Source organism: Puma concolor, chromosome C1 (assembly GCF_028749965.1).
Source record: "Puma concolor isolate L17-30 chromosome C1, mPumCon1.1.hap2, whole genome shotgun sequence".
NCBI lineage: Eukaryota > Metazoa > Chordata > Mammalia > Carnivora > Felidae > Puma > Puma concolor.
The window spans coordinates 152693655-153270370 of record NC_141674.1 but is presented as its reverse complement, the minus strand read 5'-3'; the positions used below and the strand labels follow the sequence as shown (position 1 = coordinate 153270370).

The window sequence follows — 576716 nt, the reverse complement described above, 5'->3', positions numbered from 1 at the left end:
AACGTCCAGAGATTTTCAGGGTCAATCCCCTCTTATGTGAGTTTTGTCTTTGGCAAGACAAAGCAAATTCATCATCTCCAATAAAATTAAAACTAACAAAAATGATTCTTCCTACTTCTGGACTTTTCTATCCTCTTGGTTTCTTTCTTCCATTTTCTGTATTTTATTTTCTTTTATCCCTTCCTTAGCCCATATGTCAGCCATATCTACCAGATCCACAAAGTCCATAAGTTTATGACAAAAGATTAAGGTGAAAGAAAAATTGGGTCCATAAAAATACATACATGTATGAAACAAAATAATGTGACAAAAATAAAATTCAAGTGATGAATTATAAAGTGAAAAATGTCAGTAGTTAGAAAATATAATAATACATATCCCATTTATAACAGCAACAAAAACATAATTTATCTGGGAATAAGCATATAAATACTACAGATTTATAGTAAAATAAGATCAAAAGAAAAATAAAACAGATTTCACTATAGCATATAAAGTAAAGCTTGAACAGATGGAGGATATTGAATAAATAAAATTTGAAATTTCAAAATTGTAAAGATGTTAATACCCCATACATTGATTTATAAATTGAACAAATTATTGAAGTTGATCAGAGTATTAGTTGTGGCATTTATTAATGTCTAAGAGAATAAACTTTCCCTGTTTTTTCAAAATTTTCTCGGCTGTTCTTATTTGCAAATTCTATTAAATGGGTTTTAGGATTATTTCATCATATCACTAAGTGAATGACTGATTTACTTGGTAGAAAATTATGCAATGTACACAACTGTAGAATTCAAAGAAAAAATACATAAAAATGGTCAGTGAATATTTGTAAGATAAACACATAACTTGTGTAATATAAGATTCTAATAAAAACAGATACCATCTTCTTCCTCGTCAAATTGAAGTTTTAAAACATTACAATACTCTGTATTAGTGAGTATTTGACGAAATAGGTAGTCTCCTACAGTGCTGGTACAAATATAAAGCTATAAGTGACAAAATCCTTAACCTTTAATGCAGTGATTGCCCCCCTCCCTTCCCCTGTGCACCAGCAATTCAACTTTCAGGAATTTATCTGAAGGAAATAACTGAATAAAAAACAAAACATGTATTTACAGACTTATTACTTGGTGTACAACACTTCACGGAGAATAGGTCATCGATCAACATGACTGATTAGTGTGATCCAAGGCAAGTTACTTACCTCCCCAAGTTTTTATTTCCTCACCCTTGAAATGGGATCAAAATACCTATCACTCACGATTGTGGTGAGAACAACTATGACAATACATGTAAAACATATTGCTTACTCTGAATATAGAAAGAAGCTCTTGATAAGTGTAGTTATTAAAAAATATACATAAATACATAATCTATACATATATAAAGATTAAACATTTCTGTGCAGATGTGTCTATAGACTGTTTAAACAGAGTATAATTTTTATTTTCTATTTAAGTATAGATTTAACAATTATACATTGTTTACTTTTTTTCTATATAAATAGGACTGCTGGAAAAGCAGCTGTTTTCCAGTACATATATCTGATGCTGTGTAGGTAGAAATATCACCATAAATGATAGTCTGGGGAAAAGTAAAATTCTTAAATATTCAATTCTCCCTGAAGCCTCCCCAACTGCCCCCTCCCAACACACACACACACACACACACACACACACACACACACACACACACACAGTCCTATAGAGATACAATGATATTTAGTATTACACTTTACAACTTAATGCTTACTATTTTACTATTTCATAAACTCTCCCAAATCATCAGATGGGCACTCACAACTGCATTTAAGCTTCACGCATTGAATGCATGCACTGCTGCTGCTTTGGACCCCAAAAAAAAGAGACTGTGACTCCACCGACTGCCTTGAAGACTGGTGTGTTGTTGTTGGCGCCTCTGCTACATTTCTGTGTGTCCTTGGCACAGTTGCTTGCCTGATACAGCAACCTGAGACAGTCTGATTGTTTATACACAAACCTCCTTTTAGTGCCTTATACACTACACTGATACCAAATTCACACACAGAAGTGACCCAAATGCACCGAATCACTCTCAAGAGTATCAGAGCACAGGGTCACGTGGGAGGAGGGCTACCTGAAGAGCTCTTTTGAAACTCCGCAAGACAGCCAGAAGTAGGCTGCATACTCCTGTTAACATTACCCAAAGAAGGTATCAATGTCTCTCTAAACTCCACCATTTTAAAGTCTTTGTGCAGTTTGGCCTTATTTTAATCTAGAAATGTGGCAATCCAGGTGCAAGCACAACATCCCTTTTACATTTTCTTCGCATATGGAATACACGGATAATCTTTTAAGACACAAAAAGTAAAAGAAAAAGTGATTTTGAGTTGACACAAAGTATTCTCAAATTTCTTCCTGGCTCATCTCCTAGATGATTTCTTAACAGATTTGTTAGATTTAAAATTTCTAAAGCTGGACCTTCAGACTACCTCCTCCTAGATGAATAAATCCTTCCTGGTTAACTGCTTGTCTTCTCCAGACTAAAATGTAAGCCATGTGCTGTTCTCTTTCCATTGTGGCAGTGGAATTCCCTTGGATTTTGGTTCTCTTAAATAGAAAGTTAGACACAGTGGCCAGAAGTTCTTGCACTGGCTCCTTTTGCCCGGGCTACCTTGAAAACGGTCTGGGCTATTAGAACTCCAGAATCTAAGATTAATGAGCTGAGGAACTGAACAGGCTTCAAGCTGAAAAAGGCAAGGAGTGGGGAGTGTTCCCTGGAGACTTCAGAAGGAAGTGCAGCTCTGTTGAAACCTTGATTTTAGTTCAGTGAGACTCCAGTAAAATTCCTGACCTACAGAACTGCAAGATCACAAATATGTGTTGTTGTAAGCCATTACATTTATAGTAATTTGTTACATTAGCAATGGATAACTAACACTATACACATATCAGCTCATAAACCTGTTGTGCTTATGGATGCAGTTGTTCCTTCTCATTGCTTTATAAAATTCCATTTTATGAATATTCTACCGTTTATTTATCCCTTCAACTTTTGGGCATTTGGGTGGTTTTTAATTTGAGACTATTACAAATACTTCTGCCGTCAGCATGCTTGTACATGTTGTTTGTGAACGTATGCGCATGTCCTGTTATGTCTATACCTAGGAATGGAATTGCTGAGTCATGGGGTGAATGTACATTCAGTATTAGTGTATGCTCTCAGTTTTTTAAGGGTTTTTGCACCCCAACCAGCAATATATGAGAAGTTTCAATTCAGAACACAGTCTCCAGCACTTGGTATTTTCAGTCATTTTATTTTTAATTGTTCTTATGTGTGGTGATATAACAGTGTGCCTTTTATTTGTATTTTTTTCATTATTAACACTTAGTTCACTAAGTATTTTTGAAATAAATACATGTTAAATTTTACCAAAGTACTTTTCTACTTCTGTTGAGATGACCGCATACTTTTTCTTTTGTGTTTTTATTAATGCAGCGGACTATGTTGATGGATTTCCAAAAGTGAAAATACCTTGATTTCTTGGAATAAGCTCTGCTTAGTCATGAAGTATTCCTTTTTTCAGATACAACTGAGCTCCACTTTCTAGTAGTTTATTTAGGATATTTGAGTTAGATTGATGAGAGATATTTGCCACTAAATTTTCTTTCTCATGTCTTTATAGAGTTTGGTTTCAAGGTTATGCAGCCTCCATATGAAGAGGTAGAATTGACCCCTGTTTTTCTGTTCTCTGGTGGATTTGTGTAATGTTGGTGTTTGGAAGGATTCATAGTTTATTATAGCCTGAAATTTTCTTTCTGGGAAGATTTTAAAAATTGGATTCATTTCTTTAGATGTTTAAAGACTATTCCAATTTTAAATTTATTAGTAAATCTCTTCGGTAAGTTGAGTTTTCAGAGAATTTTTCCTTTTCATTCAAATTGTCAAATTTATTGCCTGAAAGTTTTTCATATTTAATCATTATAGTTTTAATATTTGGATAATATATATTGATTCTGCTTCTTATATTCCTGATACAGATAATTTGTATTTTTTCTTATTTTTTAAAAATCAGTCTTGCTAGGGTTTTTTCAACTTTATTAAAAGTTAATAAAAACTTTTTGATAATGTCTTCTATTGTAGCTTTGTTTGTCTTATTGATTTTTCAATCTTATCCTTATTATTTGCTTTCTTTTTCATTCTTTAGGATTGAGTTGCTTTTTTAAATTTTTTTTCAGTGTCTTGAAATGGATTTGTAATTGATTTTTAAGGATTTCTTCTTTTCTACTCTATGCACTTATTTTTGACTCCATATTTCCTTTTAAGCACTGCTTTAGTCCTATCCAGCAAGATTTGATATGTCCCATCCTTGTTATTACTTAGTTCATAACATTTTATAAATTCCATTATGATTTCTTCTTTGACATATGAATTACTTGGAATTTCCAAGCATATGAAGTTATTATAGTTTTCTTTTCATTATTCACTTTTAGTTAAATTCTACAGCAGTGAAAGAATATCCTCTAAATGATTTCAGTTCTTTGATATTTTTAAAGATTTCTTTTAATGTCTTAACACATGATCAATTTTTTAAATGTTTCTGTGCAGTTCAAAAATGAAAATGATGTTATTGTTGGGTGCAGTGTTCTGTATATGAGAATTTGGTCAAGTTTTGTTATTTGTGTTGTTTAAATCTTCTATGCTTTTTCTATGAATTATAGACACAAGCCTATTTAATCCATCCCCTATAATTGTGGAATTGTCTGTTGTCTGCTTAGGTTTCTTATTTTCTGTCTTATATATATATTAAAGCTATGTTACTTATTGCATATATAGTTAGAATTGTGATATTTTCTTGGATGATTATCTCTGCATGATTTTAAAATGTCTATTATTAGTAGTGCTTCTTGCTTTGTTGCCTACATTTTCTGTTAATATAAATATACCATTGTTCTTTTAATTAGTGTTTTTATGATTCATCAGTTCTTATCTTTTTATTTTCACCATGACTCTGTGCTTATATTCCAGATGTTTTCCAGATGTTTTTATTCTTAGCAGAATTATTATTTATTTCAATCTAACATAGTATTTTAGTTAAAGTATTCTATCCATTTGCCTTTAATGTAATTACTGATATAGTTGGACTTAAAATACCCTATTACTATTAGTTTTCTCTCTGTTCCAGGTCTCTTTTAGTCCTTTGTTTCTCCTCTTAAGTTTTCTTTTGGATTTGAACAATATTTTTATTATTCCATTTTCCCTCTCTATTACCTTCTGAATTATACATTCTTTTATTACTCTTTTAGTGCTTACTGATTAAAAATTTATCTTTGATTTATTACCATCTAATACAAGTTATTAATAATTTTGCTTCCCTGTAAATGCTAGCATCTTAGAATGTTTTACTTTCAAGAATCTATCTCTCATTTTTGCATTGTTGTAAATCATTTTAACTCTTCATAAGACGTTGCAATTATTGTTTTATGCAATCAATGTATATCTCCCCAAATATTTACCATTTTTCAAACTGTTACTTCCTTTAAGTGTTTGACTTATTTATCTGGAATTATTTCACTTCATCGTAAGCACTCTTTTTATATATCTTCTAATGCCTATTGATAATGTAATCTTTGTTTTTGTATGCTGAAATATCTTTATTTCATTTTTTTTTTGAAGAATATTTTTACTAGGTATAGGATTCCAGATTAACAGTTACTTTTACACTTTAAAATATTAGCCCATTATGGAGAGCGTGGGTGTCTCAGTTGGTTGAGCACCGGACTTTGGCTCAGGTCATGATCTCATGGTTCACAAGTTCTAGCCCCTCATTGAGCTCTGTGCTGACAGCTCAGAGCCTGGAGCCTGCCTCGGATTCTGTGTCTCCCTCTCTCTCTGGCCCTCCCCCACTCGTACTCTGTCTTTCCTTCAAAAATAAATAAAACATTTTTAAAATTTTTTAAAAATAATAAAATAATGTATTAACCCACTACTTTCCAGCTTTGTCTCTGATGAGAAGTCAGTTGTTAGTCTCTTTTTTGTTCTTTTGAAAATAATGTATTTTTGTTGATTGCCACCTAATGAAAATTTCTTCTTCTGTTTGGTAATAAGCAACTTGACTATAATGTTCCTAGTTATATTTTTTGAAATCTTGTTTGTGACCTGTTGAACTTTATATACCTGTGTGTTGATGGTGATCCTCTGTTTTTAAAAATCTTAACTAACATCTCTAGTGTTTCTCTTCTTTCTCCCATAGACTTCTTGACAGAGTCCCTGATGTCTATGAAGCTCATTTGTTGTTGTTATTCTGTACTTCAGTTTGGATGTTTCCTATTGATCTGTCTTCTGCTTTATCTAAAGTTCTGTGAAAACTGTTGTTTTCTTAATTTCAGATAATGGGTTTTAATTTCTACAATATTTATTCTTTATTGTGTATTGTGTATTGTATCCCCATGTAACCAGTTTTTCCATCTTTTCTCTAATTTCTTGAATATATTAATCACAATCATCTTAAAATCATTGATATCAGATTCCAGTATCAGGACCACCTAAAAGTCTGACTTTATTGGCTGTTTTTCCCCTTGCTTACTTGTCATGTGGTCCCGTCTATCTAAATGCTTAATTATTTTTAATATAATTATGACAGTGTACATACAAATTATAAAGGTTCAGATAATAGATGACATATTTTCACTATAGAGGTGCTAGGAAATGTATATAATCCAATCAGAAATGGAACTAGGTCAAGATTGCATTGGATTTTTGGTGAGATTCATCAATCTGTCTCTACTTTGTCTTTATCCTTAGGATGTGACCCTCTATAGCTTTTTATTTTATTTTAATTAAAAACTATTTTTAATGTTTATTTTTGAGAGAGATAGAGAGACAGAGCACGAACAGGGGAGGGGCAGAGAGAGAGGGAGACACAGAATCTGAAGCAGTCTTCAGGATCTGAGCTGTCAGCACAGAGCCTGACGCAGGGTTTGAACCCACAAACTGTGAGATCATGACCTTAGCCGAAGTAGAACACCCAACCCACGGAGCCATCCATGCACTCCAACCCTCAATAATAGCTTTTAATTGAGGGTCTGGAAAGCATTTTTCCAGGATCTGGGAGATTGTTGGAATTTCAGCTCTGCTTTTCATAGGTTTTCAACTTATTCTTGTCCAATGCAGGTTTTGAATGGCAATTATATTATGAAGAAGTCTGGTTGTATGTTTAACTGCCAAAACTCTTGCTTGTCTCTTAGTTTCCCAAAACTCTCTGCCAGGCACCAAACCTAAATTCTCTACCACTATCTGCACTCAGAATAAGCAAATATTCTCAGAAAGAAAATCTAATGGTAGAATGTCAGTGTCAGTTCACCACTGTCTTCAGTGCCTTCAAAAATTGTTTTTAATTGCTGTTTCCTCTGGCAGAGAGACCTAAGTATTCAGCAAAATCTTAGTATTCAGTAAAAAAATTCAGTAAAATTTCCACTTGTTTCTTTAAACAATCACTCTGCCCATCTATAAGTTAAGTTGTGCTCTTATGAAAGAAGCCAGCCATGTGTTTGGGGCAATTTAAGTCTCAGCCCTGGATGACTTAAAAACTCTGTTGGTGTATTTGTCATTGGCTTACTCTATGAAGGAAACCCAGATCCCCAGTTTCTAGATCACACTCCAAATTATCACATGTTCCCAGAGAAAAGAGAGCTGAAAATTCTGAGGACCCCTTGAATGTTTTCTCTACAAGTTTAATTAATCTCTGATGCCTTTAAAACTGTGATTTTTAAAACTTATCCTGGTTTTCCTAAGTGTTTACATTGGGAATGTCAGCCTCCTGCAAATTACTTTATCTTACTTGGAAGTGAAATTCTCTATAGATAGTTCATTTTGACTTGAATGTAAGAAGAGCAATTATTCTCCAGTTTTCCAAAAGTTTTACAAGTCTTGATTGCCTAAAATACATAGCCTGATGCACTGTAGAATAAGTTTGTGACCACTATGCTAAAAGAAACTATATTTTTTTCATCTCTTCTGCTGCCCCCTAGTTTTTAAAGGTACAGTTCAAGCCAAACTCCTCTGGGACACTGCCTGCTTGGCAAGAGATGTTTACTTTCAATAAATTCCTTGACACTACTGATCTCTGCCATTTTACTCAACAATTAATATATGCATACATTTCATATGTTCCAAAATGAAAGAACATGCCCATTGTCTGATATAGTTTAGATATGAGTAGAGGACCTGGAAAGAATGGATTTTGACTCTTGCCAGTTTTGTCTCACCCTTATAATTGAAAGTTGTTTTAAGACTTTAATAGCTATAATTGCATGGAATACAAGCTAATAATTTTTGAAAGACACAGCTTTTGGACTACTTTGGAAAATGTAGCTTATAGTTCTTCTCAGTGCTTTCCTATTTCTACAAATGAAGACATAAGGAAAAAAAAAAAATACACAAAAGTCAGTTGCCCAGATAGCAACATCAAATTCATCCCATTGAATCTGAGTGTTAAGTTGTTCACTTGAATATTCTGCTTCTGGCTACACTTAAAATCCCTCAGGCTTCAGAGAGGAGTGAAAAAGGCCCACTATACTACTAATGAATTTTATCTTCCTAGTTTAGGTAACAACATCCCTGTGGGTACTAAAGGTAATCAGCTAATGCCCTGAAGCACACAGTTTAAATATACAATTACTAATGTTAATAAAATGAGGGCTTTTATTTTGAAAAATAGCTTATAGCAGTATTGATAATACTCCAGCGGTGGTATTTGAAAAATCCAGCCACAATACCTTGATATTAAATTCTGTGTATTCAGTAGTGTACATTTATCAATAAACCACCATATGATTTATTCATATCACTCACCCTGTGTCCTCCAGCATTGATCTTAAGGCTGTTTTTTAGCTCTGTAATGAAAACTCTAGAGCTTAAAATCCTGATCAAATGTCATCACCACACCAAATCAGAAATACAGCCACGGGGGTTAAGGTAGGAGAAACTCTTTTTAGCTTGCATCATAAAATCCAGCCCAGAGCTATTAAGAAAAAAGGGGAAACAACTCACTGAGTCAGAACACTTGTTGTCATCCTTCCTTCCTCAGTATAGATTGGGCTTATCCTTCTGAAGCATGTGCTCCAAATATGGGTAAAAAAATGCCATTGATCTAATGAGTAAGAGAGGGTGTTAAACCAGAATATGACCCGTGGAAATGCATTTATGAAGAAAGAAGAAAAAGTTAAAGAAAACGCTTTTCAAAATGACATTGAGTTGAAAATGAAAGCAACCTTGGGACAATAGAAATGGACTGGGTACTAGACTGCTCCATTCTCATTATGAAAAGCTTAGGAAAGAGTGAGCTCAGGATTGGATAAGTAACATGACCATTTCTAACACCACACACTCTGAGGCAGAATCATATTTTCATAAACAAAAATGTAAAAGGAATTACAAGGAGACCTCTGAAGTATTTCTGATCAAATTCTTCTTGGAGGCCATTTTATAAACAAAAGTCAGCATTTTGTGAGGCCTCTAGCTGTCTCGTAGAGTAGGCATATTGGTGAGGTCTCGTACTTTTGAAAGATAACGAAACACCCGGTTTCTGTATTTCTTTATTCAAACAAAAGATATGATATGATATGATTCAAACAAAATCATATGTATTTAAGAACTAAGGATTATCAATAAATTTGGTTTTCTTGTTTATATTACCTTACATTTCTGTATTTATAATATAGACAGTTTTATGATTATATAAACATCTAAAGTAGCAAATATGAAAACAGGTAGGATTCCACAGGCTAAGGAACAAAATTACTGAGATTGATCCCAGAAAAATCAGACTGTAGGTATAAAAATTATTTACAAAATTGACAAGACACCTTCTAACAATGAAACATAATCTCTGAGTTCAATTAATTTCTAAAATGCAATAATATTTTCATCAGGTTTAGGAAACACCATTTAGTACTGTTGAACTATTTCATCTATTACTGTTATGTTTAGAATTACAGTCCAAGTAACTGTATAAGTCAAGGTTAAACCAGAGATGCAGAGTCAGTAGGAGATATAAAGTAAGAAATTTTCTACCGGCTTATGTCATTTTGAAGGCAAGCTATCAGGAGCAACAGGCTGGAACTCTCAGGGACGGGTTGAAGCTGCTGTCAACAGAATTTCTTCTTATGGAAGCTTTGGCTCTGCTTTTCACCACTTTCAACTAATTGAATCAGGCCCATCCAGACTATCTAAAATAATCCCCATTTCTTCAAATCAACTGATCATGGATTTTAATCCCATCTACAAAAAATTTCACAGCAACACCTAGAATAGTTGAAAGAATAACTGGGAACTAGCCAACTGACACATCAAAAAGGCCACTACAGTAATATGCAGAAGTTGCAAATTTAAGTGTTGATTTCCCCAAAATCTCAAAGAGCATTGAAGGTTACTTATTTGAAATTCAATCCTTGCTCTTCAAAAAAAAAAAAGTTATAAAAATATAGTATATGTTATATCTCTGATCTTTCCTTCTTATCTGGTTATTATGGGAATCAGATTAAGTTAAGGAAAGCTCAAATCTTTCTTACTATAAATTTGTCTCACTTTTAAAATAAATATAATGGTGTAAAAGAGGTATTTCTGGATAAAGAATTTTCTTAGCTCAATGTCATAGACTATGCCTTACCATTTTCCCTCTCTAAAAAAAATAGGATAATTTTGTAGACACACTAAACATACTTGTCTATGGTGAATAACATTAATATTTATATATTGATGAATTCATACATTAATAGAGAATGAGAGAATTTGTTTTTATAATCCCTTATCAGTATTAGAAATCTTGATCCATAGGAAGATAGAGAAGATTTCAATTATAGACAAAGACATATCATGGACTGCCTACAATATTTTAGAATGAGTCATACAACTTTCATTCTTTTCTTTTGACCTTGATAGGAGCATTGTTTAAAATTATAAATATTTGTTGTAACTAACAGCATAACAAGGAAGGCAACTAAAATTTATAATGAAAGATATTTTTTTGCTTTTAAATTTACTTAGGTAAAATTGACCTTATTTTCTTCTAAAATTTGAGGCACTTTAACATATATAAATCCATGTAATCACCACTACAATTAGGATGCATAATAGTTTTATCATCCTAAAAAACTCTTGGACTGAACTGCCCATTTGTAATGAAACCTTCTCCAAGACTACTCAGGCAACCATGGATTTCGTTCCTTACCCCTAGAGCTGTCGGTGTTTTTTTTTTTTTTCCCAGAATTTTATGTTAATGAATATTTTGAGACTGTTTTATTTCATTTAGCATAATGTTTTGACACATATCCATGTTATTGTATGTATCAATACTCTCTTCCTTTTTATTACTAAGAGTATTTAATTACATGGATGTACCACAGTTTTTATCCATTCACGCAAGTACTTAGAGGTTTTGGCAATTATAAAAAGATGCTAGAAACATTTGTGTGCATATACTTGGGTGAACATAAATTTAAATTTCTAAATCATGAATAACTAGAAGAGAGATTGCTGGATCTTATGGTTAAGGTATGTTTAACTTCATAGGATCCTACCAAACTATTTTTCCAGAGTGACTATATTATTTTTTGTTTTGACTGACAGTGCATGTGAGTTTCTGTTGCTCCACATTGTTGTGAATGTTTTGTATTTTTAGGTTTTCTTTTTGTTGTTATTGTTTGCTTGTTTTGGCCATTATAGCTTTGAAGTGATATCCGTGTGTAGTTTTGGTTTGCATTTCTTGAATGGCTAATGATGCTGAGAGTATTCGTATGTGCTTATTTGTCAGCTGTATGTCTTCTCCAAATTTATGATTTTCCCTCCAAAATGTTTTTGCTATTCTATAATTTTTCACATTTTATATAAATTTTAGAATCTGCTTGTCTTTATCTATAAGAAATACCATCAAGATTTTTATAGAAATGTAGATCAGTTTGAGGAGAATTAACTCCTTAACTATATTGTGCTCTCGAACTATGTTATTTATGTCTTTTTTGAATTCTTTCATTAGCATTTTGTAATTTTCAGAATATAGATCCTGTTTTTAAAGATATATATCTAAATACTTTTAGAGTCTTCACAAATGCTATTTTTTTCTAAAATTTCTAATTGTTCATTGCTAGAAAAAAAGAAATCTAGAATTTTATGTGCTAACCTTGTATCTTATGACTTACTAAGCTCACTTAGTTCTAGGAGTGGTGTGTGTGTGTGTGTGTGTGTGTGTGTGTGTGTGTGTGTCTGTGTGTGTGTGTGTCTGTGTACACATGTATGTGTATGTGAAAATCCCTTTGGATATTTTATGTACATAATCATTATCTGCAAATATTATCTGCAAAAATTTCATTCTTTCTTTCTAATGAATGACTTTTGTTTATTTTTTCCTGCCTTTTTGCAATGTCTAGAACATCCAGTCCAACGTTGGCTAGGGGTGGTTAGAGCATACATCCTTGTCTTGTTCCAAATCTTAAGGGAAAAACATTTAGTCTTTCACCATTAAGCCTGGTGTTACCTGTGGGTTTGTGTGTGTGTGTGTATGTATGTGTGTAGATTATTTTTACCAGTTGAAAGACATTCTTTGCTATTTCTAGATGTCTGATTGAATAGAGTTGGAGTTTTGTCAAAATTTTTATCAATTGATAACATTTTCTGAGTTTTTTTTCTCTAATCTTTAATCAATGCATGAACATCAGACTAGCCTTACTTACATTTCCAGAATAACTCCACTTGATGTGGTATATTATTCTTCCTCTCTACAACCTCGGTGAGTTTTCCTCACGGGATCCCCACTTCCCTGCCTTCTGGCTAGAAAACCAGGGCTTTATTTTTCCCATTCTGTTGCATACTTCTGATATTTGTGACTGCCTTTGAGATCAAGTGGTGAGAGGATGGAGAGAGAAAAGAAAGACAAGCAGTGAAGATTCTCTCCACAATGTTAGCACCATGGTTCTTCCGGACAGAGAGAGGGTGCATGTGTCCTAGAGTTTCGAGATTCTCTCCACAATGTTAGCACCATGGTTCTTCCGGACAGAGAGAGGGTTCATGTGTCCTAGAGTTTCTGTTGCCCGTTCAAGTATTGATTCTATTGCTGCCACCACTACCATGGGAATGCCTGGGGCTGGAGCAGGGGAGAATGGATGAAATAAAAATATAAGGGGTTTTATTCACTCTCTCTTACCCACAGTGCCTTCCTTTCCTACTATTCAAAGAAGAAACAAAGGCTTCCTTGGCATTCTTTCTGTGTGCAAATAGTGAGCAGTTAAAGAGTTCAAGTTTCCTTTGAGTTCAGCATGGAAGACACCAGAAGGTAAACTGGGAAGCTTCCACCCAGCGGTACCTTGAGTTCTGGTTTCCTTCTCCAACCAACTGCTCCCATTATTTTTCAGAGTCCTCAGAGGACCTCTGTGTGCATTGTATTCAGAGATTTTAGTTGCATTTAGGAGGAGACACAGAGTGGAATGTTCTTTCTTACTCCATGTTACCCAGAACCAGAACTGACAGGTTTGTTAGGTAAACAGTAAATGAAATACCCTTCATTCCCCGGTTAGAATATATTTGCTGTTAAGACTTTATCTTAAATACATTTTGATTTTCAAAATTAAGTTCGCCATCACTCTGTAGAGTTGAACTGTAGAGTTGAACAGATTTTTAACTTGGAAACTTCAGTGCTCAGAAATTACAGTGGGGAAAAATGCATACCATAGATTTTTAAGTAAAGACTGAAATAAAGCCATAGGTTAGACTACATATGTAACAAAAAATCAGTCTACTTTGTAGTGTAGGAGTTTGAAAATAATTGAATTTCTCTGAATTCTCGTCAGCTTTATGAGTCTGTCATCAGATGCAGCTCATTATGTGGCCTTGCATTACTTTTATCCACTTTTTCTCAGCATAACTTATTCTTAGCAGGGTTGGAGCTTCTGCATTGTCGTCATCCAAGTGCTCTGTGTGGGGTAGCAGGGTGATGGTGAAAAGAAGCAGTATGTTTGGAGGGTGAGCAAACACATAGACTTGAGTTTTACCTACAAAAGGACTTGTGTCTCATCTGGCACCTTTAGCTAAAAATATTAGATGCTTGTTTTGACTATTCCCTCTGTTGCTGAACTTTGAGTAAAGAAAAAAGAAAAGTTAGGTATCTGCAAACTGGAGGATTTCTAGGTTCATGGGAACTACGAGTACCTGAAGAAATATTTGGTATTCCTCTGCCTAAAATGTCCAGGATCTATGAAATACCCATGAGCAAGACTTCCTGGATTAGACAGCACAGTGCTGGACAAAGAGAATGGGACAGAAAATCCAGAACTTCTAGGTTTTAGACCTGGTTTTATCCTAGAGCAATATCTTACCTTTCTATCATTGGTAGAATTTTATAACACTTTAACTCTTCATTGTCTCATTTGAGCTGCCCAACCTGCTGTCCACTAGGGAGTACTCCTGTTATTTTCCCGTTTGTAGGCATGGGAAACAAAGACTCAAAGAAGTTAAGATCTTCTACTCTCTGTAAATATGAGATTCTTCCCACATAAATGTCATTAGTCAGCTGGGTTACTAGGAGATTCAGTTTCTTGATCTATAACATTAAAGATTTTTATTCAGTTTTCTTCAGGCATCTTTTCAAGTTTGATCTAGTCATATTTGCATATTTTAGATACCTATCAACCATAATCAGTTACTATATAAATGATATCTTAGGAAATTTTTCACAGTTCTTCAGTCTACAAAATAGTCTCTTATTCTGTCACTAAAATGAACAAGTATTTCTTTTGATCACACTCCAGTGCATAAGTACTGGCTCTGGATAATAACAACAGATATCTTAGCATAGTTGAATAGCAGCTGATTTCTCATTGTGTTTATAGAATTATTTAATTTGAGAATTGTGATCTATTTTAAAGGCTGTTAAATTTTGTGGATTCCAACCACTCACCCAAATTCTTTCAATCTAATTTGTCTCATTAATATAAACATCCAATAGAGAAGCAAAGGATATAAATAGAGAATTCACTGAAAAGGAAATATAATTAGACAAGTTAAATAGATAGATATATAAATACTCAACCTCATTAATAGCCAAGTAGATGGAAATTTAAATAATGAGACACCATATTACACATATCAGACTGGAAAAAATTATAAAAGATTAATAATATACAGTGATGATAAGGATATAGGGAAATGGAAAACCTCATATTCTAGATTACATCAGTTAATATTTGTTAAACAGTTTATAGAGTGGCATGTGGCAAGCACTTAACATTTCTGCTTAAAAATCAATGAATAAATAATTAAACTATTAATGCAAGTATGAAGTGATTCAAATCTTTTAGAAAGAAAGTTATCTGGAAATACCAATCAGCATTAAAAATGCACTTAAACTTTGAGCACTGCTACTTTTGAAATAAGAGTACCAGTATTTAAGAACATATGTGGAAGGATGTTTCTTTGTGCAAAAATACTGAAACCAAACTGAATGTTCATCAGCAGAGGAACAGCTGCATAATATTATCATAGTCCAAGGAAATAGGTAAAGTATGATAATCTGAGGAGAGTTTATACACAAAGGGAATATTTTAAAAATATGATCAGCATGTAGGGAATCCACAAGAGTAATTTCAATGACCCAATTTTAATAGGAGTGGAGTTGTTACTCTCCTCGAGCCCTAGAAGAATCTGTGGCTGAAGCAAACTTGCATGGAGGGAGCTAAGAAATATGCCTTCCAAAAAATAAAAAAAATAAATAAATAAAAGAAAAAGAAAGAAAAGAAAAGAGAAAAGAAAAGAAATAAATACACTGTCCTAGCCCTTTTTTCTTTACTCTCCTGTGGGGTTTTCTATTTGTCATCCCAGTTGGAACCACTGGGTAAGGGAACCCCTGAGAGGTTGCCTCCCAGACTGCAGGGTAGAGGCGACTGGAGAGAGGGTCTGGGTAGTCACATAGAAGTTATCTAACACAATGCTCACATCACGTGGACACTCTGGAATAATACCCAGTGGTGGAAAAGGTGTATGGACTGATATGGATGGTCCACATCATGGCTATATGTATCCATGTATGTTACATATTTGGAAAAATATATAGTTTAAAGTTTTGAATATGATTCCAAGTTTTAAAACAATAGTTGTGTGCAATTACATGTATAAACATGTATATATATATGTATATATACATATATATGTGCATATATGTACATGTACATATATGTGTATATATATATATGAAAACATGTGAATATATTAGCTTTTTATTTTAATGTTTCTACAGAACATTTGAAATATGTTAGGATGACAAGATATAAAGATTGTGATAGTGCTTAGTGCACTTTGCATGTTCATGCCAGGTGATTGGTAATACAGATTCTGAGATGGTTGATATGGAAAGATATTTTGTGCATAATTTGCATAAACTAAATTTTGCTTTGTGATATGAGTAGACAAAACAGTGCACAGATACATGAACCTTCAGAAAGAGAAGATGGCAATTCTATTTTTCACATATCCATCCATATGCATACTAGGATCTCATATACTTTCAAGCCAGAGAAACCTAACAATCATTTGTAGGCAACTTCAATGTGATGGAACTCAATGAGGCCCTTAGTTCTGCAGAAACTTAGCTCAAAGTTAAAAAGGTACCCTTATGTCTGGAACATTTGTTAGATAATAACACATCTCATATCTTCTGTTCAACTGGGAGTCCCTAAATATTTGGGAATTTTTCTTCTTTACCGAAGGATTTTTGTATAAACATCCCCTTCCCCATTTTTAATTGGTTCCTGTGTTTATAACACGTTTTCCCATTTTTAAAGTTTTTTCAAATGTCATTGACTTTCAAATATTACCTTTTCACAAAGCAATTTACAGACCTTGTTGTTTTAAAAACACATGCCAGACTTGAACTTGCTACAGATAGCACACCACACTTGCACAGCTGTTTCATCAACCTTACCTGGGATCATTTTCAAAATTCCAGGGCAAGACAGGAGTCCCACAGGCAAATGCCTGGAACACAGCCAGTCTCACAGCACTGAGTCAATATGACACACAAACAGTGAGTCAAAGCTATATTTGTTTCTTTGGGTCTACAAACATCAAACAAATCGTGTTCTCTCTTTTCTCTCTCTCCCTTTATCTGTGTTTCTCTGTCTCTGTCTCCTTCTCTCTCTCTCTCAGTCTCTTTCAGTCTTTCTCTCTCTTTGAAAGAAATATGGATGCTCTGATATTATGGGCACAGAGTCTATTGGAAGGCTCTGTGGGAAGGAATATAAGTCACACTTGAGTCTTTTTCAGGTATGGCTGTACATGTGGAGACCATTGGCTGTCATTAATACTGGCTTCAGTTGGGAAAGGTAGGAATTATGTAGCTGATTTTTAAAATAAAACAAATTTTTGTGTGGCAAAGAATTTGCTAGGAAGATATAAAAATATGACCCTTACTTTTTAATCCATAAGAGCGGCACCTTATGTTTAGGATGTTTTGTTAATATTTAAGCAATGACCTGTGTACGTTAGCCCAAGGAGCATTTTCATTGAGTATAAATTATGATCATCTAAAGTAAATAATCTACCAGAGGGAAATTATACCCTTGACGTTGCAGAATTATAAGCAGAACTAAGTAGCTCAATATTACTGAAATCTGAACATTGTTTTTAATCATAAATTCCATATAGCAAACTAAACAGCAGTAATATTGAACAAGCTAATCTAATAATTTCTTATTCTGTTTTCATAATCTATTTTTGTAACCTTGGGTTCTTGAAGATGGTGGTATAGGTAGGGGTTCATAAAAGTGCCTGAAAGATTTCAAGACAAAAAAAAAACCCAAACAGGTGATTATTACTGAAAACTTGCATAAAGCAGGTAAAGTTTGAGAATCTCAAGGTCTTCCCAGTTGTCATTATTTTAGCACATAGGAGGCTTCTGTGCCAGTAGGAAATAAAACAGGAAATAAAGCATAAAAACAGAGCAAAAGTGAGCAATAAAAAGTCCAGTGAATAGATAACCAGTGAGGTAAATCAATGGCTGTCTATTTTGTGATGTCAGGGAAGGCAGAACAGATTGGTAACAAATGATATGACAGACTTGTGAAATATAGCTCAGAATAATTACAGGCTAATACTATAAGTGGGATGCTGGCCAAGGGATCTTTGCCTGAGCAAGAATCTTTCAGCTGGTTTCTAAGTACCTAGCGGATCTCAGTCCATTTTCCTCTTTGTTCCTACAGGGTCACTAGTAAAGAGACTGTACCAAGCAACAGTTTTAACAGTGTCATGTCACAGTATGTTTGCAGATTGGAGCCTACAGAAAATACTCTGTGAACTAATGATAAATCAGTACTGGTAGTCCATGACTTAATAATGGCCTCTAGATAAAAATGTCAGTCATTGTCCCTATTGCCTCTCAGCACCACTGATTTTCTTTCACTGTCATTTGCCCTCTCCCCACTCCTTCATGCTGTGGTAGCTGTAAAGGAAAAGCTAAGCGTTTGCTACCCATTAGGGGACTTGTGGATTAAGAAATAAATATATTAGAGAAAGTAGAGTTTTGTACTTCTAGACTGGGCTGATACGCCTATTCAGTAACCTACTGCCAAAACTAACTTCTTCATGAGCTAGCTGAACTTTTCACTTAGCTTCATATTGGGTCAAAGGTCAAGGGCCTCTCGCTAGTTTCAAAAACTAGCAGAACTGCCTAATACCTGTTGAGTGGCTGCCAAGAAGCATTTGATAGACATTTTATTCTCGTAATCACCCTGTGAGCTATGATACTATTATTCAGATTTTAGATATGAAGGAACAAGGGCCCAGAAAAAGGTTCAGTAATTCACCAAAACCAGAGTGATGGAATGAAAATTCAAAAACAGGTATCAAGCCCCAGAGAGTATTTCTTCTGCTTCTTCTGCCATTTCACACGGCCTTCTGCATTGTTATCAGCACTTCATATTTTAATGTGATTAACTAAATCTAGCCTCATGCATTCATCCAGGATCCAGTAAGCATGTGTTGAACACCGTGTGGGGTACCATGTTACTGCCTGAAGCCTCATGAGATGAGGGGCACTGAGAAATTGAGTTTGATGTGGAGGTAGATCAGGTGGCTGGGTGTTGACTATTCAGCAGAAGTATGGATGGGTACTGCCTAGGGTGGGCCCCTAGGGATTTTGTACAATAAGAACTTGAAAAGAACTAGATAACAGAAAATGAGTAGGTACCATTGACTAGTTTTACATTTTTTAAAAATATCTCCAGGTTTGATAGCTTTTAAATGTGTTATTATGACTGTATTTCCCAAAATTCTCTGTGTGTTTCCTGTTAGGGTGGGTAACAAAAATTATTTTCATGAGAGATTTGGAAGGCAAGAGTAAAGCAGCAACTCATTTTTTCTTCCTGCTCAGCTCAAGGCAGGTGCTTGTACAGCTCATGGATGTTGTCACTTACCCACTGGTTCACCTTAGGATCCAGTGGTAGCCAGGCCTACAACTGTCTCATCATCCTTTGATCCTCCCTCAGTTTCTGACTTCTGGGCGAGGGATGTGTTTGCTCCACGAGAAGGGATATCAGCTTCTCCCACAGGACACTTTATAAAGGTCAGAGGCAGTCCCACTCTGTCTTCATAAAGGTGCAGCCAGCTGGTGCTCATAAATGCCAGCTTATCCTTGTGCTCCTTCACACCCATCTTCCCTTCCTATTTGTCTGTGGCCTATGCATTTCAAGCTCCAGCATCAGAAACAAAGGAAGTAGTCTTACTACAAGTTTCCACATTGTATGGGGTCAAATGCTTATATTAAAACCTCTGATTGAACTTGAACTAATACACTAGGAAAGGACAGGTCTAAATGTTCTCCCTTCACACTTCTAGATTACATGACCTAACTGTATCTAATACTCTTTGAGCCTGAAATGTTGATGTGCCTCAGGGATCACACACCTCTTTTCCTGGTTCATGCTATCTAGACTAAACTCTATATGTTGAAACAAAATTCATATATTGAAACCTAATCCCTAATGTGATAGTACTTAGAGATGGGCTCTTTGGGAGGTGATTAGGTCATTATGTATTACATGTTATGTATTATGGGTGTACCATTATTTATTTAAATTATACAAGTAATAGACACACATAATCAGGAATGTGTGCAGAAAGCTATGAAGTATAAAATATATCAGCCTTTCCCCATAGCCTCGTTTCCATTCTGCTATTGCAATCACTGCTAAAAATTCATTATATTAGTCACACTGAGTTCAATATTACAAATATAAATTCTGTGCTTTCCCTCTATTTTTTTGATTTGTCAACATTAAACAGTAACTAATCACTTCCTTAAATGAAGGATGAAAAATCACTGAATCTAGAACATATATTCCATTCCCTTGCACAAAGTAGATATTTATTACTGATTTATTTTTAGCTTTCATGTTCTAATTTTAACTTTAAACTGTATTTTTAAGATTTTAATTTTCTATCAACTTTTAATAATATCTACTTATTCCCTTCTATGAAAGATGAGGAAATTAATTCACCCACTGACCTTTTCCTAGATCTTATATTTCACCATTCCATGCCTTAATTTATGTTAGCTGTAACATGATTATTACAACATCAAGATTGATAATATTGACTATTATGTTCAGTCCCATCACTGTGGTTAAGTATGCTCTCCTTTACTTCCAGGTTTTTGTCCCAATAAATGACATTTATTATACCCACACTTAAACACACCTATTTACTGTACAACCAGATAAAATATTTGAACCAGAAAAAGGAGCAATAACATCCTATGTAACTGAAACTTCTGAAAGGCAAGGGCTAATGGTTTCTCTTTTATTTCCTTTTCAGTGTCCTTCATTTCTGGGTCACTTTTAAATGTCTTTTTCTTGTATTTTATGTAATACATCCTTGAATCACCAGGGACACATTTGCAACTGAACAGAGTTGGATGTTCTACTTGTTGTAGCAGGGGAGACACACACAGATGGGAACTGTAAGTCATCTCATTAAGAGAGTGTTAGAATTAACTGACTATAGGATTTGGGTTTGTGTTAGATGATTTGGGAGATAGTTTAAGTAATTAGGGGTTGCTTTAGATTGCATACTTTCAGGAAGTGAAAGTGACTCTATGATTGAGTGTCTTGGTAAATTAAGGAGAAGATTTGATGGAGGTTAAAACCATAATTGATAAAGAAGGAACAATCACTCTTATGAGGCAGGAAAGGAGGATGTTGGTCATTGTTGTGGTTTGGACATTGTTCATCTTTGTTTGTATTCAGACATTATGTAGTGGTTGTAATTTGCCTTGTTTTGTCATTGTCACAGAGTGGCCTTGTCTGGTGTTGATGATCTGTGAAATTGTTTATGTTCAACAGGAGAAACCAAGACTTAGCAGTGACTGCCAGGCCAGCTCAGCAACATCAAAACTTACCTGACAATGCCACCTGGATGTCAGGGGTTGCTAGCTAGCTGCCTTTCTATCTATCTATCTATCTATCTATCTATCTATCTATCTATCATCTATCTATCTACCTATGATCATCATCATCATCTATCTAGCATCTATCATCTATCTACCTTTGAATCATCTATCTATATATCTATCATCTATCTATCATCTATCATCTATCTATCTATCATTCATCAAGGGTTGCTAGCTGTCTATCTATCCATCCATCCATCCATCCATCCTATCTGTAGATTATGTGTGTGTGTGTGTGTATATATATATATATATATGTAGTTTGTGCATATATATATAGTTTATATATATGTAATTTTATACATACATATATTTATAGTCTTATACATATACATAAATGTGTGTATACCTGTTTGTGTGTGTGTATATATACACATGTGTACACACACACACACACACACACACACACACACACACATAAAGATATCAGTGATTCCTAATTGTGGGATATTATGCTCCCCACTTTCCCACTTACTTGGGATGCTGCTGAGTATTCTGTAATGCACATGATATATCTTCAAAGCATAGAATTATCAGGCCCAGAATGTCAATAGAACTGAGGAAGTGAGGTTGAGAAATTCTGGTATACAGATATATGTATGTGTATATGTAAAATAACACATATACGTATATATTTTACATGTATATGCATGTACGAGTATAATAGATGAGAAATTTTGAGTCCCTACCTGTATTCTAATTTTTCCAAATTTATTTTCTTCTTGCACTTGATTAATAACGTGACTAGATATAAAACTGTAGGCTCAGGATTTGAAAATATTACTCCACTCTCTCCTATTGTTCAGTATTGCTGATGAAAAGTCTGGGGTAAATACGGTTTTTAATTTTTTGATGTTTTTTATTCTCCCTCTTTCTTGACTCTTTTAAGATTTATCTATCTAGCTATGGGCTCTTTTGTAATGTTTCCATTAATTCTCTGAGTCCTTTTAACATAAATATCTATTCTTCAGTTCAGAAAATTTTCTCTTAGTTGTTAAATATTTTCTCTTCTTCACTAACCCTGTTTTCTATACTTTTTGAGTCTTTCCTCCACATATTATAAATCTTGCACTCTGTCATTTTATCATATAGCATAGAAAAAATATTTTTTAATGTGTTTAAATTAATTATTTTTTTTATTTTTTTTAATTTAAATCCAAGTTAGTTAACATATAGTGTAATAATGATTTCAGGAATAGAATTTAGTGATTCATCACTTATATACAACACCCAGTGCTCATCCCAGCAGTGTCCTCTTTAATGCCTCTCACCCATTTAGCCCATTCCCCCACCCAACACTCTATCAGCAACTCTTAGTTTGTTCTCTGTATTTAAGAGTCTCTTATCATTTGTCTCCCTATGTTTTTTATATTATTTTGCTCCCCTTTCCTTATGTTCATCTGTTTTGTTTCCTAAAGTCCACATATGAGTGAAATCATATCATGTTTGTCTTTCTCTGACTTAATTTGCTTAGCATAATACACTCTAGTTCCATATATACATATACACACACACACACACACACACACACACGCACACACACACACATATATATATATACACACATACCACATTTTCTTTATCCATTCATCCATCAATGGACATTTGGGCTCTTTCCATACTTTGGCCATTGTTGATAGTGCTGCTATAAACATTGGGGTACATGTGCCCCTTCAAGACAGCACACCTGTATTCCTTGGATAAATACCTAGTAGTGCAATTGCTGGGTTATAGGGTAGTTCTATTTTTAATTTTTTGAGGAACCTCCACACTGTTTTCCAGAGTGGCTGCACCAGTTCGCATTCCTACCAGCAGTGCAAAATGGTTCCTCTTTCTCTGCATTCTTGCCAACATCTTTTGTTGCCTGAGTTGTTAATGGTAATCATTCTGACTGGTGTGAAGTGATATCTCACTGTGGTTTTGATCTGTATTTCCCTGATGAGCGATGTTGAGCATTTTTCATGTGTCTCTTAGCCATCTGGGTGTCTTCTTTAGAAAGTGTCTATTCATGTCTTTTGCCCATTTCTTCACTGGATTATCTGGTTTTTATTGGGGGCGGCATTGAGTTTGATAACTTCTTTATAGATTTTACGTACTAACCCTTTATCTGATATGTCATTTGAAAATATCTTCTCCTGTTCCATCAGTTGCCTTTAGTTTTGCTGATTGTTTCCTTCACGCTGCAGAAGCTTTTTATCTTGGTGAGGTCCTAATGGTTCATTTTTGTTTCTGTTTCCCTTGCCTCTGGAGACATGTCGAGTAAGAAGTTGCCGTGGCCAATGTCAAAGAGGTCTTGCCTGTTTTGTCCTCTAGGATTTTGATGGCTTCCTGTCTTACGTTTAGGTCTTTCATCCATTTTCAGTTTATTTTTGTGTATGGTGTAAGAAAGTGGTCTAGTTTCATTTTTTTTTTGCATGTCTCTGTCCAGTTTCCCCAACACCATTGGCTGTAGAGACTGTCTTTATTCCACTGGATATTCTTTCCTGCTTTGTCAAAGATTAGTTGGCCATACGTTTGTGGGTGCATTTCTGGGTTGTCTGTTCTGTTCCATTGATCTAAGTGTCTGTTCTTGTGCCAGTAATATACTGTCTTGATGATTACAGCTTTGTCATACAGCTTGAAGTCTGGGATTGTGATGCTTCCAGCTTTGGTTTTCTTGTTCAGGATTGCTTTGGCTATTCAGGGTCTCTCTGGTTCTATACAGATTTTAGGATTGTTTGTTCTAACTCTGTGAAGAATTCTGGTGTTATGTTGTTAGGATTTGCCATGAACAGGTAGATTGCTTTGGGTAGTATCGACATTTTAACAATCTTTGTTCTTCTAATCCATGAGCATGGAATGTCTTTCCATTTTGTGTGTGTGTGTCTTCAATTTCTTTCAAAAGTTTTCTATAGTTTTCAGTGTATAGATTTTTCACCTCTTTGGTTTAGGTTTATTCCTAGGTATTTTATGGTTTTCATTGCAATTGTAAATGGGATCCATTTCTCTTTCTCTTTCTGTTGCTTCATTATTGTTGTATAGAAATGCAACTGATATCTATACATTGATTTTTATATCCTGTGACTTAACTGAATTCATGTATCAGTTCTGGCAGTTTTTTGGTGGAATCTTTTGGGTTTTCCACATAGAGTATCATGCCATCTGCAAAGAGTGAAAGTTTGACATCCTCATTGCTGATTTGGATTACTTTTATTTTTTGTGTTGTCTGATTGCTGAGGCTAGGACTTCCAATACTATGTTGAATAAGAGTGGTGCGAGTGGACATCCTTGTCATATTCCTGACCTTAGGGTGAAAGCTTTTAGTTTTTCTCCATTGAGGATTTTAGCAGTGGGTCTTTTGTTTATGGCCTTTATGATCTTGAAGTATGATCTTTCTATCCCTACTTTCTTGAGGGTTTCTATCAAGAAAGGAAGCTATATTTGTCAAATGCTTTTTCTGCATCAATTGAGAGGATCATGTGGTTATTATCCATTCTTTTATTAATGTGATGTATCACACTGATTGATTCACAGATACTGAACCAACCCTGCATCCCAGGAGTAAATCCCACTTAATTGTGGTGAATAATTCTTTTAATGTATTGTTGTATCTGGTTTGCGAGTATCATGTTGAGAATTTTTGCATCCATGCTCATCAGGGAAATTGGTATGCAGTCCTCCTTTTTAGTGGGGCCTTTGTCTGGTTTTGGAATCAAGGTAATGCTGGCCTTGTAGAATGTTTGGCAGTTTTCCTTCCATTTCTGTTTTTTTAGAAAAGCTTCAAAAGAATGGGTGTTAGCTGCTTAAATATTTGGTAGAGTTTCCTGCAAAGTCATCCAGCCCTGAACTCTTGTTCATTGGGAGATTTTTGATTACTGATACAATTTCTTTACTGGTTATGGGTCTGTACAAATTTTCTGTTTTTTCCTGTTTCAGATTTGGTAGTTTATATGTTTCTAGGAATTTTTCCATTTCTTCCAGATTGCCCAATTTGTTGGCATATAATTGGTCATAATATTCTATTATTATAGTTTGTATTTCTGCGGTGTTGGTTGTGATCTTTCCTCTTTCATTTGTGATTTTATTTTCCTTTTTCTTTTTCATTTTCTTTCTCTTTTTGATCAGTCTGGCTAGTGGTAAATCAATTTTGTTAATTCTTTCAAAGAACCAGCTCCTGGTTTCATTGACCTGTTCTACTGTTTTGTTTTGTTTTTTTTTTTAATTTCAATATCATCGATTTCTGCTCTAATCTTTATCATTTCTCATCTTCTACTGATTTTGGGCTTTATTTGCTACTCGTTTTTCAGTCTTTTAGATGTAAGGTTAGGTTGTGTATTTGAGATTTTTCTTCCTTCTTTAGGAAGGCTTGGATTGCTATATACTTACTGTCTTTGCTGCATTCGAGAGGTTTGGGGCTGTCATGTTTTCATTTTCATTGCCTTCTATATACTTCTTAATTTCCTCTTTAGCTTATTGGTTAACCTATTCATTCTTTAATAGGATATTCTTTAATCATCAAGTAGTCATGGTCTTTCTAAATTTTTTCTTATGGTTGATTTCGAGTTTCATAGTGTTGTGGTCTGAAAATATGCAAGGTATGATCTCAGTCTTTTTGTACTTGTTGAGGGTTGATTTGTGACCCAGTATGTGATCTATTCTGGAGAATGTTACATGTGCACTTGAGAAGAATGTATATTCTGCTCCTTTAGGATGGAATGTTCTGAATATATCTGTTAAGTCCATCCAGTCCAGTGTGTCTTCAAAGCCACTGTTTCCTTGTTGACTTTCTGCTTAGATTAGCTGTCCATTGCTACAAGTAGGGTGTTGAAATCCCCTACTATTATGATATTATCATCAATGCGTTTCTTTATGTTTGTGATTAATTGATTTATATATTTCAGGATTTCATAGTAGGGGCATAAATATTTACAATTGTTAGATTTCTTGGTGGATAGACCCCTTAATTATGATATAATGCTCTTTTTCATCTCTTGTTATACTCTTTATTTTAAAATCTAGTTTGTTTAATATAAGTATGGATACTCTAGATTTCCTGTTATGACCATTATTAGCATGTTAGATGGTTCTCTATCCCCTTACTTTCAATCTGCAGGTGTCTTTAGGCCTAAAGTGAATCTCTTGTAAGCAGCATATAGATGGGTATCGTTTTCTTATCCATTCTGATACCCTTTGTCTTTTGATTGGAGCGTTTAGTCCATTGGCATTTAGAGTGAATACGAAGTATATGAATTTAGTGCCATTGTGTTGCCTGTAAAGTTGGTGTTTTTGGTGATGTTCTCTGGTCCTTTCTAGTCTTTGTTGCTTTTGGTCTCTTTTGTTTTTGTTTTGTTTTGTTTTGTTTTGTTTTGTTTTGTTTTGTTTTGTCTTTTCTCCACTCAAAGAATTCCCCTTCAAATTTCTTTCAGGGCTGGGTTAGTGGTCATGAACTCCTCTACTTTTTGTTTGTCTGGGAAACTCTTTATCTCCCTTTCAATTTTGAATGACAACCTTCCTGGATAAAGAATTGTCAGCTGCATATTTTTCTGATTCAGCACATTGAATATATCCTGCCACTCCTTTCTGGCCTGCCAAATTTCTGTGGATAGGTCTTCTGCAAATGTGATCTGTCTTCCCTTAAAGGTTAAAGATTTTTTTCCCCTTGCTGCTTTCATAATTCTTTCCTTGTTTTGTGAATTTCCTTATTTTGTGAATTTTACCATGATATGCCTTAGTGGTGGTTGGTTTTTGTTGAATCTAATGCGAGTTCTCTGTGCTTCTTGGATTTTGCTGTCTGTGTTTCCCAGATTAGGAAGGTTTTCCACTATAATTTGCTCACATAAACCTTCTGGCCCATTTTCTCTTTCTTCATATTCTGGGACTCCTGTGATTTTGATGTTCTTTCTTTTTTATAAGTCACTGAGTTTGCTTAGTCTTGTATCGTGGTCTTTTGCCTTTCTTTTTTTTCTGCTTCATTATTCTCCATGATTTTATCTTCTATATTGCTAATTTGCTCCTCTGCTTTGTCTGTTCTTGCTGTCATGGCATCTATTCAAGATTGCATCTCAGTTATAGCATTCTTAATTTCATCCTGACTAGATTTTACTTCTTTTGTCTCCACAGAAAAGGGTTCTATGTTTTTTTCAACCTCAGCTAGTTTCTTATTACTGTGGCTCTAAATTCTAGTTCAGACATCTTGCTTATATCTGTGTTGATTATGCCCCTAGCTGTCATTTCTTCCTGTTCTTTCTTTTGGGGTGATTTCTTCATTTTGTCATTTTGGGGGAAGTAGAAATTAATAAAATAAAAAATTAAAATTAAAAAATTAAAAACAAAACAAAAGCTCAAATAAAAGAATCTAGATCTTAGGTGTGTTTTGCTCTGCTTGTTGGAAGAGGCTTGATAGAATATAGAAAAAAGCAAAGAAAAGAAAAAAGTAAGAAAAAATTTAAAAACTAAAAAATTTTATATAATAAAATAGAATAAAATTAAATAAAAATGAAATAGAATAATTTTTTCAAAAATAAAAAAGAAACTAAAAAAGAAAAGAATTTTCTCTTTCTGTATGCAAGAAAGAGGAAGAAAGAAAATAATTTAAACAAAAACAGAAGCAAGCAAAACAGACAAATAAATGAACCAGCAAACAGAATGAAACCCAAATGAAGTTACATCCAGTTTCCCCTAGAACTGAAACTATGAAGCACTCTATAGTCCATATACTAAGCAAGACTTATGCTGGTCTTCTAGCAGATGTACTTGGAGGGCGCAGTTGGTGTAATTGCTCCAATCTCCACTAGGTGATGCTGCTTAGCTTACTGGGGTGGATCAGTGTGGTGCACATGTGTGGGAGAGGTGGAAATGGCTCTACCCAGATCCTTGGTCTCTGGCACGGGAACTTCCCGCTCTCACCGACTGGTGTCAAACACCCCTCTTTTGTCTCAGGCCTCTGTCCACCCCACACCTCTACCCTCTCCATGCCCAAGCTCTGCCAGAGTTTTCTCTCAGATCGTGTTGTGTTCAAAATCTCATACTTCAGAGACCATGGAGGCTTGGACCCACACATCAACTCTCTTGGGGAGGTTGTCTCTGCACAATGGCTGGGTGCTGAATTGCCCCAGAAAACGTTCAGGCAATTGCACAGGGCAGAGGTTCAGATATTATGGCAAACCACAACACACAGCTGGTGCCAGGTTTCACTACATTCTGGTGTCTTTGTTCCAATACCAGAGAACATGGCTGCTCTCTGAGGTCTGCTGGGACCTTTGCCTGTGGGGAGGCTGTATGTCCTTTCCCAAATGTTTCTCCAAGCAGTGAACTACTTCTCTGTGTGGCACAGAAACCCCTCAGACCTTTCTTCCTCCTCCTGGGGATTCACCCTATTTCCTTACCAGAGCACAGCCAGGCACTGAGCTCCAGAACTTCAGAGTCTGTGCTCCATTGTTTATAGAATGCTGGTGGTATCAAAACCCTCTCCTTTTTATCCCATCAGTGGTTTTGGGGAAAAGATTTCTTGTTCAGTCCCCTGTGAGTGCTTACACTCATTCTCTTTCTCTCCAGCTACTTTTGGAAGAGTGTTTTTCTTGCACGATCCTGATGTGCTGTACTCTCCCCCTTTCTCTTTCTCTGTCCTCTCTCTGCAAAAACAGCCCCCTACCCTCCGCAGCTTTTCTCTCCCCCAGTTTATGTCTCACACCATGTACCTGCTGTGTTCTATGGCTCAAGTTATGCAGATTGTTGTGTTAATCCTCAGATCAATTCCCTAGGTATTCAGAATGGTTTGGTGTTGACCTAGCTGCATTTCAGGGATGAGACAAGGTCAGGGTCTCCATGCTGCTCCACCATCTTCCAGAGGTCTCTGATGATGTCTTTAATTTGGATCACTTATTTGGCCTTAAGCTGTGTTTATTTTATTAATCAGTAAATGTATTGTTTTTGTTTTTAAAAATCATATAATTTTCAAGAATTTTTATTTTTCATAAATTTTCTTTTCTCTATCATGTTATCCAGGTTTTATTTTAAAAACACACAATCATTTGAAAATCTCTGAAGTTATTAATTATATATTTTAATTACTTTTTTCTCTAATGACTTGTTTCCTAGGCACTTGTATTATTTCTGTCACCCATAGTGTTGATTGTTCTCAACTCTCTGTTCCATCTCAATTGCCCATTCATAATTAATTGAATGACTAGATTAATTAATATAAGCAAGGAGCCTAGAGACCCACACAATTGCCAGGAGGATGACTTCACTCTGGAGATGGAGCAGAATAAGTGATTTCCCTCAAGGGTAGATTGGATTGTCTGGTTTTCCCCACTTTATCCACTGTGGCAGTCAGGATTGTGCAAAGCTCCAGTGTGCCTCTCTTTTAGAACCTTACACCCTCCCCAGACAGATTATAGACTTTCTTTAATTTATGTCAGGATTTTACCATCAGGGCAAAATCCCTTTGTGTTAGTCACTGTGTTTTCCTATGCAAGAAAGGAAGGGGTTAATCTCTCAGCTCTTTTGTTTTAAATTATTTAATTATTTTTTTCTGATGGCTGCAGGCCACACTTTTGGGAAAACTACTGATAGGTATCTTGGGCTTCTGTCTTCAAGGCCTTTCTGGATGTTGGGACAAGACAAACAGGGCACGAGTCTATGTGAATGGAGACCCGTAGAGTTGCGCAGTGCACAGCTGGAGAACTACAGCTCTGCTATGTCACCTGCTCTGATTTTTCTGCCAGCCTCAATCTGGCTTGAGAAATATCTCTAAATTTTTATCTTCATGGATTCCCAATGATCTCATTTTTTTGTCTTACAAATACTATTTTAAGTATTTAATATGACTTTGGGAGGAAAGAAAAAAAACATGTATTCTTAGCCCAATGACTTGAATCAGAAACCATGCATTATATTTAGTTATATTATTTTTCTTGGATATTATCTCTAATTAGATTAATTGCCTAAATATTATCATTCCAAAACTCATAGAAGAGGGGAAATAAGCAAGTTCTCATAATATTTATGTGCAAAATTTTCAATTTTACTTATGAAAACTATGACTTCTTCAGAATAACATGGAAGTCACTGAAAAAATCCTTGGAAACTGCCTTTATTAGCTTCAGATACTTTAAACATAGAAACACATTAAACAAAGGTGTAGGTATATAAGTCAGAAACAGAGTCGTGAGAATGGACATTACTTTTTTTTTAATAAATGATAATATTTATGTCTAAAAGTTCCTCTACTGAATATTTCAGGTAAGATAAGTAAATTTGATTCAAGGAGCAAAGGATTAGACAGTCTTGAAACTTCTAGTTTAGGGAAGAAGAGACTAGAAATAGGAGGAAAGGAATAAAAGACTGATTGTTGACTTTTCTTTCTTATTCTAACAAGTGGAAAATAATCAGTTGTGGCTCAGCTTAATATTTATCAACCAAAGAAGGACAAGCCATGTGTCACAAGTTGGGTTCCCTGAGAAGCAAACTCTAAGATGGAGATCTGCATGCAGAATATTTATTAGGGAGTGCTCTTAGAATCAACACCAGGGAAGGGAGGAAGAAGAAGCAAGAGAATATAGCTGGACTAGGATGTTGCCCAACCAAGATCTCAACCCACCCTGCAAGAAGCTCTAGAACTCATCTGTGTTTCAGAGATGTCTCTAATTAGGATAAAAGAGGCGAGCCTTTGTATACCCAGATTGATCAGCCATTAGATATTGGAACACCTGAAAACAGGTGTGACTTACCCAAGGAAACTTTCTTTTACTGAATATAGCTTTCAAAAAGGCTAATGGTTGCTGACCATCTTCTGATATCACACCCAACACCCATGGAAATAATAATTCCTTTATTGCTGAAAGGCGATCCAGAGAGTACATCATGCAGCAACCATAGTGCACCCTTTCTACCACTTGGATTCTCTTCTTCTTACGGGTTATGGGAGCACCTTTCTTCTCTTGGTGAAAGGGGAGTTTAATAAGAGAAAGGTTAGTGGAACAAACTAGCCCCAGCTACTAGTCCAGGTTCCAACAGCACAACAGGTGATGTTTCTCAAAGGCCATAGATACTGACTACAGATGCAATAGCCTTGCTCCAGAATCCTAGAGGACTGCATGACATTCTCCCACTGCAGCTTGTCATAAAGTCCATATGGTATCCTTTCCACCGCCGATATCTCTGGTACCACAGGGTCTTCTGAGCCATATGATTACAACTCAAGAGATGCCTGCACTGCGGCCAGGAATTGCTACAGAGCTTTTTCCTGCTCTGGGGCCTACTCATAGCTGCCAATATTTCAGGCACTAGCTGTATCCCCAGGTGTGCAATATGCTGCCTCTGGCCCTACTAGTTGTATGTTCCATTTTTCATGGTGCCAGACACAAAATGCAATAATTTGTCCTTTACTTTGGAGAGAATGCCCTAGCATGCTGAAATCCTAAAATTTTTATTAACCTAGTGGGCCCCTGAACCTTCACAGGATTTATTTCACACTCTGTGGAATGCCTATGACTTACTTACCAAGACTTTCATCATACTAGCCACTTCTTACTCATCCAGTCCAATTAGAATAGTGTCATTTATATAATAGTAGGACAGTATGATGTTCTGTGAGATTGTCAGTCTGGATTTCCTCAAACTATGTTATGTCAAGAGGACAGAATAGCTACTATACCCTAGAGCAAAACTGGAAATACATTCTGTTGTCTGTTCTTTTCTACTGACAAAGATACAAAAGAAAACATTTACCAGATCAAATCAGTGGCCATTTACCAAGTTCCTGAGGTCATGCTACTCTGTTCCAGCAAATATGTCACATCTGGCACCACAGCAATAATTGGGGCTATTGTTTTCTTGAGTTTACAGTAATCAACTTTATCCTCCAGTATTTGTTGCTTTTTGGTTTTGCATTTTTTTTTTTCAGGAATAAGATGGGTATTAAAGCTATATTGATGACTACCATTCCTGCATCTTTTAGGTATTTAGACGTGATGTTAATTTCTGCCATTCCCCTGCAATGGGATATTGTTGTTTATTTACTATCCTAGCAAAGAGTTTAGGTGAAACAGTTTTAGAGATTTCTACTTGGTTTTAACAGTTCCTGTACCACAGGCCAAGAACTTAATGTATGGGATTGTGCCAAGTAGCAAATATAATCATGATACACTCGGGACTCTAAAAATGATCATTGGGTGAATCTGCAAATCCAGGGGGCCAACTTTGAACTATGCCCAGGCCAGAGATCCCCATTTATTATCTATCTTTATATGATCCCACTGTAATAGAAGGTCATGACATACTTCAGGTCTCAAGGTATCATCTCATCTCAGACCTGTGTCCAACAGTTCTTGAGATGTTTAGATATTCCTCTCTGCTCAGTGGACGATAACTTTAGTAAATACCTGAAGGTCCCTTTTGGATAAGACTTGGAAATTATGGCCAGGTACAAACAATATGACTTTGCAGGGCTCTTTTTTCTGGTGACTTAACATCTTTTTCGAAAACCAGTGCATTTGAGGTGTAAAACCTGGCTCTGAGATGGAAGCTGGGTAAGATGTTGTGACTTTTTACTTGAATATTTACTCTTACCCACAGCTCATTACCCAATGATTTTTTATCATTGGTTTTATAGATTGAGTAATATCCTTTTGCTACTTATTTATCATTCCCCTTGGGATGCTATGTTCTGTTAACCATCTCCATAACTCTCTGAAACTCTTGACCCCATGACTTGACTCCAGCCTTACTATTCATTATGGCAAATGCATTCATCTGCATGCTTCTAGTTAGGTGCTGCCACCTTGGCACTATTGTGTTGGGCCCTGTAATCTTCATTGCTATTGGTGATCTCTGATCAGTGGTGATATTTTCCACTCACCTGGTCTAGAGAGAGCAATAGATAAACTTCTCAGTGATGTTGTAACCAGTCTCATCAGCGTATTCATTATTGTTTTGGTGAATTGTGTATCCTTCTGACCTTCCCATGGAACAGAACAGTCTAATGGGATTTCTGACCTTATACAATACATCCCCTCTAACATGTGTGTGTGTGTGTATATATATATATATATATATATATATATATATATATATATACAGATTTTCATCTCTTATTCCAGCATCTGCATGGCAATTCTGACATTGTCACTTCACTTAGAATGGGCCATCTAAAGGGCATGCTAGTAAATGCCAGCCTAACTATGTGTTCACATGATTTCCTGGTGCCCTTGCCAGAGTGGTACATGCTATATACTTGAAGAGTACTGCCCAAATTTATTTTCTGCCCTCCTCCTTGGTTCAGTGCCTTCAGAATCCAGTCCCAAGCATATGCTCACACCCCATGCTGGTATATGGCCAGGTTCTAGTGTTCCCTTGAAGTTTAATCCCCTTTTAGCCCTTATTAGGCCTAGCACCTCCCTGCCTGGGTTATTATAAAATTTTGCCTAATTCATTGTCCTGGTGGCCAAAAAGAGGAGAAGGTAGATCCTGGAGACATGTTGTCTTTTGGGATAGATGCCTCTGCATTTTACTTAGACAAAGGGAGATAGTTAATTCTAGTAAGGTTAGGTTACTTGGGTCATTTCTGCAAGTTAAAAGGGTTCAGGGGAATCTGCAGGTTCAAGAGTTTTACATGTATCACCCCACATATACCGATTCCAGGTATCAGTGTTTCATTCTTTCACAATGAAGACCTGACCTGGGCATGGCACATCGACCTTGACTGGGAGTGCAATTTTATTCTGGAGCTCAGTACTCTTATAGTTCAGTTCTGGGTGTGGCCCTCAGCTTTCTCTGTCCTCTTGGGATAGGAGATTAAACCTATTTGACACCAAGAGCCTATTTGGCTTTCATACTTAGATTTTAGTAACATGTTAATCACTTTTAGCTTTAAAAAAATCCCTTTTTAGCTTGTTTATTTATTTTTTTTGTATTTCCCCAGAAGGTTGATAAAGCTTAGCAAGAGCAACCCAATTCCAATATCTTTGGGGTTACTGTTGCCTCCATAATTCCCTAATTTGCCTTGCAAGCTAATGAAGTGTCTTCCACAGTATGACATTACGGATTACCACTGATGAAAGTTTTAATAATCCCATTGCTACCTTACACTCAGTGCTACTTGTGTTCCCATGCTACCAATGACAAGCTCCTTGTTTCCATCCCCAGACAGGGACAGATGATCCAGCTTCAAATCCCAGTCAGTTTCTGGTTCCTCTGATCACTGACCATATAGAAGATTGGTTTCTCTAGGAAGGTGACTCTTAGATATAGATTAACGTGCAGGAGCAAGCTTATTAAAGAGTGCCATTGGGATCAACACTTGTGGAGGGAGGAACAGGAAAGAAAATGTGACTCAGCACAGGGAGAAGTGAACTGGGATTAAATCCCAGCAAAGGCTTAAGCTAGTACCATGGGGGATTCTGGAAATGTAGTGGTCCATCAGAGGTATATCAGCTTGGGACAGAGGTGTCTTTTTACCCCCTCGTTGATAAATGTTGGTGTGCATGCTTCCCCTCGAAGGAAGCATGAAGTTTTCTTCAGCTAAGGTAATTCTAAAAGAGGACTGGCTGGGGCGCCTGGGTGGCGCAGTCGGTTAAGCGTCCGACTTCAGCCAGGTCACGATCTCGCGGTCTGTGAGTTCGAGCCCCGCGTCAGGCTCTGGGCTGATGGCTCAGAGCCTGGAGCCTGTTTCCGATTCTGTGTCTCCCTCTCTCTCCGCCCCTCCCCCGTTCATGCTCTGTCTCTCTCTGTCCCAAAAATAAATAAACGTTGAAAAAAAAAAATTAAAAAAAAAATAAAAATAAAAGAGGACTGGCATATCAAGGCAGCTTCCAGCAGCTGGGGAAGATACCCTTCATTGGAAATGGTGATCTGGATGACATATCATAGCATCCATTACACGATCTAATCCATTATAGCTGAAGAGACACCTTACAAGCTAAGCCTGGAAACCAAAAACTGTGGCAAAATAATGCAAATAGTACCTATTCTCGTCGTTTTCAAAATGTTACTACAAGAACATCATTTAAACAAGAAAGACTCTCATCTGTTATTCACCCATTTCTTCAAAAATGACACTTATTGAAAAAAAATTTAGGCACTTGTTGGGATTCAGATGTGAATAAGATAGTTCTGCTTTCATGAAGATTACATTTTATAGGAAGGGACAGATAATAAATACGTAAGCAACAAATATACAAGATATTTCAGATAATTTAGAAATTAGTATATGTTAAATGGATAATTTAGTACACTTTTTTGGGCACTAGATCTATTAGTATACTAAGTACTATGTGGAATACAGAAAAGAGTATGTTCTCTCCACATCATCTCTTTAATTAAACAAGGAGGCTATTAGACTAATGTACCTCTAGCGCCATTACAACATATATAAGCAAATTTAAATATAAACCCTTCCATGCCTCAAAGTTACTAAATCAAAATGCTAAAGACAACCAATCACAAACAGCCAACTAGGTTTTAAACTATAGCCGATCAATTTCCTTTCCTTCTTCCACACTTTCTCTATATAGACAGTCTCTGACTTTTGAGGATTTATCTTACAGTTTTTCAGTGTTATGATGGCGTGAAAGTGATACACACTCAGTAGAAACTGTACTTTGAATTTTGAATTTTGGTATTTTCCCAGGCTCTCAATATGTGGTTTGGTCCTCTCTCTTGTGACACTGGGCAGTGGCAGCGAGCTACAGGCCCCAGTCAGCCATGCTATCATGAAAGTGAACAACTGATATACTTACCAGCATTCTGTACTATTCAACCATTCTGTGTTTCCCTTTAAGTACAGTATTCAATACATTATATGAGATTTGCAACACTTTATTATAGAATCGGCTCTGCGCTAGATGATTTTGCCTAAATGACACAGGCTAATGTTTGTGCTCTGAGCACATTTAAGGTGGCCTGGGCTAAGGTTTGATGCATTTTTAACTTATGATATTTGCAACGTACCATGGTTTTATCAGGATTTAATCACATCATAAATTGAGATCTTTGTAAGTCTTTACCCTGGCTCCTGTCCACATAGTGCTCCTAGCCACTTGTGGATCGATGCCACCCAATTTCAACGAATTTTTGCTCAAATAAACTCTCACTATTTTTAACGTGCCTCAGTTTATTCTTTAACACCTCAACGAACTGACAGTCCTACTGGGGCAATCAAAGAGGCAAGTAGAAAAAGTGCAAACCATAAATGAGTCTGATTAAGATTCAAATAAATCAGCCAGAAAACTGTTATGTTGTATTTTTAAAAGTGCTGTTGCAGATCCACCAGAGTCTGGATCAACTACAGTTTTTGTTAAAAATGGAGATGCTAGGAACCTGCCTCAGATTTATGGAATCAGAATTGCTAGGTTGGAGCCTGGGGATGTGCATTTTACAAGCATTGAAAGTAATACTGATGTACAGCTGTGTTTGAGAGGAACTTGTGAAAATGGCACCTGAGAAGGGGTTATAATAATTGCTTGCAGGATGAGAAAAAAGATCCAAGGAGCTAAGAATCTTGAGAAGAAACATGAAAATGAATGAAGTTTAGAACAGTGAAGAGGGGATAATGTGTTTCAGGTAGGGGAAACTAATTCTCAGAGATAAATATGTGAGCAAAAAATATTTAAAGCGATATTAAAACGATCAGATAGACAGAATGGCATAAAGATTGATGAACAGTAGGAAACGAAGTTGGAAAATGTTTGCATCGGATGGTGGGGAGCTTTGAATGCCAGACTTAGGGATTTTTACTTTATTCCGAAAGCAATGGGGAATATTTATTTATGCCAATGGTGAGTATTGACTCGTGCCAAGTTTTGAGAACATTAATTTGGTTATGGTGTATAGGATTGTCTGAAGTGAAGATACACTCTAAACAGGATCTCAGTTAAGATACAGATAAAACAAAGGTATGACTTCAACAGCCTAGGTTAGGAAGAGAAAGTAGAAGAGTAGATGGATGAAAGAGAGACTACAGAAAGAATACTTCATTCCCTTCTATTTTTTTGTGAAAGCTGACATTTATTATTCTGAAAGATGTGGAGAAGCTTAAATAAGATAAATACCTCACTTGATAAATGGATATGCATGTCATGTGCCAGGTCTAGTCACTGACATGGGACTGACACAATGAATGCCAGCTCCAATACTGATCATTCATATGCGACACAAATTTGTGCTGTCGTGAGAGGGTAACTGACCAGAATCTGGAGTTCTGCATCACATACTGGCAGGGTCTTGCTTTTAGGTAGGTTTTTGCTGTTTTGTCCAGGGTATGTGGAGAATTATGCATGATGGCTCTAATGTCCTTTGATGTTCTGAAATTCTACGATTTGAAGAAGTGATAATTTAATAGGTGTTATAATAGACATCTTATATATGAATATGCATTATATATCATAAATATAGTAGCATAAATATATCATAAATATACTCTCTTCCAAGCAGAGATAATTCCCTTTTTCTCACATAAAGTTTTTTTTTTTTTTTTTTTTTTTACAATTCCTTTATTTATGCTGTTTTCAGTATACAATATGGCATTTGAGTTTGAAGAGGAGACCTCTTACTTAAACTTTAAACAAGAACCAAGTTTTAGTGTTCCATGAAAAAATAAATGGCATGTTATAACAAAGGTTAGAACTGGATATCTTTCATTTGTCTACACTTGTAGAAGTACTCGTGGAAATCAATTTTAAAATCATGTTTCTAGGAAAAATAAAGAAACATAAAGGAATTTACACATGAACTTCCAAGTCTGAGAAATTGTAGAACACCCATGTCTGCAAATTGAGTTTAATCACCAAGAAGAATGACTGTGATGTGTCTTTCCATCATCTAAAAAGAGAATTATAAACTGATTTAGATCAGACTTGCTTTGTTGAAAATCTTATACTGCAAAGATAAATGCAAGTACTTTTAAATTGAGGGAAATTTCTTCAACTTTAGTTTAAAATAATGACAACTTTCTATGATATAATCTCTCAACATCAACAATAACAACAAAAGGTGAACAGGGGTGGGGTATATGTCTTGTAATTTGCTTTAGGCAAGTATTTCTAGTCAAGCACATTTTTCTTCACTAATGTTGGTAGGCAATCTAATGAAAGAGCAACTTTAAAATAAATTTGGCTTATTTAGTAGCACTTATGATAACTATGAAAATTTGGTGTCAACAATAAGTTGTTTCAGGGGTGCGGGGTGGTTCAGTCTGTTAAGTGCCCAACTCTTGATTTCGGCACAGATCATGATCTTACAGGTTTGTGAGTTCAAGCCCCACGTCAGGCTCTGTTCACCCTGGGAGTAATTTAAACAACAAATTTCTCACATATGTTAAAATGAATTTAGTTACCAAAGTGCATTTTATATTGGTTTTTGGTTCACATTTATTAAATTTATATGTACCTGTATATTGAATCCTATGTGTTGAATCTTGACAATTTCAATTAGCTGCCTGGTTTATCAAAGAAGTTGATTAGCCCTTATCTTATCTATCAGTGTAGGATACCGGCCCTAACCCAAGTAAAAAGTATGCATAATGCTGTTTTTATTTGTGTATCATTTTCATAACATAATGGCAGTTATCTTATTTCAAATCAATTTTAAGATTCTTAGAATTAAATATTCTTTCTTTTTTTTCAAATTTTTTTGCACCTTTAAATGCCTAAATGATATAACTTAAAGATATAAATGTTAGGAAATATGAAAAAGAATTTGGGATATGTAATTTTGTTATAAGATCTATCTTTCAGGGCACCTGGGTGGCTCAGTCAGTTGAGCATCTAACTCTTGGCTTTGACTCAGGTTATCATCTCATGGTTCATGGGTTCAAGCCCTGAATTGGGCTCTGTGCTGATGGTGTGGAGACTGCTTGGGATTCTCTCCCCTCTCTCTGCTGCTCCCCTGCTCAGTCTCTCCCTCTCTCTCAAAACTTAAAAAAAAAAAGATCTATCTTTCAAACTTTCTCTAACAGGATCAATTGGCAGAGAGGGGGATGAGGGAAGTGCCAGTTCTGTTATGTAGTCACATGTAGGCATTGGCCAGGAAGCACAGTTATAAAGAACTGTGAACAGATCACAGAACCATTCCAGAGGGGTGCAGAAGAAGCATTCAGGAATAGAAGGCAGGATTCAGGCAAAGAGTCTTTCAGTTATCTGTGGGGTAGCTTAAAGCTATCATAAGGACCCTGTCTGGGAGACTTAGATTTTTCAGACCTGGAAATTTGTAGATTTCCCACTCTTCTTTCCTGACCCACTTAAGCAGAATTACCCCCATCAACATTCTTCTGAAAAGAGAAAGGGAAAAATGGTCCAAGAGGGATTTTAGTAACAAGTCAAGCAGGTTTTGAATTTAGAAGGCATGCGTCAGAACTAAATATTCCCACTAACCCCATAACTATTAAAAGCAATTCCTTAAAGAATAATGCAAGATGTCAGAAGATTTATAGAACGATTTCAAATTTACAGACCATTCTTGCTTATTTTTCCAGCAGTGTTCATTCCCAAATGAATATTTGACAAGGCAGGGAAGGGGAGCAGAAAGCTATCTTTATTTCATATTTTTCTTTACCAATTCAAGCTAAGAAACCATGGGAAAATGCCCGTAAAGAGCAAGAAACGTTAGTTAAACATAAATGCACAATAAAAAAAATACCTGAAGGTGTTTGAATTATGGCATTCTGAATAGACTTTGGAAACAAGTTACTGGATATCAGTGTGCTTTTGCTGAAGCTTTAATTTGTCTCAATTTGAGATCCTAATTTTATACTCTGCTGCAAATTCAAAGTGTTATTTTCACTGCATTAACTTAATTAGAGAAATAAGTCCATTGATAAGCAAGATGAATAGAAACCCATGTATTCACAGCGTCTTATTTTATAACTTTGGTTAGTTCTCTTTTTTTTTTTTTTTTTTTTTGGGTGTTCACTCTACACTGAATGGTAAATTTCTTGAATATATTTTGTTGAATTTTTTAGTGTTTAATTCAAAAGTTCTCTCGGTTTAGGGAACAAGTATTGCATAAATATGCACAACCTGTATTTAACATAGATCCCTGAGGCATGACCAGTACATTATCTCCAAGCCTATAGAGTGTAACTAGGGTTCCACGTTCTAATGGCTGAGGCAGGCATAACAAAATATATTTCAAATGTGGATAAAAAAATCCATTTGTTTGAGTCCTTTGTTTCTGATGAAACAACCAAATTCTGTTGAGTGTAAGATATGTAGTCAAAATCTTGTTCCTCCTTAACTAGTTTGAAGATCAGTGAGGCTGGCTCATCTTTAGCCTGCCCCTAACTCCACTGACTCACACCAAGCTCCAAAAATCTGTAAGACAGGGAAAGGGTGCATGTGTTCAATATATGATCACTACTAGGAAAACAAGTAAAAACACACAACTTGCCGATGGTAGCATGACAGTAATGGCTTTCATAGGCAGTGCCACATACTAATCTATTACTACTTTGATTTCTATGACATTTTGAATTCCATATTCAAATATTAAACTCATTTGAATGAGTCTGAGAATATAAAAAAGAAAGAAAGGGTAGGAGGCCAACTGATCCAAAGGTATAATTCTCCAAATCTAGCTTTTAGGAAAAATTCACATTATCAATTTTAAGTTTGTTGTTATTGGTTGAGTTGTTTAGAGAAGCTCTTCTGGATAGGGATCATGTTTTATATTTAATTCATTGTTTACATCAGTCTCACTGTTATCCTACTAGCAGGAAGGCACAAATCAGATGATTTATATGGAATAAGGTATGGTTTTGAAGGAGTCAGATTTACCTGTAGGACTTTCCTCCTTCCTATCAGCATCTTTCCTAGCTCCTCAGTTTCTTTTTTTTTTTTAATTTTTTTTTTCCACGTTTATTTATTTTTTTTTTTTATTTTATTTTTTTTTTTTTTGGGACAGAGAGAGACAGAGCATGAACGGGGTATAGCTCCTCAGTTTCTAGTTGCTGAATGCCTCACGACAAACGTGATTACCCAGTCTAAGTTTAACCCTTCATTATATCCTCTTTTCTTTTTCTCACCTAAGTTCTTCCAAAGCATCCCATGTCTTTTAACTTAGAGTCCCATAAGAATATAATTTCCAAGACAGCAGGACCTAGTATGTCTTGCTTATAATTTAATCCTCAGTCTGATATACATAAGAAGATTAATACATTCTTTTGGATACATAATTTATCCATTCACTGCAATTGATTTGAGTGTGTCATCAGAATAAATATTTCCAGTTCAACTCATTTCTAGCACCTTCTCAAATTCGATGATAAAGCCAACTTCATTTCCTTAAGGTGTTAAAGAAAAAATATTCATGACCCATGACCCTTGTTAAAGAGAGTAAGGAAGACTTTATTCAAGGGGGGACTAAGATAATAGGAATAGGGATTACTGCAATGAGGTCTTGCAGTGGGGGAGATAGCTTGGGCTCAACTCCAAATAGAACAAGGAAAAGTGGGAATTTATAGCCAAGGAGCAGGGTAAGTGGGCAGTGGTTGCAAAGTTACTAAGTGGAAACATGAAAGGTAAGGAGAGATTCTAGCTAAACTGACCTAACAGGATTCTTGCTACAAGCAGGCCAAGGTGATCAGACATCACCTTGGAAATAGTAGATGAAGAACCTGATTAGATATGGAAGGTGATCAGATAGGGAGGATGAGGGATTATGGCTAAACTCGCTTAGCAGGATTCTTGCTAAAATTGGACAATCCAAAGATGAACACAGGAATCTAAAGATCAAGTCCTAGTTGAAAAAAAGTTCAAAGTAGCCTGAGTCTACTCAGGCTGGGTCAAGGAGAGAGTCTTTATCAAAGTCCTGTCTAGATAAGAGTCAGTTAATGCTTGCTGAATTCTACAGTGGGATTTAAAGTAGTATTTCCAGGTTTGCTTGATTTGTCTAAATTTGTTTATTATTATTATTATTACTATTACTATTATTTATTATTATTATTTTGGCCAAACATTTTCACATTTTGATGGCATTTACTATCAATAGTCTAGGGTCTGGGCTTGAGTTTTATCTTTCTCACTTATCCTGACTATCTATTTACATACTTCTATGGGTAGCCTGATGGTCTTACTGTATTATGAAGCTTTTCAAGTAGCAAGATTAAAACTTATAAACTATTACACTGCTCTTAAGGCTTAAGATAATTTATTCACAACTAAAATTCCAAAATTTGGGTCTGAAAGGGTCTCCCAAGAATTTAGCGGTTCTCACTTCTTGCTTGTTGGCTATTAAATGCCTAATCCAACATGCACAGATGACTTGGGTTGTGATTTCAAAATATTACCCTGAAACAGTTGCTTCTCTGTATGTGTGTAAACATTGTTCAAAATTGTTTATGAGTAATAAAGAGTTTTACGATTAATTTTATGTGTAAAATGTGTACATTTCCCCTTTCTACTTTGATTACATATAAAACATTTATTTTGCCATTGTGTGGTAGTTGGTAAATCTAAAGGCTTAAAACATTAGCTTGAAATGAATAGGAGCATCAGAAAAGGTTTTTTCCCCATGAGATAAATGCAGGCTTCATGAGAGCTGGTGAGCAATTAAATGTGGGAAAGAGAAGCTGTTGGATGAGAGAGAAGGAGGGTGTATTAGTTTCCTAAGACTGTCATAACGAGTGACCACAGACTGGAAGGCATCAAACAACAGAAATTTATTCTCTCACAGTTCTAGAGGCTAGAACTCTGAAATTAAGGCTTCTTATGAGACTCTGGCTAAAGTCCTTCCTTGCTTCTTTTTAGCGTCTGGTGGTGGCCATTGATCCTTGGCCTCCCTTGGCTTATAACTGCATCATTCCTGTCTCTGCTCCTGTCATCTCATGGCATTACCCCTGTGTGTCTCTATCCAAATTTCCTCCTTCTTATAAGAATACCAGAGATTAGATTAGAACCCAGCCCAAGGCCTCATCTTAACTTGATTACATCTTAAAAAACAATTTCCAAATAAGGCCACATTCTGAGGTAATTGGAGCTAGGACTTCAACATATCTTCTGGTGGGGGTAGGGGGACAGACATAATTCAACCTATAACAGAGAGTTCAAAGTAGGTTTAAGATATCCATCCTAGACCATTGGCATGCTAGTAAGGCTTATAATGAAAATAGATTATATAGAAAATAGGTGGGCTGGGGAAATACACTATTTATTGGTGGTATTTTCATTGCTATCATCTGTGCTTGCCTGAGAAAACCATGTAGGCTCTCAATATTCTATGGATCAACAAAATTTTAATGGGCAAGAGGAGATAGCAAAGGAAGCTGAGAAAGAGTAGACAGAATCTTTAGAGAAAAATTAGGGACAGTTATAATAAATTAAAGGAGAATAGAATTTCAAAAAGGAGCGTAATCAATCATGCTAAGTTATTTTAGGAAAAGAAACCCTAAAACTCAAAATAGTTGATAGATAATAGACCACATACTAGATAATAGATCAATTTCAGTGTATTTAAATTACAAGAAAAATAGCAATGAATGTCACTCATATAACCTGAAGCCATATGCAGATATTCCTTCAATATTGCACTGAGTGAATTTCTACCCTGACCATCACCATGCTTGCTCCCATGATTGTTCAATATAAGGTGGTCAGAATGCAAGTAACGAGGTCAGTTGTGTTTGTATGTGTTTGTGAATGTGTCCACTGTTGTTGAGTAACTCCACATGACCTAGCCAGACCTAGGCCTGAGCAAACTGGCCTTCTGCCTCAGCCTGCTCTGTGGCCTCGCTGGCAGCATAGAGTGCTTGCAGATCATGTCAAAATAACATAGCCCAGAGTAATTATATTCATGAGATGAGTTGGTCCTATAATTATAACTGAAGTTGCTAACTATTCTTAGGATTGGGATTACAACCTAGACATTTCTGGGCTTTGTTCTTTTAATGAGTGATATTTAGAAGGCCCAAGTCATTAGACGTTAAGAACAAAGGCTATTCAGTAAGCATCCTACCATGCCACTTTACAAATTAAATCTGGATTTTTTTTTTTTTGCTTTTCATCTTAAATTATTAATAAACAATGCTTTATAATTCATTGTGGGCTTCCCATTTGCACTGAGACAGTGGAGTATAGTGGAATGAACACTGGACTGGGAGCTGGTATTCCTGGGTTATGGGTGTGGTTCTGCCAGTAACTTGCCATATAAATACAAGCTGGTCATTTACCTCCATAAGCCCCAGTTTTACTTTATTCCCCTAAAAAGCATGTTTTCAAATAAAAAATTAAAAGGTACAAAATTATTCTTATGCGGAGATAGAACACCTTTTCAAGGTATTAAAGAAAATAATTGTCAACCTTTATGCTAAACACGAACTGATTATTCCCAGAAAGATTTGACATACCTTTACATTTATATGAGCTGTTGCAGCAATTTTGAGGCTACTTCTAGGCAAAGAAGTGAAAAAAAAAATATTTTGCATGGATGTAGTGACTTTTATATCCAAGAACTTAAAATCATTTCAGAAACTTAATGGGAAGTTATGACCAGAAGAGCAGGTTTTAAATGGTTTGGTAAGAAAGGAATTACATCTTACTGTCACTATGAGCAAATTGAAAATATAAAATTTACCAGTTCTGTTGGGAGCGGTAGGAGTAAAAAAAAAAAAAAAAAAAAAAAAAAGGAAATGTAAAATCCTGTCAATTACTACAGATACTCGGTTGTACCAGGTAAAAAAGAATTTAAAATGTCTTTGGATAGAACAGGAAATAACTGGGTAGTAAATTTAATAGTATACCCCATCAAGAGTTAATAAGATTGTTTCCACCAATGCAATTATGGAGTTTTAAACAATGACAGATAATTAAAACCATCCATTCATTAATTCATCTCAAAATGATTCACTGAGACTTTTGATGAACCTAGAACTGTTTTGGGTACTGGGGATGAGAAAATGAGCAAGCAGAAAACACCTCTGTCTTCATAAAGATTATAATCTAGTAAAGTTAGATAACACTAAATGAACAAACCAATGATATAAAGTCTTTCAGAGAATGACGTATCTGAAATAATTACACTACAAGGATGTAGTAGAGAGTGACATGATGTGGGTAAAATAATTTCTTTCTGGGGTGACATCTTGCTAAGATCCAAGTAATGGAAATAAACTAGTATGGGAAGCAAAATAATGGCCCTGAAAATGTCTATGGCCCAATCCCCAAAACCTGGGACAATGTTATCATACATGGTAAGAGGGACTTTGTAGATGTGATTATACATAAGAACTTTGAGATAGGGAGATTATTCTGGATATTTGGATGGGCCCAATATAATCATATGAGTCCTTAAAAAGAGGAAGGCAGAAGAGTCAGTCAGAGAAATGAGACAGGACAAAGAATCAGCCTGTTGTGGCTAACGACAAAGATGGAGGAAGAGGGTCAGGAACCAAGAAACGCAGCAACTCCTAGAAGCTGAGGGTGGCCCTCAGCTCACAAGTTGCAAGAAAGTGAACACCTTGGTTATACAACTGTAAGGAACTAAATTTTGTCAACAATACAAATGACCAAGAAACAGATTCTCCCCTAGAATCTCCAAAAAGGAGCACAGGCTGCTAATATCTTGATTTTATTCCAGTGATACATATTAGACTTTGAACCTATAGAACTGTAAGATAGTAAGTTTGTGGTATTTTAAGCCACCAAGTATGTGGTAATTTGTTATGGCAATGATAGAAAATCCAATTAGTCTCTTTGTTTGGGTTGCTATGACAAAATATCATAGGCTAGGTAGCTTATATACAACAGAAATGTATCTTTCACAATCTGGAGCCTGGGAGTCTAAAATCAGGGTGGCAGCGTGATAGAGTGAAAGCCCCCTTTTGGGTTGCAAACTTCTGACTTCCTGCTGTGAATTTACATGATGGAAGGGTCTAGGGAGCTCTGTGGGATCTCTTTTATGCAAACACCAATCCCATTCATGAGGGCTTCACCTCATCACCTAAGCAGCTCTGAATACCCATTGTTAATACCATCACTTGAAGGATTGGATTTCAACCTATGAATTTGGGGAGGATGCATACATTCAGTTCACAGCATCTCACTTCGTAAAAAATAAAAATAAATTTGAGAGAAGGGTGGTCCATGCAGAGGGAAAAACAAATGTAGAAGGTTCATAGTTGAAATGAGTTTACCATATATGATAATCAAAAAACAAACAAAAGTTGAGTATAACTGAAGAGAATGGAGTGAGACAGGGACAGTTTCCAAGGACTTTATTGGCTGTGGTAGAGAGCTTGAATTTGCTCTAAATGAAATTCAGACATCAGAAGACTTTAAATCAGAGTATGACATGATATAATTGTTAAAAATGTATTAGTCTGCTGTAAGACTAAGTAAGATGATGGTGTATTGGGAAATGGCAATAGATACAGAGCATAGATGAATTTAGGGCATATTTGGACGTAAATTCAGTAGCATGAACTGGGGAGTTGGAGGTCAGAAGTCAGTGAAGGAAAAAAAGTCAAGAATGACTCATGTTACTATTTTACAGAATTGGCTGGTTGGCAAGGGTATTTTTTTATATGGAGGAAACTGGAGAGGAAAATATATCCCACATTGACTATTGATGATAATCAATCAGGAAGATGGAATCTCAAACATGAATTGACCAAAAGTAGTCTGGGAATATTTGGATATCATATTTATTCTTCAAGGAATGTGAGAGTCTCTTCTGTCACTTTCTCCAGCACTTTGGTGAAACTTTAGAACATTTATGCAAGTGTGAGTTTCACATAATTCAACTTAATCCCTTTAAGCATCCCTGGCAATATGGCAACTGGAGCCTATTTGTAGCCCATATGTTGTGGATACTCTTTACCTCCAGCAGCTGTGAAATTTATCTTAAGAATGTGGTATATATACTAGCAGGTTTCTTTTCCCTTGGGCTTGACTTTAGACATGCTATTATTAGGATGAAAACTGAATTGGCAAGACAGATTTTAAAAGTAATTTATAACTATGCTCTTTGAGAGGAATTAGAAATTACAATTACAATAAAATTATAATTTATTGAGATATTGTTGTATACCAAGTGCTGAACTAAGTGTTTCACACCTGCTGTTTATCTGAGGTACATACTACCTTTAACTAATTCACTCTATGCAATCCTGACGTTCAGGGAGGTTAAGTAACTTGAGTTCACAGAGCTAGCAAGGGTAGAGCTGTAATCAAACACAGGCTTGCAATTCTTCATAGTTCACATTCTTAACCCCTACACTAAATATGTTTCGTCCCTGATATCTTCCTTATAAATGCCTAAAATTCTATCAATTATGTAACAGATTTTACATATTTACACACACACACACACACAATGTACACACCCTGAAGTATTATTGCAACCCTTTAAAGAAAGTATCATTTTTTTCTGACAAGGAAAGTAAAGCTTAGAGGGCCTAATACATGTGTCTAAACTCACAGAGTTACCAGTTGGGATTTGTTCTAATTTTAAACCTCACCCAGTTTGTTTTCTAGGCTTATTTCTCCAGTATGGAAAGTAATAAAAATAGAAGACATTTATTCAAAAACTATGACTTAGTGTTTATGATATGCAGGCACTCTCTTAAGGACTTGAACATGATTTTTTGAAAATTTTATATGCTAAGACTTCTGCTTCTCACTGTGATGGAGTAATTGGTACCAGATTTACCCTTTTGCGCTAAATAATACAAAACTGGACAAAATGTAGGAGTTCGTTGTTTGAGTATCAAGCAGTGCAGTATTGTGATTTTTTAGCAAGAAGAACCACTCAAAGCTCTGTATTTTTCCCGCTTCCTGCCTGGGAGAATTTTCTGGATCACTTCACTGAGAAAGAATAGAAAGAATAGAAATCCTAGTAAGTCAAGGAGTCAGACAGAGATTTGAGTTTGGACTCACTGAAGTGTTTGGAATTCCAGCAGGGCAGTGGAAATAAGGGAGCAGCAGAGATGGGTACAGAAGCCTGCTTAGGGTTATTCTGTGGTCCTGGGTGAGGGCCCGGTTGTGCACAAGCAGGCCAAAACTCACTGTGGCTTACTAGAGTAGATGAATTGAAACCCGAATGGAGCTATCAGAAATCACACAAGGCTAAGGCTGATGAAATTCTGGTTCACCTAAAGTGGAGTGGCCTCACTGAGTACTTGGGCATTCAGCTGAGACCGCAGAAAGACTAGAGTTTAGGATTAAGTAAATATAATACCTCAAGTAAAGATAATACCCAAGCACTGAGGACAAAACTGAAATCGTCCTAAAACTAAATAAAGCAAAACAAACCAAAGGAAACCTGACAGATTCAAGAGCATCTCCCATGATGTATCCATATGCCACACCTTTTCTAAGAAGGCAGCAGTATTTAGATTACCTATAATATATCACCTTTAATCTCTAGAATTGAATTAAAGAAATGACTAGAATGTGAAGGAACTGTAAAGTGTGACAAATAATCAAGGAAAAAAAAGTCAGTAGAGATTGAGAGATGACTCATAAGTTAGAATTCAGGTAAGAACTTGATAACAGCTATTTCAAAAATGTTCAATGACCTAAAGGGAAGAACTAGATAAAGTGAAAAGATGAATAGTCTTAGCAGATATACTGTTTGATCATATATATATATGTATGTATATACATATACATATATATATAATTATATATAATATATACACATAAAATGAAATTCTACAGCTAAAAACTACAGTGTGGGAGAAGAAGAATCCAGTGGATGCACTAACCAGAAGATTGGATACTACAGGGGGAAGAGAAGAAGAGAATCAGTGAACTGTAAGACAGATCAATGAAAATTATTTCAAAGGAAAAACTCATAAAAAGATGTTCCACCTCTGGAATGGCAGCTGTGGAGCTCCATGGACTCACTTCCCAGCTAAACAATCATTATTAGTAAAAAGTATTTTTTTGAAAAACTATTTAAAGTTTCTGCTAACTGTCATAAGGATATACAGAAAATGAAAATATATTTATTCAAGAAAATCCACTAAATCTTGGGGAGAACAGTGATACTCTGTGGAACTTGAACCACAACCTGCTCCTTTCCTAATCGGTGTGCCAGATACCCCACTATGTGTGGATGTGACCAAGAAGATGGGGATAGGCGTTCCCTCTCTTCTCTCTCTTAGCCAAGGGATAGTGTATCTCTCCAGGAGAGAGAGATGCCTCTGGCATTTCTCATCCCCCACTTTCAGCCTTGATTTGCAAAGACTAACACCATGGTAAATTTAATCAAGACATTGGTGATTCCCTTCTGCCAACCAGCATCCACTCACTCAAAGGATGGTTTTCCAGACTGAGGGCACAGTTGCCCCAATCACCCTTACTTTAACTTCCTCATAGGATGGAGGTTGAAAGAGACAAGCCAAGAAAACCAGACACTATCACTCAAACCCAGCATACTGTTTACAAACCAAGGGTGTTGCTCCTAGAAAAGCAGACCTTTGTCCCCCCATTCACTACAGAGATTTTGCGCAAGAGGAGAGGGAGGACATAAGGGCAGAGTGCTCCAAAGCTCTCCCCAAATAAACCAAATTTATATGAAACAGAGTGTGAAAAAGTTCCAAGTCTAAGGACACTCTTCAACAATGAAGATATTGGTGGTAAGCAATTAAGAGGCTAGTAGCTCCATAAGAGCTAAATTGTGGGGTAGCTAGTTTACTAGAGAGAACCTCGAAAAAAATGTTTTGTTTTGTTTTGTTTTTCCTTTTAAAGGAAAAAAGATTTTTAGGAAGAGCCCTCCCACAGTAAGAAAAACTTCATTGGCCTTAAAAGCTACCCCTGCAAAGAGGCCTGGGTTTAATTGACTCAGGCTGTGGAGCAGTTTGTGCCCCAGGGCATTACTGAAAACAGTAGAACAATCATCTAGCAATTAGTGGAACCTAACAACTGCTATGATACCAACAGAAGCAGACAGCTTCACCAAGAATCAGAAAACAATGACAACAACAAAACTCTCAGAGACCCTGCTAAAACCATTTTCATCCTAGGATGACTGCACAGTAAAAATGTATATTTCTTTTTCTTTATTTTCTTAACTAATTTAAAAAGCAGTAATATAAAACAATATGTGTGTAATTAAATTGTTGTGTCTATAATGTATAGAAACGCAGTACATTTGGCCATACGTGCACAAAGGAGAAAGTGAGTAGCAAAGCTGTGCTAGAGGAAGAAAATGACATCAGATGGTAACTGGAATCCATAGGAACAAGCTAAGTAAATTAAGGTGTTAAATAAATATGTAAACTATAGGAAACTGTTAGGCGTGCCTGTGTGGCTAGGTCATTTAAGCATCTGACTTTGGCCCAGGTCATGATCTCATCGTTCCTGAGTTGGAGCCCTGCATTGGGTTACCTCGAGCACCGCTTTGGGTGAGTTGGAGCCCTGCTTGGGGCTCCATGCTGACAGTGCAGAATGTGCATGGGAATCACTCTCTCCTTCTATCTCTCCCTCTCTCTGCCCTTCCTGGGGTTCTCTCTCCCTCTCTCTGCCCCTTGCTCACTTGCGCCGTCTCTCTCTGTCTCTCAAAATAAAAAAGCAATTAGAATGTTACACTGGAAGTTACTTAATGAAAAGAAAGCAGTAAAGGAAGAACAGAGGAACAAACAGATGTGAGACACATAAAGAAGTAAAATGATAGACATAAACCCAAATGTACGGACAGTAATATTAAATGTAAAATTATTAAACAATACAATGAAAATATAAAGATCAACAGACCAAATTAAAACCAATATTCTACTTTATGATGTCTATAAGAAACATTTTAGAGTCAAAGATACAAATAGGTGAAAAGTAAAAAGATGAAAAAGTTGTATCATTCAAACAGCAACTGTAAGATAGCTGAGGTGGCTACTGTAATATCAAATAGATTTTATTTTTTCTTCGTTTTTGACAAAATAGATTTAAAACAAACAAAAAAAGATGTTACTAGAGATCAACAAGATAAAGATAAAAAGGTCAATTCATTAGGAATATCTAACAATTATAAACATTTATGTATTTCATATATGAGCCTCAACATATATAAAGCAAAAATTGATAGACTTGATGGGAAAAAATGGATAATTCAATAATAATAGTTGGAAATTTCAATACTCCAATTTCAAAAATAGATATAACTAAGCAAAAGATAAACAGGAAAATAGAAGACTTTAAGAACATTATAAACCAACAAGACCTAACATATCTAAAGAACACTTCCCTGAACAATAGCAAAATGCACATTTTCTTAACGACACATGGATAGTACTTTGGAATAGATTATATGCCAGGTGACAAAGGAAGCCTTTATATATATAAAATAATTGAAATCATACAAAGTATATACTCTGATCACAGTGGAATAAGATTAGAACTCAATAACAGAAAAATTTGGGAAATTTACAAATATGTGGAAATTAAACCATACACACCTAAATAAACAGTGGATCTAAGGAGAAATCACATGGGAGATTAGAAAATAATTTAAAATAAATAAAAATTAAAACACAACATAGCAAAGATGTGAGATGTAACTAAAACATTTTGAGAATTTTATACAGGGTAATTTGTAGCTGTAAAAGCCTATGTTAAAAAAAAAGTCTCAATATCAAATAATAGCTGTAAACGCCTATATTAAAAAAAAAGAAGAAAGTCTCAAACAATGTCAAATAATATCAAATACTTCTTACAACCATTTTAAAAAGAAAGAGAGAAAGCAAACCTGCTGGAAACAAGCAGAAAAAAAGAAAATAATAAAGATTAGAGTGGAAATTAATGAAAAGGAGAGAAAAATGATAGAGAAATTCAACAAAATCAAAAGTTGGTTCTTTGGGAAAATCATCAAAATGACAAAACTTTATCTAGACTAAGACAAAATAAAGAAGACTCAAAAACAAACCAGAATGAAAGAGGTGGTGTTATTACCGATATTGCAGAAATAAAGGGGACTATTAGGAAATATTACAAATGAAAGCATGCTTCTGAATTAGGTAACAAATTAAATGGATAAATCTAGAAAGACATAAACTGTCACAACTGACTTGAGTTCCCAAACATAGAAGAGGAGAAAACACTTACTTTCGACAAAGAAAGTATTTCCCTAAGAACTGTAACCACTATGTGTGGGCCAGTATAATTATATCAGGTCAATATTCAAAACCAGACAAAGACATCATGAGAAAACCAATATCTCTTGTAATTAGAGCTGTAAAAATCCTCAGCAAATAACTAGCAAATTGAATCTAGCAATAAATAAAACATATGAAAAAGGATTATACACTGTGGCATACTAGGAGTGAAAAGTTGGTTAAATATGTGAAAATCAGTTAATGCAATATCCTGCAGTAATAAAATTAAAGATAAAACTCATATGATCATATCAATAGATGCAAAAAGAGGCATTTGACAAAATTCAGAAGCCTACACATGATGAATCAAAAATCCTTATAAAGAGATGGCCCTATGAAGACAAACACTCACAGAAAGAAGACAATGTGAAAAAAGAAGAAAATGGCCATGTGATTCTCTAAAATATATGTTAAATGCATCTCTCTCTCTTTTTTAAATGTTTATTTGTTTATTTTGAGAGAGAGAAAGAGAGTGCATGTGTGAGCAGGGAAGGGACAGAGAGAGAGGGAGAGAGAGAATCCCAAGGTGGCTTCATGCTGTCAGCACAGAGCCTGACATGGGGCTTGAACCCATGAACATGTGAGATCATGACCCGAGCCAAAATCAAGAGTCAGATGCTTAACTGATTGAACCACCCAGGCACCCCGTTAAATCCGTCTCTTATTGATTGACGAAGTTTTGTTCTTTTTTTCTCCTCTGATAATTTCTACCTTTTATTTAAATTACACGGTCCACTTACATTTAATGTAATTATTTATATTATTATGTTTAAGTCTACCATATTGCTCCTTTTTCTTTTTATCTGCTATTTGTTCTTCTGTTTTGTGGTGTACAAAATTATTGACTAGAATATTCTTTATTTGTTATTCTAATCCTATGATTATTATTTCTCTTTATTTCCTCAGATGTTGACCAGTGAGGATTCTTTCTTTCCCCTTTCTTTCCCTTTCCCTTTTCCCTTTCCCTTCTTTCTCTTTCTTTCTTTTCTTCCTTCCTTCTTTCCTTCATTTCTCTCTTTCTGCCTTTCCTTCTTTCTTCTTTATTATCCTGCATATATTATACTTAGTGATGCACAAATTGTTTCATCTCTGGCCAATGGGAACATTCTCAAGTTGGTTCTTGAAGCTTTTTACATGACCCTACAAATTTTTGATGACTTCCTTGTTTGTTTTTTGTTTTTTGTTTTTATTATGGTGAGATAACATTTCCTGTCGTAGACCTACCTTTATCCTCTTATAAAAGGAAATCTGATTATGTTCAGTGGTAACTGATACTTAGAGACCACAATCTAGACATTAGACATGCTCATTAATATCAGGTTTATCACTTTTCTAGGCCTTTCAGTAAATAGAGATAGGAAATAATTTGCCTTTCTTTTTTCTTCAAAATAATGTAGAACATAAATGTATACCAATACTTTCAACTAAAATTCAGAACATTTTTCATTTTTACCCATTTTCTGTCATACTGAAATTCACTTCCTGCAATATGCATATTAGTTTAGAGTAACAATAACTGTACTACCATGAAATATGATAAATAAAATTGGTTCAAACTTGATGTGCAGTGCTTTTGTCTTCAGGATACATTTTACTAAAGTCATATAATCAAATTACTGTGTATGAACATTTTATAGAATAAATCCCTTTGTTTGGTTGTGTCACCAACTCAAAATGTAAGTTTGTTTCATTTTTTGTTTTCATTTTTTAATGTTTGCCTTAATATAGTTAATTCAGATTGATAATTGTGTTAATTTTTTTTTTTGTTTTTAAAGTCAAATATAGTATATTCAGAGACATGTAACTTCTCTCCATGTTTCTTCAATCTCCTTCTCTTCCTTTTCCTTTGGAAAAATATCTTAAAACATTTTTTCTGTTCTTTTTTTTTAAATACAAGCAAATGCATGTGTATTTTCATAACCTCCCATTCTTAAACAAATGGTAGCACACTAGACGTATGTTTTTCTTTCTTGCATCTGCCACTAATGTATCTTGGAGATCACTCCATAATACTATGTAAAGTTATTTCTCATTCCGTTTTGTGGTTGCGTAATACTCTATTTTGGATATATCACAGTGCGTTCTACCAGTCTTCTATTGATGGACTCTTAGTTTGTTTACATCCTTTATTATTACAGATCATGCTCTTTAACTACATTTGAAGAAAAAATCACTGATATAATCTGAGTTTTAATCAAATTTTCAGTTTCAATATTATTAAAATCAGAATAAATGTATTTTTTGCACTTTGTTCTAAAACTAAGATAATTTTTTTTTCCTTTCTCAGTTGAACTTTTCCAAAGTGTAAAAGCTTCATGATGGCCATAAAATACCTCAAATAACCTTGATATTGGAAGAAATGTATTATTTTGCCTGTGTTGTCTCCAGTCTTTCATCAGATATAGATACTTTAAAAAGTAACAATCACAACAGAATGAGCAGTATAGACATATACTGTCCACAGAAAGTGCATTGTTGCTTTGGGGAGGTTGAATTAAATGTGGGTTGTGGTAACATTTTCTCTCCTAATTATAATTCTAATATATGCTTCTATAGCATAGTTATTTAATAATTTAGTGAATGTTATACACTATATTTTTTAAATAAAAATGTGCATACACACATACATATGTACACATACACATACACACAATCTTCTTAAAATTTCAGAGTGAGCACCAAAGCACTGAAGTCTATCCTTAGACACTGGGTTAGGAATCTACCTTCAAGTTAACACTACATGGCAGTGAGACAGTTGCTGCACACAGTGTGAATTTCTCTGCATACAGTGTAAGCTTCATGACTGAAGCCAAGTGCTTTACTGCAGAAATTATAGAGAAGAATTTACTTCTAAAGACAGATTTGTTTTTCTGTACAAATGATATTTTTACCTTTGCAAAGGAATTTTGTAAAATTCTATCAAGTAGAAATGGAGGGAAATTAAAGCTTTTCTCCTAGAACTTGGAAGACAAGTTACTGTTTTTTAAACATATTTGTTACAAAAACCTAATATTATAATTTGTATTCCCAGTGATTGGAATGTTCACTTATTTGTTACATACATATGCGCGCGCGCGTGTGTGTGTGTGTGTGTGTGTGTGTGTGTGCAGTGATTAGATGTGCTAGGGAGTAGGTACTTATCAAAACTAGACATATTTTCTGCCACATGGAGATGAAAGTGAAGTGATAGAGATAGATATTAATTAAAGGCTCATTAAAATACAAATTATATTGAAGAAGTGTAGTGCTGTGAGGAGGGCTTATAATGAAGAAATATGACTTAATCCAAGAAAGCAGGAAAGTCTTTGTTTTAAAAAGAATACTGACTGAGCTGAGATATGAAAATAGAGAGGGAGAGATATTACATAGGTAAAAGGCAAAGGAAACATATTCCACCAGAAACATATTCTTCTATGAATGTTCCATGGCTGGATTATTCAGTTGAAATCTTTCACATATTATTATTTTTTTCTGCAGGCATAGAAGCATCAATGGGCAATTAATAAACCTTATCTTAGTCCTATGTCTGTAGATTGATTGTTGTTCTAGTTTGCTCAGGGCACTCTTGGTTACAGTCATGATAGGCAATTATTACTGTGGCTTTCATTCTCAAAAGTGTCTGTGGTTAGACAGTAAATAGCATGGACATCTATGTCTCTTCCTTGAGCATTGGACAACCTTGAGAAGACTCGATCTGTGATCTTCAAGGCTCTTTTCAGCTATAAGTACTTTTGCAATAGTTTTGATAGCCATGAAATTCTGACTGGCTCCTTTTCCTCTTAATTTCAAAAGTAGTTTATTCTTTTGTACACTATGTGTAATCATTGCAGATGTGTTTACTGGCAATGATTCTACTGTTTAAACAGGAGTAAAACTATCCTGTCCTGCTTCTGCATGTGTTCATCCATGCATTTCTGTATATGTCATTGTATGTATAACCTGTTGACATTTTCTATGTTTCCTCAGCATCCTTGTATTAACAACTTGGTTCTTGATGATTAATTCAGTGGTATCTTCAGTCTTTCCCCCCCAACCCCATTTCACACTAAAATGTGGGAAATTACATGGTAACCTTATGTGTTGTCTCACTGCCACCTGGTGGCAAGAGTATAGAAAAGGCAGCAAAACAAGGATGGATGACTGACCAGTTGAGTCATTGCCGGTAGCATAAAAATCACATGTTCTCAAATATTTTTCAGAGAGACCTAGCAGAAGTATTTTCCATATTTCTGGTTTATCTCTTTCAATAAACTGTACAGAAAGCCCTGAGAAACAACAAGGGATGAAATTTTCAATGATTAATCAATATGTCTTTTTTGAAGAAAATATGAAAATAGTAAGATATTAAAAATCTACTTTTTCAACTATAACTTTAGAATGCTTTAAGTAATTTTTAACTTTCAAGGATAAACTTTCTTAAAAGTTTTTAATTTTTTGTGACTTTACTCTTTGTAAGTGAAGGAAGTCAAGCTCCCCAATATTTGAAAATATACTATAATACATATAATTTTTTAAATCAAATAGATATGGCTCATGACCTCCCTTTGTGATTTAAGTCATTTTTTAAAAATCTCCAAGACTAAAATCATTGTTTTTAGCTTAAGTGTCTTGTCTTCATTACTAGCTGCTCTATATTATTCTTCACATCAGAATAGAGACAGGTGTTGATTGGTACTTTTCAATGTCTAGAAATTTAATTATATCATCTGGAAAATATGTATTTAGAAAATAATATTGAATATCACTTTGGATCTTGCTGTTCATGTTTTTCTAATATATTATGCTTTAACTTTTTTTAATTTATTTTTTTTTCTTTTAGATAGAGAGAGCACAAGTGGGGGAGAGGGGCAAAGGGAGAGAGAGAGAGAGAGAGAGAGAGAGAGAGAATCTTAAGCAGGCTCCATGCTCACTGTGGAGCCTGATGCAGGGCTTCATCCCACGACCTGGATCATGACCTGAGCCAAAACCAAGAGTCAGACACTCAATCATCTGAGCCAACCAGGCACCCCTAGTTCATTATGCTTTAAATGAATGAATCTTATGGAATACCAGTGTTGACATCTGTGGTCTACTTTTCCTATTTGAGGAATTTATCAGTTCAGGCTTCTACATTTGTCACAATTGTATGTATGTGTCTATATAACATAGATATCCTATTTGAGTTACTCAGATATACTGTAATGAATTTCTATATTAGAATTTTTTCCACAGTGTGTAAATAGAGTAGTAAATTAGTTCTTCATATTTTTCCAGCTCTATTTAGATGTAATCAACATATAGCATTATGTAAGTTTAAGGTATATAATGTAATGACGTGATATATATATATATATATATATATATATATATATATATATACATACATATATGTATATATATATAATATATATATAGTAAAATGTTTAGCATAATAAGATTAATTAACACCTTCTTCACCTCACATAAATACCATTTTGTTGCTGGTATTATTATAGTGAGAACATTAAAGCTCTACTCTCATAGCAACTTACATATTTTTTTATCAATTTTCTTTATATGTTCTACTGTATCTGATTCTCAAAAAAAAAAAAGACTCTTGTGGTGGAGAGAATAAGACTAATTATCCCTATTTCATAAATAAAAAAACAAAAACATTAATTAGTGAAGGATTTGTTGAAACTAGGAATTCTGGTTCCAATGCCAGAACTTGTTCCTATACATCACAATAAATTCTTGTTTTTAATGTCCACTAACATCCACCATCACTAAGGGAATTTGATATGTTCGTGAAAACACCCCCAAGGAACTGTGAAAGAGTGAAAGAACATCACCTCATGTTTTACAAGATACATGATTTGGCCTCAATTGAAAAATTAGAATTATAACACATTCCTTTCCAATTTCAAAAGAGGATTAAAGGTAATTTATGCAAAGCCCCTGGCACAATGCTGGGCATATAGTAAGTTACAAATAGCTATTATTAAGAAGAAAATATAAAGCTGACAAGATCCTTGTGGATCATCACACTTGCACTGAAGACAGGCCCTCATAGATATACTGAACTGACAGTGGATTATCTCGAATGGACCACCAGATATTACTGCTGAATTCCAAGGCTACATACACCACCTCCTTTTAAGTGCCCAGCAATGACTGTATTGCTGCCATATTAACACTGATTGGGGAGAATATATGTGTTATTAATGTTTGCAAGTCTAGTTCCCTTATCTGCAGTCTCATATAATTAGTTTGTTTCCATCAAGGCAGTACATGAAAGTCTATCTTACTCCTGGCACTGTGCAAGACAGTTTTAATAAGCAAACAAATAAAACGTAGGTAAGGCTGTACCAAATTTAATATATGGAGCTAACATAGGAGAGAAGAAATTGTAGAATAAAGAAAAACTCATAATTATATGATCACTCCTGGATGTCGTGGGTATGTTTGTGAACATGTACATGCCTGTACATGCATGTGTGTATGTTTTAATGAAACAGCATCATGCCCTGATCACATAAGCAAAATCAATCCAAGTAACACACTGCTTGTAGGCAAGAAAAGTGAGTGAGTGGGTTTTGGCCAGGACTCAGAACTGAGAAGACACTGCCAGGTGCCAAGAGATTCTAACCAATTCAGTATCTAAGAAAAGAAAGAGAGGGCAAGAAATGGTCTAGAGAGAAACACAGAAAGTGTCACCCTAGTAACCACTTTACAGTAACGTGCTTGGGCCAGAATACTCTCAAGACAACAGTGCCTTATGCAAAACTAGGAAAAAGACGTGCTAAGCTGGGGGCTAATGTTTTAGAAGAAAGGATTCAGAGGCAAAAAGGAGCATTTATGTAGATAGATATAAGATAATCTGGTAAATGAGTGAAGTTATTTTTGAAAGCCCAGGAAATGATTAATATAATGAAAATAAACTTCATATTTCTGTTCAAATACTGAGATGGTACACATTTCAGTATATTTTTTAAAAGATTTTATTCTTTAAGTAATCTGCACCCAACATGGGGTTTGAATTTATGACCCCCAGATCAAGAGTCACAGGCTCCACCCTCTGAGCCAGCCAGGTGCCTCTCAATACATTTATTTTTAACTCTCATAAACAGGTATAATTATCTTTAAGCAAATATATGATGTAGCAACTACAAAAAAATAAATTTGAAGATAATAGTTTCCTTTATAAATCACAGAACATTTCCTTTACAAAGTAAGTTCCAAGTGCGCATTTAAGTTTAATTTTAATTTATTTTGATTTTTAAAAAAATTTTTTTTTCAACGTTTATTTATTTTTGGCACAGAGAGAGACAGAGCATGAACGGGGGAGGGGCAGAGAGAGAGGGAGACACAGAATCGGAAACAGGCTCCAGGCTCTGAGCCATCAGCCCAGAGCCTGATGCGGGGCTGGAACTCACGGACCGCGAGATCGTGACCTGGCTGAAGTCGGACGCTTAACCGACTGTGCCACCCAGGCGCCCCTATTTTGATTTTTTTAATGTTTTTATTTATTTTTGAGAGAGAGAGAGCAGGGGAGGGGCAGAGAGAGAGAGAGAGGGAGACACAGAGTCTGAAGCAGGCTCTAGGCTCTGAGCTGTCAGCATAGATCCCGACACGGGGCTCGAACTCATGAACCATGAGATCATGACCTGAGCCAAACTTGGACATTCAACCAACTGAGCCACCAAAGCACCCTAAATTTAATTTTTAAAAGATGGTAATTTACAGATATCTGTGGTTATGGCATACAATGAAAGGTCTACCATAGTCTCAGGCATGAGAAGTATGATAAAATAGAACTGCACACTAAGATCATGATTTTAAGTATCACAGAAATTCAGCAATATAATAGATAGTCTACAAGTTAGACAAGGAAATTGCCTTACTAAAAAGAGAATATAATATATCTTCAGGCTGATAGAAAAATGGAAAAAAATGAAAAAATCCAGTATTTAGGAACATGAGTCATCAAATGTTAAATTGTTGAACTATGATTCTTCTCTGATTCCATAATACAGAGACAGGAGTACTCAGTTCTTACTCAAAATTGATTTTTAGAGAAAAATAAACTACCAGAAGATTGAAAAGTGATTTCTATGGTCTAGTTATGACGAACAAAATACTTGGACAAGAAGTGAACAACTTCATGAGAAAAAAGGACACCTAATTGTAACTCAATCCAGAAATACATGGAAAGTGATAGGATGGATAAGTAAAAATTAACTCATAAAACAGTTGTCTGGCTTTGAGGAATGGTTGATTTTTTTTATGAAGAAAATATGTGGGATAGGAGTGGGAGTGTGGTGTTTATTTCTCCTACAACTATGATTTTCTACCCTGGCTTCACATTATAGCACCTGGATCACCTGGGAAGCTATTTAAAAAGAAACACGTTTGTGCCTTACTCTAAAGTAATTAAATCCAACCAGGAGGTGGAACCTAGGCATTTTTAAAACGTTCTCTAGATGACAATATGGTGCAGCCATCCTTAACAAACAGTGACAAGGGCACCTGGTGGCTCAGTCAGTTAAGTGTCCAACTCTTGATCTTGGCTCAAGTCATGATCTCACAGTTGGTGAGATTAAGTGCCATGTCAGACTATGCTCTGAGGGTGTGGAGCCTGCTTGGGATTCTCTCTCTCTCTCTCTCTCTCTCTCTCTCTCTCTCTCTCCCTCCCTGCTCTCTCTCTCTTTCTCTTTCAAAATAAATAAATAAACTTGAAAATAAAGCAAACAATTCAACAATAATTAACACTAATTTAGTCTATATTTGCCAGGTGCTCTGTTATATGATTAACTTACATTCTCTCATTAGTTCTCACAACACTATGGTGTTGGTATGATTTTGTTCCCAATCACAAAAGAGAAAATTGATTCTTACTAAGTAACTTGCTAAAGTTATAGGGATTAGAAGAGAAGGAGAAAAGGATTATCTGACTTCAGGAACTTATAATTGACTTCTATTATGAAATCTACAAGTTCATCCAATTGTTTTTGAAAACATTCATCTACTCACCAATTATATATTGACTGCCTATTGTGCATTAGAATTTGGAAATACTACAGGTAAATGCACATGTCCATGGCCCATGCCTTGGGGAGTTCATTCCTAGAATATTCTCACTCCTATGCCTAAAATGTAGCTGTGAAGACTGATGTCCCTATGACTTTCAGAATATGTTCCCATCTGTCTTTAGCAGCTCTTCAGATAGGAATTTTTCGGCAGCTGTACAAAGGAATTTTAAGTTGGTACATACACAACATTCTTTGCTTTGACCTTATAATTCTAAAGCTATGGTAGGTTGCTGGCTGGCTGGTACTTAATACAAAGTTGGGTTTTAATGGGTTAAACTAGTCTTTCAAAGAGGTGTATTTGGCACCTGTCTCAATTGGTCATATCTGCTACCTTTTATATCCACTGTCCCTAGCATACTTCCTATCTCGCACATAATAGATATTGAATAACTTTATTTAATTGAAGTAAACCAAACTGAATGCCAGTCTCAGTTCCAAAGGATTCATTATTTTAGGATTCCTTTTCTACCTTAGGCTTAAACCTTTCACTCCCAGACCTCTGTTACTGATGCTAGGTATCCTGACAGAAGAAGGCCTTATTTAGATAAATAACAGATCTGTTTTGTCTTCTGCTGGGATCTATTTATTCTTGTGATTTGTATTCACTGGGATGGGAGGTTTCTAAAAGTGCCATGTACCCTACTGAGTCCTTCATTAAATATTAAGTGGATATTAATGGAATTAAACATTAAACTGATTCCAGAAAATTAAAATAAGCAAAGTCATCATTTGATGGTGAGGTTTTGTACTTTAAAGTTTATGTATACAATTAAAGGAAAGACTTCCGGCAATGAGAGCTTTTAACTTTGGGAGAGAAAAAGTTGTAGTAAAGTCTCTGATGTAAGAACACAAATGTTTCTCCACAGAAAGATGCACTAACTCTTGGGATTTAAATGTCGAATTTTGTGTCCTGTCAAAAGCTTTCAAAGAGGAATTCTCTCCAACCAGACACAAACTGAAAGAGAATAATCTCCCTGTCGTGAACCACTGCTTTTCATGTGCTTTTTCCTAGAACCCAGGTGTGGAAAGGAGCCTGAAAATGAAACTTAACCTTTTATGTTTGCATAAAAATGACGGCTTCGGGGTTTTACATAGAAAGGTGTGTTGAAGGGGGAAAAATAAACTAAGCCATTCTTACTTGTGCAGACCTTTTTGAGCAGATAGCATCCTCAGTGGAAAGCTGTCAGAACTCTCAGATCTGATAGTAAGGACTGGCCACAAGCCTTAATGGACAGTGAGCCGGCCAGCACATTCAATTTTAATTAAGTCCCCATGCCAGGAAAGAAGGCTTTGGGGGGAAAGCAAGCTTTGGGAATGCCATGTGTTCGCAGAGTTGCTCTATATTCATGGAACCATTTGAAATAATTGCAGCTGGTGTGGACATTTAACTGACCAATTAAAATAATTTTATCATTTGACTCCTGCCAAGCATTTGACATAAGTACAAAATGATCTTTGAATTATGCACACCTTTATGGCTGTTTGTTCTCCTGGGAGGCGAGGCTTTCATCCAGAATTGCTGTCTGTCTTGAATTCAGGCCAGCTCTTCCTCTTAGAGTGTCCTGTCACAAGTAATAAGTGAAAAATAAACCATTCCATTCTTCTTGCAAAAACACCAAGGACTCTGAGTTAACGTTTCCAGCCCAACTCCAAAGAGGCAGAGGAGGCCAATTACAGCTGTCGAAGGCAAGCTGGACGTGGTCGTTGCAGGTAATAAGATCTGCCTGACACTCACCATCTGCACCTTCATGGCAGCAGTTGCTATCAAATTACATTTCCCGTAAAGAAATTAAAGAAAAATCGAATCACACACCATATGTAGATCCAGCTCTCTGGTGTTATTTACATTTGCCTTTGCCATAGTGACTGTTAGGAGAAAGGGTACTTGTGACCTGTTCTACTACTAAATTATGGGTGGATGATTGTACTGCTGAAATACGGCTTTATGCCTGTAATGCCACCTTCACGTATTATGTTAACATCTTATCAGTTGCCTTAGGAACGGGGGGCCGGCTGTAGGTTCAGTTTCAGTGAGCCATTTTTCCTCAATCTGGAGTGCAAAGGGGGACTGTTTGTTGTTGCTGTTGTGGTTGTTTATTTTTTTAATGTTTATTTATTTTTGAGAGAGAGAGAGAAGACAGAGCACGAGCAGGGGAGGAGCAGAGAGAGGGAGACACAGAATCTGAAGCAGGCTTCAGGCTCTGAGCTGTCAGCACAGAGCCCACTCGAACTCACGAACCACGAGATCATGACCTGAGCCTAAGTCGGATGCTTAACTGTATGAGCCACCTGAGCACCCGTGTTGTTGTTGTTGTTGTTTTTTTAAAGGAAAGAAAGAAAAGAAAACACATGCAAGTTGATAGTCTTATCACCAATATCTCTTTCTGAACCCAAAGTTGGTGCTATGGATAAAGAATGGGAAGCAATAGTTTTTCTTAATAGCACTGGGAAGACTCAGAAAATTTCTCTATTAATGATAAGGCTACTGTTGACAGTATAATAAGGAGAGGAGAGAAAGGAAGTGTGTAAATGGGGAAGGTCCTTAAAATGAAGACTTACCTCTTCATTGTTGCTATTTATTTGGTCTATTGTTCTTTAACCTCTCCCAGTACACTGCTTGTTTTCCCTAGGTATATTTACATGGTATAATTATTCTCATCTTAAAAAAAGGTTATTAGGTCACCTCCAGCTCCTGTTCTGCTGTTGTATTCCCTCTTTCCTTACCTTCATCATTACAGTTTTGAAAATCTCCACCTGCTCACTTCCCATTAGTGCCTCAGTGCACTGCAACTTTGCTCAGCTATCCTCAGCATCCCACTAAACTGGGACATTCCCTAATTCATTGCACAGGCTTTAGTCCTCACGCTCTAACTTTCTGCCCCAGAAACATTTTACTACTTTTTTTTTTCTTTTTTAAAGTCTAGCCGCATGCACTGCCTCATTAATAACTTTTCCTGGTTTTCCTTCAACCTCTGGTCTCCTCTCTTACTGTATCAAACTCATCCCTTTCTTATCTGCACTGTTGTGACCTTAGTGCAGGACGTTAGCATTTTTTGTCTCCATTACTTAAAAACCCTCTGGATTAGTATCTTTCCATTGGTTTGTTGAACTTTAAATCCTTCTTTCTTCTTGCTGCCTCTCCTATCATTTTGTAACAACACTCATTTCTTCTCCCTTGCCTTACTAAAGCTTTGCCACGGTCATTAGGATAAAACCCAGACTTCTTACCATGTCCTGCATATGTCCTGGTGACTGCTTCCCAGCTTTGCCCAACACTCATCCACAAACATGAAGCCATACCAAATTGTTTGCAAGTTACCTGACTACTGCATTCTCTTCGTCATACCTTAAATGTTTTATCCCATCTCCTAGTAAGGCCTCTCGTCTACTTTTTCGCATAACTCCTACTCATATTTCATGACATATTTCAAATCTTATCTCCCTGAAAAATCATCCCAGACACTGTATGCAGACAGCCCAATATTCCTCCTCATTGCTTTTGTTGCACTTTGTGCATGCCTCTGTAGCCACTTATACTGTTTTGCAATGGTCTGTATCCTGCCACTTGACTCATCTTTATCTAGTAGTGGACTGCTTTTTTAATTGGTATAGTCCTATTATTTAGAATAGAGCTTGACATTAGTCATTCAGTACTTAGAAGAATGTAGGGAAGGAAGGAAGGAAGGAAGGAAGGAAGGAAGGAAGGAAGGAAGGAAGGAAGGAAGGAAGGAAGGGGAAGGAAGGAAGGAAAGAAGGAAAGAAGGAGGGAGGAAGAAAGAAGTCCAGAATTCATCCATCTCTTCATCCATCCTTCCAGTAGTAGATTCCATAGGAACCACCCTCTTCTACTCTTAGTTTGTGTGATTCAGGTGGAGTTAATTCCACATTTGGCTTCAAGGGTGGACATATGGATTTTGAAAATACAAGTATAAATTTTTGTGCCAATTCTGAATGTGGAAGCTTTGAAAGCTCAAATATTTCAGACATAGAAAAACTGTGTTGTATGTTTTCCAAGGATACGTCATATTGAAACTGAAGTTGTATACTCCTTTATCATATGTATCAACAAAGCTGTCTACTAAATATCTAGCAGGTGTTATATCCCAAAAGCCTAATCTATGAATGAGCTCATTACTTTCAGAGATGAATACAATCATTTATCCATGCAAATGAGTCCTTGGATGCAAGTTTACATACTTTTTATGAAAACTTACTTGAACTTTTGCCTAGAATATCTTTATGCATATCCTATATGTTGATATTCTTTTGGTGTTTATGGCAGAACACTATTTTTGACTCTTTTTTTTTTTAGCAGTCATACAATCCTTCCTCTGAGATGTCGCAACAATTCCATTTTTCCTCTCCATCTCCAAATTCTTATTTTCCCATCGCCTGTCTTAGTTCTCTGTGGTACCAGTTTCTGGAGAAAATACAGGTGTACCCCACCTCTTCACACTCTCTTTACCAGCAACACAGAAGTGGTAAAAGGTGCAAGACAAAAACTGTATCAAGCCCACAGAAGTATTTTTCAGAAACCAAATTATAGCAACTCGAGGATCTAACATAAAAGTTAAATTTCTGGCTTATCTTGAAAATAAGTTCCAACAAACCTAAAGCCCAAGGTCTTTTATGGTAACCGTTGTGAGTTGAATTGTGTCCTCACCCTCCACCCAAAAGATACATCAAAGTCCTGACTGCTAGTATTTATGAATGTGATCTTATTTGGAAGCAGAGATTTTGCAAATGTAATCAAGGTAAAATGGTGACGTAAAAACTGGATCAAAGTGGGCCTTAATTTAATGACTGGGTGTTCTTGTGTGTTTTTGTTTGTTTTTGTTTGTTTTTGTTTTTGGTTTTCGCTTTTGTTTTTTTAGCAAGTCCCTACTCTGTCCCATTACCTCTTGTGCTTCATCACCTCCTCTCCTCTGCAAACTTTTAATTAATTAATTAATTTTAGTGGGGAGAGAGAGAGCATGTGTGAGCACAGAAGGTGGCAGAGGGAGAGAGAGAAACTTAAACAGGCTGCACATATAGCACAGAACCCGACGTGGGGCTCAATCCCACCACCCTGGGACCATGACCTGAGTGGACATTAAGAGTTGGATGCTCAACCAACTGAGCCACCCTGGTGGCCTTTTTAAGAAGAGGGAAATTTGGACAGAGACATTGATAGAAGGGAATGCTGAACGAATATGCACAGATGTAGGGAGAATACCATGCGGCAGAGAATGGAGTGGTGCATCTACAGCTAAGGAACACTAAGGATAACTGTCTATGAAGAGGCAAGGAAGAGTCCTCCACTAAGAAGCACATGGCTTTGCCAGCACTTATATTGAGAACTTCTAACCTCCAGAACTATGAGACAAGAATTTTCTATTGTCTTAAGCCACTCAATTTATGGTATTTTGTTATGCAGCATAGGATACTAATACAGTAACAGTGGGCAAGAAATGAACAAAGGCTGCTCCCTTTATATGGGGCTTATGATCTTCTGTTCCAGGAGTTAAGGATGGACCCTGTAACCTCCTATGGTTTATGTGTCATCAAGGCTAAGTGTTAATGTCATCTGCCACGTTACACTCAGCCGATTTCCCTTATTCGCATTACATCTTTGGTCCTTGTAAGGTTTAGAATTTAGTATTTGTATGTTAATATGTTCATTTTTATTTCAAGTTGTGTATCTTCTTTAACACAACTATCAAAAATATCATTTTGTTATTGCTGCTGCTGCTGTTATTGATGTAGTTGTTTACATTTAGGATATCAGCTTCATCTTGACCAAAAAAAAAAAAAAAAAGGAAAGAAAAAAATATCCAGGTATTCACCTAGATATTGGTATTTTGTGGTGGAAAATTCATTGTTTCAGGGGTACTCCTGTGCCTTGTAAGATATTTATTGGCATCCGAAGCCTCTACTCAGTACATGCTAGAGACACCCCTATAGTTATGACAGCCAAAAATGATTCCGGGGATTGTCAGATATTATGGAGGGGGAGAGATTTGGGGTGAGGGGTGAGGGAAGAGGTGGGAGCAAAATGATAAAATCTCCCTCAGTAAGAACCACTGTCCTAGACTGTTTATCCCATCCAGTCTCATAAAAATAAACACATTAGCACACTATAACAAATGTTTCAACATAACAAATGCCTTTCAGAAAATAATGCACATGGCCAGCACACTTTTTTGTCTTGTCACCTTCCATACATCTAGCTCTAAAAATTTTCTTCCTTTAGTCTTGACAAAAAGTGTGAGCTGTTTATTTGGGCACTCTGCCATGCCGATAAAAAACTTCATTCCCGAGCGGAGTGTGGCCAATCAAGATATGTAAATAGGTGTTGGCCAAAGACATCTGAATGGGAGGTCTGTGTGAAACTTTCAGAAAGTGCCATTAAAGAAAGGGCTTACTTATTTGCTTTCTGCTGCATGGAATTTAATGTGATGGTTGGGTCTCTGGCAACCATCCTGAGACAATTCACTAAAAATAGAGGAAAAACAAATCAGAAGTCTGGGTACCCAAAACAGAGGAACTGCCATATCATTTCAGGACTGCCTCCCTTAGAACTTCAATTCAGGAGAGAAAAATAAAATTTTATCTTGTTGACATCATTCTTATTTCAGACTTCCTGCCACATGGAATACAGCCTACTTGTAGTTAACAAATAGCCCATTCCAATTCTAAGAAATGCTCCCAACGTTTATTTGATGATAATCTGCACCATTTCCATATTGGTTTATGCATAGCTCAGTTTAAAGTTAAAAAAAATTGTCCAAGCATTTTTTCGTAGTATGGCAATAATAATATATATCTTATGAGAGTTTGTTTTAGATCAGAGATAAATCAACTAACACACTGTGAGATAGATATGTTGCTATAATCAACCATGAGGATAATTATAACTATTGTAATTATTCTTAGATCTAAGAATGTCTTCATTTAAAATTCCTATAATCTAGGTAAGTGATTCTCTTGGTCTTTACAGTGTCTTTTTTGGGCGGCTAGGATACTTGGCTGAGTGAAACTTACATATACGACTTAACTGTTTTCTTTTGTGTTATATATAAGTATGATATTAAATACACAAATTAATATTTTAAAAATGTTTTGGGGACACCAAAATGTTATGATATTTAGTCTCTTAATTTCAAGTGCAGTTATTTCTTTTAAGACTAGATCTGACATCTGGAATCACCAATGGTATTTTAAAACTTATGGATGCCTGGGTACCACTTCTAGAGATTCCGGTTTAATTACTGGGTCAGCTTAAACACTGGAATGCTTTTACAGCTCTCCAGTTGATTAAAATTCTTAGCGAAGTTTGAGAACCACCATTTTACACAATAGTCAGGACAGGTATTTTCTCTACTGTTACAGTTGTCAGAGATCAAGAGCCTGGCACCTGAAAGGAGTGAGAAATGTTAGCACTCCAGTTGTCAGAGTGCTGATCAAAGTAATTATAAGATTTCCTTCTTTTTTTCCTCATAGTCTTCTCTTCTGATATCCTTATCTCCCTGTCTATCACTGGCCATTCTAAAGTAGGAAAGAGATAATTTTTTAAAAACTATGTATATGAACTCTTAGAGTAATGGTTGAAGAGAGATCATCAGAGTGGTTTGGCATCAGGATGCATTCCTCGGCAATTTTAGCCACACTTGTTTTGACTCCCAACCCATTGCTTTCCTTACTTCTAGTATTGCCCTTTGCCACTATTACCAGTTTCTTCACACTAAACTGAAGGCAAGTTAGGGAAGCAAAGGGGGGAAAATAATAAATTAGTCCTTTTTCTTTTTACCTTGGAAACTGTCTCATAACAAATTTCAAGGTGAAATAAAGCAATATAAAATGAGGAGGTGACATTCTGTTTTTTTAAACCGTTTGATATTTTCTAATGTCCGTTTTCTATGAAAAATAATTTATCAAACCTTTGCTCCACCTCCATCAAAACTCAGCCTGCTAAGAAATTATAGCTTATAGCAATCCAACTTTTATGCCTGGAGGTTGGTTTTAAAATGTACAGAAAACATATTAGTGCTCGTACTAAGTGGGTATTATGATCTAGGATTTAAAAGAAAGCATTGTTATATACCCCATTGCTGATGTCAAACAGGTTTTAAAGCGGATCAATTCTAATGATAGAAAATTGAATTTGAAAATTGAACACAGACATTTTTATTTGAAAAAGTCGAGAGTGGTATTCCTGTCACTCAGTTGTAAATACACTTTTAACTTTTGGAAGGAATCTTTCATAAAAAATATATTAGTGTGGTTATTTATAACAAGGAAACATCCATGTTAACACCTTCACAGGTCAAGAAAATAGGACATTGTCAGCATCTAGAGTACTTCTAGATGTCACTTCTCAATCCCTACCCTTCCATCCTGCAAATGGCAATGAACACCCTAAATTTTATGCCAAATATTTCTTTACTTTTCTTTATAGATTTACTAAGTGAGCATGTATCCATAAACACTAGAATTAGTTCTGACTTATAAAATTTATATATATGTATTTATAATTTATATGTATGTATGTAAATTTTATATAAATGAAACTATATAGTATGTGTTCTTTGAGGTCTGTCCCCTTTCAGTCTATGTTATGCTTGTGAGATTCATTCATATGATTTCCTGGAGTTGTAGTTCACTAAATTAATGCTACACATGATTTCATTGTGTTTATATGTCACAATAAATTCATTTACCCTTCATATACATTTGATTGTATTCAGTTTGAAGATATGATAAACAAGACTATGGTGACTGTTCTTGTACATTTCTTTTAGAGCATCTGACAAAGGTCAGTGTGATAGTTAAAGAGCCTGACATGCCGAGAACTGAAGATGATTAATAGATGGACAGCAAATAAGAATATTAATTCATATAAGGGCAAATGTCCAGGAGACTGAAAAAACTCCTATCACCCACCACCAAGAAATCACAATTCCTTACCCAGTTTTTGCCCCTGAGCTAGTTAGTTCTTCGACCCCAAATCCATTGACTGGAGGGAAAGCTGGGTCCTCAGGAGGCAGAAGACACCAACATGATGGCAAATGTATGCAGTAATGATTCTCTGAGACTTTCCTCAGAGCGGCATATATAAATTTACTCAGGTTACCCTCCAGCAGCAAAAGAGGCATGCCCAAATGTTTTGAGGACTTTTGAACCCAGATTTCATGTTTATATTGACACCAAGGAGTCTGAAGCATCATCATAGTCTTCTCATCAGGGTAGAGGTTTATGTGGGGACAGGTAATAGCGTCCTGACCAAGCCCCAGCTCATAGTAGGTCAGTTGAGTCCACCAACTGGTTATCATTTTTATGTTTCTGAGCATATAATTGCAGGCACATCAAATGGGAGTAAGCAGAACCATAACACTGGTTTCTTGACCTGTAGGGTAAGAGCTATCATATGTGGGGAATTCAAAGTGGCAGCTGCTGAAACTGCCAACACCCTTCTGTGTCAAAATAATAAAAACAATACTCCTCCAAGAGATAATGAACATAGATTATCATCAACTTTAAAAATCTAAAGGATGCAAGGGTAATATCCTCATTGTACACCCATTTAATTTTCCAGTCGGATTCCTATATGGACCAGACATATCTAGGATGATATATTAGATTACTCTAAACTTGCAAAATTAATTGTCTGTTTACAACTGTGGTGCCTCATGAAGTATCTTAGCTAGATAATAGATTCACTGGACCAGATGAACATAGTGTCAAGTATATGGCCAATGATCTGACAAATGCATTGTTTCTCATGTCTACGGGGAAAGGGAACTAGAAATAGTTCACATTCACGCGAGATGGATAAAGTAAATATTTATTCTCTTGCACAAGGGTTCATGTTAATTTCCTCAATCTCTTTTATAATAGAGTCCAAAGGGACCTGAAGCATTTGCACATTTTACATGAATCCCACATTGCACCATATTAATGACATCAATTAATCAGACCAAATGAACAGAAAGAGACAAATACATCGGAAGCTGTGATACAACACACGAACTTTTACTACTTTGGACCCATGACCCAGCAGACCCTCTAATGTAAGAGGTACCTATGATGAGAAAATATACTGTGTAGAGTTTATGGCAAACTCCTGTAGAATTCCAACACATAATCCTGGGATTTTGGAGAAGGCAGAATATTGTATACCAGTTATGAAGTCATCCCCCGGTATGATGCTGGGCCCTGGTAGAGATTGACTAGTGGTCTGGCTAGGAGCCATCAGGCAACCATGTAGCTCATCTTCAGCTGAGTTCCATCAGACCCACCAAGTCATAAAATCAGGTGGAATCTGCACCAATTCACAAGTGAAAGTGGTTCATTTCGAATCAGACAGAAGAAGGGCAGAGAGTCTGAATTGCAAAGCCAGGCTATCTAGGCCTAATGCCATATCCCATTGTTGCACCTAAACCTCTCCCTTGGCTCACTGTATGCTCTCTAACAGGAGAGAGATGATGAGCATGGCAGGCAGAATAATGGACCCCCAAAGATATTCATATCCCAATCTTCAGAAACTGTGAATATGCTAGGTTATGTGGTATAGTGGGTTGCATAATGTCCCCTAAAATATTCGTTATCCACCAAGAACCTCAAAATAAGACCTCATATGGAAATAAAATCCTTACATATATAATTAAGGTAAACATCCAAATGAGATCATAATGGCTTTGGGTAGACTCTAAATACAATGTAGTGTCCTTGTAAGAAACAGAAATGTGTCCTTATAAGAAAACACATTGATCCAGAGAAGGTGATGTAAAGATAAAGGCAGAAAACGTAGTAATATATCTACAAGCCAAATACCAAGGATTGCCATCAGCCACCAGAAACTAGGAGAAAACCATGGAATTATTTTTCCCTCAGAGGTTCTAGAAGGACTCAACTCTATGGACATCTTGATTTTGGACTTTTGGATTCCTAAACTGTAAGAAAATAAACTTCCTTGGTTTTAAGCCACCCTGTTTGTGGTAATTTGTTATGGTAGCCCTAGAGAATTAATACACATAGCAAACAAGAAATAAGGTTATAAATAGAAATAAGGTTGCTACTCAGCTAACCTTGAGGTGGAGAGATTATCCTGGATTATCCAGGTGGGCCCACTATCCTCATCCAGATCCTTAAATGTGAAAGAGGCAGCAGGAGAGAGAGAAGCAGGGAGATGGCAACATGAGAAGGAATCTGCCCGCCTGTGATGGCTTTGGAGGTAGAGGAATGAGACCGTGAGCCAAGGAGTGCAGGTGGCCCCTAGAAGCTGGAAAAGGCAAGAAAGTGGATACTTCTCCAGACTGCCTTTATCTTTACATCACCTTCTTCTCTGGATCAGTGTGTTTTCTTATAAGGACACTTGCACTGGATTTAGAGTCTAAGTCCCAAGCAGAAACAGATGGCAGTGGCACACACAGAGTAGGATCAGTTGAAGAGCATTTATTTACAAAGGGTCTATGTATACAGTTGTGGGTGTAGGTGAGGGATAAGGGCTTGTGGAATAACCTGGATATGGTATCAGCAAGTTAATACCATCCCTAAGCAAGAAGGCATAAGAGGAAAGGACTAGATATCAGAACCCAGAAGGAGAGATATTATTGGTTCAATGAAGCAGATAGTCTTGCATGGGACCTGGGAAAGGAATAAATACCTTTGTCTTAGTCTGGTTGGTCTCTCATTGACAAACTCAGTTAAAATCATAAGGCATGGGGTGACTCAATATGTTAAATGTCTGACTTTTGATTTTGGCTCAGGTCCTGCTCTCATGGTCCTGAGAGTCAGCCCCTGTCAGACTCTGTGCTGAGCATGGAGCTTGCTTGGGATTTTGACTCTCTCTCTCCCTCTCCTTCTGGCCCTTCCCCACTTGCATGCATGTGCACATGTTTTCTCTCTCTCAGAAAAAAAAATCATAAGGTAAAGGATTCCTGTTAACACAGATCCCCTGCCTTCTGGGGTAAAGAGCAAGGTGGAAAACATTGGAGAATGGATTATTAGAGGCAATAGAATAAGGGCTTTGGTATTATTCAAAGCATTCAGAGGTCCTGGCAGGACTATTGAAACACTATATAAATACACACTTTATAAATACTTGTTAATTGTATTTAATGTAATACAAGAAAAATAAGCTATGTGACTGTGTTAAGTAAATGAATGTTAATTAAATACTTACCATGTGATAAACACTCTTCTCTTAGTCCTGAGGATACAGTGGTAGACATAAGAGAAAGAGAAAACAAAACAAAACAAAACACTGCTTCTTCATGAAGATTGCATAAGTCACGTAGCAAGAATATGATAGAGCTACAAAATACTTTGTTATATGCCAGCAATGCACTCACATAGATTCTAAATCTCATGATCAAAACCTTCATCTGAATATTTTATTGATTTATAAAAGGTCATTTATGAGGCAAAGTATATAATGGATGAATGTCTTTAAAACTTATAGGTAGACTTTTTAAAAATTAATGCTGCAAAATTGCAGTAAATTATGTTTTAAAATGTTACTGTTTGTATACAGATTCCCCATTGTGTTTGGTTACTACTAGGTAAACAGTACAGATTTCGTATGTAGATTAGAGCCCTCAACCCTAAAGTTCAAGTGAATGTAAGTGTACTCTGATACAAACAGATTCTGAGGAAAGCACGGGTGGGGAGAAGCTGACGGTAACTCAAGGCAAAATGTAATTCTGAGGTCCCTATACGTTGAAGTTTAAGAAGATATTAACTATACAAACAAGAAACCCTTCAGGGAAATAAATATATGGGCTGATCCCTGCAGAATGAGGTTTTGTTTGTTTTTGTCTAATATGGGAGAAGATAACATTTCAGGAAGAGAAAGTGACGTAACAGAGAAGCGGATATTAGAAAACATGTGACATGCCTGGATGACTCAGTCCATTGAGCATCTGTCTCTTGATTTTGGCTCAGGTCATGATACCAGGGTCTGTGGAAATGAGCCCTGCATCGGGCTCTGTGCTGAGCATGGAGCCTGCTTAAGATTCTCTCTCTCTCTCTCTCTCTCTCTGTCTCTCTGTCTCTCTCTCTCTCCCTCTCTGTCTCTCTCCCCACCTCTCTTAAAAAATAAAACATGAGGCCTTTGGTCACCTAAGTTTTTTGTTTGGACAAACATATTTGTTTGCTTTAGTCCGTTAGGAAGACATTATGAGGAAAATTTCCAAGACCACTTCCTTTCCAATGTGTCTGGAGGTATTCATATTATTTGCAGCAAGGATAATTATATTCACTTGCTTCTTCTTAAAAGCAGATTCAGATCATTGTTTACAAGATCAATCATTTACAATTAAATGTAATAGATAAAAAGTTTTATGAATTATGAATTGTTAGCGATTTAATCAATTATAAAACCTTTCCCCTTCTCTATTCATCAGACATTCTATTAATTCTTTAAGGTCTTATTTTTCCTTCTTCAGACCAGAATTTCCCTCTCCTTATTTTGTGTTTCTATAGCCACTTGTATGTGTTTCTGTGACAAAGCAATTTTAAATTCTTTTAAAATTTACACCCAATTAATATTGATTTACTATCAAATACTGACTTATCTAGCAAACAGTAAACGTTATGTAACAGGTCACATTTGTCTTCCCTTTAAGTGCTCAAAAGTATAAAGCTAACTTTGATACTCAGTGATAAGATTTACACTAAGCTAAATAATCAGTGTATCTGTTTCTCTTTATACTTACAAAAACATAAATAATAAATCGTTTAAAATTTTGTTTTCATTTTTAAAAGTACTGGTTCACGTCATATGTTCTTAGTACAAGAATGTCTCCCATGAATAATTTCTGCACATATATGAACTCTTCTTTCTCAAGTAATATATTTAAGAGGTAGTTAAGAGTTATGACTCTAGTAAGTAATATATAAAACAAAGAGGTGGGAACAGAGAAAACTATTTATTAAAACACATAGCTTTGTAAAAATTATAACAACTAAAATTACAGTGACATGCTGCCCAGTTAATCTCACCCAGCAACTCATTGGAGGAATTGGCAAACATGCTTTATAACTTTAACTGAATTTGTACTCACTGCAAAATTAATAGCTCTTAAAGCTACACAGCTTAACAACTAAATAGGTTAATGTACATGTACACATGGTCAAAATATTTGTGCCTGTCAATACTGTTTTCTCCATTTCCAAAGTTATAGTTTTCTGATTAGCAAATCATAGACTATATACAATCGTGTTCAATTTGTGACATAATCGACAAGGCAACAAAAGTACTGATCCTATCGTTGAGTCACCATATGGTTGACCCTTGTCTGATTGACTTTGAGTTTTGGTGACAATAGTAGGAAATCATAATGCTTCTCTGGTGTAAAAGAATAAAAGAAGGTGAAACTGTTGGGAAATCAAAATCTAGGTAAAAGGTAGTTCTCTGTGTGCATTTGTGGGTCTGTTAATGTGGTTTGAGCTTTATGGTAATAGGATTTGTGGATATTGGAAAGAATTTCCTCCAACTAATTTCCTATTATATCCCTTACATTTTGCTATTAGCAATTATATTTTTGATTTAGATATTGGCCATCTAAGTATTTCTGAAATGTATTGGGTCACCAAACATCTTGTAAAAATGTGTTTGGCAGAATGTTCTCTTTGGGGAATTATGTGAGAAAGATTATAGATAAGCATGTTGTATAACTTGGGCATGTATATATTTTCTTCAGGACTTTGCTTTTGACAGAGAAGAATAAAACTCTGTGGTAGAAATTGCAGATATCAAACACAACTTGTTAAAGAATCTTTCTAGTTACCTTCTTATTGAGGGTGGCCATGGTACATGGTTCTGCTCAAAGAGTCGTAGGCAGTAATTTGCTAGGTGGGATTTCTGAGATTATGAAGGCTTTTTTAATTAAGAGAGAGAGAGAGAGAGAGAGAGAGAGAGAGAGAGAGCATACCCAGATGGAACACCCCTTTATGCATTTTTTTGGTCTCTTTTTTCTTCTTCCCCTAACTTGTCTTGCCTAGAATACTGATCAGAGGCTATGTTGCAGTCATGAAGAAACAAACATAAGAAAAATATTAAAGCATAAGATAGGATAACTCTATGCCTCTAATGGCATGTGCTTGAGCTGTCCTGCATGGAACTCTCTAAGAAAGACTTTTTATGGCTTGAGACTAATAGACTTCTGAGTCAAGCACATTAATATAGAGTTTTCTGTTGCTTGTAGCCAAGTGAAATTCTAACAGATAAACTTTCAATCTCACCATGCAGGGAACTGCCTCCTCCATCACTTACTAATCTTGTTGCAATGCCAAAGCCAATTAGATAACCCAAGAGAATGCCAGTGTCACATTGCTTAATACACCAACGTTAGAAAGTTTTTGTAAAGGAGAAGGATTCTAAAACTATCCCGAATGATTATTATGGAAACTTATTCAACATAAAAAATGCCACACATGAACAAAATAATGCCCAGGGTGGGTTTTTTTGTGGAGTATTTAAACAATCATTTAGAGCAAAGAATTCCCATCTGTATGTCTTTTTTCTCCTAGGTTTATTTTTAGCAGGTTTCATAATGTAGTGTCTGCCAGAATAGGGTAGAAGAAACCCTATTTTGGCCCATAATGGTGTATGACAAAATATCATGAAACCAAAAGTAAAAAGAATTGAAAGAGGAATTTCTTGACCTGAATTTATTCTTTAGATTATGGTTGACAGCATAATGAGAAATGACAGTGAAAAGCGATCTGTCAGGGAAAAAGATCCAGATTTTTTGCTGCAATGTCGCATTATACTATGAAATAATAATAATTTAGATTAAAAAAGGTAAGAAATTAAATCTTTAAAAATAAAGTAGGAAGAATGTATTTAGCAGATGAGAATTATTTCCAGTACTTAATTCTATCCAGGACTAACAATGTTAATGACTAATTTAATGGAGCTACAATTTTGTTATTTAGATTAACCTTCTGCATAAAATATATTAACAGTATTCAGCAAAAGAATTTAATGTGGAAGACTTGAAATAAAATATTAGCATGAAGAGTTTCATAATTATATTTTGTCCAACCAGAGACAGAATATTCCGTCAGGACAAATTAGAGCAAGAGAAATGGAAATTTGTCTTTGAAAAGATTAAATATGTCCACATTGGGCAAAAGCATCTCAAAGAATCTCAAAATCCAAAGTGCTGTAAAACATTACCAAAATGTGCTTGAATATGCAGTATGGCTTACATATGCAGTGTTGGTTAAAAAGAAACATTCAAATTAGTTATCAAATTTAGAAATTTAACAGATTTGGAAGAGGGAGTCTGTTTTAGCAGTTAGTAAGGGCATGGAATTCATGTATTAGTTACAAGGCTGGGAAATAAACTGAACTGAACTCATTTTGCGACCTAAAGCATATCTCCTCTCCATCTTGATTTCCTTTGCTGTAAAATTGTGCTGATAGAAATCAGTGGTCCTTGTTTCCTTAACCTGCCTCACTTCATGGGCAGGAAGTTCCCTTGAAAGTTAGTACAGAGAAGGTTACACTAAAAACAAACATTAATGCACATGCAGTTGTACGTATAAGCCCTAGATTTTACTGTTATAGTAATAGCCACTTGCAACTATGATTATCTTTGATTTATAGTCAAGCACAGCTATTTAAATGCAAATATGTGTTTTCATTTGGCGGTTTCAAGGCAGAATTGATTTTATATTGTCAATGAGTATTTTACTTTACTTATGCACATGCTTATTCTTCTTTATAATGTCATTAAACTAGATGGCAACTTGTAGTAAATTATTTCTAGATAACTTTATAGTACCATGCATATGGTATAACTGTATAGCAACCTGAATAAAACATGTCTATATTTATTTAGAAATAGAATCTTGTCGATACTTAGAAATAAGGTATTTCTTTCACTCTCTGTGGGGTGGTGTGAATTTTGATGACGCTTTTAAAATGATTGTTGATTGGTGTTGTAGTTGGGATGCCCATCTTCCAGAATGGTGATGGTGAACTCGTGATTACCTTCCTTCCTCTATATCCCTCTTCCCTTCTTTCTACTGTTCCTTCTTTTCTTTCCATTCCTCCTCCTTTCCTTACTCCCTTCCTTTGCTTTTCCTTTCTCCTTCTCTTGCTTCTTGTATCCGTCCCTACATGTCTTCCTCTATCCCTTCCTTCTCTTTCTTCTCCCCTGTCACCTTTTCATCTTCTCTTCTTTTTATCCTCATTTCCTTCCATCTCTTCTCTTTCTTTCTTACATCCTGACTCAATTCCAACCATCCATCCTACCTGCTCCTCTTTCTTCCTTTCACACGTCCTGCCTCCTTTACATCCATACATTCATATATTTATCATTCATGCTTTGCTTTCTTCTTTCTTATAACAAATATTTATTGGATACTTACTACATGCCAGATGGCATGCCCAATATTAGGAACTCCGAAATAAATAACACATGATCACCAAGGAACTGAATGTATACAAGGAGGAAAGAAAAATATCAAATTATTAGTAAAATCATGTAGCGGGAAGAGGTATGGGTTGAAAAATGAGGATTGTGCACAGTGTTCCATTTCTACCCTCCATTTCTACTTTCAGAGACCACTTACAGATATCTAGTGCAGAAAATAAGCACCCCCTACTGTGATACACTGTATCACAACTCTTAAAAAAATTGCTCTCTGCAGATTTCCGTTATTTATTTCAATAGCCCATCATATTGTCCTAAGAAAGTTCATTCTGGAGAGGCCTTGAATTAGTCAAGCACCAGAAATTGGGCTTCTCAAACCTTTCACATTGTCAAGAAAGACCTGTTTTTATGCCTGGACCTTGGTTCAGCTGGGAATTGACCTGAATCCTTGGAGTAACCTGCCTGATAAGAATGTTTTTGTTTTCCTGAGGTCTTGGGCCATTCTGTATCAATTTGACATCTTAGGGGCCAGGAGACCGAATAGCTGAGGTCAGTTAGATGAGCATTGCATGCCTGATGTGACTGATTTACAACAGAAACCTTGGACACCAAGTCTCAGGTGAGCTTGCCTGTTTGGCAGCACTCCACATGTGTGGTCACATGTTGTTTAGGGGAAAATTAAGCCTGTTTGTATGTGGCTTTATGGGAGAGGACACATGGAAGCTTGTATCTGGTTCTCCTGGGATTCACCCATGTGTCTTTTCCCTTAGTCGACTTTAATTTATATCCTTTCACTGTAATAAGATATAACAGTGAGTATAATAACAACTTTATGAGTCCTATGAGTTCTAGTAAAACAGAGCCTGAGGGTGGTCTTGGAGACCCTTAAGACGCCAAGAGATAACTGTTCCATTTACTGTACTTTCTATAGATGACACATAATACTGTAGTTATGCAGTATAATACCATTGAGAGCAATTAGGTGAAAGTGTATGGGATCACTCGATTTGTGTTTCTTACAACCATATTTGGATCCACATGTACAATAAAATGCATCTCAAGATCTCAAAATAGTTTTTTATACAAGTCTTTGAGCTGTACCCTTAAAATTGGTGCATTTTATTTTATGTCAATTTACACCCCAGAAGTTGATTTTAAAATTTCTGGATTCTGACACAAATATTCTAAGAACTGGGAGAACATGTCACTACTACGAGTTATACTGATTGAAAAAAGTTCCAAATTGCTTTATTTATTATAAGATTCCGGTCCTTGCCCTTCATATAGTAGCCAGAAACATTTATGCATTCCCTTGATGTTGGTTTTTATTAGTAAATCAACTTTTCATGCTTTTCTACTTAGGTTTAATGTTTTCTCAAGAGGCTCCTCAGTCCTTCCCACAAAGAGGCTTTTAGGGGGCAACCTCATCTTTCTGCCAGAAGTACTCAAACACACTGTAAAACCAGTCAGACACAAACTGGAACCCCTCCTTCAAAATAAAGACAAATTTAATGACCCTACTAAATCAACTCAAAATAGGTTAACTAAGTGTTTATTTAATGCTAATGTTTTACCAGGAATTGCAGAAGTTGTTAAATTACACAAAACAAGATCCATACCTTCAGGGACATTAAGTTTCTTCTTTGAACTTTAGTTTTCTCAAGTATAGAATAGTGAAAATAAGAGTATTTACCTTATAATTTATGAGAATTAAATGAATTTCAAAGTGTTATGTAACAATACGAAGAAAGTGGTCAAATGGGTGGAAAAGAGTACATACACTATGAGCTTCGGAAGAGGAGCAAAAACAGTGATGCGTCAGGGAATTTTAAAGATGATGGGACTTGAGTAACCTGTAGAGAAATTCGGTGGAGGTACAGGAATATAAAACACTAATAACAAGGACGGATGTTTGGCATTGGGCTAGAAATGATAGTGAATTTACAGGGTTATGGTGGAACATGAGGATGGATAGATGAAGAGCACAATTGTAGAGAACTTTTCATAATAAATAAAGGTGATATTTTTATCCGAGAAGTAAAAAAAGGCTATTAAAAATTTCTAATTGGGCACAATAAAAAGTTGGTGTCTCAAAGAATAGGAATGTGATCTTCATCAGTAGGATGGTTTACAATTACATAATCTCAATATATGGGAAAGATGTAGGAGACTACTTTGATGACCCAGATATGAAGTGATAAAAGTCTGAAATCTTGAAGTCTGGACCCAAGAAATAGAATGAAACAAATTAAAGTAAATTTTTATAGTAACATAATAATGTAATCTAATAACATTATTTTTTTGAAGTATAGTTAACATACAGTGTTATATTAGTTGTAGGTGTACAATATAATGATTCAACAATTAATTAATTATAATTTTATTCTTTGAATTTATATCCAAATTAGTTAGCATATAGTGCAATAATGATTTCAGGAGTAGATTCCTTAATGCCCCTACCCATTTAGCCCATCCCCCTCCCACAACCCCTCCAATAACCCTCTGTTCTCCATATTTAAGAATCTCTTATGTTTTGTCCCCCTCCCTGTTTTTATATTATTTTTGCTTCCCTTCCCTTGTGTTCATCTGTTCTGTCTTGAAGGCATCATGAGTGAAGTCATATCATATTTGTCTTTCTCTGACTGACTAATTTCGCTTAGCATAATACCCTCCAGTTCCATCCACATAGTTGCATGATTCAACAATTTTATACATTACTTAGTGCTCATCACAATAAGGATACTCTTGGTCTCTTTTTTCTATTTCACTCATTTCCCCCCCCACACACACACCTCCCCTCTGGCAACCATCATTTTGTTCTCTATATGTAAGAGTCTGGGTTTTTTGTTTATTTGTCTCTTTTTTTCTTTGTTCATTTATTTTGTTTCTTAAATTCCGCATATGAGTGAAATCATATGGTATTTGTTTTTCTCAGTCTGACTTATTTTACTTAGCATTATACCCTCTAAGTTCATTTATGTTGACAAATGGCAAGATCTAATTCTTTCTATAGCTGAGTAATATTCATTGCATATATATACCACATCTTCTTTATCTGTTCATCTATCGATGGACATTTGGGCGACTTCCATATCTTGACCATTGTAAATAATGGTGCAGTAAACATAAGCGTGCATAAATCTTCCCAAATTAATCTTTTTGTTTCCTTTGGGTAAATATCCAGGGGAGGAATTACTAGATCATATGGTAAATCTATTTTTAAGTTTTTGAGGAAGCTCCATAGTGTTTTTCACATTTGCTGCACCTATTTACATTTCTTCCAACAGTACACAGGGGTTCCTTTTTCTCCACATCCTCACCAACGCTTGTTATTTCTTGTCTTTTTATTTTAGCCATTCTGACAAGTCAAAGGGATACATTATTTGCAAATATCTTCTATTCAATAAATTGCCTAGTTGTTTTGTTGATGATTTCCTTCACTGCAAAACCTTTTTATTTTGGTGTAGTCCCAATAGTTTAATTTTGTCTTTGTTTTCCTTGCCTGAGGAAACATATCTAGAACAATATTTCTATGGACAATATCAAAGAAATTACTGCCTATGTTTTCTTCTCGAATTTTTATGATTTCAGGTCTCATATTTAGGTCTGTAACCCATTTTGAGTTTATTTTTGTGTGTGGTGTTAGAAAGTAGTCCAGTTTCATTCATTTGCATGTAGCTCTCCAGTTTTCCCAGCACCATTTGTTGAAGAGACTGTCTTTTCCCATTGTATATTCTTACCTTCTTTGTCATAGATTAATTGACCATAAGTATGAGTTTATTTCTGGGCTCTCTGTTCTGTTCCATTGATCAATGTGTCTCTTTGACATAATACATTATTAAATGGTAATAATTAGATCTGCGTGCTTTTTGCCTTTATCAAAGAGACTATATGTTGATTTAATGGTTAATTAATAGTCTGTAACTATTATACTTTTCATTATTTCTTTTCAGTGGGAATTTGCTATTTTCTTCTCAGCATATGGATGAATGACTCATTGTTAGTAACAATATATCGAGTATACACTGTGAATTATTTGCTAAATTTGTTACACAATCTTCAGACTAATCATTCATTCAGCATATAATTGGGTCTGTATACTACATATTATATTAGGTATGGATAAAATATATTTTATTTACAAGATAATATTTTATGGCTATGAAGCTGGAATGTCTTCTATTTTCATTTTCATTTCTGCAATTAGATAAATATAAACACCACAATCCTGATAAAACATGCTTCCCTCATCTCCCAAATTTCCGTCTAGGCCTTCTGTATTCAATCCTCTTCCTCACTCTCCACACAACCACTTCTCTGTTAATACAGTTCTGCTTTTTTAAGAGGAATTTTGTTTAAATGGAATAACATAGTTGATATACTTTTATGACTGGCTTCTTTCATTTAGCTGAATGCTTTAGAGATTCATGCATATTCATGAATGTATCAGTGTAGATTCTTTCACTTTGTTCTTTTTTTTTTTTATTTTTTTTTTCAACGTTTATTTATTTTTGGGACAGAGAGAGACAGAGCATGAACGGGGGAGGGGCAGAGAGAGAGGGAGACACAGAATCGGAAACAGGCTCCAGGCTCTGAGCCATCAGCCCAGAGCCCGATGCGGGGCTCAAACTCACGGACCGCGAGATCGTGACCTGGCTGAAGTCGGACGCTTAACCGACTGCGCCACCCAGGCGCCCCTCACTTTGTTCTTAAGAGGTATTCAGTTGTATGAATAAACCACAATTCTTTCATCCATTCACATTGTTTGGACATTTGGGGCTATTATGAATAAAGCTGCTATGAACACATATACAAGACTCCGTTTGGACTTATGTTGGATCATATGGTAGAATATATGCTTAATTTTATATGAAAGTCTTTATTTATTTATTTAAAATTTTTTTTAATGTTTTTATTTATTTTTGAGACAGAGAGAGACAGAGCATGAGTGGGGGAGGGTCAGAGAGAGAGGGAGACACAGAATCCGAAGCAGGCTCCAGGCTCTGAGCTGTCAGCACAGAGCCTGATTGAACCCACAGACCATGAGATCATGACCTGAGCCGAAGTCGGAGGCTCAACTGACTAAGCCACCCAGGTGCCCCAATATATATATGAAAGTCTTTATAAGAAACTTTGTAACTTTAATTGGAAACTTATTTCAGTAGTGGCTACATCATGCTTTATTGCTACCAGCAATGTATGAGAGTTTTACCTGTTCCACATCTTCATCAAAACTTGGCATTGTCAAACGTTTCTTTTTAAATTTTAGCCATTCTGTTGGGAATGGAGTGGAAATTAATTTTGGCTTTTATATTTGTTTTGCTAATGATTAATAATATTGGACACATTTTAAAGTGCTCACTGACATCATTATATCTTCTTTAGCATAGTGTTTGCTCAAATACACTACCCATATTTACTGATGTTTGTCTTATTATTTCACTTCAAAAAAGCTTTAAATATTCCAGATACAGGTACTTTATTGGATATATGCATTATACTTTTCCCCAATATTTGGCTAGCTTTTTATTTTCTTAACAGAGTAAGTATTTTAATTTCATTGAATTCCAACTTATCATTTTTTTTTCCTTTATAATATGGGCTTTGTTTCTGTGTGTTCTCTTTAAGAAATCTTCACCTCAGTCAGAATCATTAAGATTTTTTTTTTACTGTTTTCTTTTAGAAATTTTATAGAATTAACTTTCATATATAGATATAGGCTCTATTTTTAGTTAATTTGTGTATATAGTGTGACATAAGGGTCGATTTTTTTTTTCATATGGCTTAATTGTTTACTGCCAATTACTGAAAGGACTACCCTTTCTCTATTGAATTATCTAGGCTCATTTGTTGAAAATCTGATAGTCATATATATTTGGGTCTATTTCTGAACTCTTCTGTTGGTTCTGTTGATCTATGTATCTATTTTTACACAATACCACATTGTCTTTATTAATGTAGCATTGAAGTGAGCATTGAAATCAGATAATGTAAGTCCTCCCACTTAGTTCCTCACTTTTGAAATTATTTTGGCTATTTTGGGTGCTAGGGGCTTCATATACATTTTAGAATTGGCTTATTAGTATCTATAAAACTCTTAAAATTTATTATGATTTTATTGAATCTATAGCTCAATTTAAGAAGAATTGGCATTTGAACAATATTAAATATTTTGATCTATGAACATAGTATATCTTTCCATTTATTTGTGCCTCCTTTAATTTTTTCAACAATGTTTAGTAATTTTTGGTGGATAAGTTTTATTTATAATTTTTAAATATATCCTTATGTGTATACTATAATCTCTAGACTATTTTAAACTGTCTTGTATTTTAACTTGAATTTCCAAATATTCATTGCCAGTATATAAAGCATGCAACTGATTTTTAAATTTCTTCATGTATATTATAAACTTGATAAACCCAATTATTACTTCTAAAGTTTATTGTGAGTTCATTAGGATTTTCTGCTGAAATAATCAATTAGTCTGTGAATAAAGATCATTTTACTTTTTCCTTTTCAGTCTGTATACTTTTTACTTACTTTGTATGCCTTTTCGCAGTGGCCACAATCTTTAATGGAATGTTGAATACAAGCTGTGAGTGAACATTTTTTCTTGTTCCTGATCTTAGGAGGAAAATAATTTAGCTTGTCACCATTAGATACGATATTTGAAAGAGGTATGTATGTATGTATGTATTTTTAACAGCACAAGCAGGGGAGCGGAGCCCAACCTTGGGCTCCATCCCATGACTTGGGATTATGACCTGAGCAGAAATCAAGAGTCAGTTGCTCAACTGACTGAGCCACCCAGGTGCCCCTGAAAGAGGCTTTTGGAGATGACTTTTTTCATGTTAAGGAAATTTTCTGGTATTCCTAACTTAATTAGAGAGTTTGTTTTTTTTTTTTTAATAAGTTGAAATTTATTATTTTCAGTTTCTTTTTTCTGCATCTGTTACAAAATCTCATTTTTCTTTTTATGTCAATATTGTGAATTGCACTGATTTTTAAATATCAAACCAACTTAAATTCTTCAGAGAAACTGCTTCTGTTTTCTAAAATTTAGGTGAGGAAGGTTCACATCTATGTTCATAAGGAGAATGCTCTGAGATCTCTTCTGATTTCTTTATGTGGTTGCAGTATATGATTTCTCTCCTCATGATTTGGGAATTTATCCTCTTCTCCTTTCTGTAAAAGTTTCTTTACTGTTGGTATTATGCTTCCCATAAATGTTTGGTAGAATTCACCAATGAAGCCACTGGAACTGGAATTTTCTTTTTAGGAAAGTTTTAACTGCAAATTTAACTTTTTAAAAAATAACTATTGAACTATTCAGGTTATCAATTTCTTTTTGAGTGGATTTTCTTAACTTATACCATTCAAATTTATGTGTATTTCATACAGTTTGACAAATGTGTAGTTGTACAGAATTGTATTTTTTATATGTCTATAGGATTTGAAGTATTTATTCTTTTTTTATTCCTGATACTGGTAGTTTGTGTCCTTTCTTTTTCTTTTTCTTTTTTTTTCCTGGTCCATCTGGCTAGAAGTTTACCAATTTTATTGATCTTTTCAATGAACCAGTTATTGTTTTCATTGATTTTATCTACAGTTTTCTGCTGTTTTATTATTTTGCTCTTTATTATTTTCCTTCTTATGCACAATTTGTAGGTTTTTAGTTTTGGTGTCTTTTTGTTTATTTTCAGTTTTCTAAGTGAAGGCTTGGATTATTGATTTGATACACTTCTTTTCTAAAAGCTTAGCAATTAATTCTGTGAATTTCCCTTCCAGTCTTGCCTTAGTTGCATCTCACAAATTTTGACATGTAATTTTTTTCAATCAATTAATATTGCCTTCCAATTTTACTTGTAATTTCTTCTATACTGTAATCAGCCAAGGGTTCTACCAAGAAAACAGATGATAGATAGGTAGACAGATACATAGAAATATATATATGTATATGTATATATACACACACACATACATACATGTATACATAAAGTGTATATATATATATATATATATATATATAATATAAATAATATATAAAAATATATATAATTTACTGCAAAGAAAGGAATTGCCTTTTGTGACTGTGGTAGCTTGCTAGGCATTTCTTACGACTTCTTAATGTTGCCCAGTATTTATATATATTTAATTTTAGTTGTTATATTTACATGTCTATAGTTTGATTTGGATCTTTTTTATGTCTTCCATTTCTTCCTTCATCAGCTTCATTTTCTTCCAGAGTTTGGACACAGGTAGTATATTTATAATAACTGTGTAATGGCCTTATTGCTAATTCAGTCATCCATATCCTTCTGGTTATTTCTCGATTGATTTTTCTTCCCCCACCCCCTTGTTTTGAGGGGGATGCCTGATAATGTTTGATTGGATGCTGGACATTATTCATTTTGTGTCTTATGTGCTGGATTTTGTTGTATATTCCTTTAAATATAGCTGGCCTTTGTTCTGAAACATAATTAACATATCATTATAATTATTTTGAGACTTGCTTTTGAGCTTGATAGATCAATCTCTACTTATGGTTTCATTTCACCTATTAATGTAGTAACTTTCTGAAGAGTCTCACCAGTGTTCTTTCCATACATTAGTAGGTTTTTCACTTCAGATGATGACATAAGCAACTATTTCCAGTCCTGTGTAAGCTTTGGTAATTGTTAAGCCAAATGTTTTCCTTAGTTTTTCCCTCTAGTCTTGGGTAGTTTCTTCACACACTTGTGAAAATTAGACAAGACTTGAGTTGACATCTATGAAGATATCTGAACCTCTTTTTCTGTGTTACTTCCTTCTCTCCATGATTCTGTTCTGTAAATTCAAGCTGCCTTGACTTCCCTGAAGTCTAAACTTTGTCTTCTCATTCAGTCCATTGAGCTCTGTGTGGTTTCCCACTCTGCATACAATGGTCTGGAAATTCTATTTAGCTGGTAAGCTGCGGCAATCATAGGGCTTACCTCATTTTTGTCCTTCTTTCAGGATACAGTCTCTTGTGTTCCTTGTTGTCCAATATCTGAACACTGTTGTTTTCTATATTTTGTCCATTATGTAGTTGTTAAAAGTAAGAAGTTAATTTCTGATCTCATTACTCCATTATGAAGAGATCTGGAAGCTCAGATGGTAGCTTTCAAATTATTTGTTTAGGACAAAGCTGGTTCCTGGTATACAGATTGGTTAAAAGTTTAGAGCTTTTATAGTGCAATAAATCTGTTCAAATATATAAAGACTTTTTTTTAAATAACTAAAGAGAATGTCTTCCAGAAAAGAAGCAATGCAATTTAGTGTATTTCTAGGGAAAACTGTTTATTTTTACAATGTACAAAGACCAGCGATTTAGATTTAATGAATACAACACATAATTAATCTGGATAATGATAAGAGTGCATTTATTAACTAAGGACAATTTTAAGATCTACTGATATAACATACATTTCATTCACTACCTTGGTCTTCAAAAAAGCTATAATTTGTAACAACTGATTCATTTTTGGTCCAATGTGATAGATTACTTATAAATTCATTAAAGAAATTATCTTCTATTTTTGTAAGCTTATCCATTAATTTTTGAGAGAGAGAGAGGGGGAAAGAGAGAGAGAAAGAGAGAGAGAGAGGGACATGGGGGGGAGGGGGGGCAGAGAGACAGGGAGAGAGTGAATCCCAAGCAGGCTCCACACTATCAGCATGGAGCCTGATATGGGGTTTAAACTCACAAACCAAAAGATCATGACTTGAACTGAAATCAAATGTTGGATGCTTAACCAACTGAGCCACCTAGGTGCCCAAGAAATTATCTTCTAAAACAACCTTATAAATGCACTTAATCAAATCTTCACCTAGAATGTCTATATAATTTTTTAATGAACTTAGATTTCATAAATTATTAGAGCTGTTAGGTCATTATTTTCATATGTCAATTACTGATGAATGTATTAACTATTCACGTATGAACAGATTATCTTCTGCAGGAATAGGTGGCATATTTTAAGAAAGCGTCTGCTAACATGTTATTGCTCATAGAAAAAGCTTTAGTCTTTCAGTAAGATTTACATATACTCAATGAGATGAGGCAAATATTAATCATTTGCATAAAAACTATAATTTGAAGTTTGTTATTACAAAAGTACCCCAGGTAAAGTAATAACCATTTGGATTAAAACTGACATATAAAGTATATTATCAGGAAAGCATCTAAATTTTCTGAAGGAATGTTCAATTTTCTAACCAGACATGCTTATGTTAATGTATTAGAAACAGCCACTAGTATTAGTCCAAATCACTGAAACTAATGAGTACAAATATGATTTACCTACTCCTTTCTCTACCTTAATTTTCATGCCCCAAACACACGGCACTAGTACCACCTTAGTCTAAAGTAGTTAAATCCTATATGTTAATGTTAATATTATTAATTTACTAATTTTAAAAAATATGGTGCTTAGATTGTAGGATAGCTGTTATTTAAATGTTCACTAACTGCTAGAGTTTGCACTAAACACTCGAAGTCCACTCTCCTAGTTATTCTTTACCAAAAAAGGGGGAATTTAAGGATTGTTATACTGATTTTGAACAACAGAGCTTAACTACTTTTATTGGTTCCTGCTGTGATGGCAATTTCAAGTTCGAATCCAGTTTTTTTTCTGCTTTTTACACTACTCCATGCTGCACATATATATTGTTTTAATGACCTCCAAATTTCTGCCTCTTATGATATTCTAGAGCTATGTATAATAATACAAGCCAAAATTTGCCTAACTTGTAACTGTAAAGTCCGAAGTTTCTTAGGTTAAATGTGACCCACTTACTAGGATAATACCCAGGACCCCCATAGAAGGCCACATTAAAATAACCTTTATAATGCTACATTGTGGCCATGACATTATTTAACTAGTTTTACCCAATTGAGAAGACTTCACTTTAATTTCATTGATTTATATTCTACATAATTCAAAAAATATGAAACAAACTACATTGCTTATCTGATCTCAAAAAGTTTTTATTCTTTGTCAGTATAAGAATACCGCTTAAATAGCCCACAATGGATGCTACTATTTCCTTAAAGATTCAAGCACTGAAGTATGATACTTAAATAATTTCAAATGTAAGGTTCTTAAGCAGGGCTCCATTAATTCTGTGGGCCTGTATACAGAATTTTGTGTGTATGAAATTTATGAGTACTTACTATGTAGTAAACATTGTTAAAAAGTTTCTAACACACTATGAATACTAAACTACTTAATTTTAAAGTAACAGGGACAATTAAGTAGTTTTAAGAATATATCTGAATCTGGGGCACCTGGGTAGCTCAGTTGGTCGAGCATCTGACTCTTGGTCTTAGCTCAAGTCATGATCTCATAGTTTGTGGAGTCAAGCCCCATGTCAGGCTTTATGCTTGGGATTCTTTCTCTTCTGCTCTCTCTGTGCCACCCCCACTTGCTGTGTCTCTCTCAAAATAAATAAATAAACTGTATCTTTGCCCATAAGCAGATCATTTTGAGTATTAAACTGTACACTTGATAGGATTTCAACATTTAATTTATGCACTTTATTCAATATTTGGACTTCCAAAAAAAAAAAAAAAAGGCCCCAAATACTGAACAACTTATAAAATCTGTCCTCAACACAGTATCTAAAATGTGCTTTTGTAGATCATGGGGATGAGGGGAGGGGTAATTTTCCAGCCAGCAAGCAGCCATGATTACCATCCTCTGGTTTGATTCTATTATTGGCTGAATATAGATTGATGTACTTGTCTCCACTGTACCAATGTATAATGCATGAACACGATTACTGGGGTAATTTAGAAACAGGATGCCTTTAATCTTCTGCTCAGATCAATCAATTACAATACATAGGTTATAGAATGTCCTATGATCTTACACTGAATCCTTAATAGAACTAATCTTACAGCTAAATGAGGTTGGGAAAAATGTGAAGCCACAGAGATTGCTAATATGAACACAGACAATGGAACTTCAACCATCATGTGTTTAATTACTCAGAACAATCAAACAGAGACTACTCTGAAATTTATAGAGAAAGAAATAATATACCAGGGAGCAAAAAGCCATTTTTTCTCTTGAAGAAGCCACTCTTCCACCCTTAAAAGAAGCCACTCTTCCACCCTTAAAAGAAGCCACTCTTCCACACTGAAAGAAGAATTCAAGGACTTTGAGGCTCAATAATCTGTGAAAGTATCAAACTCATACTAGAAACAGTTTGCACTGTTACCTTTTGCATGTCAATACATCTTGTCATATGGCAGATAAATCTGTTTCAAACTGCATTTGGAAATGCCTGTTTCCCTTTACAGCAATATTCATTCACTGACTTTCCTTGTGATTTGAAAAAGAAATAGTTTGCCATACGACCTTGCCTTGCCATAACCTACTGTTATGCCTTTATAGTGTACATGAAACCTTAATTACAATCTGCACAATGTTAAGTTTTTCTGTTTTCTGTGGAGTTCTTGGTGCATTTTGGGGAGAATGCATTTGAGCTTGGATTTAGCTAACAAGATAAGTAGAAAAAGAAGATGGGGGTGCAAATAGCACCGTTTCTGTGGGTATCTAGTGAGGACATGTGTATGTGGATATATATATATATTCGGGCCCACTTGCCGAGTTTGCAGTTCTATTGTCTGGGGCTGGATGTAGGCGGAGAGCAGTTACTAACGGCAGAGTCAGAGTCAGCACCACGGATAGCTCCACACGTTTAACACCTGGGAGAGGAACTCCGACGTTTCATGAGCCCAGCTGCAGCTAGGGAATAGAATGATAGAGTGATCTACTTTATACTGCAGAAGGGGAGAAAATAAAGCTGTACATTGGAGGAGCGTGTCTTTTTATGCTCCGAGAGAGGGAACTGTACAGATTCAGAAAAGCTCAAGCTACCATAAGAGCCTAAGGGTTGTCATAGATTGTTTCTTTTTTTAAGTAAAGCTAATTAACCTGAAAATTCAACATTCCCAGGCAATGTCTTGCATTTCTAATTCATTTTCATTACTCTGACATGAAAGGGGAAGAATTGCTTAGGTTTTGGGGGGTTATTTGGGAGGGTTTCTTTTTTTCTTGGCTTGTATTTTCTGCAACATAAAGTTAAAGTCAATATGTTTATTTCTTCATTATTTATTGTAGTCCACTTTTTCACTTTTCCAATCTAAACCTCCCTCTTGGCCCTTCTCTGTTCCAGTCTCATTGTTTTTACTTTAGATTTTAGTTTGTAACTGAGAAAATCTGAACCTGACTGATTCAAGGCACAGGCAAATCAGGCTAATGAGTTGCAAGAACCCCCAACACTATTAAACAGCTACATGTTTCGATAGAGGACTTAGGACTTTTGTCACCAGCTGGAAACAAGAGGTTTGTCCGTCTGTGTTGTGGTAGTTTTGTAGGTTGTAGCTTGGCAAATTCCATTTAGAGAAAGGGGCGTGGATAGAGGCTGACTATTAGGTTAAAGGAGGAGATAACATAAATGAAGGGAAAAGAAACGAGAAAAACTAGAAAAACAACTTAGAAAACACCGTCCCCTGGCATGACTTGTCACATTTGATTTCCTAAGTCTCCAGGAGGTCTGTTTAGAAAGATGTGTATATGTAACAGGAGATTCCCGCCTTGGCAGGCTCTGAGAGCAAGAACGAAGAGGACTCTATTCTGCTCCTTGAACCCTTTCCCATCCTAAATGAGATAATTTCTTAGAAATAGTGGAAGAGAGTAGAATGGTGTGCCTAGTGTGTTCAGGAGATGAGTAGCATTGGAGGTCACACCAAGGCTGGTAACTCTTTGCCCCACCCACCTTTTGTTCCTTTCCCCTGGAGCACAGCCTCGCCCATTTCAAACACTTCCCTTGTTTTGTACCAGTTGCTAGTCTTTGGCCTTCCCATCTTTCTTCCAGCCTCTAGCACCAAGAGTCCCAATCAACCCCCAACGTTGCAACTCCTCACGGGTTCAAGCAGTGAAACCGGGCATGCTCAGCGGCGGTACCAGCAGCCTTTAGTCTTTGGGAGACTCGGCTCAGCTCAAGGCAGGGACAGGAGTGCCAATTCAGCTAGGGCTTCAGCACCCACCTCCGCGGAGTCCTGGGGATCCGAACTAAACCTGAACCCTTAAGTGGCTCATCCTCAGTCTTCAAACTCCTGAACGCCACCAGAGCTTAGAAATAGTCCTCACTGAGGGACTGTTTTCACACCTGTCTTTTCTTTGCAGCTAAGGGTGTTTTAGCTACTGCGGCGTGAGGAGCTCAGGGATGGAGCCCTGTGGCTGGTGGCCGTGGAGATCACCTTCCCAGAGTAGCTGTTTGTTACTGAGTTTTGGAGATTTCTTGGCTGGCTTCCGCTAAAGCACGCTTGAGTAATCCGAGCTGTGGCGGCGCCCAAGCTCTCGGGATAAAGGGTGTGTGTGTGTGTGTGTGTGTGAGCGTGTGTGTGTGTGTGTGTGTGTGTGTGTGTGTGTGTGTGTGTGTGTGTGTAGGGGAGAGGGCGGGGATAGAAACGTCAACTCCCCCCAACCCCCCAGCCTCCTTTTCTTTCTCGTCTTCCTGCAAAAGCCGCACGAGTCTTCCATCCCCCTCCTCCCCCCCCCCCCACCCCCCCAGCCATCCTCACAGCTCTGGGCAACCGCCAGGTTAAGCCCATTTGCACTGGGAAATTGGCGCTGTTTGGGAGAAGAGAAACAGATCGATTGCCCTTGTGACTCCCCGCCCCCCTCCCACCCCACCCCACCCCCACCGCTCCCTCCCTCCCTCCCTCCCCCGCCACCCCCCTCACCCCGCCTCCTTCCCTCTCCCCACCCCCAAACCCTCTCACCCGCGGCAGTCCGGTGCGAGGCCCCCTCCGGAAGGTGAAGGGGATGGATTGGACTCCGCTAGGGAAAGCGGGTGTCTAGAAGTGGTGCTAATGGGAAGAGATTTCTGGTTTCAAAAGAGGATGCTCTGCCACAAAGAGCGGCTCGCGCGCTGGCCTGGGCTCTAGCCGAGGAGAGATCCCGGGAGAACTCCAGAGCTCGGGGGGAGCGCTCCTCGGAGGACCGGGGTCAACATGCCTGTTCGCAGGGGGCATGTGGCACCACAAAACACATTTTTGGGGACCATCATACGGAAATTTGAAGGGCAAAGTAAGTTCATTTGTTCTCTTATCTCTCCCTCGCTTTCTGCTTTGACGGTGCACTTGGCGTTCGCCGCGTTCAGGCTGAGGAGCCGGCAACTCCGGGCTCTTTCAAGTTAACAGGCTGTGAAACCGAGCCAGGAGGTTCGAATGGCAGCGGGAGTGTTCTCCCCCAGATATTAATTCTGATTTACATTTTAGATTATGGTCTCCATTGTAGGAGGCAATTTGATCCTCCTCTCCCACTGCTCCATTATCTGCCTTGCTACTTAATGTCCTACTCTTCTACTATCTTAAAGGGAACGTACTAGTATAACATGGGTTTATATTTTGAGGCTGTTTAATTGTAGACTTTTTGAAAGTCAGGAGTAGAGCAGAGCATACCACTGGAACCAGAAAATGTAAATGGTAGCAGCGATGTAAACGGCTATGCAAACTATATTTTACCTGGGTTAAATTGCTAAGCTGTGGTATGACAGGGATGCTTGCTTGCTTTTAGTTTATAGAAGCTAAACTTTGCATTGAATCAACGCAAATATATCCCAAGAAGGATAATTTGGGAAAAGCAATATCTGATCCGTGCTGGTTCCCAATGCAAACGGTTGATTATTCAAAACAACATTTATGCCCCTTTATCATTTCCTTAAATTTCCGTTACGAAATGTGAAACTTGAAATGTAATAAGTAAATCCCACAACTGAATGCAGATACATTTAACATTCTCCTGTGGACTAACTGTAAGGAATGAATTATTGTTATATAAACATATTAATTTTAAATCCTATGCTTGTTAATTCATATTCCACATTTCCTTAAAACTACATTAGCACACAGTTATGTTATACATTTTGCAGGTATTGGCACTGCATTTAGTGACATGAGGATATAGTACCTTGTGTACAAAATATACTAGTATATCCTGTTCCCATCTTACCTGGAAATAGTAAATACAATTTATGATTGAAACTTAATGAGCCCTTTGTATTGAAATCCCTACTACTGCACACAATTTCAAGGTTCTCCCCAAGTAAAAGTGAAAAGGTGCTAATGTGACATTTACTGTGTATGTGTAATTTTTTTTTATCTCCTAGACAATATATATTATGAAAGGTGAATCTTCAAATTATTAAACTATTAACACAAAATAGTTTTATTGCTAATAGTTTCACGTTTTTTTTTTGTTTTTTAACATGATGAGTGTGTAGCATGCCTTAGAGGGATAGAGAAAAGCCAAATCCAAAAAATAATAACTACTTTGAGAAAGTTGTACTCTTAAGGGCCAAAGCTGAGGTGAGAAATCTGACAGTTACAAGGTGTTTCATTGTTTGGGCTTTGAAAATATTTATCTTACAATTAAATGGTATTCTGGAAATAATCAATGGGCCAGCTGCTTGTTGAGTGTGCATTAGGACCCCCGGGAGTTACAAGGCTTGAGAACTAGACTATTTGAGAAATTACATTCTTGAAATTTAAAGAGTAGTTCCTTAATACTTTTTGTTAAAACTACTTGGGACTGTTAATTTCACATTTAGGATTTTTTTTTTCTTTTAAAACCCTGGGCAGTTAGAAATTTGGGAAGCACCTGCTTTTCAGATCTCCTGTTATGCAACAATTTGCTCCAGTGTTTATGGAAATCTTGTGGGAGCTTTTTAAAAGATGTCTCACTATCTTCTTATTGCAGATAAAAAATTTATCATTGCAAATGCCAGAGTGCAAAACTGTGCCATCATCTACTGCAACGATGGGTTCTGCGAGATGACTGGTTTCTCCAGGCCAGATGTCATGCAAAAGCCGTGCACCTGTGACTTTCTCCATGGGCCTGAGACCAAGAGACATGATATTGCCCAAATTGCCCAGGCATTGCTGGGGTCAGAGGAGAGGAAAGTGGAGGTCACCTACTATCACAAAAATGGTAAAGTTCATCTATTTAGAATTATTTTTACTTGATTGCAGTGAAATGAAATTTTGACAACTGATTATTGAAAGTTCATATGCAGAGAAGCTCCAAATATTCAGTTGTAGATATCTTTTGCTTCTAGCATTTTAGGATTCAGGAAATCTGGATGCTTTCACTAGTGGACTAGTAAGGACAATTTCTTCTTTGAGTAAGGGTACTCTGTACTCTTCAAAAGTGCAATGACTTACTATCACTAGGACAAAGTACCACAAATCAGTCTTACTCTCTCCCCTTTCTAGGGAATAATATAAAGGCCAAAATTTACTGATTGTGTTGATACATGTTTCCAAGGAGACACATACAGAATTTTATTTGCTTGAACCTGAAAATATTTCACAAAGCAACATCTTATAGAAAACTATGTATCTTCAAGTAAAACTACTGCAGTTATAAATGTTTCTTAGCTCTTCAGCTTTATTTGATAGTCAACACCCCTTGTTTCTTTTGCTCCTTTTCATGTAACATTAAGGTGATATGTAAGAACGTGAAGAATTGGTCCAGTAAACCTATGTATATTCAAATAATAAAGGCTGTTAAAGATTTGTCCTAAAATAAGAAATGGGCAAAGGGAGCTATGATACTGTGGAGTTGTCAGTAATCATTTTTATAGCTGCAACAAAACTGGCATCTCAAACTTAAGGTCATACCTCAACTTCAAGGGCACCCCTCCTTCTTTCAGGCTTGCTATGGGAGTATAATATAATAGACCTATAATAGTTCCCCCCAAATGTCCATTTAATAGACACGCATTCATTAAACATACCATATATAGCATATGAACTCACATGTATGAATATTCATATATACCCATTTAAAAGAATATACATTCTCAAATATACACGGTGATATTTGACAATTTAGTGCTTAAATGTAAATCACTTAAAATGCATGCTGTGGTTGGTTTTGTTGATATTGCATTACCATTTTTTTTTCCATTGGCAGAAATCATTGAGGCAGACGGGTATATAGTCAGATTTTTAGGTAACTCTTAAGTTTTACAAATGAGAAAATGATCTGTTATAACCTATATCATATAATGATTCATCATTTGATGAAATACACAGCAGAAATTCTAGCAGGGAAAAGGTTTAACCCTTCCTCTTATTTTCTTACAATTAAATATTTTATGATAGAAAATGTAGTTCTTAATTACTGGTTTTTCCTTAACATCAACTTATGTGAGTATATGTGACAAACTATGATTAGAAAAACAGGTTTGTATAACTTTGGATCAATCTGCAATGAAAACAATTATATGATTATCAACCAACATAGAGATTGCTTTTAAACTTCTCATCCCTCCCCCCCCTTTTCAATCAGTAGTGTTGGCATGCTAGAAATAGCCTAATTGCTCTGTTGTCTTGAAAGCATTTCTTGGACTAAGGCTCTCACTATCCAAATGCAACCCATCTTTTTTGTGTGTGTAGCTGATGCCAACAATTTGGGCTTTTGGAGTAATTTAATTGTCTGACATTTTTCCCCATCTGAATATTTATCATGATATTGACACAATCTATATTGTGATTATGCAGGGCATGCTGGTCCACATTTGATCATTATGTTTTCTGGGATATTTCAGTATTTTTTTTTAAACTTGAAGAATTTAAGTATAAAATGAATCTGGACTGTCAGGATCACTTAGATACTCACTATATTTTTCAGAAAGTATTTTGAAATGAAAGTTGTTATTTATTATATGGCACGCGGAATGGTGATATTTCAAAACCTTGTGTAACTTGTATAATGTGAGCACATGAAGTTATCTCAGAATACCCAATAAAGGCAACTTAAGGTGGGATCACAAACATGAATGTAAAAGTTTCTACAGCGAAGATGCTCCTGGTACATTGACTAATGCAAATCTCCATCTGAGTGATGCACTTGGTTATATGAATTAAAACCTTCTCATTTTAAAAAAGGAATCTTTACTTAGAAGCTTGTTTAGCTATATAAATATTAACCTTTGGTGATGATTTTGATTCTGTTGGCTTCATTTTCAGATTTGAGTCAGTTTACAAAGACTTGATAATCTTTAGAGCTAATGCCAAATGCTGCCTATTTTACTTTTATTGATATGAGATATGTGAGATAATGGGCCAAGCTTTTTATTTTTCTTTTTCCAAAGAAAAAGATTAATTTTATTATATTTTTGGATTGTGAAGACACAGCCCAATTTGCTCTCAATGTAATCAACCTGTGTTTTTGAGACTAGTTCAGATAGCTTGAATAGAATCTTCAAAGTACATTGGTTTTATTCACATGGCAACTGCAAATTCAGTCAGAGCTTGTGAAGTTCAAATGCTTTGAAAGACTTGCCCTTAGAGACCTGCCTGGCACCCTACATTTATAAAATCAGGAAGGGATAAAATCACCAACATTTTGTATTGGTTTGTTTTTCAGTTTCCTTACTTCTTTATTATTGAGCTAATTTACTTTGGGGAGTTTCTTGGTTTCTTAAGTATATACAGTAAATGCTTCCTTTACTTATTCTCTATTTGGCACTTTACAGGAATATGGATAGGAATGTACTAAGCACAGTGAGCAAAGTAACAAAAAGTTGAGATATTCTGTTTCCACTTTTTCCAGTCACTCATACTAGAGCAGCTAAACCATAAGCTTGGTTTTACTTCTGAACGCTTGTTTTCCAAACTGGCCAGAGGTGTTCTACATTGAACCCATGATCTACGCCATGAGTTCACATGCATGTAGTGTGTGATCAGCTGCATGATCCCCCTCATGAAGCCACACTCCTTCCATGCTACTTTATGTGATTTTACCAGGTACCGTTGAACTTGCTGTTTACCAGAATATCAATTTTTAAAAACCTAGTTATTTGCAGTAGGCATATTTGACAGCCCTTCCTTTGAGGATTCTATTTTACAGTTTAAGTCATTATTGCATAAATCATTCTTGGCAGCTGTGAAATATTGCTTGAGGTGATAAAGCTGTAAATCTTTTGACATAAAGCTCTAATTATACAAAACTATAATTACGCAGAGGCTTATACAAGGATGGGCATGTATTTTAATAGGGTAATGCATTCACTTTTAAAACAACTTTTTAGGGGTGCCTGGCTGGCTCAGTCAGTAGAGCATGCAGCTCTTGGCTTGGGGTCTTGAGTTCAAGCCCCGCGTAGGAAGTAGAGCTTACTTAGGAAAAAACAAACAAACAAACAAACAAACAAACAGTTTTTAAACTTAGATTGAGGAATAACAAATGCTTCAGTTACTAACTAGATCATAGTTTGGAGGTGATGTTAATAGCAAGGAAACAGAAAAGTTGGTCCTCTTTTAATTTATCGCTCATCAGGTTTGGAGTGTGTAGGTTTTGTAGTTCTCCACTACCTGTAGCTATCAGGTTTTGTAGTTCTCCACTACAAAGAGAACTAGCAGTTGACGTGCTTGTCCACTTCAGGCATATGCAGACATGTGATTTTTACCTTAAATTATCCAGCAAGTCTAAACATTTGGAAAATCAAAGTCTGTTTCTCCAAAGTAAATAAATAAATGCATGTCTTAACTCAGTCGGAAAACAGGGCATACAATGCTTCATTTTTAGAGGTTGGAGCATTCCTGTCTTTTTGCCGTTATGCTCTCAGACATGGTACAATGGCAGTTTCGTTAACAAGCCAGAAATGTGCCTATCTTTGCCTTGCCGTCAAAGAACTAAAGGATGAGAAGAGGCTGAGGGAAGTCTTTTCGTGATCCAGACAGGGCACCAGTCATGTTGGGACAAAGTTCCAGAGGCAGTGTTTGATTCACCTAGACTCAAAAGAGGTTTTGGTTTGATAACATTAAATCTACCATCTCTGAGGGTTATTTGGAAAGACCTTATAGAAAGTGTTTCATTGTTGGGAGGAAATGTGAAGATGTGTGCTGAGTGCCACCACCTCTCTTGAAGGTAGTGTTTTAGGCGCTAGAGGAACAATAGGAGGAGATGCAAAAGAGGACACAAGTTCATTTCTGCTTTCAAGATATTTGCATTATGGAGTGACTAACATTCCCTTCTATCTTTGAAACCCCAAGATGTTTTCGTGAAGTTGTTTTGAAAGAAAAAAGAGTGTATAGACCATGAAATGAAGAAGCTTTTATATAAATGGAGAACAGAATTTAGGGTTAATTACCACTCTTCCTCTATCCCCCCACTGTAAAATAAACTTGTTTTTGTGTATTTCCTGTCTCCTTTTGTCATTTATATGCAATACTAACTTATTAAAGAAACAATGTAGTTCAGTTAAAGCCTTAATAGGTCAAAAATAAATGTTATCACAGTCTTCTGTGTTGTATGACATGTAAAATATTCAGCTTTCATAATTCCCGAATTGTGTAGTAGAGATACAGACGGTAGCTTTTATAGAAGAATGGAAATATATTCTGTGTATGTGTAATTCAAGTGATAAGAAAAATTTTCAGGGAGTGTCTTGCCTAGAATTTATTTTGGTGTTCGTTTTAACTTTCTGTTTATACACTCTCATGTTTTACCCAACAGTAACCTTAAATGTATTTTCTTTCATATACCTAAAGTTTGTGACATCTCATGGACCCTGGATATTGTATAGAACTTAAATATGATCAGTGTATTGATTAAGAAATTAGGAATTCTCGAGAAACATTCCTCCTCACAATTTGAAAACTTGATTTCACTGTTGTCCCAAGTGAAAACAAAATGTCCCCAAATGGTAGTTGGGCTACATTCATCAGTCCCCTTTTTACCACCTACCAGCACTGTACCTCTGTGCAGCTCTGGTCCTAAAACTTAGAAGCCGTGTTGTCCGCCAGCTTCAGAGATAACTGCTCAGTTATTTTCACACCCAAGGGACTTGAGAACAGGGTCAGTTCAGGGTGATAGGGACAGGCTAGCCTTAGTGGGAGGAACTGACTTCTCTGGCCTCTATTGGCTTTCAACATTGTTTTTATTTTTATTTTTTCACTATAAATAGTCACTAAATCAATTATGGGCACTCAGCAGCCAGGAGAGTCCTAGCATAATTAATTCACAGGGAAGTAGCAGTTGGACTATGAAATGTTAAGACATCAGCATTCATCTGGCCATATAAACTAGAGGCCTCGGGGTTGTTTTCTGTTTTGGGTTTTCCTTCCTCTTCTCCCCAAACCAGTTGGTCACAAACTTTTTTCAATATTTACACCTGAAATATCTCCCAGTGTTACCTTTACTTTTCCGTAGCTGCCAAATGCTATAGTCGAAGCCCTCTTTGTTCTTCTTCTGGAATATTGAGGATTGAAGTTTTCCTGCCTCTGCTATCCTTTCCTCACAGTGCCATCAGAAAGCTGTTTCTGAAACAAGAATCCCCTATGCTGATGACTTATTGAAGCCAAGCATCACTCTAAATAAATTTCATATATTAAATGATGAGTACAACAATCTCATAAAATATGTAATCTCATCATCCCCATTTTATAAGAAAAAACACTGTGACCCTGAGACATTAATTTGCCAAATCACACACAGCTTATAGTGGTGATGCCTGATCCCTTAACCACTTTGCCATATTTGCTGCTAAATGCCCTTATGATATACCTTCACTTAAAACACCTATCTTAACTCATTAAGACTCTCAGGATAAAGTTATAGACTTTTTAATAGGATGCTTGGTCCCTTTCAGAATTGAATTCACTTGGGTTTTTAAGTAGGGTATGTTTAGAGGAACAGCTGGATTCACAGGTCTGACCAAGTTTCCCTTACTTACACCTCATTTATTTCCTGATACCTACTTGGAGAATAACATCCACTTTGTTAGGGTAATTGGATGTATTGTATACAATAAAATACATAGCGTTATTTCTAGCTTGGTCTCTTGCCCATAATATGTACTTAATAAATATTTATTAGGTGAATATCTTGCCAAGTCCATTTCTGTTACAAATCTTATGTTTCAATAATATTTGACTGCTCAGAGTTTCTCGAATAAGCCATGCACTTTTATGTCACTGAGGCTTTGCTCACCCGTCACAAGTTTTCTTTCATCTGTAGTAAACAGTTCAAAACCTCAATGAATAGATTGCCTTTCCCTCAGCTTCTCACTCTAAAGAAACCATTATCCGCCTTCCAAAGACCGATCAAAAGACTTCTCTGTGAAGTCTTTTCTGATGATCCCATTGCCTGCTCCAGACTACTTAACGTTTCTCTGTGTCTTCACAACACTTGGCTCTAAACTCCAATGTAGCACCTGGAATGTGCTGTATGTCATTATATATTATTGTAGTTAACCATCTGTTGTTTAAAGTTCATTAGGAGAAAATATTGAATCTCACTAATTTCCATGTCCGGAATATATGGAAGAGTGCATGGTATGAAGTACATGCTCAATTAGCATTCACACAAAGAATGAAGAGAGGATAAGAAATGGTACCATGACGCTGGGGAAGCAAGAAACAAATTGAGATCAGGACGCATGAGAAACGTGAGCTATGGAGACTATGTGACACTTCGATTTTTCTTACTTTCTAAAATGTTAAGAAGAATTTTCACCTGAATTTCATCAGTGACTAGATTTCCTTGCTTATAAGATAAGGTATAAATCATCTGTATAGCCTACAACTCTGCAGATAGCTAGAAATATTTGATAAAATGTTAGAAGCTGTTAACCAAAAATTAGTATCAGTTACTACCCAAGTGGCACTCAGCACCGCATCGAAATGGCTCTCCAACAATCTCTCCGTAATAGCCAAACCCCAAATTCTCTCCTGTTCTTTTCTGTCTTGAATTTATTGCTGTGTTTGACATACTGTATTGACCACACAAGTTACACAGTTTTGGCATTTTATATCTAGTATAACGTTTTATTTTTTGATGTTTTTTTGAAAATTCTTAATTGACAGTGAAGCTTGCTCTCAGGGCCACTTAGTAATGAGGGTGTTAAATCTAAAATAATAAAGATAGTTTATTAGCAATAATAAAAGTCATTATTATTAATTATGATTGTCAAATGAACATTTTCTCTCTCTTTACTGTGCTATCTGCGTTTAGCAACAGTGCTGAACTACTGAGGAACAATCGAATCAGACAGCAGTAAGACATTAATCACCATCATGAGGAAATTTGTCCTATTACTGAACAGTTAAGGTGAAATTGACACTTGTCACACACAGGTGGGTTAAGAGAAATCCAAGTGCTAGGCTCCTATTGCTATGACAGAACATTCCATATTTTTCTTTTAGTCCTTTAAATTATATGAAATATCTAATTAAGAAAACCAAAGTAGTCTTTCTGTGGGCAGTTCAAATGGTGGCTGAGACGACCCCCCGGGCCTTTTCCTCAGTTAAAGTAGGTCTGCGTGTGAACAAACTCTCCTTTTCGTGGTTTCCATTGTTTTGTAGAATTGTCTCACACTTTTTTTTTTTTTATTTCAAAAATGGATAAGATAGCCCGGCTGGTGCTTGGTGGGTGAGAACTGGAGAGGAGTGAGAGAGAGCTGCGGGTACATTTTGCCCTTAGTTGGCTCCTGTTTGCAAACTCATCTAAACTAGACTGTGCATGCAGGGTCTGGCGAGGCTGCTACAGCCACACTGCTGCTCTTGCTTACCTGCTTTTTTCTCTGGGTGGCCAGTCAGACGCCATTGTGACAGCAGGTGGACTCTCACCGTTGCTGCTTTTATTTGGGTTTTTTTTCTTTCTGTTCTGTTTCGTTTTTGTTTCTTTCTTGACAATCATTGGGAGTGTTTTCTTTTCTTTTTTGAAATAATGAATTCTTTTTTTAATGTTTATTTATTTTGAGAGAAAAAGAGAGTGTGAGTGGGGGAAGGACAGAGAGAGAGAGAGAGAGAGAGAGAGAGAATCCCAAGTAGGCTACAGTCTGCCAGTGGAGAACCCTTCAAAGGGCTTGAACTCATGAACTGTGAGATCATGACCTGAGCCGAAACCAAGAGCCAGACACTTAACTGACTGAGCCACCCAGACAGCTCCATTTGGGAGTGTTTCTGTTTGTCCGATTTTGTTTTCCTAAGACATGGATTCTTTCATGTTTGGAATAATTAATTGGTTTTGAGAAACATGTAATAACTGCCTGGGTTGGAGGTAACTTAGAATGGTTGTTGCTTCTGATACTGACGTTTGACTTCTGTGTTCAAAACACCCTTCTTAATTATATTCAGTGAAGTCTGTACTAATGACCCAGGATGATTAAGAGTGATGACAAAAAGTATAAAATTCGTGGTGGTTTCATAATCAATTTCTCAAAGATCAAGTAAAGAATAAGATCTAGGACAAACAGCATGAGTGACTCAGTCAGTTAAGCATCCGACCCTTGGTTTTGGCTCAGGTCATGATCTAATGGTTTGTGAGCTCGAGCCCTGCATTGGGCTCCATGCTGACAGTGTGGAGCCAGCTTGAGATTATTCTCTCTCTCCCATTCTCTATGCCCCTCCCCTGCTCATGCTCTCTCTCTCTCTCTCTCTCTCTCTCTCTCTCTCTCTCTCTCTCTCTAAAATAAATAAATAAACTTAAAAAAGAATGAGGACAAACTAGGGTATTTTTATTTTAAAAAATAGGGGCACCTGGGTGGCTCAGGCAGCTAAGCGTCTGACTTCAGCTCAGGTCATGATCTCACGGCTTGTGAGTTCGAGCCCCGCATCGGGCTCTGTGCTGACAGCTCAGAGCCTGGAGCCTCTTCGGATTCTGTGTCTTTCTCTCTTTCTCTCTCTGCCCCTCCTTCGCTCACACTCTGTTTCTGTCTCTCAAAAATAAATAAACATTAAAAAAATTTAAAAGAAAAAAATAAAAATCCATCTGTGTTAGAAAAGATCACATATTGAAATCACAATCCTTGGGTTTTTTAATATACTAAGATTACATCAATTCAATAAAATAAGTGTTAGAGTTACGTGACATCATATGTTGTGTGAATAATTTTTCATCAGGTTCCCATTACTTCTCTTAGCTAAATTAGTGAAAAATTTCTTCCAATTTTACTACCAAATTCTTATTACACCATCCATTTTCTTTAATAGTGTTAATCAGATACTCTTGAACTGTATATTCATTTAGGTCCTGTATACACATGGATATGCTCTCCCGCTTTTAAGTTTTGTGGTTGCAGTTTATAGACCATAGCCCTCCACGTTATTACTCTTCTCCCAAAGGACTAATGTTAATTGAGTTCCAATCTTGTGACTGGCTCTTTATATACATTACATTATCTGAGTTTCATGATAGCTTTGGGAGTAGATATTATCACTTTTTACAGGTTAAGTTGACATTCAGAGAAGTTAAGTAAAGTACTGATGATCACAGAGGAAAGTGGAGATGAGTTTAAAATCTAAATTTGTCTGTGCTTGCAAACTTTATTGCCTCCAAATGATACACTGTTCAAACCTCACCCGATTTCGTAATTAGATGTCCTAATTGTAGTTCTTAATTATAGTCTTTTATCGATTACCTGAGGTGTGAATCTGCTTCAATTAATTTGAACCAGAAGGTGAATGAAGCAAGCTTTATCCTAGGTATTTTGTATTTTAAACAGAACTATGTCATTCAAAATGGATCTCTATGTGGTAGGATGCTCAATTTCAGTAGAATGAGGATAGCCAGTGTATGCCAAAATCTTTGCATAATTATTAATGGCATCCTTTTTTCCTTTTCAAAATGTCCCTGTTTGAGACTGTAAATTATATAGTCGAGGTAGATTTGGGGGACATTTTAGTTAAGGGTTCCTCAACTACTATTTGTCTAGTCCTTATCTAAGTGTGGAAGAAAATTCTTATGGTACCGTGATTCAATTGCAGGAGCTCCGTTGTGCTCTCACCCTCTTCTTCCCACAAAAGAGTTTTGTTTCCTGGGAAAATTATGCGATTTGACAAGATCCACCACTGGTATTTAAAAGGGAAATCCTAGGGGCGCCTGGGTGACTCAGTCAGTTAAGCCTCCAACTTCAGCTCAGGTCATGATCTCGTGCTTCCTGGGTTCTAACCCTGTGTCCAGCTCTGTGCTCACAGCTCAGAGCCTGGAGCCTGCTTCGGGTTATGTGTCTCCCTCTCTCTCTGCCTTCCTCATCTCCCACTTGTGCTAAGTCTCTGTCTCTGACTCTTTCACAACAATAAATAAACATTAAAAAAAATTTTAATAGAAAATAAAAGGGCAATCATAAACTTTCTGGGGTGGGGAGTCTCCGGCTTATTTAAAATACCTCCAGTTTTCTTCATCCTGGTTCCAAATGTCAGTCTCAGTTTCTGCTACACACCCAATTATCTTGTGCTTCTGAGCTCCTTCTGCCCAGAGGCCACCACCCTCTCCTGTGCATGGTTTTCTCTAAATCCCTCAGGCAACCTTGTCCACATATTCTAACACTTTTTTCTTATCTCTGTTAGAACACTTATGAAATTATCTTGTAATAATTTGTTTCTATGTCTGTCTCTTTCACTCAGTGTTGAAGAGATTTGTTAAGGCTCTTATGTAAAAAAGAGGCAATGGAGGGAGAGAAAAAAATAAATTTGAAAGAACCCGGGGATACACTGTTTGCCAATGAAAATGCTAGGTGGCACGTTTTACAGAAGTCTCCTTCATTCAGCATTCTGTGCCAGTCATTTTGCTTGGTATGAGAATTGTAAAAATTGAAAACCCGCATTGTTTAATAATTAACTTAGTAACTTGGCTGCCATATGGTTTCTGCATCATGAAGCAATTTATTCTAATACTTGACCTGTTTCTCTTCCTGAAAAGACATAACTAATCACCCTTCTTCAGTTGGTCTAGAAGGAGAGGGGTAAAGGGTCAGGACAGTCTAGATTGATGTTTAATGCCTACGGAGCAGATTCTGATGGGGCATCTTCACATCAATGAAGGAAAGAACATGTCTACATGTTCTTATAATAATATATGCACATTTTAAGCAATCCCAGCCCTCCCTGAATTTCCTTAGTTGAATACTTATAATAAAATACTTACAAATCCTTGCCATTATTCTGATGTCTTTTTCTGTAGTCTTTCTGTAAATACCAAGAACAGCCTCAGACTTACGTTGGCTTCCCAACGCATTTCATTCTTTTCCCCAAACCCAGAGTCGTAAGTTGAGATTGCAAGGCCTGTTTGGTATCAGCAGACACTTCATCAGTCACATCCTGATACAGGATTTCACCACCTCAACAAGGACTTCATATCTCCACTCTCTCTTACAGTGATTTAACTCCCTTGTCAAAAAATTAGAAAATACAGAGAACAAATAGAAAAAAAAAACACCTAATAATCTTGAACCTAAAGAATAAATCCCTCAGGCAACCTTGTCCTGTGTGTGTGTTTCTACACACACATATGTGCACGTGAGCACACGTGCACGCGTGCACACACACACATGCACACACACAGGATAGCACTGTGTATACCAAGCTGTAGCCTGTTTTCCTCACTGAGAAATTAATGAATATATAACATTTAACACATGGACAGTACATAAATTATTTTAATATTCACACAGTATTACACTAAAGGGAATAAAATATTACCGATACTTTATTATCAACTTTTCACAATTGTAAACACATGCAAAGAGTCTGTCTCTCCTGCACACTTGTGCTATTTTTTTTCCTTAATGCTCATTCCTAGAGGTATACTTGTTGCATAAAACAACATGTGTATCTTAAAAATGTTTGGTACCTTGGGGCACCTGGATGGCTCAGTTGGTTGAGCGTCGGACTTCAGCTCAGGTCATAATCTCGTGGTTTGTGAGTTTGAGCCCCGCGTCGGGATTTGTGCTGATAACTCGGAGCCTGGAGCCTGCTTTGGATTCTGTCTCCTTCTCTCTCTGCCCCTCCCCTGCTCATTCTCTCCTTCCCTCTCTTTCTCAAAAATAAACATTAAAAAAAAAAAAAAAACTTCTGTACCTCTTGTGCACACTTACCATGTAAAGCTGGGAGTTCTTTCAAAAAATTTTGACCCAATAAAAATAGAATCTTACTGTTCCATCACTGAATTTAACCTGCAATCCTTATTGAAAAACACTTGTAGAAACCATTGAGGCCATTTATTTTCTTATTTAAAGAAATTAGTGCTCAGTATTGCCAAACCTAGGGAGCTATGGAAGTCTCCCAGTAGCCGATTGTGCATACTGGACGCCTCATCCCACACCAGGGTCACTTTTCCAAAAACTGCTCTTCACATTCACATTTTCATTTCAGTAACTTGCTGACAGTTTTCCAAGCCTCAGATTCAGAAACTAGTAGTAATTATTGGCTACTTAGCAGGATTCTGTGAGCATTTTCTCCTTTCTTTTTGGAATAAGTTGGATTTGAAGTTATTTTCAGTATTTTGTATTATCTGTCTATGATTAAAATCTTGTTTAGTGGAAAGAGTTTTTATTTGGTAGTTTGCATCTGAATATATACATATATATATACATATTTAAATATTTATAGTTTTGCTTAGATTCAAAGTGATAGACATGAAAGGTAGTAAAACTCATAATAAACATTCAGCTGAAATACCATGTAACAGATACAAAATGTACTTGTAAACTATAAATGACATCAAATGTTCAAAACACACAATAATATGTGGGAAATATGCAAGCGAAAGAAACTCCACATAGTATTAGACAAGCCTGTAACTTTCTCCAATATAACACTACCGAAATGACTGCAGAGAAAGATCGTTCTCTTCCTAGGCTGCCTTACTTAACCGAGACATGCAGAGCTCAGGTAATCTGATCTTTCTAGCTGTGACTCAATTCTCAGGTCTTCCCTCCAGGTGTTCTGTATAATGAATGTCACTTAACCAAGGCTCAGTAGGATTTATGGATTCCCAGATTGCTCCTCTCTGAATTTGCTCCCTGAGTGAAGGACTACACAAAAATGCCACTAATGATGCACAGCCTCAACTGTCCTGTTAGCTGGCTTCTATTCAGTTCTCACTCTAAAATGGCAGGACTTGTTTCTTTGCAGTTCATGTTTCTAGAGTGAACAGAAGCAGTAGTGAGCCCTACTGAAATTTCATACCCACCAACATTCATTATTTTAAATGTATTCACAGCAATGTGAGTATAGTGTGACTTGCACAACATTTTGTTTTAATTATTCTCTCCTTTGAGGATGCCGATAACTTCAGCAATGAATTTCCTTCCTGAGAATATTTCATATAAAAAGTTCTGTTAGTACTTTTTGTTATTAATCTAAATTTTTTTGAAAATGTAATGGAGGGGCGCCTGGGTGGCGCAGTCGGTTAAGCGTCCGACTTCAGCCAGGTCACGATCTCGCGGTCCGTGAGTTCGAGCCCCGCGTCGGGCTCTGGGCTGATGGCTCAGAGCCTGGAGCCTGTTTCCAATTCTGTGTCTCCCTCTCTCTCTGCCCCTCCCCCGTTCATGCTCTGTCTCTCTCTGTCCCAAAAATAAATAAACGTTGAAAAAAAAAATTAAAAAAAAAAATAAAAATAAAAAAAATAAAAAATAAAAAAAAAAGAAAATGTAATGGATACTGATTATGTTTTCTAAATCTTTACTCTAAGTTTCATAATGTCATTCTTGATTTGTCTTCAATCATAGAAAATAAAGATAAATATTTGGTTGAGCTACAGCTCAGCCTCAGAAAACTAATATCAAGTGTAAAAGAATAGGCAAGCATATTTTCATAAATATTTCTCATACGGCATTTGATAAATTGCTAGTAACATTTAAAAACATTTCTTTTCCAGAAGAGAAGGCTTAGAGATTTTAGTTAGAATATCTGAGGTTATAGAATTTAAAAATTAAAATATAAAGAATGAAGATGAAACTTTTACCTCTTAACTACTTTAGCTGCATGTTGGTTTACCTGGAAGAGGCAAACAAAAGAAATTCCAGGCATGTCATTTTCATTCCAGCAGAAGTCATATGTGCTAACTTATGTTAAAGAATCCAAGAAACATAGACTAAAAAAAAAAAGAGAAAAAAAATATTTTAAGTAACGACATTATAATATAATCAGGCAGGACCTCCTTGCTACTAGTCCCTCTGTTCCAGAATTGAAATAAATCACCCCTTCCCCATCACTACAACTAATTTAAGCATAACTTAAGAGAAAATAAGATCCTGGGTTGGTGTTCTTTTTGTTGATTTTAGTCTATTTACATCCGTGCATAGTGGTATCTTGCAAGTGAGTTAAGACTGGGCTTGTTGAATTATCTGTGGCAACTTATATCTTATTTTATAATTGATCTGGATTAAATAATAAAGTGTGGTTTCAGCATTTTAAATAATATTAACCATCATTTATTGAGCACATACAATGTGCTAGTACTCTTCTAAAATCTCATTTTTTTTTTCTAATCCTCATAACTTCCTATGAGGTAGGTGTTCCCATTTTACAGATTGGAAAGATGAAGCCAATAAACTTCCCAAAACGACTCAAGTAGCGTATAACATAGCCGCACTTGAAGTACACGTTGTCTTCCTTCAGAGCCTATGGACTCAACTCCAGAACACCACTGAGCATGCCTCCTGTCCGTGTGTTGGCCCTGACACACACAGTGTACACATCTGTAGACTCACGTCCCTTCTTGACAGAAAAGCGTCAATTGTTTCTTGATTTCAGGCATGCAAACGTTTTAAATCTGGAAGCTTCGGATTTTCTTTTCTTAAATGCAGTTAGATGCCTGCCGCTGGTGTTTTAGAAACGAATTCACCTCTTTCCCCACCGCCTAATTCAGTGCCTTGCAAAAAGTAGCTACTCAATAAATAATCTCTTTAAATATATGAATTAATATAAACATGAGGCAAACTCTCTTAACCATCTGATCTGTCAGTTACTGCTTCAATAAAGTGGAAGTCATCTCTTGCTTATTGGAAAAGGATGATACAGAGGGAGCATAGCATGGTAGCTAAGGTCATGGACTCTAGTCAGGTGCCTGGGTCTAAATATTGAACATATTTATTGTGTGAGCTGCAAGTTACCTAACTACCATGTCCTCAGATGCATCATCAGTGAATGGGGACTATGGTAATACTAGAACCTATCTTCTAGGTTTTGCAAGGACTAAATGTGTTTATATATGTAAAAGCACTTAAAACAGCTCCCAGTACCTAGTAAGTGTAATGTAAGTGTTAACAAATAAAATAATATGAACAGGAAAAAAATGTGTGAAAAAGAATTGGGTTAAAATGCATATTAAGTCGATATGCTCACTGAGTGTTGTGCGCAAAAAGAAATTCAGAGCTGCATATGTGACTGAATAAAAAATGTGAACCAAATTTTGATGTCAGTAGGTAAAGGAAGAAATCAGCAGTGTTTCATAAACATTTTACATGTGAAATCCCAGAGATTTTTATCTTGGAGAATATGGCCTCAGTCAAATCCTGTATAATTTATTTTTAGACCTATAATTTATTCTTAGACCTATTTTGAAATGCTGAAACTCGTTTTAGGTGTGGTTGCCCTGAAAATGTCAGCAGTCTGGGCAGCTTGGGCTCTGTGCACATCTGTCTTTCAGCTACATTGCAACCAATTCTAGTAATGGCATTCCAGAAACCTGTGTGTTTTGAGAGCAAAAGTTCAAGTCACAATGAGGTGTAAGTTCACTCCACCCTTCCTCCCCCCTAGGATTTTGTGAGAAGTTAGAAATAATCTTATTTGGAACCAAGATGTGAAATTAATAGAAACCAATTGATTGGAAGAAAATATATGGATATAAATACCTAAACATAGCTAAGGTGATCATATAATCTATCATCCAAAGTAGGATTCTTTTTAAAGTAAAAGGGGAGGTTATTGATAATTATACCAAGAAAATAGGAAAAATCCAGAACTGTCCAGACAAACTGGACATATAAACACTCTAAATACAACCTATATCTGGCACTGTGTATCAGGTTTTCAAAATGTATACCATTCTATAGTACAGACTTTTCATGAACATTTTGTAGATTTTTGAAAGTAGTGAGTTTAAAAGTGTAGCTACTCATTCTTGTGATGCCTAAAATGCTTACCGTGTAGACAAAGACAGTATCTTGCAATCTGGAGAAATGAGTCAGAATTCCTCCAAAGCGTATATTGCACCTGCTGACCTCTTTGAAGTAAGACTACAAATGAATCTTTCTATAAATACCATGCTGAAGGTTCTTAGTAAAGGACTTAACATCAGCCACTTTATGAACCACAGTGAGTCATGAGAGCAGAATGGACTAAAAGCGAAGAGACTGAGCTCATTGTTGAATGCCAACAGTCCTTTATAAAATACCTCTGACTCTCAGAAGTCCTAAAAAGGATCTTTATCTTGGAATCTGTTACAGCATGGGTGTGCACAGGGTGTGTGACCAACCATCTTTTTTCCAGCTTCTCTGTCAGGCCTTAGTCATTTGTGTTGGTCTATTTGTAATCCTGTGATAAAATTAGCTTTCCTTTGTGTCTACGATTTGTTGTCTAAAGGATATCTATTAAGTGGGAGGAACAACCCCAGAGAAGTTGGGACAGATAGCATTAAAGCAGAAAGTTATTAACATTCTAATAAAAACAATTTAAAAATAATTAAATCATTCAGACTTGGCAGTACACACTACACTTATTGGTTCTCATGAGTTTAAGTGGAAATTGGTATTTCCAAATTTAAAGAGAAAGATGTAATTATCAAAAAATCAAAATTAAGGCGTAAGACATTGTTATGCAGAGGAAAGTTAAGCGAAGGTAATACTATTGGGATTCTCATATTGTTTGTATTTTTCCAGATACTCAAACATGAAAGAAGTCATCTTTGAATGGGAATATTGGGTTTGAAAACAAATTTAGCTTTTACAGTGCTACAATCCAAAAAGGGAAGACAACCACAAAAAATAGCTATAAATAACAATAATGATAAAAAGCCCTTCTTTCCTCCCAGATTCTACTAACAGCCTTTTTTAAAAAAAAAAATGCTGTTGGTTGTTGAGGTCATTGCCCGTGATGAAACATTACCAGAAGAGTGTGGGCAGAATAAATGGGATATGGGGAATTACACCCTCCACACTGCTCTGTTTTCCTGTCCATCTGTGGAGTCTCATTCGCTTTATATTTCCTAAATAAAAGTTTATGGAATAAAGAAACACCTAAATAAATAAATTGAAGAATTTATATGTGGTAATGGAAGTTGCATTTTGGTGGGTGATCATATTTTTGGCTGAAATGTCTCCCCCTCTTAATGAACTATGATGGAAAAAATACACACAGGCTTTCAAATCAGCACTACTTTCAATTTAGCCTTAATGAAAAGGTTGTCACAGGAAAAAGCAGCATCTAGTTTTGGTTTAGGAGCGATTTCTTCTTGTTCCTTAGCCTGCATTCTTTCTCAGCTCTTTGTTCCAAGGAAACAGTGTCCTGCGTCCAAACAAAGTGTAATGAGCTGAACATGGCAAAAGCTTTGGCAACTGGAAAGCAAGATGTGTTACTATCTTTCAAATGGTACCCAGATCAACATTATCCTTTTAAAATTTTGAGGGGTGCCTGCGTGGCTCTGTTGGTTAAGCATCCGATTTCGGCTCAGGTTATGATCTCATGGCTTGTGGGCTCAAGCCCTGCGTAGGGCTCTGTGCAGGCAGCTTAGGGCCTGGACTGCTTTGGGTTCTGTGTCTGCCCCTCCCCGCCTCACGCTCTTTCCCTCTCTCAAAAATAAATAAACGTGAAAAAAATAAAAAATAAATAGAATTATGGGTAAAGGTCCATATGTCTGATTCTGCTATGATCACTTTAATTAAAATTTTTGTTTTCAAAAATAATCAGCCCTACACAGGAGTTGCAAAAATATTACAGTGAACTCTCATATTACTGTAATATACAGATTCAGCTGTTTTTTACAATTTGGCTTTATCTCTCTCTACATTTTCTGTATGACATATACACATTGCTCTTTTATGTCTGTTTACTTATTTTGCTGAGCCACTTGAAAATTGCTTGCACAGAGCCACCTGGGTGGCTCAGTCAGTTAAATGTCTGATTCTTGGTTTCGGCTCAGGTCATGATCTCATGGTTTGTGAGTTTGAGACCCACATTGGGCTCTGTGCTGTCAGTGTGGATCCTGCTTTGGATTCTCTCTGTTCCTATCTCTCTCTGCCCCTCTCGACTCGTGCTCTCTTTCAAAATAAAAAAATAAACTTAAAAAAAGAAAAGAAAATTACTTGCACAGATCATGAACCTTTCATCCTTAAATGTTTCAATATTTTTTTCTACTAATAATGAGAAAATTCCTTTATGTAACTACAGCTTAATTATCAAATTATCAGGAAATTTTACATTGATACAATGCTGTCATTTAGTATATCCTTCAAATTTTGACAATTGTCTCTGTATTGCTTTTTAGCTAATTTGTTTTTAACAATTCAGGATTTAAACCAATATCATACATTGCAGTTTGTTGTCATGTCTCTTTAGTCCCCTTTAAATGGATGAGTGAGTGACTTCCTCAGCTTTTCTTGTCTTTTCTGTCATTGACATTCTTTAAGGATAAGGGCTTGCTGTTTTATAGAATGTTCAGTTTGAATTTGTTTGGCAAATCATCATAACTTAATTCAGATTGTGGCTTTTTGTCATGTATAAAATATAACTGATGGTGTGTCCTATTCAGAATATCACCAGAAGCACCTAATGTCAGTTTGTCCCATTATTGGTGATGTTACTTTCACCACTTGTCTTGCCATTTTTTTACATGGTTTGGCTCAACAATTAGAAAGTGAAACTTAAAAATACTCTTAAAATCAGCACCAATATAATAAATGTAACAAAAACATGCAAAGCATCTACACTAAAATAATTATAAATATTATTAAGAGAACTTAAGGAGCAAATAATAAAGGAGATACTACATGTTCATGAATTGGAGGTCTCAATATTGTAAAGGTGTCTAGTCTTCCCAAGTCAGTGTATAATCTTAACCAAAATTACAGATTTTTTAATATAAAGTAACAAGTTGACTCACAAACGTGTATGAAAATGCCAAGGATATCTAATAGCCAAAACAGTTACAGAAAAGAACAAAATTGGAGAACTCTAACTGCCTGATTTTAAGAATTACTGTAAAGCTACAGTAATCATGATGGTAGAGTATTGGCATATAGTGTAGTAAAATAGATCAGTGGAACAGAATAGTCCATAAATAGATCCTCACATATATAGTTAATTGATTTTTGATAGAGGCACCAAAGTAATTCAATGGGGAGAAACACCAATCTGTTCAACAAATGAGCTAGATTAACTAGAAAAATATATAAGAAAAAGTAGATCTTGGTCCTTACATTATATTTTGCACAAAAATTAATTTGATATGGTTTGTGGATCTAAACATAAAGGCTAAACCTATAAAGTTTCTAGAAATAAACAACCACAAAAAGGTTTGTAACTTCGAGTAGGCAAAGATTTCTAAGAAAGTATAAAAAAGGCATTATCCATTAGAAGAAAAATGATGAATTGGACATCATCAAAATTGAAAACTTATGTACTTCAATGAAAATTGACATAACCTGAGAGGAAAATATCATCAATTCATTTATTTGACAAAGGAATTATATTTTAAATAGATGTGTCTATATACTATATAACATATAACATACAACATATAATAAATATACGTTTATGTCTACAAATCAGTAATGAAAAGACAAACAGCCTACATAAAAATTATGGGCAAAAGATTCATATGAATACCTCACAAAAGAAAAATACAGAATGGCCACTAAGCACATGAAAAGGGAAATGCAATTTAAAACCAAAGTAAGATGCTACTTAACAGTCATCAGAATATATCAAATTAAAAGACTGACAACATCGAATGTTGGTGAGAATGTGATGCAACTGAGACTCTCATACATTGCCAGTGGGATTACAAAATGGTGTGAACACTTTGGAAAACTGTTTAGTGTTTCATTACAAAATTAAACATGCACCTACCTTATGATCCAGCAATTCCTCTTCTTGGTAGGTCTTCATCCGAGATAAATGAAGGTATATGTCCGCAAAGTGGTTTGTGTAAAATGTTTATAGTAGCTTCATTTGTAATAGCTCAAAGCTGCAAACAACCCAAGTGTTCATCTACAGGCATTTGGTTAAATAAATTGTGGTATAACCATCGAAGGAATAGCAAACTATTCATATGAAAGAGAAACATTATAAATGATTTTCATAAATATGTTGAGCAGAAAAGCCATAAATAAAAGAATAAATACTTCATAATTCTATTTATATAAAGCTCAAAGTTAGGAAGAACAAGCTAATCTATGGTGATAGAAGTCAAAACTGTAGTTGCCTGTGGGGTAGGGGGAGTAGGAACGGCCTGGAGGGGAGCACATAGAAACTTTTGGAAGTGATGGACACATTTTAGATCGTGATTGGTGTGTTGATTATATGAGTCTTTATATTAGTCCATACTTAACAGATTGTATATTTAAATTTCCATTTCACTGTATATACATTTTCCCTGAATATAATAAAGTCACTATATACATTCAGAGTCATATAGTTTTTTTCTATAACCATACAACCATTACACAGACTTTAGTATGACTTAAATAAATGCATCAAAGGAAACACATTCTTCAAATCCAGGGCACTTACTTTCATGTATAGGGGAATTAACATTATATGTAGTAGTCTATATATTGGATTTTCATCATAGCAGTAAAAATCACAACCAATAACTCATTTCCTGTCTTCTTTCTCAAAGATGAAAGACATTAGAAGTATCTTGAAATACCAACTAGGATTTATTTTCAGTATTTGGAAATAAGAGTTACACATTTGATTAGCTACTAGTTGTGTTTATTTTCCCCAGTGGCCTCTCAGATTTTAGTAATGCCTCAAAGGCACTAAATCTATTGCTTTACTATGTGGTGGCCTATTTTCTATCGAGTTTCACCCTTGGTAACAGTGGTAATTCATAATTTGAAATCCTTATGTCATCCTCTTAAAACTAAATCTAAACCAATTGTATTTCTTTCTTTCCTACATTAGTAAATGGTATTTCACTTTTGTTTAAGGACATTATTTTTATTTTTAAGTAACAAACGGATCTTCAATAATCTCTGAGTCCTTCAGGGTAGGGTACTCTCTATTGATTTCTGCTTATAGTTTTCAAGATTCTATTATGGGTAAGGCAGGAATGGCAGTTTTAATGAGAGTCCTTTTTTGTTTTTGTTGTTGTTAAATGTAGATCCAAAGAGTTCTACTAAAATAAGACAAATGTCAGTAAAGAGGAAAATGCAATGGTAGAAAAGGTTTCTTTAGTAAGGCAGATTTCTAACTAGAATGTTTTGATCTAGAGAATATAAGTGATAGGAGATCGTGTAATCCAAAAGATACATACATGCTACTCATGTGGTCACATACATCTCTTCTTCACCAAAATACTGAAATCTAAAATGGCCCAGCTTTCTTTGAAGATTGAAAGAAAGCATGTTTAAATGTAGAGCTATACTGAGATTAATATAGCTGCCCCCAAGGTATAGTGTTGATTAAATTGACAAGTATGTCTTTATGGAGCACCTGGGTGGTTCAGTTGGTTAAGTGTCCATCTTTGGCTCGGGTCATGATCTCACAGTTCGTGCATTAGGCTCTGCCCTGACAGCTCAGAGCCTGGAGCGTGCTTCAGATTCTGTGTTTCCCTCTCTCTCTGCCCCTCCCTGGCTTGTGTGCACACTCAATTTTTTCTCTCTCTCTTTCTCTCTCTCTCTCTCAAAAAAAAAAAAAAAAAAAAAAAAAAACTAACATTTTATTTTATTTTTTTTTAAATTTTTTTTTTCAACGTTTATTTATTTTTGGAACAGAGAGAGACAGAGCATGAACGGGGGAGGGGCAGAGAGAGAGGGAGACACAGAATCGGAAACAGGCTCCAGGCTCTGAGCCATCAGCCCAGAGCCCGACGCGGGGCTCGAACTCCCGGACCGCGAGATCGTGACCTGGCTGAAGTCGGACGCTTAACCGACTGCGCCACCCAGGCGCCCCAAAACTAACATTTTAAATAAAGAAAAGTTTATTTGTGATTGCTAGAGCTGAGACAGACGTGTTTGAGATATAGATTTAATATTTTATTGACTCGTTTGAGACTGACACAAAGGGAAGCCAGTTTTCCTTAGTGGCCATCCTTTGGTGCCCCTTTGCTTTTCAGTATGCATAATTAATCAGGGCATTCTGACCCAATTGTTGTGTTCCTTACTTTCTTTTATTCCTCTTTATGTTTAATAGAGTAAGATCAATTCAAAACCATACCTAAAACCTAGTGCATACACGATTGCATTACTTCACAAGATTTTCCTAATGATGGAGTGTTTGCTCACATTTATCATAATGAGAGTTGAACTATATCCTAATTACTTTGTCATGTGATAGATCACTAAAGATTATTATTGCATATTTATATCTTTGGAAAAAATGTCATGTGTCTCATTTATTTATTGATTGATTTTTAGAGAGAGAGCACATACAAGCTTTGGGGGAGGGAGGAGGCAGGGGGGAGAGACAGAGAGAGAGAGAGAGAGAGAGAATCTTAAGCAGGTTCCATGTTCAGCGCAGAGCACAACTCAGGGCTTGATCCCAGGACTCTAGAACCAAGACCTGAGCAGAAACCTAGAGTCAGATGTTCAAACAACTGAGCCATCCAGGTGCCTCTCATGTGTCTCTTTGGTTTTTTTTTGTGTGTGTGTGGTTTATTTATTTTTTTTTTCTTTTGGGGAGAGACAGAAAGAGAGAGAGCAGGGGAGGGGCAGAGAGAGTCAAGCAGGCTCCGCTCCCAGTGCAGAGCCTGACACGCGGCTTGATCTCCCGATCCTGAGATCATGACCTGAGCCATAATCAAGATTCAGATACTTAACCAACTGAGCTACCCAGGCACCCCTCTCATTTTTTATTATATCATTCTGATTACTTTTATTGGTTTGCAATCTTAAAACTTCACTGCTTTAAACAGAGGATTCACTTTGGTAATTCTGTTCCTTTCATTCTAAACTGAACCAGCATGTTTAGAATAAGAGGATAAGGTCTATTCTCTCCTTTAATTGTAGTAAACATTAGATTAAGATCTCTGGTCTTTAAATTTGGAATGTTTGGAGAGATTACTTCCTGTGAAAAATATAATTTTCAGAGTATAAAAGACAAAGTTCGTATTTGTTTCTGTTACTGGAAGAGGCAAAAAACAGAAGTAGAGATGGAGAATGGGGGGAAATATGTAGGAAAACAAAGCTGTGAAGTACAAAGAAAACCCATACATGGGCCTGATGTGGAAAGTGAGGAGGGTAGGAAAACTGCTTCAAGTCAATGAGGGAATAATAGAAAGAAGAATGTTTAAAAAAAAAGAGAGAGAGAGAGAGAGAGAGAAACACTCCTGCTTCATCCCCTCAAAAGAAAACATGCCAATGAAATCTCTGACAAGCACAAGTTCAAGAGGGTTATCTGAGACTAGACATGGTGATCCTAGAAGGATGAATTCTTCAGTGTGAAGAATATTTATTCCTTAGATGTGTTTGCTGTTCTATTTGGAGCTAAGGCAAGAGTGATGAATAATGGATAACAGGACACCCTAATTGTCTCTGTAACAAAGGCGGCAACACTGGAATTCATTATACCTTATTGTGTGAGACCATATATTGACAGATACACAGATAAAAGAACTTACCCTCTATAGATAACAGGTCTTTGTTGCAAAGAACAGATTTACTTTTTCAAAAGTAGAAGCTAATAGGGGCTGATTTTGCCTTCCACACCTCATCTCTTTGGTGAAGTAACTACATTAAGCCTCATGGAAAATAAGATAATGATGATAATGGCATTTCCCCCCTGTTTTAAAATCCATTTAAAACAATAGTATCTAAAGATGAGCTGCTGCAGAATCACAAAATTTTAAGGTGGTGAGGAACTCGGATCCCGCATTATACTTTCTAGGAAGTGGACAAATGGTTCCTGGCCCAGAGTAGCAGTCCCCAAATGGAAACTGACTAACCAGCTTCCTTCCTGCCTGCGTCTTTTCCTCCCCTTTTCCCTCCCTTCCTCCCCGCTTCCCTTCCTTCTTTCTTTCGAAAACCTTTATTTTACAGAGGAGGCAAGGCCAAGCAACTTGTCCAAGCTCACTTGAAATCAAGACCAGGGCCCGTATCTTCCAATTTCTAAAATAGGGCTGATTCCCCATTGTCTTCTTGCTCGTGCACTCAAACAAACAATACTCTTACAAGTATCAACAGAGTCAGTTTTTGCTTCCTTGAAGACGAGGAACACTTGGCCTGAACTTCAAATTGGCATTTCTTACTGAGTTTGACAATCATGTAGCTTTGTATTTCCTTGCCGAGCATTTCATTTGCTCTTTTGGTGCTTTTTAAACAACCTTTCATAACACTTTCTTTTTTCCAATATAATACATGAAGTGTATGAATCTATAAATTGATTTAAGCCCTTGAGAAGGAATGGTGCTACTTGTACTGTATATTAAAATAGTAAGGCATCACTATTTGCCATAAAATGACACTGCAGCAGTGTCAGTAAGAAAGGAACTCACATCTCACAGAGCATCGACAGGGACATTGGAAATGAAACAGTATTAATCCATTTAAGTTGGTGAGTCTGACTTATTTTGCTTTATGAGTCCTTGCAGGTAGTTTTGGGTAATGAGCTGTTGCAGATAGTTTTGGAGAATGTTTGTAGTTGTGTCTCTGTGAAATGTTAACATCATTCAGGCTTAGCTGTGCCACGAAGACAATTCATGTTCACTGTGGAGAAAAAAAATTAACTGAGGACGGTACATTCTAGTTGCAGCTAGACTTTTGGAGTCTGTGTGTTTTTCTGACTACAGTTTCAGAAATTGAGTACAATCTTTAGAGATTACACTTTATCTTTATCTGAAGCACCACCATGGTGCAAACTATTATCATTCTGTGCCCTTTTGGCTCCCAGTTGTGCCTAAGAGGACACTGGTGGTAGGACAATTAAAGAAACCACAGTTAATGATATTTTCTTCCTGCAGGATCTGCCCTGCTGATTGCTCTCTTAATTCGCCCAATTGTGGAAAATAATGAAACATTCATTTTTTTTTTTTTAAACTCCATCTCTTGGGTGGGTGACTGGTCAGTGTTTTGAAGACACACTATTCCATTTGCTACTAGCTTCATTTGATAGATTGTGTCTTAGTTTAACTTTTTAATTGTGTATATGTTCTGTTGAAGTATTTCTGCCTCACTGAAAAAGTAATGGTATCAAGAGTCATGTTATCTATTTTATCTGAAGGTTTAGGTGTCTGCAGCTTGTTTTTTTCTAAATCATTTCTCCCTTTAATTCCTAAATGATAGTTAGGGGAGGAAGTTTTCATAATATAATATTTCAATAATCTAGTTTCTTTCTCATTAAGGATTACATTATAGCACAAGGTGTTTGAGAAATCTAAACATAGAAGGGTTCATTACTGAAGTAGCTTCCAATACAAATCTTATTACTCATTTTGATTAGAAACTAATTAAAACTCAGTATAACTGCCACTGAAATGCATGTATAGTACTTTAAAAGATAAAGGATTCTAAGGTTGGGAATCATAACAGTGCTCTGGCTAGGTTTTTTTTGTTTTTGGTTGTTTTGTTTTACTTATATAAGAAGAGAGAAGAAATATTAATCAATCTGTAAGACATGGACTTAGATCAAACAGACCACTAGCTAGAAAAGACTACTTCCCAGAAAAGTAGGGAGCCAACCAAGCATATGCTGGAGCAGGATCCTGGCGGTCTCTCGTGTGCCCGGAATAATCCCCTAGTAGCTGGATCACGTGGTAGTCTATGGGATCTGGTGCAGCCAAGGTAGGGCGGGCAGCATACAGAAAGCCATGATTAGTGGCTGTTTACCAAAGTATGCTGAGATGTTTTGGAATTTTATTAACAGGGATGGCTATGCTGGGTGTAATTACCAAATTGAAAGTCATTCACACACACACACACACACACACGTTATATATACACACACATAAGTGTGTGTATATCTGTGTGTGTGTGTGTGTATATATATATATAACACATATATATGTTATATATATGTGTGTTATATACACATGTGTTATATATATGTGTGGATATACGTGTGTTACATAGACACACATACATATATATGTATATATATATATATCATATACAAATACCACATTATGCACCATTATTTTATACTATTTATTACACATGGATTTTTTTTTATCAGTATGAACAGTGTATATATAAGTAGGGTTCATAAGGTTTAAGTCAGAATGAGGGGAAACTGCTATTTATTACCGAAGTTTAACATTATTTCCTAATAGTCATTAGAATTCTGGATTTACACCAGAATTTTCAAAATTTCTTGAAATTCAGGCGACTAGTGGCTGCATAGTGTTTAGCGATTTTCTTTCTTGAATGCAGGCCTCCATTAGTAAAGATTGGTGTGGTAAATTTCTTTGTCTACTCCTATAGAAAATGTATTAGAATAGTTATGTGGGTGAGGGGAGTTACTTATTAACAGGAAATGTAAAAAGACTATATCACCCATACCTGAAATAATAGGTTTTTGTACTTTTTTTTATCAAAAACTTATTGGTGGTATGATTCACAACTTTTTTCTTTACCGTAGCTGGATTTTTGCCACCCATATGAATTTGTCTCCATATCAGCTATTCAGTCAAAAAAAAGCCTAGGAATTTTTGTGAGCCATATTAGCATGTCTGCTTAGAGATTTCTTGGTTAATGGAGTTTAGAAGTTATTAGAGCAGTCTTGAAAGAGATAGACAATATTACTGATAAGACCATTCACTACAACTCAGATTTCTCCCAAAGTTCTAAGTAATGCTAGGGCATGGTTTATTAAATACTCTGTCATATTTGGTATATAAAATGTAAAAGAGAACACCAATATGAAAATCAAATTTTTATAATGACAGACTTAAGAGAAATATGGATGAATTGTTAAATTTGTAAAGCTGTGTGAGCAGTGATTCATTGTGGATAGGAAATAATTAAGTCTTCTAGTGCCCTTATGGCTTTTCCCAGCAACAATTGGGAGAGAGTGAATGATGGACATGAAGTGCTGATCTAAAGGTTTTCAGAGTTTCACCCCAAGTGTTAATGAGCCTCACCAATCACCCCTGACGGCAGCCTGATATTTTACAACCCCTCTAATAAAATTTTCTTACCTACTGTTCAGAGGTACTATTGTGTATACAGAAAGAGAGGGATGCAGCTGGTGAGGAAGACTTCTGGCAGAGCAGAAGAGTGCAAATTTGGCTTTAATTTTTATGTGTGATCATCTTAGCTTTCTTTGAATTGAAGGTTAGCGTGTACCAGTTATCCCTGGCCCTGTTTGGATTCTGGGAAAAAAACAATCTAATGTTAACTATACAGTTTGCCGTATTTTCTGACTTATCTCCTCACCTTCAGTATTTCCAATCCCTGTCTCCATAGTCTTTGTCCTCTCTGACTTCGAACATGCAAAGATATTGCCTAAGTTTCAGAGGGAGGGTCGACAAGGTAGCTGTTATTTTTCCATTAGTTATTCTCTGTTTTTGGTCTCTTTTTTTCCACATGAGAATTCTAGATTCTTTTTTCTGCCAACCCTCTTTCTGCATTTCCTTACCACTCTCTCCAACTTTGAGTTCCAGAAATCTTTGAATCCCAGACATTCTAGTGAAACTGCATTCTCAAAGGTCATTAAGGATATTTTCACTGCAAGGTCAGCCTGCCCTTCTTCAGAATATATGCCAGGAAACTGTCCTTTCTCATCTTTCTTGATATTGTAGTGTTCTTCCTCTCTGATTGTTGTATTCTCATCTTCTACTGTCTTTGGATCTTAATTATTTATTGTTATTGTTGACTTTTCATCTGTACTTTGACTTCTGCATTCTTACCTGTAGAACTATTATTTTACTGTAGTTAGATACCATTTCCTAAGGCCTAATGCTCATTTTAACCTCACTCTAATTATCCTATATTTCACTGCCAGTCTGATCTCAACTTGTGTCACTTTAAAGAAAATATCTGAGGACCTCCCATTTCTTTCTGCTTCCCATAAAGTCTCTGTTGATATGGTAACTTTCAAGGGTCTCTTATAAATGAACTTCATTCTGCAGCCTGATGTTTTTCAAACTTTTTAAACCATGACCAGAAAAGAAATATATTTTATATTGTTACCTGGCATGTGCGCACACACACACACACACACACACACACACACACACATGAGCGTGTGCACACACAGACGCGCGTGCGCGCGCGCACACACACACACACACACACACACACACACACTGTGCTATCCACTCACATATTTGAAAAAAGTTTCCTGAAACCATATTTATACATACTATGTACAATTTACTTTCATTTTCCTGTTGTGTTTCCTTTAAAATAATGAAGTTATTATTTTAACTTGGCTTCCTGTTATGATCACTTGACTTCCTGTCATGATCCCACAGTTTGAAATGGTCTAGCTTCTCTAATCTTTCACCTTTTCACACTCTGCCCCCTCTACTCTCTCCAGAACAGTCTATCCCTGCCCTACAAGCACAAGCACTCAGGTTTCTGAGTTTTCATTCATGTTTTTCCAGCCCAAGTATTTTCTTTTTTAAAAAAAAAATTTTTTTTAACGTTTATTTATGTTTGAGATAGAGAGAGAGACAGAGCATGAATGGGGGAGGGTCAGAGAGAGGGAGACACAGAATCCGAAACAGGCTCCAGGCTCTGAGCTGTCAGCACAGAGCCTGACGGCGGGGCTCGAACTCACAAACCGCGAGATCATGACCTGAGCCGAAGTCGGCCGCCCAACCGACTGAGCCACCCAGGCGCCCCAGCCCAAGTATTTTCTAATTATGAAGACATTTCTGCCACCTTGAGCTCTTGAAAATCCTCAGTTCCTCTAAAGGACAGCATTTCTAAACTGTCTTACACAAGATGACCCATAATCCTCTGCTGATTTTTTAATGGTTTTATAATAGTAAATTTTCTCCTTATCTAGCCTGTATACTCATTACAAATAACACTATGTCCCCAATAACACTGATTTTAAGTGGTCAAAACAAAGCTCCTAAGTTATTTTTTTTTTTTTTTAATTTATAAAACAATAAGTTTGCAAGTAACCTATTTTTCAAACTGCTGGTTCTATATGATGACATGAACTTGGTTTCTGAGGGCTAGGTACAAATCTTAGCTCTACTATTTATAAGGTATGTGATCTTGGGCAAAATCCTTAATATCTCTTTCTTAATTGTAAAGCAGGAGGAACACTAGAACCTGCCTCAGAAAATTGTGAAAAGGATGAAATGAGAATACTTGCAAGAGCTCCTGGCGTGTACCATTCACCCACTGAATATTTGTGGTTAAATACACTGTCCTGGCACATAACCATTTTATCAGTTTTCTTGCTTGTTTTTTTTTTTTTCTATTTGTATATAATATTTTCAAGTGCAATCTTGTCTGCGGTCTTCCTTGTTGCACTTTTCTGATTATGCTGATTACCTACCAGGCACAGTTTTCTAAATTTTATACTTCTTCAGACAAAGTCTACCAAACAATAAATGGGAGATTGTGCATGCCTTCAAATTCTTATCACCCCTTGTAGTAATCAATACATGACTCTCTGATGTTCTAGAGAACAAAGGGATAAAACCAGCTTCTATATTATATTTTCTTTGTAGAAGAGTCTCATTGTAAGATTTGTTCCACCAACTCTGAAGATTCATTATACCAAATTAAATTGCTTTTAAATGTCTTATTTAAAAATTTAAAAAGCTTCTGAAATGAAAAAAGAAATATTTTGAGCTAATTCTTCATTTTGGAAGGGCGGGTGTTGGCTTGGCCTTTAGCATAACTAGTTATTTGACAAATTATGAGATGCTATTTTTTTAATTTGTGAAAGGAAGGTTTTGTATTTTAAGATAAACTAGGACACTAAGTTTTAGAGGCACATATTGCATCAGATTTTAGAACTAAATTTAAATTCATTTTCAACTTTCTGTGCTATGATATATGCAGATTAAAAGAAAAGTGACACACATAAAATCATGTCTGTTAAGTGTTTTAAATTTAAAAAGTAGTTTTTTACTCCCCAATCTCCCAAGAGTGGAACTTACTGGCATAAATTATCTAGCATCAGTTAGATGGCATTAGGTAACAGAGACTGATAGCAGATATAAAAGGGTAAAGATGGTGAGCCGAGCAACCATGAGTCTTGATAGGACTTTCCTGTCAATGTTAGTTTACCTCTATCTCAAACAAAATTCAGTGCAAAACATTTCTCTTTCTTCATTCATTTGGTTTTTATTATGTGTGGTAAACACGTGACCTCTGATATGATGACAAATTTCTGACAGACTTTCTGTTGGCACCCACTTCATGTCTTGATTTTCTTACCCACACTTCTCCCATTTCAGAGATGTGTTCCCAGCATAATAAACTTATTTTGTATCAGCAGGCTGTTAAAAGCATTACCTCTGTTGGGTTCAGTGTATTCATCTATACATCAGAGTATAGATGTATTATAGATGCTATTAAATTACAGATGTATATTATATTAAGAAGAGGTGAGAATGCATCACTTACAAAAGAATTTTGAAATCTTTGCATCTCTGTCAGTCAGAAGATTATACAGATTTTTATGGAATCAAGTAAACTGTTATCCTAGTTCCATACTGCCTCTGCCCCTCTCAGTTAATATGGAAAATTTGAAAATAATCTTTTACTTATATATTTACTACCCTAAGGATGTCTAAAAATGTTTACATCAAGCGGAAGACTTAGACCTGGATCATCTTATGTATCCTTAAAAAAAGAAAAAAAAACTTTTATAAAGCTTTACTTCTTATAAGATCCACTAATCTTATTATGTTCCCCAAAATATTTCCAGCAAAACATGCTTCTGATATACAAGTGTGATATTTGTTTCTTAGTAAAAAATCAGCTTGAACTATCTTCTTAATAATTACCATAAGTACGGAGTAATGCTTTACCTTCAATGAGGTTAAGTTGCATTTCAATAAAGTTTTGACTTTATTCTAGAAAGGGGCAGAACAAAAATTTCAAAAATGTCATTTTAGTATCTCTCAGTGTTGTAAGTTAAAGGAAAAGCATCTTCAGAAAGATCTAGTTCTTAATAAATTCATATCACAAGAAACAAGAAGCTAAAGAATGTCAAAGGATCTGAGTTAAGCTGATATTTTTTTTTTAACTTTTTATTCAGATTGCCTCAAGAAAGAGTGCAGTTGCCAGATGTTTTGTTTTGTTTTGTTTCTTTGAACTTTCTCTCTTTTATATTAGACTTAATAATGATTTAGTTTTATCTCGTTATGTAGTGAATGATAATAATCATCTTTAAGTTAAACTAATTGTCAGTTGATGGATCTCAAAAATGATCCTGTCTAAATCTTCACTCAGATTTGTCTGGAAAATTCCACTGTTAATGGATTAGAAAAATCTATGAGGAGATTCCACTGATATATACAAGACAGCCCTCATCCTCCAAGTACTGAGACTTGCAGAGCAAACACTGGACTACCCAAGTTAGGACTAGCATGATGGCTTATCTCAGGAAATATTCAACCACCAGTCTCCTTTACTTCACCACCTGGAACATTTCTACCTGTTATCTTCTATTTTACAGCTGCTTGTCCTTACAGATGGAAAACTAATTCCCAAATTACTTTACAAAAAATGCAGTTCAGATTCTTTATTTTATATGTATGCACAGACGTGTGTGTATGTATGCATGTGTATACATTCACACATAATATGCACATGAATACATTTATATATGTGTGCATGCATGTGTGTGTATGGCACATTGCAAAATTGAAGTAAACTAAAGAAATAGATTATAAGATATTGGGCCTCATTTTCAAAATTTTCAAAATTTGCATTCTGTTATTTTAATTCTTCTTGGCCTGCTCTTCACCTGGAATTGGAAGTTTCTAAATTAAAAAAAAAAAAAAAACTAATTTTTTAAAAATAATAAAAATTTAGTTTGAGAAAGGTCCAAACTGGCTATATAATGTAGAGAAAAAAGTAAGAGTTTTTCTTATGTCTCTTTAAAACCCAGCCCTACTTCTCAGAGATTAACTGAATTCTTTCTGAATCAACTCTTTCTGAATTCCTTCCATACTAAAGGCTTTATGGGGTAAAAACTATCACTACAGATCCAAAGTCTAACACAATGTTTCACACATATTAGGCCTTCACTAATTATATGCTGGGAAAAAGAGAGTGGGTGTCAAAGAAGAACTTAAAAAATGGAGAAATATTCCATGTTCATGGATAGAAAGACTCATAAAATTGTCAAGATGTCAGTTCTGCCAAACTTGATCTGTATATTTAATGTAATCCCAAAGTCCCAGTGAGTTATTTGTGGATATGACAAACCGATCTAAAGTTTATGTGGAGACGGGATGCCTGGGTGGCTCAGCCAGTTAAGCATCCGACTCTTGATTTTGGCTCAGGTCATGATCTCACAGTTTGTGAGTTTGAGCCCTGCATCAGGCTCTGTGCTGAAAGTGTGCAGCCTGCTTGGGATTCTCTCTCTCTCTGTCCCTCCCCCATGCATTCTCTCTGTCCCTCCCCATGCACTCTCTCTCTCTCTCTCTCTCCCTCCCTCCTTCCCTCCCTCTCTCTCTTTCTCTCTTTCTTTTTTATTAAAATTTTTTTTCCAACGTTTATTTATTTTTGGGACAGAGAGAGACAGAGCATGAACGGGGGAGGGGCAGAGAGAGAGGGAGACACAGAATCGGAAACAAGCTCCAGGCTCTGAGCCATCAGCCCAGAGCCTGATGCGGGGCTCGAACTCATGGACCGCGAGATCGTGCCCTGGCTGAAGTCGGACGCTTAACCGACTGCGCCACCCAGGCGCCCCTTTCTTTCAAAATAAATAAACTTAAAACAATTAAAAAAATAAAATTTATATGGAGAGTAAATGAGGAACTGTAAAACTCCTTGAAGATATTATAGGAGAAAGTTAGATGATTTTAGGGTTGGCATTGACTTTTCATACGCAACACCAAAATCACAATCCAGTAAAAATATATTGATAAGCTATACTTCATTAAAATTAAAAATTTCTGCTCTGCAAAAGAAACATTCAAGAGAATGAAAATACAGGTCACAGACTGGGAAAAAATATTAGCAAAAAACATATCTGTTAAGGAATGGATTTCCAACACATGCAGAGAACTCTTAAAACTCCACAGTAAGGACATAAACAACTCAGTTAAAAAATAGGCCAAAATAATTAACAGATACCTTGACAAAGAACATATACAGATGGCAAATGAGGGAAATTCAAATTAAAACAACAGTTAGATATCACTATAGACCTATTAGAATGGCCAAATTCTGGAACACTGACAACACTAAGTGATGGTGACGACAAGGAACAAGAACTTTCATTCATATGCTGATAGGAAGGCAAAATGGTTCAACCACTTTGGAAGACAGTTTGGCAGTTTCTTACAACATTAAATACACTTACATATGATCCAGCAATAGTACTCCTTGCTATTTTCCCAAAGGAGCTGAAAACTTACGTCCACAGCTTTATTCCCAATCTCTCTCTCTCTCTCTCTCTCTGAAAATAAATTATTATCTCTGAATATAAATAAACTTAAAAATTAAAAAAATAAAGTTTATATGGAGAGTAAATAAAAAAAGAAAAAAAACCAGAATAACACAATATTGAAGAACAGAGTTGGAAGACTGACACTATCCATCTTCATGACTTGCTATAAAGGTACACTGATGAAGGCACTGTAGTATGGGCAAATGAATGGACACTTAGATCAATGGAAAAGAACAGAAAACTCAGAAATAGTTATATATATATATATACACACACACATGCACACGCACACGCACACACACATACATTGTCTTTGTTTTTGACAATGGAGCAAATACAATTCAATAGAGAAAAGATAGTCTTTTCAACAAATGGTATTGGACCAACTGGACATCCACATTCAAAAAATAAAAAATAAAAAACAATCTAGACACAGATCTTACATCCTTCACAAAAACTATCTGAAATTGAATCTCAGCCTAAATGTGACCTGCAGCTTTATTCATAATTACCAAAAATTGGAAGCAAACCAGATGTCTTTCTGTAGGTAAATGGATAAATAAATTGTGTTCATCCAAACAGTGGAATATTACTCAGTGTTAAAAAGAAATGAGCTATCAAGCCATGAGAAGACATGAAGCAATCATGAGTGCATGTGACTAAGTGAAAGAAACCAATCTGAGAAGGATGCATACTTGTATGATTCGACTATATGACATTCTGGAAAAGGCAAAACTATACATACAGACAATAAAAAGATCAATGGTTGCTGGTGGTTGAGGTGGGGGGGAAAGAAGGATGAATAAGCAAGGCACTGGGGATTTTTAGCACAGTGAAAATACTGTGTGATACAATAATAATGGATACATGACTTTATACATTTGTCCAAACCCATAAAGTGTACAACACTAAGAGAGAAACCTAATATAAACTATGGACTCTAGGTTATAAAGGTGCATCAGTTTTGTTTTATGATCAAATGTACCACTTTGGTGGGAAATGTTGATAACTGGGAGGGAGACTATGCATGTGTGGGGGCAGGGGATATAGGGGAAATCTTTATATCTGCTGTCCATTTTGCTATGAACCTAAAATTGCTTTAAAAAATAAAGTTTAGGGTGCTTGGTTGGTTAAGTCCGTTGGGTGTTGGACTCTTGGTTTTGGCTCAGGTCATGATCTCGTGGTTCGTGGATTCGAGTGCTGTGTCAGGCTTCACAGAGGCTGCTTGCTATTCTCTTTCTCCCCCTCTCTGCCCCTCCCCCACTCATGCTTTCTGTCTGTCTCTGTCTTTAAAAATTAATTTTTTTTAACAAAGTAAAATTTATAGGAAGGAAGGTAGGAAGGAAGGATGGAAGGAAGGAGAAAGAGAGGGGAAAATAATGTATGAATGAATGCAAAAAAAAATATAATTAGTAAATGGCTTCAAAGTCCATATTATATAAATTATTTATAAATCAGTTTTCCATTTTCTGTCTTCTTTATTTTCTTTTTTTTTTTTTTAAATTTTTTTTTCAACGTTTATTTATTTTTGGGACAGAGAGAGACAGAGCATGAACGGGGGAGGGGCAGAGAGAGAGGGAGACACAGAATCGGAAACAGGCTCCAGGCTCTGAGCCATCAGCCCAGAGCCTGACGCGGGGCTCGAACTGACGGACCGCGAGATCGTGACCTGGCTGAAGTCGGACGCTTAACCGACTGCGCCACCCAGGCGCCCCTGTCTTCTTTATTTTCAACTTGCAAAGGGATGTTAAACTTCGGGTTTATAAATTAAAATAAACCATAATCCTTATCTTCAGAAATTTGACTTCCTATAATTTGATTAATATATAATCTTGTGTTTAAAAATGTTAAAAGATTATTATAGGAGCTAGTTTAGGTAATATTTTTAGTTTAAGAGTTAACCTAGTTAGTAGTTATCATTTTTATGTCTTTGGCTTCACTAAAAAATAATATTTTTTATTCCCACAACTGTAGTTTTACTGAAACCTCAAATTCCATTCAGATATCTAGTGTTTCCAGTTGTGTGAATGCCTAATGGAATACAAAGTATCATAGCTTTATTAGGAAAACTTATATTGTCTCAGACTGCTAATATTTCTTCCCTTGGTGACTTAAACAGAATGCCATAAAGCACAATGCAAATTGTAACACTGACTAGTAGAATTTGAGGACTAGAAGGCCAGATCATTAATTTTTTTTTTTTTTCAAATTCTTCTTTAGTTTTGAGAGAGACAGAGTGTGAGCAGGGAGGGCAAAGACACACACACGCACTCGCGCGCACACACACACACACAGAATCCGAAGCATGCCCCAGGTTGTCAGCTGTCCTCACAGAGCCCGATGTGGGGCTTGAACCCATGAACCATGAGATTATGACCTGAGCTGAAGTCGACACCCAACCAACTGAGCCACCCAGGTGCCCCAGATCATTGTTTTTAATTAACAGTAATGATAGCTATTAGTAATTGCCTACTCACAATCATGAATTACTGAGATAAGGAAATCTATAAACTACAGTAATAATTTGTGTCAGTCACAATTCAAAGGCATCTACTATTTTCTGGTATTAAAGAAGAGAGCACATAGTAAGAACTCAAAAAACTGTGACTTTTAAATAACATTTTATTATCTTCATCCGAAAACCCCTGAATTGAAAACAATGAATGGTTGCACAAGCTATTATTCCTAAATCGGGGTTACCTAAACTTAGAATTAGTTTAGAATGATTTTATAAATCTATATAATCCTTTGAGGCAGTGAGATTAGAAAATTTCATGTCTGGGAATTTAGGTATTCACATTGTCATATTCACAGAAATGGTATAATCGAGGGTGAGGGAGTAAAAACTAAATGAAGTTATTTTGATTTTAAAATATTTTGGGAGGAAAATTCTTTGATTTTTTGGAGATGATTGGAGACATCTTGGCATGTTACCAAATGTGTCATTGCCCATAGTTTCTGTAACTAAGTAATGAAGACCAGGAAACACAAGGGAAGAAAGCATCTTTCTGATTTGAAGTGGAGCTTCAGCCTAAGTCTGAGTTCTAGTAAATTCCTCTGTTCCTTTGTTGCTCTAAATATTGCTCTGTGAATTATATACCAAGGTAAAATTGTTCTCTTCAGTCACTAAGGTTCCAGCGATGGTTCTCTGATTAGAATGTAACATATATCAATAATGTTTGTTCTCAGATTATTGGCCTATAAATAATGGTCTTCGCAAATAGAGTAATTCTATATTATTTCACGGTGGCAGAATTTTACAGTAGAAAGAGCACAGTCTTCTCCAGAAGAGGTAATTTCTCCAGTCAGAAGAGGTCATTTACTAGCTATGCGACCTTGAGGAAAGTACACATTTTGTGTTACTTTCCTCATCTGTAAAACAAGGTTGATAACCATCTTAACGAAGAGTTGAATCCAGTGTTAAAATATTAAATATTAAAATATTTCACAGAGGTAAGTCAATAAAAATGCCTTAAGTTTCTTGAAACATATTAGTTTATCAACAGAAGCTCTTCTAGAATTATTATTTAAAAAAAAATAATGTTTATTTTTGAGACAGAGCGTGAGTAGGGGAGGAACAGAGAGAGAGGTAACACAGAATCTGAACCAGGCTCCAGGCTCTGAGCTGTCAGCACAGAGCCTGCTGTGGGGCTTGAACCCATGGACCAGGAGCTGAAGTCAGACGCTTAACCGACTGAGTCACCCGGGCGCCCCTAGAATTATTTTTAAATTCCTACTCTTCCCTTTTGTACATTTCTAAAATTAATTTAATCAAAATAAATTTCTCGTTTGTGGGAATTGATCACAAATTGAAGTACATTTTAAGTAATTCAGTTATTCCTTCAGAAGAAGTCTGTGAAAAAGGTTAGAATAAATAATTTTATTTGTAAATAAGTTGACTATTTCCAAATGGATTGAATTGTCAAAATTATTCATATTAGAATTAGAATACTGTTTAGTTCTCAAAATAGAAATCTTTGGGAAATTAAGAATAATAAATGCAATAGAATAGTAATTGTTATGGATCCGTGATCGTTCTGCCTTCAGTGAAGCTTTATTATTTGACCAAAAGGCATTTTCATTGATGATGAAGTCCTCCTCTTCTGGCTTGGTGCATCACATCACTGAGTTCGGTACTCTTCAAGGCGTGCAATTCTCCCTCTGCCACATTCAGTAGGATTTAAGGGCTATTTGGGAGGCTCAAGAATTCCCTAATATAATCTCCTGTCCACAGGCCTTCCCAGGTCTCCTGCCCAAAGAAATGGATCCATGCTGTTGTTAAATATATACAATTGTGCTGGTTTTCATGGTAGTCACTTACCCATATGCAGCTTTCAGGAATTTGAAATGACTATCAGACTAGTAAGACTGAGAAGCTTATTCTTTTTTAATTGTGTTTTTAAATTAAATTAAATTTAAATTAAAAAAACACTGAATCAGTGTTTTGTGTTTGTAAATATTTTTCTGGTAAACAAAATTATTGTTTTTTTAAACTACATTTTCAGTTAAATCACTGAAAACTTAGCATCTGAATTGAGATGTGCTAGAAGTATAAAATGGACACCAAATTTCAAAGATTTTATACAAAAATTTTAAATATCCCATTAACAAGTTTTTGTATATTGTTACAAAAATAATGCTGTTATTTTTGATATATGGGGTTAAATTACATATATTGTTAAAATTTATTCATGTTTCTCTTTAGTTTTTTTTTTTCCCTGTGGCTATGAGAAATTTAAAATGTCTCTTGTGACACTGTTTCTATTTCTATTGGACGATGCTGATATAGAGAGATGACTGAAGCAAAAATACCCCCATTGAGAATTAAATGCTAGCCTCAGATAAGTCAAATCAGGCTTATAATGTGACTTGGGAGAGGAAGGGTACCTTGTAGCAGAAAGAACAAAATTTGTCTGCTCTTAAAGATTCTAATTCAGGGGGCGCCTGGGTGGCGCAGTCGGTTAAGCGGCCGACTTCAGCCAGGTCACGATCTCGCGGTCCGTGAGTTCGAGCCCCGCGTTGGGCTCTGGGCTGGTGGCTCGGAGCCTGGAGCCTGTTTCTGTGTCTCCCTCTCTCTGCCCCTCCCCCGTTCATGCTCTGTCTCTCTCTGTCCCCAAAAAATAAATAAACGTTAAAAAAAAAATTAAAAAAAAAAAAAGATTCTAATTCAGAAACTGCTCTAGTGTTTGTCTCAGCAACTAGTACAGAAAACTGTCTTTTAGCTAGAGTGCTGACCATTTTACCTAATCTATAATTGCTTAGGTTTTCCCAATTCACTTGAGTATTAGTAAATTTTCGGTCACACTGTATCTCTTGTTCTTAGGAAAAGAAACTAGAAAGTTATTAAACCAGAAGAGTAGTTCTTAAAGTATTCCTAGGACCATCAGCATCCGCATCACATGGCAATCTTAGTAAAAATCCAGATCCTGCAGCCTCTCCCCAGATCCACTGATCAGAAAGTCTGAGGATGAGGTCCAGAAATCTCTACCAAAAGCCCCCTGGATGATTCTGATGCACACTGAAGTTCTCAAACCTCTGAAATACAATATTCTTGTGCTGGTATATAGTTGTGCTGATTAATAAAAATCACTAGTAGGCTGAGAAAACAGTGAGTCAATAGGTATTAATGGATGGCTAACTATAGGGCCATGATTATGTCCTAAGGAACTCATTAAAGGAACTCATTAAAACACAATCATGGCTACCCTCTTCCAACAACTTCTTATATTAAATCGTGAATTTTAGAAAGACCTCTAGATGGGTTTTCCTGGTTATAGTTTGACTATTATTATCAATTGTCTTAATTGAGTTTACTGTTTAGCATTCTCAAACAACACCTGATTTATTGTGATGAAAGGAATTCTAATTGACCACATGCTTTTACTTTTAATAATGAACACTGGATCACTGAATGGGATAAATGTGAGTTTTAAGGCATCTCACTATGCTTCATCCATTTTGATGAAAAATGATTGTGTTGCCTTTTAAGAATGTCAGAATGATTATGTAACTTTTATGGTGCTAAATTATTTTGAATATGACATTCTTCGCAGGAAGAAAAAGGGTGCTTTAAGAAATTACTTCAGAATCTTACTAATTTTTTTATTTCAGAGTTTGCTTGTGGAAATTAAAAAGAAAAAGACAGTTCCTTTGTTCAGAATTGTTATCTTTGCTATTAATTTTAGCACCCTCAATATTTAACTTTAAATATTTAAGAAAGGAAAGCTTGTCTTTCTGTATTTTAAATTCTCATAATAAATTTCTCTTTCATTATTCATTTAATTTGAGGAATGGTTTTAAGTCTGTAAAATACCATGCATTTGTTTTGTAAACATATTTACTCCTTTCAGGTTAGTTCCAAATACATCAAAATGAATTTTTCCTTCCTTTAAAAATGAACAATCCTTGACTATATCCTTGCATAAAACTAAATATAGATTTAAAAGAAATAAAACATGAATTTTACATTAAAATGTGAAATAAAAAGTCAATATATGCATGTACTATTTGAGTACATTTTTCTTTTCTTACCGGCAGAGACAAGCCAGCAAGAAAAATCTATTAATTACTATCACCTTAAAAAATGCCTTTCCAAATACTAACCCCCCGACACCCAAGATACAATTTTTTAAAAAACAGGACAAATATACAAGAACACAGGGTAACTGGTAATACTTTAAAGCTAGGAGTTCTTCAAAAAGCATTAAACATCTGAAGGAATCAAAGTCCTAGCACTTTGGCATGCAACACCCATATCAACATTGATGATTATTATATTTTATAATCTAAAGTACAGGAATAAAAAAAGCTATTGCAGCTTGTTGTGCTGGTGGTTGTTGGTATTAACAAGTGCTATTCTTGTTCGTGTGCATGACTAATGCCTTCTTAAAATGTAGTAATTTGACCCAATAATACCCTATTCCATTATGAGTGGATAATAAAGACATAATATTTTTTACCATGACAGGTGGGCTTGAATGCTTCAAAGAGCACTTGATGGAATATTTGGAATTAGGACTTGAGGCATCCTGGAATTAAACTGCTCTAATCAAGGTTTTTAAGTTGGACATGATGCAGGACGCCTGAGCGGCTCAGTCGGTTAAGCATCTGACTTCAGCTCAGTTCATGATCTCATGGTTCATGGGCTTGAGCCCTGCATTGGGCTCTGTGCTAACATCTCAGAGCCTGGAGCCTGCTTTGGATTCTGTGTCTCCCTCTCTCTCTGCCCCTCCCCCACTCATGCTCTGTCTCTCAAAAATAAATACATGTTAAAAAAATTTAAATTGGACATGATGGGTGAAATTACAAACTAATTGACATCGGTAATAGCATATACAATACAAACTAAAAATACTAATGCTGAATATGACTTGCCTTAAATTGGTCTGGCAAAAGCCCTTGGAAGGCTGTTTACTTTCCTTGTCTACAATGCTGCACCTGGGCAGCTCACCTTTCTAAACTGGGCGATTTTTTTTTTCACCAGCCTTCCTTTTTCCTTCTTTTAGATACCCCCAGGCTCCTGCCGCTTTGTTGTGATATTGTGTTGATAAGAGCTCTACTGCTCTGGTAAAAGATAAAATATGTGTATTTCTGTTTCTTACATTTGAAGCTTTTGAGTTGGTTCTTTCCATTCTGAAGCTATTCACAGTGTATGTGTACACACAGATATATAGATATTTATGTGTATATATATGTGAAATGAAGTATTTTGTATATAATACAAAGCTACTCTCTTACACTTAGATAAACACAGGTAGTACAGAAATACAGAAAAGACAAATGTATAATTGATGATCCTTGGATTTTCTAAGGCTTTGAAATGAAAACCAGGCATGCAAATTGTTTGACCAAAAATGAAAATGTTCCCTTGTGTGACAGCAGTTTGTTTCACTTGCACCTGTGTTTTACTATGATTCACAAATTGGCTGAAATTTGGCCTTTAGCATCCTTTCAATCTCAAAATGTTTAAGTATTCTAGGGGTGGAAAGAAAGGAGGGATTGAGCATTTGTATACTTATATCTGATTTTAGATTAATTTTAAGTTTATGAATACAAGATTTGTTTTGAATACAACTATCTGATAAAATAGGAAAGACTACTTACATATACAAAACAGTCTTCTAAAAATTTAAGAGCTAGGTTATAATGATTGATAATATCAGTGTTTACCTAATCTTTAAAAAATATTAATCCATTGATTATTCCTTATGCTTCATGTCATTTAACAGAGAATATATATGCAATACAATAATAAAATATTTTTCCTGAAATTAAAAAAGAATGTTACTTTTTTTCAAAAGTTAAAGGGAATATTTATGGAGGAAAAAATACACAATATATACAGCATTCAGACCCCACAATTACTATATTTGAGCATTGAATTTGGCACTGAATTTCTTGACAGCTTAAGGAAAATGTGGAAAGGGCCAGTTAAAAAGGAGAAAACATCTGTTTCTCTGGGGAAGCAAAGCTGTCCTTGCTACTGAAAAAATAAAAGACATTTCTTCAATGAGTCTTCAACCAGAGGGTCTTTGGTGATAGATATATAACTAACTCTGCTCAAATACAACCCAACAACAAACCTCCTGAGAGAGCTCATTTTTTATAAGGGTTCATCAATGAAAATCACCAACAAGCATTAAAAATCAACTCTTTGTTTTATTTCAAAGACAAAACTGAGAATTTCCAGCAAGAATGTCTTTCAAAAAGTCTATTATTCTCATTTCTTTCAGTTGTACTTTTGCTAAATAAGAGACCGTTGAAAATTCTTTTATATGTCTGGAATTTGAGATACAGAAATCCTCTGTCATTCATTGGGAACGAGACTTTTTTTTTTTTTTAATAAGAAAAGCAAACCAAAAATATTGGCCAGTATCAAAAACCCAAAAGATAACAGTTGGTAGAGACGTGAATAAGTTGGAACCATCGTGCAGTGTTGGTGGGAATATAAATTGGTATAACCACTATGGAAAACAGTATGGAAGTTCCTCAAAAAACTGAAAATAGAACTACCTATGATTCAGCAATTCCACTTCTGGATATTTATCCAAAAGAATTGAAATCAGGATCTCAGAGAGATATTTGTATTCCCACGTTCATTGTAGCATTATTCAATAACCAAGATGTGGAAAAACCTAAATATTCACTAGTAGCTGGATGGGTTGAGAAAATGTGGTATATAGATTAAATGGAATATTATTCAACCTTTAAAAGAAGGAAATCCCAGGGCGCCTGGGTGGCGCAGTTTGTTAAGCGTCTGACTCTTGATTTGGGTTCAGGTCATGATCTCATGGTTCAGTTTATGAGATGGAGCCCTGCATCCGCCTCTGTGCTGACAGCACACAGCCTGCTTGGGATTCTCTCTCCTTCTCTCTCGGTCCCTCCCCCACTCACGTGCACACTCTATCTCAAAATAAAGAGAAACTTAAAAAAAAAAAAAGAAGAAGAAGAAGAAGGAAATCCTACAATATGTGCCAACATGAACTAACTTTGAGGAAATTATGCTAAGGGAAATAAGCCGGTCACAGAAGGACAAATGCTCCATGATTCTACTTATATGAAATATCCACATTAGTCACACTCATAGAAACAGAGAGTAGAATTGTGATTGCCAGGGCCTGAAGTTGTGAGTGGGGAACGGAAAAATGAACAAGTATAATGTTTCAGTTGTGCAAGATGTATAAGTTCTAGAGATCTACTGTACAATATTGGGCCCATAGGTAATAGTACTGTATTGTATGCTTAATTATTTTTGAGGATATCTCTCATATTAAATGTTCTTACTACAATGAAATATATATATATATATATATACACACACACACACACACACACATATATATATATATATATATATATATAACAGGGTGTCTCATCTCTCACAGCAACATTATAATTATTGTTTATATTTCCATCTCCATTATTGTGAGCTCCTATGGGTGGGGACCACTTTTCATTTACAGTGTAGTGCCTGGTACATTTTAAGCACTTAATAAGGAAAAATAAGATAGTGTAAAGATTGTTTTACCTTTCTCATTAGTACATTCTGTGGGACCCTCTTCTATTTTTGAATCTTAAAAATGATTTTAAGATAATATATATATATATTTTTAATTGCATGGAAGATTTATTCATACTGCCTATTTTTTTAGAAAGTGACAGCATCAAAGAGAGACATAAGAGGGTTCAATATATGTTGCTGATTATTTTGGTTTGAGCCAATATTTCAACTATTGTGTATTCAGATTTGATCTGTCATTATATTCCCCTACTAGGGAAACAAAGCATTCATAGAAAATGAATCCTAGAAAGTTGTTCAAGATTATATCATATAATAAATAGAATGCACAATGAAGACTTTGAAATATCTATGTATATTTTTCTAAAATTCATGTGTGTCTCTTTAAGAATCTGACTATATTTATTCTGATTATAATGCAAATGAAAGCTTTGTCAAAAATTATCGTGTTTGAAATTCTTTCCAAAAGTGTTAGCTCCACAGTACTTCCTTCAGAAATTCTCTGGGAGAAAAAAAAAGAGAAAAAAAAAAGAAAAAAATTCTCTGGGAGAACAAATTCACAAGAAAAAATAATGTAAATTTGTAAAAGCCTTAGGATCAACCATTTTTATTTTGTTGTGAAATTACTTTGTTTCTAGAAAAGAAGTTTGTATTATATAAAATAGGAAAGTGCTGTAAACTTTATCTATATCTATATATAGTGTATATATAGGGCACAAGGGACAAAGCTTCTTACCTTTGTTTTTCATTTACTGAAAGCAGATAAACTTGTATTTCTTTAAGGAGTGCCGAATTCATATTATAATAAGTATTATTCTTGTCATTATCACACTTTTCTTTAATCAGTCAAGTAGGAAAAAAGATCCAAATAAGTCTCCTTTTTAATTTAGAAATGGGCCACTACAAACAGCTAATGCAACAATTCAAATTTCCAGACATCTGATTGATTTGCATAAACCCATAATATCTCTCTCTAACCCTTGCTGAGTTTCCAGAGATGTAACTTGGCCCTCCTGTCTAGTCAAGAGCCTTAGTGCAGTCAGGCCCTGCTTTTACCTTTATTCATTTTTGAGAGACAGAGAGAGACAGAGGGCAAGTGGGGGAGGAGCAGAGAGAGAGGGAGACACAGAATCAGAAGCAGGCTCCAGGCTCTGAGATGTCAGCACAGAGCCTGACGTGGGGCTCGAACTCACGGACTGGACCCTGAGATCATGACCTGAGCTGAAATCAGATGCTTAACCAACTGAGCCACCCAGGCGCCTCAGGCCCTGCTTTAAGCAAAATGGTGAACTTGCCTCTGGTGCCCACAGACGCCTGTCGGTCAGTGCTGCCCACTGTGCTATCATTTTAAAGATCACATTGACAACACATTCCCATACCATTGACATTTATGTTGCAGACCAGGGGTTTGCAACTCTGGCCCATAGGCTAAAAATAGTCCAAATATTCCTTCAATTTGCTTTCATTTTGTTCTTGATAGTATTTTGTCTGAATGCCCCTGTGTCTGATCTGCTGTAGCCCCAGACCAGTCAGTCTTGTTTTCCTTCCAGCCCATTACACTCATTTATAATAATCACTTGGCCCCTGAAGATACATTAGTTCCCCATCCCTATGACAGCTCTTGTTTTCTGCTGAGTAATGTTAGACATCTTTGTTCAAATCAAATGTGTTGATATCCTAATAACTACTAATGAAGGGATCAGTTCTCTTTAGGTAACTCATGTGTTTTTCCAGCGAGAATCACCAACAACATAATGTAAGAACACTAAACAGACAATTGACTCTGATCAAATGTTGGTTTAACAGACCATCCTGTTGGGAATTTCTGAGACTAAATCCAAGTTCATAGCAAAAGATTACAGTTATTGGTGGTCATTGGTTGTGAGAGATTAAGGTGTATCAAACTTCTGTGTTTCCAACAGATGAGAATTTATATTATGCTTTATAATTATGTACTTGCCATATAGCCCCACCATCCTTCAACTAGATTGTAATCCAACTGGGTGAGTGTGCGTGCTAAATATCTATGTCTCCTTGTGGCACATATCTCAGAGCTTTACGTGTGGAAGGCTACCTATATAATTGATAGGAGATTAAGCCAGGTCAGAGGAGAAGATATTTTCTCATCTCCTATCTCCTGCTGCAACTTCACATGCAAAGAGATTTTTTAAAAAATTAAAAATAAAACATGATTAAATAAAAACAAGTTTTTTAAAAAGTCCTGAGTGATGAGTATGAAACAAACACAAACACAGTTTATTTTATCAAAGCTACAGCTCTCTTACCTTATCTCTTCGATACCCTGCAGTTGCTAATGCATAGGAACCATGGCTTGTTAGATGTTCACATGTGTGCCATGGTAAACATAAGATAGAATACGCTATACAAAACTGCTACTGCTAAGGAACCACAGGTAGTACCTGTCCTCAGAAATATTTTTCTGATAAGAAAAGATGGGAAATGCTATCACGTATTGTATTTTATTATTTATTTATTTAATTGTTTTTCTATCATGTGTCTTACATTATCTAAGACAAGAATCTGTGACCTTAGGTCAGCTATGTTACCTGGATGACATGAGGAGAAAACCTCTAAATCTGCTATCATTATGTAGGTGCTTGAGCCCACTAAGCTCACCTGAGATAGATGGCAGAGTATCTCACTGGACAAACTATCATAATCCCAGTTGACTTCTGGTTCACTCAATATCAATGGGAAGGTCTCCTTGTCAAACAGTGTTGGCTTGCTGCTTTTTATGTGCCAGGCTTTGTCTTGGCACCTTATGTACATTAACACATTCAGTCCTCTCAAGAATGCTTTGAAGTTCAGATTATTATACCCGTTTTACAGATACGATCACTAAGATTTAGAAAGATTGAATAAATTACCCAGTGTTGTGACACTGATCAGCGGTAGATATGAGATTCAGACCCTACCTTCTTTGATTCTGGTATCCGACCTCTTTTTTTTTTTTTTTTTTTTTTTTTTTTGTCATTCATGGTATGTAAAAACAACTTTTTAAAAAGCTAACTTATTATAGAATTTCACATGTCCTGATGTGCATGACCCTGTGTCTTAGATGTGTTCATAAGTAGGACACAGGATGCTCTCCTCTTTCACTATAGAAATGGAACCAGTCAGAGCAAGGAGTTCACAGTTATTATCTTAAATTGTTGATGAATCCCACAGACATAAACTCCTACTCTGGGCACATCTCAAGATTAAGTGACGAGAGATGGTCTCTGTTCTATGGAGGTTTCAAATGCATCTCAGTGTGACCCGAGGAACCTTCAGTGTCACAATCTGAATGTGCAGCTTCTCTGACATTCTTCTCATGTGCTAGATTTGGAATGGTATATTTTCAGACATAGCAGTGAATACAAATTTTGGGTCCTGATGATAGGACTCAAGAATTGCTATGAGCCAATGATGGGACGATGCCCTCAGGACTGATTTCACCTTACTTTAACCATCTGAGTGGGATATTCCTTTGGAAAAAAAAAAAAAAAAGTGCCCCTGGAACCAAAATAAGAAATGTGAAACACACTGGTGTGGTCTAGATTCCTTGTAACTGTTGTCGCTCCTTCCTTCTTTTCTCTCTCCTCCTTGGTGACCAAACTCTCCTGAAAGTGTAAAGTTTTAAACAATTTCATTCCAATCTATCCACTAAATTTTGTAATGATAAAAATGATTTTAATAGAAAGTAATTGTATTATCTAATTACTGATCATATAATATTAAATTATGCAAGGCATACCTTAATTTGAAGCTAATTAATAAGTCCTTTTTTATCTATGAAATGAGTTAACTGTCCAAGTATATAGATTTTGTGGTTATTCATTTAAGTGATATTAAAAACTAAACCATGTTCTTAATTACTGACTGGGCAACATAGCTGAAAGCGCAATGAATAACTTAAGAAGAAAAAATACAGAATGTAATTTCACTAGCTCTGATATGTATTTTACTCAAGGTTATGAATTAAAACCTTTAAAACTATTAAAACCACAGGATATCAAGAAATAAAATTAATGTGTTTCTATACATATTAATAAGGTCATTTTTCTGTGTCAAATTCTTCTAAGACTTAAGTCATACTGTAGTTTGAAGTTAGGCTTTTTGAAAGGCATTATCATGTACTAATAATAGGAACACATAAATGATACAATAAAAATTGGTTTGGTAAGTCTAATTAGTACAGCAACTTTAGGCAATTCATTCAAGCAAAAACTTCCCTGAGACTCTTTTTTCATATGGGCAATGGAAGTAGACTTCAGAGTATGAGAGAGAAAAAGAGAGAGAAAACATTATAAGGACAGTGGTTACATACTTGTGGAGATCACCCTGGCAATTAACGTATGAGTGCCACAGCTGTAACATTTTCTCCTGCGTTTCTTACAATCTTCTTCTTTTTTCTTTTTCTTTGTATTTATTTGAGAGAGCAAGAGAGCAAGTGCGAGAGGACAAGGGGCAGAGAGAGAGGGAGAGAGAGAATCCCAAGCAGGCTCTGTGATGTCAGCACAGAGCCCAACTGATGTGGGACTCTATCTCACAAACCCCAAGATCGTGATCTGAACCGAGATCAAGAGTTGAATGCTTAACCAACTGAGCCACCCAGGTGTCCCTCTTCCCAGTCTTTCTAGACCAGCAAGGAGTGGAGTTGTGTTAGAAGAGGGGAGAAAAAAGTGATACTGTTTGCATTGTACTTGTTGCTTATAGGCAAAGAACATGGAGTGATTTTACATGCACATATGTCAGACATCAGGTATATGATATATGATATGTCTGAGTTAGCCCCTGACAGATAAGCAGCCAAATCCTTCCTTCTCCTTTCCCCATCTTTTCTTTTTCTTCCTTCCTTCCTTCCTTCCTTCCTTCCTTCCTTCCTTCCTTCCTTCCTTCCTTCCTTCCTTCTCCTTCTTTCCTTCTTTTTTACTCCCTCCCTCTCTTCCTCCTTTCTTTTCTTTTCTTTTTCTTTTCCTTTTCTTTTTTATTTTTCTTTTCTTTTCTTTTCTCTTTTTCTTTTCTCTTCTTTTCTTTTCTCTTTTCTTTTCTCTTTTCTTCTTTCCTTTCCTTTCCTTTTCTTTTTCTTTTTCCTTCCCTTCCCTTCCTTTCTTTCTGTTTCTCTCTCTGCTAGCCAGTTAGCTATTCATCCATCTAGCTTTATTTCTTTATTTTACCATAAAATTTCCATCCAGAATAAAGACTACTTTTTTTAATTTCTGAAAATATGCCTGCAAATTTTGAGATGAAAAACAAGTAATTTATTTTCATCATTCAGATTAAAAAGTTGAACATCTGGATAATTCTCAAAATTAAGGTACTTCGTGCTGATAAATTCAAGTGCACTGATGTTAACAGTAGCTTATATTTGGAATTCTTACTTAGAATGAAAACGTAATATAAAAATACTTTATTATAAATATACTTTTTTCACAGAAATTTCAAAAACAATATACCAACATTTACTGAAACAATCTATAAAAACCACATGGGTTTTTAAGCTTGCTTTGTTCCTGATAGAAGCGTGAGAGTTCTGAAACCACACTCCCAGGGTCCAAATCCTGGCTCTAGGACCACTTTGGATTTTATATCCTTGTGTGCCCTTGGATGGGTGACAGCTTTATCTCTGTTTTTGTTTTTGTTTGTTTTTGTTTTTTTCTGAGGTTGTAGTAAGGAAAAGGTGATAATCAAGCTCATAGAATAGTGCCTAGCACATAGTAGGTACTCTGTGAATATTGGCTCATATTACTAGTTTTAGTAGAGGTTTCAGAGCCATTAAAAAGAGGGGCTGATTAAAGTATTGGAAAATCAATAGCTCAATTAAAGTGGCGCAGTCTCGAATTAATGCCCATATTCAGGGGGTTCTAAATTCTAAGCAACACTGGTCTCAGACTCTTTCCTGAGAAAGTGGTCCAAAAGAACCAAACAAATCAACGACTAATAAACAAAAACAACAACTAAAACAACAATCCCACTCATTTCTGCTCCCTGTACATAACAAACACTCCAGAAAAATGGAAAATCCAAATGGAGAAAGGCTTCCTTTTTAACTCCCTTACTTGAATGTTGAGAAAGTCACATTTAAATGACTGCAAAAACTCCAGTGAAGAAAGTCAGGATAACTAGCCAACAGCAAATTATGATCACAAATCAATAAAGCAGTGAACTGTTGAAAAACTTTTGATAGAAAATAAGACGTGGAGGGAATATACTAAAAACGACCATAGAAGCAGGAGCTACAATGATAGGGTAAGATGTTAATAGGAGAGTATGGGTTTTATTAAAGTGTTATATTTAAGGTCATCAATCTTAAGAACAAATATTGCTAACTGGGGTATTTGTTTCAGGCTAAATGTGATTCATAGCACTTAAAAACACTGGTGTTTCTTGATTTATGCTGTTTCATGACAAGCAAATATTTTCTTTCAAAAGTGAAATATATGGGGCGCCTGGGTGGCGCAGTCGGTTAAGCGTCCGACTTCAGCCAGGTCACGATCTCGCGGTCCGTGAGTTCGAGCCCCGCGTCAGGCTCTGGGCTGATGGCTCAGAGCCTGGAGCCTGTTTCCCATGCTGTGTCTCCCTCTCTCTCTGCCCCTCCCCCGTTCATGCTCTGTCTCTCTCTGTCCCAAAAATAAATAAATGTTGAAAAAAAAAAACAAAAAACAAAAGTGAAATATATGTATAGATGACAGTATTTTAGATGGATTTGTAAAAATAAAAGAAAATGAGGAAGTAGTGCAGACTCTTTGCATAACGGAACCTATTCTCACTGGGCCCATGTCAGCTGTTCCTGGCAGATTGGTAGCACTAGTTGGAAGAGGTCTAGGAGACTGTGACTCTCTCCAAACCAACCTCACCAGCTTTCCTCCTCCTGCTCTCCTCCTTCTGTCGGCTGGTCATAATACTGTGGAGGCTAACCAGCAGTTAAAAGACATTCTATCCCACTGGCCCAGACTGAACTCCATTCTCAATTCAAAGCTTCTGAAATATCGCTGTTGGTAATACAGGGCAGCGTTGCCAAAGACACCCTTTTCCCTGAAGTATGTACTGAAATTATCCAAAACAACTAGTGCCGCCTATGGAGTTTTTAGGAAAGGAAGGGAATCTCATGTTTATTGACTACCTGACTACATTTGGCTGTCACTACAATCCTGGGGTAAGGTGATCCGCCTGCTCTTTCTGTGGATGCGAACAATGAAACTCAGAGAGTCATTTGCCTTATGTTGCCAGGTATGACAAGGAGTGGCTCTGGCGTCCTCAGGCTTAAGCTCTTTTCCACTTGATGGAAATATTTGAATAAAATTAAACACAAAGCCACTCAACTAAAAGTTAATTATTCGGTGCTCAAGTCAGTGGCTATATAATTGACAATAGGAGAATGAACATATCCTGGTAATGATAATGAGAAAGAAATAAAATATTGGGGTCAGTATTGTTATTTCCATACCGAACATACAGAGCTTGAAGAACGGAGTGCTAATCTGTAGTTAATAGGCCAGCGTCTACAGAGTGGCTCTGCCACTCATTGATGCTAAGAATATGGGCAAACCGATCTCTCAGAACCTCCATATTCTGTAAAACCAGACCACAGAATGGTCGAGAGGATTAAATAAAACAATGTAATAGAGAATCTGTAATATATAGTAGCTCAATAAATTCTTGTTAACTTTGTATTAGTAGCATTGAGGGATGGCTCTTTTTTTTAAATCTTTAATTTGCTGAAGAGTTCCACGGCTGTTCTACAAGCAGTCCGCATTTCACAAAATCCAAATCGTAGCAACAATGTAAATTCAGACTAAATGGGAGTTTTGCTTGAATAAAAATCAAGGCAATTTCTCAAACTTGTTTTTTTTTTCCCCAAAGGAGATCAACATTTGTTTTACTCAGACATAGTAGTTATTAGCTCTTTGAGCTGCAACTGGAATGCGCTCAGTACGTTTAGAAAGAAGAAACTCTGAAGTCTGGAATTACTGATGAATAAGTCAGACATTCATTTACATTTCAAACTGAAACATGCAGAAAAATTCTCTTTAATGTAGGTATCTCATGTTCAAGGCTGTGAGTAAAAGGTGTAAGAACTTTGCTGAGTTTTAATGACAACACTTTTTTGTATTCATCATCTTAGAGATGTCACCTTTGGGGGATACAGCTAAAGGGATTGGTAAAATAAATTTAAAAGAGGATATTTATTCAATCTAGTCTTACGTTGCCTTCCCTTCACAGTGTTTGCTGAGGCATCAGACTGGCAAATACATCTCTGTCAACATCTGCTCTCATTTTCCAAATTGACACCATTCGGAGGCAGAAGTTAGGATTAGATGTTATTCTTAAACTTTGGATCAGGCTATGAAATCAATATTCTGTCTGCTACAATAAAGCCTTCCTGAAAATATCTCACAACATCATTGGCCTAAGCCAACACATCCTGTGCAGGATACATGTTTATTTTACAATTTTCCAAAATTTGCCAGTAAATGCTAAGCTTATCAAATGTTGAAGCAAATGGATAATTTTCTGTAAATGGACTGGATCAAGAAAGTCCACTAATGAGTGGTCACTTATGAGTGTTAAGGGATAAGGAATTGATCAAAGAAATTAGACCTTACATTACTGTGAGAGGAGCCATGGAAGTGAAGGTCAGAAATGAGAGTTTGATCATCAGAGAAACAATCAATCAGAAAAAGCACACACTTCCTGCTACCAAGTTGGACGGCCAAGAAGAAGCTTACATGTGAGTCTTTAGGCAAATGTTGCCTCTGATAAATTGCCACTTCTGTATTTCCACAATGAAGTGCCTGGTTGTGGCCCACTGTTGGATTAAAAGGGTCAACAGCGAGGAAGATGCTAGATGTAGTGGAGGAGAGTTAGGACAGGCTGTAACCTGCCAGGTACCTCTGCACCTGTCAATCATAGCGTCTGATGACGGTGACCCTCACTGAGTAATGACTCCTGGACTGCTCTACTTTCACCTTCCAAAATCCCACGTAAGCTCCCCTTCTGGCCAACCAGATTGGCAATCATACAAGGAAGGGGAGTTTGGAAACAGTTTCCAACTTAACCAGATACACAGTTTCAACCATCACATGTTTGGGGCACCTGGGTGGCTGAGATAGATGGTTGAGCATCCGACTTTGGCTGAGGTCATGAACTCGTGGTTCGTGAGTTTAAGCCCTGGGTCGGGCTCTCTGCTCACAGCTGACAGCAAGCCTGCTTTGGATTCTGTCTCCCTCTCTCTCTGCCCTTCTGCTGTTCATGCTTTCTCTCTCCCTCCAAAAATAAATAAACATTTAAAAAATTAAAAAAAATAAACCATCACATGTTCCATAACGCATATTATGGATGCTGATTCCATTGCTGGCCATGGTGAAGGCTGTTCAGTCTCCTTCTAAAGCTATTTGACTTTATTCTCTTCTCAGAATAATGTAACAGAAACACTTGGAATCATTGTTGTTCTTACAGCCTGGATGTATTTCTTGGATGTTTTCTTCATTAAATCTCTCCAGTGGCTTTGTTTTTTCCTTAGTGGTAAAGCCAACGTCCTTACAATGACCTAAAAGGCTTTGAAGATGAACTCCTCATGTTTTTACTGATCTTACCTCCAGCCTTCTCTCTTCCCCTCCCTCAGCTACAGCTACCCTGGCTGGCCCCCTCATGTTTCCTTGAAAATATCTGACGTGCTCCTGCCTTAGTGCCTGTGCATTTGCTGTTCCCAAAATGCTTTTCCCCAAAATATTCACATGACTCATCCTATCACCTCTTTTTGTTTTTTTTTTTTTTTTAAATACCAGGACTATTTTATTTAAAACTGTACCCCTGACTCCCTATTTATCTTTCTTGATTTATTTTTTCCCATTGTCCTTTCCACTATCTAACAAACTGTATGTATTCCATATCAATTTTGTGTGGTATCTTTTCTCCCACACTAGAAAGTAAGCTCAATGAGGACAGAAAGAGTTGTCTATATTATTTACTGCTGTACCTGGCACATGACGAACAGATATGCCAGTAGTAACCGCACAAGTATTTGTTGAATCTATTCAATAAAACAATCAGTCACAAAATTGTTTGGTCATTCACAAGGATTGTGCAGGGGCTTTGCGTTACAAATGCAAAGAGTAATTTTAGATGCCATATGTCAAAATTAATGCTAGAAAAATCAAAATTCCAGTTAGTTTTTCATTCTGACTTTCATCTCAGTGAGATGAGACTTGCAACATTTAGGAATATTTGTGGAATTTACCTAGCTATCTAAATTTCCACCTTTGCAGGGTTTTGAAACAGCCACTCACAAATGAAAATTTTCTCGGTCATGATAAGAAATTTGCTTTCCTCCCAAAGCCTTAAGTTAGTCACTTTTCTAACGGATCCCCCTGAAATTTTAAAAGCTTGGGCTTGGAGACTTAGAGGAAAAACAGTTCAAAACCAACTGTCTAGATTTATCTGTTGATTTCTTACATTTGACTGTGTAATCATTAATCTTTAAGGACCTCGTGCTCAAAACATGTTTTTGGCAGAAAATTATGTATGTTAAATGCTAAAACGTCTTTACTTGTTACCTCAGTGATCTCTTCCCTTCCACTGCTTTTATTTTTTCCACCTTCAATCCAAATTTTATCTTCTTCATTCTCTCCTGCCACATTTAATTGTTTCCATTTGCCTAGGTCAGGAGAGTGTGCATAAATAATGTTGATTGTTCATAAACATGTGGATTTAATTAATAAACAGAGGGACTTAATAAATATGTAAATTAGGATTAATAAGCAACCCAAATTCAGTCTCTTGTCTTACCACTTAAAGCAGCTTCAAATTGTGATTTCTTTTTATTTCCCTAAGCCTCACCTGTTTAAATAATAATAGACAATAATAGAGTCTATCTTTATGGGGACCAGATGGGTAAATACACATAAAACATTTAACAATGCCAAAGACATAAGCACACATTGAATCCATGCTATTATTAATATTACTATTGATAAACGTGGATATATGCCTTGTCTATAATACTTCATCACTCTCATTCTCTGTTTCTTCAGGTGTAAAATGAGAATATTAAACTAGCATATCTTGGGTGAGCACCTGGGCGGCTCAGTTGGTTGGGTGTCCAGCTTTGGCTCAGGTCATGATCTCGCAGTTCGTGAGTTCGAGCCCCGTGTCGGGCTCCATGCTGACAGCTCAGACGGAGCCTGGAGCCTGCTTTAGATTCTGTGTCTCCCTCTCTGTCTGCCCCTCCCCCACTACACTCTGTCTCTCTCTCAAAAATAAATAAACATTAAAAGACAATTAAAAAAAACTGGTGTATCTTTAACCTCCTTTGCAGCCATAAAATTCTGAGTCTATAATATACAGATTAAGAGTGTAAATGTATGTGTCTGTATGTTTAAGCATATGGCATAATTTCTATTGACTTATCTCTTAAATGAATTAAACAACAATGGTAATAGAATATATAACATCATTGTACCAGTTTATTATAGTCCTTATTCATGACTGATACCTGTTCTAATAGCTACTTCTGAAAAGGAAGAAAACCATATTCATTTGAAGCAGTACCCTTTTCAAATTGTGAATTTATAAGATTTTTAGTCTAATGACTAGTTCAAATAATGTCTTCTGCAGGAAATCTTATCTTTACAAATACATATTCTCCCAAAAGTTCTAAGTCAATTGTTTAGAACTGCAAAGCCTTTTACAAAGACATAAGGTTAGAAATAGAGGCCACACTTGTTTATGCTTGAGAAAAGTTAATGCAGTTAGGATAAGGGTATAGATAAGAATGATTTTGCAGAGTCTGAAAGTTGTGTTTAGGGTACTGGCTTTTCATCTTCATTTTATCTCAAAATTTTAATATTTTCTGCCCTTACCCTTAGGACTCAGTGACGATTTCAAAGTGTTCATTTTACAACTACCTAGACTGGCAAAATGCATCACTTTTTGTAGTAGCCAAAGATAGGGAAAAAAAACCAAACAACTAAAAATCCTTCATTGGAGAACTTGTCACATACGTGAGGCACAACCACACAGTGAAATACTGTGCAACACTTAAAAAGGATGTGGCAGTTCTTTGTGTACTTGTGTGAAAACATCACTAAAATATTTATTGTGGGAGTGAACAAGGCCTAGGAAGGTCTGAATAATGAGTTATGATTTTTGTGGAGGAAAATAATATTTCTATGTATATGTGAAATTCTATTAACTGTTATTATCTCTAAGGAGAAGAATTACTTTTCTGCAAACGGAATGAAGAGAGAGACTTTTTTGTTGTTTGTTATCAGAATGAATTTATAAGCACATAGTTTGACTTCATGTTTTCCATCTCCTTGGATATATTAATAACACCAGCACTCTTTAAATTAAAAAAAAATTTTTTTAATGTTTATTTATTTCTGAGAGAGAGAGAAAGAGAGAGTGAGTGAGCAAGCAGGGGAGGGGCAGAGAGAGAGGGAGACACAGAATCCGAAGCAAGCTTCAGGCTCTGAGCTGTCAGCACAGAGTCTGACTCAGGGCTCGAACTCACCAACCATGAGATCATGACCTGAGCTGAGGTAGGATGCTTAACTAACTGAGCTACTCAGGTGCCCTGCACCAGCACTCTTGATATGCTAATTAACCATACACCAGAAGGGTTTTGTGTGTGTGTGTGTGTGTTTTTAAATGTTTATTTTATTTTTTAGGGGGGAGGGGCAGAGAGAAGGAGACAGAGGATCTGAAGTAGGCTTTGTGGACAGCAGACAGCTTGATATGGAGCTCAGACTTATGAACCGTAAGACCATGACCTGAGCTGAAGTAGGACGCTTAACCAACTGAGCCACCCAGGTGCCCCTGGAAGCTTGTTTAAATGCTCAACTGCAACAGAGGGAAGGAGAAAACAGACATACACCTTGAGGAAATGGAGGCAATTGAGACGGAAAGAGGAAGAGGGTTCAAAGGGTTATAGGAGTACATTGAGTAGGAGATTATGGTGCAATTAAGATATAGAAAGAAGCAAAGAAGGCAACAGTGACACTCGGTTATGTAGAATTTCTCTGCAAATGGAGACCTTGGAGGAACATGGTTGGTTCAGACAGTATTCTACCACCAGGTGGCACATGAACCCAAAACAGTTTGGATGCTATAGGTTAGTAAGGATTAGGATGGGTTAATGATTAGTAGAAGGAAGGTAAAAATGACTTTTGGATTAAGAAGTAGAAAACAGGGGCGCCTGGGAGGCTCAGTTGGTTAAGTGTCTGACTTCAGCTCAGGTCATGATCTTGCAGTTTGTGGGCTCGAGCCCGGTGTTGGTCTCTGTGCTGACAGCTCAGAGCCTGGAGCCTGTTTTAGATTCTGTGTCTCCCTCTCTCTCTGCTCCTCCTCCATTCATGCTCTCTCTCTGTCTCTCAAAAATAAATTTTTTAAAAAAGTTAAAAAAAAGAAGTGGAAAACAGTATGAGTAACTTCAGAAGTTATTATAGCAAGAAACATACATATAACAATTCAGTTCTTACACTCAGTACTTTTTAGAGAAAAAAAATGTGTATGTGTATAAAACAGTTGTTTAAGCCTTTCTTAAAAGCTATCACTTTTGTTAGTGTTAAAATTCATATTATGGCTTTGAAAAAAATATTTTCCTATAAATTTGGTGAGCAAAATAAAACAGCGAATTGTAAATTAAAACAGAGTTGACATAGGTAATGAAGATGGCAATAGTTTCTGAGTTGCACTAAGATTTGAGTTGAATTACTGAGGAGGCTGAATCATCCAGAAACAGAAAAAAATATTGGGCTTCTTTCTGACACGGCGTCAGGATCATGGAGTCAATAATTGGCAGAGTACTATATGCACATACTCCATGGATAAATCTTCTATAATAGACACAAGGGTCTATCTTAGAATATCATGTTGGGCAGTGATGTCTGATAGCATATGTATTACTTTGAAATGTGAGTATCTAAAATATCAGTGTTACATGACATAAATAAATGTGTCCATTTATTCTCTGTCAATCCATTTACATGATTTGGTAATTTTGAAAGAAGTATTTTAGATCATGTTATAAAATATATTTTTTGGTATCTATTCTATGAGGGAAGAACCTTGCGAGTTTATTTATTAAAGAAGATTTCCTAGTTATTTTCCTGTACCAAGTTCTATGCATGCACTGATTACAAGATGAAAAAAAAATATTCAGTCCCAAACCTCATGGTATATGATTATGAAAAGTAAAGGGTCTGAAGTAAACCTGACTGGTATCCCAACATGTGGCTTTTTGATCATGTAATACTTACAAATTAATTAGTTTCTCTAATTCTCCATTTATTTAAAGAATACTTATGGAGAGTCTCTCACATGCCCACTACAGTGTTGGGCAAACAGAAGTGAATAAAACAGATAAAATTCTTGACCTTAAGGAACGTACATATTAGTTACTTCATTAGATAAATAACATAATAATAACAATCTCTTTGCAATAAAAATTGAATGAAGAAAATATACGGAACCTGTACAGAGATCAGTTCTAGGAAGCGAATAGGCTCCCAATAAAGAGAAACTCTCTTCTCCTTTAATTTATTGGGGTTAGATTTTTTTCTACAAAGCCTCCTTTTTGTGGGAAGGAAGCATTTCTGTTTTTTTCAATCTTTGTATTCACAGTAGGAACTCAATAAAAGTTTAGCAAACCATTAATATTTTTTATCTGGAGAAGTGATAAGAAGAGCACTGGAAAGTTAGATGAGGGATGAATCTTGTCTGATAAATTTAAGAATCTACATTTTGTTCTGCAGGCAGTGAGGAACCACTGAAGGATTTTAATTCAAGATGTTCAGAGATCAGATTTACAAGTTAGAAAAATAACTGCATTAGCAGTCAAAGTGAAGGGAGAAAAGAAGGGAGGTTTCTGGGGGTGAGAGGTAACGGTTCATGATTGTAATCATTTTTGTACTCAAAGTTCTGGGAGTAGATCATTTTGCTCAGGGACATATGGGCTAAGGTCAGAACCCAGGGGAATACAGATGTCGATACAATTCAATTATAGAAGTGCTTATTGAGCACCTGCTATATACTGGGTAATGTTCTAAATGCTTCCGAAAGAGTGATGAATGGGTGCTTGAAGTTTACATTCTGGTGGAGGGAGATAATAAACAAATAAAACCCAGAAGGAAATATCAGTTAGTGACAAAGGTTATGCAGAGAGTTGAAAGAGGTTGATGGGAGGGACAGTAACATAGGGCTAATGTGGATCAGGCGACCACAGGAGCCTCTCTGGGATGTGATGGGTAAGGTCCATATGGCAGGAAGGAGCCAGGCCTAAGAAAATCAAGAGACAGCCCACTTTGAGTGGAAGGTTATATAGATAGCTAAGCAGAGAAAAGAGAGCTGGCCAAAAGGACTGAGAAAGAGCAGTCAGAGTGATAGCAGGTGCTCTTGGAAGCTTTCCAAGAAAGAGTGATCGACATCATCAAATCAGAAGAATCAAGTTTAAAAAAGCCCATAAGCTGTGGATTAGATTTGTTAGTGGTGACTTGAGCGAGGGGGAAGAAGAGGGGGGTAACATTCATTATCATCTGCAAGGTATATATGTGGCTATGTTATTTTACATTTTATGTGACTGTTTATTTCAGTCTTCACGACAGCAATATTATTACTATACTCATTTTACAGATGAAAAGACCTAGAATCAAAGATGTTAAATATATTACCCAAGGTCAAATAGCTAATAAGCTGGTATATGAACTCAGTTCTAACTATAAAACTCTTAGTGTCACCAACATCAGTGGGGGTGGAAGAAGCAAGGTTGCAGAATGTAATGAAGGGTGGTGGTTAGAACAGGGAAAAGTGAATATTTTGTGTACATAACTCTTTCATGACATTTGACCATGAAAGAAAGGCTATGAAGTAGGCCTTTCCCGTAGCAATTTGACGTGCTGAATTAAATGTTTCATTAACAGTATTTACTTTACTTTATTAATTTATAAAGGCCCTGAAGAACAAGTGAAAGTTTTTATTTTTATTTTACCCTGTACCAGGAGCTGATAAACTACATAGTCTGTGGGCCAAATCTGGCCCATTGTCTTGTTTTCCTAAGTGTAATTTTATTGGAATAGGACCACACTCACTTATGTGAGTCTGTGGCTCACATTGACAAATTGTCATCTGGCTGCTTTTGCACTGTATTAACTGAGTTGAACAGTTGCAAGAGACCATGTGATTCATATAGCCTAAAATATTTCCTGGTTGACCCTTTACAGAAAAAAAACTATCCTTCATAGTTCGCCTTTCCTTATAAGGAAAAAAGGTTGTTGAAAGTTGTTAGCAAAATGAAATGGATTATGTGGAACATAATAATAGTATTATATATACCATTATATATGGTATTATATATACCATATATATAATAATGGTGTATATATATATATATATATATATATATATATATATATGTATACACACACACACACACATATATAGGAGTGCCTGGGTGGCTCAGGCAGTTAAGCGTCCAACTTTGGCTCAGGTCATGATCTCATGGTTTGTGATTTCGAGCCTTGCATTGGGCTTTCTGCTGTCAGCACAGAGCCCACTTCAGATCCTCTGCCCTCTTGCTCTCTGCCCCTCCCCCGCTCACACTCCCTCTCTGTGTCTCTCAAATATAAACATTTAAAAAACAATGATATATGTGTAAACAAGATTAAAAAGGTTGTTCGTGCAGTATGAATGTATGGGCGCTCCTGCTGCTGTTGCAGGAAAGAAGTGATGGGAACCTCCCAGGGTGGGACAGGCAGGAGAGAGTAGATGTAGACTTGGGGGCTGATGGAATGCAGTTGTGGGACTCCATCAAGGCTGATCCAGAGGAGTCAGGTGAATGAGTGCAGAAATGGGGAATTGAGAAAGGAAAACAGTAGAAGAAAAGATGGAGAAATTTATTTTAGAAATGTGTAAGGCATTAAATGTGGCATAGCGCAGAGGTCACAGGCTTGAGATCTGAGAGACCTGGGTTGGAGTCCCAGCTCTCCCAACTGTACCATGTGACACTGACAAAATGACCTTTTCCATCCTGTTTCCTTATCCAGCTTAAGGAAAATGATGCATTTTGGTGAGTTCTAATTGAGAAGCCTTGCAGTTAGCATTGGGATTGGGACATATTACCTAATTGTAGTAATATTAAGCTATTGTTATTGTCCACAAAGTTATTATATTTCAAAATACTATGGAAATTAGGCTGTCATAGCAAGTATTGCATTACATTAGATTTCATTTTCATTTGTGTCAAAAGTGAACCCTTTGCTTGACTTTGGCCTTTTCTTCTTCGTATTCAATCATCCTTTTTTTCATACTTCTTTAATAGACAATTTGTCATGTACATGCCCAAGTAGGAAACTTTCTAGTATAACATCAATTTCCTTGGCATTGAAGAATAAATTTAAATGATTCATTAGCATTAGAGAATTATTTGTTGAAATTGGTATAATTTTAATGGAATTATAGGATATGATCAGATTATTCTCATCTGAAAACTTAGTATTTCAACTTCACATTTATTTTTATTTTTAATAAACGCTTCACCCTCACCATTTGTCTTTCTACAGCCATCCCAGGGCATAATGAGATTGACACGGCCACCTACCTACTCACCCAAGAATTCCTCCAGAGGATTGTTTTCCTCTCTTTGCCCTTTTTAATCCTCACTGGTCATTCTATATCCTTTTTACATAGTACCTACAAATCAAATACCAAAATCAAAATTAAATAAAGCAAACAACTTAAATTTTTTTTTAAATATTTATTTATTCTTGAGAGAGAGAATGTGTGTGTGTGTGAACAGGGGAGAGGCAGAGAGAGGGAGGTAGAGGGTCCAACCTGCTCTGTGCTGTGATTGCAGAGTCTGATGCGGGGCTTGAACTCATGACTGTGAGATCATAACCTGAGTGGAAACCAAAAGTCACCTGCTTAACTGAGCCACTCAGGTGCCCCGCAAACAACCTTTTTATAGTAGTTGTCAATGGATAGGTTTTATACATACATGAGTGGTCATAATGTACAGTTTAAAGATTTATAAGATATTATAAGATATTATACCCACACCCCTATAATCAGTCTTAGCTATTGAACTTTAGGAAAGAAAAAAGTATACCTTTTCTTTTCTACCTGATTGAGAAACTAATGGAGACTTAGACTAGATGCAGGAGTCAAATGGCTGGGTCAGTTTTGTTACCAATGAAAACCAGATCTGGCAAGTTTGGCTTAGCTGGCAAATAAATGGATCTTATAATAATACTTTTTTGTTAAGTTCAATCTTAGGCATTGCTTCTTAAGAGAAGGCGAAAGGCCAAGAGTGTCAAGCTACCAAAAGTTCCTCTGCTGGAAACATTAAGAGCAGGGGGTAAATGCTTACTCATACCATTAGTCTGTTCTTAGAACTCTTTCCTACAATTAGCCATATGTGACTAGAAGAGTAGAAAGAAGGCTGAATGCCTGAGGTTATTCTGAAGCAAAGCAAAGCAGTGTTTATTCCCATCTATTTTGATACCAGGTTTCCCTGAAAATGTTACTTTTTGTTAATCTTCTCTTTTGTGTCTCTTTTGACATGTATCCTCTTACGCTTCATGTATTTTCAGTGGTTCTGCGTTCTGATGTTTTACCACACCACTGACTTTGGTATTTATTTAATTGTTAATCTTTTAGCTCTCATGCAAACATGATTTAACTTGCAGCATGATTTCACCTTGATGGGGATTCTGGTGGCTCACTGAGCATGGAGTCTTGCTGTACATGTACATTGCTGTCTCTCATGCATTTTGGTTTATTCTTTTAAGCAATTTGCAGTAGGTTAGGCTTACTGCCAAACTCTTTACTTCAAATCTTTCTCAATGCACACATTGGATTTGTGTTTAATGATTCATTTACCTAATGCATACCAAAAAGGATCAGTATGTAGGCCAAAGTGAGTCTTTTTAAAATGTTAACAAATGACAATAGCCAGTCTTAGAAAACTCGTGTTTTAAAATCTGCTTCAACTCAGTATTGTATTCAGCAGGATAATGCAATTGGTGTTAATTCAATTTATGCTACTAGTCTACCTTGTTTCACACAGGGGACCAAAATAAAGTACCTGGTACCATTTTCCCTATGACATCCTGCTGTGAATTTGCTCAGAGCCATGTGTCTTTGCTCTGATTAAAAATCTTGGCTCTGCTACTGGCCTTAGGGTCATTGGAAAGTTGCACTTTCATAAGTGTCAGTTTTCTTCATTACAAAATGATGATACAAACCTCACAAGATTGCTGGACAATAAAACGAGATAATATAGGAAGTGTACATAAAGTACTTAACATAACGCTTAGCTTATATAACGCATGCAACAGAGATTAGTCTCAAGTTCAACATTCAGTCTCCCACTTCCTATGCCACCGGAAGAGAGTACTCTAGCGGTGATACTTGTTTAGTGAACAGCAGAATTATCTTAAAGATTCCGGGACCCGCTTATATGATAACTCACTCAGCCTGTATGTATGGAGCCTGGGATGGCAGGTGGACATTGGACTCCAAGGACCAATCTAGTTCCAACAACAGAGCATTGAGAACAGGGAGAGACGGAAAGAAAATAGTAACTGTCAGAAGGGGAGAGTTCGTAGAGAAAACTTCTTGCAGAATAGCTGATCCCACATCCATACTTTTCCCAAATCAGCAAGTTACTTCATGTTTCTCTACTATGCACTGCTTTAGTTTTAGCTCTTCGACGAATGAGAAACAAAACCCCACCTTGATATCTCAAGTAGAAATGAGAGTGAAACAGTAACAGATACGATGAGGATATGAGAGCCAATCTCATTGTCACCCAATAGTATGAAGTGAAATATTATGGCATATATTACGAATGTGTCATCCACATCCCATGGAAAGGAAATGAGGAACTGTTAAATCCTGGACAACTCTCGTTCGGAGGCTCCATGGTCTCCTGTCCTGTCATCTTTCTCTTCTCTTTCCTGATCTGCCCTCTGCAACTCCACGGTCTTCTCTTTCTTTTCTCTCTTCCTCTATTTCCTCTGCCTCTCGTTCTCTCTCTCCTCACCCCTCCTACCAGCATTTTTCACTTGTACTTGGTCCTAAATGCAGTCTTTAAATCAATATATCTTTTATTATATCTCTCAACTCTTCATGCAAAGATAATTGGGTCAGTCTTTCATTATTCTAATTACACTTCCCAGAGAGGAGCTGGTTTGGCTCAGATCATTTGTGTTAATCAGTGGATTGGCCTCCCTAGAAATGAGTTTGTGCATGTGGGTTGTGTTCTTGTGATGCCTATAGTAAACCTCCTCCAGAGGACATATGAGCAGGTTCATTAAGAAATTATCAGTTATTTTCCTAGCACTTCTCACAGGGTCTGGAGAGTAGTGTATGTTCAATAAATGTCTGCTGAATAAATAAATGATAACACTAAATTCATACCTTATTTTACTAAGATCTCAGCTTTACTAATCATTGACAGCCAGTATGTATCAAGTATTTATCATTAGCTAGGCGTTGTTTGATGTACATTCCATGTGTTCACTCTGTCATCTTCACAACAGTCTTATGGTAAAATCAGGCACGGAGAACCTAAATAATTGTTCGGGGATATGCCCAAGTCCATGCCTGGGCCCTTGACTCTCCTATCCACAATCCTGACCTCCATTCTAAACCAGCTTCAATCTACAGTTTATTTCTGACAGTACAAAGTAAGTGTATGTTAACTTACACCACTAACTTATACCAGTAGTAGTTTAAAAAAAATAGAGAATGGAGTTGTATAACAACAAATGAACAGACACCAAGAAGTTCGAGTTGACTGGTATGCAATATTGATGGCTTAAAAAGTGTAACAGGGGCCCTTGGGTGGCTCAGTTGGTTAAGCATCCAACTCAAGAGTTCTGCTCTGGTCATGATCTCACAATTCGTTAGTTTGAGCCTTATATTGGGCTCTGCTGGCAGTGTGGACCCTATTTGGGGTTCTCTCTCTCCCTCTCTCTCTCTCTCTCTCTCTCTCCTTGTTTCTACCCCTCTCCAGCTCACACACACACTCTCTCTTTCAAATTCAATGAATAAACAAAAACAATAAACATTTTGTCCCTAAAAATGTTTTCTACTTTTCTTCTCCCTGGTTCTGTATCTTATACTCTCTTTTTTTCCTTTCTCTTTATCTTTTTCCTTTTAATAGCCATTTTATTTATACCATTTGATTACTCAGTGGGAAAGCTATTCTTGTTGTAGAAACCATTTTTAGTCAATTTCTGTTCTGTAGCTCAGAACCACAAATTTTCAATGACTTCTCAAAGGATAATACATGAGTAGAAAGGAAAGCATAGTAGACAATAAGAGGAAAGCCTTCTGCGCAACAAAGAGCAAGTCCTAATGACAATGTAATCTCAAAAACTCAAAACATTATGTAAAATACAAGGACAGTGAAATAAAAAGTACAAGACAGCTCAAAGTGACATTAGATTTACTATTAATCAAATAAAAACCAACACAGATTTTCTTTTTTAATTAAACTAGTATATTTTGAAAAAACGGTAATGCTCCCTGATGTAGAGGACACAAAGTAGGGGAGCAGTGTATTTCTAGCAAAGAATGTGATGATATGCATTAAAGTCTTTAAAATATTCATTAATTTATCTTTCAAAAATTATATGTTAAGAAAATTATTTCAAGAGTGGCATAAATTTCTGTACAGTGCTGTTTATCACTGTTATATCAGTCAAGCCTGGTGATAAGTTAATGTTCAAAAATGAGAAAATGTTAAGTTAGATATCATACATATGAAATCTTATGCTACTATTAAAATGGTGTTTACAAAAAATCAATTATCATTGTTAAATACCATTGAAATAATGTTTACAAAAATTACTCTAAAGCTATACGTAAATAGATATGTGCACATTCACAAATGAGGAGACTCGAAGAGACACCAAAATATTTGTAGCATTCATCTCAGGCTGGTAGAATTATACATAAATTTTTCAATATATTTTCATATTCCAAGTTTTCTATGATAAACAGGTTGGTATGAAGGCAATATTCTATTAGGTTTGTGTTTAAAGGAATCTTCTTACAACTTGACTTCTCACTACAGACAAGTGCGGAGCATCCACTTGCCAATTCCATCTTGGGAACAGCCTTGCTTGTGGTACATGAGGCACTAAATCTTAGGGCTCCAAGTTAAAAGACACTTGAGGTTTCCCACCTTACCTACAGGGTAAGTGTTATAGAACAGCGGCAAATACCACCACTTAGGTAAGCCTTTTTCCAAGATGAAATTCTTTGAATAGGTAGCCGTTTAGTATAAACTTCAGCTTTTTTCCTAAGGAGGAAAAAAACCCTGTTCTTCCCTACTATGTTTTTAACGAAAGGCATTTCACTGCAAATCAATTTTGTCATTAAAAACTGAATGGTTAGTAATAAAGTTTTAAACATCTATAAAATGCTGATAATCAGAATTGATGGATCCTAAGTATTGTCTTGTGATAATACTGATTCTGATAAAAGTTTAATTCTAGCTACAATATGAAGAATGATCTCAAATGTATAAAAAGATTCATTTCTACCCTTTCTGTTTCTGGTTTTGATTTAGGAGGTTTTTATTTATGTTTGTTTCTCTGTGTGCTTTCTGTTTCATTTTATTTCTGAGTCATAAGTTAACACAATTCACACTCCCCCTTTTTTCACTGTCGTTTGACAAAACCTTTAGTTCATGTTGGTAGGACACAACTCCTAAAAGTGTTACTGCTCCTTGTAAAGATATACTGGAATTATTTAGAATGATACTTTTTTTGTAACTGCAATATTCAAGGAGCTTTTAGTTTCATATTGACTGAACTATATAAGTTTTTTGACCATTGAAAACTGTCAGATTAAACTTGCTCTTGTGAGTTACTAGATTAGGGGACCCAGAGAAAACAGAAGCTAGTGTCCACTAAGAATTTATTTGGAAATCTTCCCTTGGTATGAAAAGAATTATTTGTTTTACAAGGTTATAAATTCCTGGAAGCCTAGTAACTCGTTTCTTGTCTTTGTATCTAAAATACCTATTTAATACACGTATATTGAATAAATTAATGAAAGTTCAAGGAGACGTCTATAAATTTTTGTCAAAATTTGTGAGTATTATAGATTCAGAAATTCCCAGTTTAGGATATGGGAAATATTGATTTGACATGCATATTTATTTTTATTTTTAGCAAGACATGTTGTCTCCTTTCAAGGACTCTCTTTTTTTGATACTGGAGGACAGACAATCTCTATCCTTTGACTGTTACAAATTTATCATTTAATTTAAGAAAGTATAGCTATTTTTATTTGCTCTAGGAAGAATTCTGATACGGTAGAGGAATTCACCAAGTACCATTGTGTATAAATGTAGGTAAAAGTCACTATAATGATTGAGGAACTGATCCAGTTAAGGTAAAACGATGACAATTGGCTACCAGGAAAAAAATAGATGCAAAGCTTCAAGAAGGTGATGAAGCTAGCTGTGTGGGGATCCATTTTCCCTGTGTATGGGAAGAATGGAAACTGGTGGTTTTCTTGTCTGAGCTGTATATGTGTCTTTCTCCTCCACTGTATAAGCGGCTCAAAGACAAGGACAGTATCTTTCACTTTGACACACACACAATGAATATTTAATGCATTGAATTTGTTAAATTAGGAGAAAGAAAGGGGAGGCAAAATGCTGGAGATGTAAACGATAAGGTCATATTTAGTTTAATTATAGTCCTAATTGGCCTCCACTATTGATTCTATGTGATTGAAATAGGGCTTTGAGGATATTAGGTTTGAAACAGATTGATGTGTCTCCAGCTATATCTGAGCTGGCTGCTCTGGTACTCACTTGACTTTAATAACATTTGTGGCCGATGGAAAGTGAGGAAAAGGAAGATAGATTTAATAAATACTTGAAAAGGAGAAACTATACTATACTGCATGAATTAGAACAAAGAAAGGATAAAGGTTAAAAAAGATTTCATTTTTGTGAAGCCAAGAGGTAATACAATTGATGTTACTGGAGAAGTTGTAAAGAGTATAATGAGGCAATAAAATGAATGCAATGGAAGGACAAAGTATGGTGAAAAAGAATAGCTTGGGTTCAAGTTCAGACTTTCCTGTGTTTACTGGCATTGAACTTTGCAATTCTCAGTTTTCTCATCTCTAAAATGGAGGAAATATTGGGGCACCCAGGTGACTCAGTCGGTTAAGTGTCCGACTTTGGCTCAGGTCATGATCTCATGGTTCCTGAGTTTGAGCCCCATGGTGGGCTCTTTGCTGACAGCTCAGAGCCTGGAGACTGCTTTGGATTTTGTGTCTCCCATTTAATTTTTTTTTTTTAAGTAAAAATAAAATGGAGTATATATTTGTATTTTACCTATAGAGTTATTTGTTATTATGACTGAATGTGATAAAATGTGTTTTCTTTTTTAGGGATTGTTTGGATTCAAGAACCTGAAATCCATTTACTAACTCAAATAAAATAGGGATATATTTTAAAGATTAAAGGGAAATTAATGACTAATCAAAAGAAGTATAGCCTCGTTCATAAGAATTTGAAAGTCACTGTGACTCTATTCTCTTAATTTCCCCTTTCTTTCCCTGGGATCTCATGGTCTATTATCACCTCATTTCTCTGAATTCCTGTGCCATTCTTTATGATGTCTTTGGCCAAGAGTAACAGAAAACTTGTTTACGAGGGGCTTATACAACAAGGGATTCATTGTTTTATGTAACACAAAGTTTTTGTAGATAGAACAGATCCAGAGTTGACAATTCAGCAGCTCAACCATGTCATTGTGGACACAGGTTCTTCCCTTTATACTTCTGTACCTCCACTTGTAGGCTTATTGTCTTCAACTGGCCACTTAACAGGGTGCTCAGATAGATACCTTAGTCTCGAGCATCAGCTGTCCTCAAAACCTGTTTTTCCTTGCACATTTGTTTTTAAGAGCCAAAACTACTCATTGGGTATATTCCAGCAATAGTTTTCTTTGTAAACTACATAGAATTATACAAATAATTTTAAAGCTATCCATAAAATACTCAAATGAAACATTCTGAACATACAGACAAAAGATTAAAAAAATCTAAACCACTTCTAGACTTCCTTTATTGATAGATCAGAAGTTATACATAGTTATCTGAAAACTGTTTAAATTTGTAGAAATTATAATCATTTAAAATAGCTTCCACATTAAACTTCATTTTAATAGTTGCTAGAGTGAAAACTAAATTGAATAAATAATATGTCTAGAAATCTCTCAAGACAATCAGAAATACACAAACATGAAAAATGGCATAAAGCCAAACGTGAGTACGAAAGGACCACGTAGGTCTCCCTTAATGTGGGGGAAGGAATTGAGGAAAACTTCCTACAGCAATGGCATTTGACCTCACCTTTGGAAACTTCAGGTCTGGAGTTTGGAAGAAAATTTGACTAAGTTAAGAGATTTGAATGTCATCACCATATTGTAATACACAAGACTTGAGAAGAGAGTAAAAGTGAAAATTTGTGAGATGAAAAATAATAAAAACTGGATACTTTCTCATAATAATATTTATTATTAGAGCAGTATCATAGGATATTTACAGTTTCAAACCATGTGATTTTGCCTTATCTTAATTGATTCTCTCAGAAACATACCTCAAAAGTGTTAGTACCATTGTTTTGTAGTTTTTGAGACTGTTACTTAAAGAGGTTAAGCCATTTTCCCCAAATGAAGGTGTCAGAAAGCAGAGAAATTGGAATTCTTGTGCTTGCTTTTGGACTCAAATCTCATCTTTAGTAATTTATAATGAATTGAAATTTATACAGTCTTTGGATTCTAAAATACCATTATTAAATAAGTCAAATAAATATACAAGATCCAATAGCAATATTCAAGAATTCTATATTTAATTAAATAAACATTTTTACTGTTCTCTAGATTTCTTCCCATTTTGAATCAGTCTGTTCACTCGGATTTTATGCTGTGTAGAGATAAAGTGACTAGATTGTAATGACAATTCTCAAGCAAATATGTAATCAAATTGCAACAACTGTGGCTTAAGATGTACCACCTCTGAATACCTGAGATTGGCAAATGAAACCAACCAAATATTTCATGGACTTTACTAAAAATTCAAAGTTTAAAAGCCTTTGTTAGGCAAATGATGAATAAATTTTAATTAAGAAACAGGAGCATCGTTTTGCTTTCATATTGCACTTTTCCAAAATCCCAAAGGATCAGAAACACGATAGTACACCTATGTACAATATTAATTTGTTTATAAGGACATCTGTTCCTCCTGTTTTGCTTATTTGCATCTTAAGTTTGTGTGTTTACAAAATTTGACTACTCAACTAGCAGATGCAATTTTTAATATCCTGCTTCAATATTTTTAACCCATTGGGTTTCTACTTTATTCCATACACACACACACACACACACACACACACACACACACACATGCATATAAATACACACATGTACACATGCACATATACATCTTTACATATGTTGGTAGGGTATCTTCCTTAAAATAAAACCGTATTTGTTCATATTACTTAGATAGATACCTCATTTGTTCCATATTTATCTCTACCTTTCCTTTGGAGATGGCCCTTCTTTACCAAGATCTATAGAAGGCCTTAATAGGCTAGTTGTAATAGCAGTATGTGGACAGCAGGACTGTTAATTCAATGAATATTGTTTGTGAGAATTCATTAAATTTGTTTTTAAGCAGCATTTCACTTTTGTAAATAGTTGCACCCAGAAAAAGCTCTAATTAGAGGAATTAATTAGGACTTGGAAAGGTGAACAGAAATTTGTGGGTATTTCCACAGAAGAAAAATACCTCCCAGGGAGTTTGCACACCAGGTAAAAAGAGAATGGAGAGTTTTGAGTTTTAAAGGCACAAGAGAGTGGATGTCTTGTTCAGATTAGCATAAGACATTTTGCAGGTCCTAGCGCACCTAGTTCTTTCTTTGGTGGAATTCATCTTTTAAAACATCTGGTTGCCAACATTCGAAACCCCCATTTAACCCAAATATAAAGTTAAGCCCAGTTAAATAAGAATAATCTCACTATGTTAACCATTCCGTGGTCAGAGTGGTGCTTCTTCCCCTGTCATATACCTTTATAATATCCCTGCCACCAGAAACCCAAAGGAAGCAGCTGTTCTGAGTATGTATAAACAAAAGAAGCTGTTACTATAGCAACCATAGAACTCCTGGGAAGCTCTCTCTTTAACCAATCCCTCCTCTTCACCCCTCCTGGTTTTCCTTTTTTGCACCAGTGCAGACTGCCCTTGGGCAGAAATGGTGATTGATGATTGGACCATGTGTGGACAGGGCGTGAGGGGAAAGCAGAGGGAATGGTTTAGCTTGCTTTTTACACTTTGCAAGAAGAGCTGGAGGACTTGCTCCTGGCCAATGAAGCTTATGAAGAGGCTGCAGAAATTGACACTTCCGAAGTACTTGTTTGCTCTTTCTTCTTTAAAGAATACTACTGGCCTTTCCCATTCTCTACTTGAGAAAGTAATAATGTCTCTTTCATCTCTTCAGTTTTCCCCCCCACCACATATCCATACCCATAAGCCAAACCTGGCATGGCTGAATGGAATCTGATTGGAACCTGATTGCACAGTTGCTATGAAATTGATAGATAAGAGAGTTTTGATTTCAGAAGTAGATGGGGGGCACTAGTTGCTCAAGATTGTTGTGTTTCTCCATAGGGTAGAAAATACAGGCATACTTTATAAAAATTGAACCCAACTTCAAAAAACCTGCCCCAAATAATTAAGATTCTAATCATTTTATTTCAGTTTTAATGGCCTGCAAAGTTTTGTTTTGATTAATCTATCAACATTCATATTCATATACTTTTATATCTCTTGGTAGTCAACCTTCAATTTGTGAATTGCCTGTTCTTTCAAATTAGTTCTGTTAATATTCCTCTTCCAGTACTTTGAATTCAGTCCTATTTAGGTTTCTTTCTCTTCCTCCTTCTTACCCTCTGAGGAGTAAGTTTGTTGTTGAATGTTGGCATTAGTAGCAGACTAGTCTACTTTCTGCTCGCCTGTATTATCTTTCCTCCTTTCATATCCTTTTCCTAGTCACATCGACCAAAATAAAATCCCTGTAAATATTCATGTTAGCATTATGACATTTTAATATTTTTTGAACTTCCTTTTGTGGCTCTATTTGATGTTTATATGGTTATATATGTCTAACAATTTAAAAATATAGCAGCTTTAAAAAATTATGTTAGCTAACCAAAATATGTTGGCTAGGCTCGCCTTGCCTATTTAACATAAATTTATTTTGGCTGGAGTAAACTTATACATGATGCTTCATAACATACTAAAATATCATGAATTTTAGAAAATAAATTTAAATTTGAAACTGTATCTGCTTAGAGATTTTTTACATTTACTTTGGGTAAATGCCTTTAGTTTTGGAAAAATGATTTATAAATAGATTTTTTTTCTAGGTATCTAATATCCAAGTCAATGGCTTATCCCCGTCAATTCTGTTCTAGCCATTGTTCTTGTGGTAATTTGTAGAGTGGTGATTATTTATGCCTGCATGTAATTTAAGTGGATCAATCAGTCTGTTTCATGCATTTTTGAAAGCATTTAGGTATCATTTTCAATTTTAATCGGTTTCTAATGATACCTTAGAATTATCTTGCTGGCTTATACTAGTTTTTATCAACTTTATCAATACTTAGATAATTGCAGAAGAAAATACAATATGTTGTCTAGTTATAAGATGCTATTAAGGACAATATGTGAAGAAAGATATTCCCTTATAAAGGATTTCGTTATTAGTACTTATGTAAAATATTGCTACCTTGTGCCTTGAATTTTTATAGTCATACCAGTCATAAAATGAAAGCATCACTGGTTATTGTAGATGTTGATATTTTTCTTTTATAATATGCAATTTTCCAAGACAGCATACTGCCAGTTCCTGCCTTACACTTCTCTGGCTTGAGATTCACATGAAACCTTAAGGAAATTTTTAGTCATAGTAATACATTACTGAAAATATTTACCCACTTCTGATGTGGAAAATATAAACAAAGGAAAAGGCAAGTGTTTAGAAAGAAAAATACTGGAAAGAAGTTTACAAACACCGTCTACTGGTATAAAATCTTTCCTTCAGGTAGAGAAGTGCCCCCCTCCTTCCATACACACCTAAACCCTAAAGCACCTTCATTATGCTCTCCTTGATCCATTATGTACTTGCTGCATTGTTTAAAGATGCATCCAATTAAGAACAAAAACAATAAATTTTATCCACAGAGGCTACTCTAGTAGTCATCACACAGTAGGTACTAGATAAATATGTAATGAATGGAGGAACCAATATGCACAAGCAGTATAAAACACTCCTGCTGCAAATGCTTTCCTTCAAGTTAATTTTCCACCAGGTGATCAACCTAACTCCGACAAAACTTGTAGCACTCTCTATGTCCCCTGGCCATTCTTCTCTATTAACCAATGCCTAGTCCCTCCTTTCTTTCCCCTGTCCAGTTCACTCAGACATTTACTATTTGCTAAGGCATCAGGCTCTGACCACTTTATACTCTACCCATTTGGGAATTTTTTTCTGATCATTTTAAGTATCAGCATAGTGATAGAAATGAGAAAGAAACATACTGTGTAACTTGCAGTGAATAATGTGCAGTTTTAAATAATGAAAATCAATAATGTTGAAGGAATGCTGAGCAGATGCTATTTGCAATGAACAATTGTATCTACTTGGCTTATCATAAATGGGATGCAAAATGGCACAGTGGTAATTGATGTAAGAGTGAATATAGATGCAAGACTTTGCCTTAAAGATGCTGACCAGTTCAGTGATTGGAAATGACTCAGAAATAGTATTTTTAGTGTTTATTGAGTTACTCAGAATAGTGCTCAGTGAACTATGGTTGTTGTCTTAAAAGAGTGTACATTCCTTTATGATAGTCAATTTGTATAATTCAGACAAAGTTATAGCAGTTAATAGAAATGCATCATTTGCAGGGGATTTTCTGACATCTTTCATGAACTACACTTTGAAGGGTGGAAAATATATTGGACAGAGGAAGAATTATAGTAACAGTGATGGATCTTATCATCTCTAGTCTATCATATAATAAAATGCTTTCAAGATGTCATAATGAATCTGTTATTTTAGTGGCTGAATCTTCTTTTAGTCACATTGAATGAACTGCTGAAATAATATTTTCTTAATTGTATAGAATATATTGACTGCTTATTCTGAATAAAACACAGGTTGAGAATCATGTCTCATGTCTCATGGGGTGCCTGGAAGTCTCAGTCAGTTAAATGCCTGACTCTTGATTTCGGCTCAGTCTTGATCTTGAAGTTTGTGAGTTCGAGCCCCTCATCGGGATCTGTGCTGATGGCATGGAGCCTGCTCGGGATTCTCTCTCCCTCTCTGTCTCTCCCCCGCCCCCAACCCCCCACACACTCACACCTGCTCCCTCTCTCTCTCAAAATAAATAAATAAATTTAAAAAACATATTTCCCATGTTTAACTATATCTTTACAGTTTTTCTACAGATATTCACATTAATTATATAATTTCATGTCTCATGGATTTTCTAAAGTAGAAAGGCCAGGAGTTAAGATACTTATTATATAAACATTGAGTTTGGGGCACAGAGATAGTATGACTAAAACCCAATTCTCATGGCTCCAGCCAACTTTCTTCAGAATTTCTTAAAGGAGCCCAAACTTTAATAACGTATCAAAAAACACTTGACACGTTAGAACGAGTTCTAAATGAGTGATGTGCACAATACTGCTAGGATTGAGAAGAGGCCTCCAATCTGTACCATGGTCTTTGTTGATTCTTCCTCTGCTGAGTAGATCAGAACAAATCTAAAAACTACTCCTTTTCTTCTCACTGCTCTCACACTTCCTACTCTTACCCCTGTCCTAGGCATTTCCCCTTCCAACATGAGCTTCATTAGCTTAAGTTATTTGCTGCCCAGATGTTAAAACAAGGACTCATTCATGTATGTGTTATTTCATGATCCATTTAAAAGGAATTGTAGGGGCGTCTGGTGGCTTAGCTGGTTAAGTGTTTGACCTCAGCTCAGGTCATGAAAAATAAATAGTAATAAAAGGAGATATATAGTATATAGGGAAAAAAGGAAAAAAAAAACTGAGGGAAAAATAAAAGTCTTGGCCATTGAAAGTAAAATGTATAGATGAGTGAAGCCAGGCTGAGAGACAGAGGGACCGGGGGCGGGGGGGCAGGAGATCTAAAGAATAGAGAGGATGGGGAAAGAATGGAGACTTGTTGCCCCTTGGGAGAGAAAGAGCAACCCTGGATCTTGGTTTCCCAAATCCTCTGTCCATCTCTGAGGGACTCACCTTTACTGTTTCCTTTCCTTGGAGTATCAGCAACCAATTCAAACTAGGTTGGGGCAGGCGTGGGGGGAGGCAGCTGAGACTTACTGGAAGAATGAGAGTTTCTGTCAGAATTAAAGGAATAATTAAACAAACAATAGAAAGGGCAGAGGCTGGACCACTCATGTACCCATAACTGAGAAACAACTGGAGCCACAGACTCAAATACACCAGATACTCTTGACTAACTCCTGTGTGAGGTACATCACATTCTCACACCATTGTCAGTGGCAGGAGGGGAAGGTACTGTTAAAACTTACCAGACTGGGGTGCCTGGGTGGCTCAGTCAGTTAAGCGATGGAACCTTGACCTCCGCTTAGATCATGATCTCACAGTTCACGAGTTCGAGCCCTGCATCAGGCTCCTCACTGACAGCATGGAGCCTGCTTGGGATTTTGTCTCTCCCTCTCTCTCTGCCCGTCTCCTGCTCTCTCTGGCCCACTCCCTCAAAATAAATAAACTTTAAAAATATCTTACCAGATTAAGATCAGACTGCCTGACTTCAAATACCATACCATCCCTCACACGCACTAAGGCTTGGTTAACAACTCCAAGTTATAGTTTGCTCACTTATGTAATGTGGTGACTAAAGATAGGATTGTAAAACATTTAAAGTGCTTAGTACTTGCAGTGTCTGAACTCAACAAATATCAGCTGTTGTTATAGTTGTTGTAACAGATATTTTGCCTTTGGGGACTCACTTCTCATAGTGCTGTTGCCTGATAGAAACAGTCTCTGTTCTGTACGTTCTAGTTTGAAAACAGCTTGAGATTGTTCCTAATTATCCTAAGTATGGTCATGTGTTTAGACTGTAAGAATATGGGGACTTTGGAACTACAACTTTGAAGTCAGAAGGCAGGGACATTTCCACAGAAAAAGAAGGAAAGAATGCCAAGCAGATAAAGAAATAGATGTTCGCCACATGTAGATATCTGCAGTATCTATCTTATGCTTACAAAAAGTCTCTCTTCATTTAAGCTTGCTTGAGTGGGTCTCTAACTGAATCCCTGATGTAGATATCGATGTAAACATAGGTACAAAAGTAGTTGAAGTGGGGCCCCTGGGTGACTCAGTTGGTTAAGCATCTGACTCTTGGTTTCAGCTCAGGTAATGATCTCACACTTTGTGAGTTCAAGCCCCACATCAGGCTCTGTGCTGACAGTGCAGTCTCCTTGGAATTCTCTCTCTCCCTCCCTCTCTCTCTCTCTGACCCTTCCTTGCTCTCTCTCTCTGAAAATAAATAAATAAAACATTAAAAAAGGTAGTTGAAGAAAATACAGACACAGATAGATTAGATAGATATTATGTGGCCAAAGATCATTGTTTGGTCAGTTTTATAGAATAGGAAAAACAAGCTTAGGTTTGCTGTAATGTAGCGATGTGATTCTTACGTAGGAAACTTTTACAAAACACTCATAAACTTAGAAATCACGGCCAAGCAACTAGCATGATATCTAAATTATAATTACCTGATGCTCTACATATAAATAATGTTTTGTTTGTAATTGGAAAATAATACTTTGTGCTGATTTAAGGAAGTTTTATTAGCATGCGTATCTAGAGACATTTTAAGTGAGTTGTTCAAAATGACTGTGTTTATGCATTCGATAGAGTATATATCTAAAAGGAAAATCCTTGTTCAGCAGATGCTGTAATGAAATAAATGCAGTGAAAAAAAATTGAAGCTGAATGTATTCGTACGCATCCCAGATACTTACCATTTCTGGTGCAATTAGGTTTGAAAGACAAGTGATTCACTACTTTTGATCACATTAAGAATACTAGTATATGACTCAAAAGATAGCATTCAGAGGACTAATGAAGGGATCTTAATAACTTAACCTAAAATCAAAATTTATAATATTTTTCCCTTTTAATCATGACTAAATGATTATACCTTTCCATCCTAAGGATCACAGACCTTACGGGCTTGCAGAATTATTAAAAATCCATAAAAGAAATAAGCATTAGCTGAAGATTCAATAAATGTCTTGCACACATGTAATTCTAATATAAAGAGAAGTTGTTGAGATTGATAAGAATTTAAATCAACTACTGAATAATGGTTCAGGGCACTAATTATATCTTTAATCAGTATATGTCAGAATTAAGTATTATGTGCAAACTTGAGACATGTTTAAAATTATGTAAAGTTGTTCTTATACTGAAAAAGATCAGAAGCCCCTACTTTAGATTCTCACTGAAATACATCATATTTCTCAACTATGTCAGGGAATTGTTATATAAAGTTTCTATCATTATAAGCTGTATTTACAGCATTAAGAAATTATCTGCTGCATGCTACACAATTAGTTAACATCGTGAATGTGTTACGACACTTTCCCCATAAGCTACGGGCATACCTCATTTTATCGTACTTTGCTTTATTGCACTTTGCAGATGTTGCATTTTTTACAAATTGAAGGTTTGTGGCAATCCCATAGAGCAGTCTATCAGTACCATTTCTCCAATAGCATTTGCTCATTTTGTCTTTGTCTCACATTTTGATAATTCTCACAATATTAATTTTTTTTATTATGATTATATTTGTTATGGTGACCTATGGTCAGGGAGCCTTGAGGTTACTATTATAATAGTTTTGACACCATGAAATGTACTCATATAGGATGGCAAACTTCATTGATGCATGTTGTGCTTATTCTGGCTGTTTCATTAACTGGCCATCCCCCCTCTCTCTCTCTTTCCTTGGGCTGTCCTATTTCCTGGGACAAAACAATACAGCAACTAGGCCAGTTAGTAACCCTGGCCTGTAAGGGTTCAAGTGAAAGGAAAAGTTGCACATTTCTCACTTGAAATCAAATTCTAGAAATGATTAAGCTGAGTGAGGAAAGCATGTTGAAAACCAGACCTCCTGAGTCTGTTTAAAGCATTAGCCAAGTTGTGAATGCAAAGGAAAAGGTCTTAAAGGAAATCAAAAGGGCTGCTCCAGCAAACAAATGAGAAGAAAGCAAAATAACCTTATTGCTGATCTGGAGGAAGTTTTAGCGTTCTGGATAGAGGATCAAACGAGCCACCACATTCTCTTAGGCCAAAGCCTAATTCAGAGTAAGGCTCTAACTCACTTTGATTCTATGAAAGCTAAGAGAGGAGAGGAAGGTGCAGAAGGAAGTTTGAAGCGAGCAGAGGTTGTTTCATGAGGTTTAAGGAAAGAAGCCATCATAACAAAAGTGCAAGGTGAAGCAGTAAGCACTGATGTAGAAGCTGCAGCAAGTTATCCAGAAGATCTAGCTAAGAGAATTAAAGAAGGTGGCTACACTAGACAACAAAGTTTCAGGGTAGAAGAAGATGCCATCTACTGGAAGAAGATCCCATCTAGGACGTTCACAGCTAGAGAGGAGAAGTCAAGACCTGACTTCAAAGCTTCAAAGGATAGGCTGATTCTCTTGTTAGGGGGTGATGAAGCACATGACTTTAAGTTGAAGCCAATGCTCATTTACCATTTTGAAAATCCTAGGGTGCTTAAGAATTATACCAAATGCGGGGCACCTGGGTGGCTCAGTCAGTTAAGCATCCGACTCTTGATTTCGGCCCAGATCATGATGTTGTAAGATTGAGCCCCATGACAGACTCCATGCTCAGCATGGAGCCCACTTAAGATTCTTTCTCTCCCTGTCTCTCTGTCCCTCCCCAATTTGCACTTGCTCTCATTCTCAAAAAAAAAAAAAAAAAGTTATACTAAATGAATTCTGCCTGTGCTCTAGATGGAACAATAAAGCCAGGATGATGGCGCATCTGTTTATAACATGGTTTATTAAATATTTTAAGGCTACTGTTGAAAACTATTTCTCAAAAAAAAAAAGATTTCTTTCAAATTATTACTGTTTATTGGCAATGCACCTGGTCATTCAAGAGCTCTGATGGAGATATATGAGATTAATGTTATTTTCATGCCTGCTACACAATATTCATTATGCAGTGCAGAATTCAAGGGGGTAATTTTGACTTTCGAGTCTTATTATCTAAGAAATACATTTCATAAGGCTATAGCTGCCATAAGTAGCAATTCCTCTGTTGGATCTTGGCAAAGTAAATTGAAAATGCCCTGAAATGGATTCACCATTCTAGATGCCGTTAAGACCATTCATGATTCATTGCAAGATGCCAACATATCAGCATTAACAGCATTTTGGAAGACGCTGATTCCAGCCCTCACAGATGACTTTGAAAGGCTCAAGACTTCAGTGGAGGAAGTAACTGTGGATGTGGTAAACATAGGAAGATAACTACAATTAGAAGTGGGGCCTGAAGATGGGACTGTATGGCTTCAAACTCATGATAAAACTTGAATGGATGAAGAATTGTTTCTTATTGATGAGCAAAGACAGTGGCTTCTTGAGATAGAATCGACCCCTGGTGAAGATTTTGTAAAGATTGTGGAAACCAAAACACATGATTTAAAATATTACAAAACTTAGTTGCTAAAGCAGTGGCGATGTTTGAGAAAATTGACTCCAATTTGAGAGTTTCACTATGGGTAAAACGGGTAAAAAAAATCAAGCACCATCACATGCCACCAGAGAAATTGTTTCTGAAAGGAAGAATCAACGTGGCAGACGTCATTGTTGTCTTATTTTAAGAAATTGGCCCAGTCACCCAACCTTCAGTAACTACTATGCTCATCAGTTAGCAGACATTAACGTCAATCCAACACCAGCAAAAAAGATTATGACTTGCTGGAAGCTCAGATGATGGTTAGCATTTTTTTTAGCGATAAAGGATTTTTAAATTAAGCTGTGTACTTTAGTTTTTTAGGCATAATGCTATTATTGCACACTTAGACTTAGAGGGTAGTATAAATATAACTTTTATATATACAGTAGGAAACCAAAAACAAAACAAAACTATGTGACTTGCTTTATTGCAATACTGTATTTGCTTTTTTGCAGTGTTCTGGAACCAAATATACAGTATCTCCAAGGTATGCCTGTACATTATTATCACATTATGCACAAAGTTATCACATACTCATTCTTCAGGGTTTTGTATCTTTTCAATGTGTTAATAGGTGAGACTCTGAAGCCTAATTTGACAATATTTGTAGCAATGTTGAGAAGGAATTTGGGAAACAAATAGCCATTATTATCTAGAAAGTAATTACTGACACACTTGTAACAAGTTTAAATTGTTTGAGCGTCTCTGGTTTTAAGAATTCTAAAAGTTTACCTTTTTCTGTTTGTTTTTCTTCCCTCTTCTCTTTTTCCTCTGCCCTTCCTCCTTCCTTCTTTCTGTGTCTTACTCCTTTTTTCTTTTCTTCCTTTCCTTCTTTCTTCCTTATATTTGGTCCTTAATCCAATTAAACCTGGTTGCAACTTCATTCCAACCCATGTCAGTGATAAGTTCACAAACAATCATTTTAATCTTTATTATTTTTAATTTGTAGAGGTCTAGGGCTTACATCGTCCAATAGATTGAGAAGACTTGATTGATTAATTCATTGTGGTCACCACTGAAGATGTACCTTGACTTACCTTAGAGATCTACTTAAAAGATGGCATTTCTCTTATCACATTCACTCTCTCAATGCTGTGCTGGACATTTCTCCCTAGATTGCAGTAACATCCATGCAACTCCTCCTCCTCAGGGGTGTGCCACTTTCTATGACCTGTGTGTGAGACTAGGTTGTTGATCACCACCATTAATAGAAAAAGCAATCCAAGTCACTTATCTGGATAGGCAACTTCCCTTTGTATTCAGGAGTCTCAGTGTCTCTATTCACTTTATTATGTAGATAAATACGATTTAATAATCTCTTCAGAGATCTAAGTTTTCCCAAACAAATGACTGTTGCTCCTGGAGGTAAAAGAAGCAGAGACCCAATCATTATGTACCTATTTGGGAAAGGGTGGGAAAGTGTGTCTCCTTTCTTGAAAAGGCAAAAACTTCTCAGGTCATTCATCAAGAAACTTTTATTGGATCGATCTATTACACTATATTTAAATATTTTTTATGTCATCCTTTTCTTCCTTAAATAAATCAGTGTTCTTCCTTTATATTTCTTTGATCTCAAAATGAGTTCATAATGGTAGTCTTAAATTTCCTCCCATGCATAGTGTATCGTGACAGTTCAAAATTTAGTTAAAGAGCAATAGAGTTTTTATTGTTTGTTTGCTTTCAGTTATTTCAACTTCTGTAAATTGATTCACATTTTAAGTATACAGGATGAATCTATAAGAGGATTCAATAATAAAGCCTTTGGTATAGGGAATAATTCCTTCCAAATTTAATGCTTTATCAGAGCTGATGGCATGTATTTTCATGTCTATAGCATTAACACAACTACAGAAATCAAATTACTACCTAAAGCTAAAAAATTTCCTCAACATTTTAAGACTGATGGTTATAAAAAAAGTATTTTTTTTCTGTTTGTTTAAACATAATATATTCTTCAATACCATTATATCCTTGCTGCTTACACTGGATACTAACCAATCTTTAATGATTGCCCAGGAGCTCAGGAGATTGTCCTCTCCAGGGATAAAAGTACAATCTTGAAGATTACTGATGAAATTATGTAGCTTTATTGCTAAAGTTTAAACCTGACAATAATATATATATGTGATTTTTCTGACTTTACCTAATCTCAAATTTTCAATATCTCATATTTCCTAGAACAAACTCATTAAATATCCATTTGTTTATTCAACAAATATTTACTTAGCTCTAACTATGTTCCAGGCACAGTTGGTTTCATGGAAACAGAGAAAGGATAGATTCTTGTCCTTTTTTTCCCTGGCGTTAACAGACCAGGTCTGCATATATAATCTCCAGTCTTACTCACTGTATTCACTCTAGCTTTGATTCTGCCCAGGTACAGTGAGCTCATTGAGATTAAGGTCACCTCAGAAGTGCATGGTGCAGAATCGTGGATTAAATGGTGGAGTGTATGAAAACATAGCACTCGATGGCAGTGTGTCTGATAGGTGCTAAATTTTGGAGAAACCATATAACTTGACAATTGTCCCAACAAACAAGGTCTTTGGCTGCTATTTACTTGTAGTAGAAATGTGTGCTGTACTTATTACCTTGTGAGAAATCTACGGTCTGATACCATGTTCTTTCAGAACATGGTGTCGGGGTGCGAGGGGTGGTGAATACTTTCACATAATTCTTTGTAGCATGTTTTTGAGCTCTGCAGAAATAATCATCTCTGCATGGCAGTTCCTTTATTTAGGAATTTTGGTATTTTTGTGATCAAAAGCTTCCTGGAATATACATTTTGGTGGGGTCGGGGGAGATGATGGCGAAGTAAGTCTATAGTCATTTCAGGGAGATTGTATTTTGTTTTCTATTTCTTGACAGATTTAAATTCTAGCAATAAAACTGTATCATTTCATCACTAGTACCCTCAAGACAGCACTTTTAGAAAGGAAAAATGCGTTAAATAGACTAATTGGGGAGCCTGAAATCTAGTCACTAAAATCACCTGCCTGTTCAATACTTGTTGAGAGGTTTGTCTGGAAGCCTTTCTTTCAATCGTCCCTAACATTTAAAATCTAAACACTGATATTCCCATTTTAATTTTAGCTAGTACCAGAAGGAAATGGTAAAACAGCAGATGATTACCTCAGTAATTCATTCCATATTTTCTAACAGCTTTACAGATTCAAATAAAAAATAATAATCTAAAAATAAAAAAAAGACACTACTAAAATTAAACATAGAAAAATATTCTTAAACGAAGAGATTTTTTTTTCTTCATACTCTCCCAAGTGGTGGAAAGAAAATAACAGCACAATGTAAACAGGACCTAATTTTACCACTGCTTATGTGTTGATGACTAACTTGGACTTTTAAAGAAAGTCATAGTTTCAAGTCCTATTACTTTAAATTTTGTGATTATTTAGCTAAAGGATTAGTTGGTATTTGTTTTTGAATTTGCATTACCTAAGAGCAAATGTCACTTTAGACATACTCTCTGTATAAGTTAAATTAAATTGCTCTTGAAAACAAGTCCTTAAGTGTTTTGATTTAGTTTAGTTAATAGTTTCAAATGAAAGCAACACAGATGAAATTTTCCTCAGATGTCAAAGAAAGGAGACTGAAGCCGGATAAGTGTCACTTCAACAATAGGCATTTGTGAGGACTCTAATATATCCCAGGACTTGTCGTAGACTCTGGGTATAGCAACAAACAAATAGGCAAGGCCATTGCTCCTGCATCGTTTATATTTGAACCTATGACTTATTAAAACTGATCTTGGTAAGTCATTTTACCTCTTATGGTTATTTTTCTAAATAAGATTAGCTTCCTCTTTTTTTTTTTTTTTTTTAATTTTAGAGAGAGAGAGAGATTGCTGGTAGAGGATAGGGACAGAGAGAGAGAGAGTGAGAGAGAGAGAGAGAGAGAGAGAGAGAGAGAGAGAGAGAGAGAATCTTAAACAGGCTCCATTCTTGCCTGATGCAAGGCTTAATCCCATGACCCTTGGATCATGACCTAAACCGAAATCAAGAGTTAGGTGCTCAACCAAGTGAACCACCCAAGCACCCCAAGATTAGCCTCCTCTTTAGTTCAAATACTATTGATATTTTTATATATTTTGAGAGGAAGATATATAAAATTTTATCAGTCTCTTGAAGTCTACTGAATAAAAAAGCTAATATTTCTTTTTATATTTCTTTTATAACAACTCATTTCTGATGAATAACTTATGAAAATTAAAAATAGAATTCTTTATTTTAGTCAACGTAATTAGAACATATCCCTTAAAATGTGAAACATTGAATTTACTAATGTCACTTGCTTTTCTTAACTTAGTATTTTGTTAGTAGTAAGACCTCAGCTTACCTAATCCAATAACAATAAAGCAGATGTAAATAGGATTACTACTCTGGTTGTGGTACACACAACTTCTAGCTTTCTTTAAGATTGTCATTTAAAAAAATTTTTTAATGTTTATTTATTTTTGAAAGAGAAAGAGACAGAGTACGAGCAGGCAAAGGGCAGAGAGAGAGGGAGACACAGAATCTGAAGCAGGCTCCAGGCTCTGAGCTGACAGCACAGAGCCCAATGTGGAGCTTGAACTCACTAACCTGGAGATCATGACCTGAGCCAAAGTCAGATGCTTAACTGACTGAGCCACCCAGGTGCCCCAAGATTGTCATTGAGATTTACCAAGAATATGCTGAGGATTTTAATTCCCAAATCCAAGTCAATTATAGCTCATGATTAGTATTTCATGTCATAACATAAATAATATGGTAAAAATTTTCATGAGTCAATAATGAAACAATAATGTTTGTTTGGATGTGTCCATAAGTGGTTGAAATTTCTGTCATTACATCTTAAAATGTAATGTATCTTAAGATACATTGTAGTTCTTCCATTTGTGTTTGCTAGGAATTATTCACTGTGACCATCTTTACAGTTAAATCTACATTTACACAATATCACATGAGGATTCCATCTAAACATTTTTTTAGATAAACTGCATTAAGTTACACTGAATAAAGCAGATTGGTAAAATTTGTGGGTTTTTAATTATATAATGTGCATATATTTAAACATAAGTGAATAGGGGCACCTGGTTAGCCCAGTTGGTTAAACATTCAACTCTTGATTTTGGCTCAGATTATAATCTCACCGTTCAGTTTGTGGAATCAAGCCCCACGTTGGGTTCTGTGCTGACAGTGCAGAGTCTGCTTGGGATTCTTTCTCACTTCTTTCTTTCCCCCTCCCCCTGCTTGTGCTCTTTCTCTCTCTCTGTCTCTCATAATAAATAAACATTAAAAAAATAAACAAATAAACATTACTGAATTGGCAATATCCTCTATTCAAAAGAAAGTAAATTCTTCTGGAAAAAGTTTAATTTTTGTTACTATTTTTCTAGAGAAAAAATAACAATGGAGAATGTTAAACATAAACGGGAAGACTACTATAGTGTAAGAAACTTCTTATTTCCATTCAGACACTTATTGTGGCAGTCATCAATGTAGAGTCACAGATTTCCAGCCCAATGTAGATCTTAGAAGCCAGGCATTTCATGTGTATTGGGGGCCAAAATAAATTTCATACACAGTGAGTCCTGTTCTTAACATTCTGAAGCTGCTTTCCCAAGTTTCCCAAACTGCTAAGTGCTGAATCCTATGGCTTCTTCATAGGGTCATTTTCCCCCCTTTGCATTGTATTCATTTGGATTTGAAGTAATTACATTCTCGTGATTGCACTCTTCTGAATATCTCGTCCCAGCTTCCTTGTTCCATCTGCGCTTCCTCTATCCATCTCTTAAATCTCCTAATCTCTTAAAAGCAAATATAAAAGTAAGTGTAAATTCCCCAAGGTTCTGTCCCTAGACTTAACTCTTCTGGTCTCATCATTTCAACAATTGCATTTGTTAGATAATTTATAAATTTATAAACCCAGCCTTGATCTTTCACCTGTTGCTTGGATATCTCCACATGGAAAAGTTACTAATACCTCAGTTGCTCTTCATGTTGAAATCTGCACTAATCATTTTTACCATTTTATCCCAACCCTTCTTCTGGTCTATCCATTAATTTTATTTTTGCTAGAAATTTTATTTTATTTTTTTACGCTTTCCATATCCCCCCTTCCCCTTCTTATGTAATCAGTTACCAAACTTGCTGATTCACTCTGCAATGTCTTTCTTTTTCCTTTTTTTTTTTTTCTTTTTCTTATTTCTATTACTTGTGTACAGCTTAAGAATTGTAACCGGGTCTGTTGCAACTACTTCCTTTTTCCTGTCCTGATTTTCAATTTCTTCCTTCTCAAATGCATTCTTTATTATTGTGACAACCACTGTATTGATTTGGGTTATACACTCAAAGAAATGAAAGACTATGTCTAAGGATATTATAAGGTGAATAATAAATATTATCACTTAATAAATATATAAATAATCAATATCATTCCCTTGTATTTGTTGAAAATGCGTTTGTATACATGATTTATATATATATTATACTCAAGATTAAAAGCAAGTAATGTTTAATATCATGTTCAATCTTAATTGAAATTAATGGTTAAAATATAAATGATTAACCCATAAAACATGTAAACTATTATTTTCTAGGGGAAGAAAAATAATTCTCCCACTTACCTTCTAGGTTCTTGGCTGAGACCCTTCTGTAATAAAAAACAGATTAACAAAAGAAAAACAGACAAATTTATTAACACATACACCTTCTTTGTATGTGGGAGAAACTCAGGGAAACTGAGTAACTCCACAAAATGGTCCAAGAGATCACCTTAAGTACCACATCTAGCTAAAGATGAATGAAGATGTTGAGGATTGAGGGAGCAAATTGCGGGAGTTTTCAGGCAAAACACAGAAAATCATTGTATGGTTGTTATACACAGTTGAGTCCCTGTCTTCTCCACTGATAAGTTTCTTTTTTTTTTTTATTTTTTTAAAAAAAAATTTTTTTTCAACGTTTATTTATTTTTGGGACAGAGAGAGACAGAGCATGAACGGGGGAGGGGCAGAGAGAGAGGGAGACACAGAATCGGAAACAGGCTCCAGGCTCCGAGCCATCAGCCCAGAGCCCGACGCGGGGCTCGAACCCACGGACTGCAAGATCGTGACCTGGCTGAAGTCGGACGCTCAACCGACTGCGCCACCCAGGCGCCCCTCCACTGATAAGTTTCTAGAGATTTAGTCACCCTCCTCTTCATGGTACACAGAGGGAGAGATCCTTATTAATGGAGAGATTTCCCTTATAAATGTAAATTTCTTTTACAATGAGGCAACTTCTACCATTCTCTGAGGATTTCCTGTGTCTGTAGTTTCTCAAAAATAACCAGCTCACTATAATCCTTATGCCAAAAGGGAATTTTAGGGTGGCAAATTCTGCTCCCTTTCAATATGCAAATAGAACTTTTACAACTTGACTATGTATGAACTGTATGAGTTTGTTAAGCTTTTAGAGGGAAAGAGAAAGTAAAAAGAGAAACTAACAGGGAGGAGAAATAATTCTTAAACCCAAAGTCATTCATCTAGGAAATCTTATTAGCAAAGAAGGGTAATCAGCTTGTTCCAAACTAATTTAAAAATTATAAAATGGAATAGTCCCATCTTCAGTAATTCCTCTAGGATGCCAACTGAGAGATTATAGAATTAGTTTTTTGTTTCAACAAAGCTGACTCCAACTAATGTAGATGATAAGAAATTGACTGAAAGAATATTAGAATTTTGCCAACTCAACCAAAGGTTGAATTCACTAAATTTAACACCACTGTTTGATAGAATGGAATACCCACATTTTCAGTTTCTTTGCCCCTCTGCTTATGATTCAGAGTCTAGGGAAGGAGCACCTTTTTTTTTTTTTTAATTTATTTTGAGAGAGAGAGAGAGCATGCATGCATGTGAGTGGGGGAGCAAGAGAGAGAGAGAGAGAGAGAGAGAGAGAGAGAGAGAGAGAGAATCCTAAGCAGGCTCTGCACTGTCAGTGCAGAGCCTGATGTGGGGTTCAATCCCATGAACGCTGAGATCATGACCTAAGCCTAAATCAAGAGTCAGAGGCTTAACAGACTGAGCCACCCAGGTGCCCCAGGAAGGAGCATCTTAATGGCCTAGTTTGAGTCATAATCTCTAATCTTTTCAGAAGCATCAGAGAAACTACAATGTATGTTTCAAATACAAAAAATAATTATGGCAGAAAACTGTGTTGAAGAAAATTGAAATTATATGTCCACATTTTCCACATCTAAGCTGGTCAAATTAAACAAATAGACCAAAATAATAATAATAATAACATTGGGAATATTTGAAATGACAAAAAGCATAAATATTAGAACCTCACCTACCCCCACCCCCAACAAATGATATCTGTCTTCATAATAAGTGAGGAAAGCAAAAAGAGACAAAGATCAGGACAAAATTATAAGCATTTGTAAAATTCTGGATGGCCTTTTAAGGTTAAATGTGTTCTTGATCAGGTTCATAGAAATTCTTTAGAAATCAAATGAGAATTATGACTATCATTAATCAAGACTTCTTTATCTTACGTTATACTATGTGCCTCTTTGACATTTTGATGAAGTCGATGAAGGCCATCTTAGAATAATGTCCCAAATCCAAATACCTCTATCTATCTATCAATCATCTATCAATTGTCTATCTATCTATCTATTTATCTTCTTCTATCAGGAACTATAGAAATTTACATGGTTTTAAAAATATGGAATTTCATGACATGTAAATGTCTTTCTTCAATAACATTTTTTTTTTAATGTTTATTTATTTTTGAGAGAGAGACGGAGAGCAAGCAGGGGAGGGGCAGAGAGAGAGGGAGACACAGAATCGGAAGCAGGCTTCAAGCTGTCAACACAGAGCCCAATACGGGGCTTGAACTCAGGAACTATGAGATCATGACCTGAGCCAAAGTCAGAAGCTTAACCACTGAGCCTCCCAGGCACCCCTTTCTTCAATAACATATTAAATAAGAAGAACAAAAGTGATGAGTATAAATAATAATTTGAGATATTTACAACAATATACTTGATATGAAACTGTCTTTACTTTCTATCAGTAACAAAGTCAAAGAAATTTTTAATGCCATTGTGGTAGAATTTTTTTTCCCACCTTTAACTTAAAGTACTCCCTGAATCACAGGTAAAAATTCCTGCTCTGGGATAATTTCAAAATATGATCCTGAGTGAGCACAATAAATTATTTATGTGACTTCTGCTTAGTTATTTTAACCCTGTGTTTTCAGCTGAAGAAATGACTTATTTGAAGGTCTATAAGAGAAAACCATTAGACAAAAATAGAACATTAACTGATGTGTTTTTAAAGAGATACCAGGTATATATATACTGGAAAACAACAAAATACTTGAAACAACAAAGTGATATTTTCTTCTTAAAAATCTTTCTCTTGTGTTCTTTATGATCCTGGGTAGTTAGACTTTCGTTAGTTAATTTCTAGAGGTTTTTGGTTTAACTTTAGCATAAAAATAAAACAAAAATGTCATTTGTTTCTGCTGAACATTCATTTGGTTATGGAAATACTTTCCTTTTAATAATTTTGAGGTAAATAATTATACAATGGATTACTTGTACAGTCAGCCTCCACCTTAGGTAAATATAACCATCAGTTACATAGAGCAGTAAGTCTTACTGACATAGAAAATATGAATTACCACAAGAGAGACAGCAGAAGAATAGCTAATGTGGGATTTAATCTCTTAAAAAAAATCAACTGAATGCATTTGCAGACCTAACAGCTTTACTAAATGATTCATGAATCAGGAAGCATTCCATCTAGCAAGTAGAGGGGAGCTACTAGGAGTTGTACAAAATAGAAGTTTTTATGGGAAAGAGGGTTGGGCAAAGAAGTTATTAGCAAAAGAAAAGAAAAGATTGTTCCAGGCAAGGTCACCTTCCCTTAGGGGGAAGGGCAGTGGGTTTTCTTTGGTGGATTACCTCATCTTCCCTTGAGAGGTGGATAGGGCCCATTTGACCGATTACCTCATTAGTGCTGACCAGAAGATTCCTGACTGGTTAAGACTGCATTTTGGGGGGAGGTTGAAACTGTAACTAAGGTAATTAAGCCCTGGTTTGGTGACTTGGCCTGAGTGGCTCCATTTTGGTTCTATGGTTTTCCTTTTTCTTTTTCCTTTTCAATTTTTTATTTAAATTCTAGTTAGTTAACGTACAGTGCAGTATTGGTTTCAGGAGTAGTATTCGGTGATTCATTACTTTATGGTTTTCTTTTTAACCAATATAAACAGGAAAAAGTGAAAGACTTCTCTCATTTATTTTGCTTATCTTTTATTCATCATTCTTGTCATAGAACATTAAATGATACAATACTTCGGTGGAAAGTAGCTTAGCTATTATGAAGGGTGTCATGATTTTCTATTTCCATTTGAATTCCTTCTTTGGAAAGTATGAATGCCTTCCTCTTAAAACAAAGGTTAGATACAGTGTTCCATATGTGAAGAAATCCAAGACATCCAGAAATCAGGAGGACCAGAGTATCACAACAATGGGCTATTGTTCTGTGACCATATTATACATATAGCAAAAGAGTCTTGGGAGAAGAATCAAGTGTTCATGAAAAATATTGTTGATGGTATTATTATTCTGTTTTCTTTTTTTTTAAACTTGGCCTAGAAATTGTATATAAGGGAACTAAGTCTTGGGAAGTTCAAAGAAAGAAAGAAAAAAGCCAGTTAAGTTTTTTTTTTTTTTTTGATGAAGATTTAAAAACATGTATTTATCATAGTGTAAAAGATTGAGGCATAGATTTTCAATGAGATTCTTTCAGATTAGGCGTGATTTCTATTAAAATATTGGGAAGCATAACTTTTTTCCCTTTTTGTTTCTGTACATGAGAACTTGAGCAAAAATAAATCCAAGGTGACACATCCTTTTATACAACCCCAAACCTAAGTCAAACAAAATTTAAATGCTGATGAAAATTACATAAATCAAACCCTATAACATTAAATATATCAACCTGCCTTTTAACTTTTATAAATGAATTAATGTACATCCTGTGCCTCTAAATTATCTCTAGTATGTGTGCCATATATAAGTTCATCCATTTGATATAAACTTAACTTGGAAAATATTTTATGAATTATACTAATTCTTTTGTATACACTTTATGGGTTATATTAATTTTCTGAATTCTATAACCATTATATTCATTTTGACATGAATTTTATCTGATATTGATAACATTGTATTCTTTTTTTAAGCCTATCTAGAATTGCTAAGTCATATTTATTTTACCACCTTAGCTAAGGCTTGTCCAGGATTTTTTGTTTGTGTTGGGGAGGGGAGGAAGAATTTTCTCTGCCCTTCAGTTTTCTCAGCCATTCTAGCTGAACTAAGAATCAAATTGACATTTGACAGATTAATAGGAGAAAATCAAATTTAATATCATAGGTAGGGGAATTTACACAGACATGGAAATTCCAAAGACTGTGAGGCAACAAGACACTTCTTTGAACTAAGCAGAAGGAAAGAGTCTGGGGATACAAAGGGGAGTAAGACCATTATCAGGAAAGTGAAAGATTTTTAGAAAACAAAGGTTGCTCTCTAATGTGGATACATTTCTTAGGTAAAGAGCAACCTCTGTTAATAACTCCTTGGTATCAGCAGGAAGTTGAGTGGGAGATAGGTAGCTTTTCCTGAATCTACCGGGTTATGATTGTTTTTAACTGAAAATAATGTACCTGTTGAAGTGGCCCATCTTGGGGCCTGCTCTTGGCCTCTACGTTTGTTTGCTCACATGATTTTGTTTTTCTTTCCTTTGTGAGATTAAAAGTTAACTTCCAAGACATTCTCTGTACTGTCTCTGTATTTCCAACCAGAATACTGCAAGGCTGTGGTTCTTTTTCCTTGTAACTCATGCTGTTGCCACCTTTTTTCTGTGACACAGCCTTGAAGCTAATGCTGCAATGTGTGATTGACTCTCTGGCTTTGCAAAGACTGATTTGATGTCTTCTTTTAAAGTCTTCATCCTTATTTCCTCTGTGCTAATGGGTTGAATTCAGATTTGTCGTTTCTTTTAATTAATCTGATTAACCTTCCTAGGCTCACATAAATCCCCAGTGTAAGGTTCATGTTTGAAATCAGAGAAACCCAGGTCATCAATAGGATGAAATTAAGTTTACTCATTAAAAAAATGGACTCATTCCTATCACAGCATGTATTTCATTCTACCTTTAAACTTTACCAACTCTCAGCAAGAATGTTGTCTTCCCTTCATTCAGTCCTTATTATCAACTTTAAATTCTAATCACTTCTGGGCTGTGCATTCCTTCAGCACCCATAGAGACCCTCGATATTCTGTCAGTTTGTTCTTTGAGATATATTGCTTTTGGCATTTTCTGCCCAGTTTAGTCAGTTAAAAAGAAAACTAAAAGCCAAGGTAGAGTCACTTGGTTCCAGGATAGCAAACCAAGACTTAATTGCAGTTTCATTTCTCCAGGAGTGGAATTTTAAGCCAGTCAATCTGGAATTTTCTGATCAGCATTAGTGAGGTAATCTGTCACATGGGCCCTCTCCAACCTCCCCCCAAAAGATGAGGTAATCTTTATGACCCAGACACCCTGCCCATCCCTCTAAGGGAAGGTGACTTTGGCTGGAACAATTCTTTCTTTTTTTTGGTAATAACTTTCTTGATCCACCCACCTTCCTATAAAAACCTTCCATTTTATACAGCTCCTGGGAGCTCCCCTCTCCTTGGGATGGGAGCTAGATGCAATGCTTCCTGATTCATGAATAGCTTAACAAAGCCTTTTAGATCTTCAAATTTGTTTGGTTGGATTTTGTTTTTTTAACAAGTCTGTGTACTTTCTGCACAGCTATATAGTTCAAGGGTCTTGGAGATCAACTAACTTGAGGACTGTCTAGTCCCTTCAAATCTTTGTTCAAATGTCAGCTTCTTAAAAAGGCTTACTGTGTGAAATTGCCGTTTGCTACTTCCCTCTCTCCTTACATTGTCATCCTCACCCACTGTCCTGATTGCCCTCATCTGCTAAATATTTTAAACATTGCTTGTCACATTTCATAACACGTATTATAAAATTTACTTAAATACTATTTTTATGTTGTTCATAGTCTGCCTTTTTCACTAGCAAGTGAGTCCCACAGGGACAGATGTTTTTGTTCATTTTGATGGCTAACATATCCTAGGAACCTAGAAGAGTATCTGATATATGATATGTGTTCTGGAAATGATTGTTGAAGGCATGAATAATATCAGTCGCCTGCATTGTGTCCTGTTCCCATACTCCTTTGCACTCAGTGCAACATGTTTCAAAAAACATCTATCTACATTGGGTAGATCTCCAATTAAAAAAAAAAAGGGTGGGGAAAGAAAGAAAGAAAGAAAGAAAGAAAGAAAGAAAGAAAGAAAGAAAGAAAGAAAGAAAGAAAGAGAGGGAAAGAAAGAAAAAGAAAAAGAGAAGGAGAAAGAAAGGAAGGGAGGAAGGAAGGAGGGAGGGAGGCAAAGAGGGAGGGAGAAAAGGAAGGAAGGAAGGAAGGAAGGAAGGAAGGAAGGAAGGAAGGAAGGAAGAAAAGAAAGAAAGAAAAAGAGAAAGAAAAAGAAAGAGAAAGAAAAAAGTGAAAGAAAGAAAGAAGGGAAAGGAAGATTACACTGATGCTTGTTGACTCTGTTAAGTATTGGTTTGTTGTTAGTGTTATATCTCCTATGCTCATGGTCACACATAATTTTTAGTAGTCTTCTGAAAGTTACTGCAAAAAGAGTACAGCCACTTGTGTACTAATATCTGAAGTTGATTCTACTCTGGTAAGGTCAAATTTGGAGAGAACAGAATTATGAGGGAGGAGGAGGTGGCTGTCTAGTTAGCCAGATCAGCAAAATCATTGAGCCTGTTACATTTAGATAACTCATGCAAGAAAAGTCTTCTATTTTCCTTTCATCATCAATGCCTTGGCTTAGTTATTCAGTACTTTCTATACCTGCACTATGATTGTTCTTTAAACAGCTTGACTAGGCTGAAAAGGAAGATGTTTAATAAATTTGGAGAAGGGCATAAAAATCTAGTGCAGCTCATCTCAGCAAAAGAACTATTGTTCTAGCTGAAAAAAAAAAAGTGAGGCATTAAAAATCCAATCAGGATATCAATGGGTAACCTGTGAAATTTTAAAACTACAGTGATGACACTTAAGACAAATTTCACAGAAGCCATAACAAAACTTTATGGTATGAGGAACTCTGTAATGTGTTCTGAGCCTTGTTGTCCCATAGGATTTCCCTGAGGGCTATGAAGTGATGAGGCCACAAGGACATTTGCATTTCCTTTGTGCAAGTCTACACAGTCAGTTTAGTGTCTTTTGAAGACTTTTCATAATAAATTTTTTTTTTATTGATATACAAAGATTATTATTTCAAGGTTCATTATTTGCCCAGGCAGCCACTTCCACCAACCACAGATCTCTGAACTAAAGAATAGCTGTCAAGAAAGGTAAGAACGAAAGATAAGAACCAGTGTTTGTTCATAAGGAAGATAGATACATGATATAGATTAGTACATCTTTTTTTCTGGGCCATTGTAGAAAGTACTATAAGTAGTTCTTAAGAGTTACTAGGTCACTAGTTAAACATCAACCTTTTCAAAAAATGAATTACTCTATTTGAATAGTGAGGACATTTGAATATCAAAAATCCAGTTCTCCACTAGAAGTTATAGACATCAAACTACCTGGTTAGCTTTGGTAGCTTTCCATCATCCCAGGGTGCTCTATTTTCTGATGTCTTTAAGTTCAGTTAAACTAGTAAAACAACTTCCATTAGCAAGCTACTCCATCATCTTGAACTAGCCTATTAGGTGGGATATTGAGTTCATTTCTGCCCACACATTTGCTGACACTCCACAAAATCCCAGCTGGTCAACCCACACCCAACTAGAATGTACAAGGAATACTTTTAAAATACATCAACAGGGGCGCCTGGGTGGCTCTGTCGGTTAAGTGTCTGACTTCAGCTCAGCTCATGATCTCAGACCTCATGGGTTCCAGCCCCGCGTTGGGCTCTGTGCTGACAGCTCAGAGCCTGGAGCCTGTTTCAGATTCTGTGTCTCCCTCTCTCTCTGTCCCAACCCCCACTCTCTCTCTCTCTCTCTCTCTCTCTCTCTCACAAAGATGAATAAACACACACAAAAAATAAAATAAAATAAAAAATACATCAACAAAAAGCAATAAAAACACAAGGACTTTATTCTCATTTATGAAAAATAAAGAATATGTACTTGCTTTTGAAAATTCTTGGGAATAATTCCCTGGAACTATTATATTGGCTCCTGTCCTTTTCCGTGCTAACAGATCAAAATTCTTGATGGTTTCTTTTCTCATTGATGTTAAATCCTCAGAATCTAACCCCCATTTAGATAAAGCTTCTTTTTAAGATTCACAGTTTTCTTACTCATTCAACTGCTGGTCACACCACATGGCTTTTTTCTACCTCATTAAATTTTTTTTTTCCTATCATGCTGCCTAGCTCCCCCCTTCCCCTAATGGAATTCTCAGTCAGGTACACTTTGGAGTTGTTTAAAACTGGAAATATGTGCATATGTGCATTACAAAATTAAGAATATTTTTACAAGCAATATTTTAGATTTGTATCCAATAAAATGATGAACATTTTTTGTACATTTTTCCTTCTTTGCTACTTTGGCTTCATTATTATTTCCATATGAGCAGAAAAACCTAAATTGTTCATTGCTAATGGCTGAAGGCAAAGTCATTTGGAAGTTCATGGCAATTCAAGAAAAATAGAGAGGTTTTGCTTTTTTTCCAGTTCTTTCATTCTGACACGACTATCTTGATAAGTTTTATGAATAACTTCGAGTTTTTAATGTTAAAATGTTGTCTTTTAAATTACTATGCTAATTACCTATTCTGTTCCCATATATCATCTACAGAAATCATAATGAGCAAAGATGATTTGCTAATAGATTGACCCGTTTTTTTAGTGTGTGGATTTATTGGCATTTTACCTGATTTCTGATTTATAGACTTGTTTTAGATTTATAGCAAATTTTATTAGAGTGTCAGGACATTGGTGATTTCATGAAATTGGAGTTCTGAACAAATCTGGGCTGAATTTCAAGTTTGATTTATTATTTCAGGCAGAAACCATGTAAAGTTTGGCAGTGTGCGATCAATTTTGAGTTTAAGTTTTCTGGTTCATTTAAACCTGGATCTCAAAGCAATCCTCAAGGGACAAGTACCCAAGAACTGAAGCCGAATTCACTATAAATATTTTCAAGATAAAAATACTTTCTGACCTCTAACTCAAATTCTTTTTTATATGTTAACACTTACGGCATTGCTGGCTAAATCAGTTATCTTTTTACAGGGTAAGATGACAAATTACTGTTTGAAAACCATATATTTTACTGTAATATTATTAAGAATGATGCAGCTGAAATACAAAGTCAGTGAGTTTGAAATTATTAAACTAATTTCCAGCATTATTAGTTACTATATTTACATTATTGTTTTAGCTTGAAATCCTCAAAACCAAATTATCAGGAAAGGGAGGTTGAAGAGAAATCATTGTTCTGTACCTGCTTTAAAAGAATTAGAACAGCAGTTCTTACCTTTGAAAACAGCAAGTTTATGAATTTAGTTTTGCAAATTACATATATGAAACCAACAATCTTTATAAAGTTAACATCAGCTCCAAGCATTAATGTGCTGAGCTGGGAGGAAGCAGATTTTGGCTTATAAGAAAAAACTACAATACAATTCAGTGTTCTTTAATACTTTTTCTTTAAATGTTTTTTTAAGTTTATTTATTTATTTTGAGAGAGAGAGAGAGAGAGAGCAGGAGGGGCAGAGAGAGAAGGAGAGAGAGAATCTGAAGCAGGCTCCAAACTGTCAGCACAGAGCCCTATGCAGGGCTAAAAATCAGGAGCCATGAGATCATGACCTGAGCAGAAATCAAGAGTCAGATACTTAACCGACTAAGCCACCCAGGCACCCCTCTTAGTACTCTTTTATTTGTAAAAAAACTGAGATAGAAGCAGAAAGCTTTTTTTTTAAGAGAAAAATGCCAAGAAAAGACAGTTATGAAAATGTTTTATCTAATGCATATTAGAATAAAAAACATGCTTATTACCTATTTTATTTTTTTTAGTTTTGGTTTTCATGAATTATGATTAAACAAGCACTTCAGAAATAAAAAAAAAAGTATGCTTTAATATATCATTCTATTCTATTTAATATCTAGTTAGTCCCTTTGGAAAATATCTTCTGTGGGGAATATTATTTTTCAAGGAATATTCTGTTAATGCAATAGAAATCATACTATTTTTTGTTTAAAGAGATTTTTTACTGAAATTAGTTTGTAATATTATTATTTTCAAACAAAAGGAAAAATCTCAATTAGGGGGCTTAATTCACATCACTTCCTAAATATCCCATTTAATATTGGGTTCTTCAGTTAAAAAGAAAACAAAATGTTTTTAGGTCTTGACATGTACATTTTGTCAATACATGTACATTTACAGCTATACATGACATACATTGTGCAGCTATAAAAGGTAGATCAAACACAGTGGTTGAGTAGAGGTAAATAAGCCTCGTTGAGGTAAATTAAGTTTAAAACAGAATTGGGATTGAATTGACAACAAACTGTGTCAAGTTGCTTATGTTTTATGATTGTTGACTGATGACAAGACCCCTATTAATCATCTCTGTCTGTAAAAGCCTAGAAGCTCTACTAGTCAAGTTCATATAAAGTCAATTAGTCATACAAGGATACTCTCAAATTTCAATGTTTGAATATCCTCCAAGACCAAAGCATCTTCGAGTATTTTGGCGACTTGAGTGTCAAAAAGTAAATACGTAAAAATCAATGAGCAGTAGCTTTGGCTGTTTTTGCCAAGTGTTTGGTTACTTGTGGAACCAGTCATGGTTAAGTGGGGTCTGAATATCAGCAGACTTGCCACACCAGTCTCATTTCTGGAATAATCACAGGTTGTTGTGGTAATGAAAAGTTCTGTAAATTAGGATGAAACTATATGTGTAGAATTGAAATTGTCCAGACAAAGCTGGTGAGAATGCTGTGATTAGAGCCAGGAGGAATTGGGAATACCTGCTTGGTAGGAAAGCTTCTTTGCCTGGGGAGAACTTAATTATAGTGAATAAAGGGAAAATACCAGAGTCACTCAAGGAAGAAAAAGGCTGGTGCTTAATCTTAAAAGGTTGTATTGGCAGCAGTTATATATCTTAGAGGGACTATCAAAAAATTAACATTTAGTTCATACAATAAAAAATTATGTCACAAATTCCTTGGCAATTTGGGACTATTTATAATGCATTTACTAAGGTAGACCTTTATGTCATTTTAAATCCTCTGTGATTTGGGATAGGAGTAGTCAGATGTATTTGTCAGTTTTTTAATAACCTGACAAATGATTGCATTTGTAAGGATGATCTCTTTTCTATTTATTTATTGATTGTTCTACCTCCCTAATCACCTCTAGATGATCAACATTTGGGGGATAAGATGAGCTCAAGAACTATGTGGAATTTGAAATAGAAAAAGAGTTCTCCTTGTGTCTGTAAAATATCTTGAAATAAATCACTTTCAACAGAACTTAGATGAATGTGAAGTTTACCAATATAATTTTGTGGCAGAGGATCATGCTTTTTCTTAAAAAAATTTTTAATTTTTACTTGTTTTTGAGAGAGAGAAACAGAGTGCAAGTGGAGGGAGGGGCAGAGAAAGAGGGAGACACAGAATCTGAAGCAGGTTTCAGGCTCTGAGCTGTCAGCACAGAGCCCAATGTGGGGCTTGAACTCATGAACCGCAAGATGGTGACTTGAGCTGAAGTTGGATACCTAACTGACTAAGCCACCCAGGTGCCCCAAGGGTCATCCTTCTTACACACTGGAACAATGTGTGAAGTAATGTTTAAACTATGTATAAACTATGCTATTCCCTGTTAGATGTACTTTCTGATTAATTGTTATTCTGTGGTTACCATTTGTATGAATGACCCAAGCTCTGGCATTCTGGAGTAGCATAATGTAAATTCAGAGAAACTCAGTCTCTCTTGTATTTATTTTTGTTGTCATTGTTATCAGTTTGCTCCAGACTACTGAAATTTTGGCCCCTAGCAATGCCCATTGGTAATAGAATACCAGTGCATTAAAACATTTTGCATACTTTTAATTTTTAATACCAGAGATATAATGAGTCTAGTATTCCAGTCACTGAGCCTGAATTCTGATTCCTGTTCTTAACCAAGTTTTGCTTGTGTTAGTAAGTTATTGTTCTGTCATTTTCTCATTTTTCTTTTGCCAACATTTTCCATTATATGATACTATTTTGATTTTGGCAACAGTCTCCGGTCCATTTTCCTTTTTAAATATTCAGTGTATTTATTGTTTTATTCATCATTTTTCTTCTCCTTTCTTCCCTCCTTTCCTTCTCATAATGTTATGATTAAGAATGTCTCTCTACAGAGCTTCTTTTAAATTACTTATTTTTTTAAAAATAAATACACAAGATATATAATTCAAAATATTAAGACCAGTATACAAAAAGGCTCTCATCTCTGGCTGGCCCCGAGCCATCCAGTTCCACTTGCCAGAAGTTATTACCTGTAAACAGTTAACCGAGAGAGATGCAGGAGATAGACTCTATCATATAAAGCAATGTAGTAACTAACAAAGAGAGAGAGAGAGAGAGAGAGAAACATAAGTCATGTTGACAAGAGCAATTAATGAAATAGGAAGACAGCAACTAGTGAGAGAATCACAGAAGGAAAACTTGGACCCTAAATGTGACAACTAGAGTTTCTGCTGGGCCATCAGAGCCTGTGGCAGATTACCTTTAAGTGAAGAATAACATTCCAGTTCACCTAAAACTTGAATGTATTACTTCTGAGACATTTCTTACTCCTGTGTATTGTCATCTGACAATAAAGTTTCACTATCTGAGGTGATTGGGGCGTATCCCGATTCTTATTGCAAGAGCCATGTCACAAACAAAAGATACGTCTTTGCTAAATTTCAAGTCTTGCGTCAACCGTAGGGAGGTCTGTCAATCTCTGTTGCTCTTTTCTGTAGTAGCAAGTTAATACCAGAGTGCAGTGTGACAAAAGGAGTGAAGCCTGAAATGAAAACATCTGTACTGTTTACATCATTCACTTAGTGGAATTGGAGGTAATTTGTCTACAGTGTTATTTTGTTCTCTCTGAAGAAATAGTTTTAAAATATTTAGTTCTCAAGAAGAAAAGAGAAAACAAAAATAAAAAATTTCTTTCTTACCAAGAAATGAAATATGAAACGTATAGTGTGCAAAATAGTAGTTAGATAATAAAAATGGATTAAATATGCAAAATATATGAACATAATCAATATAATATATCAGGTTAACATTTAACTTCTAAAAACAAAAAAAAAACCTATTTTTCTATTTTATAGTCAATAAAGAAACAAGAAGAAAAGCTTATGTAATCTAGGAAAATTATAGAAATGAGGTAAGAGGAAGCCCATTTTAGGACCTTTCCGTTTACAAATACAAGATCAAAGTTAAAAGATAGATTAAACCAATTCCCTCTGTCACTCTCACACACATATTGCTCTGGACCATCTTCAAGACACTTTGATCTTGATTATTCATACCACTCCTCATTCTGTGTTCTTTTATTCTTAAAAACTGTGTCTCTGCAACACAAACATCAGGAGATGTGGCTTTCGGGCTTAGAACTTCTGTCATCATTTGGAATTGAAGCCACTTCTGGTCTTAAAGACAACGTTTGGACTTCTCCATGCAATCATTTTGAACATTGGTTATCTTATCACAAGTGATAAAATAAGTTTATTTTCAAAACAAAGTTTGAAGGTATTCATAAGCAACACTGTTGCTTCAAAGGAAATAAATTAACTTAAGAAAACAAGACTTTTTCATCTTTAAACTGAGTTTTAACATTTTAAATTTTTTTTTTTTCTCAATGTATTTATTTATTTTTGGGACAGAGAGAGACAGAGCATGAGCGGGGGAGGGGCAGAGAGAGAGGGAGACACAGAATCGGAAACAGGCTCCAGGCTCCGAGCCATCAGCCCAGAGCCTGACGCGGGGCTCGAACTCACGGACCGCGAGATCGTGACCTGGCTGAAGTCGGACGCCCAACCGACTGCGCCACCCAGGCGCCCCGAGTTTTAACATTTTATACATATCTCCCATTTCTCCTTGAAAATGGGAGTATATTTTGTAGAGTAATCTAATGAAAATTCCTTGAGAAATGCAGCATGTTATATAAGCTCAAATGTCAACACCATTATTTTTATGTTATGAACTGCTAGTTATCCATATTTCTTAAGAGGAACACAACAAAGTTTATTAGAGTTGAGAGTTTCACACTTGAAACTTAAGAGCTGAAATCAGTTTTGACCATTAAGCAATATGGAATTACAATTATTTAGAGCATGTTGGTAAAACAGTTGTGATAGATCAATGAAATACGTAATATATAACATCTAGTATGTAACAGAGCTTATGTTATATAATAGTATATAATAATTATAACAGGACATCTAATAATATAAAATATACATACCAACCCTATTTAATATATAGTAATGTAAAATATATAACAGCTTAGTATAAAATGTGTTTGTTTTTAAATATTTTTAATTTAACATAAAAATGAAATATGTATAGAGCTAACATACCAGTATGCAGTTGTCTAATGCCAAATACCCCTCCCCTGAAACACTGCTTGAATTTTCCCTTGAGAAGACAAAGTTAACTTGTGTTTGGATATGCATAACTTATCAGTCAATCATCAAATACTTCCGAAGTCTATATTATGTGCAAAGTTTTGAACAAAGATTCAGAGAGAATTAGAAAGAAATAATAACAAAAAATGTCATGCCCTTGAGATAGACACAACCCACCATATATAGCAAACTAACAATCCTAGAAAGTCCAGGAAAGTGCTTTAAAGATACACAGGGACCATAAGAACTATGGCATTTCTGATGACTTGGCAGTGTTGGAAAGCTAACAGAAATAAGAAAGGAAATTGCAGATGAGAGTCCAGACCAAATTCATGGAGGCAGAAACAGCAGAAATTTTGAGGGGCTGTAATAGATGTCATGATGCAGAACTGGAAGGTCACTACTAAAAATATGGCCAGGAATTTAAAAAGCTAGAATCCTGGGATCTGCCATACAGTTGACACGCTGGTGATACCAGTGTAAAGATCTAAATATGATCCCTGTTAGGCATCATTGAGCAAGTCATTGAGTAATGGTGTGACTGTAATAATATTTCTTGTATCCTGTGTCTTTCACTTTAATTGGACGTACTTTTGAATTTTACCTGCAGACCCAAATTCACTTCCCTCCGGTCTGGGAGAAAGGTCAGCATCTCCATTCTTTCCTTCTGGTGTTGGTTGGAGTCTACCTATGCTACTAACCTGGTCAAGTGCTGTATATGCTTGGGAGGAACCCTGGGATCTTTTGTCCTTTCAATCACAATACTTTCTAAATCTTGCTTGTCTGTTCTGTTAGCTGCCTAAGGCCTCATGTTTATTTAAGACTAGGACATTGCTCCAAACCCATTTTCTTTCTTTCTTTTTTTTCATTTCTTTTTTCATTTTTTAAAAAATTTACATCCAAGTTACTTAGCATATAGTGCAACAATGATTTCAGGAGTAGATTCCTTAGTGCCTCTTACCCATTTAGCCCATCCCCCCTCCCACAACCCCTCCAGCAACCCTGTTTGTTCTCCATATTTAAGAGTCTCTTCTGTTTTGTCCCTCTCCTGTTTTTATATTATTTTTGCTTCCCTTTACTTGTGTTCATCTGTTTTGTCTTTGCCTCTTCTGAGTATTTGGCTCCACCTTTCTCCTTATTTCTCTCCCTTGACTCACATACATTTGCTGTTCAGCTCCCGGCTGGGGTCCTGACACAAAGGGATAGAACTCTCTAAGCAATGCTGATTTGACATTACCATTTGTCGTTGAATTATCACTGCTTTTGAACTGGAATCAGTCACCGTTTACCCCAGGCGCTGACATGCTAAAACTTGTTGAGCCGCTCCTGACATAGTGACCCCTTGGGATATTGGGCCATCGACTGCTTGGCTCCCCTTCTCTAGATTAGTTTTTCCTGTCATGTTAATCCTTCTCATGCGTAGTGCTTTAATGATTAGGTACTTCTGGGACTCAACTCAATCCCAGCCTTCTTCACCCATGAACTGCCGCCCTCATATGCCATACCTCATAGCTGTGTCTTTTCTCATTATGCCTGAGTGATCATATGTTCAAGTATGACTACTGACCTTAGATTACTTGTAGTAAAGTGGGCAGGAAGGAATAGGAGCTGGCATCTTTACTCCTTGAAGCCAAACCAAACTATGTGGAAAAATATCAAGGAGATAAGGAGATGCTCTCAATGACCAGGCCTCACACAGGACCATGGCCAGGTCTGGAATGCCCTCAGTGCCGTTCCCAGCCTCCAATGGGAGAGTTAGGAAAATTTTAGGGATGCTCACTTGATGACAGGGCCTCAAGCAGAGGCTGGGGCACAATATCTCAGTCTCCTGAAATAGCTCAGGATGGTGTCTGAGGGTACAGTGGCATAAGCAGTGAGGAGAAATTTAAATTATCAACTGGAAAAAAACATGGTGCCTCAGGTAGTAAGGCAAACATAGAGAACATCCAGGTGCATGTGGCTGGCAATCAGGAAGTTCAGGACAAAATAAAATTGTGTCGGAACATGGTGATGAGACATCTAAAGATCTATGGTGGCAACACTCAGAAGCTGCGGTAGACAGGTGGCATGGGGATGAAACAGCTGTGAAGTGGACCTTAAGCCATTTAACAGGAATTTGAAGCATGGTTCATAGCTTTTTAGACAGGAAGTAAGTCAGGTTGAATGTAGTTCAGAAGAAAGGAGAGCCAAGAGCAGGACAAGTGTGCATAGGGTTTTGAGGAGAGGAATTGAAAATAGACATCTTAGAAGTGTGCTTATAAGAACTGGAGCCACAGGAGCCAAGGGTGTCGGAGGCTCCCAAAGAAGCCAGGCATCTGTATTTCAGAAGGGCCTAAATACCAGAGGGCATGAGGAGCTTGGAGAGAGTTGAGGTCAAGTGCTGGTGTAGGTTAGTATCCAGAAGCAGAGGCAAAGCTATATCTCTCAAAGTGGCAACTAATGGCGGGGGGGGTTGGCGGGGGGGAATTATGGACCAGGAATTGGGCAGAACCTGACATAGACCCAATGAAAGTGGTGTTCTGCTTTACTGAATATATGCTGTGATGGAGTTCAGAATCATCAGGATGAAGGCAGACAACTTGGTTGTCTAGGTCTCAACAAGAGGAGGATGACAATTAAGATGCATTAAATGCTACTTTATATTTGCTATTATTTTTTTTTAATCCTCCTAGGAGCCAGCATGGGGAAGATGTTACTTTCATTTTATGGATTAGTCTCAGTAAGGATAAAAAATTGCTTAACAGCCAGACCAATATCAGAAAACAGGGCACACAGGGCTCTGAGCTTTGTTTTTGAATATTTGTGCAATGTGCTCTGTTGGCATCAACTCAGTTCTAGTGCTTCCTTTAGGATTCTTGTTCACAGGGAAGAACTGGGTCAGATTAGGCAGCATTCAGCAGGAAGCTATGGAGTTCAGAGACCTCCTGACTGAGTCAGAAAGCCTTCGTCAGCAAGTTCTACAAAACCCTGATTAAATGAAACCAGCAAGGCGAACTCATCCTTTGAAAAAATTTCAAATTAGGGCACTGATCATTTTAATATATAAGGGCTGTGCTTCTCTGTGCTCAAGAATACTGAGCTGGCAGACCACTTGGTCATCAACAGGGGACGGTCATTACTCACCCTCTCTCAGCTAGCAGTTACACACAAGAAGGAGCAGAGTCTTTGGAAATAAGGACTAATAGTAAATATATGTGTGTATGTATATATAGATACACACACATAGGAATAGACCCATATCACCAGAACTGACCAATGGTTTGGCTAGTAACATTTAAGGTTAGAATTTTTAAGAGGAACTTATCATAGAAATAGTCTATATCATTGTAGCAAGAAAAAATAGTGCTGTTCTCTTTTTACAACTATTTTCAAAAACCACGCAGTATTATCCAGTGTTCGACCCTCTTGACCTTATAGCAGGAGAATGCAGTTAATGGCAAAGGGAGCAAAATATTTTAGACTCCGTCAGTAAAATCCCAGAGTGTGTTTGTGATTAACTTTGAGTATTATTATTGTCTTTGATGTTGTAGTTTCTATCAGTCACTAATATTTTTTTCAATGCACTATGTAATTATTTTCAAATACAACTTTTTTTAGTCTTCATGCATATTTTTCCCAGAAGGGGTCTTATATCATTTAACATATGTAGCCCAAATGTCTGTATTTTATCTCTCACCTGAAAGACAGCAGAACCATGATACCTTTCTTAAATATTTCTGAGAATCCTTAGAATACTCACATTTTTCACAATGTCCTTGGGGCCATGTCTCATGTTTTCCTTTTTTCTCGGTGATCTCACCTTGCCTTGTGCTAGTCACAAGGCTGCATTCCCACTGTTCTGATCCATGAGCGTGAACAGGGTCCTTTCCAAATATATTAGCAGCTGCCTCTCTTGGGAATCACAAGCCCTCACCTGCTCCTCCGGGCCCTCCTGTCACGTAGGCAGAGGACCCAACTCTTACAGCAGACAATCTCTAACCTAACAAAACTTAGGACCAATTACCCTTTCCATCCTAGATGCCTTTGATGGACTCACAGAAGACATAGGGTCCAGTCTGAAGTATTCACCCTTGGCTCACTTCATCAAACACCACATGCTCACAAATAACGTGGGGATGTTAGTTGTTCAATTTTTGGTGGTCCTAGACAAGAACCATGTTCTCCAAAAGACTGTGTTTTGCTTGCTAGAAAATGTAAAGGCAGTTTTCTTTCAAAAGACTTCAAAGTTTTCATCTCCCTGGATACTCCATAAATCTTTAGGGATGCAGAAATGTAGTTCATCCTTCCCTGGGAAGTTGTACACATGGTCCTGTTACTGTTATTTGCAAAATCAAATCTAGGTCCACAGCTTGTTTTCTGTGAGACTTTCTGCCAAGCTACAGAGTTTGCCGCACCTCGTTTCTAGAACTATAGTACTGTTGTTGTTTTTTAAATATCTGGATCTGTGAATATATTGGGTTGTGAAAAGGCTGTATCTCCCTAGCAAAGCTGCTTTAATTGCTGAAATCCAGGATAAGAGCATGAGTCTTTAAAAAAAAAAAAAACATTTAATTGTCAATCACCATGAAGAAATACAATAAAGATAATTAAGACAGGGGGAAATAATAGAAGTCCTACAAAGGAATGGGCCTTTTCCTGTGCCCTTTTCTTTAGGAAGGCCCAGTGCCTGTTGCTGTCATGCTTTGAATTCTGAGGGTAATTCTTGATGGTTCCTACCTTTCTTCGATTAATGACCACTGTCCAATATGCCCCCTTCTTCTTCTGTGTCTTTGGTTACCTTAGAAATGATAGCAGTTTCTGTCTGTTGGAGAATAGCACATCATCTATGATGGGTGAGCTGTTTAAATGTCCCTTAGCCATAAATGGATCATTTACCTTCTGAGTAACTTAATGATAGGGAACTCCCTTCTCAATCTATAGCCTCACCATTGCTTTATAAGGACAAATTGCCTTGACAGATTTATTTTTATAGAACACATCCTTTTAAACCTTTATTTTGATGTAAATCATGTCTGGTAGGGACCACAAAGACACAGATATTCCCAGATCGGAGGTGTTTATGCAAAATGGGTAAAAAGTTTAGATTTCTTAAAATGATATATGCAAAACTTAACTGTAATTTTCTTTAATTGAAATTAATTTTGATGATGGGCCTCCATTCTACTCAATTAGCAATTCACGTATTCAGAGTTTTCTTGGTCCAGTCAGGGTCTTTACTCAGTGTGGGATTCCTTCCCTTCTCCTGGGGCTATGCCAATGGATTCAGTGGGGGAAACCTGGTCCTGAGTCCTCATCTGCTGCCCAAGCTGGCATCCATTAACAGACAGTGTTTATACTGTTTCTGTTTTTATCAACACCAACTGCAACAGACATATACTCAAAATATCCATTCCTTCTGTCGTTAAGTCAGTGGCCCACACAAGTCATTCAGCATTCCCTTTATCCTCCCATGAGGCACTTCAGATCTGCTGGCTTCCTCTCAACTAAGTCCATGCCCTTCTCAAGGAAGGTTCTGTAGGCAATGAAATGATCAGTGGGGCGCTCCACCAAGTCTTGTTGGTCTAGGCATGACTCAGTCATTTCTTACTGCTTTATACCATGTGAGACTGAATGTAAAGGTTGTCATCTCCCAGAAATAAAGGTAAAAATTCTGTTAACCTTAAGATCCCCAAAATAATTTGTTGGCTTTTGGATCCCCAAATACAAGGCTTGGAGACAAGTCAGTAAATGTAAGGGTTTAAAACATCTTTTTAAGGACTTGCAACAACATTTAAATCTATTGTTTTTATTGGGACTCCTTTCCTTCAACACCACTCTCTCCTGTCCCTGTTTTTTTAATTTTTTTTTAAGTTTATTTATTTTGAGAGAGAGAGAGAGAGAGCAGGGGAGGGACAGAGAGAGAGGAAGAGAGAGAATCCCAAGCAAGCTCTGCCCTGTCAGCATAGAGCCCAGCATGGGCCGGATCTCATGAACTGTGAGATTATGACCTGAGCTGAAATCAAGAGTCAGATGCTTAATCAGCTGAGCCACCCAGGTGCCCCATCTCCTGTCCATACTTTTATTTGTTGATTTAAGAAGGATTAGTATGCATAATTGGTCTCAATCTATCATAGGTTTGTCTATAACCATGGCTTATGATAGAAGCCTTATGTCTTGAGTTCTGTTGAGCTCAAAATCAAGCCATGATTTTGAAAACTGCACTTAAACTCTCTATGCCATGATTTTTAAAAGTCCATTTAGAAACTCAAAACAATCCATTTCTATTTAAGCAACTTTTCTTGAAGCAAGGAGTGTCTAATGTCTAATGTCTAGTTTTCACAGGAAGGAGGGCTTTCATGTGATAAAGGATAACAGAGAGGAAAACACATTTTTTTTTCATATTTCAAAATATATACATCACACATGCACATTTGGATTAATAACAGAAAATAAAGACTTATACCATGTTGCCTTAATGATTTCAGATAAAAACATTATACAAAATCAATATTTATGTCCATTATTTCTCATAGGAAAACACATTTTGTTATAAACCATATAAAAGTCATCAACTAAAAATAAAGAACAGTCCTTTCTTTATAGATGATATGGAACGTTATGAAAAAACACATATTTTCCAATTTATCTCATTTATCCATGGGGGGCAGAGGTGATAAAACTTCATCAGGGGATGTCACAGATCCATGAAGGAATCATTATCTCTACTCAAAAGTCAGGTAAAATTTAAATGCTGCCAATTTTGTGGTGGCTGGGTGGCTCAGTTGGTTAAGTCTCCGACCTCGGTTCAGGTCATGATCTCGCAGTTTGTGTGTTCAAGCCCCGCGTGGAGCTCTTTGCTGACAGCTCAGAGCCTGGAGCCTGCTTTGGATTCTGTGTCTCCCTCACTGTTTCTGCCCCTCCCCGCTCATGCTCTGTCTGTCTCTGTCTCAAAAATAAATAAACAATAAAAAAAATTTAAATCCTGCCAATTTTGCGGCTCCTGGGTGGCTCAGTAGATTAAGTATCTGAAACTTGATTTGGCTTAAGTCATGATCTCCTGGTTTGTGTGATAGAGCCCCACATTGGGCCCTGTACTGATAGCCCAGGGCCTGCTTGAGATTCTCTCTCTTCCTTTCTCTCTGCCCGTCTCCTGTTCACACACTCTCTCTCTCTCTCTCTCAAAATGGATGAATAAAGATTAAAAAAAGGAAACAAAAATAAATAAATAAATGCTGCCATATTTCTGAATAGAGCTTTTTGAATAAGACTTCCTAGAAACTACACTTTGAAGAATGGAATAGGCTTAGAAATAAAAACATAAGTTTAGGACTAAAAAATATACATATTCAAATACAGACACAATCTACATTTCTGAACTGTAATTTACTTGTTTAAGAACTGGGAGGAACAGTAACTATACATTTAAGCAATGTTGATCACTTAAAATGAGGTAAACTATGAAAAACACCCAGCACATGGTGGGGCTTCAGTTAATTTATATCCATTCCGTTCTAAGCTCTACAACTAAAAAGGAAACATTTATGCCATTTTCTACAAAACTAGACACTTCTATCATGCTCTATACATTCTCCTTTCTCAAAAAAAAAATTAGATTTATCACTGGATCAGATGCCTCCTCTTTCTAGGCAGGCATGATATTGTTGCTGATGTTTGGCAGAATAAAATGGCTGGCAGAGCTAGAAAGATGTATGGGTTAGCTTAGGCTAGGATCTGCCGTGATAGTAAATGACAGTGCAGTCTCAGAGGCTCATGAAAACAATCGCTTGTTTTTGCTCAGGCTGCATGTGCATCATGAGCCTGCTTTAGCTCTGCTCTTTATCATCTTCATTCTGGGATTAGACTAGAGGAGCAGCTCTCATCTGGGGAAATCCTGATCTGGCTGAGGGAGAGTTGCAGAAGGCAGAGCCACATGAGGTATTTTAAAGCTTCTGCTCAGAACCGGCATGTGTCCCAAATTTATTGGCCAAAGTAAGTTATTTGGCCAAGATGATGTTACCAGATTAAGGAAAGAGTAATCTAGTCATAGGGAAAAGTAACAAATATTTTGAACAATAATACAATCTAGCGAAGTGGGTAAAAGTAAGCCTATAAAGATGACAAGATATACACAGTAGAGAATAGTGGGTGTTGTCGGCAGTTAACTACTCAGCTCTAGTTAATTTGCTGTCATGCAGGATTGTGGACCCAGTGTTGCTAGATCTGTATTTTCAAAAGAAGGTGAGGACTGGTGACTCTGTCCATTCATCGTTCATAGCTGGCTCTGAGTCAGGTCCAGCTCCTGGACAGATCCTGGCTCCCTAGTCTCTAATACCAGGTATGGCATAAGATTATACCAGGGCTGGAATGAATGGACACCTACACATGCCAGATTTTCAAGAAAAGATGGGAATCCGGAATTTTTAAAAAAATTTTTTAAATTTTATTTATTTTTGAGAGAGAGACAGAGTATGAGTGGGGGAGGGGCAGAGAGAGAGGGAGACACAGAATCCGAAGCAGGCTCCAGGCTCCGAGCTGGCAGCACAGAGCCTGATGTGGGGCTTGAACCCATGGACCAGACTGCAAGATCATGACCTGAGCAGAAGTCAGATGCTTAACTGACTGAGCCACCCAGGCGCCCCAGGAATCCTGGAATTTTATGTAAAAGATTTATGTTTCCTAATGTCATCAATGAATTCAAGCATTTTAATAACACAGTGCCAGACTAACAAAACATGATTTGAACAAAGTCTGGCGCACTGACCAGTTTCTGAATAATGATAATGGTGTGGCTAGAGATCCCTCCACTTTCCTGAATTGACAGCTTCTAAGAGGGAGTCATCAAGCAAGTTGTCAGATTGCTACGTAGTAAATAAGTGGATCATTTTCTTCTTCCATTGTTGGGGAATGGCCAGCTTTTAGGGACTTCATTTTTGTCTGACTAACATATCTAGAATATTTAGGTGGAAAGATGAAGGATGAAGGATTTGTTCTATCACACAAAACATTTACAGTGATAGAATTAGATATTCTATAATAAAAGTGAACGATGACCAAATGGTATTTTAAGTCCTTTCTAAATGCGTAAATCCTCATAAAACTATAATGCAGTGGAAATCTTTAAAATTTTGAAGTTAAAAAGATGGCTGGCATCAGGGCTCCTGGGTGGCTTAGTCAGTTAAACCTCCAACTTTTGATTTTGGCTTAGGTCATGATCTCACGGTTCCTGAGATCAAGCCTCATGTTGGGCTCTATGCTGACAGCACAGAGTCTGCTTGGGACTCTCTCTCTCTCTCTCTCTCTCTCTCTCTCTCTCTCTCTCTCAGTCTCTTTCTGCCCCTTCCCTGTGTGCGTGCACTCTCTCTCTCAACTTACTGCTTAACTTCCTTTTGGTTTCCTTTCTCCTATATAGAACCTATTGGTTTTACATGTCCTGGATCATTGATAGTATTCCCTGCTACAGCTTGCATCAGAAGACTGTCAGATAATCAATCAAATGTCATTTTACCTTCCAATATCCACTCAGGAGAACAGCTTGCTACAGAAACAGGAAAATAAAATCTTCATCCTCCTCACACACAATCCCTCTCAATGGCCATAGAATCTGCCCACTCCTGAGGCATCTTATCTCCAACACCACCATGGTGGCAGTTGATGTTCTTACAGTTGCAGAGGAGAGCAGGGATGTCTGGTCACCCCCCTTGGCATTTACCATTATATGTAGCCTACTCTGTCATTTAGCAGGAGATGCAGCCACCTTAATTCTGCCAACTTTATCTGCCAGCTGTCAGCAGTTCAGGTTTGTAAGCCAACAGGCTTCTTTTTATATTCATATTTGTTGTAATTATGAAATATCTCAAATATAAATAAAATAAAAATAATATACCTGACATCCCTATGCCCACCACCCAGCTTTACAAATTTAACTTTTGCCACAATTATTTCTGTTAAAAGAAAAAAGAAAGAGACTACTCTAAATTTTATTTTCTTCCTCTTCAGAATTTTCCCAAAAGTAATCTACTATCCTGAGTTTGGTGTATGTTGCAGGGAGTAGGGCCAGAGTCGCAAAAGATGAGTCCGCAAACAAAGTGCAGTTAAGTGAAGGTCCTCATACTCGAATTGGAATGAAGTATGCCTAGCATAACAGAAAAGGAAGTCTGACACATGCTTAAATTTTATGAGTCTCATTTAATCTAAAAGAGATGGAGAATTTATTTGAAACATTCATTAAGTGGCCTTTCCAAGTGGCCATGCCTAATAATCCAGTACCAATTTTCCAAAGTTCTGAATGAACTGGCCCATCAGGTAAATGTGGGCTGGGGGCAGTCATCCCTCCTTCATGCCATACAATGGGTTCAGATGTTACATTTGAAATGATGTCATCTTGATATTGATGCCATCGGAGCTCTTTTCTGGAGTATTTGGTCCGAGCAGAACCTACAGAGGCCCAATTAATGGCGTTTCCTTTGGAAGTATTAAGAAGAATTCTACCAGCCTCTCCTCTACAGAGCTCCCAATTAACCCATTCCTCAGGATTTATGATCTTTCTTAATTGACATCGAGGCAATTTAGGAGGGCGATTGTACGTGATTCTTTGACTTCTCATGGAGACTCCCTGTAGTAAGCACAATATAGAGACATTAGTCCCATTGGGTATTTTTGCTATCCATACCTGTGAATGAAATGTAACACATTGTTTGCCTGTTGCAAAGCATATAGGTGGCCTATATGCACCTATAGAATATTCTGGGATTACTTTTTTTTTCCTTTTCTGGTTTAAATGGGCCTCTATTATCATGAGGTCCAGGCAACCAGACTGAATCATTCACATAAACTGGGAACGAGGGATCATCCCATGTAATTAATCTATTAAGAGGTAGATTTGGAATATAAGCCCAATATGTGTGATTGTCTTTAGTACTCACAGTTAAAGTAAGAACCGACATCATGTCAATAAACAGAGTAGTGGAAGTCTTAGGTGTTCCTGTTTTATGGAGGATCTGTTCTGCTTCTAGAGGCATCTTCTTCATCTGTCCCCATGTTGGAGGTTTGGCTTTCGTTGTTTATTGGGTTCTTCTTTTTATCTCTCGTTCCAGGCTTAATTCTTCCATATCTTTCCCCAGTGGTCAAAAATTGTAGACTCTTTTTCTCTTCACCCATCTGTTTGTATCATGGTTTTAATTGCCAGGCTGGGAGCCAGGTATCCCTGTTATCTGTGGATACAAGAGCAAATCCTCAACCCCATAATTTAACATACCCAGGGCACCATTGGCTATTATCATTTTTCCAAAATATTGGTTGTGAAAAGGGTCTGATATTAGAGACTGTGTGATGTTTTTCAACTGCGGTGAGCTCTTGTTCACCTATTAAATCCAAAAAATTAAGTGTAAATAATGCTTTCATTAATTGATTCTTTGGATTCAAGGCCAGGTATAGATCATTTCCATGTACATTTATGTACTTTTATTCATAGCATGTATTCATAAAAATAGTAAGGCATTGTTTTGAATTCTTTATAAAATATTATAAAATGTTTTCACCTTCTGCACTGTGCACTTTTTGTTCAATATTTTGCTTATTTACCGTATTGTTATAGGTAGCACAAATTAATTTATTTTAATCGCTAAGATTCAGTAGACTGAATAGACAAAAATCTTTTGGTCAGTACTCTGTTCATGAAAATTTAGGTGTTTCCTTCCCTTCCCTTCCCTTCCCTTCCCTTCCCTTCCCTTCCCTTCCCTTCCCTTCCCTTCCCTTCCCTTCCCTTCCCTTCCCTTTCCTTTCCTTTCTCCTTTTCCTTTCCTTTTTGTTTTCTTTCTTTTAGTTATTTTTTCAAAACAAGTAACAGAAGCAGCTTTTGTACATATGTGCAAACATTTTAGAATGTATATAAATTAGGCATAGAATTGTATTAAAAATATACACAACTACAACTTTACTGAATATTGCCAAATACATCTCCAAATAGGTACAACAAATTTACCTTTCTTTCAACAGTGTATAAAATAACACGTTGCTTCACAGCCTCAGCAATATTTGGTATTATCATACCTAATTTTGTTCAAGATCATGGATGCACATTTGTATCTCATTAGTGAGTTTGAACATCTTTTTATGTTTCTTATTTAGGTTTTCTCTTTTGTGAATTGTTTATTCACATCTTTGCCTCCAATTTGAGGGAAGATTATCTATTTTATTGATCTATTTTTTAAATTTTTAATGTTTATTTATTTTTGAGAGAGAGAGACAGAGAGTGAGTGGGGGAGGGGAAGAGAGAGAGGGAGACCCAGAATCTGAAGCAGGCTCCAGGTTCTGAGCTGTCAGCACAGAACCAGATGCGGGGTTTGAACTCACAAACCACAAGATCATGACCTGAGCTGAAGTTGGATGCCTAACCGACTGAGCCACCCAGACACCCCTTTTTTATTGATTTCTAAGAGCTCTTTATATAAATGGAAGACATAAAGTCTCTAAGAGTTAATATGCATAAATCAACAGTCTTCTCAGGCTTTGACTTTTTTTTTTCTCTCATTGTTTATGGTGGATTTCTTTTTCTTTTTCTGAGAGAAAATTCTAATTCTAATGCTGTTAATTTTTTACCAGTTATTTATTTTATATTTAGCATCTTATTTTGGAAATCCTTATTGCTTTAAGGTAATAAAGATTTTTCTTTTCTTTTTCATTATACATTTTTAATTTCTCATTAGGTCAATAATTCACTGTAGTTCAGTTATATGTATATTGTAAGGATAGATCCAAGTTTTCTTTAATTTTCCTTCCTTCCTCCCTTCCTTTCTTTGATAACCAATTGTTCCACCACTTTTAATTTTGTTTAGAATTTTTGTATTTGTACTCGTAAGTGATACAGAAACATCTTTTCTTTCTTCTGTTTTTGTTAGGTTTTGGTATCCGTTTTACACTAAAGTGATTAAATGAATTACTGAATTTCTCTTTTTATTTCTAGTTTTTGCATACTTTATGTAACATGGTAGAGATTACCTATAAAAACATATCACATTGTTGGCAAATTTGGAGGGAAGGATATTTGGGGGAAAATTGACCGTTTTTAACCTGTTGATTCAGTCATCTTCACTGTGGCTAGAATTCAGGTTTTTAATTTATTCTCATGTTAGTCATATTAAATGTAAATGTATAAATGTGTTAAAAGTACTCTGTTATGATTAATTAAATCACTGTCTTCATTTTTGAGACCTTATTTCCAATATTGTTTATTTTTGCCTTTTCTAGTTTCCTTGGTCAGATGATCAGGGTTCTATCTTATTACTTTTGTCCAAGAATCACCAATTGTTTTTATTGTTTCTTGATATTCTAGTTCATTATTATCTTCTCTCCACTTTAATTAGTTGATTCATTCTTAGAGATTTCATTAGGTTTTCTTTAATTCTTTTCCAAATTTCTGTTTGCAGGCATAGTTAATTTATAGTGCGTGATTTTTTTAGTGCAAGAATTTGTAGCTATGAATTTTCCTGTTTGTAACATTTAATTCCAAATTTAATTCCACAAGTTGAATATAGTATTTATTTTTTTAAGGTTTTATTTTACTTTTTAAGTAATCTTTACACCCAACATGGGGCTCAAATTCACACCCCTAAGATTAAGAGTTGCATGCTCTTATCAGCTGAGCCAGCCAGGTGCCCCTGTATTATTTAATTTTTTAAGGATTTAAATATATTTAAATTTATTTCTAATTTTCTTATTTTTAGTATGACTTCTGTTTCACCTATGAGTTATTTAGAAGCACTTTCATTTTGTAAAATTTCCAGTATATTTTTTACTAGTTAATTTTTCATTATTTTCAATTTAATTACATGCGGTTAATGAATGAAGCTTGTATAATACCAGTTCTCCAGCCATGAGGTTTTACTTGTAGTCAGTGTTTTTGCACATAAATTGTAATAATAGTTTTTTGCAAATAAGTAATTTTTTGATACATTAATAACTTTTTGAAACTCTGCTTGTCTATTTTTCAATTTCTATTTCTGTGTGCAGTATTTGCTTTGTATTTTTTGAGATTCTAATATTAGTTGCATTTAAGTTTTGACTTAAGAGTTTTGGCAAAGTTTTCCTCTTGGCATTATGCATTGAGCCTCTTTTACCTCATTCTCCTTGCCTTAGAACAAATTTTGTCTGATGTTATTATTGTTATAACTACAAGTTATTTTTTGTCAGTGTATGTCTGATATATACTTTTCTATTCATTTGCTTATCATTTTGTATATTCTTGAGATTTTATGTGTCTTTTGTAAATAAGATATAGATCAATTATACAGTTGTGCGAATATACAGTAAGCTTTGTTGTGGTGTTTTTTAAATAAACTTTTTCATATACATGTATGATAATTTCTCACATATTTGGATTAATTTCAACTATCTTATTTTGAGTTTTATTTCTTGTTGTTTCTTTTTATCCACTTTCCTACTTTCTGTTTTTGAGTGATAATATTCTTTAATTCCCATTGAAGAAATGAAATTTTATAACAAAGTACCTAGGAATTTATTTTTATTAATATTGCTTCAGACTTTTTGTACTTATAAACTGGGAATTTGTGTTTTTCACAAAATCTGGAAAACAAGCTCTCAATTATGGTCATTTTCAATATTAACTGATTCTCCATTCTCCATTCTTTCTTTCTAGAAATATAAGAATCATTTGGGTCCATGATTCTTAATTTCTCTTTCATATTTTTCATCTCTTTTCATTCAAAATCGTCTAATTTCTAATTTGGCTGTGTTTAGTAATATGTTTAAATCTTACTTTTAGTTTCTTATTTTAGGAACTATAATACAATTTTTAAGTTTATCTTTATATATGTTTTGTTATGTATATTTTTTAAATTAACATTTTCATGTTCAGATTGTCTTGTTTTTTTCTTCTATTTTCAATTCCTTATTCTGTACCTAATACATTTAAATCTATTTATTTTATAGACTTGATTTTATTGCTAAAAAGTAAAACTATATGATCTACTCAATAAATGCAGAAAAACATTGAACAAAATAATTCAGTATCTACCTAGGATAAAAACCAATAGAAACTACCAATAGAATAGTATCTTTTCAAACTTTAGAGCATCTAAAAAAACCCAGACAAAATCTTATTAATAACATCATACGTAATGATGAAATACTGAATGTTTTTCTGAATTTAACAAAAAACAGGCAAGATGTTCACTCTCCTCACTTACGTTCAACATTGTATTGAAGGTGTTACCTAGTTTAAAAAGCATAAGAAAGAAATAAAAATATGCAGATTGGAAAAAAAAGTAAAATTGTCTATAAATACAAATGACAAAAAAGTTACTACAACTAATTAAGATTAGCAAGTTGTTGACTACAAGATCAATTTCCAAAATTCAACTATACTTCTCAATACTAGGAATAAAAAATTAGAAATTGAAATCATAGCATTGAAACATGAAATATTTTAGGATAAATTTAGCAGTGTAAAACTGTTTACTGAAAACTACAAAAGATTGAAAGATGCAGTATTGTTAGGATGTCTTCTTTACAAATTGAGGTGTAGAGTCTATACAATCCTAACCAAAATTCCAATAGGCAATTTAAAGGAAATTGACAAGCTGATTGTCAGCTACATATGGAAAGGCAAAGCACCTAGCATAGCCAAAAAACTGAAAAAAGGAAAAGAAAAAAATCAGAGGACTTCAAAATGTATTATGAAAGCTACATTAATTATGACAAGAAATATTGACATAGGGAATAGGTGATAGTCATACAGATCAGTGGAACAGTATTAAGTAAGTATTAAGTATTAAGTAACAGTATAAATTGATGATTAGACCATATATATGTATACTCAATTGATTTTTGACAAATGTGCGAAGATAATTCAAAGGAGTGTGGTCTTTTAAACAAATGGTGTAATGATTGAATCTCCATGTCAAAACAAAACAAAACAAAGTAAAACTTTGAACCTTACTCCACAGCATATAAAACTAAATTTGAAGTAGATAATTTAGCTAAACATAAGAGATAAAATCAGAAAAGTTTGGAAGCTGGGGCACCTGGGTGGCTCAGTTGGTTGGGCATCCAACTTCGGTTCAGGTCATGATCTCACGGTTCGTGGGTTTGAGCCCCGCATTGGGCTCTGTGCTGACAGCTTGGAGCCTGGAGCGTGTTTCTGATTATGTTGTTATCTTTGGAAACCAGGATTCTTGGTGCAGGTAAAGGAAAAAATGGACAAGACAGATAAGTTTAAGTAAATTTGAATTGAAGGTATCTATATGAATTCATGGTGTTTTTGTCTTTTAAAAAAGCTGGCCCTGCTACTAAAAAGCAAACCTTAAAAATACAGACTGACCCAGTAGCAATGATAAGCTTCTTCCCCAATATTTAGATAATAATTCCTATCTACCATTTCCCACTAAAGTGAAATGAACAAGTATTCCTTGGGGAAATGGCTGATTTCACTCAAGTCTAGGGTAGGAAATGTACATATGAGCCCAGAATGTCATATCAAAAACTAAGGAAACTATTAAAGCCTTTATGAACATACCAAGAAGACACTGCAGTCAATTAAAGACATTTTTACTAGCCATAGATGGGGAACTTTGAACTTGAAAAGTAATAATAACCTCCATAGACTGAAACATGTTTAAATATGGGTTTATAACACCTTAAAAAAAACCTCATTGGTCACCATTCAAGGTAACCAACTCATCATTTTGAAGATTAGAAAATACAAAATACTCAAGCACTTATCTTGTTTTGTATATACATTATACTTTGGTAACAAGTAATTGATAAGAGGAGCTTTTAAAAAGATACTCCAGATAATACATAAAGGATGAATGAAAGAAATAAAATCACACCTTTTTGCAACTTCGATTGAAACAACAGATCCAACCAATAATTATCACTGTTACTTACATTGTCACAAAAAGAGAAAGGACCAGATATTATGTATCTCCTGAAAAAAATACACAACACTACCTATGTGGTAGCAACACAAAAAGTTGAACCTGAAACCAGTCCAGCTTTGAACTTCATTTTCTATTCATCTTGTGACAAAAGAGCATTAAAAACAGCATCATGAGGATACAATCAACAAAACCCAAACTGTGGAAGACTATGGAACAAATGACCCAGTATTTTATTTTTTATTTTTAGTTATAAAACAAGTTATAAGTAGAGTGAGGCTAAGGATGTAGATTCAAATTTATAGGTTAAAATCTATAGATCAAAACAAACGAGATGCATACTTATTAAAGGCAATGAATGGATTTTATTGTATTCCAATTCAAACAAATTTTTAAAAGTGAGGAAAAGTTGTATAGTAATTGGATATCTAATAATATTAAGATATAGTACTAATTTAAAAAAATTGTAGCTTTGTGGCTGTGTATTTTTTAAGGAAAATATTCTTTTAGAACTAGGTGTTGAATTATGTGCAGATGATATGATATCTGCTGTATAGAAGATATGATAGTGTCAGTAAAGGTGAACCAGCATTACCCACGAGTTGATAGTTATGTAACCTGAGTATTGAGGGTATCAGATATTTCCACTCTATTATCTTTAATTGTGAATGTATTGGAAGTTTTCCATAATAATAAAAAGAAAAATTTTGAAATGTCCACCTGAGCAAAAATATTTATGCTCTATATTCACAGTGTAAAAGAAACCAGGCAAGAGCTAAAGGTGATTTAAAAAAAAAGACAAAAACTTGACTTCTTCCTTTTGGTGGTCTTCTTCCCGTATGATTTCTGAATGCTTATATTATTCTAGTATGGTGACATGAGATGAAATAGGACAAGATTATTAAGCTTCCGATAATATCGGGTGCCTTTTGTAAAAAGACTGCATAAAAATTGCATGAATATATTCTGAATACATCTAGAGTTCTTTTGGTTACCATATGATTAAAGATTTTTATTTATAATTATTATTCTAAAGAGAGATCCTACCATAGCAAATATTCATTTTAAAAATGTAAGGAAAGATGTTAAATAAATGTTGCTTCTCTAAATTTAAAACAAAATTTGGGAAAAAATGCTAAGAATGACTGTTGTATCAATATGTCCTCACTTATACTATGTATTAAATTATTGTAGTGGGAAGCAACAATCTGTGAAAGTAACATATATAAGTGAATATTACCAATAACAAAATTGTGTTTGCATTAAAATCAAAATAAATTGTACCACGTTATGGGGCACCTGGGTGGCTCAGTTGGTTAAGTGTCCGACTTCAGCTTGGGTCATGATCTCACGATTTGTGAGTTTGAACCTCTCGTCGGGCTCTGTGCTGACAGCGTGGAGCCTGGAGCCTGCTTCAGATTCTGTCTCCATCTCTCTGCCCCTCCCTTGCTCTGTCTCCCTCTTTCTCTCTCAAATTTAAGTAAAACAAAAAAAAATTTTTAAATTGTATTATGTTATCAAAAATATTTGAAATAATCTTATTTAAATACAGTTGAATTGAGAAACCACAGTATGGCTAAAACTAGGTTTATGGGCTTTCTGTTTCATATTGTAGAAATGTTCATCAGCAAGCTGTTGGCTGATGTGACCTTAGCTTTTCAGAAGACATTCCAAAAATAAAACACGCTTTCAGTGAGTCATGGAAAAAAAAAAGTATCTTCCAGGGCTGTTGTATGGAATTTAAGAGAAGTAATCTTTTCCTCTGATGCAGTCAATTGCCATTATATCTATTTGACTATATTCATTTTTAATGCTATGTAGTACACACATACACACACACATGAGTAGATTTAAGTTGTTAACAGGTCTAGCAATTTTTCAGCTGAATCTTTATTCTAACACAGCATGTTTCAAGTAAAACTGGATAAGAACTTGTATTTAAAACTGTGTGAATTGATTGTTAGTTATCATTGTAGCCTTCATGATGTTAGCCCCAGAACTAAGGTATTAAAGTTCTTTATGAGCTCTATAGTTTTTTAAAGAAGTCTTTCTCCACCCCTGGATCACAGCTTATTTTCCTATATTATCTTTCCATAAGTATAGTTTTAAGTTTTACATTTGAGTTTTTTTTTTTTGTTTTTTTTTTTAATTTTTTTTTTTCAACGTTTATTTATTTTTGGGACAGAGAGAGACAGAGCATGAACGGGGGAGGGTCAGAGAGAGAGGGAGACACAGAATCAGAAACAGGCTCCAGGCTCTGAGCCATCAGCCCAGAGCCTGACGCGGGGCTCGAACTCACGGACCGCGAGATCGTGACCTGGCTGAAGTCGGGCGCTTAACCGACTGCGCCACCCAGGCGCCCCTACATTTGAGTTTTTAAATCTACAGGTAGCCCCTTCTGCATATGTAGTAAGCAGGAAATTTTGTTTTTTCCATACAGTCAGCTGGTTTTAAGAAGACCGTCTACCAAGCATTCTGATTTTCCTTCATTGGTTTGTGGAGACATTACAAATTAAGTTCTCCTTTATACCTGCATCCATTTCTATAATCTCTGTTGTTTTCACTGGTCTATTTCATTAGTTATATGTCATTATCACACCATTTTTATTATTATGGCTTTGGAGTATTGTTTATAGTCTAGTAAAGCAAGTCCCCTTTTGAATTCTTTTTCAGGGTAACGTAACCATTCATGTACTTCTGTTATTCCCCATATATTTTAAAATATGTTTATCACATTCTTTAAAAAATTAGAATTTTAGATTGGAATTTGGGGTCGTATTGAATGTATAGATAGTGATGATAGTATTTATCATTCTTTGATTAGAGGTGCCCCAGTCAAAAGCATGGAATGTTTTTCATCTCCATCTTTCAGAATTTCCTTTTTGTCCTTTAATAGAGTTTTAACATTCTCTCTAAATGGGTCTTGAGTATTCTTTGTTAAATGAGTTCCTACATATGTTCTAGAATTTTTTTTTAACTAATTTCGAATGCCATCTTTTTTAGTACATACTTCTGGTAAAAGATAAATTATTTTTGTTCTATTTAACTTAATCTAGCAACTTTGCTAACCTTTCTTAGGAACTGGAATTGTTAATAATGTGGTTCTTTGTACATGAGCATACTATTTATAAATTCTAATTTTCAATCTTGGTACCTCCATTTTCTTTTCCTTTTCTTACAACATTGTCTGGTACTCACTGTACATTAAATAGGATTTGGGGTGTGTGTGTGTGTGTGTGTGTGTGTGTGTGTTTAAGCCAAACTAAGGAGGTTCACTTCTAGTTCTAGAACATACACACTAATGAATGAAATGACTTATGGTATTCTTGCGTTTCATTTTTATCCAGTTTTGCAATTGAGATTACATGAACATCGTGAAATTAGTTACAGTTTTCACTTTTTTTCCTGTGTTTTAGAACTAGTAAAAATAAGGACTAACACTAAATTTTATTAACTTCCTTATATGGTCCTAGATTGATTGTGAGAAAGGAAGTCTACCGTTTCAATTTTCAATAATGATTGATACGTTTAGGTTATCTATTTCTTGTACCACTTTGTGGATTTTAAATATTTTTTTTAGATATAGAATTGTTTCTTACAGGTTTTAAATTTTATTAGAGTTTGTTATTCATCATACCTTCTAAAAAACTCTTCTACAACTGTAGTGCTTTTTTTTCTAATTCTTTATTGATGTTGTTATGTGCATCTATTCTTTTTCTCTTTGTCTAATTTGCCAGAGGCTTATTAGTGTGTTTAAGAACAATGATTTTTTTTTTTGTTTTACTGCTTGTTTTTATTTCCATGATTTTTGCCCTTTTCTTTACAATGGTCTTTCTTCTTGTTTATTTGGGTTTGCTCACTTTCTTTACAATTCTTTGAATACTTAACTTTTAATTTTATATATCTTTAAATACTGAATAATTTTTTCCCTGATAAATATACTTAGTAGTTTACTTAAGTACTGCACACTCTCTCTTCCCATCTCTGTTTTTTGATGAAGTGTTCTATATTTATCTAGTAATTTAAACCTATTATTTGTATTACTCAGGTTACTTATATTTTTACTATGCTTGTTATTAAAGAAATTGTTAAAATTTTAAACTATGATTGGTGCTTTATTTTTGTTGCAGTATTCTTACTTATGGCATTATATATTTTAACTTTACACACATGTGTAGCAGTTATATATTCTGCTCTGTTGTTCTCTTTTGTTCATTTCTTTTTATCCTTTATTATGTCATTTTCCTTTAGATTCTACTTTAAATTTGCTTTAAATTTGTCAGGTACTCAAATTACTACTTCAACTTCATTTTGACTCATTTTGGCCTGGTTTATCTTTTTCTATTATTTTAACTTTCTATATCCCAATATTTTAAGTGTGTCTCTTTTACCTGATATACTATTAAACATTTCTTATCCAGTCTGAAAATATCTTTTAATTGTTGAGTTAAGTCCATTTACATTTATTGTAATGACTCTCATTTCTGCCACTTCTTTTTCATATATTTCAATTTACTTTACTTCCTTTTGGTTACCTATCTCTCTATTCTGTTTTCAACTGGTTAGTCCGTTTTCTTTAATTTGTATAAAAGTTCATTGTTCTGCTTCTTTTCAAATGGTGGATATCCTTGAGACCATACTGGTATTTAGCCTTGTAGATTTTTAAAAATTTATCAGTATCTACATACTCCTCTAATAAACACATATTTTAGTATGCTGTCATATCTCTCTAGTCCCTCTTCTCCCCATCCTCAAATTAGGTAATGTTTATATCACCTAGAATTAAAGTTTGGGGATTTGATTAATGCATTTTTGATATGTCACTTCTTTGCTGCTTTCTATTTTAGAAAATAATAAACTTTATTTACTTTCTTTATTTTTAGTGTTTTTAAATGTCTTCTTATTTAAATGGAAACTTGACTGGATATATATAACCAGGTTGACTTTTTTTTCCACTTTGAATCCATAAAATTATTACTCCATTTTTCTCTTATATATAATGTTGCTGTTAAAAAAGACCTGATTAGTCTGATTCCTGGCTTTGTAGTTAATGTGCTTTTTTTTTCTATTTTTTTAATTTTAATTTTTTTTTACTTTCATATATGAAAGTATGATTACTTCAGTTAGATGGGTACTCTTTAAATGTTTTCAATCATAAACAGTTCATCTGTTTTTAATTCTTTGAAATGTATTATTATTTTTTATATTTGGGGGGATTTTTATTATCCAGATACATTTCCCATCCTATCCTCCATTTCTCTTAGCTTTTCTTTTCTTTTTTATTTTTTTTCAATATATGAAATTTATTTTCAAATTGGTTTCCATACAACACCCAGTGCTCATCCCAAAAGGTGCCCTCCTCAATACCCATCACCCACCCTCCCCTCCCTCCCACCCCCCATCAGCCCTCAGTTTGTTCTCAGTTTTTAAGAGTCTTATTTAGCTTTTCTTTTAAATCTACTTCCTTATTATCTCCTCTGTCTTCTGTTACGGGGTCTCAAGTTGATCTTCAGCTCACTAATTTATTCTTTGGCTTTATCTGTCCTGCACTTTCATGGTCCACTTTAGTATGCTTTTCAACTATTATACATTTTTTATTCCTAAAGTTATTCTTAAACTGTTTTTATGACTCCTGTTCTTGCTTTGTCAGTTTGTCTTCTTTAAACTGTTTGAATTTATTTACTGTAATTAGTTTAAATTCTTTGTTTCTCCTTTCTTAATAATTTTTCTTCATTTAGTAAATAGAATTTATGTGCTTATTTTGGCCTATATGTTCATGTTCCCCTGGGCATCAGCTATTACAACAATATATACCAGTGAGAAGTTGAATGCTGACCTCCAGAGTCATCATAGAAAAGAAATGTTAGAGGGGCACCTGGGTGGCTCAGTCGGTTAAGCGTCTGGCTTCGGCTCAGGTTATGATCTTGCGGTCTGTGGGTTTGAGCCCCACGTCAGGCTCTGTGCTGACAGCTCAGAGCCTGGAGCCTGTTTCAGATTCTATGTCTCCCTCTTCCACTGACCCTCCCCTGTTCATGCTCTCTCTCTCTCTGTCTCAAAAATAAATAAATGTTAAAAAAATTAAAAAAGAAAAAAAAGAAAAGAAATGTTAGAGTAGGAATATTTATGGCAAAAATAAAACAAATTGTTAAATATTGCTATTTATTTTTTTCTGAAAAGCTTTTAATTCAATCAACTTCACTTTTTCTTAGGTTTTAATTATGTAGAATTACTTGGTAGTATATAAAATTATTCATCCATCAATTTTCTTTCATGAAAACATTAAACATTGGTAAGATTTTTTTTTTTAATAAAAGTAATCAAATACTCAAAAATCCTTAATTATTTTTCTTTGTAATACTTGAATTTGAAAACAATGATACTGTAGGCCTTCAGATTCAGCGTGAAAATTTTTACTTCTCAGAGCATTTGAAGTGCAAAATAATTAAAGCATATTAATTATATATTGTGAAATTTAACCATAAGAAAGACCTGCTACATCAACCAATCATAATTGGGAATGATTTCTTACATTTTTCTCACCTTCCCTACTGGGTTGTGAGATCAAATACTACAGATCAGCTAATAAAAGACAGTGACCTGGGAGGGAGGAAATACTGCTATGTGACTAGGGAAAAATCTTAGTGTTTGTGTCCTTTAGTGTCTTTAGCTTATGTAGATATTGGCATAAACAGAAGAAGGTGGTGTCTTCTTTTTTGGATTTCAGATGTCTTTACCCACATGTAGGGGTATGCTGGCACCAGCTTTACCAACTCACAAGAACTGATTTTTAAATTTTCAGGAATTCTGTGAGTCAATTGTTAAAAATCATTTTAAAAATATATTAAAAGTAGGGGCCCTTTGGTGGCTCACTCGGTTAAGCACCCAACTCTTGGTTTCAGTACCGGTAATGATTTCACAGTTGGTGAGATCCAGGCACGTGTTGGGGGCCATCCTGACAGCACAGAGCCTGCTTGGGATTCTCTCTCTCTCCCTCTCTCTCTGCCCCTCTGCCACATGTACATGCACTCTCTATCTCTGTCTCTGTCTCAAAATAAACGAATAAACTTTTAAAAAATGTATTAAAGCCATTTTTAAATTTCAGCCATTATTAAAAATTAACTCACGCAAACTTACAGTTGAAAAATATATTGGGGCACCTGGGTGGCTTAGTCACTTAAGCATCTGACTTTGGCTCAGGTCATGATCTCATGGTATGTGACTTCGAGCCCCGCATTGGGCTCTGTGTTGACAGCTCAGAGCCTGGAGCCTGCTTCGGATTCTGTGTCTCCCTCTCTCTCTGCCCCTCCCCACTTGCACTCTTTCTCTCAAAAATAAACATTAAAAATAATTAATAAAAATATATTAAAAGCAAAGATAATAGGGCGCCTGGGTGGCGCAGTCGGTTAAGCGTCCGACTTCAGCCAGGTCACGATCTCGCGGTCCGTGAGTTCGAGCCCCGCGTCAGGCTCTGGGCTGATGGCTCGGAGCCTGGAGCCTGTTTCCGATTCTGTGTCTCCCTCTCTCTCTGCCCCTCCCCCGTTCATGCTCTGTCTCTCTCTGTCCCAAAAATAAATAAACGTTGAAAAAAAAAATTAAAAAAATAAATAAATAAATAAATAAAATAAAAGCAAAGATAATAAATCCTCAAAACCCATCATTTCCTAATTATTTTATTTCATCTTACTATTATTTATGCCTTTGAGGTTATTTACCTCTGCTGTGTGAATGGTGGAAATATAATAATAATGGTGGAAAATATACACGTGGGCTGCTGTGCATCTCCCCATTTCACATTTCCTGGCATCACGCTGGTAGCTTGAAATAGGTCATGGTGTCAGCATTTACACCTCAGAATTCAACAAACGTTACAAATTTGCTTTTAATTTGTTGTTTTATTGATTGTTTAAATTTTAAAAAATGAGGGAAAAATGCTAATAATGCAGGTTATAGGTAAAATTCTTTAGTGCCTGTAGCCATTCTACTGTGATTAGCCCATTAAAAAATCAAGGGGATTTTTCCAAATTCTTCTAGCATTCACAAACTTGAATCCAATGAGCTGGAGTCACATGAAGGCCAACAAGTGCCGTTCCTACACATATCATAGATGCTTCGCTTTCACCTTACTCATTAACTTAAATGAAAATGTCAACCAACATTCAAGTTGGAACCAAATTCATTTACTAGCTGCAACCATACTTTGGCTATGGATACCAGGATTCAGCAAAATTCAGCTAAGGTATTCTGTGAGAATCAATTGGCTATATGGAATTTACAGTAGAGTATTGCTTATTTTGCTGTTATCTTAAAATTGTGTGCTATGTAACCTTTGTGCCAGAAAAAACTATAGTCAACTTATGTGTGTATACCAGTGCACACTTTTTTTTTTTCCAGCGGCAGGGAAGGGGAAAGCTAGTTGTTCACTGCCTATAACCCAAGACTGCCCATATAGATTAACTCCATAAGACTTGATTTCTCCACACTATGGTTCACTCTTTTCTTTTTTCTTTTCTAATAAAACATAACAGGTTTTTTTAAGTAGAGGGAAGGAAGGAAGGAAGGCTTGTAGACAATTTGTGATTTACTTGATCCTCTGTTGTTGATGGGGAAAAAAAAAAATCTGTCCCTCAAATCTTCCCAGGGGCTTTATGAAGACTAACATTTCACCAAACAGTTTCCATTATAGATGCAGGGGTGTTTTGTTTTTTGGGTTTTTTGTTTGTTTGTTTTCGTTTTTTGAGATGCAAAACTATCTCCACAAATGTGCAAGGAAAATACTTGATTCCTGGGCTTCCTGATAAAACAGTCTCAAAGTAGCAGTGAAAGGCATACATTTGTGACCATTATCTTTATAGTGGCAAGTCAACTTGCAAATTTGGATGGATAGGATTTGTTTTTTTTGTTTTTTTTTTTCCTCTTGGTAATAGCTAACAGCTTCTAGTATTTTAAACATATCCAGGGATAAAGACTGTGTTATAAATAAACCTGCAGGGAACCAATTAAACAAAGATTGTTAAAGGGCTGGCTGGGGGGTGGGGTGGCTATGGTGAAGTCCAAATGGTAAATTCAGGTAAACTTTATCTGTCTTGGGAGTTTTTTTGTTTGTTTGTTTTTTCTTGAACCTGAGGATGTTGATTGAAAATAGCAAGCAATTTGGGAGAGTGAGTAGGTTGAAGTCATGGTTTTGTATTTAGTAACTAGCCCACATATTCCTATTTAAAAACGAGGTTGCAAAAATTAGAGTTTTCACTCCATCTGTTTAAATCTGTTACTTGCATAGTCAGGGTGTTCTTTTTGAATATAATAAAATATTCTTGCTAAACCATGAGGACACCTTTATTCCTAACAAAATGGAGATATTTTGTGGATATTAGAAAAGAATGCAAGTCAGTTCACTTTAGAACAAATCTCACAGGTACACTTTGTTACTTAGCAGTTTGACATTTCAACCTTTTAGAACACAAGTTTGGATTTATAACATGTCATTAATTAAGAACAAACAAAGGGAAAAAAAACCCTGCAGCTTACATATCTAACATGTCTGTACTAAAAATAAACTATGTTACTTTACCAGGTTTCATGCACTTAATGCATTTCCTAAAAAGGATTAAGTAAGGATAAATATTAGCTTTACAAGATCTTTTACAATAAGATCCTTTGAAATAGCAAGCCCCCTCTAATGCACTGAATAAAAGAATAGCTAGGACTGGAAGAGATTGCAATGATTAGTTCCAAAGTCACAACCACACCATAGAAACTGAGGCCAGAACAGTTACGTATCTTGTCTGAGATCTACAGCTAAGATATTACCAGTACAGGATAATAACTCATGTCTCCTGACTTGCCTTCTTTCAAAGAGAGTGACACTATCACTGAATTGGAAGACAGGTGGGAGATCATGGACCAAATTCTTTTATTTTCTTTTTTTAATTTTTGAATTTATATTTATTCTAAATGTGTGGGGAAAATAATATTCAGGTTAATTATTTCCAGCCATCATAGATATATGTTACCAGCCATCATATATCATATTATATTTAGATAATTATATATTATATATGATATATATCATATATCATATATACATTAAACTAATCATATATTATAGATATATATATATAACTAATTCAATCTTTAATGATTGAGAAAACACTTAAGTAACTTGCAATTCTTCTTAAGCATCATTATAAATGTAATTTAAATTTTTTAAAAAAATTTTTTTTTCAACGTTTTTATTTATTTTTGGGACAGAGAGAGACAGAGCATGAACGGGGGAGGGGCAGACAGAGAGGGAGACACAGATTCAGAAACAGGCTCCAGGCTCTGAGCCATCAGCCCAGAGCCTGACGCGGGGCTCGAACTCACAGACCGCGAGATCGTGACATGGCTGAAGTCGGACGCTTAACCGACTGTGCCACCCAGGCGCGCCTGTAATTTAAATTTTTAAAAATTTTCCTATGCAAAATTTATAGGAAATTAGATTGAACCTTACCAAATGTGTGCATTCCCTAGAAATCTTATATAAGAGAAAAGCATGAACATATAATTGGAATAATGGGGAAAAAAGGAAACTAAAATAATCACTGTTCCCCACCAGAATGGCACATTTATTACAATTGTAGAACCTACACTGACATATCATAAACCGTCAAGGTTCATAGTTTGCATTAGGGCTCACTCTTGGTGTTGGGCATTCTGTGAGTTTGGACAAATGCCCAAATGTATCCAATATGACAGTATCATAAAGAGTAGTCTCACTGCCCTAAAACTTCTATGCTGCACCTGTTCATCCCACTCCCTTCCTCCAACGCCTGGCAACTACAAATCATCCTTGACTTATGATGAAGTTATATCTTGATAAAACCATATTATAAGGCAAAAATGTAGTTAATACATCTGACCTACCAAACGAACTTGATAGCTTAGTTCCAAACATTCCCAGAACACTTATATTAGCCTACAGTTGGGCAAAATCATCTAACACAAAACCTATGTACTGAAAATGAAAAACAAAATGGTTGGATGGGGACAGGATGGCTGTAAATTTATTGGTGGTTTACCCTTGCGATTGTTGACTGGGAGCTGTGGTTGCATCTGCCCCGCATCATGAGAGAGTATCATACCACAGACCCTTAGCCTTGGAAAGATCCAAATTCAAAAGTCGAAACATGGTTTCTACTGAATGCATATCACTTTCCCACCATCATAAAGTCAAAAATTTTAAGTTGAACCATCGTAAATTAGGGATCATTTGTACTGATCTATCTACTATTTTCATAGATTTGCCTTTTCCAGAATCAATTTCTTTTGTGCATTAAAAATTTTATACCTCTCTGACTCTTAAAATTGGGTTGTTATACAGCATGTCAGAGATATATCCACTGGACAAAATGAAATTTATCCACCTAACAAGTTAATGTGATTTTATAAAGTACAACTAAAAAGGTATCCATAAGCAGATTCAGAGACATTTGAATGAAAATTAACATGAAGACTGGAGAGAAAATATTTTATTCCGAATTCTATATATATATTAATTATAAAATGGATTGGCACTTTTAAAACATAAATCAAGCAGATGATAATTTAAATATCAAAATGAGTGTTGCTCCATCCAAAGTAGTGGTTTGAAGGGTGTCAATACCAACGTTTGTTATACAATGACATTCAAAACGAGTCTCCCAGTCCCATTTTAAAAGTTCTTCCAGGGCCACTTTACCAGCAAACAGTGAAAAGGAGAGTCTCATTATGTTCTAATCACATCACTTTTTTGATGAAAAATTCATGAGGTCTGCTTTGTCCGTACCTTGTTCCCCACAGTGGGCTTTAAATGACTTCTGGCTATTTCCAAGGCCAAGTCCACTCTTAAGAGATAAAAATTTCCATTATTGAATATATTGAAGTTAAATTTTCACAAGCTCTGAAGGCACTGATAAAGAGTTGTTGAAAGAAACATATTTGAACAATTCTGGAGTCAAGGAGTCAGTTCACTGCCTGCCAAGGGGTTGATTTTGATGTGAAAGCCCTACTTATAGTTTGACACCCTGGTATGTTTCATTTAACAAGTCGCATTGCTTCTTAGGCACACAGTTGATTTCCTTAAATGTGGCCTGGGGTTTTAAAATCAAATATTGATGTCCAGAGTTTCTAGAGTGTTTTCTAGATGGTATCTAAGGAATTTCACTCTTTAGGGATAATTTTTATAATTGTTTTCTTTTTCAGTACTACTGAATTTATTTTCCATAAGGAGCTAGTACGTAGATCATCTGTTCATTCAAGTTTGGGGAATATATGTTTGAAAAAAATAGGCACTTACCTTCTAGTGGAGGAAACTGAGAATAAACACCTGAATGAATAATACAAGATCAGGTGGTGAGAAAAGCTGGGAAGTCACCATTTGAGTCTGTGTGATCAAAAAGGCCTCTTCGAGAGGTTGACAGATGATCACATCTGCATGCATATAGTTGGAATGTTTTCCTGCCAGAGGGAATAATGCAGACACCCTGAGAGCTTTGAGGAGCAACAAGGTGCCGCTGACGCAGAAGAGGAGTAGACAGGGCTGGTGGTAAGAAAGGTAGACACTTTCTCCGAAAGGTATATAGGGAAGCAGTTAAGGTCCTGGGCCTACATACTAGCTGCATCAATTATTATCTGTATTCTTAACCTCTCCCTGTTTTGTTTTGTTTTTAAATTTTTTAATGTTTATTTTTGAGAGAGAGAGAGAGAGAGAGAGAGAGAGAGAGCACGTGTGTATGTGGGCCAGGGAGGGGCAGAAAGAGGGAGACAAGAGAATTCCAAGCAGACGCCTGGCTGTCGGCACAGAGACCAGTGTGGTGCTGGAACTCACGAACCTTGAGATCATGACCTGAGCCGAAATCAAGAGTCAGATGCCTCATCGACTGAGCCACCCAGGGGCTCCAACCCCTCCCTGTTTTGGATCCCCAACACCCAAATGGGAATCACAGAAGCACCATCTCATACATGTGGCAATTAAACAACATAACACATGGGCATCATGTGCCAGAGTGCTATCAGCAGTCAAGAATTAGTTGAAGTAAGAGAGAATGGAGACATGAAGTTGTGTCTTTCAAAAAAAGAAAGTTAAGTATCTGTTCACATATTAAAAGGGAAAACCTTAAAAAAAATGTTTCACTTTCTAGCTCCAGCTAAAAATTAAAGGTTTCCATGCAGTCCTTCATCTCACCACCTCCTGATAACAGCTGCCATTTATTTACTTCTAGGGTCAGCTCCTTCAAAGCAGCACCCACTCTGTTCAAGATCTTTATAATAACACAACTGATATAAAGTTTTTATGCCCCTTTTCATAATCACAAATGTATTACATGGTTATTAAAAGAAAACAAATTAAAGCACAGAAGTATAAATACAGGAAAATTATATATCCTGGCTGTAATCAGTCAGAGGATATTTTTCCATGTGATTACATATTGGTATCTTGAACCAATCCTAGTGACTCGATATTGTAGTAAAGATTTGACTATATTTTATGATTTCATTTTTACATTGGATTTTCTAATTTATCTCTATTTTGCTGTATAGTTCAATGGAGATCTAACTTTAATATTTCTCCTAAAGGCAAAACTCAAAAACTCATCTCTTTACTAAATTGAAATCTCAAACACTAAATGCATAAAAATTACTTGGGTCTGTTTTTGGACTTTCATTTTTTTTCCTTCAACAGTCTTTTCTTGAGCCGATATTACATTATTTTAATAATTTTACACTAAGATCATCAGTATATAATGATATTATAAACATTAAGTATCTTGTAGCAAATTTACTATGCATCACTGCTTTTAAACATAATTGTTTTGTCTACTCTTAGTCTATTTTACTTCCAGATAAATTTTATATTATTTTATTAAGCTAAAATATTTTGAGGTTTTTATTGCAGTTGTGTTAAATTTATAGATGCATTTGGAAGATCTGATGTCTTTGAATTATAACTCTTCTCACCTGGGATTATGTCATGTCACTCTGTAAGTGTGTGTGTCTGTATGTGCATGTTCTTTCACCAAAAAGATTTAAAGGAAATTCTTTATTCCTCACCTTTTTTCTCCACTTCAACATCATTAGCTGTTAGAGAAATGCAAATTAAAACAACAGTGAGTTGTTACTGTACCCATACCAGAAAGGCTAGTTTAAAAAAAAAAAAAAAAAGAAAGAAAAAAGAAAAAAAAAGTAACACCGTGTAAGTTGTTGGCAAGGATGTAGAGAACACTCATCCATTGTTGGTGTGAATGTAAAATGGTACAGCCACTCTGGAAAACAGTTTACTAGTTTCTTTTAAAAAAACTAAACATGAAACCACCATATAACCTAGTAGCTGCATTCCTGGGCATTTATCCCAGAGAAATGAAAATTTATGTTTACGCAAAAACCTGTATGGGAATCTTGCAGCAGCTTTATTCATCATAGCTAAAATCTGGAAATAGCTGTCAGCAGAAGAGTGGTTAAACAGATTGAGGTTTATCTAGAACATGGAATACTACTCAGCAGTAAAAAGGAATGAAGTATTTATTGATACTTGTAACAGCTTGGATGAAGCTTCAGGGAGTTATTTTTTAGTGAAAAAAAGGCACTCCCAAAAGGTTGCACACCACAGCATTTAATTTATATAACATTCTTGACATGACAAAATTATACAAATAGAGAACAGATTAATGTTTTCTGGGGATTCAGGACAGGGTGTGGATGGGAACAAATAGATGTCACTAAAAAGGACAGCATGACATATTCTATGGTGATGGAATTATTCTGTGTCTTGACTGTATCATTATCGATATCTTGACTGTGATAGTGGACTATAGCTTTGCAAGTTGGGACCTTTGAGGGAAATTGGTTAATTAGGCTACACAAGATCTCACTATGTTATTTTTTTACAACTGCATTTGAAACTATAATCACCCAAAACATTTAATTAAAAGTGAAAAAAAGTGTATTCTTAGTATTTTATTGGAACTGTGTTAAATTTATAAATATGGAGTTATCTAACATTTTGCAGTATGTCTTGCCATGTAGGAGCATCTCTGTCTCTCTCTGTCTCTCCTCTGGCTCTGTCTCTCTCTCTCAACGTGTGTGTGTTCCTTTAATAAATCTTAACAATTTTATGGGGCGCCTGGGTGGCGCAGTCGGTTAAGCGTCCGACTTCAGCCAGGTCACGATCTCGCGGTCTGTGAGTTCGAGCCCCGCGTCAGGCTCTGGGCTGATGGCTCAGAGCCTGGAGCCTGTTTCCGATTCTGTGTCTCCCTCTCTCTCTGCCCCTCCCCTGTTCATGCTCTGTCTCTCTCTGTCCCAAAAATAAATAAACGTTGAAAAAAAAATTAAAAAAAAAAAAAAATCTTAACAATTTTAAAACAAATTTAAAACAATTTATTATTCTTCAACTCTTTTTTCTCCACTTCTGTCTTTCGGATATTGACCTAGATAAAATCGGTCTAAAAAAAGCTGAAAATTCTCAAGCTCAGTCCTTTTTTCATGACATTATCCCTTCTGGTGTCAAAAATGAATCTTCTCCTTAAAGTTCTGATAGACCACAGTCTTATAGAAACAAGTATTATAGTCCACAACTGCTGGTGAGGACACAAAGTAAATCTCAGCCAAAAATAACTGCCTATGTAAAGTCCAAGCAAGTGATTAATATCTATTTTATTAAGCAGTGTATTCTCCCTGAAAAATAGAAAAAGCACTGGATTGGGTTTCATATTTTTAAAATCTGTTTGTGTTCTGCGACTTTTTAACAGATGACATCTTCTAAGTCCAGGTTTCTTGTCTGTAAAATGGAAGATAATTTCTATGTCTTCTTTTATCTCTGGGTTTCCTAGATTGTTTGTATGTTTTACATTTTTATAGTCTTATAATAAAACTCTAACCATCTAATGTAGTACTATAACTATGTGTTACAGTAAAATATCTTTTATTATCAGGGCTCTCGGTAAGTGAGGAAATATTGGCTATTAAACCTCTTCAGAAGCTCTTTTGACATTCTAATATCCAAGCCATTTTATTCTGAAACCTCATATAGAAGAAGGGGCACAAGTTTGGGAAGAGATCAATGTAATTGAAATTATGTCTCCACCATTCACGAGTAGGTACGACTCTTTAAAAGTCCCTGAACGTGTTTAAGCTCGGGTTCCTCATCTGAAAATGGGCATTCGAAGGTTACAGATATATCTATCTGTCTGAGAAATGACAGGTCTTCATAAAGTTTTAATTTCTATTTGTTAATGATGACATTTATTCTGCAGGGTAAATTAGTTATTGTACCAAAAGAAAGACAAGTAGTTTCTTTGTAATCCTCTAATAAAGTCTGGGCTCTTTTGCTCCCTAAAATACCTATGTGATCTCATGGGGAGTTGTACCAGTTTCTAACTTCGCATTCAAAATTTGTCCACATTAGCACTCGATATTTATTATTTTCACATATAAGTAATCTGAGTTGATTCAGACAACTTTTTATACCTTAGACCGCTTTAAAAGCTATTATCAATCCTTTGGTGAGACAGTGTTTAGTCTAAAAACAGACCTTGTTCAACGCTATTTATAGACTTTGATTCTTTACACAATGCAATTTGCAGAAAATGTTTACTTAAAACAATATTTGAAAGTAATATTTTACAATAAATCACTTTGGACATAGAAGATATAATAGAACTGATTATAAAGTTGAGATTTCTGGAATCTGAGCCTAATTTATATGAAAAGCCAAAAAGCTTGAGTAAGATCTGATTCAAGGTATTTAAGGTTAAAACTTGTTTCTGAGTCTCTTAACACATTTTCATTTACTCCTTGGAGTAATAATTTAGTTAGATTTTTATCTCTTAAAGTATGTATAGCTAAAGAAGTCTATACAGTTTCTTTGAAAAAATTTTATAAATCCATTAAATGCAAACATAGATCTTTATGAAATAATGTCAGATCTCTTAAAATGTTTCATTGTACATTTTTTTAAACAGCATGCTGGTTTCTTGCATCATATTAATTTTTGTATTTCTTTGATTTTAGATGTCAATAAAAGAACATAAATTCTATTTCTAGCTGTGCCGGTTACTAACTACGTGCCTCTGGGAAATTCAGAACTTTAGGTTCTGATAGAATTCTCAAAGATTATTCTAAATTTCAGAGCTTTAGAATTTTTCATAAATCCTACTTAGAACCTGGCTAAATTTTATCCTTTGTAAAACAGACATAATTACCACCCCACTACATCAGTTATGTATTGTCACAGTAATATCACTTCATAAACAGCCACAAAATTTAAGTTGCATACAAGTACAAACATTTACTTAGTTCACAAATAAGCAAGGATCAGCTGATCTTAGCTGAGCTTACTCATGCATCTGAGATGAGTTATGCGTTGGCAAGGTGATTCTACTGACCTTGGCTGGGTCTCCTCACATATCAGTTGCTGCCTGGCTGTTGACCGATTTGGATGGCCTTGAGTAGGGCTATGGGAGTATTAATTCTGCTGTGTGTGTGTGTGTGTGTGTGTGTGTGTGTGTGTGTGTGCGTGTGAGCGTGTGTGTGTCTGTGTCTGTGTGACTGTGTATGTGTGTGAAAAAGAGAGTGTGTGTGTGTTTTAGAACTTTATATTTTTAGAGCTGTTTTAGGTTCACAGCAAAATTAAAAGGAAAATACAGAGATTTCCTATATATCCTTATATCCCACACATGCACAGCCTTCCCATTATCAATACCACTCACCAGAGAGTACATTTTTTACCTATATTGGCTCATCATAATGAGTCATAGACCATAGTTTACCTAAGAGTTCATACTTGGTTTTATACATTCTATAAGCTTGGGCACATATATAATGACATATATCCATTATTATAATACCATAGAGAGTTTTGCCATGCCCTAAAAATCCTCTGTGATCTGCCTATTCATCTTCCCCACCATCCTGACCCCTGGCAACCACTGATATTTTTGTCATCCCCGTAGTTTTGCCTTTTTCAGAATGTCATATAGCTGGAATTATATTGTTGTAACTACTTGGATTCATTTAGCAATATGCATTTAAGTTTCCTCCATGTCTTTTCATGCTTGAGAGATTATTTCTTTTTGGTGCTGAATAATCTTCCATTGTCTAGGCCTACCAACATTTCTTTCTTCATTCATGTACTGAAAAGCACTTTGATTTCTTCCAAGCTTCGGCAATGAGGAATAAAGCATCTGTAAACATCTGTGTGGAGATAAATTTTCAACTTCTTTGGGTAAATACCAAGAACAATTGCCAGATCATATGTGAGAGTATGTTTAGTTCTATATGAAACTGCTGGACCGTCCTCCAAACTGGCTATACATTTTGCATTCCCACCAACAATGAATGAGAGTTCCTGCTGCTCCACATCCTTACCAGCATTTGGTATTATCAGTAGTCCAGATTGTAGCTGCTCTAATAGGTATGGGGTGGTATCTTATTGTTGTTTTAATTTGCATTTCCCTTATGACATATGATGTAGAGCATCTTTTCATAGTCTTATTTGCCATATGTATACCTTCTTTGGTGAGTTAACTGTTCAGGTCTCTGGCCGATTTTTCTAATTTGATCGTTTGTTTACTTTTGTTGAATTTTAAGAGTTCCAACTCTTGATCTCGAAGTAGTGAGTTCAAGGCCATGTTGGGTGTAAAGATTACTTAAAAATAAATAAATAAATAAATAAACTTTAAGAGTTCTTTGTATATTCTGGATAACAATCCTTTTATCCTATGTGTCTTTTGCAAATATTTGCTTCCAGTCTGTGGCTTCTTTTTTCATTCCCTTAACATTGCTTTTCACAGAGCAGAATTGCTCTAAAGTTAGTTTATCTGCTATTTCACAAATAGTCACCTAGGTTTCTCTATTTTAGCTTCTAGGAGTGTTACAGTTTTGCGTTTATATTTAGGTCTGTGATCAATTTTGAGTTAACCTTTGTGAAGGGTGTAAAGTCTGTGTTTAGATTTATTTTTTTGCATGTGGATGTCCCATTGTTCCAGCATCATTTGTTGAAAAGACTATCTTTGCTCCATTGCATTGTCTTTACTCTTCTATCAAAGATCATTTGACCATATTTATGTGGACGTATTTCTGGGCTCTCTATTCTGTTCCATTGATCTGTTCATCCTGTTTTTGTTTTTTTTTTCCACCAGTATATACTGGTTTGAATTACTGTAGCTTTATAGTAGGTCTCGAGGTCAGATAGTGTCAGTCCTTCAGCTTTGTTCTTCTCCTATAATATTGTGTTCATAATTCTGTGGCTTTTACTTCTCCATGTAAACTTTATAATTAATTTGCTTGTATTTTGATTAGGAATGCATTTAATTTATAGATCAGTTTTGAAAGAGCTGATGTCTTAACAGTACTGAGTCTTTTTATCCCTCGACATGGACTATCTATTTATTTAGTTTTGTTTTTGATTTATCAGCTTTATGTTTGTTTGTTTGTTTGTTTTTCAACAGGCTACCTCCATCATGTTCTCATGGTAACACTGAGGGATAAACACTAAGTGTAAACATTCAAGTATTTTTCAAGTTTCTGCTTGTGTCACAATTGCCAACATACCATTGGCCAAAGTAAACCACATGGCTGACCTCAGAATAAGGGTCAGTGGAATGAACTTCCAATTCTTGCTGTAAGGAGCTTCAAAGTCATGGCAATGGGTGTGGATACAGGGGGAACTGAAGAACTCTCATTAGCGTGACCTGTATGGGACCATATGCAATCAATCTACCACACCAACTTATTACATTGGACCTTCGTAAAGATGAAATGATGTACTCGAAAGCCCTCAGTAAAAATTATAATACATTTTGTACATCCTGTTACAGAGGTTCTCATTATCATCATGACATTTGTAATACAGCTGCCTTGACGGACATAACTTTAGAACAAGGGTCAGCAAACTTTGGCTCTTGGGCCACATTTGTCATATGGCGTCTCTTTATATAACTCACAGACTAAATATGTGTTTATATTTTTAAATGGCTGAAAAAGATAGAATTTTAAAAATAATATTTTATGTAATGTTAAAATTATATAACATTCAAATTTCAATGTCTCTGAAGAAAGTTTTATTGGAATACAGCCAAGCTCATTTATTTTATATATTGTCTATTGCTGCATTTGCACTACAATGGCAGAGTTGAGCAGCTGAAACAGAAATCATGTGGACCCCAGAGCCTAAAATATTTATTATCTCACTCTTTACAGAGATGTTTGCTGACCCCCTGTTGTAGAATACTTAAATGGATCTTACATTTTTTTAACAGACATTTCTAAAGACGTCTAGCATCGTCTAGCATGGTGATGTGGGTCACTCCTCTAAGATTCCTCAGTGAAAATTTGGAAGGTTGAAGAGTGATTTTATACGATTTTGACTGGCAGTACTAATGTACCTTCTTTGTCAGCTTATCTTCTACATGTTTTTTTTTTTTTTTTCTTCCCTCACTGCTCTTTTGCTTTATTTAATCTTTCAACATCACATTAGCTGGCTATCCCTCTGCAGTGTCCTTGCAGCTCAGGTTTGGGCAATTAACTGATGTGAGTCTCAGTGACCAGTTGTTCCCTGCAAAGTTCATCTCAAGGAGAAGTCCAGTTCTGGAAGCACCCTGCCAATATTCCCATCTGTCAGAAGTAGCAAGAACTAGAACCCCCCCAGCTGGAGCCTGCTGGCTCTGACCTAACATTTTAGGCTCCAACAAGGCAGAACCCCTCAGACATAAGTGTATATTTAGTAAAAGAAATAGCTTAATGAAGAATTCAAATATTCTGACTCTAAATATTAGAATAGTGCTATCTTGTGCCATAGTCATGGTTCCTTAGATGTTTAGCTCATAATTACATTTTCTACTTTATGTTTATTTAACAATTTAAATATATAATGTTGTTGTTAAATAATTACACGTCAGAATTAAAACCCCACACTTAAACATAACACCATGCTTGTATATACTGTTTCCGTTTTTAACTACGTAGACTTACCTATGTATTTGATTTTATGAATAGTCATTAAACTAGTGTGAATAATTGTATATAACTCTGCTTTTATCCTCATGCTGGATTTTAAAGTTCCTTTCTAACTCACTTCCATTTCTTACTTTGGGATTAGCTCATTTTCAATGCTAACATAAGGTTCTGAGTGTTTAGTGCATTTGGGGATCAAAATGCCATCAATTTTGCCCAGAGCTACCAGCCACAAGGCATGTCCTCTGCCTTCAGAGATTTCCTGGCTCAGGCAGCAGTTGTCTTAGCACTGCTCTGTCTCAGAATTTGCCTTCCCAGTCATTCTCTCTCAACTGATAAAATAAGAAATTTCCATCTTATTTCTTCTCTTGACAGTGAATGCCTTATCTATGACTACTTTCTCCAGTCATAAGGAATTGTCATTCCAACAACCTGAATCAGTTACTTGAACTCTATACACATCTTTCCTTTCAAATACTGAAAAAGAGAGATTATAGTCAGGTAACTACATCTTGCAGCAACAGCATTCAACTGGCATTTCACAACCAAATATGAGTGAATATTTTTCCCTTTACTTTAAACAAAGTAGGAGATGTCTTCCTTCTGCCTAGTACAGTTCAGTGAGTTGTTCTGATAAGTGAAGCTTGAAATGTAAAAACCTAAGTCAGCATCTAATACTTTTTTAAATGATCGTTTGAATCATATGTGCTGAAAACTGATAGCAGGCCAATTGGTAGAAGAACAATATTAAGGCATCGGTGCCCTAGAAAGAACCAATACGGATGTTTCAGAAAGTAGAAATTAGTCTACTTCATAAACCTCTTGAGAATGGTTTGTTCATCTGATCCTCATTCTCTTTTGTTTCAAAATCATTCTGATAGTTGTCTATGTCAAGTTTTTATTATTTTCAACCATTCTGAGTGTAGTTTAGTAATGTCGTCACAACCACTGTTTCCTCGTGCAGCACAAAGATAGTTCCTCATTCATCGAGAGCAAGAGGAGAGCAAGTGGAGGGCACTGAAAAGTACTCTCACAGAGCCCTTTGCCAGTGCCAGAGAACCGCTCTACTGAGAGGCGTGAAGGCGCCATTTGGAGATGGCTAATGACATAAAGTAGGAGGCATTCTCACGAAAAACACCAACTCGTACACCTAGGACTGAGGGGGAAAGAGTGTGTGGCACAGAAGCACTTTTCTGTGATTGTCCAAATCCACTCTTCGCTCTTGTTCAGCTGGCATTAAAGTTGTCCACTTTGTCTTTTTTTAATTCTAAAGATGCCAAACAATTCAAAGGCTGAAAATATGTTGGAAAGCCCTATTAGCCAATTAAAGTGGTGAGTGATAAGTTTGGTACAGAAGGACAAAATACCCTCTGATCAAAGTCCTCGGGTCCTGTTGGGGAACTTTGAAGAGAAAACGTACTGTCCTAAATGCACAACAATGAAAAGGGGACAAAGGCAGATGGGAAAAGAGGGCAGGGGACTGCTCTCCTTTTGTCATCTCCTGACTCTTTACCCTTTCATATTTATTCCTTTAGCTTGTGTTTGTGTGTTTGTTTGGGCCCCTTCCCTTTCTCCTTCCTTTCCTATTGAAGGTAAGAGCTATTGTAAACCTGCAGGAACTGAGGCTTCTGTTGTGTTCTCCTTTATGGGAACAAAAAGACATTGATGGTGTGAAGCATTCAGAACTTACTCTGGCCTGTTGACTTCAAAGCTGAGAGCATATTGTACCCTTTCCAATATTTTGAGTTATGTTAACTGCTGAAGAGAAACATGACTTTTGGTCATCAGGAAAAGTTCCCGTGACGTTGCATGGGCACAAAGCTCCAAAGTCATTCTTTTAATGAAAGTAATATATATGGACTAATCCCTTTGAAACCTGTTATTGACAGTGCAGGATGGAGGTGGTGGTGGAGGTGGGGGGGGGGGAATAGTGTGTGACTTTTTTCTGAGCAACACATGTTACAAAAGTCTTTGCCACGTATAACTTGTTTCCCTGTTTCTCCCATTTATACTCTATCAAGGTATTGCCATTCAGAGACTGTTTTCTTAGTACCTTCCTAGCAAAGGCAGAGACTAATAGGTTAATTGTGGCAATAGCAGCTCTAGTGCAAGAGTTCTAAAAAGGTAGTAACTTTCAAAATCTCTGCTGATACAGAAGACCCAGAAATGACATCGGGAATATTGCTTTAGGAAAATACTCAGCCCGGCTGGCATACACTGAATGAAATAGGGGCAAGAATATCACACAGTCTGCAGTTGCCCTTAAAAATCCCTGTTCCTTGCCTCTTGGTTTTCAAGCTTTGCCTGTTATTTTTAGATAAGGGTGTTTTTCAGCCATGCGCAAATAATAATTAAAAATATCATTATTTTTAACATCTTATAGGTAAGTGTTTTGTATGGTTATTGAATTGAAATGACACTGAAAAAATCATTGTAGGAATCAAAAGCAAAAATTGCAAAATGGTGGTGTACGGGCCATATCAAGACCGCAGATGTGTTTGGTTTGATCTACAGTGTTCTAGAAGAATGTGTGTCAACTTTTTAAATCTTTGAATTTCACATGAAAAAGTCAAGGTCTCAACTTCTCCCCAAACCCTGGAAGATTTTGCTCTACTAGGCTTACATTCTCAAATGGCAAAATTGGCTGGCTCCAAAGGGCAGCTCTGACCAGTTTTGCCACATTCCTGACACCAGTCCACATCCTTACACAATGTATGTGCCTCGGACCTGCACCCCTCACCCAGCATGCATGCGTCCCTGAAGGCTTCCGAGTGTGTGATCTTCGTTCTAATTTTTTTTAAGTTTATTTATTTATTTTGAGAGAGGGAGAGAGAGTGAGCACAAGTCAGGAAGAGGTAGGGAGAATCTCAAAGCAAGTTCTGCGCTCCCTCTGCAGAGTCCGATGCAGAGTCTCGAACCCACGAACAGTGAGGTCATGACCTGAACTGAAGTCAAGAGTCAGAAGCTTAACCAACTGAGACACCAGACACCTATGACCTTCATTCTAAAAAAAAACAAAAAAAAATCCAAATAAAAGTGTGTCTTTTCCCAAATATGAGTGGATAACAGTGCTAACATGCTTGTACTTTCTGAGTTATGTATACATAAATACTGTTTTATGATGACACTTTGTGCAGTTCTACTGCAAGCTTCTCCATAGTATCAGTACCAAAGGGTTGACAGTAGGCATGGGTCATCAGCAAATCAAAAGGAAGAAAAACCGAAAGTTCTAAACTTACCAGAATTTTAGTCAAAAACATCTAGAAATAACGAGGCTAATTTCATCATACATGTGTATGTCATATTTTCCAGGTTACCGTTGTTTTTGTTTCAAATTACTATGGTAGTTCCCATAGTCATTTTAGTGCTACAGTCCATAAAGGATTTATTGAGCTAATTCTAAGCAACTGGCTTTCAACGTTTCTTTTGGATCCTGGAGGTAATTTTGGATGTCAGATTTATGTCATGTGGCTATTGAGTGAAGCTATTTTAACATCTAGCCAATTCTACTCACCTGATTGGCAAATCTTTGGTTGTCGCTTTTGAAAACTAGTGTATACCTATTCACTCTTTTCTCCTTTGTATCTCATTATCTTCTTTGCTTGATGACCGTGCATGTGCAAAAGGGTGAGTTGTGTCCAAAATTCACTCTCAAATGATGCCATTGGTTTTATAGTTTGTTTCTTTATTTGTTTATTGATTTATTTGAGAGAGGGAGAGAGAGAGAGAGAGAGAGGGAATATGTGAGTGGGGGAGGGCTGGAGAGAGATGGACAGAAAGAATCCCAAGAAGGCTCCACTCTGTCAGTGTACAGCCTGATGCGGGGCTGGATCTCAGGGACTGTGAGATTATGACCTGAGCCCAAATCGAGTCGGATGCTTAACCGACTGAGCCACCCAGGTGCCCCTCAAATGACCCAGTTTTATCCCTTCAACATCTACTATTGAATAATCAAACTATCTGCCTTCATAATTTTAGCAACAATGTGCACTTTAGGGCACATTTTATGTAGGTTCAATAAACATTCAGAGGGAAGATATTTAAGGGATGGAGAAGGTAGAGAAGTACTTAGGAGGGACTTGAATAGAGCATTAGCAGTAAGTAAACTAGGCAAAAGGTATTCTAAACACAGACAGTGAGAAAAACAAAGGCTCAGAGAAAAACAAAGGCTCAGAGATAGGGTGTGCTTTGAGATGTAGGGTATGGTATAAACAGATTGGTTGGCTGGACTAAAGTCTGCAAAAGAAGTTAAGGGCAGAATGTGGTGGCCCTTGAATTCCAAGGTTAAGAGCACAAAGTTTATTCTGTATGGATAAGAAATAACCACAGAAAACTCAGACCAGGGAATGATGCCATAGCTCTTAGGCAGCTAATTGGAAAACGGTGTTTATTCATGTAACATTTATTAGGTAGATGTTATGTACTTAAATGTGCACACGTGTATACACACACAGTATTAAAAATATATAAGCAAGAACAGAGATTAAAATATAGAATTAATCTTAGAAGAAGCAAGATAAACACAGGAAGACTAGTTAGGATATTACTATAATATGCAAAGCTGCTACTTGTGCAGACAATCCCCCAACATATGATGGTTCAACTTTATGATGGTGCAAAAGCAATACATATTCAGTAGAAACCATACTTCGAATTTTGAATTGTGAGCTTTTCCCAGGCTAGCCATATGTTTGCCATACTCTCATGATGCTGGGCGGTGGCAACACAAGGAGCTAGGGACCCCAGTCAACCATGTGATCACAGAGGTAGACAACCGATACACTTACAACCATTCTGTACCTGTACAACTATTCTGCTTTTCATTTTCAGTATGGTACTCAATAAATTGCCTGAGCTTCTCAACACTTTACTATAAAATAAGCTTTGTGTTAGATGATCTTGCCCAACTGTAGGCTAATGTAAGTGTTCTGGGCACATTTAAGGGAAGCTAGGCTAAGCTACGCTGTTTGGTGAGTTAGGTGTATTAGATGCACATTCAGCTTCCAATATTTTCAACTTACGATGGCTTTATTGAGACATAGCCCTATTGTGAGATGAAGAAAATGGCCTTTTCCATTTCAGACACACATCACGTGCGTGTGCGCGTGCGCACACACACACACACACATTTCAGTCATACTGAAATGTTCTGACAGCCCCACTTCACCTTCTATGCAAGCAGTCAAGAACCTCTGTTCTAGTGCATCACTCTTACATATAGTTACCATCTTATCCATCAGTTGTTGTAGGGGATGGAGAGCATGCTAATAACCCCTGGATCAGGAGGTTTGGTTTTCAGGAATTTACTCAGACAATCACCACCAACAAGGAACCAGGACCTGGATCCGGAGATTCTCTACACTTCACTATCACATTATGACTCCTTAAAGCCAACACTTACACTGTGCTTATTCTAAGCCAGACCTTATTTTCGATGCTTGATCTTAAATTTATATCAGTTTTTAATACCTCTTCAAATATTCTTTTTTTGTCTCCAGGATCAAAATGGATTTTACTTAATCGCCACGGTAGATATAGGATGTAGGTACTAGTATCATTTTTATTTTGTAAATGATAAAATTAAGGCATATTTGGAACGTTGCAGATTATTAGAGCTACACACCATTTTAATGGCGAGTTTCAGCATATTACTGCCCCACTACTCTCTATCACTGAATTAGGCTGGATTCTTTCATCTGCACGATTACTTAAATTGTAGCAGCAACAACATAAGAACAATCATTTATTGGGTGCCTGCCATGCGTTTCCATACCATGTGTTTAATATTAGGTGGTTCTAAACATATACTCACTTTTTCTACTTCATGGCTGTCCCGCCTGTCATTCTGCCACTCTGATCTTCCTTGTCCCTAGGCCTGGATGGCACCCACAGTATTTCTTTGTCTTGTCTTTCTCAAGGATGACAGGGAGTATACATAAGGCGGCTGATTGACTGTTCTATAGGTGCATATTATACACTTACGAGTTCTCACTACTCCTAAAAGGCATTCTACTCATCTCCGGTAATTCTCTTTTGCACTCTACTGAACAGCTATTCTCAGGTTTTACCCTCCCAGAAGCCCCCGGTTTCTGCCCCTGCATGCTTCATTCTCAGCTGACAGCCGTGGAAAAGGTGAGTTTCCTCAGCTTTACTTTTCTTACACTGACAAGTCCCTTTTTTATTCTCACCTAGCTCTTTCCTTTCCTTTGATCTTGTCTTAAAGGATGAGGTGTTCCCCTAGAGGAAGCTAATTGGTCTACTTTTGCTTCTAAGCCTGTGTCCTGCAATTCTTTCAGGACTTTGATCCTCAATGGGTTTTTTTTCCTTAATTCTTTTTTTCTTTCTCTGGTCCCTGTCTCATATTCCTTGACCTTCAGATATGTTTAAAACATACCTTAGATTTTAGTAAACCAAGACTTTCTCTGGACCTTGATAACACTCTAGCTACTATCTTAAAATTTTAAATTATTTTGTCTTAATGACCCCCACCCTACAGTAGTCAATGCTTCATTTATTTATTCAACAAATAACTGTGGAGTGCCTACTGTATGCTAAGAACTATCCCAAGCTGTAACAAATTAACAGTAAACAAAATAAAAGTTCTTATGGATCATAGATTGTAGGAAGGAGACCGGTAATATGTAAGTAAGAAAATACTATACTATGTTTGAAAATAAGGGCTAAGAAGAACAGGGCAACTGGGTAAATCAGTCAGTCAAGCATCTGACTCCTGATTTCAGCTCATGATCTCACGGTTTGTGGGTTCGAGCCCTGCGTCAGGTTCTGCACAGAGCCTGCTTGGGATTCTCTCTCTCTCCCTCTCTCTCTGCCCCTCCTCCACTCGTGCTCCCTCGCCCTCAAAATAAATAAATAAACTTAAAAAAAGAGCTAAGAAAAACAGTGAGTAGGCAAGGACAATGGGAAGTGGGTAGGGATTTTGTCATTTTAAATAGGGCAGTGAGGGAGGGTGTGAGGAAACATTTGAGGAAAGTTGCGATGAAAATGAGAGAGCAAGGTTTATGGTTAGATCTGGGTAGGGAAGAAAACAAGTGTAAAGACCCCAAGACTGAAGAGTATCTGGTGATTCAACAGATCTGGAAATTCAAGATTAGTCTGGCCAAAGCAGAGAGAGTGAGAGAGAGACAGTAGTGAGAAATGATGTCAGATGTATCAGATGATGTCACTTATCTGCTTCTACTATATTCCATCCTACCTTTTGCCTCTTTTGAATACTCATTACATATTTCTTTTATGTCAGGTATATCTATATACATGCCCCATCTCTTTTATTTGAACATCACCTTCTTTTAATTTTTTTTGAAATAGTTTTATTTATTTTTGAAAGAGAGACAGAGCACGAGTGGGGGAGGGGCAGAGAGAGAGGGAGGCATGGAATCCAAAGCAGGTTCCAGAATCTGAGCTGTCAACACGGAGCTTGATGCGGGGCTTGAACCCACGAACCATGAGATCATGACCTGAGATGAAGTCGGATGCTTAACCGACTGAGCCACCCAGGGTCCCCTGAACATCACCTTCTTTAAACAGAATTTAACGTTGTTTACCATTGGATCCCTCACAGACCCTAGTTTTGTTCCTTTGATACAATATATGTTCTTGATCAATATTTCTTTAATGGAATTAAGTGAAATAAGTGATGACTTTTAAAATGAGGCCTTTCTTTACGAACATATTTTAAATTGTTTAAATTATTTTTTAGATGATGGCTGCTATAAGCCACATAGTTCATGGTAAAGACCATCTAATTTATACCCTTCTGTTTTAGGCGTAATGATATCTAAATTTGGCTGTTACCAACTGACGTCAGAGCCTTCTCCCTTAAAGGTTAATAATCCTAGTTCTTTTTACCTTTTTTTGAATTTATGAATTCTGTGCTTGCTTTTTTAAATCTAAAGGAGCAGCAAATGCGACTTCAAATTCGTGGCCAAGATTAAAAATCCTTAAACAAAAATAAAAATCAATTAGATGTTTTATAGTCACACAGATTTAGATTCTCGTCCTTTGATTTCCAAATGCAAGAAGGAGAAATAATGTTCTGTAAACGCAAAACCTCTTAAGGGAAAAATATGGACTGTCAAGAGATGTGTTAATAAGTTGTGTCCTTGAGCTTAAGTGAATGCACATTCTAGTGTACTGTGAGGGAACACCATGAAACTGGAGATGTTCCTTGGCTTTCAGAAATAGAAAGCTTCCCCACTCCAACTGTGCTCATTAAAGGTCTCAGTAACACACATTGTGAAAAATAAAGTGCTGGTTTAAATGACCAGAACAACCTCTAACTGTGGTTATTACCTTCTTAAGTACGAGAGGCGGTTTTAAGCAGTTTTTATTTCCTATGTGGACGAGCATTATTTCCAGCCTCTTCCCTCCTACAGGCAGCTGCATTTCGATGGTGGCTGACATGACTTCTCTGTGGGTGAAAGCAATTACAGGCAAATAGTTTATCAAGCACTCTGAAAACTGTAGAAATAAAAAAATATTTTACAGGGATACCAGATAGTATATTTTTTTGGAGGGCTTTGAACATCCTTCATTATACAAAATGGATAATTATGGATAAAAACTGTGGTAAGGCATACCTGAGCTCTTGACTGAGCCCAGCCACATGCCTGCTGTGACCTTGTCAGTTTACCTAACACGTCTGAACCTCAGTCTCCTCTTCTGTAAAAGGGGGGTAACAAGGGTCCCTGCTGTATGAAGACTGAGTAATGCATGTGAAGTCCATAGCAGACACTCATGCCGTGTATAAGAACTGCTCCTATCGTCATCATCGACAATATCATCATTATTCATGTTAGCATCATGATCATTTCTGCTGCAGCCGTTTTTCGTGGAGATTACAGCATCTTCCCCCACTGTTTCATTTTTGAAAACGGTTTTGGTTTCTTAACGTTTCTGTAGATTCAAAGGTGGACTTTAAATGATTTCCAAGGTTTGTTAATGTTGGCTAAGTCATCCTAAGGGCATCAAAGCCCTCCCTGAGCCCTCCTGTCTTTGGGTGATGGAACGCAAAAGATTTTTCATTTAGCAGAGCACTTTTCTGTGACTCAAAAGTGTACCTCTGTGGGCATACACAGCAGAGGCTTAACTGAAATATCAAAAACTTTGAAATGTAAAGTCTGACTTTCAAATCAAGTACATTTGTGTAGAGTGTGTTTTCTTTCCAATGTTCTAATTTTATGGCACCATGAATGCTCCAGCTGGAAGCACTGGCTGACAGTTGGTTTCGAGTGTGTTAACTTAATTTTTAATGCATTTTTAGGATTTTCCCTGTTTGGTACCCAGAATTCATTGATAAGAAAAACATTCACTGACTTCAACCCTAAATACCAACTTTTTGCTGGATGTGCTTAGCGAGGTTTTAGCTGTGTGAAGACTAATTTAAAATCTAAAATGACCTGAGTTTGGTTTTGCTAGTCACTCATAATACAACGCAGTCCATTTTATCAGCCCAAGGATCATAATGGGTACCATTCATTGGACAAATCCCTGAACACCAGTTTAGTGTATTTTCACAATTTATACTATAACAAATTTACACCTGATGAGACACAAAAGAGTTAAGTCCAGGCATAATTTCCCTTTGAGGCATGAGGCAAACAACGTGAATCCACTTCATTGTTTCGGTGATCTGAAAAGGCAAATGTTACATAATTCTACCGCCTTCCCACAAGTGAGAGGAGAGCTCAAGATTTATAAATCCTATCTGTTTGAGTAGGCCCCTAAAGATAATAAAATTGCCACTACACCCGTTAGTTACTCAAATTTGCTATTTTTAAAATACTTTTAAAATGTGCCACCTCTCACCTGTTTTCATTTAAACAGATATTGTCTTTAGTTTCTAGATAAAAAAACAAGCATAGAGAATGTGTCCATGGTTCTGGTACCACTCTGTTATTGAATAATCTATGTGACCTACATGTAAATTCTATAATACATACACCAATTTTGGGTGTTAGATTGCTTTGGGATAAATTACCTAAATGTTATGAGATGTTCATCAGTTTTTCTCTTGATTCTAATATTATTTAATCATTTACGTATAGCTTTTCAGTTTGTAAGTAGAATGTATGATAATAGAAATGATGTATGATTTATAAAAAAAATCCATAATGACAAGCTATTTAAAAGTACTAAGAATTTTAACTCATTTAATTTAGGTTTTTTTTCTATTTTAATTTTGTCAAAGCACAGATTTACAAAAATATGAGAACTTTTTTTGTTATGAGCTTTTTTCCCTTGAATGTATTTTTCTTTATCTCCAACTCTACTTCAAATCAGACTTTGACTAAGAGGCCAGGGGTGGGGGGGGAGGAAATATTTGTGTAGGTTTTTGGTATCTTTGTATACTCTGCCTGGCCAGAAAACCATTTTGTCTTCAGTCACCTATAAAGGCTAATTGGAGGTCATGATTTTCTAAAATCAGTTGACTAATTCTCAAGCTCAAAACAGCAGAGAATCTGGAGAGGGGAACCGAAAAAAGTATTTCTCCCATTGCGCGGTTTCTCCTTCTGTCTCATGGAGCTGGAAAGAGAAACTCTAACTGCATGAGGCTGGGAATTTTTTTTATTTAATCAAATATTTAAAAGTAATAATTCTTCCAAAAGACACATCTGAAATTTTGACCCTTACTTTCAATCTGAATCAAGGCATACAATTCATAAACAACAGCCTATAATTTCTGTGCAACCAAATGTTGCATTTCAATTCAGTGTTAACTCATGGGAGAAAAAATAATATCTGTAATGTCTTTCCCTGAGATTTCAATAACTTAATTGCTTTTCTAATTGCCTTTTTTTTTTAGTTGACCATATTAAAGTAAGAATAATGCTTTGTCATTATTTTTTTTCTTTTAATTATGAAATCTATAAACACCTGACTACCCTAGAAATAAGTACATTTCTCTAGGGGAGCAAAAATACAGAAAGCATTCTATGATTTAGTCAAGGTCAAACATAATTTCAGTGATTACGGAGGCATAACAGGATATCCAAAACTATATTTTTACCTTGGAAAATATTATCTTAATATTTCTCAGAAAGCTCACCTATATTGTTTTTTGCTAATGTTATAGTTTTCACTGCAACCCTTTAAAATATATTTTAATAGCAGAAGTCATAAATCGATATTACCGTAAATCGATATTTTACATCTTTACATTTTCCCATGTTAATAAAAAGCTTTCTCATATTCTTTTTTCTGTTCTTTCCCGAGAAACTCACATGTAATTTTGAACATTTGGCAGGTTGCTTACTTAATTAAAGCACCTTCTACCATTCCTGTCATTTTCTTAAAAGTATATAGGGAGCCTCAGAAGTGCTAGAAGTTCTAGCCACAAGACACTTGAGTTACCATTTAAAATGACTTCTGTCATCCTCCCAGTACCATAATGACTATGGTAACAGGCTAGTAAAAGCCAGCGTTAGTCCTAGGCCAAATGGTGAAGTAGTTAAATTTAAATTTTAGGCCGCTTTATTTCTTATATGTGTTTTAAAATCCCTACTTGCTCCTGGGTGGTTCAGTCGGTTAAACATCTGACTCTTGATTTCTGCTCAGGTCATGGTATCATGATCATGAGATCGAGCCCTGCCTAAGATTCTCTTTCTCCCTCTCCCTCTCCCTCTGCCCCTTCCCTGCTCTCTCACTCACTCTCTAAATAAATAAATAAATAAATAAATAAATAAATAAATAAACAAATAAATAAATACCTACTTCTTAAAAAGAGATTGCTATCATGAGGACTTTATATATAAGGTTTAACATCATCTGTGTTTAAATATAGATGTGTCATTTGAAACTGGTTATTTTAATGCAAAAACTATTATGAAATAATAAAATAGATTACATAGTGATCCAAACTGTCTATCGCTCTGATATGTCATATTTCTGTGAGTTTTTGTGGTTTCTCTCAAGTATACATGATTAAATGCTTGAAGTTTGCTTACATTCTCCGTGATTTAGGTGTCCCGTACATAGAGTAGAGATAATAACGCTAGCCATTTCATGGGTTGTTGTGGGGATCAAATGAGATATTACATAATGCATGGTACATAGTAATAGCTGTTACCAGCTATGATTAGCTATTGTGATTATTTACCTCTAACTACTGTCATAATGAGCTATGAAAACTGTTCTTTCTTCTGACTATCTATCATATGCAACACTTTTTTTTTCATCATTCATACCACCCTGACGATGGTTCAGGTACTTGCAGCTTCCTGAATTAGTGCCACGTAACACTCTTCGCATGAGTGTTATTAAGTTCCTACAAAGACCTAAGGTATTGTGGGAACCCTATATTTCCAAAGATGAATTAAACATTATCCCTCAATAAACATTTGGGCTAATTAAGAAGAAAGAAAATAGGCAGAGGTTTATAATTAATATGACTAAAGAAGATCAAAAGAAAAGAAAAAGAAGAAAAAATAAACTGGCAAAGAAACCGTTAGGAGTGGGTACTCCAGACACAGAGATCAGCTTGTTTAAGGACCAGAATGCTAAGAAAGAAAGAACTAGAGATGCAGTTCTTTAAATTCATGAATAATAATGTAACTGAGAATTTGACTTTTTTTCCCTTCAGATATTGGAACACATGTCTTGGGTTTTCTTATCGCATCTGCAGTGCACTATTTGACACATTATCATGGGATAAGCAATCCAAGCAAATGATGAGTAACATCGTCTGAGGCACAGTATTTCAGTTGATTGCACTAAAGTGATAACACATTATATTCAAGGTGAGAACCAGATGTCTCTACCTGATGGTGTGTCATTTATTTGACAAAACAAATTGATATCATACAACTTATTTTACTACCGTGCCTAAGCTATGCACAATGTAGTGTAATAGCCTCAGGATTTCAATACTCTGGGAGGATGGAGGGAGATACTGAATAGAGATCTAGATTTGTCTGATTTCTGAAGAGAATATTGTGTTTCTCACAATCAGTAGTAACACTGATGATGGTAATAATATATTGAATTTGTTTATGGTTCATGTGGGCTGATATTTCTCGGTTCTTGCTTTAAAAGGACTTAACGTTTGGAAGACAATATTTTATCACCTTGTAATGCCTTTTAAGAAATTGAAATAGGCTAAACTATAAAATTATGTTGAGCACCAGGATATAATCTTTAATTTGATTTTAAATGTTTATGAGGTTAAACTCTAACCCTTAAGCCTAATTTTAGATTGTGTAGTAACAGGAGTTTAGAGGTGTTTTGGAGCGTTATGAGATTATATTTTAAATATAACATTTTCTATGTGCAAAATCGCTGTTTCTAGCAGAATCTAGCCTATCTGGACCCTTCTGTCAGTACCAGATTTTCTAGGCACTTTGGTGCTGAGAATAGTAATGGGTAAAATAATTTTTAAAAGATGAAAATACTGGCGCGCCTGGGTGGCGCAGTCGGTTGAGCGTCCGACTTCAGCCAGGTCACGATCTCGCGGTCCGTGAGTTCGAGCCCCGCGTCGGGCTCTGGGCTGATGGCCCAGAGCCTGGAGCCTGTTTCCGATTCTGTGTCTCCCTCTCTCTCTGACCCTCCCCCGTTCATGCTCTGTCTCTCTCTGTCCCAAAAATAAATAAACGTTGAAAAAAAAAATTTAGAAAAAAAGATGAAAATACTATGTTAATGGATTTCAACCTGGATTTCTTTTGAAATCGTCTGTAAGCACTTGAGCGTTTCCAAGTAGATTAAATATTTATTATATATCTAATATTTATAATTTATATATATTTATCAAATGTAATAATTTTCAGATAACTTATCAATGATATACAACTGGCAAAATTTGTATTATACATACCCTACGGAAAAAAATTCAGATATTTACAATAGATAGACTATAAATAAAATCTGAATCACAAGAATGAGAATGCCCTAATTATTTATATTTGACAATATTCAAAATAGCTTTCTTTTTCTCATTCCCCAAAGCCTCCTTTAGAACCATTTCCTTTTGACAGTGTCCTTAGTAACAATTCATTGACTGTATTATAATAGTTCTGCAGGTTCCAGGAGTGCAGTATACTTGTCATTCCTTATTAACAAAGCACCTGATTATTTGAAACTCTATTGGTCTAGCTGGTTATGAAACCAGTGCTCTGGCACATAGGCCAAACACAAGAATAATTTTATTATGAAAGAGCAACCCCAAAGCCTTAAAGAGAGCAACCAATATTTAACTATTTTAATAAGCCAAAACTCTGATTTTAAAGACACCAAAACAGATTTGTTGTATCGTGTTCATCCAGGAAAAAAAAAAATCTAACTGAATGAGCAACAATCTTCCAATTTGTTAAAAGCCTTTGACAGACTCAAAAAAGGAACAGATTCTTAAATGTTAAGGAAAAAACTGAGAGCAACAGCTTTTAAACCTCTGACACAATCACTAAGAAACAGATTCTGTTAGCTTCAAAGAAATTGGAAAGGATCTTTATTTTTCAAATATGCTGACAGTCATAAAGTAATGGATTTTTTAAAAGAAGAGACTCCTTGCAAACATTTACATTTTTTACATGTAGAATTCTGGAGTAGTTGTCTACTAGAGCAAGGATGGCAGTTTTGTCATATTTAATTCAGCCCTCTTTCCTTTCTCATGCACACCAAAAATAAGTATTTCAAATCATGATCATTATAGAGGAGAAACTTTCCCACTGAAAGGAAAGCAGAGAAACTGGCCAACAGGGATCTTGGGGACATCTGCAGAAGGTCATCAGCTTGTGGGATGACCGTGGATTCGGAAGAGCACCTCACGGCTTCATAGCAAAAGTGTAAATGGATGAAAAGTGTTCGCTTTTGATCTTTTCCTTACAGTAATATTTGAAATGTCTTCCTCTTCTTCTTGGCTGGGACTTTGGAGATGGTGTACCTCATCATGCCTCCGCCCCCCCAAACTCACCACTCCCTTCCCATTTACAACATCACGTCACTTGCTCCAGTGGGGAGGGGGTAGGGTGCGGTGGGGGAGAGTCAGTTGCAACTTTGGATATATTCACATATTCATTGGGAACTCTCAAAAAAATTTTTTTGAAAAGGAAAGGAAATATGTGATGCTTTATTGAGCTTAGGGTTCTTTCTACCACCCCTGGAATCATACTCTGGAGGCAAATATCAAGTTAAAAATGTGGTCATAGTTCCAAGGTATCACTGTTTATTTTACTGGGGGGAAAAAATCTATCTTTCCTTAGTTTTCTAGGCCATGTTATTTGCCTTTCTTTGTTTCTCTTCTCACTTACATACTTAAGAAAAATGGGCAGGGGAAGGTAGTGGGGGGGGGAGGGGGCACATACTCTTAGAGATGTAGAACTTGAATGGCTCTTTCTGTACTGTTCAAAGTAAAGACTCACTTTATTTTCAATATTATGAGAGGAAGTTGTGATCACCAGGAACAGGAAAGACCGTTTTTTAGAGGTGATTATTGACTGTCCATTTGTCAGTTACTAAGTTAAAAGCAAATAAAAAGGAGGCTATAAGGGGCGCCTGGGTGGCTCAGTTGGTTAAGCGTCCGACTTCGACTCGGGTCATGATCTCAAGGTTCATGAGTTCGAGTCCTGCGTCGGGCTCTGTGCTGACAGCTCTGAGCCTGGAGCCTGCTTTGAATTCTGTGTCTCCTTATCTTTCTGCCCTTCCCCCACCCTCTCTCTCTCTCTCTCTCTCTCTCTCTCCCTCTCAAAAATAAAATAAAACGTAAAAAAAATTAAAAATAACATTAAAAATATATAAATGTTTGAAAAACAATTGAATATGAAATAAAGGCAAGAATCCATCCCTTAGGAATATTACTGAATAGTAAATAGGAGTAGTAAATTACCGAATGCATATTGATACAGTTCCAGCATGTCTTTGATCAAAATAAATTTGGGTGGGAATAAGGATAAGATGTTTAAAGTTTAAAACTGCAACTATGGCAACCATCGGTTTGTTTTCTGGATTTATAGCCAAAGGGAAGGGAGGCAAGGGAAATGGGCAAATGGGTAAAGGGAGAGGGAGATACAGATTCCAGTTATGGATTGAGTAAGTCATGGAACAGCACAGGAATTATCGTCAATGATACTGTAATAGTGTTGTATGGTGACAGATGGTAGCTACACTTGCCGTAAAGGTAGCGTGGACGTATAGAGATGTTGAATCACTATGTTGTCACCTGAAACTGATGTAACATTGTGTGTCAACGCCACTGAAAACACAAAAACAAAAACTGACAATTTGCCTGGCCAAAGAAAATATTTTCCTGCCCAGTAACTATTTCAGAATTAAATTCACTCTAGCGCAAAACATAAACTTGAGAGTGTAATACTTAACAGGTGAGGAAGAGTAATTATCATCTAAAGGGTATCTGAAATGCACTAAATATTTAAGATGCATTTTCTCCCTTAACCTTTACAACAATCCTGTGATATTTGTCTCATGGTTTCAATTTTATAGATGAAGAAATTGAAGTTTCTGGAGATAAAGTAGGTTCTCTCTAAGTAAATACAAAGCCTGGAAATGAAATACAGGTCTGTCTGACTTGAAGCGAGTGCTCATTCTAATATCCAATTCTTTGAGTTTTGCTCAAATGCAACTGATTCTTAAGACTCTCTAATTTTGAGCTATCATAAAAAGAAATGGGAGTCATATTAAGTACGAAGCTTTTCTTTTGAGAAAAATATGGCATATTAATAATAAGTCTTGGAGAGATAAAATTATGCAATGGTAGTAAAAAAAAGAGGTAGATTATAGTTATCCTATGAAAACTTATATTCACTGACCCAGAGAAAAGGCAGAACAAATCATTATAAGGGAGATTTAGTGCTCACAAGTTGGCGTGGCTTTCTATCCATAATTGTAAGCACTAGAGTGCATACAGTTTTCAGACAGAGGCATTAATTTCACAGGATAAAACACTCTCTCACTGCTATCCATTCATATGTGCAAAATGTCATCTTGTAGCAGTTAAATGTTTCACGGGTCTGATTTGTAAAAACAGAAGAGTAACAGGCTCAAGAGTTGAGAACAGGGAATTAGGGGAAAACTGAGTGAGAGGCTACGGTTTTCAGGTCACCTATCCCAAGTTTGTGAGCTTTGCATCCCGTCCATAAGTGCTATGAACACTGTGTGAGTAATGAGGTGGCATTAATTTTAGGAACCCTAAAATCTTGGGGCACCTGGGTGGCTCAGTTGGTTGAGCAGCTGACTTCAGCTCAGGTCATGATCTCACCACTTGTGAGTTCCAGTCCCACCTCAGGCTCTGTGTTGACAGCTCAGAGCCTGGATCCTGCTTCGGATTCTGTGTCCCGCTCTCTTTCTGCCCCTCCCTTGCTCCTGCTGTGTGTGTCTCTCTCTCTCAAGAATAAATAAAACATTTAAAAAAATTTAAAAAGAAACCCCAAAATCTTGTAGTCAAACTATGAACAACGTACTTTGGGAAAAGTAATATTCTTATTGTTCATGTCCAGAGATTGAGACACAAATAATATGAAGCTGTTTTTCACAGAAAAAAGTAAGAGACAAGAGATTAAAATGGCAGGAATAGAAGATGAAGCACCTTGAGGTACACCAAAGCTAGTTGTCCACTCATTAAGTCTCCCGAGCAATAGATTGACAACTGGTTATTACTATCTTTTTATGTTTATTGAAATTTTTTTTTAATTTTTTTTCAACGTTTTTATTTATTTTTGGGACAGAGAGAGACAGAGCATGAACGGGGGAGGGGCAGAGAGAGAAGGAGACACAGAATCGGAAACAGGCTCCAGGCTCTGAGCCATCAGCCCAGAGCCTGACGCGGGGCTCGAACTCACGGACCGCAAGATCGTGACCTGGCTGAAGTCGGTCGCTTAACCGACTGCGCCACCCAGGCGCCCCTATGTTTATTGAAATATTTTGAGAGAGAGAAGGGGATAGAGAGTGAGCAGGGAAGGGGCAGAGAGAGAAGGACAGAGAGAGTCCAAGCAGACTCCGCACTGTCAGCACGAAGCCCAAGACAGGGCTCGAACTCACGAATCATGAGATCATGATCTGAGCTGAAACCAAGAGTACAATGCTTAACCGACTGAGCCACCCAGGCGCCCCTGGCTATTATTGTTTTATTTTGTAACATCTTATTATAAAACAATAAAGCACAGATGCAGAAATTCACAAAAAAGTATAGCATTATGAATTGTTGTAAGACAATTCTTCTCTCCCACCTATGACAAGAAATACAACTTCTACCACAGAAGTCCTTTCCATGTCTTGTATGAACACCATCCTCCTCCCTTCTCTGTTCACTAAGTAACCATTACCCAGACCTTAATCCCTAGAATTTCTTTTTAGATTTATCATCCAAGTGTGCATCTATAGAACACATAGTTTTTAGCCTTGCCCATCTTTTTTCAATTTAAAGTGTGTTTCAATCTATAGGTTTTTTCCTCCGGCCCTCACATTTTCTTGTATTTATTGATATTAGTTCCCAGGACATTTGACCTGTAACATTCTTGCAGTCTACATTTTGCTGATTGCACGCTCGTGGCATAGTACAACATGAGCCTCTGACCTCTGTATTTCCCGTAAGTTGGCAGATAGATTCAGAGACTAAATTAGACTCTGCTCTATCCCTTTGGCAAGACTGTCAGCGGTGGTATATTCTTTCCTCAGGAGGCACATAAAGGCTGGTTGCCTCTCTATTTGGGATATTAACAGCCATTGATGCTCAGTGCTTAGATCCGTTAATTCATTGGCAATTACAAACTCCTGTCATTTCTTTTTCATTTATTAATTGAAATAGTTTTCTAAAGAGACATTTCCCCCATGTTCTATTTAGTTATCCAGTGGTGCAGTTCATATAGAAAAGGTTAGCTGAATGGAAAGAACCAAGACTAAAGTTTGATTTCTTCCATTTATTTATCAGTTTTCAACATAAAATACATTGGTTTCCTATCATCTTCCAAAACCCAATTAGATTGGGGCGCCTGGGTGGTTCAGTCGGTTAAGCGTCCAACTTCAGCTCAGGTCATGATCTCACAGTTCCTGAGTTTGAGCCTTGCAACTGTGCTGACAGCTCAGAGCCCAGAGCCTGCTTCAGATTCCGTGTCTTCCTCTCTCTCTCCGCCCGTCCCCCACTCATGCCCCCTCTCTCTCTTTCAAAAATAAATGTTAAAAATTTTTTTAATTTAGATTTTTAAAATATAGTTATAAGCTTATAAATTTGAACATATTTGAAGAGTTTCAATCAATTGCAATTATTATTCTCTTTGAAGCTCAAATATCCCAATTTTGGGGAAAGGAAGTATCTTTACTTTGGTTCCTGCGCCCTTCTGACATGACACTAGAAGTAGTTGCTTGCTTCTTCAATACCCGATATGCCAAGATTTTTAAGGCTTATTTGTATGGTTTCTGCCCAGACCTGGAATCAGACTTTTCTTAAAGAAGTCCTGGTTTCTTTTAATGGGAAAGAGGATTGTAAAGCCACATCTTGGTCAAAGAATGCTCACTTTTGGTGCATTAATTGCTGTTTTCCAGACCTCTTCAGTAGACAGCGTTAGAAAAAATATTTTGAAAAATAAAATTCCTTATGAATTTTTATGGACACTTCCCATTCTTATCAGGACTCTGGGACTTATGTCATTATTTATTCTTTAACCTCTTCTGTGTATTCCACATCAAAAATTCTAGTATTAAAGACTAAGGGGATAATAGAATTCAAAAAACCTGTAATTGGTGTATACCATATTATACATGTAATAGACTCAGAATAATAATGTTACATATATGTAATGTCTAAATATATATTGCTATAATTTTAAAATTATAAACATTTAGAGCAACTAGATCGCTCAGTCAGTTAAGTGTCCAACTCTTGATTTCAGCTCAGGTCATGATCTCAGGGTTCATGGGTTCGAGCCCCGCTTCTGGCTCTGTGCCAACAGTGTGGAGCCTGCTTGGGATTCTCACTCTCTTTCCCTCTTTGTCTGCCCCTCCCCACTCACTTTCTGTCTCTCAAAATACATAACTAAGCTTTTTTAAAAAGTAATAAAATAAAACAATAAACATTTATAAAATACCTTTAACATTATTTTCCCCCTCTTCTTTTCGGTAATGCTATATTTATGCTACATACATACATGACCCTTGATCCCCTTTTTAACTCTCATTTAGTCTTAGTTCCACATATAACCATATGCTTAATTATCTCCTCAGTCCTCACTTCTTTGCCTCCTTTGGTCATTTGACTTGTTTCAAGATCATTCTCTTGTAGATTCTTCAAGAAGAGCTTGTGTGAACAATATTCCTTTATATGAAATTTGTCTTTCTAAACTTTCAAGAAGAGGTGGGGTCAAGATATCTTTTCTAAATACATACAGCCCCTTTTTTTGTTGTTTTCTTGTAGTGATATACAAAAAATTTGGTGGCTTGTTTTCCAATATCTCCTGGAGCTGTTTCCCTCACCTGCTTTTATACAGACCTTCTTTCTGCTTCATTTCCTTTTGCCAATGGCTTATCTAGTTTTGACTCTTCTCCCATGGTTTTCTCCTAGAGTGGGCTCTGGGATGTCAGTGTTCAGAGATAGAGAGCCTAGACTGTGGTGGTTCTTTGTCCTCTGGAGACATACCCAGCTTAGATCTCTTACACTCACTGACTGTTGGGCTAAGCAAAACCACTTTGATGTTTCAACTGCTGTTTTCAAGGTGGCCCACTGTGCTTTCCAGTAAAAACCTCCTGAGTATTTGAGGGTTGTCAAGATCATTAGATGTCCCAGTAATTTCCTCTACTTATTCCATAAAGATTCAGGTAACCCACAGCCAGTGTCTGGCAGCGGTTTGTCCTCAGAAACCTGTACTTTGGGGTTTATGAGAATATTTTATCAGCTAATTTTGTCATAAATGTTGTCCATAGGTTCTTGGTTTTGCTCTTTTGTAAGTCTATTTTTTAATGTTTATTTATTTTTGAGAGAGCACAAGGAGGGGAGGGGCAGAGAGAGGGGGACAGAGGATCCAAAGTGGGCTTTGCAGTGACAGCAGCGAGCCCAGTAAGGGCTTGAACCACGAACCTTGCGAGATCATGCCCCGAGCCGAAGTCAGACACTCAACCGACTGAGCCACCCAGGTGCTCCTGTAGGTCTATTTTTGTTGACATTCAAACAAACTGATGCCATCACCATCCTCCCAAATCCAATAACTGGTTATTATGTAACACACATAACAGTACTACAGTTAAGAGCCAAAGAAAATTAACAGACTTAGATAAATAACACAGGCAATAGGATCACAAGTTTTTCATTAGAAAAACATGAAACTTTATTCCTTCAAATATCATTACTGTCTAAAAACACTGCAAAGTAAGGATGTCTAGATTTAGTAAAAATCTCCACTCTTTAACATATATGTGTGTGTCTATACACATACATACATACATACATACATACATACATACATACATATGTATATTTTACTCTAAGCAGTCTGGGAGCTGTGCTCCAGGAATCTCTTGGCTGCAAGGAGTGTTTCTACTTCCTGACCTCCTCGTAGTTATTTTGTCCTCCATTCCTGGGAAAGAAATTTCAGGAAAGAGTGAGAACCCATAACATAACCTCTGATTATGCATCTCACTCCCAGACTATAACATCACATTCCCAAGTGAGAGGCTTAAGAATCATAAGAGGTCTGAGTCCCTGTGTTTGTACTAAGTACACACACACGCACACAGATACACACACACAGGTGCACATACCCCATATAGTTTCTGAGTGGTCAGAACTCCCACTGCCTCTCTGCTGGAGCAAAAATAACTGTAGAAAACTGAACTGACAGGATGAAGAAAGAAATCTGATGTATCAATGACTTATCATAGATAGCTTTCTCAATACATCAGATATTTTCTCTGCATCATTTTTAAAAGCCCAGCCTCCAATTCACTATTTCCCAAGTTCTGATGTGCTAATGAGAGTTTTAAATAATGCACTTGGTAAATTACTGAAAGATACACTCTCAGAGAGTATATATCATTAAAATATATAGATAGTTGTTAATGACTAGACTTTATACTTGTATAACACCTTTCTCTAAGGGACCTTGAAAACATTATCTTATTAATCTTCACGGGCTTTTCTTAAATTAAATTATGAAATCGCTGCACCATTCAAAATTAGAACTAATGGAATAGTGTTTCTTCTACCCATAATATCATAATTGACTCCTTATTATCTGTAATATCCCCTGAGATAACAGCCAGCCTTTCTTTTTAACATGAAAAAGGTTTAGTATTTGTGTTCAGCTTTTATTGCCACATAGACTTCAGCGATTTGGAAATTGTCCTTCTTTTTCTTTTTACTCATTACATCAGCACTGACATCTTCCTTTACAAGCCTTTTGTGTCATTTTCTCACCCACATGCTCAACAGTCTTCTACCCCTCAGTCAACTTTTCTACGAAGAGATGTATGGTGGGTATCCCCAAGCACCATGTAGCCTTCTACTCCCTGCCATCAGTGGTGATTCTTGTCCTTAACTGTTCTGATTTGCAGTTGGATGTATGTGTTCATGGCATAGCACATTGCGCATTGAAAATGACCTTCCACTGACTTGGGGCACCTGGGTGGCTCAGTCAGTAAAGCGTCCAACTTCTGCTGAGGTCATGGTCTCACCATTTGTGGGTTTGAGTCCCACATCAGGCTCTGTGCTGATAGCTCAGAGCCTGGAGCCTGCTTTGGATTCTGTGTTTCCTTCTCTCTCTTCCCCTCCCCCCACTTGTGCTCTGTCTCTGTCTCTCAAAAGTAAATAAATGTGAAAACAAAACAAAACAAAACAAAGAAAAGAAAAGAAAATGACCTTCCACTCACCTGATGCTGTTTAAACATGGAATAATTCTTCAGTGTTACCTTATTTATTTTTAATACTTCCCAATATATGACATTCTTCTGATGTATGATTAGAACTGATCCAAAGGAAAGGAAACACAAATTGCACGCTATAGCTGAAAATTACTGGGACACCTGGGTGACTCGCTAGCTTATGTGTCTGACTTTTGATTTTGGTTCAGGTCATGATCTCACTGTTTGTGGGATCAGGCCCTGAATTGGGCTCTATGCTGAAAGCATGGAGCCTGCTTGGGATTCTCTCTCTCCTTCTCTGCCCCTCCCCCCCAAAGTTAATAAATAAACCTCAAGAAAAAAAAAGAAAAAAAAGAAAATCCCTGATTTAACCTTACCCACAATATTTCCCTTCAAATTTAGCCACATCCTTTTCTTTTCTAATTTTTTTTTAATCTTTAAGCTCTTTTTAGGTGTTACAGAAGAATGTGTGCTGAATGTGGTCCTTTTTGGTGGTCAGTTTACTCAGGAGCTCCTTTAAAATGAAGAATCAGTGTGAAGCTAAAGGACCCTGGGGGTGTGTTTTCCAATGAGCAATTTTAACAAGTAAATGGTCAAATGGTCCATGTAAACAATTTAGAGTCCCTTCCTCCACAACATCTTTTTCTTACTTATTTAGCATATGTGTATGTGGACGATATGGAATTTGTACCTGTGTAGATAAAATCTAAATGTGATCATTTACAAATTAAATAAATGATCATGCAAATTCTCTTTCATTTACTTATTTCATTTTTTGTCCTCTGGATTATTTAAAAGTTTTCTTTGTAACTCTGGTACATTTTTTCTTATTATCTGCCCCATTCACACTTTCTTTTGCTAGATGACTTGCACTGGGATGGCTACTTTACAGTGTTTAGTTTTATGGAACAATTGTTTGTTGCCATATAAGACTCATTAGAATTTGGAGGTGGAATGACCTCTATGGAAACTATGGGGACCAATACAGACTGATTACGTAAACTGGATTACACTTGTTTTAGAAGTGGCTTCCAGATTCTCCCATATGGCCCCTAATTCTTCAACAACAACACTTGTTTTCTTTGCCAACAGTTGAAAATAAAGCCCAAATATGAACTTTTCTCAACCCTTACCACCTGACCTCAAGTACTGCTTTTGTCTTTAATGGTGTTATAGCAGCATATACTCTAAAATATCAATAGATATAAAATCTAATTATCTAGAGACTCCCTTATCCCTACTGGATTTGTCAATAAAAAAATGAAGTAGGAAACAATCTGTTCTTGTCCTCACACAATCTTTTCAAAATTTGGTATAATATATTTTTATTAAAGTACTCAAACTCGGGGCATCTAGATGGCTCAGTCAGTTGAGCACCTGACTCTTGATTTTGACTCAGGTCATGTTCCCATGATCATGGGATCATGGGATCGAGACCCACGTTGGGCTCCACACTGAGCATGGAGCCTGCTTCAGATTCTCTCTCTCTCTCTCTCTCTCTCTCTCTCTATATATATATATATATATATATATATATTTATAAATATCTATCTATCTATCTATCTATCTATCTATCTAGTACTCAAACCCATTAACTGACATTTCAGATGCAAAACTGTGTGTATGTGTGTGTAGGAGGGTAGGTGGGTATGCATGTGAATGAGTTTGTGTACATTAGGGGATTTTGTTTAAAGAAGCTTGACATAGATTCTAAGACTCAAAATTCAGTGTAGCTATGGTGTAACTTTGATTATGAAATGTAATGCTGTTCACATCAACGTTAATTTCCCTTAGATAATGCCAACATCATGGTTTTAACGATAAGTAGATGTGAGTTATCATATTTGCAGACCTAAACACAAATGATCATGTTATGATTCCAATAGATCAGCAGTAGTAGAAATCATAGGAGGGAAAATGTTAGATTTTTCTTTCAAGCTATAAGAGAATATTATACAGTCTTTTTTTTAATTTTTTAATCTTTATTTATTTTTGAGAGAGAGAGAGCGTGAGCAGGGGAAGGGCAGAGAGAGAAGGAGACACAAAACCCAAAGTACGCTGTAGGCTCCGAGCTGTCAGCAAGAGCCTGATGAGGGGCTCAAACCCACGAACCACAAAATCATGACCTGAGCTGAAGTTTGATGCTCAACCAACTGAGCCACCCAGGTGCCCCAAGAATATTATGCAGTCTTAGCAACCTCAGGGGCACTGGTGTTTGACATCATCCTCAAAGGCCAGAATTATTTCATGTACTTTAAATGGCTGATATTGTGTTTCAATCAATTAATAAAAAAAAAGTCACAGAATAGCAGCATCTGACTTGAAAAACATATAAGATTATCTGTTAAAATAAAAGATACTTTTCAAGGCCGTTGTCAGATTGTATTAGTAGTCTCTTCAGTTGAAGGATGGGTGAAGAAAATGTAAGACCAAATAGTTTTTAGCCTTATTGCAAAGGAATTTTAAAACAGACTTCACACACATCTGGAAAATACAACCTCTAGTCTGTCGTTTTCCATGTAGCTATGACTTACCAGTCATATTACTCCTGAATTGCTAGATTGGACTGACTCTGTCTATAAAGAGTTTCCTATAAAATATTTAATATTTACTATGTAATTCATCATTTTTAAGAGTTTGCTACTGTAAAAAGTTTTACAGGAAAATAAGTTGAGTTAGTGAGAATCCTGCATTTAAGTCTCGCGGAGATGAGGCCAGGGTTCTTACTTTACCTGTTGACCAGTGTGCCTCTTCTTGCCCTCTAAATTGATCTTAAAGATAAAAATTCACTCAAAGTATGGTCTCCACAGGTTACAGAAAAAATAACCACTGGCCTAGAGTGTCAACAAACAGCATATACAACTTAAAAATAAATAGCAATGGTCTAGGAAGTAAATTACTAACAATGGTCCCAGAAAAATAAAATAATTTAAAGTAATTCAGAGAAAGTGTTCACTTCATCTTCTATATGAATTTAGACATATCAACCTGATATGATATGTTAAGAAGTATTTTAATTTATTCTCAAATCTGATATGTAAAGAGATTTTACATTTGTTGTTGTGGTTTTGTTGTTGTTTAATTTAGAAATCTATCTTTACCATTCATGGGTGGAAATAATACTTCTGAGTGAAGTTTGTGGCCAGGAAGCAGGTAAATCTCTATCTCCATTAACAATCAGAAGCTGGAGCAACAATAATGGAAACTGACCTAATATCCACCTATCTGAAGAGTGCAGAAAACCAACCAGGAAATTCCACCAAATGGGTAGTGCTAAAGCTGGAATAAGCAATAGGCTTGCTTCCTCAATGGAAATAGAAAGTGAACTTGCCTATGAAAGTTTCCTCTCCTTAAAGGAAAGTGTGGTTAAAATGCCAATTATTTGAGACAATAATATTGACAGAATTCTACCATTGAAAGACAGTCATTGTTTCCTTCTTCTCCCCTCTTGTTGGATTGTATAAAAAGAAGTCCTAGAAGGTAGAGTATTCATCCAGCTACTCATCTTCCTCATACTTCTTGTCTACCTTATCCTTCTCAGATATTTGTACCTGAAAGGTATGTTGAAATATTTATACATTTCCTCTGTAAAACAAAAACTCTAGAAACCATTTAGTTTTAGATTAAACAGTGCATGCGACAATCCTGATGGGTAAACACCAGTGTTTCCTTTGCTTGATACAATAAGGCCCTACAAGGCACTAAATGCATTTTAATAGGAAACAATACAAGCAGATTCAACTGAACCTTGCATATCATAGCTATTGAATTTAATTTACTTATACTGGGCAACATGTTTGTCTTTCCAGAAAAAAATATTTTTGTGATTCCTGTGTTACTAAATAAGAGAGAGGCCTAAATAACCATAACAATTAAATCTAATACAATAATTATTAGTATTTTATTTAGTATCACAACAGTATAATAACAGATACTGTTTATGTAAAATGAACTATGTGCTATACACTGACTTGGGAAGATGAGAGCATTATTGAATACTGCTTTACTCAGGTTGACAATAAATCTGGAAAAATGGCAGGTGATATACCCATTTTATAGATAAGAAAACAGAGTCTCAAAAGCTATACAGCTAATAAGTGGCAGAGAAGGGATTCATTCCAGATCTTTCTGACTCCATCTCTGGCTCTTTGCATTATGGCAGCTTATACAACTCTGGGACCTAAGACACCTACACCCCCTGTGAATAACAATGGACATAGCGTGTCATTAGATAGCAGTGTAGACAGCAGCCACCAAAAAGGAAAAACAGAAAGAAAATACCTAGACCATGATTACAATTCCTAACAACAAAAGGATGAGTTGTACTGGATTGCTTGGTAAGCCATAACTCCATCATTGGAAAACTGTGACTTCACTTTAAATGGAGTGTCCTAAATAGCGTTAACCTTATATTCCTATCTAATATGATGTAGTAGCGTGGCAGGAACTATAAGTCTCCTAATTGCTTAATCAGTTATTATTTCATTCTGAAAACTTGAATATTAGTCCTACATATCACTAGTAATTTTTTAAAAATTGTTCCCCTATACAGTGAAATATGATTCAGTGAAAAACTTCTTGATGAAATGCTTGATAAAACTTGGATTGTGCACACAAGTAGTTTTCATTTACTAGAAAGTTTCTTGGGCCATCTTTTGAATGTATTCTTCCAATAAAAAATCAGTCTGGTGGTTATCATGCACAAAAAACTTGAATTTTAAATTAGCACACTCTTTGTTCTGCATGGCTCAGCCTTCAAAATGGTGGGTCCTTACTAGCAAATGTTTAACAGGTGATCTACTGCAGGGGGAGGGGACCCCTGATTTGTACTCTCTGACAACTTTTGTGGTAATTACTTCAACATGGCTGATCTAAAGCTACCAGTATGATACCACTGAATGTGGAGTTGTGAAGAAATGTGCACTGATACACCTTGTAAAGTGTTTTTACCATACAGTTAGATACAACAGCATAAATAACTTCAAGAGCACAGAAAATAATAACATGTTGTAAAATTATTAGAAAGTGAGAGTTTTGTATATTTGTTAACTTCATTTTTGTTTTTTTTATTAAAGGAAGTTTTTAATGTTTATTTATTTTTGAGGAAGAGAGAGAGACACAGTGCAAGTGGGGAAAGGGCAGAGAGAAAGGGAGACACAGAACCCGAAGCAGGCTCCAGGCTCTGAGCTGTCAGCACAGAGGCTGATGAGGGGCTCAAACTCACAAACCGTGAGATCATGACCTGAGCCGAAGTCGGACGCTTAACCGACTGAGCCACCCAGGTGCCCCTGGGGGAATCTTATCTTAACCTCTGGGCCATATCTTTACCAAATGGAAAAGTCTTTTTTTTTTTAAGTTTATTTATTCTGAGGGGGAGAGAGAAAGCACAAGTGGGGGACGGTCAGTGATAGAGGATTGCACTGCCAGTGTAGGGTCGAATCAATATGGGCTGAAGTTGGACACTCAACTGACTGAGCCACCCAGGCACCCCTGTTAACTTCGTTTTGAAAATGATTTTTTTTTTAATTTTTTTTTTCAACGTTTATTCATTTTTGGGACAGAGAGAGACAGAGCATGAACGGGGGAGGAGCAGAGAGAGAGGGAGACACAGAATCGGAAACAGGCTCCAGGCTCTGAGCCATCAGCCCAGAGCCTGACGCGGGGCTCGAACTCCCGGACCGCGAGATCGTGACCTGGCTGAAGTCGGACGCTCAACCGACTGCGCCACCCAGGCGCCCCTTGAAAATGATTTTTTAATGGTTGATTTATGCAATTTAATTTTTAATGATAGCTTTGTTTAACTGTTGTGTCACAAAAATTCTGAAAATGTAGGTCACTTCTTGGGAGTCTTTATAAACGGTGGGGCAGTATCAGTCAGCTCCAACAGGTCACTGGTACCAGGCATATAATTTCCTCCATACATAGCAATGCAAAGCGTCAAGGTTTTAAAAATGAGACAATGAACGATGAAGATAGTACTTTCTAGAAAATGGTCCAAAGTTAATCAAGGTCAGTTTCAAAGCTGAGGTTGTTACCAGCCATATTCTTCCTAATGGACATTTTCATTGTTGGGTAAAGATAGCTGGGCACTACTTTTTTGGCTTCTTCCTGCTCAAGATGACCATGATAGGTCTAGACAAGGAATCTTGGGGACAGTTAATAACCACATCTATTGTGTTAGAAATACTTTCTTCTGGAAAAACAAACTAATAAACAAACAAACAAAAATAACTTTCCCATACTGAACATGGGCTTTTCACAGGATCTGGAGGATTCCAACGAATAGAAAATTGTTCACTTCTAATGAAGCACCTGTTGAAACTTCATCTGAGACTGCTTGTATGCCAGGCAGACTGGACACCCTCAAGAATTTGTGCTGGTCTAGGCGGGTTTGTAAAACTGATTTGGACCTATAAAGCATAGGCACGTTTTTTAAAAGGGAGGAATATGGAAGAAAATGCAATATTACAGAAGGGATTTCAGGAAACATTTCAAAGGAGAAAAGTAGATTGTTCTTTTATGGCATGCAACTTTGTTCTGATGTGTAGATAAACTTCTTCCAGACCTTTTAAGGCCTGAACTGATTTTGATCTCTTGTAGACTGAGATTTGCAAAACATGCTCACATTGTCTCCCTGGGTACCTTTTAAGACAAAACTATGACAAACATTTACAGCATAACTAGCCAAAGTTGGTAATATTATTTCTGGCAATGAAATAGTTCGCACTCACTAACCATAGCTAACAAAAATTACTGGGCTTTTTTAGGAGATTATATTAGCAAAATCTCAGGATTAAAAATGAACTGGTATAGTCACTCCTCTGGTTGACAGAGAGGTTAACTACCTTGGATAATTTATTTGTTTAAACCCCAGCTAAAGAAAGAAGCAAACATGTCTTTAAGTTTGGGTTTTAAAATGGGATATTGCTTTTAATGTTTAAGCGCTTAAATTCCTTGCTATGGAAGGGGAGTATATAGAGTGACAGCAAAATCCCATAAAACCGTTGTTATGTCCATCAGAAGGTCACGTCTTTGCCCCACCACACGCTAAACTGTTTTCAGTATTGCAATGAATGCACTTTCTCTCTTTATGCCTCATTCGTCTTGACCTGGTTGGCTTCTTCCATTAAAACTAGCTTATGGTATGAGCAGTAATGTCAGAGAACCGCTGTTAAACTGAGGTGTTTATTTCCACTGGAGTCAGATTATCAGTCACCTGATTAGAAAAGAAAGGCCTAAAAATTCAGTAAGCTATCTTCTCATTTTAGAATGAGACATCCGTTTTATCATTTTGTTCTGCTTTGTTTTTTCTTCCCTGACTGGATGAGTTAACAATGAGTCATTATTAAGGTTTGAGTACATCGATATGTTTTCATGTCCTTTCTTTCCCTTTCCCTTGATTTTTCGTTTGCCCCTTTTTTTCTGTGCTGTGGGCCAGACCCTGGCATAATCCCCCCTGAGTGACTCATTAGCCACTCATGGGCACCTCTAACTTTCCAGTCTGGCCTCACCTTATTTGTCCTAATACACCTGAAATAGCCCCTCCCACCAGGCACTTCTAGTACTGTCCCCCAACATTTGCTTCTATTTTTTTGCCAAATAACGTTTCTACCTTGGAACTCTACCAGTCTCCGAGTACCAGCTCAGTTCTAGATGCATCACAGAGCCATTCCCTATAATTCCAACATTTCCTTCCGGCCACCCATAACCACCCACATCTTACTACACATTCTGCCACCAGAATATATTCAGTTGGCCTTCTGTTGTATGCTATTTTATACTATACCAGTTTTCTAATTGTACGTTTTATCTCCTAAATGAGCTGCTAGCATTCCTGAAGGTATGATCCTCAAATATTTTTTTATATTGATTTTAGTGCTTTACAATTTTCTAGGTACTCAGCAAGTGCTAAAAACTTACTTGTTGACCAGAGAGTATGATGATTGAATTAGAGAAATACTATGTCTAAATTAACTTAGACATGCAGGAAAGTTCCTTTTATTCTAGGGAATTAGACATCTGTTTCCTAATGTGACTTCATGTCTCTGATTAGAAATGTCTTCACTGTGTCTCACATAACTAAGTAGTGTATTTGAAAGCTTGGAATGTTCTCAGTGAGCCACAGGAGGTCAAATTAAGTATGAATTTAGGTGTTCAAATAAAAAATAAAATCTAAGGGGAAAAATACTTGTAAAGGGTAAGTTGTCAAAATGATATATTATATTATGTTGGTTGAATGTTTAAAAATCATTTTCAACAAGATTAACAGAAAGATATCAGGCTAGGGATAGAACAAGGTACAGAATGAACTTTGCCTTTTTCCATTTAGGTTACTTTGAATAAGCCACCGAATATTCTATCATCAATACCTTCATCTCAAAAATAAGGAACTTGTAGTTGATGACTCCAAAGGCTATTTTCAGCTCCACAATACTATAATTTCTAAGTGAAAAACTTTTCTAAGTGAGGAATTTTTGACTTGGATATCTAAAAATATTAAGTTAATTTTTAAATATCTGCACTATCTGAATAGAAAATTGTATGCTTTGTTTGAATATCAAATGGTATACATACATTTAAGAAACTAATATTCCTGTTTGCCTTACAGAGATGGATGTAAATCTCTAAATGCTAAAATTCAGTATGTCTCTCAGTACATAAATAGACATCATCACCTTGCCGTGCCCTGCAATAAAGAGTTCTGGTGCATTCAGCAGGAAAAACCATTTCTGTATTATACTTTTCTCTTATCACAATGCTTAAAGTTTCAACTGTGTCCTTCAACACTTTCTATTTCAATATTATCTTTCTTCTCTGCCTATTTTTTGATCCATGCCCTTGAGAAGAGGAAGGTGAAAAAAAATCTATACTTTCATATATTAAGCGAGCCAAATTTGGTGCAAGCCACTATGTAAGACAGTCTTGTTTAAGCTGAAATGTATTGATTGGCAAATCATTTATTGTCTGGGTTTCTTCTGAATGAACATTCAAGGAAGCGATAGTTCAGTGTGGTTCTGTCTCAACTTTGCACTATCATTGCAGATCCAAGCAGGTCTATTAGTATAGTTTTAAACTCTGCTTCAAGGTCTGTATGTTACATTTCAGTGTTTCCCTGTGATTGCAAAAACAATTAATGTCTCTTTATTTAAAATTGTAAACTATAGAAAGCTCAAAGAAGAAAGTAAAAGCTTATATAACCCTACCACACAGAAATAACCATGGAAAGATAACATTTTGTCAAACATTCTTCCAGTATTTTTTGTTGTACTATCTCTATCACCTGAAAAATAAATAAATGGGTAATAGCAACAGCAAGTGTTTATGCTTCTAAAAAATGGCCCTTCCATAATGGATTTCCATTATGTACATCACATATATGTATTACCATTTCCAACTCTCCATTGCTTAATATAGTACCTGCCACCTTTTGGCACTTCTATAAATATTTCCTCAATGAATTGGTACATAATGAATTGGAAGAAAGGCTGGTCTGGCTATTCCATTCTGGCTGCATGGAATCCTGTTCATTGCCATTGGCAATATATTCTTTTTTTTTTTTTTTTCTTTTTTAAAATTTTTAATGTTTATTTATTTTTAAGAGACGGTGTGAACCAGGGTGGGGCAGAGAGAGAAAGGGAGACACAGAATCTGAAACAGGCTCTAGGCTCTGAACTGTCAGCACAGAGCCCGAAAACGGGGCTCAAACCCACAAACTGTGAGATCATGACCTGATCTCAAGTTGGACGCTTAACCAACTGAGCCACCCAAGTGCCCCAACCATTGGCACTGTATTCTAAGACTTGACCCATTACTTCACAGGGTCAAAAATACAGTTTTATGACTTTACTTTTTTAAATAAATTATGGCAGGGCACCTCGGTGGCTCAGTCGGTTAAGCATCCCGACTTCAGCTCAGGTCATGATGTCACAGTTTGTGAGTTCGAGCCCTGCATCAGGCTCTGTCCTCACAGCTCAGAGCCTGGAGCCTGTTTGGGAATCTGTGTCTCCTTCTCTCTCTGCCCCTCCCATGCTCATGCTCTGCCTCTCCCTGTCTCTAATAAATAATTTTTTTTTTAAAAACTGCTTAAAATAAATTATGGCAATAAATTTATTTCAACCAATTCTTATAAGGAAAAAATTAATTTTGAAAGCAGAAGAAAAATTAATTGCTAGTAGTAGGAAGCAAATGACAAATGCTAAAGAGTTATGATTTTCTTATACCTTTTATTTTTAAATGCATTTTATCACATGTATTTGTATCACATTATACAGATGCATCAAAGCAAATAAATAAGGACCTTTTTTAAAGGAAAAAAAAATCACACTTCTAAGTGTAACTATTTTTATGTTATTTAAATGTGTCTTCACTTAACACTAACCACAAACTCTGGCTTTTAGCTCACATGTAATTATAAAATCTAAATTTAAATTGACTCCAAATAATACTACAGAACTAGGAACATTTCAATAAACAACACTAATGGGAGATTTTTTTTTTGTCCCAAAATTAACCATTTTCACAGCATGAAAAGCATTCATATGGTGCTAACGGCTAAAGCATGATCTTTTAGGAAAGACCCGACGAAGAAGTCTGCACCTTCTTTATTTTCACTTAAATTATTTAGTAAAATACACATAGAGAAAAGTGCCCAAATCATAATAGTACAGCTTTCTGAATTATCACAAAGTGAACATACCCATATAATCATCACCCAGATGAAGAAATGGAGCCATCGACCCAGACACCTTCCTGTACCCCATTCCAGTCTCTGTGCCCTTCCTTTTTTTCCTAAAGACCACCCAGCACTAGTTTGTGTGGGTGGCGTGTTTATACTACTGCATTCCCCATGACTCTTCAACTTCTATCCTCTTCTGTTTTTGAAGTACAGATATCCCTCGGTTTCTGAAAGTAGAGCATTCCTATGAAAACTTTCATAAACCGCAGTGACCTTAAGTGAAGAAGCAATCACCATTAATTTCTATGGAAAAGTTTTGAGTGTTCCCAGACCTAAAAATAACCTCTCTTAGGCTTTTCTGATACCTTTGGACACATCTTGCTAAGAGATTCAGAAAAAAATCAAACTAAAGCACAGAGGTTCACGGACACAGTTTAAAGCTATTGCGGCTTGTTGCAGACACTGAGTGTATTTCTCAAGGAAATACACTAGTGGGACCGGTGTCTCTGCTCTGGGTGCAGTCTGCCTCTGTAGTGGCTCACTGCAAAACAAATGCTGAATGCTTTTATTGCCTTTTGCCTTTTTTCATAAAAGTGAAAATCCTTTTCAGATTTCTTTTGGTTAGGGAAAATAGGTTACTAACATAGGTCTTTTTTAAACGAATATTTGAAAAGTAGGGGTCACCTGTATTGTGAAACTTTTGTTTTGATAGCACTTTGTGGCATCATTTAGGTTTTTTATGTTGACACAAATTTATTATTTATGTGTTAACTCCACATTTTCCTCACTAATGATGATAGCTAACGTGGTGTGCTTACTATGTGCTGGACATTCTATTAAGCGCTTAACTTGAAATAAACTTACTTAATCTTCAAATAAGACAACAAAACAGGTTTATTATTGTTATTTATTTACTTTAATATCTTTAGGTTATTTATCATTCTCTTATTATCTTTTTATAAAAGAGGAAACTGAGGCACGCGGCAAGCAAGTAACCTGCCCAAGGTCATATAACGTGTAAATTAGGGTTCTAGGATTCACACCCAAATGGTTGGACCCCAGTGTTCAAGCCTTTAATTACCTAATCTTCTATGCCACTTAAAAGTTTTTTTTTAATTTAAAGGTTTTCAAAAGTACCATGTGGTACCAACTTCATGAAAAACTCCAACATCCACAGAGGCATGTGTATCTCCTGGCAGTATAGCTACAAAATGGTACTCCACATCATACAGCATAGATTATCATTGAAATTCAAAGTTAATTTTAGAAAACATTTCCAAATAGAAATTTTGGAAGCTGTCTTTCCCCCATATACAAACAAATATGTCTGTGACTCCTGTTTGAGGGAAACAGTATAAAAGAATGAGAAACTTAAATTATTTTTCCTTATGAATGGCAATTAACGAGAGAATAATCACATAGACTAATCCCTACACCTTGCCTGCTACAGAGTGATTCACCAAATATCAGTAAAATAAATGATTAACTAAAGACAGGTACTGCCTGTTGTCATTCAATATTGTTTTGTAGTTGTTGGATTATATTAGATGAGCTGCACCTGCTGAACACAAAAATGGGTTACAAGTGTTTTGACTACTTCTTTTGTCAAACATGATCGACGATTTGGAAGGACTGTTACTGGAACATGTTATAGATGAGCTAAGCTGCAGATGAGGGACCTTAGAAAGTCACTGAGAAATGCAAAGTAGATACCAAAGAGGTACCTTGAGAACGACAGTCTTCTCCTCTTTTGTAATGAAAATTATTAAATTCTCCAGACTCTGATTTTTTCCCTATTGGTGTCTTCAGTTGGATACTGATAACCCTATCTCTCTCAATCAGTTTTGAGCTCTGTCCTTTGGCCTACAGCAGTGGTTCTTATGCATGACTTCAGAGATGAAAGGAGCCAAGGAGCACTCCAAACTGAGGTGATGGTGCCAGTGCCACCAAATAATATGGCACTCATAGTTCCCCTTTGTTTTTAACTTTCTGTAACGATCTTGTTAAAATTATTTTTTGTTTTTTCGCTTGTTTTAAGATTTTATTTTTAAGTAATCTATGCCTCCCATGGGGGCTCTAACTTACAACCCAGAGATCAAGAGCCACATGTTCTACTGACTGAGCCAGCCAGGTGCCCCCTGTATTGATATAAAATGTGGATTTCCTCCCGTTGACAACATTAACCCTACCTAGAGTGTGCTGATATTAAATACATGAAGACTTCATGGTTTACTCGAAAAGCAATGGTGTTAAAAAAACATGACTTCCAGTGCATTCTTCCATTAGAAAAACGTTAGAAAACCTTTGAGTTTATGAAAAAAAATTTTATAGATCTGAATCTCTTCTCTGGACAGAACTTAACCAACCAGTTCATTCTAATCAATTTGGCACTTACAGCCACCTGTTCTTCTCCTCTTGCTACCCTATCTCATCGGAACGTGACTTGGCCAACAAGGTCCTATGACCTGCCCTCTCTTTACTTGGCAGCCCTCCCATTGGCCGCTCTCTTTTGCGTTCCTAAGCTTTAGCCATACCCTGGTCTTTAAAGTTCCCAGAATAATCTAAGCCCCCTTGCCTAGGCCCTTCACTGGAATACTCTTGGATAAGCATTTTACCTTTGCTCTCTTCTTTATTTATCTCTCTTTCATCTCTGTGTCTTTTTAAAAACAGATATTATATTGGGGTGCCTGGGTGGCTTGGTCGGTTAAGCGTCCGACTTCAGCTCAGGTCATGATCTCACGGTCCATGAGTTCGAGCCCCGCATCGGGCTCTGTGCTGACAGCTCGGCGCCTGGAGCCTGTTTCAGATTCTGTGTTTCCCTCTCTCTCTGCCCCTCTCCTGTTCATGCTCTGTCTCAAAAATAAATAAACGTTAAAAAATTAAAAAAAAACAGATATTATATGTTCATCTTCAGAAATTAAAAGCATTCAGTAATGTATAATATAGATAATCCTATTATCCCCCATAATCCTATAACACAGAGATAACTGTAAAAGTATTTGGGTATCTTACTTCATTGAAATTGTTTTTAAAGGCTCTATATAAGGAATTTGATAAACACCAAATAATACATGTGATTAAATATCAGCATGATAACCATTAGTCATGATCCACCATGCAACTGGGAAGAGTCACATTATCAATACAAAAGTCCTTTGGCTTATGATTTTCTCTCCCAACTCCCCTTCTTTGTAGTACTATGTCTTTACTTTCTCCAGAAATTTTTAAAATAGAGATCAGTATTATAGTCATTTAAAAGTTAGTACCCAGAGACTTAGTAAGTTTGAAAGCAAAGAACCATGTAGCCAGCAGAGAAGCCAAACCTAGGACTCTCAGACTCTAGAACTCAGACTCTTAACCACTAGTCCACATTCTTTTTTGGACTCCCATACCAGATTTGAGATCTTGGTATCTCATGCATGCTATCATGCATGGCACTTAGAAATTTACTTTCATGGAAGATCATGACTATGATTACTAAGTATTTGTATACCTGTTGGCATAATGGTAAACTCCCACTATGTAGTTAGCTCCATGAAGCTAGAACACAGGTGTGTGTGTGTGTGTGTCATTATCCCATTACTGCAGCTCAGTAGGTATCTAGTGAATGGATGGGTAGATGGACTAGGGGGTTACAGATTTCTTTTCTTTTTCTTTTTTAATTTTTTTTCAACGTTTATGGGACAGAGAGAGACAGAGCATGAACGGGGGAGGGGCAGAGAGAGAGGGAGACACAGAATCGGAAACAGGCTCCAGGCTCTGAGCCATCAGCCCAGAGCCTGACGCGGGGCTCGAACTCACAGACCGCGAGATCGTGACCTGGCTGAAGTCGGACGCTTAACCGACTGCGCCACCCAGGCGCCCCTACAGATTTCATTGATGTCTGCAGTCAGTTGAGCATCCAACTCTTGATTTTGGCTAAGGTCATGATCCCAGGGTCATGGGATCAAGCCTGTGTTGAGTTCTGTGCTGAGCATGGAGCCTGCTTAAGATGTTTCTTTCTCCCTCTGCCCCTCCCCTGCTTTCACTCTCTCTCACTGTCTCTCTCTGTCTCTCTCTCTCTCTCTCTGTCTCTCTCTCTCTCTCTGTCTCTCTCTCTCTCTCTCTCTCTCTATATATATATATATATATAATAACAATTTTGTTGATGTCTAGCTGGTGCTATGAAAAATGAAAAAGACTTGAGTTTCTCCTATGTGGCATATCTACACTATGGAAATCCAACTTCTTTTATTCCTCCAGCCCTACTCACTCGAACAATGAGTTGCCTGTCCAGCAACTGTGTCTTCCACTTCTGTTTTTCATATTTCTCGGATTGTAGGTTGTTCTTTTCACTGTGTCCTCCCTGCCTTCTCTTCCCCTTCAAAACTTGGAGACTGCTTTTACATGAATGACATATCATTAGCGAGAGGATGGCCCACTACATGACCACCACTCTGCCATCCGCTCTCCTCAGAGAATCATTGAAGTACAGTCCTAGTGAACATTGCTTCCTTTTCAGTTTTGATCCTTAAAAGTGAATCAGCACAAAATACTGAGACTGTAATGTCAAATACCATAAGCCATTAATGTACTCAATTAGCTACATATTGCCATTCTTTATCTAGAAAGATGCCACATTCTTTACTGGTTTTGTTTCTGTAATAGGTTTAAATATGGCATGTTTTCTACTTCCGTAAATACAACTTTAATTTCTGTATCTTGAATTTTGTAAATTTGAAAGATTCTATATACTTTACATGTTCTCGGATAAGTTTTTGAAATGAATTTTCAAAAGCAAATTAAGTCAAATTTAGAAATATTTCAGAAGGTCATGAAAATTGAAAAATATGGGGTACAGACATAAGGAAGGCGTAATACATTAATTAACACAAAATGAAATCCTGCCTTGGTTTTCACCCTGAAGTAAAGAATTAAAAACTCTGTGAAGTATTTTTCATATGACTCCTGGGTTACTGAATGGATCAGAAATAAAGATAACGATATAAAGAAAAAGTTGAATGTGAGACTCATAACATAAAAGCAAGAAAATGTAGTTTGATGCCGTTGTTCTGTATTTAACTCTGTAAAATGTTCCTATATTTTAAACAACTGCTCAGAATGTTTCGGTAATTAGCACATCAGGGATGCATTAATAGAGAGTAATGGGCTTAACTCTGGGAGTTTTTTAAGCTTTAGTAATCTCCCTTTCCCCAAAGTATAATATGCAAATAATTTAAATTAAAACAATATATCTCAATCATCTACTAATGCACTCTAATATATTAAATACACACAAACACATTAGCTTACACATGTAAACCTGAAAATGTTGCAATATTACTTGTTGAACATTTCTCTGAGAGGACTGCAGATATGGCTACATGATAACAATTCATTCCATTCTGAGAACCATACAAACAAAACTACTGTTCTGGGAAACTGCTGTTTGCCAATCGTGTTGTGCAGGGCTCTTCCCTTCCTTTAACATCTCAATAGCTTCTTTTCAACTCAAAAGAGCCACTCTGTTTCTGAAAACTTGCACTCGAAGACAATTATGTGCTGCTGTTGTTTCCAGTTTCACACCTGTGACCTGTTATTTCAAATGTTGCTTTGGCATGTATTTACAGTTCTTGAAGTCTGTGTTGAAATATATAACTACTACACTCAATTATCCTGCAAAGGCATCCAGTGCCTATTGTGCCCACTTCAAACACTGGTCAACTGTCGAGTGAGTGTGTAACCATCATCTTCTTCATTCAGTCTCAAGGCTCTAGACTTTTGTCACTCTACACTGGATAAATATTCTACATAAGCCTAATATTACCCCCATCCCTAATATGGCCACTGCCTGCTAGGAAAATATGCTTTACTCCAAGAACTTTGAAAGGGTCCTTGGCTATGATCAATAGGAAATTAAGTCATTCAAACCAAGCACATGTGTCCAACATCTGTTAACAGTGAGGTGAAAGAAATCTCTTACTCTTTGCTCTAAAACAAAATTCACACAGACGAAGCCCCCAGAATATAGTCATTTGAGTTTGATATGTTGTGTAATGATGTCAGTGAAGCCATAATGCTCAGTCTACCAGTCTTCCCAGAGCATTGAAAGGTTTTTGGTAGACTTTAGACTTTGCCACTTAAGCCCAGTGTGTGCACAGTTACCATGAAGAGATTGTTATTGGAAATGAGTCTTCATTGTTGATGAGAATTTCTTATCAATTGTCATTTCTTTTACCATTAGTGGGATATCGAGTCCCATCTTGTTCAGGAATATCGTCATTCCTTAACATTCTTCTTAATGCCTCAAACTCAAGTCAAATAATGCAATTATAATGACAGAAGCTATTATTTATTGAGCTCAATTAGTGATTGAGTACAAAATGCCATATCCTTGGGGCGCCTGGGTGGCGCAGTCAGTTAAGCGTCCGACTTCAGCCAGGTCACGATCTCGCGGTCCGTGAGTTCGAGCCCCGCGTCAGGCTCTGGGCTGATGGCTCAGAGCCTGGAGCCTGTTTCCGATTCTGTGTCTCCCTCTCTCTCTGCCCCTCCCCCGTTCATGCTCTGTGTCTCTCTGTCCCAAAAAATAAATAAACGTTGGAAAAAAAATATTTAAAAAAAAAAAAAAAAAACAAAATGCCATATCCTCTTCTGAGGAACCTCTATGTATAATCTCTTATTTTCATAAAAATAAGAGTTATTTTATTGTTATGTTATGTTAGTGGGTGCCTGGGTGGCCCAGTCAGTTAAGCGTCCAACTCTTATTTCGGCTCAGGTCATGATCTTAAGGTTCATGAGTTCAAGCCCTACGTTGGACTCCACACTGACAGTGCAGAGCCTGCTTGGGATTCTCTCTCTACCCCTCTTGCTCTGCCCCTCTTCCCGCCTCTCTCTCTCTCAAAATAAATAAACATTAAAAGAAAAGAATGTTGTTAGGAAAGCTCACAGCCTTCATTCAACCTAGAAAACTGCAGTCTTCCAGTATATCTATATATCTATATGTATAACTGTCTATCAATCTATATAATTAATAATAAATATGCTTTACATTTGTTCAGCACTTGCAAATGTATAAAGATCTTTCATATGTAAGATCTTACCATACTCTCAAGATAACTTGATGATGATCCAATAAATAAATGAACCAGAAAACCCAAGTAAACACTTTAAAAAGAGGATATCCAAATGGCCAATAAATGAAGTGATACCAATCAGAGCAAGAAAATTAAAGCCATAAAGTGATACTACTAGCCACCCAACAGAATGGTTAAAACAAAGACGGAAAATACCAAGTATTGGTGAGAATGTGAAGCGAGTAGAACTCTCTAGGGATGTGACTATTAAATGGTAAAACCAGTGTGGGAAACTGGCAGTAACCACTAAGCTAGGCACGTGTATATGCTGTGACTCAGTAATTCCACTAAAATGCAGACTATGTTTGTCTAAAGAAATGCACAAGAAGGTCCACACCAAGTATTACTTGGCAATCAAAAAGAATGAAATCTTGCCATTTGCAACTACGTGGGTGGAACTGGAGGGTATTATGCCAAGTGAAATTAGTTAGTCAGAGAAAGACGAATATTATATGACTTCACTCATATGAAGACTTTAAGACCAGATGAACATAAGGGAAGGGAGGCAAACATAATATAAAAACAGGGAAAGGGACAAAACATAAGAGACTCTAAAATTTGGAGAAAAAGCAGAGGGTTGCTGGAGGCGTTGTGGGAGGGGGCATGGGCTAAATGGGTAAGGGGCACTAAGGAATCTACTCCTGAAATCATTGTTGCACTATATGCTAACTAACTTGGATGTAAATTAAAAAAAAATAAATAAAGAATGTCCACACCAGTATTATTCATAATGATTCTGAATTGAAAACCACACATATGCTCCTCAAGAATAGAATGGATAAAGATATTGTGGTAAAGTATGGAATATTACACAGCAATAAGAAAGAGCAAATGACAGCTCCCTACAACAACATGGATGGCTTTCACAAATGTAACATTGAGGGTTGGAGGCCAGGCATAAAGGGTATCTGTGGGGAAGGTATCTTGAACATGCTCCAGTGGTACTGGTAACATTGTTTCTTAATCTGGGTGTTGGTAAAGTGAGTATGTTCAGTTTGTGAAAATTCATTAGGTGGTACATTTATAATACACTTACTCCTCCATGTTATATATCTCCAAATAATGTTAAAAAAACCACATGATGACATTGCCAAAATGAATATTAATTAATTAATTAATGACAAAACAATAAGACATTTTCAGAGTGCATATTCCCATGTGTCTACATTTTCTGCTATATAATCTGTCAAAATTTAAAAGAACTGTGGATTCTAATGATTTCAGTCCTTTTTACTAGTATTTTTACATTCAGTTAACCAAGTTGATTGGCAAAATCAAATAAATTAGGAGAGTAAAATGCTAATTTTCTGTTATAGAGTAATATTTTAGAAAACTTTTTACATTTATATAATTTTTTCATATCTTTAAGCAATGGTACCACAGGATTTTTTTGTTTGTTTTTGGTTTTTTTCATAAATGATATCCTTGCAAATTCTCTAAGCACAGGTAGTTTTTCTCAGGGAAACATCAGGTACGTGAAATAAGAATGTGGATACTCTATCACAATATGAAGCCATGTGTGATGGTACAGAATATAAAAAGTTTTATGTGAAGTTACTTTGGAAGACTTCATTTTTATTTCAAATTTAAAACGCATGGCAGTAGTAACTACTGGAGCTTTCCAAAGTACTTCTGTTTGCAACATTTAGTTTGGGAATTCTTATAAAATTACTTCAGAAGCTCCAGAGGATGTCAGCTATGGCAGTTACAGGTTTCCTACACATAGAAATAAAAATTGGAAGTGCCTTCCTTTCTAGCAGATGTTCAATTTTGTTCTTTCTGTGCTATCTCTCCTTTTTTTGGGGGGGTGGGTAGATACTGTCTTATGCAACTATGTCAATAGAAGCAGAGGAACTGAAACATTTGGCATTTCTCTTGGTTAGTTTCCTAAGTTCTATACCTTAAATGCTTAGAAATTGATCATTATTTCATAAATGGATAAGAACATTAAATATACCCATTTTACTGTACAATTGCTTTCTGCTTAAGTGTAACAGAGATTTGTAGGTGCCTTCAATGAGGTGTCTTACTGGATTACTTAATAAGCTCCATTGTTGTCTTCAACGTCTTAAGAACTTTTACTAAATGTTAGCATGCTTTTCTGTAAGTGGAACAGAGCCTTGGTCATAAATCTTCCTGCCTACATGAAAGATAGATTTTAACTGCATCATTACTGTAAGATATTCAAGCTGACATGATGTCTACTTTTAAGCACTCAAGTTAATTTAAAATTTGGAGAGGGTGTGTTTAGAAAAGGGCACTGGAGTTAATACAAGAAGATTAAACACTGCTTTCTTATCTATCTTTATGCAGTCCTTCACCTTTCCCATTGTGGAGACTTACTGGAGACATACTTAATATATTAATGGCATACTGGTAATGAAAAAGTATGATAATTTCAAAGAACTGATTGATATATATTGTTGATTCTAACACTTTGCACACTATCTTTATAATGTCTGTCATAAAATTTTGCTTAACTTTTTGTTTTATTCCTTAATTAAATGATTAACAAGTATAAAATATTTTAAGGTATATATGATCAATAATAATAACCCAAGTATCCAGTATTTAGCTTAAGAAATAGGACGTTTGAAATCTATTTAAATATATCCCCTCCTTCTTACCATAGTATTACTATGCTTATTATTATTCTTATTTTCTTTAAAATTTAATAGCTTTTTTAATGTTTATTTATTTTGAGAACGAGAGAGAGAAGTGAGAGAGAGAGAGAGAGAGAGAGAGCGGGGAGGGGCAGAGAAAGAGGGAGAGAGCGAATCCCAAGCAGGGCTCTATCCCAGGAACTGTCAGAGCATGACCTGAGCCAGAATCAAGAGTGGAACACTTAACCGATTGAATCTCCCAGGTACCTCTTATTTTCTTTAAAGTTTAAAAGAAACCAGTAAACCATACATTGTTACATTTTTAATATTTTTTGAATTTTGTATTAGTGGAAATATCCTGCATGTTACTTTTAACCTGCATACTCTTCACTCAAAATTATAACTGTGAGATTTACCTTGTGTTGATGCATGTATCATCATTCATTCATTTTCACTATTAAATGGTATACGTTGTATGAATATACTACGATTTATTTTTCCAACATTGATTTAATATATATTTATTTTTTTCTGACATTTTGCTGTTGGAAACAATCTTCCATGTTTTAATTTTAATAGATAATTCAAAATTATTGCTTTTATCTACCCTACATTAGATTAATTTTGACTTTTTAGCTAAATAGTCACATCTTTTGCTATTTTTAGAACATTCTCCAGCTACAAACTCTATAATTATTTTCTACTCATTTTTCTCTCTCATCTCCTATTGGATATCTAAATGAACATATATTACAACTTCTCACGCTATCCTCTATAGTTCTTTGTCTCTTTCAGACCAAATCTCTGACTCTCTAGGCTACTTTTTAGTTATATTTTTCATACCTATATTTTAATTTGTTTTAACAAATTTCTATTTAGCTACCCTAACCCATAGTTTAAATATTACATTTTTAATTTCTATAGAACTTTTTCTTAATGCATTAACCATTTTTAGGTTTTCTATATTTTCATATGTATTTGCGATGCTTTCTTTCCTTTTGTGCATAGCAACTTAGTTGTTTTATAGTTTTTGATAATTCCAATACTTAATATATTTGAAATTATAAATCCCACTTTTTTCCTACTGCCTCTCATTCATGGTACCTTATTTTTATGTGTGTCTTATGATTTCATTATATACTCATTGTCAATAGAACTTTTATCTGTGAGAACATTATGAAGGCCTGGTTGAAGATTTATATTCTTTTCCAAAGAGAAATAGCTCCTGATTATGTCAAGCACTGGGGAAAACTACAAATCCTGGATCACTTTAATGTTGGACTTGTGGTTTTGAAGATGGCTCATAACTTAATTTGGACTCCAAGCCTATATCAATCTTGAGGTTTTGAATTCTCAGTGAAATTTTCCCCTCTCCTTACCAAGTGTAGCAAGTTTAAGGCAGAATTCATTACCATTGAGTAGAATTGCCTCTATTTCTGTTGAGTAGGTTTCACTGGGCATGCAGTCCTTTGAGTTTTCTCATCATATCTTGTCAGATTTTCAAAGTTTGGTAAATCCTAGACTTTATCTCTGGTTTTTCACATATTTAAAAAATGTTAAAACTTAAGTTCTCCTTCAACAAGAATTGATAGATGCACTCAAGGTAGCTATCAAGTTTTGACAATAGTTACCTTTTAAGATTCTTGCTTTCCCTCACTTCCACTTTTTGGATTTTTTTTTACTTGTTTGATAGCTCAGCAATAAAATTCAACTTATTTTTCAATAACGTAATGAAGATTTTTAGTTGTTTTGAAAAGAAAATATTAATCAGAGAATTTTTCTAATATATACTGTAAATGGAAGTTAATTTCTATTTAATTTAAAAATACTAGTTTATAAATAAAATGCCTTTATATAAATGAACTCAAGTCAAAGAACGCTATCTACTTGATTCATCCAGTGAATATTTATTGAGCATCTACAATGTTCTAATCACTATTTTAAGCATTAGAGATATAATTTGAATAGCACAGAATCCATGCCTTCAAAAAATTCTTATATTCTAATGAGAGGGAAAACATAATAAACATAAAACAACATGAAAAGAATAATTCTGGACACTAGTGAGTGTTGTAGGTAAAATTAAGTAGGACAATATGATAGAGCTATATGGGATGAGGGACCTGATTTACCTAGGGACTGGACCAGTTGCTTGGAGGAAGTAAAATACTGGTTGAGGCCTGAATGATGAGAACTAGATACTTACTCATCCAAAGGTGAATGGCATTCCAATCTGAAGGAAGGGCAATTGCAGAGGTCTAGAGATGCTAATTAGCTTGAGTGTTTGAGGAAAGAAAGATGGCTAGTTTAAGTACAGAAGGTGAGATGAGGAGAGAGAGAAGTTTAAAGATAAAGGTATATGACAAATGGTAAAATGTGTAGGCCATAGGGATTAGGTTATTTTAATAAGTGGAATATGGAACCGTTGGAGGCACTTTTGCATGGGAGTGACTGATATGATTTACACATTTTTTTTAATTAAAGGCATTATTTTAATTTTTAAAGTTTATTCCAAGGGAGAGAGATTGAGAGAAAGAGGCAGAGAAGGAAAGAGAGAGAGAGAAAATCTGAAGCATCTGCACTGTCAGCACAGAGCCTGACATGGAGTTCATTCTCACAAACTGTGAGATCGTGTCCTGAGCTGAAATCAAGAGTTGCTTAACAGACTGAGCCCTTCAGGCACCCCCTGGTTTGCACTTCTAAAAGATCCTCCTGGCTATTGTCTAAAGAATGGACTAGAGAGTGCAAGAACAAAGGTAAACTGGCAAGAATGATTTTGTCATCCATAGGAGGTTATGGAAAAGCTTGAATTAGAGTTGGAGAAGAGGTGGTGATTAGAAGGGTTGCCTTGAGATACATGTGGAACCGTAATAAATTGAGTATATGAGAAAGAAAGGAATAGACGCTGACTCTAAGGAGAGTATTTACTGAAATAAGAAAACTTTATAGGCAAACTTTTTTTTAAACACAATAGTTATTTTGTTAATTTTTTAAGTTTGAAATTCCTTTTAGATGTCCAGTTATATATATTAAGAAGGCAATCTCAGGGGTGCCTGGGTAACTCAGTTTGTTAAGCATCTGACTATAGATTTCAGCTCAGGTCATGATCTCAAGGTTCATGGGATTGAACCGCATGTCAGGCTCCATGCTGACAGTACAGAGCCTGCTTGGGATTCTGTCTGTCACTCTCTCTGACACTCATGCTCTCTCTTTCTCTAAAAATGAATAAATAAAATGAAAAAAAGGAGGCAATTTCATATTGTGGAACTAGAGAGAAGTCCAAGATGGAGATAAAATTTGAAAGTCATCAAAGTTTTGTTGTTTAAGCTAATGAATTGAATGAGATTTCTTTAAAAAAGTTTTTTTTCATGTTTATTTTTGAGAGAGAGACTTGGAGGCAAGCAGGGGAAGGACAGAGAGTGAGACACAGAATCTGAAGCAGCTTTAGGCTCTGAGCTGTCAGCACAGAGCCCGACATGGGGCTCAAACTCATGGACCGTGAGTCAAAGTCAGACGCTTAACCGACTGGGCCACCCAGGTGCCCTGAATGAGATTTTTTACAAAGAGAATGAGTGTAGGGAAGGGAAGAAAACTAAGGACAAAGACCAGGAGTAGTTAAGCAATTACTGCTCTGGCAAAGAAGATATCAGTAAAGGGAAATGAGGAAAACCAGGTAGGGAGTGTACTTTCCAGATAAGTGTTCATGAAATTAACATGAGTCTTGTCAATCCATAATTTCTTTACCAACTTTCAGCTATAGTGGTACACCTGTTGGTCTTTTGTTAGCAGGTAATTGAGTTAACCAGAGTTGAGGTTTTATTAGGCAGTTTTGACAATGGTAGAAAGAGGTTAGATTGTTATGATGTTTGCAAAGGAATAAGTATAGTATTGGATCATAGAATGTACTCTAGATAAGGAAGGATTTGCCTGAAGTGTGGTCACAGATTAGGAGACTCACTGTGCTCAGAGGATTGTTGGATTGGATGTACTAGAGAAGAATAACTGGAGGAGAGGAGATGAGTTTCGGTGAGAGGGATAGCAAAATCTATATATCGAAGGAGGTGCAGACATTGGAGTGAGAATAAGATCTATGGGTATGGTTCTTACAAAAGAATACAGTAGCTGAGGTATTGGAGGTGAGTGTTAAGTGAGACATGATGGACCTGAAAGTCTGAGGATGTGGTAGTGAGTAAAGATCAAAGTAGAGAAGAGATAATTTTTTTCAAGAATGAGAGGAACCAAGAGACTTAGTTTGGGATGGGTCTTTATGATAGCTGAAATCTCCAAGAACATTGGAGAAGAAGTCAGGAAATAACTTGCTGACATCAACAGTAAATGACATAAAATTACTAGGAAGACAATAAAGAAGAGACATGACATAATGGTTGTTAAAATTTTTAAAAAATGTGCTTTAATGGAGTTGAAGTTTTCTAGCAAGGAAGGAGTGGAAACAAAAAGCACCAGTAGAGAGCAAAGAAGACACTCATCATAGCTCCAAGTCCTAAGGCACATGAAGTATGGGAGGAAAGAAGTGAGGGAAGAACTGGAGTCTGTTTGAATATTGTAGGAAAACAATGTTCTCAGGTAAGAGTGAGGTTTCACTGCCAAGGAAATCATAGAAGAGCTTGAAGAAGGAGGAAAGTGTCCTTTGGATGCAATGAGAATTCTAAAGTCACTGTGGAATGAAAGTAGTGGTGGGAGTGGTGAAGTGCAAGAATTACTAGGGATCGTACAGAGCATTCAGAAGATTTGGAAAATGATTATCAATAAGATATGAGAGAATCTGAGAAGGTGCACTTGTGATGCTGTTGGACATGAACAGAAGTATGAGGCATAATGACGTAAGCACTGGAAGTTGCAGCGAACAACAGTGATTTAAAACCAAGACATAGATTGCCTCCCTATTTGGCTTAAATATAGTGCCCTGAAGCACAAGGCAATGGAAGATACTGAAGTAGTTGGTCATTCTAAGCTCATTGTAAACAGTAATTTCTGTGGAAGAAAATGCTGGATGTGATAGTTCTTGTTTTCTTTGTTTGTTTAAATGTTCACTAAAATAAAGATAGAATTTTCAAAACAAAATTGTTCCTTTCTATACTTTTTATATACCATTATTTATTATACACATCCCATGCTTTAAGAAATACTGATTTCCAAATTACCCTGTCATGTTCGTAAAGTTTTCAGGCAGCAAATTCCAGGAGGTTAAAGGAGAGTAAAGAGGCCAGTTAAAATCAGAGAGAAAAATACTGAAAGAAGTGAAGCCTGCATGTTATGTTATAATTGCATCAGAATAAAAAAATTAATCAGGAGATAGGAGTCAGGTAGCAAAACACTTGATTCTTGAATCACTAGGTAAGAGGAAGTAGAAAGGGAAACAAATTGAATATTTTTGGTAACTATTCAAAATTGAATTGCTTCCAGATAAAATACCAGGTTAGAAACAGCTCTATGTTTGTTTTCTTTGTTTGTTTGTTTGTTTGTTTGCTTTACCTTGTAACAATTTCAATGAGCATTTGAAATACGTTTCTTTCATCATTTTTTAGATAGATAGATATTAGAAAATGATCTCTATTTCTAAAAATAACTAATTCTGTTCCTCCCTTAATATCTCTTTATTTAGAGCCAAACATAACTTTTCATCAAAAGACATGATAATAAATATATTAGTGGTTTATGTTTAAAATTTTATGTCCTTATTTAAAGCTTAAACAGGTTTTAAAATTCTCAATTTCAGATAAACTCTAATTAGTATTTAAGCCAAAAACTTAGTTGTAATTTTGGATTTATTCAATATGCTTACATGAAAATTAGAATTCTGTTTGATTTTTACGTTCAATAGTGATAAGTAAATGAAAGAACACAATTATAATTTGAGATGACTTTGACAATATTTTTTCAAGACAATTTGAAATCAATTATGTCCTTATAGAATTTGAGGATAGAAATGAAGAATTTATGATATTTTTCCATTTTTCATAATGCATTTCTAAAAATAGAGTACACTTTCAAAGATATTCATAGGAGATGAGATATATGAATTGAATATGACCTGCAAGAAAAAGAAGTAGTTAAAAATTAGAAGGAAGAACTGGGCAACTTATTTTATTTTCTGTCCATAACCAAATGATATTCAAAATATTTAATTCTACAAATCTGAGCCAGTCATTGCTGGGACCATGCCATGACAAGCTTAAACACCTAATTGCTGGGTATCCTTCGAGAGGGGCCGGGAAGCCAGATCGTCCAGAAGAATATTTAGGGAACTTAAAGCTGAATATTTTTCTGATTCTTTTCAGTACTCTTTCAATATCTAACAACCAGTGTGTATATTCTGCTGCACACTAGCTGCAAAACAATATTGTCCATCATCACCATCACCTTTATATAAAAAGGTGCTATGTCTGTATATGGAGTAACTATCCATACTCTATAGTTATGTGGATATGTTAGATGGATAGTTATATGCATTTGGAATAAGCGATACACTATACAAACTCTACTTTATTACCTGTAAATCTCTGGAGTTTCGATTGTTTTTCTTCTCTGTGTCTCATTCTCCTCATCAAATGTCACAAGGTGGTGGGGTGCAGTGGAAAAAAAGTATATAATTAAGATTAGACTTCGATTCACACCCCGGTTCCACTACAGATGAACCATAATTTTGTGCAAATTATGTAACCTTTTTCTCATTCAACTGCATCTTATGTGAAATGGGGTTCGTGAAGTTTAGAGACAAAGAACAGAAGACACCCAGCGCAGCATCTGGCACGTGGCAGTTACTCAATAAATGGCAATTATTCCTACTGCTTTGAAAATTGGAAGGAGGTTGCTAAAGCAGGTGTTTTTCACCTGGAGTTTACACACGGTTAGACCTTGCAATGTCTAAGAATTCCTAAAATCTCAAGTAAAATAGATTGTATGTTTTATACACTCTTCTGGGGAAAGAGTCCATAGCATTTGTAAGATTCTTAAGGGGTGTTTTGAATTTAAAGCGGTTAAGAAGAAAAAGTGATTGAAGAAAAGTTGGTAGAAAAAGGAGAAGGAATGTCACAGAAAGAGAAAAAGATGAAGAACAGGGAGTAAGGACAGCAGCTAAACAGGGACTCAACTTTAAATGGAAAACTAATGTGAAGAATTCACAGAGGAAGGAGCCCATAGCATTGATACGATCTTGGCGCAAAAGTAGAGTTGGCAGAAAAGAGTAGATGAGGTCAGACAGAATTAATAAAGCCAGGTAGGAAACACTGCAGCTTTGTGATGGGGTCTGTGGTAAGGGCAGCGATTCTTAACAGATTTCTGGGAAGCTGTTATATTCCAAATTGCTTCTGTTTTATCTTCCCTTGTTACTCAAAACCGTTTACGTGGTTCAGTTTACTGTATTGTGTGCTTTACATTGATATTTCCACCCAATTTTGAGACATTGAAGCCATCCCATCACTGTTATACTGTCATACTGTCTGATGTTACTTTTTCTGAATAACTGATAGTCTCAATAACTGGTTTGATGAAGCTTTTTCAGTGAGATCTTCCCTTCGCAGGTTAAATCTTTAAATTTGCATTTCAGTTTCTATTCTCTCTGACAGTTGATTATTTGATTCTCTCGAACATTTTCAGAGTAGGTAAAAAATGTTAAATGATGCTTTTCTGGAAGAGCAATCTAATCAATTCTCTCTTAAGAAGGAGAATTTAGTGGTAATCAAAATTATGTGTTACTCTGAGAGGAAAGTAAATAAGAGAAATCGCACCTGACTGGATTGTCACTAGTAAATCATCAAAAGTTGCCATCAAAACTCATCTTGGTATAAGAGTAAATATGAAAAAAAAAACAGAAATATTGGAACAATAACAAGCAAAATTTCTGCAAGTGTAGTACTTTTTCCCAAAAACGTAAAATGAAGTTATATTAGGAGTCCAGGAGTTGGTATGAGAGAATATACTTTCTGAAAATATGTATTCAACAAATGCCTACTGTGTTTCTACTCTGTGTGAAGAACACAGCTTATAGGAATCATATTTTAACTTTCACAATGACTCATTTACTGGTTTTGTAGATGAGTAAATGGCAGCTCTGAAGGTTATGACTTACCCAAGGCTATAAAAAACCCCAGCTACTATTTACCAAGTGCTTAACATGCACCAGCACTGTTCGTTCACTATCTTTAATTCTCTAAAACACATGTAAGAGAAGCCTTATTGCTATTATTTATATCGACAAGCGACAATTAAGGCTTAAACAAGTTAAATAAGTCATCTTTTTAGATAGAAAGGTGAGGTCTCTTCACCTCAGTTCAGTACTTTCTACTATGTCATACTTATTCATTTATTTATTCTCAGAGCAAATATTGATTGTGTACTTAATCTTTGCCAGACATTTTGTTACATGCTGTACCTACAACCTTGGCAAACAAAACAGTTGTAGTTCTTGTTCTAGTGCAATTTATAGGCTATTATGGGAAACATTTTAAACATCTAAGCAAACAAGGACTATAAAGGAAAGAGAACAGTTTACTGAGAGTAAATTAAGGAGATGATCAGAGAGGCTCTTTGAAAGAGTCAACAACGAAGAGAGGGATATCCCAGACAGATGGCAAAGCATGTGCAAAGGCGCTGAGGTAGGAAAGAGATTGAGTTTATTAACTCCCAATGAACACGAAGATCAAAGACTTTTTTTTTTTTTTGGCACACAGGATGAAATGTACTTACTTATTAAATAAAGGGATCACATAAATTGATAGGTATGTCAAGTATCTGCCATCAATTTAATTTAACAAGATAGACCAAATTCTAAACCATAAAATACATCTTAAATGTTTTAAAAGAATAGGAACCATACAATGTATTTTCTTAGACCACCATGGAATTAAGCTAGAAATTGGTAGTAGAAAGATAGCTAAAAATCTCAAGATACTTGGAAATTAAATAAATCAGGTCAAGGCTTACTTGAGAATATTAATATAGAATATATGTATTAGGAATACAGAATATATATATATATATATATATATATATATATATATATATTCCATAGTGAATGGGTATGAAAGTGTACAATGAATACATTTTAGCTCAGTTATCAAGTTTTACATAGAAAATCGGAATTTTAGGGGCGCCTGGGTGGAGCAGTCGGTTAAGCGCCCGACTTCAGCCAGATCACGATCTCGTGGTCCGTGAGTTCGAGCCCCGCGTCAGGCTCTGGGCTGATGGCTCAGAGCCTGGAGCCTGTTTCCGATTCTGTGTCTCCCTCTCTCTCTGACCCTCCCCCGTTCATGCTCTGTCTCTCTCTGTCCCAAAAATAAATAAACGTTGAAAAAAAAAATTAGAAAATCGGAATTTTAAATACAACCAATTTTCTTTAATTTTTTTTTAAATACAATAATATAAAACTTTTGAAATTTTTACTTATCTACAACTAAAACCACCTAGTGTCAGGACCCATTATAACAGTGTATGCAGACAACAAAAGAGAGATGATGCAAAAACGTTTTTGGAAACATCTTTCAGTATCACTAGACCACTCTTGCTTTTCATTTCCTTTCTAAATCTGTAGTATCTCCTTCTCAGTAGTACACAACCTTTATCCCATAAAATATATGAGGTTTACATTACCTGAAATAGCTTCTTACAGGATCATTTTTATCTATTACAATCTGCAGTTCTCTGTTCTTACCAGAGATTGAGCCTCTATGATAGCAAAAATCAACACTCATAGCTTACCCAGAATTTCATGAATTGGATGACTAGAGATGTTTAGATTCTCAAAGAACTAATCTTCACTATATACAATGACCTTTACGTTCTTAAATACAAATAGCACTATCTGAAAAAAAAGTTGAAGATTCCCAACCATATTTATTTCTGCATTGAATTTTGTTGAAAATACCATACTTTAGTTTGTGTTTAACATCTGGTTCATCTTTTACAAACTTTTTTTTTCTTTATTATCTTTCCTTCAACTCTGAATTCTCCAATTTCCAAGTTCTTGTCTCAAAGAGCAACTTTTAGGCATTTTGGTAACCTTCTGCAAGTGTAGGCAGTAACAATTCATTTTGCCTTTGCTAATAGGTAAATATCCACAGTGTTTCCATTGATGGAGCACTTTTCTGTGTGAGCTGGTGCCAGCAGGAGGTAGAGAATGGACTGTAACACCGTATGTTTGGGGCATCAGGATTATAGTATTGTCATATTCAGTCTTGCCTGGAAAATGTCTTTCTTTGGAGCATGTGGAGAATAATTTTAAATTGTCATAGTTTCTTCAAGATATTAATAAGTCAAATTATTGTTTTTATTTTTTTCTAAGATATATCCCTTTGCCAAAGAAAAGCACTATATTATTATCCAGAACTTTTTGTTAAGAATCATCAGGAAGCCAGTCATAGTAGAGACAAGACTACTGGTGTCTAAAGAACTAAGTCCTTGTCTCACTCTTAAATAACTAGAGGACATCAGATTTTTACCTTTCCTTGGTATTAATTTCTATATACACAATTAAAATTTAAATCCATATCGCAATATTTCACAGGATTTTTGGTTTGCCATTGTATAAAAAATAATTTTTAAAGTGAAAAGTTGGGAGTTTTGGGGTAGACTTAGAAGGCAGAAAATCAGGAAGGATGTAGTTGAATTCAACAGCACTATCAATCAATTGGATATAATTGACATCTAAAGAATGCTATATTTAACAACAGCAGAATACACATTCTTCTTAAGTTTGCATAAAGCATTCACCAGGATAGACCACATTCTAGACCATAGAACACATTTTAAATGTTTTAAAAGAATAGGAAGCATACAGTGTCTTTTCTTAGACCACCATGGAATTAAGCTAGAAATCGGTAGTAGAAAGCCGAAAAACCTCAAGATACTTGGAAATTTAAAGGAATCATAGTTCTAGGATAAACTCTCAGAAGAAATAAAGAATAGTTTGAACAAAATTAAAATATAACTTCCCAAAATTTGTAAGATTCAGCAAAACAGTGTTGAGAGGGAAATTTATATCATTGAATACATACATTTAAAAAGAAGAAAGATCTAAAAATCAGTGATCTAAGCTTTCACCTTAGGAAACTAGAAAAAGCAGAGAAATTAAATCCAAAGTAAGCAGAAGAAAAATAATAAAAATTAGAGCAGACATCAGTGAAATTGAAAAAAAAAAAAAGAACATCAGTAGAGAAGAATCAACAAAACCAAAAGCCGTTTCTTCAAACAGGTCAATAAAACTATAAAGCCTTTATTTAAGTTAACCAAGAAAAAAAGAGAGAAGACACAAATTACCATAGTAGATATGAAAAGGAGACATCACTAGAGAACCTATGGACATTAAAAGGATGATAAAAGAGGGGCACCTGGGTGACTTGGCTAAGTACCCAAGTCTTTATTTCAGCTCAGGTCATGATCTCAGTGTTGTGAGATCAAGCCCTGCATCAGGCTTCACACTGGATATGGAGACTGCTTAAGATTCTCCCTCTCCTCTCCCCCTCCCCTACTCATGCCCTCTCTCTCTCTCTCTCTCTCTATGTCTCTCTCAGTCTCTCTCAAAAAATAACATAAAATAAAGGATGATAAAGGATTATCATGAGCAACTGTATGCCCACATATGTGATAATCTAGATGAAATGGACCTATCCCTTGAAAAACTCAGTCTACTAAAACTCTTGCAAGAAGAAATGGACAATAAGTCTATATCTGTTAAAGAAATTGAACCAATTATTAATAATCTTCTAAAACAGAAAGTACTAGGCACAGATGGATTCACTGGTGAATTCCACTAAACATTTAATGAAGAAAGTATATATACTCTCTATAATGTCTTCCAGAATACTTCTGGAAGTTAGAGGAAATATTTCTAACTTATTCTGTGAAGCCAGCATTACTCTAATACCAAACCAAAGACATTACAAGAAAATCAGAGACCAATATCTTTCATGAGCGTAGATGCAAAAGTCCCCAATAAAGTACTAGCCTATTGCATTGGCTGATATGTAAAAGGATTACACAGCAGTCATTTGGGATTTATTCCAAACACGCAAAGCTAGTTTAAAAACTGAAAACTGATTAATTGAATCCATCACATTAACAAGCTAAAGAGGAAAAATCACACGACCATATCAGTAGATAGAAAAAAAGGCTTTGACAAAAGCCAATGCCTATTAATGATTGAAAGTTCTTATTAAGTAGGGATTAGAGGATAACTTCCTCAATTTGGTAAAGTGTATTTACAAAAAACCTACAGCTAATATCATACTCAATGGTGAGAAACTCAGTTTTCTTGCTAACATCAGAACAGGCAAGTGTGTCCCCTCTCAATTCTTCTTTTCAGTATCACATAGGAAGTCCTAGGTAATGAAGTAAGACAAGAATGGGAAACAAAAGGTTTACAAGTAAGGAAGGAAGAAATTAAACGGTCTTTTTTTTTTTGCAGATGACATGATTGTCTATGTAGAAAGTATAAAAGAGTTGACAAAAAAAACTCCTGTAACTAATAAGCTATTACAGCAAGTTTATAAGATCTGAAACTGATATACAAAAGTCAGTCATTTTCCTATATACCATTGATGAACAACCAGGATTTGAACTTTCCAAAGCCATTTATGTTGGCACCCCCAACAATGAAATACCTAGATATAAGTCTAACAAAACATATAGATGATCCATATGAGGAAAACTACGTAACTCTCATGAAAAAGGTAAAAGAACAAACTAAATGGAGAGTTATTTCAATGTTATAGATAGGCGGGCTTTCCAACTCAATCTATAGATTCAACACAATCCCAATAAAATCCACAAAGTTATTTTGTGGATATTAACAAAATGATTCTAATGTTTACAAGGCGAGGCAAAAGGCCCAGGATAGCCAACATAATATTGAAGAAGACAGAAGTCCGTGGACAAACTACGCAGCTTCAAGACTCACTATGAAGCTGCAGTAGATGAGAAAATGTGATACCAGTGAAAGAACAGACAAATAGATAAATGGAACAGAATAAAGAGCCAAGAATTAGACCTATGCAAATAGAATTAATTGATCTTTGGCAAAGGAGCAGAGGCAATTCAATGAAGGAAAGACTCTTTTCAACAACAGTGCTGGAACAACTGGACATCAGCACGCAAAAAATAACTGAATCTAGACACAGATTTTACCTTCTTCAAAAAATTTAACCAGAATAGATCACAGATCAACATGTCAAAAAAATAATTATACAATCTCTAAGGATAACTAACATAGAAGAAAATCTAGATGACCTTGGGTTTGGTCATGACTTTTAAAATACAAAACCAAAGGCATGATCCATGAAAGAACTGCTTAGTTGGACTTATATAAAAATAAAATCTGCTCTGTAGAAGACATTATCAAAAGACAATGAGTAGAGACTACAGATTGGGAGAAAATATTTGCAGAAGAAATAGGATAGAATACATAGAAAATATGTAGAAAGGCTTAAAACTCAACAATAAAATAAATAATACAATAAAAAAGGTGAACATAAGGATATCTTTTACTCACTGAATAGACACCTTGCCTAAAAAAATATAAAGATGGAAAATGAGCAAATGAAGAATTCTCCACATCATATGGCATTAAATAATTGCAAATTTAAACAACAAAGAAGTATAAGTACACACCTATTCAAATGATGAAAATCAAAATGCTGATAACAATAAATGCTGGCAAGGATCTGGAGCAATAATAACTTTCATTTATTCCTGGAGGGAATGCAAAATGGCACAGCCACTTTAGAAGACAGTTTGGAATTTTCTTGCAAAACTAAACATACTATTACCATATGATGCAGCAATCACATTCCTTGGTATTTATCCAAATGAGCTCAAAATGTATGTCCACACAGAAACCAGCACATGGATGTTTATAGCAACTTTATTCATATTTCCCAAGACTTGGAAGCAGCCAAGATGTCCTTCAGTAGGTGAGCGGTTAAATAAACTGCAGTACAACTATGGAGTGGAATATTATTCAGCGCTAAAAAGAAATGAGCTATCAAACCATGAAAAGACATGGGAGAATCCTAAATGCGTATTACTAAGTGAAAAAAAGCTAGACTAAAAAGCTTATGCACTGTGTGATTCCAACTATGTGTCATTTTGGATAAGACAACTCTATGGAAAAAGTAAAAAGAGCATGGTTGCCAGAGGTTCAGGAAGAGGGAGGGATGACTAAGCAGAGCACAGAGGATTTTTAGGACAATAAAACTTTTCTGTAAACTACAATGGCAGGTATACATCATTATACATTTGTTGCAACTCAGAAAATGTACAACGCTAAGAGTGAACCCTAGTAGAAACTGGACTTTGGATGATAATGAGATATCGATGTTAAGTTCATAGATTGGAACAAATGTACTCGTCCGATGTGAGATGTTAAATAAAAGGAGAGGCTGTATGTATGTGGGGGTAGAGGGAATATGAGAACACTCTGTACTTCTTGCTCAATTTCATTGTGAACCTAAAACTGCTCTAAAAAATAAAGTACATTTTAAAGAATTGGAAGTTTTACACACGTGTCCCTTTTTCTAGTGGTGATCTGCTACTGCTGTCTAGCATCTTCAGAGAGGACACATGCCCTGCAAATTGTTACAGTCCTTCCCAGTTTATTTCTCAGTTCTCTTATCTGTAAGTCATTTGAATTTGTAACCCTTGAGCTTGGTGACTAATCATTTCTAACATTCAGTGTTTCTTTTAAGCCGGATCTAGCCCAACAAATTTTTGAAAATTTTCTGTATATTCTTCTACCTTCTCTTTTGATGCTCCATAATGAACATCCACATGCTTCACCATTGATGCAATCTGTTCATTTATTGGTTTTCTGCCATGTCATCAAACATGCCAACAAGGATACAGTATTCTACAAATAGGCCTGGCTATAGTCTCAAAGAAATGAAAAGGAAAAGAGATGATTTGTAGCCTTTATGCTCATCTTCCCTTCCTTATCATTATCACTAAAGTAGAGTAATACCTTTTCACCCTTCTACAATGCCCTGTAAGCTTTTAGTCTATGATTTCTTTCCTCATAAAAATGATAGATAAGAAGGAAGGAGAAGCCAAGCAGGAAGAGCAACAAGAGAACTGAATTCAAGACCCACCTCTAAATGCTCAGTCCTCATGCACTGGGTATTTCAATATGTACATTTAGACTGTTATTTTCTGTGTAGACTATTTTACAGTCTGGATAGTCTATCTGTATAGATCTTACATAGAATTTAAAAATTTTGATGTTTATTTATTTTTGAGAGAGACAGAAAGAGAGAGAGAGAGAGAGTGAGAGTGGGGAGGGGCAGAGAGGGAGGGAGACCCAGAATCTGAAGCAGGCGCCAGGCTCTGAGATGTCAGCACAGAGCCTGATGTGGGGCTTGAACTCATGGACTATGAGATCATGAGTTCATGACCTGAGCTGAAGTGAGATGCTTAACTGACTGAGCCACCCAGGCACCCCAATCTTATATAGAATTTTTATAAAAAGATTGACACTAAGGTTGCATAGAACTTGAGTCAGTGGTTTATTGTTTGTTTCTGTTTTCCAGAGAAACTTGTCAGGAACAAAAAAGGCCTCATTTTAGACTTTCTAGAGTGTTTACAAAAGACCAAATTCCAAGAAGGAATATTTAAAATACATTAAAATACATATTTTAAGAACTTTTTACGTATTATAATATAAACTTTTTTTGAAAGTCTTCCCGCATTACCTTATTTTAAGTGATTGTAGATGTGTACTGTTGTATCTTTTTCTCTGTGTTATATTGTGTTTGTACCAAATACTTGATCAGGTACTATCTGTATGTTATTTATTATGCTAAGAATTTACATGTAATATGTCAATGATAGTCACAATGGCCCTGTGAACTAGACATTATTATCTTCATTTTACAGATGCAGCTTTAGATTATTCAAGGATTCTTAACATACAGCAGAGCTGGGATTATAACCTACTATATTCAGCCTTTAGGACTTCAAATCTTGATGCTTTAAAAATATTAAAATTGCATCAATAACACTCGTTGAGTTCAACAGAGTATATGTGTAAATACACGAAGAGCAGACACATGGTTTTACTAGGTCCATCACCTTACACTCTAAACCCAGAGATTTGACATTGCAGTTGCCAGAAATCTACTAAAACAAGGTTAAAATCTGTGATGTTGGAGTCAGGTTTGTCTTGTAAGCTTCCATTTCTTTCAAGTGAAATGCAATTATAACTCTGGGTTTTTGTGAGGATTAGATGAGATAAAGTAAAGCTCTTGGCACACAGGAATCACTCAATGATATCTGCACATACATTTATTCCAAAGACACAGTGAAAGGTGCTGTCCAGATTCCTTGACATCTTTCTTCAAATTGTCTGTATATTTTAAGAGACTTAAAATAATGTGTTTGCTATATAGAGAAAAACATTTGATAAATGCTTATTGTTATGAAAGTATTGAAATTGGAACTAGTATTTATAAAATAGCTACAATGCAAAGTATTTTATTTGAAATATCTCTTTTAAGCCTCAAAATGCTCCTGCTAACTGGTATTATTATTATCTCTATTTTGAGAATAAGTTAAAGGCTTAGAAATTTAGGAGCTTCCTCCAAGCTGGTGTGGTAGATTGTAAAGTCTCAGCTCTTTCCACTACATCAAAAGCTTAAAGTTCACTGCTTTTGAGTTTTCCTAATTAAAACTGAAGGTAACTATGAAGTGCTTAGGAGACAAAACATTTTCTTGTGCTTAAGACTTTGTAAAAAAAATAAATAATGCACTAAGCTATTTCTCTCCTACATTTTGTAGGTATTCATATTTCAGAATTTCTCTTGAGCATACAGAAAAAATGCCACTGTTTATTTTTTAATACATAAAAAGTAGTCAAAATGCACTTTTTAATAAACCAAAAGTAGTCAAATGTTTCCAAAAATTAGCAGTGCTTCTTAAGTATAAAAGCATGCATTTTTCAAGATAATAAGGAATTATTTGTTTATTTTATTTTGAATTTTTGTAATGTTTATTTATTTTTGAGAGAAAGAGAAACAGAGCACAAGAAGGGGAGGGGCAGAGAGAGAGGGAAACACAGAATCTGAAGCAGTTTCCAGCTCTGAGCTGTCAGCACAGGGCCTGATGCAGGGCTTGAACTCATGGACTGTGAGATCATGACCTGAACTGAAGTCAGGCACTTAACCAACTGAGCCACCCACATGCCCCTATTTATGTTTTTTTGTTTTGTTTTGTTTCTAATATGCTATTTTTGAATGCTATTCATGGTGTGATTCATTTTAGAATGTTGTGGTGGGGGATGGTATGGCCTCTGTTATATGTACCTACCTTGTAAGTGAGAGAGTCTCAGTTGGGTCTTCATAGGCTCTTCTGTCTGTTTATTCACTTATTCATTGAGTATTGATGGAGGGCCTCCTCCATGCCAGGTCTTATGCTAAGAGAGTGACTACAAAAGCACACATGGCCCTTGTTTTGGTGCTGAGGGCCTAGTAGCAGACACAGGCATCACATAAGTGAATGTACTAAAAGATAAAAATTGGCAATTGAGGTGAGTGTCATGAGGCAGAGATACATAGTGCTGTGAGAATACACAGGAGAATTTCACCGTGTCAGGAAGGTTGGAGAAGGCTTTGCTAAAGTAGTGACATTTGAAACTGGACCTGAGGAAAGAATAGTAGTTGACCACGTGAAAAGGGAAGAAAAAAAGTTGCCTTCATGGTAGCAGCCTATACCAAAGCTTCTTGTTAGTTTCTTTCATACTAAATAGATATTATATATATTGAGACAGAGCCCTTAACATAATTGAACACTTGGTTCTGAATTGTGAAAAAAATTAAAAAGAATTAAAGGTTCATAAATGAACTGCACAAGTCATAAAAAGTCCTTGTTTCATACACAGCTTTATACACAAAAAGAGATTTTTAAAAACATACTATCATAGAAACAATTATGAAGCATTTCCACCCGTGTATGAGCTAACTATACTGTCTACTTTAGGGATGTGGAGAAATGAGCAAAATCTTTGGCCGTGTGAAATTCATTAAAAACCTCGCAAATTACCATAATGGGCCAAGAATTGTGCTAGGCTTTAGAGACTCAAAGAAATATAAGATAATATTCTCATGCTCTGTGCCCATAATCAAACCAAAGATCCATACGAGCATTGAGCGAAATATTATCTAATTATGTGGAAGATCAAACTCTTCAGTTGATTTAAGTGCTAGCAGAACATGCAAGTGGGAGGGAGTAATTTTTTTCTTTTACAATTTACTGCATTGTTTGGCTTTACCTAAAGGCCCAATACATTAGGAATATATTAATTACCTTATATGAGTAAACATGCAATCAATCCTGTGTCATTAATATAGAACATATTGTTATTGCTGTATAATTGTACAGATGAATGCAAATGTAGCTATGTTTAACTATACTCTGTTACTGACCCAACAAAGAGAGAGCAGAATCCATGTTAATTTAAAGTAAATATTCTGAAGGGAAGGGGAAAAAAATAATTACAAAGATGGAGGGAGGCAAACCATAAGAGACTCTTAAATACAGAGAACAAACTGAAGGTTGAAGGGAGGCTGGGGGAGAGGGAAAAATGGGTGATGGGCATTGAGGAGGGCACTTGTTGGAATGAGCACTGGGTGTTGTATGGAAGCGATGAATCACGGGAATCTACCCCCAAAACCAAAGGCACACTTGGTACACAAGAGCATACGGTATACACGGTATGTTAGTCAATTTGACAATAAATTACATTTTTAAACCCACAAAAAACAAAAAACGTAAAATATACATTAAAAAAATAAATATTCTGAGTTGCAAACAACATATGAAAATTTCACCCTCTTTTTTCAAGTATTCAATGGCATCTCATCACCAAAGAAGACTTTGAATGCAGAACTTGAAAAATAAGACCCAGGATTTGTTCTCAGGTTCTGCCATTGTCTCATTGAATTCTCGTGATGTATCTCCTAATGTAACAGTGCCCAAACAAGAAAATGCATGCTGTACTACTATGCTCAAGCAATGTGACTTCTCAGGAGAGACTTAATAATATTTAAATGACTTCAAGATAATAAGTGTACATTTCAAAAAAAAAATCTATTGAATGCAAAATAGCACTAGATGGTTTTTTACTACAAACCTAAAAGTAAAAATCGTTTTCAAGTTTTTCTGGCATCCTTTTATTCTCTGAAAATTTACCATGTGTGTAGACGAGCTTTTCTTGAAATAAAAAGCCCTGTGATATAATTATTGATATAATCTCTAAGAAATCTTCAGCATACAAAAAAAAAAGGGCTTTGGTGCTTTATTTCAAAATTCATTCATGCATAACAAAGATGTTCTTCCTCTGAGAAGGTTTTGTCTTGAATAGGTTACGAGAAGAAAACACTCAGGTGAATTTATTTAATAATTGATAGTGGAAATAGCGTCTTAATGAAATTCCCATCTTCCTGAAACATGAGCTCTGTATTTATTTTTATAATTATCTAATACTGATGTGTACACTTATACCTGACTGCCTAACTAAAACTCCTATTAGCAATATAAAGTATCTGTGTTGGAAAATTTTTTCAGGCACTAATCTCTCTTCCTTAAGCTCAAATAAAACCCATATAAGCAGTGGTGAGGAGAAAATTCTCATGACAGAAACATGTGTTCTTATTCAATACATTTTAATTTCAATGAGTGTTTGTTTTTCAGTTTCAGAGACTGGACACTGGTACCGGTAATACTATTTCATTGGAATTGATTATTATTTCTGTAGGTTCATTGAGATTTAAGACTACCACTTTGAAAGTGGTTAAATTGACACTTTTATTAAATAAAATTGAGAAAATCATCCTTCTTAGGATCATAACATTTGGAAAGAATCCTCCAATATTAGGGTAATTCCCATGCCAAAACTTTTTATTTTACAAATCTAAAGATACTCAAGCCCCAAAATACTGGAACTTCAATTGCCTAATGTTCTAGAGCCACTAAATCAGAGACTAAAAATGAGCAGTGTTCTTAGCAGCCCGTCATTCCATCAAAGTAGCAACCTAACCTGACAGAAAAATTATTGTCTGGCTTCTACTGGAATTCGGCCAAGGACAGGAAGCCACAAACTAGTCCCAAATTGTCTATCCCATTTATGAACAATGCTACTTGTAATTTTTATTTATTGGTCCCTATTCCACCTTCTGGAATCACGGGAATTCTTTTCTCTCTTCCAGAACTTTCAACTTTGATTGCAGCTCTCATGGCTTTTGGGAAATCTTCTCTTTTACCCAGTCTTGATATTTTCACTCCTTCCTCATATGAACTTTCCTTCAAACTTTATATCTTGTTGCCTTTTTCTCTGAGGATTTTATTCTACCAATTTCCCTTCTATAAAATGTAATACCAAGAATAGAGCCTATAAAAATCTGATTAGGATCTCATTGGACACTATAAAGTTGAGAGGCTATAAGGCCACTAAAATTTATCTACTCACAATGTATATTATATAATTAATATAAAATTATATTACATAATTTTAGTATTGTCTTGTTTGTAATTTTTGAAATACTAATCTTAAATACTCTAAAGTGTGATTATTAATGATAATATCCACATTAAAAACACATTCATAAAATTCATTTATCATATTTTTTCTGGGGATTTGAGACATTTGCAATAATCAAGAAAGGATAAATTTAGGAAAAGTAACCAATTAACTACTTTAAGAATTGTAGGACTTTAATATAATTTAAATCATTCTATAGCAATGTGTAAAGTAACAACTGTGCAATTTATGCAATTTTCTCAGTCCATGAAAACAAAAAAAGCCTTTTTAAGGGGCCAGATTATTGGCACTTCCTTCCTAATAAGTAGGTCAGACCTTAGCTAGAGGCGTCACAAAGGCTGTTAAGCATTCATTAACTTTATATGAAAACACGGCTGCTGTAAGGAAACCATACATTTCTAAAGAAGATACAAGTATTTATTAGGAGATTATTTAGGAATGACTACCCTCTCTTCATCAGGGATTTTTAAATATTAACAAATAAAATGAACTGAATGCTTACTTTAGCCAGGTACCATACTAAGTCCTTTATGTGTGTTATCTATTTCTTAGAATGTTTTGATTCACATATATACAATTATTGAGCCCATTTTATCTGTAAAGAAAAAAATAAGGCTTCTCTAAAATTATTTGCCAAAAGTCATAACTATAGTTAGTGACAAAGACAGGACGTGAAGTTAGGTATGTCTGACACTCAAGCTTTTGACTGCTCTGCCATTATCCATTCATTACGTGGTTGCTAACTTACTTAATCAAAATAAACTTGACCCTAATGCTGGCAAGACTTAGAGATGTTAATATAACCACTAAGTGCTGGGTCTTAATTAACATTCAAGTGCTCTGAACTTCTCCCCCAAAGCCTATGTCTGGTTAGGTACTGTTCTGGCAAAGCTGACACCCCGCAGTTCTAAACTACATATTATATTTAGCTCTATTTGGACTTCGTATTTTGAAAGTCAGAAAAGCCAACATATCGTCTGATCTGTATTTCTCTTCTCCTTCATAACTTAACTCCTTCACAACATCTAAAGTTTGCCCACTGAAATGTGCCTAATGGCAAAGGTTGGTGAAATGGATCCTTGCAAGTAATTGAAAAAAAAATCCCTTGCACAAACTATACATATCGTAGAAGGTTTTTTTCAACTTAAAAAGTAATGCAAGTCTTATATTTTACTGAATAATACAGAATTGTTTTATTTCCATATTTTTTTTATCCAAATTTGTTTTTAACAAAATTGAAGCTTTAGAAAGGAGCACCATGTGACTTTTTGTGCCTTGTTACCTTCATGTATCTGTAGGATATCCATACCTCAATTTGAGTATAAGCATGGTAAAGAGGTTCATTCAAAATTTATCAAATCATTTTTCATACTCTCATTTATTTAAAAAAAACTTCTTGGGGTGCCTTGTGTCTTAACCGGTTTAGCATCCCATCCAGCTTCAGCTCAGGTCATGATCTCACAGTTCATGGCTTCGATCCCCACATCGAGCTCACTGCTGTCAGTGCAGAGCCCCCTTTGGATCCTCTGTCCCCCCTGCCTCTGCCTCTCTCCCACTCATGCTCTCTCTCTCTCTCAAAAATAAACATTTCAAGAAAAAACTTCTTGCCTATCTACTTTTAAAAACATTTATTTATTTTGAAAGAGAGAAAAGGAGAGAGACAATACCAAGCAGGTTCAGTGCTTTTGGCACAGAGCCTGACCTGGGGCTCAGTCTCATGAATAGTGAGATCATAACCTGAGACGAAAGCAAGAGTCAGATGCTCAACCGACTGAGCTGCCCATGTGCCCCTTGAGTATCTACTTTTTGCAAAAATGATGCAGACAGGATATGGAAATAAATAATATATACTATCTGCCCATGAAAACCTCAAAATCATAGCAGGGAAAATAGCCTACCAAATAATTCTAGTACTTACTCACCCTCTAGTAATAAAATCTGCTGCAGTAAGTCTTAATAGTTATTAATAAAATATTAACACATTCTCTTTTTCTAGCTATGTATTTGAAACTCATATGGGCCATTTCCAGGCAGTGAATTGATATTGATGCCACAGATGCAAATGCCATTTCAATTGCTTATTTACATTCTCTGGGCTTTTGCTTTGAGTGTCTCTCCTATGAGCATCTTTATATGGGAGAGTAGATTTCTGAGACAGCAGGCCGAATAAAACTTTTGTGTAATTACAGGATTTCATATAGTTATTTGATGTGTTCCAACATCTCTTAGTTGTAACAAACATTATTTTCCATATCACGGCCTTCCATAATAATTGCAATTTGTTGATAATTGACATCCAATACTTCTGTCTGATCAATATTAAGGAGTTTCACTGTTCTTCTCATATTCAACTAGCTTATTTATTTTTTAACATTCTTGTTCATCTTTCCTATCCTCTCATGAGATGTTAGGATCATTGTCTATGTGGTTTCTCAAAGTTCTTTCAAATGGTTCAGTCATCTTTACACTTTTAAAATATTTAAACTGAATATTTAGATATTCTCAAAAGCACACAAAATCACTAAATAAATTTTCATAAATACAAATATTTCTTACAATTTTACACTATTACATTAAAAATATGTAAAGCATATCAATAACATGTACTAAATTCTAGGCCTAGTTTTAGCAATACTATATAAAAAAATGTCAGATATGCATAGAGAGTTTATAAACATTCACTCCTTGTCACCTACCAATCATACTTAGGAATTAATAGCTTTGATATTCAAATGGTTCCTATATGTTTAATTGTTCCACAAGAATGGCATATGAAAAGCGTATTTATCCAAAACCTGGAAAAATGTGCCTGAGTGCTCTATGTGTAGAGGAAAACAGAGCAGTTTTGTTAAATAGCTGTTTAAGAAAGTTGTAGGCAATCTATTGAAGAGACTTAAGACATTTCCCACCCACCTGGAAGAATTTAGATAGTTTTCATCTAAACTGGCATTTAAACTGGACTTAAAGCAGAAATGAGCAAACTTGTCTTATAAAGGGCCAGATACTAAATATTTAAGGTTTTGCTGGCCTACAAACAAAATCAAAAATATTAGGTAGGCACTTATATGACCACTTACAATGCAACTATTTAAAAATGAAACGCCCAGAGGAGCTTGGGTGGCTCACCCTTGATTTTGGCTCAGGTCATGATTTCACAGTCCTGAGATTGAACCCCATTTGGGGCTCTCTGCTGGGGGTGGAGCCTACTTGACATTCTCTCTCTCCCTCTCCTCATGTCGGGTTCTGTGCCGACAGTGTGGAGCCTGTTTGGGATTTTCTCTGTCTCTCTGCCCCTCCCCAGGCTCCATCTCTCTCTCAAAAATAAATAAATAAACTTAAAAAAAAAAAAAAAGAAAGGAAAAGAAAAAAGAAAAGAAATCTTATAAATTGAGTTAGCCTCCTTTGCAAGGGAACTCAATCTCCAGGACAATAGGTGAGAAATCTGCATGGCTAATAGCCTCAGAAAATCTAGATACATTTTTTTCTAAGATTTTATATACCTAAAAAGAGCACTGTCCTCTTTTTTTTTTTTTAATTTTTTTTTCAACGTTTTTTATTTATTTTTCGGACAGAGAGAGACAGAGCATGAACGGGGGAGGGGCAGAGAGAGAGGGAGACACAGAATCGGAAACAGGCTCCAGGCTCTGAGCAATCAGCCCAGAGCCCGACGCGGGGCTCGAACTCACGGACCGCGAGATTATGACCTGGCTGAAGTCGGACGCTTAACCGATTGCGCCACCCAGGCGCCCTGAGCACTGTCCTCTTTTAACAGTCATAGAGCAGGTCATGTACAGTATATGCTCATTAAAATTGCAAATGAGCTCAGCCACAGAGAGTTGTTTCCCAATTACATGGTAAAACTTAAATAATAAAAAATTACAGATTATAAAAATGCTTCAGTAAATATGAACTCAATCAAATGGAATACGCAGTAATACCATAGGGATTCTTTTTTAAAAAATAAATCCTCTCAAACTTAGATTGTCTTACTAAAATAGACTAGGAAAGTTTCACTAATCGTGAAGTGCCACAAGTTAAATATGAGCAAGCAAAGTGGTAATGATTTGTGTGTGTGTGTGTGTATATGTGTGTGTGGAGAGAAAGAGAGAGGGAATGAGAGAGACTAAATTGATTTATGAGATTGTTATTTTCTAGGGTCAAGAAACCTCAGTTGAATAGATACTCCCTACATTTAGCAATATTTGACCTTTAGTGAAACAATGTATTGAGTGTAGTCTGTGTTTGCTGTAAGGATGTTTCAAGTTTTTCAGAGGAGAAAAATTAAAATAATTAAAGAAGAAATTGGACCTCTGAGGAAAGCAATTTGTGTCAGCTTATTTAGAAAAGCAAAAGCAGAGTGATTCTTTCCTCCTAGGTATATGATATATTAATATCAAACAAAAAAGTAACTTATTTTGGGTTATGACTTTGCTTAAATGTAACTAATTATTAAAATGAATACTTATTATTTTTCATTATAGAGATACTGAGAGCTAAAATCTTACATTTGTTCTACGGATAAATCCTAATATTGCTAAGATTTTAAATCACTGAGCTGCCTTTCTGTGATACTCAGGACAGGATGGCTTAACTCACCATTTGTTGAGGAAAAAATTGTAGATGTAGTGTCACAGAAACCAAGGGAGCTTTCCAGCTGCTAAAAACAATTAGAGCCTATATAATATAAAGCTATAGGATATTGTTTAGGAATCATTAGTTGCTATTAACTATTTTATTTATTTGGACAACTTGACTTAAAATTGAAACGTTGCCACAGTGCAAGGATGTGCCATCAACTATTTCCTCTCACGTAAATGACTTTTTACATACTAAAGTTTCCTTTCAGAGCCAAGGCTATGGATACTTAGTGAGTCATTTTAAATACCACAGATGCCGTGCGTTTTCTCAAGCCTACTTTTCCTGTAGTTACTCAAATGCACTTCCTTAAACCCTGGACAAATGGAGAGGAAGATGCAGATAGTAGACAAGGTAGCAAGTAGAAGGAAAGTAGCATGTTGGTGACTCCAAGCCCATAAACAGGAACCACACAATCTTCCTACCTGACTCAGAGCCATTACTTTTAAAAGTGCATGCAAATCTCACTGAATAGTATGTCAATCTGTTTCATTAAGCATTTTTCTTTAAATAATGAAGTTCATTTCTTTGTTTTCCATAGTGTAAATGCAATTTAATTTCAGCCATAAAATTTTACATACAGCTTCTCTGAAATTTATACCTCTCTTTACTGTGTAATTAGAGTTAAGCAGCATATTCTGGGAGACTTTTTGCAAATAGTTTAAGATAAATTGCTCAGGGTGGTGTCTAAAAATCAATAGTTTGAATGATCATCAATTAGGGATGCTCTGAGACAGCCAGCTGCCCCATTGATACACTAAGGTTGGAAAGTAAGCTGGTTTAGCATTATTTGACAAAATCACCATAAAAAGCACGCAAGGGCAGTTCTTAAAGTCATTAAACTCTTGAAGGAAGAAATCCCATTAACTCTGGGGTTCCTCTCCGTAATAGCTTGAGCTGTGTATGGTTTCAAGTTTTAATTGCATAAATATTTCTATTTTCTCTCCATTTCACTCCATAAAGTATTTTAAAATTCTCAAACCATAAGCATTCTTTCATCTTATTCCTCCCCAAATGCTTGTAATTTGACCGCTACGCTTTTCCTCATTAAACTGTTTCACCATCACCGTAAACACATTCTGAAATCTCTGGTACATTATTACTTAGTGCTTTTCTGTCTACCTGTGCTAAGTAACCTCCTGGTTATCAGCTTCCTGGTCATCTGTTCTCCATTTTAGAACAGCAAGAAAACAACTGCAGGCTGCTATGGATTTAAGTTTAGCGAGTGTTACTGCAGCCCCAAAGCTTATCTGTGGCTTCCAGCAGACACATGCGGGTGTTTCTGCTGCTTTTGTTCCTAGGAAGCGGCAAAGTGTGATACAAGTGAAAGAAGCATTTTGGCAGCAGAAATGATCTTGCCTGAATCATTCAAATACTGACAACAACTCACCCCTTCAAAAACCCACAACGTATTCTGTGCCTTCCCTGAGAAAGCGCTGTAAATAGATAAATTGAGAAACTTATAGTTACTAACATATTTCAGAAATATATGCTGCATTCTTATTGCACATAAGACATTGCAATAGGGTCATGGTGGATACGCAACAAGATGCAGAGACAAGAATTCACCTTAAGGACCTTACTACCCGTTTGTTTAACTGAAAATAAAAGCATGTGAAAGTAAAAATTAAATTGCATAAATATTAAAATGACAAATAATAATGCAAAAGGTACCGTGTCCTAGCATATTTCCTTACATTTAGGGGCTAGTCGATATGTATTTGCTGCTATGATTAATACACTAGCTGAGTTGTGCATACAAATGAGTGCTTTAAGAGTCTAGACAGGAGCCATCACTGTGTGGCATTCAGGAAACCTGAACAGATTTGTGGTAGTAAGGTTGGGTAGAGCTTAAGATAGAATTTAATCAAGGCAAAAACTCCCATACTTTATACCTTCCTAGTAGAATTTATTTACTGAGTTCAGGAGTCTTTTGTTCCACTTGAAAGATATACTCTGCATGGTCACATTATTGTCCTTTCTCTTAATGAGCAAATAAAAGCAATTAAAACTGAAAGGGTCAAAAATATGTTTAAAGCTTTTCAATTATTAAACTTATCCAAATGTCCCTGTCTCTCTGATATTTTCTCCATGTGATATTTTTTAATCGTGCTTTTGTTTTTTTTTTTTACTCTGAGATAATTGTAAGAAATGCTGTTAATGAGAAATAATACAGAAAGATTCCATGTTCCCTTTACCCAGGTTTCCCCAATGGTAACATCTTGTAAACTTATACTACAGGATAGCAACTAGAATATTATCACTGATATAGTCAAGATAGAAAACATTTCCATCACAACTAGGATCTCTTAGTGATCACTGTTATTTTCCGCCTTAACCAACACTTTCCCTAACCCTTAGCAACCACTAATCTGCTCTCCATTTCTATAGTTCTGTCATTTACAGAACATTATACAAAGAGAATAAGATAGTACATAACCTTAGCTTTTTTTTTTTCCACTCAGCATAATTCCCTGGATATTCATCCAGGTTTTTGCATGAATCGATAGTTCCTTTCGTTGCTGAGTAGTATTTCATGGTATACATGTACCACAATTTTGTGTAACCATTCATCTATTGAAGGCCATCTGTGTTATTTCTGGGATTCAGTTGTTATGAGTAAAGCTGCTATAAACATCCATATACAAGTTTTATATAAACATAAGTCCTCATTTCTTTGGGACAAATTCCCAGGAATGCAGTTGCTTTATCACATGGTAGTTACATGTTAGTTTTTTTTTTAACAAACTATCAAATTGTTTGGCAGAATGGCTCTACCATTTTACATTCTCAAGAGCAATGTATGAGTGATCGAGTCTCTCTAAATCCTCACTAGCACTTGGTGTTGTCACTATTTTTTATTTTAGCTATATGATAGATGGACAGTAGTATCTCATTGTAGTTTTAGCTTGCATTTTCCTAATGGTCAGCAAAATTGAACATCTCTTCATGTGATTGTTACCTGTATATCCTCTTCAGTGGAATCTCTCTTCCTGCCTTTTGTCCATTTTCTAATTGAGTTGTTCGTTGCTTTGACTGTTGAGTGTTGAGACCTTTTTCTTTTATTTTTTTAAGTATTTTATTTATTTATTTATTTATTTATTTATTTATTTATTTATTTACAGAGGGAGGGAGAGAGAGGGAGAGCAGGGCAGTGGTAGAGAGAGAGTGGGAGAGAGAATCTCAAGCAGGCTCTATGCTGCCAATGCAGAGCCTGACGCGGGGCTCAGTCTTACAAGTCATGAGATCACAACCTGAGCTAAAATCAAGAGTCAGATGCTTAATCCACTGAGCCACCCAGGCACCCCAAGAGTTCTTTATATATAGTATATACCAGTGTTTTTATGGATATGTGATATGCAGATATTTTCTCCCACTCTGTGGCTTGTCATTTTTATCATAGTTATTAGCTCTGATGAAGCCCAACTTACCATTTTTTTTCTTTTATGTCTTTTGGTGTCAGTCTATGAACTCTTTGCCTGATCTATATCTTAAAGACTTCTCCTAGGTTTTTTTTCTAAGATTTTTGTTGATTTCTACTTTACATTTAAGGCTGTGATGCATTTTAATTAATTTTTACATAAGGTGTGAGACTTAGACTGAGATTCCTTTTTGTTGTTGATGTTGTTACTGTTGAAAATGTTATCTTTCTTCAATTTAATTGCTTCTGTACCTTTCTAAAATATCAGTAGCATATATTTGCGTGGGTCTATTTCTGGGTTCCCTGTTCTGTTCCATTGATTTGCACATAACACAGCCTTCATAACGATAGCTATGTAATAAGTTTTGAAATCACATAGGCTGATGTTTCCCACTTCATTCTTTTTCAAAATTGTTCTAACTATTCTATTTACTTTGCCTGTCAATATAAAGTTTTTCATAAGCTTATCTATATCTACTTCAAAAAAATCTTGCTGAGATTTTGATAGGAATTGTGTTAAACCTGAATACCAATTTGCAGAGAATTGAAATCTTTACTGTTGACTCTTTAAATCCATGAACATATAGGTTTCTCCATTTATGTAGAAATGTTTATATATTTGTATAAATATGTATAAATATATATTGATAGCTATAGTTATAAATCATCTTTGATCCATCACCATTGTGTGGCTTCCCCATACAAGTTCTGTACATATTTTTTAAATTTACCATTAAGTATATATGTATGTATTTATAATTACATATTAGTTAATAAAAATTGAATAATATATATATTTATTTAGTGATTGGAAATGACATGGTTATTTTAATTTTGGTTTCTTGCTAGTATATAAAAATAGAATTCAGTTTTGTATGTTTATTTTGTATCCTATGATCTTCTGAACTAACTTATTAGTTCAGGAGGGTTTTTTTGGCAGAATCTTTGGGATTGTCTATGTAGAATCATGTCATCTACAATAGGGACAGTTTTATTTTTTCCTTTCTAATCTGGATGTCTCTTATTTCCTTATCTTGCCTTATTGCAGTGGTCACAATTTCTAGCAGTATGTTAAATAACCATTTTGTGAGTGGACATCTTTGCCTTTTTCCTGATCTTAGAGGGAAAACATTCAGACTTTCAGACTCAGACTCTCTGATATTTTAATCTTAGCATGGATTTAACATTTACATCAGTTTTTATGTTTGTCTGTTTTTATTATAGGTAAAGTAAAAACTGTATTGAAAAATCTTGTAATGTAGTGCTTGCATGCATGGGCTTTAAGATAGTCAAATCTAGGTGTGATGCCATGCTCTATCCCTTCCTAGTAGTGTTACCTTGGGCAAGTTTCATAACCCCTCCAAGTCTCAATTTATTTATCTGCAAAATGGTACCACGCATTAATCCATTCCATAAATTTAATTTCAGTGTTTTAAAAACTTGATACTAAAAGTACCTACCTATCTCACAAACTTGTGAGAACTGAATGACAGGATATTTGTGAAATACTTAGCACATGGTAGGAATTTGAAATTTAACTATTAGACCATGATTATCAAACGAAAAATTCTCCTGTAATCATGTAATTAGATCAGTGGTTCTCAATTAGATTGACAGGAATGATTGTGTCCCTACCTCAGCCTTCAACTAGAGTAGGCAGTGCCATTGGCATCTAATAGATCAAGGCCAAGAATGCGGCTGAACATTCTGTAATTCATAGGACAGCCCCTCATAACAAATAATTCTCTGGTCCAAAATGTTACAGTGTAAACGTTGAGAAAACCTGATTTAGACGGATAATAGACATATATGTTCAAAATTAGTAGAAAAAATTCAACGGCTGATTGAGCAAAAATCCTTTCCCATGAGTACCAATCTGAAGCAGAATCTAAATGTATATATGTCTAATGACTGTTTTGGCCTCCTGTGAGGTTTTTCCATTGACCAGGAGCACTTTTATAGCATAACCCCTGGTCTTTCAAGGTGGACCTAGAAATGTTCAGAGTCTACCTACAGATGGAACTTCCATCTCAGTAACAAAAATAAACTAGCCAAGGACTTTATCCTCAAGTACCATACCTATAGCTAGTGTATGGTTCCATTTGAATGATAAGATTTGAGAGATGCATCCTATTGCAAAAATGCTCTCCCAAAGGCCTGCCATTGCAAATGAGTTACCTCCATCATAGTAACCACTTTGAATTAAAACATTGTGTTTCTCCCATGGGACTATCAAAACATTATGCAAATATAGCACTAAAAGAGATGACACACTAGAACTTTTCATCACTTACATGTAAACTAACAATATTAATATTTAGGTCAACAGGATCCAATAAATTATAGCCATTCTTCTCCTCCAGGATCACATGGGGATTAACACATCATCTGTATAACATCTAGTCAGATGGATTAGAGAACAAAATAGAGATGTTTGGTCACTTAGAACTATCTGATATGTTTCTTCTACTAATGTAAGACGATCCAAAGGATAGTCCACAAAGCACATACTCACCTAGCAGGCTGCAAGGGGAATCACTGCCTCAACCTGCAGGCATTGCCCAAGAAGACAACACCACCAGGTCACATAAAGGAAGGATTAAGTGGTAAAGAGAAAGATGATAAATGGGAAGGCTCCAGATAAAAATATAAGGACAGGAGTCCTCCTAACCATGGAAAGTGGCATTATCAAGTGTCAAGAGACCAAAGCAGAAGGCACAGAGGAAGTACATTTTGACATAGGCAGTAGTAGAGGTTTGTGAAAAATTAAACAAAAAAAAAAAAGTCCCAATGGTTGATTCTTCCTGATTGACACCTTAATGGATCACCTAAAAAGAGACCCCTTCTATAAGATTCTATAATTAAGGAGAATGGATGGGGGCACCTGGGTGGCTAAGTCGGTTGAGCATCCGACTTCAACTCAGGTCATGATCTCACGGTCTGTGAGTTCAAGCCCCACATTGGGCTCTTGGCTGTCAGTGCAGAGCCTGCTTCAGATCCTCTGCCCCTTCTCTTTCTGCCCTCCCCCCTTATGCTCTCTCAAAAATGAATAAATATTAAGAAAAAAAAGAACGGATAGAGAAGAGTTGGAAGACAGCCAGGTGGCCCTAGATTAGGTACAGGAATAGCATGGGGAAATGTGGAGGGTTAAGTTGCAAATGACAAGGGCAAGCTCTGTTACTCAGCAACATGTACCTGGCTGGCCTTGCCAAGCACAGTGCAAGATTTGGGCCTTTGGAGGAAAATAGAAGGAACAAGTTTGTTTCTTGACCTCAAGGAATTTATAGGCTAATCTAGAGGGATTATTGGGTTCCATTCATGTCCATGGGATATATCGCTAACATTTACATAAAAACAAACCTTAAAAGCAACTAACTATAGGGTATTAAAAATTCACTGTGTGATGTGATATATGTATTATGTGATGGCTATGTCATGTCATCAAACTTTCATGTCCAGTCGTTTGTTTGGCATCAATGTAGTGGAGCCCTAAATCAACCAGACCTGGAAACAAAATAGGACAATTTATCTAGACAGTGAGAAAAAGTGAATGTTAGAAACCAGCCAAGGCTGATTTTTGCATGGACTGGGAAGCACAATGAGGGACCAACAAATTGCAGGAAATAGCAATCAACATGACGTTGGCTGTTCAGTTGACAGCACTTGGCAACAGCTGTAATGAATGTCCTACAAACAGACATAATGATTCAGGTAAAAGCTGGACAACATTCAGTGACAAATCTTTCCTCAAAGAAAGATGAATATTTTAGATACATTTAATCTTTTCTTCTGTGTTTCCATCTTTGGCTAAGATTCTGATTTACCCCTCATTTGATGGTGCTAATTTTAGGCTATCTCCATGAAATAACGCAACCCGATAAAATGTTCTTGCTGCCAAATAGGAAAATGTGCTAAATAAATACAACTAAACATCACTTTGGAAAGGAGACATTTTATGCATGAATTCTAAAATACCCAAAATCAAAGCAGGTGCAAAAAAAGAAGCTCTAATGAAATGGATATGGCTCTTCCAGCAAAAAGTGAAATGCTTTTTTGTTGTATTGTTTAAAGTGAGGAAGAAAATTACTCTTATTAACTGTGAGGGAAGAGAGAGCCACATAGGCTGCATATTTGATAGCTTTCTCTGACAGCAAGATGTTCCCCAAAGCCGCTCTGGCATGTGGATGAAAACTGATAGGGAAGTCAAGCTTTTTCTTATGTAGTGCAAGAATAACAGGGTTTTCCAGCAGCTTCTCACAGGTGATAAACTTCACATCCCTAATAGTAAAGAATCAGACTGTTTTGCTGATAATTTTATCAGTGGTTATTTCATACAAATGAATGGGGGACAATTCTAGGTCATGATTTTCTATTTTCCATTAAGTAACACAGACAAAGATGATGTGAATAGATCACTCTCCACAAAGTTATTATCTAAGAAGAATTAGTATAAATTGTGATTCAGAGATATATACTGCCAAGGCAGTTCTGGGCCTGTGTAGGCGGGTATAAAATCAGCACTAAGATTTACAAAATGTTAAGGTCAAAAAGCAGGACTAAACTTAAAGAATTTTAGGGCAATAGATACTTCAGAGCACCCCATGTCAATCAATTATACATCTCTGCAAGGAAAGAGATCAGAAAAACCGAAGTAGTCTCTTTCAGACCTATTGTTATCACTGTTATTTTTAATCACTATTCCCAAGAATTTGTCTCCTGGACTTTGAGAAACTTATGGAACGAGATGGAGTCACCTGTTTTTGTAAACCAGTGGCCAGCTGATGTCATGGCACATAGCATGTTAAATGTTCACTAAGGAAATGAAATTAGCAACTTCAGAATATGATCTCTGAGTTGGATGTGCTTAATCAACACTGCTCAACAGAGATTTCTATGATGGAAATCGTTGGCACTGCCCAGTTTGATAGCTGCTAGCCACAAGTGGCTATTAAGCCCTTTGAAATATGGCTAGTGCAACTGAGGAACTGCATTATTAATTTTGCTTAATTTTAAATAATTTCAAGGTAAAGTTAAGTTAGCCACATGTTGGACAGTGTGGTGCTACATTTACAAAAAAGTAAAGAGTATTGAAGATGTTGATTTTGTAACTTGCTATTTTAATACTATCTGTTGTCTTCTCTTTCAATTAATCATCTTTCATTAAGTAAGAAATCAAAAGAAAAAAATAGTCTCGTATTTCAGGTTACTTAAAAGTGATCAGTCTTCCTTGTTGACTTGCAATGACCAAATATCACTTATCCATCTCATAATTATTGACTCTACGTCTAGAGTAGAGCATAATAGAACAAGCACACAAGATCTCTTATCAATGAAATGGCGATTGTAATAACCACCTGATAGGTCATTGGGAGGATTAATGACTTAGTCTTTACTGCAATGCCTGATACATAAGAGATAATGAATGGTAGTTGTTACTACTATGGTTGCTATTAAGGGTAAAATAATGTGCTAAGTGCCATGAGGGTATTGAAAGATTAGTATAGTCCCTGGCTTTTTCGGGAGATATTCTAAAAATTTTCATTTACTCTATACAGGTACCAGTCATTTTTCTGTCCCATATCAATATGTCATTAATCTTAGTCCCTCATGTAAAGGTTACAGGCGCTTCTATGAAGTTCTACATGGTTTTGAGGAAGAGATTCTTCTCTTAATTATGTCTTCATACTCTTAGAACAGAACCTGATAGTGTTTAATAATGGTTACTGACTTTGAATGACATAAAACTACAGTCTTCACTGCTGCTGCTAAAGGAAAACAAGGTTCACTCCCTCTCTCTCTATAATAAATAAATGTACAAAAAAGGGGGGGGCATCTGGGTGGCTCAGTCGGTTAAGCGTCTGATTTCAGCTCAGGTCATGATCTCGTGGTTTGTGAGTTCAAGCCCCAGGTCGGGCTGTGTGCTGAAAGCTCAGAGCCTGGAACCTGCTTTGGATTCTGTGTCTCCCTCTCTGTCTATGCCCCTCCCCTTCTTGGGCTCTGTCTCTCTCTGTCTATCAAAAATAAATAAATGTAAAAAAAAAAATTAAAGGAAAACAAGGTTCTTATACAGCAACCAGCGAGAACAACAAATATAAGATATGATAAAACAAAAAACATCCCATCATCTATAGTAATATTTATCTCACACACAACTCCTTCATCACACAAACACAAGCAAACAGGTAATCTAGGAAAATAGTTAACAATAAGTATGAAGGACCTATGGGAAGAAAATTATCAAATTTATATAAATGTATATAAATTATCAAATATATATAAAGAAAACTTGATTTAATGCAAAAGCATATCTTGTTCCTGGATGGGAAGAATAAACATTGTGGAAAAGTATAACCCATTTTAAAATCTAAACGTGTAAAATTTTCTGGAAATCTTTGAAAAATAAGAATAATGAGCTTGTTCCATCAAGTATTAATAGAATAAAACTTGTGTAAAGCTGCAGTAAGTAAACCAATGTAATATAGGTACAAGAATAGACACATAAAAAGTGGAATAAAATGGATAAATACAATTAAAGACAAATTCGTTGAATTAGGAATTTTTCACTTAAAGACTTTGGTTTAAATGCTGACCGGGGCACTTATAACTATGCAACCTCAGGCTCATTATTTAACCCATATTTATGTTCTCTTTTCTTTCTTATCTTTAAAATGAAAATTTGAAAAACTAAATGTCGTAGGGTTAACATGAGAAATTCATAAATGTGTAAGACATTAGTGCATTTTTTAAAACATAGTAAAATGGAGATAAATGGTAACCTGAAAATAATAAAAGGTTAATACACTTGTTATGTAGTTTTATAGATGATATTATGTAGCTTTATAGATGATGAATTTTAATGTTTTTCTTTTTCTGATATGAATCTTGCAAATATTTTTTTTCAAGATAGTTTCTTGCTTTGATTGTTTGTCTTTTGTAAGAGAGAAAATTTTCATTGTATTTAGTTAAATCTATTAGATATTTCCTTCATGGCTCTGGGTTTTTCATTTTATTTAGGAAGTCTTCCCTTCTTTTTCAGTTTTCTTCACATAACTATAAAAATATTCTCCTGTATTTTTATTTAGCATTTGGATTTTTAATTCAAAAAAAATTTGTAAGTATGGTAGACGATCTAATTTTATTTAATTTTAAGTGATTAGCTGATTGTCACAACACTATGTATTGAATAATCCTTTCTAAAATGTTTTAAATGCCATTTATTAAAGCTATATTAATATTTATTCATAATAAATTTATTCATAATATTTATCCTTTTCTGGACCCTATTCTTTTCCACTGACCTATTTATCTACTCCTCAGACAATCTCCCTGCTTTAATTACTACAGATTATTTACAATTTTTAGATTTATTTTAGGTTAATATTATTTATTGAATTTTTTTTGAATTCTTTTTTATATGAATTTTAAAATAAGTCATCAAGTTCTGTAAATATAATGTTAAGATTTTTATTGGAATTGCTTTAAATTTATTGATTAAATTAGTTTTTAAAGCCTGGAACTTGGTAGATTTCTCTAATTATTAAATTTTTTTAGCACCACGCATTCAATAAACTTTTAGTTTTCTTAACATAGTCATCACACATTCCTTTTCTGCTTATACTTAAGCATTTTACTTTTTGTTGTTGCTATTTCAAATGATATTCTTTTCCCATTAAATTTGCTAACTGTACATTCTTGCTTCATAGAAAAGCTACTGAGTTTGGTGAACTTATTATCTTGCTGAATAATTGTATTCGTACCACTAATTTCGCTTAATTTGTATGCATTTTCCTGTTAGATAATTTTATCATCTGAAAATAAAAGCCTTTTCCCCTCCTCTTCAATATTTTATACCTTCATTTATTTATCTCATTTTTTCGTTGAATGAATGGAGTTTTCTATGTATAATGATGAATAGTAGTTTTGTCCCAAGTATTTATTAATGGGAAGTTTTCTAATATTTCGCCATTAAGTATGATTTTGTCTGTTTCTAATAGATAATCTTCTTTGGGATTAAAAAGGCCCCTCCCCTTTCAAAACCATTCCCCATGCTAGAGCCATTCAACCAGAGAAAAGGACATTACAATTTTTGCTGGGAAATAAATGCCTAAAAAGTGGGTGGAGCAGGGTGGTGGAAAATGGAAAAACTCTACTATATTAAAGTTTATTTGTTTTGAGAGAGAGAAAGAGAATGTGTGTGTGCATGTGCAAATGCATGAGCAGGTGTGTGTGTGAGCACATGAACGGAGGAAAGGCAGAGAGAGAGAGAGAGTGAGAGGGAGAGAACCCTTATTTAGGGCTCATGACCTGAGCTGAAATCAAGAGTCAGATGTTTAATCCACTGAGCCATCTAGGTGCCCCCCTGCTCAATATTTTTACAAAAAAAGAACATTAAAGGAACACCTTGTTATTTTAATTAATTAATAACATTTGAAACACAATTCCTTACAATGCTTTCATTTTATATTTATCTTTTCAAAATACATTTACATTTGCAGCACCTGGGTGGCTCAGTTGGTTACATGTCTGACTATTGATTTTGGCTCTGAACATGATCTCATGGGTTTGTGAGTTCTAGCCAAGTCAGGCTCTGCACTGACAGCAGGAAGTCTACTTGGAATTCTCTCTCTCCCTCTCTCTCTGCCCCTCCCCTGCTATTTCTCTCTCCCAAAATAAATAAATACACTTAAAAATATATTTACATTCTTCTTAAATCCTGTTAGTTTTTTCACCTTCTCTGATGTCAGTTTTTTTCCTCTCAATGGAATATTAATTTAATTCTGATTCATTGTGATCTAGAGTTTTTTTTTTCCTTTAGTTCCTTTTTATTTCTAATGTTTCAGGTAGTTTTTATGTGTTACAGTTATATTTACCAATTCATATGAAACTGAAATTAACTCATGTTACTTTATGATTTTAAATGTCTGTTTTTTTCCTTTGCACATTTTACTGTAAAGAATTCAATATTTTTTAAAAATCCGACAAATTAAAATTAAAGAACAATATTTCATAAATGTATTTCAACTTTACTCTTAGGAGTTAGATATTGAATCTATCCATTGATAAGAAACAGATCAAATTTTTCTCCAAATTGTTAGAAAAACTATTTTTTCCCCTTAGTTTCTTGGACTTTTGTTATACCAGCTTCTAAAATGAGTACATCATTTTCTAACTTCTGTCACAGTTATCACAGAGGGATGTGGTTTGATGGAAAGCTATCCAGAAACACAGGGGGAAAAAAATGCAAGTTCCTTCAACATACAGAGAAACAATGTAGTGTCAATGTACAGAGCTAGTAACATAGTGTCACCTGCAATGAGGTAGGTGGGGGATGGAGGGGAGCTTCCCGGCCTATGGGTTCCCATCAGATGAAAGTAGAGTAAAGCCTTGTCAGCCCCCAAAATTAAATTGCCTAAAATGCACTTGTTGAAGGTAAGTGAAATACCAGGAAAGATCTACTCAGTTTAGCAGTCTAGTGTTCTTGAAGCCCAGCTATGAAACCTCGGTCAGCCTGGGCCAACTCCCTTTGGCATCCCCTGGTAGTGATCATTCACTCTGGGCATAATGTGGATGGGGATAATTCTAAGTCTGGTGACAGACAAGGATCTTCAGAATCACAGCAGCCGTGCCAGGAGTCTCCCAATTAGCAGGAACCTGATCTGAGAAATTAGGCTTGCAGTATTGAAAGAAAATTGCTTGTGGTTTTCTCAGTTAACTCTGTAACCTTCTGCATTCAAGAAGATAAAAACTTTCATCCACCTCTTCTCCAGACGGGAGCTTCAATTTTAAAAATCATTTTTCCAGTGGTGCCATTATCCCTGGCTGATGCAACCTTTAAACCTGTGTAGAATCTATTACTACACCAATATTGCCAATCTATATGTGGTGTTTTTTTGTTAATTTCTTTTAATGTTTATTTATTTTTGAAAAAGAGAGAGACAGTGTGTGAGCAGGGAAGGGGCAGAGAAAGAGGAAACACAGAATCCGAGCAAGCTCTAGGCTCTGAGCTGTCAGCACAGAGCACAATGCTGAATTCAGACTCACAAGTGTGAGATCATGACCTGAGCTGAAGCCCAACGCTTAACTGACTGAGCCACCCAGGTACCCCTGCCAATCTGTGTTTAATCATTTAATTTATTTTGACAATATCCATTACATTTTTTAAAGGTGACCTGCATTTAGTGTTTTTTATTATCTAATCTTCTCAATACAATTATATATTCCAAGGAAAATAATAACAACTTCTAATTGCTAAAGCCAGCGTCTTCACCTTTGGCTATAACATTGCATTTTTAAAAAAAAAATTTTTGTGACATCTTTGTTATTTCATGTCACTTTTTAACTTCTTTCATGATTGCTCATCCTGCCTCCATCTCTTAGTTGTACATATTCCTATAGGTCTTGTCCTTAGCATATTTCCCTTAACTACATATATTTTCCTGGGTAATCTTTTCTGGGTTCATGCTATCACCTGTCGTGGCAATGAATGTAAATCTCAGAATTGTATCTTGAACTTGTATTATGTTCCCTGAAATTTTACCTTCACAAATCCTATAGCTACCAGTTATTCATTTATAGATGATTCCCCATAGGGAATTCAAATTTGTTCTCTGGAAAACTTAAATCATTTTTACATATATATAGATTTTTGCCATTGTTCTGAGTGATTTTCTTGTCTACATGATAACTTTTCCACGTCCTAAGCCTTATAGTTCCTTGACGGCCTCAATTCTTTTGACCTTTATATCCACCCCACTTTGGTAGTTCACTCCATGACCAAGTTTGGATGTTGTCATCACTTGAGTGTTTTCTGCCTCTGAAACCCAAAATAATTTTATGTTACCTCAGTCAGTAAAAAAAGTCAATCCAAAGTCTTCCAGGTTATACTTTAGCCTTTCTTGGGTAAATTCAGATGCCAAGATTTTCAAATCTGTCATTATTCATAATTCAACTCCCTGTCTTTTTTTTTTTTTTATTTTTTTTAATGTTTATTTACTTTTGAGAGAGACAGAGACAGAATGCGAGTGGGTTAGGGGCAGAGAGAGAGGGAGACACAGATCCGAAGCAGGTTCCAGGCTCTGAGCTGTCAGCACAGAGCCTGACGTGGGGCTCGAACTCACGAGCTGTGAGATCATGACCTGAGCTGAAGTCGGCCGCTCCACTGACTGAGCCACCCAGGTGCCCCTCAACACCCTGTCTTTTAAGAAAATAAAGAAGAAATAAACTGGTAGAACTTTAGTTTTTATGCTGCATTATTTTTCCAAAACCTAAAGAATGAGCAATCTTTCTTATTCTATGTGTTACCAATCAAAGAGAAGAATTTGAAACTACTCTAAACAGTAGTGTGCTGGCAAATGTTTAATAACTAACTTTGTGAAAAATAAAACCTCTTACGTATAACATTTTCTGATTCCTTATAGCTTTCCGATTTCTGCAAATATTCCCGCCATGGCCACTTTCAAGCTACCAACACAATGTCAAGGAATGTCGTGCTGGGAAAAGCTGTGCGTAATCAGGTCTTGAGAGCTTGAAAGAGCCACTGTGGCTCCAGCACACCACTCACTGCTTCTAAGCTTGCACTGCTCTTCCTTCTGGCTCATGTCAGATTCTAAACCCCACGAGGCCCTGTGTTAATATTTCATCTGACAGCAAGAGCAGTGGGGAAGAAGTGTAATCCACTGAGAAATGAACACACAGAAAATGCAAGTTGGTTATCTCTCTGCTGGTTCCCTTAACCAGTCCAGTCTCCGCCACTGGCCTGTTATGTAACTCTCTTTGTTCTACTGGAGCATCTCAGGCATGGGCTCTTGTGTCAGTAATCTAATGGAAGCATAACCCCCTTAGGAAGAGTCACCAGGGCCTTTGCATGAGGGTATTTTTCATATTCAGCCAACCATTGGTGAGATGGGCAATTCAGTCATGGCTGGTTACCTTCTGTAGGCCCATGGGGGAAACTTGTATTCCCACCACATCACCACATCACCACACCACCATTTATTTCCTGGCTTTATAGAAAACTTACCTGTGGTGGGGGTGATGGCAGGGAGGGGGTTGCATTTATCAATTTTAACTTTGTTTCAACTGCTTATGCTATAATGCCATTTTGCTACTGAACTCATCCCACACCCCAGGAGAGATGATAACCTTGTGTGTTCTGCCATTCCTTAAACTTGAGGTCCAAAATGTATACAGGTCCCATGTTCAGAAATACCTACAGACTGTTGTGAGCAAATCTATCTGGGAATAAAAGTTCCTCATAAGAAAAGAGGATACGTGTTCCCCACCTCACACAGGAAGGAGGCCATGCGGAAAGGATGGTATAAGCACCAGAAACTAAAGAATCACAAAAACTCTTTGGCCTGAAGACCCTCTCTCTATTTCTGGCGAATATTATATCTCTGCCTAGAGTAGGGAAGGATGAAAAACTTACTCTTCTGTAGGATCGGTAACCTAGTTTCTTTGTTCCGTGTGATTCCTGGTAGGGCATGTCTCAAAAATGGAGGAAAGATTTCTTTCTCTACTACCACATTTATTGGAAAAACTTTATGTTACAAGGCAAGTGCCAATTAAAAGAAAACAAATGTATTTTCATCTCAATGCCAATATTTTTCTCATGAAGAGATTCTCTCTCTTCCTCTCTCTCTCTATCATCTAAACTTTGGAAGCATGAAGGAATAGGTACATACAAATTTTGTCTTGATTTTATAAAAACTCTAATTCATCATTATTTAATTTTAAGCAGTTTGGTGCATTCAGTGGAAACTGAAAAGATAGTATACATATAATATGTGACTTCTTTGAATTTTATAGTCAGTTGGGACACTTGGGTAGCTCAGTCATTTAAGTATCCAACTCTTGATTTCAACTCAGGTCATGATCTCACAGTTCATGAGTTCGAGCCCCATGTCGAGTTCTGCACTGACAGCATAGAACCTGCTTGGAATTCTCTTTCTCTCCTCCCCCTATCACTGCCCTTCCCTCCATTAGGCCACCACAAGTTCCTTTAGTAGTTTCAAGTCAAAGGCATTAAATATCTATCATTATAAAGAATGAGATATGAAAATCACTGGTAGTCTCATATCTTTCAGTTTTTACTTCATTAAAAAGTATTTAGCCATGAATTTTAAATTATTTCTATATTCTACGCATTATCTCGGTATTTATTAATTAAAAAGAAATTAACATTTTTATTTATCTCAGTATTTTTTGGTGGGATGCATTTTTAGGAATACAGTTTATTTAATACTGTATACATATTAATTTAGTTCCAGTCTGCATGAATTTATTTTTTTCACACATTCAACTATGACATTGGTAAGTAATGTTCACCTGGGTCAGACATCCCATTTTATTCACCATCTCACCCTGTCTGTTAAACCAGTTGCAATGCAGACAGATGGAGAAATCAGCCACCAATCACAGATCATTCCAATAACTGCAGTTACCTGAATAGGAAGCCCTGAACAAATCCAGATTGCAGTGCACCCTCAATATTCTCAGATGCCAGAAAAATCAAGTTCCCCGGGCTGACTGTCTCTGGCAAAATGTAAGAGGATAGACCTTAATTTCCCCATAGATGTAAAAGAACACACATGATTGAGAAGCCCCTTTCAGGACTAGGAGGGAATTCACTCACTAATTCAACAAACATTTCCGGTTGAATGATTCTATGAGCATAATCTTTCAAGTTGCCACAACATAGGGACTCAATGCCAATATATTTTTAAAATTCTTTTCTTTGATTGGTACCACAGAGAGTAAGAAAGACCGCTCAGTCTTTAGGTTTTGGAAAAATAATCCAGCGTAAAAACTACCGTTTCTACCAGTTTATTTCTCCTTTATTTTCTGTATTGGTAGTTGACCCTTTTAATTAATTGTCTTTATGTCCACAACTGGTATTGTTATACAGGCTAAGTTAGTAATTCTCTCTCTTTTTTTTTATTCTGTAATAACATAACTCTTTAATAATGACCCATAATGGGGATAGAATGAACTTGTCTATACAGTGATAGCACCTATTCCTATGTAATGCCCGAAGTTCCGAAACCTCCCACAAAAGTCCACCAGAGTCATAAGTCAAAGCCAAGCGGCAAGGGTCGTTTATTGCAGGTTCGAACCTGGTCCTCTGCGCACTCGTCGCCGCTGACGCGAGAGGCCTCGATCAGGGTTGGTACAGCGTTTTTATAGACAGAGACAAATAGCACAGGGGAGGTTTCAAATTATGAGGGGCCTGATTAGTTGATTTTAAAGTAAGGACATTTGTTGTTCTCTGATTGGGCGTCCTTTGTCTGTCCTTTGGCGGGAAGGCTTTGTCCGTTACTTGTGGCGGGAGGAAAAAGGGGGAAGGGGGAAGGGGGTAGGGTAGGTGAGGAATGTGCTAAGCAAGCAGGTTTACAGAAGCGAGAAATGCCGGTTAGTTTATGTACAATCACTCGTTCCATTACATGTCAGACTACATTTAGGAAGGTTTACAACCCATTCTACTACACAGCGGGTTACATTCAGGAAAGGCCTCACAATGCTCGTAGCAAACAGCAAGCAAAACAGACTTCTCAGCAATTGTATTTCTTATCAAAGATCCATAATAAGCAGAAAAGAGAACCTAGCTTTAAACTAAGGCAGGGCTGTCATTTGGATTGTTCCTTTCACCTAGCGATGGTGCTGCTAACCCACAATTCAGAAAAATCAGTGAATTAACTTCTGCTCAGATATTAAGATGAATTTATTATATCGCAGCATCCGTTACTCACCAAACTGTATTTAGATTACCATGTATCACACATGCCAATCATTTCGTTTTGTGTTAAAAGAGATTTTGGATCTTTAATCACAGTAAACGTATTAGGCTACTTCTTGATGTCCAGAATTCCAGTTTTCCCTCCTTTCTACCAAATAGCAACATCTCCATGTTTAACATCTGTTTTATGGTTAATATTAGTATTATAATTATTTTATGAGACACTGAACATGTATTACAAGGCTATAAAACTAAGTGTTTATGTAGGGCCTTCATCCAAAGTCAAAGCTGTCTGTGGGCACTCTGTGTCTTTAAATATGTATTATCTTAATTAACAAATGGCTTGTGTTTGCTGACATTTTTGTTCAGCCGTTTTTCCCAAAATTAAATTTTATATGAGAGTGTAAGTGAACTGCATACTGTATGAATAGTATGTTTTTACTGAAAATTGAGTTAAACAATCACATATTAATATAACTAAAATTCTTCCATATCCATAGCACTCCACAGTTAAGAGCAACTACGTCAGAAGTTTAACCAGAATATAATTAGACCGCTCTAAAGTCCCAGCTCTGTGGCGGGATCACATTCAAATGAACTCTACTTGATCGACAACATTTTTTTTTTTTAAATTTTAGATACGTACTAAGATTCCCACGGCAAGACTTTTCAGAAACCTCTTTCCCCCAAGTGAGCAAAAACTGTCCTTCTCTCTCACTTCACACACACTGTATGCCTTTTTATGTTAGCTCCTACCTCTATCTTTCCTGATAAATTCTTCCCTTTTGTTAGAGCTTTCCTCTTTCCAACGTAAACTCTCCAAGGTAATCTCAAATCCTGTAGCTCTTTCTACTTATCTTAATACATATCAGAATACTAGAAAGCTAAACAAAAAACCCTGTGGGGTAGGTGAATGCTCTTATATATTCCTTTTTTTTTTTCTGGTTACTCATTTGTATTTTTTAATCATGTAGTAACTAGAAAGCATCTTTTTCTTTAAAAGCAGCATCTTTTCTTGCTGCCTGTGCCCTGTTTCTGCCTAAAGCAGTTGTACCTCTGAAACTCTCAAATTCCCACCAGTTGCCTCCCCCCTTGCTAGCTTCTGCTTGCATAAAGTGAGAAAAAAACAATGGGCAACCTTTGCTGAAGACTTACCAAGTGCTAGGTAATGTTCCAAGTGCTTTGCCTGCATTTACTCATTTAATCTTCACAACAATGCTGAGACAGGAACTCTTTTTTCCTTCTTTCATAGATGAGAAAAAAGGTAGCCCAAGGGGTTAAGTAAATTGCCCAAGGTCATAGGACTAGTAAATAACAGTCAGGATTTGAACCCAAGGAGTTAGAATTTAAGAGTTACACATTTAACCATCATGCTGCTTAAAACTCTAAATCTTGCTTTGATACAATATAGAGAATCATTACACAACTGACAATGGAAGTGGAGAAGTTTAGGAAAGAAGCTTTAGAAATTGGTCATTGGAGATGACAGGATTGTTGTATAAGAAGTTATGGAAATTGATTACAGTTCCTTATTCTGGGACGACGTGTGTGATAGCAATCCATAAAAGTACAGATAATGTATTTATAAATAAGGACCTATCTAATTAATTTTGGAATGTCAGAATTTGAACAAGATGCTGGAAATTCAGAAAGGTAAGAGAGTATAAATAAAAGGAAATTGCACCTTAGCAAATAATAGACCAGGGTTTACACTATGCATTTATAAGCATTTTTCACATGGGGAAAGAGATTCATATGGGTTAAGAATTCAAGTCCTAACAGCCACTGCTCCTAATCTAGGTGCTATTCTGCCTCTCAAAGACTCCCCACATTATTGGGTCAGAAGTTAATGGTATTAACTAACACATTCATAGTGTAAGCTAGGTGCATTCATTATTGAAATAATTTTATAAATGATAGTTCATTTAATATTTATGACAACTTCATAGGTAGTGTTATCTCTATTTTATAGGAAACTGAGGCACAGAGAGATTATATAATTTGCTCAAGGTGTTATGACTGATTCATAAATCCAGGTTTTGAAACCAGGTAGTCTTGCTCTGGAATCCGTGTACATAACCTCTACACTAAACCACAGCAAGATGAATTTTAATTAGATCAGTGTATTTTCAGTGTGGGCCCGTAGTGTTTTAATAGGTCACATAAAAAAAAAAAAAAAAAAAAAAGCTCTGTAGTCAAATTAGTTTATTTTTGCCAACATATCAGATCCTTTAATAAGAAAATGTGTAATATAAATCTTACCCCAGTATAAATGCTCATTATTTTAAACTATTTGAAATTGCTAAGAAAAAAAATTAGACTTACAAAAATGACAAGAAAGGTTATAATAAGCAATATCTCTAAGAAAATGATTTAGTGAAATACAAACATTTTAGAAAACTCAATGTAGTAAGCTATAAAAGATTGACAAATATTTCCTTCGGAAAGAAGTTAAAATAGGAAGACATTTTCCATTTTTTAGGTTAATGTTATGGAAAACTCACCATGCCCTAGGACAAATCACCTCTTATGAAATACAGAATACAAACCGAGATAATCCACAGTTTTCACAAACTGCCTTACAATTTACATGTAAAGTAAGTTTTTGAGCACAAAAACTCAATCTAACCATATTATATATTCTACTTATCCCAGCCATAGATAATGCAGAAATAATGCAGAAATTTCTGTGAAGTAGAAGACTCTACTCTTCTCTTTTCCATCTCTTGCTCTTTTCCATCTTTGGACTAATATTTTTCATTAATGATTAGGATCATAAATAAAAATGTGAAATGCTTTTCTAATGTCCCTTCCTTTTACAGAATAGAAATCCATGGAACAAAAAATATGAAGTAACATGTATGAGAGGCAAAGCCAAGACTCTGCACAAATTCTGTATCAGCTCTCTTTATTAGTTTCCTAATCACATCCCTGATAAATTTCAATTCTCTGGACATGTGTAATCTGAACTTTTTATTCTTAAAAGACTTGCGACCAGGTTTTATGATCAATTACAACTGGGCTTTAAGTGGCACATACATAAACATAAATTGGAGAATTTACTATTACTGTGTTCCAGAAATCTAGACATTACAAGACAATAGTTTAGACCTAGAAGAAAACGGAAAGATCAAGTCTGTCTTTCAACCCACCCCCAATAATGACGAAATTGAAACCAAAGGAGGCAATCAAAGTTACTTTAGCACATAAGTATTCAACACCAAGTATTCTGTGTGAAGAGTAAACTAATTTAACTTCATTTGACATCTGCCAGCTTTGAAAGACCTGTTTGATAATACTTACTATTGGTTTGCAATAAAAGAATCGCCAATAGAGTTCTGTTAGAACCAAACAAACCATTGTGTTCTGTAAGCTCCATGTGATCAGGAACCTGACTGAGTATCATCACAGGAAGGAATGATCCTGACCCACTTTTGATACTCCTCCCATGATTGTTTTCTGTGAATGCGGAGTTGATCGCTGTCATCAGCAGGACACAACTCCTGTTAGCAGTAGACTCAGGAGTGTTGTATATTTGATAACTATGCATGAGAATGGCAGTTAATTTCTTTACAAGTTTAATTTAAGCCTTTCTGCAGTTTCTAAAAGTAAGTGGGAGAATGAATAGAACAGAATGTTCTCACTCCGCAGAAATAGAATAGCAAACTATATATCAAGAGAGAAATTAGACTGAATATTCTTTAAAAAGACTCACATGAGAAGTGGTAAAAGGAAAATACCCTTTGATAGCAATTTTATCTTTTGGGATTTTGGTGACTTTTCTCATAAAAGAAATATTTGGGCTATGCGTGTAACTAGTGATGATACAGAGGATAATGCAAACTGATTCTTCAACAAACTTAACTAAATAAACTACTTCTATTTTGCCAAAACAAAAGTTAATGGCTGCTTTGTATACTGCACAATTCCTTACGTAAAAGGAGGTTTTACATAAGATTTCAGCGTCTGGAGAAAATTAACCAGCTAATAAAATCAAAATTTATATTTAAATAAAATTTAAAATTTAATCTTTTTTGTTTTTTTCCTCTGTATGTACTTACCGGCACTGGCTAGGTACTGAACATGTACTTACTGAGTTGAAGTCTGTGGTTTAAATATATTTTAGATGTTAGTTCAGTGTGGTTTTATAAAGCCACCCAGTTAAAGTGTGTAATCAATTGTCAAGACATATTAAGCACAAATTATGTTCACGATCCTTGAAAAGCATGTATAGGAGGACAGTAACTACAAAACGTCCCAGGCTTCTTCCCCACTTTGGAAGCAAAGTGAGATAAATTCATAATTTCTAAGCAGAGCCAAGCAAATGGAGTAGCTTCAGTTGAGAGGAATGTCTGTGTGCTTTGGTACCTTTTAACTAGAAGATTATCGCCAGCAGGAGCACACGCTTAGCTTCCCCCATGCTACGGATCATTCTTGCATATTCTCTGACTTTATGATTTTTACCCAGGATTTGAAGCAGAGGGAAAAACAAGAAATCACAAAATAAGAGTATAGAATTGCCTCTGCAGAAGTTACAAGTTTCAAAATTAGCAGTGTGCTCTGGGAGTAAGTTAAACTAAAAGTGTTTAACCAGAAACATACACACACATAGACACACACACAGATATATGTGTAATGGAAGACAGGATGGGATAGTTAATCGGTGGAGGCATTAGGAAGCCAGGGAAGGAGGTTTGGTCATTTCTGTTTAGAGTAGCCATATGTCTCAAATGACAGAGGCATTCCAGTTTATGCCTTTTGTTCCAGCATGATACCCAGTTTGAATAATACATCATACTGTGCCAAGTATTAGGGATTTCTTGTATATTACTGAGCAAAGGAATTATGTGACAGAGGGTCTGTGACAGGAAGATTATTTTGATTTCCTGGCATCTGGAGTAAAGGGAGGCTGGAAAAACCATGAGAAGCTTTACCATTTACCATTTATATAAACAGGAAGTAAATATAATTTAGTGAGTAGGATGCAAATAATGAAGGGGATCCATAAGACCTCGCAGAGAGGTAATTGATAGAATTTTTAAAATGATTTAAAATAAAATATGACAGATAAAGGATCTCAAAAGTAAAGATCAGTTGTAAATCTAGGGAACTTGGGAAATGGCATTGTCAATAACAGGAAAGAAATATTGGAAGAAAAATATTTTAAAGAGAAAATAAGGAGTCCACTATGTAAAAATATCGTTTTCAGTCATCAAAAAGGCTAGCCCAGAAAGTTGTGTCATCTCATAATTATCATAGAAACAGGAAATGCACATTTGAAAGCACCAGAATTTAGATGATTTTGCATGGATCTTAAATTTCTGGACCAAGTTGACATTTAATTTATAAAAGGGACCTTAGAGACCTTGGAATGCACATTTTTATTGATAGGGTCTAGCACGGAATCCAATATCTAAACCTATATCTAACTATCTATCTATCTATCTATCTATCTATCTATCTATCTATCTATCTATCTAATCTATCCCTGAAAGGGACAGAGAGAGTGAATATAAAATGGTTTGATGAAAGATCAACAAACTATAAAGCAGTAGATCTGGGGACTGACCCCAGGTCTCCCAGTACTTTGCACTCAGCACCCCATTATTTCAGCTGTCTCCATAGAACAAGTTGTAAAATCCCCAAAGCTTAAAAGTTAATAGACATCATACTTAATTTAGATATTTTTATGTAACTTCCTTATGTTCTCTTAAAAATAGGGTATAAAGATAAATAAAAATTGTATAATACATAATAACAAGTTAGATTTGCCAAGCTTTATGCTCTGCAACAGATTTCTGGGACAAGGTGAATTTAATTACTGTGGAGCATCTTCCAGGATCTGGAGATTAACTTGCAATTGTCAACAAAGTCTTTAGTTGTCAGCAAATACTTAAGAGAAAAAGAATTATTTCATCAATGATAGGGATATATATTGGCTCATCTATTAAAAGGATCCCTTTAGGAGCGCCTGGGTGGCGCAGTCGGTTAAGCGTCCGACTTCAGCCAGGTCACGATCTGAGTTCCGTGAGTTCGAGCCCCACGTCAGGCTCTGGGCTGACAGCTCAGAGCCTGGAGCCTGTTTCCGATTCTGTGTCTCCCTCTCTCTCTGCCCCTCCCCCGTTCATGCTCTGTCTCTCTCTGTCCCAAAAATAAATAAAAACGTTGAAAAAAAAATTAAAAAAAAAATAAAAAATAAAAGGATCCCTTTGGGGGAAGGACATAATTGTCTTCTATTTTGTTTTCAAGGTGTGCTGTCACAGAGGAAAACATTAATAGATCAACTGTCACTTGGCATTGATTTTGGAGGGTTTTCTAGAGGAAGACTAGGGATTTGGTTTGTTTTTTGTTTGTTTGTTTGTTTTGGAAGAATTGAGTCTCCTGGAGCAAAGCATAAAAAGTTCTGCTTGATGTTCCTTCTTAGGATTATAAAAAATATAATTAATTTCCTTCAAAAAACTTTGCAACATTACCTTTGGTCTTTTGTCCTGACTTCCCATAGGATATACCTAGTTAACAAAATTCTGATATTTTCTCATTTTGTCCTTATTCTCTCAGCAGTATCTTTTCAGACCTTATTATTTGTTTGGGACATACCTTAATAAAGTAGAGTATATCATAGCTGTTAAGGACGATCCTTTTTTTCTTAAGTAATAACTTTTTACTTTCCATGCTTAGTGACTAAATAGACTACCACAGCAGCTCTTAGCACACAATACCTGATGATGAATAATTGAGTGAATGAATAAATGAATAGGTAGACAGATGAGGTATACATTCAGCAAAAACTGGCCAAGATTATAATGTCCTTAAGGATAGAATTTTTTTTCTTTTCTTAAAAAGTTTATATATTTATTGTGAGAGAAAAAGTGAGAGTGCACACATGCCCACGCACAAGTTGTGGAGGGGAAGGGAGAGAGGGAGAGAGAGGAGCCCAGTGGAGAGAATCCCAGGGAAGCCCCAGTGTGGAGTTCCATGTGGGGCTCAAACTCCGGAACCATGAGATCATGACCTGAGCAGAAAACGAGATCAACACTTAACCGACTGAGCCACCCAGGTGCCCCTCTTTTTCATCTCTGTATCACTAACAGTGCCCAAAAGAGAGATTTACCCACGCCAGAATTTTACCAAATATTTACTGAAAGAATGAATCAAATCGTTCATGAGTGAATATGTGAAACAGTGATAGCAAACTTCCTGGTCTAATGTCTCCTAAGCTAGCTATTCTACTCTTTTGCATCCCTATTTAATTAATCTATAATTAATCTAATAATAATATAATCGATTAATGTAACAAAATCAGCTTGTTGTCTTGGACAGTTTTCCATACCTCCTCTGGTGCCTATAGAAGAGATTCAGAGACATTAAGCTACTTCAGCTAAAGGGGTACCTGGGTGGCTCAGTCAGTTAAGTGACTAATTCTTGATTTTGACTCAGGTCATGATCTCATGATTCATGAGATCAAGCCCTGTGCTGGGCTGACAATCTGGAGCCTGCTTGAGATTCTTTCTCTCCCTCTCTCTCTGCACCCCACCACCCCTCCCACCAATCTCACACGTTTGTGCGCTCTGTCTCTTGCTCTCAAAATTAATAAATAAACATTTTCTTTAAAAAAGCTACTTCAGTTAAAGAGAAGATTCAATTGACACATCAACTCATTAACATCTGCAACCATAAACTCATAGGTTCTTACAGATCACAAAGAATGAAAACCAAATTACAGAATAATTTTAAACCAAATGTGACAGTTTGTAAAAGATTACAGTTTGAAAAATTAGATAGATTATATCATCTTCCCAAAGTAAAACTAAATATATGTAGATTTATTTCCAAATCTGTTCTTGAGTGTTTTTTTTAATCTAATGACATCTTTGTATACATTTAAACTAAAATGTTATGTAAGTTTATGTTGTCGGTGCTTGTGCACACGCCTGTCCTCTAAAATGATTTTTAAGATACAGATTTTATAATAATTAGCTTATTTAATGATGTCGTAGGATCTGTTTTATAAAATTCAGTATTAGGGGGGCAGCTGGGTGGCTCAGTTGGTTAACGTCCGCCTCTTGATCTCGGCTCAAGTCATGATCTCACAGTTCTTGAGTTCGAGCCCTGACTTGGGCTCTGTGCTGTTGGCACAGAGCCTGCTTGGGATTCTCTCTTTCTCCTTCTCTCTGCTCTTCCCCTGCTTGTGCTCTCTCTCTCTCTAATAAATAAACTTAAAAAAAATCCGTATTTGGTATATAGGGGAGGATAAAGTTTTCCTTGACTCTCTTGGGGTCTGAAAATTAGACTGACAAAGAACGATTAACAGGAGAAAAGCATACATATTTATTTAATATAAGTTTTACCTGACATGAAAGCCTTCATAAGGAAATGAAGATGAGAAGATACAGTTAAACCTGAGTGTTCTTATGCTAAGTTTAATGAAGAGGAAAATGATGTGATAGAACAAAGGGTGTACATTAAGTATAGTAAACTGGGGGAGACTTAACAAGGCCTGTTCATTCAGATTCCTTTCTGTGTCCTTTTGTTTTCAGAGTTAAGGATGCTCCTTTTCTCCAGGTATAGAGAGGGCACCTCTCACATGAGGGTTTTGTGACTTGCTTCAGGGAAAGTTCACAAAGTTCTTCCTTAACATGTCATTTCTCAAATTTTTTCAGCTTGAAAAATGCCACCATCCCATATTTTGGGGTTATGTGCCCTGAACCCCATTAGGGATTAGGAGAATACTTTGGTTTTATCTTTGCTATTCATACTGTTTCCAAAGCAACTGATCAACTCTCATTTGCAAAATGTTGCAGCCTGAGACTAAATAATTGGGGAAAGAGGTAGATAAATCTCTTGTAGTTGCAATAATTTATGAGTATGTGGCTTTATAAACATTTTGTATTATTATGCAGCATTTACTTAGAAAAATATAATCAATTTTTTCTCTTCATTATCCTGCTTGATAGGATAAATTAATAATGTCCTTTTCTTTACATAAGCTAGGTTTAACTAGAAATATTATTATTTTTTCTTTTTTTATTAATTGTAAAAAATTAACATAAATGTTAAAAACTCCCTAAATTTTAGGCTTGTGACTACCAGAATTAAGATTTATATAAGAACTTTAAAGAGAAAAACATTGGAAAAAATTTCTAATGACTGTTTTAATAAATGCAGATTTCCCTCCTTATTTATAAATTAGATTTTATAGTCATTTTATAGGTTTTATTTAAGACTAATTCATGTTAAATTTCATAACATTTTGACTTTTTTGTATATGAATAACCCCTTGAAAGAAAAAAAATTTAAGATTTTATTTTTATTTTTTTTAATAGGGCTCCAGCTTACAACTCCAAGATCAGGAGTCACAAGCTCCACCAACTGAGTCCCCCCCGTGAATAACCCACGTGATCCATAGAAATGTTAGACTAACATTGCTTGCCACTCAAGTGTTCTCCAGTTTCTGTACATCTGACTTGAGACCAGCACTGACACAGCTTAGTTTTACGTGTATGATTTTGTTTTTGCATTTTTCTCAGTCTTGCCCTTCCTTCTTATATCATCACGTCCAGTTGAACTGCTGTTGAAGGCTGGATGCTTTGGTTTTTCTAAATTCTTAAGGACAAGACATCAGTCCCTGCTATGCTTCCTTCCCACCCTGGCTTCTCCAGTCACACCATGTAATTGATTCATTGACTCACAAAGCCACTGCTTAAATTTCACTTTCCAGGACTATGACTTCTCTGTAGAGCTTGCGAAATGCATTGACAAAAATGAAAAGAACACAACCATGTGCATGTAAGCAGAAAGCCACACCGCAGGCACAGATGGTTATTGAATTTTCCTCTTTAGAATGAATTTCTATATTTTTAAGCAGAAAAATCAGTGGCCTTTGGGGAGATAAAAATGCCCATTTTTTAAGTAGAAATATTTTTTTCTCATAATATAAATTGTACAAATGCTTTCTATCTCTATACATTTTCCTCATGTCAAAGAGAAATAAATCCCAGGACAGAGTCCTCTTGAAAGACCCTTTCCAGAATTTGCATTTCTGTGTGGCTTCCTTTTCATTCTGCCACCCACACCCTTTTTTGGTGTAGAGAAGGTGAGGCTGAGGTCGATAACAGATCCTATATAAGGATGAAGAGGTCAAGGTAATTGATGGTACAGTAGGAAGACTGGATGGGAATTTAAACATCTACCATCTGATTTGCTCACTTTATGGATGAGACAACTGAGTCCCGGGGAGGTTAAAAGTGATACTTGACCTCAGGTATACAACTGGTTGGTGACACATGAGAACAATAATACAAGTTTTCTAAATCCCAGGTTACTTTTCTTCTCCACCAGATATGACACATCATTGTGTGATTACTTTTTCACTTAAAAGATTTCACACTCTCAAGTCTTGTCTCCCCCCAAAGGCTCCAAGCAGCCTGATGAGGAAGGCTATGTCACCAGCCCATTTTCAGCCTCCACATAGTGGGGGACATAAGGTTTATTTATTATATATGAGTTAGAATTGAATTGCGTGGAACTGGATTTTACTCTTTTACCCCATGAGTCATAAACTGAGCTTCTTAAATAGAGGTCAGACTAATGTAGAAAATTTTGGAGTGATAGGCTATGCCTAACAGGATCAGTACACAATCAGAATCTTAGTCATTTTTAAAAACTATGCCTCAAAACAAACAAACAAACAAACAAACAAAAAAACAAAACCAAAGAAAAAAACTATGCCTCATTTCCTGACTTTGGCTCAGATCATGATCTCAAGGTTTGTGGGTTCGAACCCCTCCTTGGGCTCTACATAATGTTCTTACACTTACCAGAATCCCTGAATAGGATTCTCTCTCTCTCTGTCTCTTTCTCTCTCCGCTCCTACCCTACTTGCACTCTCTGTCTCTCTCAAAAATAAATAAGTAAACTTAAAAAAAAAGAAACTCATCTCAACAATTTTCCTATCTCGAATTTAGTGACCTGTAATTTAGTGTGAATAGGAAATCATTTTGTTAATTACTTGAAAACTGATTTATAAGCAATCCAGGAAGCAAGTTGTACTTTTTCTTTTTGCCAGTGTATTTAAATTATGGGTCATTTGTACTTTTTTGCATGTGCATTCATAATTATAATTACATTCATAAACATTGTCCCAGAGCTAAAACACTTTGCTGATCACAATCTTTTAAAAAGAAAAGAAATACAATAAAGCAATGGGATAGTTTAATAACCTCATTATTTCATTACCTTAACACTAAATAAATTACTCCACATTAAGAGAGTGCTGTGTAAATGATAAGCAATTATAGCTAAAAATAACAATTGATAGATAATATTGTCAGTGTGTGCAGAGTGGTAACACGATTCTTAAGGTAGGATTATGATTTTGCCTTGCTGCCTAACATTTGAGAAACTTAATGAATTTTTTAAGCCTCAGGAGAGGCTAAGAAAGAATGCACAAACCACCCTGACCACTAGGCAAATCCTTACTAGTTTTAGGTTGTTGAGTCCCTTGAGGGATATCTTTTTAATGCTTTTTCTTTTATGTAAACAGTCAGCTGAGTAAGGCAATAGCCTGGTTATTTACAACTAACATGTTTGTAGGCAATGTTTGAAGTGCCGAATAAGAAAATGAAAAGTGTATGGTACTTAAGTTTAGATTCTAATATGGAAAGGACAGCATTTTTCTATACTTATTAGAACCTTCCTATAAAATCTCCTGTGATGGGCTCCGGGTACATTGATGCCTAACAAACGCTTGTTTTGTGTAGGAGTAGGACTCAGGACAAGTGACCAGAAGCCACAGATGATATACTTAAGCTAACTTGAAATATTAGCAGCATGTAACCTGAGGTTCTCTTTAACTGTGAAAAATAAAATTCTTTAAGTGTGTTAGAGAATGGCAGATCTGAGTAGTTGCTGATGTTTACCAGGTCGCTGTAAATTTTAACTCTTACTTTAAGAAAAACAAATTTTCATTATAATTTTTTTTCTTTTTAAATTAGGAAATGTTTCAAACTTACAGAAAGATATACTGAGTATAATGAACACATTTAAAACTGCTACTCAGCTGAAGAAGCATCACAATACAAAGTTCAAGAACCCTCTCCAATAGCATTTTCTTCGCTTCCCATCCAGTAGTAGGAAGGATCCCAAATACGGTGCTTATCACTCCTGTGCATGGTTTTATACTTCACTACAAAGATGTGTATTCCTCATGAAAACAGCATCATTTGGTATTATAGAACACTATTACACATGATGTGTTCTTCTGCGAATTGTTTTTTCCATTTACTATTATGTTTTTCTAAAATATTTATCCATTGTGATTACTTCCAGCTCATTCATTCACATCATTAAGTATTGTTACATGTATGGACGTTCCGTAATTTATTTAGCTATTCTTTGGGGAGCAATTAACTAGTTGGCTTTGTTTGGTTTGGTTTTGCTATTTATTACAAGCAGTTTTACTGGGATTAGTCTGATATATTTCTCTCTATGTAGGTGTTTAAGACTTTCTACACGGCCGTGTACTCAAAGTGTGGTTTGGATCAGAGTCTATCAATGAATTACTGGTTGTCTATAACCTCCAAAAGTAAGCAGTTGAAAATCTTCATAGCAGTGTGACATTGCTACAACATTTGCCTATATGATTTTGTATTTTGCAACATACTGTTCTCCAGCGGATCACACATTTTAAAATTTGTTTTAGGGACGCCTGGGTGGTGCAGTCAGTTAAGAGTCCTACTTCAGCTCAGGTCAGGATCTCTGGGTTCATGAGTTTGAGTTGTGTGTCAGACTCTGTGCTGACAGCTCAGAGCCTGGAGCCTGCTTTGGATTTAGTGCCTCCATCTCTCTCTACCCCTCTTCTGCTCATGTTCTGTCTGTCTGTCTGTCTCTCTCTACTCAAAAATAAGTAAACATTAAAATAATTTTTCAAATGTTGTTTTAACCATAGATAGTTTCAGAAGTATTGCTCCAGTCTATGTACTTTGGGATAGAGTTGCTTTGTCTGGGATTTGCACAACTTAATCTTCAAAATATTGCCAATAATTCTTCAGAATGGTTGTGTTCATTTGGATTCACACTAGGAATGAGGAAGCCTTTGTTCCTTCATGTTTTGTTTGCTCTTCTTTTCCTATGGTTACCATTAAAACTTCTTTTGACAGAGTGATTATTCAATTTGTATTTCATGTCCGCTCTACTACAGAATTTAAATGCTCTATTTCTACTCTTTTAGTGATGACCCTTCAAAAATTTAACATGTATATTTATCAACAATCATTCTCTCCCCTCTCACATATTATTTATACCTAGTATATTTTTCTTTCTCATTTTTTGCACATGAGTTACTAGTTATTATTGTTTTATGCCATCAGTGACTGAATCGTCTAAAATTTAACCAGTTTTTTGCTTTAGTGCCTTTTGAGCTTCTTGTCTGCTTTCTGGAATAATTTTATTCTTAGTCACTAAGAAGTTTTAGTGTTTTAAAAGTTTTTCCATTCACTGAAGGTCTGTTGATGGCAAAATTTTAGTGCTGTTTTGATTAAAATACATATTCTTCCCTTGAATAAAAGTCTATGTGACAGTATTTCCACTTACTACATGGAAGAATTGTCCTACTGTCTTCTGACTTCTAATGATGCTATTGAGATATTTACAATCCCTCTAATTATCGTCCTTTGGAGAGAATCTGCTTTTATCTCAGGCTTCTTTTGAGATATTTTTATTGCATTTAGTGTGGTGCAGTTTCACTATGACATGGTGTGTATCTAGCTATGGATTATTTTTTATTTATTTGCTTGAGATTTATTAGCATTCTTCCATCTGAGGATTCATGCTTTTCAATTCTGGAAAACGTGTTTTTCCCTCTCTTACCTTTCTCTCGTTATGTAGAAGCATTTTACCAGAAGCCAAATTAGATACATACAAAATTTTCTCATTCAGTCCTCTAAGCCCCTTACATTACCTGTCATAATTTTCATCTCGTGTCTCTGTGCCCAATTTTTGTAATTCTTTTAATACATATTATTTCTTAAGTATCCCTTTAGCTGGTGACTGGAGTAGCCAATTATTTAAGCTTTCCCTTGTATTTTAAATTTTAATTATTTTTTTAAAATTTGTATCAGTGCTTTTTCAAATTATGAACTGTCTTAAAAATATATATTGTTGTTTCACATGTTTCAACCTATTTTTCTGTAAGCATTTTAAACATATGTATTTGCATTTCATATTCAGTAAGTAAACTATTTGGCATTCTTGTGGATCTAATTTTAATTAAGCACTTTGCTGATTCTTCCCCATGTGTTGTTGTTTTGTTTTGTTTTGTTTTGTTTTGTTTTGTTTTGTTTTGTTTTTAATTGTAATTATACACTTTAGATTACATTTGGCAAGGCTTTATCTCTGGGAACCCTGAGAAGTTTCCCTTCCTTTTGACAGATGCCCTGGCATAATATCATCAATACCAATTCTTTATGGTAATTTTCTATTTGGGGGTCTCTGAGAGTACCTACAGAGTGCAGATTTAACCTTTAAGCCAATGTGAATGTAGGCTAAGAGGAGACTTTTTTTCACTCAAGCTCAGGTCCAGATAGATTTTACTTATTTTTCTCAATTCCTTCTTTCGTGATGGATCTTGGCTTTGTATGATGCTTTCTGCTCCACACTTGCATAGCCACTAATACTCAGTTCTCTTAGTCATCAGGATTGGGAAACCCTTCTGAAGCAGTCATGATGTCTACATCAGCTTCTACTTCAGATTTTAGCCACTTTTCACTTTTGACTCTTGCTTATTTTCCTTCCTTTCTTGGAAGCTCCATTCTGAGTCTAAAATGAATCTTTGCTATATTTTATCCAACATTTCTATGTATTTTGTATTCACAGGGTTTTTCAAATTATCCAATATGCCCTAATGCTGAAAATGGAAGTAAAATTCTATGTTTCCTATTATCTACACCACATGAGCTCCTCCTGACTCCATAGCTCTATTCTAAACATCAACTCTTCCTGTAATGATTTTCTCCATTTCCCTAAGGTCTATGCATAAGTTAAGATTCAAATCAATTTCTGCCTCCTTTATGAGGCATTCCTTAACAATCCCACCCCCCAGTGAACCTCACGACATGGGACAGGAGTCAGACATCAGAAAAGCAATAGCGTTATCTAGATTTCTTCTCAATTTTAAGGGTCTCAGGAGAGAATGGGTACTGCTCTTTGTCAGTATGTATCCAGTATATTACTGTGAGGTACAGTTGTAGGTTTAACTCACAATGTGTTCAAACGTACAAAAAAACTATAACTCTTTTTCTCCCATTACTAATGCTGTCTTTCCCCCTAACCTCAAGCACATCTGAGTCTTAGAACGTGAACTTAATGGCTAATCCATTGATTCTTTTGTAGATCTGCTGCTTTAATTAGTGCCTTGAAATAATGTTCACTATCTGGAAAAACAACATGTCCTAACATCTCATATTTCTTAGTTCATTATTGCTTGCTCAGTGCCTCCCTAGAATAGCATCAGAATATTGGAGAGTAGTGTGTCTTACGCAACCTTGTACCAGAGAGCAAAAGTCAAAGTCTAGATATGTGATGCTATCTGGCGACTCATGTCACAGGACAAGATCTCTCATTCGCTTGATTGTAGCTTGCCCTGCTAGAACCTTTAGATAATGAGTAAGGCCTGTGTAACTCAAGATCTTATCTCTTTGCCACAACCTCCATTTGTCCCTGTGCCTGGCAGTCCACTTCAGGGCCACCACAGTAAAGCCCCATGTGGGCCCCCTGGCTCTCAAATTTGTAGCCATGTCAAGTGTGACTAGAGATGGTTGGAAAAGTTAAACCTCAGGGCTGCCAAGTTTACTTTCTTATGTTGTACCCTTAATGGATGAAGAATAGTGTGGTTTCTGTCAGGGTTCCTACAGGGAGCAGGATCTGGAGTTTTCCTTTCCCTCACTTTTATCTAACTTACCTTTCCATTTTGACCAATACTGTGTTTTCACTGAACCCAGCCTTCAAATCTGTTGTCTCACAGAGCCATCCTTTTTCTTTTGTATGACATTTAATACCTTACAAATCCTAATTGTTATCACATTGCTCACTCCGTGCGTTGAGGTAAGCAAAGTGAAGGTCTAGTACTCAGGCCAATAAGAAAACACCTTACTAATTTTTAGGATATTAACCTAATTATTATTTCAATAACTTATCAGAGACAAAATGAATGAAAATAAAAACATCTAAATCACCAGCTTCAAGCTTTATTTGCATAATATTGGCAGAAAATTGAGACTAGAAAAGTGGAAGATATTTTAATAAATTGTGAGTTGCATGTAAGTTAATAAAAACAGGGTATCTTTGTTGTCTCTAGAAATACACATGTAGGGGCACCCAGGTGGCTCAGTCGGTTGAGCGCCTGACTTCGGCCCAGGTCATGATCTCACAGTTCGTGAGTTTGAGCCCTGTGTCGGGCTCTGTGCTGACAGCCCAGAGCCTGACGCCTGCTTCAGATTCTGTGTCTCCCTCTCTCTCTGCCCCATTCCCATTCATGCTCTGTCTCTCTCTGTCTTAAAAACAAATAAAATATTGATAAAAATAAAAAAAAAAAGAAATACACATGTAAAAACGGTTCTCTAACTACTTTTATTTTCCAGTTCAATCTCCCTATGTCCTAAGCTTTGGGAAAAGAGCACTCCATAGAGGTAATGTTTCTTGAAAATGATGTAGGTAGTCAGACCTAGGTGGGAAAAAGAACTCATTAGCTATTCCCTAAAGGAGCTGTGGTACCTAAAATGAAAACATAAATGCCTTCCTTGCTTGCCTAGGCTCCCTAACCTCTCAAGTTATATCGCCATAATGTACTTTTCAAAACGTTAAGAAAAATGCTCCCATATGACTTTGAAAGGATATGCCACGCTGTCTTGACCTTATTTCCAAATTTTGGGTTTTGTGCTCCTGTTTCCCTTTCCAAGCTCATTCTGTTGTTCAGTTTAGCATATCTTTGTTATATAAAAGTACTGGTGAGAGAAAGAGGCACAGAGTGAGTGTAATCATGCCCGAGTTCCCTGTTCTCCTAAGGGGAGGTTGGAATCAGAATACTCCTAGGGATGATCTGCTTTGAGCTTGAATTAGACACAATTAGATTTGGACATAGACTGTTCCAGACCATAACCTCCTGGCTGCTTTATCCAAAGCCCAGGCCAGAACCCAGGTCTTATAGCACCAGGACACCCTCCCACTGACCCTCCACTCATTTGATTCCTTGACTCCTCCAGAGTCACATGTAGTGTCCGGACCTCCTTTAGGAGCTGCAACTCAAGTCCCCACTTCTCCCTTCCCTCTCCCTCTACTTTCTGCCAAATATCCTTTCAAAAGGAGGAAAAAGCAGCAAGAAGTTAGCCTTAACTTTATTTATGCACACTTAGCACTTTCTCCCTTAACTAACTCATCTTGCCTCTGGGCCAAAATACCTAAAATACCTTCACAGTGAAATCCAAAAGAAATATCCATGAAAAGGTTGGACTAAGTGATCTCTAAGGGCCCATCTATGACTTCATATGAGAACAACAATGCAAAGGAAAAATCCAATCCAGTCCTTAAAAAATTCTGTAAGTACTGAAAATCCATTCTGTGTGACATGTGGAGTGATGGTATCTAAAAAAAAAAAAAAAAGACCCATTTCTATCCTCAGGAACCCTATAGCCTCATTCTGAAGTATAGAAGACCTACATGTGAAAAAAGTTAAATGATATTTGAGAAGTCCGTTCATTTATTCATGAATGATAAAGAAACTCACAGTCTGGTGGGGCTTTACTTACAGATAGTGAAGTAAACAGTTATGAAGGGACCACAATAGGGAAAATAAAAGATACTTGGATGGGGCGCCTGGGTGGCGCAGTCGGTTAAGCGTCCGACTTCAGCCAGGTCACGATCTCGCGGTCCGTGAGTTCGAGCCCCGCGTCAGGCTCTGGGCTGATGGCTCAGAGCCTGGAGCCTGTTTCTGATTCTGTGTCTCCCTCTCTCTCTGCCCCTCCCCCGTTCATGCTCTGTCTCTCTCTATCCCAAAAATAAATAAACGTTGAAAAAAAAATTAAAAAAATAAATAAATAAATAAAAGATACTTGGCAATTCATGGAGGAACAATACCCAACCACCTCCTATATGGGAAGATAAAAATATCTTCTTGGGAAAAATAATATCAGACTGAGATTTGAGGAGAGAGAGAGAGAGAGAGAGAGAGAGAGTGTGTGTGTGTGTGTGTATTGGAACCATAATTAAATGGAATCAGGGAGGAGAAAACAATCTGATCAAAGGCAGTACCACTTGTAAAGATTCAAATGTTACAGTAAGGGCATCTCCTTTTCAGGAAGCTATGTAATAGTAATTTAGTCTGGCTATAGAATGTTTAAACATCAATACAGAGGGGTGCCTGGGTGGCTCAGTCAGTTAGGTGTCTGACTTCAGCTCAAGTCATGATCTCACAGTTCATGAGTTCAAGCCTCGCATCACGCTCTTTGCTGACAGCTAGGAGCCTGGGCCTGCTTTGGATTCTGTGTCTCCCTCTTTCTCTGCCCCTCCCCAGCTTGTGCTGTCTCTCTCTCTCTCTCTCTCTCTCTCTCTCTCTCTCTCTCTCTCTATCAAAAATAAATAAACATTAGAAATTTTTAAATAAAATAAACATCAATGTAGCATCATACAGTAATGCACAGTTCAGAAGATGCCATAGAAAAACATGCTAGTTGCATGAGGTGAATAGAACGCTAGAAATTCAGAGGTTGATTAACAAAAATTACTTAAAATTAGCTACACCAACACATGTGGAGAGGGTATGAGGGAATGATGATGAGTGATTCTTGGTAGAATTAATAATGTGATCAAAGGCAGAGTCAGCAGAATGCATGGAATTGTGAGTGGTCTATAGGTAGGCCTATTGGACTAAAGTTAGAGTGTGAATAGGAATTCACTGGGTAAAATTTGCCACTTCCAAATATACTTTTTTCCTATTGCTGAATAAAGAGAACAGTTTTGATAGCCCCCCAGAGTCCCTCACTTAAGCACGGGTAGGGATGGGAAATTACACTAACATGGAAAATCAGAGGGAAGTGACTTCTGAGTGCCATGTTATGCCCAGAACAGTCTGTATTAGAGGTGCCCTGGTTGGGCCCAGAATTGGGCATCATCCTGTGCCTGCAGCATGAACTTTAATACTACTGAAATCAATTTTTTGTGTGTTTGTTTAGAGTTAAAATACCTATTTATGCCAGCTGCATGTTTTTTTGTCAGCAAATCACGCCATCAGCCCCTCACACAGAATCCCTCTCTCCTCGGGCTAGCTGTGGCTCACTGCCTAAGCTACTTGTGTTTGCATGTGTAGATATGGTCAGCACATGAAAGTCAAATTCCTTCTTCAAAATGCAGCTCCTTTGTAAACACCTCAGCCCAAGTACAACCCCAAATACTAGCTGGATTTGGAATCTGACATAATGGAATAAACCTATCTAAGAAATACAAAGATGGAATGTTTCCTAAGTTAGAAACAGCTAAGGGAGGGGAGCCTGGGTGACTCAGTTGGTTAAGCATCCAACTTCAGCTCAGTTCATGATCTCACAGTTCGTGGGTTCGAGCCCCGCATCAGGCTCTGTGCTGACAGCTCAGAGCCTGGAGCCTGCTTCGGACTCTGTGTCTCCCTCTCTCTGACCCTCCCCTGCCCACTCTCTGTCTTTTCCTCTCTCAAAAATAAATAAACATTAAAAAAATGTACTTAAAAAAAAGAAACAGCTAAGGGAGTAAGTCAGATTTTGTATATTAAGAAACTTTGTAAGTCAACCAAGCCCATATTTTCAGAATGTTGTAATTATAATCATATCTTCAAGCTGACTGAATTTGTTAGAGTCAGAGGAGATCAAAGGTGTACTTAAAAATTTATATTTTCATCCAAAGGTGTGCGAAATATACACTATTAACTATTACATGTTTGGAAAATAATTTGTATAGTGTGTTTAGAATTTTCAGTCAACTTACATAAGTATATAATTAAGGATAGTGAAATATTGTTAATAATGAGAATAATTTAATAGAGCTTATATTATTATGCATTAATGTCCACTGGCTACAGATTAAAAATGAAGTAATACCTCCAGATATTTTTTATTCCAAATGAGTTTTCATTTTCTCAAAATTTAGCAACTCTGTAGTCAACTTGCATTCTGTTAATATACAAGCCATGTTTCTACTAATTTTTAAAACATTTATGTTTCTAATTGGAAAATGAATGTATATTCATAGGCAAATAAAGACATGAAGAAAACAATTTATGATCTCACTACCTACAAGTAATCACTATTCATAGTTTGACGTATTTATGTCTAGTCTTTTTAAAATCTATGTATGTGTTTTACAAGTTGGATCTTAGATATACATGTTGTATCTTTTTTTTTTTTTGCATCAGCTTTTTTGAACATTATTCCAAGCAAATATGTACTATTGGAAGGACCAATTTTGGTAGTATCATAATAATCTAAACTGAAAGGATCCTAGTTTATTTAGTGAGTTCTCTGATTGCCATACATTTAAGCTGTTTTCACCTTTTTCCTGTTTGAAATGACATTTTAGTGGATGTCTTTGTTTAAATCTTGTATTTATGATTCTGGTTGTTTTAATAAGATAGATTTCTAGAAGAATTACTGAATCAAAGTGTAGAAAATATAAAAATCAACTTTCCAATTTTTCTTCAGGAATTTATTTCATTTTTTTTCAATGTATTTATACTCAGGTATGCAAGCCTGAAATCCTCAACAGCACTGTTACTTTTGTTGGTCACCATGATAGGCAGAAAAAGGCGATCTATTCAAATTTACATTCATATGATTAATAATAAGGTGGAACGTTTTCACATTTAGAAGCCATTTATACTGCTTCTATTAACTGTTCATATCCTCTATAACATTTCCATTTCTTTCCGATTCATTGAATAGAATTTAGGATTTAAGACTGAGTAGAAAAAAAATAATTTAAAAAATGATAACAGTAAATGTCACCTTGTAATTAAATGAATACTTAAAAATTAATCAACTTTTAATTTACTGTCAGTTAGTTCAATGAGAATTTTAATTAACACAATAATTTTTAACTCTCTTCAGTTTTTTTTTTTAAGCTTGACTTTTAAAAAATTAACTTTTGAATTCCAAAATCAGGTTTCTCACTGACGGCTGTACATTGTTACAGTCTCCTTTCATTTCTCCCGGGCCACATATTTCAGCCACATGCTCAAGCTGATTACCCAGTAGCAGCTGAAAAGGATGTGAAAAAAAAAAAATTATGGGCCAGAGAAATAAATCTTTAACAATAGAATTTAAAGGTAGCAAGAGAGATTTATTTATGTACAAAGGGATCTTCTACTATGTAGTCAGCCATTGCTTATAAAAATCTGTCCTGAACAGGATATTAATCTCTCTAGTACAACTAAAATAAAGTAGAAAAAAAATAGCACATAGCAAAATAGAATTTGCTAGGAAGGCATGCAGTATATCCACCTAATATGCTACCAGGAAGTATAAAAAGACTTGGAAAATTAGAATTAAACCCTAAATAACTATCCTGAATCTTAGTTGTGCTTAAGGTATACGTGGAACCCCAGATTTTTTGACTTGTGTGAGTTACGGAATTTTTCTCACTGACTCTGTCAAGGGTCTATCTCAATACCAAGAAAAACAAATTATCAAGCTAAGTAACAGGGATGGTGCAAACTTTCAAGGGGATAGGGTTAAAGCCAAAAATTGAAACTTTCAACAGCTATAGTGTCATCTTAGGTGTAGAGTAACTTTTTTTCAGGGAAATGATAGTTGCAGAACTCAAATCAAAGCAGAATTTTAGTGCTCACATCTATCAGCTTCTAGGCATCTAGAAATCAAAACAAAGGAAATTTGTCAAAAGATTAAAAGTTTTACTTTTTCCGTGAGATTCAAAAAGTTAAAAATGCAGTCTGTATTCCTTTTCCAGAGATTTCTAGTTATAAATCCCTAGATGTCTGTTTATTGCTAGCCACTGGACCATTACAAGTTTGAGAGTTGCTACCACAAGAACCCTAATAGGTTTTAACAAGTCTTCTCTGAAATGATATATTTTGTCATAGCTCCAGAGCAGCCTAAATTGAAAAGCAAAATTAATCTGCTGCTATAAAGGTGAATTTTAGTCTATCATGTAGTCTGTGACAGTAATTAATGCTGCTTTACTTTCTTTCTGTGCTCAGCCCAAGAGCCCTGGTAGTAATTTAGGTGTGTAGAAAACTGATGTTGAACTTCATTCATTTCAGCCACACAGGATGAGGAGAGATTGACATGTTTGCACATCTCAATCTCTCCAAAAAAGAAGGCTTTGATATGCATTTCCTTTTTACAGTTCTCATATAATGTTAGATAATTTTCTATTTTCCAGTGAGGAAAGAAAATTGATCAGGCACCTCTATGGTAGCTTTTAAAAATGTGGATAAGTTGATGGTATTTTAAGACTAACTTTTGAAAGAGGTTATTTCCCGCTGTGTACTAATGCAGATAAATGAAAACAACATTGTTAACTATTCAGTGGTACTCAATTCTTACATACCACTCCTGCTTTTAATATAAACAATTCAGGTGAGAGACTCCTTTGTTTTTATGAACATCGTTTTTTCTTGTTTCACAGGTCAAGGTGACTTCTTTTCCTTCTTTCTAAGGCAAGAAAATCTCAACTAATACCTTAGCTTGAAAACAGGGGAATAGGAGATAGGTATGAAAGATTTAGAGAAAGTAAAATCAAAAGGTCAAAAATATTGAAGAGGCTCAGGTGAGGAAGAGGAATACTTCCAGAATAACTCTCTTATTTGTGGCTTTAGTCATTGGGTAGCTAGTGGCACCTTTTACAATGATAAGAAATACAGAATGAGGAAAAGATTTGTAGGGGAGAACAAACAGTTCAGTTTTGGATGTATTGTATGAAATATACATATACTGTGGAATAAACAGTCAATATTGAGGTGGGAGCTTGAGAGGAAGAAAGAAATTTGGGAATTCTTAACATTTAAAGGGTCTTTGGCTCCATGGAGTTGAATGGCATCAGTTAGGTAGAATGGCAATAGTCTACAAATCGATTCCCAGTCTCTCAATGGAAAATTATTATTATTATTTTAAATTTAGGACCAATGAACAATGCATTACTGAAACAAAGAGTAGATTTTCTAGAATGCTTGTATTTTTTTACTTTCTTTTTTGCTCATAACTTTTGATCATGCATAGCCAATTGAAATTTATTAATTTCCTAAAAAAAATATCATAAGGCCAGAAGCCACAATTAGGGAAAATGTGCTTTCTTCCTGAAGCAATCAAATTTGAAAGAGAATCTCTAGTATAAAATAGAACTTTCTCTAGCTAAGTAAGTAAACTTGCCCTTATGTGTTTGCCACACACATTTTTTCATGTCAAAGAAAAAAAGAGTCAACAGGCCAAGCTTCCTTAACAACTTAAATTACCCTATTTTATGAATTAAGATGTTATTTTTAAGGTATCTATTTTAACTGTATTTTATGACTATCTATGATAAATGCAAGTAATACTGCAAAGTTATTTTATATTTTTTAAACACAGTACTAGAATAGATTATTAAGGGATAATAAATTACCTTATGAATTTTGTAACTGAATTTTCCATTCTAGAGCGATAGCCTGAGGACAGGATTTAAACATATAATGCATAGAGAATAAGGACAAAAGTGATTTTGTGTATATAGGATGTTTTCTGAAAGCTGATAGTTTACTCGTTTCTTGAACAGAAGTATGTGGAAAAATATCTCTAGATGTCAAAACTCTGTGATTCTATTATCTTTCTTGAACATAGTAAGAATAATGTTTTCAAAACCCTTTCTGCGTCTTTCATTAAATCTTTGAAAATATGCAATAGAATGAAATCCTTGGCCATATAAATAATGAAAGCATAGCATTTAAATAGAAACAAAAAATCAATCTTCCAGATATAGAACAAATCAAAAAGCAACATGAGAATTTGGGAGTATCAGCAATGCCCCACAAAGTATAGGTTTTTAAAAATAAATAGTTAAAACTACCATGTTCTATTTTATCAGGTCACAATTTATCATCTTGCAATCTGTACACCCCCAAAACACAGGAAAGCCAGATTATAATTTGACATATGTTTCATACTGGCAATATCAATAGTCCACTTTATTTGTATTCTCCAGCCTTGGAACTTAGCAAAAATGAAAAATAACAAGACTCTACATGTCAGAAAACACAGAGTTGACACCATAATTCAGTCTTAAACTCCTAACCTCTGCCTACCTGGTTCTCACAATAACTCCTGCTTGTATGATGTACCAGTCCAACCCTGGTTCCAACCTTGGGCTTCCTGCCATGGTTCCAAGTTGAACTCTATGCCAGTCTACAGGAATATAACAAAAAGGGGCCCCCAGTTTCTCTTCCCATTTTAGTGCCTTTCATTAACCTCTTACGGCGTTTCTTTAGGCTTTTGACACACTCAGCTTTCCTGCTCATCGCTTATTTCTCCGTTTCTGATCTCTTTGTTCATTTATTCATATAAAACAATAACTTAATATAACACCAGATGGTGATAAGAGTTATAAAGAAAAATAATTCAGAGTCATAGGGGCGCCTGGGTGGCGCAGTCGGTTAAGCGTCCGACTTCAGCCAGGTCACGATCTCGCGGTCCGTGAGTTCGAGCCCCGCGTCGGGCTCTGGGCTGATGGCTCAGAGCCTGGAGCCTGTTTCTGATTCTGTGTCTCCCTCTCTCTCTGCCCCTCGCCTGTTCATGCTCTGTCTCTCTCTGTCCCAAAAATAAATAAACGTTGAAAAAAAAAAATTTAAATAATTCAGAGTCATAGAATAACTAATATTGAAATATTTTAGATAAAGTGGTCAGGGAAGGTCTTTCTGAAAATGGAATTTGAGCAGAAACCTGAATAAAGTGCAGGGATGGTCCAAGTAAGTATGTAGGCAGAGGGAATATAGATGTGCAAAGGCCCGTGATGGCAGCAATGTGTTTTCATGTTGACTCATAGAGGGAAGGCAGGAGTTCAGTGAATGAGGAGGAGAAGAGCAGAAAGTAAGGTTCAAAAGATAGACAGAGGCCAGGTCAGGTAGGGTTTTGTTGGTCTTTGAGGAGAATTAGATATTTAGCACCTTCCTCATATGTGTTAGCTTGTGCAGTTTCAAAAGTGTTTGGGTTTCACCACTAGCTAGCTACCTTGTCTCAGGTTTCTTTGGGTCAGCTCATAACACAGGCTTCCAGTTCAACTGGGCCCTGAAGCGATACCCTTCCTGCCTGCTGGCCCGTCAAGGTCTGGCTCTCATGCAGAAGACTTTCCCTGCAATCATCTTTCTAGGCCTCCTACTTATTACCTCTAATTAAACTTACTAGACCATGGCCCTCACCCACTTGTAAGTAGGGAGTAAAAGGAAATGAAATGGCATTTTATTCCAAAATATTGCAATAGATTCTCCCACATGTGCCTTCCCCTACTGCCACCCCTGCCCCTCCTCTGCCCTCACACCTTGTGGACGCTACTAATTTCTTTTTCAGTTGGGCTCAGGAGCATTTACTCTTTCGTGTCCAGGTTATAATACTTTGGAATAGAAATTGCATTTTAAACTCACAGCCAAACTATTCTCACTTTTCTTCTTTTTTGAAAGTTTTATTTATTTATTTATTTATTTATTTATTTAGAGACAATCCCAAGCAGGCTCCATGCTATCAGTGTGGAGTCTGACACAAACCATGAGATCATGACCTGAGCCAAAATCAAGAGTCAGATGCTTAACCAACTGAGCCACCCAGGCAACCCTCACTTATCTTCTTAAATTTGACATTAGTCTATTTGTCAGAGAACATGAATTAAAAAAAAAAAATGCTGCAGACTGTCCATTCTTTTAAAAGAGGTGCACGTCATGAAAAGAGTCTTGGGAAAAATAAAGTGCAGTCCCTACCTATTTAACACAGGAAAGGGAACAACCACATACCCAGGTATTTACAATATTTAATATAACTTAACAGGATAGTCTTCTGAAATCCTTCAAGTGATCAGTTATGGTTGAACACATCCTTTATCACAAAGATAATTGTATGACTTATTAACCTTCAAAGAAGACAAGTTAGAATAAACTTTGCCATTGATGGTCCAAACAGAAGGTTGAAAAGATTAATTGTATAGTTTGTTAGGGAATGTGACATTTAAGTACAAACTGAATAATTGCATGATCATTAAAAGTCACTTGTGACTTGATTTAGAAGTTTAGCCTGAGAAATGTTAACACACACACACACACACACACACACACACACCACAAAACAAGAAGTTTTTTTTGTTTTTTTTTAATTGAGAAGTCAGAACAAATGCAATATCCTCAAAAAATTATTGGTGAAAGATGTTATAGCTGAATGCAGAGAACCTCGAATGGCAGCCTCATAGTCTCACCTTAAATGGAGGGACCCCTGGTCAACTGATATAATTTGCCCTATTATCTGCAAACCACTGGTTACCAGTAGGTCACACACTTTTACTGGATTATGCACATAGGTACTCTTCTCCAAATACGTAGGGGAGTAAAAGCCTGCTTAGGCATTCTCTCAGGAGTATTGATGTGAACATGATTTACCCTTTAGCTCCTTTCTGGTTGGCCATGTTCTCATTGAATCTTAGAGCAAAAGGGGACTTAAAATCATCTAGATCAGGGATAATAAATAGTACACATGATATCTTTTTTTCTATTTTTCTCTCCCCATGAGAGATATCACTACTCCATGGAAGTTTCTTTCCCATGAAACATAGAGTCCACCTCACAATTCCAGAAGAACACTTGAGGCAGCCCCTTCTAGTCAGTTGGTACTCCAGGTAAAAATCACCTGCCATACCTGATCTAGTCCAAATTTCCATTTCACAGGTAAGGAAACAGAGACCCAGAACTCATTTACAGCTGGTTGAGAGATTCAGCTTCTAATCTTGAAATGGGGCTTTTTCCTATTGAAAATAAATTGATCCAGGGGCGCCTGGGTTGGCTCAGTCGGTTGAGCATCCGATTTTGGCTCAGGTCATGATCTCACAGTCTGTGATTTCGAGCCCCGCATCGGGCTCTGTGCTGATGGCTCAGAGCCTGGAGCCTGCTTCCAATTCTGTGTCTCCCTCTCTCTCTGCCCCTTCCCTGCTCATGCTCTGTCTCTCTCTGTCTCAAAAATAAATAAAAACATTAAGAAAAAAAATTTAAAAAAAGAAAATAAACTGATCCATAAAAGAAGTAAAACTTTAATCTTGTGTGCTCCATGTTCTAAGTTACAGATCCAAAACATATACATTAAACTACTCAGTACTGACCTGACAATTTGAAAGGCTCACTTCTTTACCATTTCTACTCAACACAACAGTAATAGACCATTTAGGGAGTTGTCACTGAAACTAGTTATTTTCATATGGGCCAGATAAAATTTTCCTAAATACTGGGAGGCATGCTAGTTGCCTTGTAATTTAAAAATTTTTTTTTTAAAAAAACGCAGTATATATAGCACAGACAGAATCTTCCACCCTCAAATTGTCTGGGTGGTCCATGAAATAATGTCAAAGCAGGGTGCCATAATTTGTAAAGTGCCCTGAGGGAAGATGCCGGGTAAAGGTGATCACCTTGCCATTTCTGCTTCGTCTTGTTTAACTCAGTGAGCCTTCTATTTGTCTTTCTCTGAGGCTCAGTGTGGAGAATATGGCAATCACCAGAATTTAAAAATAACACAATGTAGAACCATTGCCCCTAAGCCCATAACAGGTGATATTCTGCAGAGAGCAGTCCTGGGTGCATTTAACATCTCTGTGTGTGATTGATTATGAGCTGGAGAGTAGTCATTAAATTTGCCAAGTACATCATATCATCAGGATGGGTGAGCACCTTGGAAGACAGGATTAGAATTAAAAATGACCTTGACAGTTAGAAAAATGATTACAAGCAAATGAAATTGAGTTCCCCAGAATCAACCTTGTAGCAACATACTAAAGAGACCACAGACTGCACAAATTCAAGTGTGAAATGGATGAGTTGAGCAGATACTTGTTGTTGCCTAGTGAGCCACCAGCTGTACATACTTTGGTCAGCATTATTTTGCTGATTAGAAATGTATCCTAATCCAGATTGTATAATTAAAAACCAGGGTAATATGTATCTCATAAAATGTATAATCTAATATTTGACTAAGTATAATATATAATTTTGTTAATGGATTAATGAAAATGTAGATTCATCATTAAGTAACATTTTAAAATTAATTTATGAGGTATATAAATTAAGAAACTCTTGGAAACCCTGGAAAAGAAGCAGAAACCTAGGATGGAAATAATTACAAGGAAAGTAGAAAAGTTAGGAAATGTTAATAAGAGGATTTAGAAAGGTTAAGAGTATAAAGCTGGTCAATGTTTAAAGAGAAATGAAGAGAAAATATGTTAAATAACATCATGAAGAGTTTAGGCCATAAATAAAGACAAAAGATCTTGAATGTTATAAAGTCGGCCTTGATTTGGGAACATTATTTCATAGACAGAGTGATCTAGTCTGTTAACTCAACAGCTTTGCTTGGATGCAACAATGTGAAAGAATTAGGATGCTGTGATCTTGTAAGGGCCAAATGTTATGTGGAGTATTGATTGCTGTCCCTGAAGAAATGCTAGTTTATGATAACTTCTTGAGTCATATAACCTTTCATGATAAGTGATTACAAAGTTATTGCTTCAACTATTGAGAAATTATGAAATTCTCTCAAAGCCTTTTAATAAAATCTTAAAATTATTTGGTATAGAATATCACAAAGATTATGCTGATACCACATAATATCTCTATTGTGCAAGGCAGGCAAGACTGGTATGGGATCTTCTGTTATTTGTGAAACTTTAATGCTAAAAAGGACTTTTGACCTAATCCCATTAATCATTTCATCTGGCATATTTAATTGTAACAACACCTTTAATAATTATAAATCCTTGAAATGATAGCCACACAGTACTTTTCAGTGGGTGGTAACATTTTTTAAATTAACCACATCACTCAGTGAAGGAACTTTTAAATTGGCTTAAGTGCACATAAAATATTTAGCCTATATGGTGTTTTACTGCAGTATTAAAATATTGCACTTCTTAAATACCTAGGGAAACTTTTGATTCCCACCCCCCCTTTTTTTGCCACATGTAACACTGACCGAATTTTAGCAGTTTTAAAAGACTATTTATACATTCGGATATCTATAGCTTATATTGACATTTAACACCCTTCAGATGAGTCTTTGCATGATTTAAGTGATTTTTCTTACTGTGTTCTTAATTTGCAGCAAAATGTGACCTTTTCTGGTAAGATTTCACCTCTGTTGTTATATCCTTACCTTATAAACGAAGAAAACTTGCAACTTCCACATGAACCTCACAGGTGTTCTAAAGGGATTCTCCAAAGTATCTTTAGCACACAGCTAGATTCTACATAGTTTAACTTGTGTGCACAGTGTTGGTTCCAGCAACTTATTTACCACGAAAGAGATGTTGGTATCTGTAATATCAGCTGTGTGCAAGCCATGGGAGTAAGAAGTGAGAAAGAGTGAAAGAATGAACACTGGTACTGGGTAAACAAACAGGCTGAGGATTGGCTAGAAATACTGAGACTTCAGAGTAGGAATGTTCTCTGGGAAATAGTGTGCAAACAGAATTCTAATGTAGATTTGGCAGTTTATGTATCCGATACAATGAATATCCAAACATGTTCCCATTTCTGATAGCAGGAAAATAATGGATTTTCCAAAATGTTTTTTTGGTGTTGCTACATCCTCTTTCCCTTGCCCTCATCTCAATACTCATCCCCAGTAGGAAACTTTGCTTTGGTTGATGAGCAGTGATGTATGAGGGGGCGGGGGGGAATTGATAAAGGCTAAACATGGTTGAAGCAATTTCATGAAGGCTATAGTTCCAACAGGAATATTCACTGCTTATAAACTAGCATGTCTGTTAAATAAACTAGAAATGTTCTTCTAAAAGACAGCGATGGGGATGTGCTCCCTCCCACCCCAAATTGTTAAGGACTTTGCTAAAATTATAAGGTTAATTTGGAATATGATGATGTATGCTATGCAACCAGAGAAAACTGCCACTAGATGAAAGAAGACCTGGTCCCAAAAGGCCATGGAAGACAGGATTCTGTGCTCAAAATGATGCTACTGGGGCCATAGTCCTTCCTTCATTCTTCAGATATAGGATTAGCCAGTCAAGTGCAAATGCAGGGCAAGACAGGAAAGATAGCACTAAAATGATCTTATGCAACATTTGAACAAAAGTGTGCAATATCTGAGTTCTTGTCCATGGGTCTGTTGACTCAATAAATACATAAATTGGTCTGTTTTGAAGATAATTCGATTCAGCCCTCTTTCTTTGGTTATGAGATTGAATCTTTGACAAGTATTATTAGAAACAAAATTGTAGAGAAATCATCTTCATTCTCATTTAGAAATGAGAACTCTGCAAGCTGAGAAATGTCAAGTAGACACACAGCCCTATTGTTGTTGTTATTAGTTATAAAGACTGAAGATTTGGCCTGAAATCAGGGAAAATCATATTATCACAGGCGAGAAGTGGCCATTCTTATCCCTGCCCAACCCATTCCAACTTAAATAACCGAAGAACAATATTGAAGAATTGCACATTTCAGAATTGCACAGGGTGCCTTTTCTGGAAACAACAACAAAAAATCTTTGCTTCCAATATTATATTGGGTCAAATTTTTTGAGATTGGACTAGACTAAACCAAGATTGACTATATTATAGTGTGCATTTAGAAATGTTTAACATCACTATTCTCAAAGTCAGCCGCCTTGTCCATAATGCAGAATACCTGTCAATTCTGTCTGCTTACATTATTATTCCCATTATACTGGAGAGGAAAAATGAAGCTATTTGGTTAAAGCAAAGCAAATTCTTAAATATAATTTCCATTAATTATGCCAGGGATCAGCAAATTAAGGTCCAGGGGCCAAATGCAGCCTGCAGCCTACTTTTTTATGGCCCTGGAACTAAAAATGATTTTTACACTTTTAAAGGAATATTTTTTAAAAATATGCAGTGACATGAACTTGTGTGACCCACAAAACCTAAACTATTTTCTATTTTGTGGCCTTTGCAGGGCCATTAATAATATATGGGCACACCTCGGCTTATTGTGCTTTGCAGATACTGTGATTTTTTACAAATTGAACCCTGCATCGAGTAAGTCTGTCAGTGCATTTTTCCCCCAACATTTGCTCATTTCATGGCCCTGTGCCACATTTTAACAATTTTTGTAATATTTCAAACTTTTTCATTATTACTATATTTGTTACAGTGATCTGTGATCAGTAATCTTTTCTGTTACTATTGTAACTGTTTGGTGGCACCACGAGCCATGCCCATATAAGATGCCAAGCTTAATCGATAAGTGTGTGCATTTTGGCTGCTCTATTGACCAGCAATTCCCTCTTCTCAGGCCTCCCTATTCCTTGAAATACAACAATATTGAAATTAAGCCAGTTAATAACTCTCAAATGACCTCTAAGTATTCAAATGAAAGGAAGAGTCACATGTTTCTCACTTTAAATCCAAAGCTAGAAATTTAAAGTTTAGCAAGGAAGGCGTGTTGAAAACCTAGGCTAGGTCTAGGCTGACAGCCAGACCTCTTACACCAAACAGTCAAGATGTGAACGCAATGGGAAAAAAAATTTTTTTGAAGGAAATTGAGAATCCCACGCCACTGAACACAGAAAGGTTAAGAAAGTGAAACAGCATTATTGCTGACATGGAGAAACTTTTAGTGGCGTGGTTAGAATTACAAACCAACGACAACATTCTCCTAGGCCAAAGCCTAATCCAGAGAAAGGCCTTAATTCCATTCAGTTCTCAGAAGGCTGAGAGAAGAAAGAAAGTTGCAGAAAGAAGTTTGAAGCTCTCAGAGGCAGGTTCTTGAGGTGTAAGTGAAGAAGCCATCTCTATAACATAAAAGTACAAGATGAAGCAGCAAATGCTGATACAGAAGTCACTGCCAGTTACCCAGAAGATCTAGCTATGATAATTAGAGAAGGTGGCTACACTAAACAGATTTTCAGCACGGACAAATCAGCCTTCTATTGTAAAAAGGGGGCATATAAGACTTTCATAGCTAGAGAGGAGAAGTCAAGACCTGGCTTCACAAGCTTCAAAGGACAGACTGACTCTAGCATTAGGGTCTCATGCAACTGGTGACTTGAAGTTGAAGCTGGTGCTCATGCACCATCCTGAAAATCCTAGCACCTTAAGAATTCTACTAAATCCATTCTGCTGTTCATTAAACAACGTGGTTTACTGAATATTTTAAGCCCACTGTTGAGACCTACCACTCAGGAAAAAAAAAAGATTCCTCTCAAAATATTACTGCTCCTTGACAATGCATTTGGTCACCCAAGAGCTCTGATGATATACAATGAGATTGATGTTGCATTAATATTAACAATGAGATTGATGATTGGCGTTCATTCTGCAGCCCAAGTATCAAGAAGTTATTTCCATTTTCAAGTCTTATTATTTCAGAAAAACATTTCCTAAGTCTATAGCTGCAACAGATAGTGATTGTTCTGATGGATCTGAGCAAAGTAAATTGAAAACCTGTTGGAAAGAATTCATCATTCTAGAACATGCCATTTAGAACATGGGAAGAGGCCAACATATCAACTTTAACAAGAGTTTGGAAGAAGTTGATTCCAGCCCTCATAGATGACTTTGAGGGTTCAACACGTCAGTGGAAGAAGTCACTGCAGATGTGGTGGAAATAACGAGAACTAGAATTAGAAGTGGAGCCTGAGGATGGGAGTGAATTGCTATAGTCTCATGATAAAACTTGAATGGATGAGGAGTTGTTTCTTATCATTGAGGAGAATAAGTGGTTTCTACTCCTGGTGAAGATACTGAGAAGATTGTTGAAATGACCACAAATGATTTAGAGCATGACATAAACTTAACTGATAAAACAGCAGCAGGGTTTGAGAGGACTGACTCCAATTTTGAAGTGCTGCTATGGGTAAAATGCCATGAAAGAGCATCACATGCTACCAGAGAAATCATTTGTGAAAGGAAGAGTCAGTCAATGCAACAAACACATTGTTGTTTTAACTTAAGAAATGGTCACAGCCACCCCAACCCTCAGCAACCCCCTGATCAGTCTGCAGTCATCAACATCAAGGCATGAAACCACCAGCAAAAAGGTTATGACCCACTGAAAGTCAGATGATGGTTAGTATATTTTAGCAATAAAGTATTTTTAAATTAAGGTGCGCACATTGCTTTTTATAGTATCATGTAAACATAACTTTTATATATACTGGGAAACCAAAAAGCTCATCTGACTCACTTTATTACCATATTCTCTTTATTGCAGTGGTCTGAAACTGAACCCACTGTATCTCTACAGTATGCTTGTGGTACCTTTAAATGTAACTTAAGTGGTTGATTTTTAGTAAATTAAATGATTTGGATAAAAATGAAATGTTTCTATCTAAGCCTAGAAAATAGAAATAGGATGCAGATACTCATTTCATTTGCAAAATTCTGTAATATGCTTTTGAGGTAGAATTAGTTGATGGGTGTCAAAAATACATTAATATTGTGATATCAAGAAGAAAGAAGCTTTCCTATTTGTAAACTTGGCGAGCTCCAAAGAAGATAAATAAGTTGATACGGCAAACCTTTGCCAGTACAGCCAATAAATAGGAGTCATAAAATAAAAGCCATATGTATATATATGACTTTTAATAAACTATGTATACAGTTTATTAACATCATTATAATAACACAGATAAACAAATAGAGTAGTGTTAAATTATCCAGTAAGTTAATAAGGGCTCTGAGGATCATTGCAGGGAGAGATTGTAGACATTTGCTGCAGCCGATTTTTGCGGCTTTCTTCTAGCCATATTGAGTCAGATCACCGAAGTATAGACACTTTTCCTGCTGTTAAATTTCTAAGCCTGCCTATTACCCTCAACCAAGAGTCCATTTTCCCAGAGTACTCCAGGTACTTTTTTTGTTTAGTTTCGTGAGAAGAAGAGTCATGGAGAAGACCTAATAAAACTAGTATTCTCACAGTGTTTCCAATGCCCGCATCCCCCCTCCCCCTCCATGTGCCTGGGGACTATAATTTACTAGCCTGGACTCTGATACTTAACAGCGTCCTGCCTGCTGCTGTGGGCTTCCACCTCTTTCCTTGCTGATGTACTTAGAAAAGCATCAGCCTCTTTGCCTTAATATAACTCTAGTGCTGATTGCAGATGGTGGGTGAAACCTTTGTCTATCAGGAGACTAGGAATAGATCAGGAAACTCAGCACAACTCTGAATTAAGTAACCTTTCAGCTGTGGGAAACTTGAATCACTCTACCAACCTTGCACACTATTCTTAACTGTTTCTTTGTCAGTGTTTTTGTTACATGGAAAAGGATAAGACTGCTTTCTCTCTCTCTCTCAGTCTCTCTCCCTCAATTCCCTCCCTTCTCTCTCTCTCTCAGTCTCTGTCTCAATCCCCTCTCTTCTCTCTCAGTCAATCTCTCTCTCAGTCCCTTCCCTTCTGTCTCTTTCAGTCTCTCTCTTTCTCTCATTCTGTTATCCTAGTAGAAGAAAAAACAAGAAGTATACTGAAATCCATTGATTTTGTGTGGGACTTGTCCCATTACCTCAACATTTACAAGGCTTTCAACAAGTCTCGGAAAGTTAACTCGTTGTTTGTAATGGGTTGTCTTAGAATCCTGGAACTAGGAGTGTGATCTGTGACAGGAAGAGAAAGGAGCCCTAACAGGAATAACAAGTGTGCTGATTCTTAATTAAATGGAAAAGAAGCTATTAACAATGAGGGTTTAAATTTCAAAAATTAAAATTAAAATTCTTTGCTACTTCTATAATATGAAAAAATGGCTAAGCCACAATTTAGGGTAAAAAATGTATAGATTTTATGTGACAAATACCTACAGTTAACCATTTTTGACATAGAGACATGCCAAAACCATGAGACCTAAGTCACTTAATGACTCACTGAGAGTTAGTTGTCCAGCTGCTTCCCAGTAGCTGCATGTGGGTTAGTTAGTTAGTTAGTTAGTTGCAGCACTGTGAAGATTGGCTTTTTTTTTCATGCCATCCATGGTTTCTCTCTTGCTTATCATGTCTTCCACAAAATATATGTAGCTGTTTAGTTCTGGGGGAAAAATCACTTTTGTAAACGTGGAAGTCTGAAATAGGAACAGTTAGAAGTGACTAGAGGTCATTCATTCATTTCAATAAATAACCATTGAGCTCTTGTTATATGTTTGTAACATGCTGGATATGGTTATAAGGTCTGTCAAGACCCATGTGATCGAGGACCCTTGCTTTGTGGAAATCATAGCCGGGTGTGAGAAGCCAGACCAAAAATTAACAACACAAATCAGTGTGTAATTTCAGATAATGTCATGGAGCTAATAAATTGGGTAATATAGAAGGAAAATAAGCTTGTTGGGAGAGGTGGTTTGGTTGTTTGAGGAGAGGATGATAGTCTGAGCCCTAAAGCTCTTCAGCCTTGACTGAAGAGCTGGGGGAAATGTATTCAAAGGAGAGGGACCAGCACAAGCCTATGGGTGGGAGTTGGGGTTGGGCATGTTCTTGCAACAGAAAACTTACTGAGACTGAAATAACTACTGGGCATGGGAATGGCTGAGATGAGGTCAAATGGTAGGCAAGGACCAGACGGTGGCCCATAGAGGTTGGGGTCGGGAGTTTGAATTTGATTATTGGTTGATTGTGAAGCCATTGAAGGGCTTTAACAATGTGCTGTGCTTCACATATTTAAAAAGTCACTCTGGCAAATGTGTAAGGAAAGTAGGTTTTAGGGAGGGAAGAGTAGAAGTGGAACTATAACCGTTATCAAGGCTACGGAGTAATAGTAATGGAAATGGGGATCAATGGATGGATTCAGTATATGTATTTTTTTAAATATAACCTGGAAGTTACGGGTTGTTGATAGATTAGACAGATAACTTTGTGCTGATCATTCGGGTGCTAGGGAAGGAATAAAAATGGACTGTATAGTGTTTGCCTTGAGCACGAGGAAGGCTAGAGAATACAGCTTTCCATTTGTCTTCCTTTGCTATTTTTTAGGAGAAAAGTCCTGGGATATGCTTCTCTGTCACTTTCCAGTCCATGTGAGATTAGGCACTGCTCCATCAAGAGCCTTGCCACTCTAGTCTGTCTCCTGTGTTACAGCCCCAAGATGAAGTCTAGGCATTTCCTGGGTTTGTCGATCCAACTGAAGTTTTTAAAATATTTACCCTAGGGGCGCCTCGGTGGCTCAGTCGGTTGAGCGTCCGACTTCGGCTCAAGTCATGATCTCACGGCTCATGAGTTCAAGCCCCACATCGGGCTCTGTTTTGACAGCTCAGAGCTTGGAGTCTGCTTCAGATTCTGTGTCCCTCTCTCGCTGTGCTCCTCCCTCACTCATGCTCTGTCTCTCTTTCTCTCAAGAATAAATAAAACATTAAAAAAATTTTTTTTTAATATTTACCCTACCTCTTTCCTATTTGCAGTATTAGCACTTGCCAGAGCTTCAGGAGGTACCACTCTCCCCTACTCCAATGCACTAGGATAAATGTCTAGTACAAGATGTCTGTTTTCTTGCCACACTGTGGTTGGGAACTTTTGAAATCTCTTTGATGTAGATAGGACAAAATTATTTTTAAGTGCATTTCTACATGAAAGAGCTTTTCTCCCGTTGCCTCCATGTTCCATAGTTGAATATTTCCTTTCCCTCTTCTACCTCCAGTTTCCATTCAGAGCCCATCTGGGGTTTTATCACTGCACTAATGCCTCCTGCATTGAATAAGCCAATCTAGCTTTCCTCATCACATGCATGTTTTTCCTGTTTATTTTGCATTTTATTTCTCTCCATTCTTTCCTCAATGTATTAGTTCTTGCCTTAATGTACAGATACTTTAACAACAATATAACGCATGTTTAATGGATTGTGTGTGCCCACAGATATACAGGGGTAATAACAGCAATGATATTTTATACCTTATCCTTCCTTGTTACCTTTTGTTTCAAAAGCCCCCCTACTGTGAAATCTGAAGATGTAGTTTCTTCTCATGTTAAATTCATGGCTTTAAAACTTATTTTATCAGTGGAACTGTCCCTCAGGAAGAATCCTATGTGAAGCCCCAACACCCTGTATGTGAAAGAGACAAGAGGAGGGCTACTCCTCTAAAAGAGGAAGATGAGCCACCCTTCCCGTCTCTTCTGTGGACCCTGTGATTATGCTTGAGACATTTATCCATATGAAGTCTTGTGCTCTACAAAATTCAGTCTGAAACCTCAGGGCTAAAAAAATTATCCTAGATCTATTTTCTTTAAAATGTCGTATTTGGGAGTTTTTCTGCTTATTCTACTTGTCATGATTATAAGTCACTAGTGCTGCTGCTAATGAATGTCCCACATGCACACATACACACACATATGTACACCACATACACATAAACATGTTCACACACATACACACACCTCTTAATTCTAGGACATATATCCAAGATATCAAGAAGAATATCCTGTTCTCTGCTTCACGATAAACATTGAAGAGATCACCTTCTTCAGAAGTAGAGTTTTATTTAATAATAATGAGGCCAGATTTCTGGACCCTTCCCACCACTTTCCTGATTCATGCAGTTTAAGGCCTCCCCTGGGAATCGTTTGACCCAGAAAGCTGTCGGGTGTCCTGGCCACATTATCATTCTCCACCCAGCATTCTTGTTTCATTTACTTCTTTATCAGCCTTGTGAGGTAAACAGAGATGAAATCTTACTACAGGTTGAAGCATGAAGAACTGAGACCACATTTAATGAGCCAAATTAACTCTCCAGATTATTTTTTAAATATTTATTTATTTTGAGAGAGAGAGAGAGAGAGAGAGAGAGAGAGAGAGAATGAGCAGGGTGGGGCAGAGAGAGAGAGGGAGAGAGAGAATCCTAAGCAGGCTCTGAACTGACAGTGCAGAGCCCAACGCAGGGCTCAATCTCATAAACTGTGAGATCATGAACTGAGCTGAGATCAAGAGTCAGTTACTCAGCTGACTGAGCTACCCAGGCACCCGTCTCTGTATTATTTACTCATGAAATTGTGACTGGGGTCATACAGGGTGTCAGAAAAATTGTGTGATTTATCACGTTGGGTCCTAGTGTACAAGCTTTATTCCCTGATATAGTAATCCAGGTGTAATAAATTTATTATACATATCTCAATCTGACAAACACTCAATTTTTGTTCTTAGGAGGTGTATAGAAAAGACCATAGTAGTAGTACTATATTAATTAATTAATTAATTAATTAATTAATTAAGGGTACAAAATTCATAAACATTACATAAACATAAACATTCATTGAACATTCATATTCAATATGGTAATGAAGCTACCAGGATCTATATCAAACAAGCCTCTTTGTTTGATATACTTATTGGGTGAATAAACCATAAAAATGTATTGACTTTTTTTAAGAAAAAAAAAATAACTAAATTTAGATTGGTGCTATTTCTTCATTTTTGCCTCTAACTTTTCTTCCAAAAGGCATTTATCATAATTTGGGCAACATTCAGAGATAAGGTTAGGAATTGACTCGTCATTACTAATGGCCTCTTTTCATATGCTACAGTGTTCAGCTGTGTACATTCTGTGGTCTTTTAATAGCTCCTAAAGGTGCAGGAACAGTGGGAGGAAGAAGGGACAGTTTGCCAGTGGCACCCTTGCTGCTGTTCCATAGCATGACTGGTTTTCTTATCTTGGCAGAAATTACAGATGTAGAGCAGGGAAATGGGCTTTTTAGTATATGCAGCAGAATTTTTATGTATCTCAGCTGTGCTATCTTGTATTGTTATATATTCTGGCTCATCTTGTGTTCTTAGGGTGTGAAAAAACATAAAGACATATCTAAATGAATTTGCCTCTTATGGAGACAAAGACAAGGCAAATAAAAGGTAACATATATTGTGGTAAGAAGCATATGTTTGAATACTCCATAGGTACCATTCACTGGATGGTAAGGTAAGGTTAGGAATGGAGTGGTCATTACTAATGCTTCTTTTCATATGCTACAGTATTTAGTTGTATATATTCTGTGGTCTTTTAATAGCTCCTAAGGTGCAGGAACACTAGGAGGAAGAAGGGACCATTCACTGCAGTGCCAAAAGGGCTATACTTTTTTATTTGCTACTCATCATACATGCTAATGTTTTCTCTGGACGAAGTTGGGGAAAGGGAACAATATAAACCAAAATAGACTCACAAGCACACAGAGAGGGTATGGGTGACATAGCATACATGTGTGTATAACTAAACATATTTTTGCAGCTGCTTCTACTATCTTGTACTTAAAAAAATTCTAAGTGCTGTAAGGACAAAGGCTTCATGATAAAGTCGATATTAAAAACAATAGAAACAATTTTTTAACATGGAGTCTGTATTAGTTTTCTCATGTCAGGCTTATGAAATTCTGGGAAGTTATAAGTACATGTCATATAGAGTAAAGGAGGTAAACAAATGTAAGTAAAGGCAACCTTGTTACATGATATTCCAACAGTTTTGTTTGGGTTTTACACTTCAATGACAATTTCCCAGAAAAATTGTATCTGGACCTTAAGTATCTCTCAACCAAAAAACTGATGTAGTCAAAGTGAAGCCCATTCAGATTTCCCTGTTAGGACTGGCAGATGACTCATAAATGCGAAGTAAATAGCATAATAAAAAAGCAGAAATTTAAGTACATGAATTACAAGAAAAAATTGTAGCTACACACAACAGTTTCATATATGTGAGTTCATTTCATGCCAACTATTAGTTTTGCTTGCAAGTAACATTTAGGCAATTTGAGATAGAAGAGTGTGAAGCTACTTCTTCCATTGGAAAAATGTGCGTATACCTTGAGTCAGTGTTTACACGGGACATGCAATCTTGACTGAATGTGGTTGTGATGACAATGGAAGGATGCATAAGTATAGCTGACTCCATAAATGAAGTTGATACAAATGTTTCTTATTTTTATCTTAAAATTTTAATGGGTTTTTAAGACATGGTAAAAATTATTTGTATTAAGAAATCCACATGTATCACTCTATTTCTAATTTCAAATTCACTTGCAACTTTCATATTGATTTCAAAGCCCACCTTCTCTTTCTAGGGGGAAAAAAGAAAACAGAATAAAAAGCCGTTATCATTACATCAGTTTTTCACATCATCAGATATTCAGGAATTTCAAAACACGTTAAATTTAGTGGCTTCACAATGGAGTACTACATGGCAATGAGAAAGAATGAAATATGGCCCTTTGTAGCAACGTGGATGGAACTGGAGAGTGTGATGCTAAGTGAAATAAGCCATACAGAGAAAGACAGATACCATATGTTTTCACTCTTATGTGGATCCTGAGAAACTTAACAGAAACCCAGGGGGGAGGGGAAGGAAAAAAAAAAGAGGTTAGAGAGGGAGGGAGCCAAAGCATAAGAGACTCTTAAAAACTGAGAACAAACTGAGGGTTGATGGGGGGTGGCAGGGAGGGGAGGGTAGGTGATGGGCCTTGAAGAGGGCATCTTTTGGGATGAGCACTGGGTGTTGTATGGAAACCAATTTGACAATAAATTTCATATATTAAAAAAAATTTAGTGGCTTCAAAGAAAAACCATTTATTCACTCATAATTCTGCAATTTGGGCCCAACTCAGCAGGCCAGGTTTTTGGCTGGACTCACCAGGCATCCCTCACAGAGTTACAGTCATCAGATCAACTGACAAGGCAGGACATCTCTGATGGCTCCAAGTCTGAGGCCTAACAGGCCCGAGGCCTCAGCTGGGATGACTGGACCTTTCTCTTCGTGTGGTCCTTCCTGCCAAGCTCCTTGAGGGCCTGGTGCTCTCGAAGTTTCCAAAAGGAAAAACAGAAGTTAAAAAGCCTTTCTTTTCAAGGCAAGTTGCAAGGCCACGCCAGCTTCAAGGGATGAGGAAAGACCCTGCACCCCTTGTTGGGCAAACGGGGGAATCACCTTGCAAATGGGCACACAAATGAGGACAGGAGGAATTTAGAGCCACATTTTTCAATCTACCACAATCATCGAATTAAAAAGGAATAAAGCTTGGATGAAATTACAGTAATCCAATCATGAATGCATAGGAAGACAATCCTGAAAAATGAAAACTTTATTTGAAAACAGAAGCTTTTACTGTGTAAAAGATCTATTTTCATTTCTGATCAACTTTTTAAACTATTCCATGATTCTGGAATAGAGTTCTGGGGCTTTATGAATTCACACATTTGTTACATTTTGCTAAAATACATACAGTTCCTTTCTTTTAAAGAAGTATAAATAAGGCTTGTCGACATAAACAATTCAAACAGAATTCTAACTTGCTTAAGACTAATCTAACAACATTTCTGAGAATCTTGCTTTAAGTTTGGGTTAGTGAGATATGGCACGGAAAATTGTTTATTGCTTGATCTTTCATCAAGTTGTGTCTTTTTCATTTCATCATTCATCTAGTTGTGTCCATTTATATTAGATAGAGACTATTATTCAGTTATATATTAGAGGATATTTTAGAAATGCTTTATTGATCAAACGATCAATTTAATTTTGATTTTTTTCCAAAATCTAAGAATTATTAGAATAAAAATACGTAATGAGATGAATCCAAGTTTGGAAAAAGTGGGGTCTTAGATATATTATGTTTTTAAAAGCTGTATATGTTTCATTTTACTATATTTTATGAAGCAGAGATAATTACTCAATCGATGCTTTATGCACAGAAATTTACTAACCATGGAGCAGAAGTGAGACTATGAGCTATAATGATGAAGCTCACAGCACATCTCTTTCTACAAAGCACTTTCACAGTCATTCATATTCTCAAGAAATCCTACAGGGCTCAAAGAGACAGCTAGAGCCCTTATTTAACAGATCAAGCAACAGGTGACGAATTAGGGAAAATGAGTTGCCCAGAACTAAACCAAAAATTTTAATGGGACAGAATTGGGACCCAACCTTGGCCTCGTGCTCATCCTATTTCTTCTTTCTTTCTATTTGGAGCAAATTGAAAACATAATTGGTGGGCAAAAGCTTAATATTGCAATAATACCTATTCATCAGTTCATAAGCACTGAAAAATGCAGAGGCTCTGATATAACACCATGTGACCTTAAGATCTAAATTTCACAGCTATATAGGTTTTTCATGAGGCAAGGTCGGTAAAGACCAAAGGACAAGTTCTAACGCGTGGTAGCTTCTCAGATACCTTCACTCCCACCTTTAATAGCTCCAGGATTTAGAACACAAGACCAACTCTGACTGCTTTGTAACTAGCTCCTTTTGGCATTTCAGGAGCTAAAAAGGTGGTATCTGGCTTTCACATATATTAGATCTTGGCTCATTTCTCAAACTAGGGGCTGAGGCTCTTGAAAGTTCAAAAGCATAATCTTGTGGATTAGCGAATGCTCAAGAGTTAGTTTAACCATCCTGAAATTGCTAATAAGAAACCAATGAAGATGGGCTTAGTGTGTACGTGATATTTCCCATGAAAACTAAAAGATTTTACATTGTGCTGTGTGAAAGGTTTTACAGAATGTAAAGTAAATCATTGCACAGCATACTGTAATAGAGGCCTATCCACTTGGATCTAAAATTCTGAATGCAATCAGTTCTGAGCTAAAAGAAAATAATAATGTGAATGCTATTGACCCATTTGGTAGCAAACTTGACTTGTATGGACATGAGGCTCTTTATAGTTTTTATGTATTTTACTGTGAATGTGTGTATGTATTTGTAAATTATAAGGCAAAGATATTAATATGCTTGCTTATTGGGTACTGTCCTTTTCTAAAACATGAAAGATTTTGAATTCTGAGATAGTTCTTGCTCTGTGGTTTCAAAGGACAGATTGCAGAACCATACAGATATGATACTGCAAAGGAATCTGTGTCAAGATGGCGAGTATGCGATTCTTTATTTTTAATGGCAGCTTTATTGAGACATTACTGTCCTATTCTTACTGCTGATGTTTGTTTCAGCAAAGCCACACCAGCCATCATATTACTGGTATTTGTTTTGAGGGATGGCATTGTTTATGTTGTTTCATTTGTGTTAAAGGGTAAATGCATTTTAGTTGTAAATATGTTAAGAATTGTGGACACTTGAAATTAATTTTGAGTTTTGGGGCACCTGAGTGGCTCAGTCGGTTAAGCATCTGACTTTGGCTCGGGTCATGATCTCATGTTTGTGAATACGAGCCCCGCATCAGGCTCTGTGCTGACAGCTCAGAGCAAGCCTGCTTCAGAGTCTGTGTCTCCCTCTCTCTTTATCCCTTTCTCACTCATGCTCTGTCTTTCCCTCTCTCAAAAATAAACATTTTTTTACAAAGAAATTAATTTTGAATTTTATGTTTTTAAAAGTTTTCCATACTGTTATAATAAAATTATTTTAGGTCCACTAGAAAGTTCACAGGATTTTTTTTCTTTGCTTGTTTAAAAAGAAGTATATTAATCATATTCAAAAAACCTCATTCAACATTGTACTTAGTAACTAGAACAAGTATAACAAGATGATAGCTTAGAGTGACTTTTCACCTTTTTAAGCTTTATACACTAGCAAAATTACTCTGGGGAAAATGTAGCTATATCCTAAAATATGACTGTGATATTTTGCTAGTATCAGGAGAAACAGTTTTTATTGCTTATAACATAGTATGGAAGTACATCTGAATTTATTCCCTCATAGAAAGCATGATGAAACTCCCAGCCTCTTTACTCTAAGAAGTCTGTCTTCTCTTTGCATCAGACAAATATCCAGCCTATCTTTGCTACTAACCATCTGGTCATCTACCTGAAGCATCTGTAGATTCTGGGAAATGAAAATTTCTCTAAATATATACTAACTAATTATAAACGATTTATAGCAATTAGTCAATCAGGCTTATTTAAATAGGTAGGTTGCTTTGAAACTTCAAAAATACAATCAGGGATGCAATTTTGAGATTTAGCATTTACCGCAGAAGTTGTCTCTATTGCCCATGCCAAAAATAGGTAATAAATATATCACTCTTAAGCAACTAAAATGTAGCATTTAAAATGTTCCTCAGTGTGGAGTGATTTATGAGCAAGTAATTATAGCAAACTTGCATTGAGTTATTGTTGGTGTTACTTTCTCCGTACAGGTGTCACCTACTGTTATCCAAGGTAATAATCAGAGAACAATGTCATTCAGTCTCTTGGATCTGAAGACTAAAATGAGGTTTTGAGAGGCCTCGTGTGTGAGGTTGTGCTCGATCACCCCGCTACGCAGTGTCTGAGTCAGGCCCTTCACTTTGAGTTCAATATAACAGTTTTGTTATCATTTGGAATGCAGTACACCAAATATAAAGAGGAAGTGATAGTATCTTTCCCCAAAGCATGCACATGGACGGTCTCAAGAGCGCTGAGGCAGCTGTGGGGTCTAGGGACAAAGAATGTGACTCAACCAGACTCCCTACGGCAGGTCTGGCTTTAAAGCTGAGTCACTGAGGAGCACCTTGGTGGCTCAGTCCGTTGAGCATCCGACTCTTGATTTTGGTTGAGGTCATGCTTCTGGGGTGGTGGGATTGAACCCCATGTCGAGCTCCCAAACTGAGCATGGAGCCTGCTTGGGATTCTCTCTCTCTCTACCCGCCCCCCCACCCACAACTCCCTCTCTCCCACTCTCTAAATAAATAAATATTTTTTAAAAAATGAGTCACTGAAAATTAGATTGCAAGTTGCTGTGTGTCTGTGGACTTGTCCCACCAGCAAAAGGGCAGAAAGTCTCAACCAAATTGAAATAGGGGAGTTTCTCTAAGGAAGCTTCCTATCAGTCTTAAAGTGATTATTTTCTGTTTTATCCCTACTAATCTTTACTAAAGAGTTAAATGCTAAAGTGTCATACTGTATAGAAGAGTTTGAGGTAATGCTTCTCAGGTTCATTATTTTAATAAGGGACTCCAGAAGACCTTTCTCAATCTTAAAAAAGAATGACAGGTTGTTTGGGGCAGCCAATGTCAGCCTAACATCCTCTCAGACCAAACCACGTGGGCAGCTATTTGTGAAGCCAAATGGAGTCTTACGTCCTCTCCAGGCAGAGATTATCTTGACCTTTCAGAATCACCTTTCTCATAAATCTCTAACTGCAAAGGGCATGAGTGTGCAGCCATGCCTATCCAGCCTTGTTTAAACAGCCCTTCAGTTTATCCAGCCCATTTTGCTTTGCAAGCTGTCTTGTACGTGGAGACCTCCCCATTCCTTCCGTCAGACACTGTGCTTGTCATCTTCAAATGAGAAACATAAAGGGAGCAAGAGAGAGGCCAACTCAGCAGATCACCCTTCCACAAAGAGGGTCTCATCCCTGCTTTTCGTTTCTCAGGTCAGATGGGTCCCTTTGTAGTCAAGACATTTGAAGCATCTCTCTGGAGTATACTGCGGTTTTCTTAATTGTAAATCAAACCAAATTCTAGTCAGTTAAGGTACATGACATTACTCCTGGCATTTGGTATTAAAATTTCCCCAATAATTACAAATAATACTCAAAATAAATATTAATTTTCAATCAGCCTATGACCTAACAAGATACCAGTAGGTAAAATTAAGAGCATCTTGAGAAAAAAAATATATATTCAAATATACTTGAGAAAAAAACCCTAAAGAGTTGCCATAAAACAAAAAGTAATTTTCCGTGGTTAGAAAGGACAAGCAAGGGATATGACCTGCAATGACTCTTCTTATAATAAGGCAGAGAGTAAGCACTCCCTCCAAAAGAAGGTGCCCCAAATACCTTGGTAATGGATACAATAAAACGATGATTCTATTTTTGCTAAGCTGTTATAGTAGTGATTGCTGTATTGTTCAGTCATTCATATATTTCATGCCTTTCTGAAAATAGCTTACCATTGTTGTTTGATTTATTAAACAGTATTTATGGGTACAAAAAAAGCAATTAACAAGGTAAGTTATGCAGTAGGCCATGCGTGTATTGGATTTTTTTTTTTAAATAAGTTTTAACATTTGGGTTCATTTTGTCTATTGACTTGAATCTGTCATAAAGAGCCCTATCATTTGAAATCAAAACGGAAGTTCTTCTTCTTGTAAATTAGAAAAACATCCAGGAACTTACTAAATTTCACTTGGCTGAAGCCTGCCACCATTATCCATCATGTTCACTCCAAATTCTTTACAATTTTCAATTTTCCCCCAATTTTAATTATAATAAAGCAGTGTCCATAAACATTCCATGGCTCTCATTGGACACAGCCAATAAAAAAAGAAATTCTACCATTTTTCAAAAATCTTTGTTAGTCTCACCTTCTTTCTCTGTAAGAATATCACCCAGGCCTATTAACATCCTGAGATCATTTCTATATAAGAACCTTAGGAGCTTCCCCACCTGCTCCTCAGCACCTACAGGAGTATTCTGCTTGAGGCTACGCTCTTTGCATTCTACCCCTAACCAAGCATTCCTCTCACATTCTGTTGCCACTCTTTTAAAAGCCATTCTCCAGTGTCATTCTGATGGTGTCATGGTTGTCTCTTCTCCTAGCAGCACCTCTTTCTCTCATCCAAGTAATTCACTGGCCTTCAGGACACATGATATTCATAGAGGGGACCTCCTTTCTACAGCAACACATGACAGTTCTTGTATTGAAAAATTGAATTAAGTTGCAAAGATAAAACTTAAGTGAATTAAATAGACTTGAAAGAAATAGATTGGCCTAGGATGGCAGGACCGGAAGGGGATACTTTAGTACTGGACCCCCTCCCCTTTGAAGGCTTTCCTGCTTAGACTCTTATAATGAGCCCAAGTTTCACTTTTTTAGGGTGATAGCTCTGTCCGGGTTTTGGATTTATTTATACCCATTTTTATTTTTGAAAAAAATCACTCTTATGAAATATATCTTCCTGAAGAATGGAAACTGAGTCTTAATCAATCCTTGTAGGTACTTGGTAAATGTGTTTGTGTGTGTGTGTATGTGTGTGTCTGAAAACCAGCTTATACCAGTGTTGGACATTGACAGTGAACCATAAATAAACAAGTTAGCACTGCCAGAGGACAAGAGTTCAGTTATAACTTAGAAACACTTTCCTGGCTTTGAGCTATGATGCCTTATGACACAAGCCAGGAAAGCTCACAGAGTTGCATTATCTGAATACTTTTAAGAGAACAGCCTGGGGTACATGTGACCTGAACTATAGTCAAGCCTGCTTTGAATGAAGGTAGGGAACTACTACATGAAATGACACCAGCTCTTCCTGAGGTTGTTATATATATATATAGTGGGAAGGCTTACACATGTTTCATATATGCCCACTACGTGCCGGGTGAGCTGAACAGGGGCTGTTCGTCTGCCAATGTCCCTCAACTTGCTCCCCAACTGTTTTCACTGCATCGAGGACAAGAAGCCCTACAGGTTTCTGTGCTGAAACCAATAATGTCAGACACTTGGGAGATTAAAGCCTCTCCAAGCTGCTCACTGAAGCAGAGGAAAACAGAACTTTCATGTTGACGCAGCAGAGGAACAGGAAGGACATGACTGCTTTGGAAATGTGACGGCACTGATTCTTTCCAAACACATCCATCAGCCAAGAAATACTGCATCTCCCTCTACAGGAAGGAAAGTTGAATGAACCCGCCCTTCCACTGATGTTCTCTATGTCCCAGGAAGGGGTAAAGAGTGGCGCAAGCCCACAAAGGAGCCAGGTGACCAGTTGAGTGTGAGTCTTGATCATTAGAGTGGTGAGCTTCCCACTAGGAAGCAATGAAGTCTCCCTTCTGGCCCTTTTCCCTCTCAGGCAGCACAAATAAGAAATGCCTTGGCTGGCTCTCTGCTTGAATAATTTATATGACCCTTAAGGATTCACACAGCCCTCCTAAGCCTCATAAATGACCCCAGGAAAAATCTGACATATATTTTTCTCCATGCTATCGCTAGGTTTCACTAATAAATAGGATTCTCCTATTACCCAATCAGTCCAAGGATAGGTATTTCAGTAGACAAGAAGACATAACATAAAATTCATTATCTTGCCACACATAAAAATCTCATGAACCTGAATGAAGACTTAATGTTTGATTTTAGTAGAACTGAAAATAATAATTTGGTTATAATAATAATTTGGTAATTTGAAAATAATAATTTAGTGCAACTGAAAATCATAATTTGATCTTCCCATGAGATCATACTCATAGGAAGTCTGTTTTTCCAGTGAGAGCAAAGATGCTTATCAAGGGAAATAGGTCCCACCTTCACACCTTGGAATCACTCTTCTCTTCCCCATCCGTAAATGTGTCTGTTCCAACCCACGGTCCCTATGTCAGAAACTAAACTGCATGATCTCCCCAGGTGCTGCCTTCAGAGCTGGTCCAGAACAAACCCCTGAAGTAGTCAAAATACTTCAGTTTCTTCTTTCATTGTCATTTAACCAAGCTTCAGCCCTGACTTCCTGAGGTCTTAGGTGCAGTGCCCTACCTTGTCTGCCATACTTGCTTACTGAATTGACTTTCAGATACCGGCAAAAACCCAAATCTGGGGATCAGAGTACTTGGTTGTGTCACTTACTGATTTGTCATATATTAGACATGTCCTCAACCTCTGTGAATTGGGAGTAATAATACCTACTTTACAGGGGCAAGATGAAGACTTCTAATGTATATGTGGAAATACATTACATTTCCACATATAAGCTTCTGAAAGCTTAGAATATAAAATAAATATAAAGATTTAAGTACCTTGAAGTAACTTATGTCGAATGTCTGGCTCAGTAGATAATCATATGCTAAAAACCTTATTGTTTAATGCATGTTACGCCCATTTTTCCCCCTTTGCTATTTCCCAGCTATTGTTGAAGGACCCACTGTTTTCCAAACATCGCACACGTGCACACACACACACAAACACACACAGCGCTCGAAAGCTCTCTCTCACTTCTTTGATTTGTGAAATTCTTCTATCCAGAGACAAATCATTGCAGTCCAAATCATAGATAATGAATATTCCCAGGGCAGGGTTGCTTAACAACTGAATTTCTTCCCACTAAGTTATCAATAATGAAAAACAGATGCCTTATGAGAATCAGTTCTCAAAGAAAGGCCTAAAGGGATAAGGGGTGCAGAGTAGGCCCTGGGCAAGAGAGTAAAAATCATGCTCTCCTTCTTGATAATTTTGTGAAAATATAACCCACCCTTTTAAAATATGTTTCAGCTTTTTGTTCTGGTCTTCTCTCAATCTTTTTTTTAAATTTTTTTAATGTTTTATTTATTTTTGACAGAGAGAGGGACAGAGCATGAGCAGGGGAGGGGCAGAGAGAGAGGGAGACACAGAATCTGAAGCAGTCTCCAGGCTCTGAGCTGTCGGCACAGAGCCTGACACGGGGCTCAGACTCACAGACCACGAGATCATGACTGAGCCGAAGTCGGATGCTCAACCGACTGAGCCACCCAGGCACCCCTGGTCTGCTCTCAATCTTGATCCCACATAAATGCTCGTGGATAATCTGAGTCAGCAGCAAATAAATCAGTGAAAAAGACTGGGGAGGAGACTATCCAATGAGTGGCATGCTTTAGAGATGCTATCCGAACGCCTTTTGTGGAATATGACCTGAATCACTGCAGGCACATTGACCTAGGGTATGTACTGCAGCATAGGGGCTTGTGTATTCCTTGTCTCAATATGCCATTCCAGAGGGCATGGAATCCTAGCAGAAAAATCATAGATTAGGCAGACTTGGAATCATAACTCAACCACTTAGGAGCTCTCTGACCTTGCGCAGGCGACAATATGGTTAGGCTCTGTCTCTTCAGTTGTGAAATGGAAATAGCAATGCCTGTGTAGAAAGAACCTGACATTGGTAATATAAATACATAAAGTCTTTTTTTTTCATTGATTTAATGAGAAACTTACAGAAAATTGTAGAAGTCAAGTCTTCTAGATAAAACTGTGCTATCTTAATGAGGCTAAGGCTATTCCACTGTGTGGAGAAAAAACAATGAAGAATTTTGTGTTGTTATAGTGTTTTGCAGTTTATAAAATAGTCTCCCTACAACTCTTTCTCATCTAAGTTAATATAACTCTGTGAGGAAAGGAACAGGTTATATTTTCTTACCTTTTTTACAGAAGTAACTGAAATTAGGTTACATGCATTGGCTAAAATTTCAGGAAAACTTGTATTAATAGGGAAGCTGGGTCCAAAACCCCAAGCTCAAGACCTTTGACCCAAGATCCACCATTCTTTTTGCCGTTGGAGACAGGTTTCCAGAGAAGTTTCCAGAGCAGCAAACTTTATTTCTTCAGTTTCCTTAATATAGTGACTTTCACTGCTCTCTTCTTTACCTTTGGAATTAAAGATATTAATATAATTGTATATGGCCTTAAGTGAGGGAACATGAAGACAGAAACTGAAGGAATAGTAGGTAAAGATAAAATGAAGGAGTGTTGTTTGCTGCTCTAAGAAACAGATTCCATTAAAGAAATAGGTTCCATTTCAAGTAGTTCCCTGACTCCCTAAATCTTGGTGAGTTAGAATTGGAAGACATTTCATCTCCTTCTTTCTCACTATCCCCAAGCTCCCAATTTCCCAGAAAGCGAAAATGAAAGCCAGAGTGGTTACATAACTCGAGTAAAGTTGCAAAGAAGATAACAGAGCAACAAGTTTTCTTGTCTTTGCCTCAAGAACTCCTAATCCTTAACCTCAAATATTGCCAGAGAAAAAAAGTATAAAAAACTTAGTAAAGTCACAGGGAGAATTCCATGAGAGAATTTAAATTCTTCACATCAATTAAGGGGGAAAAAAAAAACCCAGTGACTTGGTGTACAGCCATGATCTCTTTTTATGCAAAAAAAAAAAAAAAAAAAAAAAAAATTGATGTTGCTATTAGAAAAATGCACTTTTGCCAATTTCAGACATCCTTCAAAACTGATGGCTTCAATTTTAGAATTAAATCCAAATTGTGTGATTCACAGAGTTGTTTACGCATGGTGAAACCCCATTTCCTACGAGTGAGTCAGCCATCTGAAAGATTGTTCATAATGCTTCAAGCATTGCAAACATAGTTGTTTGGTTTAAATTAATTTTACAGTTCTGTGGCCAACTAAGAAAGCCCATTGTAAAATATCTCTGTGAGCTAGGTTTGGAATTTCTTAACTAAAGTAGTGATTTTGTTTGTTTAAAGTTTGTGTGCGTGTGTGTACATGTGCATATGCATTCATTTAGTTTAGTATTATTTGTCATGGTTCAAGTCACATAATTTCCAAGGTAAATTATTGTATTCCTATACTATTTCACAAATAAGTGCTGCTGTTGACAAAAGAAAGTATGTGAAAATGCCATTGGGATGTGGTCAGTGTAGTTACATGCAGAAGAAAATGGCAGATACTAGTGGCCAGAACCTGAAGTTTTATCTATTTCCTGGGAAAATCAGTCATTTGGGTGCCAGCTGTAGCTGCTCGTGCTAGGAGAAAGTCTGGCCCCAAATAGACTATCACGTGCAGGATGCATGGTTGTAGACAAGAGCTGGCTGGCCGGGACATCACTGGGCATCGGGAGATCCAACAGAGGTTGAGAGGGTCACTCCACAGGCATCACAGGACAGTGTCAGGAATTCTAGACAGGTAGGTGGGCTGTCCCAGGCAAATCTGTCTACAAATAGCAAAGGTCCAGACAATAGACAGAGGCAGAATTCCCCATGGGAGACTATCCTAGCTGAGTAGAGACCGAAGCAAGTTACAAAGGCTGGGATTCAGACAAGAAAGCAAGAGTAGAGTAAATATGGAAGGGAGCCAGGGTTGAGGAATAAGGCAGAAAGCCAGCTATTCTACTGATCTTCAAGGTCAGTAGCAAACTAGCAGCAGGTGTGATTTGATCCTCTGTCCCCAAATAGAAGGCTTTACATGCTCTAAACCCTCCCACGCACGGTCAGATTCCCAGCTCTGGATCCTGGACTAAGCCTGCTTGCCAAGTGACTTAGCTGGAGAGGAGGGGCCTGAGCCTGTGCAGAGGCGATGCGTGATATGAACAGTAAATTTTGCCAATAATTGAAAAATCAAGGAAGTGAAAGTTTCAAGTGCCTAAAACTTCCACTGATGTTTGATATTGTATGCCAAGGAGAGCTCATACATTATTTACCATTCTCATCTACTGAACATTTAGCTTTCTACATGAAAAAAAAATATTTGATCAAGAGAAGAAACAATAGTTAATGTTTTACTTTTGTAAACCAAGTCTAATAATACCATATAGAGGAAAGAACATAGAACTTAGTCTCCAAAGAGCACGCTTCGGGTCATGGACCCGCAGGGCCTGGCTGCAGTATCTTAGCCACGACACACGTTTGTTTTCATCATGTGCACGCTGGCGGGATGACTTTACAGGTTCATTTCAGCTCTAGCTTTCCATACTTTCTTCCAAAACAATCAGGGATAAGCATCACTGAAGTATCCAGTGGTTTTTCTTTTAGATAGTTCACATGGCACTCATATGGTGACATAAATTTTTAAATGAAAACCAAGAGTTCTTTGCCCTCGGTAGCTTCTGAAAGTCATTGCAATCTATTAAGTAAATAGCTTACGTTTCAAGTGCATTTATACAACTGTATTAAGAGACCATAATAAAGGAATATTACAGCTCTATTAAGCCGATTCTCTTAACATGTATGTGATTGAGCTTTTGTTCCTCTACTTTTGTTTTACAAAGAGAAGAAATTGAGACTTAAGAAGAAACAAAACAAAACAAAACAAAAAAAACTATGCTGAAGTTATATAAAGACCATGAAAGCCCTGAAATAATGAGCTGAGACAGGTTCTTTCTTTCAACTTGAAGAATGACTAATGAAAAGTGGGAAACACAGCCCATGCGCTCTCAAGTAGCCACATGTGTATTGTATTAAACATTCACATTTATTAATCCTCAGTGTATTTAGTTTGTAACATCCAATAAAAATATAAATATTCACACCACAGAGATGAAAAAATGCACCTGGTCTTTTGAGACTTGTTCAATGGATAGTGAATTCTGTGATTGAAGATAATTAATTACCAATATTTAAGAATAATTTCAACTTCTTAAAAAACATTTTACCTGCTTAAGAGTGAGGTGTGATGATAATGTGAATAAATGAAGAATTGTGATTCACAAACATGCTTATTCTGCTTTTTAAATAACATATCCGTAATTTATAACAACCCATCTTCCCAGGAATTTGTTCCCAGGGAATATGTACAGCAACATACTTGCATGTGTTTTAAACGATGATACCAATATCTCTTTGCATTTTCCTTAAAAAGTTGAAACATAGAAGCTGCCTGCCAATTAAACATATAGAAATATTCCTATAAAACACTCAAGTAATTTTAGTGAGCATGGTAACATGTTGAATAATTCCGCCAAAGTAGGACAAAGAATGATTTCGCTAGTCTTGATTCAGATTTAATACAATGCAAACAAAAAATAAAAGGCACCAGAAATATTTTATTTAGTGAGTGGACTGAAGAAAATAATTTCATTTACTGATATTTTAAAATAATAAGCATTTTATAACAATTCTGTGACCAAATAGTAAGTAAAATTTTTATAAATTCGAGCAACATAATTGTATAGTTGGCTGTTTTCTAAGTTACTTCAGGTGAAATCTACACCTGATTTGTTCCTATACTTAATTGTTATTAACAGTACCTTCATGAAATTGAAACATTCATTCATTCTGGTGTTTATTTCTTCTGGAAATGTTTATTTAGCTCCTCTTTTTCAAGCACTGGGAGACTGGATCTTGCCCCAATAATTAGAGGAAAGAGCTATTACTCCTACCCATAAGGGTCTCTCACCCAGTCATGGATTAATGTCAGAATTCCTCTAGCCTCCATCACAATAGCCCTTTGACCTTTCTGTATATGATACCATTTAAGATACTTAATTTATATAGTTTTTCCCCTACCATTTCACAGTGTTTCTTGAAGGGATTAGTTTCAGGGTTTATTGAGGTCTAATCTGAAAATTATTAGCCTGTATTTGTATTTTCAGAACATAAAGTTATGGATAATTTTTAAATTATAGCTGTATTTATGCCATATGTGCAATATCTGAGAAAAAATATAAAGATATTTTAAGGAATCAAAAAAGATATTTTTAATAAAAGATAAGCATCTTCTATGCTATTTGAGTTCTATTTACATTTAATTCTATTTACAATAATTTTCATTAAAATTCCTAAAAATTACATTTCTCTCACTACTTTCTCACTAGAATTCTTTCTTTTACACATTTCTTATATATCTTTAGATTTTCTTTTTATCTCTGCTCTCCCAAGCTCTGACTTCATTCTTTGATCTACAGAATACCTAAAATATTGACTCTGTTCATTATGCAACCCCACAATAAATTTTGAACAAAGAAAAAATGCTTATTAAAATGCCACTAAACTTGGCTTCATTATACCATTTTTGTTATTTACCTAACTAGAAATAGAAATTATACAAAGTATTTAATTTAACATCTTAAACGTTTTAGAATAATGACTCTGTTTCATATGTGTGTTTGTATTATCCAAATCATTCTTTTTATTTTTTCATTTGAAAATTATTTATTGAGATCTTACTGTGTACCAGACACTATTCTAACCAGTGAATAAAATAGTAAAAGTACCCTCTAAAGTTTTTTTTCTAGAGAAAAGAGATCAACAATAACAATAAATAGACAATAACTGAGTAAGGAGTTAATCACCATTAAACCACCCTTACAAAAAATGTTAAAGGGACTTTCTTAAACTGCAAAGAAAGGGTGCTATTTGGTAATAAGAAAACTTATGAAAGAATAAACCTCACGGAAAGGTAAATATGTAGTAAAGGTAGTGGATTAACCACTTAAAAATGCTGGTGTGAAGGTTAAAGGACATAAGTAGTAAAAGGACTATGATTACAGTATTAGTTATGGAACATACAAATAAAACATGACATCAAAAACATAAGATGGGCAAGAATAAAAATACTGAGCTTTAGAATGGAATCAAACTTAAGTTGTTATCAACTTAAAATAGATAGTTTTAGATATAAGTTGTTATATGTAAGCCTTATGGTAACCACAAAGCAAAAACACATAGCAAATACACAAAAAATAAAGAGAAAAATCGAGAAAATATAAATATGCCACTAAAGAAAGTCATCAAACCACAAAGCAAGAGAGCAAGAGAAGAAGAAATGAAGACAGGAACTGCAAAAAATAAAGCCAGTAAACATTTAACAAAATAGCAATAAGTATGTACCTATCAGTATTTACTTAAAAACTAGATGGACTAAATTCTCCAATCAAAAGACAAAGTGGCTGAATGGATTAAAACAAACAAACAAACAAGACCCATCTATATGCTGCCTACAAAAGAGTCACTTTAGGTGTAAAGACACATATAGTCTGAAAATGAAGAGATGGAAAAAGAAATTCCATGCAAATGGAAACCAAAGAAAACTGGATTGGCTATACTAATATCAGACAAAATATATCTTAAAACAAAGGTTGTAATAAGAGATGTTGGTGGGTGTTACATAATGATAAATGGGTCATACCAACAAGAGGGTGTAACATTTGTAAATATTTATGCACCCAAAAAAGCACCCAATTAAATACATAAAATATTAATAGACCTAAAGGGAGAAATAGACAGCAATACAATAATATGAGGGGATTGTAATATCCCACTTCCATCAACGGACAGATCATCCAGACAGAAAATCAATGAGGAAACATTGGCCTTAAATGACACATTAGACCAGCTGGATTTAACAGATATATGCAGAACATTCCATCCAAAAGCAACAGAATACACATTCTCTCAAGTGCATATGGAACATTTTCTAGGATAGATGATACATTAGGTCATTAAAAACAGTCTTAAAAAATTAAAGAGGATTGAAATATCAAGTACCTTTTCTCACCACAAAGCTAGTAAATAATTACATGAAGAAAGCTGGAAAATTTGACAGATGTGCAGAAGATAAATAACATGCTACTAAAATAAATGGGTCAAAGAAAAAATCAAAAGAAAAATTTAAAAATACCTTGAGACAAGTAAAAATGGAATATAACAGCAAAATTTGTGGGATGCAGCAAAAGCAGTTCTGAGAAGGAAGTTCATAGCAATAAATGCTGACCTCAAGAAACAAGAAAAGTCTCAAATAAACAACCTAACTTTACACCTCAAGGAACAAGAAAAAGAACAAATAAAGCCCAAAGTTAATAGAAGGAATGAAATAACAAAGGTTAGAGCAGAAATATGAAATAGAGACTAAAAAGACAATAGAGAAGATCGATGAAAGGAAGGGCTTGTTCTTTGAACAAATAAACAAAATTGACAAACTTTTAGCTAAATTCACCAAACAAAAAAGAGAGAAGGCTCAGACAAATGAAATCAGACATGAAAGACCAGATGTTACAACTGTTACTACAGGAATACAAAGAATCAAAGAGACTATTATGAACATTTATACACTAACTAAAAGAAATGGGCAAATTCCTGAGAACATCCAATATTCCAAGACTGACTCAGGAAGAAATAGGTTATTTGAACAGAACAAATACTATTAAGGATAATGAATCAGTAACCAAAAACCTCCCAACACTAACAAAAAAATTCAGGACCCGACGATTTCACTGGTGAAGTCTACCAAACATTCAAAGGAGAACTAACACCAATCCTCAAATTCTTCCAAAGAATTGAAGAGTTCATGAGGCCAGCACTATACTGACACCAAAATCAGACAAAGATACTACAAGAAAATAAAATCATAGGCCAATATCCCAGATGAGTATTGGTGCAATAATCCTTAGAAAAATATTAGCAAACAGAATTCAACAAAAATTTAAAAGTATCCTGTACCATGATTAAGTGGGACTTATTTTAATAATGAGAATTAACATCCACAAATTAATCAATGTAATATACTACATTAACAAAATGAGTAAAAATAATATGATCATCTCAATAGATGCAGAAGAAGCATTTGACAAAATCTAATACTCATTTATAATAAAAACTTTCAACAAAGTGGGTATAGATGGTACATACCTCAACATAATAAAGCCCATTCATGACAAGCCCATACCTAACATCATACTCAATGGTGAAAAACTAAAGCCTTTACTTTAAAATCTGAAACAAGACAAGGATACCCACTCTCACCAATCCTGTTCAAATAGTATTGGAAGTCCTAGACAGAGCAATTAGTTAAGAAAAAGAAACAAAGGTCTCCAAATTGGAAATGAAGAAATAAAACTCTCACTATTTGCAGATGACATGATATATATGGAAAATACTAAAGACTCCATCAAAAAACTATTGGGAAAAATAATCAAAATTAATCAAATTGCAGCATACAAAATCAATATACAAAGATATGTTGCATATATATTAATAACAAATTATCAGAAATAGAAATAAAGAAAACAATCTCATTTATAATTGCATCAAAAAGCGTAAAATACCAGGAAGAAATTTAACCAAGGAGGTGAAAGACATGTATATTGCCAACTAGAAGACATTGATGAAAGAAATTTAAGACACAAACAAATGGAAAGATATTCCATGCTCATGCTTTGAAGGATTCAGTATTGTTAAAATGTCCATACTATTCAAAGCAATTTACAGATTCAGTGGAATCTCTATCAGAATTTCAACAGCATTTTTCAAAGACATAGAACAAATAATCCTCAAATCTGTTTGGAACCACACAATACCCTGAACAGACAAAGCCATCTTGAGAAAGAAAAACCAAGTTGGAGGCATCATGGTCTTTGATGTCAAACAATATTACAAAGCTATAGTAATTAAAACAGGATAATAATGGAATAAAAACAGACACACAGATCAATGGAACAGAACAGAGAGTTCAGAAATAAACCCATGCATACACAGTCAATTAATTTACAACAAAGGAGCCAAGAACATACAATGGGGGAAGGACAATCTCCTCACTAGATGGTTCTGGGAAAACTGGAAAGCCACATGCCAAAGAATGAAACTCAACCACTGTCTTAAACCATACACAAAAATTAACTCAAACTGGATTAAAGACTTGTATGTAAGACCTGAAAGCATAAAGCTGCTAGAAGAAAACAGGCAGTAGACTCCTTGGCATAGATCTTGATAATGAGTTTTAAATCTGACACCAAAAGCAAAAGCAACACAAGTAAAAATAAATAAGTGGGATTGCATCTTACTAAAGAGCTTCCATGCAGCAAAGGAAACCATCAAGAAAATAAAAGTCAATCTATGAATAGGGGAAAATAATTGAAAATCAACCATCTGATAGGGGGCTAATATCTGAAATATTTAAAAAAAACTTCTACAACTCAATAATGAAGAAAGAAATAATCCAATTAAAATAAGCAGAAGATCTGAGTAGACATTTTTCCAAAGAAGGCCTACATATGACTAACAGGTAAATAAAGGATGCTCAACATCCTTAATAATCAGAGAGATACAAATCAATACTACAATGAGATATCACTTACACCTGTCAGAATGGCTATTATGAAAAAGATAGGAAATAAATGCTGATGGGATGTGGAGAAAAGGCTTGCACTGCTGGTGAGAATGTTAATTGGTGCAGTCACTATGGAAAACAGCAGGGGAATTCCTCAAAAAATTAAAAATAAAACTGTCACAGAATCCAGTAATTCCACTTCTGTGTATTTATCCAAAGAATATGAAAACACTAACTTGAAAAGATATATGCACCTCATGTTGAGCAGTATTATTTGCAATATGGAATATGGAAAAAAGCTAAGTGTCCATAGGTAGATGAATGAAGAAAGAAATTGCGGTGTGTGTGCATGTGTGTGTGTGTGTACACATTATATATATATATATATATATATATATATATATATATATATATATACACACACACACATATATGTATATATATAATACATATATTATATATATATGTATATGTAATACATATATTATATATATGTATATATATAATACATATATTATATATAATGAAACGTTATTCAGCCATAAAAAAAGAATGAAATCTTTCCATTTATGACAATATGGATGGACCTCAAGTGTATTATGCTAAGTAAAATAATCAGACAAAAAAAGTAAAATACTGTCTGATCTCTCATATATGGAATCTGAAAAAAAGGTTCATAGATATTAAAAAATAAAAATATACAAATAAAAAGAATTTGTATTACAGATATATGACATAACTTCATTGAAGGGAATTGGGGGGATTTCCCTAAGTAACTTAAGAAATTAGTGGAAACTAAGAATAAGGATTAAAGGAATGATACATAAGCACTATAGTATAGTTTTAAAAGCTGTTTCCCATGGAAGTACAGGTTAACAATTCTGATACCACTCTACATCTTTACTGGGATTGAGCAAACAAGCAAATAGATCATGGATGGTGGTAAAAAAGAATAGATAAAATTCAAAATGAAATAGAAATGAGTATACTTTCAGCCCTCCTCTTGTAAGCAAATAGATGATGATAGATAGATAGATAGATAGATAGATGATAGATAGGTAGATAATAGATATAGAGTAAAAATTAACAGTATATATATATATATATATATATATATATATATATAATTATATTTATATATATATATATTTACTGTTATAAAATTAACTATATATATATATATATATATATATATATAATTATGTGGATGCTTCACTTAAGCCAGTATTAGCTGTGGTGAAAGGTTGGAGAGGAAGCCTGAAAAAGACTTACCTTCATGGAAGGTACAGACAGCATGTATCATAGTAGTAACACCTACCATTCTCACTTTTACTCACCTCCAACCTCCAGTTTTATATGGATACCTATCTTGCTGAGCCTCACCTAATGGTTTTTCACTGCATTATTCAGAAAGGACAGAAAGAAGAAAGGAGGACTGAACCCTTTATAAATTCACTACCCTTTGTAAATTTTCAATTTTCATTAGGAAAAAATTATTTTGACTGCAGTGTGTAAAGAGTTATTTTGGAGTTATCATAGTCGGCTATGATAATAGCCGGCTATGATAGCTAAAGTGATAATTTTATAATTATCATTTTCCTCCTAAGGATTGGGCAGTTATCTTGTTTTCTTGTAAGTATTGGGTTCATGCCATATACAGGTATAATAACGGTTCTGCGTTTGTTCAGTTAAAAATTACACCATTGACATGTCATCAATAAACTATAGCTTTTGGATGCCTGAACCCTTGCATCCCCACCTAGCTGATCAAATCCTGCTCATCTTTTAGGACTTTTCTGATACCTACCTGGTAGAATTCTTTCACTTTCCCTTTGGGTACCCTTGTGTTCAGTACATAATTCTCTTACAGCTGCTGAAACAAAAATATTACACTTTGGTGTATCCAGATTTGATATCTCCCTGACCCTCACCTTTGCTTACCAGAATGAAAACCCCACAGTGGCAATTACTATGTCTTATTTGTCTTTGCAGTCAAGCAAAGTATCTGGTCTTTTAAGTACTTAATAAATGTCTGGTTAAATGAATAATGAACTAATGTTGTTTACATAAGGTGGAAAATTATTTTTCTTCCCTTATACTTAATGTTCATATTTTTAAGCCAACCAGTCAATTTAGGCTGGCAGTTTGTGTCAGCAGGGTAGACCATATGGAACTGAGTTTGTGAGGAAGCCTCATTCTAATCTTGTTCTAAATAAGTGAACTGAAAATGATGATGAAGCCTTTATTGAACACCTTGCAAGTCCCCAAATATTATGATCTCCCTAAATAAAATCGGACTAGAACAAAGGAGTCATGCTTTATATAAAAATAGATTTAGAGAAGACATTAAACACAGATAAGTATCCTAGGTCTGAAGCTGGTGAACTCCATGAAATGTGATGGAAAAGAAAAACACTGAACGACCAATGAAAGGTGCTCATTTGAAAGAGGAAAGAGTTGGTTCTGGTAGACTGCCCAGAGGCAGTGCCCTCTTTGGTTGAGTTCTTCCAAAGATTTTCTCCACTCTGAGCATTAACGTGGCAGGGCATGGTTCATTTTTCCCAGAAAAATGAAAGTGACTTGTAAGTATCTTAAAGCAACAAATGGTATGCTAATATTTTTAAGTATTTAACACCCAGCACTTTTATAGTCATTATTTTCTTTATCCTCACAAAACCTTTTATTATCCCATGCTTCAAAAATGAGGAAATGAAGGCACAAAGGGCTCAGTAATTTGGCCAAGGTCACACTCTCAGACTGAAGAAGCTAATATTTGAATCTGAGATGTCATGACATTTAAAACCATTCTTCTGCTCCCAAACTTAAAAGATAATAAGAAAATTCTACAGGTGGTGAAATTTTATAAGTACAGTTTCACATCCTTTGTCATGGTCTTAGGAGACCAAGCACTGACCTCCAATTTGCAGTGTCCTAGTATGTGTTTAAGTTAGGATAACTAAACCACCATTCAACAAATGACTCCTCAATGGGACATGTTGAGATCTCATACAGCAACATAACATTGACTTTTTCCTTTCCATCTTATTTCACCAGTCAGTAAAACTTGGCATCCTTTGGTACTTCTTACCGAGACAGTTATATGCTAATTTTCCCAATATTTATACATAAAACATATTATATCCTAGTGGGGGGCTACACTAAATAATGAAAATCTATTTAAATAGCCTATGATGGGGCACCTGGGTGGCTCAGTCAGTTAAATGTCTGGCTCTTGATTTTGGTTCAGGTCATGATCTCATGGTAGAGAGACTCCAGGCTGGGCATAGAGCCTGCTTAAGATTCTCTCTCCCCCTCCCCTGCTCACACACTCTTTCTCTCTCTATCAAAAAAAGAAAAATAGCCTATGTTGTCTAACTTATGTAAATGGCAACATTTCCTAGGGCTAGTCAGTTTTTTGGATTTTTTTCAAACAAAATAATTTATTTGTACATGTTACTTAAACAAGTGATGATCAGTAAAGAAATATGTTACTGTAGTCTAAGCACTGTGTAAGAAAAAAAATACCATGGCAACTGAAGGAGGCTGAAAATCATTACTCATTCCTAGGGGCAATATTTAGATATGGGTAACAGGCATTATGCCAGCCTAGCAGATGGGCATATTGAAGCCCTAACTTATTGGTATGAAATATTAATAGTGGGGGCATGATTCCAGGCTGAGAACATAAAAACAAATTACTTTGGAGGTTAAGGGGATATGCCATCACTAATCCATCGCTGAGCTGAATTAGCCTTCAGAAATAAAAATGGCTCAGAGTCACATGTTTAACTTAATGCTAAACTTATTTTAACCAGGTGGGGTTTGGAGAAACTATAGAGATCTATTATAAATCTTCCAAGCTTATGAAATGTGAGACAAAAAGTTTGATGCAGAAGAAGATTGATCTAAGGGAGCTAAAAATGAACAGAATGGGGATCTACCCTTTAATGAACTTCAGAAGTAGAACAATGTTGTAATTTTTGAGATGCAAAAATATTATGTTGTACTTCCTTAATCCTAAGCCAATAATCCTTCTCATCCTTAATGTTACAAAGAATTAGTGGTCAAGGTCACTTATAAAATATTCTGTAACATATAATGAGGGAAATAACCTGTGTAAATGTCTCTTTAATTTACCACAAGAGGTCTCTTCCCAAGGTTTTCCAAGAAAGGAAAGCAGAGCAGATCAGTTGTATACCAATTTTAGGGGTTAGTGAATTCTCTTTCACCTCTCTGGACCTCAATTTTCTCAGAGTTGCATGCTTGCTTTATGTTGGCAGAGCTAAGAAAATTCATTGAGAAGAATTCTGCAAATATAACACTCTCAAGGTTTGTACTAATGCTTTTAACTGGGACTCACTACCTGTGAAATTCCCCCTTGTTCCTCAACCTTGGTCATGTCATTTAAATTCTCTGGTTCATATCTGCAAATTAGGTTGAAAAAACACAGGCCTTTATCATGCTACACAGAGATTCTGGAAAGAGAGATTTAACAAAACAAAGGAAAGGTAGGAATATAGATGGAAAAACAGGATCAAGGAAGCAACATATATGTGGTAATAATAGTTTTAAAATGAATTATAGAAGGAAAAGGGTATAGAAAAGAAAAAATATAGTATATGTTTTAAGTTTTGGTAGAAAGTAATTTTGAATTTCACTAGTTTATTACTATTAGAGAAAGAATGCCCAATGAAAACTTTACTTTAGATAAATTTTAAGCCTCTGATAAAGAATATGTCTTAAATAATCCCACAATAAATTATTGTAAATGCCAGACACAAGAAAATGTTAAGGGAAAAAGAGAACTAGGAATGAAATTTTTGTGTAAGTTGACAGATGATTAGATTCAGACACTGTCTATAATCATAAGGAGACAATGCCATGAAGTCACCTCTTACTATTGAAAAGGATCTTATTTGGAGAACTCTAATTATATGCTTTCATCCAACAGTCAACATGCTGGGTTAATCTTTTCAGTCTGCACTTTATAAACTTTGAACTCAATTTTCACTTCATTTTTAAAAGAATAGTAGGTAATCAGTTAAATCTGGAAATTCAAGGGCATAATACAAGAAGTCATTGAATCATTGCAAGAGCATTCTTTGATAGAGTTCATCCTAGATTTACTATTAGCTAGAAAAAGCATACTGGAGTTCTAGGCCATGCAAATAAAACCGCTACTGAAGTAGGTGAGTGTGTGTGTGTGTGTGTGTGTGTGTGTGTGTGTGTACACGCACATGCATCTGTCTACACATGCACGCAAATTCCCATTTTGTGTTAATCAAGAAATACAGTACAAAATGGATTAACTAATGTATAAATGGCCAGTGGTTATCAATGGTTAGAGTGGTTATCAATTGTTGCTTACTAAATAGTACGGTTTACATATTCAGGACTTTCATGTCAGTCATTAAATGATTTCATGCTGAACACCACCCACAAAAGACTTGGTATTAAATGAGTTCTCAGATGCAGAAAAGCAAGTTTCCTCAGATAATATGCGGCAGAGATCAAACTCAAACCCTTGGCAGTTGTCCCTGCCTGGGAAATGCTTATTACTGCACATTTAAACTCAGCGAATATGCCATCTTTCATTTAGTGGCAGTCGCTTAAATTACAAGTGTCGAAAATAGTTACCCTATGAAAAGTGACCTTGTGTTTCTGAGTCAGATAAGTGACAGTGTGAAGAAAAACCAAAACCTACCCTTATCCTCAAATGGTAGCAAGAGCAGTAGGATCTTCACAAGGGCAAGCGTTATTTCCTACTGCCATGGTCATAACAGGCTATCTGGCATAAGTGTATGCCCTCTATCTGGCATCATCCAACTTGAAGATGGATTCTAGAAGAGCTGAGATCATGCTAGAACATTTATATCAGACTTCGCTAAGGGCCCAGGAACAGCAACATGGGCAAGACGAAGAAAGTAACATAGACATTGAAGAGCCAGTTTGCAAGATCCCATTATATTTGGGATTCCTAAGCAAGTTGCTTCTTCTGTTCGGCAGAGGCTACCCTTCTCTGGCCACCTGGCAACACTGAGCTTCCTCAAAGCCCAACCAAATGAGCAGGGCCCAGAGAGAGACAAGTCTGCCTCCCAGGTTCCACCATCTGAGCTAAGGACTGACCTTTTTTGCCTGGGTAGCTAAAACTATACTCATTTATCCTTTGCCTACACTGCAGTGCCCTGAACTCATCCCAGAGCCTCTGCTCGGCCAATTCAGAACACTACACAGGACACCCAATCTCCATGTAAGAGATACACACAGTGTTCACAAAGCAGGAAAGGTATACATGGAAGGTCCTGTGGTTCCCCTGCCAAATCCACATCCTTACAACTGAAGCCTGTCTCAATTACTTAACTTTTTAATTACGTACAAGCAATATTTTAATAAAATATTCCACATTATAAATCAATACATTTTTTTTAAACTTTTAATTTTTTCTTTCAACGTTTATTTATTTTTGGGACAGAGAGAGACAGAGCATGAACGGGGGAGGGGCAGAGAGAGAGGGAGACACAGAATCGGAAACAGGCTCCAGGCTCTGAGCCATCAGCCCAGAGCCTGACGCGGGGCTCGAACTCATGGACCGCGAGATCGTGACCTGGCTGAGTCGGACGCTTAACCAACTGCGCCACCCAGGCGCCCCTAAATCAATACATTTTAATTAAGGTTTTGATTAAAATTTTGTGTATTGCATGGCAAAGGCAAAGTTTTCATTTTTACTTAAGAGTAAGAAATGGCTTTAAAGAAAATAAGGTGTTGCTTCTTCCCAGCAAAGATAACAACTATTACTATTACTTCATAGCCAAAAGCAACAGCCACAGCAAAAATAGAAATAAATGAAAATAAAGTACTTAAAGGAAAAAGAAAAGGGAAGCATACATACTATATGTCATGAATTTTCAATATAAATTAGATGTCTAATTGCAGTCTTTAGAGAATATGAATAAAAATTATAGATCTAAGAAAAATCTACTACTAAGCAAAAGTTTTGAGGCTATAAAATCCAATAGTCAATGGGAAGGATTTTTTTTAGATTATAAAACAATAAAAGTTATTTCAAATCTATATTAAGTATGAAGCTGTCGGACTACTCTGGTTTTCTATAAGAATCATTCCATTTCAACAACTAACACTTCTGCAGAGACTAACATACAGTTGAAAAAAATGCCCTCGTACTTAGTTATTTCAAGAAGGGTGAATCATGGAATGAGCCATTGTCTGGATAGCCATCTTTTAAAGAGTCTGATTATAACGCCTTTAATCTTCTGCAACGCTGCAGTGTTTTTAAATCAAAATATTTGTAGAAATAAAATTATTTTTATTTTGAACAAACAGCTCATGAGAGCACACTAGTTTTATCTGGTTTTTCTTCAGTTTTGGTGTTTGTAAGTATGATCTAGACATTAAAACTGTATGTTACAAAAACAGTCTACTTCTTTTTCAGACTTGACCAGCTTCACTAGTTCAAAGGCAGAACACTTTTTAACCTTGAATGCTGCATCCTTTCATACACAAAGTTTAAACAGTCAGAGCTGGGGCATGTCTTTTCTGTCCCTGTGTCTCCTTTCGAATTCTGGTTGCTGGCCATCCAGCTACATGCAGACTGCTAGCAATCCCCAGACTGGCTAACTGGGCTCTTACCTTTTCAGCCTCTGGCCTCTCCTATCCCTCAAGTCTTTTTGAGGCCAGAATGGTGTGCTACTTTTGCTCCTGTTCTGATATGGCGGTTTTAAATTAGCTGCTACCTGAGAGGTAAAAAGAGCTTGTCAACACACATATCTCTAAGACCAGAGTCTTACAGTCACAAGAAACTTTGAAATAGCACAGAGATGCTTCAAAAATGTAAACTTCTGATCACAGAGAAAAAATTGGTTCCTGATTTATAAATTTCCTGGCAATGCAATATGGCATTTACTTTATTGCATTTGAGAACACGATGTTCTGGCTAGCTGCCACACAAAAAGTATTCTTATAGCTGGCATCCTCACTACTTTTTGGAGTTTACCCTGAAAGAGAATCAATTTCATCATGGACAAACATATAGGTGAAGTTGATATGTCAGAAAACAAATAGTTTAGAAAACTGTAACTAATGCCTACAGTGGGTGTCCATTTCTAAAGATGAGAACACTTCTGCCCTGTTTGGTTAACTGATAATTTTCTGTGATACAACTCTATATTGTAAATTGTCTTCCCATGATTCAGAACTACATCTGTTAAATATCAACTTGTGACAAATATACTTCAGGCACACATCCACACACCCAATGCCCAATGCCCAAATAGACACAACCATACCTCAGCCATAATATAGTCCATGCAGACATATGGGACTGGGGCTACCTTTCCTTATCAATATAGGTATCAGCATCATTTCTTTGGTCCAGCTTGTTTTCCTGTTGCATTCTGTGTTCATACATAAAGCTTTCATTTTAAACTGGTTGCAATAAAGACTATTATGACAGTGGCCAACTCAGAAATAATATTATAAAATGGTGATGGGTTTCTGGCTACATAGTGTGATGTCATAGGAATGGTAAACTAACAGAGACATTAGCTTTTGTTTTTTTATGTCCTTGCTTTTAAATATTCTAAAATAAAATAGATTTGCCAATAATAATATTGGTACCAGGATTAATAGCAAATATTGGGAGAATTTTATGCAGTTTCTGGTATAAGAAACTTTATTATTAAATTTACTGCTACTGACTACAGCTGGCTCTCACATTGATTTTTCTCTAATTGACTGGGATTTTTTTCATCTGGACCTCTTTAAACATGACCTTGTAATTAAGTTCTTTAGAAATTATCTTTTACTTTGGAGTCTGGTTCCTTAAATTCTCTGGTTAAGTTTCCTCATCTGTTAATTGAGCCTAAATTTGATGACTTCTAAAATGCTGTGGTTCTATGACTTCTAAACCATTTGATGTCAAAAGACCTTCACACGTTTGCCACTTGTAAACCACCCATTTATTCTTTTAAACAAGTAAAACACTTTTAAGAAAAGACTCTATTTTGTATCATAACTTCATACACTTTATTCAGATTCCCTTGCATCTTCCTTTAGTGGGTCAAAGAAGAAACAAAAAGTTCTGAGTTGGCTGTGAAGTCCCCAAAAATGCACATTAATGTGACTTTTTATCCTCATTTGTAAATTTCTGCCATAACACTATTCACTTCTTTCACTTATTTATTTTAGGTTGTTTACAGACTAAAATTTGTCTAAAATGGGGTGCCTTGGTGGCTCGGTCAGTTAAGTGCCTGACTCTTGATTTTGACTCAAGTCATGACCTCATGGTTTGTAAGTTCGGACCCCGTGTGGAGATCTGCACTGACAGTGTGGAGCCTGCTGGGGATTCTCTCTCTCTCCCTCTCTCTCACTCATGCTCTTTCTCTCAAAACTAAATAAACAAACTTTAAAAAATAATAAAATAAAACAAAACAAAATAAAATAAAATAAAATAAAATAAAATAAAATAAAACAAAATAAAATAAATAAGTAAAATAAAATAAAATAAAATAAAATAAAATAAACTTTGTCTGTAATAACTCACCATACCTCATATCATCTATAAAATGGTTCCTTTAATAGAGCTTTTTTTTTTTAATATGAAATTTATTGTCAAATTGGTTTCCATACAACACCCAGTGCTCATCCCAGCAGGTGCCCTCCTCAATGCCCATCACCCACTTTCCCCTCCCTCCCACCCCCCATCAACCCTCAGTTTATTCTCAGTTTTTAAGAATCTGTTATGATTTGCCTCCCTTCCTCTCTAATTTTCCCCCCCCTTCTCCTCCCCCATGGTCTTCTGTTAAGTTTCTCAGGATCCACATAAGAGTGAAAACATATGGTATCTTTCCCTTTTTCTTTTTTTCAACGTTTATTTATTTTTGGGACAGAGAGAGACAGAGCATGAACAGGGGAGGGGCAGAGAGAGAGGGAGACACAGAATCGGAAACAGGCTCCAGGCTCTGAGCCATCAGCCCAGAGCCCAACGCGGGGCTCGAACTCACGGACCGCGAGATCGTGACCTGGCTGAAGTCGGACGCTTAACCGACTGCGCCACCCAGGCGCCCCTCTTTCCCTTTTTCAAGGCAAATTTTATTTTTGAAAAATCACCAATTTGTGTATGACATAGTAAAAGTGGGGCACATAAAATTTTATTCAAATTTGAATAGTATGTTTTTATTTTTAATCCTATCTTGCACATTGCGCATTGTGATCAGTTTATGCTCTAAATAATACAGTTGATATGGCTTTCTTTAAGATTTTTGGTTTGGGACTCAAAACATACATTAATACTGTAGCCCACCATATGTGTCTTACCCAGTGCTTTATGATGCAGTGTGTAATTGCACCTTAAGAGGGAAAGTAGGATTCTTGATTGTCGGGTTTCACTACAGTTCTAGAGGAGGTGGACAGAGGTATAAGGAAGGAGAGAGTTAAAGTCCTTTCAAAAATGCCGCAAAAGAGTCAGGTGACTCAGATTAAGAACACTGCCATATTGATAGAGAGATAGAAAAACCAACTGGAAAGGGGAAAACCCAGCTCAAGCACTTGGGGGATAAAACAACCCCTGCCGGGCTCCTGTGGGGTGGAGAGCCCCTGGGTGGCAGGCACATTAAGAGCCTCCCTGTGGCTACTGCCCCCAGCACAAGCCTCACTTGGTTGTGGGCGTGCCAGAGGATGAATAACTTAATTTTGATCTTCTTTATATTTATTTCCAAAATTATTCATAGTACTTGAAGAGGGGAAAACATTTATTTTAAAAGGCACTTTGATAAACTTCTCCAAATGATATCTACATCAATGTAAGTAAATAACCTCAAGTTATGATAATTTAAAAAATCATTGTGTATATCACTTTCTTTTTTTAAGTTTATTTATTTATTTTGAGAAAGGGATAGAGAGCGTGAGTGGAGACGGGCAGAGAGAGAGGGAGACACAGAATCCCATGCAGGCTCTGCGCTGTCAGCACAGAGCTCGACGCTGAGCTCAAACTCATGAACTGTGAGATCATGACCTGAGGGGAAACCAAGAGTCAGATGCTCCACCAACTGAGCCACCCGGGCACCCCTGTCATTTCCTATCAGTAAAAATCAAGTATGTCAATTCACCCCAGAAACAGTTCCCATAGTTAAAACAATAAGCCATTTTGAGGGATGTTTTAAGTGTCTTGCCAGGGACTTAATATGTCTTTTGTGATTTTAAATAACTTAGTAAAAATGATGAATATCAAAAATGACACTTGCTTATGTAACAAATTGTTCATTAGAAGAGATTTTGGAAACTCCAATTTTATTTATTGACTACTATTCAATATTTGCTTAATGCTTAAGTTTAGAAATGTGTCTATTGTTTCCACTAGTACTCACTCTACACCCCCATTAGTTTCTAGATATCTTTTGGGTAGGTAGCTGACTTATATCTTAGCATATTAAGAAAAAGAAAGGAAATGGAAAGTTCTTGAATATGGTCTCTTTGCAGAAGAAGGTGCTAATTAAAGCTCTGCATGTTACTTTTTCTGCACATACATATGTCTTATCAAAGTAATTTAGCATTTAAAATTCTTTTCACAAGATGATGTAGAGTTTGAAGGTTGAACTCTAACTCCCATATACAAATGCACTTCCCATAATATATAAAGATTGCTCATGATTTAGGAGACCTTTTCAGCATATTTCTGTGTGCAATGCTATCTTCTATTTTTAAGGATATTAGAAAAAAAATTACCATTGTCTTTAGATTAGGTGGACTATTCAAAGAAAGTAGTTATATTAAAATAATTATATACCCTCACACAGACATGCCTCCCCACTCTGGTTTGGGAGCTTAAAATTAAAACAACAGATTAATCTACAAAACTTTTCACTATAAAACTAAGGGCCTGATTAGGTGTCCCTATACCTTACTAAGGGTAAGGGCTATACCTCAGTCTTATTCATCTTTAAATATTTTGTTCAGTGCCTGACACATAGAAACCTCTAATAGCTTATTTGTTGAATGAATTAATTAACTACTTTAACTTGACCTAATTGCCTATACTTGTTTGCTCTCATTCATTATTATTGCAATTATTTGAAGAACACTCTATTCATTTTCTGAGTATGTTTGAATACACATCTAGGTTAACAACAGAAGTTTAAATATTAATCATTCCTTCCTCATCTTAGAGCAAGGGAAGAAAAGGGTCACAGTGCAAAGGTGTGCTGCATATTAATCTTTGCCCGTGTCATGATTCACCAATTCATATTTCATGAGCACCTGCCGCGTATGAAGTTGTGTGCTAGGTAACGAGAAACAAATATTTAAAAATATTTCGGAGCACCTTGGTATCTCATTCGGTTGAGTGTCTGACTTTGGCTCAGGTCGTGATCTCATGGTTCATGGGTTCGAGCCCCACGTCGGGCTCTGTGCTTCCAGCTCAGAGCCTGGAGCCTGCTTCAGATTGTGTCTCCCTCTCTCTCTGCCCCTCCCCTACTCGCGTTCTGTCTCTCTCGCTCTTAAACATAAATAAACATTAAAAGAGGCTTTTTTAATATTGCAGATGATTTTTGCCTCCAGGAACTTTTAGTCACATGATTCCTATCTTGTATTACAATAGATGATTTTATTGCTTCTAATTAATTAATCATCTTCCTGTAAGAGAATTAAGCATCCTTGCCAAGTTGATGTTGAGCTTACCCATACAGTAGGACTTGGGCCAATGAAATGTGAGTGTAAGTGAAATATATCACATTTGAAAAAATGTTTTAAGAGCCATTATACAGCTCAGTCTTTGTGTTTTCTCTCTGCCATAAAAACAATGTGAGCCTGGGTTCTGTAATAAAGAAAGATTTAGCAATAGAGCCACAGATAACCCGCAGCTAAGTCCATGTTTAACAGAAGCAAGAGATAAGCCATTTTTGGAGTAGACTACTGAGATTTGGGAAGTTGCTTTTTCCATAGTGCAGTCTTCCAAATGTGACTAGTATATGGATAAGTTCAACAGGTTTCCCAGGCTATTATAATATCAGAAAGGTATTCTCAGCAAGTGTGTTTTGTTTGTTTGGTTGGTTGGTTGGTTTTGTTTGCTTTTAAAAATTGTAGCAATTTTTTACCAATAAAACTAGATCTGACTCCATACTTGCTCTGTTGCACCATATTGTCTTTTTAATATAATGTTAATAATAATTGCCATAACAGGAGTATGAGTTAACATCCACCAGACCTTCTCTCTGACTTTATCACACTTTCCCTCTTAATCTTTCCAACAGTTATACAAGGTAGACACTGTTATTATTGTGTCCATTTTATTTCTTTTCCAGATTAAAAAGGTCATGTAGCTTGCCCAAAATTACATGACTATCTTTGTTCATTTTTATTTTCTCATGTACTTTTAAAAAAAGAAAAGCCCAAAAAAAGTACTTTGATTCAAAGTGTAGGGTCCTGAAAAAAATTTTTAAAAGGGTGGGGGCACCTGGGTGGCTCAGGTGGTTAAGCATCTGACTTCAGCTCAGGTTTTGATCTCACAGTTTGTGGGTTCAAGCCCCACGTTGGGCTCTGTGCTGACGGTTCAGAGCCTGCTTCAGGTTCTATGTCTCCCTTTCTCTCTGCCCTCTCCCACTCATGCTCTGTCTCTCAAAAAGGAATAGATTAGGTGGAAGTGTAAGGTCCTGGAACAGAAAACCTGTGCTTCAATCCCCATTATTAGCTTATGTGACTTTAAGGACATCACTTAACTTACTTGTCCCTCAGGTTCCTGATCCAAAAAAAATTTAATGCAGACTTAAAACAGGAAATATATATATGAAAAGCCTTTATAAATTGCAAGGTACAATGATATATATTACTATATTTATATAGAAAGAATGATCTTCTGTCTTTTAAAAATTAAATTTGCAGATTAACAACAATTATCTTTAAATATATGTGATGGTTTTATGGTTTCTTTCTGTGGAGTTACCCTTTACTGCCAACCTTTATTCCCACTCTACACATCTCCATTTCCCAGTCACCCACAATTAAAAGAAAAACAAATAGGCAACTTATACAGAAAAATAGACTATCAACTGTAAAGTGGCATATACAGCATCATTTATAATAATCACTGTCAGTAAGAAAGTAACACTTGTGGTAACCAGGCTCATCCAGGAATTTAACCATTTCTTGTCAGTGACATTTTTTTGACATCAAATATAAAGCAAATATATTTTGCAAAGACTAGTTTGCTTTTCAGTCAACTGCAGCAGGTTGCCTTTTCCAAAGATAACTGCACCAGCATTTCGTCATTCTCCCATTTTTTACCACTGTTGCATCAAGAGGGGGAGTCTGTTTCTCTACTCTGTTGAGTATAGGTGGGCCCTGTGGCAATTTGCTCAATACAATATGAAAAACATGATGCTGTACTGGTTCTGGGCTTAGCATTAGTTGTCCTGGCCGTCTCCACTTTCTGCCTCTTGTAAAGCTCACAACACCACTCATTCTTGGGATGTTTCCTCTGGAAACCAAGGTACCTTTTTATGAGAAACCTAAGCCACTTGGGGAAGGCATATGTAAGCATTCTAGTTTACAGCTCTGCTTAAACTTCCAACCATTAGCCACCTTCATCTGCCTTCCACGTAAAATGTGCCATCTTGGATATCCAGTCCCGTCCTGTCTAGTCCAATCTGGCCTTTAGATGACTACAGCCACAACCAAAATCTAACCCCAGTTACATGAAGGAGACTAAGCTTAAATAACCCAGCTCAGAACTTAAACTAAAGAACCATGCAAAATAATGCTACATTGTCATTTTTAACTACCAATTTTTGGGGTGGTTTGTAATAGATAATCAGAACACCAACTGTTTCTTTCTGTGAATGCATTAATACAATTTGACTAAAACCAAGGTGATTTTTAAACAAAATCCGTTAGTGGTTGCATCATATTGATGTTATGTACTTTTAAAATTTTATGGACTAATTTTATTTTACTTTATTATTATTTTTTTAAGTAAGTTTGCACTACACCTAATATGGGGCTTGAACTCATGACCCTGAGATCAAGAGTCACGTGCTCTACTGACTAAGCCAGCCAGGTGCCCCTAGACTAATTTTAAAATGAAGATACTATTTCACATGTTTTGCAGCTTAGTGTGAAATTAATTTTTAGGAAAAGATGGAATTTGCATGCAAACACTAAAAAAAAATCATTGACTTTTTGTTCAATTATTTTTGTAGAAATTTTGAAATCTAATATAAATTCATTTTCAAAAGTAATGGATTTTAAAAACTCAGTAAAATAGGTTTTCAAGTATCAGTTTTCTTACATTTTCAATAATATATCGTGTCAGATAAATTGCAGCCAGATGTTCATAACTGATTTCCTCCTTTATAGAGTGTTTTTTTTTTCCAAATGAAAAATACCTTCCTACTTTTTCATAATTACAAAGGTAATACTTGCAATTCATTATGAGAATTCCAGCATAGACTATGGACAAAGTAGAGGTAAGAGTCCTCTGAAAATTCACATCTCAAAATAGTATTAGATTACCAAATGTCTTTGCCAACTTATTTCATCTTTCTGTGATTTGGTTTCTTCTTCTATAAATTCAAGATAATAATATTTCATGGACTTCCTCTGGAAGTATATAAAATGATACATACAAAACATTTAGAACAGAGCCTGACATATAATAAGCATTCAATGTTATTTTTAATTAGTTACAGTTTGATGTATAAGTGTATTTCCTTCCAGATTCTATTCTAAGCATGCATAATTACATGTACACATTTTAGCAAAATTTATGGACTCATAAATGCTCAGTTTTCAAGCTGATTTTTTAATTTTTCACATGGTGTGAATACAGTTTTATACCAATACGCAGAAATATTCCCAGTTCTTTTTTACAATCACTTTTTATTCTAATTTATCCACAACATAGGTGAAATTTTCCCAGGGTTATATTTGAATGTTTTTTTGTTGTTGTTGTTGTTGTTTTATTAACAATTTGAACCAGCATATAAAACACTGCAACGAACATCTTTATTTTTTAAGTTCTCTTATACGTAGGATCCTATAGATAAAGAAACTGGAAAAATAATTATCCTAAAATACATGGAAATTTTTACTCAAATGGATTAGACCATTTTATGATTACACTGCAAGTGCTTTATTAACTCCAAATACTTACAGACACCATGAGGCTGCTAATCTACACACAGGAAATAAATACTGATGAAACCAATATATGCAGACGACAAGAACTAGAGAAACCTAAAACCTAAAATTTCTGCAATATTATCAGGGTTAGATCTCCTAAATAATCAAGTTTAGTTCAAAATGCTGGGTTCCTACATTAAGTGTAGTATGTCACAAAGAGAACACTTACTTTATTATGCCATGTGAAATTCATTTTTAACAATTTTTAAGTGTTTTATTTATTTTTGAGAGAGCACAAGCAAAGGAGGGGCAGAGAGAGGGGGAAAGAAGATCTGAAGCAGGCTCTGCACTCACAGCAGTGAGCCCAGATGTGGGGCTTGAACTCAAGAACCCCAAGATCATGACCTGAGCTGAACTCAGATGCCCAACCGACTGAGCCACCCAAGTGCCCCTATGCTATGTAAAATTCTAATCAAAGACTAAGTAAATTCCAAATATACACGAGTATCTGAAGAAAGAATTTGAGTAAAGTGTATGAAATCATAGATCCTGTGAAACTGAGTGAAACTGAGGTACACTGGCATGCTGACATCGAATTGACCTAATGGATAAAATAAAATGTCAAAGAGAGCAGGACTTGTTTAATCAGTGTTATCTGCAAGTAAGTTCCACACAGGGGGACCACCCACCTGCCTTGTCTTTTCTGTTCCTTTAAGCAGAATTTTCTAACACTAGCAATGGCAGAGCCAAGGTGGTTTGAGTTGAGGGGGGAAAAGAAGAGAAGAATTTGAGTCCAAAAGTTTTATTAGTTCCTCTCTTCAATCTGCCACCGTATAAACATAAAATCCATGTAAAAATATCAAACTTGCTAAGACAAGACAGCTCCAAAGTAAGTTTCCTGGACTTCACCTTCCAACCAAGTGGTCACTTCTTGCCAACCCGTTTTGGATTTCTGACATTCAAAACTGTAAAATAATAAATTTCTGTTGTCTTAACCTACTCAATTTGTGGTGGTGTTCTATAGCAGCAACAGGAAACTAATATGCTACCAATGAAGTACATTGTTAAAAAGAATGGCATGGCTTGGGGCGCTTGGGTGGCTCAGTCGGTTGAGCGTCGTACTTTTGCTCAGGCCATGATCTCGTGGTGTGTGAGTTCGAGTCCCGCGTTGGGCTCTGTGCTGACAGCTCAGAGCCTAGAGCCTGCTTCGGATTCTGTGTCTCCCTCCCTCTGCCCCTCCCCCCATTCATGCTCTGTCTCTCTGTCAAAAATAAATAAACACTAAGAATGACATAGCTCATCTCTTCATAGTAATGTAGCTTTGATAAGAAGAATATGACTAGCTAGAAACAGTCATTATATATTCATAGTGTTATGTTCTGATTAGAGCACAGATGTGATTGTATTTCTAGGTAGAAATACAATGTCTTCGCAATCCTCAACCTCACATGTTTCCCTCAGTTTTCTTGCACAAGCTTTTATCCAGTTGTATCCTTCTAAAACCATGCAAAGGGTACAGGGTAAACTACACCTTCCTTTCATGGCTTTTTGTAATAATAATTTTATGTTATTACTATAGCTGTGCCAAGGATAAAGTGACTTGTTTCTTGAAGCTAAGATCCCTAAAGTCACTAATAACCCAGTATTCCCTAAACATCATAAAGAAGTATATCCCAAGGGTGTGTAGGCAAATGTAACCACCACAGATGCTTCAGGTCTGACCCCAGTTGGAATCATAGCCTTGTAGTTTCTGGTGGGACCTACTCTGGGAAGTTTATTTATTCATTAAATTTGAACAAAGCCTATGTGCACAAAGGAGTTATGTTTTAATAAACATAAACAAAAGAAATGGCATAACTTCATCTTATACTCAAACCGAAAATTTAACCTATATACAAATAATACAATAGGATCCCACAAAATAGACCATCAATGTAAATGGTATAATAAAGTGCAGAATTCTTTCAAAAGTGCAGAAGAGATCCCAGATAAAATGGTAATGGAGTCCTTTGGAATTGTCCAATACATTGCCTTTGACCCTTTAAATTTCTGCAAAGAAGAAAGTGACAGTTTTTAAATTGTGTTTTCTAGATGAAGTCAACATGATTTTTTCTCATTCCTGGGTCCAGGGAACCATGAGGATGAGATGTCTAACATGGAAAATTCATCAAGGTCTCCATTTTAGATCTTTTGTCACTGTCTTGTTAGGGATATTTATGTTTAAAAGTTTAATTAATGTTTGTCATAAATTTCCACTGGTTAAAGTGCTCCTAACAACTCCTAGAAGAATCATTAAAAGTAAAATTCACATTCTGTATCAAGAATTTAGTAATTAAAAACTCAATGTTACAAAGTTAGTAGTGAATAAAAACAATACACAAGAGAACTAGGATTACAAATCTTTCCTGTTGAGACTTACAGGTGATGTTTCTTGCTTTATATGTTGACATTAGAAATGTTTTCAATGCTAGAAAGATCTTCAAATATTAAAAAGACCACAGCGGTTCAGACTACTGCATGAATAATGAGCAAATGAATTAAAGCATACTGGGGATACTATACAAAATGATAGAACAACCCAGTTTTATCACCTCAGACATGTGGGGATGTATTTAGCCTTAATTCTTTTTAAATTTATAATAATTAGATTTATTAAACACTTCCTGAAGTCTTTTGTAATTTCGCCCTGTGCACTTCTTGAAGTAACAAATTTCTTAAATATACTTTTCAATTATGAAAAAAGCTGTGCTTTAAGTTTCAAATTTTAGAATTCGTCTTTGTCTTTGTAACATTTGGAGGAGCTACCTTGTGCTCATCATCAGGGTCTTTCCCTACCACACAGCAAACTAAGCCAGTGGAAAAGTAAGACAAAATATATGATTTCTGGAGTAAAACTTCACCTTTACGACTCCAAAAAAAGGCCAGGGTAGAGTTTATGTCTTCTATTTGGGGGAGGTTTGAACTTCCTCATACTAAGCCCCAGAATACTGAGGCCCAGTAGCTTTGCCCACTCAGCTAGAAACATCCAAAGGAGAAAATGTGCTTTCTTTGGTCAGGCTTATTCTTAAGAGATAAAAAGAGAAGCTGAGTCAAGCCTGCCTAATATATCGTATCAATTTTACCAACCAGACAAATTTCTCTACTTTCCCAAAGGTGACCAAAAGGGTGGAGAGAAGTCAGGAGTGTTATACTAGTTTAATTTCCAGGACATGAAAGAAATACCCTGAAAGGGAAAGAAACATCCTCTCCCACTAATTGGACTTTCAGATTGTCACCAACACTCCTTCTATAAAGTCCCTTATTATTTTTTAAATTAACTTTGAGAATACGTCTTCGGTCTTTAATTCTCCAGATCAAGAGTATAATTGTAAAATGTACTTCTAAAGAAAGTTTTGCTTGCCGCTCGTTTTAGTTTCTCATTTGGGGACCTGGTCTGTCACTTAAGCATTTCCTGATGTTTAAGAAGGGTGACTCTTAACGTTATCCGAGGAAAGGATTGACTCGTATTTCCCCCCCACACACCAGATCTTTTGATTCTAGTTTCCAACACCCTCTTCCTGAGGATGCCTTGAAATGTTCTTGGTCTTCTCTCAACAGCAGTAGCATGTTGAGCCCATATCTACAGGGAGCAATGAAAATGCTCTCTGTAGCTCTTTAATGAACCTTAATTGCTGGTTGAGACCCATCCATTATCTTGCAAATACCATCTAGATTAATTCCTCCTGAAATGCCTTGCCTGAGGCCCAGACCGAAACTTTTGCCATTTCACATAGCACAGTAACTCAATGTCCATTCAGTGTTTTCCCCACAGATCAAGCTTTTACTGTATGCAAAACCTTCCTATAATTTTACCGTTCAGTCACCTGAACTATTGTAAAACTGTCAGATAAGACAAATTCCAGAAGTAGTTTTGGTTGTGTATTAGTTTCCTATAGCTGCATGATAAAATACCACAAATTAGCAGCTTTAAACAATCTATTAGCTAGGTCAGAAGTCTGGGCACAGTGTGACTGGTTTCTTTCTCAGGATCTCACAAGGCTGAAATCATGCTATCATTCCAGGGCTGTGGTTCTCATCGGGGTTGCGTTTCTCTTCAAGTGCAAAGGTTGATGGCAGAATCCATTTCCTACTAGCAGTCAATTCAGCGGCCCATTCAGCTGTTAGAGGCCTCCCCCTCAGCAGTTCAAACAGAAGTGTTTGCTTCCTTCCAGGCCAGCAGTCAAGGAAGATTCTCTCTCTTGTGACCAGCCAGAGAGAAATCTCTGCTTTTAGAGGTTCCAAGTGATTATGTTAGGATCACCTGGGTAATCTCTCTTTTTTTCTTTTCTTTTTCCTTTCTCTTTTAATTTTTTTAAATGTTTATTCATTTTTGAGAGAGAGAGAGAGAGAGAGAGAGAGACACAGAGTGTGAGTGGGGGAGGGGCAGAGAGCGAGGGAGACACAGAATCTGAAGCAGGCTCCAGGCTCTGGACTGTCAGCACAGAGTCCGACATGGGGGGCTCGAATCTAGGAACCCGGGAGATCATACCTGAGCTGAAGTTGGCCGCTTAATCGATTGAGCCACCCAGGCACAGATTTCCCTCTCTTAAGATCAACCATACCATGAGACATTAACTACTTGTGACGGTCAGATTCATACTATTCACTGTCACTAGAATTATTCAGGGTATGCACACGAGAGGCAGGAAATCTTGGGAGCCATCTTAGAATTCTGCCCAGCAAACACTGTTAATGATTCCTAGGCATAGAAATGCCTGATTGTTCCTATCCTTTTCTTTTTTTCTTATTTTTGAATCAGTTCTTTGTCTTTGCAAAACTCTGTCTAAAGAAGACTTTCATTCAGTTTTTTAAAACCTAAAATCCCTGATAAATATCTGTTAATTTTTTTTTTAAATAATCCAAATGAATTTACTGAAATAAACAGGATACTTAGAACCAGACAGACCTGGGCAGGAGTCTGGATTCTACTTTTTCATGGCAATTCACCCGTAGCCAGTTAGTGATGTAGTTGTGGAGCCTGTTTCCTTCTGTAAAAAGGAGACAATAATTCTTACCCCTGGAACACTGTCAGTATTTAATGGCTGTGTTAGATTCCCTACCACAATGCTGGGTCCAGAGTGGCTAGCTAACAATTGCCTTCTATTCCGTTGCTTTATTTCTCTTTTCATTTTGGTTCTGCTTGGTATTTATTTAAGCTAAAAAATATACAACAGATGAAATAGACCAGATTTTGCCTTACAGAAAAATGTTACCTTTCCACCTGCATGTTATTCTCAATAGGGCATTAGTATCCTACAATTTATAACCATTGCCAACAGCTTGCCTGGCAGAGAAGCACTGCTTTAATCTGTTGATCCCGCTTAAATGCTTATCATGGGAATCACATTGACCAGCACATTGGTCATTAAAGTAATAAATTACATACTTTGGCCATCAGCACCATACCTTGAGTACTTTAAATATTGATGTTGGAAGGTGACTTATTTATATTACTTTTGTACAATACATTTAATACACTCAACTTATATGTGGTTCTAGAACTCTTCTGTGTCTTGTAAAAGGATCTTTAGCTGAGTTTCCTTTTCTACACTGAATGTACCTTCAATGATCACATTTGTTCCCCAGTTTATCTCCTGGGTTTTTTTTAACCTTCTAATAACTTATTTAACTTAATTAATCACTTTGAAATTCTTTGCAAGTGCCTCTCAAATTGTTTTTGGCTTAATTTTTTTGCGTTTCACCTTCAAATTTTACTAGATTCCTTAATTTTCTTTCACAATTTCTTCATTTTGGAAAAACTGTCTTTGTTGTTTGTTTCTTTTCTTCATTCAAGTGTATAGGTTTGCCACTTAGTCATGCATGGCTCGTGGTCAAGTTATTTTGTTGGAATTACATTATGGTGCATTTAAATGAACTGAAAATGCCCCCTGGGATATTAATGAGCACTTTATTAAAAAAAAAAAAAGTGTTTTAAATCCTGTCAGTTTTTTCTGTTTGTTTGTTTTCCATCATTAAGTACTCTCCTGATGATTATTTTTAGTTCCTCTCACTTACATTAAAATGTTGAATTTGATTATGCTGTTACCCCTTACTAATTTGCCATTTTCTGACCACTACTCAGAACTTAGTCTATTATATTTCATCTCCGTTGAAGTTTTAAAGGAATTTCATCTTGGAAAGTCATTTGTCTTATCCAGATACCTGACACTCACATTTTGTCCTAATTAAGATTTCTGACGGGGCGCCTGGGTGGCTCAGTCGGTTAAGCATCCGACTTCTGCTCAGGTTGTGATCTCACGGTCCATGGGTTCGAGCCCCGCGTCAGGCTCTGGGCTGACAGCTCAGAGCCTGGAGCCTTCTCGGATTCTGTGTCTCCCTCTCTCTCTGACCCTTCCCCGTTCATGCTCTGTCTCTCTCTGTCTCAAAAATAAATAAACATTAAAAAAATTAAAAAAAAAGATTTCTGACAATCGATATGGGGACAAATGTAGTGCCTTATTATTATTATTATTATTATCATCATCATCATCTAACCTAATTGTTTAGGTTCTTTTGGCCTCACATATCTGATTCTCATTATCTCCATATTTGCTACATCTTTATTCTTTAAGGATGAAATGTCTGCCTTCACTTACTTTCCTTGTATGGTAATATTTTTACCCTGTATGAATCAGTATCCAAATATTTTTGGAACACTCAAATTGGGTAATGTGAGGAGAGTTAATGAAAGAGCCATTTACAAAATGAGGGTAGAGTATATGAGGAGCAACATGAAACAGTGCAGGGTCTCAGGCTTAGTAACCACGGAAAGTCATTAGAAGGGGCAAGCAGAGGGAATGGTAATTATTGGAACCCTGAGACAGACCTCTATGCTGAGGGCTGACAGGAACTATGAAGTTTCATGAAGAATGCATCCCAGACTGCAACCTAGTTGCAGCCCTTATTAGAGCTAGAATCTGAGGAAAAAACACTCCACCTCTCTCTTCCTTCCCTCCAATCTCTTGCTGGAAATCCCAACTGGCTACAACCCAACTGGAAGCCAGGAGATGAGGCAATCCTTTTAGCATCTTCTTTCTCTGAACAGGAGAAGGATAGAGAATGAGCCTGGAAGGGAAAACTGAATGAATTGAGCAGAAATATTAACACTACTGACACTCCAATGTCAATGCCTTCCCTAAAGGGGGCATGGCTTAGGTACAGGGTATGCCATTGTTCAATTATTTTCCCTCCAGCCTGGCTCTAAATTACCATTCACTGTTTGTGTATTTTGCCAAGCATTCCACTCCTTGGTTTCTGAAAATAGTTTGGGAATACTTATGCACTCTCCATTAAGATGCAACTTGATATCACCTCCCTGGGAGGTTTTCCATAAAATCCACATGTAGACATTTTGAAATGCCAATTGCTTCTCAGGTGCAGTTCTTAGAAGGAGCAGCATTTTTTAATATATAAAATAAATCGGGGAGCGCAGGTGGCTCAGCCAGTTGAGCATCTGACTTAAGCTCAGGTCATGATCTCACAGTTGTGAGTTCAAGCCCAGCAAAGGGCTCTGTGCTAACGCTCAGAGCCTGGAGCCTACTTCCAATTCTGTGTCTCCCTCTCTCTCTGTTCCTCCCCTGCTCACACTCTGTCTCTCTCTTTCATAAAAATAAATAAAGATTAAAATTTTTTAAAAAATAGTTAAAACATAAAATAAATCAATTCATCTTCTTCTTGACTTCTTGTGAATTGAAATTTTTGTCCAGATTCTTTCTAGTGTGATTTTTCTAGTGATGTTAGTAGATGACCAAATGTTGTCTCCTCTCTTGTTCTTGTTAGCATTAATGGTATATAATATTGCCTGCTTTCTTTGTCCCTAGAAATTTACTGTGGCAGTAAGAGAAAAGAATCTACTAAATTAATTTTTCATCTTAAAAGTTTTAATCTTTTTCTTCAAATGCAATCATGATAAATCAGCATTACTGGTGGTTTTATAATGTCTACTGAAATATCACCAGTGTGTTCAATTTAATATTTTTTTTCAGTTCTTCTTTATCATTTGAAGGGTGGTAAATTTCCATTGTCATCCCAAAATGTTTCTCCCATTGGTTCACCATAGTGACTGAAATTTCCTTCTTTAGAAAATCTTCTCTGATGTAGGACTTTATCTCCAGAAAGTTGCTATCAACTGGACTTAGATTAAGAGAAGTAACGTGTTAATGCATAGTTACTAATCAGCTTCAAAGTCATCAGGCAAAAAGGAGTCATTGGTATTTAGAAATACGTTTCTGTTTAGAGACTCTAAAGGCTTAACTTTCAGTTGATGGAATTAACCCAGCTTTTATGTCCAACATACTCCTAGTCGTGGGTAAAACCAAATGAACATCAGGCTTATCTGCCTAAAATTTTCAGACACCAGAGCTGAGATTTATTCTATTATCTGAAAATTAAGTCCATGTATCACTGTCAACAAGTGCCTTTGATAAATACATGGACTGGTATATTTTCCTAAGAGATAAGACCCAGGAGAAGTTTAGAACTCGAAGCAAGGTCTGAGGAGGAAAATATATACTTAGAGGCCAATAAAACCTGAAACATGGGATGTGTACTGGCAGTTAGATGCTCACAAGGGAGATGGGGACACTCCAAGCACATTGTGTTCTGTCTCCTCAACTTAAAAAAAAAAAAAAAAAGTTTGGCTCTGTCTTTCAGTCAATGACTTGATGGCTATAGAATTCCAAATTATTTTTGATAATTCTTTTATGGTAATAAAAGCTAACATTTTTTCTTCAGTGTATAAGGCAATGTTTTAAGCTTTTTGCAGATAATTACTAAGGCTCACTTCATCTTCACAAATAACACCATGAAGTGGGTAGCATCATCCTTATTTTTCAGATGAGGAACCAGTCTCAAAGCATTTGAATAACTTATTCCAAAATCAAAAAACGGAAAGTGGCAGATCGGCAAATTAACCTCTGCCAATCTGATGCAAACGCTTTCTGCTCATGCACTACCCTACGCAGCCTCACGTGGACACGGGAAATACATCCTGCCCCCCAGATAAATGTATGCTGCTGTGTGCACAAATCAGATTATTCCTCATCCCCATTTTTCTCTCAGCCTCAATGTACAGACGGCCCACAGCAATTGCTACTCTGCTACCTTGAAAACCGCAGACTAGGTCATGAATCCTGATATGGGTAAGCACAAAAACAACAATAAATGTACTCATCATTTTTTGAAATCAAACCTCCCTCTCTTGCTGTGCAACTGTACTTGGAAGTATATAGTCAAGGCAGTATGAGCCATTGCCAAGCAATCCTTGCCATCAGGCGTTTGCTGCAGGCCCACGCTTCTGGCAGCCTTAGGGAGCAGGGAACATCTGTAGTAGTCACATGCCCCAAAGTCTGGTGTCAAAGCCTGGGAGAGGGTGTTCCCCCCCAATACCGCCAATGGGAACAAAAAACCGTGTTGTCACTAGTTGCCAGGACATCCTTTCTGCTCCATCTGCTATTCTGTAAAAATAATCTAGGCATTTAAAAAATAAAAATAAAAACCCCAAGTTGTAATAGTCGAATAAGATAGAAATTTTTGTGAGGAGAGGGGAGGGCTAAGTTACCTGGAGAAATGACTTTGATTTCACCTTTCTCTGCTTCTATGGCTTTTGTCCCAGACAGGCCTACAGAGTCTACTTTTAACCCCATCGAGGCCTGTACTCAATGTTGAGGACTCTCAGGAGAGCCTGGACCACTTTCCATGATTTCTTTGGTGTTTTAACATGTGCCTTTTTTCTGTGTTGGATGAAGCAGAGGGTGTCTCTCAGAATCCTGAAGATGTGTGCTGGACTCAAACCCCAGAAGCATATAAGGCTGTGTGTGACTGACGTCATTTGTGTCACCTATAAAGAAGTAGAAAAAAAAAAAGTCTGATTATGTTGTGTGAAGACAGTGGCATGTGATAGACCGTCTAGATTGTTATCCTGACTCTCCAGCCGACTGGCTGTGTGACTTGGGGGAGGTCACTTGTTCTTTCCATGATTCAAGGTCTTCTTCTATGAAATGGGGATATTTAGTGTAGGTACTTCATTAAGGTTCTCACGAGGATTAAGTAAGATATAGCACGCACAGGACTCAACATAATAATTGGCACATAGCAGTTGTTTAATAAAAGTTACCTGTTTCTTGTTATTAAAATCAGAAATGCTAGGCATGAGGTAATTACACTGGTTGCCCTGGAGAGGGCCACACACTGCTCACTTTGCCAGAGATTCACCATGTTTCTTCATTGCTAACACTTTTCCTTTCACTCCCAATTTCTACCCATCACGATCACTTAAGGCCCAGCTGAAAAGATGCATTTTTTCCACGAAAGACTGATCTTTTTTTCTCAGGTATAGCACATGCTCATGAGGGGATTCTTTTTTGGATGAAAGGTCCCTTTTTTATTTGTCTTTGTAACTCCTACAATTTCTGGTGCAGTGCCTTGCACATAGTAGGTCCCTCACACAGTCTTTGAAAACTTTAGTAATTTAAAATATATTTCTACTCATTCTAAGATATGAACTAAACTTGCATTGTTTATAAGTTTTCTACTTGCTCCAAAGTCACAAACTTAACGTGAGAAAAAAATGTAGAATTCTCCTCCACAATCACAAGAACACCACAAATAGAGCATAGACACATATGGACACATACAGCCTTAGTTAGCAGTGGCTAACATCAACACAGTGGTGCTGGCCTCAGGATTCTAATTGAGTTTGACCTTGACAGGTCACATACTCTGGTGATGTGCAGATTTGCTCAAACTCTGAGTCAGTGCAGTTGGTTAAGTGTTAATGCAATTTTACTGAACAAACGGCAGTTTAGTGGAGTGGGCTTGCTGTAGCTACATTTGCAGCTTGGTAACATGAATATGTCTTATGAAAAAATAAATTGAACCAAATAACCAAATATTTACTTAAGTGTAAAAACCACAAAGTATTAAAAATTGTCACAAATGTGCCCCCAAAATTCCTGGTTGCAAATACAGACTTGGCTTGCCTGGACACTGAGTACAGCACTGCAAATCAGCCTCAGCTTGTTCTAACACTTATTAGTTCCAATACACTAATTCAATCCAAACAGCTCTAAAATTAAACAGGAACCAAGGCTGGGAAGTGGGGAATCATAATAGTACATCTTAAGAGACAATCTGGTTTACTAGCCAGGCAAGGTGTCAGAGTTTTTCTTTCTAATTTCAATCCCCAAAATAATTTGTTAGTGGTTCGTCAAGTATAGAGAAACAGTTGAACTTGTTTTTTTTTTCAATAATCAAGTATATAAGTATGAAAAAAGTATGAAAAGAGCCTAACACCTGAGCATAAATGTTAACAGAAAATATGTCAATGGGAAGAAGTGAAAGTAAGCAAGTAATTGTAAGATACATATGCCCATATTTTGCACATGAAAAGGAATGATTCCTAAGGAAACACAGTGAAAATATTTCCTTTCAGATATCAGAATTATCTCATGCAATTTCTGGTGCAGAATAGTAAGGAATTATTGAATTAGGGCTTTTATGTGCTAAAACCTAATCTCTGTTAAGTAGTAGGACCTAGGATGTGAAACACTCTCTCATATCTTGTTCAGTGATGGTCTTTCAACTTACAGCTAGCTTATGGGGAAATCATTGCCACAAGATATGTGATCAAATATGATAATGCTATTTCACTTGGGCTTCTGAGAGCTCAGATCAGGACCAATACCAAGCAGAATATATTGAGTAGGCAACACTAGCCTTTGCAATTATCTTTCCTTTCCTGCCTCAGTCCTGTGTTTTCTGCAGTTTCTTCCTCTCTTATAAGCATCTAGGCAACTTACGGTATATACATTTCTCCCTCTTAGAAGGGTGTCTTTGAAACAGAAGGAGTATGGCACAATTCAGCGCGTTTCAATGACGTTGCAGATTTCTCTAAAATAATATCTCAGAGTCAAATTTGGGATGTGCTACATTAAACAAAGTAAATATACGTGTTTTTGCAGAACTTCTCAAAACTTGAATGCAATGACGTTCACTGAGCATCTTCTAGAGAAGGACGCTTTCCCAGACTGGATTAATTACAGAAAGCACTTTCCAATTACACCTATTAACATTTCTCTGTTTGGGACACATGATGTAGGAGAAAGAGTAAAAGCTGGAAAGTTCAGAGTTCAAACCTGGTTCTACTGCCTACTTGAGAAACCTAAGATAAAGTTTACTCATGAGGATCTTGTGGCACGTAGAAAACATTCAGAAAATAGTAGCCATGATTTAATTATGTGGCTGTTAACAGCAGTAATAAAGATAATAGAGAGAGACTGAGGGAGCAGAGTAGAGCACTGTTATTCCTAGAAAGCCCAGAGCTGATAAAAAGGAGAGGAGGTAGAAAGGTCATGAAGGAGTATAGGACTGAATAGATTACATGAAATGTGGGGCTGGAGCAGTCCCAGCAAGTACAGGGCGCCTTCCTGCCTGTCAGGTGGCAGCAGAAAGGAACTCTGCCTAAGCTGAGAATACTGCAGAAATGTGCAAGACTAGGGGAAAGGAGGAGGGAAGAGTTTTAGCTCTCAGGCCCATTACTCACAAAAGATAAAGATTTCTTAGAACATATCTGATTTCAAAATCATGGCATTCGGGGTCTTTGTCTAATGAAGGAATTGGAACCCACATATTCCTCCCCAGTCATGGAAAGGGCAAGGAGTGCCCCGAGATCAAGGAAAAAGAGAACTGTGCATGGCTTACTTTTCGTCTACATAATAGGAATATAATGGTGCCATTATCATTTGTGAAGATGCAAGTGATATTAATGCATATAAAGGCATTAGAGTGGTGGCTGGCATCCAATAAATGTTAGCTGTTATTATTACCCTTCTTTCTAAAATGTGCTTTCAAATACTAATTATGGTACTCCTAGAGCAAACCCAGAATTAAAGATTGTTTCACACATTTCCACTATGTACCAGATTCCACTGACTGTGGGGCTTGCCCAAAGAGGCTGAGCTCTGCTATCATAAAAGTTACCAAGTCTATGGTTTTCTTTCTGAAGGCAATAAGACAGTCTACAGGGACAGAAGAACTATTGGAAATAAACCAAGGGCCTTGTCACTGCAAAGTGAAGGAGACATATTTTAAGACACTAGATAACAAAAGAGTCTTTCCTGTACTAAGCCCCTACCCCATTCCAGCTGCCGTTTGATGTGCTTTCTCATCTGAAGACAAGGGTATTAGGCTAATGAGTTCTTCACTGAAGCTCCATAAAGAGTTGAATGAATCAATTTTTTCCATCAAACCTTTGAGGGAAGTTTAACCACCATTTCAAGTTGAAATTTATTTTCAAATTTATCCCCCCCCCCACCCCCCCCCCCCGTAAAGGCAACAACTCATTTCTTGCTCAATTTCTATACACCAGGCTCAATGCTATTTACAAGTATTATCTAATTTCACCTTCCCAACAACACTATGAGGTAAGGCTCTTTCTCTTCTTTTCCTCACTTTACAGATGAGGAATCTGAGTCTCAGGGAGATTAAGTAACCTATCCAAGGCCACTCAGTGAATAAAAGCAGAGCTAGGTCTGTCCAGTTCCAGGGCTACACAGAGCTACATATCCAAGAAATTTACTCCTCACTGGCACTGCCTCGCTATTTTCGGAATACTTGAAATTGTTTTACATAAGAAGCCATTAAAAGTAAATTATTCATGCTGTGGACATCTCACACAGTGCTAATACCAATACCTAGAATATGAATGTGATGAGCAGCTTTGTGTAAATTAGGTTCTTCATTTTTCAAATGAAAAGGCGTCTATATAATCTCTCCTGGAAATTCTGAAATGGTATTTCTAGCACCATGTTACTCTATCAACTTCATCAACTATCTAAATATGTTCATCATTGTTATGCTTTAATTATATCTGTGATTGTTATGCTAAATCTATACATGTTGGTGATTATTATTTTGAGGTTCCTTTGTTGGACCTAATTATTGTTAGGTATCGTTAGGTACACTGCTAAATATCTGCCAACTCAGTTTTTTTGTTAATAACTCCTCCGTAAAATGTTTTTTGTAGTTCACATGAAGGTCTCCAATTTGTTTTCACTAACTTCCTTTAGATTTAACCATGGAACTGGTAACATAAGAGAAATGGGCAAGTATTGGAATATCTGCCTCCCATGAGCAATCCAGTTTGACCCAGTCCACAAGGTCAAATAGACTGTAGGCTATTCCATTATTCTGGTTAATAAGTAGTTTTTCTAAATACGCCTTTTGTCTCTTCAAGTAAATAACTCCTATTTCTTTTGGACTTACCTCTCTTCCCTAAGACATCACTAGTATCTAAAACAGTGCATGCCCTAAGTGTGTACTAAAATACTACTGTTATTGGCTCCTGGGTGGCTCAGTTGGTTAAGGGTCAAACTCCTGATTCCAGCTCAGGTCATAATCTCACAGTTGGTAAGTTTGAGCCCTGCATAGGGCTCTGCACAGTGTGGAGCCTGCTCGGGATTCTCTCTCTTTCCCTCTCTCTCTCTCCGTTCCTCCCCCCACTTGTGCTCTCCCTCTCTCAAAATAAATAAATAAACTTTAAAAGAAAATACTAGTTTTGAAGATGGTCTCATGATTAAACCCATTCATTGTACCCTCAACCTCAAAAGACTGAATTCCAAGTACATAGAAGACATTCACGACGTGACCTCCTATCCCTCAAGCCTCATCCATCACTTCCCAGTTCACACTATATGTTCTAGTATACTCTTAATCTGTCAAGAGCAAGTTGGTAACAAAGTTTTATGTACCATGCCTTTACAGCAGGTAGAGACTATCAGTTCCCTTTTTCAATCCATTCAATGGCTTTCTTTTCTCAAAGACATTACAGTGCCCACAAGGGACTAGTTCCTCTGACACTCTCCCTGCTCCTTTGTTGGGTTACCTCTCTGCCCTGGATCTGTTATCACTTTCCCCTCAGCTTAATCTGTTTTAACCACATGGATTGTCTGCCCTGGAATGCTTCAGCTTGGGGGCCTATCCTAGTCAGCTCAGGCTGTAGTAACAAACTACTACAGACTGGGTGCCTTAAATTACAGAAATGTATTTTCTCATAGTTCTGGAGGCTCAAAGTCCAAGATCAAGGTGCTGACAGGGTTAGCCTCTAGTGAAAAATCCCTGCTTGGTTTACAGATGGCTATCTTCTCACTGAGTCCTCACATGGATTTTCCTCTGTGTACACAGACTCTTGGTATCTCTTTCTCTTCTTATAAGGACATTACATTTGTTGGATTTCGGCCCCACCTTTATGATCTCATTTAACCTTAATTACCTTCTTGAAGGTCTTATCTCCAAATACAGTCACACTGGGGTTAGGGCTCCAATGTATGAATTTGGGACAATACAGTTTAGCCCCATACCAGGCAGGGCCTTAGATATGTTGTTATCTATTTTCCCAGATATGCTCATGATTCACTTCTCATCTCCTTCAGGTCTTTATTTAGAAGTAACCCATTCAGGGGCGCCTGGGTGGCGCAGTCGGTTAAGCGTCCGACTTCAGCCAGGTCACGATCTCGCGGTCCGTGGGTTCGAGCCCCGCGTCGGGCTCTGGGCTGATGGCTCGGAGCCTGGAGCCTGTTTCTGATTCTGTGTCTCCCTCTCTCTCTGCCCCTCCCCCGTTCATGCTCTGTCTCTCTCTGTCCCAAAAATAAATAAACGTTGAAAAAAAAAAAATTTTAAAAAGAAGTAACCCATTCAGGGAGGCCTTTCCCACTCTACTAAAAGTTATGAACTTTACCCTATTCCTAGCACTCACTATCCCCTTTTTTATTTTCTCCATGGTGGTCTGTACTATTACCATTTAATCTATTATGCATTTCCTTATTTATTTTTCTCTCCATTATTTTTGTCTCCAACTCCATTATAAATGACACAATGGCAGGATTTGGTTCAGTGTTGTTACCTGCTGAACTTCTAGCACCTAGAACAATGCCCAGCACATGGTTGTTTCTGAATAATTAGTTATTAAAGTGAGATTGGTTTCAATTGTGCATATGTCTCTTCTCCATGAAACTTCCTTCTTCTCCAACTTTACTCCTACTCAGCCTTAAAGACTCAGGCCCTACATTTTTTGGCCTCTTACAAAAGTAACACATCGGGCATATTCAGTTTCTACAACTACCATATCCTTTTAAAAGATTACATTCTCATTATCTACCATTTGTGAGTATCTACTGTGCACTAGGCACTGTACTCCAAATGCATCCTCTCATTTAGTGCTCATTCTTTAAAAGAGAACTGTGAGTCTGAATTTACAGAGAAAAAGCCAAGACAGAGAGAAGCTAAATAGCTCATCAAGTTTAGAATCTTTTCTAACTCAGGTCTTTTTCTAACTCTGAAATCCCACTTCTTTTTTTTTTAAGTTTTTTTGCTTGTTTATTTTGAGAGAAAGAGAGAGAAAGAGAGAGAGTGCATGGGGGTGGGAGAGGGGCAGACAAGAGAGGGAGAGAAAATTCCAAGCAGGCTCCATGCTGTCAGCACGGCACTGGGCTTCTCTTTATGGGGCTCCTCCAACAGGGCTCGAACTCACAACCATGAGATCATGACCTGAGCTGAAAACAAGAGCCAGACTCCTAACTAACTCTGAGGGTGCCACTGAAGCACCCCTGAAATTCATCTTCTTAAGACTGTAAGCTATTACCTACTTACAGTCACAAATGCTGCTCTGGCCTGGCTCAAGAGCCATCTCTTGTGGACAGCTTTTCATGAACTTCTCACTGTCAGGAAGAAGTAAAAATAAGTCAGCAAATGTTTATTGAGTTCCCATTATGTCTTGAGGCTTGTGTGCATAGATTGCTAATACCCTGTCTTTGGGGAGCTTGTAGTCTGGTTATAAATATGCTCTAAATGGAATATTTTCACTTCTCAATTATTCTGCAGACCTTGGGATGAATTCTGGAACCGGATTGTGAGTACGAATTAAGTCTTTGTGTGTTTACTTTTCCTATCAGGAGTGGAATAACATCGGTTAAAAAATAATCAAAGGCTAAACAATGTTACATAAACTCTCCAATCATAGCAATTTTTTCTTCTAGTTCTGTTTCAGGACTCCATCATGGTCTTTTGTTCTCTAAGCCACAACTTTTCCAGCAGTGATGTTGATATCAGCAAGCAGTTACTTATATGGTGTGAATTTAAAATTTTTTTAATCTTTATTTATTTTTGAGAGAGAGAGAGACAGAATGTGAGCAGGGGAGGGCCAGAGAGAGAGGGAGACACAGAATCTGAAGCAGGCTCCAGTCTCCGAACTGTCAGCACAGAGCCCAACACAGGGCTTGAAGTCCCAAACTGTGAGATCATGACCTGAGCCGAAGTCGGACGCTCAACCCACTGAGCCACTCAGGCGCCCCAGTATATGATGTGAATTTAGAAATATCTGGAAGGCGTTATCAATATAGCCAAAGTATTTCTGTTACACAGAGGCTACATTAGAGTCCATCTTGAGTTAATTGTTGTTTTTCACTACTCCCCTTTAAAAAAAATTCTCCTAAGAATAGTTGTTAACAGTCTTATGAGAAATTAATATATTTCATGGTGCTCCTCGATAAGAGGAAGTTCATAATACTTCCCTTTGGAGGCCTGGAGAGAGCAGAGGAAGATGTTGAGAAGTGCTGAAAGAAAGAAAGATAGGGAAACATTAGATTCAAGTACAAATTTCACTAATTTCCTATTTCCATCTCCCCTTCATTCCACCTTAAGTCATTTGTGACTGGGTAACTCTCTCCTTCTAGGAGGTGCAACAGCCCCTTTGCTTTTCTAAAAGGCTTTTCAACTCAAGATGAGCAATGCTGCTTCTTTGATGAGGCTTTCGTATCTTGAGGCTGCTGTCTTTTGTTTTTCTTCCAGAGCAGGTCTCTAATGGTATTTTTGAAATCTTCAAAGGGTTCCCTGGGCTACTAGAAAGTAGGAAATTAAAAACTTCCAGCCATTCACTAAACCAATCAGCTCGGAGAAGAATAATCTCCACTTGGTGCCCTTAAAAACAAATAGTGTAGCTTGTGGTTACAGGAATGGCAAAAGGTTGGAGGAAATTACACAGAGAGCCTGGAGAGGTAAGTGGCCCCTCTGGAGATCCTCTAATAAGAGGCAAAAATAATTGCTCACCTTGTTGAATTTTGCTGCATGCCAGGTACTATTCTAAGAGTTTTACATGTGTATGAGTTTTACTGAACAGTGTGAAGCTTGGACTGTGAACGAAATGCAGCTTTTGTTTTATATCATCCCATTAAGCTTTATTCACTGGAGTAATTGACCCCTGTCTTTGGATGGTGATTTGGCTCTAAAATTACAACTCCCAACTGCCTTCAGGTCAGAATGCAAGGGGAAGCCAGCTTCAACCTTTCACTGTTACCCTCTCCCCACACTCTGGTTGCTATTTGCTCCCCTCCAAGTAGAAGATGAAAGGGCAAAAGGATTACAGAGCAGGACAGTTCCTGTTTGGCTGCTGTGTTTGCCTTCTCTGGATCTGGCCGAAGGGCAGAGCTGACACTGTCTTTCCGGGGTAGGCTCTCCAGAACCCTTGCTGGGACCCTGTCTTCATTCAGGTTCCTTCCACCACTGGTGCTAACCCTCTACCCTGGGGTTTCTTGCCTAGTCCCTCCTTGGTCTCCAGCATCTGGTAGTTTCCTGTCTGTCTCTTCCTCTGGATTCCCCTCGTCCCCATTCCTGGAGGACCCCATGCCTACTCCTTGTCCAGAAGACTTGACCGTGAGGCACTTCTGCCAAAATTTAGGTGCACCTGCCTGTCCCAATAATGATGCCTACTGTCTCTGACACAGAAACTGAGAGCTTGTTCCTTCCTGGCCTTCTACACACCCAGGGTTGTGGCCTCACTATTGTAGGTCTACCATTCATCCATATAGCTTTCTCCCTGTCTCCCAACTGCAGAGAACACGTTTCAAGAGTCTTTAATGGACCCTTAAAATCCCCTCATTAGGCCTGGCCTTGGAAGGTGGCAGCTCGTGAGGGTGGGAAAGAGAAAGACTCACGGTAATGGACCAGTCCTCTCCAAAGAAATCTCTTCCCCAACCTTCTCACCACTCCCCTTCTCCTCTCCCTGTCTATTCTACATCCTGGATAGAAAGGTTCTGTAACTATTTCCTTTAGAGATCTGCATGTGTGGGGTGGGAGGAAGGGGGTCATTCTCATTTTAGGTCCTGATACCTATTATATTAGCATATCACATGACTGAAAACTGAGAAAAGGATTCTTATTCTAATACCGTAGTACACAGGTATTAATTCATTTGGTCCCCAGAACAATTCTACGAAATAAGGATTATCTTCTTGTACAGTTGAGGATACTGAGTTGCTGTGACATTTAGGAAATCACGCGAGGTTTACTCAGCAGGTAAAGGACAGAGCCCGAATTCAGATTTAGACAGTCTGATTAGAGGTAGTGCTCTCAAACACTAGATTATAAACTGTTATCTACAAGTAGTATATACGTGAAAAATTAATGAACACTGAAGTTGCACTTGACAAAGGGAACAGATTGAGAAAATCACCGTGTGTTTTAAATAACTATGTTAGGCTTTTATTGACCTCACCAAATGGTGAGACTTGATGCAACAAAAATTTGAAATATAATCTTTGAAAAACTTAATTGAATTTGTATATAAATATGCTATAATATCTCTCACCTAAAAAATCCAAAATCTGATCACTTCAAAATCTCCAGCTATTACCCCAGGTTTCTGATCACCTCTTTAGTAAAGCACCTCAAAAGACTTTCCTAGATAATTGTGTACACTTCTGTTCTTATTCATGCATTCCAAACAGCTTCATAGCCACTAATCTACCAAAATGTCTCTTGAAGAGGTTACCCATGACTCAATCTTTTCTTAGGTCCCATTGAGCCTGCCAGCAAGTTTTGTGTAATTGATCATGCCCTCCTCTTGCGATACTTCCTTTTCTTAGCCCCCAGTGAGCTACACTCTGGATTTTCTTCCTACCTCACTGTCTACTCACCCACAATGTTCTCTGGTTCTTCATCTTCCTTTCTTTGATGCCACAGTCCCCTCATGTTTGGCTCCAACCCCCAACTTCCCTACTTGTTCCCTAGATGACCTCATACGGTCTTTAAATATAACCCATTCCTTAATGACTCTCAAGTTCTTATATCTGGCTTAGATCACTCCCTGAACTGAACTGCAGTATCCTGTTTTCAACTGTCCTCTAGACATCTGCACTTAGATATCTAGTAAGCAACCATAAAGTTAACATACCCAAATCCTATGGATTTACACAACCCCCAGGACCACCTCCTCCCACAGTCTTCCCCATTTTAATAATTGGCACTTCCATTCTTCCCGTTTCTCAACCTCCAGCATTGGACTTGTCTGTGACCCCTCTCATTCTCTCACATGTCATCACACCAGCAAATCATGTAAGCCCTACCTTGAAAACATCTCAATCAGACCCCTTCTCAACAGCTTCAGCAATACCACCTTTGCTCTTTAAAAAAAAAATAATGTTTGTTTATTTTTGGGAGAGAGACAGACTGTGAGTGGAGGAGGAACAAAGAGAGAGAGAGAAACAGAGGGAGACACAGAATCGAAGGCAGGCTCTAGGCTCTGAGCTGTTAGCACAGAGCCTGGCCCAGGACTTGAACCCACGAACTGTGAGATCATGATCTGAGCTGAAGTCAGACACTTAACCAACTGAATGACCCAGGTGCACCTAGTCCAAACCACTCTTATTGCTTGCCAGTACTATTGTGATGTTTTCCTCCTGGCCTCCCAAGCTATTTTTCACATAGAAGTCAGAGAAGTACTTTTTTAAAAAATTTTATTTAAACCCAAGTTAGTTAACATATAGTGTAATAATAGTTTCAGGAGTAGAATTTAGTGATTCATCAGTTACATATAACACCCAGTGCTCATCCCAACAAGTGCCCTCCTCAATGCCCATCACCCATTTAGCCCAGCCCCCCACTCATCACCGCTTCAGCAACTCTCAGTTTGTTCTCTGTATTTAAGAGTCTCTTATGGTTTACCTCCCTCTCTCTTTTTATCTTATTTTTCCTTCCCAGCCCTTATGTTCATCTGTTGTGTTTCTTAAATTCCACATGTGAGTGAAGTCATATGATATTTGTCTTTCTCTGACTTACTTTGCTTAGCATAATACTCTCTAGTTCCATCCACATTGTTGCAAATGGCAAGATTTCATTCTTTCTGATCTCCAAGTAATATTCCATTATACACACACACACACACACACACACACACACACACACACACCCCACATCTCCTTTATCCATTCATCAGTCAATGAACATTTGGGCTCTTTCCCTAATATGTTATTGTTGATAGTACTGCTATTAACATTGGGTGCATGTGCCCCTTCGAATCAGCATTTTTGTATCCTTTGGAAAAATACCTATTAGTGCAATTGCTGAGTCGTAGGGTAGCTCTATTTTTAATTTTTGGAGGAACCTCCATACTCTTCTCCAGAGGTGCTGTACCAGTCTGCATTCCCACCAACAGTGCAAAAGTGTCTCTCTTTCTACACACCCTTGCTGACATCTGTTGTTTCCTGAGTTGTTAATTTTAGCCACTCCGACAGGTGTGAGGTGGTATTTCATTGTGGTTTTGGTTTGTATTTCCCCGATGATGAGTGATGTTGAACATCTTTTCATGTGTCTGTTAGCCTTCTGGGTGTCTTCTTTGGAAAAATGTCTTGTTCAGGTCTTTTGGAGAGGGGTACTTTTTTTAATGTTTATTTATTTTTGAGAGAGAGAGAGACCGCATGCATGTGCATGAGTGAGGGAGGGGCAGAGAGAGAGGGAGATGGAGGATCCAAGCAGGCTCTATCAGTGCAGAGCCCGACGTGGGGCCTGAGCCCTAGAACTCTGAGATCATGACCTGAGCCGAAATAGGACGCTTAACCGGCTGAGCCACTCAGGCGCCCTGGAAGGGGTACATTTAAATCAAGTCATGTCAACCTCTGCACAAAACCTTCCAATGCCTTCTTGTCTAACTCAGGAATATTCCAAATCCATCCACACATGGTGTGGCTCCCTACTTCTTCTTCAACTTTATCTGCTTTCTAACTCCAACCCTATAACCAACATACTGCCCTAGCCATACTGGCATCCACATTGTTCCTTGAGCTTACAACCTTGCTTCTACCTAAAGCCTTTTACACTTGCAGCTTTCTCTGCCAGCTGAGCTCTGTACATGGAGCCACATAGCCAACTCCATCACTTAGCCTATATATCTTTTGATCTCATGGCTTCACCTGTATGTCATTTCAAAGGAAATGCATTCCCTTCCGATCTATCACCTTATTCTGCTGTCTCTTCCTTCATTGTACTTATTTTTACTTGATATATTAGATATCTCTGTATTTGTTTATTGTGTTGATATAAATTCTGTAGAAGTAGAACCTTTGTTTTTATCATTGCCGTCTTTTTCATCATGGTCTGAGAACTCAGAATAGCGTTTGACCCAATGTTAGGTGCTCAATAAACATTTGTTGATTTTAGGGGACACAAGGATGCCCTGTGAATACAAACAGTAGAATAAAACATCTTTAGAGCAGTTCAAAGGGAGGAGTTCTGGTCACTATTTTAAAATGTGAAAGCAAGGAGTGGGCCAACAATTTTATTAACAAAAGAAAAATTATTCAGATTACTCTGAGTCAGCTTGCTCTGTGGCTACTGTTAAAAATTAACACTCGAGCCATTTTATTTTAAGGAGCGTTATTCCTCCTAAGCGGCCCTCCCGGTTTTGAGAATGTTTTTAGTCAGGAGACAAAATGTGGAAATGAATCTGGGTTTAACTAATATTTGTATAATTGCATGTATAATTGTAAAATTATTGGATAATCTTATTGTAAATAAGCTTCTTAACAAACATTATTAATTCCGTTTGAATACTGATTCATTTTAACAAGGTCTCAGCTTTTTATTTCTAGATTTGTTTAGTTCTCTTATTTACATATTATTGAATGTGTCTGTTTTTTTTTAATTAATTGCTAGATCAGTGTTTGCTGACTGATATTTCCATTTCTCTTGCTCCCAATGTTGCATTCAAGAAAAATATTTAGGAGTGCCCAGTAATGCCTTATTAAAATAATGTTACTTTACAAAAGTAATACCTTGACAGAACTTGGAGTTTGCGGAATGATGCAAGCTAAAATGTTTTTGATTTACAAAATGTATTTGGTTCTCCTTCTCTTCTAAAGTCCATGTATCTCCTTTCAATAATCTGCTTTCCAGGAGGCTATGCAAGATTGATGGAGACATTAAATCCAAAAACTAAAAGAGAAAAAAAAATGTAAATGTGAATTTTCAGTTGACTTTAGAGGAGATATATTGCTTAATAGAAACACACAGGAAACAATGCTAGTGGGCAGTAAATCCCAGATTAATTACATATTTTCAATATGCTTTGGAGCCAATGCATGTAACTGAACTTTTTTATAAAGCACTATAATTTTATGATTTTTAGCACTAGCCAGTAAATTTACAAGCATTAGTATTGCAATACGTGATTTTGCCCCTATTACCAAAAGCAAAATTACTGTGCTCTATTACAAGCCTATTAAATCTCTGTTCCCACATCTTTTATTTATTGATTTCTTAAAAATCTGTGCTTTGTGTTTTGTTGTACAATCAGCAATATAAATATACTTCAATTGTTGAAAGATTTTAAACTGCTAAGTAACAAATCTATGAATTCACAATGATACTCTACATGATCTAGGAAATGTCATTTTAAGTGGTAATATCAATATGTGTTTTGATTCATTAGCAGAATACACAATGGCTATTTCTAGTATCTTCTCAGTCTGTTTAGCCAGTTTGTATTCTGATGCCTGGCCTGAAGCAATTCTATTTTTAGTTCTAGTGCAACAGTCTTAAATTACTTATTTTCTGTTTACTAAAGTCATCCCGTTTGTTACCATGGAAACTATGACAAGTGCTCTAGCTAACTATTTTATTAAATGAATTGAAGACACAGCTGAAGACTGTGAAGGTGCAGCACGTCATTCTTAAAACACATTTTTCAACATCTGTAAAACCACGGCCATATTTACAGAAAATATAAAATTAATTGTAAATAAGTTCTCCTACATTTCAAATCTGGGAGACTACTGACATATAAATATCTGAATCATAACTAACACATAGGCATCCCCAACTTACAAAGAGTCTGTGTTCTGAGAGTGTTTTTGAAAATCAGTTCCTTGGAAATTAGAACATGTTTGCCAATAGAAACAATTTCATAAACAATAATTAGATCTCCAGGCCCACCCTCAAAATCTCTTCCACCTGTGATGTCTCAATCGATAGCAGTATTAGCAATAGCCTTTGTTCTCGGCTCTGGCGGTAGGAGCCATGTTGCAGGGATGAGGATGAGAAGAAAGGAAAGGGTTTTATCATACTTATTTTGTTTTTGATTGCTCATGCATAGGACACCATTTTGGAATACGAGCATCCACTGGGCTTCATGGATGTTGGTATTCCAACTACATTCTCCTGTTACTTGCCAATGCCCCTGACCTCAGACTCTTGGTGTCTCACTTTCTCACATCTCCCTCTGAAGCCAGATCCCTCTTGCTCCCAACCTGCTTCTGCCTCTACACTAAATTATCATTCTCAAGATTCAAGATGGTCCCAGCCAGTTGTTACAAAACAAACAAACAAACAAACAAACAAGTCAAAAAAACATTTTATTACCTGATTGAGAACTCTTCCTGAAGCTTTGTATTTAAAAAATACAATACTTTTGAACCCAAACAAATCCCTAACCTGAGGTTTCCATCACCATGACTAAAAAAAGAAATATGCAGAGGGTAAAGATGTGAGCAAGCTGCTTGAAGAAAATACTTGGTTCTAGAAGTCAGGTTCAAGAAGTCAGTCAGAAGTCAACTAATTTAAAAGAAATCAACTTCCTGACAGTGTTCTCTAAATCTTGGATCTTGGATTTTCTGTTTGAGGATGAGTGGCAGTGGTTAATTGTAAATTGATTCATCCCTTTGCTCATCTCATGTTCAGAAGATTCTAATAAAAGGTGTATTAGCCCCAGTGCTTTAAAAAGAATATCATATTTTTGGTTGAAGGAATCAAATTAGTACAATAAAATGTACAAAATTTTGATCTCATTTTCTAACAGATTATAAGCCAAACCATTATAATTTGGGCATTGTGAATTGTGCAGAAAAAAAGAAAAGAATTATCGAAACATAGTTAAGACACAGTCAATAACTTACTATTTTATATCCTGGCAATTAAAAGAGAAAAAAGGAATAATTTGCTTAACACTAAAATCAAGATGTCATAATAGGAGTTGTCTTCATTATTTACACAGCTGTTTTATATAGCTTCAGAATTAATCAAAATGTATGAGAAGGCTAAGAGTTTTTCTAAAAAGTTAAAGAATATACTTTTTGTTCCTTATATTATTATAGTGGTGTGTATGAGAACAAATGGGATTTGATATTCTATTTTTCCATAATGTAGCACCTGAATTTGCCTGTAAAGTCTATGGCAAAATTTGTGGATTTTTATGTAGATATATGTGAAATGAAATATGAAATAAAAGTCTAATTATTTTGTTAAATTTCAGTGATCATTTACAATAGAAAATTCTAAGGGGTTATTAGAATTTTAATATTACTAACACTTCAAAATGAAGGCATACTTTTGACCTAACATTCATTTTTCATCTCCTTAGGGTCCACTTTCATTTGTAACACTCACATAATTCCAGTGAAAAACCAAGAGGGCGTGGCTATGATGTTCATCATTAATTTTGAATATGTGACAGATGAGGAAAACGCTGGCTCCCCAGAGAGGGTAAACCCAATATTACCAGTCAAAACTGTAAACCGTAAGTAAAAGGCAACATGCACGTAATGCTGTTGATATTCTGCTACTGTAGTAATTTTAATACATTCTTCATTTTGAGTCAGTTTTCAAAATATGTTTGCATTTTAGCTAAAATAAATTTATATTAAACAAAGTCATAGCTACTGTTACTCTTTGGTGCCTTATAGAATTGATCAATAGCTTTCAAAGCCATTTGACTTGGTTATACCATTGTTAATTCAGCTAGTCCCCTAGTGATGGTTGTTTCTACGTTTTGATCATTACAAATAATGCCAGAATGAGTTGCGAACACGCATGTATATTTTTGGAAAATTATCTTCAGGGTAAGAGTCTATAAGTGGGATTCCTAGGCCAAAGGGTAAATGCATATGTAATTTTTTAAGATACAACTAAACTCCCCTTCCTATGGTTTGAACCATTTTATACTACCACCAGCAATTTATTAGATCTTTTCTCTAAAGCCATGCTAACAGAGGGAGTCAGTCTTCTCGATATTTATCATTACGATAGGTGAGAAGTAGTACCTCAATTAGTTTTAGTTTACATTTCTCTTATTACGAATGAGGTTCATATATTTAAGCACTATAGATATTTCTTTTTCTGCCAGCTGTCCATTTCCTATATACATTTTTTGTCTTTTTCTTTCAAATTGTAAAATAAGTGGCAAATCTCTTTCCCAGCAAATATTTTTTTAACTTTTCCTAATTTGTGTCATGCAATGGTTTTGTTGCTGTTGTTTGTTTGTTTGTTTGTTTGTAATGTAGCTAAATTAATGAAACTTTTCCTTTGCTGATTCTGAATTTTTGAGCCATTTTTAGAAAAGTTTTCACCATCCCAAGGTTGTAAAAAAATCTTTTTTCTAGAACTTGTATGTTTTTTTTTTTAGTATCTCTGATATATTTTGTTTTTCGTGGTTTATAGTGCAAGATATAAATTTAATTTATCATTTTAGCAATGGCTCTCCAGTTGTTTCAACATCAGTTATTAGAAAGTCTATCTTTTCAGCAATGATTTGAGATGCCACCTTTATCACACACTAAATTTCCTTTATCTGCTTGCGTATATTTCTGGACTTTGTATTCGGTTTTGTTGGCTTATTTATCATTCAGAATCATATTGTTTTAAATATACAGTTGATCTCTGATATGACATGCTTCCCTTGAATTTAATTTTCAGGGGTTTGGGGTTATTTCTTGCTAAAAATTTTATATGAACTTTAATTTTTTTAATGTTTATTTATTTTTGAGAGAGACAGAGACAGAACGCAAGAGGGTTAGGGACAGAGAGAGAGGGAGACACAAAATCCAAAGCGGGCTCCAGGCTCCGAGCTGTCAGCACAGAGCCCACGTGGGGCTCGAACTCAAGAGCTGTGAGGTCATGACCTGAGCCGAAGTCTGACGCTCAGCCAACTGAGCCACCCAGGCGCCCCATTTTTAAAAAAAATTTTTTTCAATATGAACTTTAGAAGCAACTTGTTCAGATATGGAAAAAATTCTTTGGGTTTTTAATTGGATTCTCATTACTTTTATAAATTAATTTGAGGAATGTTAACATCTTTATGATGTTGAGTCATTTTATACAAGAATATTATATGTATTTTCATCTTTAAGTCTAATTTTTGTGTCTTTCAGAAGTGTTTAAAATTTTTTCTTACACTGTAGTTTGCTACTTGGCATTTAACTTTTTGTTATTGCTGTTATTATAAATAGGATCTTCTCTTTCATTATATCTTCTGATTATTTCTGAGGCTAATGATTTTTTTTCTTAGAATGTTAGTTTTATATCCTACTATCTTAGTGAATTTTCTTAGTTTGCAGTGATTTTTACATTGACTCTTATGAATGTTTCAAGTGTCTATCATATCAAATAGAGACTGTTTTACATTTTCTTTTCCAATTCTTATACATCTAATAGTTTTCTCTTGTTTAATTGTGCTAGCTATTACTTCCAACATATTATGAAAAAGTCATTGATGGTAAACATCATACCTTGTTCCTGATTTTTGTGTAAATGCCAAGTGTCTTTATTCATTCAAATGACAGTATTTGGTTTGAGTTGTATGTGTTTTATACTTGCAGAGTTTTTCATTAACTTATATTTATTAAGAATGGGTGTTGAAATTTGTAAATTTCCTTTTCAGCATCTGTTGAAATGAGTGTGCTATTCTTTTTCTTTATTTTTACGGTAAATTTTATTAATGGAGTTACTAACATCGAACTATCCGTGCATCTCTGAAAGGAGTCACTATTGACCATGATGTATTTATTTTGTACTATGCAGTTGGCCTCTCTTTATCTAAAATTAATTTAAGATCTTTACATTAGTATTCTTTAGGGAGACTGACCTGAAATTTGTGTGTATGTCTATGTGCACTTTCATCAGGTATTGGTACCAATCTATAATTCCTTCAGAAAATAATCTGAAGATTATTTTCTATGTTCTGTGCTACAGAACCATCAAATAATTTGGAGATTATCTGAACTTTCAAAGTTAAGTATGATTTCCTTGTGAAATCCTCTAGGTCTGATACTACTTTATGGAGCAGCTTTTTGACAAATTTCCTTTTTTTTTTTTCTCCAGAGATTGGATTATTCCAGTCATCCATCTCAACTAGTATCAGTTTTACTAAATGTTATTTCTTAAGAATTTTATGTAGATTTAAAAAATTTATTTTAATACAATTATGCAAAGTTGTCTTTTATTACTTTTCAAAGATTTCTTCAGTTTTATTTTCTTGTTTATATATTTAAACCATCTTCTAGTCTTTCTTTGTTTTAGTTGTGCTTTTTTTATAGTTGTGGAGTGAAGTTTTCTTTTGTTTCTTATAAGAAAAAAAATAATACTTGTCTTTTAATTTTTAATTATAATAGGTACTTATATTTACTGATATAACTTTTTTCTTAGTACTAATATAGTCTATGTTAAATATACTCTCTTTTTGGGGCGCCTGGGTGGCTCAGTCGGTTAAGCGGACGACTTCGGCCCGGGTCATGATCTCGCGGTCCGTGAGTTCGAGCCCCGTGTCAGGCTCTGTGCTGACAGCTCAGAGCCTGGAGCCTGCTTCAGATTCTGTGTCTCCCTCTCTCTCTGCCCCTCCCCTGTTCATGCTCTGTGTCTCTCTGTCTCAAAAATAAATAAACGTTAAAAAAAATTTTTTATATTAAAAAATATATACTCTCTTTTTAAATGTTTATTTATTTATTTATTTTGAGAGAGAGAGAGAGCGAGAGTGCATGTGAGAGGGGGAGGGGCAGAGAGAGAGAGAGAGAGAGAGAGAATCCCAAGCCAACTCCCTGCTGTCAACGCAGAGCCCACTGTGGGCCTCAAACTCTTGAACTGTGAGATATGACCGGAGCCGAAATCAAGAGTCAGTAGCTTAACCAACTGAGCCACCCAGGCACCACTTAAATATATTCTCTTGAGACATTTCATTATGTTATGTTTTCTTTGTTTTGTTTTTTTTTTTTTAACTCCAATGTGTGTTTTTGGTTTGTTTTATCTTGTTTTTGCATTTGTTTTTATATTTGAGAATATTTGTATTTTTAATTTTATGTAATGTCCTTAATCTCTCCTCCTTTCCCTCAGACACTGTATTTTGATTCCTTACTATGAGCAAGAATAAAATTAGCTTGTAACTCTTTTCCTTCCCTTTCCACCATGTAATTTTAGTTAATAATATTATCTGTTCTAATTCTTATCTTTGCACTCCTAAGAATGGGCTTCTACCATTCAGTTTGTCAATTTAAATTATATTATTTTATTCCCAACTTTTACCAACAAGGTACTCAGTGAACTTTTTCTACGTTTTCTTCTCCTCTCATTTTGTTTTGTTGCAGTATTTCTAGCTGGTCAGAGGCCATAATGTTTACATACTTCTCACATTTTTTTTTAATTTTTTTTAATTTTTTTTTTAACGTTTATTTATTTTTGAGACAGAGAGAGGCAGAGCATGATCAGGGGAGAGGCAGAGAGAGAGAAAGAGACACAGAATCTGAAACAGGCTCCAGGCTCCGAGCTTCGGCACAGAGCCCCACGCGGGGCTCGAACTCACAGACCATGAGATCGTGACCTGAGCCGAAGTCGGACGCTTAACCAACCGAGCCACCCAGCTGCCCCCTCACTTTTTTTTTTTTTTTTTTTTTGGCTTTAAATTTCTAGTGAAATATATTCAGTGCTCACCACTAGTCTTCCTCCCCCCGTCCCCCACCAAGAAGCAGTGTTTTTCCAAAGCTGCTAATTGAGGTCTTGTGCACTTTTCAAGTTACTTTTTATCGTCTATCTAGTAACCAGTCTTCTGACCATTCAGGTCACAGACCTGCTCTCAGTATTTCTTACACAGTGCGGAGTCCTCCTCCTTATCTGTGGGTTAACCGCATTTGGTATGTGTTTTCCGTCACCCCAAGGAGACCTTTGTACTCCCCTTTTCTTCACTAAGCTTCTGCTGAACTCCATTGCAGTGTGCTTTCTGGAACCAACTCTGCCGCTCTTAGGAACTTATTTGCCTGCTTATATGTAAATTAAAGTGTGCAATGTCTCTGTCTCTAATTACTCTTTAGGCATAGTTTACGGATACTTTTACTTGTCTCATTTATTGCTCTCTACTGTGTTTAGGAAGATCCGTGAGGACATCGAAATTTAGGGATCTGTTATTGTCTGTAGGGAGCTAGGCCTTGTCAAAAAACTTTAATATTTTAAAAAAGAAATTGTTATTCTATACATAAATTCAGACAGCAAGCTATAACTAAAATAAAAAACACAGTTTCAAAAGCCTATATTGTAAACCTAAGTATAATACTAAATCAAATCTATACCAGCTGAGAAGTTTTGAGAGTATCAGGTACTTCCTTAGGTATGTCCAGATGCTAGTACAGTGTTATATTAAAGAAATAATGGGAGAAATATATTAATGTAAAATGATTCCAATATACTAAATATCTTACTCTGAACAATATCACACTCGGGGGGGAAACTTTTTATCAAAATCACCTATGTGTCAGTCTCCCTGGTGACATATTTAAAAACAAAATTGAGGTACTTTAAAAAAAATATTGTAATACTAAAGTCTTGTTCCTTTAAGTTGATGACCATTTTTATTTCTTTATATCTCCCACTAATCAATTCAGTCATTACTGAATGATTCCTGAGAGTATACTTTAGGTAATGTCAGCCTGTATTTTGGTCATGAATGTCAATAAAATCTGTTGTTTTGGGGATGTCTGATGTTTTTCTTCATCGTCATCACAAATTCTTCATTTTTCCCATAGAACAGTTATCTTGCATGGTCCATTAATTTGAATGGAAGTGAAAAAGGGAGTGGTGTATCAGCAGCATAGCAAAAAAGGGGATTTTTTTTAAAATAAACTATTAATGGGATGCCTGGGTGGCTCAGTCGGTTGAGCGTCCGACTTCAGCTCAGGTCATGATCTCACAGCTCGTGGGTTTGAGCCCTGCATTGGGCTCTGTTCTGACAGCTCGGAGCCTGGAGCCTGCTTCAGATTCTGTGTCTCCCTGTCTCTTTGCCCCTAACCCACTCGCATTCTGTCTCTGTGTCTCTTAAAAATAAACATTAAAAAATTTTTAAAAATAAATAAAGTATTCATTTCAAACTGAAATACAAATGGAGAATTGAAACTTGGATTCCTTGAATGGAAGATAATCTATACGGTAGCCTCTCAGGATGTAATACATAATCTATACAATTTTACACTGTGATTAAAATAGCATCTCATGTATAAGCCATAGCAAATTCAGTAGAGGTTGGTTTTTAGTTTGTGAATATGAGTGGTTTCCCTACACTGCAGCTCATATACAGAGTCATTGGAGAAAGTATAAATATGCAGATAAAATTGTTTCCAGAGCATTATCAAGGCCCATTGTTTACAACCAGTATATTGGCTTTGATTATACTCTTCTGTCATGTTATGCTGAGGAATTGCCTTTACTTGATGTTAATTTTTGAAGAGTTGATAAATCAAGCAGAAAATTTAAAGAGAGACAAATTGAACTTGGTAGTTTCTGATACTATCCAGTTTCTACTTTGTATTATTTCTGATCTGGGGGAAAATCCTGCCAATTTTTTTTCTTAAAGTATAATTTTCCTATATGTAAAATACTGATATTGGCTATTTCAAACATTGTTGTTCCAGTGGTGACCACCAAAACAAACAAAAAAAGAAAGAAAAGAAAATCAAATTTTGATACACTTCTTTTTGAAGAAACATATTAACCTTCAAAATGCCTAATTTCTTACCTAAATAAGAAGTATGTGCCCACAACTATATGGTCAACTAATCTTCAAACACCAGGAAAGAATATCCAATGGAGAAAATACAGTATCTTCAACAAATGATGCTGGGAAAACTAGACAGCAACATGCAGAAGAATGGAACTGGATGTTCTTATGCCATACACAAAAATAAATTCAAAGTGGATGGAAGACATAAATGTGAGACAGATATTATCAGAATTCTAGAGGAGAACACAGGCAGCAACCTCTTTGACCTCAGTTGGAACAACTTCTTACTAGACAAGCCGCTGAAAGCAAGGGAAACAAAAGCAAACATGAACTATTGGGACTTCTTCAAGATAAAAACCTTCAGCACAGCAAAGGAAACAATCAACAAAACTAAAAGACAGCCTATGGAATGGGAGAAGATGTTTGCAAGCTACATATCTGATAAAGGGTTGGTATACAAAATCTATAAAGAACTTGTAAGACTCAATACCCAAAATGAATAACCCAGTAAAGACATTGACAGAAGACATGAATAGATACTTTTCCAAAGAAGACATCCAGAAGGCTAATAGACACATAAAAAGATGCTCAACACCATTCATCATCAGAGAAATACAAATCAAAACCACAAGGAGATACCACCTCACACCTGTCAGAGTGGCTAAAATTAACAACACAAGAAGCAACAGGAGTTGGTGAGGGTACAAAGAAAGGGGAACCCTCTTGCACTGTTGGTGGGAATGAAAACTGGAGTGCAGCCACTCCAGCCAGTATGGAGGTTCCTCAAGAAACTGAAAATAGAACTACCCTACTATCTAGCAATTGCACTATTAGGTATTCACCCAAAGGATACAAAAATATAGATTCAAAGGGGTACATGCACCTCAATGTTTACAGCAACATTATCAACAGTAGCCAAACTATGAAGAGAGCCCAAATGTACATGGACTGATGAATGGATAAAGAAGACGTGGTACATCTTATATATATATATATATATATAAGATTATATATATATATGATTATATATATAAGCTTTTATATATATATATATATATATATATATATATATATATATATATAATGGAATATTACTCAGCCATCAAAAAATGAAATCTTGCTATTCACAATGACATGGATGGAGCTAGAATGTATTATGCTAAATGAAATAAGTCAATCAAAGAAAGGCAAATACCATATGATTTCACTCATATGTGGAATTTAAGAAACAAAATAGAAGAACCTATTGGAAGGAGAGGGAGAAAGAAGAGAGGCAAACAAACCACAAGAGACTCTTAATGATATAGAACAAACTGAAGGTTGATGAAGGGATATGGATGGGAGATGGGCTAGATGGGTGATAGATGTTGAGGAGGGCACTTGTTGGGTTGAGCACTAGGTATGGTATGTAAGTGATGAATCACTGAATTCTACTCCTGAAACCAATAATGCACTATATGTTAACTAACTAAATTTAATTTTTCATGTTTAATTATTTTTTTAATATTTAGTTTTTTATTTTGAGAGGAGAGAGAGAGAGGGAGAGAGAATGAGCAGGGGAGGGGCAGAGAGAGAGGGAGAGAGAGAATTCCAAGCAGGCTCCATGCTGACCGTGGAGCCCAACACAGGGCTCTCTCATGACTGTGAGATCATGACCCGAGCCAAAATCAAGAGTTGGATGCTAAACTGACTGAGCCACCCAGGCGCCCCAAACAACTAAAATTTAAATAAATAAAAAAAGAAGCACTTAAGTGTGTGGGTGGGAGTGTATGCCCCTGAGTGTTGAGATTTAAATGAGAGTAATACAGAAAAAGCTACTGTTTGTTTAAGAAGATGTGGGTTTCTATAAAATTTAACTGCCTCTCCTCAAGTGACGACAAAATAAAGGAAAACCTGTGAAGTGACAACACAAGAAATGCAAGTGAGAAGAATGAAGTCTTAAATAGAGAAGCAATAGGAAAGAAGGTAAATGCACAATAGAAAAGATGTATCATAAAAAGGGACTATGATCAATAAGACTGAGAAAATTCTGGAAACCTAGAGACTTGTTTTGCATCAGATGAAGTTGTGAATCATTTCTCAATTCAAATGCCTAATTTCTGGGTAAGGAACCCTATCCAACTAAAGTGAGCAGCTTTCTATGGGAAAAACTAATTTTTCACAGGTTAAAGGTATAGAACCAGCCACAGATAAATGACTTATTTACCCTGGAATGGAGCAAGTACAGGAGAGAGTACTATACTGAAAAGTCTACCAAACTGATAAACACTGCATCATTGAGTCAATTAGTTGCCACATAAAAAGTATAAATTCCAAATAAAATATACAACTGAGTCTTTTCTCATTGATGGTTTCTGGAAAAGCTCTAAAATCTGAAGAATGGAAATGATACCAAATGGAAGAGAAGATTGTACTTTTCCTACCAACTAAAAGGGGGCCACATCTAAAGGAACTAATGGAATGGGGAAAATGTGTTCTTTTTTTCTGTTCTAATATCTGTTCCTGTGAAATATTTGCATGATGTAGAGGATAACCAAATTATGTGTTTTTGGTAACACTATTAATTTCAAAGTTAATAGTCATCAAATTTAAGAGACTTTCACTTTATTATTTTAACTGAAATATATCAACATTTCATTTTAAATTACTTACAAGTATATTTGAGCTTTATATGTTGAGTTCTATTTTATAGCAGGAGTCTAGGATCACCAGTCTGACTCACAAATGCACATACACACACACACACACACACACACACACACACTTTAATTTGTTAAAAAATTTTCAGGGGAGTTAGGGCAACCTGAATTAAACAAAAAAGTCTTGATTAAAATTATACATCCAAACAGAGAACAGATGCATTCTATGTTTTTATCTTATTTTAAAACCAAAGATTCACTTTGAGCCACTATGAAAATTGATCTTAAGCTCATATCCCCAAGTAAACTTTTAACTAATAACATTTTCACTCCTTTTATCAACTTAAAATAGTTTCTGTTTAAATTTAAATCTATTTAATTTACTCTTACCATCACTATCACAAATCTCTGAAGTGTTCTCATTTTACTAAACTTTAAATATTTCCCAACAAGAAAACAGGCCCACATTGTTTCATTTACTTGCAGAAAAATGATGAACTTTATCATTTTTAATTTAAAAATGATTATACTGCAAGTCAAAACTGTACATGAGATCTTAATTTTTTTTTTCAGATCTTTGAACTTTTTCCTTTGGCAAGTATTTTAAACTTTCATCTGGCTTCTAGTCACTCTTAACCTTAAATCACTCATTTGTCCCCACAAATAAACTCACTTCCCACACCTCAGAGCAAGGGGAAGGGTGCAGGCAGAAACTCCTTTAACAAGCCCACTCTCAACAAAAATGTCCCAGTAATGTTAACTGAGGCTTAGATTCCACTTGCAACCCATTCTCTCTTCCATTCCTTCAAAACTTGTCCTCACCAATCCCACCCACTGCTCCCAATATTTTCACTGGCTCTTTCCCTTTGGCTCGCACTCATGCTGCTGAAAATAGCCTGTACTTCAACAGACACATTGATTATATCTCATAATATTTTCTCAAACTTTTAATTAGTTAAGTTTGTTGTCAACATTTAAAAACTGGAATATGACATCTAAAATGAAAATCTCTGGCTTATTTTGGAAAAACACAAGTATCTGACTACGTGTTTGCAATAGGCTGAAACAGAATACTGGCCACACCTTTTGATGGGGCCTGCATTCTCCAGTTTGCGATAGTCCTCAGCTGTCTTTATTGTTTGTTTCTGTCTGGCTTTCTTCATTTATGTTGTCTCTTCCAAGCTTTCAGACTTCCCATACTTCCTCATTTGCTTCTCTTATTTCTTTCATTTCTCTGCTCACTGTAATTGAACTCTCTATGTTGTGCTCTCTATGTTACCCTCTAGGTTGAATGTACCTTATTAAATCTGATTCTCTTCTCTCTGTTGTTTTATGTTCCATGACACCATACTCCTTTGTTTATTTTGATCTCTGTGGCAGCCAATTTCATACCATTTTCTTATTCATCTTACTCTACTCATAAATGCTGTTTATCTCCCAATAGCTACTCTTAGTATTCTCCTTAGTCATCTTCTCTATATACCCTGGATGGGCAAACTTATCCATGACCTACAGGGTAAAGACTCCCTCACAAATCAGTATCTCCAGCCCATACCTTTCTCTGGACTTTCCTTACCACTTAGAACGTCATGTATCCAACTGTCCACTGGGCATCTCCTTTGGAAGACTTTTAAATTTCTATAGATTTAGCATTTCAAGTTAAGACTTGTCTTTCCATCTCCAGTTACCATCCATCCATTCCATCAAAAACTCTTGCTCTTCATACATCCCAAACAGTGTCATCCAAGCCACCACAGCTGGAAACATGGGGATTATGCTAATCTTTAATCATCTCTTCTCCCAACGAAAGTGATCAAATTCAGTCAAGTGCACCTTGTGGCTATCTCTTGTACAGCCCATTGTAATTGCCTAGTAGGCCCACAACACATCTTTCTTGGGCTGATGCAGGGTCTCATAACTGGTATCCTTGCTTTCAGCCTCTCTTCTTCAGGATCACATGTCACTCTACTTTACATCAAATTATAATACCCATCTTTTTATATCCTTTAAATGGTTCTTTGTTACTAACAATATAAAACTCCAAAGTCCTGTGTATTATACAAAACACCTGTGGTTTGTTCTGTGATACTTCTTTAGCTTTATGTCCTATCCCTTCACCCCATCACATCCCATATTTCAGTGGTGGTTCCTTGAAACATGCTTTATACCACCTTGTTTGTACAACATGGTAGCCCCTCTATTTGAATGCCTTCATCCCTCTAGGGTGCTTGCTCCAAAGAACTCTTCATCTGTCCAGGGTTCCGAACTCACCCAGAAAAATGTACCTGTTCCTGCCTCTGTGACATCATGCCTGCCTTTACTACAACATTGGTCATATTCATTTGCCTACTGGACAAGTAGCATAAAGGACTGAAAAAGACCATGAATAAAAATAGAGAGAAGGGTAAGGTCTGTAGAAAACTGTAAAACACCTTCTTTATTTAAAGTGGCCAAGAACCCTTCACCTCTAGTACATAGCAGGGATGTTATTTTCCTTTCCATGCATCCCTAACCTCTTGCAAATAGTAAGTATCGAATACATATTTGTAAAATTAAAAAAAAAATGAATAGGTTATTTTTATTGAGTAATTTAAAGTGTTTTTTTTTTTTTTTTAATTTTCCTACTGAATGGGCATTAGTCAATGATTCCCCAAGGGTAAGTCCATCAGCATCACCCTGCAACACGTTTGAAATGCAAATTCTTGGGCCTTACATCAGAACAACTGACTCAGAGACACAGAAATTTGGCAGTTTATGTTTTAACAAACCCTTCAGGTCATTCTGATACCCGCTAAAATCTGAAAACTACTGGGCTATGTTAATTAATGTTTACATAAAACTATAAAGATAAATTTTAAGTGAAACTAAATGTAAAAGTATAATAAAGTTAAGTTTTTATAGTCTCTTATTCTTACAGTTCTTTTCAAAAGTGAACTTTTTAATCTAATTTAATCTTATTAAGGTATGACAAAGGAGATTCCATTATCTTTGAAATGATTAAAACCATACTGTCTGAACCAAAGAAGAATTTCTACTTTTGTGCTTATTAAAAGAAAAGTTTGAATTACTCTAAAAGCTTTGACAACAGCTTAGTCTATACACACAAAATGCAGCTGGTAATTTAAGCAATTATCTAACTAATTTAAACCACTAAAAATGTATTCGTATGCTTTGGACTCAATATTCTGAATAATTGACACATAAAATTTATATTTGCCTGAATAGCTACATTACTCCCTCAAATTTGCATATCAGTTTTCAGACCTCAAGTTAAAGAACAAAGAAATTTTCTATGTACTGGTTTCTAAAAGGGTATTCGCAGTGTTTTTACTATTCTCCATTGGAGCTGAAAGTTATTCTTTAATTCAAAGATGAAGAGCTGTAGTAGTAATATAGAGTTTCCCCCTCAGTGAGCATTACTATGGAAACAATCTATTATTCAGATGAATTTAATTAAAGGTTTTACAACGTAACTAATATTTACTATTATCATGGGTTTGCAAGTTTCCTCTTTTCAAAGATTAAATTTGATATAAAAAAGGAACTATGACATGGTTGCTAAAAGAAGTCCAGGAAAATTTCCGTCACGGGCTGCAATCAACTTTATATTACATTTCCCCTCTAGGATTTGGGCAAAAGACATATTTCTGACATCAGGAAAATTGCTGGTAGTTGAAAAAAATTATGTTTTATCTCTTTATTAATAATGAATGCTAATGACCGCCTAAATCGACATATCCATGCCAGAAACTCCTCATGTGCATATCATTTGGAAAATTTTGTTACCTAGCAACATCCAAATCAGGGACAGTTTCTGGTCATACTGCCTTTGGGTAGCTGGTGTCTGTACCATTTGTGTTTGGAATACTCCATCAAGAGAGTCCCTGTCAATGTGATGACTATATGGTGATCCCAGGTCAATTTAGGTTGTGTCATTACATTCACACGGTTTGAATGGCTTCTCTAATGGCATTTGGAAAAGGAAGAAATCTATTGGAGAGAAATAAAATAACAGTATTAATAAGACACACGTTGATTTATTAAGTATTTATCACATAGAAACCTTACTAGGTACATATACTACTGATGTGTTTGCTTTCATTTCCAATCCCTCTTCACTGAGATATTTTAACCTTGGGTGGCTAAAAGCAGTCCACCACCTTGTCCCGTTTTCTGCCTTATATCCCGTATCCCAAACCTGTCTTTTCTGCCTCTTGGCTTTCATGATGACCTGGCCAGGTTGGAAGCAGTATGTCTCAGACATCATCAGCATTTGTGAACCTGTTCCAGAAGTTCTTGCTGCTGCTGCAGCTCCCGTAATGGCTCTCGCTGCTACTGCGGCACTAACTTCCCCCACCTCCACACATGTGCGCCATGCGCTACTGGGTCAGGACTTGCCTTGCTTCAAGATTCCAATTTGGTCTCACACTTACTGCCTCATTGTACGTTGCTGCTTTTTCTTGGTATCTCTCACCCTAGGAGTTAGTTTTTCAAGGCCTTACTGACCATCTCTGTTCCCTTAAAGGGTCCTACATTTAGCTTCAGCTTTACTAGATCCATGGGCCCCCTGGTGATCTTTTGTTGTCACTAGTATCAGGACTTCATTGGCTGCACTGCCCCATTTGTCACCCGCTAATCAGGTCAGCGCTGAGTTCATACTGAATGATCCTTTTCCCCAGTCTAACTGCCACCTACTGCCTTCTTTGACAATATTATGGGTTGTTCTAGCAGCCTATGGGCAACATCATATATTCATTACACACTTGGGAGTAGGAAAGATTCATCTCCTTGCAGGGTGCCTCGATGGAAATTTCTGCCTAAAAAGACAAGGCAGATAAGTCAATTATCTTGCCTGTTTCTCCCATCAGATTCAGTCTGTTGCTCTCTCTGACTCAGAGATTAAAGTCATGTCTCTGCACATCTGGAACTATTTGGCTGGAGAAAACCTCACGGTGATTTTAAGGCTTCCAATTTAAGTGTCAGGTTGTGACTACCGTGATTTTAGAGAGGTACATCAACAGTACTTCACAAATCCTTATGGCGTGATAATAGCTGATAGTAGGCTTCATTCAGATTATAGTTTTTTTCAGACCCAAATCTGGCTTTCGTTCTTGCTCTGCGCTGTGGGCACGGTGCTACTCAGCCAGACACCTTCCTCAGGCCTGGGACATCCTTGCAGCTGGGAATATTGGCTGCTGAGTGTGCACAGCTCTGCTCCTCACTGACAACTGTGGTCCAAGGCAGGGAAGTGCCTTGCGCAGGTTATGGACCTTCTCATGGGGTAGCTGTAGCAGGTGACTGGCTGATGCTGGGAGACAAAGACCAATGCCCTGACTTGAATGGGGCATCACTAGAACAGCAGGGCTGTTCTAGATCCGGAGCTCCCCCGAGGGTTGGCTGAAGCTTCCTTTGCATTTGCATGAGAGTTTAACCCAATCCTGTCTTAATCCCTTTTCTCACGCATATCTCCTGAGAACACTCCTCATAAAGACCTTTGGTACAAGACGTGTCTCAGGGATCCAACCTCCCGCTACCTATACTCCTTTGTGAGAGGAAAACAGCTCTGTTCATCGTCTTCACGACATCCCCCATTTCCCACCCCCACCAAGCATGTCCCTTCCTTACCCTACTATATTCTCTAGTTTCCATGGCTGCTTGAACTAAAGTTTCTCTCTACTTTTTAGTCCATAATTCAACTAAGCAGAACCAAGCCAGAGTAAGTTGTTTCTGATAAAATAAGTATATTAAATATATTTAATACATATTTAATATAGAGAGAATACATATTTAATATATATTCAAGAGGAGAGGGAACATGAAGCAGGTTCCATGCTCAGCACAGAGCCCAAGGTGGGGCTCAACCCCATGACCCTGGGATCAGGAGCAGAAATCAAGAGTCACCAGCTCAACTGACTGAGCCCCCCAGGCACCCCTGGTAAAATTATTAGGTAATCAAAGTTCTAAGAGTTTGCAGCAATGAAGAGAAGCTGAACCCAGGAAATGACTGGGAATTGGCAATTGTGAGGAAATTCAATGATTAGCAGTATGCGGAGGACTTTTTGGAAATATTTGCTTTTCTGCGAGAAATGTTATTTCTAATATTCCCAGATTCATTCCTAAATTAGAAAAACTGTTTCCTTCCAAATGCTAGTAGATAAGAACCAACTTCCATTACCACAGGAGATAGGGCAGAAATGTAGCTGTGATCATTATAAATTTGTGGGAACTATGAATAGCATAAATATATAAACAAAGAAACTCAGAACGAAAAGGAATATTAAGAATCAACTAATCCCAGGCAATCCTAGGGGAGGTTAGAAGAAGGGTTTTGGTTGAGGGAAGGGAACTTTGTTATTCATTTTCAGAGGTCATAAATAAAATTGTGTGTATGCATTTATCTACATTTATTTAGAGGAGAATTATGATTCTCATTAAATACTCAGGTGGATATTTATGGCCCAAGAAACCACCAAATCTTGGGTAAAACTGTAATTAAGTAAAATAAGTTGCTGTTTTATTCTGACTTTACCCTGATTTCCTGTTTGGCCTTGAGCCAAGTGTTTAACATCTTTGCGTATATCGATTGGAGTCATAATTCCAGGCTTTTTTAAAGAGAAAAATAATTGATTAACTGTGTACCTACTTGGGTGAGAAGTTAAAAGCTCTCAGTTAAATATGACACAGGATACATGAAGATGAAGCTTCCAAAATTACATTTAACAGCTTCATAAAAGTGACATGTTCTGAGAAAGACCTTGTAGCAGTCATTCATTCATGCATGTTAGATACTTCTTAGATGAAAATGGTATATTTAAACGACATCAGGTTTGTGTAAGCAGTTTATTAATTATTGGGAGAATGTGTAAAAAATGTGTAAAAACTCCTAATCTGTCATTCTTATTTCAGATTTATAAAACATTTAATAGATGAAAGGCCACATGGTACCTATTTTAGTTGTCCAGTTAGAAAGCAGATATGGTAAAATATGGAGACTTAACTTATAAGGGTATTTTTCAGTGTTAAGAACCATGACAGGATTATACTCATCCATGCTTTATATTTCATGCCTAAAAGTGCTAGCATTGAGCAAAATTTTCAATGTGTATTCTTTCCGGATGAACTGTGGTTAGACAACTAAATCTGTAATGCAATATAACATGGTCATATTAAACTAGTGATGCAGAAAAGACCATCTGTACCACCTTGGATATGACTAAACTGTAGGAGCAAGCTAAATGCCTTGTGTGGCCATTAATTTAAGAAACACAGTGAATGGTTTTTAAAGGAGGAGGGTAATATAACTGATGAAAAATGAATAAAAGTATGCATTGACCTTCAATGCATTGTAATAAGCTTGCAGAATTGATTTGTAAACTGCTTTATAAGTCAATTCCATGAGCATTAAAAACTAATCAAGTGACTTTGATGCAGTTCACTGATTTTTAACTTGGCAATTTACTTGAGCATATAAGAGTTGTTGGTAAAATTATGTAGGAATGCTTGCAAAACAGTTACTCTGGTATACTGTTATTTAATCTTATTTGCATAGATTGATTACTCTCACCTACAATTTATTAATCCAGAACTTAAAGTGGACCATATTTGGATTTTGTCTGTGCATTGTGTCATGTTTTTTTTTGTTTTTTGTTTTTTTTTACCAGAAAGATAAATTATATTACAGTTGTATTTAACACTATTAACTGCTAGCCCACAAATGAAAGCTTACAATAATAAAGTAGCCTACTTGGGGCGCCTGGGTGTCTCAGTCGGTTAAGCATCCGACTTCGGCTCAGGTCATGAGCTCATAGTTCTTGAGTTCGAGCCCTGTGTCGGGCTCTGTGCTGACACCTCGGAGCCTGGAGACTGCTTCGGATTCTGTGTCTTCCTCTCTCTCTGACCCTCCCCAACTAATGCTCTATCTCTCTCAACAATAAATAAACATTAAAAAAAAATAATAAAGTAGCCTACTTAATTCTAAAATTTTCTGTAATTAATTGTTTACATAAAATGAAGAATTTGAAAACACTTCTGTCTTATGTTCTAAAATCAGAATGGTAGCAATTAGTAACCTCTGAAAAAGGTAAAATTAAGAAACAGAGTTGCAATCGGGTATAAAGGGCAAGGTATAGAGTTCATCATTTCCATGAGCTACTGAGTTCCACTCAATCAATAATTTTTGGTAAACATGGGTCAATACAATTCCAGAAGGCTAAGATTATCCAATTAAGTTGGCCAGAATAATTAAGTATCTTAGTTTTCCACATTCAGAATTGAAGCACATTGTCAGTTTAGGATCTGTTTATAGATGATAGAAATTCATTTACCATGCTCAGGCATTCTGTCAGAGGTAGGATTTGGTAAGCAAAATAGACAGGGTCCCTGCCCTCATGAGGCCTACAGTCCACTGGAAAAGAGACATGTTAATCAGAGAAGAAGGGCTAGAATTGGACAGATGGATCATGAGATTGGATTTGCTATGGAATTTTGAGGTGTCTTTTTAAGACTTCTAAGTGAAGATGTCAATGAGGCCAATCGATATGCAGGTTTGGAACTAAGAGAAAAGGTCTGGCCTGGAGATGTAGTTATGAATCATTGGATTAAATAAATATGGAATGGAAACTATGTGTATAGGTAAGACATTTACTGGAAGAGTAATTAAGAGTAATTATTTAAATAAAATACAGAAAAATCCATGAGTTTTGGAAGTGTTCTTCCATGTTTTAAAACCATCCTATGACTGAGGGAAAGTTCATAATAAATGTATTAAAAATAATGGTGCCCATGACACTTAAAGAATATAAGGTAGGTAATATCGTAGCCCAAAGACTCCAAATGATTGACTAGAAGAGCAATGTGTAATTGTCAAGCCATCAGGCGATTTGAACATAGACCACTGCACTAGCAATGGAGATTAGAAACTCTGTGTTTTCTCATAGACAATACTTAGACAAGCTTTGAATTACACAATATTGTTTGGAGGCTATGTCTTATCTCTTCATTCTTTAGAAGTAAAAGTTTTACCTCATCAGTTTTTTAAAAGTTTATAAGGAATGCATGCATGCTTGATGTAACAAACAATAAAAATATATACAGAAGAATTCAATACATTACCTTCTGCTTCCAAACCCACTTAGCCAGTCAACATTACAGGTCTGATGTGTGTTCTTCCACATCTTTCTCTATTGCTATACAACTTCTACAGACAAATAAAGTCTTTATTATTTTTAATGAAATGTCACAAACATTAAACTGAAACTCTTTTTCACTTAACACTTTTATTTTGATAAACTTCTAATTCTAATAAAAAAAAATATATATATATATATATGTCTTTTAAAGAGCATTATAAGATTCCAAAGTATAAAAAGGTCATAATTTATTCAATCATTCTCTTTCTAATGGATATCCAGGCTGTGTCTTATTTCTGTGCCTTTGTACTATCCTATTATTGGGATTCCTGAGTCAAATGAAAAGTATGTTTTCATTTTAATAGATATTGTACAATGATTTTTGAAATAATTTGTAGCAATTTGCAATCCCACCAGCAAAGTGCCAGAATGCTCACCAGCATTTTTTGCCATCACTACATGTTATCTGTTTGTTTTTTTCCAATTAACTGCTAAATTAAAGAGTGGAAAATGACATGATTTTGTTTTGATTTGCATTCTTACTGCCAGTGAGTTTATGCATTTATTAGCTAATATTTTAATTTTAAAACTCACCTTTGAATGTTTATACTTGGTTGTCCTTCTAAGCCTCATCCACTGAGATAAGGATAACATTTCATGCCATATTCTCATATTTTGGAAAAAAAAAATATATCAGGAAAGAGAAATTCTTATCTTTACATCTCTATCTGAAACGTAAAGCCTTTAAAGATTTTCCAATGGAATGAGGAATGTTTTCATAAACAGCTGACCCTGTTTTTCTAATCCACACATGAGTCACAGTATTGTCTAATACAAGCCTTCTAGATATGTCAGGCCAACTTCTTATCCCCACCTCATTCCCTCCCTTCTTCCAGTACAATCACCCCCTATCCTCCACTCCACACATATGCACTATATTTCCAGTACCCTCCCTTTTGCCTATGGTGTCCCATCCCTTCTTTTCCTTTCCAAACTGTATTCCACCCTTCAAATTCCCGTAAAATTCCCCCAAATCCCTTAAAAATGGATGTATAGTGTTTTTAACAATATGTTATATGCAATAATGTGTAATATGTCTTTAATTTATTGAAACAAAAAAAGTCATGTCATCCAAGTAATACTTTCATGTCAGTGGAGTATATCTGTTTAACCATCAGAAACATGACAACGTTCTTTTATTATTTTCTTACTGCTTTTATGGTAATTAGTCTCAGAAATTTTCTACAATATCTCTCATTCCAACTGTGAATGACTTAATTCAGTATTGATTAATAAATCTTATTACATGGTATTAAATATGAGTCAACGATGTTCATTTGTTTGTTTTTCTTAAGGGATATGTCTTGTACATATATAGTATATATATGTATATATGGATGTGTATATGGATTGTATCTATCTATATATTTGTCTTATAATGTGTTTCTTTTTTCCTGTCTCCACTTGTAGGGAAACTTTTTGGGTTCAAATTCCCTGGTCTGAGAGTTCTCACTTACAGAAAGCAGTCCTTACCACAAGAAGACCCGGATGTGGTAGTAATTGACTCATCTAAACACAGCGATGATTCAGTAGCCATGAAGCACTTCAAGTCTCCTACAAAAGAGAGCTGCAGCCCTTCTGAAGCAGATGATACAAAAGCCTTGATACAGCCCAGCAAATGTTCCCCTTTGGTGAATATATCGGGACCTCTTGACCATTCCTCTCCCAAAAGGCAATGGGACCGACTGTACCCTGACATGCTGCAGTCAAGTTCCCAGCTGACTCATTCCAGATCGAAGGAAAGCATTTGTAGTATACGGAGGGCTTCTTCAGTTCATGATATAGAAGGATTCAGTGTCCACCCCAAGAACATATTTAGAGACCGACATGCCAGTGAAGGTATGTTTTTTTTTTAATATGGAAACATATATTAATGGGTAATGAAAGGTAATTTCCATAGTTTTTAATTTTGACATTAATGCCTATGCCTTGGGGGAAGAAATGTGAGTAAATTACAGCAATTACAAATTATGAATTTTATATCCGGAAGTGTTACTGATTTTCCTCTTTGAACCCTAGTGAATAATTTGGTTTCTTCTGGCTTCTTTTCTGTGTTTCTGAAATGGTATGATAACCATTATCTGCCGACTTTATGGAGTGTTAATTAATACTTAATATAAGCTGTGCTTAGGTGATGACACTATCATCTCAAGCATAATTAATTTTGCTGCATTTAGTAAATAGTCAAGCTCTGAGCAGGAGTGATGTGCCTTCGCAGGACTCTTTTATTAACCAAATCTTTCCAAAGAAAGAGGTGTGTAAAATGTGGTGTAGCGACTAATCGGAAAGCTATAAACTGATTGGGTAGGGATGGGGTAGGAAGGAAGAAGGGGAAAGGTTTAGAGAGAAAAAGTAATCCCTGAAAGTATTGGAAGACCAAACTTGAAAACCAAAGTCAGAACAAGTTAGAATTCGTTTCTTTTTCCCTGGCCTCTTTGTGTTCACATTCTTACATTAGCCGGTAGTGAAAGCAGCAATGCTCAAAAGACCATGACAGGGGCACGTGTGTGGCTCAGTCAGTTGAGCTTAGGACTTTGGCTCAGGTCATGATCTCACTGTTTGTGAGTTCGAGCCCCACATCGGGCTCACTGCTGTCAGCCTGTCAGCTTAGAGCCTGCTTCGGATCCTCTGCCCCCCTTTCTCTACCCCTCCCCCACTTGCGCTTTCTCCCCCCAAAAAGATAAATAAATATTTTTTTAAAAGACGGCGACAAAAACACTCATCATTAACATGATGATGGCCAACTTTTACTGAGTATTTTCTATGTGTTGAGGCATTGAAAATGTTTGACACACATGAAGTGATTTAATTCTTACAACTCTGTGAGTTAGGAATTATTGCTAAGCCCCATTTTAAAGATGAGGTAACTGAGGCTTAGATATGCTAAATATATGACTCGTCCAAGGTTAAAGAGTTCCAGAGCCAGCTTGCATACCCAGGACCACCTTTTTCCAGAGCCCACAATCCACCACTCAGTGTTTTCCTGTGGTAGGACGGGTCTGCGGACTCAACGAGCTTTCCCTGAGGCTCGGAGATTCAGAGTACCTGTTGAATGGATATATCAGTCCCACTTTTCTAAATCCCGCAGTTCAGGTTCCTGAGCGGCCCATTGTTCTGTGGTATCCATGTCTGTGTGTTCCCGTCATCACTGCTGCTTTTGTGAGTTTTCTTCTTAAAACATGCATCTGATCACTGGACTCTTAGTGTAGGGTACTAGGCACTTTGCCAGCTGGCCACAGTTCTTTTTCAAGCCTTCCTTCCAGCTTCTGCAGGACTCCTTCCCCTACTATGTATAAACCTGCACAAAGGTAATTGCTTTTTCCCAAACATGCATCACACATTGTTTTGCTTCATTAGTTTGTTCTGCCAAGAATATCTGTTCTCTACTTTGTTCCTCCTCATCCTGCCACTCACAGTCCTCAGGGCCCATTTCCCCTTCCCAAACCAAAGGAACTCAATGATTTTACACCCTAATGTGCAAAGCAGCATTTGCACATTATGATAGCATTTATTACATTCTACCTTTATTCCACATTAGAAGTCTGTCATTTCTGCGGGATACACAAAGCCATAAGTATGCTTCTGTGAGCTCCCCCATCGCAGGAGCTGGGGCATAGTGTGCTTGGCAGCCTTAATATCCAACACAATCGCCTGTCTCATGGCAGGAACTCAATAAGTGTTGGTGCCACATTGAGAGGACCATGCTCCCGAACTATGTTTCAAAACCACGCACAACAGAAAATGATTATATTCCATAATACTTGAATCATGTGGGGATCTTTATTTAAAGGCCACAGTGAAGATGAGAAGGCAGAAGAGAATTCAGAAGGCAGAATTGCCAGGAAGAATTCAAAAAGAGATAAATCAGTATCACAAAAACAGAAGGGTTTTCCACAGATAAGTTTGAGAAACTATATATGGTACAAACGCCAGTAGCACATCCATTTTAATCTGTAGTCTAAAGAAGGTCAAAAGGAAAATAAAATCAAGGACAATTTCCAAACTGAATAGTCATCTAAGGTCCCCATACCATGGAGTGATTGCATGCTCAATATCTCCTGACTGAATGAAATTGCTGAAATTTGATCTTTGAGCAATGAATCATATAGCTGAAATGCAATAAATCCAATAGGGTGATTCAAATGACCAACATACATTTTGCTTAGTTCGTCCCGTTAGTGTAAGCATCTTTAGAAATCATACTGGCTTTTCAGAAATTGGCCTTATTGCCTAGAACCTGAGTTACAGTATTAATACCATTCTTCCATATTAGATGGCACATGATCAGTGGGTGGCATAGACGTCGCCTGTGATTTGACAGTGGTGCTGAGGAGGTTAGATCAGATTTCATGATTTCACCTTATTTGCTTCCATTTTATGTAGTCTTCATTTCGTACATTGTTGCTGATACAATTATGGGAAAGGATGATTTCATATTTCTGGATTTCTCAATTCAGGTTCTATACATGGACACTCAGTAGTGGGGACATCCTGGATTTTCTTCCCACACCAAAGCTATGTTATTTTCCAGAAAAGTATCACTTGCTTACAGATGCTACAGTTGTCTGGTTATCGGTGAATAAATTCAGAGGGTATTTTATAGTTCAGCTTTAGAACAGTTTTTTTAGCCACAAAATCACTGATTAGCCTAGAAGAAACCACACTTCCTATGGCTACATAATTTGATATATTTTAGAAACTGAGCTGCTGACAAAAGAAGATGGAAAACTTTAAAAGTTTTTATTTTTTCTTTGGGTATAGTTGATGCACAATGCTACATGATGATGAAAATTCTTTTAAACTGATTTTAATTTTATGAATTCATGTGACTGGTTAACAGGTTAAGTCCCACATGCACCAGATTCTGAATTCAGATTATTGCTTCTTCATTCAAGAAGAGAAATTTCCTTCTTTATAGGCTATCTTTATAGAACTTTAAATAATTTGCAAATATAATAGTGCATAATGTTTTACATTATCCTTTTATTTAATATATATTACCAAGTACCTTAGAATTCTACTTCTCAAACCATTTATGGTGAAGGACCAGGATTTTTTCTAATCCATCACAGACCAATACATTTGTATATATAAGAAAAATGCACTATTAGAAAAATGAAATTTTCAAAAAAAATACATAGAAAATATAAGCCCTGTTTTATTATTAGATTGACCCGACATAGAATTACTCTGACAAGCTGCTAGAAGATTCTAGATGCTTACTCTAATTTCTGCAGTTATATTGTCACGGACAAATAACAAGGTCTCAGCTAGCACTAATGCACAGACTGCATGCTCTGTCTTAGAATGTCAAAGCAGCATTAACCATATAATATAACTTCTAGTCAGTTTTTTGGGAATTTGCAAATCTTTATAATTTCGAGGTTTGTTATAATTTTTAACTACTTATAAGTAGTTGTTACTTTACTAATGATTTGGGGGCCCCGCTTCTGATGGAGATAGTTAATTCTATGTAATCAAGGTCTCTTCACTATCCATATTTGCTTTTTTATGGTCCCTCAAAGAAGGCAGAGTTGTCATGTAAGGTCACAGTTTTGCATATCTCTATGTGAGCCAGTGTCTACACTAGCAGTTCAATATACCGCATTATTGAAATTGCTTCACTTGTAGACTTTGAAACAATTATGATATATCCCAAGATTTTAAATATGCACAGCATTACTGTACATGTCAACAAATGTTGAACAGATTTTTCAAATCTTGGATATATTTGTATGGTTTTGACATGACTTCATTTCTTTTAAGCTTGTTTGTTTCAAAACTAGTAATGCAGATTTTGTTACTAGCAAATATGCATCGAAGGGTCAGGTTGCTAATCTCAAAATAAATCTGAAAACACTTTGTTCTGAGATTTGAAAACAGCCCATCTTAATATAAATGAATTTCTTAAATATTTTAGGTATTATACTGAGTGCATTGTGACAACATAGACTTAAAAATCTCACATTACTTTTAAAAGTCAAATCTTTCACTGATTTCTTACAATTATTTTTGCCTAAGAATGATTCTTTGAGCACTATTTGGTGTTTTCAAAATATGCATCGAAGAACATTTGTGGGAGTGGCAGTTAATAGAATTCTGATTAGTGACACAAGTTGGTTTATTAAGGTAAGCTGTTGTCTTAATTTTCTAGGTTAAACCATATGAAAAAAACAATTACTTAACATACCAAATGTTGTGCAGTCTTTCTTGTAAATGACGGTTGAAGGGACACTAAAATTGGCTTCTGACAAGACTGAAAGTTTTTATCACAACTGCAGACAGCTGGAGATGCCTTCTCCAAAGTGTCGTAAATTATAAAAGATACCCAGCTTGGAATCCAGTTAAAATAAATGAGATAAATGATTCACATACTTGAACGTGCATGCTTATGATGGCAGATATTATTTTTGGTATATGCATTTTACTTGGTTGAATAATACAAAATGCTAATTTCAAAGATACAATTTTCAATCATCACATCCTGTTTAGTCTGATTGTAATTCAGTGTATATAACATAATTTTAGTCTTCTTTTTATATTTCTTTCTTTTTTTTACCCTTATGTGCTCAAAACAGACAATGGTCGCAATGTCAAAGGTAATGTACGAACTCAAATTTCATCACCTGATGCTCAAAGAGCCCCTTTATTTGGCATGTTCACTTGCCTGCTGTATGCCCTGTTCAATGCAACATCATGCTGCCCTTAGCTGGTCCAGGTGCCTGGTGGAGATATCGTGGCTTGATTTTGTTGGAGACATTGTTACTTTCTCAGCTGTGGCACCAAAATGATTCTGAACTCCTTTTTCTTGCAAGTATAAGCCTAGGTTGACAATGAACGCTTCTAAATATTTAAACCATTTGGAAAGAAACAAATATTAAGCTAAATACATTCCAGTATGAAAGAGGCACATCAGCCTGTTTCAGCCCCAAAAAGGTTTTGAGTGCAAGATTAAATAAAGTAATCAAAGTGCTACATGACAGTATCTCTTCACTTGTTCCTCTTTTGTTTCCTTAAAACTAGTTTCACGTTCCTGGATGGCAGGGGGTATGGTTTTAAGCTTACTGTAGTAGTAAACTGTACATGCATGATGGTCATTTTCTATTTTTCTATATTACATTTCAGTCATTTTTAATTGTGTCCTATATTAGTCTGAAATCACTAGCATGACCTATAGGTACTGTAGGTTAATGTTTAAGTGGGCAGTACCTCTGGAAAAGTCTGGATTTGACTACAAATTTGAAATTCACCTCTGTTTTTTCTACTATATCATAGTAGGTACGAGGAATCACAAAATATAGTAATCATATTATTCTCATCAAATTGAAAACATTTGGACTTAGCCTTTTAACATAGGCCATGCATGCCGCTGTGAGTGTGCATATGGTGACAATGACTCATTTGGTGCATGTATGTTGCATGGACACGTCTCCACCGGTAACCATCATTATTTAAAATTCACTGTTTTGGCCTCTTCTGTATGTCACTGCTACTCTGATTACTATGAAGTTCTGTATATTGATTTCTCAATTGCTTCCCTAATTAAGTCAGAGCTGGTGATGCTTATGAATTAATAGCACTAGACACTAAAGCTGTTTTCTGGTCATCAATCCAGGGTGATTTGAAAATAAGGGAAATTGTGGCAGCTTCTCCCATCCCAATTTTATTTTGCGAGCACTTCAAAAAGGGTCTATGCAGGTGACCTCCAATACTGGGATGGTATTTCACCCACATGATTATTCTATCCTCGGCCTGTCTACTGTGGTTTCTAAAAGGGAACAAATTAGTGTCATTTGTGATGGTGATCTGAGTATAATTCAGGATATAATGTCAAGAAACAGAATACAGACACCCCTTGCTAACTTGCTTGTATGAAATATGATTGGCTTTAGCATTTAATAATTAGCAATTAATTATTAGACACTAATTTTCCAATGATCTCTTAAATGCAGTGAAAAATGAATCTGATTTGTCTCAATAAATAGAAAATTGAGCTTGCTTATCTTAAAACTAGTAGTTCACACAGCTGTCATTCAAACCACATTTTTTTTTATTTTTCTCTCATAAATCCATTTAATCTCCAACCCTTTTTCCTTGACCCTCAATTTTTTAATAGCAGTAGTCTTTAAATAAAAATGAATCATCAAAGTCAGAATTTGGGATTAGGAAACTCTAAACCATTGTAGGAAGTTTTCCCATATTAATATTTATGAAGTCAAACTCCCAAATTAGATTTAAAAATGCGCAAATTTAATTTAAAAATTAATGTAAATGTACCCTTCAAAGTCTTCATTATTTGTTCAGACTCTGGTTTTGAAACTATCAAAAAATACTTAAGTATCTGGCTCTTTAAGATTTTTGCTGAAAAATTAACATGCTAAGTAGATATAGAATAATACATTGAGTGCGCTTTTAAAATTTTTTGGTTTTGTTTCTAAACCACATTTAAATAAAACTTAAAAAATAAAAGACAGGGGCGCCTGGGTGGCGCAGTCGGTTAAGCGTCCGACTTCAGCCAGGTCACGATCTCGCGGTCTGTGAGTTCGAGCCCCGCGTCAGGCTCTGGGCTGATGGCTCAGAGCCTGGAGCCTGTTTCTGATTCTGTGTCTCCCTCTCTCTCTGCCCCTCCCCCGTTCATGCTCTGTCTCTCTCTGTCCCAAAAATAAATGAAAACGTTGAAAAAATAATTTAAAAAAAAAATTAAATAAATAAATAAATAAATAAATAAATAAATAAAATAAAAGACAAATTTCTATACTTCTTTGTGTACAAATGCATAATTACAGGTCTTAAATATCGAAGTCACCCAAAAATAATTTCTTGACCGAATAAAATGAATCATTTCGGTAGGCATTTGGAAGGACCTCAAGAGCATCTGGTTTATCCCCCTCAGGCGAGGTGGTTGGCAAAATTTCTGACACAAATAGTAGAGGAATCTTTATCTTGGGGGGATCCCATTCTCTAACTTTCTTGGGAAATCTATTTTACTGCCTGTTACGCCAAGAGCTAACCTAAATCCTTCTTGCTGAAATGCAATTTTCTTCCCCCCTTTATCTATCCTGAATGGCCAGAGATTCCAGCTGGTTACGTCTAATCTTGATATAATATCATACTATAAGAACAGCAATTGGTACTCAGTCTTTTCTTCTAAAACAGAATCATTTCCATTTAACCTTCTTACTTAGGATTAAATTTGTTTCCCTTCAATACATTTCCTTGAAATTTATGAATCTTTGAAATAAGACTTCAGAGATCTAAGTGTAACCCATTATCAAGGATTGGAAAAGTTAATTCAAATAAATCGCATTTGCTGCTTCTATGTGTGCATGTACGTTAAATGCTGTTAACAATCTCTTTAATGTTGTGAGAGGTGAACCTAATCCTGTCTCAATCACTCATCAACTGATCTTCACCTCAAATTTAGTGGTGGTTTCTCTGCCTATACTGCTCTCCAAGTCATCCATAAAAATTAACCCACCCCTACCCCACTTAGTAAATAGGTCCTTAATATAGCTTTACCCCTTTATTGCTTCCACCTGCTTATTATTCCAAGGAACTCTGCATCCCACTGACAATAGTGTGTTCAGTTTCCATCTTGTGTGTGAATCTGGCATGTGAGTCAGAAACAAAACTATCTGCAGGACTGATCACAGCTTTCACCTCCCCAAGCCACAAAACCTAGCAGACTCACAAAGGAAATCAACCGATCTGATACAGCTTGTTTCTTATAAGCTACACTGGCCAAGTTTTTGTGATCTTATAAGAATTTGCATACTGATTTTCAATGGTGATAGTTTTCTTCTGAAAATTATATATTACACACCCAAAGAAGTAATATGATTATGGACTACAAATAATATGATTACTTCTTATCTATCTAAGTTTTAAACTGGCTGCCAGTGTTCTTTTACAAAATCCAATTACTAAACACTGCATTTGCTTTTTTTTCTAACGTTAAGTCACTTCAGCAATTTACATTTTATTAAACTTTAGCCAAATAAACTCAGTGCCCTAAGAAATATTGTGTAAAGACCTGATGATGTGATAACCTTGTTTTTTTTTTTCTCTCCTTTTCTTGTGTCCCATTTTATCCTCAAGAGCAATGATCTTTAAAAAAGAAAACAGCAGTTTTTAAAAATTATCAGATGTCCTTGGCTATATTTCCAGCACTTCTAAAAGAGAATATATTCTCTTTTAGCATCTTGTAACTCATGATAAATTCAAATAACCTTATCATAAAAATTTTAAACATCTTTAATCTAAAATTCTTCCCAGTTGTTGCTTTAGCCTCTGGCTTGATCTCTAAATTCAGGATATTTCTTTGTAGCTGGAACATGGCCTACTTTATATTTAATCAGACAGTTGTAATATATTAGAGCTTTATCCAGATGTTGGTTTAGTCTACTTGGTCACCTGTTTTTCGTCTCCTTCTAGAATACAGAAACGTTTAAATGAATGGTCATCCATTTTGCAAATGTTTCTCTAAAGAACATCAATTCCTCCTTATACACCTTTGAGTTTTACATTCCTTTCTATTGAAGCTATTTTTTCCCCTTATTTCTGCCCATTTATTTTATTTAAATTCATTTACTTTGTTTTTCAGGTTATCCTCCTTTCTTTCATTAGAATCCTAAATCCCATCTGTTCATGATCACTCTCAGGGAGGCTGCCTTTCACCTTTAAATCCTCAACCAAGGCCTCTCTGAATATAGACCTAGGAGGTAGGAAACCCTGTGTTCTGATTTCTAGTCCTTGATGCTTATTCCCTTTTGGCCTCATATTCTATCTGCTTAGGTTGACGATTAGTGAAAACGAGAATACTGTGAATACTTACCATAATTAAAATCTTGGGAAATTTTTTCGCTAGAATTTAGATAGGTTTTAGAGGAACCTAAGCTAATGCACATTGGCTTGCAGACTCAGACTTCTGCAAATAAATATCTGCTTCAAAATCAGTGGAAAAAGCATAATGATCTTTGTTTATGGGATGAAATAGATTGTAAATGTCTTATCTAAGTAGCATGCATGAAGTATTTTAAGTAACATTTTAGGTTCTGCTGAATTCTTTAAATATATAGATTTAAAAGAAAGCCTAGATTAAATCTCTATTATTAAGAAGTTACAAAAAAAAAAAAAGCAGAATAGAATAACAGTTTGAAGGGTTATCCACCAGTAAATACAAGAAGCTAAAATATGGACTCAATGAAGTTTTAATATTCTGAGAGCAAATCTGCATATGACATATATTGACCAGTGGTTTCTCAGCCCTGTCAGACCCAATGTCCCCTTGTTTTGCAACAATATTTTTTATACTCATTTTACTATCCTGTAACAACATTTAGAAATAAGTTAACCTATTTCTAAAAGATCAACATGATTCTTTAACTGTAATGTAAAGGAGGAATACAAGGAAAGCAGTTTATAATAAAATGATACATTTCTCAATGTATTAATGCTCAAATATAACTAACTACACTAGAAGACATAATGCAATGAGCAGACATTTTTAGAAAATGGCTTTAAGAGCATTAAAGACATGAGAAAATCATCCAGATAAGTACTAGAGAAAATGACAGAGCAGGAATATGAGTGGATAACAAAATAAAAAGCAGTATAGGAATAAACAATAACAGACCAGAATTGTTTATATATGAATTTTAGAAACAGGAAATAACCAAAATTGAATTATGAAAAATATCCCAAGATAAACTGGGGAGAAAATGAAAAAGGATGATGTTCTCACCAGTAAGCTGGCCCTTAACAGCTCAGTGTAATGTCAACATGATTTCATATGTGATAACATCAATATTAATGAATTGCACTGTTTAAGAAAGAAATCCCACCAAATGTCAGAACATATATTCTTTATCCAATATTGTAAAAAGGCCTTGCAGACCATATGCTTTCCTAAACAATGGGACTAAAAAATGGATTGGAACAAGAAATGGCAATCGAGACATTATGATGAAGTTGTGGCAGATCTCTAAAGAGTTACTAACGTGAGATTGGAAACCCACAGGCAATCTCAAGACAAATCAGTTAGTGTTTAGTTCTTACTACATAGTTTCTTTTCATTACATCATGTATCATTTTACATACATAGAGAACAATCATATGAAATATTTTTGAAAGAAATTTTATTAATGATCTTCAGTGTGATTCCTGTAATTCTCTGCAAATTTAATGTCCAGTTCCAACACTGTCAAAAAAAAATACTCAAATCTCTTTGTTTACATATTTGTTCGTGACCTGCAAACACAGACTATAACCTTATAGCGTGAAGTCTGAAATTCTGTATTGGCAATTCAAATGCCACAAGTAGAGTAACTCCAAGTGATACAATTTTTCAAAATGGTGAACAACTTTTGGTAAAGTTCTGAACCAAACAATGTAAAACTCTTTCCTTTACATGGTAGTTGTAGCTCTACAAAGTTCAACACATATTAAAATCATGTTAAAAATACATTGTACTCTTTATATGTGAAACAGGTTCAAGGCTCAGATCGTTATAAACAGGCTTTCACCTACAGGAATGCCCACTGGACATATGGGACAATTTTTCAATTGAGCCACCTCTCATCATTGTGACAGACAAAAATGTCCCCAACAAATGCCCCTAGGATGAAGTACTGTCATGGTTGAGACCTCGTGCTTATTGGTGTAGCCAGTTCAGTGGAGTTTATTGAAACTGGTTACAAGGACAATCAAAGCATCTTTAACAGTGTTTGTCTCCTCTAATGTGATAGATCATCCATGTTTTTGCCTGATTTTTTTAAACAACTCCGTAGAGAGTCAGCTATAGACATTCACCACATAGAAGGATGACAGAAATAGAGTTGAAAGATAGACATTAAGGGTTTAAAACACAACTTAACTATGTATCAGAGCTCAACTTTCTCTAATCTCTTCTCTGTACCCCTGTGTGCAATAAAAGTACCTAATGAGTGAAAATATGACAATAGAGTTGAGAAAAAGACATTATCTAAAATGTTGGAAGTCCTGGAATATTTCACAAATTACAAATTTTAACATATAGGCCTGGAATATAGCCATAATATTATACAATGATACAAAAAAGAGAACACTATCTAGGATATGTTGCAATACTAAATCAATGGTTTGTGATGGAGACTTACAGAGAGATCTAGAGAATGGAGTTTCTATCAGACACCTGTCTGAAGGCAAGATTAATTTGGTGCCACTTTTGGCTCCCATTTCTCTCGTTATCTTATAAATAGAAAAGAGAGTGAGCGTCTATATGCAAATGAGAGCATACTGGGCAATAAAGGCCCAAATTGCTCAATGACATTTTTCACCTAGATGGATTTGATCATCATCATGGATAAAACTCAGGGAGTGAATAAAATTGCACCTCAAGAAGCACAGTGTCTGCAGTATGGATGAAAATGATCTTAAAACAATTTCAAATTTTTAAATAACCAAAAATAAAATTTTATAAAGGAATATATGTGAATTCTCTCCAAATTAACTATCAGCCAGGTGATGGCAATTATTTTTACTAGCATTATAGTTTAGCTGAGTTGATTTGTTATTGTGGTTCAAAATACACCACCTATAAATTTAATTTTCAAGTGTTCAGCCCTGCATAAAGTACTTTTTGATCCCTAAAATGCATTTGTTTCATTCTGAACAGGAGAAAAAGTAGCATAAGGCAAAATGTGCTGACTAACAAGCTCAGTCATGCAGTCTGTGTGTTTGAAGCACTCTCTGAGGCAGCAAAATAATGGCTGAGTAACAGTCATGGGCTCAGGCTTTCTGTAAAATTCTTCCTGATGCCAATTTTTAGGAGCTCTATATCAGTAAAAGTTGCATTACCCACTATACAAGAAACTCTGGAGCATTTCCTGACTCTTCAAAAGCAACACACAGGAAGTTCACCTCAAGGTGTACCTAGTCAGTGTATTTATCCTCGACAAGGGAACCAGGAGCCCTGGAACCTTGCTAAATTGTCTTCATGGGAAAGAAATGTGGGAATTGACCAGGGTCGGAAAATGGGTACTGACTTCCAGCTGCAAGATGAATCAGTTCTGGGGATCTAACATATAGCATGTCTGAAAATAAATGAATGGATAAATAGATAGATAAATAACCAGGTCACTAACCCCAGCCATTACCTAGCTATGGTCACTTCAATGTTAAGTTATGTTTACCAAAGTATTCTTCTGGTATGGTTTTTTTATGGAGGCTTTTCTTTCTCTCTCCCTCTCAAAAAAAAAAAAAAGTCTTAAATGTAAATGAAAGGGGAAAAGAAGGAAAGATTTTAAAAATTTCACACACGATCCTGGAGTTTTCAATAGAATACACGCACGTACACACAGACATTTGCCCTTCTCCCTCTTATCTGAAATTCCTAGAAGCTCTGTAAAACACCTCACATAGGTAGTAGAAGCACATGGCAGCTGGTTCGTCACTTGTCATTTGTCATGGCCCAGAGAAGAAAGTAATACACATTGGAGCTGGGGACACAGCCTGTTCAGAAATTTCCTGGCCAACATGATTTTATCCACAGGCCAGTCTCTTCCTTGAATAATTCCTGGATTATAAAAAGACATTCTTGAAAAACCAGTTTGGCCAATAATAGGGAGTGGAGGTTTTTGGTGTTTGTGTTTTGTTTTGTTTTATATTCCTTTTATTCCAGCCCTTAATGAAAGAAGTTAAGTAACAGCCAAAGATGTCATCTGCCCCCTGGGTACACGCCTTGGACCCCATCTTCCCCTCGATACCCATGTGCTGCTCCATGTGTCAGACCGTGATCCTAAACCTGTGGTCAGGTACCAGCTGGCTGCATTTAGTCCCTCCCGAAGCAGGGTCACACTGGCTGTGGATCATTAGCGGGTCATTCAGGACCATCTCTTTCTTCTTCTGTTTCTCCTGATCCTGCTTTTACAAATATTTTCCAATTTTTTTAGGGCCTTTTAATCATATCAAGTCAAGCCTCCTGGGATCCACGTCAGATTCAAATCTCAACAAATACAGCACCATTAACAAGATTCCACAGCTCACTCTGAATTTTTCAGATGTCAAAACTGAAAAAAAGAATGCATCCCCTCCTTCTTCAGATAAAACCATTATTGCACCCAAGGTTAAAGATCGAACACACAACGTGACAGAGAAAGTCACCCAGGTGGGATATGATTTTATTCTCAATATTGACCATGTTTAAGCTTCTTCTCTGCACCATAAAGCACATTATTTTTCCCATAAACGACTATCAAAAAAGGTAAGCTATTTATTGCACCCTAATATATCTTGAAATGTTGGGTAACCCTCTAATGTGACAGATTTTAAATAAAACTATAGACTGTGATTGTATCTCTTACAAGACTAAGCAAAAATGGGCTAGCTTGATACTGTTGTTCTCTCTGTCGCAGAGGTGGTTAACCTGCTATTTATCATGTTTGGACATTTATTGTTTTGCTGCCAACTCGTGCATTATTAAAGCACAGTTTCTTAATATAATGGATGTGACTGTTGAAACTTTAGGTGACTAACTGGGATTTAGTCTTAACTGTGACCTCCTTTTGTTCACTTCCTCTACTAAGTAGACTCAGTTATAAGTCAATTGACTTGAGGAAAAGAGCCAAAATGATTAAAAGTCAGAGTATATAATACATTTCCACAGGAACAATATTTTATTGTTTTCAAATAAATATTGCAATTTGAACTAGGGTAAAAATGTAATGTCTAGCAGAAGTCCTGCTTTAAAGAATAGATAAAAATAATTTGTACCTATTATATCAAAATACCAACCTAAGCAACATCTAGCTTTTGCTTACAATGCACTTACATTGTTGGGAATCCGTGACTCTAAAATTTGTGTCCAGTAAACAGTTCTTTTACAAACACTTGGTATATTTGCTTAGCACATCTTTTCAAAAACTGTCACAAATATATAGGTAAACTTGGCCCCAATCTCTGTCCCAAGCCTTAAAGATTTTGAATTGATCAAGTTTTTTCTGTAGTGATGATCACTGCCAGCAATACTGTAGTCAGTAAATAATCCTTTATGTGTTAGCTGAAATAGCGATGTAATGACCAGGAGTCAGTTCAAAATAGTCCTGAGTGGTCTGTGTTTGGGATGAGACATTCTACATGCCATATGCTACTATATATTTTATGTTTATGTTGTAATATGTAATTTATAATGACTATTTATAATAATTCCATAACAGAAATTAAGAGATTTCAAAAACTGTACAAAAGTCCCTGGGTGTTTAGAAACAGGTGTTTTCCTGGCCCAGGGAGAGGCTAGGCTGGGCACGAGCTTGGGACAGGGGCAACTTTCCCCTCTAGATGGTTCTCCATTACCTTTTCACAAAAATGCCTTGAGTCAAAGTAAAATGCAACAGCTAACCTCAAAAGCTTGGCATTCTTTTCAGGTCTCATGCTTTCTCTTTAAATTCTTCTCTTATATTTACCTTCATCTTTCATAATATCACAGTATTTGTTTTAACATTTAAAAAATGTCTTCATTCCTTATCACGGAGGTAATCCCAAGCCCACAGAAACACCCCATTTCTTTCCTATAGTTTCTCATATTCCACACAAATAGTATAGTACCCTTACCACAGACTCCAGAGGGCCCCAAATGAAAAACAGTGCATCTTAAGGATGCTAGAAGATTTGAATTAGATCCTGTTTTATAAACTATCACTCTTTAAATGTGAAAAATACAGCAATAGGAAGGACATTCTGAAGACAGAACATTTAAGCGGATCTGGTTCTGGCCAAAATGATGAGGAACTGAAAAAAGGCTGGGACCAAAAACTAAAAAAAAAAAAAGAGGTGGTAGGAATGCTCCCTCTTCTTTTTAGTGTCATCTATAGCTCCCAGTAACAAACCCGCCAACAACCCACATGTCAAACCAAACAAGGTAGAGATTGCATATTGATAAATTCCTCCTGCAGACGTAGCCTCTGGAGATTGTTTAAACACTTGACAGCAGGACTCTTCTCATTTAATGTCTGTGAAGCTTCCTCATCATAGCTATCTCTGGAATTTCCATGTTCCCAACATATAACAACGGTCCTCTAGTCACTAAAAAAAACTAGGCCATAATTTTACTATTCCCTTTGTTAGGCCTGTGTGGAAATGTTCCTTATTGAGATAGTCTCAGTGCATTTCTGTAGGCAGCCAGCAGTATTTTCTTTATCTAATGTTCTTATTTGTTTTATTCCATTTATAGATTTGGATGGTAATCCTTCCTTCAAAGATATCAGGGTTTTGTTCATAGATAATTCAACAGTGAGTTTTAAATATTCCTCTGAGCACAAACAATAAAGCAGACACGAGGGAAAAAAAGGCACAAAATCAAAGGAACAATTAATTTCTGCTCATGTTATACTCTGTCAATATTTGAATCGTGTCTCTATTATGCAATGGTTAGTTGCTAATTAGCCTAATGGTTATTTCTTCCCCAGCTAGACTGAGCTTCTTCAGAGTAGAGACCATGCTATTAGTCATTCATTCATTCATTCATGCATGTATGCATTCATGTGTTTGTTTATTCACTCAACAAGCATTTATTAAGAGCTAGTAAGTTCTGGGAATTCATGTGAAAAAGCAAATACTGTGCCTTAGATGTGTGAGAGAAACAGACAAGTACAATACCTAGGCATTAGGATGCAGTGTAAAGGATTACACTATAGGTAAACAACAGAGTGCAAAACGTACTGAAAGAGGAAACAGTACCTATATTGGAAGTTTGGGATAGTGGTTGGGGAATGTAAACTCTTAGAGAAATTTTGAAGCTTGAGAAGTTTCAAGGCGAGGAATGAGAATCTGGAATAGGACATAGTTGTGGAACTGTGAGTACCAGCGAAGGAATGAAACATGAGGTATTTGTATTTTTAGTGCCTAGCGTGATATATACAACATATAAGAAGACTCTTAAAAGATTTGGAAATGAGCCACTGAAGGCATTGGAGAGAATTAAGCAAGAGTACGTCTTTTGGTCAATAATCCCCAAAACAAATGCTTGCCTTCCAAATTCTCCCTTCAGGCAATATTCTAAATCTGACTCTTGTTTCTGGTCCAGAGACCCCTTTCATTGGCTGGTCTCATAAGGCATACTTCTAGAATGCATCATCTCTTTATTTGATATTCTATATGACCTTCTCTGTTAATTGGAGAAAATAAAAATTAACTCAGAAGATGCGGATTTTTTTTAACCGCAGTCTAGCTGGTACAGGCTGATGTGTAGTCGGGTCCGTCCTCAGGAGACAGGGCCTTACTTGGCTAATTCTTACCAAATAGCAGTGGAGTAGTGGAGAGAGGACAATGGATTGGAATAAAAGTTCGGTGAGTGAAGAATAAAGATCTGCTTTTACCATGTAATTGTGGTTCTCATTTGAGGATAAAATTCTTTGCTATATCTGCCCCCTTTTAAATAAAAGGAAACCAAACTTTTGCACTCTTGGATGATTTCATTATTCCTGAGGCTAGTTCTACTTCTACTTCAAATGTTATGCTAATTTTAGGATAAAATATATTATATGTTGTCATGTTCAGCTTTTACCAATTTGGTAGTAGATCACTCTCCCTGGATATGCATAAGAATATCAGGAAGATTTAAGAAAAAGGCACTTTGGGTTCCAAATCTTTTTTGGTCACATGAGACTTTATCAGTCAGTCAGTGCCATAACAGAATATAAAAGAAGCCTACTGGAACCACCTTAGGCGGAATATGAAAGGAGGAGGGGGAATTTATTGGGTCACATAACCAAAAAGTGCAAGGACAGACCTGCTTTGGGCCGTGGCTGCTGCATTCATTGTTTAAAGAGTTGATGACATTCTTTCCCTCTCAGCCATGCTTTCTTCTATATTGACCTTTCTCCACATCTGATAGAAGCAAGAACCTCAGACTCTCTTGACTCACATAATACTGACAGTTGGTAATCTGATGAGAAGGGCCTTCTCTCCTCTGGCGTCCATTATATTCCTGAGAAAGTGGAATTCTATTGGCCACTATGGGTCCTGTGCTCATCCTTGTAGAAGTATAGCCCCTTGACCAATGACCACATCAAAAAAATGCAGTGGGGGAGGGGAGGCTCTAAAGAAGGAAAACAAAATAAGTGGCCCATTGCAAAGACGAAGATGGGATTCAGGTTAAACATCAGTGTCTCTCTCTTTCACACACACACACACACACACACATACACACACACACACACACACACACACACACACTAAATATGCATTGTGTGCCAGATAGGCACTAGAGACACAGAAGTAGAAAACTAGCACTAATAGTACTAGGGGTTATAAACTACTCAGAAAAACACTATATAACAATATATAATGATAGCATTTTTTAAAGTGCTAATGTAATAAATGCTACAAGAATATATTATGAACTAAAAGTAGTTTACATTTCCTTTTGACTCAATACTAGCCAAATTATGTCCAAATAATTCTACAGCTTATTGCATTATTACTTAGGAGGCATGTCTGCTGAATTTAGTAGACATTCATATTGTGATAACCAGAAAAATAAGACATATGAAAGGCCCTAAATGAACCAGGAGATTTTAATTTGGGGAAAAGATGACAGGGAAAAGAATTGCTGCTGGTCCACAAGTATAATTTTTCCATAGCTTAACTAAAAGAGACTACTCAAGAAAATAATTTTAGGACTAATTAGAGACTTAGGTCACAAGAAAGAAATCTCTGAATGTTTAAAAGCCCATATAGTCGTGAAATCCACATAGAACTCTAAAGCCAGAATAGATTCCCATTATTTAGGATTCATTTAAGTGTATTGTTGGCATGAAAATAGAATTATGATAGATTTAATAATAGCTGACATTGATTGAGCATTCACTATGCGCCAGGCTCTATGCTAAGTGGTTTAATGGATTGTCAATTTGAATCCACATAACAGTCCTTCCTGTGACTTGGTACTATTATTATCATCTCCATTTCATAGAAAAGGAATCAAGCTTGGAGAAAGGAAACCACTTGCTCAGGTCACATGGGAAATGATGGAAGCAGCCTTCAAACTGAGGTCATAGGACTCCAAACTTGAAGTACTCTAAAGTACCCCCTCTCTATGATTCTGTTTCCCTATTTGCCTCCTAGATCCACTCAGAAGTTAGGATGCCATTTGGATATAACCCTAACATTTGGCCATTTCATCAAAATGTTAATCTGAAAGTTTAATAGCAATTTACCGGAAAAGTGAGTCTACAGAAATAGGAAAGAGAATATGGTAGATTTTCTCCAGAACTCCCGAAAGTCTTCAAAAAGCAAAAGAAAACAATCCTTAACAGAAGAGCGTCATTTCAGCATTATCTTTTGTGTAAGTTTATATCCCATTTTGCTTATGCTACTTTTAGATTAGGATAAAAGATTTTGGCTTTTGTTGGTAGCATGCCACTCAGGAAAAGGAAAATTACACAGAGATTACTGACATAAAGTGGAGTTTAGAGATTATGGCTTTATATTTGCCATTGAATGTTGTCCATTGCGAATATGCTCATTATCTCTTCATGTTTTTCAGTGGCTCTAAACTTATATTTACTTTTGACAGAAACCCTAAACAATACTTACAATTCCAGACTTGTTTAGAAATGGAGATTGGTTTATAATAGAGAGATAGTGTTGATTTTAGTAGTTAATGTTTAAAATCATAAATGCATATAATTTTTGTATATCAGTTAGCTTCAGTAAAGCAAAAATATTCATTTATCATCTCAGGCGTAACAGTACAAAACTTCTTAACACTTGCTGTAGTTTCCCTCATACTGGATAAATTTAATCCTCAGCTTTCTTCAGTGACAGTATTAAAAAATGTTTCTGACACCACTGCAAATTAAAAGTGGTTTTCTATGTAGCAGTAGTTTTCATTAATAATGCCGTTATTAGTCTAGCTCCAGTTCAGATTCTGACACCAGCTAGATGTCCTACAATTCAACTCAATTATGACACGATCTACCTGCGGGGATAGCAACAGATTCCACAGGTTAAGGGCCCAGTGTCACAAAACTCCCCCTCCCCCTACAAACCCACCAGGCCAATCTCAAGTCCAGGTTGTCACCTGTGCCTCCATGACTGGCTACAGATTGGAGGTTCCCATGACCTGCTCCTTGGGCTTGACTATTTGTTAGAGCAGCTATGGAACTTAGAGAAACACTGACTTAAGTTTACCAGTTTATTATAGGAGGATATAACTCAGAACGGCCAGATGGAAGAAATGCATAAGAGTGAGGTATGAAGAAAGGGGTGGAGAGCTTCCAGGCCCTCTCCTGGCCCACCACTCTCCCTGTACCTCCATGGTACATGGAACCTGGAAGCTCTCCAAACTCCATCCTTCTGGGTGTTTATAGAGGCTTTATTACATAGACATGACTGATTAACTCATTGACTATTGGCTATAGATTCAACCTCCAACCCATTTTCACCCCACCTCCCCCCAGAGGTAGGGGCTGGGACTGAAAATTCCAACTTTAATCACATCTTTGGATCTTCTGGTGACCAGCCCCCCATCTGCAGGTGACCTTAGGTGACCTAGGGGCTTTCCAGAGTCACCTCATTAACATAACAAAATCACATTTGTCATTCTCTTCACTTAGGAAAATCAAGGGTTTCAGAGCTCTGTGCTAGGAACAGGGAGAAAGACCAAATTCGTGTTTCTTATTATAAACCATAATATCATGGTCATGAATCAAAAATTACATTTAATTAAAAAGTCTAAATTCAACAGTTATTTTTATAAAGCCTTATTGATTCTTCACTCATGAAATTACAAAAAAACAAAAGTCACAGTACTTCTACAGTATGTTTTAAATGTTTTCATAAACTTCATTTCTTGCCTAAACTAATATAAAATCATGCAAACCTCAATAAAACTGTACAGATCATCTTGAACTGCCAGAAATAGTAATAATCACAAAATTCCAAATTAAATTTGAAATGTAATGCAGGAGTCCAAAATTGCCTCTGAACACTTCCAATTTAATATGACGTTGGTTTTGCATTCATTATCTTACTGTTATTTATAGAATACTATCAAACTTGGCTCAGCAAAACAGAAATCTTCATCTAGTGTTTTCCCATTATCCTGGGTTTGATCTATGTCTATACATGCAAATTGAAATGAAAAACAGTATTTGTGGATCTGCAAGTAAAAATAAAGCACATTCATCAGGATAATTATGGATTTCATATTTGTGAGTGCTTACCAGCTGTAAGTCAAAGTTTTATGTACAGTAGTGATACAAAAATATGTAAGTCAAGGTGTTTACCTTAAAGGGTCTTTTACTGAATACAAAGCTTTGATCTTTGAGATCCAGGATTATGTCATTGAGTTTTCTCTGGACAAATAAATATATTCTATCTATCTAAGTTATGATGAGAAAAAGATAAAAAGTAACTATAGATATTTAAGTAGCCATTGACTACTAAAAGCATGTTTTTTGCTTTAAAATAAAGATGTTCATAATTTTGAAAAGGGAAATGTGTGATTTTTAAAAAGCAACATTAATTTTTTATCTCTTTTTAATATATACTATATGCATCTCAAAACTGATCATTATTTGCTGACATGTTCTACATTAAAATACAGTTTATTTCGGTTTAAAACGCCTAATTAGTTCAAAAGTCATACTTCTCCATACTCTAGATGAGGAAGCACAGCATCCATATGAAGCCCTAATGGCAACTAAGAGCCAAAGCTTGTAGAGCAAGCATTTAGGTATGATTGCTTTAAAAAATAAATAAATAAAACACCTGTTTGGTTTTGTACATTCATCATATATTTTTAAATGAAGGAAGGAGAAAATATCACCTTCTTTAAAAGTTTTGTCAGCCAAAAAAAAACATGTTGAAAATAGATGCTTGAAGAAAAGAAGCAAAATACCAGTGGTCACAAAAGACAGGTAAAAATAATTTGGCTCAGCATACATAGTGACAGCCTGGTTGCTACGGCAACAGAGACACAGAAAGATTGTTTCGTTTTTAATCCCTCCAGTTTGTGTGAGCCTTAGGTTAAAGTCAGACCCAGAGACAGAAAGGAAGTTTTGAAAGGAGAGTTTCTTTGCTCATTTGCCCTCATAGCCTAGGGGCTGGGACAAACATAGTTCAAAGTGGGTTGCCTAATGAGAATAGGCAGAAGGAGTAAATTTTTCATGTTTCACAGGATGAGAATCAGGCAAAGGATTTTTATCAGCTATGGAAATTCCAGAGCAGACATGCCATTGTCTCATACCAGGCAGCACAAGGTCTTGTAATGTTAAGTAGCTGTGAACTGTCCCTAGAGTTAAGAAATTAATTCATCCATGGAATCTTATTCGAAAGGAAATCCCAAATAATGCAGTAAAATAAAATAAAATAAAATAAAATAAAATAAAATAAAATATCCCATTGATTTTCTGGATGGTGATATCCTGGGTAATATATTATCCCCTCTAGCCCTAGTTCTCTATATTGTGGAAATCACATTTATAATGGAAACTATGTAGTTAGATAATAAACCCTCTAAAACTCAATTGCTTTAAAAGAGTTCATTAAAAAGCAGTTAATCTTCATAGAATTTTAATATTCAAAGAAACTTAGATAACATCTTCCCTAGGTTTTTTTCAAAACTTCCTGATCAATGGAATCATCTGGAACACTTCTCTCTTTCTCCCGTCCATCCCCAACACACATACACTCCCTAGAAAATCGATAAAGTTCAGTGGAGTCCAAGGATTCTGATTTTTAGCAATCTCCATTCCATTTGCAACCTCTACTTTCACATTTTTAAGATGAGACAAATTTGGGAAATATGGATGTAGCTCAATCCTTTCATTATGCAGCTAAAGAAACTAAAAGGAAAACCCAAGTAGAAAGCTAGGTTTTATCTTTCTTTATTGTTATTGTAGGTGTATCTCTTTCTGTAGATTTCTGAATGAGATAAAAACATATTAATTCTTACTTATGCAATTCATATTGGGGAAACAGACTTACTTTTTTTTTTTTAATTTTTTTTTCAACCTTTATTTTTTTTGGGACAGAGAGAGACAGAGCATGAACGGGGGAGGGACAGAGAGAGAGGGAGACACAGAATCAGAAACAGGCTCCAGGCTCTGAGCCATCAGCCCAGAGCCTGACTCGGGGCTCGAACTCACAGACCGCGAGATTGTGACCTGGCTGAAGTCGGACGCTTAACCAACTGCGCCACCCAGGCGCCCCCAGACTTACTTTCATAAGCAAACTACTGAGTCCAAGAGAAACTACTGCCGTTTTCACTTACTGGACAACCCTCTAAGAAACAATCTCCATTTAAGAACATTTTTCTAGAGAACATAGGCTGGAGTGCTCCAAAGTGTCTTCAGAACACTGGTCTCACAAACATTTCCTAGCAGAAAACTTTTCTTATTCAAATAACACCACTGCCATCTCCCCCCCCACCGGGGATTACCATAGCAAATTAGCACATTAGAAGTTTTCAAAAGTCCTAATTTACAGAAATCTGTACAACTTTTACTCAATATTTTTGATGACTATTTGCTTGATGGATATTTGCTTGGCTCAATGTTTCATCTTTTTACCCATTTTTATTTTTTTTTATTTTTTTTTTGCTTTTATTTTTTTTAAGATTTTATTTTTAAATAACTCTGCACTCAACATGGGACTCCATCTTACAAGCATGAGATCATGAGTCATATGCTCAACTGACTGAGCTGGCCAGATGCCCCGTCAGAAACCATTTCTAATGTCTGTTTATATATAATACGTGTATTGATATTCTGAGGAATTCATATTTAAGGGGAGATTCTCTAGGAAATACCAGCCCAGACAAAAGGCTTTTTCGTGGCTAACTATGAGCACTGTAGTTCAACTTAAACGTGGATGTGATAGAAATCTTAAAACTTTTAAAAGAAACAAGGTTGGGATCGGCAGGAGACAATAGAGACGGGAAGAAGGTAGTACATGTTAAGTACATTTTTCTTCCTTATTTTAATGAAGTCCACCTAGGTTTCTTTTCCAACCATATAGAATTCAGCTTAGAGGAGCTGGAGAAAATCCCATGTCTATTCCTTTTTCTGTTTTAAATACAGCTGTTTCAAATATAACTGTATTTTGAAGCCTACTTCTTTAGAATCACTTAGAAATGGAAAAAAATGTGCAGTGCAGGATCATGAAGGAGAGATTTAACAAGTGTCTTTCTTCTGAGGCTGCCATAGTTGAGGCTGACCTGCTGTGTTTTAGTGGCCATATTGTTGGGAATGGAGAACTTGCTTTTTCTGCCCCTCGTTCCAATATCCGGAGGTTGGTGGTATCACGATATCACTTTAATGGTGGGGAAGGGATGAGGTGGCCTGTGATATGAGGTGAACCAGGTCACATAAACATGCCATTTTCCACAGTTCCTTGGCACTTCTATGTCATTCTGGTGTCTCAGTTCTCCTTTCCAGATGGAGCAGAAAATATTTAAAAATGGTCTGCAGCTAGCTCCTGGTGCCTATTGATCCTTCTTACATTTGAAGTGAAGAATCAAGCTGACAAATCTCCATACTATTCCTAGGAACACAGTCTTGATTTTCAGGTCATGGCAACAGCGTTAGGTGAAACTGAGTGAAGAAAAGATGTACTGAGAGAAATATCCTAATACTATTTCTTAGTTGACTGGCACCTGTCAGTTGAGCTATGCCATCCTGTTCCAAGTAATAAACTGTCATTTGTAAATTATGCCCATAGCTATATCCATTATTCATGGGCTGGTATTGGAGAATAGTGATTTCAGGCCCCTCAATTTTCCTACCTGCAGGCACCTGAATTACTTCCAAAACTGTTACGTTACCTCGTGTGCCCTTGCAATTTTTCTACCATAATCAGATCCTAACAGCCCACTTTGTGTCTCAGATGAAGACAGCTTCCTCCCCTCCTTTGCCTATATTTCCTTCTACAAAAATGAATGAATAAATCCTAATGAATGAATGTCCAGTAAATGGACAGCAAACTGCAACCGTGAGATTTCAGTATAAAGCTAACTGGAAAAAAGAAGAAGTATTTCCCAAAGAACAAGTATTACTGTCTACTCTATACAACTTATTACTTGAAAGTGGGTAAAAATTAAGGCATTAACTTTCTGGATATTAAAAAGAGAAATCATTACCATATTTTTACATTTTAGAATTATTTTATATTATTTATATGACGAATTAAAATAACCCCTCTGCCTAGACTTCTCATTAGTCACTTTAAGATTTTGAATATGCTTCTTACATAGATTTCCTCAAAATTTTCTGCATTTTGGAACCAAATTGGTCCTTTAGAATCAGAGGGGAAAACAATCTTTTCAGAGGGAAGTTGAAGGAATCTTGCCTTCAACGAGACAGTTTTGTTCTATCCTGAATCTTGAAACCGACCCCTTTTTTTAAGTTCAGGGAAGATACCAGAGACATAGGTTTTTTTAGTGCCTATTTCCAGCCAGCAATATTGTCTAGCATATCAAACTGCCAATAAAAACATTATTACATGTTGAATGACTGGATTGGGGTACATCGTGACAGTGGCAGTCTTTCTGATTTCTTCACCATGTTTTTGCTTTAGCAGTAAAGACAAAATAACGTAATATAGAGAAATACTCTAGTGCTATTTTGGAGGAAATCTCCTTTACAAAATATAATTGTTCCAATAGTTTTGTAACTTGTGCTCCGTAGGGTAATAGGTGCCAAGAAGCAGGATGGGACCAAAGGGAAGGACCTCTGGGACCCCCACATTATGGCCAGGTTGGTCAGATCCACTTCATTCCAAGTGGCTTTATATATTGACTTTCTCTTAAGGTTTCATATGTGTGTATATGTTTTGAGGAATTTGAAAGGGTCAGATATTAAACTTTGCTCTAGTTCTACTATTTACTTTGTGGTTTCTTTTATCGCAATCTCTGACTTTTTCATTGATTCTAGTCAAGAGTTTATTTTTATAGAGAATTTTGAGATAAGTGAATTATCCAGAGTCCCACAAATTGTTAACTGAATACCCAAGACTCGTACCTTCATTTCTGGACTTGGAGTCCATGATTTTTTCCACTTGACATGCCCACTTGAGAGCAGGACCATTTTGATTCCTGTATACTCTCCTTTCCACTAAACTGGCAGGATCCCAGAATCTAATCAGCCTCCTAGTCCAACTTCTAACTCCAACCCTCTTCTTTACAGGATAAATTGTTCAAGAAGTGTAGGCACCACTGAATGTGAGTCTTCATAACTAGTTAAAACCAAGTAATCAAACAGACTACTTTTTTGAAGATGAGTATTCTACTACCTGTCTCAAGAATAAGACAGAAAATTAACTATGTGGGAAAGCAAACAATTTTTTTTAAACACAGTCACTAAAATTTAGACTGTTATTACTCATTTGTTCTGAGAATACTCTCGGGAAAAAAAAAATCTGATGCTACTTTTGTGCCAGCAGTTTCAAATGTAGAATTGATATCATCAGGAAGAAACACAATATACAAGAACTTTAAAAAGTCAACAAAGAAAACAGTGAACTTCTGTTCCTTAAGAAATTAGTTTTATCATTGACAAATAGGATTCCCAAATGAGGTCAAGAGCAGTAATTTGACATTCCAGAATCCCTCTTCCACTATACTTAAAATTAAAATCTATTATCAAAAGACCACAAAGCAATATACAGAAATATATGAGAAACAGGTGCCTTGTGGGTAGGGGAAATAGCTTAAAATTTGATTTAACCAGTATGGGTCCTTGTCCACAGTATTTGAAGAGGTTACAATGTAAAATTTTATAATTATTGATTTTAATTATAAAATTAAGGTAAGACTTTAAAAAATATATTCTATTTTTTTAAGTTTATTTACTTATTTTGAGAGAGAGAGCAGGGGAGGGGAGGAGAGAAAGGGAGAGAAAGAGAATCCCAAGCAGGCTCAGTTCTTTCAGCACAGAGCCCAGTGCTGGGCTCAAACTCACGAACAGTGAGTTCATGACCTGAGCAGAAATCAAGAGTCAGATGCTTAACTGACTGAGCCACCCAGGCGCCCCTAAAAATATATTCTATGTTTTAACCTGTACATCTCTGTACTACCCATATAGAATATCTGTACTACCCATATAGAATATCAAATTAGCTATTTTAAAATTTATGAGTCAAGAGTGGAATTTGAGAATATATTAAAATGAGGAATATACCTTGTTTTTTGTTCTGCATGCTATTTTTATGTCCATAGCTTATGAAGAGTTAATTCCTTATTAGTAAGAGTCCTTTCCTATCCTCAACCCTTGAGGAAAAACCCAGAACACAGTTACTGGTACATAACAGTTCCACGAATTTTCAGTTGCAACATATGAAAATTAACCTGCTAATAGTTGGGATATAATTATATTCACTTGGCACTTGACATTCACTTTGTGTTCCAGAAAACATTAAGAATAGACTTTGAAGTTTATAGGGAAACATTTATTTTTGGTGTAGTTATCCAGTAGAGGAAGGAAAGATTCTTGATTAATCTGTGAAGGTTAGGAGAACCTGCTTCTGGAACATTTTCAACTCCCCGAGTTTCTGTAGCTGCAGAGAGCAACAGACATCAATAATATCATTCTCTTTTCGTGCTTTGGCTTAATGCTTCACTTGAGTGACCTGCCTGCGCGTCTTGATTCTGCTTCAAACAATGAGTTTAATGTAGCTATTTAAAAGTACTGGCATTGTTTAAAACAGTTGTTCCCAACACTGACTCAGAGAGAAAACTTTGGTATTTTAATGAGGCAATTCCTTTTTTGCACTATCACCCACATCGACTCACTTCAGTATATCCTTTGGAATTGACTCCTCTCATCTTTCTGGAAAACGTGCGCGCGTGCGCGCGCGCGCACACACACACACACACACACACACACACACACACACTGCAGAAGACATTTGAATATTTTCTCTCCTCAAAGCACCCTCACACCGCGTATGCTTTCCCCTTTCTTGCCACTTGTGTTCTTACTCCTCACCAACACATACTGTCTGTTCTAAGCAAAGAGTCTCCTTAAGTCTCCATTTTTTCTACTTACAAGACCTGGAGGGCTGCTGGCAGGATTCCTACACTTACAACATTGTCATCCTCTTCTCTATATATCAAGTCCTACCCATTTCTGAAATCCATAGCATCTCCAGGTGAATATGTCATCCTTCACAGCTTGCGTTGATCTCTCCTATCCTTAAACTCTAAGGCACTTGGTCTATTTTCATAAAACTAAACAATTTATTTTCATGCTGTTTTATATACCTTGGTAGATAGATGATAGATGGATGGATAGATAGATAAATACATACACACATACATACATACATACATACATACATACATACATACATAATTGATAGATGATAGGGGGAGAGAGATGATAATTATTTGTGTGTATGTGTGCCTTCATAATGACTTTTTTCATCTTTCTAACTATGCCTTGAACAATAGGATTATAACACCTTTTTAAAATATGCCCCTAAAGACCTAACACAGGGCTCATTCATCAACTGGTAGTCAGGCTCAATAAAATGCTATTTCATATAGTATATCGTTGGCACTCATAAAAGAAGATTCTAATTTCTGATAATACTTTGGCAATAAGAAATAAGGAGCTCATATATCCACTCATTTAACATTTTTAAGTTCCTCTAAGTGTCAGGAGGGTCAAATAAGACATATGAAAATTAATTCTACTCCCCTTTGTCCTCTCCTGTTACCTCCTGTTAACCAATGGGAAAAGAGCCAGGAATGATAGGGAGACATTGGACTGGATAGAGCAATTTGGACAGAACTAACCTGGGCTGACCTGTAAGAGGTAGAGACTCTGATACCATTAGCTTCCAAATGGAGATAAAAGAATGTCACCAGGATTCAAATTCCAGCCCCCATCCCTTAATACTGCCAGTGTTCTTAGCTACATTGTTTGATCCTTCTGTCTTGAATTCGTAATTAGGATCTGAGTAAGGATGATCTATCTCTTCCTTGTTGTAGGCACTCACTAAACGTTTAGTGGCAGGCCCAAGGCAAAATGACAAACAGTTCTCTAATTCTTCAGGTATGTACCAAGTATCTACTCTTGAACAGGCTGCTGTGTTGAAAGTCTGGTTACAATGGTAACACATCCCCACCATCTAGGTTTGCAGACAAAGATTGAAAGATTAACAGAACCCATTAAAAAGTATGATAAAAATCATACTGTGGAGTAAGGCGTGACCCAAGAAAGGCCATCTAACCTACTGTGGAGGAGTAAGAGGCAGCAGTGCCTCCACTGAAATATGAAGGGAGAAGGTGGACAGAAGCAGCTAGAGACATAAGCAGTGAGGACACACAGTACATACAAACATTCACACAGAGGTTTCCAAGCCAGTTAAATAAGTGAAGCAAAGCCCCAGAAGCCAGTGTAGGTAGAGTATGGTGACATAGCTTCCATTTCTGAATTGCCCTCCTATTTCCTGCCTCCTCTAGTAAGAAGTACCTAGTAACTTCTTACTCTGTTAGGTAGAACATTGTTTCTGGTCTATATTCCACTCCAAAATACTCCCTCTGTATCCTGGATGACTATCCAATAGACTACCCAAGTGTTTTATAGTAATATACAATATCGGTTAAAAATAACTTCCTCCAGATCTTCTCATTATAATAAAAATCCATGTTTTCTGAATTTTGCTAATTTGATTGGAGTATTTCATATAAAAAGCTATTTGAAAAACCGGGAGTTTTGGTCTCACTGGGATGTATTTGCATCTTGCAGGAGAAACTCATTAACTCAAATGAATCTTTTATTGATGGAAAGGCCAGGGAGGGAGATGAAGGGATGACAAGCCCAGGAAAAGCTATTTTTAAGAAGCAGGCCTTCTGGTTATGTCTGTATCCTTCCAAACTCCCTGCCACACTACCTTCCTCAGGTATCACTCAACCCCCTGCCATTATCATTTCCCTTTCAGGAGGAGTTCTGGGCTCAGTAAGACAGTCTTCTCCTGATGAAGGAGCATTCATTGTTATTCAAAATAAATTTATAAATGTGGTAGATGGTCTTCCTGTGTTTAGTGTAAACTGAACCATTTACACGGTAGTATTTGGTCAGGAAAACTAAGAAAAGTGCAATACACCACAGGTGTCTGTTTAAAACAGTAACATTTCAATAAATCTACATTTTTAAAAAAAATAATTCTTATATGAACTAACCAGAACTCAATTTTTATAGCTTAATCTAATGGTTGCCTTCAACTAGAGATTTTCTTTCCTCCCATAAGATCTTGAAATAGCTTCATTAAACCCTTGAGAAATTATGGTCTCCTTGGCAAAATCATTCTTCACAAAATATCGGTTTATATTTGCAATACCTTCAAATAAAATCTAAGATGAGAATGTCATGAAGTAGAAATTAAAATAAATTCCATCCCTCTATCTTGAGGACCAGCCTGAGTTATTTCTATTCTAAGAAAGACAAAGAGTCAGAAATTCATAGAACTTAAAAAGTGGCATTAATAGGGATTCTATCTAGACCCCTCCAAAGGCATTCCCAGGTAGGTAAAAATATTTTTCTTCAGCTCTTAAAATCTGATTCCAGCTATACATACTTCAGTCATCATACGAGTAAGAACAATCTTCACCACACACACACACACACACACACACACACACACACACACACACACACAATTCTTTAATGTTGTATTTAATTCCACTGCCTCTATCCTTTGGGAACATCATATGTTGTGTACCTATGACATATAAGACACTATCTGCTATACAGAAGCAGTATGCACAGTGATTTCCTCTGATGAATCTAAGTAGGAAGACTATTTGTAATATATGACATAATAGGAGAATATACTACTAAGCTCTGTATGATTAAAGAGTAACCTGTATAGGCCAGACTGTATTTGCAGTTAGCATTCAGGGAAAGGATATATCTGCATAGTCAGGAGAAATTTCATGGAAAATCAGAGTGGGCCTTGAATGGTGAGCAGCGTTTGGAAGTGTGGAGAAAGCATGTGGACATGAGGGTGAGCTGAGGCAAGCCCCAGCTGTCAAATTGAGAAGGGGTGCACGAGAACACACTCCAGTCTCAAAAAAGTTATCATTGTGACTTCACACTTTTTATTCTCCATACCTAATTATTTTAGGTCTTTCTGAGTTCCCTCAGATGAATACCCCTTAAAGTGCTTATCTATCCTGTGAGTATACATGTAAACTCCATTTCTAATCTCTAAAAATTGAAACAAAGAGCAAAATATGTATTATTACTTGATTTATGTTTAAATTGTGAGCACGAATTTCTCCTCCAGTTGAATTTTGAGTTGTGTTTTGGGTACTGATCATTTGCTCTCATTAATAAATAAATGTGCTTGCTTGGAATCCGCAAGAATATATACAGTTCATAAGCTTTCTATTTCACCAAAAATCCGAGTCCTGGTACTACTCCTAAACATAAACTAAAACCTTTAATTGATGTGTAATGGTATCCTTTAGCTAATAAAAATTAACATTAGTTTTAAGAGATAAATAATCTATATTCAGTTTATCAATAAATATTAGATATAAATTCAAGATATTCAAAAACCTTTTATATAATTGAAAAGAAGACTTTTAGATCCTCAGATTCCCTATCCCTGTTAGAGGAAGTTAACATTTTCCAGTAATTGAGTCATCCTTACTTACCTAAATTTAGAGTGCAGTACATCTCCCTCCCTCGTGGTTTCCGTGAACAGATCTGAAGCTTTCAAAATAAAAATTTCCCACATGTTTTATTTGTATCAGTTCTGCTTCCTTCTCAAAAGTGCAAGGAAAGCCCAGGGAGCTACAGTGATTAATGACCTGTTCTAGAGTCTAACCTGCTCTATAAAATGTGCTACATTCCAGAGCATAAAAGAAACTCCGAAGTAGGTCAGGAGCTTAAACTGCCCAAGGGCCTACTTTAGACTAGAGGCAAGCAAGTCTGAAATTAAATTAGCACCAGAATTGTGATGACTCCTGATTCCATGGTTTCCTATTGGACCAGGAAGATGGGGATCTACAATGTGAAATAAAGCCATAAAAACCAAATTCACTCAAACTTATGCAATTTTTAATTTGCATTAATTCAGATGATGACCTGGTTCAAAATAGTTGTGAGCATTCTCTAAAGTTGAAGTGGAGTGGAGGGGAGAATTTGCAAAATGAATTAAGGAACCATTCAGCCTGTAAGGCTAGAGACCAACAAAATATGACCAAGGATCATTTTAGAAGAGTCACAGAATGAATGTGCCAATTACAAATAATTCTTACTAAACTTGAGATTTTTATAGCAAACAAGTAGATTAAATCTATATGATGTTCACCACCGTGGTAACACATGATGCTCTGGGACCTTAAGCAGGTCACAGCTGCTTGCTGGACAGTCTGTCGGCCACTTCCGTCTCTAATACTATCATCCACATGGGACAACCACCAGAGCTGCCAAAGCTGTAAAGACACTACTAAGTGGGAAGAGATGGGGTATCAGTGGGAGGAGGTGAATGCTTCTTACAAGAGAGGCCTAGATTTCTAGGTCCAGGGAATGACTGAAAGTCTCCAGGCAGCTCTTCCAGGCGTGTGAGCCCTACCTGTCTCTAGTCTCACCTCCGTGTGCCAACAACATATCTAGCCCACATCAACCCAAATACCATTTCTTCAAGAACGGCTGCCCCACCCTCACCAGACTGGGTTAAATTCACTCAGTTTTACACTCTCATAGCTCCTTCCTTTTATCATTTATTACACAAATCACAATTGTAATCAAATCTTTATCTGTGTAGTTTTTTGTGTCTTGCTTGCCTTCTCCCACGAGTATGTAAGCATGGTGAAGACAGGGGCTTGTGTCATATTTCTTTCTAATGGTTTTCCCCATGTCTGATACATCGTAGGTGCTCAAGAAATGTCCAATGGATGCATGGATGCATGGATAGCTATATATGAAGAATAGGCATATATTTGAAGAGGCAAAGTGGGGCCAGAGTTCCACCAAAGCCCCTCCTAAACCTTTAGTAGTATTTGGTTTTTAAGATCTAAACAATATTTCACCCAGTAATATCTTTCTATTGAAAGATACTAAAAGTCTTTAAACTGAAAATAAGAAAGGATTATTAATAAAATATATTCTTGGAACAAAATATAATATTTTGCTTCAAATGTGCATCAATATTATTTCCTGGAAAGAAAGAAATGACAAGCTGCTTTCTCTAGGGCCTGCCAAACACACACACACACACACACACACACACACACACACACACAAACACATACACACCACCACCACCACCAACAACAACAACAACAACAAAACAGGAAAACTTCCTTCATTTAAAACCTTCCCTTCCCTATCCTATCTCTGAAGCCTACAGGGAAGACCCTGTTGACTTTTTTTCTCAAGTCTGCTTGTCGTGGAAGATAGGACCGAAATTGGGAAAAGAGCCAAAGGAGTAAGACTGTGCCAGGCTCCTTTGTACTCCACAAATCCTGGATCTTGGCTTTACCTCTTGCATGCTCTGCTCTTTTACTCTCCAAGGGCTTGTTAAACTCTGAACACTTGTGATGCCTGCAGGGCCTTAGTCTCCTGCTGGGTAAGTCCATAGCTAGGAGAGGAGAGCTCTCAACCCGAAAGAGACATACATCATGGCAGGAAATTCTGCAGAGTGACAGGAATGATCATAAGCCCTAAATCTTTCAAGATACTGCCTTTAATTGTTGCCATGTCCCAGGCAAAAATTGCAAACTTTTCTTTTATCCTTTTTTTTTCTCTTCTTATTGCTTGTGAATGAGGTTTAAGTGGCTAGCCTAAGCCTTAGATGTCCTGTTTCCTAATTCCTGAAACATAAAAGATGTTCAGGGATGCGTCTTCTGCCCCTGACCAATGCACATTTTTATTGCTGCAATAAAAGCTTCTATTGAAATTGTGGAACTTAACTATATGCATAACTACTTTTAACATCTGAGAAGTTATGTTTCTACCAGAGGTAACAACAGGATCTTATTTTTTGAAGCTTCACATTTGCAAATATTCTCTGGAAAGCTATTCTTTCTTCAACTTCTAAGGGAATGGCATAAAATGCTTTCTGCCATTATCATTTTCTAGAGATAGTATAGGGGTTAACCTCTGTTTGATCAATTATCTCAAGATTTAGTTGTATTTAAAGATGTTTTTAAATGTATTAATAAATGTACTAATGAATCTATAATCTTAAAGATACAGAGTAAATGATATATAACTTAGCAAAATGGAAGTAATTTGAAATGAACTGCTAAGAACGTGCTTCATTAGTTTAAGATTTACAACCTTTATTTGAAATATATATTACATTAAAGATATAAAATCTACTATAAAAATCACCTCATTTCACCTTCTGTCTTCATAACAAGGTAAATGATAGTCTCAAGATAATGAGTTTTTCTGAATCACTGAATGTATTAAGATGCTCTGAGATATTCTTATCTGACAATAATCCAGGCAAATATTAATATTTTGGTGCAGCCTTTGGTATAATGAATATGTCTTAGAGGATTAGCACTAGAAGTTTGCTCTGTATATAAAACTCTGGTGTAATTTTGACCAGAAAGTTTCAGGACATTATTTCAGCAGGTTACATTGAGAAAACTGAGGCTTGATAGGTTGAACTTCATTAATGGGTGCCAGACTCCGTTAATGAGATGCCAAGCTTCAGGGGCTTCATCCAGGTTCTAAATGGTCAGGACAAGGCTTGCCAATTTGCTTTGCTGAAGGCACAGAGATCCTCCTCAAAAGGGTCTTCTCCAATTGCAGCTTTCTGGGTTAATGTATTCTAGGCTGAATTATCTCATCCAATGATTGCTGCCCTGGGAATTTCAGTGTTGGTACAAACTAACAACGTCCACCAGACTAGCATCAGCAATACCCAGCTGGCTCTTTGTCCCCCATGGGAAATTTTCTCAGTCAGAGCCTGGTAATTGTTTAGCCCAGCTGCTGCAGTTCCAAGGGTGCCAGCTCATCTGAGCCAACTGTATGCACACAGCTCATGACTCATAAGACTGAGAAATACACATCATAGGGGGGCGGGGCTTCAAGGACACCATTTTAAATTTGCTCTCTTTTTGTCAACTGTTTGGGGGAGAATACGTAATGAAAGGCAGTTATTCAAGGGTTACAAATATACTATGCAGTCATGAAATTCCACCATAAGAGTGCATAATAATCTCATCCATATCAAAACGCATTCGCTGTATGTCTCAACAGTCACTTACTTGGCTGTACTCTATGTGTTACAACAACTATACCGTAACAGTGTGGTTTCTTCCATATGCCCGGATGTAGAATAAAGAACTGGCTCGATATCCAGAGCGAGGGGCAATTTGGGTAGAGGCTGGGAGTTCAAGCCCCATTATCTGGCTTCATGCCATGTTAGCTCGCATAAGGGTTCACTCTCAGATCTTCCAAAGTTATGCTGGAGATGCCAAAAAATATATTTTGTCAGAAAAGTAGACAAAAACAGATTATATAAACAGTTTGAATTCCTCAGGCCTTTACTGTCAATTAGAGGTAGTAATATCCTCCTGGAAAAATCCACCTACGTAGTATTCTGTACACAAATGGCATCATTAAACAGTGTCAACCTGCCACATTTATACCAAGTGTCTCCAGGGGCTGGTGGTATATGTGATGACTCCTGATGTTTTAGTTAGCTGCTACTGAGAAATAAATTACAAAATCTTTGTGACTGAAAACAAGCAGCATTTATTATCTCAGTTTCTGTGGGTCAGGAATCAAAGAGAGGTTTAGCTAGGTGGCTCTGCTCAGGGCCTTCACAAGGCTGCAAGAAGGTGACATCATGCACACAGTCATCTCAAGGCTTGGACTAGGGCGGGATCCGCTTCCAAGCTCACTCCCGACTGACCTCAGAAGATCCTCTCCTGACTTCACTCACATGGCCTCCCAACAGGACTGCCTCACACCATGGCAGCTGGCTTCTTCCAGAGCAGCAATCCAAGAGAGACTGACAGAGCACTTGTAGGAATGAAGCCACAGTTTTTTTATAACCTCATATTGAGAGTGACATCCTACTTCATCCACCATATTCTATTCATTAGAAGCAAGTCAGTAAGTCAAGCCTACACTCAAGAGAAGCGATTGGGCAAAGACATTGAATACCAGAAAGCAGAATCATCAGGGACCATCATCATAGGGGCTGCCTACCACACTGAGGGTCTCTCTTAGTCTAAAACCTCAGCATTTATCTCTGGAATTATAGCAACCACCTCTAATTAGACCCAGGGCCTAATTTTGATCCCCTCCTATCAACCTACCCTTGCTATGGTGAAGTGGTCTTTAAAAACTGCAAATCTGAATATGTCATCTAACAACTCCTAACTGTCTTCAGGAGAATGTCAAACCTTCTTAATATGACACACAAGACCCTTTATGTATGGTGCATAAAGGCAATATCAGATGGTCTCTAAGGTCATGGGCTATAAAGCCCGGCTCCACAATTTATCAGTTTTATGGCCTTGAGCAAGTTTATTAACCTCATTGGGCTTTGATTTCTTTGTCAAAACCTGAGATAACACAGTTTCTAGCACATAGTAAGACCTCAATAAGAATAAGTTGTTATAACTTTCCATTTATCTGAGGCCATTTCACAACATATCATACAACTAACTAAACCAACCTACAGTGAGGAGGCCATTTTGACCTCTTATAAGGCTCTTTTCTTTGCTTGGGAAGCCTTTCCCCATTCTCCTTTACCTGAGAACTTTTGTTTATGCTTAAATACTCAATTTAGGAGTTCAGTTTTCCTCCTGGGCTAGGTGCATCTTCTTGTATTCCCTCAGCTCACATGCCTAACTGCTTATAGTACTTATCACACTGTGTTGTCATTGTCTATTTTTCTATGGCCTTGTGGAAATGTGAGCTCCTCAAGAGAAAGAATAAATCTTACATTTCTACATCTACGGAGCCTAGCTCGGTGATGGGCACAGAGTATGTCCCCAATATATGTGGTGGAATGATTTACTAAGCAAGCAATTTGAAAGATTTCTGATGCAGCCTCCTTCTTTCTCCATTTCTTAATACTACTGCTTGCCCTCACTTATTCATACCTTCACCTACAGGTCCTGGTTCCATAAGAATATTTCAGCTATGGCTTTGAAGAGACTGCTGCACGAACTGCTATTCTTTGTTTAGATCAAAGAACATGTTTCTCTTTGCTTGCAGCTCTTAACACACAAATTGGATGAAAACCCATATCTCTTTTACTGATTTCCTTTTATTTGGGCTTTTGAAGTCAACACCTTTGTAATAACTGCATTGTTTCGCAAACCAAACTCCTCAGATAGGCATTTAAGGCTGCACTCAAACTACTTCCTACAGCCCCTTCCATCCACACCATCTCTACACCCCCTTCTTCCTTTGCCTACACACACATACACACACAAACACATGCACACACATACACATACACATACAAACACATGCACACATACTAAACACACACACACACACACACAAATACATACATATGCAACCACACAAATATATACACAAAAAACCTAACTGCCTGGGATTCAATATGGACACTTCTTAAAATTCAAACTCCTAAGCCTCACCTAGATTCAGAGAGCAGAGGAGAGGAAATCAGCCTTTTGACAAGTTTCATGGGTAATCCTCATACATAGAAAGGCTTGAAGATCATAGCCCTTGTCCCGCTGAATGGTCTTGATGAGCATGTCTCCAAGCTTTACTAGTGTTCCTGAAAAGCATCTCATTTCCAACTGAAAAAAACAATCCCAGTTACCCTTTAAGATTTACTCAAATAGCACCCTTGTCAAGCATTCCTCAATGGCCCCACAGCAGTTGATGGATTCTGTTTGGCCCTTGGCACACATTATGAAAATTATTAGTTTGCATGTTCATTCTCCAGGTCAGTTCAAGAACAAGTTGAGTGCAAGGACCACCTCTGGCAGCACTTTCGGTACAAGATCAAAAGTAGTCATTGTTCAATGTTACCTGATATTTTAGCTATTACATTAAAATACTTTTTGCTCTCAAATGTGTTATCCTGTATTAGTCTATAAGACTTTACTTTTTAAAACATAAAAAAAAATATCATAGGAGTATTTAGCCATAACGTGCCACCTTAACGTTTCAAAGACATTATAATAACGAATATATAGCTTCCCCAAGATATATAAATAGGACATTAAATTAAATTCTTCTGCCAAGACATTTGTTGATAATCTTGCATAATTTGGAATAGCTAACTGCAAACTAGATAATGTACAACTTTTAGTTATACTGGCATAATGGCTTTATATTCCATAGTACAAAGGCATAAGTTCAGATCGTATTGGTATTTTTATTTCTATTTGGATGTCCCAGTTATTTTAATACTTTGAAATTGCTGCTGAGTTTTTCTTCTCTCACTGCAACTTGGACTCTATCAGGTGGCCGGTAAACAGACTCCTCCAACTTAAACAGTCACCAAGGTTCAATAACCAAAAGCATTAAATGCAGCCATTGCTGCACTACCAGGGTAGCTGTTCCAAGATGGGGAGGATCGAGAGGTACGGGCAGCAGAACACCTGAGCAGCTGACAGAGTCAGCTCCTGGCACATAAATGCACAAGCTTGCCAGTTGATCAAGCATGGCAGATTACATTTAGAATTCAGTTGACATATTGATTTCACAACCTTCGGTGAAAGAATCACTTTCGGCTTTTCTGTGACATGACGTCTGCTGACTAACTTCTTCCCTAAAGCCAGGCAATTTACATAGCTTTCCAGTCCTCAGTCAGTGGGGGATTCTTTAGGCTGTATGGTTTTCCTTTTAATATCTTGTGAATTCCCAGAACAAAGCTTTCTCCACTATCATTAGAAGGAATTAAAACCTATCATGGAATCGTATAGAATTATTTGTAAATGATATGCTGATTATGGTAATCCACCTCTTCCCCTCAAGAACAGACGTGGGCAAAAATTGATAAAGCAATGGATCTCTTTATTTTTAAGTGATTCTTTCTCCCTTTAAAATCATTCACTATTACTTTATTGAATATTTAATATATTAGAATCACCTCTCTTCATTCCACAACTTAATTATGATGCTAATGCCAGTTAAATTGTTCCAAATTTCCTAGACATTAGATAATTTTGAGTATTCTGGCTGAGCACCCATTACTTTAAGCCCATTGCCAGTCCTTAAATTGAATATGGAACCAAAACTAGTCACCATGAAACGTGACTATACAGCATGTATAGTAAGTCACAGCAATGTGGTTTTGATGTCTTCTAAGCTTTCTTTCATGATATGATATTGCCAACCAAAGCTTCCTACCACATTTAACCTGTAGTGTCTCTCTTGCTATTTTAGGACTCTAGCCAACATACCAACATTGATACATGAGCTCACGCGTGCGCGCGCACACACACACACACACACGCGCGCGCGCACGCGCTACTATATTTATACACTCATTTGCATCACAGTTATAAGCTTACCCCCTAACCACTGAACTTACAGTGGCAAGGAAAAAAGATGCATTCAATTAAACAGAGAGATAAGACAACACACTACTGAGATGTTAAGTTTCATTTCTTGCCATGCTGGGTAAAGTCTGATTACATTCAGAGGCTGAGTTTAGTTCAAAGGAACACTCTAAAAAAGCAAATATTGAAGATGGATTTGAAAAATAATTGAATGGTGGCCAGTCTATCTTCTAGGAAAATAGATGCCTTTTCTGGATCCATAGCTGCTTAAAAATGTGTAGAAAAAAGGGGCGCCTGGGTGGCGCAGTCGGTTGAGCGTCCGACTTCAGCCAGGTCATGATCTCGCAGTCCGGGAGTTCGAGCCTCGCGTCAGGCTCTGGGCTGATGGCTCAGAGCCTGGAGCCTGTTTCCGATTCTGTGTCTCCCTCTCTCTCTGCCCCTCCCCCGTTCATACTCTGTCTCTCTCTGTCCCAAAAATAAATAAACATTGAAAAAAAATTAAAAAAAAAATGTGTAGAAAAAAGATGAAAAAGAAAGAGATGCATGACTGCATAGTAGGATGCACACTTGCATAGTACTTAGTGGGTTTGGGGGTCAATGTATAATATTAATATACGTAGTTAGCTATAGTCAGCTCCTACGTGCATCCTCAAGAATACAGTACACACCATTACTCAGCAGGACTAACTGAATTGTCCCTGTACAGAATAATATCCTTGTGACCAAAATAATTAATCTGAGGCAGCTTTCACTCTAGGACATTTCAATTAGCACAAAATACACTTGGGCAGAAATCTTAGCACTCAGTGGTCTGCCTGTATGAAGTCCTGCCCTATCACAGCCATTGCCTATCTAATAAGTGTATAGGATACATCTTATGCTTAAAAATTGCAGTCATGTATTGGAATTCTTTCCTTTTATGATAGAGTTTGAATACAATATCACCAACACAATAACCACTCCCAACTAGCAGAGTAATTTACAGTACAAAAAATGCAGTAACAATCAGAAACTTAGACTATGTTAGGGCTGGAAAGGACTTTAGAGATCACTTAATTCAACCCATGTATTTTCTAATTGAGCCAATTTGCATGATAATTTTTCTAAACTCTGGCCTGCAGAGCAATGCTTGCTGGAAGTTTATACTGTCCACAACAAAATGAGAAAGATGAAACAGTGTAACAAAGTTTCATAAAGCTGAATTTACTCATTTAAAATAATAGCCTTTTTTCTAAGAGTTTGCCCTGATATTAACATTCTTTTATGAAATGTTGAGGATAAAGAAAGACGGTTGCTTTTCCTTACATTTGTAGTGAATTAGAGAAATACTTGGCCACCTTGTTATGTGCTCCAATTCTTTTTTAATTTTACCAGATTATAAAATCCAAGAGTGGGGGAACTACCGACTTAGATTCCAATAATAAATGGAGTCCACTGCCTATTCTATGTATGAGAGGTTTAAATTTATCAAAAAGGCAAAATTACTAAGAAGGGTTATTTATGAAATGAGTTATGTGAAAGAACACTGATTCTGTTTTCTACGTAAAATTTGACAAACGGTCTCAAAGGAAGTTATACACGTCTTTTGCTATTGATGCATGACTTAGACAAGAGAATAAATTTAACAGTTTTTAGCTGTATTTGAAAAGAAACTGGCATTTATTTTTTCACTCAATAAGATGTAAAATCTGCAAGAATAAAGAAATCAAAGAGAAGGAAGTATGGTCATGATCATATTGTTACACATTTGTTAGGATAAAGGTTGTAGAGAAAGCGATACTTACCATCAGGAGGCATACACTGGCTTGATTTCTATTTGTTCTGTGTCACATGCATAATACGTTTTGTTTCAGGCAGACATTATCAGATTCATGGAGAGGAGTCAAAAATATTAGAAATTTTTTTTAGTGTAAAAGAATTTCTAATGAGATATAGAGTATAATGTCAGGCAAAATGGAATTCAGGACTACTTAGAATCAGGATAAATTACCTCCTAAGAAGCGATCCTTGCAAGAAGATGCACAAAAATAGGAAGATAATGAATCCCTGGTACAAAATTTTGCTTCTACATCAAGTCTTTTAAATATGCAAGAATGTCATATTTCTTTCTTTAAAAAAAATTTAATCTCCAAGAATGCTCTATTAAACAACAATCCAACTTAGATAGAAATTTCTCTTTTAACACCAAACCATTCTAAATTTAGTTTAACTACCATATGTGTGCCCTTTTTTGTCGTACCTTTACTGAAAAAATACCTTTAAAACAATGGTTTATAACCTTATGACCTAGTGTCAATAGCAGTTATATTTCTAAAAATTGATTTTATTCTTGGTATAAAAGGGAGAGTGCTATTTGTCTAAAATTTTATTCTCGAAGATATTAAAACAAAGCATATTGTTCCTACACTTTTAGACCCAAGGTTTTGTAGACTCATAGTAGATTTGTGCATTTACACAAAGAGTATAATTATGTACACTACAACTGATTAGTATACCAAACAGTACTCATAACAGTAAAAGTAAGATATGCCTTCAATATTATTTAATATCTGCACACAAGAGACCTACATGACCTGCTTAGGGGTCTTATTTTTAAACAATTTCTGTGAAAACTACAAGTTACCCATTTTTACTATATCCATTTTCCAGGCTAATATTTTAGTATTTTTGAAAATTCCCTTGCGAGGTAAACTCCATGAGGGCAAGATATTTTACCATTTTATTTGGGTTATACTTGACCTACAATATTATGTTAATTTCAGGTGCACAACATAGTGATTGGACATTTGTGTATATTGTGAAATGATCACCACTGTGAGTCTAGATCAGTTACCTTACAAAATTAATACAGTATTATTGACTTTTTCTTCATGCTGCACACTACATCCCCATGACTTACTTACTTTATAATTGGAAGCTTGTACTTCAGTTGATACCCTTCCTCCATTTGCCACCGCATCCCCTTTCCCTCAGGCAACCACCAATCTGTTCTGTGTATCTATGGCCTGGGTGTGGTTTGGTTTCATTTGTTGGTTTGTTTTTTTGGATTCTGCATATCAATGAAATCATGTCCTTTTTGTTTTTCTATGTGACTTATTTTACTTAGCATAAACCGTCAGGTTCATTCATGTTGTCACAAATGGAAATACTTACTTCTTTTTTTATAGGTGAGTAATATTCCACTGTGGAGATCCACCACACCTTCTTTATCCATTCAACCATTGATGGACACCTTAGGTTGCTTCCATATCTTGCCTATTGTAACTAATGCTACAATGACTATAGGGATGCATATATTTTGTGGAATCAGTGTTTTCATTTTCTGTGAATAAATACACAGAAGTAGAACTGCTAGATCACTCCATACATTTGAGGAAACTCCATACTGTTTTCCACAGTGGCTGTACCAGTTTGCATTCCCACCAATAGTGCATGAGGACTCCCTTTTCTCCGCATCCTCACCAACACTTGTTGTTTCTTGTGTTTTGATCCTAGCCATTCTGACAAGGGTAAGGTGATATTTCATTATGGCTTTGAACGGCACTCCCTGATGACTAATGATGTTAAGCATCGCTTCATGTGACTGTTGCCCACCTGTATGTCTTGTTTGGAAAGATGTCCAGTCAGATACTCTGGCCATTTTTCAATCACATTGTCTTTTTTGCATTTTTTGTTTGTTTTTTTATTGAGATGTATGAGTTTTTTATACATTTTGGATATTAGCCCCTTATTGGATAGATGATGTGCAGTATCTTCTCCCTTTCAGTAGATTGCTTTTTAATTTTATTGATGGTTTTCTTTGCTGTACAGAAGCTTTTTAGTTTGATGTTGTTCCATTTTTTTTTTACTTTTTCTTTTGTTTCCCTAGCTTTTGGAGTCAGAACCCAAAAGAACATCAGTAAGACCAACATCAAGGAGCTTCTCATCTATATCTTCTCCTAAGAGTTGTATGGTGTCAGGTCTTACTTTGAAGTCTTTAATCCATTTTGAGTTAATTTTTGTGTGTGATATAAGATAGTGGTCCAGTTTAATTCTTTTATGTGTAGCAATCTAGTTTTTCCACCACCATTTATTGAGAAGGCTGTCTTTTCCTACTCTGTATATATATTCTTGACTTTTGTCACAAATTAATTGGCCACATATACATGGGTTTATTTCTCTTCTGTTCCATTGGCCTATGTGCTGGTTTTTATGACAATACTAAACTGTTTTGATTACCACAACTTTGTAGGATAGTTTGAAATCATGGAGCATGGTACCTCCAGCTTTTTTAGTAGGGATGAACTTCTTTAGCTTTTATTGGTCTGGAAAAACTCTTTATCTCTTCTTCAATTCTGAATGATAACCTTGCCAAGCGGGGTACTCTTGTTTGGAAGTTTTTTGTCATGGTGGTTGTTTTTCTTTCCAGAACTTTGTTTTTGTTATTTTTTTCTTAAGTATACTTATTTATTTTGAAAGAGAGAGCAGGAGAAGGGCAGAGAGAGAGAGAGAGAGAGAGAGAGAGAGAGACAGAGAGAAAAAATCCCAAGCAGGCTCGGTGCTGTCAGCACAGAGCCCCATGTGGGGCTCGTACTCATGAACCATGAGATCACGACGTGAGCAGAAACCAAGAGTCAGATGCTTAATTGGCTGAGCCACCCAGGCACTCCTCTTTTCAGAAGTTTGAACCTGTCATTTCATTCCCTTCTAGCCTGCAAAGTTTCTGCTGAGAAATCTGCTGTAACCGTAGAGGGTTTTCTCTGTATGTAATAATTTTTCTCTTGATGTTTTTAAGATTCTTTAACTTTTGACATTTTAATTGTAATGTCTTGGTGTGAATCTCTTTGAGTTCATCTTATTTAGAACTCTGTGCTTCCTGGACCTGAATGTTTGTTTCCTTCCTTGGGTTAGGGGACTTCTCAACCATTATTTCTTCAAATAAGTTTTATGTCCCTTTATCTCTCTCTTCTGCTTCTTGAACCCTGACAATGTGAATTTTATTTTACTTGCTATTGCCTTATAGGTCACTTATTATCTTCATTTTTTAAAATTCTTTTTTCTTTTCCTTGCTGTGTCTGGGTGAGTTGCATTGTTTCTTTTTCCAGCTAACTTATCTGCATATCTTCTCCATCCAGTGTACTGTTGAGCACTTCCATGGTATTTTTACTTCAGTTACTGCATTCTTTATCTAGTGACTTCTGTTTGATACTTTATTATATTGTCTCTTTGTTGAAGTTCTCACTGTATTCATCCATCCGTCTCCTGAGTTTGCTGAACATCTTTATGACCACTACTTTGAATTCTTTGTCAGGTAGATTACTTCTCTGAGGTTTTATCTTGTTCTTTTTTTTTTTTTTTTTTTTTTTGGAACATATTTCTCCATTTCCTCATTTTGCTGGACTCCCTGTGTTTGTTTCTATGTATTTCTATGTAGCAAAACAGCTACGTCCCTCAGTCTCAAAGGAGTGGCCTTGTGCAGGTAATGAAACTTCTCATTCAATCTTTCCCTCAGCTTGACTTTCAAAACTTTGTGGTCATCTAAACCGCTTTATTTATTTTTGATACACCTCTGTTGTACCTAGGGTGTTTCAACACCTGCCAGTGATCCAAGGGGAGGAATCTCATTGAGCACCTAGTTTCAGGTTGATTGGAAGCCTGAGCCACAGACAGCAGCTTTTGAAGTATAAGAATATACACAATCCTTTGGGGCTGCAATCATAATCCCTGCTAGCCTCCAGACCAAGAAATCTGGATATGTCCCCTGGATGACAGTTGTAAAAATAGGGGCTCCAGACAAGCATATCAGCTCCTTTCTGGAAGGTCATATCAAGTGGTAACGAGGCCAAGGCAGTGTATAAGAACGGTGTCTCCCTGTTTATGTTCCTTGGGAGCACCTCTTTAGCTTTTAGATATGTGGGAAACATGAAGACTGTCCCTCAGGTGGAAGCTCCAGGCTAAGTAAATAAGCATCTTTTGCAGGAAGATGGGTTTGTATTTCAGTCTACTGTCTGTGCAGTGCCCTGGGGATGGTGGCCTGCTAAGAACTGTCTTTCCAATTGTTACATTCCTGTGGAGCTCAGGAACACCATCCCCTTTGGCCACCAGGGCCAGGCGAGATCAAGGGGAATCCTCTGCGTGGATTGTGCATACCCACTGGCTTTAACAAGGCGGCTGTAGGGTGTAGGGGGCAGGGCATGCTCGCAGTCTTCAGAAAGGCAGCAGAGAATGTCTTGACTGTACAGGCCCATTGGCCTCAGGAAGACAGTAGGTGAGTGCTTTGTCTACACATGTCGGCCAGCTTTAGGCTGGGAGCAGGAGAATGCCCCGGTCAGGGAGCGAAGGACTGCTGCAGCTGCCTTCACTCTCGGGGGTTCAGCAAGGCAGGGGATAGTGCCACGTCACCGGCGCCTGCCTGTCTTAGCAAGGCAGCCTGAGATTACCGCTGCATCAACAGACCTGGCCCAACCAAGTAAGACTCTCAACTACAAATTTGGTAGCAATGTCACACTTGCTAAGGCTGCTTATAAACTGAATGTACTCATCTGGGACAGGAAGACATTCTTCATTTGAAAATTTAGCAGGAATGAGAAACTGTCCTTGAAACCAAGTTATTTAAAAGCAAAACACAGGCTTGAGAATTAACAGACCATTCACCCCGTAAACACTCAGAAAATTTCTATCAATAATAGAGAAACAGCTCAACTGTGCTTCAGTCAAGATACCATCTTGTCTTCACTGTAACTTTGAGCATGTTTCCTGTTAGTGCCACCGCCATCACCTTCTGCTTCATTTTTTTCTCTAAACATTTCCTGTTCTTACTTTTCTTGCCTCTCTCTTTGCGTCTCCTTCTTTCACTTGATGGTTCTAAATGTGTTTGTGTTCCTAAGAGATTCAGAGACCCATAAAAGTTCATGACCTAAGTCAGGGAGTTTATAAATACTTGTAGGTCATAGATGCCTGAAACTCTGATAAAAGACATGTACACATATTGCCTGAGATATAAATAGCACCACATATCTCATATTTTTTAGATAATTTCAAGGAGTTCACAAAAGCCCACCTATACATCTCAGGATAATTCACTGTGCTATTCACACACGTACATACACATTTACATTTCCCCATCATCCTGAAATTTTTGTGGAGAGGGTTTCCAATTTCTTCCTTTAAATACCTTGATCCTTGACCTGCAGATGATGCAGATGCAGTAAAATCACACTAATTTAGTGTAATAGGGTAAACAACCTGTTAGGTAAAAAAAAAAGAACAGGATTATAGAATTTCAGAGATCATCGTACTGATTTTGTGGTGTATATCATTTCTATAGGATCCTTGGGAAGAATAATCAAGTTTCAAAACTGACAGGGATTCCATAAATACTTACTGAATCCATATTAAAGAAATATCATTCCATTATTTGCAGCAAAATAGAGAAATCCATACACTCTTCAAAGATATTCAAGAGTAATTTTCACCAACCACCCATCAGATGTTCAGTTCTTTGTGAAAGCATTCCAACCAAATCAACTAGATGTTTTCTATGTCTAGGACACATCCTTTTATGAGAAAAAAAATATCCTATCATTTGTTTGAACTGGGTCCTTTCAAAGTGTTTGAGGTCTTTTAAAAAACAGATGATTTCCTAAATCACCACTTTAGACCTGGCCCATGGGTCAATATAGCATAATTGAGTTGTTCATAAACAAAGAAAAATTGCTATCTTACCAGCAAACACATGCAATCAAGAAACGGAACCATCTGTCTTCTGCTGTCTCTGTCTTTGCATAATTGACTTCTCCAAGGGTCACCTCAGAGAACTTGGTTCAGTCAATAACTACATTTGGCATTGAATGTTATCTATAATTAAATTTTGAGTTGTTCAAGCTAAAAACACTGAAAATTATAATGATAACACTTATTTGGTGTTTATGGTGAGACGGGAATTATTTGTGGAAATTTATACATTTGTTGTGTACTGTACTTATTGTACAGTTTCCTATGAGGAAGATATTGCTGTCCTAATTTGCTACTAAGGAATCTAATACTCAGGGAGATCTTTTATTTTTATTTTTATTTTTTATTTTTTGTTAGGTTTATTTATTTATTTTGAGAGAGACAGAGACAGCACTAATGAGGGAGAGGTAGAGAGAGCGGGAGAGAGAGAATCCCAAGTAGGCCCTATGCCAAAACCATGAGATCATGACCTGAGCCAAAACCAAGAGTTTGGACACTTAACCAACTGAGCCACCCAAGTGCTCCCTCAGGGTGAGTTTTTATCTATCTATCTTCAAACAATAGATATCTATTCACTTAACTGTTCTGAAGGCTCAAAATGAAATGGCCATGGCAGAGCTGGGATATGTAACAGGGCTATTTCAGTCCAGAGTCTGTCCTGTTCAGCAATATTTGAAAGATTATGGATTACTAATTCATGGAAATTATCTTTGTTTTTATCTTTGGTGCCATCATGGCCATCTAACATTTTTGTTTGTTTGTTTGTTTGTTTGTTTGTTTGTTTGTTTTTTCAATGTCCTACACGTGTATATCCATCCAAATAAGTGGCATTTAGGCTCTTGACAAGAAGTGGTTCTACATGAGTCTCTACTATTTTGTCACAGGTGATTAGGATTTTAGAAAGTATTTGATAACTATGAAAACATTCACACAGACCCTTAGAAAATAATTTCTTTGGGGCGCCTGGGTGGCTCAGTCAGTTGGGCGTCTGACTTTGGCTCAGGTCATGATCTCGTGGTTCATGGGTTCGAGCCCCGCGTTGGGCTCTGTGCTGACAGCTCAGAGACTGGAGTCTGATTGGTGGATTCTGTCTCCCTCTCTCTCTGCCCGTACCCAGCTCATATTCTCTCTCTCTCTCTCTCTCTTAAAAATAAATTAAAAAAAAAAAACATTAAAAAAAAAGAAAAGAATTTCTTCTTCTGGAAACAGAATTTCTGGTCAAAAAACACAGACTTTATTCCCTTAAAAAATATGTTGAATATTGGTATACTGCTTAGATAAGAAAACAGACACTGTGGAACCAGACAGCTTAGGGAAGTTAGTTAACCTCAGTAGTCACATCTGTAGAGTGAAAAAGACAATAGCACTGTCTTAGTTTTCTGGGCTGTCACACAAATTGCCACCAACTAGGTGGCTTCAAACAATAGATATTTATTCACTTACTGTTCTGAAGGCTCAAAACGAAATCAAGGTGTTACCAGCAGAAGAATGTTCTCCCTCTCCTCTAAGGAAAAATCTGTTCCGTGCCTTTCTCTTAGCTTCTGTGTTGCTGGCAGTCTTGGTGTTCCTTGGTGTATAGATACATCACTCCAATCTCTGCCTCCATTGCCACATGACATTCTCCTGTGGATCTGCTTCTGTGTCTACTCCCTCTACTTACAAAGACACAAGTCACATTGGATTAGGCTCCATTTCAATCCAGTGTGAACTCATCTTAACTTGATTGATAATATCTGCAAAGACCCTGTATCCAAATAAAGTCACATGCACAGGTATTGGATGTTAAGATTTGAGCATATCTTTTGGTTGGGGATGCAGTTCTGCCCACAATAAATACCTACAATTGTGACATTTATTTTTTTTTTTAATTTTTTTTTCAACGTTTATTTATTTTTGGGACAGAGAGAGACAGGGCATGAACGGGGGAGGGGCAGAGAGAGAGGGAAACACAGAATCGGAAATAGGCTCCAAGATCTGAGCCATCAGCCCAGAGCCCGACACGGGGCTCGAACTCCCAGACCACGAGATCGTGACCTGGCTGAAGTCGGACACTTAACCGACTGCGCCACCCAGGCGCCCCTACAACTGTGACATTTAAATGAGATACTGCCCATATCATTTTCAGTAAATAATAGGCATTCAATAAAGTTAGAGAATATTATGATTGATAATATTATAGTTGGCTCTGAGAACTCAAATAAGTGATTCAGTCTCTCTGAGTCAGTTTCTTACCCTATAAAAATGGAGATAATTATGCTTATCTAAAAGAGCTGTTGAGAGAATTGAATGCTATAATTCATTACTGAGCCTGGTAACTAACGTGAAAGATATTCAGTATTAACTGCCCTCTTTCTCAAAGACAAAGCATTGATAAAATGTGTAGGAGTTATCTGTCGGGAGTCCGTGTTAATCTCTGCAGCATATTCCAAGGAAAAGATCCAAGTAGTAGGGTAATGCTAGCTGCTGGAACTAATAAACACCCATATTACTGTAGCTTACCCAGTATTATATTTCATGCTCAAGCAATAGCAGAAGCCAATATTCCTGTGCAATGAGTGATTTTCTTTCCCTTTGTAATTTGGTGACAAAGTTTCCTAAATTTGAGGCTCCACCATTCCACTGGATTTAAGGACTCGAGGCCTCGGAAACATCTGTGCTTACCAAATGGAAGGGAAAAGAGAGAGCAGGAAAAGATAACACCTGCTTCTTGGAAGCTTCAGCCAAGAAGTGCTATTCATCAGACACATACACATACCTAGATTCAAATAGGATTGGGAATGTCATTTGGGGCTAAACAGACATGTTCTAGCAGCAGCAACTCTATTCTATGGCAGGAAGAACAACAAATTTTGGTGCACAGCAGCTGTCTACCATAAGCCTTTCTCTCATGTATTTTCCATATTGCCATCTCCATTCCCTTTCTCTCTCTCTCTCTCTCTCTGAACTACAGACATGCCCGCTCTTTGGCATACTTACTATGTATGTATTCCAGTCACCATGCTAAGCCCCAGAAATACTGGCTATGCCCTTTTTCTTTTTCCCACATTCAGTTATTCTCAGTATATTCTCTCTCTTTTTATACTCTCTTGGCAAATGAATCCACTTTCCAGAACTTCAACCATTGCCTATCCAGGATGAAATGTTGAGCTCCACCCCCCTTGGGGGTTCTATCCTAGACTTTCTATCTTCCAGGCATCTTCTCCTATTGGCACCTGGAACGTCTACCTCCAGGTATCCTAGCTAAACTCTGTATCTCCCTTTCCCATCTCTAAGTCTGTTTCTTAGTTATCTGTGCTTTTGAAAAGCATTTGTGAAAGGTTTACTTACAAACCAGTGTGCTACGTGCTCCTTTTCCTTAAATCAGATCCATTTAAAAATAAAGATAAAGAAATGGAGAGAAGAGTGCATGTGTGAATTTTCCACAAGAAAGAGAGAGGAGGCAAGGGAGCAAACAGGCCAGAGGTATACCAGAGAGCATCTGGTATCAGCAATAAGGTGATACCACGAGCTCCCCAGATCGGCCTGGCACAGAAGTGGGGTGTCAAAACCAAAGGCCGTGTCCAGCTGGCCATTGGTGTGAGAGTTAAGAGTTTATGGCTCTGAAAGAACCTGTAATTTTTTAATAGACATGTGTTTCCAGTAATTTATGAATATTATGAATGCTTAAGATATTATCTAAACTATTTCTCATATTGAGTCACAAAATTGGAGCAGCAGATATTTTTTGTACTAGCATATATATTACATACAAAACAAAACACTAATCGTAACATTTAACTGAGCCTACATGACTGATTTTTACAAAATTGGACTGTCATCCGACTCAGCCAGATATACCTGCAAACATATACATGCACACACAGGCACAAATTGTAAGATGTCTACTTTAACCTAAGCCTTAGAAAATTCTTTGATTATGAACAGCTGCAGTGTTTCTACTACCTAAGTCCTATATTTTATTTGTTTAAAAAGCTTCCGATGTGACAGACTTTATTGTGTGAATCTTTTGCATCTTTTAATTTAAATATTTGGGTGATCATCAGTGGGGCTGCCTGTTTTAAGGAAAATTACTCAGATTTTGCTGGACTTGTTAAATCATCCCCTGAAAAGCCAGGGGAATTTAAATCTCTCCTGACGCTATCTTATCTCTCTGATTCATTTTGTTACTACTTTTTCCGATAGATAAAAATACAGCTAGCCTATTAGTTAACTGCAAGTCCCAAGTAAAGGATAAATAACAGATGAGCAGTTTCTACCAACACCTCAGCATGGCGTTTAACAGCTGCCAAAAGTACTGTATAATCTTTTGGAAAGCTTAATCGTTCCCTATTGCACTTTTCAAAAGAGAAGAGTAGTTATTAATCCTGGTATTCGCACACAATTCTCGCAGTAGATCTTCATTGAATAAATAGTGCTATTTTGTATAAAGATTTTGGTTTTATATAACACTGAACTGTTACAGGTTAAACAAATAGCAATGTGCAAGCAAGAAGAAAAACTGAATTTGGTAAAGAAAACCATATTTTAGTCTGTGTTAAACTGTACATTTAATTGGTGGTTTCAGGAAAGAGAAAATAGAAGTGTCTTTCTGGAGACCATGGAGTTCCCCTTTTTATATAGTGAGAGGTTTTTTCCCTTTTTCTTTCACTCTTAAAAGAGAATCCTTATAATAGTTCAATTAATCATGTTTTATGTTTCTCAAGTATGTTATTTCTCAAATGTGTGGGAGAAGTTGGCTCTCTTAAGGAAACGTACTAGATTGTGTAGCAGCCTTTGTCTGTTCAATCACTGGCACCTTAGAATCCTATTCACAGTTTTAAAACAAATATTTGCCTGCCTACTATGTCATTTCCAACATAATGGCTCTAAAGCACTTTCATGATTAGTATTAACTTACTTGTGACTTATGATTTATATATTTATCCTATTTCCAAAGAAGTATGAAGTGACATTATATTATTTTATTTTTCTTTTTGGGGGGGTGGGGAGAGAGAGAAGGGCAGAGAGAGAAGGAGAGAGAGAGAGAGCGCAAAGCTGACACAGGGCTCCAACTCACAAACTGTGATATCACCACCTAATCCAAAATAAAGAGCCAGAAGCTTAACCAAGCAAACTTCCCAGGTGCCCCTGTACTGAAATTTTAAACTTACAGTTTTCTGCAAGGAGGCAAATGGAGATTGTAATTAATGAAAGAACTCTTACTGTCATGTTTTTTTCGATTATTTTATTTTATTTTATTATTTTATTTTTTATTTTTTAAAATTTACATCCAAATTAGCTAGCAAATAGTGCAACAATGATTTCAGGAGTAGATTCCTTTGTGCCCCTTACCCATTTAGCCCATTCCCCCCTCCCACAACCACTCCAGTAACCCTCAGTTTGTTCTCCATATTTATGAGTCTCTTCTGTTTTGTTCCCCTCCTTGTTTTTATATTATTTTTGTTTCCCTTCCCTTATGTTCATCTGTTTTGTCTCTTAAAGTCCTCATATGAGTGAAGTCATATGATATTTGTCTTTCTCTGAATGACTAATTTCACTTAGCATAATACCCTCCAGTTCCATCCACGTAGTTGCAAATGACAAGATTTCATTCTTTTTGATTGCTGAATAATACTCCATTGTATATCTATACCATATCTTCTTTATCCATTCATCCATCGATGGACATTTGGGCTCTTTCCATACTTTGGCTATTGTTGATAGTGCTGCCATAAACATGGGGGTGCATGTGTCCCTTTGAAACAGCACACCTGTATCCTATGGATAAATGCCTAGTAGTGCAATTGCTGGGTCATAGGGTAGTTCTAATTTTAGTTTTTTAAGGAATCTCTATACTGTTTTCCACTGTGGCTGCACCAGCTTGCATTCCCATGATGTTTGATTGTCATGTTTTTTAAACAAAAAAGAAATTAAACCATTTGATTTCTCAATATAGATTATTTCCTAGAAATGGATTATGATAGGATTATATGCCAATGTTTACCAAAATGACATTAACTAACATAAACATTGTGTTTAGTGGCAGCATTAAGGAGGAAAAATGCAAAAGCATACATATGCCAATCCAGAATGAAAGCTTGAAGTTTGAATACGAATTGTTAATAAAGTAAAAGTATTTCAAGACAAGGTCTGACCTAATGGGTCTCTGAGATGTGGCTGTATTTTTTAATCTAACTTAATGAACAAAGTAGCCAAGTGTACTCACAGGAATGAGCATCTGCAGACTTAGCATGTTCAACTGTCTTCTTGTAACATGATTTGTCTGAGCCACCAATTTGACGGGACTTTAAAGGCAAACATTTGAAGGCTGGCAAAGTTGGCATTGTGTGTAGTCTGTGTGGATGGATGGAGGCCGACATAATATGAATGAGATGTGCAGAGAGCACATTAAACATTCTGTTGTAAAAACAGCAATCCAAGCTTACCCAGCAAGGAACCAACTCATTTCTGATAAGAGTGAGCCCTTGTGATTTGTGCAGACCCAGTTCTTTTTTTTCCATTAGGAAACTACATCCTCAAATTATCTTAGGCTTTTCTGGCTGAACTTCCAAAATTCCTTTTTTTATTATTGTGGAAAAAATGTGGACTATTATGAAAATAAAAGGAATACTATATGCCCACCCCCCAATTTCAGTAATAGTCAACATATGGCTAACGTTGCTACATATAACCAGACTTTCTCTCTGCCTTCCATTCCACCTCTCTGGATTATAATCACCCCCACTTTCTGAAGCTTTGCTTTCTTCAGTTTCAGTTACCCATGGTCAGCCATAATTTGGAAGCAGATGACCCTCCGTCTGATCGTCTGATTATCACAAAAGACCAATGGTAGCCTAATGTTATGTCACAATACCTATACATACATCTCACTTCATCTAATCACATAGACATGTTATTACTTCCTTACAAGAAGGTCAGTGAACTACAATAAGATATTTTGAGAAAGAGAGAGACCACATTCACATAACTTTTATTACAGCATGTCATTACAATTGTTCTATTTTATTGTTTGTTACTGTTGTTGATCTCTTACTGTGCCCAATTTTAAGTTAAACTTTATCATAAGAGTGTATGTATAGGGAAAAACATTATATGTGTGTGTGTGTGTGTGTGTATATATATATATATATATATATATATATATATATATATATATTGAGTTCAGTACCATCTGTAGTTTCAGGCATCCACCCTGGGTCTTGGAATGTATGCCCCACAGTTATTCCATATATTAAAGCAAACTCCCAAATGCACTTTATCCATAAAGTATTTCACTATGTACCCCTAAAAAGTAAATTCTATTAAAAAATAACCACAATATCATCACACCTAAAAACAATTGTCAATAATTCCTGTGACAGTTTGTTTCCAAAATGGCCATAATTTATTCCTTCCTTCTGCATCTATGCTATTCTTCTATCAAAAGGTAAAGGCTACTCCTCCATATTCTTGAATCTAGGCTGGCCTGTGACTGCTTTGGTTAATAGAATATGGCAAAAATGGTGCTGTACTATACCTAGACCTTGACTTTAAGAGGGCTGGATGTTTCTATTCCTGTCTTGGGCGAACTGAATCTCCACATTGACATATTACTACCCTGCTGCAGAGACCATAGGGAAAAGTGCCATGAAAAGGGACTATATGAAGAAATTATATATAATTTTTATAAAAACTGTATCTATGTATATGTATATGTATATGTATATGTATATGTATATGTATATGTATATACACACATATGCATAATATATATACACACACACACACACAGAGCCTTTATATTATATATTTCTCTATATAACTCTATATATACACACAGTTTCTATAAAAACTGTATATATAAAAAAATCTCTCTATATCTAGATAAGTAAATATAGATATATGTCTTTAGATTATATTTATCTATATCTATATTTATCTAGAAAAAAAGAGCCACCCAGCTGTTCCAGCATCTGTCATGAGGCCAGCCTTACAACTATCCCCACCAAGGTACTAGAAATATCAGTTAAGACTTTCTGGATTCTCTACACAAGCTCAACCACACCTAAACATCATTGAGTGACCCCAGTTGACACTGTTATGGAGCAGAAGAATGGCCCAACTGAGCCCAGCCTAAATTTCTTATCCATAGAGAGCCACTCTATAAGCCACTATGTTTTGGTTTAGTGTGTTCCAGTGAATAGATAACTAAACATTTCCTTAATATTATCAATGTATAGTCAATGTTGAACTTTCTCCAATTGGTCCATAAATGTTTTTGTTATACTTGATTTGTCTGAATCAAGATATAAATAAGTAAGCCTAGAATTCTAAACAATAATGAAATTACTTTATGTAAATACTTCCCATTTTATCAGCTACTTTTATAGAAATTACCTAATGTGATATGGTAGCTCTGTATAGAGAGGTGATTTGAGCAAAGATTCTATCTCCATTAAACAGATGAAAACATAAGACAAAACAAAAAAGCCTAGATCCAGAGAGATTAAATTACTTACAAGAAAAAAATGTATCTGGAATTTAAACCCAGATCTTCACATTTAAAGTCCATCAACTAATGAATGGATAAAGATTATATATTTATTTATATATATATATATATATATATATATATATGTGTGTGTGTGTGTGTGTGTGTGTGTGTGTGTGTAGATACATATATATATCATATATATATATACACAAAAATATATATGAGAATCCCGAATTATATATATATATATATATATATATATATATATATATCCACAATGGAATAGTACTCTGCCATGAAAAGAATGAAATCTTGTCATTTGCAACAACATGGATGGAGCTAGAGTGTATTATGCTAAGCAGAATAAGTCAGTTAAAGACAAATACCATATGGTTTCACTTATATGTGAAATTTAAGAAGTAGAACAGATGAACATAAGGGTGGGGGGGAAAAAGGAATGCAAACCATAAGAGACTCTTAATCTTAACTATAGAGTACAAACTGAGGGTTGATGAAAGGGAGGTGGGTGGGGAATGGGCTAAAAGGGTGATAGGGATTAAGGAGGGCACTTGTGTTGAGCCCTGGGGTTATATGTAAGTGATGAATCACTAAATTCTGCTCCTGAAACAAATATTACACTGTAGATTAACTAACTAGAATTTAAATAAAATTTGAAAATAAAATAAGTAAAGTCTAGAACTCTTTGCCATATTCCATAAATGGGTTAGCCTTCATAGATTTATATTACTGTGATAGGCTATAATAAAACTCATTGAAACCACAAAGAAACAAATGTTTCCTTACTCCTCATCCTTATCTGAAGATGCATTTATTTCTCAAAAGTGTCCTTTTCTCAATCTCTGCCACCTTTCCTTAATACAGGCTTTCCTGATCTCTCTGCATTTATCTTTCTTCCATACCAAAGTCCTAATTTATCTCCAAGCCTCTAATCCTGCCCCCTCTGGTTTCTCCCGCTTTCCATTGCCAGATGCATTTATCTAAAACTAAATTTGGTCACCTTGCCTTCTCTGTATGGTAACCTTTAACAATTCTTAAACCAATATTCACAGAAAAGAATATTCTCAAACAGCCATAAGTTCCTCCAGAAAATCTTAAAAATTTGTGTATGTTGGTGAAAGCTCAAAACGACAAAATAATCTGACTCAGTAAGATAATCACTTAATAACAGAGTGCTACCTGACTTCAGTGCCTATGACCACATTTGGATTTATAATGAGACCTCATGGTGCTAAAATATGCTCTATAAATAAAAGTTTTGAAGTGATTGGCTAGTAGAATTCATGAGAGAATTGAATGATTATATAACACAGGCATACCCATGCAGAAATCAAAAGAACTTGTACCATATAATTTGGTACCATACCAATTACTGCAAATGCATTGTCAAAACACATTCCATTGCTATATTTAACAAATTTCAATGGTTAGCTATCAATAGGTATATTGAAATATAACAAATGGATTAACTTTTTGAAGCCAGTTCCAAAAATCATTTGAGTAGATAATCACTAAATTTTAAATTTAATAATGCCCCAAAGCAAAACTGAACTTCAAGTAAACAAAGACTTTTATACAGTATGAAGGAACATGATTTAAATGGGCTTTTGAAGCCCAGTAGGAGAAAAAGGCAAAAGATTTATACGATTTGAAGAGAAACCAGAATATGAAGCCCAGGAGGAGAAAAATTTGAATTAAGAGTTAGATCAGATTACCCTAAAATAACAGTAAAAACTTTGAAGTGTTATTTTGTTTATTTATTTATTTATTTTGAGAGGCGGGGAAGAGCAGAGAGAGAGAGAGAGATACACAGAGAGAGAGAAAGAGAATCCCAAACAGGCCTTTTGCTGTCATGTGGAGCACAACGTGGGGCTCAATCTCACAACCATGAGATTATGACCTGAGCCGAAATCAAGCATTGGACACTTGACTGAGCCACCTAGGACTCCAATCTTTGAAGTATTTTGACAACATACCTGATATAAAGGCATTGAGGTTAAGAATAGAGAAAAATATTTAGCCCATTAGATCAAACTCCACACAGTAGCCAAAAGTCAACAGTTTTTGACTTACAGATGTGTCAAATACTCAATTAGTGATGATAGTTTGAATTCATTGCCTTGCAAATATTTTGTAATTCATCTATTGTCATTTTTTGTCATTATATTAGTATTCTAGGGCTGCCATAGCAAAATAAAATGGATTTCTTAAAACAACAGAAGTTAATGTCTCACAATTCTGGGGGCTCGAAGTTCAAAATCAAGATGTTGACAAGGTTGGTTCCTCCTGGAGGCTCTGGGAGAGAATATGTTCCAGGCTTTTCTTCCAGGTCCTAGTGGCTACCACCATTCCTTGTGTTTCTTGGCTTGCAGCTATATCTTCCCCCATTGTCACATGGCATCATCCCTCTGTTTCTTTGTGTCTCTGCCCCAAAATTTCCCTCTTTTTATAAGGATAACAGTTATCGCATCAAGGCCCACCCCAATCCAAGACGACTTCATCTTCCCTTGATTACATCTACAAGGACCCTCTTTTCAACTAAGGTCATATTCACAGGTACTGGAGGTTAGGACTTCAACATACCTTTCTGGGATTCACAGTTCAACCCACAACAGTCATATTAAGAGATATAAACATAAGGAGTTTTAACTTCATTTTACTTTTGCATGTATTTCCTTCACACTATAAATAAAAATAATAGCCGTTACCATTGAGATCCTGTAATAAGTATCTTTCCCTTAAAAGGAGTCTACTTTATTCACGTGTGAGAAACTGACCTATAGGAGAAAGCTAGATATCCCTATCACATTAGCTCTTCCACAGCCTGTCACTGTCTCTTGGCACTGCCATCCCCACCACAGCTTCCCTTGCCTTTTATCCATCAGCAGCATAAGGCAGCTTGTAATTCCTCAACACACAACAGATTATTCCATGCTTCCCTACCTTTGTTCATTCTGTTTCCTCTACCTGTACTATTCTTCCCTTGCCAGTATCCTCCTTCCCCAGCTGCATTCTTTTCTTCTTCCCACTTGAAGTCTTAGTTCAAGTGACATCCTTCCCTCAAAGTCCTCTTTAGAGGCCCCTTTCATCAGCACCACCACCAACCCCAGAAATGAACCAAGTGGACCTCAGCAGGGCTCCCATTTTCCTGCATGTCTTTTTCTCCCAGTGGACCGTAAACTCTGCAGTGTCTAGGACAGTATCTTCCCAAGGTTTCAGTCTCCAGCTCTTAGCACAGTGGTTATCTAACTGTTAAAAGAATGCTTGCATGTGTGGGATGGAAAGGGCTCCATCCACAGTTTTCACTTCTCAAGGGATGCTCCATTGTGCTGAATGCATTCTAACTTAGACCTCTGCTAAAACAAGTATTCAAACTGCCCTCTGTGGGAGGTTGGTATCAGGGGCATGTCACTTAAGCAGGAAACAAACTTAGACAAATATCCCTTTCTTTAAAAATGACTTTTTGGGCATTCTCTTTGAATAACTATATACCCTTTTTTAATGAGAGATATTTGTGAATTTAGGGATTTGGTAAGATCTCCACAGTTCAAAAATTTTAGCCAAGACTTGTCAGAGTGCATAAAAGAATCTACTGAGAGAGGGAACTGGAAAGATATAATAGGTCCATGTTTTAGATGACTTTGAGAGGCAAAATAAGGGTTTGGGTTTTACTTCTTATGCTCCGAATCTTCCCTGCTTTTTTTGTTTTGCTTTGTTTTGTTTTGTTTTTAGAAAAGGACATTATATAATGACATCTTAAGAGCTGATCCATTCTTTCTGGACCAAAATGTTATAGGCTTGTTTTCTGTACTGACCGTTACAGGATTAGAGTCCTATCAGTTTGCACTCATCAACTGACAGATTTTCCAAACATATTCCTCTTTAGAGTTAGAGATCGAGATTGAAATCTTGGACTCTGAAGATTTTTAGTCTTCCAGAAACAATGAAATCACTTTTTTCCTAGATTTCTTTTTTTTACCAATAATTAATTCCTGTCCTTTCTCATAATAGCTTAAAATAAAGCCCTATTTCCTGTTCAGATTTACTCTGGACTGAAAAAATGGTTAAGTTCATTATTAGTATTGATTTGTTATTATTATTATTATTTATTTTTTTAAACTGAATTAAATCAGTTTAGCTCTTATCTTCAAACATCTTTGCCTATTTTAACTGAACTCTTCTGGTATACTTAAAAATCATGTTGTACCTCACTTGTGGTTGTTACTATACTTCTCAAGTTTTTTTTTTTTTTTAATAAGAATGGTAACTCATTATATGTGGAGAAAAAAGGTGTGGGATGTGACAATGAAAATAAGATTTAAGAATGAAATTTGCCTAAGATATTGTTATAGTCAAGTTAAAACCTACAGGGATAGAATTATCAAGAACGCAAAAATAATACTCTCTAACCAATAGGAGATTGCCTGAGGTTCATACTGCAAAGATGAGCATATATTAGCTGTATTTACAAGAATCTAGCCTAAGAAAATTTATTTAGTGAAATTAACTCTGAAATAGGGCCATTGTGTATAGGTGGAATATTCATAATACAAGATTATAACTCACTGCTCCCTTAAAACATGTCTTTATGTGCCATTTATGGAGTCATCAAATTTTTTTTATTTTTTGTAAACCCATATATTTAGACTAATTACATTTTCTAGGTAGCTAGGTAACCTTTTTGTTTTGAGCTTTGTTCTTGAAACTTAGTCTAAAATTACCAACTCATGGGGGCACCTGGGTAACTCCATTGGTTAAGTGTCTGACTTCAGCTCAGGTCATGATCTTGCAGTCTGTGAGTTTAAGCCCCATATCAGGCTCTATGCTGACAGCTCAGAGCCTGGAGCCTGCTTTGGATTCTGTCTGTCTCTCTCTTTCTCTCTCTCTCTCTCTCTCTCTCTGCCCCTCCCCCACTCACACTCTATCCCTCTCTCTCTCTCAAAAATAAAACATTTAAAAAGTTAAAAAAATTACCAACTCATGAAATTTTCTACTGGGTTATGATTCAAATTGAGCACTCATTTTTTCAGATCAATCAAGACTCTAAAAGATGAGCTATTTTATTTTACCCAGTGTCTTGTTATGTAGAACAAATCTCAGGGTTTACGTACCCCTTGGTGATAATAATCTTGCAACATTTCCAGATCGATATTCTGAACATCTCTTTGCACCATTGTCTTTTCGTGATTCTCTACATGTGATGGAGGAGTTTGGGTGAAAGTACATTTCTCCCAGGTTATAAAATATTCTCTCAACCTTTTAGGAAAAAGACTCCTTTGTGTTTATTTTAATCTTTTGTGTTTTCCTCACCGCCCCCCCCCCAAGGTTAAAAACAGATTGCAGGTGGAAAAATTGTAATTAAAGATTTCAGTGAGTTGAGTTTAATTTATCAGGGTTTAATTATAAATTAAATATATGTAAATTAAATATGAATCTGGATCCAAGTAGGCTGTTTCTATTCATTACAGACAATCCTTTCTAAGGCTTGAAAACTGAATTACTTGTGTATCAGTCTGATTTTATGATTTTCTAAAAACGGGTATGTGTTTTTATTTCTGAGTAGTAGTATGTTTCAAAGGAACCCGTAACCATTCCTTGCTATCAGAGTGACAATATCCATTACTTTTCAGTGCAAATCATGTTTAGCAAGAATTACCAATGGAGTTTTCTGGGGTCAAATATGCCACATAGTGGGGGGGGCGGTATTTGGGTTCGTTTCAATGTACGTGTTTTTCTTACTTACACACTTCACAATTACATGCATTCTTCCTAATCGATTTTGACGTATAATTACCTTCATATTTTTATAGGTTAAGAGGTTACATAATGACATTTTTATATACTGTGTAATGTTCTCTTCTGTGTTCAGGTTCTCTCTTTAGGAGCAGATGTCCTGCCAGAATATAAACTCCAGACACCACGTATCAACAAGTTTACAATACTGCACTACAGCCCCTTCAAGGCAGTCTGGGACTGGCTTATTCTGCTGTTGGTCATATATACTGCTATATTCACGCCCTACTCTGCAGCCTTTCTCCTCAATGACAGAGAAGAACAGAAAAGACGAGAATGCGGCTACTCTTGTAGCCCTTTGAATGTGGTGGACTTGATTGTGGATATTATGTTCATCATAGATATTCTAATAAACTTCAGAACCACATATGTAAATCAGAATGAAGAAGTGGTAAGTGACCCGGCCAAAATAGCAATACATTACTTCAAAGGCTGGTTCCTGATCGACATGGTGGCAGCAATTCCTTTTGACTTGCTGATTTTTGGATCTGGTTCTGATGAGGTAAGAGCTGCTTAAGACTCTTATTTTCTGAAAAATCACAATTACCAAAGTGCATCTATCTTGACTGCCAAAAAACCACAAGTGGTTGCTTTACAAACGTCCTATATCTCAGAGATGAAATTCACTTCATTGGAAATGCTATAAAATGAAATGGAACAATTTTGCCAGTGCAAACAATTCACAGTTCTCTCTTTTTCTACTAAGAGATACTAAAGACTATTTATCTTTTAACCAAGAAAACAGACTGTAGGAAAAGTGTTTCATAACACATAACACATTTCCAGAATGTAAAGTCTCTACATGTTAACTTCATTGGTATAAAGTCTCTTTCTTTCTTAACTCATAATTGCAGTTTGAGACAGCCAGAGCTTAGTTTATGTTCAAATTATGTAGAAGAGGCATCTCCTGAAATGTCGTGTTCAAAACTCTTTCTCTTAAATAATATCTATGTTGGAAAATACTTCTGTGTCCCCAATATCTTATAAAGTTGGAAACTTCAAGGAAATCTGACAAGTACATGTACAGTGTGCATTTTCTGGAGAGAGTCCATATTTTTAATCAGATTCTCAAAAGGTTCTTTGATCCAAAAGAAGTTCTCCTAATGTCCCCTCCACTTAATTGCCACTGATTTTTATTGTAAATAAGTTTCCTGGGTTCTGTCATGGAAGGATTTACAGAAGATGTGAAAGTAATTCTAAGGGAATGGCTTGGGAAAGATAACCTCAATGTGGGGGCTCATGAGTGGTTCAGTCAGTTAAGTGTCAGACTCTAGATTTCAGCTCAGGGCATGATCTTTCAGTTTGTGAGTTCGAGCCCCTCATCAGGTCTCATGCTGGCATTTTGGAGCCTGCTTGAGATTCTCTCTCTCTCTCTCTCTCTCTCTCTCATCTCCCTCCCTCCCTCCCTTCCTGCCCCTCCCAGGTCATTCTCTCTCTCTCTTTCTCTCAAAGTAAATAAATAAACAAACTTAAAAGAAGATAACCTCAGTGTGTTGAATTTTTAAAATTCAGGGTAAACCGCATCTTTTCTTTTTTTTTTTTTAAGAGGAGATCAAATATCAAAAATGCCTCCTGCAGATGTTTGCTCCCTGACCGATTAAGGAATCCTCCTCTGCCAAGAGGAACAATTGCTTTAGAAGTAAATTCTGTCCTACAGACCCTGCCTGTCAAACTCTGAGCAGTTAAGAGCAGGGCAATGGAGCAATATATCCTTCCTGGTTCTACACACCTCACACAAAGCCTCAAGCCTGACTCTCCTCCTCTGTAAGGATGATATTATGCCCCCTTACATTGTTTTATTTATTTATTTTTAATTTGAGGATCTAGGGAGATAATGCATGTGAAACTCTTAGAAATATACTCAAAAAAAGTTAGCTGCTCTTAAACCAGTTGAATTTTTCATGTCAGATACTCCTAACTTTGGTTGTTAAGTAAGAGGGAAGCAAGTGAAATACTTCTTTATAGATATTTATCTTTATGAGTTTCTTACAATGGGTGAGCCATGTACTTAAACCAAATATGTTCTTATTGGTAAACAATAGAATAAAGTCTCACTCTTCCAAACTTTAAAATATGTACACCAACAGCAAATGAAATTTCAACTTGGTGAAATAGAAGAATGGATGAACAAATAAATAAGTAAATAGGATTGTTAAGAGTAGTTGCTTTACTGATGAGATTTAATCCATAATAATCAAACCAGTGAGTATTTGGATATGCTGATTATGACCATGAAGGTAGAATTTCTAGGATGCAGCATTTGACTTGGTTAATCCCATTACTATATCACTTGAAAATAATAAAGTTAACCTATGCAATTTAGATAATCACTATTTTAAGCAAGAGTTTAAGAGAGCTGAAACAGGAGAAAATGTATGTGATTCACATTAGTAGAGGATGAAATAGTCTCTGGAAAAAAATCGTCTCCGGACCACATTTCCCATATATCATCAAGGAAAAAGTGACGTTTGCCTAAAGAAAGCAATGCCAGTTCTCCACTCCTGTGTACTGTCATGGCTTCCCCCATGTTCCCAAAGCTGCCTCTCATTTTTTTAAGATGTGATCTGATAGGTGAAGAGCTCTGACTTTGGACTTAGACAGACCTGGGTTTGGTTTTCGTCTGTGCCACTTACTTGCTATATTTTGGCAAGATACTTAGTTTATTAAGATTTCATTTATTTTTCTGTAAAATGGTGAAAGGTAGGCTCTTGTGATTTTTTAAAAATAAAGCAGCAAAGCAGCATATGAGGCGCCTAGGTGGCTCAGTCCATTAAGTGTCTGACTTTGGCTCAGGTCATGATATCACTGTTAATGGGGTTGAGCCCCACATCAGGCTCTGTACTGACAGCTCAGAGCCTGGAGCCTGCTTTGAATTCTATGTCTCCCTCTCTCTCTGGCCTTTCCCCACTCATACTGTCTCTCTCTGTCTCTCAAAAGAAAATGAATAAATGTTAAAAAGTTTTTTAATAAAAAACACAAAAACAGCATATATGAATAGACTAACCCAGTACTAGGTACATAATATGTGCTTGCCAAAGGTTACTCCTCCTCTTCCCATCCCTTTGGATTAAAGTCTGTGTTTCTTAATGAAGTCTTCCTTACATTTTACTTACACATTACCACAGTAATTTGCAAATACTTTAGTAAGGCATTTATTCAACAAATATTTATTATCTATGATCATATAATAGTATTAGATTAGCTAGTTGCATGTAGGAAACATGAAGAAATGGGAGACAGAAAGAAAATATTTTGAGGACAGTTACTGGATTGCAAAGCACAGGAACATGAGGCATATTGTGAGGAAAGTATGTGGGCATCAAAGGTAGCAAGTACAGGGATGGGTCTGGAAGGGGATTAAGGGTATCAGCTATTGGGCTGAGTCAGCTATGAGAGGTAATAATAATACCTGTGATGGATTGGACTACTTCGTACATTTCTCAAGAGTAATAAAGAAGATACTTCTTTTATATACAAACTATAGTATATAATTGTAATGAAACTCTCAATCAGGCTTTTCAGTACATAATGATATTTCAGAATAATACTTTTCCAAAAGTGTATAATGTCATGTAATAATAGTATTAAAAGTATACAGCATGCATTTTGTTTCTTGCAAAGAAGAAGAAGAAGAAGAAGAAGAAGAAGAAGAAGAAGAAAAAGAAAAATGCTTCCAGAGAAAATAGCTCTTATATTCAAAGGAACTATTTTTGGACATTTCATCATATGAGTATAGAATAAAAAAGACTTTTGGGGATTTTTAACCCCAAATTAAGTGACAAATCCTAAAATCATTAGGCTAGAGGTCACTCTGATGAGAATTATCCAGTGCAATGTTTTTCAAACTGGAGTATCACTGAGGTGCCTGAGAGAGTTGGACTGAGTTCAGAGGCCCTCAAGAGTTGACATCAAGACAGACTGATAAGACTCAGAGCTATCCACCTCCACTAAAAAGGATTGGCTTGATTTTATCTGCTTTACCAGTTAGAATTTCATGTAGTTTTTTTTTTTTTGACAAATTTGAATGAGAATTGACTTAATTCATTTTGCCATTCCCAGAAAGTGTTATGGTAGCCTCCACTCAGGTGGATTCATTCATTCTATAAGCATTTATTAAGAACAAACTATGTGCCAACAGGCTAGATCCTGTATTTACACAAACAAAACAAAACAAAACAAAACAGTAAGACAAGATCCCATTGTCTGGGAGCTTGCAGTCTAGAAGAAGTCTAGGAGAGCAGTGGATAAGCAGCTGGAGTACTATCTGATAAATGCTTTCATAATGTTAGGTACAGGAGGACATATGAGCATGGAAGGAAGGGTTCCTGATTGCCAGTAGAAGTTTTTCAGGTAGAGAGTTTAGGAAAGCCAAGCCAGTTACAGAGGAAGCCCACTAGAAGCATGGAGCTATAAAGCGTCGGTTCCCAGTCTTATCAGAACCAATATAAGAAATATTTTATAATGCCCCCTTTTACTATTGTTAAATAGGAGTCATAGATAGTATAGCCTTCTTATACATATAATTTCACAAATATAAAATATAATGTCCACCCTTAATATAAAGAAGAAATAAATGTTCATAAAATACCTAGTTGAATATGTAAATGTTTCAGATAGGTCTACATTAAATGATATAATGGAGTTAGCAGATGCTTGTACATAGTTATAATGAGGAAGTTCATATTTGAGCAATAAATTATACATTAAACTGAACATTATTGGTTTATTTTATATTTTCATCTTAACATAAGGGTTGAATATATATGTATGTGCTTATATAGGTTTTTATGTGTATACATACATATATGCAGGTAGATACATATATACATGCATATATTAACATACCTAGAAATCTCAGGACTGTGAGATAGACTCATAGTGCTCATAGACTGGCAGAGCATGTATATGTGCATGTATATGCACAGTACACACGTACTACAAGACCCGATATCATTGAAGATGTAATTTCCTGAAATAGCAAACACCTGTTAATGAAGGTCCAAACTGGACTAGTTCATTATCTCTCAGTTTACATGGCAGCTAAATTCCTGGATATTTTCACGAAAGTTAAAATGTGCAAAAGTGAATATCTGTTATATTAAAATCCAGTGACGCTTAGTAAATAAATTTCGTTTTTGCCCATACAAATGACTGTGATACATTGGAAAATTATATAGGACACAGAAGATTTTTGCTGTTGTTGGAGACCACTGTAGGCATTACCGGACTTCTACTACCTCACTCAACTAGGAAGTAAGGAAAAATTCAAGAGGATGGTGTCAAATACTGTAAATATATAAAGTAGGATGAAGGCTGAAAACAAGTCACTGGGTGTGTCAATTCAGTATGCATTGGTAGCAAATGGATCAGATACTGGTCACAAGCCAAACTGAAGTATCTTCAGAAATTAACAGGCAGGGAGTAGGACTCCCTCCTGCTGGAATCTTGGTAATAAAGAGAAGAGGAAAGAGAGGTATTAGAAGGTTGCACATGGTCAAGGAAGAGGCTATTTTGTTTTTCCTAAGAACTTTGTGAACTGACAAGAAAACAGCCATGTAGTGCAGTGCGACTTCAGTGGGTAGCTAATTTGGATGGGGAAATTAGGAAAGACCTTTGGGGAGGTGCCGTTTGAGTTGAGACTTGATCCAAAGAAACGAGCCTCGTGAAAACACATGCAGAGCATTTCAAGCAGAAGAAACACTAGTGAAAATGAACTGGGGAACAAGCTTGGTGTGTTAGAATAGAAACAAGGCCAGTGGCAGCTAGGCTGAACCATTGAGTGCTAAGATATGAGAATGCAGAGACAGAGACCAAATCACAAGGAGCAGTGACATTTGGTATTTATTCTGGCTGCCCTGAAGCCTTATGAGTGGGAATAATATGATATAATGGACAGTTTTAAAGACCTCATGGTGGATGTCTCTGCAGAAAGTTTAGTCAGGGTAGAAGCAGAGGAATGATATTAGAGCTTTAGCTATATAATGTAGCAGGGACAAAACAACAAGGGTTTGCACCACATGGTGGCAATAGAGGTGAAGAGATGTAAATACATTTGGAAATTGGTAGAAGAGAGCTGTTAGGGCTTTTTGATGGACTAAATATTGCTGGAGTAAGAAAAAAAAGCAGAATTCATGATGGTTCAAAGATTTTGTTGTTTCTTTCTTCTTGTTTGAAATATTTTGGAGGATGGAGACTACGTAAGCGACTTTTATAGGTGGCCACTTTTGTATCCAAATGGGAAAAGCCTGGGGAGAAGAAGGTGCGTTATGGGGTAGAAATTCCTGTTTGAACCATGTGAAGTTTGAGATGCCTATCAGTCATCCGAGTACAGATGGCATGTAGGCAAGTCAAGGACTCCATGAGCATCTAGAAGATATATATGTGAATATAAGAAAAAGAAGTGAGATCCATTAAATTATACATAAATTAGATGAAATCATGGTAAAGATTGGTTTAGATCAGTGTTTCTCCATCAGGACCATGCAGTGATTTCTGTGTGGGTCTTATAAAAAAGTTTGTAGATTCATATTTGGTAGGTCTAAAGTAAAGCCTTGAAACCTGCATTTTTAAAAATGGCAGGAACGATTCTGCTGTTTAGATACCCAAAAACTGGTGGCCTTATCTGGGACAAAGAGGAAGTCCAGGAGAGGGCTTTCATGTGCTCATAGGTGAACATTTCTGCGAAATGAAGACATAAATAATCAACTGAAGGAGTGTTTTAAAACTAAATATAAGAACAGTCATGATTTCGTAATTGCTTAATTCTAGCTGAATTATTAAAATGTTGTTTTCTATGCATCACAGCATCTTGGATAACCTTAGAGAAAACAATTTTGTCAATGCCAATTAAACAGTAATGTCTTCCTTGCCAATTTCTCTAAGTGGTAAGCGACTGTGACACTTCAGTTTCATTTACATTCAACTCTGAAGAAGGAAACCTTTAAATTTTGGATCTATATTATTTTAGCTATAATACATACATGCTAGCAATGCTGAGGACAGTTTGACATATACATTTTTACTGAAGCAGATACATGAGCAGAATTGCTCACTTTTTCAAAACAACCATTTAATCTTTTTAAATGTTAAAAAAATGTTTAAGAAAGGAATACTAACAATAACTTGGTTTGCCTGTGTCATTAATATCTTCCTGATGTCAGTGCCATCCAGTCAGACCCAGGAAGGAAGGGATTCTCTATTTCTTAATATTTTTTTAATTTTTTTTTAAAGTTTTATTTATTTTTGAGACAGAGAGAGACAGAGCATGAATGGGGGAGGGGCAGAGAGATGGAGACACAGAATCGGAAGCAGGCTCCAGGCTCTGAGCCATCAGCCCAGAGCCTGACGCGGGGCTCGAACTCACGGACCACGAGATCATGACCTGAGCCGAAGTGGGACGTTCAACTGACTGAGCCACCCAGGCGCCCCTCTATTTCTTAATTTTTACATCGTCAAGTATGATGCCATCCATAGAAAATTATCTCAATACCCCTGATGCAAGAGAATAACACTATTGGCTCAGTCTCCAAAAAGTCAACTTTTCATTATCTGCCTGAAGTGTTCCCATATTTTGCTTATCTGTGGCAAATCTTAGTTTCAGATAGATCAACTGTTAGAATCTAGAGCATTCTCTTTAGCTACACACTTCATTAACCTCTTCCTTTCCTGAAAATTGGTGTTCTTTTGATTCATCGCTTGCTTTGTCAACCTCTCTCCATTCCCACTTTACTGTTATTTTTCATGAATCCTGAATGCAGGCAAGGTGTTTGAAACCTAAGTATTTACAGTGCTCTTTGGGGGAAATTTTAATAGAAAAGTGGAGTTTCTATTCACATTGGTATGTTTGCTTCATTAGTCTGTTAGATGCATCATAGAATGGATACAAGGAAAAACTTAGGAAGTATCTGTATAGCAATTCTGATCATCTTGTCAGCATTCTTTCTGAACCTGATTTCTACAGTAGTTACCATTAGTTTGTTAGAAGTGAATTGCTAAAACATTAGACACACTCATGTTCAAATTTAAGTAAAAAAATACATTATGAAGACCTGTATACATAATATATTTCTACACATAAAGTGACTGCATCTCTCTTTAGATAGGTCTTTGGGAGTTAAGGCAGATGTCTTCATTGGCATGTATTTGAGGCTGTCGGTCATGCCTGCCAAAATTTGTGGCATGACAAGTGAGAGACACAGGATCCCCAGTGCAGTAATTTTTGAACCAAGGGAAGATAAGAACATTCCATCAAAAAATATATTTTGCACTAAGTTGATCATTTATTCATCATGTATATGTCATCTATTGTCTACAATTTGCTAGAGATGATATAAGTTTCAATTTTTGGTTATATATTTCTCAAAACAAGTCAAATTTCCATTTTAAAAATACAACATCCATAATTTTTTATTCATTGTAACATATCTTACTGCTGTCTTAAAATCACTTGATGACCAGTTTTCCATGTTATTGTAACTAAAGAAAGGGAAAGTGAGTTCCAACTGCAGCAAAAATAGAATGTTAATTATAAACAAAATAAGTATAAAAGCATCTTGACAGTAAAGGTTGCTAAATATTGGAGTGACTGTCCGAGACAGGTTGTAAAACCTTCTGTTTGAAAGCCACAGTTTGTGCAGGGATTTGTGAGGTTTTGGTACGAATAAGGAAAGGATAAGCTAGGTGATTTCCTTAAGGTTTTTTACATATTCAAATATGGCTTTTTTTATTGTATTAGTGAATATGTCCTTAGAAATATTGAAAAATGTGGCTCAAGCTGAAGGAACTTGAAACTAGCTTCAATATTACTGGGTTTTATTGGATAAGTAATTCATGGAATGGTGTATACAAGTACCAGGGCTTAGGAGGGAATTGAAATGAAATCTAAAGCAAAACAGGAATGCAGAGTTATGAAATGTATTACTCACTAAGTGTTCCCATTTCTCCACTTGAACCCAAATATTTCTTGACAAACAGAACAGAATGATGGATTAAGTAGAGATTTTCAACGATGATTCATTCTTTCAGTCCTGTAGACAACACTGAAGATCACATACTTATATTTCCTCATTTATAAAAGAATAATTCTGTCCGCTGACTACAGGCGAAAGTTGTGAAGAGTAAGCCTCGGAAATAAAGTATTTTACACATAAGATTCTTGAAATGCTCACTTAAAAAAGGTAGAATTATTTTGAAAAATTATTGAGCATAAGACTTTCTCGTATTGAGGAGGCTTTCCCAGTTTGACTGTAGCCAAATTTATTCTTGAGTAGAGAATTGTTGGACACTAGCAAGAAATCCCCTATTCTAATTTCAGGTCTTTAAAATGAATCCCACTTACACTGAGAGAGATTATTGCCTGAACCATTTGAAAATATCTTGAGTCTGGGTCTGGTATCTAACGTGTTTACAAAATTTCAATTGCTTAGAGGATATATTTTTAAATAAAGTTTCATTAAGAAAGTCATCCGTAATAACGGAGAGTAACTTCTACCTCAGTATAAGAAAGTATCCAGGGCTTTAATAAACTATGGATGTGGGTAGGTCTTTAAAAATTTTAAATTGGATGATATGCTTCAGCCACCCAAAAATGTCAATAATTTGAAATTCCAGGGGAAAAAATCATTTTACATTTTAAAAGTTCTGACAAAATACATTAAAAATACAAGTCTTAAACAAGTACACTTTCTTTACTGTGGCATTCAGGCAAAAAGAGTTTGAAACACCATTCAATCACAGTGAAAGGAGTTCTGAAGTGGCATAGGTACTGATGAAGCGGAGACATGACTTATTAGAGTTCATTATGTCCCTTTTGCTGCAATTCATGGGCATGACCAAAAAACAAAGTACCTTGCTTCCATCTACTACCAAGTCGCTCACCTCTTTCTCCATCTTATTTATTGTCATGATATCTTTGTAGTGCATAATCACACATACCTCTTGTGAGCTCTTATGCTTGGTTAGTCTACCCAAAGTAGCAAAAAGCAGACAATATTTTTTCTGATACCAGTGGAAAGTTAAAAAATAATACCTAAGATTCTTTGTACTTCTACTGTTTTTTTAATTGTTGCGATAAGTGTAAGGATGGATTTATTTCTATTTTAAAAAATTGGAAAAAAAAACCACAAAATAAATTTACATAGTATGGCTGAGTATTACATGAAATTAGATATATGGTCAGAGAAACATGTATGCCAAAAACATTCCCCTCAGCCATGTTCTGATGTTAACACAGCTATAAGGCAGTTGTGGGTCTCATTTTTCATTTGTGCATAAGACGGAGATAGTACATTGAAGTAAACAAAGGGACAAATAGTCACCAACAAATCAGCAAGAAGAAACTGATCATTCTTTAGTCTTTGCTCTCTGAGATTTTGCTGCAGTCATTTTTCCTTTGTGTAAAATGGGAAAACCCCTTTAAATCTTTAAAGAGAAATTTAAAGAAGAAGAAAAGTGTTATTGCAGTCTCATGTCATCTATCTACAAGATAGGCTGCACACAACAGTAGCTAAGGAAGAAAGCCCAGGTGTGTTAGCAGCATCTTGATAACAATACAAATAAGATCAAGTCATTTGTTACATTGCCAAACAACATATGTAGTTATGTTTGGGTACATCTTATGGAATCACAAGAGAATGGCTTTGACTGTTGAAGTCCATTTTCTTTCATCCTCAGAAGCAACTGAAAGATAAAACAACTGCTTAGAAATTTCTCCCTCTTTTCTCTCCCTCTTCTTTTCTCTCTCTTCTTCCCTCCCTCTCTCCTCATCTCCCTCTCTCTACCCTTGCAGTCATTTAGTATCATGTCAGTTGGTTTGAGACTTCATCATGTACCATATTTGTTAAGCTTTTTTTTTTTTGTCCAGAAAAGATGTCATTTGTGTGTTATTATATAAATTATATTCACTTATCTGCTTAGAGAACTTACTGTCATTTAGGTTTTGCCTTATTTTGATATAATCCTAGAATAAACATCAGATGTTTCTTTGAAGGGAGAGAAAAAGGAGGAAGCTGGCCTACACAGCAGATGGATTATATAACATCATTTTTGCTTTACTATCTTGGCAGCCAGAAGAGTCATTAGTACTTATTATCACAAGATGTTATTAAAACATCTCATTTGTTTTGAAGCATTTCACTTCATTAACCAAATACCTTAGAGAATTTTCATTATATTTCACTTATTTTGAGGTTGAGAGAAAATTTTTCTTCCAAAGAAAAGAAGTTTTAAGCAATAATTTTCAATATTTCTGATTTCTCAACACAAGTAAATAGCTAACAGAGCATGGAGGAAATATAAACACACAAACAAGCTGTGAAGTGTAGAAAGAGACACATTGAACCAGTGATTCCTGCTACTAAAGTCCAAGCAATCAGTGCATGTAGATGATGTTTTTGTCTTTAAAATTCCCACCCTTTCCTAAGGATGCCAAGGCCAGTGTTGGAAAAGCTTCCATTTGGAATTCTAGATATCGAAGTAATGCATTTGGAAAATGTATGTATCCATCCATTTTACAATATAATGTTCCCACTTACTGATAGAAACTAAAGCTTATGAGATATTTAAATAAGAACAAAAAGCTACTATTTACTGGGAATTACCTACAAACATATGAGGAGGCATTATTATGCTCATTTACAGATGAAAAATTTCAGGTCTAGAGATGAAGTAAACAACTTCTCCAAGATGATAGATGGGTATGGATACAGAATTCATACATCCATTTGTTTGTTCCAAAGTCCCAATATGTAACTGATCAGCTAAAACAGACACATGAAAAGATGCTCTACATCACTCATCATTAGGGAAATACAAATCAAAACTTCAGAGATACTGCCTCACACCTGTCAGAATGGCTAAAATTAGTAACACAGGAAATCGCAGATGCTGGCAAGGATGTGGAGAAAGGGGAACCCTCTTGCACTGTTGGTAGGAATGCAAACTGGTACAGCCACTCTGGAAAACAGTATGGAGGTTCTTCAAAAATTTAAAAATAGAATTACCCTACGACCCAGAAATTGAACTACTAGGTATTTATACCAAAGGATACAAAAATACTGATTCAAAAAGGCACATGCACCCTGATGTTTATAGCAGCATTATCAACAATAGCCAAATTAGGAAAAGAGCCCAAATGTGTATTGACTATGACTGGGTAAAGATATAGATATAGATATAGATATAGATATAGATATAGATATAGATATAGATTTAGATTTAGATATAGATTTAGATATATATATTCCATTATATATACAATGGAATATTACTCAGCCATCAAAAGAATAAGTCTTGCAATTTGCAACAATGTGGATGGAGCTAGAGTGTATTATGCTAAGTAAGTCAGAGAAGGACAAATACCATATGATTTCAGTTATATGTGGAATTTAAGAAACAAAACCCATGAACATAGGGGAAAGAACGTAAAAAAAAAGAGACAGAAGGAGGCAAAACCATAAGAGACTCTTAACTGTAGGGAACAAACTGAGGGTTGATGGAGTCAAGGTGGGTGTGGGATGGGCTAAATGGGTGATGTATTAAGGAGGACACTTGTGATGAGCCCTGGGTGTTACATTGAAGTGACGAATCACTAAATTCTACTCCTGAAACCAATATTATACTATATGCTAACTAAATAGAGTTTAAACAAAAACTTGAAACAAAGAACCAATGAAATTTGAAAAAAAACTGATCATCTAAAATGTTAATAATTCAAATGATGGAAAGTTTTTTCTTCCAGAAAACTACTTAATAATAACTTAGACTCTCCCTTTATTTGTTGAGAAGAGATATACTCTTACATTTGTGAAGAAAAAAAATGCTATTTTCTTTATTCCACCTTGAAAAACAATAATTCAACATTGGGAGCAGAGAAGACTCACTTCTTCACACATCCCATAATGAACAAAGACCAGAGCCCAAATGTAATAAGCACATCCCAACTACACAAGTTCCTCTCACCTCTAGAAGGGTCCAATACAACTTAAAAAGAATTTAGAGGAGACCAAGGGATCTCCCCTCCTCTTAGTGACCACTCTGAAGAAAAAGAAAAAAGAAAGAAACTACAACACTTATTATAGAATTCTGATGAAACTATTTTTCTTAATATTTAGTGCTTTTTTTCCACCAAATCAATATGGATAGAGGGTGATAGTTCTGCAATGTGCTATTTCTTTAATTAAAATATAAGTATTCTTAATGCGGTTGGATGTACTTTGCAAAATAAACACCAACAATGAACACATAAAATGACTCAATAATTGATTGGTAAACACCATGTAACTATGGAATAATTATATGCCCTGTGAATTATATAGTACTTATAGCTGACATTATTTAGGAAACCTAAGAAATGAACTTGTAATTTGTACTTATCAGATTTCAAATCCAAACAACCAGTGAAGTATCCTGTTATTATATAGAAGTGTCCTATCATTAGATACCTGGTCAGTAATAATCATACAATTAATTACACATATCACACCCCAAAGAAAAATACGTAATATCATTGGGACTTCAAGAAACAGTTTATCAATTTAACACATTTGGGAAGGAAAAATGAATTTAAATATAGTGTCTAAGGCATACATGCAATCATCCAATAAGTTTCCCAATTATCTGCTTGCCTGGTTCTTCTCATTATGCAGGTTTCTCTTAATTCTAGTATCAGTTCCTCAGCAAGTTCTTCTTTGGCCTTTCTTTCCAAAGCAGTCTCCATCCTGACTCATGCCCTCAAATACCCTCTATCATACCACTTTGTCTTACTATTGTTGTCACATTTTTTTACTCTTTAAACAATCCTATTGTTCGTTTCTTTAAAAAACATCTGTTTCTCCCCTCGAGACAGTGGACCTCATTTCTCCTCACTAGAGACAGCATTTTGTCTAGTAAATAAATATCTTTCTATTATAAAAGTGATCACGTCTGTTTGCTCAACGCTATAATCCCAGTGTGTAGGCACTTGCTAGGCACACCAGTAACACATGGGATGTTTCTTGGTGAATGAATGATTTACTGACTATTCGTTATCTCCAAGGCACTTGGTTAGAGCATAAAGCTAGACAGATGGAGTGTCTGTCCCATGGGTCTTGCATGCCAAGATATGAATGTACCACACACTTTCAAAGTATTTTCCAAAGCAGACGTAAAGTTAAAACAAACAAAAACTAACCTTAATACTTCATTCAAATATGCATTTATCTTCAATGCTACCACCTCGTTTTGACCTGTTTCTACCTACTTTGCTTCACAGGAACATACACTGAGTTGTTTGCCAACTGTTTCTGACCATACACATTTGTTTCCACAGACAACAACATTAATTGGTCTTTTGAAGACAGCTCGACTCCTTCGTCTGGTGAGAGTGGCCCGGAAGCTTGATCGCTATTCAGAATATGGCGCTGCTGTTCTAATGCTCTTAATGTGTATATTTGCCTTGATTGCTCACTGGCTGGCTTGCATTTGGTATGCAATTGGGAATGTAGAAAGGCCCTACTTGACAGACAAAATCGGATGGTTGGATTCCTTAGGACAACAAATTGGGAAACGTTACAATGACAGTGACTCAAGTTCTGGACCATCCATTAAAGACAAATACGTCACAGCACTTTATTTTACCTTCAGCAGCTTAACCAGTGTAGGATTCGGGAATGTGTCTCCTAACACCAATTCGGAGAAAATCTTTTCAATCTGTGTCATGTTGATTGGCTGTAAGTAGATTTCTCTTTTGTTATCTATTAGGATGAGATAATATCACAAAATTGATATCTCTAGAACATTAAGAATAAGGCAAAGAAAAAATTATAGAAAACTGTAGAGATAATGGGATTACATATATGGGTACTATATTCTATCAAAACTGATTCTGTGAAAGGGAGACACCGAAGGACTTTCAGGACTTCAGAAAACCAAAAACTGAAAACTGGAGTGACATGGATCTTTGGGATCCAGGAACTGAGACTTGCAGTTCACTTTTACCACTGTAAAAGTGTCTGTAATTTGTTACCAATGGTTATTTTCTATTTTAAGCTGAGGTCAGATTACAATGGGAAAGACTAGTTTACATTATATTCTAGATAGATAGAAATATAGATATATAGATAGATCTATATATATATAGATCTATCTATATATCTATATATATATAGATCTATCTATATATCTATATTTCTATCTAGTAATGTAATAGCACTAGAATATATATTTCTATATAAAATATATATATTTCTATCTATATAGAATATATATTTTATATAAAATATATAGAAATAATAGAAATGTTTCTTATGTATCTGCATTTATACACATATATACACAAATATATATATTCTTCACCACTTACTGACTAAAAATGCCTTTTCCTATGACATCAGGCCAAATTTCAGTTATTGCTCTTTACCTTGTAATAGGATGATGACATCAGTGTCATTAATGAGGTATATTTTTTTGGAATAAGAAGCAAAAAAAAACCGCATTAAAAAATATGTATAATTTTTCTTAAAAATCATACTGTGGAGTCACTAAAGATAACCTTGCTGATACCAAACAGCAATTGACAAAAGCATAATGGATTTTGAATGCTTAAAAAAGGGCATCATCCTTAGATTGTATACAAATATGAAAACAGATCCAGAGTTGCTTTTTAAATGTTAACACATTAACTAATGAAATATACTTAGATAACCTTTATTATGAAACTTAAATCAATTCACCCAGTTTATTGTTCAATGTATTTCAAATTTACTTTTCATATGTATGTCTTAGTATTTTTATTATGCTAGGATTGCTATAGGCAAATGGTATTATATTCAAATAACCCAAGATATTCTACAGATGCAGGCTAAGTCTGTACTACAAACACAGACGTAATCTTGTACCCAGAAGGAAATGAAGAGGGACCTACTGGGAAAAATGGAAAAATTCATTCCAGAGAGACTGAATCTCTCGGAACAAGCACAGTCCCACCCACTCTGTGATTACAACTGCCAGTAAATACTTTACAGAGATTATCAATCTTAGTGAAACGGGTAGCAAACAAAATTTTTAAAAGTCTGTTCCTAATTACTTAAACATCTGTATAGGAAAAATATATATACTTTTCATAAAGAAAACAGAACCTGCATGTTGAAACTTAGAATTTGCAAGAAGGAATTTTTCAAATGCACTGAAGTTTAACCTGCTCACCACTTAGGGAATACCCATCACTTGTGAGGATTGTTAAATACATACTACTATTTATCCTGTGAATTATCTTAAATTAAAGAAAACCCAGTTCTTTATTTGGCCTATACCCAATCTCTAATCCCTAAATCAGGGTTGTGGCAGTCTTTTTACCTTCCTTCCTTTCTTCCTACCTTTTTCCTTTCTTTCCTACCTTCCTTCTTAAATATAGCACTAAGCTATTTCTATTGATTCCTTAAAAAGAATACTTGGTTTCTTCAGACAATTTTCATATTTTAGGAAAAGAGAAAACACTTTAGTTAACTGAGTAGGAATCAAAGGTACAAATTTCTGGTTATTAAAATAAATAAAAAATAAATAAATAAACAAATAGGGATGTAATGTACAGCATGGTGACTGTAGTTAATAATACTATATTGTACATTTGAAACTTGCTAGAAGAGTAGATCTTTTTTTTAATTTTTTTAAACTACCAAATTTTTTTAAACTAACATTTATAAACTTCCAAAAAAATTTTTTAATGTTTATTTGTTTTTGAGAGAGAGGGAGAGACAGAGCGTAAACGGGGCTGGTGGGGCGGGGAGCAGAGAGATAGGGAGACAGAATCAGAAGCAGGCTCCAGGCTCTGAGCTGTCAGCGGAGAGCCAGACATGGGGCTCGAACTCACAAGCTACGAGATCATGACCTGAGCCAAAGTTGGACACTTAACCGACTGAGCCACCCAGGCACCCCTAAACTACCAAAAAAAAATTTAGGCTACTTTTTAATGTTTATTTATTTATTTTGAGAAAAAGGGGGGGAGGGGCAGAGACAGATGGAGAGAGAGAGAGAGAGAGAGAGAGAATGAATCATAAGCAGGCTCTGTGCTGTCAACACAGAGCCTGATGTGGGGCTCTAACCCACGAAGCTGTGAGATCATGACCTGAGCCTAAACGGGAAGTTGGATGCTTAACCGACTGAGCCATCAGGTGCCCCTAAAAAAGTAGATCTTAAAAGTTCTCATCACTGTGGTGATGGATATTAAGTAGACTTATTTTGGTGATCATTTCTCACTGTATACAAGTATCAAATCATTACTTTGTACTTCTGAAACTAATATAATGCTATATGTCAATCATATCTTAATAAAACAAACAAATGAAGCTCAGAGCCAGAATTGACAGAAATGATGAAACTGGTAGACAATACCAAGCACTTTAACAAATGTGTATGTGGATTCCCTGAAAATGGGGGAGGGAACCAGAAAATAAAATGTATCAAAATGTGTAAGAGACAGCTAAAACAGTGCTCAGAGAGAAATGTGTACCTTTAAGTGTTTTTATTTTTTTTAAGTTTATTTATTTATTTAGAAACAGAGAGAGCATGAGTTGGGGGAGCGGCAGAGAGAGGGAGAGAGAGAGAATCCCAAGCAGTCTCCACTCTCTGTGCTGAGCCCAATGTGGGGCTTAATCGATAACACGACTATGAGATCATGACTTGTGCTGAAATCAAGAATCAGACGTTCAACTAACTGAGTCTCCCAGGCACCCCTTAAGTGTTTATATTTTTTTAAAAAAGATCTAAAAATCAAAGATCTAAGCTTCTGTCTTAAGATCTAAAAATCAAGGATCTAAGCTTCTATTTTAAGACAAGTAAATTAAACATATAAGTAGAGGAAATATCAGAGATAAGAGCAAAAGTTAATAAAATAGAAATCATATATTAGAGAAAATTAATGGTAGTATATTCTGGCTCTTTAAAAGATCAATAAAATTGATAAACCTCCTAAGACTGGTAAGAGAGAAGACATAAGTTAACATGTCTTATATGAAAGAAAAGATCTTACTATCCATTATAAAGATATTAAAAGAATAATAAAATAAGATTATGAAATACTTTATAATAATAAATATGACAATTTAGATGTGATAGAAAAGCTTCTTAGTGAAACAAATTACCAAAATTGAAACAAAAAATCCTGAGCCATTCAATAAAATTTGATAAATTGTATTTCATCAAAATTGGTACCTCGGCTTTTCCAAGGACACTATTAAGAAAAGGAACAAATGATAGACTAGAAGAAAATACTCTCAATACTTAGACCTAAAAAAAAAAAAAGACTTGTATCTGGAATATATCAAGAATTCTTACAACTCTGTAATAAAGGACAACTCAATTTAAAAAGTAGCAAAAGATTTAAACACATTTCACAAAAGAAGATAAATTAATGGACAATAAGTGCAGGAAAAGATGTCATTATTCATCAGGAAATGCAAATGAAAACTCTAGTGAGGTATTACATGGCCACTACAAGGTTAAAATGAAAGACTGGCAATACCAACTGTTGGTTTGGGAACAACTGATACTGTCACATATTGCTGGAGGGAGTATAAATTGACACAGGTTTGAGAAACAGTCACATGGTTTCTTATAGAGTTAAACATACCACACAATTCCACTCCTAGGTGTTTGAAAGGGAAATGGAAGTATATGCCCATACAAAGACTTGTACACAAATGTTCGCAGCAGTTTTACTCATAGTAGCCAAAAATGAAACAATGAGCTTTCTGTCAACAGAAGAGATGAACTGAACTGGTAGAGCCATTGGATGGATACTGCACAGTGATTAAAAAAAAAAAAAAAAAGAACATTTTAATGATTTATACAACAACAGGATTAATTTCAAAAACATGCTGAACAAAAGAAGTCAACACAAATGAATGTATACATCATGATTCCATTTATATGAAAACCTAGGAAATGCAAACTAATCTTTAATGACATACATTGGAGCTTAGTGGTTGTCTAGGTTCTGAAGTGAGTATGCAGGCAGCCAACAAACACTGGGGAATCTTTTGGGGTGATGGAATGTTCTATATCTTGATTGTGTTTATAGCAGCATATACATTGGTAAAAATTAATTGATCTGTACCACTAACACCTATTTAATTTATTGTATGTAAATTACACACCTATAACATCTAATTTTTTAGGTTAAAACTTTCTAAAAGTTTGTGTATTAGGTAGAAAACGTGTATTTGCTCTATCGGTACATTTCAGCTAATGTTTAATGGCCTACTAAATACATTCATTTGGTTAGCATATCAGATTTTAGGTGTGGTGTGCTGAAGGAAGTTTTAAGATATACCTGTTTTGGGGCGCCTGGGTGGCGCAGTCGGTTAAGCGTCCGACTTCAGCCAGGTCACAATCTCGCGGTCCGTGAGTTCGAGCCCCGCGTCAGTCTCTGGGCTGATGGCTCAGAGCCTGGAGCCTGTTTCCGATTCTGTGTCTCCCTCTCTCTCTGCCCCTCCCCCATTCATGCTCTGTCTCTCTCTGTCCCAAAAATAAATAAACGTTGAAAAAAAAATTAAAAAAAAAAAAAAGATATACCTGTTTTGTTTCTATAATATCCAAGCCTAAAACAAACCATCTGGTGAAATTACATCTACTGAAGAAAGCTAAATAAAATATTGAGTTGAAGAGGGAAATGCCTTTATATAGTCTACCATCTTGCTTTTGACTCATATTTGGATTCATATTTGCCATCTTACTTTTGACTCGTATGCCAATTGTTAAGCATTAACCGAATAATGTATAAAGAATATAACTATGTTGTGCTTCTTTCTTGCTTACGGCTCCAGTTGCTCCTGAAAAAAAAATCAGAAAAAATAATTTGTGCCTTCATTACAACTTAAAAAGCCACCACATAGAATTGCCTAAGAGAAATACATGTTATTCATATATTAAACTACATGCTTTTAATCTAGATTTTGCCATTTTGTCAATGAATGGAAATACCTGTCTATGACCCAGACTAATGTTTTGGTTCATTTTCATAGCAGTATGGAGATAAAGCCACAATGTAGAAATGAAACCATAGTATGTATTACAAACAAATTAAGAGTGCTTTCCCTGACCCGCCTCCAAGTAGTTATGTGGTTTAAATAAAATAACTGGCATTGAGGGGCACCTGGGTGACTCACCTGGTTAAGCGTCCGACTTCAGCTTAGGTCATGATCTTACAGTCCTTGAGTTCGAGCCCTGCGTTGGGCTCTGTGCTGACAGCTCAGAGCCCGGAGCCTGATTCAGATTCTGTGTCTCCCTCTCTTTCTGCCCCTCCCCTGCTCATGCTCTGTCTCTCTCTGTCTCAAAAATAAATAAAAACATTAAAAAAAAAAACAAAAAACTGGCATTGATTATGTCCCCCTGATGAAATCAAATGAACTTAATGTGTGCTACCTATAACTGTTTCCTGAGAAAATGATAGATACTTTGGAGACACAACAGCATGCATAAATATTTGTGACACTACAGTTAGGAAGAGTAAAATGCATTTTTCACAGGAATCTCCTTGGATCACAGGAATCAGTTTCAGGCAAGTATTGCTAACTCTCTTCTTAATCAACTACTCATTTACTCAAATTAGGCACGAGTCTTTCTCTTTGGAAGGTCCAATCTAAACAGCTTGTCTACCTTACTGAGAATTACTGTCCTTCACACATCCCAGGTCAGGCTCACTACAGATCTCCCCAACTATCATCTCTTTAAATAGATAAAAACAAAGGGCCACTCCTTTCTCTATGGCATTCTCTGACTTGACATATCTATGGTATACAAGGCCATATGAACCAAGAGACAAAGATCAGATGGAAAATTAAGCAAATGACCAAGAAGATAAGTTTTTTTTTAAATGCTTAACCCGAATTTGGTCACAATCTACTTGAAAAACGATTAAGGGGTTTATAGAAGTAAAGGTTTGTAAAGTGTGTTGTGCTCGTGGGGGGCGGGTGGGGAATGTGTTTGTTGAATACAATTGAATCAAACACTGTGGTCATTTTTTACCACGTGCTCAGGATATTGCAGGCCCAGTGCCTTAAACATATGCTACCCTCTCTCTACGGTTCTGGCACATGCCCAGAGATCAGAATACGGTCCATGGATCATGATTTGACTTTCTGTATAGAATATAGCACTGTTTTAGGATTATTGGAAACAATACAAACATAAAAAGAAAGAGAAGATACTCAAAGAACTTACGTTAAATCACAAAGATTTAGCCCGGAAAACACTTAAAAGGGTATTCTACGTAAGTACTGGAATGTATAGCAAGGATTCTCATTGCAGTTCTTTCTTCTCACAGACAAAAGGGAAATGTATATTCTATTTTTTTCTACAAAAATAAAACGATGTCCTCATACTCAAGCCTGAGATATCTGTTTCTCATGTAAAAATACTGTAAAACTGAATTTTAATGGTTTAAAATCGTATACAAATAAATAAGGAAAGTATGAGTCCCTTAAAACAATGTATCATTCCTTAGCAAAACCAAAGTATTCAAAATAATCTTGAGATTTATAATAGATTTTTAATATTAAAAGGTTAGGTTTGAGTCTGAGAGGCAGAGATGTCACAGTTTAAAAATAAACATTTTAATCCAGCTCCAGAAAACATATCCGTGGTAACTCTGTGACATATATCCTTATTACATTACAAAGAAAATGTTTATTTTAAAGGCATTTTATCTCTGTAGTCAATATTCCAGATCATAGGTTGATAATGTAAACAATCTGAGTTTATATTCTAATTTAGAATCCATGGTGAATTTGGAGACTTTTCCTCTCCAGGTTTATTATCAAATTTATAAAATTTATAATATTGGCTTAACTTAATTTTTTCCCCATTGGCCAGTGATAAATCTTTACAACTGGACTGAGATCATAAAAAAAATCTACAAACTTGAGATTCTGACAAGATATAAAAATGCCCAAGTGCAGTCTTCCCCTATAACTTTGTTTTTTATCCAATCCAGCACTAATGTATGCAAGCATTTTTGGAAATGTATCTGCAATTATCCAAAGACTATACTCGGGAACTGCCAGGTACCACATGCAGATGCTTCGAGTAAAAGAGTTCATTCGCTTTCACCAAATCCCCAACCCTCTGAGGCAGCGGCTTGAAGAATATTTCCAGCATGCATGGACATACACCAATGGCATTGACATGAACATGGTACGTATTTCTGTTTTCCAAAATGGAAGTACTTCAGGCATTATAGCTACAGTTCAAATGGGAAAGCCAGTCTCACCAGCTTTGAACCCCTTGCTTTTGTTTTCCTCTCGGATGTTTATTTTCTCCCCTGGAGATAGTCTCTCATTCTCAATTCATGGCATTGCATGGTGCTATATCTAGTTATACTGTGTGGCAAAGGCATTATAACATGATGCAAACTGATATAACTGTGTAGTAGAGTTCCCACTTCTGGTTAGGGAGAACATGATTAACATAGGATTTGGGCTTTCAGCACTTGTCCTAGCTTCCAGCACCCAAAAAAATAGTTGGACCCATGTGTGTTAAGATTTGACAAGTAAATAGTAACAATCACTCTGATGCCCCCAAACAGAAATCCAAAGTTAACATTCCTTTAAAAAAAACAGGACATTTTGAGGATTTGTGGGAGAGGTTAGGGAACTTCAGCATGCCATAAACATTTTATGATTGGAAGTTTCATATTTCTGTTAAGGACAAATTTTTCTATATTTACAACAATTAACTATGTGCCCTTTTACTGTACCTGGTTTAATGCATCTTTCCTTTCAAGGAGGAAATATGGATTTCTTCATAACTTTTAAGCAAATTCAACATCAACAATCACTTTTCATAATTCCTCCCACGTCTATCAATGTTTAAAAATCAACATAATTAAGGACATCACCATGGCATAAAGAGCTCTTTTTATTATTAGGTGAATTGCACACATTCTCTTGACCTACCTGTATAGCTACAGAGACTGATTCCTACAGATAAATTATGTGACACGCCCAAATTCTATGGCATATCACAGATCTATTAGGAAAGATTAAAAATACGATGGCCTCCCATGTGTCAACTCCTCCAGTGGGCAAGGACCCTGTTGCTAAGAATTCTTCAGAAAATCAAACCACTCACATTTAATGACATGAACAGCATAATACAATTTTTGCATAAGTAAGCCTATCCAATTTAATTTGACATTTTTTATTTGACTGGTAATATTCTGACAAAAAAGCAAATTCTGACAAAAATTAGCAGTCAAAGGGCAGAAGGCACGGCAAATGTTGCCCAATTTGAAAGCCATGTAAGGATAAGCAGATTAAAGCCAAATGTGATGTATTTGACTGAGAAGTAAGGACATGCCGGTATAAAAATTGACATTTGATAAGCCAATCAATTAGTACATTTCATATAAAAGCATAACTGAATTCCATGAGTTATTTCTAATTATCCCAAAGTTACTTGAGAAAATTCATTTGATAAATTTATATCACTAAGATATAACTTAAATTTCATAAGAAAGCACCTACCAATTTATCACTTTCGATGTTTCCATCTGTATTATTGTTGAACAAAGATACCAGCATTCAGAAACTATTGGGGATTCTGTAACTCTGGGTTGGCTGAAGCAGTGTCAAGACTTTTTAATCAGAACACGTGTCACTCAATTTTGTTGTTCCATACTGCCAGATTATTTCACTAACAGTAATAAAACAATTATATATTGTACATCTCCTCTCCATATAACTAGTTTTGTGACCATTTTTGTGATAAAGTCTCTTCTTGACAACTATTTAGCTTTCATTGTTTGACTCTATTACCTATGAATATGGTTTATATACCACTTGCCTATTTACAATGTACTTATGAAAGATTTATCTCTTTCCTGTCTGCTTCACACCTTAATACATGGAATCACAACACCCACCGGTAAGAACAGGAGGTATTTATATCCAATTTAATTCTCGTGTAAATTGTGGAGAACACCCTTGTTATCTGTCAGGTTTAGAGCTTGTTAAGTGATTTCCAATGTTAGTTCTGATCTTTTTTGCATGATGTAGCAAAGGAAATACAAAGCAAGGACCTGGAGAAGATAACCTGGAAGAGGCCAAGTACAGAATAGAAATCCTTAAGTTTAACAAGAACTTGACCTCTAGTAATATTTATATACAGTTTCCCCCTCCCCACAAAAAGTCACTTATCTGCTCCTTCCTCCACTCTGATAAAGGTTATGGGTATACGGTTTGCATTAGATAATTGTCATAAAGAAAATGTCATTCTCTTTCATCATCCTCTATTTTCATGATGTAGGTGCTTTACTTTCCTTCCATCTGCATGCCTGTAATTACATGATCCTGGAGTGTGTAAGCTCGAAACCATGTGCCACTGAGTCTTGCATGTGGTTTTGAGAGCTTGACTTTGCACGAACTTCTTGTTTGTACACAGTGTCTACATTTCTCATCTTGTGACTGCAAAGTGAGTAAAAAAATCAAAGTGCAAGATAACTGAAAACTCAGCAAGTGGAAGATGCCTGCTTGTTACACACAATGTGCAAAAAACAAAACAAAGTTAGAGAAAAGTAACTGTACTCTTAGACTATTGAGAGGTTAAAAAAAACAAAGTAGATTTTTTTACCTCTAAAACCACATTCTTATAATCCCCGTGTCTTGTTAGTTTATTGTTAACCAAATAGTAATTTAATAATAATTTAAAGTGATTTAAATTTATGTATTGTGATACATAAAGTACATCAAACTGTTGTATTTTACATCAGCATTTCACGTTATTTCATTTAAGCACAACCTTAGACATAGCTTCTCATGAAACATTTCAGGTCATTTTTTTTTTTACTGTCCAACCATGTCAAAATGAGGTATAAGGTTTCCAATTACATGTATTAACTGACTCAAAATTATTTTTCATAACCCAAAACATGGGATTCCTTGACAGAACTCAAAACATAGGAAATAGGCCTAAAATGTGCAGCCATATTTCTTATTCCCTGGATCTTTTGCTTTTTGTGAAATAGCTATTGTCACAATATTCCAGAACCAAAAGTATTCTGGGGACATTTATGGGCTCCCTTTCAATGGAACCAAATGGTTCAGAGTACAAAGGGAAAAGAGTCAAGATAATGAAATTAAAGAAAGGATAGTGTTCTTTTGTATCTGATGTCAAGCTTAGAAATAATGACAATTTTTTCAAAAATGTCTATAGGTCAATTCTGAAAAACTCTCTCCCTTCTACTCCTCCAAATTTGACCAGTTAGGAAGAGGAGATACTTTCTCAGATTAAGATTGAGAAAGGGTATCTCAAGGATTTTCCCAAATTGAAAGCTGTCCTCTGACCCAGTCTGAAACTTTCTGATATTATCCCACATTGATTTTAGTTACAACATTGTCAAGAACTGAAAGTCAATATAGAGTCAAATTTCTTCATATTACACACAAGGGCCTGGCCTTGTGACCAGGCTCTATACATCATCCTGGAGGGAGGGAAATAAATCATTCATGACAGAAACGACTTCATAATTTAAAATTATATTGACATGGAAGACAATCCTTTATGAACAACTGAGGAAGAATTTTATTTCTTATCTTAAAAATGCCCCCCCCTAGTTATGGCTAATAATATAAAAAAATAAGAACAGGCATTCAGAAGACCTAAATACCAGCTCTTCAATTTGCCACTCATCTTGGACAAGTCACTTAACCTCTCTGTAATTTCATGAAACTTGTCATTGTCAAATGTTTTTAAAGCACCAGAACTCAAATATGCTAAACATATAGAACAATTATTATGGGAGATTTTCTGCTTAAAGATGGAGATTCAAACCTACCTGCTGCCTGCTCCCTTGCTATCTGTAGTGAGCTTCTGGTTCTCTTTTATGGTGAATTGTCGATGACAGAGAACAGAAGGGAACCATTTCAGGTAAACACTAGGACAGGAATTGAGTCCCATATGTGGGGAAGCACAAGAGAAAATTAAGGCAGGTAGTGTGGAAACAACTTTATTTAATTTATTTTAGGAGGAAAGAGCAACTGACATTTTTTTTTTTATCCTGAGGTATTAATGGAGAAATTTTTGAGAAAGAGACATAGAAAGGAGTTGGAATGAGAACCTAGGAAGAGGGATGAATGTTTCAGCAGGGTAGATAGACAAGTTTTCCTTAAAGACAGGCAGGTACAAAAAGAAAAAGGGTAAAGGCACTGACTTTGAGGAGAAAAGGAGAAAACTCAATGGTATTAGCACCACATGGTCCAATGTCCTTGGTTAAGCAGAGGGTAGATTAAGTCCTCAGAAAGAAGGAGGTATAAAATAGGAGAAGAGTTGAAAAAGTGGGGAGAACTTTTAGGGATCTCATTCAAGAGTCAACTGAGTAGGCTAAAAATGCTTAGAACCAAAATAGGACTCGGAGTGACAAATCATTCATTTATGATAGCCCAAACAAACAAAGCCAATCAAAATGGAGAAGAGACAAATAAATAATAAGCATATTGTTTAATAGAAATTCTTACTCCTTGGAGTTGATGTGATGTCTAAGAAGCATCTTAGTGAAAATCTCATTTCCTTCCACGGCTCTTCTCCAGCTCCTCTGCTATCCCTCAGAGAATCATTTGTTAACTCTACCTATTGACCTTAAGTACTAACTGCTACCTACCTACGACTACTACTGACTGCTGACTACTCTCTACTTAATTGTTAACTACAAACACTGATTATTTCTGCATCCATGATCTAACTCTACGCCATCAAACACTTTGTTGTACCCATTCTCTATGCTAACTGAAATGACTTCATCTATGCCAGGCCTTTATATAAATCTCCTCCACTCACAGTCTATTTTGATACACCATAGTGAAAGGTAATGATGAGCTCTTTCAGTCCTGTGCAAGTCAGCCACTCATACAGAAACAGTCCTTGTGACATTAAACCCCATTGGAAATGTTAAGCAAAATATACAGAACAGCATGGCTTGTTTTTACCATATTGTTTTCATCCCCCTTTAACTTTTTCTAAGGATCCTTTATGCAGCCAAGTTGATAAATAGGGTCAATGGAAAACCTTTGATTCTTTAGTGATAAAGTTTAAAAAAATGCTTAAAAATACAGTGGCCTCATATTTACCCCTCTAGCAGGCAAGGATTCTAGGAATTCTTCAGAGAAGAAAATCACTTACATTTAAAGATACCAATAGCACAACACAATTTTCACATCGGTGTATAGTGTGCATTGATGTTTTTTTTGTTTGACCGGTAATATTCTTAACAAAAAAGCATAGTTTCAAAACCAGCAGTCAGCCTGCAAAAAGCATTGCAGATATTGCCGAGTTTGAAAAAAAAAAAAAAAAACATGTTGCTTTTCTACACAGACTAGCGAGTAAATTCACACATTTGAAAATGGGGCATGGAGACTGGCAAAAACCTGCATTTATTTTTTTTTTTATATTTATTTATTTATTTTTTATTCTCAAGTTAGTTAACATACAGTATAGTCTTGGCTTCAGCAGTAAGTAGAATATAGTGATTCATCACTTACAACACCCAGGGCTCATCCCATCAGGACTGGTGAGACATCTTTTAGTTTTCTGTAAGGAAATACCTAGGTACTATTTAGGAGTTGTATTAAAATAGCTGTCTACAATGTACTTTAGAAGATGTTTTCATCTGCATGCTGATTAGTTAACAGAAACTGCCTGGCTCTACAGAAACTGTGTAGGCAGCAAAGTTTCTCACTAGCAAGAAATCTCCTAGCACACGTGCTCCTAGCACAAGTGTAGCCAGTACCTGAACCATATGTGCTTTAGAAAGGGCAAGGTGCATGTCTTTCCTATTTTTTACCAAACTAGTTACTCTGAAGTCTCAAAAATAGCACACAGAACAGTAAGTGCCATCTGGAGCCCCCTGACATGCACAATAGCAGACTTCAGACAGGCATCTGGTATTTTCGTGTCCCAAATGGTATGTGCTCCATCATGTTTCACAAATGATTATGGTCACTTCATCCTTGTCTCCAACCGTTATCAAGAAGGACTTATTTACGGCTGGCACCATGCTGCTTCTGTGCAAAGGGAGCTCTTAACAGTGGGATTTTATCTTCGGTGGTTCCTGAACCACGGGAAATGACAACGTGGCCTGGGGCTTTATGCATGAAAAAACAGTCATTGCAAAAACACCACACTGAGGCAGTGAACTTATTGCAGTTCTTCCGTTCATTAGTAATGTTCTTCTCCCAACAAAAGGATAGTGGAAATGATGTGTCCAATTTTTTTAGCTCTTTGAAATAATGGTACTATTCAAACAGGACTCTAGAGTGCATCTCCTCCTGCTGGAGCATGTGATGCGTTTCCAAACACTTTCTCTGGAGTCCTAGAAGCACAGGAGTAATTCAAACTCCATTCAGTTTGAGATCACTTACTATTCAACACAGATTTAGCCTATAATTTAAAAAAATACAGAAAGACATCAAAATTTAGCTTTACAACATTCTGTAAATATGACTTTAAGTCCCTTTTAATTCAAATATCAGAGTAATTCAGCATTTATCAAACTTAATGAAATCAAGCCATTCACAATTTCTCACAAAATGAAGCCCAGTATTTTCTTTAGTGGGAGAATTATCTGAGACATTGCAGGAACCTGGAAATTTATATTGAAATGGATGTGTAAAAAAAAAAAAAAAGAAAAGAAAGAAATGGATATGTTAATAGTCCACCCACTATGTCAGAGTTTAGGTGTTTTTTTTTTTTTTTTTTTAATTTATTTTTTTAATATACATCCAAACAGATGTCAGAGTTTTTTTATATCAGTTTTTAGGGGTAAAAGCAAACAAGAGTAAGTTCATCCAGTTCAATTGTTCTTATAGTCTTAAGGCAGTAGTACTTAAGGAATTGACATATTTTTTCATTGTTTTCTTGGTTTAGACATTATGCTATCCGTGTGGATGAGTGTGAGTGGAAAAAATATATAATCCTTGCCTCTTTTATAGCAGATGTTCCTTAAAAACCTCTTTTTGTTTGCATCTTGGGGCTCCTATTGGTCAGGCGGGTCATCCCCAGAAGTCTACACTCAATTTAAGAACTGATAAGAATCATTCTTATTCAGGCTCCAGCACCTAAGATAGACATTTTCCTACTCTGGAGCTGTGCTAAATCATTTATATAAGTGCTGCAGTTCATTTTTTTCCCACTCCACTGGAATCTTCTTAGATCACAATGCTTTACACCACCACAGAACTGAAACATATCAGTAGCTAGAAACACCTACCAGGGTGAGAAGATAAGTCAAAGGTTCATTCCATGTAGGTATAATTACTGTATTTGAATCATAGAGCTCCATTTCTACTAGCCCTCATCTTGGTTTTGTTTTGTTTTGTTTTGTTTTTGGTTTGGTTTGGTTTATGTATTTATTTTGAGAGAGAGACAGTGCACACAAGCAGAGGAGGGACAGGGAGAGAGGAAAGAGATAGAATCCCAGGCAGGCTTTGCGCCATGAGCGCAGAGCTGGTCGCAGGGCTCCATCTCGGGAACTGTGAGATTATGACCTGAGCCAAAACCAAGAAGGACGCTCACTCAACAGAGCCACACAGGCGCCCCACCCTCAGCTTGTTCTAACAGTGGAATCACTATGTGTGGATGTCAGGAAATTGGGGTGTTAGTCGTATTTTAAGATGGGCACTTTAGCCCAGAATCTGATTTTAATTTCGTCTGCTTTGTCAATGACCAGTGCTTCATATTGAACAATAGACACAAAACACTGAAGTCACAGCATTATAACAAAGCACATATGGTTAATCAAGATGTTTCCTCTATAAATTTCCTATACATAGCATTTTTGCATAGTTTTTTGGTTACCTTTTTCTTATTTTATAAGAAATCTCTGTGAATTATAGATAATAGTGTTTTGTCTGCCATCTATATTGCAATTTGTTTCTAATCTCTTTTCAATATATTGATTTTGTTAAAAATATCTTACAGATTAAAAATGTTTTTTTAAAAAAAATTATTTTAAATATGGTCCAGTTAGTCAACTTATATAGTTCAGAGATCTTGTCCTGATTTTCAAAGGTCCTATGAAACATATGGATTATACAAGTAGTGTGCCAGATTTGCTTGTAAGTTTTGTTGCGTGATTAGAAAGAAAATTCTGTATTCTGTTTGAAATGTAGCTTTGTAGATTATTTTCTTTATCTGAATAGAAGGTAGAATGTAAATAAGTCATTATTTTTCTATTGATTCAAAATACCATCTTATTTAAACATTAAATTGTCAGATATAATTGGTATACGTATCTTTACTTTCAAATTGGCTCTATTTGTTCATTCCTATGGCAATATAATAATTTGTACTTAGTGACTTTATACTATGCTTTAATATCTGACAAAGTAGGTCAACCCTAACTAATCTTGTTTTTCTTATTTTCCCTGGCTAGTTGAGAGTTCTTATTCTTCCAGATAAGATATATGACTGTTTTCATTCAATTACAACAAAGTCCACATTGACATTTGAGATCATCGAAAGATGAGATTGTCAGATCTGGCTAATGAGAGTCGGAAATTGTAACCAATATCAAGATTTACCAACAATGTCAAGAATGTGTATAATTTGGGGCTCCTGGGTGGTTCAGTCAGTTGAGCGTCCATCTCTTGATTTCAGTTCAGATCATGATCTCACAGTTTGTGAGATTGAGCCCCACATCATGCTCTGTGCTGACAGTGCAGAGACTCTCTCTCTCAAAATACATAAATAAACATTAACAAAAAAAAAAAAAAAAAAAAGAATGTATGAGGGCGCCTGGGTGGCTCAGTCAGTTAAGCGTCTGACTTCAGCTCAGGTCATGATCTCACCGTTAGTGGTTTCGAGCCCTGGGGCGGGCTCTGTGCTGACAGCTCAGAGCCTGGAGCCAGCTTGGGATTCTGTGTCTCCCTCTCTGCCTGTTCCCCACGCCCACTCTGTCTCTCTTTCTCGCTCAAAAATAAATAAACATTAAAAAAATTTTTTTTAAGAAATTCTTATCTTTGCTATTAAATTTGTTCTTCAACTTTGTACAGCATAGTCAGTTAAACAAATGACATATATTACACATTTCCATTTTTACCTGTGTATAGATAATAAGGAGTCAAACTATCTTCTTTACAGCAACCTAGTACATTCCCTACATTGTTTTGATAAGACTTTTTCTTAGTTTAATGTAATTTGGTTTGGTTTGGGGTTTTGGAGGATTTTCCTTGAGCATTTATGTTGGATATTCTAGGTGTGCAGTCATATCAGCATCAAAAAGAAAGAAATTCATTCTCTCTTTTTAAATACTATGTATTATGATTTTTAGTTCACTAGATCTTCCGAAACAATTTTGAATAGGGATAGCTGACTTCAATAAAAATAACTTCACCATTAAGACTAATATTTTAAAATATCTTTGCATTCCTGAAATACACGCTACTTGGTCACTGAGTTTTTTATTCTTTTTTGATTCTGTTGGTTAGTAAATTATTCAGAATTTTGCCTCTATTTTGATATGGCATACGCTTATATACTCTTTTAATGTTAGGAAGAAATTATCTGTAAAACCATGTGGTCCTGGAGGTTTTCATATAGGTCTTTAATCACCATTTCAACTCTACTAAGTATTTATTTACTCTCTTTCTTCCTTGGCCAATATGGTAATGTTTGTTTTGTGAAGCCTTCGTCCATTTCATCTAGGCTTTCAGAGTTGTAAAATGGCATGTAGGGTTCTCTTCCAACCCAGTCTTTTCTGTATTAGCAGGTACATCTGCCTTCTCATTCCTAAACTTGTATGTTTTGTTCTCTCTACTTTCCTTTAGCAGGCTTTCAAAAGATTTATGAATTTCATTGGATGTTGTTCAAGGAACTAGCCTTTGCATTAATTTATACTTGCCACTATTCTTTTTATTTCCAGAGTTTGCCCTCATTAATTCCCCATTTTTTATTCCTTTGGATTGGTCTATTATTTTCAAGATTGTATTAAGGTCTTTTATTGTTGGAGTCTTTCTTCTGTAATACCGAAGTCATTAAGACTGTACATTTTCCTTTCAATGCAAGCTTTTCTGTGGTTGCATCGGTTTTGGTATGACTTGTTCTCCTTTTATTGCTCTCTGCATTATTTCTTCTTTGATCCAAAGGTTATCATAAAGTATGGTTCTTAATATCCATGTATTTCTGATTTTCTGGTCATGTTTTAATAATTTTTAAAACTTTTTGGATTATAGTCAGAGTTAATGGACTATATAACATTTCTACTTTTATAAATGTTTAAGCACGTACACTTAATGTAAAAACAATCTGTAGTTGCAATTTTTAAGATGACTCATCTTTATTAAGTCTTTCCAAAGCATTTAGCTTTTTATTTTCATGGGGATGAAGGAAACTGCTCTCTTGTTTTACACATATTTTATTATTTTATGTGCAACATGATTAAGTTACATGATTCCACTAACAAGTACAGCTGGCATAAATAGATTTCAGAACACGCACAGCTGGTCTAAAATTCAGTCGGCAGAAGTAGAAATGTGTAGGAACAATATCTGAAACATTTATTAGAGTGCCGGGGTAGCAAGAATCAATACATTTTACAGAAGAGGAATCAGATAGGTGGAGGAAGAGAACTTCTGCTATTTTGAGAGCTTCTCCTATTTTGTGAAAAGTTTGGTAGTTGCTGATATAGTCATCACTTTTTCTAGGAAACAATTGGAATTGTTGTCTGACCCTAACCATTCGAAGGAACAAATACCCTAACTGGTACAGAGTGAAAATGACATTTATGCTACATTTCTATTCTTTGTTAATTATTGATAAAAACCAATAAATGAAATGAATGGGGGACGTTTTGTCACCACGTTAGACTCAACTTTAGAAATCCAGTGTAATGGACAGCTGTGGTAAGTCAAATAGTTGAAGGAACCCTAGACTAAGTCTGAAGTCTTAGTTCCTCCACAAATAAAATCCCTAATGCATTTATATTTAAGCTTTCACATATAAAAAATGAGGTAATCACCACTCTCTATGCTTTATATAAAGTTGAATCAAAACATTTGATTCTAAAATATTATCACATGAGAAAGGTTTCTGAAAACAAAACTAGGTTTAAGTTCAAGACAGCATATCAAGTACAGGGTGGTACTTAAATCACTCTTTTCATTACCTGGCAGACTGCACTCCCTTTTCCTTTCTTTGTGAGCAAGCTCAGGTCCTTTACAATTCATTCATTTTGGAAGAAGTGTTTTCAAAGCATCCAATAGACCCCACTGTAATTTATTCTGTTAATGCCTGCCCTCGCTCCCTCTCAAGGAGTTGGGTTCAGGGGAAGGTCCTGCAATTGTTTCTCAGTATCCAGGTTTCTCCTGTTACCTTAAGAAAACCTAGTGGGTTCCGTGGGTTTCCCTTGAGATTTTACTGCATACATCTTAATGCACCTTTTAAAAAATAAAATAAAATAAAAATAATCAGTCTTCTGCTGAGTCAGCAGAACTCCAGAATCTGGGTAACAAGGACATGGATGTAAAAGCAATAAATCCTTTCTGCCTACTCATCATTACCCACACTCCAACTCATCCTTGGCCCTGACTTAATTGGAGTCAGTTTAAAGTTGTCCTTCTGGAAGCAAAGACGCATCTCACATATCATGCTGTTAACTGAGAGAGGCAAGGAGAAGAAGCAGGAGGGAAAACTGTTTCATTTTTCAGGGAATCATTACTTGTATCAAAAGTGGTTCAGGATTTATGACATTGGTTTCCCTGTCTACGTGTGGCAAGTTTCTGTTCTGTTCATGATTTTGTTTCTAAATGATGTAACCATGTGAAAAGTGTGGAAAAGTTACATTTTTAAAATTAGTTAATTTTCTCAAGGTTTATAAAGCCCCCTATCATGGATTGCAGGATACTTTGCTTTGCCAACAATCTGGCCAGATATGGTATCCTTATACAATAAAATAACTCCTTATTCTCATTAGTCACATGAAGGTAAAATAAGAAAGCAGATAGCAAAGCAGTTTGAGCTTCAGACCACAGCTGCATACACTTGAATGTTTATAACTCCTAAAACAATCCACTTTTCATGATCAGTGGGTAAACATGAAGTATTAAACATGTAATCTCCAAGGAAAGATGAAAACTATGTTTCCTATTCCTTAATGATAAACCATAACCATAGCAATAACATGATCTGGGATGACCTCCAAATTAGGGAATGCATGAGTTTCTAGAAACAACAAAGCAAGGTTCAGTATCTTGTAAGTGGTAAGGATTTATCAAATGCTGAATGCCCACATGGCAAACAGTGATTCTATCAGAATCAGAAAATGCTATAAAGTCTTAAGGGCAGAGATTTAAGATTTAATATATTGCCTGCATCATCTATTTGATAATCACACTTGAGGATTAGTGTTTCAAGGGGAGTGGTAATTTGTGTTTTGATTAATCCTAATTTGTCAAGATCTAAGTGTATTTAATGAACCAGAGAAGCCCCTCAGAAAATTTCCTAATGTGAGTTATCATAGTTACCAAACTTGTTCATAAGATTAATTTGCTGTTTAGGGGAATCATTTGACACAGACTGTCTTCTTCAACAGTGCCCTTTTCAGCCTGCCTTTAGGAATGTTCCTCTCTGCAGCTATGCTAAGTGAAACAAATAAAAATGCATTCATTACAACATAAACCAACTTTCCAATATTATCTGGATAGAGGATATCTATAAGAAAACACATTGTGATTCTTTCCAGAGCACATAGAGGTTTTAAAACACTATAGATGGTGTCTGGAGAACATCTTCATAAAAAAAACTCCATTGTTGATTTCTTCTAACAGAATTTAGAAAGTATACCCACCATAAAAGAGTATTTGGCAGTCCAGCCTAATAAACAGCAAACATTGAATCATGTATCTTAAATTTGAGGAAGGAATAATAGAGTATATTGTGAATATTTAACTTAATTTGAAAATCCTTACCTATCAGCATCCAGGTAAAAGTTGATTGAGGAACTAACTACATTTCTCTCTTGCAACCTCTACCTTCCTTTAATCACATAGGGGTGAGGCCAGGACTGTGGAGACTCATAGAATAAAGGGAAGCCTTAAACTTCTGGATGGGGAAGAGAATGTGGCTTTAAGACTATACGTCACCTGCCCTACCCACCAGACATATAGTTACTGTTAAAAGACAAAGTTGTATTGAAGTATGATTACAAGAGAACTTTTTCCAGAGCAAAATCCAATGGACAGCAGTCCCTCACCCTGAAGGATGATATAATAGTTTCATATAAAAGACAATAATAATCATCTTAATTAATATTCATTAATATCTGTTTTCTTAGACTCCACTGATGGAAGCCCTGGACACATTTTTCTAAATATAATCTGTCATAGACTTGAGCCAAATTTGTTTTTCACTGAAACCCCAATACATAAATTAGGTACTATAATTGTTTTTATTGACCTAGGTATAAAAGTTTAATTTAAGATCTGCTTACTAAAAAGAAAATGAGACTAATGTCATTTTGATGGGCACATTCATATCAAATCAGAAATTGCAGGTTTATATTAACCTCAGCCTCCATTCCTTTCTAAATTTTGTATTCATTGCTCAGTGTGGAAGAAATTTGACTTCACACACTGCATAATTGCAAATATTAACAGTATTGAGGTATTTATTCCATTAGGTGTGTGTCAGCAAATTCACATTTGAGAGTAGTGTAAAGTTAAATACTCCTGAATTAATATTCAATCATGTTTGATAGGTGCCTACAATGGAATAGTTATTTCCATTTTTGCTCTTTGTGTGATTCTTCAGAGTTTTAGTTTGATTTGATCATGCTATTGTATTTTGTAATTGTTGGGTTATCTTTGTTTGAATGCCCTTAAACTTTGGGTCCTTTGATACTAAACTATGGGTTGATTGCTTTTAACAATCACAGAAAGCATTTCAAACTCAAAAGAATGAATGTCTCATTTGTCTTACATAATTTGAGGATCCCAAAGAGTTTTATTCACATAAAGTGAAGTAAAGGGGAGATAACCTTACATTTGTAAAATATTCAAGTGACTTTATACCATAAAAAAGACATGAGATTTTTATTAGCCTTGAAAAAATTTTCTGGAGCATCAGAAAGTTTAAAAAATCCCTCATAACTGCAAATATTAGAAAAGTTCAATGAGAGCTTTTCATTCACCTAATTAACTAACTGTATTTTGAGGGTTCATTTGAACAACCATGGGTATTATAAATGTCTATTATAAATGTCCAAATGTGTGCTATAAATGTCCATGCAGAGCAAACAATGGGAAATATATATATATATATATATATTTTTTTTTTTTTTTAATCTGGGCACTTAAATCTGGGCTTTAGGTAAATTTTCAGGGATATTTTCAGAACATGTTTTTTGTTGTTGTTGTTGTTTTGTGTGTGTGTGTGTGTGTGTGTGTGTGTGTGTGTGTGTGTTTTCATAGTTATGCTTCTATACCCAGTAGAGTGCCTGGTACAGGGTAGATACTTATTCCATATTTGCTAAAAGAGTGAGAGCTACTTTTCCTACCTGCAGGCCATGAACTTGATTCTCTGTGATGTTCCTTGGTCTTTGAAATCGAATTAACTCAATAAATAATGACTCAAGATACACAGTGAAAGGTGCTGTGTACCCTCAGAGCTTCAGAACTTGACAGAGAAGGTTATATTGCGTGGAGTAGAAATAATTTTAACAATCACAAAGCCAGCTTGTGTCTTAGTTTGTACCTGTGTGTTTGACATAGCTACCCTTTACTGCCAGATCTTCTAGGCCTGGTAAAAATGCCAATATTTGAGTGTTAAATGAAGAAGTTCTGTGTCAGGGAATTTAGCAGAGGAACTAAAACTGACAAATAGAAGTACAATGAATCAGTAGGAAGTAAGGAAGGGAACACTGCTGGGACCAATGGAAATGGGTGTCTCCGATGACTACTATTTAAACCTACCCCATTCTCCTCACTCTTTCCAGTGTTCTTCTACCTCTATTTCTCTACTGTTTCTGTCTTTTAACTCTGCTTTTATAAAGTCTCTTTACTTAGGCATGCCCCAGATTCATACATAAGCTGCTGACTTATGTATGACATTTAAATCTCTGGGCTAGTAAGACATTCAATTACTAAATATTAACTCCTATGGAATTTTACTTGAGTGATCTACATAACTGACTTAAGAAAATCAAGAAAGTCAGTGAAGGACTAACCCCACAGGACAATTCCTTAATCTGGACAAGTCCTTCATGCTAACAGGTGTGTATCTTCTCTGTGGACAAGCAAAGACTTCTCCATGAAACTCTATGGTACCTCCAACTTGAGACCAGTCTTTCCAGTGGGTGTCACATCTGATAGGATAAATGCTAGGGAAATGACACTTAACAAGGACACTTGAGAAGAGAGTAGAATGATGTTGAAAGACTTTCCCAAGAGCCTTTCATGGTCTTCTGAGTGTTTCTAAGAATATCGGAATTCCAATAACATATTTATATTAATTTAGTAAATGCCTACTTTCAAAAAGAATTTAAGAACACTCACAGTGAAAACCTAAGTGCAAGTAAGCCAAAACATTTAACACAAGTCAGAAACAGGAAACAAAAATTAGAAAGAGGAGAGAAAAAAAGAAGTCTTAAACTCTGTTGAGACAATGGAACACAAAAGTTAGTGGTGAATTTTCTATTCACCAGAGACCAAGGAGAATACATTAGATGTTGCATATCTCAATTTCTGGCTAAAGATAATTTACCAGCTCTTCAGGAACAACAAATATGTATGACAAAAAAGAGTCGGAAATAAACTGTCTATGGCATATCTACAATGGATAGGATGATTTACATACATTATCACATTTAATCGTGAGCACAACCCTGTGAGGTAGATATTATTAATTATTTTTACAATTGAAGAAACTGAATCTCAAGAAAATTGAATTGAATCGACCAAAGTCCCAACTAGTAAGTGTTGGAACTAGAACTTCAGCTCATGCCTGTCTGATTCCATAGCGCATCTAATGTGCTCAGAGAAGTGAGTAGTCCCTATGTCTATCTTATCTGTAACTTCCAATTCAAAGCATGCATACACACCTGTGTACACGTGTGCACACACACACACATGCACAGTTTTTCCTTTTATAAGCAAGCTATACTCAGAAAGTGTAATGGAGGAACTTCAGGAAAATGCCAGAAATAGCAGCTATAAGCTCAATAATCTCATTCCAACTATTATAGTAGAAGTGCTAGTTCCCCACTTATGTGAAATATAAAATGTCTTTTTGTGCCTTATTATAAATAAGCAAAATCTTAGGAGAAAAATAAGCATGTCTAACTTGTTACTTGGTGTGAGGCCCTTTACCTCTTTACCTGGTTGGGGACATCTGAGAATCATGCCAAGACCACAACAATGGGCTTCAGGGAGGAAAAATGTGTAGGAAGACCAGTGAACTGGGGTTTTTCCTACTGTAACACCTCCAAATAAAGTGGTCCCATTTCAGAAAACAGTATACAACATCACTCAATTCTAGTCTAGCATAACTTGCCAAAAAATCCCATGTGGGAGGGATCAGTGACGTACCAGAGGGTTGGCTCTAGGAGAGGAGCTGGGTTGTGTAGGATCTGACAAAGAGTGCAGAAAGATCCACTAGCCCCCCAAAGCAAAAATGGGCAAAGACTAGGCAAGTTATCATTTTGGAGAGGTCTTCCGTCCATGCAGGAAATCTGGCAGAAGTCCAGTCATGTAGACAAAGTCTGAAAGGGAGAGTTAAGCACAGAGGTTCAGATGAGTGCCCAGGAACTCAGAGGAAGGCTCATTTCTTTCAGGTCTGAGCCAGGTAATACAGAAACTTCGGGACAAATGTCTGAATTCCTACAGATATTTGGAGCTGGGTAAGCGGTATCTAGCAATTGGCACACTATGCATTGGTAACTTACGGCAATTTTCAAAATTGTAAAAGCTCTTATTCTCTGGCAAAGAAACACAGATAGATCAAGTGACTGCACAAGTGTCAACCTGTGGCAAATTCATGACCAGAACTCATGTTCTGTGAGTTTTCTTCTAAAACACCCTTGACCCATTTCTATGGGTGACGTTACCGTGAAGGAAACAAGATTGCAGATAGTGGCTGCCATGTTTTAGGTCTCTAATTGATCCGTTTGTATGATACCACAACTGGTCTGACCAATTGCATCACACAGTGGTCCTACAGATGCAGTAGACCTGTGGCTGCTTTAACATGTAAAATAGAAATAAGTGTAAGGTAACTCAAATATGATCTAAGCTGAAGTTCTCCTATGGACCATATACATTTCAATTATCTGTACAAATGATTCATGATTATTTTTAGCTTTATCGGACAGCAATAGCAAGGTTGATCCAAAGGTTAGGAAATCCTAAAATTGCGTTATTAGGTACTATGTGCTGCCTCCTCCCTCTACTCCAAAGCATATTTAAATGGATTTATTTTTAATGACAGAGGAAAGTCAACATGAGAATTAAAATCTAGATACGACACCCAAGATAACTAAGACACACAAAGAGAAGTAAGAGTTGAGTGTCTTTGGCCCATATCCTGGGGATTTTTATAAAATAATATACAATTTTATTCCGTTTAAACTGAGTAGCACTTGTCACAAGTTATTATTTAATTTCTTCTACAAGTTTTAAATCAGTTACTAAATAAGTTGTCAAAACAGTAGTGCTGTTAGAAGCTTTATGTTTGCATTGTAAACTCTGGCACGATTTCCATTTCTGAAAACAGAACTATACTTTTAAAGTATGTTTGCTGTTATCCTTCCCTTTCTCTATTTTCAGTGCTTATCAAAATATTTAGTATTAATAGTGTGCGTATGAAACATAAATATTCCACGTACTGTTAGCTAAGAGCACTCTCTTGTATATGACATTTACAAATGCCATGGCTATTTCAGGATCATTATTTTTACTAATTATAATTAAAATGTATACCAGAGATAGCAATCCAAATTGACTTGAGATTCCTTCAAAAGGTTGTCTTCCTAGCTGTACCGCCTCTCATTAGTTATGTCTTATTAATTGTCACATTGCATTATATATGTGCACAGTATGATGCTACCTCACATAATTCAGGGAATGAGAAGCAGTGTGAAACATCGGCATCACATTTTAATGAGACAGCATTTGTGTTGAGTCTGAATGCCTGCAGTTAATTCAGAGAACAAGTATCTGAGTTAAAATTCTGACATGTTTAGCAAACCAAGTATTCATTAAGGTTGGCGAGGTAGAAGCATTGTAAGAACTCGTGTGACAATGACTACACCTGCAGTTCTGGGAGCAAGAAATATACTTTATTTCAAGTGGATGTACCCTGTGCACTGGTAGTATGAAACTCTTTATGTTTTTTCTTCAGGTCCTAAAGGGTTTCCCAGAATGTTTACAAGCTGATATTTGTCTACACCTCAACCAGACTTTGCTGCAAAACTGCAAAGCCTTTCGGGGGGCAAGTAAAGGTTGCCTTAGAGCTTTGGCAATGAAGTTCAAGACCACCCATGCACCTCCAGGAGACACCCTGGTTCACTGTGGGGATGTTCTCACTGCACTTTATTTCTTATCCAGAGGCTCCATCGAAATCCTCAAAGATGACATTGTGGTAGCTATTCTGGGTGAGTGTTTTAGAACTGGATGGTGACAGATTCAGTTGTTAGCTGGTGCAATGTGTATTTTAAAATGATAGAAAAAAAGGATTGATCTGTTTCTTTATGAGTACTATTTAAGACTGATAGTAATTTTAAAGCTTTATTTAAAATTCAATTCAAATCAAATTGACCTTGTAGAAAATACGTTTTCTTGACTATCTCGCTTTTCCTCCAATGTGTAAACACTTCCATGACTCTCTTTAGTTCTTGGAAGCTACTTAAACATCAGAACCCAAATGTATGAGAAGAGTCAGCACTTCGCTTTTCATGTTGGAGGGCCTTGGATTCATTTCGGATCCCTTAACACCTTAAATAAAATGTGTCCATTGTGGGTTACTTGCTAGCATGTGCCAATGCCTTGTCATGAACTGTGTCTATGTATTGATAGGTTTCATCTATATGCTCTGCACTTTTACTTGCTGTGTCCCACCAAATGGAATTACATAGTCCTTACTTGTGAACTATGGCCTATGAACTATGAGCTATGAACTTAGCATTCAAGGATAAAGGTGTTGAGGAAATTAAAATTACTAGCTAATTAAACTGGTTTGGGTGCAAAAGAATGTCCGTCTGTCCAATCTGTGTCTTCAAAAGCAAATTTAGTCAGTGTGAACTTGTAGGATTTCTTTGGACTGTTAGAAGAGTGGGGAAGAGGAAGGAAGCAGAGAGAAAGGAGATCAGTGTTTCGTCCCTAACACCTAGCCAGCAGCCTTAAGACTCAGTCTCCCTGAGGGAACATCCACTCCCAATGTTTGTGAACATTTGCACTTTTTTGTTTTCCTGTGGATTAAATCCAGGTCCATTTAGATAATGAACGTGTAATTCAATGACTTCCTTTCACTAGATTCTTGATGTCAACATCCAAAAGGACAGGATGTTGTCTGTTTTCTCTGCTGCCTAGTAGGACCAGAGTATGGCCTAGCACAGGACAAAGAAATTTGAGTGATTCCTGTATATTTTGATCATTTTATTTTAATGACGGTTTTTTAAAATCCCATATTGACAAGATGCATAAGGCAAAGAATAAAAACATAAATCAGGTAGTGGCTACATAGTAAGTTGGATTTTCACCACATTCGGCCTTGACAGTTTGCTCTGTATGTTGCCAGGGAAGAAGCATGCTTCAGTGCTTTCCTGATCTTAGAATGAGCCTGCCCCACCTTCTACAGGGAGGTAACAAGACTTCTTGCTTTATAAAACAGTAATTTTAGAGTGTAGTTAAGCAATACATGATGACTGGCTTAGTTTTTGCTCATTTTTACAGTCGTGTAAACTAATTAAGATGCAAAGCCCATGCTGAATTTAGTTGAGAGCTTTTCTTTGACAATATCTATACTGAAGTATTAAAACGATAAAGAATTTCAAGAGATTCTTTTCTTCTGTCCCCATTTCCATGTAAATCTGCACCTAAAATCCTCACAAATTATGATTCTTCGTTCCATTTTGAAGCTAAGTATTTATTTAAAACAAAGTTAATATATTCTCTCCCATATCAGTTTCTGTCATAGAGATGTGCTCTCTGATTTCTACCCATTAAATTCACATTTAAAATAAGAACATTATAGCATTTTTTGACTGGTTAGAATTTTATCACTTAAAAGTCTTTGATAGTTTCTATAGTTGGGTATATATAAGCTTGTCTGTCAAAAAATAACTTAACAGATCCAAAAAGTTTTTTCTAAATCTGAAAAGAAGCTTCAGGATATATATAAGAAAGTACCATTTTACACTGATGATCTTTAAAAGATCTATGATAGATAATTTATTGGTAGTTATTAAGCATTTATTTCACAGCTATAATTTTTAAGTGTCTTGACATTCAGAGACAGAAAAACCTAAATGGCCATGACATTCAGGTAAAATATTGGGAGGAGATAAACATATCAAGTGTGAAAAAGTTTTGACTGGAATCAGAATGCATGGGATTTAAACATGGCTACTCTCTCCCTCCCTTCACCCAACTAAGTAGGTGACCTTGGTCTAATCAGTTTACCTCTTCAATCTTCTTGTCATAGTCATAGTATTTAAATAATAGAGAGTAACTTCCTTATGAAGTTATTTTTTTTTTAATTTTTTTTTCAACGTTTATTTTATTTTTGGGACAGAGAGAGACGGAGCATGAACGGGGGAGGGGCAGAGAGAGAGGGAGACACAGAATCGGAAACAGGCTCCAGGCTCCGAGCCATCAGCCCAGAGCCCGACGCGGGGCTCGAACTCACGGACCACGAGATCGTGACCTGGCTGAAGTCGGACGCTTAACCGACTGCGCCACCCAGGCGCCCCCTTATGAAGTTATTTTAGTGATTGAATGAGATAATTCACCTACGCATTTGACACAGTGCCTGGCACCTACTTAATTCTTAATAAGCATTTGTTGTTGCTGTCATCATCCTCAGTATTAAACAAAGCCTGGAAAAGTAGGTGGCATGTGGCCAGGGAGAGGGGATGAGGAGAACCCATCAGAAGCCAGACACTGAGATAATCCCAGGTTTGGCAAGAAAGCAAGGAGGACATACTTTTAGAGTAAAGGCCATTTGGTAAAAAGCAAGACTATAAATAAAGGTAGATATATTCAATAATTGGACAGAGTCGTTACGGGCAAATCTGAAGGTGGTTAGTAAAGGAAACAAGGTATGTTCAAATTATACCCCTAGTCCTCTAAATGTTGAAAGTGTGCCACTATACCCCCATGTTTGCCATCACCCCTGGAGACCATCCTGAGATAGAAAGTTTGTGAATCTGACTCACTGCTGCCTTTCTCATATTCCTGGATTGACAAAATTGGACCACACCTACTGGATGGCAAGACCCTTTTCTAGCCATGTAAGGCATAGCAGACTAAAGGCATATTTGCCACATTTCTAGGCATGTAGCCAAAAAATCAAAACATGGAAATAATAGTCATTATTTCAGGACCAGTATGTTAAGAAGTAAAATACCACTCAGCAAACAAACATGACTGAGGCAGTCAGTAGGAGGTACTGGAATTTTGAGGCTCTAGTGTCTGTTGGCCAGGGGATCTTCCATTTGAATTCCTTGGCCCATGGATTGGTCACTGGTCCCCTTGTATTTTTAGAAAGAAAGCATTAAGTTCACATTCCTTTTACCTCCTTTATTTATTTATTTGTTTATTTATTTATTTATTTTTAGGGAAAAACGATATATTTGGAGAAATGGTTCATCTTTATGCCAAACCTGGAAAGTCTAATGCAGATGTAAGAGCTCTCACGTACTGTGACTTGCATAAGATCCAGAGAGAAGACTTGTTAGAGGTTTTGGATATGTATCCTGAGTTTTCCGACCACTTTCTCACAAACTTAGAGTTGACTTTTAACCTAAGGCATGAGAGTGCAAAGGTATATGTTAATGGTTTACTTATTTTTGGATTTATGACATTTTATTTTATTCTTGGATTGCCAAAATTCTTCTGCAATATCAAGCAAAATATAGCAAAACTTTACCAACTCTGAATATTTGGATACCAACTCTTAATTTTGGAATTTCTAAATTATAGGGAAGGAATTCTGTCTAATTACTTTCGAATATATTGAATAACTTCAAGGACGTCAATTAAATTTGACCTTTCAGAAACACTTAGGTGACATACTTGATTTAAAATAGCCTTGGTTTATATTGAGTGTGCCAATTATTTGTAAGAAATGAATGATCTTAGGCTATTTAAGTCCCCTAGAAGAGCTTATTTTACACAAGAGTTAGAATATTCTCCAAGCTATTATTTATACCACACACGGGTTAGCAATGTCTTTTCAATAAAAATGAAACATTTAAACTCACTCAAGTTTAGGTCCATATTTCACACAATTTCCAAATCACAGAAACATAAATGAATCAGGCTTAAACCTGAGTCAAAATTAGTGCTATAGAATGAATAGCATATGGTCTAGTAGAAATAATATTTTAAATGATTCTACACATAATTTAACCTTGAGTGAATTTTAAGAGTGTAGCCTTTGTCTCTTTCACTCTCTACTACTATTAAAAATGTGTCTTTATGACATCACTATGCTAAGAATACAGAATTGCAGTCTACAATTTATTACTAGTTTATTCCTCCTTCTTTCCTCCCCAAAACCCCATCACCTCAGCTCTGATTCTAAACAGCTTTTTGCCAGAAATCAAACGTTAAGGCTTTTGAAACTTCTAACTTTTTTGTTTGTTTGTTTTTTGGGTTTTTTTCTTGCATTTTTTTTGTTTGTTTATTTTTTTTTAGTTAATGCTAACTAATATACTCTCTGGAAGGAAAAAATCCTCAAGTCAATAGTTAGGTAAAAGGTAGTAGATTTAATTCTCCCCGGAATTGGTCATTCCCAGGTACTGTGAGAGACTTAAAGAGGATAAACTTGTAAGGTCACCAGGGTACCATTTCATAATCTGAAGCACCAGCTCAGATAATAGCTTCTTTTCAAAACACTGAAGTTGAAAAATATCTAGGCGATAAGAGATTCAAGTTATCAAGAGCATATATTTTTTATAATGGTTTGAATTCAGTACTTTATTAAAACCTGTTTAATGTCACCAGCCTCATTCTGATTTTGCCTTGATGAACAACAAGATAACTTATTTTATTTATTTATTTATTTATTTATTTATTTATTTATTTATTTTTGTATTTGAGAGAGACAGAGAGAGAGAGAGAGAGAACACAAGTAGGGAGAGGGGCAGAGGGAGGGAGAGAGAATCTTAAGCAGACTCCACACTCAGTGTGGAGCCCAACATGGAGCTTGATCTCATGAGATCATGACCTGAGTCAAAATCAAGAGTTGGATGCTTAAGGGACTGAGCCACCCAGGCTCCCCAGATAACTTCTTCACATAAAAAGTTTAGGTAGCAACCAGGGGAGCCTGGATGGCTCAGTCGGTTGAGCATTCGACTTTTGATCTCTGCTCAGGTCATGATCTTTCGGTTCATGAGTTTGAGCCCCATGTTGGGCTCTGTGCTGACAGTGTGTAGCCTGCTTGGGCTTCTCTCTCTCTCTCTCTCTCTCTCTCTCTCTCTCTCTGCTCCTTGCACATGTGTACTTTCTTTCTCTCTCTCAAAATAAACATTAAAAAAAAAAGTTTAAGCAGCAAGCAAATAAAGAAAATAGGAACTTCCATTTGTTTTATTTATTTGGGAGCTTCCATTTTTATTACAGAAATGATCATAATTTCCAGAAGGGGAGGAAAGAGAAATAATAAATAGCTCAAAATAAGAAAATGCTTACAGCATAGTGTTCATTGAACTTAACTTTATATTTATTGTTGTGAAATTTAACTTTGTAATCATTACCATGTATTTAAACATCATAGCTAATTATAATTAGCTTACACTTTTTTCCCCGCTGTAATACAGATTCTGAATTTTTTTTTTAACATTTATTTATTTTTGAGAGAGAGAGTGTGTGCACAAGCAAGGGAGGGGCAGGGAGAGAGGGGGACAGAGGATCTGAAACAGGCTCTGTGCTGACAGCAGAGAGCCCGATGCAGGACTCAGACTCATGAACCGTGAGATCATGACCTGAGCCAAAGTCAGATGCTTAACCGACTGAGCCACCCAGGAGCCCCCTGCAATTTTTTTAATTATTATTTTTATTTTAACTTTACCAAGTTACATAAAATACATTCTACATGAAGAAATATGTTGTCTCTAAATGTTGACATTATTCCTAAACATTTCTGATAAATAACTTATACAACTATGATTTCCCCATCAGATGGTGAAACTACTTGAATTATTCTATTAGTCCATTTTATAATTTAGAGACAACCGGGAAACAAAGTATTGTAGCTATTTGCCTGCAATCTAATAGTTAAGTCTCAAAGTGGTTGAAATGATATGAAACAGTAGAGAAGTTACTGATAATATGTTCAAATTGAATAATCTTCCATTTTATCTTCATGTCCATTAACAAAGGCTGATCTCTTACTACGATCACAGTCTGTGAATGATTCTGAAGGAGACAACTGTAAGCTACGAAGAAGGAAATTTTCATTTGATAGTGAAGGAGACAAAGGTAATTCATTTTATTTCTAAAATTTAAACGTAGAGCATGTGGTGATTAGCTCCTCTTACTAAATGCCCATTTGCTACTGATTTCATGGGTAAGTTTCATTTGGATTTTAGAAAGGCAAATCCTTTGCTGTTCTCGGTAGCTAATAATGTGTTTTCTGATTGATAGTTACCAATGATGTCATTCAGCAAAGCCATCTGATATCTACAGGGACATCACAGAGATATAGAGTAGGTTGGTTAAAAAAGAAAAAGAGAGGGAAAAAAAAGGAGACCAATTAATAGCAGATGAATAACTACACTCAAAGTCTTGAACAGAGTGTTCTGGAAGAAGGACCCTTGTGACAGCCAGAGTGCTAAACCCTCTCACAGGCGTGTGTGACATGGATGAAGGTGGTATTTGTTAGGTCTCTTCATCCTTACACCCTCTGAAGTGCTTGCCACTCCTACTCGTCTCTGGGTTTTTCTGCCCTTCTAACTATTCTTTATGTTTCACTCATGTATTCAAAAAATATTTAACATTTCACATTTTTAAAGAACTACTCAATTTCTGAGAAACTAATTGTGTAAAACAGCCCTTACCCTTCCTAGGAAGAGAGATGGCACATACCTTTTATAATTCTGAATAAAAACAGCAGGTGCTATAACAGAATAACCTCGATGGAAACCCAGATGAAGGTATATTTAATTGTGCGTGGGCAGATGAGTGAAGGCTTTTCTGGAGAAGCATCTACACTTTTCCCATGCTGATCCAATAAGTGTTCTATTCTTCACCTTATTTGGCTCTCATTAAAACAAGTCCCCTCTTTTTCTTGAATAATATTCTCTTGGCATCTGTGTTACTGCACTCTTCCTATTTTCCTTCTATGCTCAGTAATTCCCTGAGGAGAATTACAGGATCATTATCTTCTAAACCAGTTATTAGTTATTAGATTTTCTCAAGGTATGGCCCTAGCTCTTCTTCTCTTCTCATTCTATATGAACTCTTTCCTAGGTGATCTCATTTATATTGAGATTATTTATATTCTCACATAAGAGATGTGAATATTCACATTGTAATCCCAGACCATCTGAGCTTCAATCTCATATATCCAACTGCCTACTAACCATCGAATTGTGGGACACCTGGGTGGCTCAGTCTGTTAAGTATCTGACTTCGACTCAGGTCATGATCTCATAATTGGTGGGTTTGAACCCCGTGTCAGGCTCTGTGCTGACAGCTCAGAATCCAGAGCCTGCTTTGGATTCTGTGTCTCTCTCACTCTCCCTCTGCCCTTCCCTTGCTTGCACTCTGCCTCTCAAAAATAAATAAACATTAAAAAAAAATTTAAAAAAAAAACAAAAAACAAAAAACACTGACTTGAAATCTCAAAGGCAGCCCAAACTGAACATTCCCTAAATTGAACTCATCATGGCCCTCTGGAAACCTCTCTCCATCATTTACCAGATCTCTAAATGGAACCACAACCCAATCAATTGCACTAATCCAATTATCTATCTAGGAGGTGACTTTCTCTCAACCTCTCCATCAATTCTTGTTATTGTTTCTCCACTACACGTTCATTTATTTTCTTTTTTTTTAATTTTTTTTAATGTTTATTTATTTTTGAGAGAGAGAGGCAGAGTGCGAGCAGGGGAGGGACAGAGAGGGAGAGACACAGAACCCGAAGCAGGCTCCAGGCTCTGCGTTGTCAGCACAGAGCCCAACGCGGGGCTCCAACCCACGAACTGCGAGGTCACGACCTGAGCCGAAGTCGGACACCCAACGACTGAGCCACCCAGGTGCCCCACATGTTCGTTTAGTTTTCAAATGAGGTCCCTTTGGTTTACTTCTCTCCACCTTCTTAGCCACAACTCTGGGCCAAGCTACCATAATCTGTCACCTGGAATACCGAAACAGCATCCCAACTCACCTCCCCAGATCTAACTTGCCCCTCTCTTACCTATTTTCTGGACCACTGGTGATTTTTTTTTTCTAAATGCAGTTATGTTTATGTCATGCCCATATTTAAAGCCGTCTAAGGACTTCCCCTTCCCTCAACAACCCTAATCTGGCTTTCTCCCAGTAGCTCATCTACTTTGCAGCATTAATTCCAGTTGTACTTCTATGTCCATTGGCATCATTATTTAATTGATGTTATCTGTCCCTAGATTATAAACTCTATAAAGGTGGGAAATATTTAGTCACCTATAAGTTGTGTCACCTATAAGTCATCTAAAGACTATTCAGTGTTTGTCTCACAGCAGGTATTCAGCAAATATTTGTTGAAAGAGCGAATTAATAATGAAATAGAATTTGAGCATCTTCCTTTTGATTTTCTTCTTTTGCCTTCATCCAGGTTCTTTCCTTGGCCCTTTTCTCTCTGAATTCTTTCCCTTGGGAAGCTTGTCTACTAGCTTCAACACTCACTACACTTCGAGTAAACTTCACTTCCCTCTCTTCCATGTAAATCATGTGGCTTTTTGCTTCTACCATTCCCTTAATCAGAAGTTACCTCCCTATCCTCAAGCATAGGCACATGCAACCACACCACTGTTTTCATCCACCATCCAAAATTACCTTTTTTTTTTTTTTAGTCATGGTTAATCTCCAATGATATATTCAACATTAATTCTCTCTCTCTCTCTCTCTCTTTTTTTAGAGAGATGTTAATTGGTTTTATAAGCAATTTGTGAATTGGGCAGCATCTATCTAACAAGTAGAGAGATGTTCCCCACCATGAACTCTTTCTTGATTTGCCCAAATATATAGATTTTATTCCTTTTATGAATTCCTGTGTCAGTTTCCTTTGGTGATATTGTCAAAATATGCCCTGCACAGTGGTTAATGCTTATTGTCTTTTTTCTCTACAAAAATGTAGATTCCTTTAACAAAGAATGGTTGATACATATTTGCTTAATTGGGCTAATTGTTGAGTCCTCTAGCTGATCGCAGAACAATAAGCCACTCAGATAGGTGCTAATTTATTTCTGCAGTGTCTTTCATTATTCTCTTGGTAACTTTTTCTAAAATCAGCACGATTACTGTCAAGCTGTTTTTCTGTAGGCTTAACCAAAATCCCTTATCCTGGTGTTAATCTCTTATTTTTATCTCTCTGGAGATGAAGAAAACTTGAAAATGTGTCTATATAATAATGTTCCCCATACAGTTGAAGATTTATTAAATTTCCTTTCAATCTTGTTTAGTTTCCTCAGTCTCAAGCTAAATAAGCTGTTTATATCTCCTGATAAGGCCCTCAGAGCGTGTCACAATGTATATTGTGCTCATGCAACTAGACATTTCTATTAATTCTGGAAACTTTTCCTTTAATCACAGTCTTAATCTATGAGACTTAGTTTATATCAAGTGTAGATAGTAAGGGATATGCCTGCCTGCCTGCCTGCCTCTCTTTGAAATTTCCTGGTGTGTCAGTGAGTAAGCATGATTTGGGCAATGAGAAAACACAAATTAACTCTGGTTATACACAGCTTGAGAACCCATTCTAGACTTTAGCACTAGTCTTTAGGACTCCATAGCACTACAGCAAGTATAAAATTTGCGGAAAGCAATTTAGTCCCCATGGACTCAATTTAATGTTCCACAAATGAGTGGCCACTCATTTGATACGTATCTTGGTGTAGAATTAATGTGTAAGAGAAAAACACATACACTAGTATGAAGAACAGGGAACTTTTAGAAAATTATTGACGCTAAATACTGTGGAAGTACATCAACTAAAAGCTGCCCATGAAATGCATCGATTGTTTACTGCTTGTGTGAAACATAGACATCCAAGAGCGCCGATGATTCTGAATCACTCAGCAGAGGCACCAAGAACCAGACAGAAGAACACAAAGCTGAGCACTGGGGATAGAGAGAGAGGCTAAGTCCTACAGTGCCATCCACTATCTACTTAAGGCACCGGAACTCTTCAGACTTCAATCCTTACCGCCCCCTACCCCTTACAATCATGCCAACTACATGTTGTTAAGGAGCTTACATTCAAAAAGATATATTTAAGAGATGCCTGAGTGACTCCGTCAGTTAAGCATCCTACTTTGGCTCAGGTCATGATCTCGCAGTTCACAAGTTCAAGCCCTGCACCGTCGGGCTCTGTGCTGACAGCTCAGAGCCTGGAGCCTGCTTCAGATTCTGTGTCTCCATCTTTCTTTGCCCCTTCCCTGCATGTGTTCTCTCTCTCTTTCTCTCTCTCTCTCAAAAATAAGTAAACATTAAAAATAGTAAAGAAAGAAAGAAAGAAAGAAAGAAAGAAAGAAAGAAAGAAAGAAAGAAAGAAAAAGAAAGAAAGAAAGAATATTTAAAAAGAAAAGGTATATAGAATCCCTGGCAAGTTGACTTGAACAAAATAGAGGCTAGACATTTTGGACTTATCTCTTAGAATTAATGTGTTAATAAACGTGCTTGTCCTCATGAGCTTCACATTTCTTCTGATGAAATAAACCTACTTCTCAACAAGAGAGAGTTGTTAGTTTAGGCATGAGTTTCAGAATATCTAGTGTTTTTTTGGTGTGTTGTTTTTTTTTTTTTTTTTTTTTTTTTTTTTTTTGTAATCTTCAAGTAGTTCTCTTTCTTTCATGAAATTCTGGATTGGAGGTGCCCCGGAACCCCCCAACTTAATTAAGGTCATTGTAGGAAGAGGTCCTACAGTTCCTGAGAACAGTAGCTAGCTTTTGTTATGCATTTTAGTGATATATAAATGTGATTTGCTTATTTTCATTTTTAAGATAGCTTGAATGTTTTTTATCTTGCATTTGTATAGAAAAATGACACTAGTCCCCTTTCAACATTCCTTGAAGCTAGAGAGAAACTAAGGTATTTGAAATAAAATGAAAAAATTTATCTTAGACCTCAATTTTTCATGGAATAACTTTTTAAAATGCATCTAGCTGGAAAATGCTCAGTTTATTCCAAAACTGTTACCAATAGAAAATACAAAACTCAAATGCTGACAGGGCACATTAAATGCCTCCCTTTGACCAAAATTTGCACCTATTTATCGGGTCTGATGAATAAAAATGGTCATTAATCTGAGATAAAGGTTCCATAAAAGATGGAGTGAGCACAAGCATTTGCTTCCAGATCGACAAGCAAAACTTTTTCTTTGTAAAATGGTGGGAACAGGAGCAAACATACAATCTCACTTCTAGCAAAGGGGAAAATGTAAAACTCCCTCAGCTTACTTCAGAGTACTATTTCTACATAGAATAAGAATAGCATTAAGAAAAAACTAGTATTAAGAAAAAACAGTATCTAATACTATTTAATATCTATCAAAGAATTCAGTTTAATTAGAAAAAAAAAACACAGAAATGGAACAGTCCATCAAAATCTAGAGGTACCCAGAGGCTAATTATAATACATTTAGCCTAATTTCATGTATTCCTTCAACCCACCTCCAGCTTAACCCTGAGCAGTTTCCATTTTTAAGCCATAAATAAATTGTCTTTTCAACTTTCATTTTATATGATAAAATGTGAAGTTTTGACTTGTCTAATAAGGAATAAGAAAATGGTGTTTTGAGTCAACTCAAAACTCAAAATGCCTTTTTTAAAAAGGCATTTTCAAGAAGATGAGAAGCCAAGCCAGAGTTGACTCAAATCCCACTGCTGCCCAAAACTGCACCTATCTGCTGTACAAGAAACTGATGCAATTCACTAAGCAAGTGTGAGGACAATTTAGAAAAGGAAAGCTTTTTTTTTTTTTTTTTTTTTTTTACTTTTACTAGCATACAATTGGAAACAATTATTATTTTTGAGGAATGAAATATGTTCATAAGATGGGGAATGTGGATCAAATTTTCAGGAGGGGAGAAGTTAAAACCAAAAAAAAACAGAGGGTGAGATGACAAGAATGAACTCTAGAAGTTTAAGAAGGGTCATGTCCGTGTCACTGGAGAGAAAAGAAAATGCTGATCTGAATATTTACAGGCAGTTAGATTAGCGCTTCAGTGGGGAAACGCGACACCGAGAAACCAATGCTGCCCACAGTGCTGGAAACCAGAACGATCTGTGATCTTCTCTGCTCAACGATGAAATCATTGAGCAAATGTGAAATCTTAAATTAAGCAGTCTGGTTTTGCCACATTTAACTTTAATTGACAGGACATAAACTAATTCCTTAATCACATCAAGTTGATTTTTAAACTCTATTCATTTTTTACCTTGGGCTGCTTTCTGGTTTCTCAGATTTTATTTTATTTTTTTTAAATTTTTTAAATGTTTATATTTATTTTTGAGAGAGACAGAGACAGAGAGTGAGTGAGGAGGGGCAGAGAAAGAGAGGGAGACACAGAATCTGAAGCAGGCTCCAGGCTCTGAGCTGTTAGCACAGAGCCCGATGTGGGGCTCAAATCACGGTGAGATCATGACATGAGCCGAAGTCAGACGCTTAAGCGACTGAGCCACCCAGGCGTCCCTGGTTTCTCAGATTTTAAATTATGATATATATATATATTTTTTTTAATAAAGGAAAAATTCTATGTTTAATTTCTATGCCATATAAGAATTTTAAAGAATCGCTGGTAGTTTATCTGGAGTGGCCTTAAATCAGTTCATTTGGCCTCTTCCATAAATAAGAGAGTAAGCAATCAGGCATTAAGTAGATGGGGACACCGTCTTAGCCATTTCTCTTGAAAATACTATACTTTCTGGAGTTGTGTTGGTTAGTTATTAGCCATAAGCAGATGGGGAATTATACTGTCTCCCCAGGACACTAATGGAAACAAGTTTCAGGATTTGTCTTTTTGAGCTTTTCCTGCTGAAATATGTTCTAACACAACCTTCAGGGCTAAAATTATCCTGACATTTCAGTATAATACAGCCAATATGCACTGCTGGTTTTAATGTAATTAGGTAAACTCACCTTAATTACTGTATTTAAGCTTTATATTCTTTGCAATATGCCACAAGACCAAACTACCTGGAATGTCAAGGCCTTTACATACATTGAACTAAGGTTGAAAATCATCCGTTCAGCCTTTGCTACGAGGAGGCTTCCTGTTTTGACCTTTGCCATGCGTGAATGGCTGCCACATGAGAGAGCATGAAGGCTAAAAACAAACAAGGTGCATAGTCGTGGTATTTTAGAATTGGGACATATTTTCCCTCCCTATTCCCTTTCCTTAAAGAGATACTGCACCAGATTTTAAGAATACAAATGACCGTTGAGCATGTGTAAATAAGGTTATGTTATCATTTTTTCTTTTCTGAGATATAAACATTATTGCTATTGCAGATATTCTTTTAACTCTGAAACAGATATGTATTTCACAAAGATACTCTAATGTCCTTTGAATTAAAAAAATTCTCCTTAGGTAGCTACATTCTCAATGGGAAAAGGAGAATGAACATCCTTTCTGGTGGTTTTAAAGGAAATTCTATGTTAAAATTATTTAAAGGCCATAACTCCTAAAAAGGCAGTTTATGTATAGTTAGGCAGTATAATATGCATAGAGTCTCACATTTGATTATCTTCTATAAAATAATTTTTTTGATAGATTTTGGCAAAGGGAACAGTACAAATGGTCCCGAAGACTCTGTAGATACCATAAGACATTATCAGAGTTCCAAGAAACACTTTGAAGAGAAAAAAAGCAGATCTTCATCTTTCATCTCATCCATTGATGATGAACAAAAGCCTCTCTTCTCAGGAATAGTAGATTCTCCTCCAGGAATAGGGAAAGCAGCTGGACTCCATTTTGAAGAAACAGTCCCAACCTCAGGAAGAATTCACATAGATAAAAGAAGTCACTCTTGCAAAGGTAATCAAGTTTCTCAGGAGTCACGTTGTCTCCCTTTAGTGCTAATTGTAAAACGGTGGCTTTTCACAAATCAAGAACTGTACTGACACGTGTTAATTTAATCTTTTACAACTTCATGAAATATTTGCAGAGTTCAGATCTCAGATCATCTACGAAGCATTTGTGCAATTCTGGAACAGTGTTAATTATTTCTAAACATTGATAGTGTAAGAGGTTTTTGTGGCAGTGAGCTTTAACATAATGTCACGTAGAACATTGTGGGAAGGTCAATTGTGCTTCTAAGAGAGAGGAGGGATTAATGGGTATTTTAAGAGAGCTAACCAGTTGATTCTTATATGTACCCTCTGTACCTATTCCTCACTCCCAAGCCAGCCATTTTATAGCATGAAAAGCCAATGCAGTAACGCTATAATACATGCCAAGAAGAATTTGTTTATAGGGAATTTGAAGAAATGGGAAGAAATGCCCGTAAATAAAGTATGTGCTTTATCCAACTCATTTAAACACATTTGTTTAACATCTCTACCAGAAGGAATATGGGGGGGGGGGGGTGTAGAAAATATGCATGAGATGGATAATAATGCTTAATTAATGTATGCAGATTTGGTTCTAAAGGATGGGAAACTTAGGAAAACTTGAGAACTATCACATGGAAGAACAAAAACTTAGCATAACAGGAGCTAGAGCTACAGATGTGGTTAAATCTAACCTTTAAGTGGGTGCAAGAACAGGTGTTTGGGTTCCAACTTGGCTCCCTTTATTTCTTTGCTTTGTTCACTTGCCCCCTTTATGTCTTTGAATAAGTGACTTGACAGACCCCACTAAGGCTCAGCTTGCTCAGCTTTTTTTTTTTTTAAGTTCATGTATTTATTTTTGAAAGAGAGAGCAAGCAAGAGATAGAGAGGGAGAGAGAGAATCCCAAGCAGGCTCTGCACTGTCAGAGCAGAGCCAGATGTGGGGTTTGAACTCATGAGCCTTGAGATCATGACCTGAGCTGAAACCAAGAGTCAGATGCTTACCGGACTGAGCCACCCAAGTGCCCCAGCTTGCTCCTCTTTCAAATACAATAACATTTTCTAACCAACAATAGTTGATTGCAATTATTGAACAGGAGAACATGCATAAGTTACTTTCTCTGAAATAAAATCCCTAAATCAGTCTAGTATTGTCTCACAGGTTTTATTTCCTAACCTTTTAATTACTGAATGTATATATAAAATTCCTATACAAATAGAGCTATAAAAATGTAGAAATAAAGAATGCGTAGCCAAAAAAATCAAAAGAATGTAACAGAATTGAAGGAAAAATAGGATGCTCTTGGCCTGGCAGGATAGCAAAATTATGGCACCAGGTAAATAAATATTACGTATCATTGTCACCATTATTGGAAGTGACTATACCTAGCAACAATCGTTTCATTGAATTTTGGATGTTTAGGCTTTACATCTTTCCCTATCGTGTATCAAATCAACTTTTGCCATGACCCTGTGTTGAAGTAAGCTAAGAATATATGCAAATGTTCTCTGGACAATTTAAAATCTTGATGAAGTGAATGAAAATAGTACCTCATTTATCACAATGGAAGAATGGAATATTCGATGTGATTACCAAATGTCCCATTTTAGTTATTTATGAAATCAGATTCTGGGAAGTGCTAAAAATAGGAAAAGGTTGTATCATCGAAGTCAGAAGTTCTGAAGAGCTCACTGAGCCATCTCTACTTCTCCAAAAGTCAGCATAATGTGGACTTGATTTTTTAAAAAGTACTTTCCATTGTTTTCTTCTTGAGTTGTAGAGTCTCAAGTGACAGGGAACTGAAGATATATTTGGGGGACTTTATTTGACTTTATCATGACTCTTGCTGACAGTGAATTGTCATGCTCCTCATCTTGTATTTTTCTTGGCCGCTTCTTCCAATTATTTTTAATTAGCTATTTTACATGCATAATAAAATAAAGTATTCTAACAAATAATCTTAATATCCCCAGATTTTTAATTTTCAGAAATGTACAATTCAATCCCTATTCAAGTCATAAATCATTACCTTGAATGGAAATACATAGCTAAATATTCATGCCAATTGAATAAAATAATTGATGGCCTATAGCATTGTGACACATGGTTAACCTGGTTAATTAATGTGATCAACTGATGGAGAATTCTAAAACTTCATTCACTGCAAATTTTATTCCCTAATGATTTTTTTAAGGGGAAGTATTATGGAATGTTTGAGAATTTGTTTTTTTTGTTTTGTTTTTAAATTTTTTTTAACGTTTATTTATTTTTGAGACAGAGACAGAGCATGAACGGGGGAGGGTCAGAGAGAGGGAGACACAGAATCCGAAACAGGCTCCAGGCTCTGAGCTGTCAGCACAGAGCCCGACGCCGGGCTCGAACTCACGGACTGCGAGATCATGACCTGAGCTGAAGTCAGCCGCTTAACCAACTGAGCCACCCAGGCGCCCCAGGAATGTTTGAGAATTTGAATAATACGTAGGATGTGGCTGTAACTGCTACAGTTTGAACTACTAAATCCCCTCAAATTTTAGTTTTGTCATCAATAGGAAGTTACATTTACTCACATTCCTGGTACTTATGCTGAATCCAACAGAAGAGCACCTTTTGGCAAAACTAAGAAGAAAAAAAGCAAATTAAGTGGACTCTGACCCTACTTAGATTGAGGCCAAAAGTTAACTCTAGAAATATCCTGTACCCAGAGCAAAGTGAAAGTTTACTTTCTGTTCATCCGTTTCCAGAAATGCGTCTTGCAACTATAGCAACATTTTCCAAGGCAACCAAGTGCAGATTCTTTCTGAGCTATATTTAGAAAGTGTCTACAAGGACGTTCATTTTGATTAAGACCACTAACCAGGATTTCCCTTTTGAACTTTTTTTCTATGTTACTGTTAAAACAAGCTAATCATGCATAGCCAGATTTTAATAAAAAAGTAAATTACAATTAAGGAAGCCTTTATCTGATAGTTTACACTTTATTCATTTCTGCTGAGAAGATAATCAGTTTTTTTCTTGAGCAGTAAAAATATATATATAATCATACATAATTTATTGCATGCGATTCACCATTGTTATTTAAAAATCAATTTATTATACATGATTTGAGAATGAAAGAGCTGTTAAGCACAGGCAGAAATTCTATACGCTCTCTTGGCCCAAAACTTCTGAGCATAATATGTAACTTCCATCTTATCGATTCTTACTGTCTTCTGTAAAGATTCCTCCTAGCCGGCTAGCAGGTAGCTAGACAGAGACAAGGATCAGCATCCCCAAGCCATTATATGTGTGCCCTAAATGTTGGACATTGCTGCTCCAAAATTGAAAAACTGGTGTACTGAGACATTATATTATTGTTTTTTCCTTTTAAATACAGTCACAATTCTGTGAATGGCAAATCATACTTTTCAGTGAAAATCTGCTGATATATTATTACCCAAAACTTCAGCACTGTCATTTTTCTAGGTTCATTTTCCTTTTGTTGTGTTTGGTAAAATATCAAAAGAGATCATATACTGTCCCTTTAAAAGAGAAAACAAAACACCAAAGATCTCATAGGCTAAGAAGCCTTAATCACAAAGAGCCATTCTGGAATGCTTAACAAGCTCTATGAGATCTGTTGCCCATTTCAAGAGAACAAGGAACCCCGACCTTCTATTTTTCTAATGCTGTCTTTGAAGATGCTGATTCCCGGGGTACCTGGGTGGCTCAGTTGGTTAAGTGGCCGACCTGGGCTCAGATCACGATCTCACAGTTTGTGGGTTTGAGCCCCACGTCGGGCTCTGTGCTGACAGCTCAGACCTGGAGCCTGCTCCAGATTCTGTGTGTCTCTCTCTCTCTCTGCTCCTCCCCCACTCATGCTCTATCTCTCTCAAAATTAAATAAACATTAAAAAAATTTTTTTTGAAGCTGCTGCTTCCTTTGGTACAGCTTCACCCAAATGAGACAGCAATTGTAGGCCTCTCATTAAGAGAAATTTCTGTGTATTCAATGATAAAGAGATAATGATAGAAAAAAAGCATGAAGAAAGAATACAGAGATCTTTCTGCTCCTTAAAGAGAGGGGATGCTTCTGAGCTATCTGACTGTACTTTTGGAGAAACTGCAGGAAAGGGACTACAAGAAGCCCTGCAAATCCTGTTCCCTATTTCTAGAATCATACCTAATCTTCCCAAATCAGTTACTTTCTACCCATTTTTTTAAATAGCTGCGGATATAAATTCCTTAAGTTTATATAACTTTTGTCCGCATTTAATCATAGCTAGTGTCAAAAAAAAAAAAAAAAGAAAGAAAGAAAGAAAAGAAAAACAAAGTTTTTCTATCAAACCGAAAATCACTTTCTATAATTCAAATCTATTTCCATGTGAAAATGAAGACCAGTTTTAGATACTCTTTTCCTCCTACCAACCCTCCCAGTGAGAAGATGTCACTTCTTCTTTCTCCCTGAAATAAACTCCCAGCTCCACGAGTAATTTTTCATAGGCTTTATTTTCCAACCCTTTAATCATTTTATATGCTCTTTTGTGGAATGTAGAGCGCAAGAAAGCAGAGCAAAAGTCATCAAAGTATATGATATGAATGAGAGGAAAAGTAAGATATTACATCCGTCCTCAGATATTGATAACTCGCAAGCACAGATCGTAAGAGAAGCTGTAAATTAAAAGATTAGTCAACAGATGAATCTCTGTACGAAAACTATCAGAACCTTGCTACCAAATTCTTCAGGTGTAGGGCCTGTCTTCTTTGCCTTAAATTCCTCCACATTTAGCAGAGTGTCTGGGACATAACAGACACTGAGAGCACTTGAAAAGTGGACTTGAACAGATAAGCGGTATGTTTCAAATATAGAAACATAAAAATATTCTAAATGAAAGAGCCACAAGAAAGCATATTGGAAATTAATGTGACTATAGTAAAGGGCAGTGCAGAAGGAGCTACAAGGAAAGATAAAGACATGTAGTGGGCCTACAGGACATTTAACGCCCTTGCCATCTTTAACGGCTCCACTATGAGGTGAGTTGCCCCAAGGGAATCCCCTGAAGTTCGGCACTTTTCTGTGGCTTTCTCCTTGGGCCCATTCTGAATCACACAGTATGCTGATTATCCTGGGAGAACGGGCCCTAAAATCTTAAATGCAAGGCAAAGCAGTACAGGCATACCTCAGAGAGATTGCAGGTTCAGTTCCAGACAACTGCAAAAAAAGTGAATATCACTCTTTAATGTGCAATAGCATTTTGTTTAAAAAACAATGTACAATCCCTCAGTTACAAAATACTGGGTTGTCGAGGTGTGTCGGTTAAGCATCCAACTCTTGATCTCAGCTCAGGTCTTGATCTCAGGGTCGTGAATTCAAGCCCCATATGGGGCTCTGCCCTGGGTGTGAAGCGTACGTAAAAAAAAAATGCTATATTGCTAAAAATATGCTGAAGTTTATCTGAGCTTTCAGCAAGCTGTAATCACTAGAGTTCACCGTAATAAATATAATAATAATGAAAAAGTTTGAAATATTGCAAAAATGACCCAAATGTGACACAGAGACACGAAGTGAGCAAATGCTGTTGGAAAAAAAAAAAATGAAGCCCATAGACTTTTGCTCATCACAGGGTTGCCGCAACCCTTTGATTTGTAAAAACCGGGATCTATGAGGTGCAACAAAGCAAGGTGCAGTAAAACAAGCAAAATATGCTGTTTCTTCCCAAGTAATCTAATTTGTCTAATCAGAGACAAAATCACGTTCAAAACTCTTGCCCTCCTGTATGTTCATTCATATGGAAATGGACAGAGGAGGTGGCAGGCAGGGTGAGGGTAGGGCTCAGCTACCAATTGGTTGTGGCCCCTGGACAGGTCCTTGAATCACTCTCCTGGGTCTTTCGGCTTCTACTCTGAGGTCCTTTCCTGCTTATCTTGTAGAAGTCTCTGTATTATTGAGGCAAAGAGGCACCCAAAGAAGTTGACATCCATCTTGCTATTTCCCACAGATATCGCTGACACCAGAAGCTGGGAGCAAGAAAATGCGCAGACTCAGGCTGATGAGTCTAGCCCCTCAGCACTTCAGCGAGCTGCCTGGGGGATCTCTGAAACCGAAAGTGACCTCACTTACGGGGAAGTGGAGCAAAGATTAGATTTGCTTCAAGAACAACTTAACAGGTACAAGTAACGGCAAGGCAAAGAGAGAGCATCACTCGAACCCTTGGTGGGGTCTAGCTTTTCTCCTTGTAAATAGCAAATTCCTACTACCATAATCTTGTAGTTTTCATATATGCTCACTTATTTAAAATAAGACTACAAGTTGACAGAATTATTAATCTGTGTTGCAAGGAGCATTTATTTAGAACACGTCATGCTTCTGGCAACATAAATCCTATTTTTTCTTTACTTGTCATAAAATTAGTATATCACCCACACCAGCTGCTGAAGAAAAATCCTTTTTGTCCCTCAAAATAATTCATATTTGGCTTGTTTACTAACACCCTCTTTTAATCCTGCTTTTACACTTTTGGTTGTTTCTGGTAACTTAGTTATGTGTGATGGCATTTTTTTTAAGTATAGACAAAATTAGTTCAACATTTAGATATTCAGTCAATATGTGAAAAATGTATTTGAATCAAAAATAGCGCAGCGTTAAAGCCCAGATCTTTTCCATTTTCCTTCCGTCTTTGATCTCTACCCTTTTAAGATGAGGCATGAATTTTAGTTTTAAGGAGAATGGAATTCCTTAACGCAATCTGTGTAGATTTAGTAAAATCAAACTGGTCACTAAGTCAGGAAAAAAAAAATATATGATTGAGTATGATATCACTGCTTTAGTTGTGCTTCACGTGGGAATTGACCTTGATTCAAAGGTAGCCTCTGAATACACCACCAGGCAAGGCAGTGTTCATAGACGAAAAGCTTCATGGATTAAACTAAAATGCTCAAATCACACAATTTACTAAATCAATGTAGAACATACAATGAGAGGGGCGTCTGGGTGGCTCAGTCGGTTGGGTGTCCGACTTTGGCTCAGGTCATGATCTCGCAGTCTGTGAGTTCAAGCCCCACATCGGGCTCTGAGCTGGTAGCTCAGAGCCTGGAGCCTGCTTCAGATTCTGTGTCTCCCTCTCTCTCTCTGCCCCTCCCCCACTCTCACTGGGTCTCTCTCTCTCTCAAAAATAAAAAAATAAAAAAATAAAAAAAATTTTAAAAATTGAAAAAAAAAAACCATACAATGAGAGTTGAGGAAAGCTAGATGAGATACTTAACACATTTCTAATAAGTGCACGTGCGGTAAAAGGAACACACTACCCGAATCCTGATTTATGACACGTTCATATATGCTGCATCATCCTGCCCTGATGTGTGGTGACTAGGACGACAGTGGCAGTTTGCACAAAGCATCCACAGACAAAAAAATCTGTTCCAGTGACATACACTTGCTCTATCACGGAGATGTAAGGCTGGATATGCCGGCCACAGCCGTGGCTCTCCAGTTAGTCTGCTCAGCAACTATGTATTTTATTTGCTCTTTGTAGGTAAAGCCCATGTGGAGCTGGAGTGAGCCTATGCTGTGTGTCACCACTGGATGGCCAAATTTGGGGGTGACAGTTGTCTGTCCTGAGTTGACTTGAGAATAATTTCTTCTTTCTGTCTCTGTCTCTGTAAGCCACACTCTGGTTTGTTACATCCTATTTCTGTTCCATCTTTGGAAGGTCTTACAGGTTACCTAGCATGCTGTCTGTATTTAATACACCTTATGAATTCTCTCCACGCTTAGCAAGCTACTTACTCATTATCTATACTTAACTAACACGTCCTATGAGTTTTGCCTACACCACATAAGCTCCCTGGTTTACTAACTACTTGCTTAATGTTTCCTATGTGCTTTATCCATTATATCTATCTTTCATTGTTTTTTTTTAATGTTTATGCCAGAAATGAATACGGACAAACAATACAGTAAGCACATTAAAATGCGTGTACACACACATATACATTGCCACAAAAAAATAAATTAGGAATTAAAACAGACAAATAGAAAATCTACAGATTTGTAAATTCAAATAAATTTGTTCATTTCAAACAAAAGTACGAAAATATTGCAGGAGCTAAAGATTTATTTTGTAGTCTGTCTTTTCATGGATTTTAGTTGAATTTAAAACCTCCTGGTGCTAAGGTCCATACACCATTTTCAAGTGCCAAATGCAAGTCTTATAAAATGAAACATACCTGAGAAGATTAAAGTATCGTGTCATTTACTTAGGGTCAGCAATCCCTCATTCAAGTATAAGAACTTGCCATGGTAATACTTATTATTGGTCAGAGAAACATATTTAGTGGCTTAATTAATACATTTGCTTTTTTACTCTCTTTGCCTTGTTTACCAATCACATTGATCCTTTAGCCACAACATACACAAAAATATATACTGTACACACATAAAAATTGGTATGTGTGATCTCTGGACTTGAATTTTTTGATTCCTGTGACTTAGGGAAAATAAGTGTCCATTTCTTTACTGCCAGGACATAAAATGTGTTCAATTTGTTGAGGGGATATAAAAATGAGTGAATGGGGCGCCTGGGTGGCTCAGTCGGTTAAGCGGCCGACTTCGGCTCAGGTCGTGATCTCGAGGTTTGTGAGTTCGAGCCCCGCATCGGGCTCTGTGCTGACAGCTCAGAGCCTGGAGCCTGTTTCAGATTCTGTGTCTCCCTCTCTCTGACCCTCCCCCGTTCATGCTCTGTCTCTCTCTGTCTCAGAAATAAATAAACGTTAAAAAAAAAATTAAAAAAAAAAAGAAAAGAAAAAATGAGTGAATGAAAAAAAATAATAAAAATAAATAAATAAATAAATAAATATGAGTGAATGAATAAGTGAATTGACAGGGACAGCAGTGATATCTTTACAAAATACTTGTGGTTAGCCTAGATTAAGGTCATAGCTCTGCTACTTAACTATGTACAGGGTTTATGGTTCTCTAGCCTCAGTTTCTGTCTTTGACTCATACACACCTGCAATGGTATTTAAGGACTAAGATATGATATGTGGAAACTATAGATGCTCACACAGGGAGGGGTTGTACCAGCAGCTAGGTAAAATCTGATGAACAATGAACTCTACTTTATTATTGGTATTCCTCCTGAGTGTATTCTCCTAGTTTATTTATATTTACTTCCTTTAGTCCTTTCTTCAGGATTAAAGTTAAGGTGTTAGGATCCCTTTAGTTGCCTTTTCAGGGGTACCAATCATTGCTGCTGAGATAAGTCGGAGATTACTGAAAACGTATGTCTTCAATATGTCCCGGGGCCAAAAGTGTAAACTCTTAAGGGCACACCCATCGAGGAGCATTTGATTTGCAATAGCCCATTAGTAATAATAATTTTTATTGTTATCTTATTACATTACTTATTATGATTTTTATATGAAACTTTTCATCTCTAAAGTACAATTAAATTTCTCCTAGGGCGCCTAGGTGGCTCAATAGGTTAAGTGTCCAACTATTGATTTCGGCTCAGGTCATGATCTCACGGTTCATGAGATCAAACCCCACATCAGGCTCTGCCTTAACAGCGTTAAGGATCTGCTTGGGATTCTTTCTCCCACTCTCTCTCTCTGCCCCTCCCCGACTTGTGCATGCACGTGTGTGCACTCTCTGTCTCTTCATCTCAAAATAAACATATTTTTAAAAAAATCTATCTTGGCATCTATTTTGACATAGTCCCAGCATCTATATGTCCTTTGATCTACTTCTCACTTTGACTTACTTCTATTTCTCTCCAATATTTTCAACAAACATTTTATGGCCTAACTCAGCTTAGCCTCTTTTGGATTTGAAATCCAAAATATTACATTTTTACTGCACTGGCGTCTCCAACATCTTTCCTCCACTTTACTCACAAAGGCAAAAGTATAAAGAACAAGTTTGAAGAGGGTAACTCAGCTCAAACTTTGACTTTGAGTGGGAATCCTGGGACATTTTCTGGAATTGGGTCTGCCCTGTTTAGCTTCAGTATTCTGTTCGAATGTAGAACTGTGAATCACAACCCCGTTTGTCTCCTTCAAATATTCATATTAAGCAAACTGTGCAATAAGAACAGATATAAATGGGTCTATCTTGAATCAGCTTTGCTGCTACCACTTTCCTGCTTTAATGACCATTAAACTATATGTAGGGTTAAAGGTTTACAAAAGGAAGGTTCTTACATATTTATATATTATGTCTACAGACATACATATTTAGGGCAATAGCACTTGATCCTAAAACAGGGCTTCTCAAACTTTACTGTGAATGGGAATCGCTTGGGGATCTTATTAAAATGCAGATTCTAAGTCCCATAGATCTAGAACTCCATTCTAACAAGTGCCCAGCTTTGACCACACTACAGGTAGGGAGCTCTGGAGCATGTAAAAGCTTTTAATAATGATTTCATGTCTTACAGATCATCCAGAGCAATTTATGTGTGTGCCGTTAGTATGGCATTGAGCATGTGCTTCACCTAGTGTTATACTTATTTATGTACTTCCTTCTTTTTTCCTTCCTACGTGGTCAGCTTCTCTCAGCACCTTAGACTAGATTCTACATATATCATCATCATGTTCTCCTTTTCACCTTCCTGCCCACCAAAGTGCCTGGTATATTGTGGATCTTTAAATAAGTGCAGAACGCATTTACTTTATGCAGCTGAATAGTTATGTTGATGTAGGAGAGAAAAAATATTTTTCCCTCTACCCTTCTGAGTTCTTGGCTAAGACCCCTGTAATTAAAGACAGGTTAACAAGAAAAAACAAATAAGTTTATTTAACACATTGCCCTCATGTATACATGGGAGATATACAGAGGAAAATGAGTCAATCCCCAAGGTCGCTTAGAATCCGGGATTAGACACCACCTTGTTAAGGGAAAGTGTAGGGGACATAAGCCTCTTAGAGGAGAGTAAATGATTTTTAGGAAAGGTAAATGGACAGTCAGAAGAAGAGGTAGAAGATATGGTAGTTTGTGAAAAAGTTTGTCTCAGTGTGGTGTCGGCTTCCAGTCTTTTCTCTTGTGACAAGAGCCAATCTTCTCTTGCTGATGAAATACCAGAGGAGTGAATTTATCACAGTTGAGTTCCTTTTGGATCTGCTTTTAGGAAGATAAGGGAAGTTCAGAGAAAGCCTCTCTCTGCATTTTCTGTTTTTCATGTGCCTACAACTCAAATAATCAATATGCCAAAGTGGCATATTTCAGTACCTTTCATTGACCAAAAAAAAAAAAGTTTTAAAACCGGGTTATAGACTGGGTGGTCTATAAACAACAGAGACTCATTTCTCACAACACAGGAGGCTGGGAAGTCCAAGATCAAGGTACCAGCAGATTCAGTCTCTGGTGAGGCTCGTTTCCTGATTCATAGGTGGCTGTCTTCTTGGGGTGTACTCATGTGGTAAAAGGTAGAAGGAAGGAAGCTCTCTGGGGTCTCTTTTATAGGGACACTAATCCCACTCATGAGAGCCCCACCCTCATGACCTAATCACATCCTAAATACCCTACCTCCTAACACCATCGCATTGGGGGTTAAGATTTTAACATATGAATTTTGAGTATATAAACATTCAAGCCATTGCACTGAACTACCCAAAATATCAGATAACCAGTTAATAAACAAAAACTAAGTATTCAAAATTACTGCAGGAAGAGAGAATGCTATCTTGAAAGAGCCTAAGTGGTGTCTCAGGAGGGGAAGTAAGTAGGACATTCCTAGGACTTTGAAATCTGGGCCCTTCAAGGCTGGGAACTAATTGGAATTGGGCAAAGTTCATGCTGTTATAATCCAGGTTGAGGGACACAGTGAGGTGAAGATCTTCAAGCAAATCTGAATAAATAAAATCTGTTTGATAAACAAATTATTTGTTCAGATGAGCAGACTGTTGTCTCCAATGAGTTGGTCTATAGAAATTTCCTCAAGAAGTGAAGTGAAGTTTATATTTAGTCTTATTTTTTTCAGGCAAGGTTTTCCCGGAACGAACAACAAAGTCAGGTTGACAGAAGTGGTCCACACAGTCTCAGTTCTCACCCTACACCTGCTACTTCACCTGCCAGGGAACTCTTGCATGCATGAGCCCTACTTACAGTAGTACATTGCCATTACTGAAGACCCACCTTCCAACAGATTTCTTCTTCATGGAGACTATTCAAATAGAATCCATGATATTAAGATCCCATTTCTCAGAGACCACTGCTGTTTGATAAAGGACTCAAAAACAGTATCATGATTTTTTATTCTCTGTTGCATTTTGAATCCCATGTGTTGAAATTTTTATTCCATCCCCCACCCCCAAGTCCATTTATATTCAATGTAATAAATACTTTGTAAGCCACTCACTAAACATTAGTCTGTTTGCAGACTTTTCTTTGGGGGTGCAAAGGAGGGAGAAATGAATTCTGAATGAGTCCAAGATGGAAAGAGTTTCGGGTGCAGATAAAATTTGAACTGGAGCTTGAGAAATGAAAGGAAAAATTGACGTATGACAACAAAATAATAAGTCTTCTCCAGTTAGTTGGCACCATAAAGAAATAGATCAGACCTACAGGTAACAAGTAGATAAATAAACTGGTCGATAACTCCTTTTTTTGTCTCATTTCAGTGTGTGGTTTTGACATTTGTGAGGCACAATCATGTATAATGTATAGCTTTTGGTTTAGAAGACAGGAAGCTATATGGTTAAGTATACCAGGTATAGAAAACCTGTACGAATGATGTTATTATGATTCTCAGGAGGAAGATCTGTAGTGGCAGGATTAAAACTAAAAAGAAAAACAAAATGACCTTTTCTTAAATCAAAGACTAAGTTCTCTCCACTTCAAATGTCACAAACAAATGCAGCATGTATATAATTGGACAAAATTAGTTCTATGATTTTAAAATTTTGGTAAGATTTACCTTCTCTTTGCATCTTTCATTCAGAGACAAAATAGCACAAGTAAGATTTAAAGTTTTCTAAAGATGCATACAGTCCAAATTTTCTGTTCTTATGCCCACAAACTTTCCTTTTTTAAAGTGCTGTTAACACATGCAAAAAAAGAAAATTAGTCCTATTGTATTTTGCTATTTTCCTTCGAATTTTAATTTAAAATGAGAATGAATTTAACAGGCCAGTTGGATCCTTCTGAGCTTTGGGGAAAAAAACATCAGACTGGCATCTTGCAAGCCAGATGGGTCATAGAAGCAAGTGAACTTGTATATTTGGTTTGTTTCTTAAATGCCAAAGGCCTGGAATTGTAAATTGGTTAGAAATTTAGCATCTAACAGCATTTAACAATAAAGAACACAATGGGGGGCGCCTGGGTGGCTCAGTCGGTTAGGCGTCCGACTTCGGCTCAGGTCATGATCCCACAGTTCACAAGTTCAGGCCCCGCATCGGCAGCTTGAAGCCTGGAGGCTGCTTTGGATTCTGTGTCTCCCTCTCTCTCTGCTCCTCCTTCCCCCGCTCAAAAATAGGTAAATTTTTTTTAAAAAAGAATGCAATGAATAACATGCAATACTATGAATAGGACAGAAACAAGGTAAAATAAAGGTAAACTTGAAATACATAAGAAATTACACAATTGTTGCAGCTATGAAAGAAATGTGCTACCAAGTCCATATTTAAAGAGTAAACAAAATGTTCTCAAGAAACTGGCAAAGCCTGATTAAAAAGCAAAGAAAATTATCATTAACAATGGATTCTCAGTATGTTTTACATTTGAAATCAATAAAGGTTGGTAAAAATGTAGTCTATTTCAATTCAGCTGCTTTTCCATTAAGATCTTATTAAGCAGGAAAGCAGGAAAGCAATGGTGTTTATCAGAACCACTAGTGGAACACAGAAAGTGAGCATCAGCCAGGAGAGAATCTGTGTGCTCCCTCTCCTGTCCTTCTTGTTTAAAGCAGGGCCATAATTCTGTTTGTTGGTGGTACTGAATTTTCTCGAATGCTTTGCAATCCTGGACTATTTTAGGACTGTCTTCCCCCATTTGTGTCTGTCCTGCAGACTTGAATCCCAAATGACTGCTGACATCCAGACCATCTTACAGTTGCTGCAGAAACAAACCACTGTGGTTCCCCCCGCCTACAGTATGGTAACTGCCGGAGCGGAGTATCAGAGACCCATTATTCGCCTGATGAGATCCAGCCATCCAGCAGCATCCATCAAGACTGATCGAAGTTTCAGTCCTTCCTCACAAGTAAGTGTAGATGCTGTATAAACGAGAGTCTCTCTCTGGGTGTTTCTGGGGACCACATGAGTCAGAACCATCTGGGGTGCTATGGGAAAATAAAGGTCTCATCCCCATCTGTTTTTGCTCCATTAAATTTCTGGGAATAGCCCCTAGAATTTGAATTTAAACCAGCCCCCCAATAATTCTTCTGTTCATTTATTTTTATTTTTTTTTAATTTTCATCCAGTTAGCATATAGTGCACAATGATTTCAGTAGATTCCTTAGTGCCCCTTACCCATTTAGCCCATCCCCCCTCCCCAAACCCCTCCAGTAACCAACCCTCTGTTCTCCATATTTAAGAGTCTCTTATGTTTTGTCCCCTTCCCTGTTTTTATATTATTTTTGTTTCCCTTCCCTTATGTTCATGTTTTGTATATTAAAGTCCTCATGAGTGAAGTCATATATGTCTTTCTCTGACTAATTTCGCTTAGCATAATACCCTCTAGTTCCATCCAGGTAGTTGCAAATGGCAAGATTTCATTCTTTTTGATTGCTGAGTAATACTCCATTATATATATATATATATATATATATATATATATATATATATATAAACACACACACACACACACACACACACACACACACCACATCTTCTTTATCCATTCATCCATCAATGGACATTTGGGCTCTTTCCATACTTTGGCTATTGTTGATAGTGCTGTTATAAACATTGGGGTGCATGTGTCCCTTTGAAACAAAATGCCCGTATCCCTTGGTTATGTTTATTTCATGTTTGAGAACAGTGGACCTCAAAGTATGATTTTAAACCACTAGTAATTTCTTTCCCCCTAAGCAAAAGTTCTTTTCAAGAATCAATCTGCTTGAGCTTATATATGGTAGAGCTTTGAAAGCTGTAGCCCTGGGTCCAAAAAGTTACTTCAAAGAATGGTCTGTAATTTACTATGGTGACAAGAGGTGCTCTTGGGCACCGTCTCCGGAAGGAAGTAAGGGGAGGAGAAAGAGCAGTTGTCCACAGAGGATCTGAGGTTCCAGTGAGATCAGACTAGTAATCTCATTTGCGCCCCACCCATCACCAGAGATCTCTAAACTTTTCACATCCCCATGATACTAAAAGGAGTAATGTTAAAGTGTCCTTTATCTTGCCTCTGAAGACTTCTAAGGTCTTGTTAATAAAAATATTTTAATACATTTTTAAAAATGTTTATTTATTTTGGGAGAGAGAGGGAAGGGCAGAGAGAGAGAGAATCCCAAGCAGGCCCCCCCCTGTAGACACAGAGCCCCATTCAGGGTGCGATCTCACCAACTATGAGATCATGACCAGAGTTGAAATCAAGAGTTGGATGCTTAACGGACTGAGCCACCCAGATGCCCCTAAAGACTTCTAAGGCCTTTTGACTTATGTTAATATGAAGGTCTGCATGGCAAATTATTTTTAATTACTTAAGCCGAATAGCCAAACTGACGCTAAGGAAGGTGGACCCAGCACAGTCTTGGAAGATTTTTTTAGAAGTTTGGAAATTTAGTGCAAAATATTATGGGAAATTAAGCTACATCAATAACAGGGAGAAATGTGAAGAAAGAAAATAATGAAATCTTTCTGAGATATGAAAGTAGAAATTTTTTTATCCCTAGCTAGTTTTGAATGTCTCCAATCTTGCAAAACTGTGTACTTTGTTCTTTGTTTTCAGTGGATTTAGGTAATATTTTCTGACCAAGGATAGGTGATTTTCCTTCGTTTGTTTTTTTTCCCTCTCCTCCTTACACTGTCTAGTCACCAAATGACACACATTTCTGATCTTAGTTTTGTCTTGAATTTTGAATTAAAACTCACCTGGAAACTCAAACTCAATGTTAAATTGTGTGTATGTATGTATCTGTATGAATCTGATCTGGCTTCAGTGCAAAATTAAAGTTCTTAGAATGGTTGTTTAGGATAAACTGATGCCCAACATCCAAAGCCTTGATCTGGCCTTGGGAGGGAAAGTTTGGTTAATACCACTAATCAAATATAGATTAATGGGAAAATAAAACGTATTTTGATTTCGTGAGTGTAATTTTAGAAATCTGTCCAAATGAATTGTAAAAACGTGTTTTCTTGTCTTTCTCTCAGTGTCCTGAATTTCTAGACCTTGAAAAATCTAAACTTAAATCCAAAGACTCCCTCTCAAGTGGGGTGCATCTGAACACAGCTTCGGAAGACAACTTGACTTCACTTTTAAAACAAGACAGTGATCTCTCTTTAGAGCTTCACCCGCGGCAAAGAAAAACTTACCTTCATCCAATTAGGCATCCTTCTTTGACAGATTCATCCCTAAGCACTGTAGGAATCTTGGGTCTTCATAGGCATGTTTCTGATCCTGGTCTTCCGGGGAAATAATCATTTTGTACTATTTACTCCACATACAATGTAAGTGCTTTTAATGGCTGTTTTCCTTTTTTTGTATTTAAATCCTCTCTACTTGACTCAGGGGCTCACAAGGTACCATTATATGCAAAAGTACTGTATATTTTCCTAAATTGAAGCTTGTAAGGTAAAATTGAGCAATTAGGATGTAAATATACGTATGAACTCTTTTGTTCCAAATGTTAAAACTGCCAGCATCTCCAGGCATCTTATTTTATTTTTATTTATTTATTTTTTTTAAATCATGTGCATGTTAGGAAACTCCAATTTCTCTTGCATGGAGACTCCTACTTACTACTTTTACTAAACCTGTACTTTGTTATGAAAATGCCTTCCAAGCAAGTAAGAAACCAACGGGTGACATTGTTCATGGAAGCAAATCATGGAAGATCCTAAACTCACGGAAGTTCCAGGGGTAGAAAGGGAACTTAAGTCACTCAGAACAGATACCCTTCTGTTCTGAGAGGTTTATAGTTAATTACATCCATTTCACCACACTGAAAAAAAAAAAATAGTTTTAGAGTTCTGAATCTTCGACCACGTTGGGTGTCCATCTCCAAATACATGAATATAGGCCAGCTTTAATGGGGACAAAAAGGACTTTCGACTTAAAATTCTGTCTCTAACTGCATTTACAAACTACCTAACATATTTCTCACTGGCACATTTCCTTGCATATTTAGAAACCAGTAGAAACAAGTTTCTCTCTCTTTTTATTATTATTATTATTATTATTATTTTTTTTTTTTTTTTTTTGAGGAGGGGAAGGGAGTCTTCTCAAGAACTGCCAAGGTGTGACTGACACAAAGTGATATCTACAGCTTTCCTCTGATTCATATATTAGGGCAATCCTGAATTGGAGCAAAAGAGTGGACACACATGGTTCTTTTTTAAAAATGTCAACCCAGTGGATTTGCATGGCAAAACTAGCTCCCATTTAAGCATATGTTGTTCCACGGTTTTCGATTTAATCCCAGCTGTGGAAAAACAATATGTTTGTACCTGCCTGTAAAGGAAATGAAGACACCAGCAGTAAAATTTGTTTTGTTCAGTTACTCAAACACATTTGTTAATCAAAGATTAAATGAAAATGCATTCTGTATGAATTGGGCTGAATATATTTGGACCCCAGAATATCAGAACATACAATGGAATATATTTTAATATCGTTAACTGTTAGACTTTTTCGGAGGGGGTATGATATGCTTCTCATAAAATCAGGATACAGAAAAAACTGCAAGTTAATTTAAGATTCTGAGTTGTCAATTTTTAGTTAAGTTTTATTTTTCAATTCCTTTGAGTACAATTTTAATTTTATTATGGGCTGATCTATTATATCCTTTCCTTCCAAACGAAATCTTGAAATTTTTTGCAAGTTTCTTCCTTCTTTAATAATTCTTACACCCACATATATTTTTAAAGAAATATTATATCTGTGTACATTATTAAATGGATTAGTTTCCATCCCTCCAGGATAGAAATGTAATCTATTGACTTACTTTTACCTTTGACACTATTGGTTTCAAATATAAGCAATTCCTTTAAATTTACAAAGCTATTGCACTACTTAAAATGATGAAAGTGACCTTAAGTTGCCCCCTATATATTTTTAAATGGTCACATGTGTGGGAGGCAATCTGTAGGCGTGAACATATTCTTATCCCTGCTAAATGTTCGAAAAAAAAGAAAACATAAGCGATAAAGTAAGTATGGCAAAATGACTAGTCAATTCAGTAAAAAACAGAACAAGTTTAACTAGCTTCCCAAACCATTTGGTGTTAGGCAGATACAAATTTAAGGACTAATGCTTTCTTTCCTTCATTCAACAAACATTTATGGGTGCCTAGCTGGGGGAGGCAAATGGCTAACGTTGATTCAGAGGACTATTTGAGGATTTTATATCTATATTTAGGCATATTTTTGCAGCTGCAACAAATTTCATAAGGATTGCTGGCCTAAGCTCCAGGGAAAGTCAGAATGAATTCACCAGAGACTGTCATTTGTAGAGAGTGAGGATTTGGCAGGTGAGGAATTTAGATCTGATTGTTTGATTAGTGGATGCTTCAGCTCCAACACTTGCTGTGACATGCATAAAATCCCACATAAAGCCTCTATACTTCTTTATAAAAACTGAGCATGAAAAAAAATAAATAAATAAGAATTGAGCTTGAAGGAATGGAAAGATGGGGAATAGTATACAAGTTTCCAGCTTGCTAAAAGTTTTGCATAAGACATTCTTCCTCTTAATGCCTTGACATAAAATAATTCCTTGATATTAAAATCTAAGTCTCAGAGAACTGGACAGGATTAAGAAGGTCCCCTCTTCTAGGATATTAGCTTAACAAGAGCCTGGAAAAGCTAACATGTGATTAGTTAGGCAGAAATGTCAGAGGCTCAATGGTTAAAATGACTTAGAGATGACCAAAGCAATTATCTTAATTTACAAAATGCATCTCCTTATCCCAGTCAAAGGTCCAATGCCTGAAATCACTTGTCATGCTTGCTGTGGCCAACAGTCTGACCCCTCCATTGGGGATCCTCCTGAGAGGCAGGGTTGACTGCCCATCAGTCCTGGCAGTAGGAGCACTGCTGTCCTCCTAGGTAATTCGAAGCACTTAATACAAATGATGCTTTCCACCGAAAAATAGTGAGATCTGGTTCCCAGGCCTAAATAAAATTCCATCTAAAATCTGAAGTTTATCTGAGTGAGTTGTTTTCCTGCTGTTATTGCTGGGCAGAGAGCGGGACATATCATTTTACCTTAGAGAGGAGTCCCATGTTCTAATTAGTTGATAAGGAAACTAGGAATGAAAAATGTTGAAGCAATGTTCTTGCAGGATTTTTAAATTAAAATTCACCCATTCAACAGACATGAGAAGGCAGGGGCAAATTTGGGACAGCCTCCTTTTCTTATGTCCATTGGTAATGGATTGGTCATCAGAGATGAATTGTCCCACTCTTCCAGTCAGAAGATATGGGTATCGTATCAGGGCCTAGTGGCATTTGGTGTGAGGTTGGATATATGTATAGGACAGCTGCTTACAGGTCCTTTTGGAGGTTTATCTTTAACAGTGGTTCCCAAAAGCCTAAAAGAACCATTTCTTTAACCAGATGTCATTTAAAATCCCTTCATATATTATCAAAGGAAAAAGTTTATCACCTCGTCGGCATACCTAAAACAATCATTCTAACA

The 576716-nt window shown here is 36.2% G+C and overlaps 1 protein-coding gene and 2 long non-coding RNA genes across 9 annotated transcripts; 1 reads left to right on the top strand and 2 right to left on the bottom strand.

The window, feature by feature from the left end:
• The first annotated feature begins 93727 nt into the window (after nt 1-93727).
• KCNH7 (potassium voltage-gated channel subfamily H member 7) lies at nt 93728-574253 on the top strand. 7 transcript variants are annotated; one of them, XM_086718755.1, is made up of 17 exons: nt 93728-94073; nt 95745-95975; nt 421863-422018; nt 441490-441918; nt 446658-446678; nt 447103-447126; nt 455010-455224; nt 502606-503031; nt 516835-517234; nt 524494-524693; nt 542889-543132; nt 546316-546521; nt 549079-549178; nt 556671-556934; nt 562924-563092; nt 570929-571121; nt 573230-574253. In XM_086718755.1, exons 1-17 carry the CDS (start codon nt 93998-94000, stop codon nt 573494-573496), a joined length of 3621 nt encoding a protein of 1206 aa, XP_086574881.1. In that variant the 5' UTR covers nt 93728-93997; the 3' UTR covers nt 573497-574253. The 7 variants fall into 7 exon arrangements, with proteins under 7 accessions (XP_086574881.1, XP_086574880.1, XP_086574882.1 ...); XM_086718754.1 differs by having other exon boundaries at nt 542880-543132; XM_086718756.1 differs by lacking the exon at nt 446658-446678 and having other exon boundaries at nt 542880-543132.
• LOC147578504 (uncharacterized) lies at nt 102667-116029 on the bottom strand. The gene is made up of 4 exons (XR_015255269.1): nt 115844-116029; nt 109740-109868; nt 106920-107161; nt 102667-102902 (listed from the first exon to the last, which is right to left on the bottom strand). It is a non-coding gene; the product is annotated as an uncharacterized LOC147578504 (long non-coding RNA).
• LOC147578503 (uncharacterized) lies at nt 120341-166663 on the bottom strand. The gene is made up of 5 exons (XR_015255267.1): nt 166603-166663; nt 157098-157181; nt 150050-150150; nt 123072-123245; nt 120341-120642 (listed from the first exon to the last, which is right to left on the bottom strand). It is a non-coding gene; the product is annotated as an uncharacterized LOC147578503 (long non-coding RNA).
• Nucleotides 574254-576716: the final 2463 nt, after the last annotated feature.

Excerpts from the sequence above, each read along its gene's own strand:
- KCNH7 (XM_086718754.1), top strand. The coding sequence starts at position 93,998 with ATGCCTGTTCGCAGGGGGCATGTGGCACCACAAAACACATTTTTGGGG. Across the intron at positions 455,225-502,605 it reads TGACAGAGAAAGTCACCCAG|GTTCTCTCTTTAGGAGCAGA; the intron begins GTGGGATATGAT and ends TTCTGTGTTCAG. Across the intron at positions 563,093-570,928 it reads CTTCAAGAACAACTTAACAG|ACTTGAATCCCAAATGACTG; the intron begins GTACAAGTAACG and ends TCTGTCCTGCAG.